A 501,911-nucleotide genomic window follows, 5' to 3' on the forward strand; every position below is an offset into this window, starting at 1 on the left:
TATTTTTGGTCTATTTTTTTCCAGTGTTTTGGGCCCATGCTGTAGATTTAGGCCTTGAGTTTGACACCTGCTATTATTTTTGGTATTACATTTTTCCATTGCAAAAATTGCTTTGTTTTATTGTGCTATTATAAAATAATTGATGGTTTCATTTTGAAGGATACAGGATAAGGTATTGTAGCTCTTACCGTGTGTTCACACAAAAGGAAGGTTTAATAAAAGTTGGCACCTTTATTTCAACCGAGGATGCAACAACACCTGTCTGTGGACTAGCTGACTTTAATCACACATTAGTAAAACAAAAAAAACAAAAAAAAGTTTTTTTATAAAAACACATCCAAAAAAAATGTAAAAAATAAAATAAAATGGAAGTCTAGCAATTTCCTACCAAATGCTCATTATCAGAAAAATATATAAAATTGGTGGTTTGTGTTTACTGTTCAGTACTGTTCAATTACATTTTAGCTTAACCAGTGAGCATAACAGCTAACGCAGCTAGCATATTCAGTGGCAAAAAACAAACATCAGCATTGATTTGTAACTCTGTATTAGTATTCAAATAAAATGTAACTTCCTTTATTCAGTTAAAGAAAATACTATACTGTATTTTTTTATACATATTTTACATTTTATACATATTTAAATATTTTTTAAATGTACGTTTTTCAGCCGCCTGGACATACAATATGTTAATAGGGTTTAACCAATGATGAATAAAATACCTCATTAATAGATAAGAGATGGGTGAATCAGATTATATGATGATTTATAAACAGTTTTTCTCAAAAACAGTGGCGAAATCAATTCTGAAATAATCTCTTAAATAATCTCTTTAATCCCATACCGCTATGAATAGGTGACGAGAATTTACCTGGTAATAGTCAAAGAGCTGCAGTGCAATGCTGTCCATGTGCACCAAACACTGGTGAAGCCTCCAAAGTTGATCCGCCGGCTGCTGCCCACCCTCCAGACCCAACAACCGAGCTCGCTGCGCCCAAATTGCTCTTCTCTCCTCCAGGGCGCCTGTCAGCGCGAGCAACTGGTCCACGCAGTCCGCCCTAGAGGCGCCCTCGCCGGGTAGATGTTGCCCGTTTCCTTGCTGACAACTCCGGATGGTCGCGGAACTCGCCGGTTCCGTTTTCGTGCGCGGTTCCATCCTTTCGTCCGGGTTAGCCTCTGAGTGGTTTTGTCGGCAAAATGTGGAGCATTCAGCGCACATAGTTATTAGTTTGTCACTTTGCTTCCGCTCGGGACAAAGTTTGGACACATTGGAAGGTTCGAAAGCGTTCGCAGTCGAGACGAGGCGGGAGAAATGTGACGTCATTGCGCTGACTCACCTTCACTTTCCACCTCTTCACTGCTCCTCATTCGAACTCTGACCCCACTTTTTGTCAACATTTTTACTCAAATATTTATCTTTTTGTTTTACGTTTTAACGTCATTAACAGCGCTTGAATAATACACATGACTTAATTTATTTTTATTTTTTTAATCATTTATTTAATTTTATTTTGTCATTGAACTCGTGGTGTGATAGATAGATAGATAGATAGATAGATAGATAGATAGATAGATAGATAGATAGATAGATAGACAGTATTTATTTATATATATATATATATATATATATATATATATATATATATATATATATATATATATATATATATATATATTTATTTATTTATTTATTAGACGGACAGACAGATTATGTTTGGATAGATAATTGGACAGACGACAGAGACAGATCACTAGACAGTCACATAATTCTTTGGACTTCCCCATTGTTCAGCATATTGGCCGATCCAATGACAACAATGAAGATGGATAGTTGGCTACTGTAGATACAGTAGATCTTCACTGAGTTCCATGGACTTCCCGTTGCTTTGAGTATTGGTCATTCCAATGACAGCAACAGTTGTCAGAAGGATGGATGCAAATAAAGAGATTTTATTGCATTGTGCTTCTAGCTTGGTTGTTCGTAGCTGTTTACTGGTATATTAGTTGTATTTTACATGTAATGTTAAATTTTCTATAGTTAACGTTTTATGTTCCTTTTTTTTTAAGAAGTATTAAAGAGAAAGTGGAATTTTCATCCTGTATTCTATGTTAAATTGAAAGCCACATCCAAATGATGAATGAATGCATTATTGGTTGTGAAGGCTATATTCATAATAGCCTTCACTTCCTGACACTTTTTGACATATTGCAGACATCTCAGGGGTGTAGGTTCACATTTCAGGTTTCTGGCGTCAAATGTGGCGCACGCTGCTTTGAAAGTGTGTTTTGACAGCACATCTGTCTGCAACAGACACATGGACAAAGCAGAAAAGTTTCTCCAAGTCACTCACCTCACATGGATGATGGAAATTTGGAGTGCATTGTATTTTTATATTTTATGCACATTTTTTCTCCCTATAAGAATTTTAAAATGCACATGCATGTACCCCAGTACCATGTTAGTCACTCGAGAAACGGCAGCATAACCACGATGAAGTGATTGTGTGGATAGCTAGCAAAATGGAATTGATCAATATCACATCTGAATGTTAAGTAACATGTAAATACCAAAAATAAAATGAATTACCATTTTTTTTGTGTATATATTTATTACTCATATTAATACTACTTGAAGACATACAAATGAAGGCGGAGTAATTTATTGTTATATTTACATTTCCTTACGATTGTATGTATTTACTGTCATAATTTTATCAATAGTTATTAAATAAATAACGTTTACATTTTTAATTATTTTACATCTAATATCGTATTTCTAAAAAAAAAAACATGAGTAAAACATTTTAAGTATATTTTACCAATTTATTACCAATATGTTCTTTTTTTCATTTAACATAAAATATTATTCTAATACTATGTTTTCTTTTTAATGAATAACCACTCTAAATTCATTCATCTTAATGAGTTGCTTTATCTGGTTGGACATGATGCATGAGGATAAGTGCCATCATGAATCTTCTTTTCATCTGCTGGTCACCTGATAGGAGACCAAAGTCCAGCAGATGTTTCTGCTTAAGATGGCGCGGACATTTTGACAAATTGATGAAAAGCATCTTAAATCCGTCGGATCTGTTTGGTGTATAATCATCATCGTCCACGCTCCAACTGAGCAAAGAAAAGTTGGTTATTCAAGCCTAAATCATAAAAGATGTACTCATTTCTCTTCTTTTTTTTCATTACAATGACAAAATCTGCTATAGATTTAAAGGCAGTAAAGAGTATTGGTTACAGGGAAAAACATATGGATTTTTTTCTCCTTTTTTCCGGCAAACTAAATAAGATGTCTTGTTCGTTGTCTCTTAAGTCATTCACTCCCAGCTATTTGCACTGAAGCAACCCCCTTCGCGCCCGGCTGTTTTACTTGATTTTGACTGATTTTGCAAGCTCCACAGAATATTGTGTTCTATTGCTATAAAAACATGGAACCTACCAAAAGAAAGTTTAGAGTCTCTTCTGTATCAGGAATATATTTCTGTTTCGGTTTTGCAGCTGTTAACATTAAATTCAACACGGTCCTGGTTGATCTCTTATACTCTGCTGCCACCTGCTGGTCGTTTTTGTAATAACTACCATTGCTTCAAGCGTTCTCTTTAGTTCAGAGGCTGCATCAAAGCCTTCTGTAGCATTAAAAATTTTTTTTAAAAAGAAATACGTTTTTGGGTCCGTGGTAATATCTAAAATCGAACGCATTTATACGATTTTGGGAGCAAGTGAATTAAAAGTGAGTTATAAACCTTGCATGTTGCCATCCCCTTTTTCAAAATACTTTATCAAAAACAATTCCTTGAATCCAAATGTAATAATTTTTCGGAGCTTGAGAAACAAAACAAATGGCACACTGTCTTGAAAATGCACATTTTCAGGTGAAAACTGGTAACCTGCCAAGTTTAGTTCAAACCAAACTCACGCCTTAGCTAAGCAAGTCACGTCACTTGGGGTCACTCAGCTTTTCTGTATGGAACACAAAATTTATTTAAAAAAACAATACAATAGTTTCTACACTTTTATTGTTTCTTGTCCAGCGAATGAGCATGACCAGTTTGATCCCTCACGTGTGTCAAAAAACCATTCGATGTTTCTTCTAGAAAAACAAAACAGAACAAAAAAACACTCCCAAACCCTTCATCACAAACGACAGGCAACTAAAGCACAGATGAGGTTTAGCTGGGACACTTCGTTGCCGTTAAGGGATGCCACGCAGGATGGAATGTATCTCTCATGCACGTTAGAATGTAAGCACCACAGCTTTCAACAGAAAGAAAAAAGAAAATGTTGCTAACTTTCAAGGCAATCATGCATTTGGCAACCCTTTTGCTCTCATCTGTTGAACGGACGGGGGAAAACTGGGAGAAGCACTTTGCGGTGTATGGTCACAACACGGAAAGCATGGTCACCATCGAATCCAAACGCAGCATTTTCGTCCTCCGATTGAAGGAAGTCAAAAGAACAATTGAAGATTAACGCACAACACTGATAATGTTTGAGAAAAATAACAGTGAGACTTATTATCTGTTTGGAAACAATAAAACATGGTAGTAAGAGGAGCTAGGCATGTTGTCCTGTTGTGAATAAAAAAAAGTATCCACATAAATGAGACAAGTGTGAAGTGGGCGCGAGTGACACTAACTCAAAACAGCGATGTTTGCGCACAAAGCTAAAGCTCCGTTTCCATAGCAGTAAAGCTCAGTTCAGTTCAGCTAAGTGTAACTTAAGTGTTATGTGCAACTGATTCTGAATTCTGATGAATTTTTCCTTTAACGCACGATAAATGACCGCCCCTTACTTAAAAAGCCTGTACTGGTCGCAACGCAGCAAACACGTCCACATCAAAATTTAGCAGTAATACATTTAATAATTATATATTAGTGGAGACTGGGGTCAAGTTTTACAACTTTAAAAATATGCAGAATTTCCCAAGTTACTTCTTGTTAAAGTTTAGATAGTTCCTTAATATGTCACCAACATCTTACAAATGCAATTATGCCATCTAGTGGCAAGGAAGTTACTTCAACACAAATCAATATCACACTTTTTTTTTTTTACAGTGCAGTACATCTTTTTAATTTTAACTAAATTTTATGAATTATTACGAAATTACTGTTTAATTCATGTAGCCATATCTGTATTAGTTTAACTTTTGTTTTTCAGCTGTATGTTAACAAGCGTAAGAAAACTTAGAGAAAAAAAAATACAGTTCAGTAGGCTACACATTATTGAAGTTATCTTTGGAAAATGTCACTCCAAAATATTGGAACTTCGGAGCTAGACACGCTGTTGTCCACTGATTGGTTGACAGAGATCAGTTGTTTATACCGATCCTAGGCATCCTGTGGCGAACCGAACTGAACTGGACTGCTTGGTGGAAACAACCGATTTCAATGTTGTTTTTTAATGATACAGCCAAAGCAAAAAATAAATCAAGTCAACAAACATGGCGATATTGTCAGCGGTCTTGCATATGCTTCAGTTTGAAAAAAAAAAAAATCAGTCAACCCAGTTAACTTATAAACACACAACTTGAATGACTGACGAGCTATAGAAGATATTGACTCAAAGTTGTTAAAACTGCAAATCTGTGACAATGCAGCCTGCAAAGCGAGTGGCTCTCATCCAAAACAAAGCCTTCGAAGCGCTGAGCGTCATAAATTAAAGTCGCTCAGAGTCACATGCCAGGACAGAAGATGACTTTTCCTGCGTTGATAATAACGTCCTCTCCCATTTCCAATCCAAGCATCTGCTTTTGTGCTTCTCCGGTTGGTAATGTTACAGCAAACAGTTTGTTTGGCAGTGTCAGCATGTTAAGAGCCTCCTCTGCTCGTGGCAGAGCGCTCGCTTCATAAACTTCTGCTGCGTGTATCGTTCACGTGCGTACATTTTAGCTTGAATTCTTCAAAGATCAGAGCATTTTCTGCAACCCTAAGTACACTTGAAAGACAAACGTAGATGGTCAATACACAGAGACGGCAAATCCAGGTCCAGAAAGCAAAAACCCTCTCACAGTTTGGCTTTAGCTCCAGGTGCTAGTTAGCTAGCTCTCTAGCTAGCTCCTCGGTTGCTTGTTTACCTGCTAGGGAGCTAGCTAGCTAGCTAGCATAAGGGGCGAAAGCCAAACTGTGGCAGGGTTTTTACTTTCAAGACCTGGATTTGCCATCTCTGTCAATACACCTACAGAAGTACAAATTGATAAAAAACAAACCAAAAAAAAACTCACTTTTGTGGATTGGGAGCCCATTTGTGCGAGAACAGAACTTTGCCAAATTACTATAAAAGTTGGCAGCATATAATTTATTAAAGTACCATATTTCCTCAAATAGTAGCCCTAACTCATAGAAACTGTTCCTCAATTGGTCACCAGGTTTGTCGTCAACTTGAATAATTAAACACAACACCCCAAACAGAGGTGGCAAATCCAGGTCCAGAAAGTAAAAACTCTGCCACAGTTTGGCTTTAGCCCCTTGTGCTAGCTAGCTAGCTCCCCAGCAGGTAACCGAGCACCCGGGAAGCTAGCTAGGGAGCTCGCTAGCTACCACCTGGGGCTAAAGCCAAACTATGGTCGGATTTTTACTTTCTGGACTTCGATTTGCCACCTTTGACCCCAAATAAATGCCTTCCACCGCCTAGTCTCCAAAATGTTGCTAACTTATTCACTGACAGCCCAGTTAAAATTGATTTGTGACATCTATATCCGTCAATGGCACTAAATGAGCTAAACTGGATTTGGGGTGTAAATTTAAATATTACATATATTTAATCTAATAAATAACATTTATATTATTACAAATAATTATTTGAAATATATACAATAATGTTCTACAAGTTAATTTGTACAATTAAAGCCTTCCTCCTAGTAAATGCTTAACCCCTAATAGAAGCCTGGTACTAAAGCCACTACACAAGGAAATACGGTCTCGACTTGAACACGTTGAGGTCTTTTCTCAGTGACGTGGGTCAATGGTTGGGCTTTGCTTTGACTGTATCTACTTAGCTGATGCTCTGCTTCACTTTTAGTATGAAAACAAACGCCAACGTGGAACTGAAGTGCAGGTAAAGAAAGACATGTACAGTATATAGATACTCGTAAACACGTGCATTTATCCTTCACAGGTGATTATTGAGCTCAAAGTATGGGATGCAGTGTGGATTATTTTGTTTGTATCAAAAAAAGTCCAAATGTTTTGAAAGATGTTACTGTGAAAGATAAGTGCAGACATTTACATAAGGCATATTTCAAAAAGTTGACAGAACTCCTTTGATACTTCCCCAGAGGCTTTTTGTGGATAAATAAGGGATGCCCATTTCCATTGTGTTTCCGTCTATTCCCACAAGAATCTTCCGGAAAAGGGGAAGAGCTGGAATGAGTGGAACCGAACAATTGTGGAAAGAGTCCCAAAAAAGTCCTTCTAGGCGGTCAAGCGTAAAAGAGTGTCCTTCACGTGGAGGTGAAGACGAAGATGTCGCTACATTCAGAGGTTCAGGCAGAGAACGGCCACCAGGAGCAGGCCGAGTGTGCTGAGAGGACGGGCGGCCGGGACACTTCCTCCTGAGAGACACGCATGTGCAAGTCACATTTTTATAACCACACTAACACAATGGTACAGTATCAAAGTTTTTGTGTTGTTTGGTGTTACAGCTCATCAATTTAGTTCTGTTAATGATTATGTTACAGCATGTTATGTGATGCATTATATTATGTTACGTTCCTTTACATTACTTTATGTCATGTAGGTTAATGTCACAGTAGATTATGCTACATTACATTTTGTTATGTTGCAGAGAACTAAACTATGTTAATTGATGTTGTGTTACACAGTAGATCTGGGTTTTTAAAAAAATCGATATTGAATCAATTTCCCTTTTCAAGCCCGATATCGATTCATAAAACCATGAATTGACTATATATATATCTTTTGTCAATTTTTTTGTATCTGACTGTTTTCTTGAAATTTACTGCTCACATGAATTTAAAAGTATTTTCTTACGTTTATGAAAGACCTGACTAATTGCATTTTAAAACAATTCAGAATCTTTTAAATTTATATTTACAATTATTGAATTAGACGCGCACCATGAACCAGCCTGACACCGATTCTGCAGTTACGCTTTGGGCCAGAGGTGGCACAAAGATCCTTTCACAAACTAAATAAATCATTTGACCAGTTACTGCCTCCACAAAATTCACATTGTAATTTATTATTCATGGAGTTTTTAATCATGTACTTGACATTTAAGAAGAATTGTTAAACGATATCGGATTGAAGAAAAGTGAATCGGATTTTTTTTTTTTTTATCGAATCGACCCATCCATCCATGTTACATTATATTTATTTGGTCGCATTTTGCCCACATGATGTCATACTGTACTATACTGTGGTATGTTGTTGTTACGGGTTACATTATGTTATGTTACACTAGGCAGCATTCATGTCATTATGGTGTGTGGTGTCCTAAGGTCTGCTACATTACATTGTGCTATATTATGTTACATTTAGTTCTGTTACATTATATAGTTTAGGTTACAGTATATGTCTCGAGTTACATTATGTTACATTATGTTATGCTGTTACAGTGTGTTATATTGCGCAGTACAGTTAATATTACATTGTTTTGCAATTGTGTTCTGTCATGTTACCTTAGCATTAGGTTACGGTGTGTTACATTACGTTACATGATGTCACATTTTGCTGTGCTGGGTTGCATTGTTGTATGAGTTTACATTTCATTACTTTAAATTAAGCTTGCGTACTTTGTGTTACATTGTGCATTGTTAGGTTCCCTTTTTCACTACATTATGCTGTGTTACACTGTTACGCTACAATACAGCTTCATCAAGATTATTCTGTTACGTTTATATCTCGTGTTGTGTGATGCGTTATGCACCGCTATGCAGGAATATGCGATGTTTGCTCACTTTGATGAACTCGACCATCTGTCAAAAAACTGGCTAGAAGTTGAAATCCAGAATAAATTAAACTCAAGAGCTTTCATCCTAAACTAAACACTCTGGTATGTTGGGGGTTCATGTTTGGATCATCTTTCGTGCCTTGCATTTGTCAAGAGGCCGAATTCGAAATCCCCCCTCAGCCATGGCTAACGTGGCCGTGAAATGTGCCTGTCAGATGCGTCTGGACCAGATGATAAGAGCACCACAGGAGGGGATTCCATCTCTAATCAAGATCAATTACAAGGGCTTAAGCCATCCTTTGGCCAGTCCACTTATCAGCATCAGAAGAAATTGAGTCAGGAGTCAGGGCTTCGGTTATGAAGTGTAAAATTTCCAAATGTGAGCCTCTCAAATTAGCTGTAAAATCAAGAATGACATTCCCATTCCATTCTGGCCTGTGGCAACTCCAATGAAAGCCTCCTGCCAACTTTGAACCCTTTACAATCTGACGTGCAAATGGTTGGGCGGCAGTGAAGGGTCACAATAAATGAGGATGCAAGATTTCTATGTACTCACTAAAGAAACTGAAATAATTCCTGGTTATGTTACCCGTGATGAAGATTTGTGCCACGGCCCCGTCGCCACCCTCAGTATACGCTCGGACCTCCACCACGTAGGTCTCGTTTTCGTAGAGGGGGAGTTCGATGTGCCGCCGGTTGGTCATGTAAAGCGTGCCTGCGGGTTGGCCCTGCGGCCTGTACAGCACCTGCACACCAAAATGCAAATGCAAGTCGGCGAGCGGAAGTCAGGTCAAGCCGCTTTGATGAATTTGTGCGCTCACTTTGTAACCGTCTACTGGTGCTTCGTTCGCCAGCGTCTCCACGTGCTCCCAGGCGACGTTTACCGACTTGCCCTTCATCTTTTTACCTATGATTCGAGGAGCTTGACCGGGAGCTGAGGAAACAAAAATAGTGGTGAAGGTGGGATGAGCTGATGAGGAAAAATACTTATTACACTTAACCCCAAGATTAGTCAAAACCGAGAATAATACCTCATTTGTTTTAGCCAGATAGCACCAATACTTAAGGAAAATGAAATATGAAATCAAATAAGTCCTCAGCAGTAGTTGGCGCTATACTGCAGCAGATAGGGGAATCATTATCCGTGTCAGAAAAAAAGGTAAGCCCACAAAAATAAACGAGAGGTATCGGTACTCGGTGAGTGAACACTGGTATCGGTTTGAAAAAAGGTGGTATCGAACATCCGTAATCTTGAGGTTTGGCGCCATCTTAGAGCACCCAAAAAATATTTCAGCCAAAAATAAATTGAATTACCATTTTTTGTGTGTATATATTTATTACTCATATTAATATTACTTGTTAGATGTACAAATGAAGGCGGAGTAATTTATTGTTATATTTACATTTCCTTACGATTGTATGTATTTACTGTCATAATTTTATCAATAGTTATTAAATAAATAACGTTTACATTTTTAATTATTTTAAAATTGTGTTTACGTCTAATATTGTATTTAAAAAAAAAACATGAGTAAAACATTTTAAGTATATTTTACCAATTTATTACCAATATGTTTTTTTTCAAAATTATGTTTTTTCATTTAACATAAAATATTCAGCGAATAGCTTAGCATAAGTTCCACACAAAAACAATATGAAAAGTAGACTTTACAAGGATTTCACAATCTAATCGGTTGGATCGGGATCGGACGATATTTTGCATTTTTTTACGCAAAATCGGTGATCGACTATAATGTCTTAATTTTTAATTTCCTGACATGACATGTTTATCTGATTTTTTTCCTTATGTATTTCAATGCTTGTCAATTATACATGGATTCTCACTATCCCTATCCCCCACAAATGGCGGCGGTCGACTGTAGAGTAAATCTAAAAGTTTTTCAAACAGATCACTCTGATCGAATCGGTGATCAGTTATAGTTTTTTTTTTCTTTAACCTGTTGAGCACTGATCGGTGATCAGCCCAAAAATCATGATTGTGTAAAGCCTAATGAATAGGTTAATTTGTAAAATGCAAACCACAAATACAGACAAATAAAGACATAACTTCTAAATCCTCATCATAGACAGCTTACGTGGTTTCTTGGTGTGGATCTCGAGGCGTTCGCTGGCCGGCCCGTAACCTGCGGAGTTATAGCCCCGGATCTCGATGAGGTAAAGCGAGTCTGGTTTCATTCCGTCCACTCTGGTATAGTTTTCCCTACTGGACACCACCACTCTGTGGGCCCCACCTTCGCTGTCCTCCTTTTTTCTCCAATACTTGACCTGAGACCCAAGAGCATAGTGCCAAAGTGAAAATCAGGCAAATATTTCTATTGTGGATTTTCAGATCATGTTCGTGCGTGTAATGTTCATGCACCTGGTATCCGTCAATGTTGCTTTGTGGGACAGGGAACCACCATACAACAGCTTCGGTGGCAGAAAGCGCTTTCCCGTCAATGCTCCCAGGGGCATCCGTGGGCACTACAACAAAACACTTCCCGTTTTAGTGGGTTGGAAAGAGTCATGCTCACACAAGTCAAATTGTTAACATTAACCCTGGAGAACCCACGGGGTCCAATTTAGCCCCTATAAATTCTGCTACTCAAATAACAAAGACCTTTTTTTTTTTTTTTTACAAATTGAACTTCAAAAGTCCAGAGTGCCACTTCTGACCCCTGCATGGGGCCATCTAGTGGATAAATATTGCACTTACATGAGCCAGAGTGGTGGTGACAAGATGGCTGGCAACATGCTGTTTTGTTGAGCTGGAAATCAATCCAAACAAAACCATCTTCTCAGCAAACCATCAGATGGTAAAATTGTGGGTTTTTTGTTAATCTATTTCATATCATGTTGCAGAATGCCTAGGAGTATGTTTTATATATATATTTTTGATAAATTAGCAACTCTGAGCTAGTTAAAAAAAAAGGGTTAAAATTGAAAAAACATATTTTGGTGTTCAGTGAATTTATAGCAGTCATTTAATGTATAATTCATAATTTTCCAAAGAAGAAAAGGGTTCTTGGGTTCTCCAGGGTTAAAATCCCAATCCATTTTTTCCACGATTTTCCTCATTTTCAGTAAAATATGATTTGGTTTGTTTGGTCGGAATGATATTGCCTCCGTTGCCACGGCAACCTGACTGTTGGCGGTTATCTCGACAGTCTGTCAGTGGAGGTTAATAACCGTTCAAGGTACACATATCTCGATAATCCGCCCCCAACAAAAAGCGAGGGCAGAAGATGGGGCTCGCTTTCAAGAAGGTATTAACATTCCACACATCTACGCATGAGAACTTCGCGGCGAGAAGATGACAGATTGAAGGCGCCGACCTGTGACCTCACTCTGACATGGCAGTGGCGGATGCTCACCGTCTTGCGCGGAATAAATGCTCTCCGGTAGACTGTATGGTCCCTCCCCTTTGCTGTTGTACGCTTGGATTTTCACGATGAACTCGGTGGCGGGAGCGATGGATGGATCTTTGTGCACGTAGCGCCTGGCCTGGGGGTCCGACACGGTTACCTGAGTCCACTCAACGCCAGATCGAGGTTTGAAGGCCACGATGTAGCCAAAATACGGCCCGTAGTAGTACTGCTCCTGGACGGGCTGGTGGACACAGTAATGGCAAAATGTCAATGGCACTGAGCAGTGGAAAAAAGAATACAATAGGAACGATCGTTCAATCGTCATGCTATTAAATCACAACGAATATTTGTGTAAAAAAAACAAAAATTCCATTGAACACAAAATATTTTGTTTTCGAAAAAATTTGGGACATTCAAAAATGGGTACCATGTTAACTTTAAATTCAAAAAATAAATGTCAACATTCTTCTTCCATTTTAATTCTTCTTAATAAGACACAGGAGCCCATCATTGGTGAGCTATTTTTAGAACAGAGCCATGATGGTGTCCTTGGGGCTAACTACAACCCACTGGCACCATTTTTAATATATTTTTTTTAAGGACAAAATGCACATTAGTCAATATAGCAAAAAGGCATCCATATTTGCAGTGTCTTTTGCCTTGCTTGCTCCCTCCGCTCTCTGCTCGCTGTGACTGGCCCCAATTAACTTCAAAGAGGCGGCTCTCGTTTACTCAACTATGCAAACAGCCGATCATATTGTGCCCTGCTAAAAAGTCCCTTAAAAAAATACATAAATTATACCAGTGAGAGGCAGTATTAGTGTTTATTGAAACCGTGACTTTTTTTTAAAACTACGGTAAACCGTCAAACCGATAATTGGTCCGTGGCTAATAGTAATATTTCAGTTATCTTTGTTATGAAAGATATTATGAACAATAAACAATGTTTTGAAGCTAATCTAAAGAAATATACTTTAAAAATGTTCTTTCCATACATACTAAATATGTCAAAGTTGCTATAAGCCAAAGGTAAGGTAAAAAAACAACTTCAAATCATCATAACTCCATCAATTTTGCTCATGAATAAATCATTTTATTTCTTATGATCTGCTCTTTCCTCACACACCCAAAACTAAATGTTCACAACTAAACTTGTGAACTCAATCTCCAAAATGGAAAAGTCCAAAGGTACCGTCCACGTGATGATCAGCTCCCTGTTGGTCCCGCCGCCTCCACCCACATCTGAGGGCGCCACCACAGGACCTACGACGAGAGAATGAAAATCCTGAGCCTACATTGGAAGAATGCGTGCAAATCACCCCAACCCGCACAGGCTGTAACTAACTAACCACGACATCCTTCTCGATATCTCCTCCTGTGCCAAGTGCAACACCTTCATCGTTGATTTATTTTTGCTGTTAAAAAGAGGGTCTGTGATTTGCATTGTATACTTGAAATTCAGAACACGCTTTTCCTCAAAGTGCTCATTTGTGGAGGTTTGTGTGGTCACTTGCGTAGGAGGTCAGCACAAAGGCCTTTCCTGCTGACTTGTATTTACTGCGATACTCATCATAACCAAACAGTTATTCAAGACGGTAAAAAAAAACACACAAATGAAAGTCAGCACGGAAAGCTGGCCTGAAATACCGCCTTTCCATTCCATGACCTTTTTTTTTCTGACTCATTCACATGAACTTACTTGATGCGAGGGTTTTGTCTTTGCGAGAGGGGATGCTCGGGGCACCCGTGCCCAGCGTGTTGGTGGCGATCACCCTGAACTCGTACTCGGTCCAGGGGACCAAGTCCACTACGGTGGCCGTCTCCGCGTTCCCTTCGATGTCTGGTGGAGCTACAAAGACAAAGCTGACATTTAAGGGCTTCTGGAAATTGATGGTTGATGGACATTTTCAGTGTGGTTAAATATTTTAAACCAAGTGATCAATGGATTAATGTTTCTGGTGTTAAATATGTCCAATAATTAGGGTTGGTTTATTTTTGTTATTTTTTAATCGAATAATTAATATCAAATAGATTTTTGTTTTCAAGCCTGATATCGATTCATAAAACCATGAATCAATTATTTTAATCTCTTTTCCCATAAATTCATGAGAAAATAGAATTTTAACCAATTCAAACCCAAAAACGTATCTATACGTTTTTTAAAAACGTTTTTTTTTATGCTAGCGCATACAGAAAGAAGGCTTTGATACAGCTTCTGACCTGAAGAGGTCGCTTAAAACAATGGTAGTTATTACAAAAAACGGCCAGCAGGTGGCAGCAGAGTATAAGAGACCAGCCAGAGCCATGTTGCAACAATCTCTTTTTGCCAGTTGTTTTCAACAGGTTTGTGAATAATGATGAAACTTAGCTATATTCTAATGCTACAGACAGAAATATACTTTTTTTCCTGATGAAAAAACACAACAAATTTTTCTTTTGCTAGGCTCCGTGTTTTTTTTTTATAGCACTAGAACAGAATTTTATGTGGACCTTGCAAAATCTGTCAAAATCCAGTAGGAGCGAAGGGGGTTGCTTCAGTGAAAATGGCTGGGAGTGAATGAATTTTAAAGGTCAAATTTTTTTGCATCTTACTGTTTTCTTGAAATTTACTGTTCACATGAATTTAAAAGTATTTTCTATCGATTCAGGAAACTAGAATCAATACCCAGCTCTAGCAAAAACAGTCCATTGACAATGAAAATGTTGCCTTTCAATTCCACACAGCATCTCTGTCGCCTACTTTAGTGCAATACAATACGATGCCTTTCAAAACAGTAAAGACCGTCAATTTTGGGAAACCATTTGTGTCATTTTTTACGCTGAGCGCCGTGTAGGATCACTTTATAGCTTGTCATTACAAAGTCGTGGGATGAACACGGTGGTAGCGCTGTTTATTTGGAGTCCTCACATGTGGTGGCGTTTCTCCACACGGCCGGGGCGAAGGCGTCCCTGTACTGGATGGTATATTTGGAGATGGGGCTGTGGTTGTCTGCTCCGCGGCTCCACTGCAACGTTACGTTCTTGTCACTTTTGGCCATCAATCGCACACCCGCCGGGGCGCCGGGGGGTCCTGCGTCGAGCGGGAGAGAGGATGAGTGAGTTGGTGTTGCTTGATGGCTTTGGAAAAGAACAGGTTCTACGCGCCTACTCCAATGTCAAATAGATGCACTTTGAAGATCTAAAAAAGACAGCATGCTACAGTTGTTTCTGTGTGTTTAATTGTTGATCCCTTGTGGTTTTAATGTACTTTTTTTTTTTTACTGAATGTATTGTTATTGTTATGTATTTTCTTCTCTTTTTTTTAGGTTCATACGGTTATGAGCTGCCTTGGAACTGGAGATGAAAAATAGCCATTTGGCCAATTCTGGCATATTTACGGAAATGTTTATTAATATGTACTGTCCCTGATATAATTCAATTATGAGAATCACTTTTTAGATAGCAGCAAATTAATTCATTATTGTCTTTCATTCATTGCATATTATACAAGTAAAACTGCACAATGTACTTGTAAAACCGAAAGTCTAGTGTAAAAAAAAAAAAGCTAAAATAACTGTAAAGGTTTTATTTGTATTTTTATCTTATTTAGTATTTTACCACTACCACTAATACTACTACTAATACTAATAATATTGATAATATTACTTAATTTTATTTTATTTTCTCTTATAATGTGCTATTAAAAATACATAGATTTTTTTTTATTTTGTAAATATTCATTGTTATATGTTTTTTTTCTCCATCATATCAAAAATGTATGCTGTACAGTATGTATATTATCAGATGTGTAAATATATTCCAACTTTAATTTGTCAAGAGATGGCATCATGATAATAACAAAACAAAAAAAAATTCTCATTTTATTTATTTTGTTTGGTAATTTATTATTTAAATTTAAAAATGCTATATTGGGATATATAGGTCTCTTATCTATTAAAAAGTCCTAGTCGTATTGTTACGTGGAATTGGCAAAATTCAAGAGTACTCGTACTGGCCTGAAGAAAAAGTGATATAAAACATTCGTACAAAATACATATTGAATAATGCATTATAATTGCAGGCATTTATTTGATCACATTAAGCATTACGATGCAAAGGGGATATATGCAGTATAAATTGAATGAATAAAAAAATACTATCATCGCTCGCGTCAATATTTTCCAACTTTAATACGTTAAAAGAAATATCATTTTCATATACTAAAAAAACTAAACTGCAAAAAATGATCACAGTATTAGACAGAGGGGAAAGCCAATCCTCATACACAATTTAGCATGTGCATATGTTTTAAATTATTTCTTCAACAGTCACACTGGATGGACTTATTATCATTTCCAGCACTTTAAAATCCCTTTATCCATTTTTAAGAGCATTTTTCAACCCATGGGAACCTTGATTACCGTGGCGACTGATTTGTCGTTTGTTTGTTTGTAAAAGTTCCTTCAAGTTAAACGAGTCCAAGCCATCGGTAAAGACTTATGGATGGAAACACTGACACAAGCCCAATGATCTGACCAACAGTTGGCCTTTAAAATGCACATGTGTGTCTCTCATTTCTTCCACTGGAACATAATAAAAAAATAAATAATATTCCCTGATAGCAAAGCTACGAGCACGTCGGGATCTGCCCCACTCCAAACCCGCAGCCTCACTAATAAACTCACCAACGTGAAGCGAGATGACTAAGGCGATTAGGCGGTTGAATCTGGACAGGACTGAACGGTGGCGTCAAAGATCTGGAGCAGTTTCATCAGAGATTAAGTCTTTGTTTTGACATATTTTTTACAATACGGTCATGTCACTGACGTCCAGCGTGGCGATAAAAGGGATTGTCAAGAAAGCAACTGTCATGCCAGCGTACAATAACGTACTATTATACCGTCTTCCTGGAGCTAATCCTGACACAATAAATGTCTATCTTTCAACACCACCTCTCTGCAGTCAGGCTGTTGACATTTAGGCCTCTATTAGTCACGGCTTGCGCTTGGGGAAGCTCACAGTCGTCCACCTGTGTGACTGTACATCACCGTGCTGTGAAAGGAGTGAACATGTTGCCTTTGTTGGTTATTTGGTAAGCCAAGGGGGCTGCGGGGTCAGTTGTCACTCACCATTGGGTACATGGTGATGACAATCAGCAATCATCAGGATCAGAATGTTATTGCAGTGCTATGCTACTATAAACTTATAAAGCATCAGTTGAAACAAGACCAGCTAGCAAACAACAATGGAGGAGAATGAGGGCCTCTTGTAGTTGGCCTACCTAAAGAGGCCAATTTTATCCAAGCGGAGAACACTGGCAGCCTGAAAATGAACCTCGACAGCAAAGTGGAGACAGCAGAGTGTCATTATGCAATGTCCAGAGCTAACAGCGGCACCAAAGTAAGCTAACGTTAGCGTGTATGCTTTTTTTTTTTTTGACAAGTTTTATCTGAGTGGAAACTGAGGGCAGCAAGAAATCAGAGCATTAGAGTGACGTGGACACTATGGAGTATGACACTATAGCGTCCAGTGTTCATAAGGCAAACTAATGGAGAAGGCTAACTATTAGCATATGTGTTTATTATGGGAGACCGTTTTTATTTGAATAGGGGGAAAAAAGATGATAAAAATTGTACTTATTTATTTTTTTAATATAAAAATAGTCTATTTTAATTATCTGGCCACCAGTTAACCGTACTCGATTTAGGGGCTAGTTGCCCCGGGTTCTTGCTCCCATCAGTTTTCATACAAACAAAAATTGTCTCCCATAATAAACTAATTTTTATATATATATTTTAAAAATATAATCAAAAAATGTATTTATTTATTTTTATATAAAAATATTTACAATTAAACTTTTTTATATTAAAAATAAAAATAAATAAATAAAAATTGGGGGGTGGGAAGGAAATGATAGACATCTCTAATACAGTGGCCCCCCACACACTCGCACTCAGCACAGTCATATTTTTTTTTCAAATCTTATTTTTTTCCCTTTTTTATGGTTGTTTTTTTCTTAGTTTTTTTTTTGTGAAAAATACCTATATTATTATACATATAATTTTTCCCAATGCACTCCAATGGCCGTCAATTACATGTGGATTTTTGCTGTCTGTGGGCAGGCCTGGTTGCTATCCCCCACAAATAGAGGGGTTCCACTCTATAGCTTTAAGTTGTAATATCCCCATTCACCACTAGCTGGTGAGATCAGATCATTTTAGTTGCCCATCCCTGCCCAAAACGTAGGCTAGTATATGGCACATGACGTCATACCAATGTTTTGACCAAATAAAATGTTTAAATAACTCACTTATAGATTGTAGCTCAGAGAGATACTATCAAACTTTACCACTATGTTAAGTAGTTATTAACTAATCTTCCAATTGTAGCTCTCGTTTTAGTAATTGTACGGCAAGAGCATATCTCACCTCTTACAACCAAGCTGGCAAAGGAGGTCACATTGTCCACGGTCGTCTGTGCCGTGCAGGTGTAAATTCCGGCGTGCTTCAACTGCGCATTCCTAATCATCAGCTCTCCATCTGAGCTTCCGTTCTGCAAAACACAACAATTGTTGAACTTTGATGACTTATAAAGAGGTGAGCAAGAGGAGATGCAAAAGACAGCTGGGATGCATACGCTTGCTGGAGAGATCCAGCCCGCTGTTACGCATACACTTGCTGGAGAGATCCAGCCCGCTGTTACGCATACACTTGCTGGCGAGATAACGAAAGGCAGTCCGACAAGTGATGCGCAAGAGAAGGCGGCTAAACAATGACATGAACACACCTACTGGTGAGATCCAGCCCACTGTTACGCATACACTTACTGGCGAGATGACCAGAGGCAGCTTGATAAGCCTTTTTGGTCGGCATCTCCAAATGAAGTTTTTATGGTTATATTACAATTAAAAATCTGACTTGTATTTTATCAAATGATCATTAAATGGCATTATTACTGTATATTTTTCATTGGAATTATTCAAATACAAAGTGGATCATAAAATTGCAGTATCAATGAGGCTAAAACCCGATCATTTCAAGGGTTAATGAGCATGCTATACTCATTTTGGAGAGTCAAATACTGTTATGAATACTTTCAAAACCATATTAAATCAAAGTGGACCACATTTTATGAGTGGAAAAAAAAACAGCATTATGTAAAACCTATCAAATTCCAATGTGGTGTGTGGCAATTGTCCACAGCGCTGACCACCACGGCGCGGAGGGAGCGATTAGGTTTGAATCAATGTTTGCTATCAGAAACTGCTCTTTCATTAGCCTGCATAAAATGCACCGTTAGACCGGGGGACTTCCAATTCAGTGGAAATCTTTCATCGCCTCTCACCGGGGTGCGTTCATAATGTTGGCTGTCCTTATCGAGGTCAATGACTCGGCCGTCCAGGGACCAGATGAAGGTGATGTCCAAGGAGGCGTCGTGTGACGCGGCGCACTGCATCCAGGCGTTTTCCCCCACTTTGACATCAGCGTTGGAGGGGGCCAAGGTGATCTTTGTGGAATCTGTATTCATATTCATTAGCATATTCATCACCTCAAGAAATTTAGATATAGAAAATGTTATTTATTTAAAGGCGCATGTGCATCTATCTTAAAAATCCAGATTCATTCATTCATGAACAATGTGAATTGTACTTCCTGTATGTGAAGTGCAGAAGGGGAAAAAATTGGTGGACTAAGCTAGTTTGCGCATTTGTCCACAGGGGGGCAGAAAAGAGCTGCTTATGGATTCTCAACCACAACCAGTCACAGCTTATATTGCATCCAGTTGCTTTACAATTACTTGACATTCAAGCTAATAAAATGCTTTATATAGAACACAATGATGCGTATATCACATTAGATCTATTCCTGTCTCCACCCTGTAAAAGTATCCTCTCCAAGTGTCATTATTTAACATCAGTCGACATGTGAAGGTCAAAGTCAGACAGCACAAGAGTGATGATTTCCCAGCCAAGGCTGACATCGGTCACACTGTGCGGCAGGTAGCGGATAGGAAGAAGCGTATTTACGTACCTGTTACCGTGAGAGAGCCCGTGCTGTTGGCCTTGCCCCGGTCGTTGTGGGCAAAGCAGGTGTACGTGCCCTCGTCCGTGCGAGTCACGTTGAGGATCTCCAAGCTGCCGTCCTCCCAGATGAACATCCTGAACAGATAGAGCGGGAGAGCATATATATATATATATATATATTTTTTTAAATAGTACTCTGTAATACTGTACTTACTAAAACATACTAATAACATAATTAAGAATGTAAAAAATTTAACAGTCCAGCATGATGAATTCATTGTAGCTCTTTCTGGTGACGCAAAACAACTGTACGACATGATGCAGTAATATTAGTCATTCTTTGCAGAGGATAAAGAATACGTGTCTATAAGTATTGCTATATTGTCTGTGCTGTTCTGTGTTCAAATATCTGTTGCTTAAAGGATTACAACAGCACCACATAGCAATTCATTAGCCTGGCTATGGCATATCCTGGTATGTGTAAGAATGAAGCTAGCATACTTAAGGGCAAAGTTATGTGGTTGTTTGAAATACTCAGTGTATAATTGGCTTTATTTTATGATTAGTTTGACAGTGAACTTCAAATGGCAGCGGCAATTGCCCACTATCTGTCAAACTACTGCTTGTAGTGAAATGACTTGAGTTTTTCCCAACATAAAGCGCCACTCATATTTAATAATTTTGCTCACAAGTCAAAGCAAAAAATGCAAAAGGAGGCTTGTATCTCAAAAACCGTAAGATATCAGAAACCCAAGTCACAAGTCATCGCTGTATTTGCTCCATTAAATTATATTCATTTAGTCCAACAGTGTATCCTGGAGTTTTTCTCTTGGTTTGGGTTGTCCAATCAGATATCAGCATCTGTGTGTCAGATTTCAAATTCATCCTCACAGGGCCGGAGCACTGGCCCTTGTAGATGTCAGCATTTTTCCGTCTTCTGATTGGTTGGTCAAAACCAACATTAATACGTTTAATATTCGGCATCTCGGGATAGTAGGATGTTTTTTTATTTCAATATTTTATGTTTTTGTCATATTATTAGATAAATATTGATTCTAAACTGCTCCAGATGAAGTGTTGTGTGCTAAATTATTGATGTTTTTTTTTTTAACTGCTTAAAATAGTGGTGGTATTAAAAGGTGTATTAAGTCTGCTGAAGGCCATCGCTGGTTTGAATGCTGAATAAAACATGCAGACGCCGGGGTTAAAAGTCCACTGTGTATTATTCCATGTGTAGATGATGAAAAAAAAATGTTATAAAAGTGCTTAGATTATGTGACGCTTCTCAAATAAAGTTTGAAAAGCGAACGCGTGAGGGTGAAAGTGAGCTGAAGGCAAAAAGAAGAGACGTCGGATTCCCTTTTTTCTTTGCATATTTCAACCTCATGAATGAAAAATAGCATCCACGCCATCGAGGCGATTAAGGGGCATATGCTGCATAGTAATTTGACCGCCGATCCTCCCGCGTTTGATTCCCTCCGTGGGGGTGGGGAAGAAGGTCGGGGGTCTCCCAGCTCCCCCCCAGATTAGGCTTGTTTTGTCAGAGAGGGGTTTACCCGTCAAGATGAGCTTAACGTCAGGAACACCACATCAACAACATGCCGTTCAGAATTAGGGAATCCGCAGCTTATTTCGATCCCTCAAATGGCACATTAGGGTACGAGTCATCACATGTGGTATTTTGACCCAGATAGAAGCGGGGTGAAGCTAACATTTGGGGGTGTCAAGGACATTTCATGGCGGATTCTCGCTCACCTGCTGGAGTTGGACAGCAGTTCGGTGTCCTTGCTCCACGAGACTTTGGGCTTGGGGGCGGCTTTGGGTCGACACCGGATAACCACTCGGCCGTTTCGAGGCGCGAGGACATGCTTGACCGGGTTGTGTTCGAAGGTGGGAGCGCAGTCTGGAACAGGAGAGGAGAGAATATGGATTATTGATGAAAACAAGTATGCGTTAATGATACATTTTATATTCAGATTGAAGTCGCAGCATCCAAGCATCTATCTATATTCTCCAGCGCTCATACTCATTAGGTTCATGGCTGAGCCGGTGCTTCTCTCAGCTGACTTTGGGCATGAAGCAGGGAACACCCTAGACTGGTCAACAGCAAATCACAGGGCACAAATAGACTAATCTGGGGTGTCAAACATATGGCCAGCGGACCAGAATCCGCCCGTCAGGGTGTCAAATCTGATCCGTGAGGGCACAACGCAAACTCCAGTTTTTGACAAAAATTAACTGTTGTTGCTATTTTTTTCCACTGGAGCGCACATTGACGTCCACTTAACTCATTTGCTCCCAAAAACATATAAATATGTTCTATTTTAAATGTTTTAAGTGTCCCAAAGACGTATTTCTATGTTTGTTTTAAATGTTTGTTTTTTTATGCTAGAGCATACAGAAGGCTTTGAGCTGGAGGTGGCAGACATGAAGATGCTGAGGTTCTGTTTGGGAGCAACCAGGATGGATAGAATCAGGAATGAGTACATCAGAGGGACAGCACATGTTAAAGGCTTTGGAGATAAAGTCAGAGAGGCCAGACTGAGATGGTTTGGACATGTCCAGAGGAGAGATAGTGAGTATATTGGCAGAAGGATGCTGAGTTTCCAAATGCTAGGAGGTGTAGAGGAAGACCAAGGAGGAGGTTTATGGATGTGGTTAAAGAAGATATGAAGGTAGTTGATGTGAGAGCAGAGGATGCAGAGGACAGGGTTGGATGGAGGCCACTGATTCGCTGTGGCGACCCCTAAGGGAAAAAAGCCGAAAGGAAAAGAAGAAGAAGATACAGAAGGCTTTGATGCAGCCTCTCAACTGCAAAGTACGGTTGAAGAAATGGTAGTTATTACACAAATGGCCAGCAGGTGGCAGCAGAGCAAAAAAGATCATTAGGGCCATGTTGAAAAAAAGACAATTTACTCACAATTCTAAATAGATTTTGTGAATAATGATGGAACTTAGCTATATTCTAATGCTAATTGCGGAAAAAGATAGAAATATACTTTTTTTATATACTTTCTTTTGGTAGGCTCCATGTTTTTAAAGCAATAGAACACAATATTCTGTGGGCCTTGCAAAATCAGTCAAAATCCAATAAAACAGCCGGGAGTGAAGGGGGTTGCTTCAGTGAAAATGGCTGGGGGTTAATGAGTTAAATGACATTCTGAAATTTGGCGGTTACTCAGGATTTTATGCTAACATTTTGTGCTCATCTTGGTTAATATTTTTCAGATAGAGCTATTATCTATCTTATCAGATAGATAAGATAATAATAATAACTGAGAACGTTTTTTTTTTGTAATTATTTGCACCAAAAAACAGGAAATATTTTTAATCTGTCATTATTTATAGATTACTAGGCCATGGACATACTGGTCCGGCTGTTCTGGGGGGTGACAACACAAAAGTAAACAATAACAGACAAACAATGCTGACTCTCAAGACAAACCAAATCATGAAATCAAAGCCCCAGAAAGAAGAAACAAAGCTGACGTCTTGAATCTTAGATTAGCTCCAATTTTATTAGCCTTAATAGAAACCTGTATGCTTAATCATATTTTGTCCAGATAATGGAACTGATATTGTGTTCATTCATACCGTAGTTTTCATTCTGTTAGTGACTGATGATAACAATCTGCAAATACAGTAAAATGAAGCACCATGTCTGTAAACGCCGAGCCTATTCGGTGAACTGAGGGACAGCTACACAGGCAATACATTTGAATTGGGAACTTGAATCTGCAGTGGAAATCCAGCCTTAGTTTGAAATGAGAAGTTAACATTCCAAAGTGCTTTCGGGACTCACCAAACACACGCATCTCCGCGTTAGCAAAGATGATTCCGTGAGGATTCTCAGCGATGCACTGGTACATCCCAGAATCTTCAAACGTCAGGCTGCTGAACGTCATCTCCCTGTCCAACTGTGCGCAATAAGGAGGCGTAATCAAGTAACATTTAAATGGGTCCAAATTGCATTAGCGAGCAGAGGGCCGCAAATCAAACTGTCGGATGTTGACATGCACAGATGAGGGGATGCTCATTTGATTGGGAGAGGCTATCATTAATATATCAGATGCATATTTTAACACCCCCGCTCTGCTGTCACTGCTATTTTTCTATTAATTGTTTACCCTGGCAGCAGCTCAAAACGGAGAAACTATCTCGTGACATAACAAGCTGTCGGTGTGCCAGTTGTCTGTCACAGGCGGCTGGACTGCAGAAGCTGCAACGTGCTGGCTAAATATCTGAGCGAAGCATGAGCTTGAACATTACCGGCTCTCCATTCTTCAGCCAGCGGATGCGTGGTTTGGGTTTGCCGCTGGCCAGGCAGGACATGGTGTAGGCGCTGCCGAGGTCTGGCTCTGCGTTGCTGATGTGCTCCACCCACTCAGGAAAAGCTGGAAAGTGTGGAAGGGAAAACACTCCATAATTAAGGTGTTGGGTTATTCACACAACAGGGTAAGCTAACATTACTATGTGTGTTTATTTTTGGAGATAGAACTCTTTCAAAGAGAGCGTTTACTTTAGCATCCAGAGCTAGGGCATAGCAACTGGGTAAGCTAACAATAGCATATGAGTTTCTCATTTGGGGACAAGCTGAAGGCAGAAAGAAGAAACACGCTGGCAACAAAATGGAAACTGTAGAATGCTAAGGGACACAACACGATTAGCTAACATTACGATAATGTGTGTTTACTTTGGTGAGAAATCTCTTTCAAAGAGAACCTCAATTTTAGCCTCCTGAGGTAGGGCACAGGAGCTGAGTAAGCTAACATTAGCATGTGAGTTTCTCATTTGGAGACGAGTTGAGGGCAGAAAGAAAACAGATACTGGGAACAATTGAACAATTTTCTTCAAGTGCAGACTGAGGGCATCAAGAAAAGAAGTGACTCGACTGTCGACAGCTGTGTCGTACCTTCCACAGACAAATGCGCGCTGTGGTAATCTTTTCCCTTGGAGTTGATGGCCTCGCACTGATACGAGCCGCCGTCTTGCGGCCTTACGTTGTACAGGTGCAGGTGAGCCCCTGCCATGCGAACTTCATGGTTGGAGGGCAGCTCTCCGTTCAACTTCTTCCAGCGGATCTCCGGGACGGGGCTGGACAAAGACAGAGACAACCACTGGGAATCAGAATCAGAATAGCTTTATTGTCATTGTATTGTATGACGAAATGGAACAGACACAACCTGTCGGAGAAAAACATTAGGCAACAGTGGAATACAGAGCAGGAGTCCACCGGGTCACCTTATACAGTGCCCCGTTTTCGCAGATGAAAATACAAGACAAAACATAAGGTAACGGGAGGGGGGAAAAACAACAACAACAACCCCATACTGATCTCATGTAAAGGGAGCACAGTATGGATTGGGGGAGAATAAAAAACCTCAGCCAACAGGCAGACATTAATACACTTCACAAAGACTAGAACATGCGGAGACAGTTTGGATTTAAATTAACAATATTAAATAAGGACAACAAATATATCTTTGGAAACAGCTCTCAATGTAACTACAATTACTATAAAAGCACAAGTTAGATGGTGTAGATCAGCGATGAGCAATATTTTTTTCCCATTTAAAAAAAAACATATTTCCTCTACAGTAAACCCCCGAATACTTTGGCATCATTTGCAGACCCCCCCAAATTTAAATTTAAAAACAATAATAATAATGTTTTTTTCATATGCCAAACCCCGTGTTTTGTGGAAAATGTATATTGGAGGTTTATCAGCGTTTTAGGTTTTTTATTTCCATTCATTCTATTAATTTAATTTCCAGCACACTTTGTACACACTGTTATGACAAATCCAGCCAGTTTCATGCTCTGCAGTGAAATGGCCTTCTGTGTTAGAATTTCCCCAAAAGTTTTTGCCTTTTTCATTGCAAATCCTTTAAGTGAACATCAAATTTTGATGCCGTGCTGTGCTAACATTAGCCAGCATAGGAAAGAAAAATTCGGGATTCACCATCACTCATTTGTCAAGGATACCTGCTTCTGATTGGGGTTCATTTGGGTCAAGTTTGTTGATACCCAAACCATCATAAATGTACTTTTTCACTACATTTTTGGGACATAAACCATGATAGGTGATTCATTTGTTGGAATAATGATATTAAAAGAGGTTAGGGGAGATTCTCTAATGATGAAACAAACTATAACTGGTGTCACGGTAGAATTTACAACCATATTATGTGAGTTTCCTGACAACAGTTTTTCTTTATCTCCAACTTACTTTCCCAAAGCAAAGCACTCCAAAGTGATGTTATGCCCCGCCAGAGTGGTAGTGTCCGGGAACTTGACATTGAGGTCAGCCGGATACTTCCGGATTGGACCTGTGACATAAAGAAACAGAACATAAATTCATCTGTGCGAGTAAACCGATTGTTTTTTTTTGTTTTTTTTGAGAGAGCGTAAACATATTGGATGAAAGAGAGTTAACTGACGTTCGCTGAGGGGAACCAGCGGGATGTAGTTGGAGAAGACGCTCTTGGAGATGGAGGAGCTGGACGCGATGCACGAGTAGTTGCCGCTGTCCGAGGCCTCCACTTTGGAGATGTAAAGGTTGCCTGTTAACTGCGAGATGAAGCGCCTTTTGTCCAGCGGGATAAAAGTAGGGAACTCGTTGAGGATCCATCGGAACGACAGGTTGGCTGCACAGACCCAAAGCACCCGCCTGTCAATCACTGTCTCGGACGCATAGTAACCGCTCTGGAAATAGCCGAGGCTTTGAATGTAACATTAGCTCAGCGTGAGCCGTCTGAATAGGTGCAAATTTAAAAAATAAATAAACAAATAAAAAAGGCACATTTATTTGACGCTGAAAAGGATTTATTATTCATTTATTGACCTTTCAGATTAAAATCGTATAATTCTCCTGGAGTGTGGTGGGATAATAGAGAGATGTTGTCTGGTGGAGATGATTTTGCATGAATATGAAAGCATGGGGATGAGACTAAATATATCAATTCAATTGCAAATACGAAGCGGCAGAAAATTGAATCAAGTGAAAGCAAACTGGAATAAATTATGCAGGATGAATAAATTAAATGATGCCAATAGGGTCCAAAAAGTGCAGTAAAAGATCTAAACCTGTTGTTGATAATGATTACTACTTAAAGTGGAAGTCACCCCATAAACATTTCTTGACAACTAGTCTACACATGACATTCTGATTAATATTACATTTGAGGAATATGAGTAATGAAGCAAAATCTAGCTGTTTTTATCCATCTCAGGGGGCGGCCATTTTGCCACTTGCTGTCGACTGATGATGACATCACAGTTGCTCAGGGCTTAGGCTACGACCAATCACAGCTCACCTGTTTTCAGAAGCTGAGCTGTGATTGGTTGTTACCTGAGCATCTGTGATATAATTTTCACTGGACAGCAAGTGGCAAAATGGCCGCCTACTGATATTGCTAAAAAGTGCTGGACTAAAATGTTAATAATATTATATTATATTATATTATATTATATTATATTATATTATATTATATTATATTATATTATATTATATTATATTATATTATATGTTATATTGATTGTATAATTATATTTTGTAAAACTTCATCTACTGTAGAAAAGTTTAGGGAGCCATATTTTTGTTGACGTTTTTATTTAACTTTATAAGACATGCTGCTTAGCCTGCTAGCTCCCTGCGCTATTTGTTAGCATTTTAAATCAGCGTTGTCTATTTTCTAAGATTGAAAAAAAAAAAAACTTCAACACGTTGCAAATCTGAAAAGCTGGTGAATACACATGACCTTAAATGCCTTTAAACAAAAGTTAAGTGTTTGGGAGTTTGTGTTACTCAGAATGTTGATTCCAAAAATTTGCACTTTTACTACAAATAAATATCGGCCTCCGTGACTACTAAGAAACATCTTTCATCCTGCTCACCTGGATGATGTGGCGGAGGAGCACAGAGAAGAACTGCCCCCTGTCCTTCTTTGACATACACAGACTCTCTTTCCTCCGATGAGAAAAGGTCCAAATCTGAGAAACAAAGAATTTAAAAAAAACACACCAAATACTTTATGTCAAGAGATGGTTTGACCCACTTCAATCAAACTTACATCCAAACTGGACCGACGCCTCCCGACTGACGAGCGCTCCGAACTTGTTGCTGGCCAAGCAGGAGTACCTCCCCTCGTGCTGGTTTTTAACGGGCTCGCTGATGACCAGGTTGCCTTCCGACAACGTGTAGTGTTTGTGCTCAGCGCTCAGGTCGATTTCGACACCGTCCAGCATCCATCTGCAAGGAAAAACGTGGCCTGGATTTGAAATAATAATTATTCAATAGATTGTGAAGAATTAAACCGTTTGCGCGTGTTGGTTTAATGCTGCAATTCAATTCATTGTGCTGCTCTTTCTGGTGTGCCCATTTTGGCCACCAGGAGGCAGTATAATACTACAGTCATGCAGACATTTTGACAACTAATAAGCATCCATCATTCACAGATTTTCGCTATTTGCCATCCGTCCAGAGCCCACGCTGTTTATGCCTGTGCATATTGCTATATTATCTGTCTAAATGTGTTACTCCATTGCTTGTTTAAAAAAAAAAAATCCAATCCATAAAATTTTCATGAGATTTTTTACTATCTAATTGTATCTCTTTTATTATAATTTTTTTAACTCTTGTATAACCGACATCCATATAATGCATGTGTGCAATTTGCATTGACATCTGCGCGAAGATGACACGAGTACGAAGACGCGCCACGGAACATCATTTACATACATTTGCATGTAAATTGGCTGAGCTCATCATAAAACGGTCTTCGATTTGCTGCACTGTGAAATGAAGTGTCAACTGTTGCCAACAACATTTAGTTTATTTGCCTTTTTTTTTTACCCCCGTTTAACCACTTGTACTGACAGTTAAATCATTGTTAGTGGGAGGACAAATGATGGAATTTGCATATTGTTGCCATCTAATGAAAAAGGAATACACAGTAAACGGTTAAGCGTTTTTTTCATTTGCTTTTTGTGTCTTTTTTTTAAGGAACCATGGGATCAGTAGGGGGAGCTGGAAGAAGAAAAGTCAAAGCTGCAAAACTCCAGCGTCGTCTCGAATCAAAACCAGTGTAGTTGATGTAGCTTCCACTTTTTTTCAGCTGTTAGTTTTCTTGCTGCCCATAGTCTCCACTTTGCTGCAACTGTCGTTTTCATCACTGCCCACAATCGTCATTTTGCTTCAGCCGGCAGTTTCCTTGCTGCCCACAGTCTCCACTTTGCTGCAGGGGTTTCTTTTTTCTCCGCCCACAGTCTCAACTTTGCTTCAGCAGTTGTTTTCTGGCTGCTTGCAAATTCTTGTTTGCTTCAGTGGTCTACAATCGCTACTTTCTTGATGCCCATAGTGTCTACTTTGCTGTAGTGGTCCCCCTTCATCATTGCCCATAGTCTTCATTTTGCTTCAGTGGTTCATTTTCCCACAGTCTCCACTTTGCTTCAGTTGTCCATTGTCTCACTAACACACAGCCTCCACTTTTGATTAAGTGGTCTGGTTTCCAGATGACCATAGTGTCTTGCAATGGCCTGCCTTCATCATTGCCCACAGTCTCCATTTTGCTTCAGCTGTCAGTTTTTTTTTTTTTGCTGCCCACCATCTCCACTTTGCTTTAATTGTTCATTTTCTCACAACCATCTAGTCTCCACTTTTGATTCAGTGTTCTGCTTTCTCGATGCCCGTAGTGTCAACTTTGCTGCAGTGGCCCACTTTTATTGTTGCCCACAATCTTCATTTTTCTTTAGCTGTCCATTTTCTCATAGTTTCCATTTTAGATTCAGTGGTGTATTTTCTTGCTGCCCACAGTCTCCACTTTGCTGCACCTGTCTATTTTCTGTCTTCTCCCAGTCTCACTTAGCACAATGTTTTCACATTTTATATGCAGTATATTAAAAGTGTTTTGTTTTTTTCCATTTGAATGACTGGCTGCACTGTTAATAAATGTTTTCATCATTATAATAATATAATACCAGCGATGTGCAAGTACCGATACCCAAGTATCGGTTTTAGGCTGATACCAGCCTTATTTTAAGGTAGTGTGTACTCGTGTAGGCTGCCAATACCAGCCATCGATACTTAAAGCAAAACAATATATATATATATTTTTTTTTTATAAATGACATTTAGTAAGGTCTCCTCTGCAGTGTTGGCACTATACTGCGGCAGTTTGACACATCGGCAAATCATTATCAATCAACAATTTTTTTTGTCCTCTCTATCGGTGAGTGAATACTTGTACTGGAAAAAAGTGATATAAAACATCCCTATCTAATTGGCAATTTTCATTCCACTACTAACAACATTTTATTTATTTATTTATTTTACAAAATCTGGAGATAGATACCTGCAATGTAATTTGCAATGTCATTGTTTACTGTACACTCATAAGAAATGTGGAGGGAGGGAGGTGCAGGGAGTCTAAAACAAGCAGTTATGATGTGAAACATATGTTACTTGTATGCGGCAGGTGGACTGGCTCGGGCCCGGCAGCTCATGGTGATTTTGTCCTCAGGCGACTCCTCGGGGTAGATGGTGTCCACCGGCTGCTCCTCAAACACCGGCCCATAACCTGTGGCTTCATCTACAGGGGAAACGGGGCCGAAGGTAAACAACAACGACCACCAGAACCTTACAAACATCAACAAAATCCGGGTGAGTCCTGGTGACAGTTTTGGGGCGCTTCCATCAAAATAAATGACAGCTGTCTTAGCATTGAGGCTGGAAAAAATATATTTTTCAAAAAGGATATGTGTAACTTTTACTGAAATTCTTAGACCATAAATATAACCCAACTGACTGCTGTTGTTTTTTCTCATACATTCCAGTTAATGATTCGCCCAGCCAAATCCACAAGGTGACTTTTGGCGGCCAACTGGTGCATATTAAGGTTTTGCTTTTTTTTTTAAATGCAGATGCATGGTGATCTAAACGTCAAGATTCGAGTTTGCCTCAGTTCTTACTGTTGCGATTAAGATGTGGCAAGATGGATTTGATCTCGCTGGTTGGACTCTTAGTTATTGCTTACTCAGAAATAAAAGGAAAGTGCTAGAAATGAGGCACCGCAGGGCCGATAAGAGGCAAATTAAGTGAGAAAATCAGTTCTGGGAACTAGGGAGGATTGCGGATCAAGATTTCTTTTGAATGAATTTAAATTATAAGCACAGGCACAAGTGAAGAGAATATTAGCAACCCCTCTGCAAATAAATTATTTGTAGGTAGAAGACAGCGATGATTCATGGTGGCGGTCCAATTGTTTTACTGTAATGTGGGATATGACAGATGGCGGGGGAGGGGGGGTTGTCAAAGCAGGCCACAGAAGGCCTGGAGACACAGCGGTCTCTCGCACCCTCTCGTGAACTTGTGTCTGACTTGCCTCTGTGTCCTCTCCACAACCCACACAGCTGCCTCATTTGCATATTGCGAGCTGTCTCCAATACTAGATCGGAAACTGGTAAAACTTCTTCTTTTTTAACTTATTGGCAGTCACAATTACCAACCATGTCTCACTGTGGAATGACAATTTTATTGGAATTTGACACACCTAATCAAAGACAAATTTGCTTGACCAAATTACGTGGCATTGAGTTGTTACACCATGACACTGAGTTATATAATGCGATGAATTATATGTTGTCAACAAGGGCCTGCGCTGCGTAAAAATGGGCGCAACTTCATTAACGACGGATCACGACTCACCTGTTTTCTGGGTTTGATCATGTGACGTTAGCAAACTGAGCCATAATTGGTCGTTAGCTAAGCCCCGAGCAAACGTAATGTTCCAGTCAGCAATGGCGAAATGTGTTTTTAAACCCTTTTTAAATCTAAGAACAAAAAAAATGTCATCTATAGTTAACCTTTATTTAACTATTATAAAATGCATTATTTATTTAGCTTTCATAAAATTTTATATTCATAAATGTAAATTTCTAAATTCAAGACCTTAATTCCAATTATTTTAGATTGAGATCGACACTTTAGAATGATTTTCCCTTATTTCTTATATTTTTTTGTAAACATGCAAATTTGACTGCCTGATCTTTGTATTATTCATGTTCAATAAACTCATAAATAAATACATAAATAAATAAATAAATAAATAATGTGTTTTTAAAGATATTGAACACGAAAAACACATTAAGACAAAATATTGCTTTCTTACTGCTGAAAATGGCTTAATGAGTCAAGTATCCCTTTTTTAAAAGTCCTTTGACTAAACAATTTCTCCAAACCTAGACAAGACAAAAAGTCTCCTAAATGACTTTTTATGGCTTCACACTGAATCTTAGATTCAAGTCAAATTGATCAATAGGAGGCAGCTGACTGACTGTTGTAACTAATAATTCCCCCTTTCCTAACCACCCTCAAATTTTTTTGCTCCATCGTCCCAAAAACGACAAATGTTTCTGTTACATTGCTCAACAGTATTACCGTCTTATTCTTATGGCATCCAACATCTCTCTGTTTCCTCTTTTGGCAACACTTGACTGTGAATGGATTGAGTCCATGTGCTAAACAAGTGAGGGCCTATTTACACTCAGTGAAAAGAGCGACTTCCTCCTACGCACATACTACAAAAATAAAAAAATAAAAAATACATCTAAGGACTCTTACTCAATACAAAAACAGTCCTTTTATGTGGATTTTATCCAATTAGTCACATATGTAACTCAATCGATTCTTTAGACTTTACTTCACACACTAACTGGCCAAAAGCAAGTCCAAATAATAACGAAACGTTTGCCAGAGGAGCTTAAAGCACGGCGGGAATCATCTGTGAAGTGAAGAACTCACACGCGGACTGAAATCAATGTGCGCCACAAATGGAATTATTCCGCTGAGACTGAAGTGACTGCCATCCCTCACAACTAGCTGATCTGATTACAGTGTTTTCTTCTTTTGCCACAAATCCAAATCTTTAATACCACCAGAGTCTTAAAACATCTCACTGGATTTGTTTGTGTCAGAAAAGGCAAAACAAAAGAATGACCTCTTTTGTAACTGACTGAAGCTCAGAATCTTCAAAACAACACCGGCATAGGAATCGTCCGGCTCATTGAGTTGGAGCACAATTTGGCATTTGAGAAGAAGAGAACATATAGCTGGACAGCTTTTAAAAGTCATGCGTGGGTGTTAAGTGAGAGAAGAGGAAGAGAAGTAGCAGCGCTGTCGACATTGCCGTGATAACATCTTGCCCATAGGCAAAGCAGAGGAACTCTGCTGCGCATCTCAGCGGGAAGACCACCTACACACTGTTGCCGCCTTGTGCCATGGCTGCGTCATCGGCTATAAATATGCCCAATCACAGAATATGCAGCATTTTGCACACAAACACTTTGTGGCAAAAATCCCAAAAATTATACAAAATACTTGTTCCAGAGTAACCAACCGGAGCACACCTCACGCTGACAGCCTGATTACAATTTAGGTTTCTTGCTGAGAATAAAACGCTAAGGTACACTAGAAAATACCAGTCCAATGCTCAGTCTTCTTCAAAAACTTGATATGAAAAAAAAAATTGATGAAGAAAGAGTTTTCTTTCTTTTCATATTTGGCTCGACTAGCGCAGTTCGCCATAATAGGATGGAATACAGCCGACTCCCAGCCAATTGAAGCGGCTCCTCTCATTCCCATTTAAAGTAGAAATTGACTCGCTGGGTTCAGAGGTATGAAATTGGAGCACACTTAGTGTTAATTTCGTCCACACAAATGGGAACATATAGCCATGCAATGAGGGTACGAACGATGGTGCAAGCCAAGCAGTTGGGGATTCAGTTGATTGCCCAAGGGTACTGGCACCACTGCAGCAGCCAATCTACTGTACTGTAAATCTAGATATTTTTAGTCTATAGTAAGACAGGCTTTAACAGTCAACTCATAACAGATTAAGCTATTGTGTTTTTTCTCTGCTAGTGCTGTTTATTCAATTACATGTAAACACGACCATTGCAGCCACAAAAATGTGCAGATAAAGTCATTATGTTTTGGTCAGATGTTCCTCACATAAATGCACGGTGTAATGCATTTTCTTCTTAACATTAAAGAAAATCCACCATAAACGGTTTCATATGATTTGAGACTGACCTGGATGTGGACATAAGAAACCCAAACCAAAAGATCCAGGTACAACCCGATGATAAATAATAATAACTGTAAGAGATGTTGTACCTTTGACCTTAAATTTACAGCATTTGAAAGCCAGAGCATCATCAAGCTGTCAGCGCAGAAACTTATCTTTGGTAGATTGAATCCAACTAGCGATATAGCTTGAATCTGAATTTAATTACTTTGTTTTAATGATAGTAACTCTGGATTGACAAAGTCTATTTTCGCCATGATTATAAAGTCCAGTAATGTTTCACAGCAGTAAAGTCAAATCATTAGCAATAGGTCTTACCTTCATAAAAGTCAGGTTGCTCCTCATGCATAGATGTATCTGTAATGGTGAGCAAAGGAAACAGTGTTAGGTTAGCATATGTAATCATATTTGGTGGCTGGATGCAAGTTGGATTCAGCAAAAAAAAATATTGCTTTTATGAAGGTCACTGACTTGATGAATGAACTGCAACTGTTGTTGCAGCTCAAAAGGGCTGTGATCGAAAACCACAAATATTTACACTGCGTTATGTTGCACTTTGTTACATTTTGCCATGTTATGTAATACTGCATCTAACATTGTATTGCATTGCTGCATTATGTTGCATTGTTACACTGTTATGTTATGTTGCTACGTCACATTGTTTTGTTACATTATGTTGTTATGTTACATTATGTTACATTACACTGCTACGTTATGATGTTACGTCACATTGTTTTGTTACATCGTCACATTATGTTGTTACATTACACTGTTGTGGCGGCCGTGGCTCAGGGTGTATAGACGGTCGTTCAGTAACCAGAAGGTCGGCTGTTCGATCCCCCGCTTTCCCCAAGTCACGTGTCGTTGTGTCCTTGGGCAAGGCACTTCACACACATTGCCTCCAGTGCTACCCACACTGGTGTATGGAAGGTGCGAATTGGTGGTTGTAGCGCACACTGGCAGCCACGCTTCTGTCAGCCTGCCCCAGAGTAGCTGTGGCTACTTAAGTAGCTTAACACTATCACAGTGTAAATGAGTGAGTGCATGATTAATGTATCCATTCCATTGTAAAGCGCTATATAAAAAAATCTGATGCATTACTTCTAAGTTATGTTGTTACATTACATTGTTATGTTATGTTGTTACATCACATTGTGTCTTTGTTTTTTTTACATTATTATATTATGTTGTTAAATTACACTGTTATGTTATGTTATGTCACATTGTTTTGTTACATAATGTTATATTACATTATCACATTATGTTGTTACATTACACTGTTACGTTTTGTTGTTACGTCCCATTGTTTTGTTACATTATGTTGTTACATTACACTGTTGCATTATGTTGTTACGTCCCATTATTTTGTTACCTAATGGTGTTTGTTACGTTACATTGTTCCGTTCTGTTATTACATTATGTTATGCTACGTTGTTTTGTTGCGATGTATTATATTACGCTGTGCTACATTACGTTGGGTTATGTTATTTTCTGACTATTATGTTACATTGTGTACGTTTGGTTGCGTTAAGTTGGGATAAGTTACATTATGTTGTGCTACGTTACGTTGTGTTACATTACCTTGGGTTATCTTACGTTGTGTTACATTACGTTACTGTAAATGACGTATATTTGTATATGATTAACATACGATTTTCAATGTGCAGTAGGCAAATAAGACTCACACACACATTAATGTCAAGCGAATCAATTAAAGGAGTTAATGTAATCAATAACATACATGTAATGCATGACAAGCTTTGCTATACGAGCTAGCACTAGTGTGGCTGTGTCAAACTATAGGTAACAATAGTTACCTATAACATTGCTGTGTGTGTGTGTGTGTTTGCTCGTCTTTTGTTTTTGTCGCCACACTGGCCATCGACCTTCATTCTTCATCCTCAAAGAAATGTCAAGGCAATCTTCTTGAGTTGCACTAACAACCCCGTCGGCTGCTGCCTCTTTTGATGCATCGGCGCTTTCGACTCTGTGCACTACTTTTTATGTGCATAGAAGAGAGGTCTATATGCTTCTATATAACCCGAACTAGCGCCGCAGTGGAAGAAAAAGCAAAATGGTTTATTTGAGGGAACTGTGATTTGAAACTGGAGACTCGTGAATATTCCTCCCTTTTTGTTGTTTATCCGAAATCAATAGGTTAGCTGCAAGTAATAGCTCAAGGTACACCGAGGAGGCTGTATCTTTTTCCAGACAGGTCATTTTCCTCACTCGATGTTTTATGCCCACTCTTGGCTTTGTTTCCAGCATGGATGATTGTGCCACACTTTACCAATAAGAAATGCTTTCACGTTATGAGTAGTGTACATATTTTAAGTTATGTAATCATCTAATCTAGTAAACATGGTAGATAATAGGGGCTCCAGGTGGCGGAGTGGTACCGTCACTTGCCTACGATGCAGGTTGGCGTGGGTTTGCTTTCCTGCCTAGGAGACCATGTTTGTATGTGTGCGTGTTTGTGAGAGTGTAGAACATGGTAGATAATAAGAGTCTCACAGGCAAAAAACAAAAATCTGCATATAATTGATGGCCAGTGAAATTCATGGGTGGGAAAACGAAATTTACCCCCCCACCGCCACCAAACAAAAAAAAATCTTAATAAAAAAGTTGCAATGGGCGAGTACTGATACCAGGTATTGGTGCAGATATCAGCCTTATTTAAGGTATTGGTAGTTTTAATGGCCGTTTTACAAACTAGAAATTAGAGGAATAGAAAATTGCCATTAATTTCATGCATTTTAAAGGAAAAATACTATATTGGGATTCATAGGTCTTTCTTTAAAATGATCATAATTTTTTTAGGTATCTGGTATCAGTCTAAAAAAAATCGAACATCTCTTTTTTTTACAATTTTTAATTAAACCGTGGGTCCTTGGACAAAAATAAAAATAAATAATTTTTGCAAAATCCTTAATTCTTTACATTCTACTTTATGAAGTATATGTTTTTAATACAGTACAGTGGTTTGTTTTGTGTTTTTTTTGTGTGTTTTTTTCTGTCTGGCTAGAACAGATAAACATCATTTAGATCAATTTCAATTGGGAAAATAGATTTTTCAATACAACTGATGTGAGTAACGAGTCCAACTGCGAAGTCTAGGTAGCACAGTAGCGGAGATGGGCCGGCTGCATGCCACTGACCTGCGGGGGAGCCAAATAGCAGCAGAAGGAGATAGAGGTGCAGGTTGAGGTTTGGCATGATGTTCACGTGACAACCGCCGGGCGGAGGGGCTTCAGCTAGACGCTCAGCCGATGGAACATTAGCAGGACTGCCTGGTTCTCCTGAATGAGACACGAGAGATCAGTTATCAATATCCGAAAAGGATCATTCGCTACGTGCAAATATCATGACAGGATGGTATACGATATGATAAGACATTGTTACGTATATAGACATAGAAGCGATTGTGGGGCGCAGACATGTACCACACCACACTTTGACAATCAATTCCATTCAAACCCAAAAACGTATAAATACGTTTTAATACTTTGTCCTGCACTCCCCAAAATGTATGTATACGTTTTTTTTTTTAATGTTTTAAATGTTTTTTGATACAGCTTCTGACCTAAAGAGTAAAACAACGGTAGTTATTACAAAAAACGGCCAGCATGTGGAAGAAGAGTATAAGAGATCAGCTAGGGCCATGTTGCAACAAGCTCTTTTTCCCAGTGTTTTCAACAGGTTTGTAAATAATAATGAAACTTAGCTATATTCTAATGCTAATTGCTGCAAAATGGAAACAGATAGATGATGAAAGAAGAGACCCTAATCTTTCTTTTGGTAGGTTCCATGTTTTTATAGCAATAGAAAATAATATTCTGTGGGCCTTGCAAAATCAGTCAAAATCCAGTAAAACAACCGGGAGCGAAGAGGGTTGCTTCAGTGAAAATGGCTGGGAGTGAATGAGTTAATGATAATTTGATTTTGTCTAGCTTCTTCCATTTACCAAGTCATGATGTCACACAACTATCAAACGTGCCCCGTTGTCGCCACCCTTTCCTTCACGCTAAGTCACTCGCATCTTTACGCTAACTGCTTCCTGTCAGCCTCCGGGGCTCAAACCAATTGATGGACACGTGGACCCTGGCCAAAACAAACCGCCAGTGCCGGTTCAACTGAGCAGACATCCCGCCGCTCCCCCAAGACATTAAACGCCACACAAATAACCAGCAGTCAGCCAGGCAGCACCTCAACCGCACACACACGCTAACCGAATATGAAAAGCAACAGCTGTCTGAGCGTCAAGGCCGCAAGCGCTCGCAGAGACAATGGGAAGGATAATTAGGATTTCATAATGGCTGAATTAAATTCTTGTGCCTGCTACAATGACATTGATACCAGGAATGACACCAGGAATGATCTGTCTTATTATAGGTTGTGTAAAATGGCATTGTGAGTTGAGGTACTTTTTAAGTCGTCATCGTATAGTGTATGTAGAAGCTGTATGACCTCATTGAGCATCGGTTCAACACAAGCAGGCCTGTCCAATTGGTGTACCGCCGGGTGTTGATTACGCTGTCGAATTGGACACAAGGCAGACGCTATCGATTCTTTGCGCAGGGCCTGATGTGTCAGCCCACTGTGAAGAAGTGTGACAGCACAAAAAGATTGAGATCGCAGCGCTCCCCGGACAAAGACAAATGGAGTCCTTTTTACAGCCGCTGAATAATGATGCGCTATTCCAAAAAGAGTCTCAATATGAGACACAATAATGAAGCAGAAAACTTGCTCACTACCACAGCAGAGAGCAATGAGGACAAGTGGTTGAAAAATGTACTGATGTTTACTTCATCTCTCTTTATATCTGTATATACACAATCGAACATTGATTTCACAGACCCCAATTTAATGTTTTTTTAATTTAACAGACCCAGTTCACTCAAAACACCCCTTTGTACAGTAGATGCCAAAAATGCTATTTTGGGTACAGTTTTTTTGTTAAGTCCTTTTCTATGGCATCCAAAGGTAACAGAGATGAAAAAGGAAGTGCGCTATCTGCTAAGCACTCAGTGGGGTAAGTTTGGATACACTAATATTTTGAAGCCTTTTCATATGAACTCATTCACTCCTAGCCATTTGCACTGAAGCAACCCCCTTCGCTCATGGCTGTTTTACTGGATTTTGACTGATTTTGCAAGGCCCACAGAATATTGTGTTCCATTACTATAAAAACATGGAACCTACCAAAAGAAAGATTAGAGTCTCTTCTTTCATCAGAAAAAAAAGTACATTTGTATCTGTTTCCATTTTGCCGCAATTAGCATTAGAATATAGCTCATTATTCACATTCCTGGTGAAAACACTAACACAAAGAGCTTGTTGCAACATGGCCCTGGCTGATCTCTTATACCCTGCTGCCGCCTGCTGGTCGTTTTTTTTCTTAAATAACTACCATTGTTTTAAGCCGCCTCTTCATGTCAGAAGCTGCATCAAAGCCTTCTGCTCTTGCATGAATCAAAAACTGTGTAAATGTTTTGGGGAATGAAGGACAAAAAGCATTTGAAAAAAAAAACATGTTTACATGTTTTGGGGTTTGAATGAGTTAATTTACAATAATTTTGTATCGTACGTGGCATTTTTAAGTTATGAAAAAAAGTACAGTACTTGAATTTAACAGACAATCTTTAACGGATGACCAGAGGGTAAGTCCCGCGTATTCCTCATGGTGACCACACATGTAGAATGAAGACAAAAAGTGTTTGGCATAAAACTCATGTGACCGCTCATCCTCTCCAAAGTGTTCAACTGCTTGGGTAGAGAGCGGCCGGCGTCTCCTAGCAACACCATCCAAAAAGGAGCAATTTTGTGTGCTGCGGTACGATGGCAATGCAACTATGCAAACAGTCATTTACAGCCCGATGACTTGCCGCCGCTCGTCTATTCACCACGTCCTTCTTTTTGAAGTCTTGCAAAGCTGTTGTGTATATCATGACCCTTCCTCGTTCATTTCCTTCCTCTCCTCAGCTCGTCTGGCTGTTGAAAACAAATCGTGTCCCGTGCGTGAATCATTCTTGACGGTAATAGATGCACTTAAGAGATGGGGGGACATGACAGGCAGTCTCGTTTTAACGTTGGGGGCGCGCGGTGAGGGAGCGCCAAATGCCATCCATCACATTAGGAGCTGCCAGCCACTGGATACAGTAGAAGAAGGGAAGCAGCATGCTCTTATAATCAGTATTAATTTAATAGCGGGCCTTCTATCTCGAAGCTCACCCTCCCGTCGTCACGCTAACTCAACGGGCCTAGATGTGACAGCAACCTCAAACGTCACCATTTTTACACCCCCATATATCACACCGAGGGCTATGCCAGAGTTATTTACCGATTCAAGTGATTTTTTTTTCCCCCCGCAGTCGCCTCCGCCTCCAGCTTTAGTCTGCTCGCATCATTTCAATCAATTCCCCTTTCAGTGCTTGTAGAATTCCCAACCTGATTGCGCCCGGATTAGAAGTCATATAACATCAAGAGGCGGCTGCCGGGGGGCGAATTCCGGGATTCTGAAGCATCCCTCCACTGACCACTGCTGTCATTTGCACTTGTTATCATGACCCCATAACCTCCTTATGTTGCCAGGCGAACAGGACCGCCCTCCTCCTATGATAATAGGGTGTAGTTATAACCATTCTTTATCAGCTAAGCAGATCCAGCAAATGGAAGGGGGATGGGCAAGCGTTTGGAGGGTTCAGGCTTCAAAAACAAGACATTCCGACGACCCCCAACACCCCATCGAGTTTCACACACAATCAACAGCCGCAATCATTAACATCAGATTTGCGGTAATCCTCACAAGAAGAAGAAGAAGCCAAGATGGGGTTAAGGCTAGATTGGTCCTAATCAGTCGGAGAAGGGAAGATGTGCACTGCTCAAAGCAGTGGGTGTCCAAACAGCTGCCTGGGGGCCATTTGCGGCCCACTGTACGTTTTTTTAGTGAACCACTAATAAAATTACCAATTGCCCTGGCCCGTATCATTTGCCTGCACTGCTAACTTTCTATACTTTATGGCAAAACAGGAAATTTGTACGCATCCTTAATTTCCTTGTTTACCACCAGTCACACATAATTTGTCAGAACATGCTGCGGGATCACGATTGTTGCTCCACTTTCTGCTCCGAATCATAAGCCATCTTAGGACTGATTGCTCTTGTTCTGGTTCTGAGAGCGGCTATGTGATTCTGCTTAGGGATGGGAAATGTTCATTTGATTCCAAGGAATCGTTTCAGATATCAACCGGATGACCAGGTCACGTGAGGTGCAGAATTTGGACCCAAAAGCAGACAGAAGTTGAAAAACAACAAAATAACTTCACTAAGAAACTTTCACCAAGAAACTTCAGAGTACTGACAAATAAAGGAACCGCAACGTAACTACCACTAAGCAACTCCCGCTAGGGCCTTGCTCATTTTATATGCCAGAATAAAAACAAAATACGAGTGATAAATGTAAATACAGGACCGAGCCACTACAGCATAGCAACTGACAACATCATCACAAGGAACAGAGCATCTGTATAGTAAAGTAACTGACATCATCATCACAGGGGATATAGCAACTGCATAGTAACTGAAACATTGTCACAGGGGACATGCCTGCATAGTAACTGAAAACATAATCACAAGGGGCATGGCTACTGCATGGCAACCGACATCATCATCACAAGGGACATCGCAACTATGGTAACTGACAACACCACAAGGGTCATAGCAACCGTATAATAATGGATGACATATCCTCACAAGGTACATAACAACTAAATAGTAACTGACAATATCACAAGGGTCATAGTAATTGAATAATAACTGACATCATCACCACCACAAGGGACACCACCCTAACAAGGGATATTGCAAGTGCATAGTAACTGACAACATCATCACCACAGGTAACAAATACAGGACCATAACAACACAATGACCCCCAAAATAGTCACAACAGAACATTTGATTGTTGGCCCTGGTGGTTTTCCACCTCTCTCTTTAACACGCCTCACTTTACAGGATAATTGATCAGCATAATCTATAGACAGTAAATAAATCAGGCCTTTAACGACTTTGATCGGAAGGTGCGGGGGAAAAAATGCTGAAATTCAGCCCGATGATATTAGACAGCTACCTTATTCTGTTTACATTTGAGCTACACAGATACAGCATTTCTTCTTGAAGACATGTTTTCTGAGCCTTTTGATTGAAAATCAAGGGATTGGATTATGCTACATCGGGCACTGGCAAACGGATCAATCAATAGCCTTTACTAGAAACCGGCTCATCCCGTCTGCTCACTCCAGATACCCGATAGGTATTTCGCGCTGCATTGGATCTTATTTTTACCACCAAGTAGCGACCAATGCGCGAAAGTCTCACTCGTGAATTATTGATGGCAAAAAGTATTGATTGAGTCTTCTGCAGTCTGTCAGGAGAATACGAGTGGAACGTCATATCAGATTTAGTATCAACTGACTAGGTGACAACAGGACTAGACGGAATGTACTGCAGTGCAATTTGGGAGGCAGTTGCCGGTGATGACCTCAGGCAAGGAAAATCTCACCCGTGTATGTTTTTAGCAGGATTACTCAAAAATGAGTCCGTGGATTTCTACAAAACTGTGTTAAAGAATGGCGTACAGACCATGGAATAAGTCATCATTTGGATGTGGATCCTGATATAGATCCAGATCCAGGATTAGTGCTTTACTTTAATGTGATCTGTCATAATGCATATCCCAATTGTGCCACCTGGAAGCAAAAACAAAAATAATTCACTTGAACCATGCTATGTAAATCCAACCTGAATTGGATTTAAAATGCTTTTTCGAGGTTTTAGTCATACGTGACAGGATATTGCGAGCCGTGACATTTCTGTCCATCAATTCCTCTGTCAAGATCATCATTAAGTCTCAAATGCGTTCAAAAGACGCTTCAGCCGTCACGTGGCGTCACACATGGCAAACTATGTCATGCAGGCAAAGGTCGCGATGGGAAATGTGCACTCTATTACACAGAGTACTCGACTTAATTGCTTCATGCCACATCTGCTCAATGAAGATATGGGATGAAATGTTTTAGGAGAGACATATTTAATAAGACCCCCCACCTCACCACCACTCAGTCACAGCGGTGTCATATCTAGATGACAGACTGGGTGGGATGAGCTCACACTTTGCAATTATCTGGAATCCATACTGATTCAGTCAAGTTCAGGATTACCCAGGGGAGTCCAAAAATAAGGCCCAGGCGCTATTTGTGGTCCACCGTCCATTTTTATTTTTTTTTTTACTAATCAGTCAAATGGTCAATTTAATCTGACATATTAGCTTTTAAAAATTGGCAGATTATTTTTTTCTCACATTAACACATTACAACATTAGACAAAGATGACGATGATGATGCTGATGAGTCAAACATTACCTCCCGCCACACACACACACAAAACAAAACGGCCCAAAAAATCAGCTGATTTCTGCAATTTTTTCTCTCTGTTGTAAAGTGAAACAAATACTGAAGAATAAAATATTGTAAAACAGTCAATATTCGGCCTATAATTTCTATCTTTATTGTTGTACACATTAAAGAACCAAATAAAAAGTTATTTTATTCTTTTTTTTTTTTTTTAATGAATCGACCAGTTAATCTGTTATCGTAATTTTATTTTGCCAAATAACAGGATTGGCATTGGCCTAAAAAAAAAATAAAAAATCCAGATCTGAAACAAGTGAAATAGAGTAAAGTACTTGATGGATTGGTTTTAGCGTGTTAAATGAAATAAAGTCTTCAAACGTCATAGTCAGACGGTGGATTATTTTATTTATTTTATTATTGTATTTTATTTTATCTTATTTATAGTGTTGTTGTTTTTTTTAATTGGTTTTACTGTCTGCTGTTTTTTTTTTTTTAAATACATTGTTTTTGCTGTTGGGATTTATAATATACCCACTGTAGCACTTTTGAGGTTTGATGTCAAATGTAAAGTGCTTTCCAAATAAAATTTATTATTATTATTATTATTATTATTAGTTGCCAAAGCATCCTTAAACTTTTCTGTATGCGGCGCTCGGTTTACACCCCCCTCGGTCTGTCCAAAGGTATTCCCCCATGATTGGATTAAACGCATTTGGCCAGATTAACAAATGTTGACAAAAAGTGCCCATCAAAACAAGCCGTGTGTTTAATTGCATTACGGTGACGACGATGTCAGCACACTTGAGCGCGAAGCAAAGCAAGGCAATGAGGTCACAAAGTGTCCTGTGCTTACCTTGCAGTGAAGAACTGCCAAGCGAGATGAGCTACTTAGCAGCCCCCTGTCCCCGTCGACCCCTCCTCCCAACATGCCTACCCCTGCCAAGTGTCCTAAATACTGAGCTCCATTGTGTGTCCCAATGAGATGCCGCTGGATGGAGGCTCCCTCTCCGAGGTGCATGCACAAGGGATGCAAGGGAAGGAGGGAGGTGTCGATACTGTGGGGAAATAAAGAGAGGCTAATTCCCCGAGTAGGACAGAGGGAGTCATGCAAATGGGATGCAATTGAAGACGCCCTCCTCAGTCAGGGGTCTTCTTTCCTGCTTGTCCGTGGCCAGGCTGCTGTTTAATCTTTTAAGCCCTCTTGTCCCACCAACACACACACACAGAAACACACAAGTCGTCATAAGACGTCTTTGCCCCCCGTGCCTCCCCCTTCTAATACACCCAGCAGCGGTCCAGACATATGATCAGCATTTTCTTCACATCGACTTCACTCACTCTTCTTGTGTTTGCTTTTGTTCATATATAAAGATGTTGTTGTGTCTAACAGACAAAATGTTCTCATGATAACTTAATAGCATTTGTGTGAAGTGCTAGCACACACAGCCCATTTGTTTGCCAATTGCCAGTTTCTGCTAGCGTGTTATTTAGGCTAGTAAGCTAGCAGCTAGTATTATTGATGAGCCTCATGTGAAGGTGGATTGTTTGATTTCAATTCTTTAATTGCTCATGGTGCTGTTTTTGATCAACTTTGTGATTTATTATGTAACTTTGCGACTTCCTGCTCCTGCTAGCTTTCCTTGTCCTTTCTCGTGCGTGTGGGGCGGGGAGCTTTTTGCCTCTCGTTCCTAAGGTACGATAGTAAGTGTGACTAACATGACAATATGGCTGTTGAAAGTTGGAGTAGTGGTTAGCACTTCTGCCTCAAAGTCAAGAGGTCCTCAGTAGAATCTGTGTTGTTTAATGCTCTTGTGGGTTTTCGCTAGTTAGAATTCCTCACACATTCAAAACACGGTTTACGCCACTTTTGCCTGAAGTCAGCTGAGGTAGTAATGTCGCTCCGTGCCTATTGCTTTTCTATAAATGTGACGCATACATGCTCATTTGATTTCATTCTGAATCTTGATGAATGCTGCTTTTTTTTTCATTGCGCTTGTTTGAGCAACCAAGGCAGCCATGAAATATTGATTGTTGAACGTGTTGTAGTTTCTTCTCTCGCTACTGTGCCTAATGTATTTAATTCATATCAAGCCTTTGCCCTATATGCTCATTGTAGCCTATGGAGAAGAAATAGAAGTTGCATTTTGACCCCCGTATGTGCATTGTTCACTCATGTATGTTGTGACATAATTTGAGTGTTTTTCATGTCATCATAATTCTATATTACTGACATTGTGTGGTTGAATAATGAGAATTGGGGCTTTCTTTTTGTATGCTCGGAGGGATTTATGCAAGAAGAAGGCCCTTGCGTGTGCACAAGGTTTGTAGATTAGTAGGTCAGGGCAAATTAAGCAAATGAGCTAAATGTAGGGTTGACTAAATGGTGTTGAAAGAATTTGATCATAGTGATTTTGGCCTGGATGTTCTTGATTTAGTACACTGTATACATAAGTAGTCTCCCTGATCGTTCAAATCCTCGCTTCTACCCTTATTTAGAGCGCTAATAAATTCTGCATAATTCAACTCGTGCACTTGACATTAAGGAGCAAGTATGAGTTGAATAAGTCTGGAATAATCGAACTACTGAATGCAGTATTTGACCTATCATAGGTTCATGATTGTGTACCTGCTGGACGCATGGAGTTGATGTTTTATGATCCTCACCGCTATTTTGTGTCATCTTTATGCGATTACAAACCACTTATTTGTAGATTTTTACGAAGCTTCACTGTATAATTTTTAGATCGCAATCTTCCTAAAGAGTCTTTTGCGGATGATAACACACGAAGGCAGCACAATAGTCGAGTCTTTAGCTTTTTCTGCCTCACAGTTGAAAGGTCACAGTTCGAATCTCGGCTGTGATCTCCTATGCCAGCTGTTCATCAATACCGAGCGCAGGCTGTCTTTCATTCCTCCAAACCACTTAATACTTCTCCTAATCACTGCCGACTAAAGCTTCGTGGGCAGGTTGAGGTCAAATTGATGTCTTTGTCTTTTGGCTGCTTACTGGGATTCCAATCTTCTGCTCAGCCTCGCCACAGTTAAAAGGGAGGGAAGCAATTTCCTTTTGAACCTTACACCTAAAAACCTTATAAATTGGATTCAAGTGACACAATTCCAATTTTTTTTTTGCACTCAGGGTAAAGACAGAAAAAACTCATAGGATTGGATATCTTCAAATCGGATTTAGGCCTCTTCCAAATGTGGATCAAAATCGGATGTCTATTGATTAACTCTTTGACTGCCAGACGTTTTCAGAAAAGGGATGCCATGGGTGCCAGCCGATTTAAGCATTTTTGACTGATCTTTCAAGGTCCACAGAAAATTATGTGTTTGGACTATGGAAACACACATACTACCAAATGAAAGATTGGACTCTCATCTTTCATCAGAAAAAAAAGTTTGTTTCTACCTTATTCCGTTTTTCAGTAATCAACAATAGAAAATGGTTAGTTTCACCTCTGTTTTGAAAAAAAAACGTATTTTAACGTCTTTGGCACTCCTCCATAGGATTTTACTAAACGTTATTTAACATTTTTGGCAGTCAAAGAGTTATCTGCCAAATCGAGTGAAGCCTGAATATGCAAATCAAATAAACAGTATGTATAGATTGGTGCCGTACGTACACCTGCGGCTGCCCAACTAACACAAAAAACACATAAATTAAATCTGAACTACAGCCGACAATTAAAATGGTTGAAACATACTACATTAGAGGTCTGCTCATTAAATAAGCAAAATATTTCTAGTGTGGAAGTTGCCCTCATTTAAATCAATTGCAGGAAGAGACAACCTAGGATAACCAAACTGTATGTATTTTGTGTTATTGTTTATTTCCTTGTTACCGCTGCCCAGTGTTCACACTTGTGAAGTTACTGTATTTATGTTCAATTTGTATGTTTGCCTAAACATAGCCATATCAGATATGTGTCGTGTACAAAACAAGCTAATTTATCCATGTTGAGCAGGTGGATCATCTATATTCACTGACCTGTTCTTACACATCAGCGCACATTAAAGTGGGACACAGTTTAGGAGTGCACTTAAATCTTAAATCATCATCCCATTTGTATTTAGTTGGTAAACATTCAAATGAAAGAGACCTATTTCTATACACTCTACAGTTATATTATACACATTTGAACACATTGTGGTTTAGATTAGATTGCCCAAGTATACAGTACATGAAAATCCTGCTAAATCTGCACAAGAACAAGCTCTATACTGTTACTAGCTCAATCTCTATACTGTACATTTGTACATGCCTGGGTTTTGAACCAAAGAAAGGAAATCCAACAGCGGCTGATAAAAGATGCAGTAAGCCTGCAAGTTCTGATCTTTTCTTTTTGGAAACGACTTCACAAGAGTGCATATAAATATGTATCTTTTCTCCCTTCATATTTCGTCAGACACACAACAGCACACCAAGTGTGTGATGGTAGGGGGTGTGAAAGCAGGGCACAGCAGATTTCAGACTTAGCACACATGACTTGGCGTCGCAATGAACGTGTCTGTTAAATCACCAGACTTAAATTAATAAAAGGAATGTGAAATGCACCTTTTTAGTGGAGGCCCATTTGCGCGATTATAGGGCGGATGGTTTTTCAATTTCACTGTGATCAAACACAAATTGGAACAAGTTCAAGAATGAATGCGAGAAAAACAAGGAAAACTGCTTATTTATTCATGCTGCATGATGCCTATTGTGCATAACACAGTCACAGGAATGTACAATCTTCATTCTAGTTACTTGGGTGAGGTAAAAAAAAATCTATTTAAGACTTAATTATTTTTAATTTTAGTATCTTAACTTTCATCCCAGTATAAAATAAAAGTGTTGATGTGTATTTGTACTAATAATTTAAAAAAAAGTCTTAGAAGGGGTACATACATTTTCACAAATAGTCAGAAAGAAAAATATGTATTTAAATTTCACACTTGATGGGTGGGCTGCTACCCAAGCCATCAAAAAGTTTGTGTTAATTTTTAGCCAGGTTGGTCCCATAGAATTTAAGAACCTCTTTTTCAAGACGGATGTGGCCAAGACAGGAAGCAGCAAAAATAAATGGTAAATAAAAGTGGACCTAGCGCAGAACCCTGTGGCACACCCTTGTGAACAGATATGTCAGAGCATACTCCATGAATTTAAATGGACAATGACTAATGGCTAAGATGCAACGGCTTCTTCTGAGAGCCCAGAACTCAGAAGTTTAAGTTTTAAAACAACATGGTTGAAGTTAAGTTTCCATAATACAGGATATACCTTTTATCTTTAACGTTGAAGGTGACGGACGTAGCAAGCAAGTGGCATTCATGTAATTTGGTGACACTACTGTAGCGGCAAAGTTTTGCCGACACAAATCAGCATTTTAGATAGCTGACCGATAGAATCACTCTGTAACATTTAGGTTATATATTTTATGTTCGTTATCTCTTTTATGTCCGCTTTTGGACCCTTGCCTGCTGGCAAAATCCCGTCGGAGTCACCAGTTGTAAGAAATGAGCAAGTCAAGAGCCGGAACGTCCTTTTATATAACCATACATAAAAGAGAAAGCGAAGTTAAAAGAGGAAAGGGTCCGAAACCAGGCATAAAAGAGAAAACAAACATAAAAGTTGTAAATGTTCTGCTCTTCAAAGTGCTGATTGGTGTCGGCAAAGTTTTGTTTGCCGCTACACTTCTTTGAATGCAAAGCTGCCTACTTCCCGTATAAAATTGTCTTGATGTTTTATTCTTACTACAGTTTTTAAGGCTACAAAAGCAAAATACAAGACCAGGTGCTCCTTGAACTGAATGGAGTGCACTTGAGCTGAGAGTGCTTAAGCAGCATTTCACCTGCTGTGGCCTCGCTTAGTCACACACGGCAAAAGAGCAGGAAACAATGCCGATGCTGAGTCAGAAGTCAGCCTCTTAATAAGTGGAACGGATTCAAGCAAAGCAGAAGACTGGAAGTTCGGCGCCGCATGTCTCCGGTTAATTCACTCTTGCGGATTTGTTGCTTGCTATTGTTGTTGGATGGTCATTTGTCACATGTTGATGATAGAATAGAGAGATCTTGAAAATATATATTTTATATATATTTTTAATTGAGTTGGGATGTATAAACTTTTCATAACCACTATATTGGGGTTAACTGTATGTCTGATATAAATCACGCATCTCCAAGCTACGACAAGATAGATTCGATAATATAGCTATTAGCTACGTTAGCATTAATACGAAAAGTAGATGCAATAGATACAATAAAGAGATATGATACGATAAGATAGATACCATTGATATGACATGTTTAGTTTGATACTATAAAATGAATAGATAGATATAATAGATACGACAAGATAGACATAAGATTGATAATGATAAAATATATCAATAGATACGGTAGGATATTAAAGCTACAATATGAAAGATAGATATAGTAGTTATGATAGATACGATAGATATCAGATGATAGGTACGATTCAATAGAAACGATAGGATAGCTAAGATAAGTGAAATCAATAGATACAAAACATACGATAGATACAAAAGATATATAGAGATATGATAAACACAGTAAGATAAAATAAATCAAAAGATACGATAGGATGGACACGAAAGATGCAATAAGATACGAAAGATATTGATATAACAGATAGTTAGATTTACCCCCCAAATTTGTCCGGGGTATGTACAATATACTTTAAAATGTTACGTAATACAGATACTTTTACAATTAGCTCTACATCATCAATACAAATTGATTAACACAAGCTAGCCCACTATGCCAGCAATTTTAAATTACACTTATCCTACTGTAAAATTGATAAAAATAATACAAAATTATGAGTCACAATTTCTACTTTTAATAAATCTTTGCAAATAAAATTAGGCACGTGTACATGCAGTATCTTGACAGCAGCATCGCAGGCTGTGTTGCAAGCTTATCATGTAGTCCTTGTCTTTGCAGTGGATTTTAAAACGGTGTAAACAAATACAATCGCATATTTACTAGCTCATGAGAAACTGCCCCCACACACACAGAGTACATCCCTCTACTTGAGCACAGAATGCTTCAGGATAGAAGTCTGGTGTTGGTTTGCAGCTGCTGTCATGGCACCCTGCCCTCCGATGTCACAGGCACTGAGGCCTGCTTCCCGAACCTCGCTCATTTTTACACACACACACTCATGGCATCCTTAACCTTTTGCAGCGTGCCCCACTTGTGCCTGAGCCTCAGGGGGCGCAACGCAGCCAGTTAGGTGGCATCAATATTGTAAAGGGAGAAAAAAGCGTATTGTGACATTTCTTCAATGGGGAATAGAATGAAATAGTAAAAATAAGATGCATTTATACGATGACACACGTTGCCATGGAAATGAATGAAAAGTATATTCACTCGAACATGATGCAACATGCGTGCTTCGGAATGAATGATTCACTGACGGGATGTTCTCTTTTCCCCAGAACACGTTTGTCCAATCTGAGGTTTTACTACGTGGGGCATCCATTTTTTTTGTGAAGGATGTGACACATGTTTCTGTTCAAGCCTTGCTCAACAACTTGACTATGATTCGAAACAGGCTATAAAAGCATTTTGTATTTCAAAATCCAAAGCCCTCTATTTACCAGCTACAACTGGATGGTAGCCATAAAACATTAACCGATTCACCACTCCACTACACTACACCACAGTCATAATTAACATGTTTTTGCTTGCTGATGATCCGTGTGAATTCACTCATTTCAAGTCAATTAGAAAAATTGCAGGCAGAATGGTAGCCGTCAAAAGTGCCACTGGCCTAGCGTACCCAACGCCTCGTCCAAAGTAAGCTGGGATCAAGTCCAGCTCACCTGCTGTGAACCAAAGGAAGATACTCAGTATAGCACAATAGATAGATGAATGGATGGATATTTCCAGAAAACGACATCATTGGTTGTCTTTTCAGCCACTGGAACGTCTGCGCCCGTTGAACTATTGATCTTCTTTTTTTTTTTCTTGGAGAGCTCAGTATTGTTCATTCGGTAATTTTACCGATTTGACATGTCATCATCATTGCTCTCCTTTTCTTTTTTTTTTTGTATGTGGGTGAGCATGTGGATGTGCGTGTGTGCGTGCGTGCGTGCGAGTGTTTGTGTATATTCATTAGTTCACCTAAAACCTATTAAAAAATCCCATACCGTTCACCTAAACCGAACACTTCCAGCCAGAGTCGTGAGGTCGTCAGGAGACCCGAGGAAGGACCAAAGAAAAGAAAGGAAAGTGAAATCCAGCACCGGACACCACCCAGAGAAAAAAGAGAGAAAAAAAAAGAAGTATTGATCTTCAGTGTTCAGCGCAAACAATGTATCCCAATGTATCCTGAGCTACAGAATTCTATAAAACTTGCAACATTTTTGTGTACATTCACTGTGACCTTTGAATGTTTACGATGAAACATCCTCGCACCCTCTTCCCAGTCTTCTTTGACGCTTTGTCCTTCAGTTTTCATTCTCTCATTCATAATGGATGTTGTGGAAATATCCACTTCCTGCAAGTGGACCTTGTGCCTGTTGGATCCAGGCCAGCTGTATTGATTCCTACGCTTCAGTCATTAAGGCAAAGATAATAAGGTTTAGCCGTCAAAGAATATTTTCTGCATGGGTCTTTTCCCTCCCCCTCTGAGATTCGGTGCCAGCGTAACATTCATGAATGCATCCATCAGTCTTCTGTATGGACAGCTTGGAGTCATTATGAACTTAAATCTGTACAGCAAGCACAAATTTGAATATGTGTGTAACCTCTCACAGGCGTGCCTAGAATGATGTGAAGGAAACCAGCGGGGGATTTTTAGTTCCACCTCCAACTACACTGCATGATTGACAGCAATCAAGAAAATCCACTTGAACTGAAGTGATTGCGTTTGGTCCCAGTGGCTCTTGTAAGTCCTCCGCTGTTAAATTGTGCCCTTTAACATTGTGAAGAAAACAGTCTCAAACTTGGGCTTTAACTTTCACAGTGATTTTAAAACGGATCAGCAAATTAACGCAGTAGCTTGAAACAGTAATCAGTGTCTTGGCTAGACTACTGTAACATATTTTGCTGTGGAGCCAGCCAGTCCTCTCTCTCAAACGGCTCCAGAGTCCAGTTGGTTCAAAATTCTGTCGCTGATTCTGGCCTCTTGCCACTGACTACTTGTGCACTTTGGAGTTCATTCCAAGATTCTGCTATTTGTTTCCATATCTTTAAATAGTCGTCCCCACTTGATCTATTAGAGGTGCTCCATCTCTACACTTTTACCCAGAGCTGCTTCTTGAGGTACTGAAGTCTAAGCGGGGGCACTGATGGGCAGAGGGATTTTTCATTTTTCTTTTCTTTTTTTTCTCTTTTTTTTTCCTGGAGAGCTCAGTATTGTTCATTCGGTAATTTTACCGATTTGACATGTCATCATCATTGCTCTCTCTCTTTTTTTTCTTTTTTTTTATGTGATTATGTGTATGTGCGTGCGAGTGTGTGTGTGTATTCATTAGTTCACCTAAAACCTATTAAAAAATCCCATACCGTTCACCTAAACCGAACACTTCCAGCCAGAGTCGTGAGGCCGTCAGGAGACCCGAGGAAGGACCAAAGAAAAGAAAGGAAAGTGAAATCCAGCACCGACCAGACACCACCCACCAGGACACCAACCAGAGTCCTTCAGAGACATCTAAATTCCAACAAATCAGGGAGACCTCAAGAGACCAAAGGAGAGACTGAGGAAGGGAAGGAAGGACAGACGAAGCAGGGATTTTTCTGTTGCTGGTCCCAAACTATAGAATAGTCCCTTCACTGTCTATTTTTTTTCCTTGATTTTTTTTTTTCGGCATGCCAGTGATATCTGAGAAACTACAAACCTAAAGTTCTGTCTATGATCCAATCTTTGCCATTAGACTGGATACTTAGCATGTGCCCAGGCCTCCTCCTTTGACCCAGGTCTTCAAACAGTATATAGGTCACCTTTCGCATTCAAGAGGTTGGCTGATCATGCTGCTCTTTTTAGGACTGAAATGAACAATCGCTGATGGGCCGCAGGGTCTGAGCAGAACAATGTTGGAAATTTATTGTTGGGTTTAGGAAAAAAAAAAAACCTTCAAAGGAGTTGGGAGGCTCTCAGCGGAGGGGTCAGCAGCGCCTTGTTGCATTTCAAGCGCCGTGCGGGGTGTCTTTAAATGGGGCAATGTTCACGCCCACTGAGCAAAAAACATACAATATATTGCTTATGGGAGAAATGCAAAGGGACAAGAGGAAAGAAAATGAGCTTTGGAGTCAGTTTGGTGACGTTGACTTTGCAAACCAGCAAATATTGTGGAAAAATTGGCCCATTTCTGACTATCTGAATAGAGGATTGTCTTGAATTATGCACCATTTCCACAATTTAAAGTTCGCAAGGGTCTTAATAATGCCGTTGACATGCTTTCGTCAAAATGCCTTAAGGGTCCAGAAGCCCGTTTTCTTTGGTCCTTCCTCGGGTCTCCTGACGGCCTCACGACTCAGGCTGGAAGTGTTCGGTTTAGGTGAACGGTATGGGATTTTTTAAGAGGTTTTAGGTGAACTAATGAATACACGCACGCACATACACACATACTCACCCACATACAAAAAAAAGAAAAGAAAAAAGGAGAGCAATGATGATGACATGTCAAATCGGTAAAATTACCGAATGAACAATACTGAGCTCTCCAGAAAAAAAGAGAAAAAAAGAAACCCGTTTTAAGGGGGCGGGGATTTCGTTATCATTACACAACTAGATCTGAGGAGGGAAAATTCTAAAACAGGTTGGATAGGAGCTCTCTCGTGCTGGATTTGGGCACTCCTGGTCTATACTAGTAATTCAGCTTTCAAAGTAACCAAAATGAGTTCACATGGAATAAATAGCCTTCCTTTCAAATCAAACTGATGAAACGATTTAATTAATTTAATTTACAGTAGCCTTCTACATCTACTGTATAGCCTTGTGAAACTACAGTACATGACATGTCTTCTCCTTGATGAATGTGCTATTCTTGAAGCTGTGCATTGAGCCAAGGTTCTATAATTAGCCGACTCATTATTAAAGCCATTGTTCAACATCTTAGCAGCACTATCATTAGATGGCTGTTCTCAAGAAAGAAAAATGGGAAGATCTCATACAGAGAAGACAATCTTGACTAAAGACTTATTTCTACAGTCACAGTTTGATTAAATGTCACCGTCACTGAGGATGCAACTAGTCTCTCACCCTGCGTCAAACCATGACTTGCCCTGCAGAAATGTGAGCCTTAAGATGCAGCTATTATGTTTTTTTGGTAGGGGGAGTGGAAAACAGTTTGACACTTAATTAGCCAACAGGGTCACAGCACAACGGCCAGCCAGGTCAGTCACTCACACACAATCACTGAAAATAGAATGCAAATACCGATCATTAATTTGCGCTTCTAAGGCCGCCGCCACTGCACACAGATGTCACCGTTGACAAATGTGTTTTGATTTCACCTGCAGTAGTTTGACACAAAACCTTTGTGTCTGGTAGATCATGTCACTGTTGTGGCAATGCTTCTTGCCAATGCAGTTTATCGCATAATAAATCCTACGTATTCCCTTTTTAAATAAAGCTACATTTGTAAGGGAATGGATTTGTAAGGTGCATCAGGATGAGCAGCACAGCTGAGCTTGTGCCTTGGGCCCATGTAAAATGAGCCAAATCTCTCTATGCCAAAGAGATTATTTCGACATTGGTACTCACTCTTGTTTGGTGGATTGGATGATTGATGTCTGAAGAGTATTACCGTACTCAAATTCCGATAATCGGAGAGAATTTTAGCATTCCACCCCCCTCTCTTTTAAACCAAATCCACATAGACAATTTTCGGATGTCTCCAAAAAGATTATCCTAAACAACTATCCTGTTTTGTGGGGTACATTTAGAGTGATTTCTCTAAATAGCCCAACAACTCAACACAAAAACGGGCAAACATTTACAATGGCAAATCCTTACGTGAGTGGTCAACCTCTAGTTTGGCTAAGCTCTCCCATGTCTTTGAAACCAACTAATATGTGGCCTGAAATGTCTTTGTCTACTACCACTACTCCTCTTCTTTGTCTTTTCTGACATTGTTGATGGTGTATGTGCACCATTCCGCCCCTCACGGGTCACTTTTGGTATTACTACAGGAAGAAATTAGTCAAGAACATAAAGATCAACAGATGTGGACCCAACTTTATTAAAATCATTCAACACATTTAGAATGTGTTCTTTCAACAAACGATCAGGAGTCTCAGGTTCTTAGATAAGAACCATGGCCACCTTGTGCCACCACAGACATAATCTACCAAACACCATTTCAACTTGTTTTCCCTTCATGTTTACAAACCAAACAGTCTCTATCTCTTCCCCTTGCTGTTCAATATTTGTGAGTTTCTTCTGTGTTATCAAAGAGGCCCGAACAATTGAAAAGGGAGCATGCTTGTGCATATATGAGGGCCAAAGGACATTGTATACAAAGATGGTGCACTCTGAATTCCCAGCAAATGAGGTTCTAACGACCTGGGAGCAACAATGGAAGTCACTGATTGTCTACGGCCAGACAGGATGCTCTTACCGCAGGAGACAACAATAGCTTGCTGATGGCGGACTGAAGGCTGTCAATCAGTGGCATGAACTGATCACTTTAAACCTCATACTTTTGAGCGGATACTTGTTTTACAATCTAACACTCATCATTTTAAATTCACATGCATATACAGGAAGTGACATGCAAGTATAATTGATTTACAAAAATAATCTTAATGTGTTTTCTACAATCTTAAAATCATAATTGTTTTAAAAAAAATGATATAAACCAGAACAGTTGGGAGAAAAGTCCTATACAATTTCACAACTAACTAGAAATGCAAGGTTAATCCCACAGGATATCTTCCAGTTGGCCATGAGTTGTTTTTTGATAGAATAGAACAAAAAGAGATATTTTCTTCCACGTTGAATCTTGTCAATTTGCCAATGCATTACCACCCACTCTACCCTAATGATCCCCAAAGGATATCATATCATACAGTAATTCCACATCAGGCAATAATTTAAACATGCCATCATAACCGAGTCATTAAGTAGACATGATTAACATCAAGAAACGCTGCTGACAGACTTGCAAGGTTTTACTGATAGAGATTTGTCTCGCAGACATTTCAGCTGCGCAACTTTGGTGCTAAGCAGTTTAAAGGCTCAGACACATCTTCCTGAATTGAAAGTGCACCAGATAAAAGCATCTTCTGTGGCTCCAGCGACCGCTTTACTCTCAGTAGTGACTCACGGCTTTTATGCGGCGACGTAGTGTATTTATGTCTGCATGGTCAGCAGAAATACTAGCCCGAAGGTTTTGATGAAAGATAATAAGTAAACAAAGTTTGAAATGTACTCATGACTAACAAGCAATAAGGAATTTTGAGTGTTTGTATAACGTGTCTCACAAGTCATTCACAAGAAAAATGACAAGAAAAAGAGTTAACAATTAATCTCAGGCCACATTTACCTGTAGAGACAGCCCATTATTCACACAATCACTGGAAACTCTATTCGCACTTCCTGCACCGACGTCAGGCGAGTACAACTACACCATCAATGACTCAGTACAAGCTCAATCATAAAAAAACATAGACAAAATATAAAAGGCCACTTTAACCCTGGAGAACCCAAGAACCCTTTTCTTCTTTGGAAAATTATGAATTATACATTAAATGACTGCTATAAGTTCACTGAACACCAAAATATATGTTTTTTTCAATTTTAACCCTTGTTTTTTTTAACTAGCTCAGAGTTGCTAATTTATCAAAATATATATATATATAAAACATACTCCTAGGCATTCTGCAACATGATATGAAATAGATTAACAAAAAATACACAATTTTACCATCTGATGGTTTGCTGAGAAGATGGTTTTGTTTGGATTGATTTCCAGCTCAACAAAACAGCATGTTGCCAGCCAACTTGTCACCACCACCCTGGCTCATGTAAGTGCAATATTCATCCACTAGATGGCCCCATGCAGGGGTCAGAAGTGGCATTCTGGACTTTTGAAGATAAATTTGTAAAAAAAAGAAAAAGAAAAAAAAAAGGTCTTTGTTATTTGAGTAGCAGAATTTATAGGGGCCAAATTTGACCCCGTGGGTTCTCCGGGGTTAAAATCTAAACAATTATTGCTTTGGCATCAAAGAACAATTCCCGAATAGTCCGCCTCCTGTAGAGCGCTAACGGGCATTAACCGCCCTTTCACTGTTGTTGTTGTCCTCAGTAACAGGGGAATTAGCAAAAGCATGGCCCTGCCCCTTTCCATCTATTGTGTATTCATGTGTGTGTATTTGTGTGTCTTTGAGAAGACTGTTGAATGTGTTGCTCTGTGACGCTGCGTCCTTCACTCGGTCTAGAACCAGCGTGTGTATGCATGTGTATGCACTGCATGAGTGGAGCTGTGTGCTACTGATAACACAAGTGTATTGAAGAGACAGTGTGTGACAATCGTGTGTGTGAGAGTCTGAGTCGGAATCACCTCTGGATGCCCTTTCCAGCGCTCCCTGCCAGTGCACGGTCCTCATGAATAATCCATCTGGCGACGCTGGCCACTGTAACACTGACACATTTCAAGGGCCCGCACGTAACGTGTGTGGTGGCGAGCCACTCGCATGCTACAGTTAGCATGCGAGTGGCGGTTAATCTGTCTCTATATTATTTATAAAATTGGGTTTGACAGAAAAAAAAGGCGCGAATGTAAATAGATTGTGTTTTAGTGAACAAATAAAGAAAAATATCCCTGAGTATCTGCCAATGCTAGCTCGAACTAGCTAGTTAACATACAGCTAATTTTGCTACCCAATTTTGAAAGTAGTTTGGTAGTCAGATTTGTTAATTTTGTGCTTTTACAGAAAAATAAAATGACAAACTTGCTAAGGCAAAATAAAAATTTTGATCTGCACAAAAATCACAACCCTTCTTTTGCATGTCTGCATTCGTCATTAAGATTTATGCATTGAGAACACAGAAAATTTTGAAAATCCCCTACGCTGTAATGCTAACAAATGAGTAGAAATGTTTACATTAAGCCTGAGCTGCATCCAAATTGAATGGGTTCTTCCTTAGCCCATCCCCCAAGCCTGATTAAGTAAAATTTGTGTAATCCTGCTAACACTTTAGCTGGACTAAAATATTACCATAATGTTAGATTATGGTCTCTGAAGTTAGCACTATTATTTCTATTCAACTCTTGTGATGGGCCCCATTCGATTATAGGGGTGTACCTAATGAAGCGGCAGCAATGGGAAAACACGTTTGCTTGTAGAATTTTTCTTTTATTGAGCAATCTAATAGCCGGTGATTGGAACGTTTTCAGACACTATGAAAGATGATTTCCTTCTCTCAGGAAATCGATGTTTGCCGGCTCCTCTTTTAGTCTAGACAGCCAGTAATGAGCACAACAATGACACGCAAAATTGTGTGAAGTGTTGTGCAGAGGATAAACTTAGTTGGCTGTAGAAAAACAGGGTATGCGCAACTAAACCTGACAGTAGGTAATCGGGCGTAACAACTTTGAGGTTGTCCATAGTGTGGCAGGGAGCATCATATTCACCGGCATCTCACAAGCCGCTGTCAACTCTTCAAACAGCGGCTAAGACACGTGTTTGTAACGCTGAATGTAAGAACAAAACAGAGACATTGAGAGGGTTCCATTGTCTAAATCCGTAGACACCCTAACTCCAATACCCTTACCGCTCTTTTTAACCATTTCCTGGCCCCTCAAATAACGAGAAAAAGTAAGATCTTTAATCAAGAACAGGATGCCTGCTGCCCTCCACGAACTCCTTTTCTCAGGGGCCAAATGTGCTGTTGCTAAGTAAAACTGTGAGGCTGTAATGTCGGCGGCATGAATTAACAGATTGCAACAAAAGCTCCTGCAGCTACAAAGTGAGAGCCAAGAGAGAGAGAAAAAAACTGGAGCGCAATTAGTCCACAAGACTCATGAATAAGTCAGCCAGAGTGTGTCCATCCATCCATCGGAACGGAATGCTGCGGTTTTCATGCTGAAAGATGATACAGTGACTGAAAATGACAACTTTTGTGCGGGGACATATTTGGGCATAGTTTGTCAGAAGCTATTAGCGCTGATGCATTGTCCCGAAAACATGACGCAGGTGGTTACATCACTGGCGACAGCGTCACGCAAGCTAAACAGCGTCGTGTTGACCTGCCAGTTGAAGTGCGAGGGCCGGTACAAAGACTTCCCTCAATCAAGAGGGCTACTTACGCTTTCTTCTTTGCAAGCAACCATTAGACATGCAGCAAAAGCGTTCATTGGAGATCCTTTGAGAGCATCCGAAGGGAAACCCAACCTGTTTTGTCTCACTCACCCAAACCAAATGCTCAATAAAGGCCTCAGTAATGCTCTCTTTGCTTGAGATCCGTCCGAAAGGGCCAGAAGCTCTGAGGCTGACCAGCAAAACAAATACGGTACAGCGTTAGCGCCAGGGAAGGACATCGGCTGCCCACAGCTGAGACCTCGTACCAGCCACGGCTTTTATTTGTGGTTACACTGATTGATGGAATGAAGGAAGAGCTCCAAATGTTTTGTTACACCAAACTCCCTTTCCCTTCTCTGTTTACCCTCTTTGACGGAGGCAGAGAGCCAAACTGAAAAAAAAACCCAACTGTTGAATCAGGCCGAGTCATAATAGGCAGTGTTAGCTTGCGATCAGCATGACACAGCACTCTTAACTTTAGATCGATCCCGAGAGTGAAAATCCTTTAGTGAGAAGAGTGTTCCGGAAATTACAGCGCAGAATGGATGATTTAATGAAAAAGTGAGCACACTTTACCTAAAGTAGTAGAGAAGAACAACACACACTAAGGAGCACTCTCCATCCTCTACTGTTGTGAAAGTACAGGAGAGTCATATACGTAACTGACATTGTCAGAAACAAAAGGATGCAGTAAGTAATGCCGGGAATCATATCGGAGGATTTTAAAATATGTAAATATAAGTATTTGGTCACCTACAAACAACCAAGAGCTGGTCTGGAATTCCACGCAAGATCTTATCTTGTGAGCTCAAAATGACCGTAAGTACAATCAGCAAAAAAATCCAGAAATCCATAGCTACGCGTGACTGACCTGGCGAATGACCTGCAGAGAGCTGGGACCAAAGTAAGAACGGTTACCATCAGTAACACTACGCCGGCTTAAACCAGTTCATATCAGGCCTAAATACTCATTTGCCCCACTGTTGTGAATGTTTGTGAACTAGAGTAAATGGAGAGAGATTCTGAAGTTCATTCATATTTTTGCTGTTGCCTTGGTAGTTGAAATGTGAAGACACAGACGCAGCTATGAGCCGCATCAAAGCAGTTTGTATTCCACATATTCAACAAGATATTTAATTCGTCTTGGAAAAGGTTAATTGTGGAAATGAGCTCAAATGTGAGTGGCCGGCAACCAGATCAGGCTGTAGCCAACTTCTCAGCCAGTGCCGACTTGGTTCATGTCTAGCTCAACCTAGACCAATTGACAACTGATTTTCAATGTATCGGGGAAACTTCCTTTAATACCCCATTGTGAACAAGCACCGCAAATACCTTTGAACAGTAACAAAAAGGACAACCAGTGGCCCTAACATAAAGTGTTGGTTTAAGCTTGTCCACCAATATTATCGACCAGTGGAGGCTTTTGTATGTGGTTGCCAAGGCAATGACGGGGATCCTCTTCCTTTTACCACCCAGTGTACCATCAACTTGATTTTTTTTTAAAATCCAATTTAATCTTATTGAGTGAATGCCGTAAAATGATTCAAAGAAAAGCTGTCTTTGACGGTGAATGTAAGATGTGCGATGGGTGGTCCTGATTGAGACAATGCAGGTAAACCAACAGGCAGATGGAGTAATGGGCATAGCAGCAGCACTTGCAGTGCCTTGTTCCCCATCGCTGCCAAGCGTAATGGGATTTCTATGCTTTAAATGCACTTCACTCACTCTGTTGAACCGCGAAGAAGCTAAACTATTGATCCGCAAACAATTTAGCCGTCCAGCTGTCCTGAGAAAGGGAAAATAGAACGCCCCTAAATGTATAATGGCGTTTCCCAGGAGGTCAGCCTCCTCCGCATGCGCTTCACGTGCCAGGAGGAAGCCTTCGCCTTTTCGGGCCACGTCCTCCATGAGCCCTTCATCCGTAAATTCTCACACATAAATATCCGTTGCCTGAGGGTTCAGGGTCAACCGGTATAAAGAAGGCGAGTGCTTTTCACCAAGGACGTTTCTGATGAGACTCAGAATCCCCTTTGACTTCCTTTGGTCTTTCAACAAATTGAGTTTGTGATGCTTTCAAATGGAGAAGACTCATCTTGTCCTACAGTGAAACAAACAGGTTCATGTTTGCTACACATGAGAAATAATAGGAAGCATTATTTTGCCCGGCAGTCTTGAATGCTGATCAAGCAGCAAGACGTTTTGTGCTCCTGTCTGCCACGAATGCTCTTAGCACCATAGCAACAGGCCGCGTTCAAAGGCCCTGGGAGTGGCCCGGGCCCAATGAGGCTTCTCTATCTAATTGGGCAGCCCGGAACGCCATCCTTCTTGTTCTTTATCCCAGGCACTAAAAAGAGATAGCGGCGCGAGCATCCGAACAAACGGTAAGCTTCCACAATCCCGCAATGAACGCAGAGTGAAGAGGATTAAGCGGAAAACAATGCAGCAGATTACTGGCAATATCAATGCTGAAGGATGCAGCGGTGATCTAATCTTTGAAATGAGGCTAAATAATGTCTTTTATATGGAAATGATGTCTTACACTATAATCATCTATACAGCTTTGTGAGATGACTTCACTAATGCCCATTTCCCGATGCATGGTACTTGCCACAAATAATTGACATTGATGCTTTCCAGTGACAAAACAAGGCAGGTAATATTCCAATTATCCAACATGACAAGCAAATACCAGAAACATTCATTGGTAGCATGTCAAACTCACGTGTTAACATTGGGTCGTGTTCACTTACCTGTCTGAATGATACTGTACATGCAAAACTGTGAGTGGATGTATCCTTTGAGTCTGTTTTTCAGCCCTGAAATACTGCAGATCAAATCTCAGCCTAAATCAATGACTGGGTTTTCTGTTGCACAATATTGCACAAGTCCTCTTCAGTGGACCAAAATAGCTTACAGATTTGTTTGACTCTGTAGAGAACACATGAATCTGACTGCGCTTTAAAAAACAAACATGACTTGCGTGAGAAGACTTCATTTCATCGTTTCATTCCCCATTCAGAAACTTGCGATTACATAATTATGTAAAAACCTAAGCAGAGAACATATTAAGATTATAAAATTCATCACAGCACTAAACAAAAGTCTCTGATGTGCAACCAGTAAAATACAGCGGGCTGTTTGATGCGCAAATAGCTCAGGACGAGATTGCAAAATTTGACATGTTAACAAACAAACAAATGCAGGCACTAATGCTGCGCTGAAGCCAACTCAAATATATTCAATATTGCGTAAGTGGCACACATTAGTGGTAATAAGAGCTTTATTTCCAAAAGATAACAATGGTAAGTCTAAAACGGGGGAAATGGGAAAATTATTGGCTGTAGCCTCAATCCGCCCGCTTCTCTGGTATACATTAACTTCATGGAAATGGAGCGAATCGGATTCCGAATGATATTTGGAATCACTTTGAAAGATCAACAAACAACAATATGAATCACAGAGGAAGGGTGGAGAAAAAGATAGTGACGGTAAATGGATTTTCTTTGATAAAAGTCTGTATCATCCCATGCGGATAATGCCACAGACATGCTTGTCTTTATCTTTGATCTTGTCAGGACAGTGACTGTGAGAAGAATAGCAGAGAAGATTCTTCTCAAAATCATCAATAAACACAGTGCCAACACGGGTCAAAGCTGAAATTACTTCTTTGTGTGCAATACCAATCAGGCTTGACACATTCCAAAGCATCGGGACAGTCCAAGTCACTAGTCCAGATGATGACATTCCCCTGGACACCATCTTAGGTACCTTTTCGTTTCTTATTGAAATTCTATTTTAAGTGTTGGGTTTTATACAGACACCTTTGAGACAGCTCAATGCTACCACAAATTGTACTCATTCTATGGGTAGTTAAGCCTTGTAACCCCTGATGGCATTTTGTAGTCCGTATATCGTTCAGTTTGATCAGTTCTGCTATTTTTTTTTAGTATGCTTTCAAGGTCTGTCCAATTTGACTAGATGTCAAGATATTTTTTTCTAGAAACTTCATAATCCTTTTGACTTCTGTGGGATTTTATCATCTGGTACTCTCTTCCATGAGAAAGCCTTGGATCGTATCTCCTGAAACTTGTCTAGTTAGTTCATGACCAGTAGCAATTGTTTGGCTCATTCTTTCTTTTCTGGTACGTTTGCCTGTCTACAAAGTTGTATTCATTGTAACGTGCGTTTTGTAATGTACCCTTGAATGCTTCAAAAGAACGCTTTAACTAAAACATGTCATTACGAACGTACGTGATGTTATGAGGTTTGATGGTAGTCGTGTCAACTGCAGAACATATTTGTCAAGCATCCTTAATCCTAAAAATAGACGAAACGAGAATAGCTGCGGTATCACGTCCCAAACTATAAATACTTTCCACTATGCTCATTTTTTTTTTGTCAGAACCACACCAAAAATGAACACTTATCAAGGTTTATCATAAAAACATAAGCTAAAGAATTAGACTACAGATGAGCTCAATCAGAGCTGAGCAGCTTTGACTCAGTGTGACTGCATGAGTAATCATATAAAATCTGCCGTTAAAAGCAGCCCCCAAACCCCCCTATAGAGTAGAGAGGAGAACCCAACCGCAATGGCCGACAGAAATGCAAAATCAGCACATGGTATCACAGTCATCAGAGAGTGAGGTTATGCATTATTGCAAGGTGTTAATGTCAAATAGTCCAGTAAAGAAGAGTTTTCTCTGTGACGTTATATTGTTAGCAGGATAACAGCTTTATATAGATTAGGTGGATTTGCATCAAAAGGGATAAACAGTTCAGTAGATCAATTTTTAATGACTTAACTCACACAGTCTATTCAGCATCGTATGCATGCAGAAAGCAGGCAGCAGACAAGATAAAGTGCAAATGGGGACTTCTCCTCCTCAGGCATGAACAGAGGAGAGCGCTGTCTGTCTGTCTGTTTGTTTGCAGTCCAAGACGTCATGTCGTGTCTCCGCCTCACAACTGTACCATTAGTGCATCTCGCTATTGATTGTTCATTTGTCAACTGCAGGGCCAGCAAAAAAGGGAGGGGGTGGGGTGGGGATAGCTAGCAAGAGCGTAAAGACAGAATGAGACATTTGTACAAGCGTTAAGGACAGTTGGCGTAATCAAGCTGCAGTTTGACAGTGCTGTTTCTCCCCGCTCGGCATCAGCAGCGCTTTCTGCGTTCAGTCGAGCAGTTCCAATCAAATTATGAGGCTCCACTGATTGGCAGCAGTGGACCTTCAAACAACTCCATTCAATGTCAGGTTTGTAGGAAAAATATGGGCCAAAAACTCAAATTCAATTTCACAATCTAAACAAAATTCAAAACAAAATGTCTCAGCATCAGCTTTTCTCCTTTGCCTCCAATTGTCAAAATTTATAGTCCCATTCTTGGGCAAGAAAGAGTAACCAGTCTGGGGCAAGCACAAAACTCCACAAAATAGACCCTAAATTGTTGAGTTGAAAATTCCCATGGTATTGAATCGATTGCAACTGGACTAGTCCAGTTGTCAGAGACATAGGTGTCAAATCCAGGTCCAAAAAAACAAACCATAGCTAAACTGTGGCAGGGATTTTACTTTCTAGACCTGGATTTGACACCTCTGGTCTTAGAAGACGTTAGAGGCACTAGCCTAAGAGGTCGGCTCGTGGTGTTCTAACTAGCCTGTTGCATGAACTGATGACAGGTGGAATGTCTTCTAGGATAACCAAAACGGTCCAGCTGCAATCAATTCAATGCCCTGAGAATGAAATGACCTGAAATGAATGAGAAAACTTAAACCCTCCTGGAACAGAGTCAGACATTCGAGTTCCAATATGAAAATATGATCCTAAGCATGACCTTTTTAGCAGCCTTTCGTTCAGCCCCCCAAAGTGAGATGTCAATCACAGGACTTGACACATGAAGACATTCAACCATGAGCAACCATTAATGTGCATTCATACAAATGGGATTCCATAGACTACTACTTTACAGCACAGGGTACGAGCCATAGAGCCAGTGGTACTCTATTTCTGTTGTTTGGTTCCGCTCTCGTCGGTGGGATGAAGACTTTGAAAATCACAGAGCACTGAACGCATCAGTTAAAATAAGACAGAAAAAACAACGATGGAGTTGAGATGAGTTCCAACTTCCTCAATATTTACTTCTAAGAAGATACTGTTGCAGAGATTCGTAGTTATTTTATTTGCGCTTCCTTCATCGCTAGATTAAATTTCAACACCACTATTTTACGACCGTTAGTAAAATAAAAAAAATAAATAAAAAAAAAACATCTTTACAAGGGTAACAGCATGGCGCACCATTTTTTTCATTTAGAAACAGTTTGGACAACTTTACATGAAAAAAATATACATGTTTATACTATTACTGTATTGTCCCCACAATGCCCCTCGTCTTTACTTTTTGGGTTTGTGACGGCTCATTGCGACGGCCGAAAATTGCTTCCGTCTGTACTTATTCCATTAGTTTCAAAATTAAGCCCATATCCCACTGAAGGCCGAACATTTGCGATGTAAGCGAATTTTGATTTCACATTAGCGTTCGTCAGGGTTCGTTCAATGTTCGTTTAACGTTCGTCTGTACTTTTCGTGTTGTGAGAAAATTTCCCTTAGACAGGACCACTAAGACTCTAAGCAAACGTTTGCAAACCCTGATGATCCCTGACAAGAGTGCACATTCACCACCTTCACCAACACTCGCAAATGTTTGCCCCTCAGTGGGATACGGACTTTACCGCCAGTCATCAAAAACGGGAGTCCGTCAGGAACGGACCCACGGACCTTCCTTTGGTACTTCGGTAAAACAGGATAAGCTAACATTAATATGGCATCAGGATGCTTATGATGTCATACTGCTCTACTTTTTTTTCATTCATTGGCGAGACACGCTGGGTCTGACAGTTTGGATGTCGCACTATTTACCTCAGTGACACAGCATCGCTATCAAGGTTGAGTATTCACGACAACAAACTCTGGCAAGCCCTTCCAGATGCCGACATCGCCCATCAGTTAGACATCACATGAACAATCTTTGTTGAGCTACAGCTTTAATTCACATGCCGGGGATCACAAGGACATCTGGAAAGCCATCCAATCACCTGAAATGACTCTGGGCCTGCCTTCATCTGGCATGGTAAACATCCAGATTTCTGTTTTGTGCACTACTGCTTGCTAACATGAAAATGTCAAAAACGCAAAGGACATGTCTTGATGTCAAGAGAAGAGTAAAAAGCCATTCGCTGTTGAACGCAAGGCCACCCCCGGCCCCCCGCACGACAGATGCAACGGGAGCCTTTAAAAAGATCACTTGTGTCGAGTCATTTGTTGTGACAGTAAAAGAGGATGAGGAGAGCCGCGTCCTCATAATGCATCGGGAGCCCGCAGCCAGCGCGCAGGCATGCGTGCCGGCATTGTGGGCGGGCGAGCAAACTTATTACAAAATTCAACGCACCGCAGTTCACTTTCAAAGAGATGTTCGCATGCGGGAGTTTAACCTACTTTTGGAGAGGGCTAAATTTTTCTTTCACCTAACATGATGGAGAGGGTCTGTCCTCGGGGTTGGGGGTGGGGGGTGAGGGGGCTCAATACACAGGCGAGGATGCATTAGCGGCGGTCCTACTTGCAACATTCATAAAGTGCTCCACCTGACAGGCGGCCATGCAATCTTTTCTGACAGTACACCACATTTTGGTTTTTCATTTATTATTTTAGACAAAAGGCTCTGTAAAACCTGAAAAAAAGTCACATACTGTGTCGACTTTTAGACAATGTTTGTCAACAGTAAGCCGCAGGGTATTTCTGGGTGGTGATTGGCTACCGCTGACTTGAGCTGAAAACGAAAATTGAGTGTGTTACTGAGATGTTCTTCAATTTCAGTTCCCCCCCAAAATCAAATCAAATAAAATGTCTAAAGTAATCCGGAGGAACCCGTTGGTGAAGAGGAAAAATACAGGTTACGTTAACGTTACGTCATATCTCAATGGCTGTCAAAGTTATGAAAACCAACTTATATTTCCAAGTTCAATATGCGAGCCCTTGGTTACACAGCATACATCAAAACTGTATTTTTTGCCAAACGCTTTGAAGTCAATCCAAAATCTGCATTGAACACATTGAATTTAGCAACGGCAGCAGAAAACTTGAAGATTTCCTCCTTCAAGCGAAAAACGTTTTTATCTTGCTACCCGTGCCAGTTATTAATAAATATTGTCTATCAACGAGTTTCTGAACTGTTTGTGTTCCAATATCTGTCGCGAAAAGGGCTCTAACATAGACACATTGATACTAATCGTTGCCTGTTAGCATTAGTCTTAAGATAGCAGGCTAAAGGCTAAGCTCTGTGATTGTTTTAACTACACAATGTGTAATTCTCTTAGTTTTGTTTAGTTGGACAAGAATAGGGCAATAAATAGCTTCAAACCTTTTTGTAAGTAACATTTTCAAATGTTATCTATCTGACGCTGTCACCAGGCCCAAAGATGGCTTGTACTGTATATCAAAAAACAAATAAGTTGGGTGACGTTGTACATTAAAAAAATAAAGTGCTCCTAATACCTTATTTAGAAACATTATCATTAAAAATACCGGAAAGCGCTCTCACTGTCAACAACAAAACACATTTTGTTCAATGAAAAATCACTCAAACCCTCATAATAAGCATTACCGACAGATTTCTAATAACATTCTGCAACAGTACATCACCAAAATCACGCACAGGACGCGCCCTTAGACACCTTCACCTGCATTCCAACCATGAGCCATTACCTCACATGATCCCTGCATCATTTGCATCGTAGTTACTGTCTCTCCATGCTAATAAGGAGCTTTGTGGCCCAGTCAGGGGTAGGCTACTTTAAAGCAAGGTGTGTTGTGTGCATAGTAACACACGTCACTATGTCGAGTGCACGCAAGGATGCGCGTGCATCATCAGCACCACCACCACGCCATACAAACACGCAATAGGAATATAGCACCGCCGCTGCCACTGACAAATACACGATTCGATTTTATCTTACTGTATTCTGCATTGCGGAGGGACAGCGTGCAGTCTCCATCCCCGCTGACATGTAAACAACACTCAACCCGCCACCATCATATACCGGCAGCCTCCAAGATGTCAACATTCCCTGGAAACCCAGAATGTGTCACCCGCATGCCAAGCACCAGCCTTACCTTCCGCGGAGGGCGAGTCTTGTGCGTGGGTCCGTGTCGTCCCTCACAACCGCGCTCACATCTGCTCCGGTACCGCGACGCCGGCCACTCGGGAAGAAGCTGAGGAAGAAACTGACACGTAAACAGGGAGAGAGAGCGGGTCCAGGATGTCCCCAGTGGATTGGGAGGGAGGTGCAGTGATCGCGCGCACCACTAGAGGGAGCCAAACGCGTTGTTATGAATGAGCACGAGAGCAAAAAATAAATGAACTAACACGTCGACTCGATATCACATTTGAACCTTATCATTTACCTCATCAGGTTTTGGTGCTTCCCAATGTATGAAATGTCATTTTTGAATCGCAAAGGCTAAATTTGGGAGGCAAAAAAACAACAACAACAACAAAGCAACAACGCTTAATTTCAGTCGTTCGGTAGGCTTTTATGCTTATTTTCACATGCCAATGATTGAGCTCTCTTGCGAATCATTTTTTAATAAAAAATTTAATAGAAACTAAAAATATATTTTTCTTATACTGTAAATTATTTTGTGTGTAATTTTATCAGTAAGCTAAAGATATGCTTACACTACACTTGTTTGGTCAAATTTGTGAAGTTGTTGTAGTGAATGCTTAAAAGACTGCAAGTCAATGTTTAGTAAGTCAACAACTCTAATTGAAGTTACTATAATAAACTGTCTATGTCAATTCATGGTTCATTTGCTTTGATTTTAGCGTCAGCTGACAGATAGCACTTAGCTTTGACGTCCAAAGACTCCCAAGCACGCTCGTACCAGTTCCCCAAGAGATGCTTTCTGTTTTCACCTTTTTTTTTCAGCTCACCTGTGCGTCACCTTTTATCTCTTTCTCACTTCCTGTTTGTGCTACTTGTTTTTTTCCACTTCCTGCTTCTGACATCTACCCGCAGTGAAATATGTTACCATCCATTCTAAAATTAGATTGCTTCAGTTTTGCTGTTTCCAAGACCAAAGGGGGGTGAGAGATTCCTTCTGCCCTAATAAATAATCCAATAAAGCTACTGTATGTTCATTCACTCGATTATATTAGCATATTACTGTATTGACATGAGTGAGTGTTCCATGCGGTGTAGGCCTATTTGTGTGTTTTGAGATCTGGCAGGGTTGAGGACCCAATTGAAAGGAAGCAAGGCAAGAGTGCTCTTGAAAAGCATTTAATTTCAGGTTCACCAGGAAATAAAGCAAAAGCAGCGATCTAACAAAGACGCTTGGAACACCTGGACATGACACAACTGGCTGAGGGAGCTGATTGGTTGACACAAGGGGTGCACACAAAAGCACAGGAAACAAACCACAAGAAAACAATACAATAACATGAACCAAAGCAAAATATAATTTGGACAAAAACAGACGATTTTTAAAAATACTTTCCTGTAGTCACACATGGAAAGGACACGTCTCGTGATTACAAGGCCGCGACCATGTGTCAGTCCAAAGTTTCCAAACACACGCTCCCCCGGGATTACATTTAAATCTCCACAAATAATACTCTGATGTTGTGACAGCGCCTCCATTAATAATGCAGCGATCTGCGAGGGAGAGTGGCCTTGAATTAATTAAAGGACTTGAACCCACTTGGATGAATGAAGACGGGGGTAAACATATGCTGAATTAGTTCTTTATACAACAACGAAAAAGTACTAAAATAATGGTTTTGTAGTACTTTTTACCACCTTTTTTTATCAGAGTATCAAAGGAGGAGCTACATTAGATGCTGGTCACTGATTGGAAGAAAAACAAAATGTGATTGATTGATTTATTAATATTAAAGCATGAAGCAGTTTCGAAAATAAGTTACCTTTATCTTGTTTTTGACTCGTTTGTGGTACCAATGGCGGTGGTAAGGTACTAAACTGGAGGAGCTAGTGGCTGTCCATTGATTGGTTGAAAGAGGAGGAGAAGAAGAAGAAGAAGAAAATGCCTAATTGTTTTTAATTTTAGTTCTCTGATCTGTGCTTTATAATAATTTTATATTTTAATCCAATAATGTCTACGATTTTATAGTCAAAATCTGTGATTGTTTACATGCCATAATCCTAGCTCGGCTTCATGAGGTGCGTTCATGGACACTTCGTAAAAAAATAAGTGAATGTCTCTCTCCCCCTATATACTAGTGTCAGACAGAAGGCAGTGCTGTCCATTTGTAGGTCATTTCTTGCAATTTTCCTGAATTTTGCATGGACCATGATGTCAAACTCAAAATATATGCCAAATGTAAGTTTTTATGTTTGCTCCGAGACAATTTTTCTCTCTTTGAGAGATGGAGTCGATGTCTGCCCAAGCGGAGGGAATTGTGTGACATGTGGGGACCGTGCATAAGAACAGCAAGTATATCAATTTTGCGCTCAAGTTATTCGTGTCCTTGGACAAACTCGACTTCTCTTACCAAGCAAACAGAGACAAGGCCTCGCCGGTGGCTGACTGTTACGAGGCTGAGTAAGAGGAAGCGCAAACTCTTCTCTGTCTGGAGGGAAGAATGGGACGCTGTCATCTCGCGCAGGAGGAGGAGGACGGCGCTGATAAATGAGGATTTAGCCTCAATGATCTGCGTAGGGGCTCATGCCAAAGTAGCCCCCACCATCATCGCCCCTTTCACCCTTTGACTATATACACATGGGACATAGTGGGGGAGCTTGGGGAATATGAATCAGGGTGTGGAAAGGATTATAACGGGGCAAGTCATGTGACTGGGGGAGGTGATACGGTGTCACATTTGTGCAACAAAGGATGTTTCGGTTTGAAGATATGTGGTGCAAAAACAATGACAGATTGACTTGAAGAACGTAACATTTGAGATATGCTTGGCAATGTGGCACAGTCATTAGGATCTACGATCATGGTGCTGATCCCGGAACTGCCAAAAAGCATCACATTAACTAAAGTGTCACCATTTGCATCGTTAAGGCCTGCTACCACCAAGCGTTAAACAATTCGATATGACAGAATAAATATAAATATAGGCACGTAGCAACTGCATTGCAACTGACCACGTTATCACATTATCACCTTAAGGGAACTGCATAAGACTAGACAAATTAAGAGTGTCTAAAACATCACCATGATACATTATCATCATAAGTGACATAGTAACAGCATAAGACTAGACACATTAAGAGTGGCTAATATATTGCCATGATGTATTATAAACGACATAGTAACTGCATACTATTAGAGAACGTAAGAGTGTCTATTACATTACCATGACACATTATTAGAAGTGACATAGTAACTGAATAAAACTGGACAAATTAAGAGTGGTTAATATATTGTCATGATACATTATCACCATTAGCAACATAGTAAATGCATAAGACTAGACAAACTAAGAGTGGCTAATATATTGTCATGGTACATTATCATCATAAACAACATAGTAACTGCATAAGACTAGAAAACCAAGAGTGGTTAATATATTGTCATGACACATTATCACCATGACCAACATAGTAACTGCATAAGACTAGACAAACTAAGAGTGGCTAATATATTGTCATGGTACATTATCATCATAAACAACATAGTAACCACATAAGACTAGAAAACTAAGAGTTGCTAATACAGTACATCGTCACGATAAATTATCATTATGTTAGCAATATAGTAACTGCATAAGCAACTATTATTTACTGAATGCAAGGCAAGCTAATGTCCTGAAGTCTTTGGAGACAAGACAAATCTGAAAGCAAGCAGCGTGAGTGCAGGTGGAGCTAAAATGCACATGCCTATCACGATCAATCACAGAGGCTGGACTGGCAGGCAAAAGGGGACGATAATGGACGCAGGGGCAGACGGGCAGACGGCGCAAAATGAATCCACCGGGAATTGGAGGAGGGAGAAAGAGGGGTCGAGTGGCGGGAAGTATTGAAGGGTGTGTGGAGGTCAGGAAAGGGCGGCGGCATGTTCAAGTCCGCCTCAGTGCACGTACGTCACTAGGGGGCAGTAAAGTGACTGCAGGATGTCTTTGCTGTTGGCTGATATCATCAAATTTATTTTTTACTTTAGGATGAAGGGTTTGATAAAAAAATCACATGTATGGACAATTTAGAGGAAAGAAGCCAGACCATGCACGCTCAGATGTCCCAACACACCCTTAAACCAGGACATGCTAAACACTACACCACTCACTTTGCAAATAATACATATAACATATTTATTGAACCACAAAAATCATTGAAATTGAGAACAATTCCCTTCACGCCAGTGGATAAATAAAGTGCAGAGCGTATGCTTAAAGGGACTTCTTAATACTCGGAACCACCTCTTTTATAGTCTGTCGAAAAGACATAATAAGCTTTGTAAGACATTAACACCATTCAAGCCTTGAGTCCAATTTGGAAGAAAATGATTGTTTATTCATTCAATCGTATCAATATTCATACTTCAACTAAACAGAAAGAAATTACATAGAAACAACAGAAGTATTGTGTTAGTACAAATCCGGTTCTTAAATACAAAAACAAGCTGCAAATAACATTTTGGCAGTGTAGAAATATGTCACCCAGACAAGCAATTTCTGAAAAAAATAATAAAATCGTGCGTATATGATTTGTATCTGTCCAGGTGATTACAGAATGACATACAATATGTACACAATGCACAGCAAGAAAGAAAAGGATTACTGTACTGTATATTTATATATATATATATTCTCTACATTTAATATGAACATTAGAAATCATGCATAACGTCGCCTCCGTCGCAAGCCCTGTACAATCCACTTGAAGGTATATTTACATATTTCAACAAAAATATTCTACAAGTCATCATATCATAACAATAAAAAGAAAGTCAAACTTGATGCAAGTTAAGAAAAAAAAGAAACCTTGATCCCATATAAAGGCAGTCAAGAAGCGTCGTTAGTACAAGTCAACACATTATCATGATTGGAAAAAATGCATAAAACGTGTGGATGCGGCACGTTCCGATTACCTAACCATGATGGTGTTGATTTTATTTTTATTTTTTTAAATGTGGTCCAGTAAGGTTAATCAAACGAGGCCAAGCGTGCTTACCTCCTTCAAGGAAAAACTTAATTTTGAAATATGTCTTTTGCTTATGTTTGTTCGTGTTAAAAAAAAAAAAGCCTACAATGACAATAAATTTCACAGCAGCAAAGACAGAAACGCTCCCTAACTGTCAATGCGTTAACAGGATTCTGCAAAAATATATAGGATTTTTTCATTTTTAAGGAAAAAAACCCTACTACTACTATAGAAAAAGCTTGAATCTGCACATTCATCCACATTTTATACAAGCAAAAAATAAATACCCACATAAGGGTGGAAACCTGCAGGCCATGACAGCAGCCAAAGGAACTGTTATTAAAAGCTCCCCATAAAAAAAAATAATAAAAAAAAATAGAAAACATTTCTCTGAATGCAACCGGACCATTGTGGTGGTCTTAGAAGACATTTCGCCCCTCATGCAAACAGACTCCATCAGATTATGCAACAAGGCTTAGTCAGGACATCACTAGCCTGGTGTCCTAACAAGTTTTGTCATAAATGTAATGCGGCCCTCAGCATGAAGAAAAGGCACTAGTACACCAATAAGCAAAGGTCACATTCAGGTGCACTTGGGGTGGAGGTGGGCAGGTTTTAGGTGGTCACATAACATGTCATGCAACGGGTCATGATGAAGAACAGTACTGTGGAAAAGTCTCAGGTCACCACTAGTTTTGTCGTTTTTTTACCAGCATACAGCATGGGCGTCCATTTTTAGTTAGCAGGCTACTTCCTGGTTCTTGAGGGATGGCGAATAAACAGTACCAATATGATTCTAGCAAAAGTAGTCACACTCTTCAAAGGAAAGGAAATAAGAATGATGTCATACAGACCTATATCTCTACTCCCGCAGCTGTCTAAAATATTGGAAAAATTGTATGCGACAAGATTAAATCAATTCATAGATAGTATAAAACTTTAAGTAACGACCAATATGGGTTTCACTCCAATCACTTGTGGTTTTGCACTTCATGAAAGTAGCAAAAATATATTTGTACAAACGTTTAGTTTTTTTGCCTAGTCCTGGCTACAAACTAGCTAGCTAACTGAATGCAAGCTATGTCGTTAGCTCGCCAAACAGGTGTAATAATAGAAAAGCTAACACTCCTTTATGAACTGGAAAATGGTGTTGCATGCTAAATAACTTGCTAGCTAGCTAGCTAGCCAATAGCTTGCACGTGAGCTAACCTACCGAAAAACTATGTATGCTATTTTTTTGGGGAGCAATATATGAATACGAATAGGATTGTAAATGACATTAATTAGTATACCATTCCATTTACAAGAGCATTAATGAAGGTATTATGCTGATTTCGCCAAAAGAAGCTAGATGAAACCACAAATCTAAGAGTGGACTTTGACCTCTGCACAGGACTGTTACTGTGTAGATATTACGAATGGTGGGCCTTATGTTGTGCTGACAATTTTTTTGTTACAAGCTTCTGCTTGGGAAGAATAAGAAGCAAGATGTTTTCATAACGTTAGTAAACGATAGGCACCAGAGTAAAAAAAAAAACGATTGACTGCCGCTGACCTGAACTGAAATAATGACGATGTTGATTTTCTTTAAAAGGAAATCTAAATGACTGCATCGGAATCTGTGGATGAGGAGGTGAATGTCGTGAATAGCTGTACGAAGATCGCAAGATGTAGTAGCCTCTTCCAAAGGGGCAGACTGGAAACCAAACCATACTGGTGAGATGTCTAAAGAGAGGATTGTTAATGGAAAGGCGTTTGGTTATCGCCTTCCTCAAAGCGTCTCCGTGACAACATGCATGTCCTTTCTCCCGCTGTGGAGGCTACACGAAGGAGTTCAAGGAGTTCATGGCGTGAATCGGGGACGGCGCCTCGGAGCTCTCAAGGCCCTCGGCGGTGACGGTGGTGTCCCGGCTGGCGCTCTTTCCGCTATACTGGCCGATAAACGAGCCGTCCTCGTTGAACTGGCCGTCTCCTCCTTCCCCGTAGTCTACTAAACTGTCGTCACTGTTGTCCCGCTTAACCGTCCCGCTTGATGGCGTGCGGCTGCCTTTTAATGGTTTATGGTCCTCATTGTCGCTGAGGGAGAGAATGACATGCAGGGCGTTAGCGGTGATAATGATGTGCCGGATGCAACTTCTTTTTTTTTTTTTTTTTTTAGACGGAGCATCCATAAGTCAGTATACTAAAAAATTTGAGAACGCCTGATTTAAATAAATTATAATCGGCATTACAGAGGTATTCTAAATTTTAAACTGTAAAAGTAATGTGTTTACTTTTTTGAATCCATATATTATATGGGTTTTGATTAGCTTTTTTTTTGTATATGGTCCGTTGAAGAATACTGAATTTGACCGTGGTTAGCTCCATGTCTAAAAAAAAAAAAAAAGAAAAAAGAAAAAAAACCATCTATGAGTGATTGGTTGGTTTCCATCAGGCAACAGGGGAATAGAGGTCAAGCAATGTCACACTGGTTGGATTCCCCTTGAAACCAAATAAGACATGAGGTGGTCGATGTGTTGTCGTTTTCTTGCAGCTTCACAGACACAAAAAGGCTGTGATGACAAACTCAACAATGACGTTAAAAAAAAAAAATGCAACCAAACACTGTCCATCCAAAAGCAAGCGTGATATTTTTCAACAAAGCGTGACATAATTTTCAAAGAAACTTTAAACTCTTTTTCATGTACATGAGTTGAACGTCGATGAAACACAAGCATAAAGCCGTCATGATGCTGAGAGGCCTGCTCAATTTGGACACGTCATGGGCAAAAGTATTGGGACACCTCAAAATGGAAGAACATGGACTTAGTGGTATAATTTTTATTTTGCCTGTATGTTATATTCCAACCTCAAGGCCACATAGAAGAGTGTGTGATTGTTATGCCTCGTAAACAGCTTTTTGAGGGATTTTTTTTCCATTATAGTCATACAAGCACAGTTTCAAGACTGATGGTATTAGCGTGTGATTCTCATGCCACATACACCGTTTTGAAAGGGATTATTTTGACAACACCAGTGTGATTGTTATTCCACACAATCACCTTTAAGAGTGATTTATTTATTTATCTTATTATACAAGCATACGACCAAAGACAGTTTCAAGAGGGATTGTTTTGTCTACATGAGTGTGTGATTGTTATGCACATATGTATACACACCTTTGAGAGGAATTGTTTTAGTCTAATAAAAGTGTAAAGTCTAATTGTAATGCCAGACAAACATCTTCTAGAGTTTTTTTTAAATCATTACAAGCATACGACTTTTTTGTTTTGCCACACACATTTTCAAGAGGGATTGTTTTGACTATATGACACATACAGAACTTTGTGAGGAATTGTTTTGACTATATGAGAGTGTCATAGTTATGTCAGACAACCAGCTTAAAGAGGGCTTTTATTTAAATCATATGATTGTTATGCCACACACAGTCTCAACAGGGATTGATTTGACCACAGTTTGTGATTGTATGTCATATACACTGCTTCGGCAGCGTTTTTTTTTTTTAACTTAACGAGTGTATTACTGTTGGCAGGATTATATGTGACTGCTGTCACACATAGCTTTGCGTGTGATTGTTATGACGGTGTTTTGCCATGCAAACAGTAAAGCTTCGAGAGTGATTGTTTTTACTATCAAGCATGTGATAGTTATGCTAGACAGAGGGATTTTTTTTATTATAAAAGTGTACGACTGTTAATTTTGACTACAAGAGTGTGATTGTTATGCCACATACAGCTTTGAGAATGATTGTTTTGACTAAATGAGCGTATGGCTGATAGGCAACAAGTAGCTGTTGTATGCTTCACAGATCCTTATCCCTGACTGTAGTCGGCAACAGGAGTGTATTTGTTGTTGCTCCAGTTCAGCGATGAGCCTTGTGTGATCCAGCTGCAGCTTTTTTTCTCCAGTCAGACCTGGCATTCTCTTTTCATCATCTAATTACTCATGCTTGTTGTGGGAATTCTGTGCAATTCATCCTCTAACTGCAAAGATTGATTAAAATGTGTGTCAATACATTTGCCCAGAGAGTTGAATTACGCAAGGTCCACATTGCAGACAAGAGCGACACTCACTCAGTGTGTTCAAGCACCATGAAGGCTTTATGAATTTGCAAATATTCAACTTGATGACTGACAGCCTGCAATGCATTTTTTCAAGCAAGCTTTTTTTTTGGTTTGTGGTTAGTTCTTCTCTCCACAGTGACACCCACCCCACACAAACATACATATGAGATCGCCCTTACCTCTCCTAAGGCCGCACTGAGGGATTCCCCTGCACGTATTTGCATGTAAACATTGTCTAATGCAGAGAGCAAACAGGTCTCTCGTGTGACTTATTGAGAAGCTAACACAGCATATATGGAATTGAGAGACAAAAAAAAAAGACTTTTTTTCTGAACCCATGCTGTGTAGCATTTAGCCATGTTAAAATTTGTTACTGATTGATATGAGATAAGGTGAAGTTATATAAGCAACCTGCTAGATTGGTCAAATTGGCTGTTTTTATACCTTTAGTTTATTATTCAAACGGAGCATTGCAGCCAAAAGAAAGGGGGAAAAAATAACATAAAATGCAAAATTACAAGACAAAAAGTTACAGAATACAGTAAGAAAGTAACATTTTAAAGAAAAACTTTATCATACTGGATAACTATTAATTCAGTTGAATTTATTGACTTCATCCCCTAAAGTTTTTTTTTTTTAAATCAAAAGAAAAATTACACACCAACCAATAATGTAATAGAAAATTAGTGCCACACTGAAAAAGCAGAAAAAGTATTAGACAACATTATAAGAAAAACGTTTCATTTTAAGAGACGAAAGTTGCATTATTACAAGAAAAATAACTTGAAAGTTGTAAAATTACATAATAACTCATAAAAGGATAACTTTCTGTCTCGCAATATTAAAATCTTTTAATTGATTAATAATATTCAATTGACATATTGGCGGATTTTTAAAAATCCATCTTTCTTTGCATTATTTAGTATTTAGATTTGGTTTGTGTCACTTCATAAAAAAAGAAAACCAAAAAAGTATTGCTATTAAAAGTATGACTGCATCCTTACAAGATGCACTGTTTAAACCTATATCCATTTGTAAATGTAGACAAACAATCCATTTCAACACGTCATAAGCTAATGCAGTCATGTTTTAATATCCTCATAAATGTATATCAGTTCTTTGCAACATGCATTCCACATATTATATCTATATATTTCCTTTACATATAGATATGCATGTTATATCTGTATTAATTCTATTCAACACATTTGAATATACATACAAAAAAGGAATATAAAGTACTTTTAAAAAAAAAGTTTGGACCCCATCTTGTAGTTTGTACGCACTACAGTAATAAAAAACATAAGAGCACATAGACAATGTACAGAAATCTTGCAAGTAAAGTGCTTCGTTCTGTGTGCAGCCTCCATTCGGGATGCTAACAGGCATAGCTTGATAACGATGAGCTTTGATCACTGTCTTGAGTAGCTTATTATTAACATGTTGCAAATGGAAAGAAACAGAACCCTTTCATCCTGAGAACCTGAAGAATCCCATCGAGCAAGAGTCCAACAAAGTGCCATCCATGGACGTCCCCCCAAAAATGTGCTTTCGGCTAATAAGGGAGGGGGACACTTCCTGTTGATCACTGTTAGTGGTAAGTGGTGAAAAGAGCTCCCGCCCGGCTAGAAAGAGTCGATGGGTTTAAACGGGCCTTTCGGGCTACTGAGCCTTGAAAGCATTCTCACCTGTATTCCCCAAAAGTGCAGTCTTCGTCTTTCATGGGCTGGAATTCCGGGTCTGTGTGAGCGTCCTCCTTCTCTTTGACTGCGCCCAAAACAGGAAGAGAAGTTAGCCAAAGTAAAACAGAGTCATTTTGCTGCTGTTGCTATGACAACGGTATTCAGGGTTGAGCATCTAAATGTTATTTTTCCAACTAATCCAGTAGATTTTCGGGGGGCCTCAACATGCCCGAAAATTATCTTGGTGAAAATGTAAATATTTATGTGTTTTTTTTGACCAAGTAGCACCCCCTGGAAAGTTTGAAAAAAAATAGCCCCTGGTGCCAGTTTTATCAATGGACACAAATTTTGGTGGAAATGTCTTTCATAACAGGACGTACAAAAAAGTCTCAAGGACCCATTCCCAAAATTAAACAGGAAGTCAGCTATTTTGGTTTGAAGCAGCCATTTGGTGCAAATTCCAGGCTTCCTATTTTGATGAACTTTTTGTTTTTATCTGTTCATTTTTCCTTTCGGACAATCATTGTGACAATTGCCACCGTACAATTTTCACATACATAATTACACCCGAAAAGAAAAAGGGCTGACGGGATGAAGCCAAATCTTATTAATTCGCGACCCCAGAATACATTAGGACATTATCAAGATGTTAATTTGTCAAATATCTAGTTGAGTAATTATCAAATTGTTGATTGATTCCATAAATTCAATTTCCCAGTGGTATTTGTTAATCAAACGTTGATTAGTTCCCTTTTCACCATTTGACATGAAAAAGGAACTAAAAACAGGCCTCCACAAGGTCATAAAGTGGTGCCCTGACCTGCGAGTTTAATCTATTGCATGATTTTGCTTGCAACTCAAAACACTTGTATCTCAAATCACTGCCATTAATTTGTTACAACAGGACAAAAAAAAAAGAAAAAAAAAGATTTATTACAATACAATACCTACCTTGTGGCAACAGGAAGTGCCATAAAAACTGCAAATGTCAAACTTTACAAAAATCAGAAGCATGTATCGTAGACACATAGGGGATGCTAAATTGTATAGCTTTTTTGCCTATGCCATCTAACGCTGGCAGAGCGTGGCATCAAATTGTGATTTAATCGCTATAAAAATGGATATGTGGGTCACCTCTACCCGCTGGGTGGGTTTATCCCATGTAAAAAGAGCAATTCAGGGCTTATGTTGTGCCTTCCTCACCTGGATATTTGCCTCCTTTGTTCCTCTGGATGAAGCAGATGATGAGGAGGATGAGGATGAGGAGGGCGATGGCACACATGAGGCCGATGAACCAACCCTGCGTGGCGATGTCCACCTGTCGACTTGCCACAGCTGAGCAGAGAAGGGAGGAGGAGGAGGAGGAAAGGAAAAGGACACTTTCACCTTATCAGTTTTGCACTGTACATTCTTCTTGACACACACACAAGCGCTGTTTTAGTTTCTACTTGCTCAGCAGTGGGTCACGTTTGGTTAACTTGCTGACCAATTTTATGATGGAGTTAAAAATGTCCAGTGTTGGGAGAAAAGTAATGCTACAGCTTCGCGTTTTTGTTGTTGTAATTTAATAATAATAAAAATAATATATTATTATTATATTTAATAATAATAATAATAATATATTATTATATTTAATAAAAAATAATATATTATTATTATATTTAATAATAATAATAATATATTATTATATTTAATAATAATAATAATAATAATTTTTAGACTTGACCAAACGTCTTTTCTAAACTACTTATGTCTATAAATACGCTTCTGGCAATATAAACAATTTCCACTCAGTCACTTTTTTTTTTTTAAGGACACCCTGAATGATATTTTGGAGATAACTTACCCAACACTGAAAATGTCAAATATGTGAATGATGCAATGTTTTCACTTGTATCGCACACACAGACAATCACAAAAACAACACACAAAGACCTCATCCACACACAAAAGTTTACTATAGGTGATATTTAGATATTAATGCAAACCACACACTATATAAATATATTAGCGCTAAAACAAAATGAACAACTTCCTATAAACTACATACACAGCATGCCTGCCTGTGACCGCAACAATCCAATGCAAAAAAAGAAAAAAAGTGCAAAAGCTCGGGTGGGCCCAGGAATGCGCCTCACCTGGCACCGTCACCGTGAGCTCCTTGGAGCGGTGAGGCTCTTGGTCGGCGTGACCTTGGGCCACCAAGCGCACCCTATAGGAGACGCCCTCCTTCAGACCCCTGAGCATAAAGTTCTGAGAGCCGTTCACTGGCTCTTTGCGCCACTCGTCTTCGCCTTCACCTGCAGGGGGGACGGCGAACAACACAGCAAATGTGTGCGGGGTTGGAGACATCATGGAGGTTGTGACATGATGAGAATGTGCTGGTGGACTAGATAGAAACTACTTTCTGCTCATACTGTGTACACTTACAAGCCACTTTATTAGGTGTACTGGCAAAATGTAATGACACCCTATACAAAATCCTGTTTTTACAATTCAACCATCTGGGTCTATGCTCACCATTTCTGTACACCTCACTTCGTTTTCCGCTACCATTTTAGGTGTGGAATTAAAAATGTAATGATACTTCCCAAAAGTGTGTGGATTTTTGTCTGATGTTTAACTTTGATGCCAGACAGGGACAACCTGCTTAGTGACTAACTCAGGCAACCCAAGCCCAGTAAGGAGAAGGAGCCAGATGGACAGTCATGTAACTTCAATGCCACTCAGGGACGACCTGCTTGGTGAATGATTCAGGCAACCTAAACACAGTAAGGAGAAGGAGCCAGATGGACAGTCATGTAACTTCAATGCCCCTCAGGGAGACTTGCTTAGTGAATGATTCAGGCAACCTAAGCCCAGTAAGGAGAAGGAGCCAGATGGACAGTCATGTCAAGCCCCTGCATGTCATGTTCCACTGACAAATTACGACGTGGCTGACAACAAGAAAACATACAAGAGCTGGAAATGGCTGGACTGAAAGACAGCACAAGATCACTTTTTTTTATTTATTAAAATCTTAAAATAAAATATACAGTACTACAATATGAAATGCTACAAACAGCTCTTGGTATGAACATGAAATTAAATAAAAACTGAAATATTATTGTTTGAAATAATAAAATATAAATATAAAAGGTCTCAAAAGATTGTGCAAGTGTACCTAATGTTGTGGCCAGCAAGTGTCGTTCTTCCTAGTCAGGGTTATGATGTGATGGCTTACTCAGTGATGATTATGACGGGTGTTAAAGAGCCATACACAATTGTGTGGTTTCCATCCACAATCCGATCCAAAATTCAATCAATTTGCTTAGCAACACTGTGAAGACACTTTTGATGCTCAACTCCAGTCAATAACAGGATGGAACAATTACTAATCTATTATTGTTTATCCAAAAGAATCTCATGCCACCTCAGCTCCTAACAATGATGGTAATAAAATTAATGACATTGCTTACTGTTCTCCCCTATGTATTCTAAATAAATGTTTCTCTCCGGGCCCCAGTACTCCCAACTGATCAGGGTGCCGTCCTCTCCCCGGGAGGAGTTAACGCTGCCAAAAGGACTGGCCGCCGGCGCTGAACACACAAGAGAGAACATCTGTTGGCGGGTATGATGTGCTAAGGTGCTAACGGGGATGAAAGCGCTCAAGGCAACACAACCAGAGGATGAATGTACAAACACCAGGCAAGGGCCAAGGATGGGACGCAGTATTATTTCGGGGCAAACAAAAAAGCCTTTCCATGCTTGAAGGAGTCATTGTAACATACAGTACAGTGAAGCTTGCATATAATTCCAATAATTCTTTGCAAGGCCACACAATACGACGTGCAAGATGGGGGGGATGGCGGATGGGGTAATGTGCATGCCCGTATTCCGTGCATCACTATAAATACCGCTGCCTCCCGTGCCAACGTCATTGTCGAGATGAGTCATGAGAGCTCAGATACGATGGAGAAATAACAACAGGACATGGTGGGTCACAATCCATGTCGACATACACACACTTTCAAACACATACACCACTGGCAGGCTTGGCGCGAGTCACCTTTTGAAGAAATGCAACTGGATCACACAGTTTGTCATGCTGTTTGCTCAAATAACAATTCTACAATGACGACGACACTCGACACAACATGACGATGACACAATATTTAAAACACTAATACTGCAATTCTTTGAAATGACGTTTAATGGTTGCTTTCAAAATCTTGAATCATTATCATTCAAAATGAATATGAGATGTCTATTGAGCGGATTGTATAATATGTGTATTCTATGGTTTAATACTAAAGTAGAATCACAAATTACAAAATCGCAAATCCAGGTCAGATTTAAATGTTTAAGGATTTGTATTGTTTTGTTGATACATTTTAAATTATTCAGTTAAATTTTTCAAACATTATTTATTTTTACTTTTTTTGGTACTACTACTACTAATTTTAGTCCACCTCAATAAATTAGAATAGTAAGAAAATTCACAATTTCAGTTGCTCATTTTCACAGGAATAAAGGCTGTTAAATAAATTTTGTATTGTATTGTTTTGTCGATAATTTTTTAATTATTCTATATGATTTTTTAAACATTTAAAAACTTTTATTTTTTATTTTTTTACAAATTTTAGTCCATCTCAATGAATTGGAATAGGGTAAGAAAATTCATGTATTTCAGTAGCTCATTTTCACAGGAATGAAGGCTGTTAAATAAAATTCTTATTGTATTGTTTTGTAGATAATTTTTAAGTTATTCTATTTAATTTTTGAAACATTGATTTATTAATTTTTTATTAATTTTAGTCCATCTCAATGAATTAGAATAGAGTAAGAAAATGTATTTATTTCAGTAGCTTATTTTCAAAAGGTGAAACTTGAACATTGTGCACATTAAACACAGGAACGAAAGCTGTTAAATAAATTCTTGTTGTATTGTTTTGTCCATAATTTTTTAATTATTCTATTTCATTTTTGAAACATTTAAAAAAAATTGTACTAATTTTACAAGGTTTAGGGTAAGAAAATTCACGTACTGTATTTCAGTAGATAATTTTCACAGGAATAAAGGTAGTTAAAAAAAATTTTTTATTGTGTCTTAAGTAATAAAGTACTCAAAATTCTTGAGATAATCAATTCTGAGATTACATGACTTTTAAGCTATAATGATCAAAATTATTTTAAATAATAATAATGATAATATTTAAATACTTCCCTCTGTGTGTAGTGAATCTATGTATGGAATATGTGATTTTTATCGTATTCATTTTTGTCGTTACCTTTACGTCACTGATTGGCTGAGGGAAGTCACATGGTTCTATGGTTCTATGTTTAGCAAATACAGTACGGTCTCTTGCTCTATAGAGGGCTTCCGTTTATTTTTTTATTTGACAGTAAAAAAATAAATAAATACCATAACTTATGAATTAAAAACATCAATCCAGACATTTTTCTTGCTTACCTTCATCCACGATGGTAATGGCCTCCTGCGTAACGGCCGGGCCAGGCCCCTTGCGTGTTCTGGCATTCAAATAAAACTTGTATCGCGTGCTGTACTTGAGGTTGAGCAAAGTGACTGAGGTCTCATTGGCGGCAAGGGCCAGCTCCTCCTCTGGGCCCAGCTCATTGGAGTTATTGACTACGAGATGGTGGGGTGGTTGGGAGGTAAGTTGAATAGAGGTGCGAGTGGGAGAAGGAGGAAGAAGAGGATGTAGATGGGATTGAAGTGTCAATGATGACAAGTGCGTAAAGTGTTTTTGGAGCAAAAGGGGTTCAGGTACAAGAGGCGGGAATGACAAAAGGTGATTTGTTAATTGGTGTCATTGAGCCTAATTCAACGGTGACTCTATATTTATTCATCCTCTCTATTGCCTAACCCTAACAGGATGACAGTACAAGACATGAGACTGCAAACTACGTGACGTGAGCCATTCATTGCTAAGAACAAGACAAAGAAACGAGCTCACCTGGGTGGTATTTGAGGTTGTAGCCTGTCAGGAGTCCATTGCGGTCACGAGGAGGATTCCACTCGAGGCTTAAAGAGTCCAAATTGGGGTTGGTGACCGTCAGCGAGGAAGGCGCTCCGGGCACTGTGGAAATGAATTACAGAGGCACGCAATTGTCAGACAAAGAGCTCTGAAAGACCTCAAAGGGAGAATTAATCCGGCGTCACATTGTGGCCAAAGGTAGAATTCTGGTCAGTTTTTACGCCTTACGGTACTCTAAATAGTAAATCCTTGTTGTGACAGACGCTGCATGCTAAACGATATGGCACACATTAGTTGCCATGACTACTTCTTGAATGGCAAATACTGAGCATCGTAAGAATGTGACATCTTTAGCAAAGCACTTCTAATGGAGACGATTATAAAGCATCAACCCCACGATTCTAGCATGTACACAATCATGAGGGCACGGAAGATTATTGTCGACCCTTCCCACCCTGGTCATGGCCTCTTTTACCCTGCTCCCTTCTGGCAGAAGGCTCCGTCTGCTCAAGGCGGTGAAAGCCCCTCAGCGGCCAGGCTAATCACAAAAATAATTCCCCCAAAAATGTGACTTTTATTCCGATCGAAAAGACGTTCTTTTTTTTATTATTATTATTTTTCACTCTTTTTTTTTTTCTTTCTGGAGAAAAAGCCATTCTTAACGTTACCCATTTAACATCAACTCAGCCTATTTGAAACTAGGAATAGTAATACAGAAAATTCCTTTTCTCACCTCCTTCGGGGGTCTCAAACTTCTGGTTGTGACTCGGGGGACCCTCTCCTTTGCCGTTATACACCCTGACGTTAAATGAATACAGACTGAAGGGGTGCAGGCCAGGAAGCTTTCCCTTGCTGTGGTTGCCGCTGAAGGTCAGGATCTGCTTCTCCGTGTGATGGGGGTTGTGTTTGTGCAGACTGCGCTCTCGCCAGTAATACACCTGCCGAAATGGGATGGCTCAGTCGTCGGACTTATGCTGCTGGCGTTCCCAGGCTCATTATGCTGTACCTTGTAGCCTTTGAGGTAGCCACGTATTAGTTTTTGAGGCACGGGCTCCCAGTGGATTTCCGCCAGGGTGCTGTTCAACACGTACGCCTGCACAGATTCTGGAGCAGCGGCCGGCACTATCATGAACAAACAGAAATACACCGTCAGTACTTTTTGGGAAAGGGATAAAGACAGCGGCCAAGCACAAAATAGTGGAATAATTGATCCCCCTGCCCTCCAAAGGTTTGTATTTGTGTATGTGCAATCATGAGCTCATGCTATATAAATGACTATAGCGTAGCTATAGTAAATGACTCACCCCAAACATACCATCGTAAAATGAGGCTCATTAAATAATTCAAACCCAAAAACATATAAATACGTTTTTTAAATAATTTGTCCTTCACTCCCCAAAAACATATTTTTACGCTGCAATGTTAGCATGTATTAGCATTATCTCACAGCATTACATATTCATTTGCTCCCAAAAACGTATAAAACGAAATATTGCCAAATTACCATGGTCCCAAAAACATATTTATAATGTTTTTTTTTATGCTATAGCATACAGAAGGCTTTGATACAGCTTCTGACCTGAAGTGGTCGCTTAAAGCAATGGTAGTTATTACAAAAAACGGCCATCAGGTGGCAGCAGAGTATAAGAGATCAGCCAAGGCCATGTTGCAACAAGCTCTTTTTCTCAGTGTTTTCAACAGGTTTGTGAATAATGATGAAACTTGGCTATCTTCTCATGCTAATTGCTAATGTGTTGTATACATTTTATGTTTGCATTTTATTTTTGTATTCAAATCTGTGTAAAATGTGTTTACTGCATGTAGGAGGGGTAGCACTATAAAAAAAATATTGATCTTCTCTCTTGCAGATTTTCAACAATAGCGAGTGGGTCTGGAACATAACCTTTGTGCTAAACAAGATTTCACTGCATATATTTATTTGAGCAGCCACACTTTGCAGAGGTGAAAAGGACAGACTGGAGAAGGAGAAGTTGGACTTACAATCCTCTCCAGAGTGGCCCAAGGCAACAGCGGGCTCGGGCGCTGCGCCGTAGTCATTCACGGCCTGAACTTTGAGCTCGTACGGAACAAACGTGGGCGTCCCCGACACCAGGAAGTTGGAGTTATTGGCTAAGGTCGCCGTGACCCAATCAGTGTCCATATTCTTTTGTCTCCACATCACAAGGTAATGGAATCCTGGTCCGTTGGCCTGGAGGCCTGAAAGTGGCTACGGGAAAAAGAGGTTTGAGATCAATGAAAGTTCACATAGGAAAAATATCATCATAAAATGACAGTGGTACCTTGACTCACGAGTGTTATTCGCTTGTATCTCAAATCAATGTTCAAAGCAAAACAATTGACAGAGGGACAGCTGGAAACTAGAAAACTAGTAAGTTAGGCCAATATACCACTCTACTTTCTAAAAACGTACCTTCCATGAGATGACAAGATTGTCATGTTCTGTTCCAAAACCATGTACATCTGTTGGATTCTCATCTGGAGCTTTTAGGGTGGAAAGAAATAAGTTACATTCAAATTCCCTGCAGGAAAGAACATTTCACTCTGGGTCTGCAGTACCTGCAGGCTCGGTCTTATACATCTTGGAGGGGAAACTGGGTCGGCTGACGCCCATGGCATTGACTGCAAGGACTCTAAAAGTGTAGTGAACGTAGGGTGACAGCTTCAGGTGAGCTGTGGTTTTGGTACCGGGGACCTCGGTAAGGTTGTGCCAGTGACCTCTATGGTGGTGGAGGGAGTCTTCATACTGGATCAAAAATTCTGTGTAAAAAATACAACATTTGATCAAATATGTCTGGAATTGTTATTTTTCACAGCAAAAAAATTATATGGGCAAGTCAGAATTTAGATTGTTATATAATTTAGTGTGCCTTTAGTGTAGTACCACATTGTGCCACAACATACTGGGCAGCACTGAGACAAGCAATAAGAAGAGGCAGAGTAGGTCATCAATAAAGCTCCAGTAATAGTTGTGTTATGTTAGCATTAAGCTATAAGCTATAAATGCTAATGTTTTGGTAATTTGCATAGCTTATTGGATAGCAAACCATAAAGTTAGCTCCTGGATCAAAACCAGAGTTTGTTAGTACCCAGCTTTATTTCAAGATACCGCGGCAGCAGCTCATATCAGTATGGTCATTTTACAATCAGGAACTAGAAATTAGAAGAATAGAAAATTGTCATAATACAATTTTAAAGAAAATGCTATATTGGGATATATAGGGCTTCCTTTAAATAAAAATATTGGTCATTATTTTATTTGGGGGGTGGGGGGGGGGGTGAAATTTTATGTATGAAAAACACTAGTGGTATCGGTACTTGGTATCGGTGACCACTCATGGAAAATAGGAGTTCAGAACATTCAGCACTATAATCCCACGTACTCTCAATAGGACTGTTGTGCTCATCGCCAGGAATCCAGGTGAGTTGAACACTCCTCTTTTTGTGGTCCGTCAACTCCAGGTCGGTCGGCGGTTCGGGTCTCTCTGGGGGAAGACGCGGCACAAAACGCGTGAGTCAACGGCAAAGATGGACGCCGCCGGGTTCATGCCACAAGAAGACACAAATGAAGACGAACTCATGCAAGCGGCTCCTCATGCATACAAATAGACGGATGTCGAGCTTGAGCGATCACTCGGGATGAGATGGCGAAATTCATGCGTTTGGACTCAACGCATGCTAGGACTAAATGACTGATGAGCGCATTTGACATGTGACTGCATCGCAAATCATCCTCTACTCAAACGCAAATGGGCTTTCTCTTGACACAATGTATCATACTAAACATTTATCCATCCATTTTTATATAGCATTTGTCCTCATTAGCATAGCAGGTTTACTGGAGTCGGAGTTTTACCTCACTTTATCGGAGGTGACTTTGGGGCGAAAAGGCAAACAACCCTAGAGTCTTCAATGAACCGACAACAATCATGCATGTATCACTGTAAAAAAAAATACTAATAATAATAAAAGAGAAATATTTACACTTGACAAAAAGTTTTTCACTCAGAAATTCTAAGAAAATTTTACAAGAAGATTTTGAGAACATTTTACCAGTTTATTTTTTGGAAAAGCTCAAGCGTTGAGAAACAAACTCATGACTTTCAGATTGGGAGTCCGCCACTCTACCACCTGAGCCATGCCGCTCTTGCTGTTTGCCACTGTACTGCATTGCTGGTGTGTCGGGTCTTAGTACAGAACAAGGATTCCGCCTGACACCATCAATATACTAACAACACCCAGCACAGGGGTAGGCAAGATCGGTCCTAGAGAGCCGCAGTCCTCCATGTTTTTAATGTCTCCCTCCTTGAACACAGCTGAGAGGCTCCTGCAGAACGCAATTATGAGATGATGATTTGAAACACCTGCGTTGGAGGCAGGAGACACCGAAAACATGCAGGACTGCGGCTCTCTACAGTAGAACCGAACTTGCCTATCCCTGACCCAGCAGGAGCGTCATGGCTCGCCTCAGGTGGTAGAGTGGGTTTCTCCCAATCAGATGGTTGTGGATTTGTTCCTCAACCCTTGAGTAGCTTCTTTTTTTGTGTACTCAAAACTCTCCTTGTAAAATTTACTTAGAATTTCTGAGTGAAATAACTTTACTAGGTTTTTTAAAAGTGAATATTACTCTTTTTTCTTTTTTCTTTTTACAGTGTAGAGGACATGCAAACTTTAAATGGAAATTCAAACCCAAATCTTCTGATTGTGGGGCAGACATGCTAATCACAAGTAGCTACCCTCAAGCAGTGAAAAATGGAACACGCATCATCCAATGGCATCCTCAAGACGCACGTGCTTCACTTCACAAAAAACCCAAAACAAAATCATCCCCCCCAAAAAAGTAGAGCACATCTGTAAAGCCACGTTTGCTTCAGGTGTTACCATTGACAACAGATGGTGTCGGCGTGGCCTCTGCCGGGTCGGCGTGGGGGATGACCAAGTAAAGTGATATGTCAGCCATATTTAAACAAAGATTAACCATCGACAATTAAATATTCATGTGTAGAATGATGTAAACCATAGAGTGAATCCACTAAAAGCTTTGCAAGTCAACAACCAGAGGAATGGACCTCGAAAAAATGAATCTGGACGCATACCGACAACGGTGAGCTCGGCACTGGCCGAATCGTGGTCCAGCGTTGTGTTCATGATGCACGTGTACACGCCGGCGTCGCCCTCCATCACGTCGGCGATGGTGAGGCTGTCGGCGTCCACGACAAATCTGCTTCATGCAATAAATCAGATTTTCTGATTAGGTCTTGGGACCAACCATATTTATTGAGTAATGTGAGTCAAGGTGATGATTATATTGAAAAACTTCAGAACAGAAAAATGATGACATCATATGCAACACTATTCATAAATTCAGGAATTTTATTTTCATTTTGTTTCGCTTGATATTTAATGTATTTATACATAGCCTATGGAAATTCTTAGCATTGTATATTCTTGGTTGTATATAACATATCATAGCCTAGCAGATGATATACAGTACAGTACTGTATATATATATATTTTTTTAATAAACAAAATATATATATACTGAGGCAAAAAATTGTCTTGGAATGGACTAAAATATTTTGGATGAAAAAATGAATCCTCTTACATAGCAATGAATAAACAGCATCAATCAGTTTACATTATTAATAACATTAATATTATACTATAATTTGGGGGCAAGTGGAGCAGTAACTCACCCCAACCAGCAGATGGTGCTAGTGTTAAAAAAGGCGCCGTTTTTATTTATTATGTAGACATTATTTGATTACAAAATGAACATGTGCAGACGGTATAACTTCCAGTAATCTTTATAGAGAAGTTTTTGGAATGTACCGACTCAGCCTGTCATTGCTTGGTGGGGCAGCAAAACCTTCAAACCAAGTTGTTGGTACTCCACCATTTGTGTGCATACAAAGAACAGGCTAAACGTTAATATACAAAAGTGATAGCTGGAATCTGTTTTTCACCTCTCGTCGTCGGGCAACTCCCCGTCATCTTTGAGCCACGTCATGGTGGGCACGAGCGAGGGGTCGTGCTTCACTTTGCACTCGAACACGACCGACTTGCCACGCTGCACCATTCGGTACTCCGGCTGCTTCAGGATTCGGGTCGGTTCTGGTAAGCCAGGAGTTTAATATGCAAATGTGAGAGCGGAACGAGGGCTCCCACTAGTGGTACTCTTTAGCAATGATTACCTTTGACTTCCAGGTGCACGTGATTCTCATAATTCCCAAGCGAATTCTGGGCCACGCATGTGTACTTTCCGCTATTCCGAGGCTGAGCTACACGGATCTCCAAAGTGCCATTGTCGTGCTCATTGTGCGTTTCGGTGTCTAGCGTGCCGGAAGGACTCTCCTTGAACCTGACACAGAAATGGGAACCACATTGATGCTTTTTGATGGCACATTAGCCATCCCGGTTCAAGGTTCATTAACTCACCAGCTAATTTTGGGGATGGGTGAGCCGAAGGAAGCGCACTCCAGCAGGGCTCTGTGATTCTTAATAACCTGGTAGACTGTGTTGGCCGGCGTCAGTACTCTGGGCGGCTCGGCTAGAAAACGAGGTGTGGCGGTTAATGCGATGCCACCAATCAATGCAGATAGATCCGTGTTTGGCTTTTTTTTTTTATTGGAAGCGAACAGGAAGCCTCTATACAACGGTGTATTAAGGTCACATATATATACATATACACATATATATATATACATATATATATATATATATATATATATATATATATATATATATATATATATATATATATATATATATATATATATATATATATATATATTTAATATTCAGAGAGAATGTTTTTTATATTTGTCACTTTAAAAAGTGGCAAATTTGCGCGTTTTTTTTGTACATTTGCGAGTTTAGAAAGAGGCAAATTTGCCACTTTCTAAAATGGCAGATTTGCGAGAAAAAAACTGAAATACATGTAGCGTACTCACAAATTTGGCTCTGTATAAAGTCGCAAATTTACGAGTTTTTTTTCCAAGCAAATTTGACTCTTTATATAGGGACAAATTTGGCACTTTATAAAGTCGCAAATTTACGAGTTGTATTTCTCAAAAACTTGTGAGAAATACACATAGTGTACTCGCAAATTTGCCACTTTATAAAGTTTTTTCCTTGGAATATTACCACCCCCCCCCCCCACCCCTCCTAAAAATATATGTTTATACATGATCTTAATACTTCACTCTCAGAACTCTAACTTCTATTCGTACTTATTTCTATTTCTACCCGTACATATTTATCAATTTTTAATATTTATGAGGAAATAAAGGTTGCTCCATTCCACTATGCTGCTCTCTGCTTTCTAAATTGGACCACGGGAATGAATACAGTTTTCTGAATCCGAACTTACACAAGACATTCACGAAGGCGTTGGCCAGGAGGTAGCCATGTTGGTTGGAGACGTTGCACTGGTACACGGCGGTGGATTCTGTCCGCACGTCAGTGAATATGATGGTGTCCTCCTCCACTTTCCGGCTGGGGTCCTTTGGGGCATCTATTCATGGATGACGGAATATTACAGAACTTGAACAACGACAAGAGATTTTTGGACCACAAGTCTACTTTGGGAGAATGACCAACATAGTATTGATTTCAGTATATGCTTTTTTTGTAGCAGATTTATTTGGTGTTGTACAGTGTTTGTCCACTCACGCTCGATGGCAACGCCATTCATGGCCCAATGGATGCTGGGCTTTGGGGTACCACTGGCCCAGCACATCAGCACCCCGTTCTCTCCTGGGGCCAGGACGAGATTCCTGGGAGCACCGCTGATCCAGTATGGAGCAGCTGAAAAACAGAAAGGAGATTTCATCATGACACACGCCGCATGGATCATAGCATGTGTTGTGGGGACGCACCTTTGACTGTGATCTGAATGGTGTGGTGGACTGAGCCCAGCGGGTTCTTGGCGGTGCAGCGGTAATCGCCCGCGTCAGCTTCCGACACGTTGACGATGCGCAAGATTTTCTGGTGATGCAGGAATGAGATGCGTGTGGTCGGGAGCTCGCCGCTCACTTTGGCCCAGGAGACTTCAGGAGTGGGGCTTAAATTTAAAAAATGAAAAATATGTATTTTAATTATAAATATCTGAGTTTGTGCAGTTTACAAATTTGCAATTTTGGGATTATTATTTTTTTTAATTATTTTTTGGGAGTTGTTTGGGTTGTGATGAAATTACCTTTTCAACAGGTAACATTACCCCCCAACCCTCCCTCAAAATTAGCCTCTTAATTGCTTAAGATGCATTAACTTGGAAAAAAAAAAAAATAAAAAGAAAAAACATTTGTTTTAACATGGAACCAAAGAAAAAAATATTTTACTCACTTCACAAAAATATGGAGATGTCTGCTTTTGCGTTTGAACTCTATAATTACAATACCTCCTGCTTTAAAGGGTGAGTTTGACACTGCTTTTAGTGTATGAAGTGCTCCCTCCACAAGTGAAAATGTTTTAAGGGGGCTCACATGTTTTCCTTTGGACTCTGGTTCTGAAATAGGAATACAACCAACAAGCTGATTTCAATAAGACAAAAAGAGTTTTCTTTCTTTTGGTATTTTCATAAATGGGCGCAGTTAGAAAGGGGCCATTTACGCCATTGTGTTTATAAGCCAACAAAAGCAGCTCTTTTAAATTCAGCACAGGAGTGAAATGTTGCAGTCCATTGTTGCGCTTTTCTTTTTTTAACTGCAAGCAGATCTCCACTTGATGTAAAGTTGGTCAAGGCTATCCCAGATCACAAATCACAGATGTGAAATTGACACCACGGCTAGATGAAATCCACCAAAATCACATTACATCACCTGTGCCACAACTTAGACCTGTTTTTACCCAATCTAATGTCTAGTCTAGTCTACTTTCTGTCACCAAAGTGCTTCCGTGGGCGTGTAATAGAAAACACCCTCAGTCTGCCCAAATTGTAACCCCCCTAAAAAAGAGAGCATAATATGTCAGGATGATACGTACAGTCCTTCGGCAATGCACTCCATCTCCAGCACCTGACCACGGAGCACCATTTTGGAGCTGGATGGTCCAGACGGGATGAGGAAGGTGGGCTTCCTCTCATCCGCCGGCTCTTCTGCAGTCACACCCACACAGCAGTTATTATCACTCTGGGGCTAGGCCATATGTCACTGGCATCTGCAAGAAGCCAGCGCATTGCAAACACACCTCGAGAACGGACTTTATAGCCCACTATTTGCATTTTCCAGGCAAATTTACGGCTAATGATTTGCCCTCTGGAGAGTTATAACGGTGGCCGAAATGGATAAACGCAAATGAGATAAACACTTTCTGACAATAAACCGGTAAAGGCGTCAAGCGCAGGTGCTGCTGGCAATAATGCGAGCGATTTAATCCAACAGCTTGGACGCCAAAGGGCAAATAGGAAAGAAAGCAAAGGTCGTGTATAACAAGAAATGAGGAGGAGGAGGAGGCAGTCGGAATTGTTAATTGAGCGAGAAATTAGACGTTTCTTCTTTTTGATGTGTCTAATATTGGACAGATGTTATCAGGAGGCTCATTCAAGAAATAAATAATAAGAAAGATAAGCGAAGGTCTCTGATTGGATGGTGGGGAAAAAAAGGTGCATTCGTATTAAATCGGCTGATTTGGAGTGAAGGGGTGCGTGTTACAGGGCTGCTACGGGTATCTAAGTGAGGAAAGGTTTGAATTTAAGGGTGACGGGTTAGTGGGTGGGAAAGTCTGGATCCCATATAGGACAGTGGAAGCTCCAAAGTCGAATGCCTCAATGTGGAATACTATACAAGCAAAAAACAAAACAAAAAAATTAAACTCTTGCATGGGTTTTGCTTTTTTTTTGGGCTTCTTTATTGGGATTTTTTTGTGTGTAAATCATTGTCTTTGTTGTACTGTTTAAAAAAAAAGTTATTGGAACAGATTCAATTAATGTGACATACAGAGCATTATTTTAAAAAAATGGATTGATTTCATAGTCTTCAGTCTTTGGTTAGCTGTCGAGCCCAGATTTCAAAGTAAACATGGTGAAGCTGCATGTAGTTGTTATGCTGTACCCAAATGGATTAAAGGTTGAGTAATGAATGCTTTTAAATCCAGAAGACTTTGAAAACAAATCTAAAAACTTCATATTTAATAATTTAAAAAAAATAATAATAATTTTTGATTACCAAAACAGATGCTAATGTAAATTAAAGTACAGCTGTATGACTTTATTGTACAGTGATACATTGACTTACAAATTGTATTTGTTCCATGACCAAAATAGTAAGTCCATCTACCCATATATTAAATCAGTTTTCCCAATTGAAATGAACTAAAAAAACATTTAATTTGTTACATCCAGACAAAAACATAAAGATAGATTTAACTGTATTTTTGATTTTAAAAAAAACAACGCATACAATCAAACATGTTAAAATTGAATCCAAAAATACTGTAGCATTAATGTGTTGGATGTGTGCCTTCAAGGGGTGTGGCTTGTGAGTAACATCAGGACGTGGAGTCATTTAGCATGCGTGTGAGTGTGAGTAGTGGCCAACAGCAGCTTGCAGCGAGTACTGTATTCTCATTTTGTATTCCCGTGTTAAGGACATTGAACTGCCTCAATTACTCAAATTTTTTTTTTTAACTTAGTAGCGACGTATAGGAAAATTATTTGTAACTCAAAAAATATCAGCCATATAAATTCAAAACTTTATATATATATATATATATATATATATATATATATATAGTTTTTTTTTATTATTATTATTTTTATTTTTATTTATTTTTTTATTAATTATTATTTTATTTTTATTTTTTATTTTTTGAAAGAATGATCAACTTGCGAGTCCAGAACGGATTGTGTTCGACTTTGGAGGTTCCGCTGGTAGTTCAAGGTGAGGGGGGAAAAAGCACCGGGAGAAAGGCAGGGAGTCGTAATTTGCCGTAACTCACCACTAAATAAATCAGTATCATTGTAAAAAGCTTCCATTGTGTCATTGATCGCGTCCACTGAAACACAACAAAACAAGCATTCAAACAAGCCAGCACATGAACATGCTTTGAAATAAATAAACAAATAAATGGTCGTGGAGCAGATGAGGGAAGATCATGCTATGGCAAATAACAGCAGGCCTTGTTGCAATATGTCTTTTCAGTCTGAGGGCCTCTGGCGTCTCCGAGGATGGAGTCGCAGATGGGAAACAACTTCTCGCTGCCCTCCTACGCCTCCAAATGCAATCAAGGCGCTTCCAGCGTGAGGCCGCGTAAAGACGGCTCCGACTTACGGTTGAGGACCTTGACGGCGATGGGCTGCTTCTGCTGGATGGTCTGCGTGTGCGGGAAGCGGGCGTAGCAGATGTAGTCGTTCCTGGAGTCCTCGCGCAGCACGTTGGAGAAGTAGAGGTCGCCGTTCAGCGACTGGGACACCCTGTTGCTCTGGGGCAACCGCTGGAAGTCTGACGTGGAGACGAAACGGCAGCAATCAGATTTAACTGGACATTCGCAAACAAATCAGTGTTGTTTAATTGTTGGAGTCCGTGTACAGAAAACATTCATATCATTGTGTGACATGCGTGCTTGTAAATGTTTACTGTTGTCCATCCAGAAAACAATGGGAGGAGGAAAGCCGGCAGGGGGTCGGCATGGCAACACTAAGGACACGCCCTCCTGGATGATGATTGGCTTGATCTTCTCTTTGGACCACAAAGGCGACCCTGGATTGGTTTAAAACAAAAAGCTATTAGATGCAGTAGGTGAATTATATGCTAATTATAAATGAAGAACTAAAAGGAATGATGAGGCGAGGTGAGGTAATTATACAGTTGGGGGAATCATTATTTGATCTCATGCTGAATTTGTAGGGTTGTTAATTTACCAAGAAATTAACAAACTACAGTTTTCATCCAAAACATTGTCCCTCAACCCCAAATTTAAATGACTCATGGCTTATGTGTTTTATACTGTAGAGCTAGAACGATATGCTTTTCTTTTCAGGACCGATACCGATTATTAGTAGTCAAGGTTGCCGATAACCAATATTCGGAACCGATTTTCAATTTCAGCAAAAGGGAAAATATTGGCGTCAAGATAAAAAATAAAAAAAATAACAACTCCAATTTTTATCTGGACTTTTGAGTCTGTAATAAAGTTTAATATTAGTATTATAATAATAATAATAATAAATATTATTATTAGTAGTATTATTAGTAGTAGTAGTAGTATTATTATTTTAAAGTCAAATATTTTCATATGTTAAACGAAAACATAAACAAGTAAATCTCTCTCTCTCTCTCTTTTTTTTTTTTACAGTAAATTAAGTTTTCCAAAATTTTAAAATAACTGAAATGTTAAACTTTCACTTATCTTTGTTTCATTTCCCAAGGTCAACAACATCTCTTATAATATATATTAATTGAAAATTTGAATAAATAGTTCCCTGGGGTTAAAAATAATCAGATTTTGAAAAAAGGCCAATAGTTGAATATCAGTGCCGATAATCTGCCTGGCCAATAATCAGTATAGTCATTTTGCGGAGTATTGTTTACATAAAAGCATTTTTGACTGATATTCTGTCCATTGCTATAATTAATAACCATAAAAAAATAAAGCTTGTTAATATATTTACACTTACAAATGCTACAAGTGATCAAATAATGTCCCCACTTTTCATGTTGGAGAAATACAAGAAGGGAAATTCCAGCTAGTATTTCATGCCACCTTCTGCATGCAAACCTTTACCTTTCAGGGGCGCCCTTAAGATGGGAAATTCAACTTAGTTTTATGGAAAAGAAAATACATGTTTAGCAAGAAGATGGAAAAAAAAATATGGAGGAAGAGCCGTGAATTACTCACTGGGCTGCCGCACCACGATGTCGTTGGAGACGGCGGTCCCGTGTTTGTTCCTGGCCGTGCACTGGTACGCGCCCTCGTAATGTTCGGCGCGTTCCCTGCTGATGTCCACCACCAGCGTCCCCGAGTGGGCCCTCATGTGCACGTTGGGGTGCTGCTCAAGGTCCAAGTGGGTGCCGTTTCTCGTCCAGGAGAAACTGAGGCGAAACGTCAACAGAAGATAGAAGACGATTGGCTTTGCTTTGATTCAACTTTTTCCATTTTTTGGTTGATATTTTTGAAAATGGATGTGAACACATCATTATAAACCTGGGATGAGGCTGCCCTTTGGCCTCACAGTGGATGACAATGTTCTCCCGGGGGTCGATGATGTAATCCTTGGGGGACTGGTGTGTAATAGTGGGAGGCTGCGGCACTAAAAGCAACCAGAGAGATACAGATGATGTTCAACCTTGACCTTCGCCGCAAACCGTCCATTTAACCACATTGACGCATGCAGTCTCTCAGTTAACCACCTGTGCAAGAACAAAAAAATAAGGCATGCACAACACAATTTACTGGATCGTACCAGCGCCACAACGCAGAGCATGTAAGCTCATGCCAATTGCTAATCAAACAGAACCCCAAACAAGCATGCAGCACGCTATGGTTCCACTGCAAATCACACAAAAAAACTTTCAAAGCGTTTCAAATGGCACAATATTCAAAGCGCAACAAAACAGCTGCTTTGCGGACGTCACGCTTGCTTGCAACTTACATGTTTCCAGAACTTGCCCCCAAAAGAATCAGCAAAAGTCACAACAAAGAGAACCATACATTAGTGTGGAAGCAATGCAATTTCTTCATCTAAATGCGTTTCTAGTTATTGTTCCTATATAGCGGCGCTAGTTATGTATTTTATTTGACAAAATAATGACTTTATTAATATTTTCTATGCCAACTGTATTTGTATTAATTTTTGTATGTTTTTTTTTGTTGGTTTTGTTTTACTTGTTAAGAGTGGACCCTGAGTCTGGAATAAAATTCAAATTGAAAATTGTAAAATTTTCAAGACGAAAAACGAATGTATTATAGGTGTAGTATTTATACTACAATAAATAAGATTTTATTAAATTGCAGATAATAATCATAAAATGTCATAAAATCATGCTATAAATCCTGACTAAGAATGTTCCATACCAGCACGAGTACTAAACTCTTAATTAGTCACCCATACCGATGTCAAGCACTGATACCATTAGTACTTTGGATACATAAAATTTCCACACAAGAAAAACAATGACAGATCATTTCAAGAATGTCCTATATATCCCAATATAGTATTTTTCCTTACATTTTCAAGAAGTTAGTGGCAATTTTCTATTCTTCTCATTTCTACTTCCTGATCATAAAATGGCCACAGGAGGGCGCCCAGTACTGTATCAGCCACTGTTGCAAGTACCGATACATTGAAATAAGGTCCAAAGCCGATAATTGGTAGAAGTACTATTAACAACACAACTACAATAAAAAAGAAAATCAATAATAATAATAATAATAATGAAACTAAGTTTGGATTTTTTTTTTTTCATTATACTATACACATAGATCAATTTACATAAATAAATAAATATAGTGAGTATTGGTATAAACTTTGTTATGGAATTCCTTCTAGTTATTAGATTTTGTGGATTTATTTCATATTTGACTCATTTACAAGTCATATTGTAATTCATTTCTCTTAAATGACACTTCACATGAGGCATGACGTGTGTTTTGTCCTGTTGTCTTACGATCTAGCGGGACGTCCAGTGCTGTGGCGGGGCATCCCAGAAACACCGTCGCCGCCACCAGCAGCAGCAGCAGCAAGTGTGGCTCGCCCATCCTCCTCCTCTCCATCGTCAGCGTGCGACGCCAAAGTCCGCCGCCAAATAGCCCCTCCTCTCCCTGCTCAGTCACGCGCTCGACAGGACACGTGTGCTCTGACTCACACTACAAGGACGGAAAGACAAAAAAAAACAACATTAGAGAGAGAGAATATGAGAGAGAGGGAGATTCATCTCTGCAACAGTGGACACAGATCAATGGTCATGCATTGCGGATGATGGAGCGATTCGTGGGGGGGGGGGGGGGGGTCAACATGAGCTTTCGTTGCTCTGTTAATCCACAAGCCATCGGTCCTCTGTGCCATATTGATCACACACACACACACACACACACGACCTTAACAAATTTGGAAGGCAATTCCAGACATTGAATCACCCAATACGACCTCCTTTCATGTAGTTAAGATGCACTAGAATATATCTTCTTCTTTTTTTTTTAAGTACCACATTTGAGTATTTGCCAATACCTAGTAACAATACTAGATAATGTCGTTTGAAAATTTGATTTCAATCAAATCAAATATTGTTCAGAAACAAAAAACTAAATTGAAAATGACATACATTTCACTCAAATATAACATTTTTTTACTGTAACTATTTGTTCTTATTGATATTTTATCATTCAACTGCATGTTTTTATAATAGTTTTATCACAAATGTCCCTTTAATAGAAACGGAGAAACTTGTTGCTTGGAGTTCATCATCCATTTTGGATTACTGTATTTTTGGGGCTATAAATTGCAACAACAACAAAAAATTCCATAGTTTGGCCGGTCTTTTGACTTGACTTAGAACTTGGACTGGCACCCAAAATCCCTGTTCTGTAATCTGTCAGTGTTGTCAACTCCCCAGTAAGGGAAAGTAGCTATTGGCTGTGCTAAAAGTCGCTAAATGACGTCACGACCCATGTAATTGTAATGGACGCTGTAGGAGAGAGAAATAACGTTGCGCTAGAGGCAACAAGTGAGTAAAAAACACAAAAAACACCCTAAATATGTTTAGAACTATTAATCAACTTTCTTCGGAAGGGTTTTTGGACATCACTTCTCAAAATAAATTCATGACTTAAATGCTTTGTCTACCAGATAAAAAGAAGGAAAAAATTTGCTTATTTGTCGCTAGCTTCTTATGCAAAAAAAAAAAGTCACCAAGAAGCTTTGGAAAGTGGCCAGATTTTGTGAAAAAGTTGCCAAGTTACTGCCACCTTCTTTCCACTGGCGGTAATGCACCAAAAGTATTTGCCCACCGCCAAGACAGTTGAAGAAGAAATAAAAGAAGGAAGAGAAGAAGAAGGTGCAGCAGCTTGAAATGTATCCTTTCCCTTTTTTTGTACTGCCTGGCTCACTGGGCTCTGGCACTCATTTTATGGGAAAATTTGAATAACGCTCTGTGTTTACGTACAGTCGGAGTGAAGGAGCATACTTCAGATCTCACCCACGATTAGGGAACAGAGGTTTTGAGGGAGGGTCTGAGTTCTTTTGTAACATAACCCCCAACCCCTCCCAAAAATGTGCTTTCGACTTATAGTCCGAAGAATACGGTACAGTATGCAACGTAATTGCATTAGAATTTGGAATTGGCTACAAAGTGTTGACATCAGTAAGATTTTTTTTTTTTTAAACTATCATAGCCAAGTATTTCCACACGGCTTACATGGCTCAGAAGGTTTTTCGGTAAGTGTGCGCTGCTTTACCGAGGATAGCATTTTCTTTGCTACTGCTCTGGCATGTATACTACACCATCAAGTATGCGTGAACCTGGGAAACATGTTTCAGAAATCCTTATTGGCAAATGCTAACGATTATGTATTCACTGTCCACACTCAAGTGTGAGCCAAAGTTCATAGCCATAGCAAGCAATTATTCCAACCGATAGCATCAGTATAATTTCCTATTTGCCTAGCTTGTGAAGCTTGAAAACTGAAATTGGGAGTCATATTCCGGCCCGCTTTTATCTCTCTGTAAAAGCCGTTGGCACGGAACAGAAAAGTTGCTGTGAGGGCAGACGTACTTGTTTTTCTAATCGCAACAGCACACATTGAACTTTGTGGTTGACTAGAAGAAGAAATAAAAATTGGCCTGTCAGACACGAAGCAGCACTGGGGCAGGTCCGATAGTGGTGAGGGGTTACGTTTTTGTCTGGGACGAAAGGCCCTGACAGACAAACAAGTCGGCCCCCGTCCCGACCCTCCTTTGGGGGACTGACTTGTTTGTTAGCACTGCCCTCGGGTCATGATGGAGGAGAACTCGTCTGCGGCCCCCTGGCTTCCTTCACACACTCTCTCAGGAGAGCGTGTGTTTTGGGCCGAGGGCGTGAGCCAATCACACGGTTGTGTAGTATCACAAAGTCCGGGCTGAAAGGCGAGACCAAGTCAATTTCATCACAAATTACAGTGGAACAGCCAAAGTTGAGCATAATACACAACAAAGAGGCTTTCTGAGTAACTGTGTATGCGTTTTGACTTCCTGGGTTTTGTTCTATTGCCGTCAGCTTGATAGGACTTGATGTAGCTCGAAGGACTTTGATTTTAACCTTGTGTGCTTCTTCTGACTGAACCCATTCTGGTTTTCGATTTGATGACCTGGAAGTACTACGAGAAAAGGTCGTTGGAATGCTAACGCTAATGCTAATGCCAGGGAAAAGTGCCTAGCGTGTATAACTTTCAATGCATTTTTTCGCATATCTCACTCTAGACCACTGGTTCTCAGACCCGGTCCTCGAGTACCCCTATCCAAGCCTGTTTTCCATCTCTCCCCAGTGAACACAGCTGAGGATCGTTATCAGGCTTCATGCAGAGCTTGCTGATTAGCTAATCATTTGAAACTTGTGGGAAACATTGAAAACAGGCTGCATAGGGGTACTCAAGGACCGCGGTTGAGAACCACTGGTCTAGACCAGGGGTAGGCACACTCGGTCCTCGAGGGCCAGGTTCCTGCAGGTTTTGGAGGTTTCCCTCTTCTAACACAAGCTGATTCCAATCAACGGGATTGTTATCAGGCAGAGCTTGCTGATGAGCTGATCATTTATCAGCTGTGTTGGAGAAGAGAAACATCCAAAACCTGCAGGACTCCGGCCCTCGAGGACCGAGCGTGCCCACCCCTGCTCTAGACCAACCTTTTCGAAAATTATTTGCTTCCCATAAACCTTGATGGCAATACCTGCCATTGCGCGATGATTTTGGTTAAGAAAAGTGGTGTGACATTCTTTTCCGATGTTTGAAAAATAAGCACTTCTTTATGTAGCTTTCATACGAAAAAAAGGAGGGAATTCAAGTCTCAATTTTTTTTGTCCATCTCAGCGGGCGGCCATTTTGTCACTTGCTGTCGACTGAAAATGACATCACAGTGCCGAAAGTCTCAGAAACGACCAATCACAGTTTACCTGTTTTCTGAGTTAGGTCATGTAACAATCGCAAGCTGAGCTGCTATTGGTCGTTATCAGAGCCCTTAAGCACTGTGATGTAATTTTCAGTCGACAGTAGTAAAATGGCCGCCCCCCCTAAGATGGATAAAAAAAGATGGATGTTGCTGCTTAATTCATATTCCACAAAGACAATATTAATCTGAATAACTGTTTGGACTAGTGGGCCCTCATAGACAATTATTTTACTTGATTTCCCATTTAAGGAAAAGTGGTATAAAAGTCATTAGCTTCTTGCGCTAGCCGCTTGTCAGCTAGTTCGTTGCTAACTGTTCTTGTTGGCGAGTCCACCGAAAAGGAGAAATCAGTCATGCACTAAAATAGCCACCGGTAATGCCTGCATTGCGAAAAAAAAAAGGGGGGCTAATTGGGAATAAAAGTGTTAATTATAAATGCGGAGGTGAAGCCTTGCATGGTGATTTTTATCTGGAAAGCATCCAGGGCGGATCCATTTCACAATTTAATGAGCTGAGGAGGCTGCGCTCCAGCCGGTCGCCGCACTTGTATAGAAATGTGCGTGTGTCAGTGTGTGTGTGTGTGTGTGTATGTGTGTGTGTGTGTTTGCTATAAATATCCGTGTGAGCTGTGATGATACAAGGCCCAAACCCCTCACATCGTCACACCCAGCAGCATCTCAGAGGTACGAAAAACCAAAGCGTTCCCAAGTACCGAACAATGAGATGTATGAATAATGTACAGTTTGTACACACTTTGCTGTGTTTTAAAGTGCAAGTTCAAATGTGGTGAAAAGTGGACATCATGTGAAAACAGATGGTGGAAAAGCAGAAAAGTCAATAATGCTAACAACTCCGTTTAGAGTGTTCCGCCAAAAACTGTCAGACGGCCGATAAACATCAGGGAGGAAATCTTTTCACTGACAGGCCAATCTTTTTTATTCGCCGCCACCAAAGTGAGAAATGAATTAAATGTGCTTCTGATTCATATCTGCCGATCAGCACATCATTCACAACTTGCACAGCGGGTCGTTTTTTCGTCTACGTGACATTAAAGAGACCGCTTCTTTAAATTCGAAGGATTTTTTGTACAAAATGCATTGTTGTTTAATGTAAAAAAAAAAAAAACATAAACATGATACACACACACACACACTGTATACACACTAGGGTTAAAATAGTTTTGGAATTTTCATTACAGTTCATTTTTATTTCTTTTCGAGCTTTGTTTTTTGTTTTTTGAAATGTATTTAGTTTTAATTAATTTTCAGCGTGGGTTTGTTAGTTTTCATTGGTGTAGTTTTTTTTAATGCTTCACTTTAGTTTAGCTGTCACTGGTTTTAGTATTAGTTTTAGTTTTTCTTAAGTTGTGTAAATTTCTTGTGCGCAAGATAAAAAAAAACATCATTAACTCTTTTACTGCCAAATACGTTACATGACGTTCTGCAAAAACCTACGGAGGAGCGCCAAAGACGTTAAAAGACGTCCACCCATTTATTTTATTTTTTTGGGAAACGGGTGCAGGGAAGCCTTGCGCAGCTGTGCTGAAAGTTTCAAGCAGTTCTAGTGAGCCTAATGACTATTTTTGGCCCCTAGAGGGCAGCGATGACTCTTTTGACAAGATCAGGTGGGCGTCAGCAGAAGACGTGAGGCGGGGCTAGAGTGTTGAGGGGACAATGGCTGAAGAAGCCATAATGGCGGTTGCAAGCAGCTCACGCTAGAGCCGTTTTTTTCAAAGACGAAAAGCATCGACCAACGATAAAGAGCACATTGATGACGACGATGATCATCATCGATGATGATGATGGTGACTCCGAGGTTGACGGCGAAGTTGGAAGCGTTGACGCGGTGGCTATGACGACGTCATAAAGGTTCACGGGCTAGCGATGCTGACACCGGAAAACGCGGAGCACAACCGAGCACGCTCAGGCGGACGTTCAATCGGACGAAGAGTGCCCCGAGTCCAATGCATATTCATCGGAGGAGTGGGTACAGTCTGCTACTTGCTATTCCCCGGAAAAAAAGGCCGTCAAGAAAGTGTAACGTCTGCACGCGAAACGGACAATGAAAGTGAAAGTAATCTGTTGTGCGAATCCTGCTCCCTCTCCTTGCACGCAGGAGAGCGTTACAAAAAGAAAAACTGTATTTGAAACATCCACATAATTGTAAGTAGTACCACAGTTGCACACATTTGTAAATAGTTTGCGAAATTGTTTTGCCAAATTGTTACACTGTTGAATGGAAATAAACGTATTTTGCAAACTAAAAACACTTTTTCATTGTTGGTGAAAGCGTTTTACAGAAGTAAAGCACTATTTAGGTGTTTGTGGCATCATTCATGGACAAAAAGAAGTGTACAATTCACTAGAATGCATGAAATAACATCGTTTCAAAAGCTCTTTTTCTCCGTTTTTTGTTTTAAAACAGCATTTCGGTGAAACTAACCATTTTCTATTGTTGATTACTGAAGAACGGAATAAGGTAGAAACAAACTTTTTTTCTGATGAAAGATGAGAGTCCAATCTTTCATTTGGTAGTATGTGTGTTTCCATAGTCCAAACACAACATTTTCTGTGGACCTTGAAAGATCAGTCAAAATGCTTAAATCGGCTGGCACTGGCGACATCCCGTTTCTGAAAACGTCTGGCAGTCAAAGAGTTAAAGTTATTTTGTAGTAAAAAAAAAAAACGAGATTAAAATCAAATACATGTACTGTATGATAGGCCACAGAATTTGAAGTCGAATTAAGTGCGATGCATATTCCTGCTTCTAAAGTGAGATGCATCACAACCCTAACATCTTATATAATGCCAGGATGAGTTTGCTTTCCATCCCTTGTTTGTCAACTTCTTAAGTGGATTTGTGGCTTGAATTCACGTTGAGAAGTATTAAAACTGGTTGTAGACATGTACAGTGTATATATACTGTACTTTATACAGTATATATACACACAATCATATTACACATTATATACACAAATACAGTATACATTGTATACAAACAGTGATACTTATATTCATAAATACACTTAAATATATACGCAATCAAGCTAGTTTTAACATTTTGCTATTACAGTGATTGACCAATTTTTTTACTTTTATGTGAGTAAAAAGTGATTGAATACATTGGCTGTATGTATAAGTTAATAGTAACGATCCGATAATGGCATCAGATTATTTTTTTTATCATTTTTATTTTCCCAACAGGAAAACCTTTGAATTTCCAAATACATCGTTGCTCTCTTTACTCCCTCTCTACAATGTGCACATTATACATAAAATGATGCAATCTCTAAATAGGTTCCTTATGTAAGAGAGCACAGAAGGGGAAAGTCGTAAAAAAAAGAGCCTGAGGGGGGAAATGAGGTTCATTGTGCACACCTGCTGTGACAAATGGAGGTCAATGCTGCAAATCAGAACTGCAAAACCTCATTGGAAGAAATCCTTTGCAACTATTTGAGGTTGTCGTCGTCGTGTAAAGTAGACTTGGAGTCAAAGGGAACTTTGATGGCAAACGTCTGAATCTTCTGGCGGGAAATGACATAAAAAAAAGTGGAAAAGACTGCAAGAAATAGTCTTATTCATGAAAAAAAAAAATTCTTTCAAATTATTTATATCCCTGTTCCAATTGGACGACTTTGAAGAAAACACAAACGCACCATTTCTATAAAAACAAAGTTTACAATCCTAATTTAATAACCTAGCCTTGACCTGGAACGCTAATTTAGAACACTTACCCTTTGTCTAAAGCGCTAATCCTGAGTCCAAACCCAAATTTTAAACACTACTTGACTTGAATTTTTTGACTCATTCGCTGCTAGTAGGTAATATCCAATTCCTATTTAATGTAATACAATACAAAGCAGAAAGCATTTTATCAATGGGGAAGACTGCATGCTATTTCCCGCCACATTTTCCCACCTCACAAACCAAAACACAACCAATAAATACAAACCATAACGTAGCCACAAGAAGAAGAATTGAAGCATGTAGCGGTGTGAATGAATAGTAGGCAGTATAATGTGGGGGAATGGGATGTAATCCACTTTGCCTTTGTCTGGGCAGTGCAAGACTGATGCAACACTCACCGACGTGATAATAAATGCGAATGATTGCCAGACTGCGCGGTCATAATCAAGCCTAACGGAGGCTGCTGGATTGCACCTCACTGATTGGCTTCTTGAGTGTCCGTCTTGACGTGCCATTAAACAAATATCAGGAATGAATGAAGGGTGATTTAAAGACGTCGTTAGGATAGTCGGCTTGAATATGATGTGAATATTGTGAGCATGGTTGTATTCAAATATCTGTTGCCTAAAGGGTTAGAACACTGTGATGATAATGAATAGCTTATCTATGGCGTTTTGCATTGTTTGTTAGCATGAAGCTTAACAGATGTTGCCAAGGAAAAGCTTTATGGCTTGTTTTAAACACACAACATGGAATTATATTTTCTTTATGTTTAGTTTGGCAATAAAATTCAAGCTGGCGTGGCAATAAACAGGTTGAAGCTTTTTTTCTTCTTCTTTTTTTTTATATCGTAGCCCAAAAAACTTAAGTTGGGTCTATTGTATATCAAGGCACTACAATGTTTAAGAAATATTGCTGACTATGTAATTTACAATTACATGAAGTTATTTTAATTGAATACTTCGTTAATTTTAGTATAATTACTAATTATAACAACATTGTTAAGTTTTGGCTGAAGAGTACATGCTAGCTGTTTTAGCTGCAACGCTAACTGGTCAAACGCAAACTACTAGCTATATACGGGGGGTTAGAATGAATAAAGGTGATATTAATATAGTATTTTTCTGAGAATATGAGGAATATGAGTCACACTAATTACAGGATAAAACACTGAAAAAAAACATAAAAAGTTAAATAGGTCAGAGCAATTAGCCTGATATTATAAAAAGTTAAATAGGTCAGAGCAATTAGCCTGATATTATAATTTTTGCTGAGTCATGAAAAATCAGATTTTTAAGCTTATTTTATCTGTTATACTTTGTTATACTTGGCATGCAAATAGGCCATCAAAACAGGACAAAAGAAAAACAAAATGTCATTTTAGTGTGTACTCAAGAACTAGTTGGTATTTCAAATCATATTAAAGAATCACTTTTACCTCAGCTACAACTATGTATAATTAAAAAAATATCCTTCAATATTGGAAAGAACCATGTCGTCACAATGTGACTTTGACAAGCGTCTCTCCCGGGCCCCTCTTTGGTGACACAATGGAAGTCCCACAGTGTGCCTACGCCACAATCTTCTCATTAGCTTTTATAATTGGGGGATGGTATGCAAATAATTGCCGTGGTTTACATATGAATCAGGGGCCCCGTTGTCGGGGCCACCACCTTTCATCTGCACTGTACAATGCCGGAAGATGGAGTGGGCGCTTTAATTCATCACATCTGTGTTGAATATGTCGTTTGAGACTTTTTAGTGAAGAGATTCAAAAGGAATTAACTGGAACAAATAGAGTGGATAGAGAAAGAGAACTGGAATGCAGGCTAACAAGTTCAGCTTTAATTTTGTCAAATCAGCGCATATTCCAAAAGGCCACAGTAGATAGTTGATGGAACCTACGAGTAGTATGCATCAAGTTGCAAAACATTTTCCTGAGCCCAAGAATTCTGATATGTGCACCTTGGCCACCAGGTGGCAGTATAACACAGATTTAGAGACACACAAAGAAGAGCTGCGCAAATGATTCGCTAAGCTGCAGTAGTATTAGTCTAATTTAAAAAAAAAGAAGATGAACAGTATAATTATACCTGCGAGTATTGTTATTTTTTCTGTCTACCGTTGTTTTAATGGTTATAACACCGCACGCGGATGATATTAGGGAGCTGGTTTATGAATTGATTGCTAGCATTAAGCTAGGCGTTTCCATTCATTCATGGAGAAGGCTCACTCGTGTAACATTTTCAGAAATAGGCAGATAACAAAAGATTTACTGTATGTGATTGATTCATTTCAAACTTAATAGGCAATCCAACTATTTGTCTATGAGCCATCAAAATAAAAATATCATGTAACATTTCCCTTTTAAAACCTTTGTGAGAACCATAGTCTACATGAAAAAGTAGCCCTGACAGTAGTGAAGTATGAACCGGATTATGCCCTTTGAACCGACATATCCCACTTGTCCATAAAAAAAATAGGATAGTCATTCTTCCATCAATTCGTTTCTTAATTATCAATCTACTCTGCGACTGTGCGTCCAGCAATTAGTTTCTTGAGAGTCGTTGGTATTCACAAAGATTTCCCCCCCCATTTGTGCCAAAGCACTCCGGGATTCGCTTTGCCTTCTCTGGCACCCAGGACAATAATTGCCGCGGCTACTTTTTGGAGGCAGCGGATGCTCTTTAGCATGCAGATTGAAACAACATCAGTGAGTTGGGGCAGGCGGCGGCGTGATGGCGCAAATCCCGGCCTGTTAAAGCAAAGTGGAAGTGAACGGCGTTTCACTTTCATCTTAGCGCGCCAGAACCTCTGAACGGAAGTATTTCTCCTCAGAGGCAATATCGGAGGCAATATGAAAGTCCTCTTCTCATGTCATCTCGGAAAGACGGCCTGTAAAAGGCTTCTCGATGCATTAAAGTCGCGAGTTAGTAATGTGGTAAAGTGACACTGAGGCACTTGGGCACTAGCTCATATTGCTAATAAATGAAATGACCTTAGACGTTTAAAAAAAAAAAAACATTGGAACGAGAGCAGGAGTGGGAACTTTTAATAGCTATAAATATGCATTAGTACTTGTTACTTTTCCTTTCAAAAAGTCGAGCACAGATGACAGATATTATGGATTAGTTGATTGTACTTGGTCTCAAAGCTCCCAGACATCAAATGACACATTTTAGCACTGGAGGAGGAGGGGGTGGGGGGGGGGCAATCAACATAAAACCAATTTGCTGCGAGGAGACGAGCAAATCCTCCGAGGCGGCAAGCGGAGGGGCCAGCCATGCATGCGCAAAATCGCCGACAAATAGTGTAAAAGCACTTGCTGTGTTTCCTCCTCATAGCCTCCGAGTTCAGGTAAATAATTAAAAAATCGGCACAACTCAGTCAGCTCTCATTTGGATTGATGCGTTCAATGCATTGTGAATTTTACTTTTTGACGCAGGTACTTTAAGAGAGAAAAAAAAAATCCCCAAAAGAAACGTAGTAGTGCTGAGCAGGACTGTGATACGAATGGCTAATTGCGTTGTTTGGTACACCTTTTTCAAAACAGAAATTACGTGCCATATTGCCCATGTCCAAACACAGGTGCTCGTCATCCACTCAGCTTGTCAAAATGCTAATAAAGTCACGCCAAACCCTCATAAAAAAAAAAAAAAAAAAAGACACAAGAGGCCCAGATTAATTTGTCATCGCCTTGGCAACCTTGAGGAGAAACTGTACGCAAACCCTCCAACTTCCTCTGTGCTCAACAAAAGAGGTGCGATTACCGGTCTCATTTTGCTAGCGAGTCCCAACCGGAAGGCTTAGTCAACAAGTGGAGGGTCTCCTAAGATGGGGGCCCATATGTTGAGTTTACTCTGAGCTTAGCGGCGGAAGAAAACCAGTCAATAAGAAGTCGGGAGACACGAACAACGGTGATGTTTCAGCAAATGAGCTCCCGCGGGGGTGCCGTGTCCGCCCGGCTCCGGGTCTGAGTTAACAATTAATGCAATACAGTGTGCTTCTAGGAACACAACAGGGTGTTTCCAGCAAACACTCGGCTCCACAGACAATTTGAATAGTGCTGATACAAGTAGAAGCGGGCGGCTACGGGTCATTTGCAGCGCACCGCCGCTTTGTGTTTGGCTAAAATCTGCCGACAGAATCAGATATGGGAACACGCTGGAACAATCTGTTTCAGCCAGCCGGTTAGAGGCAACATGTAATGTGGCCTCTGGGAAAGCAAGTGAGCCGGTGAGAAGATGGTGGAGTGAAGTATACTGAACAACAAAAAGGAACACGAAAAAATAATGACTCAAAATTAGAAAAATACAAAAATATTAAACAGATTATAAAAATAATAGCTAAAAGGAAACTCAAAAATATGTGTCAAAAATAAGACACAAAACTGAAATGAAAAACACAGTAAAAAAAACAAAAATAATATTCAATAATATACAAAAAATATTACAACAAATATACAAAAATATCAAGAAAACCGAAAATAATAGACTAAAAATATTACAACAAAAATACAAAACTATTAGGAAAAAATGTGCAACGATCTGAAAAAAATAACTAAATAAAAATTATAAAATAGTTGACAAAAAAACCTGATTAAAACTGATTTTAAAATACACTAAAATATTACTGCATAAATAGTAAAAAAAAAAAAAAAATAATAATAATAATAATAATAATAATAATAATAATAATTGAAAAGCACAATTAATACAAAAATATGTTAGAGATATAACAAAAATATGAAAAATACAAATAAACACTAGATTGAAAAATACAAAAATAGGAAAGCAAAAATATTAGGAAAAAGAGAAAAAATATAGAAAACAACTAAAAAAAATACATATTAGACAAAAAATACAAAAACTGTAGAAAATAGGGCTACAACTCACAATTTTTTTAAATAATCTGTCAATTATTTTGTCGATTAATCCATGAATCGAGTAATTTAAAAAAAGTTAGCCCTATGTTAAAATATAGGACAAGATTTTAAATTGACAGTGCAGAAAAGCACAAATTAATAGTTGGTCCGTAACATCTATCAGAAAATTGGCAAAAATGTTGAGAATTATTTTCCAAAGTGAAAGTAAATTTGCAAATGCCTTATTGTGATCCAGCACAACCAGTCTGCTTTCATGGAGGACTACAGAAATCTGAGATCATTTACTGTTGAGAGCCGGAAATTCCGAAGATTTGGACAATTTTGAATTTGGAAATGATTAATCAATTATCAAAATAATTTGAGATTTGAGAAATATGTGAAGAACCGAATAAAATAATAACGAAACACCCACTTGTTCAATTTGGCTGGTGGGAAAGCAAGCAAGCTGGTGAGAAAATCCCGGGCAGGTGGAGCGAGGTCTAGTGTTATTGAGCGCTGCGTTCTCAGAGCGCCCACACAATGGACCTCCTTCCACTCCACCTGTGTCTCTGAAAGGTCAGCGCAGAGGAGGGCCCTCACACCCCTCGCACCCACCCCGCCTCAACCCACAGCTCCCACTCCACAATCAACCCCAAAGCCAGCAAACTCAATCAAAGAGACCTCTCAAAACCGGCCATTGTCTCCCAAAGGCTTTCCCCGCACCGTGGCTGCTCTTACATGTAACACTGGAAGAGGAGTTGCTCATTACTGGCTGTCCCCGGCTCCACTTTGTCTCTTTTTGTGCGGCTGACAGAATAATCCAGCTGGGACAATGAGAGCTGGGTTATGTAAAAGGAGAGAAAAGTACGAACATGGAACAAGGGGGACTCATTTGCAGGAGAGAGGCGTTCGAGATGTGACCGGGAGCTGTCACCTGGAGAGTCTTTAATGACACCTACCCACCACCACCACCACCACCACCACCCTTCCCCCCTTCCTCCCTCCCTTCCTCCCTCCCTAACATGTAGCAGTTATTGACTGATGGACACACCACAGGACAATGTGCGTGAATGTCGGCGCAATCCATTAACACATAAAGAAAGCACTATATTGTCAACGCCCCTCCGCCTCTCACTCAGCACCCCCCCCCCCCCAATCCTCAAGCCAGCTCCATTGAGATGCGGCAGGTGAATACAAATCATTTCCCCTCGGCTGCCTCCCAAAAGGAGTGCACCATCCAATTTCAGTCTCGCAGGACGCAAACAATGGCGCTTTCAAAAGTGTGAGAAAAATCAAATTGTGACATTTGTAAAAATATAAGAGACAAACCACAGTTAACTACTAAAAATAGTAATCAACACGCATGCATTGATTAGGTTATAGGAAAAAAATCTTAATTATTGATTCATGTTTGGTTCTACTTTGTATGTTATATGCAGAGAAGTAGGTCTAAAGAAGGGATACATAAGGATGACTAAGAATCATGTCATTCATAAATAATAATCACAAGGATTGTGAGACAGCTCTTTATTCATGAATCCACCAGGTGAGACTGCTTAGTTTCTTATGATTCTGGATTAAGTATCTTCACCACAACAAATTTTGGTTTTCAGACAATGCGTCCAATCCCAATTGTTCGATATTATCTACCAAGTAAACACACACTTAAGGGGGAAAATACTTTGCAAAAAATATCAGGAAGAAAAATATCAGGAAAAAATACACACATTATATATAAAAATACACAAAAAAAATTAATAAATAAATATATATATATATAAAAAATTTTTTTTAATAAAAAATAAAAAAGGAGAGCAATGATAACATGTCAAATCGAATGAACAATACTGAGCTCTCCATAGAAAAAAAAATACACAAATATTGGAAATAGTTTGAAAATAATGTAAAAAAGAAAAAACATTTGAAAAATATCCTAATCTTAAAGAAAAAGTACAACTATTGGACTAAAAATACAAGGGGAAAAAATATTCAAAAATAGTAAAAATACATGATTGTTACTTACAAAAATAGTAAAAAAAATTAATAATAATACAAGCACAAAGAAAAAAAATACTGATAAAAAAAACACAAATATTGGGGGCAGGGGGGGTTAACATATACTGTATATGATTGTGAACCCTTGTTTATTGCAGCGGTATTTTCCAGAACAAGCCTCAATAAGTGAAAATTCAGGATAGGGAAAGACCATAGAATGTACAAAGACGAACCCTCACAAGGGGTTAGCTTAGTGCTAGCTAGCTGCTACGACAGACACGACACGGATGAATTTAAAACTTTACCAAAAGCAAAAAAGTATTCTCTGTTCTGCTGTTTCTGGAGGCTAAAGTAAGTCTTCTTTCTGTAGGTCGACGCAGCTGTGTTAACGCATCCAGTCTTGGAACACTCCACTGCTTTCAAAAAGGTTAATACGAGGCTTGATAAAGCGCTTTGGACAACATATGGTGTAGCTAAAGCGCTATACAATTAGGGGAAAAACCTTCCTAAATATCTGCTTGTATGTTAAGCTATCTTAGCATTGCCATTTTTGGGGAAGTTGGATATGTGTTATATGGTTATTTATCACAACTACACACTTTCATAACGTCATGTCTTTATGTATGGAGCACAGTAAACGGTACAAACGGTAAAACTAACCCATCTGTTATTATCGTTGTTCGGTAAACCACAAACTTTCATTCCTACTGAAAAAGTGTTATTCCTTATACTAGCTTGGACTGGTACACATCAAATCCATGGATAATTGCTATCATGTTGGAGCATCCTCCATTCCTTCCCATCAAAGGGGACCGATACCAATGAATGTAATGAAATCCAAACAACACCTCTTAAAAGCTTTAGTTTCTAAGCGGAATCAAATTATTTATCATGCATATGGTGAACAAGCTCTATAGTCACTCTTAAGGTAAACATGTCTGCCATTCCTCAAGCTGTCACTCAGTACCAAAAGCGGGCCATGTGATTGACCGCATGCACACACATTTGTGAATGTGCTGAGTGCCACTGATGCAAACACTCTTTCAGCCAATTCTGAATGAGCTCTGATTGCGTTCGCCTCAACTATAGCCACTTTATTTGACAAGACGCGTTTTCATATGCAAAACTTAACAAATAACCGGGACTTGGGCAACAATCCATCAATGATGATGAGTAAACATCTAAGACGGTTTTGGAATTGCAAAGCAGTGCAGGGAATTCTCATTTTAACCCTATGATGCTTCTAAAATTATCAAAAACCTACCTTGTTCCAGTCCATTTCTGCCATTTTTTGAGGACGTTAACTTGCAAAGATGGCAAAATTGTGTGATATTACATCAAGGACAGGAAAGGATAGAACAGAGATACAACCCTCTTCTTCTTTTTTTCCCAGCACGTAATTGGGTGGCCCCATTTCATGTGAAGTACTTTTATTTTCAGAAATGATGGCAAGTGGGGATGAAAGGACTGAAAAGTCTGGTGTGCTCAGTCTCAGTGGTGGGAACATATTAACATCTCATTGCTGATTGAGAAGTTGGCTAATGAGCATTAATGATGCTAATGATGGATTTTCTAATGTCCTGCAGACCATTTAGGAACATGATTGCAACTGAAAAAAAAAGAAGACTTTTTCTGGTAAACCATCATGAGGGAGCTACCCTGTCCTTTTGTCTCCCATTCATCCATCCATCCATTTTGTATGGTGCTTGTCCTTCTTGGGATCATGGATGAGCTGGAGCCGCTCCCAGTTGACTTTGGATGGGAGGCCAATCACCAGCCAATCGCAGGGTACATATAGACAAATGCATGACATCCACAGTTACACCTATGGCTTTCTCTGTATACTCCAGCTTCCTCCCATATTTCCAAAACATGCATTTTAGGTTAATTAAAGACTTTAAGTTGTCAATAGGTGTTAATGTGATTGGTTGTTTGTCTATATGTGCTCTGCGATTGGCTAGCGACTAGTCCATGGGTGTACCAATCCTCTCGCCTAGATTGTTGTGTGTTTTCGAAAATAATGGATGGTTAGGGTTAATAAAGGGAGACAGGTGGGGTACATCCCAGACAGATCACCAAACACAGGGCTGACATATTTAAATAGACAACCATTCGACCTTGAGACAATTTGAAGTCTTCAGTAAACACAAGGTGAAAGTCGGAGCAGTCAGAGAAAACCATTCCACAAATTTGTCAGTTTTATGTTAATTTCAGTGAACTTTTTACAAGATCGACGTGAAAAAGGCTGCCGTGATCCTGTCTGTAGCTCTTTAGCATAGCTGGACAAGGTGAGACCTTCCTCCAGGGAAGGACACCAGCCCCCTTCCATTGCTTGAATATGACAAGTATCTCTTTGACTGCCAAAAACGTTAAATAACGTTTAGTAAAATCCTATGGAGGAGTGCCAAAGACGTTAAAAGATGTTTGTTTCAAAACGGAGGTGAAACTAACCATTTTCTATTGTTGCTTACTGAAAAACGGAATAAGGTAGAAACAAACTTTTTTTTCTGATGAAAGATGAGAGTCCAATCCTTCATTTGGTAGTATGTGTGTTTCCATAGTCCAAACACATAATTTTCTGTGGACCTTGAAAGATCAGTCAAAAATGCTTAAATCGGCTGGCACCCACGGCATCCCTTTTCTGAAAACGTCTGGCAGTCAAAGAGGTATAGATGAGTGTGATAACAGCCATCAGTCCTCGAATCACCTTAGTTCTATATATCTGTATCACATGACAAATGACAACATGTTTTTTTCATGGTCACACATTCATAAGTGCTCAGGTACGAAATGTCCATCCATTTTCTAGAGCGCTTGTCCGTAATGGTGAACATTGTTCGTCCCATGGGTCGAGCTGGCTGATTAATTGGCTAATGAGCATTAATCACGCTAATGAGGACTTTTTCTTTTGTGCTGCAGATTATTTGTAGCATGATCCCAACTTTAGAAGCTCATCAGTTATTCTGGTAAAACCATCATGGGTGGGGGGAGTATGCGGTTCTCCCACCGATGCAACCATTTTCTCCATCTCTCACATTTACACCTGTGGACAATTTAGTTTTCCATTAGCCTAAGCCTAAGTACCCAGAGAAAACCTACACAAACATGGAGGAGAAAATGTAAATTCCAGAGAGGAAGGCCAGAGATCAAGATTCACACCTGGGACCTGTCGACTGTGAGAAAGATGTGCTGATCACTATCCACTAAGACACCCTTATGTTGCTCGCAAAAAGATCCTACCAACCCTAATCCTAAACGCTTGACTTTCAATCGTTTCCCGACTAAATTCATCCAAGAAATAAAGACTATTGACAAAGTCGTACTATTGTACACTAACTCTCTGGTTCAGGATCAACTCTGACTATTTGACTGGCGACCAGTCCAAGGTATGTTTTGGAGGAAGCCAGATTATCCAGAAATAAAATCCACAGGTCGAGTTTCAAACTCAAGAACTTTCGACTGTGAAGCAGACATGCTATCGACAAGGGCCAAACTGTCGATCCATGAATTTGAAAAATGCCTAGAAGAAGTATTAAGTTATAGCGATTGGGAAAGCTGTGGATCTGAGTTAGTATTTTGGGAGAGACACTACGAAATATAAAACGAGAGGACTTCAAATGGAATCTATTTGTCTGGGCCAGAAAATGAGACAGAGATTGGGTAGAGGAAGGGAAAGGGAGGCCTGGAGGAAGGTTGTGCAGTTGAAAAGAGGTTAAAGAAACGATAAAAATGCAGCCTTAGATAATGAAAAGTATCGTTTGCAATTCTCCGGGCAGTGTGTCTGTGAGTGAGATGTGCATGAAGCATGAACTTTCCCCGCTATGCTTGAAGACGGCGCAGGACAAGTAGGAGAGCCGAGGGGCCACGTCGACCTCGTTCATGTCACTCGGCTGCTTCTTTGCATTCAGCCGTTCCGCTATTTGTTTACCCACGTCTTTCGCTCTGACGCGCTGGTGCCTCGCCACACACTATCTTTTTTAAACGCAACATAGTAGACAGGAGCGTCAACACATCTGAGGAATGTCAGGCTCGTATCAGAGAACAACGAGGAGACGTGTTGGCAGCCACCTAGGGGGCTACCTGCCGGAATCCACCTGCTCACAAACAGAACTCTCATTTCCAAAAACGTGCTGGTGTTCCCCATGTTTACATACATAAAAAATAATTCAAGATGATGAGTCATCTGCTGTTGACGTGAATGATTCGGTAGCTCTGTGTTAACCCTACGCAGATATGAATTTACCATGATAAATATTGAACAGGTTTAACACTGTTGGAATGACACTCTTTGTCTTCCGCGTGTTCGTTGTTGTTCGGGTAGAGAGAATCCTGATTTTCTGAATACAGACTGGAGATCGGTGAACAGGTCCTTCGAAGGATTTATTTTACAGAATATTCTGGACACAAACAAGTTTACAGACAAATGGCTGCAGTTCCTCTCGCAAGTGTGTCCTCTCAGCGGACTCCTATCATTCTTATACTATCTTGAAAAAGTATTACAATGCCTCCTTTTCCCCCAAGCCCCTTTCTATCCCCCCACCCCATCCCTGCCCCCCAGCCACCATATGTCCCCAGCCAAGACAGACTTTTACAGCATTCAATACACATGGCCCATTGGTGTGGGAATAGAGGAAGCTCCCCCAAACATCATTTAAACACTCACCCAGCTCTACTGAGGAAATTAAAACAGTTATGACTAAATCTAAACAGTTATAACTAAATCAAAACAGTTATAACTAAATCTGGGCAGAAGACTGTCAACAACACGTACTATTGTTGATTTCCAAGGAGATCTGAGAGGAAAAAAAAATCAATCTTTACACACCCTAAATCACAGGATAATGACTCAGGGTAATCTTTTAGAGACATCCGATGATCTGTGTGTACCTAACTTGACCAAGAACTGGTTTTCCACCTTCACAGTGGTCTTTCTTTGATAAACAAGTCCAGTGGTTTTGTGAGAACTACAATTATGTGACACTATATCCTATTGGTCTGAAGAGAAAAAGCACGGAGGGTTGATGCTAGGTTGAAAATCCAACACACAAACAAGGATGCCACAAAAAAAAACAATGGTGGTTAATAGAAACCTCTGCAGCTTTCTATGGGACAACCTGAGAAGTGAACGCACCCGGCCACAAAGACTACATCACGCCTGACTGGGCTCCAAACACTCTGAGCAGGGCCTATTGGAAAACGTGGACTCAGCCTGTGAGGCCTGAAGCATTGCCGTATCGAGCCCCCCTGTTTGCCAACAAACAGACTTGGTACTTAAGTAGAAGCAAAGATACTTGTATAAACGAGACTTTTTATTTATATCTTTCTTACGGTGTTATCATCCACAGAAGTTGAAAAAGTTCAGCTACCTGAAATATCTACTTAAGTAAAGTAGTAAAGTTTTTGTACTTCACTACTTCCCACCATTTCTTCCTGAGCACTGCAGAATCAAGACAAGAAAGAAAGTGAGAGCATGACTGGCGAAAAGATTTAAAACAGGCGTAGAAATGTTCAAACGGAGCGAAACAGAGAGTGAGTGAATACAAAGGTGGCGACAGATGAGCTCGTAGCCGTCACAAGCTTTTAACTCTGCCCTCAGCTGTGCGTGCAAGCCTCCGGGACTCGTCCCCAAGGCCAAGGTGCGATCCTTTCCTTCACACTCGGCTGAGTCGTGGACATTTATCGCAAACCGCCTCACCGCCACTCACGCGACATTAGCTAGACCTCCCACTTAACTTAATTCCAGACACAATTAAAGCTTCGCGATAAGCCCGAAGGTCACTTTGAATCCTTTTCTAAAGAGTCAATTGACGGCTGTATTGCACATTTTGAGGTTTATCACCTTATGCTATGTCAACATTGCCATTAGCGTCTTATCGGTATTGCCCATCACTCATTTGCAGAGCTGAGCAAAAACATTGTTCATTGACACGTCATTGACAAATGCCCACCTTTTGGCGAGTGCTTCCGCAATGTTGGTGAGTGGTTCCACATTTTCAGAGGTTGCTTTATGACGTGAAGTCTCGCAAAAATACTCAGGCTGAAAAGAACCATCTGTACTGACCTGGACGTAAACCTCAATCCAGAAAAAAATAAAAATAAAAAATCTCAATCCGTGTATTTTTTTTAGGTTTCGCATCACAAGGCACTTGTTGAAAAAATGTGAAACGCTCGCCGAAAGATGGGCATCTGTCAATGACGGGCCGATATAATGCCGGTTTTGCCCAGCTCTGTTAATTTGTATATACCTAGTATTATATCAGTATTGAATCTCGCAGATATCAGATCAGTCCCTCTACCACATAAATCTTGCCCACCACTTATTTAGATGTGATATCAGAGCTGGTCAATGGATTCTGAGGTGCCGTCATTTGGCAATCGTCAACAGGGACACCCTTCCGTTATCGTCAATATGTCAATATTTCAAACCGAACCGTCAATCCGTCATTTGTCGATTACTCAGCAAAATGAGCGTCCGTAAATGTTTCTGTCATTCAAAGTGGGCATCCATCAATTCTCCGCCAATTGTCATTCGTCAATTTGAGAAAAAATGGACGTCTGCCATTGACGGATGCCAAATTTATTGCTGGATTGACGGACAAAAAAACCCTTCCGTCAACGCTTGGTTTGTCAATATTTTGAAGTTTCACGTCAATCGTCAACAAAATAGGCATCCGTCATTGTCTGACCGTCAATATTGCCGGATTGCCCGCCTCTGTGTGATATCAGAATCACCAATTCCTCATCCCTTTCTGTTTGCTATCATGCCAGTATTGCTAATCATTGGCACCATATCAGTAACGCCGATCACTAGTCCACATAATGCCCAATTTAGACTCCAAGTGCTATTTTGAATTTCCTCGCATCGCTGCCCACTGCCACAGGATGGGCAAAGATAAGAGGGTGCATTACCATGGCAACCATAGCAATCAAAGAGGCAGTTAGACTCTCCAGCTTCCAAATGAGCTCCAGCAACACAAAACCGCACTGCCGGTGGAAAAACGCCAGTCAAGCAAGCTCTGACCTTTCTTTTCAGAACAAGAACAAAAGAGAAAGCATCGCCACTGTTTTCAGGTCTATTAGCTGTGCGGAGTGAGCTAATATTTAATAAAATGCCATTCTGGCAGCATTATGGTGGAGGCTGTTCAGGCCCAGTGGGGAGAACTTTACCACGTATGGCACACAGACTGACATTTGTGCGATCGCATGCGGTGGGAGGGGAAAATGCTGAAAAGAACATTCAGTCCTGGAAAATTCAGACGTCGGCCAGAGAGTCAAAACAATTCTAACTTACCAGGAAAGACTTGAATCCCCTCTCTCCTCCTCCTTCTCGGATGTCCGACCTCTTGTTCTTTTTGTTTATCTTCGTTCTGTTTACACAAAGAAAAAAACAACAGTTCAACACACTGTTTATGTCTTTGTTGGTTTGGTGGTGAGGGTTTGGCAGGTCTACGTGGAATGTGCCGGCAAACTCTACACAACAGGTCTCAAGTATTCAAGAGATTCAAGCCCCTAAACCTCAGAACTGAGCGGCAGACATGCTAGCCACTTCTCCAATATGGTGCTAGTTGGCCTAGGTTAAAAAAGTCATCCATGACTTTATCACATCTCGGCTAAATGAGTGAGATTAGATTAACGGCGTTATTGGCTCAAAATTCTGCTGCTTGTCTTTGAACTGGAACACGTAACATAACTCAGTGGAGTCTCTGGAGTATGTATTTTTTGACAGGTGATATGGTTACAATTATTTAATTTGGTAAATCAAGCTGGTGGTTCGTACATCTGCATCACAGTTCTGAGGTTCAGGGCTCAAATCTTAGCTTCAGTCTTCCCGTGTGGAGTTAGTAGTATACGTTTGTCTGCAATTTCTCTCCGTGCTACTATGGCTTCCTCTTACAATTCTAAAAACATGGAATAGCCTCCACATCACTTGCGAACAAGCACTATAAAAAATTGATGGATGGATTACAAAAATTTTAAATGTTCAAATTGGAGTTAAATCCTCAACATAAATCACATCCTGATGTTGTGTATTTGGCAGCAATTTCAAATGGCAAACCCTTAAATCCCAACTGCAACTCACACATCACATCATGTCTGTAGAAGAGTGATAAAAGCTGGAGGAGGAGGCCCGTGTATTTAATTCCCTTGAAGAACTCCTGTCATCCCCCCTTTGTTCGTCTTCCATCACCTCCTGTCATCTTCACTCGCCTGGCGATCATCTCGTCTCTTCTTCTTTCAACCTCTCCTGAGCTTTCCAACCCCTACTATGTTTTTTTTTTTTATCTCATTGCCCACCTCCCTGTTCAGTTGTCAACCTGAAGGTCAAGGAGCCACACGTCATATTGCATGTCACTGGAGACATATAAAATAGGTACACACATACTGATTTCAACCAAGTGAGGGACCCCGAACATGATGAGGAAATTGTGTTCTTAATGCTTCTAGTTTGTGGTGTACTCGAGATGACCAGCAAAGCACACAAATCTCCAACAACGATATTTCCACTGGCAATCACGAGTCATCTCTTGATGTCTGTTGTAATACCAAGACTGACCTAAGAGGCAGTATAGTGTCAGAGGGCATTCAGACTTAGCCTGGAAAAATCCAGACCCACTGAGCTTTCACCTTTTATTTTTTAGCTTTAGTCTTTTTCCACATTGTATAGTTCGCATTTTTTTCACCTTAGACCTTTATACTATAAATACCGTATATTCTTTTTTTTCATGTTTTAGTCTTTTTTGCGCAAAACGATTTGCAATATTGAACATGTTTCGGTGAGAATCGGTGAGAAAGATCACTCTTGACACACCCCACACCACAAAATGGTCCAGATAATCTATTAGACATCCGAGAAACAGGCCTTTGCTGACTTTAATTAGGAGGGAAAATGTTCAAATATTGTCAGTATGTGCGTAAGACGCAAGACTGAAGAATATGTATTAGTATTGAATTCTACAATATCAATTCCATCCTGCTTTGCTGTTATTTATCTTCCCAGCCTTCTTCTACTCCACTCTTATTGGAATCGACGCATAAAGTGATTGACGTCTTTGCAATTTACTTGCAGCTGATGTTTATCGACTTCAGTCTGCGTTTGAACCGACGTCAGACGCTTCCTTTTCCCGACACTGAATGGCCTCTCTACATCCTGTTACTGAGCTGATGCTATCAATAAAGCAAGTCAGAGCTGACCTCTGTTACCGCCTAATACTTGATTGCCATGGTGATTTAGAGGGGATCGAAAATAACCTTTCCTAACGGGATGCTAGCTGACCTGATAGGGGCGCTGTCGTGATGTGAGCACCCAAAATTATCAAGCAGACAAGCGACTCTTTAACAGAAGCCAAGCAAAGACCTTCAATGTAAACTGTAAAAACAACCATAAAGAATCCTTAGCAATATTTTTATACCATGAGAAGTGGCTGCAGGTAATTAAAAATGACATTGTGGGTCCCCTTGGATATATTATGTAGTGTTTTAATGTCTTTCAGGGAATTGAATAAACAACCCAACAATAGCTCATCTGTTTACAACTTTTTGTGAAGGAAAATGTTCTGCAGTTTATCACTTTCCAACCACACTCAGTAAAGGTTCATTATATGCTGCCACAGAAGCAACAAAACAAGAAGAAAATTGCCACTTAAAATAACGTAAAGCATCGTTGGAAAGCCAATGCTGTTTGACACTTGGCTAAACACTGGATTAATGGACAGTCTGAGCCAGCCTGACATAAAGAGAGAAAAAATTATGGGGCAATTAAGCATCCTTAACAAGAGCACTCAGAGAGCGCAGACCTCTGACAAGGCCTCGATATTTGTCACCCGAAGAATAGGTAAAAGTCGTCAAAGTTTCATCCAGATCAAAGTGTGCAACGCCAAATGACAGCCTGCATAAGCACAAATAAATCACAACCTGACAAAGTGTCTTAATAGGATTCCTATCGATTCATTTGATAAAAAACAAAAAAATATTTTCAAAATCCTATGGGATTTGAGAGAAATATAACAGTTTTTTTTCCAGGGAAAAAAAAGAAAAAAAAAAAAAAGAAATATAACTTCAAAATGTTTAACAAAATTTCATTTGAACATATTTGGAGCAAAATTTCATTTGAACATATTTGGAGCAAAATTTCATTAAGAATATTGTGATTACTAGTAAGATAAAAATATTAAAATGGAAGTTTCAAACAGAATGAGTTTCAAGTGAAGTTGTATATTTTCCATAATTTTTTAAAATATATTTGAGTTAAAAAGTTGTTCATGGATAAATTTTCAATTGTATATTTTGAGATTAAAGGTTTAATATAACCAAAATACAGTCGTGTATTTGAGATAAAAAAAAATATTTAAAAAATAATCAATTTTTTTTTTTAGATATTTCATTTACATTTGTTGTTCCATTATTAATGTTATTACAAGAATAAAGGTGTATAGTGATGAGGAAAAAAACTCAAAATAAAATTAATAAAAAAGTGACATTATTTGTGGTATAATTTCAAGAAAAAAGTTGAAAGTGCAATTTCTAGATTAAATTTGTAATATTTCAAGAATTAAGTCGCAGATTTTTAAGAAACAAGACTTATTGTACATGTCCAACTTGATTCTTGAAAAAAAAAGAAAAAAAGAAAAGACTTGTCTTCAAAACAGCAACAACAAAAAAATTTAAAAACGTAATTTTCATTCAATTCCGATTTTCACCCTTCTTATTTTTCTTCTCGGTGTTGCCCTGATACTCCTTCATGCTTATGAACGACCAAACATACTCACAGTCCAATCTGGAACTTTGCAATGCCAGTATCCATCGCAGCCAGAACCTCCCACGTCAATTGGCCATGCAAATATTTCGGGCCAAAACAAAGATGAAATTGAGCCATCCCCGCAGGTTGAACAAGCTCGCAGCAGACTTCTTCTATTGAGTATCTGTAAGATTTTTTCTCTGGGTTGTGTGATTTTTAAAAAATATATATATATATATATTTTATGTGCATGAGTGTGAAAGTGTGTGGGGGAGAGCAAAGGGTGGCTCCACAGTTGGCCTGAGGGTTCAATTTTAGACTGGCACCTAATGAGAGGCAGAACGCATCTTACGGACGATAGGGCTCTCTCCTGACGAAGCCTAATTAGCAGCAGAGAGGGAGACAAGCGTAGCGGCCACAACACAATCGTTCATAACAAGGGATTGAGATGTGCCCTGATTCTGAAACGTCAAAGTGCCTGATTTACTAAGATCCCAAATAGTGGGTGCTAATTTTCCTGTTCACTCTAACAGATGATGTCTAACAGCTGTTGGCAACAGGTTTAAAGGTGGTGCCCTACTTTAATTTAGCTCTGATGGTTTTCACCATGGAGACTTTGGCACAAGATGAAGCTTGAAATGATGGAATTGGAATTGTTAATGGAAGAGGTTATGGAGTAACCGAAAAGAAATCTACTGTGCCAATACTTTTGGGGAAGGCAGCGAGTGGAAAAAAGCCAAGTCGTTAGAATTAAATTGTCCCTACTGTGCGGGAATTGGATGTATCAGCCCATTCTGCAGACTATTGTGTTTAAAACATGGGACAGCACAACTGAAAAAATATCTGGGTGAGAGGCCAGCACCCAAAGAGTTTTGTGATAGGTGATATGGCATGACTCCTTCTTGTGACTCGCTCCAAGTCAGCCTTTAGTAGGCAGCTTTATATATATATATATATATATATATGGACAAGGACAGTCCAAAAAATGTGGAAATTGGCACTTGGAATTGTGGTTACAAATCCAGCATTATTTTAGTGTCATAACACAGAGAATCATTTCTTTATGCATTATATACGCTATTATACCATGTTCCCAATACAACTGTGACCAACGTGTACAAAAGATGTTGATGGCGGCAGCTGAACAACAATCGAGCTCACCTCAGCACAAAAAAAAAAAAATTCTAAATCACACTGCAAATTCTCCAAATTCCTCACTTTGAAAGAGGCCAGTAAATGCATCACATGCTTTCCCGTAAGCCTGTCACAGATCCCATTACAGCCAATCCAGCGGCTGGCTCAGTGATTGCAGGTTTGTGATCATCATCATCATCATCATCATCTCCACAGCAGGTGACTTTGCCCTGAGATGAATCAAAATAAATACATCACCTTTATCACAGTCAATATCATAAATCCCCAGAGCGGCCGGCGCATCAGAGGTGAACCGACGTAATCCAGCGGCTCGTGTAGTCCTCGGCGCGACAGAAGCGACTGAGTGACAGGAGCGGGAGAAGAGCGGATTCCCTCTCAAACGTCGCCCTCCCCCGATTACCCTCCCAGCGGCCTCCCACTCGCTCGCTCGCTCGTCCCTCCCCTGAGCCTGCCTCCCCTCTCACAGTGGGATTAAAAACAACCTTTTGTCTCTCTACAATGGGGGGTTAAACATTTCCTGGTATCACATGAAGTTACTGGGTGGGATTTTTTTTTCTTGGTACAATGAATATTCTGAAGGGTAGCACGATGGAATAGTGGTTAGTATGTCTGACTATGACTTTCAAGGTTTGCGGTTTGATTCTCAGCACTGGCCTTCTTGTGTGGTTTGCATTTTTGACCTGAACCTACCAAGTTAATGAGTAGTAGATTCTCTTCTTCAACCAGAAGAAAAATCAATATGTTTCTAGTTCTTTCTATTTTTTAGTAATATAAACTGGGTTGTTTTCACCAAAATCACTGATTCTGACCAAAAAGTGGAGAAAATAAGCTTCTTATTTTTGTGAGAGGAAATGGCAAGCAGAACAGTGAGTTTGACGCTAATATTGTTTGCTTTTGTGACACATCAAACTATAAAACAAAAACAAGACTGAGAAAGGGGCTTTTGATGTCCAAAAAATAATTTAACAAATATACACTAAGAAACATGCAAAGACTGTCAGCAATTAGAACGGTTTACAAGCTGATTTTTGAAAAACATACTTGACAAAAGTATTTTTTGGCGACAGCAATTGGTTGGATTCCGGTTGACAAATTTAAACGTCCACGGCAGTGATACAGTTAATGGTTTAGGTCAAAAATACACCACAAACTATCATCCCAACATGCTTCAACTCATTTTACAACATTATTCTATAAAATGGCATCCAGCAAAGCAAAAACATAGACATGGCGAAGATTTTACACCTGCCATCCTAACAAGGATAAGCGCAGTACAAAATGGATGGATGTAAAAAAATATCCCAAAAATGGACAACTGGAAGCTCATGGCAGTCAGTGCAAAATCTTAGAGATGCTCAAAAAAGGGGCGGAGGCTGTTAAATGAATACAAAGGCCTGAAGCTACAGCCCGTCGACTTCCTTTCCCATACAGTGAAACGCGTTGGTGGGGTCGAACTCTCCACTCATCTCCACCCAACAGATGTCCACATGCAATCCAATCTCAAACAAAAAAAGAAGGGTGGACTCATTTATTGGCTATTCATCTCCGCTATTACCACAACCCACTTTAAAAGAATAGATACTAAAAAGGCCTTTTGAGGTGTGTTAGCTATGGTTGCAGAGGGCAAACAATGGTGGAGGCCCGCCCTTTGAAAGAGTCACTATACACAGGGCCCAACCCTAAATAAAGATCCTCACTACAAAAGCGTAGAAAATGTAACAGAATCTCTACTCATATGAAACAGCAATTTAAACTCTATAACAGGGACAAGCCCTGCCACCAATTGTGAAATGTTTACAAATGTCTATAAGAAGAGTTTAACCATTAACTATCCCACAAACTAAGATTCCTACACTCTAAAAACAGTTGGGTCAAAAATAAACCATCCATCCATTTTCTTAACCGCTTATTCCTCACAAGGGTCACGGGAGTGCTGGAGTCTATCCCAGCTGGCTTCGGGCAGTAGGCGCGGTACACCCTGAACTGGTTGCCAGCCAAAAATAAACCAATTTGGGTTAAAAAATATATATATAATTATAGAGCGAAGCACTACTTGGGTCAATTTGACCCAAAGTTCTGGGTTGTTTTGCACAAAATAAACCCCAAAATTTGGTCATTCGTAACCCAAAAATGTGGCTATTTTGTACAAAAACAAGAAAGTTGGGTAGTGGATCAGTCCTTTTTTTTTTTTTTTTTTTTTACTCAAATTGGGTTATTTTGGACCCCACTATTTTAGTGTAAAACCCTAAATAAAATAAAAGGATAATTTGATTTTTCAATAACCACTCAGTAGAGTAATTCATATTCAAAGGCTGTGAGAATTCCACTAACAACTCAGGCTAAACAACACATCCCTGACACCAATTACTACTTTCTTAGGAGTCTGGCTTTTGGCGCCATCTTGTTGCATTTTACGGTGTTCAGTGAATAGCTGAAGAAAATCTCAACTAAGTGAATAGCATTCTGTAAAAGAGGTAAAGACGTGTTTTCCTCCTGACTCCCACCCGGCCGTTATGCACTTGACATGACTTCAGCAATAAGCACTTCACATTCCTCCAACAGCTTTGCAATATGCTCATCATTGCGTCCTATTACGACTTTACAATTTCCTTCCTTCTTGCCCTAATGAGATCTTCGTACCAGTGGTTCTCAACTGGGGTTCTTAGGGGTTGGTGAGCCATACCTTGAGGGGGGATTAGCAACAAATTGTCTTTTAGCATTTTGTATGATGTACCATGTGAGGGCTGGCACAGCAATTAAGCAAACATACGAAACGACTTACTCTTCCCAACCTTAGCATTGGGCCATCCCTGCACACGGTATTTCTAGCTCTCTCATTTTTTTTTCTCATGTGGAGTTGAGGCAAGGCAACCATCGCAAATTATTTCTGGCATGGAAGCACATAACTCGGGTCAAAGGTTTGATTACAAATCACAATTTTTGTTAAGTATAAATGGACGTCATCATGTCTCTGAAATCTGCTCTCATTGTTTGGTTCTTAGTGAAAAAATAGTTGCTCGAGTCGCTGAGGCTCAGCTAAGGGCGATGGATAAATATTAACTTTATTGAATTGAATCAAGCTCCTTTCTATTCAACACGGTCATGAATATTTAGGTTGACACGTTCAATAAATGAATTATTCCCATGACATTTAGGGGTGGACATGGTAGTTATGTTTAATTGGTGTTAGGCTTATGAGAGGGTCCTTAAAAAAAACAAGTTCAAGAACCTTGCGTCCTCATTGGGGGAGGTCAAAAAAGCTGCAATTCTGCAAGCTTGCCCAAATGAAAAGCATCAGCAGTTTTCGCTCTCAGCAAAAACGTCAGGCCATCGATTCGAGGAATGTATCGTAAATAAAGGCGTTCATAAACCCAGAGATGATGGATCGCGGAGAGCTGTATGGATTATTGTGCGAAATGAGTCAAAGGGGCCATATTTCATAGCGGGAGCGGCGTGAACGTGCACGTCTAATGGGCATTATTTCTGCACACTGACTCTGTTGACCGCCAGACACTGAGGCGATCCCCGCCGGCCCATTGCTCCGTCAAACTCACACTGAGACGGGGGACAAGCACCCTCCTCGCTCTTTGTTCCGACTTCAATAAAAGGACAATTTTTCAATGGCCGTTTTCTAACGAGGGAAAGTTCACACCAAGGCCTGGGCCACACTAGCATATATTGTCTGCGTTTACATGGTTTTGCAACAGATCTATGCTAAAATAAGTATGCGAGTAAGAATTCAAAAATAAAATCATGGAAGACAGTGTATTATATGCTGCTTGTTTGTTCTTGGAAATATGATGATATATGGTTTGCTATTACTCAAGAAGAAGACAATTAAAACATTTGGAGTGAAAACACACACATCAATGGATAAATGCTGCTACTGTACTGGCATGATGTGAAATAAGCCATGATGGTGCATGATGTGCTGCATGCTACTTCAATTTGTACACACATGTGGACACAGATGTGCAATGAAGTCAAGTCTAGTTTTAGGTCACATTGCATCTTAATGTTTGAATATTCCCAATTTTATGTCAGTACAAGGGAAGCAGCTGGTGAATGTGCATGATATGATGCTTGCTTGTATAACTCAACTAAGGAATGGGAGTACAGTACTATGCTTTTGCTTCATGTTATTAGAAAATAAGTAGATAAGTCAGTACTTGGGAATACTTTCAGAAAGTGTATGGTATGCTGCTATAGTTTGTACATATGTGTTTTGCTGACATCATCATCAAACTAGGAGATGAGACTAGATTTTGGTCACATCGCAGTTCAAAATCTGCATAGTCACACTTTAATGTCAGCGGAAGGGAAATAGAAGGTGACAGTGTATGTTATAATGCTTGCTGCGATGCCTCACCAAAACAAGGAAGAAGAAAAAGGATAACTACTAATCCAAGATTTGCACAGATCTGCGGGTAAATGGAGGTACTATGCAGCATGATATATGATAGTGCATGATATGCTGCTTGCTACTACAATTTGCGAAACAAAAAGTCATGAAATCTAATTTTACATGGCAGCACCAAGTGTTAATAGTCCTATTTTCATGTGACAGTGCATGATATGCTGCTTGCAACTAGCCTCACTTAACTAAGGAAGAAATATGAAGGAACTGAACTCCACAATTATGACATCATGAAAAATCACAAACATAAGACCAGATAGTGCATGATAGACTGTTTGCTGCTCTTCCTCACTAAACAAAGTAACAGAAGGAACAGAAGTGCCATGCTTAAGTCATGTTATCGAACAACGTCCAGAAGATATGTCAGTACTTGGTCGTACTATTATGTCACTGTCAGATAGTGCATGATATGCTGCTTTGCTTTCTGTGACTCAGAAAGAACAGAGCTGAAATCAGAGGGTGGTCGTGTTGGCTTTGCGACTCCAAATCTGGCAGCACGTAAAGAACACAAAGGCTCTATTTTGCCTGTCTTAGCAAATCTGATGTTTCGCACATGCACAGCAGTAATTGCCCTCCCGTTAATTTGCGCCTGTTTACTCTTCCAATGTAATTCATTAAAGAACGACAACTTGGAGTTGTTTGCTGATATATTGAGCCCAGCATAAAGCACCGGACGAAGGAATCTTAAGTGGAGAAAGACGCACACAGAAGACATCGGATTCGGCTTGGAGGCAACGAGGAAAACAAAGCGGTCAGGAACTTGAGGGAATTTACATGAATTACAGCAAGAGGCCCATTGGTACCGCCTCGACCTGGCCTTTTTTTTTTTTTAAACCAAACACGGCCCTCGAACCCGCCCATCCACACACAAACACGTACAAAGACGCGGCGGTAAACAATGGGCGGCAAGGGCGGTTTCCATGGTGCCTGTGAGGCTCACTGACAGGGCTGGAGTGTTAACACGCTCGCAGACAACAGCGAGGATGATGGAGGGAAGACGAGAAGGATGGAGGAAGAGAGCGCAAGAGAGGGAGGCATTTAAAAAAAACAATAGGGGAAGAGATTTACCACACACAGGCAGCAGACCATCCCTTAAGTTAAGGACCTTTGGTGTCGCCTGTATCGTATTTCTTTTTCACGACGAGACCCCCACTCACGCACAATGGTTCGACTTTACACAAGGAACAGCGCTCTCTTCTTTGCTTACAGCATCCGATTGTGCTTCACTCACCGGCCACAGTTTTAGTATCATGTATCGAAATAGCCAAAATGCTGGATTAGACACACCATTCGGTATAAAGGGAAGAAGTTTAACCAAAATCCTCTGGTGGTCATTTGAGGACCACGCTAAACTTCTTATTAGCACCACTAGTTATGATTAACTTCAGCCCAACTACTTTGTAGCCTGGAAGTGCTGAAATAGAAATCAAAAGTAAATAAAAGGTAGTATGTGTACACCTCTGCATCCAGAACAACTTCGCTCCCTTGCCTTTTAAAAGACAGCTATGATTTACTTCGGCTCAATCAGTATGCTGCCTAAACAGGCTGCAATAGAAAACAAAAAGGTAGCACGTCAATACCTCTGCATCATTCAAAACTTTGCTCCCTTACCTTTTAGAAATCTTTTTTTAATTTATTTTGCCATTTAAAAAAAGGACAAGGAAGAAAATAAAGTACAGATTAATGAATACAATTATAAACCTAACTTTCCAAAGCCATCTCCTATAAAATACTTCCCAGCTCCAATAGAAAAAAAACATAAAGGAGACATATACTTTATATAATTTAAACATTTGTACATTCCTATTTTAACAAATGTTTTCTTTTTCCATAACAACAAATAATATAAATAAATAAATAAGATCTCCCCTTTTAGAAATCAGCTACGATTAACTTCAGCCCGACTAGTTTGCTGCCTAAACGGGCTGCATTAAAAATGGAAAGTAAACAATATGTACTCAAAGCATCTGCATCCCCGCTTCTTTGCTAACTCACCTTTTTGTAGTGAGTTATAATCATCTTTGGCCCAACTATTTGCTACCTAAATGTTTTACGGTAAAAAATGAAATGTAGCACGGTAACACCCCTGAACACTTAGCTGCTAAAACGGGCTGTGGTAGAAATCACAAGTAAATAAAAGGTAGCACGTCAATGCATATGCATTCTCGCAACTTTGCTACCTTCCCGTTCAGAAGTCAGCTACTATTAACTTTGCCTCAACTAATGAACTGCCTAAACGGGATGTGATAAAAATCCACAGTAAACAAAGGGTAGCATGTTTACACCTATGCATTCCTGTAACTTTGTAGACGACCATGAAGCCGAAGTATCACCCTTGTGGAAACAAAATAATGATTCTAACAATACGCCGACTGCAAATAAGTGGAAGGGGGTAGGACATGGACTGGATCCAAGGGATTTTGCGGGGCATCAAAGGGTGAAAAAGACCCAGCGAGCAGGTCTCCTCCTCTGCATGCTGTCACAGGCGAGATCATCCTCCCTTCAGTCGGCACTCTGGCGCGCCGATCCAAGCGACCATATGCGTCCACCAGAAGGTGGAGGCGGGCGAGCACACCACCCAAAGCTTCCCCTCCTCATTTCCATCTTTTCCCCACGTGAGAGTGCCATAGATGCTTTCTTTCGCCTTACCCGTCATTGCACCGAAGCTTTCAACTAATTGCTTTCATTTGTCCTATGCATCTAGAAGCCGTGTTTTGAGGCAGATGTTTGTAGCAGCGGGGGGGGGGGCACCTTCATACTCACTACCTGTCTCATCTGAATGTGTCAAGTGTCAGTCGTAAAGAAGATGTTACGTGAGGTAAATCGGGTTGACGTGAGGCGGAACGGCGGTCGTAATTTGCATTTCAACAAGTAAGTTGATTCAGAAATAGATGTGGAGGAAATTCAGACTGGTAACACAATCATTGAGGGAACGCAAAATTCATTAATTTTTCTGTTGCTCGGATTTAATGGCACAAATGTGATATTTTAATGGTGAAATGGATAACGCGCTGTTATCTACTAGCAGGCTGACTAGTCATTGTTTAAAGCCTAAATCTCACAGAGCGGCAAAGGTTTGCGAATGTAGTGAATGTTGGGTTTTTTTCGTTAGAGGTTGCAAACGGTTGCAGCAACGTTTGCCAGATGTTCACAGTTTTAATGTTTTTTCTTGTCACCAAGAAATTTTAAACATGTTCATAATTTCTTGGCGACAAGAAAAAACAGTTTGCGACCATTCAAATTGTTTGCAACCATTTGAGATTGTGAACAAACCCTGAAACAAAAAAACTAACATTCACTACTTTCGCAAACACTTGCAAACCTTCGCCGCTCAGTGAGTTACGGGCTTAAATTACAAAATTACAATTTATTATTACTTATACGTATTACTAATAAATTAAGACAAACCAACCAAACATTTTATACATACAGTATATATTAGAGCTTTAACAATACAAAATTATATTAATTTCTGCCCCACGGTTTGATAGACAATTAGATTTGTTATGAATAATGATACAATATATACTTAAAATATCTATTATTAATACAGTGGATCCCCTGCATACTCGCAGTTCGGCACCCACTAGTTTGCATATTTTCTTAATATTCTAATAATATTATATATATATATATATATATATATATATGTGTATTTTTTTTTTTTTGTTAACCGTTTTCCCCCTGTTCTTAGTAGAAAACACCAGTTGAATGCTTATCAGTGTTTTGGGGAGAATATTTTTATTTAACTTTAGGTAGCGAGTGATTTGTTACGAACGTCCCGCCTTCAGGCGGCTGGCCAGGGTCACCTCCCCATTTTCCCCACCCTTGCACACCCCTGACTGTCCCTTGATTGGACGCATGAACTCTGAGTTGCAAAGGGCTTGTTGCAGTTCTGCCATTTCTCCTAAAGCATTGCAATTTTCGGCTTGGATACTCTGTTACAGCCCTAATACTTGCGTGAAAAAGACTTCCACAAACCAAATGGTTTGGTTTCCCCATTCGGAAAGTGTCTGCTTCATCTTCTGATCTCCTCTGTACGACTATTACAACATCCAGTCGATTTATCCTCCTCACCCACAGGATTCCCCTTGATAGATTCCCCACTTCTTTTATCAACGCAACCCCAAACACAACGTTTTTGCCATTGTTTCATTTCAGGTCAGTGATAGTAAATCACTTTCACTTACAAACATTACAAAAAGGTTTATACACGCATCTTGGCACTGCCGTATACTGTATAAAGAGTGTCACATAGACAAGCTGCAAGTGAAACCTCTTTGTGAGATAAAAAAAAAAACAACAACAATATAGCAGTCAGCCTGCAGTGCACTAAATAAGCAGGAAAATGCAATAAAAGTGGCTTTCCGTGGGATGAATAAAAGCATTAACACAGCAGGCAGCAGGTGTAAGGCAACACATGCAATTCAAGTGGCTTTTGAATGCTTTTCTCTGATATCTGTCTAAATGTAAAGCTGAGCGAAATGAACAGCCCGTTATAGCAATTTGCTGTCACTGAGACAAACAACAACGAAAAGAGAAAAGATTCATTTAGTTCCTGGTGCACAATACGTCCAATGAATATTGTTTGTGATGCGTTTTTTTTTTAATATGAAATTCAATTTACAACTAATAATGAAAGGTTCATCCACTCTTCAATCAAATTTCACGTGAAAAGAAATAGCCCTAGATAGCGAAGCTGCTGTATTGGTGTGCAAGTTGAGGGACTGAAGCAGCCTGCAGCGCATCATGTTGGCGCAGAGAGATAAACATGCAGAGGGAGGAAGGGAGACACCCACTTAAAAGAGAGGAGCAAGGCTTGAGGCCAGGTGCGAACGAGGGGAGCCAAAGTGAAGGGGCCACCGAAGCTACTAGAAGGTTGTTTGTGTGTAGATTAACCTCTAGCCGTGTGTGTGTGCGTGCGTTTCCAGTATTATAGGAATCTCCGATGTGTGTTTCAAGAGTGTGTATCGTAATCTAATCAGAACGAGCTGCCAACAAACAAGGCTGCTGGCGAGAAAAGACATTCAGTCAAGGGGTAGTGAAATTCCATCAAGCTCACACACCAAATCGGTTCTACAGACAATTCACATGCAAATTCAAATGCAAACAGTACACACGTCATAAAAATAGACAATTTCAACTACCACCAACGGTTTAGTTTCATGCCTAAACGGGCTGCTGTAGGAATCAAACGTAAACAAAAAGGTCAAACTTCCATTCCTCTAAATTCCTGAGACCTCTTCACCTTGTCCTTCCCAAAGTCAACTCCAATTAAAATGAAAAGTGAACAAAAAAGGTAGCATGTCAAAATCTCGGAATCCCTGCAACTTTGTTACCTCGCTTTTTAGAAATTAATTTTGGCCCAACTTGTTTGGTGCCTAAACAGACTGCTGTAGGAATTTTAAGCAAACAAAAGGTTTGAATGTCAACACTTCTTCACCCCTCGCAACTTTGTCACCTTACTTTATAGACATTAGCTATAAAATATCTTTGATCCAGCTACTTTTCTGCCGAAATGGGCTGCTGTAGAAATCAAAAACAAAAAGTACCACATGAATATCTCTGCATCCCCTGCAACTAGGTAAAAAACCTTACCTTTTTGAGTCATCTACAATTAACTTTGGCCCGATTAGTGTGCCGCCTAAACGGGCTGCTATGATCATTGAAATTACAAAAAAGCTTGCGTATGCACACATTCACATAATACTACCCCTGACATATTTTTTCTAACCATGACTTGTAAGATAGGGTGGGAGAAGAGCCGTCTTTTTCAAATGATGGTCAGAGTTTGTCACATCAGCGCCAAAAGGTAAGCAGAACTGCAATGTTAGCATGTATTAGCATTATCTCACAGCATTACATATTCATTTGCTCCCAAAAACGTATAAAACGAAATATTGCCATATTACCATGGTCCCAAAAACATATTTATATGTTTTTTTTATGCTAGAGCATACAGAAGGCTTTGATGTAGCCTCTGACCTGAAGAGGTCGCTTAAAGCAATGGTAGTTATTACAATAAACGGCCAGCATGTGGCAGCAGAGTATAAGAGATCAACCAGGGCCATGTTGCAACAAGCTCTTTTCCCCAGTGTTTTCAACAGGTTTGTGAATAATGATGATACTTAGCTATATTATAATGCTAATTGCTGCAAAACGGAAACAGATATAAATATACTTTTTTTCCTGATGAAAGAAGAGACTCTAATCTTTCTTTTGGTAGGTTCCATGTTTTTATAGCAATAGAACACAATATTCTGCGGGCCTCGTAAAATCAGTCAAAATCCAGTAAAACAGCCGGGAGCGAAGGGGGTTGCTTCAGTGAAAATGGCTGGGAGTGAATGAGTTAAATTAGTGGTTTGGTGATGAAGCGCTGCCTCCATGAGTGAAAATGTCTGGCTTTATGTGGGCTCACTTTTCCCATCAGGCTCTGGACTGTTTGAGAACAAGTCACTAATCTAGTCGCAACCCCGTAATTTTTGTCATTGTAAAAAAGGGGGTCTGGGGGATTATGCAGTGGCTCATTTGCATGAGACAGAACGTATGCTGTCATTTTTAATCTTTTGTGTATTTTGGCTCAAGAATGTCAAAGACCTTTTTGTAAGACACCTGAAAACCATTTTAAATTGTACAATGCTCATGTCAGCTTTAAAAACTGTACATTAACTTTTAAAACACTAGCAAAAAGAGCTGTCTACTCCCACAGGCAGTAAAGGGAAATCCTATGTCCTTCAACCCTCTCTTGCTATTCTACTAATGACCTTCCTCCATTACTTTCTGACTGCACAGAGTTCTTCTGCTGCTATATGTCATACTGCAAAAAAATTGTGGAGAAAAGCAAGGAGGTCCCCCCCCCACCCCCGCGCAACACTGCAGGTCATATGCGCCCGTATGTGTGGGCAGAGCTGTAGACACTGCTGCCTTTTAATTACAGCAGCACTGTCTCTCCCTGACAATGTGTGTCGCACACCAACACACACAAACACACAGAGGCGTGCGGCGCACCTGCCACAAGGCAGATTGGATTTACACTGCATCAATAATTCAGCCGCGTGCGCCTAGATAGGTTGCAAAATGCATACATCCCCGCAGCACAGGTTGCCATTGAGTAAGTGATAGCATTAATAGTAAGGCAGACTATTACAGACACACACACTGCAGCACCCACACCTGGACCACTGAAGAAGCCCTTATTATTTTAAATGACCTCAGTTACTAAACCAATTATAAGCTCGGTAAAAAGCAACGATAAGGATATGTTTTATGAATCCATCCCCTGTAATTGCCTGTTTTTCAAGCTAAACAAATCTAATACATTAAAATGCCACACTACACAAATAAAGCACAACAATTGTGGCTTGAATTGGGACCTACTTTCTTGTAAGATGTGCATCAGTTATACTGTGGCTAGCATTAGCTGTTGCTAACTCGTCGCAAATGTTGCTCAACATGGTAGTACAGATATACATACAGCAGTATCAGAGCTTGATTTTTATCATATTTTCAAACAGCTGATATCATTGGCTTAGCATATGTTAGCATATGTTTGACTTTACAGGATATTCAGTAGTTACAGTATTAAAACCCACTGCTTCTTAATTTTGGCTTGGCTTAGTTTAACTTAGCATGTCAACATGCACAACTGAATCATGTCACCTGGAAATATTGACTTACAAACAGAGTGAAAGGACAACTTAGCTTAGGTTAGGATCCCATAATTACAGTTTTCGAATGTACTTTCCTGCCTTAATTATGTCTGCCTAATAATGTTGGCTTGCAAACAGGCTGAGACCACTTTCTTAATTTAGTTTAGCTTATTTAATATTTCATAATTACAATGTTTGAATTTATCTTCCTATCTTTATTATGTGTGTGTCTTACTTTTGGCTTGCTATGTGGGTAAAATAATAGCTTATCTTAGTTTAGCATGTCATCATTCACACCTTGAAAACTTGGCAAGACAACAGCTTAGAGTAGCATATGTCTTAACATTTCATAGCCTACTATTGTTTAAATTTACATTTCTACCGCAACCACTTCGACTTATTTGTGGCTTGCAAAGAGGCTGAAATAAACCCTTACCTTAGTTTAACTTAACACATCAACATTTGCACTTAAACTATTTCCATCTAGCTTGATATTGTTCTAAAAAGATAGCTTAGCTTAGTTTAGCTTATATTAGCTTCTTTCCTATGTTTAATTTACCTTCATTAACTAGGTTTGCCATTGGCTTGCTACCATGCTAAAAGCATAGCTTAGCTTCCTTGGTCTTAGCATGTATCAACATACCGTCATACTCAACTATGTTGGTTTGCTGACACGCTAATAGAACAGCTTATCTTATCTTATATCAGAATGATCATTGTTGGATTTACCGGTGCAAAGCGGGTCACAAAGCCCGTGCCAAATAGGAACCTATGTCGAGAATACATTGTTATCTGACTCAAGGGCAAAGTACTTTTGGTATTTAGCGGGGAAAAAAGCTAGCGTTATTGATCAAATGAACCATTAGCACTTTATTGGAAACACTTAGAAGCGAATTCCCTTCAAATGTTTGGTGAAAATGGATTTGCTGGCATTGGATAATGCACTCGCGTGCGTCCATTAGGCCGCTTGACAGTCACCCATAGAGTAAACATCAGCGAGAATGTTTGACCTTGGAAGGCACAATCTATGTTTGTTTTTCCACAAGTAGATTTCTGAGTTAAGAATTGATGAATTGTCTTGTAATTTATTCACTTGGATGTTAAGTAGTTAGTGTGTGTGTGCGTGTGTGTGTGTGTGGAGGGGGATTCTGAGGCATTTATAACAATTGCTCTTTTCTTTTCCCAAATCTGCATAATCATTGAGGTTAATTCAACTGCAAGCTGGTGCGCTATTGTCTTTGACCTGCCTGCTGCCGCTGCTTAAATTAATACTTTTGTGACAGACGAGCGCCGCCTCAGCAAAGTCGCAGAAAGAATCGAAAGGGAAAATAAATGGCTCGCGGTTGAGGACAACAGCCATTGTGATTTACAGTTCTTCTGTGATAAGACTTCTTTGTATCTGCCTTAACAGTTTCCGGCAACTTGAATGTGCTTGACTTAGCTACAAATATGATACGTGCAATAATCACTGCACTGAAGCAACATTTCTACTAAGGAAGTATTAGTTGTCCAGTGAAACATCAGGGTGAACCAGATCTCTAAACTTTTGAAAGGACATGACCAACTGTTCAATATTTCAGTTTGACACTCTAAGGTCAGTGGCCACTTGCCACTGAGAAAATCTTGTTCCATAATGGTTTCTGTTCCGCTGTACCAAGACTGGAGGCTTTTCCCCTACACTTAGCTGTTAAGCACTACCGTCATTTCCCTGCGCTCTCGACATGCTCGATCTCTGTCGTTGAAATGACTGACAACCACAAAAGACCTCGACAAGGTACTTGGATGCAAGGATAAAACCAGTACGAGTGACATTTGGTGACTCTCTTTGCCTTGCCAAGCGCCCACCTGTCTCCAGGTCATGAAGTAATGTCTGAGATTTGGCTGGACTACCGAGGCCGACTGACTCACTAGACTGTGTGCTGAGGTGCTTTCAAGGCTTTGCTCTGCTTGAGTGCTAAATTAGTGGCTGAGGGTTATGCCGAGAAGGAGGACTACCACTGAAAGTTCCGAAAGACACTGTGTACTTATATTTTCTTTAACAGATGTTTCAATAAAGCATACTGGAGGTACAAATGTAAACTACAGTACATTGAAAGAGGCCGGACTCGAATCTGACTTTGGTGACAAGTAAAGGGATATGGATATGCTGCTTAATTGTAGATAGCTAAAATAAAAAATAAAATAAAAAGACATAATCACGATAGTGGCTTGACTTATACTTATTTAATTATGTTTAATTGTAATAAAGATGAGCGCATAGAATTATTATGGGAAAATTCTTGTGTAGCTTGGGAAGGACAAGATGAGGTCAGGCTGTTCTGAGCTTGATGTGCAAAAGTTAAAGGCCTAATTGTTAAAAATGAAACATTTGTGCATAAATGGCTGGCAAGCGAACAGAGGAAGCTTCTGAATTCACCTCAACGGCAACGAGAAGGAGCTCTGGACCAATCAGACAAAGACAACGCCTCATTTCTGCTTTGAAAAAGTGTATAAGAGTGGTCCAGGAATAGATAACCTTTGTCAACCTACATCATCTTTGCTAGCAACTAGATAGGAGTAGCTATTGACCCAGAACTCTAAAATGTATAGACTTTTCTGTCCGGAAATAAATTGACTTGCTTTTAATCTGTCCTTGTAATAGTTGTTCTTTGTTCTAGAGAAATCAAAAGTGATTTTAAAACACAGGTTCCTTCACCAGTGATGTCATGGAAAAGACGTACAAATCAAATAGCACTGCTGGTTTAACTACGCAGTAAAGACTCCACCATATACGAACCCCTGAGGGCAAACATGTTGGACGGAAACATTTTAACTCAATGACAGCACAATAAAACAAGAGACAGGCACTATACACAAAAAAAGCAGACAATCATGGAAGCACTTGACTTTCACAGAGTCAGTTTCACTTTTTTGTCTCTTGGTTTGTTGACTTTATGGTCCGAGATTGTGGATAAGAGCGCATTTACACATTCAGGGGGATAAGCTTCATTCAAACAGGCAGGTGTTTGCGACTGGCAAGTTCATTTCATGCAACAGTAATCGGCAGAGCCTTTTAAAAAAAATAACAAGAGCCCGGGCCTAACCAACATTTCTGCAGCGCTTCCTCTCTCCCACTGCCTCTTGCTCCTTTTCCTTTCCCCTGCACACTCACTGAGGAGTGGCAAGTCAAAAAGCTTCACACAGTGGTAGGCATCCTGATCCCGGAGTGCCTTTCACATGGTAAACAGTTTTGGGGCTGGAAACAGTATTGTGCAGTCATATAATACAGCATCTGCTTTATGGCATGGAAGAAATGCATTGTCACCAAGTGGCAGTGAAAGAGCCATTGAAGGTTAGCCAAGATTTTTCACCCCCACCCCCAACGCCGAGGCTTTGACCGTGACGCTGAGCTTGGAGGGTTGCGCTCTGATAAACCCGCGAGCTACCGCCTGACTTTGGGATGCAGTTGACATAGCTAAACAAGACTCAAGTGACAAAACGACAAACAGACCATAATGAGCTTTTGCATCCAATCTCAGTGCAGCCGAGTGGGTTTGAACGCTGCAGTGAGCCCTCAGAATGAGGCAGAAGACATTCTGCTCGCAGGCTCCGAATCCAGCCACATGCTGTAGGTGTTACGGCCACGGAGTCATAAATCATCCAGCACAGTGCAGCAATCTGTGGGAAGCCTCCGTACATTCTCTCCATCACGAGAAGGACATCAGACAAGACCAACATGCATCAACTGCCATTGTAGCCACCATTTCATGTCCCTTTCAAAAGTATTGGAACGGCAAGGTCACTTCCTTTGTTTTTGTTGTTTACTAAAAACATTTTGACAAAAATCCAGCATTGTTGTATTGGCTAAACCCAATGTTTGTGCACCCTCAGTAGCTCTGATCGATTTTCCCCTCTCTCACAGATTCAAAATGGTTTGCTTCTCCAAGTCTCCAATCTTCATGTTTGCTTAACAGCAAATGTAGTTTTCACAGGTAAAACCCAAAGCCCAAAACAAGCACCATCTGCAGTTTAAGCAACCGATCTAGAAGGCAACACCTGAGCAACTGGAAACACCCATCAGTTATATGTTCCAATACCTTTGCTCACTTAACCCGTGGGCAGTATTTTATTTTAAAATGGCTTGGTCAGAACCAACAAAAAGCCAAAAAATGGTCACAATAACGCCTAGGGGTTAAAAAGTGGTTGGGTGTCAACAAAAGGTGCTCTCTCCTGAGTTGTTTAATACATCTAGATGTACAAGTATATACCGTAAAAAAAAAAAAAGCCGGAAATTTGAACTTGTGTCTCATAGTCATGCTAATCTGAAACCCAAATGTCTTTGGTATACAACAAAAACAAAGGGATTTACTTTGCCATTCCGTTCCATTACTTTTGGAAGGGACTGTATGCTTTGGCGTTGACAAAGCTGAGTTTTAGAGGACCAAGACAACATCCAGTGATGACCCACAAGGCCATAACAAAAGTGAAGTACACACACACACACACACACACACACACACACACTGATAACTGGGCCGAATTGTTCTTTGGTTCATGAGATATGCATTGTTAACAGGACAAGCTTCTACTCCCAAAAATTGGACTGTCATAAAATGTGTGCTACTCCTCCGCGTTGAGAGGAACCAGTTGAGGTGGCTCAGGCATCTGTTTCGGATGCCTCCTGGACGCCTCCCTGGAGAGGTGTTCCGGGACGACCCAGGACACGCTGGTGAGACTATGTCTTTCGGCTGGCCTGGGAACGCCTTGGAATCTCGTCGGAGGAGCTGGTTGAAGTGGCTGGGGAGAGGGAAGTCTGGGCTTCCCTGCTAAAGCTGCTGCCCTGCGACACGACCCCGGATAAGCGGTAGATGATGGATGGATGGATAAAATGTGCATTCCATACATGCTTTGCAACAGAGAGTGAGATGAAGAGGCTTATTTGGTGGTGCCTTTTAGCAGGAAGAGCACTTAAGCAAATCCAAAGTCAACCAAAGAGCAAAGCTTTCTCTTAGTAATTGCTCTGAAAAGGTAGGATCGATTCCGGTGGCCAGTAAACAATACCTGTTAATGACAACAATTACTTTATCTTATTTGTTTACATGCGCAGAAATGAGAATGCAGTAAATCAGTCAAAGATAATTTAAGTCAAAATTGTATTCAGCGTACATTCACGGATTGCATGTGAGAGTTCGATAAAGTTGCTTGTTTTCAATTGTGGCTAATAGCAGAGAGAGCACTCTCACAAATCCGAAGTCAATTAAAGAACAAACTTTTCTTTTAGTGATTGTTCCAACTGAGTAGAGCAAAGGTAGGATCAATTCTGGCAGCCAGTGTACATACTTGTATACGATGAGGAAAATATTTCTCTTTGGTTGTTGAGCCACACATTCCTTTTGCATGTATTGAGGATTATCCTTTAAATTAATTCTCTATTTGGAAGTTTGGCTTGACAACATGTCACAGCGTTCATATGCCATTTCTAACCAGTAGTCGGACCAAGTCTTTCCAAACATAAATCTTTTTTCTTTTTTATCACATCTTCAAATTGAGTTTTCCATGCATTCCAGTTCATTTGTTTTTCGCATTCAATGTCAAATTCTGGCACAACAATCCATTGCCACAATAGACCGCATTAGAACGCATTTTTTCGACCCATTCACATCAATCGCATACCAGCGATTTTGCTAATTTTAGCATCACAAAAACACAAATATGTCGAGTTTGCTCCGGCTTGAATTGACAAGAGGCGCGGCAGAGAATGAAGGAGGTGTGAATGAAGGCGGTTCGGCACGCAATTGTCCAGTGTTATGTAAAAGAGCCACTTTTATACTATTTTACCATGTCTGATGTGGTGGGGAATCGGCAGCGTCAATCAAACTGAAGAGCTGTGATGAGCTGTCTTTTCTCTGTCGCCGCCTACTCCATTTCGTTATAATTCCACACAATAAATATCTTATAAGAAACAAGGATGAAAACAGAGGTCACTTCTTCATTGCTCTTCACTTCTGAAACTTTCAAAAGAATGTCCGCCATACTTAGAGAGACCATTGTTGAAACTTCCAATTGTGCGGCTTCATCTGTTTTGAATAAACATTGATAAACAGTTTCTTCCGAGGTCAGTGTCACTGCAGTTCCCAATTCCAATTTAATGCCTGTATCCAATTTTGTTGACTGTCAAATTCTATTTACATTTCAAGTGACACATACACGATATTGCTTTGTTGACACTGACGGAACACATGAAACAAACCACAAGCGCAGGCGGCTAAATTTCACATTACATTTAAAAAATATATATATACAAGAAAAAAAATACACAAGCATCAGTACTGCAGTAAACAATAACACATGAATAATACATAAATATTACATAGCGTTTATTTGACCTTGACCGACTTTCCCCTCACTGATTTAAATGGACGAACCTTCACATTACTCTTTTGCTTATTTCATGATGGAAACACCCCTAATGGAGCATATTTAGAAATCGTACCGTGACAAAATCTGCAAACGTCCACACAAAGGCCGAAGCGTGGATTTGAACCGCAAACCTCAGAACTGTCAAGCAAAAATGTGAACCGCCTACACCGTGATCTTTGACTGAATCCAGAGAATAAAATACAAACAATTGCAACAAGCTAATGATGCCTTGGCGACATGTTAAGATTTAACACGGTAGCCTCAGGCCTCCAGTAGGTACATTGTGTCAAATGAAAAGAAGGGAGCCATATTTCAAATCTAAAAGGAAATCTATGTGAGAGGGGGAGTGCGTCCTGGTCTTTAACCCAACCCTGACCCCTGGCTGTTGTCACATCATCCTCAAATCCTTGAGATCAATACTGGTCTCCTAGTGGGAAACTGTTGAGGCGCAATGACCGCAGTTAACATCCAATCAATGGACAGTCAATCAAGTCATCCGCGAGTTGGGACAAAGTGGAAGCTACTTAGTTGGGTTTTGTTTCAAGCTGAAGAGTTTTAGGGTAGGCTTAATTTGTGTACTGTTTTCAAGCCTGCAGACACAGTTTTAATTTGACTTCAAAGCACAAGAGGATTGTGAGCGGTTTAGAGAAAACTCAGCATGAAATCATTTTCCCAAAATCACTATCACCCCGCAACACACTAACCGGCTCAATAGCAACATGAGCTCCATCCTGCTGGGGTGCCGAACATAAGATGGTCTGGCGACTCTCAAACTGCGACATAAGACACGTAATTTAGCCGTTAGGTCTTCCGGCCCCCCTGATAACCTGATCTGACACCGTCCGTTCTTGCAGACGCCTTGCGCTGATTTCATCATCAGCCTTTGACAGCTTGCGGCGGCTTCAGATTATGGGAGTCTAGTTATCACTCTCTCCCAGGGTTGGGGGTTTGGATTGCAGGGCCAGGGGTAATCCTGAGGAGTTTGACTTGGGATGCCTAAGGCTTAATTAGATTTTTCACTACTGAGGGCCGTGGAGAATCCAATCAGTTCAACCTGTGTGCAGTTAGTTGCCTTATTCTGGTCTGATTAGAAATAAATCAGCAAGCAACGACTATATTTAAAGACTGTAGGAAATAGGGAACTTGGATATGGATATAATGAATGCTAATAGTTTGCCTAAAGGTTGGATCAGAGAGTTTAAAGAAAAAATGGTCCTGGTATTTTTTAGCAAAATATCTGTGTAAAAAAGACATTTAGTATTGCATTGATTGTGCAGACAACAGAAGACGTCCTCATTAGACAGGCCACTTTAGAAGAAACTACCACTGGCGGCAACTTGACAATTGCACCGTCAGCTTGAAAAAGTCCACTGAAAGCAAAACATTTTACCATCTACGCTACGAGTCCTTTACAGGCTTATTGAACGATGCTTTTTGTAGCGCCGTCATTTTTGTGTCACGGTGCAAATGCACTACAAGAAAATCCATTAGCGTTTTGACTGGATTGATTTCCTTGTTGTTGTTTTTTTACTATTCTGTTTTTCAGAAAAAAAGTCTAAACAGTTCTCAAGTCATGATAATAGCTGGGCGGGTTTGTCAGCTTTGACTTGTATTTTTAATTATTTTTCCATTGGGTATTTTGCTTTTCTAAAGCCTTTAAACACACTTAGAAGCGTTCTAAACAACTGGTTAGTTACGACTGGATTCAGGATTTTATAGCTCTTTATGAAGTGTTCGCACTTATAGTCTTTGGTTTACGTACCGTTTACAACCGAGCTCAACTACTCTTAGAGTTGCAACAAGTGTAAAAGCTCACTCAAAATACTTTGGCAATGACAAGAACCGAGAACTAAATCACAGCAAGTATTGTTCTTATATAATGATAGATGGAAATGGAAGAAAAGCAATTAACCCAAATTAAAGCATACAGTTAATTCGGTGGAAGAGATCAGAGTATCATCAAAAAAAGACTATTGAGCTATTTAAATCCCATGGGTACCAACGTAGCTTATAGAAGTGGTTTGAATAAATCCATAAGCATTTTGAAAGCCTGGTTTCATTTCATCATGGAATACTGACATTTTTATGGCAATAGCACTTTTTAATTATCATAAAAAAAGCCATATGTATTAAGCACTATGCAATTATTGTGCTTGGGACATGAGCAAACCCTTCTAGTTCCCTATTTTTCATGAAAGGCTAAACATCTAAAGAGCGCCCCCTTGACATCTCCACACATTGACATTTCAACTACAATCGACTTCTCGACCAGTAGCTGAGGAGAAAAGACCACCTCAGTAGCACATCACAAATGGCCAGTGAGTAAAATTGTCTCATTTCTGCCCCGTAAAAGAGCCTGTGGAGGCGTTGTCCGTCTCGCCGTAACCCCTTTGAGTACCAAATGCGCTCAATGACGAGATGCGGTCATTGTGCCTTTTGCCCTGGGACGACCCGGAACCAGCCAACCTTGAAGTCCCAAGCATTGGGTTGACTTCACATGGGAAGTCTTTTGAATGTCTGCCAGCACAAAACCAATGTAAGGGACACCATTCACCATCAGCAGCCAACCTGACAAAGGCGGGATTGTATGGCAAAAGAAATGTTAAAAATAAATAAATAAAATAAAACCGCCTCTTTCTGATGTGGAGAGGTCGAAGGAGACGATTAGCAGTGTGGTTCTTGTCAGTGAAAATTTACCAAACTACAAAAACAAACAAAGCCCCATTGGTGTCCATTCATCCATCCATTTTCCTTTGTGCTTGTCCTCCTAGGGTCTGAGCGAGCTGGAGAATATCCCAGCTTACTTTGGGTGAGAAGCAGGGTACATCCTGGACTAGTCGCCAACCAATTAGAGGGCACATGCAGACAAACAAATCTTCATACAAACACCGTGTTGCTCAGTGTGGTTCTTTTCAGTCAAAATGTTGCCAAAATACAAACCGGTACGGTAGAACTCCACAACACACCCGCAAAGTGTGTGGGGCTCTGCCGCATGATTGCACCAGTAGCCAAGTCTCGGCCACTTGTTTTGCAATTCAAAATATGAATCGGAATTACATGATGTGCAGGCGACGTTGCAAATTATGGCCAATAAAAATGCACAGAAGCTTTCACACAGATGAATAATCAACTTCCCGGGTTATAAGATTCTTTAGCTACATGCATCTACCTTGGCTGACACTCCATCTTTTTATGCATTAAAAAAAGTGATGTGGTAAAACATATTGTCTGAGAAGCCTCAGAACACAATAAAGCAGAGGTGGGGAAACTTGGTCCTTCAGAGCCACTGTCCTGCCTGCCTTCCATGTCTCCCTCCACCAACACAGCTGATTTGATTAACAGGATTGTTATCAGGCTTGCTGGTGAGCTGTTGATACGAGTTAGCTGTGTCGTTTTAAATAAAGGCTTGCACTATTCACATCACAAGAAGAGGCCAACGGTCATTTATGCGATGGTCGGGTCCTAGTCACATTCGGAAGCATGGAATGGAAGTCCGTTGTAAACCGAGGAAATCCTATAAACCAAGTGTGACCCTATACAAGATGAATGCAGCCTATAACTGCATCCAAGACCCCAAAGAAAGGATATTCCAATTGGGACCTTTTACGATGGAAACCGAAATGAATCGAACACTACTGCTAAGTGGAATCAAAGCTAATGGGAATGCTAATAAATCAAGCTGCTATTTATCTATCTTCCACACACACAATCCCGACCAAACCCTCCTCCTCTTCAGAGCCAGGAATTATCTTTCCGACAATTACATCCTCCCAGCTTCTAAAGATTCCTTGCTCAGGGAGGCCGGCAGAAAACTGACCTCCAGGAGATTACGATGATTGCTCTTCCATAGCTTGCATTTGATCCTAAATTGGTCTGACATAAACACGCACACAAACACACATGCTCAGACACTCACAGAGCACACGCTGTTTTATGGTGGTCCCCTTAAATCATATTCATGGGCAAAATTGCTCTCATAGGGTGTTTTCGGACAATCATGTTCGTGTAAAGGGGTATGATGAAAATTGCTAAATATATCTTTTGTAGCAAAAAAACTACAACAGGCGTCACTATGGTAAACAATTAACAAATTGAATGAATCAATAAATCAATGGAACTTCCAACATGTGGAGTCAGGATGGATGAAACCAAAAGGGAATGTTTGGAAGTATCAGCAAATATAAGATTTTTCTGACCCCAATCCCTCCTAATAGTCATGAAGCCTCGCCAAAGATTATCTGGTATAGATTATATATTCCCCCACCCAAAGACGACATATCCGGACAAAACAACACAGCCAGAGTCGTCATTGTATGCTGTGCTTTTGATAACTTGCGAGACACGCCGATTCATCTTCTGCTCAATGGCGGGATCTCCGATCTAGACTGAGATTTGTTTACCATCCCGTTCCTTTGTCTCCCCCTGGGGATTTTTTTCCCAAGATTCCTGGGGCTGCGTATGGGGTTGGGTGGGGAGTAAGGGGGGTTGGTTAAGGGGGGAGTTATAGGATGAAAAAGAGGGAAAGAAAAGACCATTGGTTTCACCGGCATCTCAAGCCAAGCTGTCATCTCTCTGGGATTAAGGGCCCTTCAGTGGTGGCTGCCGAGCCGCTAGCATAGTGTCTTACCCTCGGATGGATCGTGGGAGGGGTCCGGGGTGTGTGAATCAGCAGCGGGTGATGGCATTAGGAGGCATGGCCTAAATAAGATCTTGAGGTCAGCGAGCCTTCTGAACCATGGCAAAGCCACTTTGTGTTTCCATGTCAACTTTATTCATGAGTGTCTGTCACTTTCCAGTTGATTCAATCGTTGTTGCATCATGTGCTGAGGCAACTTGTTAATCTACGCCTCCTTGCCGCTTATCTCACACCGCCTTCCCGTTTCTACAGGATGTAGGCTTACAAGCCAGCCTGTAAGAGTGTGGAAGCTTGGGTGGATTTCTTGGCATGACGGCGTCATGATCACAAAAAGAGCTGCAGGATACATTTGCTGAGCCATTAGCCAACAAAAGCGAGCCACATCACAGAGTGGGATGTGCAGACACATTTTTTTCCCCTTAAGATTTATGCAAATACGGGGAAGGCTTGAACGCATTCAGTCTCAATTCCCTGTGAATTTGGCCAGCGTACCCCCTGCCAGTGGCAAATGGAGGGCAGCCCAACTCCTGCTCCTGACAAGAAGAGAAGCAGCAACCCTTTGAGTGGGTCATCACCTGTCACTGCTTGGCCGCCTTGTCAACATCTGCCGCTCGTCCAGAGTTGGCCGGAACCACGGGTAGGCCGGTGCAACATGGTGAAGCCTGGTTTGTATTGTGAACTTAATCAGACTGGGTGCTCTTTGTTCCAAATTAGACACATGATCCAGACCTCCTCCTCATCCTCCACTCCCTAAAAGCTTAAGAACACTCCTTCACTTCCTCTTCCTCAGTCTTCTATTTGTGCCAAAGCATCTTAAGGTAAAATCAGTTGACAGGTTTATAAAATTGGTCCACTACAACTGGAAACAAAAAAGAAGAACCGTACAAGTTGGTCTTTGACCATTTTACTTGATCTTAACTCTATTTTGATTACTGCTGAAGGGAAAATAACCTTTGATATTTCCTCATGTAACCTCTTATATAAGGATATGTTGTTGTCCTGAACTGTTGTACGAATCCAGGTGCCCAACAATTTGTAAATAAAGAGCGGAATCAACCTGGGAACTCTTCCTTGTTTATACTAGAGTCCTCCCTGCTTCGGAAACATGTTTTCGAGGGTGCCTGGGAGAGGGCTTGGCCAGCCCGGTTTCTCACGCTCACAACTTTTTGTTAACGAATAAAAGACGGAGCGGCACACGGTGTGGGTGGAGTCAGCTGTGGGATACGTACGATTGCTCAGTTGTTTTGCAGCTCGTTCTAACCGGACCGTCGGCTCTCCGGTCTAGTGTCAAGGTAAGCGCTGATGATGATCATATTATGTTGCTTAGCGTTGAAGTGTGTTGATTGCTGTTTGCGGGGAATAAAAGGCACATTTGTTCTAGCACAGTATATCAGTCTCTGTGTATTCATTGTTACCGCCGGTCACTCACGATACAGCATAAAAATATAAAAGTGAAGTAGTGTTTTCCACAAAACAACTGCGTACACACCTGACCAAATGAATCAAACTACATTTCTCCGAAAACAGTTTTTGGTCCACATCACTGTATTAAATCATATTTGACTTTTTTTTGGGGGGGGGGGGCAGATCTACTGGTTATAAAGACGCAGTAAACCCCACAACAGCGCATTCCATTATCTCCACTTGAAAAGAGAGCTGCTGTCACTTAAGCACAGTTGTTTGGACACAAAAGAGCATCACTAATGCTTTGTTCCACAGTAAAGACTGTAATAACCTGACATGGGTAATAATGGCGTTCCCAGGGTAACCTGCATTGATTGAGCTTGAGGACCGCCACGGTGTAAAAGGCACTGATGTAAAGATCGGGGTCATCCGAGGACTACCACACAATATGTCAACAACAACTATTGTCTGAAAGAAGGAGCTACTCTCAAGGAGCCATCTAACCTCTTTGCACATTGCAGTTCAGATCATGTTTTAGTACCAACAGTGACTACGTTTACATGAAGTCAATCTTCAGGTTAAGAATTCCGGTTACTACGCCTGTTTACATGGCCTTACAAAACCCGAATATTGCCAATATTCTGGTTTTAAAAGTGTTATTGCCTGCATGTAAACGTAGTCACTGACATGTGAGAGGCCGTATAATTCCACAGAGCAGCCAGAGTATTAGAAGAACTACAAGAAGCTAGGCTACCTGTTATCTTGTAACTATATTGGGGTGGCAAAATTCTCGGTTTTAACTGTTTTTCAAGCAATCCCTTTTAAAAATTGCTTTTAACACATCTCACACTATAAAATAATCCAGGTGTCAAATCTAGGTCCAGAAAGTAAAAACTCTGCCACAGTTTGGCTTTAGGAAAACAAGTTCCCCGAAAGCTGGTTTACCTGCCGGTTGAGTAGAAGAAGCACCTGTGGCTAACGCCAAACTGTGGCAGTGTTTTTACTTGACTCGACTTGGATTTGACACCTCTGCTAATGATAATCAGACATCAGGGAATCAGACCATTGATGGCTTTAATCCGAAGGGAAAAGAAATTTCAAATTCGGACCAATTTTTCGGTATGTGTGTCTTAACAAACAATAACACACTTCTGGCCTTTTTGAGTCATTAATGACTAAATTCATCCAAGCTATTGATGATCCCTCATCTCCCAGTGATGTTTCTCTTCAAATTAGCAACAAATCAGGGGTTATTCAACCAGATTCAAGTATCTGTTTTTTCAAAGAAAGACATATGAGCAGCTGCGGATTCTTTTAAGTGCTTAATAACTCATAAATCGCCTCAAATCAGCGTTTATAAGTCACCTGTCATCATCCTCTTCCGATAATCGTCTCACACATGTAAACGTCAACAGTTGCAGCTGTGCAGTCAGAATTGCAATGATGTGTCAATCCCCGTTAGACCTGATGCCTAACTGAGTGTGAAACTCTAATTGTGCCCACCAGCTTGCAACCATCCGAAGCCCCCAATTCACACTGTGTATGAGATGAACACGCAGGTCCTTATTTGCATGTACTCATCCGCTTCCTGCATAGATTTGTCCAAACGGCAACTAGAGCCAATGTTCAGGAAGCCGTGAACAAGGGGGTGTGGATGTAAGGGGGGAGGGCTATTTTCTCTTTCCCTCTGTGTTCCTCTAATGAGGCCTTCTTCAGTCCCGAAGTACGCCGAACACTGGTTGGGAGAGTCCAGGCGCTGTGTGTGACTGGACCGCTGGGAAGGAACGCCCAGATCACTGGTGACAGTAATGGATCCGCATGGGCCTCCTCATCAGTCCCCAGAGATTTGCCCCTGACATGGCAGAACGGCACTAGGCTGCTCTAGATTGTATCCATTCAGGACTAGCGCACATGTCAAAAGTCTATCAGTCAGGGAAGATGAAGTGACCAGTGATACAGTACTTGGACTAGGATGGGATTACATCATTAGGGGAAATTAAACATGCATTGTTATTATTTTGAGTAAAATTAGTGGAAAATATACCATGCTTGCATCAACATGCCCTAGCCCAAATTACTTTGAACTAAATTCACAGCTGGACAAAACGAACATGACATAAGGTAAATGGGGTCTGGTTTGAACGTAAGAAAATGTGTTTTGTCAGTTTTCCAATTAAATTGTCACGAGAATGAGAAGACATTTCTGCTCATAGTATTTATTGGTCATAACTGAAAAACTAGGCTGCTAAACCAGATCGAGGTACTAAAGTGAAATTCACCATACTGTTTTCACAAAGACCATTTGGACTCATCAAACTGAGTCCTAGGTCAAACAGATCGCCACATAACAAGCCTCCAGGTCGCATACCACTTCCTCTCAGCAATGATACCCTCTACGTCACCACCATTGACACAGTCCAACTCTTCTCTGTGAGACACTTTGTCCTGACCCGTGGTCGGCGGCGGTCACCGTGCCACAGACGGCGGCTTACAGAAGGCGCCTTGATGACAGTCTGCGTGCCTTCACCAACCCACGGACTGAAATCGGTGGCATTTTCCTTCCAACACCCAAGCTTTTCCCACAGCCCCCTCAGGCACTGGTTAGGCCAGCGGGGTGACCAACCGGTGCTTCCACAATAACCCCTAACGTGTGTGGCGATAATCCCTCGGTTATGCAAATCTCCCCCCGCCTGGTGCCAATTGCAGCTGCTACGGGTGAAAGTTAAGATGGCAGCTCAATGTAGGCCACTAATTTGTCCTGATTTTCCACATCATGTCGGGGACCACAGCGGCATATTATCTTTCTATTTCAGTCTTTCTTATATCATGTCGTCATCGGGTTGTAAAACGTAACAAGCCTATTTTGCCAAACAAAGCAAGAGAGGAGAAAGTACAGATACTCTCTGTTTATAGGAGTATATGTAAAAAGTCATCAGCGTCTATAATAATGTGATGCTTTGAGATACAAGTGACCCGACAAGAGTTGTTTGACTACTTAACACACGTCACAACAAGCAGTTTGACAGAATAGCGAAAAAAAATTAGCGAACAATTCCTAAAAAAATAAAAAATAAAATAAATAAATAAAAAGTCCTCAAGATGACTATTGCCACTCTCAGTTCAAGTTTACTCTCAAATTAACCATAAAACAAAGAGAATAACACAGTTGTGTATTTAAAACAACCACATGGCTTAGCTGTTAGTCCGTTAGCTTAATGCTGATGCTAACATAATGGGTAATGCCATAGGCACGGGCTAACTATTAGCATCTATGTGGTGGTGTTATTTGTACTTCAATAAGGAAAGGTAGATGCGAGTGTTTTGAGTTTCAAGAATAGTTAAGGAACAAATTAAACTCGCATCTCAAGACACCACTGTATATAATAGCTAATTGAATACCTATACTGTACAAATGATTAATTCCCACCACTATTCTACAGCGAAAACCCATCCAAAAACTCCAACAAATACAAGTGTGTCACTGCCTGTTTTTAAATTCAGCTAGACATAAGGCCCCCGTAGTAGCGGGGATACCGTTATCTTCTTACACAGATTAACAGTAGTCTGCTCCGGGTGCATAAACATTACTAGAAAGTGTGTCAGTGCGTTGAGAGAGCAGGAGGAACAATGAAGCCAGGGGGGTCATTAGCATTGGCATTAACGTGTCTATTTGAACAAGGAGCGAAAGTGTGCGGGCTAACCATGCGTGCGTGTGTGTGTGTGTGAAAGTGTCTGGGGATGAGCGGGAACATGGGGTAGAAGCCGGTAGAAAGGAGGTAAAAGAGAGGAGGAGAAGGAGGGGGTGCATGATAGTGAGGGTCCCCTTTGACTGGAGCTGAACCAGACAGAGGGATAAAGAGGAGGGAGGGGGGACATTTAGGGGGGTGAGAATGTGCAGTTGTTTTGCGAGGGGGAACACACGGAACGGGGTGTTGGTGGTGAACCTCAAGAGGGAGAGGGAAATGGGGGGGGGGGGTGGCGAGGGCCTTTCATCAGATTGAGAAGCAAACAAATGGAGCGATAGGCGCAAACAAGCCGTTGTCACGAGTGGTGATATGAACATGAGGGGGAATTAAAAATGTGGACGAGAAAAGCAGCTTAGAGATTTGTGTGCACGGCTTTTCTGGCGACAATGGGCCAAAAAACAACCGTCAACTGTCACAGTCCATGTATATACAGACTTGACATTTTACTTGACACACTTTACATTACACAGGAGCACGCGCTTCCTAACCTGATGAATGACAAAAATGCCATTTTAAACCAGGACAAAATATGTGTCAGCTCAAATGTATGTGTATAAATGACACCCACTGAAATGCATTGTCAAAACTGGGTGGGATTATTATTTTTTCTTTCAAAGGGATACTTGACTCATTGAGCCATTTTGAGCAGGGAAAAAATATATATATTTTGTCCAGAATTAATTTGATAACTTCATTATTTTTCATGTACAATTAATACCTTTAAAAACATTTTTTTTCCATTTGCTGTCGTTTGAAGATGACATCACCTGTGCTGAGAAAGTAGGTAATGACCAATCATGGCTCAGTTTGCTGATCAAAAACCCAGAAAACAGGTGAGTTATGATTGGTCGTTACCTACTTCCTCACCTCGGCTCACCTTTTTCCGGGTTTGGTCAGCAAAGTGAGCCTTAATTGGCCCTTATCTGTTTCCTGAGCGCAGGTGATATCATCTTCAGTCGACAGTAAATGGCAAAATTAGTTTTTAAAGGTATTAATTGTTCATGAAAAATAATGAGGTTATCACATGAATTATAGACATAAAATTATCTTCTTACTGTTTAAATTGGCTCAATGTGTCCCTTTAATTCTTCTGTCTGTCACTATACATCACTGGCATAGATAGACAAACGTAGATACACCATCTGACTGTAATAGGCTCTTTGCACAAATCCACCACTCCCTGAACTCAATACCACTCCTGTCCTTCATGATTGGACAAACTGATTAATCCAGGGGTGTCTGGCCATTGTCGTCGTGGTTACTGAGGTCAGGCCCACCTGGATTAATCAATTTGTCCAATCATGAAAGGCAGGAGTGGTACTGAGTTCAGGAAGAAGTAGCAGATTTGTGCAAAGAGCCCATTGGCTCGTCTCACGTGACACCCCTGATGATCTTTAACAGCAAAGTGGTCCGGGATAAACTGTTGTCGACTACTGTGCATTTATAGTACTTTTTTTATTATTTCTGGTCATGGAGGGGCAAAATATTAGGAACTCAATATGCAGTAGCACAGCACTGTAAACCACAATAGTAATCCACTTGAAACTGAGCATTGTTATTATTATTATTATATGTCTGTCTATTCATTCAATTCCTCCTGACAGCACACAATGTAAACACTGCAGAATGCCGTGCGTGACATGGAAGCCATCAGAAAGAACAAAGATTTGGCTTTAAATTAAATGTGCAATTATGTTAAAACATGGATGCTTCACGTCATTTGGTCGCTTTTGCATACGCTGCCTAGCTGCATATCTCGTGCACAAACTTGACAGCGACAGCCTTCCACGTGTTTTCCTTTCTTTCTCAATACTGTCTATAAAAGATGATGAAGACAAGAGTGCAAATCAGCAGGCTTACCTTGCCTTCACTGGTCCACGCGTGGGAGTGTCCAGTCGCAGCGATGCTTTCTCTTCCACCTCCTCGTCTCCGGATGGAGTCCCGCTCGCCGCCTGCACTCGTCTTTACTTCTATTCCTCTCTCTCTCTCTCTCTCTCTCTCTCTCTCTCTCTCTCTCTCTCTCTCTCTCGCTCTCTCTCTCTTGGCTCTCCCACTACCACACACACGTGCACACGCATTCATACTACTCACATACAAACTCGCGGGGGCGCGCAGCTTGCTGTCGGGGGTGCGCGCTGCTGGTGTCCGGACGCCTTTTTCCTTTTTTTTTTGTAAACGCAAAAGTATCACAGATGGGCAACAGCTGGGCGAGTTAAGGATTTAGAAAAAATATACAATTTTAAGAAGCCAAACGTTGTCCTTTTAATGCACATTAATAGTTGTAGTGTAGAGGATTTAATTCCAAGGGCAACCTAAAACGATTGTTCATAAATGAAATGACTCCATTGTATATCAAAAAATAAAGCAATAATATCAACAAAAAAAACATTTGGGCACAAATTTTGGCACACTTACATATGCAGGCTATGTAACTGTGGTACCAGGACCAGTCCTAGTACATTTTATTCGGCAGTGGGAGAAACAGTTTACGTTTTGATACCAAAAAAAAAAGTTTTATTTTTGTAATCAATACCAATCTGAATATCAACACGCACCTCCTGGTTCAAAGAAGATGACATAAAATGGCAAGACTGTACAATTGTTCCATTGTGAATAAAATGGGGGGGAGTGAAAAAAATGTGTTTACTTTGCAATCTGTTTATTACTGAATATTTTCATAATGCCAAAAATATTTGCATTCATGTAACTTGATTCCCCACTGAAATTGAATGGATTTATCCATGTTATACTTGTCACTAAGTTGTGTAGTTGTGCCTATTCCTAACTAGCAAAGCATTCATTCGCTCTTGTACAGTAACTGCTCCATGTGTGAGGTTTTGCATGCACACGAATTGAGGGATCACTGCATTATTAACTAATTCACTCCCAGCCATTTTCATCGAAGCAATCCCCTTCGCTCCCGGCTGTTTTACTTGATTTTGACTGATTTTGCAAAGCCCATAGAATATTGTGTTCTATTGCTATAAAAACATGTAACCTACCAAAAGAAAGATTAGAGTTTCTTCTTTCATCAGGAAAAAAAGTATATTTTTATCTGTTTCCGTTTTGCTGCAATTAACAATAGAATATAGCTAAGTTTCATCATTATTCACAGATCTGCTTAGAATTGTGAGTAAATCAGCTTGTTTTCAACATGGCCCTGGCTGATCTCTTCTACTCTGCTCCCACCTGCTGGCCGTTTTTGTAATAACTACAATTGCTTCAACCATTTTGTGCAGTTGAGAGGCTGCATCAAAGCCTTCTGTATGCTCTAGCATAAAAAAAAAAAATACTAAAAACGTTTAAATACGTCTTTGGGACACTTAAAACATTAAAAATAGAATGTATTTAGATGTTTTTGGGAGCAAATGAGTTAAGTACATGTAGTTCTTACTGTATTTGCGAAAGGTTAAGCAGTACTTGTGTCGTGCTGGTAGCCTTGAACTTAGAATAACCCCTCTTGAGTATTATCAGGCATTATATGCATGGGGGAAATGAAATAAGAGTTGAGTACTGGAGGCGACCTGAAAGCAGAAAAAAACGCTCGGTACGGTATTGGAAGGAATGTAGTGGGAATCAATCCTCTATGGAAATGAATCTCAAAGTGTGGTGCACTTGCGGAATCCCTGTTTTACCTTTTAAGTTAAATACATTTGCATTTATTTTTTTCTTTTAATGAAGAGCCAGTTCTTCAGTAAGCTGTAGTAAAAGTTCTTCACGGAAGATAACGAAAATATACAGGATAAAGAACGTATAACCTTTCTGGCAGTTTTCAGACTCTATGAAACAGAAAGTAGCCTGTTAGCATAATGCCGTACAAACAACAAATGGGGCATTTAAGGACACTGTGCTTTATTAAAGCTCGTCACTCATTTTGCAAATAAAACTCTCGTCATATCTTCCTTTAGTATCAGTCGCTGCTGCAAAACTAATTAAGTGCTAATGAGCTGACTTTATTTGCTGCAGCTTGAAGTGTAATTGAGCCACAGCCACTTACATTGGTTAAGATAACAACAAAATGAGCCAGCACAATTCTGCCGCATGTAGACTGTATGTCTGTGCCCAAGGTGCAAATGAAAAATCAAATTAGTGATGCGATTTCAGCCGGGGAAAAGAAGTGAGTTCATGAGTTAGATGAGTTTACATCCAAAGTGGATGCATTTCCTCTTCCAGGCTGCTGTGTAATTACATTTGGGTGTGTGTGTTTTTCTATTGAGTGGGAGCAGCCGTTATTGGTTGTTAACTATGTTAACATGGAGGGGGGGCAAACACATAAACGCACAACAAACACGACACTTGACTCACTAAATACAGTTACATTTGAGATTTTCAAAGAAAATTGTTGGGTCTATGTCCCCATTTCAATCAGTTTCTTACTTTTGTGTTTCTAAGTTGAAGCATGGCCTCACATTCCAGAGAGTGTGCTTGTGATCATATGAGAATGTTGATGAATGAAAACTTAAATCGTTTTTTGTTTTTAATTATACAGAAAATATATATAATTTGTTGTCAAATTTTATTTGTAAATGCATATTTTAGGACAACTTAGTTATTCCTTTTGTTCATCTGCAAGTACATATATTATTTACTAAAATCTATTTTTGCTGTAATTTTGCTTCTGTTTTGATATAATTCTGAGTTATTAAAATGTGTATTATACTTATTATAATTACTAAATGCATTTTTTTAATGAAATTGATATTACACATACATAATAATATTTAATAATTCATATTATATTTCTGTTAACATTTAGTTTCCATTGTATCTTTACACAAATATATACATTTTTTATTTGGTTACTTTTGGAAAACTTAAAAACTATAAGTTTACTGAATGTACATATTAGGGATGGGTGAGTCCTGAGACCACTGACCAGCATCCAGCCAATACTGGCCTTATTTCAAGGTATTGTGTACACTGATATTTAAGACAAAAACAAAAATCTGACATTGAGTTAAGTCCTCTTTGCCAGTATTTGATGCTACACTGTTTGACACTTTGGGGATCGTCATTTGTGACAGAAAGACAGAAAAGTCACACACATCTACTTATACACATACTATTGGTATCGATGATACTCAAGCGTAAATAATCGTGCTGGTATGTGTCTGAAAAAAAGTGATGCCGATCATTCATAATACATACTGTATATGTAAATATTTACAAATCAGATTTCGTGTGAATCTCCATTAATACATTAATGTACATATGTTTGTATATGTACTAATGCTTTGAAAAGAAAAAAAGAGGGAATCAACAAAAACATCTGTAATTAACAGCTTTTGGTCATGATCAAGATGGTTGGCCTTAGATTGAAATGTCAAGTCGTTACATTTTTTTTCCTCATTTGAATTAGGGAGAACCACGACATACATTCATAATTACCTACAAATCAAGACATGCACTTTGGGAATAGTCTGTAGACGACGTGCATCAGGCCAAATGCCATCAACAGCCATTAAGCATCAAGTAGAGCATCATTGACCACTGGTAAAAGTGTACATGTCGTCTAGCTGAGAAGATGCTGTGCATCTAACAGCAGTTTTTTGTAATCATGTAATTAAGAGGCAGAATGCTGTGATAATGAGTTTTAATTACATACATACATAAAGGCTCTGCAATTGTCTTTACAAAGGAACAGTGGAATTATACTATCCTATACTGTTGTGAATAATAAGAACCTGTGTATCCATCTCACGACTGGTCCTTGAGGATTCACTGGTGCATCAATGATACAATACCTGCCTGAGCCAAGATACTCCAAATGGATACGAGGTGAGAAGTGACAGTGAAGTGCATGAAGGCAAGAAACAGATGACTGGCCAAAAAAAAAAAAAACTTTAACATTTGTGAGGTCCACTGTGGCTATTTAAAGACTGCTTACATGTGCATTCAAATCTTTTCTGTTGCTAGAGCTTGAAATGTTTATCAGGCCATATATTTACATACATCTCCATGGACTCACATCCATTTTCAATGACTTCAATTGCCCATTAGCTGCATTTTGAACAAATTAAGAGTAATATTACTTGCATTAATTGCTTAAATTAAGTTAGTTTTTGATTCATGATTTCTTTACATTTCCATTTTTTATTTTTATTTTTTTACATTTCCCTACATTGTTGGGTGTCTCTAAAAGATATGCTGAGCGATTATCCTGTTGTGTTGGGTGTGTTAAGAGTGACTTTTTTTTTTCCTAATGTAAAACTGTCGAGTCAACAAACACAAATGTTAAATCGATTCAACATATACAATCGCAAATTCCCGTGTGTGAACAACAACATGCTATCCAATAAGATACCAGCGAACCAAGCTTTCTGTATTTCTTCTACAGCTGCCATTTCTGCAGTTTAGATGCCCTGTGGCACCATACTGCCTCTCGCAGGTCAATCTTGGTACTGACAGCTGACTGCGGAGGAGACTCACGATGAAGATACCAATGAAGATATTATTTGTGTGGTTAGCGCACACCTTTCACCAATTTTTGTCCTCCTCATGGTCTCATATTAGAAAACAAGATTGAGATTTCAAAACTCAGTAAAAACAAATTGTTTAAAACAACTTTAAATGAAGCAGCCGATAATTGCAAAAAAAAAAAGTGTTCACTGACGTTAAAACAATCTGGAAACTTGATTTAAGTTCCCATTTGTTTGAATTGATGCCGTCCATTTTAACAGCACCAGGGAAAACAAAAATGAACCACTTCAATAAAAGTAGACACGATACTCATGCAGGGATGCTGCACATGCGATGCGGTGTGCGCTTCTGCGACCCTAAGACGTCATAAACAAAACATGAGGCTCTGGTTTCAAGCATCGAGGAAGAAGGAAAGGAAGTCTCCATGTGTGAGGTAAAATGGATTTTGTTGTTGTTTTGTTGTGGCTAAAACTTAAAGGAGTTCAAGGACAAAAAATGATACATGTCCGCCCTGGTCCTGACCCACTCTGCCAACCTCTGCGCGGAGCCCTTCTCTCTGGTGAGGATGCGAGCCGCCTTCCGCAGTTTCTCCTCGTTCCTATCCAGGTAGCGGAAGCCCTCGGCCTGCAGCAGGGCCAGCTTCTCCTGGCGGTTGTCGTCGATGGAGATGTCCTCGCTCACGTACGGGTTGAAGCGGAAGTATGAGTCCGCGGGCAGGAAGCCGTCCAGCATGGCGTGGACCTCTGGAGAGCCAAGGAATCACATTTAATGGTCTTTAATACTATATTTGACTCAAATAGTGAGTATTTATTTTAGTTTCAAGTGTTCATTTGAAGGGATCTTTGAAAAATAAAATAATCAACTATTGCTATGTTTCAGCAGAGAGAGGGAAAAAAGAGTTTATATGTGAGAAGCATTTACAATAATATATGTGATTTTATTAGTCTAAACATAATAATCAGAGCTCATATAATATGAGTTATGTGGCAAAATCCAGCCATTTTTATCCATCTCAGGGGGCGGCCATTTTGCCACTCTCGACTGAAGATGACATCACAGTTGCTCAGGGCTCAGGTAACGACCAATTACGGCTCAACTGTTTTCTAAAGCTGAACTGTGATTGGTTGATACCTGAGAAACTTGATGTCATTTCCACTTGACAGCAAGTGACAAAATGGCCGCCCTCTGATACTGATAAAAACTGCTGGATTTTGCTGCTTATCTCGTATTCCACTAACGCAATATTAACCAAAATACCGTATTTAGACTAGTTGGGCTGCATAGAACATATTATTGTCAATATATATTTTTTTGGAGGTGGGGGGGTTTGACTTCCCCTTTAAGTGGATAAGGCCACTATTTGAGGGTATACAGTAGCTTACAAAAATAAGTACAGTACATTACTCATATTTTTGTAAATATTCTATTAAATTGTTTTATAGGACACCACTGGGAAAAAAGGACAATTTATTACAATAAAAAGTTGCCCAAAAAACGGCTACTATAACTAAATTGAATGCCCCCTCAAAATAACTCAATGCAGCCAATAGCAACCACACCAAAAGTGAGAACACCTAAGTGAAAATCTCCAAACTAGGACCAAAGTGTCAGTATTATTTTGTGATTTGGTGATGCTGCAGCTCTGTTTCAGGGTATTGACAATCTTCCTATAGCCCAAGCCATCATTATATAGAGTGAAAATTCTTTCAGATTCACGTAGAGTCCTTTGCCATGAGGTACCGTATTGAAATTAGATTAAGCAAGATAAGAGAGGGTGACAATAACACCAAATTTAACACATTTGATCCCCATTCACACCTGAAACCTTGTAACACTAATGAGTTGCATGACACCAGATGGGGGAAAAAACCCTACTCTGCCTAATTTGCACATTATCACTAAGGGGTGTAATCACTTTTGTTGCCAGTGGTTTAGACAATGTATACTGTTGTTCAAGAGCTACGCTGCCTAATTACAAACTCACTACCAACAAAACACACTAATGTTTTCTGCTCTTGAAAGAATCAATACATTCTTGATTGTTTGACTTGCTGTCCAAAATCACATTCATTAATTCACACTTAAGATTGTAGCAAAGTGTCATTTCTTCAGTGCTGCCCCATAACAAGATACAATAAAGTATTTACAAAAATGTGAGGGGTGTACTCACTTTTGTATGTATGATGAAGACGTATAGTGTGCTTGTATGCTGTCAACGCTGAGCCAGCTCTCCATGTTGCTGAATAAAGGCTCAAGTCAAACTGTCTGTTAAGGCTACTTTCAGCTGCCAGATGTTTAAGAAAACAACTAGACAAAACATTCACACAAACAAACAGCAGGGGAGAATACATAAACTATACCCCCCCCCCCCTCCCACAACGGTTCAAAAGTTGAAACATTTTGTTTAAACCAATGGCTTGTGAAAGTGAGGTAAAAAAAAAAAAAGTTTTTATAGCATCAATATGATTTGCCGTGTTTGCACACGCAGTAATAAACTTCTTGAAATCTTTAAATTGAGTTATCATTTTGTATCAAAGATAGAAACTTATCAATTTTAAAAGATGGGCATCTGAAAATGCTGGGGGTAGTTAACCTTTCAGGAATGGTTGTAAAATATCAAAGAACTTTTTAATTTTGTAAAATAAACACTTGTCACTGCACTACGGATGAGAAATATTATGCTGATTGAACCTTTTATCTATTTAGCTTTGAGTGTTCTTCCAAATCAAATTATTGATTTTGAAGGACTTTTTTTTAATGCTCTATCTGATATACATGTTTAAATTGTTCAAGGATGAATATAAAATATTGCTTACAAAAGACGTAGGTGACAGTAATTGGAGTTGAATGCCAAGTTTAAGGTTAAATGTTTCTAAGGCAGGACTCAACCTCAATTTCAACAGATTGTTTATCTTGCCAGTGAAACTGACAGCTCTAAATCACTCCTTTTCGTTTGAGTTCAAGTGTGACATTTTGGCCCCGACACATTTGTCGCCGCATTGTCCTGTGGGCATCGTCTACATCAAAACACTATTAGATCAGTCCACAGCGACATGTGGAGGGGCTGCTGATACACAAACACCAAGTGGCAGGCTTGTGAACACTGCGACAAGCAAGACGGCTGTAATAAACAAATAGTAATCCGCTGTTTTCACAATAAAGCCAAGCTGTGGAGAGAGTTTAATCCCAAATATACGGAACAAGTATAGAGTAGTAACATCTAGGTCATGTGCAGACAACAGCGGGACCGAAGCCAAATTTAGGCAAAGCAGAGAAGTCCATGTCCAGATGTGATAAAGAAGAGCTTGACATCGGGGAAAGTGGGAGGGGTCGGGGTGGGTGGGGGGATTGTGGTGGAGCAAAGTCATTATGGTGCTGACACTGGTGGCATTCAACAATGACACAAAATAAACCATACCTATCAGTTAATTTCATGAAAGACACTATCTTACTATGATTCACCAGACTTGACAAGCATGCAGGCTGCTAGGTAGCACATGAACCACATATTGCCGTTCCGTCAGTTTACTGCGGCTCAAAGGATCGGTTCTGCTTTACAGCTGGCTGTGACAGCCTTATTTTTTTCAAAATTGGGATTGATTTTGACCCAAATGTGCCAAAAAATGCAGACAAATAGAGGCAGGCACTTTGCCGGCTCGTGGAAGGACAGGATGCGCTGACTGTTTTTTTTACTCCATGTACACACTTGTACACACAGCATTATTCCTGCACCTTGTGCTTTTTGAGATGTGCTGCAGGTTTCAGGTAGATTGATTTTGAGTCAAAAAACACTGGAAAAATTGGGAACGTTCCAAATAAGCTTTGTTAATCACAACAGTGCATGACATAATACAAAATCTTACTGAGCTCAGGAGCAACACCTTTCCCCCCCCCCAACTGTCTACATTGGAACCAAAAGATGAAAACTCATGGGTGGTTTGACTTAGCGACACAGAACGTTAGCGAGGCTTCTTTCAAACCACAAACAGGACTTTCACAACTACTGTAAGTGACTCAGTAAATAAACTGCAGCAATATATTTTTTTTTTCACAGAGGAATATGAAAACATGCCTGGGTGTGTCTGAGTAGTGTTATATTGTCACTCTACATGTGTTGATGCACCCTGTTGCCTATTCATTAGCCTGTCTATGGTGGTTCGTAGAAGGCAAAGTTGTGGATTTTGTTTTCAATACACCGGTAATTCTCACTGCCCATACGGTACTCATACCTCAATATTTTTTGCAAGTGAAAGCAAAAATTAAATAAATAAACAACAACAAAATTTGGTCAGACGACAGCTCATATCACATAAAATGTATCTTATCTCAAATTTGTTTTGGTTTAGCTAAAGGAAATGTAGGGTTCAGCCAAGTTGTTAATTTGCTCTAGTCTAGACAGTTACACAACATGTTTGATGAATTTCTGTCATTTGTTATTCTCCCATAAAAATAGCTACGTGTCAACTGCATAGCCATTATAACATAAATTGGCGTTGTGAAGCATTGCAACCAAAGGTAACATACACAGACTAAACAAAAGGGGTCCTAAGACAGAGCCTTGAGGAACACCACATGTGATAGCAATTCGATCAGATTCAAAACTAAGTAGGACCTGAACCATTTTAGGACTTAATCCCACGAAGATTTTCAGTCTGTTTAACAGTAGATGACGATCAATTGTATCAAACGCTGCACTGACGACAATATGACTAGCAATTCAATCTTCTATAATTTAGTACTTTCATAGGGGCTTTTTCTGTACTGTGATGAGGTCGGAAATCTGACTGAAAGCCAAAGTTTATCGAAGCCCTCCAAAATGGTACCAAATTTACCAGATGAAGAATTTCAAGTCAACCTACCAGAACCATGACTTACCCTCAGTGTCTGTGGCGCTGCTGATGACGTTGTTAATCTTGGTTTTGAGGCTTGTGTATGTGCCGCTGTTGCTCTTGCCCGCCGTTTCCAAGCGGCCCGTGCCGACCGAAACCACGCACTCCAAGGGCGTGTTGGGCCACAGGCACTTGCACTCGTGGATGGCCAGCGCTGTGGGGTTGTTAATGAGCAAACCTCCATCCTGCACATACAAAAAAAAAACAAGATGCTTAATGATGATGGTCGCACTCACAGATTTCAGTGAGCTTTAGACACATTTGATGGCTTTTTTGGGAGTCAAATGGATTACATTTTTGAGGACCATTTGAGCAAACGGAAAGATCAATGCGCCTCCAGAGCAGTTTGCAAGATGACAAAGCACACAATGAAATAGTTTTTCCTTTTCTCCCCACCCTGTGCTCACAGTTCCTGTCAGCCCTGTTTTGAAATCGAACAACCGCCCAGGAGTGCTTTAGCTTTGAATCCATAGTCTACCTAAGGCTATGGGGGGTGTAACTAGAGAGACGACAGGCATTGATGAATAGGCATGAGGCTGCAGGGCTGCAGGGTTGGCAGCAGGATCAAACACACAGGGGCCAGTCCTCATTAAAGAGGCCAGGCTGGGGGTGGGAGCCGTAGGGGCCCTCCAAATGTCTAGGGAGGGACACCGGAGGGGGTGGATGAGCGCTTGTTTATGAGACTGTGGTGTTTAATCGCAAGTTCATGCTCATGTTATTGCTGTTTAATGCAATAGTAATGCGAGTTTTGTCTGTCAGAGCAGACAGATTCACACTTCTAGTGGGGGGCTGGTGCACCCTAATTCCACTTAGAGCAAGGCTAACGTCCACTGATCATCTGGGTCCTTGGAGATCAGAAGTAGCACTTGAAGTAGCCGCAAGCTTCTAAAGTCCTATCGAGTCCAACATTGTGATGACATTTAAGCTGTAAAACATGGAAGAACTGCCAAGGATGCAATTTGACCAAAGTGGCTCTTTATGCACCATTCTGGATGCTGGCACACCAAGACACTAATCCCAAAAGAGAGAGAAAATGTATTGGACTTGCTCCAATTGAAAACTTAACGGGACGCAGTAAGAATCCAGCAGGAAACAATAACTCTGCAGTTTTTCTTATCACTCGTTCCACTGTGTCCACACTAAAAACTATGTGTCAAAAATGGACCGATCCTCTACTGGGTCAATTTGACTCAACTTTGAGTCAAGAAATTGGTCTTTTAGTGTAAAACACCTCATAAATATTGGTCATATCCTTTACTTGGGTAAAAAAAAAGGGTTATTTTGTATAAAACAACCCAAAAAGTTGGGTCAAATTGGTTCATAAAGTGGATCGGTCCATTTTTGATCCATAATTGGGTTACTTTTGTGTACACAGACAGCACTTTGTGAACACAGCCATCAGTCAACCCCTCCCCAAAAAATTATTGACAATTATATGCCCTATGCAGCCGTGCTAGTCTAAATACAGTATTCTGGTTAATATTGCATTTGTGGAATATGAGTTATGCAGCAAAATCTAGCAGTTTTTTTTTTCAGAAGGTGGCCATTTTGCCATTTGCTGTTGAGTGAAAATTACATCACAGTTGCTCATGTCTCAGGTAACAACCAATCACAGCTCAGCTTCAGAAAACAGGTGAGCTGTGATTGGTCATTGCCTGTGCCCTGAGCAACTGTGATGTCATCATCAGTCGACAACAAGTGGCAAAATGGCCGCCTCCTAAGATGGATAAAAAGGGCTGGATTTGGCGTCATAACTCATATTCCGCAAATGTAATATTAATCAGAATGTCATGTTTAGACTAGCTAGGTCACATAGAACATATTTTTGTCAATAAATGTTTAGGGTTGACTTCCCCTCTAACGGGACTCAGGAGCAGTAAGAATCCAGCAGGAAACAATAACTCAGTTTTTCTTATCACTTGCTCCAACGTGTCCACTTTGTGAACTCAGCGGCCTAAACTGCGACACCCCAGTTATGGGTTCTTTGTGCTGGTGGTGGCTCAGTTTCACCCACACATTGGTCGAGGACAATTAGATCATTAGAGGCAGATTCCTCCTGTGAGCACGATGTTGAAAGCTACTATGTGGCTCCATTTCAAAGCACCTGCTCGGCAAAGTGAATTGAGGGCCTTTAATTAAGAAAGTTTGGAAAAGTTTCATACTCCCTTTTGTGGCCTTATTTTTCAGTGTATGGTGCTCATAACTTTTACCTAGGCATCGCTCATTTTAGAGAGTCTACCAATGTTTTCCTTCAGCTGTCACTAGAAAACAACACGCCTCGCATAAGGAGGTACCAGGCTGAAACGGTAATGAGAACAGGCTGGCAGATGTTGCAAGAATAACGGGATGTCAGGTATGCACATCGTGGCCCACAGCCACACACTCACTTAAACGGTGTCCTGTTCAAGTTCAAACCAATTTAGGCTAGACTACAGATGGTCTTTGCATTCAAAACAGCAACATTTAAGCAGTCTTTCGAACACAAAGCACAATAAAGGCAAATGTTTCACTTGATCATAATTTAGGGCGGTAAGATTGCTGGTACTTGTAGTGAATCACATTAGCAGAGGATGCCTTGTGTCACCAGATGGATGTCCTTGGAGAGTGCGCACCTGTCAGCGACAGATCTTTAAAGAGCGAGTTCTAAATGGCAAGCAGCTTAATGATTTCCTGCCAATGTCGAATGTTGATCCTCCAGAGGATTAGCACTCTGCCATGCTCGCCTTTGCCCTTCGGGGCTGATCGCTGGCTCATAAACCAGATCATCATAAAGCAAAATTTCAACTAATTGGGCCTTCTTCACCTAAGGGAATGTGGTTCACTTCTACTGATTGACAATTAAGGTCTTAAAAGCAATTGCTGCAACAGCACGTTGTGAAATAAGACTTGCAGGGGAACATCAGTTGGCCTGAATAAACAAGATCGGAAATTTGCACTGCTGTTTGAAATGACTCATCTTCCATTAGCGTTTGCGAGCTTATCTCTGCTGTGCCACTTGAAGCTGCCCTGCAGGGGGGTTTGCTGATCTCAATAGAAAGGAGACACTATCGTCGAGATCAGTAAAAGTCATTTCACGGCCGAGTGTACGTCAGACCCCATTAACTGCAAGAGCTAACTTTATTCTCTTCCTTAAGGGTGTGCATTTCGGTATCTCTCTGCCTCATGAACCTATGCTGAGGCATCAGTGGTTGGTAAGAGACCCAAACACAAAAACTCTCTTCACCTTGAATGCAGAAAGAGTTGTGTTCTTGTGTTCCCCATCTCCATGCATTTTAAGGAAGTGTTCTTTTACTTTTTCTAGATAGCTAGTTGTGCTAGACTAGAATTGCTCAACTTGGCATTGAATATAATGCAATTCGGACACGGACTCACTCAACTCTATATTTTCTAGAGCACTTTAAAACTGCCGCTGTTTTCTTAAAATAGAACCCAGGTGCAATGCAAACAGCAGAGGCCCTAGAATTGAACCCTGTGGAACACCGTATGTTCAGTTATACATGTAAACTCATATTGCACATATTCGCCCTACCACTTCGTTCGATCGAACCCAGGTTCGGGTCCAAGGTCTTCCACCTTTGCAAAACTACTCAGTCAGATATTGACATTCAGTATTTCCCTCTCAGGGATCAATAAACTAAAAGTATATGATAAATGAGCCGAGCCCATGACATGCATCTGGTGTGGTATACAAATCACAGCTGTAGTCATTACAAATTGCCTTGGGCCATGTTGTCAAAGCTGAACTGGGGCACTGATTTAAAAGCAGGCTCTGCCAACCCGACTCTCATACGCCAAGGATGCATTCACGAGTCCTGAATACACGATTACGGCTGTCGAGATGGTCATTCAATTCATGAAAGAAGGAAATTACGCTGGAAGCGGAAAATCACTTTCCTTATTAAAATCAGTTCTGTTTATGCCAAATAGAGCATTCTCCATTTCGTCGGGGAAGTAAATCATTGGTTCATTTGGACTAACATAAGCTGCCAAGACAGCATCCAAATTGCATAATAGGCACCCCTGTTAGCGGGAAGGATGAGCGTGACAATATTGTCAGTGTTGGAAGTGCCACTTAAGAGTGGCAGTCAGTCCAGGTCAGAGGTCTTCATGGCAAATTATGCGATTACGCTGAACAGTTCTCCTCCTTCCTTTTGGATCTCACGGGGCCTGAAAGGTCAGAGTGAGGTTCAATTGAGCTCCCCCAGCTGACAAAAGAGGCGGGACTCATCTGTGTTGAAGGGGACCGATGCCTCGGGCAGGGAAAGCATTTGAGATTTACTGTCTGTGGTTGTCTTTTCCCACACAAATACACGACCACACATGTGCAGCCACATGTGCAGCCAGTATTGCCGCAATGAATCACACGGCTATGCAACCGCTGAGATTGAACTGCGATATAGAAGTGCACACATCCGCCGTGATTAGATTTACTCAAACTAGATTCCCTTGAGGTGTTATGTACATATTAGTTGACTTCACACCACTAAACATCACTTTGATTTCCACCGTCTGCTGGGTCATCTCCTGGGCAATTTCACTCTAATTTCCCTGCTGCAAGCAAGGAGATGAGGCTGAAGACGCGCTTGCATATTAAAACGAATGAACGCAAGGTGTGACTCCATGCTTTATTCAAGGGAGTATTTCCTGGGGTAGGGGTCTGCAAGCTGAAGCTCTAGAGTCACATATGGCACATTTGTCAGCACATTTGTAGTTTTTTGTGTGGCAGTGTTCCTACCATCCTCCTCAAAGCTGCTTAGTACCAGTAAAGATTATACAGATCCCCTCACGCCAAGTCAAGTTTCATCAGAAGAGTTATGACAATATTTTATTAAGGTTGAAAAGTTCCTTAGTGCTACTTTAAGCCGTCTCCTGTGACTTTCTGTAGATCTCTAACAATAAATAAATAAATAAACAGTAGAAATGAATAATTTTTTTATATATATTTTATATTTTTTAGATAACATATTCTTCAACTAAATTAATGATTTAGCTTTTTTTAAAAATCAATAGTTAAATATTTTAAAAATGTCTGAGTCCAAATTTTGAAGTTGTCAGAAAATGAGAGAAAATGTAGATGAAAATAAATGAAAATGAAATATAAAAATATTATCTAAAAATGTCCAAAAAGTGACCATAAAATGTAAAAAAATGAAAAGCAAAAAAATACTATTAAATGTCCATGGAATAGCCAAATATGTCAAAAAATTCAATAAGAAAGCCAGAAAAGAAAATGTCCAAAAAGTAAACATCAAGCGTCCAAAAACAAATCCCAAAGATTACCATAAAATGCACATAAAATTGCCAAAAATGTTTGCAAAAAAGAAAAACTTGCATAAAATGTCAAAAAAATGAAGAAGAGAGGAAGAAAATCCCCATATGTCCATAAAATAGACAAAAAGTCATAAAATTGCTTGTAAAAAAAATAAGGCAGGACAAAAATGTTTAAAAAAAAATGTCAAAAAAAGGAGGCAAAAAATTACTGTATATAAAATTGCCAAAAATGTCAGAAATTTGACAGAAAGGCGGAAAAGTCTAAAAATATATGAAAAACTAAGCATTACAATTTACCAACAAAAAATGTAAAAAAAAATTGAAAACGAAAGCTAGAAGAAAATAAATCTCAAAGTATTGTAAGCTGCAAATTTTTCTGTTATGATGCAGCTCTAATTAGCTCGTGGGCCCTCAGTACATTACTCTAACACACTGTTTCATTCATCACAATGCTGAAATGTCTTGCGGCTCCAAACAGATTTTTGGGGGGGCTATTTATTTTGCCTAAAACGGCTCTTTTGACAGTACAGGCTGCCGACTCCTGGACTAGGGCAATGTAGTATATGATGAACAAGGAGCACAATCAGTGCACAGACCCAGTCCGCTGAAGCAGTCAGTTGGAGACTCATTTGGCAATGAAAAGGCAAGCATGAACTCGATCACAATCTATGGGTGTGCACGCAGCAGGGTTTAACGCCAGAGGAGCTAGCTTGAATAAGGAAATAGATATAGTTTTGCTCATCCCCTGTGTCACCTCCTGAAATCCACGCTTCTTCTCCATCAAAAAGTTTCGTTTAGTGTTCTCTTTGGGAACTTCTCTTAAGAGCGGCCTTGGTTTTAGTGCCAGTGACTCATGATTTATATGCCATTCATTAATGGAAGCACTGATGTGATTCCCTACACCTCCCAGACTTCCTGCAGAGCACGGTGCCCAGTTGGCTCTCTCGGGAGCCCTCACTAACGGCGGTGGTGGTCCAACAATCCCAATTCCTCCCATTAATAAGGATTCCAGAGGTGGGCACAAAACCACACACCCATTCCACCCGCATCGCCTGGGCAGATACCATGGCAACTAGGCCCTCCTCATCATTCCATACGGGCCCCTCACATCCATTGTGAAACATTTCAAGTCATTTAAGTCTGTGTCATTTAATGCCGGGATAACTGAAAGCTTTAATGTGGAACATGCGCCCCGTTCTTTGCTTCATCCCCTTGTTTCCACACAGTGGCTATGTGGCAAGTGTGAGGCAGAGATATCAACAAACAAAGCTTCTCTAAAAAGGTAATACTGAGTTATAAATTCTCTATTTTTAAATCTTTAAGCTGATTTCCAAATATGACCTGCAGATCACATCACCAATCAATCACACATTCCTAAGAGCATCGCTGGAAGAATAGCCGCAGTCTTTCGGCAATTGGTGTGCAGGGCAACCCTTTTGACCAAACAAAAGGGGGTTTGTTTGGCTCCTGAATGAAGTGGACAACTCTGTGGGCGTGGGTGGGAAACAGTGAGATGACTCTCTTGTCAGATGGGAATCCTGACATCAGATAGATGGCACGTCATGCTCACATTTCAGTGGCACAAGCGGCACACATTCCGGCCAGTGTGACTCAATTGTGGCCGAAACTTGACTTCATGTCTCTTGGTCTTGTCAGACTAAAAGTAGGGATTTAACGATAATGGCAATATCACGATATCGCAATATTAAAACTGATTTCAATTTGTGCAGTTCTAGCACCCTCTGGTGGTTATTTTTTTTAGTGCAGTTTAATTTTCACAAGGCATGTTTTGGCCTTTCTATGTTTAAAATCCACACTAATGGTCACATGAAGGGGAACGTAATGTGCTTGTGAACCGAGTCAATATGTGAAGGAACTCAATGCGTGCGTGCATTAGCAAGTACGTGCCTCAATATTAAATCATTTGCTCCCAAAAACGTATGAATGTGTTCTATTTTAAATGTTTTAAGTGTCCTAAAGACGTATTTATAAGTTTTTTTATGCTAGAGCATAAAGAAGGCTTTGATGCAGCCTCTCTACTGCAAAGAATGTTTGAAGAAATGGTAGATATTATACAAACAGCCAGCAGGTGGCAACAGAGCAAAGGAGATCAACCAGTGCCATGTTGAAAAAAAAAACTCAATTACTCACTACTTTTTCTAAAAAGATTTGGGAATAATGATGAAACTTAGCTACATTCTAATTCTAATTCTAATTGCTGCAAAACAATGTGTGTGTTTTTTTAGTATGAGCTTCTTCTTTTTTTTTTTACAATATTGTGACCTTTTTTTAAACCTTAAGAGGAGATGCTTGACCCAGAAGTGGGGTCTTGCACCTTGAGATCCTTAAACTTTCAGATGATTGAACTTGAGGGCAAGGTCTTCTACTTAAGAGGATCACTCACCAGCTCTCCTTCTAAAACTGCTTTTGGCATGCGGGTGTCATTCTTACAACATAAGATGAGCCCAGCGGAGATGATGTGAGGGCAATATCAAGTACTCTCCAACTTGACGTCATCTTTCCAGGTCATGTTTGTAATTCTTCACAGATAGTAAAAAGTCAAAGATGTTGAGCCAGTGTGTTATTGCCTCTGGTAGATAGGTCAGAAAGGGGGATTGTGCTTAAGACGCAAAGAATAGGAAACCCTGCCTTCAAGCTGCAAGGAGAGCATCTTGCTGTTCTAGACAAGCTCGTAAAGAGAGTTGAGCTGTACTTCGTGGTGGAAACGAGAATTTAGGGTTCTGATATCACAAGTTGATAATACAGTATGTGGTTTGAAAGTTAAATGAATGTGTTAATATACTGTACAGAATGGACTTTGCTGCAGATTCTAGACTTGCTTTAGGTGAATAGTGTCTATATAACTAGTATAATGATCCTTCCACAGGTTTAACTATTTATTTAAATTTGCATTAAAATAGAAATAGTTCATATTTTTGGACTGGAGAACATGACTCATTGAAAATATAACTTGTGGCACTTTATGAGTACCCCTTCTCTAGATAGTCAAGTGCGATACTCTTCTCAGCAGATAATTTCCCGTGACACACCTAAAGATCTATCGTGGTTTGGGAATTATATCTCAAATTCAAGGTATTGGTACCTGCGATGTATGGCCAATTTACAATCAGGAACTAGAAATAGTAATAAATTAGAAGAAATAATAGAAAATTGCCATTAATTTAAAGTGGAAGTCAACCTTAAACATTTCTTGACAATAATATGTTATGTGTGACTTGTGTGAAAAATGATATTCTGATTAATATTACATTTGTGGAATATGAGTAATGAAGCAAAATCCAGCCATTTTTATCCATCTCAGGGGTCGACCATTTTGCCACTTGCTGTCGACTGAAGATGACATCACAGTTGCTTAGGGCTCAGGCAACGATCAATTACAGCTCACCTGTTTTCTGAAGCTGAGCTGTGATTGGTTGTTACCTGAGACCTGCGCAACATTGATGTCATCTTCAGTCGACAGCAAGTGGCAAAATGGCTGCACCCTGAGATGGATTAAAAACAGATGGATTTTGCTGCTTAACTCATATTCCACTAACACAATATGAACCAGAATACCACATTTAGACTAGTGGGGCTGGATAGAACATATTATTGTCCCCCAAAAAATTATGGGTTGACTTCCCTTTTTTTGTGATATATATATATATATATATATATATATATATATATATATATATATATATATATATATATATGTTTAAAATGATCTGTCTTCCCCCCCACCTTTTTTTTTTTTTTTTTTTTTTAGAAATTTGATCTATCAAAAGTACTAGTGCTATCGGCATTGGTAAATACTCAAGAGTTGAGTACTCATACTGGTATTGGGGATCGGGGATCAATAAAAGAGGAACATTAAAAATAGAAATGCTGCAAAACAATTACTGGTGTGAAAAGTGACTGATCTTTACTTACATCCCGATTCCTCTTGCAAAGTCAATAACACGAAAAAGACGTGTAAAAAGTGGTGTTAGACTCCATGTGTTGAGAAATCTGCTGAAGGTGTCTTTTCTTGCAGTACAAGGTCTCCTCCCGCCAGCAAAGCAAGCGCGTGAGCAGGGAACCTTCCATAATTAGCCTGTTTGTCTTATTGTCCCAATGCGGCAGGTGAAGCAGTCAAACAGTCGCGGTTGATGTGAGAAGCTCGGCTAATTTATGCGACCCGAAATACGGCAGAGGCAGGGGGGGGAAGTTTTCCTCGACATAGGTGTGATGTCATCAACCAGTCTCTTTCATTCTCTTTCCCCCATTCAGCACCACAACTCGCATGGCTTTCCAATTAAAAGCGAAGCGAGCGTGCCGCTGCTGGGATGTTGCCTTTGATCCTCTCACACGCTTCATTTGTGTGTACGGAACATCTGTGCAGTCAAAGTCAACCCAAGGAGGTGTTGACGTGTGTGACGCCATCAAAAAAGGAGAACATCCAATTGAATATTAGAACACAAAATTTGAATTATATTACGTATTTTTTACTACAGTGTTGGCGCACTTTACTAAGGTGTCTTACTCATGCAGTTTTAACTTTCCTGACTAAGCGCTTACTCGGAGTGTAAAGGCGTAGAGTAGCGTTAGGTATTGATCAGTCAAATGTTTTTTATGTTATAGCTAATGCATAGCTCTTCATGGAGGATGGATTTAAGTGCATCTATGCCTCACTCCCCCGACATAAGGAAAACAAACAATGACAGGTAGGAAATGAAGTTCCTCCCTCCTGCGCAGAAGGCAAAGAGGTTTGCATCTATCAGTCTATATTTTATTTATTTTTCGGTGCAGCCTAGCGTGAATCGTCTCTTATGACTGACCTGATGGAGATCACTCCCCAAGGGGAACTCCTGGAAATACCCGGGGGCCGCCGAGGTAGCGCGGATGGCCTGCCAGAGCTGGTGCTGACAGCCCCCCAGGTAGTGGGAGCGCACGCCCGGCAGCAGGTTGTAGTTCCTGAACACGTAGGCCTTGAGAGGAGTGCCTCGGTTCACGATGGCACTCACCGCTGCCACCTATGGAGGAGGAATAAAATGGCACAATTGCAGTGTTGTTGCTCTCAAGTGGCTCAATCCGGCTACTTGGATAAAACTAAAACACGTGTCGGATATGTGCCAAATGCAGCATAAATTTTGGATATCAGATAAGCCCAGTCATGCAAGCACTACAAAATTGTCTGTTTTCAAAGTTTTACAAAAACACATTTGAAATCTCCCAAAGCATGTTAGTAAATGTGCTCAAATCCAATTAAATCATTTGAGGGGTGTCCATTAAATTGTGACAGCGAATGGTGGAGTAATGTGGAGTCAGCCTAGGCCAGGTTCTGCAAACCGCGGACTGATCTGGGGCCACACAAGGCTCTTTAGTCCCTCTCTTGTGGCTCCTTGAGAAAAAAATGTAGTAGTAGAAATTCTTCTTTTTTTTTTCTTTTTTTTTTTTTTTAAGTGAACAATTAAATGTCCAAAAAATGTCATAGTACACATTTTTAAGTTTTTAAAGAGCGATGGAAGGAAGGTAGATGGTAAAAGTTTTTTAAAATTACCTAAATATAATCAAAAAATGACCATAACAAATCTAAAAAGGAAAAGAAAAAAATTACCATAAAAGGTCCGTGAAATTGCCCCCCAAAAAAGGTCAGAGAACTGATTTTTGAAAACAAGGCAGAAAAGAGAACGTTGAAAAAGTAACTCTAAGATGTCCAGAAGACCAAAAAAAAAGAAGAAATACCGAAAATTACCATAAAATGTCCACAAAATTGCCAAAAATGTCAGACAATTGATAGCAAAAAAGGCAGAAAAAATGTCCAAAAATAAAATTGCCATAAAATGTCCCAAAAAAGTAAGAGGCAGAAAATGCCCATAATATGTTCATAAAATTTCAAAAATGTCAGAAATTTGACAGAAAGGCAGAAAACTGTAAATATGTTTGAAAAATGAAGTTGAAAAAAAATCCAGATAGCAAATGAATGTGTACGTATTGTACGCTGCTGTGATCTTTTTGTGTTGCGGTGCAGCTCTAATTAGACGGCCCTCAGACAAACACTAACACAGTTTCCTTCATCACAATCTGAAAATGTTTTGCGGCCCCACACACATTTTTGCTGATTTCTTGGGCCCCAAATGGCTCTTTGGACAGGAAAGCTTGCTAACCCCGGGCCTAGGCCAACTAAATGCTATATAATGTTTAACATTTGTAATATTTGTCATCGGTACCTTCTGTGTTGTCACTGACTAATGAGGATGCTTGTTGAATCATTTATGTGCAATTTCTCTCATGTGTACCATCAGTGTAAACTCAGACATATCAGATCAGATATATGTTACTTAAAATGTGTCACATTGGATACGGGCATCAAATCGGAATTGTGCACTTAGACCTGCAGTTTAAATCCAGCCTAAGGCCTAGTGAGGCCTCATTTGCAGATGAGGCTAATTCAAGGTGACAAGACTTTACAATTGATATAAAATGGAATTAAATGCAATGGTTGCTATGCCGCTTTGTCTGTGTCACATACAACAATAAATGGAGGCTAGTTTCAGATTTTTGCCCATCCATATAGGAGAGGAACTCACTTTGGGACACTCCAGGTTTCTAGAAGTCTCCACTAGGAGGTGTGAGCCCATTTTCTCTCTGTCAAAGGGGAAAGAAGAGTTAATTCTCTTTGACAGTATTATGAACTGCAAATCAAAATGTTTGTCACCAAGGATGATTGTTTGGCTAACACTTACTTCAACATGCTCTCCCATGCTTCGCTGTCATAGAAAGCGTGACTCCAGCCCATCTTCACTGTGCCGACAATCACATTCTGCTTGAAAACGTCCGAGCCCAACTTGCGGTAGAGATCATCACACTCACTTGGCGGGAGCTGGAAAACACCCAGCATGAACCCCAGGATTGCACCTACAATGTGAAAGGAGGTCAGAACAATTATTCTCCCCTCTGATGATCTATGAGAGCATAACAGTACTATAAGTGTGGAGAAGGGCATGATTAAAAAACTGTTTGATCAAAAAGAGGGCAGCTGTGGGCCAGATGGATATTTGGACTAGCGCAAGCTTGTGTTGGTGATTACAGGCCAATCTGGAAAATAAATGGTGTAATTCAAGATGCTGCAAAATAACACGGAAGCTGAGGATGAAGTAGTCAACAGCACCCCCTTGTGGGCATTTGAATTGTTTAACTGAAAAGTCTGTGTTCCACTGGTCTGGTTAAGTATATTAATATTCTGTGCTACAGTAGTACACAAACACAACTCACCTGTGCTGACACCACAAATATAATCAAAGAGTTTGTAAATAGGTTTGCCCGTCAAGGCCTCCAACTTGTGCAAAGTCTGAAGAGCAAGAAGTCCCCTGTTAAAAAAAAGAAAAGAAAAAAAGAACAGTTATAAAGTACTGTTTATGCGCAACTGTAAAGATAACACTCAAAGAGTACACATTCACATACCAAACTCATAGTTCCTCCAGTAGTGGCCTCCAATATATTAGCCTCAAAAAATGCCTGCATATTTGAATAAATAAATGCCATACCTCTAACAGGTTACTCTATAGGTGCTTGTCAAAACATTTAAATATCCTCAAAAAGTTCAATCATTTCCGTGATTTCATTCAAAACGTTAATCTTTCATAGATTATAGATTCAGGGCGCACAATTTAAATGATTTCAAGTATTTGTTTGTTTATTTATACTGTACATTATTTGGGCTTCCAGCTAATAAAACCCGCTAAAACAGGATGTCAAAAAATTTGAATAATGTGAAGAAATCACCATGCATACTTTTTTGACATCCTGTTTTAGTGGGTTTTATGAGCTGGAAGCCCAAATAATGTATAAATAAATAAAAAATAAACACTTGAAACTACCCTGAATCTATAATCTATGAAAGTTAGATTTTTTGAATGGAATTAGAGAAACTATTCAACTTTTAGAGGATATTAAAATTTTTGGACTTGCACCTGTATATACAATATTGGTACGACATAATGGTGACTTTATACAAGGAAACGTATATATTTGCTGTGAAAGCTCGACAAGATATGAGGGAACATTTTTGACTCGGATAAGTCTGCAACATTAAAAATCCTGCAATTCAAACTTCCAGTCACAGCAAAACTAGTGGCCAACGGTCAGCCAATCATGAAAACTAGTTTTAGAACACCGCACACTGTATGACAGTTTTGTCACAGTCCGTCTCGTTTATCCGTGCCACTCTGTGTGCTACTATTTACGGAAGTATGGATTTGTGGAAGCGAATACAATATTCTCTGCAGTTGAGTCTACCATATACTGCAATTCAATTTGATACACTTCAGATGTTTCATTTGAATTAAATGTTTTTGTTATATTTCTCTATGTTTGGCCTCTTATGAACAACAGGATATTATTTCAATGTCAATGTTTAAAGAATTTATCATTGATAAGTTCCCAGTCATGAAATAACCCAAGTTGTCATATAAGAAACTATAGCCAAGAAGAAATGGACATAAAATTGCCCCCCCCCCAAAAAATAATAATAATAATAATGCACATAAAAGACTACAGAACTGATACCTTAAACCTCCCCCATCTATGGACAGGATGCGTATGCCGCGGCCTTTGACAGGCTTATGGTAGCCCACCAGAGTAAGAGCTTCTCTGACCGCTTCCCTCAGTCCAGGGTCGCTGGCCTGTTGCAGACGCAGCAGGCAGGGGATTACCTTCTCCTGATGAACACAGAGAGACATTTAATGTGCTGACTCATTAGACAATTTGGAAGCACAATAAAGGCGTACGAGTGCTGAGGTTAACACCGGGATCATCTTCAGCCTTTCTATTCTGCTGTTCAGCTTCTTTCACATTAAAGCATGAGAAAAATTGTAGTTTCTAATCAGCGTTTAGCTTAAAAGCAACCACTTCTAGATCTGGGAGTCAAAAGATCTTACTGCCCTTGATCGTAGAAGATTATCACCTTTACTTTAGCAATGGTTGCCATGGTTGGAAATAGGTTCGATGCCATCAGACAATGCATGCATGCATGGTGATGATGGGGTTTCATTTTCTTCTAACATTCCAACTATTTAGGTCTTGGAGGGTTGCGTTTCAGACTACTTAAAAACATAGATTTTCACCAGGCAAGAACTAGTGGGCATGTTGAGGTTCCCACAAAATGTGATTTGATTAGTGTATATGTAATAGCACACAAAGCAATGCATGAGCTGTATCAAAATGTCAGCATTTCTAAAGATATAATTATAAATTTTGATTGGCACTGTTGTTGTTTGTTACATTGTGCAGATGTACCTAATATATTGGCAACAATAACATCATCCTACTGACCTTGACGGCAACCCCGCAGGTCTCGGGAAACTCCAACAGGTGGTAGCTGAGGTCCTCAACCCTGCTGATGTAGACTCTTACGTCGGTGGCCCTGTAGAGTGCCTGGACCAGTGCACGGGTTCGATTGTCCACGCTCACCCTGGCAATGATCTGCAAGATGGAAACATTATTATTTCCTGAGCATCACAATATTAGGTACATCTACACAATATACTGTTAGTAATTCATAAATATTTGGTTTGTTTTGTATTTTATTTTTTTTAAAGTTGTCCAAATTCTCAGAATTTCAGTCTTTCAACAGTAAATATTATCAGATTACTTTTCTCTAGTCCTCCTTGAAAGCAGTCTGATTATCTGTTGACCCAAAATGAAAACATTGCAAACATCTGTTTTTAATTTGGAATTTTCTGAGACATTATGGACCAAATGAGTGACGGATTAATTGATAATAAAATATTCGTTAGTTGCCGCTCCATACTTTAGAAAAAGATGACTCAATTAAAAGTAAAAAGTAGTTCTTAAAACATTGACTGTACTTAAGCACGAATAAGTAATCAATGAATAAACTTTGTAACTAATGAGTAAATTCTGATTTGTTTGTTTTTTAGTCACAGCATAAAAATGCAAAATTTAATGCAAGAGTCATGTTATTAGGTCACATGCCCTATGACAGTCCCTCAAGGAGGTGATCTCACTTTAGATAAACACAGACTGACTTTACATTGCCACACCTAAAGGGGCCCGGGCATATATAAAGGAATTTACAGACCCGTCTAAAAATAAATTCACTCCTAGAATTCACACCACAAAAGCAATGTGGAGCTGCTGGACAATGTTGGGACAGTTAGTGTGGTCCTACTATTTATTGGTATATAACAATGGCAGCAAAATTCTGTGAATTTTTAAATTGGTAATTTACCATGGGATTGGAAAATATATTTTCGATTAATCTTGATTTAAACAACCAGATGGGGCGGCTTGAATAGGACTTTTTTTTTGCAGCACTTTTCATTCAACATTTTGAATGAGACTTGGTGGGTATTTTTGGATGCTGGGTGCATTTTTGATTATTTTTAGAATGGGTTGGGTCAGGGGGATGAGTATATTTAACTCCAGATGAATGTTTTTGTTCATCAAGATTAAGAAAGGTTTTCCAATGTAATATTTTAAACATTCTCATTATGCTTGAATATGGTTGATTTCCAATAAATTGCTCTCTTTTCCTACTTAACTCCTATAAAAATCCCTTTTAAAGTTTCCAAATGGATTCCAAAATTCACTTCCCATAATAATTCATTGCAACCCTAAAAATAACCTTTGGTAAAGCAATTTGTATACAAACATACCTTTTCCCTTTGGACCAGAAGTTTCCTGGCCTTCTCCTCTGCTGCTTTCTGCTCTGTACTGGCGGCCTTCTCCACCTGCTTCACCGGCGCATCCTCCGACTTCTTAACTTCATCCGTGGCACTTTTGGCCTCCCCGGTCCTGAACTTGGGGACCAAAGGGGCAATGTAGCTGCCCACAAAAGCTTGCACGGTGGGAGCGGAATAGGACAGGTAGTGACTGAATCCTTTCTTGGGGGATGCGGGTGAAACAGCAGGAATATGGTCTGGTTTATTGCACATGGGTTCAGTTGTTTGTAGAACCCGAGAGGTTTTAGATGCATCAACATGGTTTTCCACATCTTTTTTCTGTATACTGCTGCCGAAGTAGGAATTGATGTGGTGAGCTAGGTAGTTGTAGGTTTCATCCAGGTTAACTGAAAATGTGCTGGGGTGAAAAAGTGCAGAGGGTTGTTTGGAAGACAGACTCTCACTTTCACCAGATGACTGTTGAGGCTCGTCTGGCTTGACGGAAGAGGCAAGACGCCTCAGTTTTTTCTCCTTTACTTCCCGCGCAGTTACAACGGCAGCAGTGGTGCTCGCTTGCGACGTGTTGCGAGGCTGCGAAGGTGAGGGAGCTGTGGCACCCGCGTCCAGCCTAGCCACAGATGTCGGACTAGAAGGACTAGGTGATGCGCTCGCCGGATGCTTGGGAGCAACTGGAGAAATGGGAGTGATTTCCACAACTTTCGATTCAGGAGTCGACGCCACATTTTTGCCACTCTTGTTTGTTTTGAGCCGGGCAATCTTGGAGAGGAGGTCAGTTTGTGTCACAGCTTTGGAAACTGTGTCCAACGTGTTCTTTACTCGGGACATATGCTGGCTGAGACCCGTGGACCAACGCGATGCTGAAGTGTTCAAACGCAAGCTGCTAGTGTGGAGCCCGAGCTTCTGTCTCACCACTTGGTTAGCCCTGCAGAGGCGTGCTTTCTGAGCCCGGAGCCGAGAGTGAAATACGTGCTTCTGGCTGAGGGGGATCGCCTTCTCGCAACGAGGATGCTGGACATGGAATGAACAGTGTAAGGTACCTGAGAAGGGAAATGGTGAGGATGCTGATTTGCAAGGGTGCCATAAATAAAATGTTCTGTTTAGTTTATGCCAGGCACTGAGACACCACTTATGATTCATCCTTTTATGTGCCAAGAGTTCAGTCCATCCAAAGGAACTTTAACTCTACACACTTTTCCATGAACCTGGTGATGATCAACACACAAATGGGAGGAAATAAAGAACATGAAAATGGAACACTCCACTTACTTAAATATTAATACATGCCTCACTATAGAGTGCAACATACACATAAATACAGTGACAAATGAACGAATGATGGAAGTCGAAACAAATGCACTCTAAGAACATGGAAAAGTAGCTATGGTGAAATTGTCATTGCCGCTAGCTAGCAGGCTAGCAAACACACACACAGACACACACAAACGATCGCAAAACATACCACAGCTTTTAAACCGTCGTTTCAAGGTGAGCCGCAAACTTTAAAATCCACCTTTTTAGCCGCCAGCCATCTACAACCGATTAAATGAGGACATAGGACAATGTGTCGGAGCTGATGCCTGTTTTCCACAGTAACATTACGTCGTCCAAAAAGAAAAACAACAACCACGTGAGGAGTCAAAAGGCGTACTATTGGTTGGTTAGCGTTTGACCCACTAAAATCGTAAATGTTGATTGGCTGGTTGGAGGAGAAGGCGAGTGTATTTATTTTAGCATATTTTTAGCACGTGCTACATTTTGATTATTTTTGTGAAATGGAGCGATGGTACGGGAAACTGTCACATAAATAATGCATAGATAAATAGCAAAGATAAATTTAGCCTTAACCAGTAATTTAGAAATTAAAAAAATGTTTTTTGACTAATCTGAACAAGTATCACACGGTGAAACTCTGAAAATAATATGTATTATTATTTTTTTTAAACTATTAAACAATGATAATAAAAAATAAAATAAAAAATAAAAGTAGTGTATTTCCATCTTTTACCAAAGGGTGGAGACGTGTGCAAACATGACCAGTTGCCATGCTTGCGGACAGCCACCGAAGAAGAAATGCACCGTTGGCGCCAGTTCCTGTCACTCACATTTGAAGCTAAGAACGTCAAGTTTCTCGTCAAATAAATGAGCTCCAGGTATATTACATATTCAGTTAAATATTTTATGCAGTCCTGTGGCTTGGTTTGCACTTGCACCTCATAAAAGGTGAGTCCGAGACGTGTCTGAAACGTATTGACAATTTGGCAGACGTTTGCCATTTCGAGTGCCTTAGAACCACAATTTTTCCTTGTCAAGTAAACTCGTCTCATTGTTTTTATGTTTATTGTGCAGGACAGCTGAGCCATGGCCAACGCTCAGTCTGCTCTGAAGATGGCCGTGTGCCTCCTCGTGATGGCAGAGCTGCTTCTTGCCAAGAAGGACTACTACGACATACTGGGAGTTCCAAAAGACGCCACTGAGCGGCAGATAAAGAAAGCTTTTCACAGGCTCGCCATGAGGTATCACCCTGATAAGAACAATAGCCCCGACGCTGAAGTGAGATTCAGAGAAATTGCAGAAGGTACAGTTGATTCATGCTATCACTATCATCATCATCCAAACATTTCCTATTGACCTTTTGCACGTGACGTCACAGTCCTCATGGAAACGCCCCCTCCTGGACGCTGGACGGCAAAAGAGCCACTTGCCTGTATTGTAACCATTGAATCTCGGACAGTGTAAAGTCCTTTATCTAATGAATTATCTTGTAAAATGGTCATATCTTGCTGTGCGGTCGGTTGTACAGGCAGACAAAGGAGTAAAAATGCATACGTACTAATGAAGACAAAATACATCGATTGATAGCAGCAATTAACAGAAATGACTGGCATCCCTTAAAGTATTCACGGATTTGCAGCGATAATTTTTTGCGGCGTTGGTAGATAAATGTTATTAGTAGATAAATGTTCATACATTTTACTAGTAAATGTACACTCTAACAAAGATTGTAACAGGTGTTGAATTGCGTGTTTCAAATCACATTAATGAGCCAGATAGTTAGCGTCCATGCTAACTGCACAAACACACAGTTTAGTTTTAAAATGCACTTTCTTCAAAAATATTAAGTGCATTTGACAGTTTAATAATGGGGGATTTCGTCTTTGTGCTTGGAGTTTTTCACTCTGGAGCCAAAGTCATATTCATGAAATGAATGCATAGCTTGCCACTACGATAGTCATTTGTTCTATGCTAGTAAACATAGTAACATAACATCATCACAGCGTTTCAATATAGAACGGACTGTGAAAAATAAGTCAGTTAGCATGACAAACAAGTTTTACCTTTGCATTACGTGGTATATTGTCCCCCGGTGTGAGCGTAGCCTCTCGTCCCAGAGACTCAGCCAGCGGCAAGCTTTTGAATCAGCCCCGATGTAAGAAGAGACGCCATTGACTACATAATGATATAGGTCATGCGCTGTGAATTCCGGCAAAGTCGGTGATTTGATTAATTTGGTAAAAACATCAGGCAACAGAAGGTAAGGGACTGTTTTCAAACTAGCCATCTCCAACATAAGTAAATAGCGCTTTATGAGTCCCGACTAAATGTGCAACTTCGATTGACAGGCGAATTTCGGTTAAAGTAGTAGATTCCATGGCTCTATGGGCAATGATAACTTTTAATTTGTAAAATAACAGTCACTAAGTCGCTCTGGGTCACGTCCACTTCCATTCAACAATCATTTCCTTCCGCCGTCCGTCGGTGCAAATGGTCAATAACACTTTATTGGATGAACCGAAGCCTATCTCAGTTCACATGGGACTAAGTGGCGGAGTACACACAGTACCGGTTGCTGTTTAATCGCATGGCACAAAAGCAAGACTGTAGAAGAAGAAGATGATGGACAGATTAATGGCATTTCAATTTATTTGAATGGAGAAAATTGATTTGAATTACAGACATTGTCATAGACCAAATACAACTCACAAGTGAAGGTACTGTTATAATCACATTTGCTCAGTCTTAATCTTTTTTTTTTTTCAGCTTATGAGGTGTTATCTGACGCAACCAGAAGACGAGAGTATGACCAGTTTGGTGGCGATGCCTCCTATTTCACAGCACGGGCGCAGCAAAGCCGGAGCGAGCACCAACCTTTCAGCTTCAAATTTGACGACATCTTCAAGGACTTTGACATGTACGGCCACAACAACAGGCAAGCCCGGCACAGGCAACACTTTGATGAACGTTCCCAGAGGGAATCATCCCACGGGCGACACAAAAGACACTTTCAAGGAGCCGGCGTCTTTGGAGACCTGTTCGACGACATCGAGAAGATGTTCGCCTTCCACAGGCACCCCACACAGACTGAAAGCGTGTACCGCGCTACGTCCAAACAGCACTGTAGAACAGTGACGCAGCGCAGAGGGAATATGGTGACCACGTACACAGACTGCACTGCATCTTAGGATGCAATAGCCACCTTATCCGATACCATACATTTGTAATGATGAATCAGAAACATACATTTGAATGTGACTAGATTTGCTAGAAAGATATGACCTTAGTCTTAGTCACTTTTTTTGGAATGCATAATTTCAAACAGGTGATAAACGTACCTGTTGAGCAGAAAAGTTTCTAATTCCATGGCGCTTCTGAATCCTCTCAGCTGCCTTACGTCCCTCACACAATTTAAAGGAGAGGTTGAATTCCTTTGGACACTTTCAAATTTTGGATATATTGCAACCCTGAATGTAACATTGAAAGCTGCTGTCCCGGTTGTAAAAGTTTCTGTAACCAATCTCGAGAAGGAATGGCCCGCACTGAGATTCAAATTGAGGTGGACATTCGACTCCACCGTTGTCTATCAGGCCACCAAGTTTATAGTATTTTTCGTATTTTTGGATAGAGGGCAATGGGGCAGTCTGTCACAAGTGCTTTGCACGTGTGCATCGCATTTCTGTGGTCTGAGTTGGAGTCTTTGTTACAGCCTTCTTGTGTGAAGTTCCCATTTGTTCTTGTTCTTCGCAAGCTATCCTTAGGACTTGGTGTCGTTTAACGTCATTGTCCACTTTATTTTCTCACATCAGTGTGTCGACTTTGAGATCGCCTTACTTTAAGCACCTTCAAGTAATGTTAAGAAATCCAAAAGCTATTTTTCTCAATATGTTCCTTGCTCACCAACCATAAATCTTTGTATTTCTGTTGGTGCTATTTGTATAGTTTAAGAGCTACCATTCAAAATAATAAATGTAAATACTAAACAGATGTGTTTTTGTGACCGGTTGATATAAAAATTAAACATCTGTTTTGCCACCAAGGCTCCCCCATGAAAATGTAGTTGTGTAATGTAATAATGTAATTATTACTAGTACAAACCTAAATTTAAAAAGCTTTAAGGTTATGTTTTTGAGACCTGAAATTTTGATTTAATGTACTCGATAAGAGTTTAAGCCGTAAAATGTGATCAGGCTGTATAAAAGTTGTGTAAATATTGAAAATAATATGATGCTTCCAATGTAGTAGGAATCCACACAACAGTATAGAGTTTTTCTAACATGCTATGTCATTACTAGCTAGTGATATAACATGGTCAGTTTAGTTACAGTATGTGCAATATTTGTATTTGAAAACTCCAATCCAAGCACTTAACCCTTTCTATGAGTTTGTGGATAGCTGCCTTTGGTTTTTAAAGATGTGTTATGACAAATAAAGATGTGTTGTGAAAAATAAAAAGGTAAGACCAAATATCTCTTATTTGGTGTATTATAACTTACCTTTCGTGGAATTGCTGTTTTCTCTCGCAAAGTGAGTTACTGAGTTAACACTTTTTTGTGGAGCAGAATACCCATAAAAAAAACTGGGAGTTTATTTTTTATTTTTAATCAAATCAATATAAAGTATATTGAAAAAAATATTTAGTTTAAAAGTATTTTATTCACATTTTTCTTGTAAATATTTTTAACCTTAATTCCCATTGGCTTCTGTGCAAATATTTTGGTCGCAGCCTTGGTTACTGTTGCGTAGGAGATTTTGTTGTGGTGCGCGACATTCTTGACGTCACGTACAGGAAATGTAGTTCAGTAGTCAGTACTATCGCCACGCGAATCCCATAGCGCAACTCTATCCCCCACAATGCAACGGTGCAATTGCGCAGAAGTTTGCGCCGCGAAGTGAACGAGATGTCAAATTGACAATCGCTAGCTTAGCCATCCGCGGGACATTGAATGACTTTGTGAAGAACCGAGAAGTGTCCTTTTTTCGACAGGTCCGGATCTTTTTCGGAGCTCATGGAGGCCCTCATACCTGTCATAAACAAACTGCAGGATGTTTTTAACACGGTGGGCGCCGACATCATTCAGCTGCCGCAGATAGTTGTTGTGGGGACTCAGGTGAGAAACGACACTGTTTTGGAGGCTAGCGAGTTTGTTAGCATGAGACCTAGTTGGTAGAACTTCAGTCTGAGTTTATGTGGCTTCTATTACCACCCAGTTTGGTTGTTATGTGTGTTAAATAACCTTAAAATTAAACAAGCAAAAGTATATTCTCGCTAATATTGTTTTGTTCGTGATTTATTGGTAGCATAGCTCATCATAACAAAAACAAGTGGATTTTTTGGCCATGGCTGGCTTAATCTGTCATGGTTTTCTTTATCATAAATTTGTAATACATCATAACATAATTGTTGTAACATGTAGTATATTGTTTCCTACTTAACTCATACTTAGCCTCTTTCCAAACTAATGGAAAATACGTCCCAGTCCATGTGTGGTCACCTCATTTATAAATAGCTTATATTATTCAGCATGGTGATACATTTCTTATAGCAGCTACATTGAATTTAGTTAAGTAATAGTAATCAGCCTGTACTATATACCAGCAATTGCATTCATTAAAATATGACCTCCCATACCATATAATATAATCCATTATCACTGTGCACTGCTATTGTCCAAAATAAACGCCTCCCTTATGTAAAAAGCCCTACACTATAGCCTAATTGGTTTAAAGTGGCAGGTTTTGCCAAACGTGGTTACTTTCTCTGACCGGCTAATTGGATATGGCGGTCTCAGCCTTTTTGGCAAGCATCAGCGGGTGTTCAGAGTGCGGCAAACCAAGTCTCTGCATGTTTTCTGCTGGTTTTAATTACAAGTTGTGCATGTCATGTATGAGCACCATGTAAAGAAAACCAGTCCTAAGTACAAAGAAAACCACATTGTATTAATCCCAACTTCAAATGTAAAGACAATTGCCCTCTGACTTTTTGTGTGTGTTTTTCTTTCTAGAGCAGCGGCAAGAGTTCTGTTTTAGAGAGCCTTGTTGGCAGGGATGTACTACCGCGTGGCACAGGCATCGTGACCCGTCGTCCACTTATCTTCCAGCTCGTCCACATCGATTCCGAAGATCGCCGAAAGACCAATGAAGAAAATGGTATCACTGGCATATTGTTTTCCTTTTTAAAGTTATTGCATCTTGCAGTCCACTAGCATAGTTGTTTATAGCAGAGCTGTCCTAACCTTTTCCTCCGAAGGCCTCACAGAGAAATATTAAAGGATGCAAGGGCTATTTTGAAGTTAGTTACCTCTAGTTTAAGCGTGCTGAAAGCAACCCATCAAGCAATTTCATATTGTTTATATATTAAAGTCGCTGTACCATCATAACTAAGATGGCATAATAATAGTCATTTTCCGCTGAAGATAAAGAATATACAGTATGCCCGTGAGTATTGTCTTTCCTTTTTCTCTTTCTGTATGTTTGGCTACTGCTTGTTTTCAACTAGAAGTTGTTTAAAACTACCGCGACAGTGATCAGTTAGCCCGTGTACAGCATTTTACATTGTCTGACAAAGTTAATTTGTTTTGGTTAAACACATGACTTGTAATTCTCTTTGTTTAATTTTTAGTTTTACAGTTAACTGCAACTTAGATTGGTACTACACAGCTAGAAGAATTGTTCAAAATCTGCCAGATTGATGATTTTTGTGTAGTCCGTTGTCACCATAGCTAGTTCTTGTGACTCAATTTTTTTCTCACAACTCGCTTCTGTTCGCCGAGCAGATCGTGGAGGAAAAATCACCCACCCTTAACACGTACCCCACTACAGAATAAGGATCCCGAAATGGATTATTTTGAACCTCAGAGCTTTCAAGTGTATTTGTATGTTACCTCAACTGTGTTCAGTTGTGGTACTGTGCTGTGTCCTCCACAAGTAGGCACCCATCAGGCTAACCAATTTGTTGTCTCTCTCTTAAACTACAGAATTCAAGAAAAATGGGCGCTTTTACAGAGGTTTCCCTTTTATTATTTGCCTTATCGTGTTTGCACAGTATAATATATCCTCCCCATTTCCGCACCTACGTATATGAGTAGCCTGTGATAAACCGCCCACCCACATGGCTTTATTAAGTTCAGATTGATTGAAAAATGTTTTTTCCATCATTCTCTGAACATACCCGAACACCCAAAACAGCTGCAATGTCCTGAACCGCCAGCTTCACCTGAGATGGCTAACAGGCTTCGCCTTTTGCGTCCTTGTTTTGTTGTGCCGCTTTGGTTGGCTTATTCCTTCCCCAAACATGCCTGTCTTCTTTGTGCTGAAGGGTTTTACTCTGCTCCTGCCATTTTTTTCCATTTAGGAAAACTTTTGTTTTCCCCACTCTATTTTTTTCCTCAGCTTTTTGCTCTGGAGAGTTTTTGCATTCCAATTTAGCCACCACAAAATTCCTCTCGTGAGAAGCTGAACATAGAACAGTGATCTGTTGGTCACGTTTGACTGATGCCCTCATTTTTTTTTTTTTTATCTCTGTAGGCATCGATGGCGAGGAATGGGGCAAATTCCTGCATACCAAAAACAAGGTAAAGCTGAATGAAATCAATTATGTCAAATGAGCCCACTAAAGTGGACGTTTTATTTTTGTTTGTTTTTATGTGTTTTTTTAGATCTACTCTAATTTCGAGGAGATCCGTCAAGAAATCGAAGTAGAAACGGAAAGAATATCAGGCATTAACAAGGTATAGACATCATTTTTGAACATGTTTGCCAAGAAGTGGCAGCCGTTATGCATGTTAGTCCATGATCTAAAAATAGAATAGAAAATGCAAAATAGAAATTCAAATTAAATGCAGTATCCATCAAAAGTGAGATACTCAAGTTTTAGTCAATATTATCTTTTCCTGGGACAGTCAAGTTATAGTAAATTGTTACTGATAAACAAGCTGTACACTGATTAATTTACATTGTAGCAAATAGTCATTTCTTGATTGTTGTCCCATGAAAAGATAACATTAAATATTTACAAAGATGTGAGGGATGTACTCAAGTTTTTGGGTTAATGTCATGTGTATATACAACCAGAAAATACCAACACAAAAAACAGCTTCTGGCTTCTTGTGTAATTTCCACTTTGTGCTGAGGAAATTTCCTAAGGCAAATGCAGCCTTCATGTTTTGCTTTGTTTTTCTCCACAGGGTATCAGTGATGAACCCATTCATCTCAAAGTCTTCTCACCACATGTTGTCAACCTCACACTGGTTGACCTTCCTGGCATTACGAAGGTGAGATACAGTACATTAAACCTGTCCAGATGTGAATGTGGTCACATTTCCTGTATTGAATGATTCGATTTAATTCTTATTTTGAAGGTGCCGGTGGGAGACCAACCCAAAGACATCGAGATTCAGATCCGTGAACTGATCGTAAAGTACATCTCGAACCCAAACTCCATCATCCTGGCTGTGACTGCTGCCAACACAGACATGGCAACGTCAGAGGCCCTCAAAGTGGCCCGTGAAGTTGATCCTGATGGTAAACGTGCTGTTTTTTTTTTTTTTTTTCCATTTGCCTGGAAAACATTGCTGACACATGTCCTAATTGCTTCCTTCGTGCTGTGTCCAGGCAGGAGGACGCTAGCAGTGGTGACCAAGCTGGATTTGATGGATGCTGGAACAGACGCAATGGATATCCTGATGGGCCGAGTCATTCCTGTCAAACTTGGCATTATTGGAGTAGTCAACAGGTGACTGTCCGTACGCACACGTCAGTCATGTGGTGTGCTAACTGTTTTCTGTTGCTTTTTTTAAATTCTAGGAGCCAGCTGGATATTAATCAGAAGAAGTCAGTGGCGGATGCTATTCGTGATGAGTACGCTTTTCTACAAAAGAAGTACCCCTCCCTTGCAAACAGAAGTGGAACTAAATATCTAGCCAGGACACTAAATAGGTAAGAGAGGTAGTTTCTTTTTTTTAAAGGCCAGTACATATATCTGTAGGTCTAATGAGAACCAATAATAATATTTAATCAGAATTTCTGATTGTAGTTGTACGCTATACTTTTGTAGTATTTGCAGAGTGTTTATTTTTATTTATCTAAATTCCGACAACATATTCAAATGGATATATTTGATATCAAAATTTCACAAAAGTGTTTAGAATCCTGAGGTTATTTTGACGAAACAATGTCAGAGAAATTGTATTAAATACTAAATTGTGAAGGAAAAAAAAATCAATAAGTAAGTCATTTAGTTTAACGTTTGACTCATCTTGTCATCTTGGGTGTAGATTGCTCATGCACCACATCCGAGACTGCCTCCCGGAGCTGAAAACCAGGATCAATGTGCTGGCGGCACAGTACCAGTCTCTGCTCAACAGCTACGGCGAGCCTGTGGAGGATCAAAGCGCCACCTTGCTGCAGCTCATCACCAAGTTTGCCGCTGAGTACTGCCACACCATCGAGGGCACGGCCAAGTACATCGAGACGGCTGAACTGTAAGTCACACAGCAAAGGACCAACATTTCTGCGCTTGCTTAAAGCTGTTTATAGCCACAAAGAATGACACGTTGTGTATTTAACCAAAGCACATTAGATGCGAGTCCACTAGCTTGATGCTAGCAAACAATACAAACTGCCCCAGACGGGCGACCGGAACTAGCATCAACACAGTGGTAGACATAAACCTTTAAACAACAGATATTTGAACACTATTCTGGGTTTCATACACACACAACCTTCTTGTCACTACTTGAAGGGGACCCGGCAACACTGCAAAATGAAAAATCGCCAGGTTAAAGTTTAGTACGACCATAGCCACCGCCGCAAGATCCGCACTCTCTGAAAATCACTTTCCGCCTCTGCTCCTCCTCAGCTGCGGCGGCGCGAGAATCTGTTACATATTCCACGAGACTTTCGGTCGCACATTGGAGTCGGTCGATCCCTTGGGCGGCCTGACGACGATCGACGTGCTCACGGCAATCCGTAATGCAACGGTCGGTCCCCGCAACATCTGATCTTGATACATAGCTAACTCTTAGCAACCATTTGAATGGTCTGACATATTGTTTCCAGGGGCCTAGGCCTGCTTTGTTTGTGCCCGAGGTTTCCTTTGAGTTGCTGGTCAAGAGGCAAGTGAAGCGTCTGGAGGAGCCAAGTTTGCGCTGCGTGGAGCTGGTCCACGAGGAGATGCAGAGGATCATCCAACACTGCAGCAACTACAGCACACAGGTGACAACTGGTCACAACTAGGGTCACAATTTAGAATATTGTGGTAAACATCAATTCATTTCAAATAGTGGAACCTAAGTATTACATGGAGTGAGCATGTGGAGGGGTCCACTGTACCCGCTTGGGAGAGCTTCATTTCCTACATTAATTTTTTTTTTTTTTTTTCCTCTGTAGGAGCTGCTGAGATTCCCAAAGCTTCACGATGCCATCGTGGAAGTGGTCACCTCCCTGTTGAGAAAGAGACTACCAGTCACCAATGACATGGTAGGAAAACTGCCCACATCACTACTTTATAATATTAAAAAATGTTCACATTTAAATGTGTTTTTGTCTTGAGGTTCACAACCTGGTTGCCATCGAGCTGGCATATATCAACACCAAACATCCTGACTTTGCTGACGCCTGTGGCCTCATGAACCATAACATTGAAGTACAAGCCTTGTGCCATGTTTCTCTTTATACAGTTTTTTTTATTGCAAATTATTTTTAATTGTCATTCACCCACTTAAAATCATTTCTGTGTATTTTCACAGGAGCAAAGACGCAACAGAATGAGAGACCTGCCGTCTGCTGTTCCCCGAGACAAGGTGCTGTTTTGTTAGAAATCACAATCTCCAATACATGAGCTGTACAAACCCATTAGAAATCACTAAATCGTTATGATGCAGTGCAATTGTACATTTCTTAAACTATAAAAATACATGAGCTACATTACACTATTGGTTCCATTTTAGTGACAACCATAAAAAAGTACTCGTACCTAATTCCATCAAAATTTGTAGCGAGTCTTTTTATTTTTCATACAACCTCATGTTGATTAATCTTGTCTCCCTTGCCAATCCTTCTTCCGGTCAGCAGGCGGCAGCAGGTGCCGCTCAGAGTGCGTCTTCTGCTGATCAGGCCGACAATGGCGGGACGGGGAACTGGAGAGGGATGCTGAAAAGAGGGGAGGACGGCGCTGCGGGCGACCGGCTGATGCCCCAGAACCCCCTCCCTGCCAGCCCTCAGAAGGGTCATGCTGTTAATTTACTCGATGTGGTAAGAACAACTTCAAAGGGGAGCAACAGAATTTGTATACAAGCCTTCAAAAAGTCACTTTTCCATGATATAGCTCCTCCTCATATGTGTTTTTTCTTTTCAGCCTGTTCCAGTGTCCAGGAAGTTGTCTGCTCGGGAACAGAGAGACTGTGAGGTCATCGAGAGGCTCATCAAGTCCTATTTTCTTATTGTACGGAAAAACATCCAGGACAGGTAAATAAAAAGCTACAATCACGTGAGCTATCAATAGTCAGAATCCTCTGTGACAGTCTTCACCGTCTCACCGCTTCTGTCCATGCTCCTTCTCAGCGTGCCCAAAGCAGTGATGCACTTCCTGGTGAACCACGTGAAAGACTGTCTGCAGAGCGAGCTGGTAGGTCAGTTGTATAAGTCGGCGCTGTTGGACGACCTGCTGACTGAATCGGAGGACATGGCGCAGCGACGTAACGAGGCGGCGGACATGCTCAAGGTACCCAAATCTGAAATATACACACTGTAACTAAAACTGCTATTTGATCCTTATGCTATAATGAAGGGAGAATTTAGTTCTTATTTGTGAGTGAACCAAAAAAAAATAAGACTAGCCACTTGATCATGTGCAACGGCGCAATACGTGACTACCGTGTCATTGGTGTACGCAGGCCCTGCAGAAAGCCAGCCAAGTGATCGCGGAGATCAGAGAAACACACTTATGGTGAGAGAAGCCGCTCTCCTTCAGGCTCCTCCCCTTACTCAATCCACTCCCACATCCACCACACAGACCACCAGCCCCCGCACACAGGTCCGCATAGAAATCGACAGTCCTCACAATACGAAGAATAGTTTTGAATGTACTGTCTGGATGAGCAAACGTCTTGCCATCCAGTTTCCACCAAACATCCCCATGACTAGGAATAATCTATTTTTCTTATGAACCAAACTGTATCTATAGGGATGATGTTATTATCCATCATTTTGTGTTGAATATAATTAAAGATAGACATGACAAACAAAACGGGTGTTGTTGTCATCTCATATCGCGTGCTAACTTTCAACCCCACTCCTATTTGAGTACAGTGAAACTCTGTGTATTTGTAGTTTGACATTCATGAAGTCACATTTTTGCAAATCTTTTTTGTTTAACCTATCCTCCATTACAGTATTCGCTGAAGAGCTCGTCCATTTGCTGTTTTTTGTGGATTTTGTGTAACTGTCCGCAACTAGTTACCCTCAAAAACTGACAGCTTCCGAATTCCACTGCATTTTATTAATTTGCTGTATAGGACTCTTACACACACACACACACACAGTATAACACTAAAAAGCACCAAATCAGTCCCGTGTGTTTGTGTCAATTTGTTTCCACCAGCAAGCACAGTATACAGTATTACAGTAAGACATGCGGTATGGCTTATAGTGTGTTAGCACACAAACAAAAACCCCTTTGTGACTCTTAGGGAGTGGATGCTTGTTTATTGATATGGAGTATGAATAGAAGTACACTAGTGTCCTGGCTTGGCGTGTCCCTGGGTGGGGGGGTGAGGAAGCGCCATCTTCACCTAAGACGGGCTCCCATCTTGCCCTTGCCACGCCCCTTGGCACTAAAAACAAACACAACAGCATGAAATCAAACAATTGAACTCATTAGCAAAAAAGTGTTTCATGTGAATTTACCTCTGGTGATCCTTCACTCGGACAAGCAGCAGGTTGATCTGCAAGTGGCATAAAACACAATTAACAAGTAACCAAAAAGTAAGAATTAGAGTAAAAGAAAATGCAGTCAAAATTTACCAATTCTGTTTGAAATATTTGAAAATGTGTCCTAACTTTAAAATTTGGGGGGAATAAATTGTTCAAACGTACTATATTACTCAACATTTTGTATGTTTAAGAAGTAATAAGTAAAAATTAGGATTTTGTACAAATATATTTTGTATTAATTATTTAAAAATAATTACAATAAAAAATACATTCGTTTTTTTGTTGTTGTTAATTTGTATTTAAATATGGTGATTTTTTTTTTTATTGAATGTTGAAAATGCTGCCAAGAAAAAGTATGAAAAATTCCTTTAAATTTATTTATTTAGTAACATTAACAAAAAATGTAATGTCGTTTTCCATTTAAGGGTAAAATTATACAATATAATATAGTATAATCTAATAATGTAACGCCCTTTATGGAATTACTTTTTTTTTTTTTTTTTTTAGATTTTGATTTGTTGTTCTACTTGCTCATAGCCATATAAAACGGTGTCATGTTGTTGGGGCTCAAATAAAAAGAATTAAAGCAATTGATAATATAGACATGCTGTTTTTCACTTCTTAAGTTATTGTGGAAGTATCAGTTTGGGACTTGGCATTGGCAGATATTCAAAATCACGTAACTCGGACTCTGGTGCAAGAAATTGTGATCAGGACATCCGGTATCCATAGTATGCAATTGTTATTGCTGCGTATGTATGTATCGTGTATGTATTGATGGACTCACGTCGCACTTCTGCTTTTTGAATTTGTCGTTGAGGTCGTACTTCTCCGTCTCCAATTGCATCAGCCATTGCCACAGCTCGTTAGCCTTCTCCCTGCGCACGCATGCCAAAGTTGATCTCATATCATATTCCGTATTATCATCTTTACCAGCCCCTTGTTTGTCGTACTTCAGTTTGTCGTCACTCAAGTGGTCGACGCTGAGCGCCTTCCTGCGCTCAGCCAGAATCTTCTTCTTCTTCTCTCTCTCTGTCTGCTTTTTACCTTTCTTTTCACTCTATTTTGTCAAAATACAAAATTCAGTAAATGCACTTTCTTCTAGATTCCATAAAATCTGTTGAAGTGGTAAAGTTAGTATAATGCAATCGATTGTAGAATGCAATGAAAAATAGTATACTGTACGCTACTTGATGCAAAATATTCCCCAACTGTTTTAAATTCCATGAATTCAGCAACAAAAATTGAAATTACTGTATTGCTTGCATTTGTATGAACATGTGAAAGTAATAAGCTGCATGACCTTCTGTCCGGCGCCGTACTGCTGGGTCATGGTGGAGAGGACCTTCTTCTTCTTGGCGTCGTCATCGTGCTTCTTGCGATGCTCCTCCTGCTCTCTTCGCTCCTTCTCCTCCTGGATGTAGCGGACACATACAAATGACATGCTCACTCGTGTTTTCTTAATTAATGTAAACTTACGGCAAGCCTGGCCTGCCTCTCTTTCTCCATCTCGGCCCGGATCCTTTGCTGCGCGTCTCTCTCTTCGCGACGCTTTTCCTTTAAGCAAACAAACACATTTGAAGTTTTTATTTGATTCGGTATGAAACTGCTGTCCTTTGTTGCTAGGCGGAATGCCTGGGGCACAAATTGAACTGCCCCAGTGCCAAGTGATTGCATAGATGGGTTGAATGCAGAAAACATTTTTCACTGTATGTTGTAGATGAGAAAATAACTTAATCATGACCCTTAGGCCGCTAAATTCCGCCCGCGAATTTGCGGTTGAAAGACTAACAAAGGGCAGACAACGGTGTGCCCCTTAAATGGGTAGGGGAGCGTAACGTAAGCTAGCTTATTATAATGAATTTCCGGTTTTAAAAACAAAGTAAAGTAGTAGCCTCCCCAAAAATTCAACCAAGCGATTTTTTATTTTATTTTTTAAATCTTTTTTTGTGTAAAGTGACTTTAAGAAACATTGTCAAACTTGCTGCAAATGTAATATCTGCTTTGGTCCGGACTCACAATTCTTTTGACGAGGGCGACCAGCTCCTCTTCCTCCTTCTTCCTCTGGATGAAGTGAGCCTCGATGAGCGACTGCAGCTCAGACAGATCTTTCTCTAGACGCTTCCTGTGGATGTCCTGCACTCACAAGTAGTGTACGATATTCACGACATGCGTCAGCTAGTTTTAAGCATCTCGTGCGGTTAAACTCACATCAAAATCCACTTTCTCGCCATCCGGGATCTTTGGGGCAGCAATGTTTGACATGAATCTGTGTAATTGAGCAAAACAGTTGATAAATAGCAGACGGAGCATGAAACGCGATTGTTAATTATGAGAAATGAACTTACTTTGGTTTTGGCTTTGAGTCATCTTTAAAAGAGAAGGAAAAAGAGAGAGAAAATAACGGACATTATGACCCAATATGTTTGTGTTAATTTTCAAGTTCAAAGTTATAATACAGAAAAAATGTTATTTTTTCTCTTTTTTCTCACTTTAACTGGGCACCAGCACACCATTATTATTTAGGAAGATGGCAACAATAAAAAATATTGTACAGTATCTATCACTTCTTGTGAGAAAATTGAAATACATATTTTGAAAATAGTCACACAGATATACAGTATAGTAGGAGAATGCTCTTCTTACCTTCTTCCTCCCTTCACATGAAACATAGAAAATGACATGAAATACAAGTTACAATCTGTTCCTACATAGCAATTCAAATACTACTGAACATATACAATAAACATAACAATGGCGAGTCTGACGACATACTGAGTTTCCTCGTCCACGACCTCTTCTGTGTCCGACATGTTGCTCTTGCGGCAGGCTCTTAAAAAAAAAAAAATCTTTTTTTTTTTTAAACAAAGACAAATATTTGTGATCAATAAACAGCATAGTGACACATTCACACCGTTTAAAAGGAGACGCTCCAATTTTAGAGCAAACGCAATGACGAGTGCAGCCTGCCTCAGCCCCTAAAAAGATGCGAATGACAGTGACCTGTTGCTTGTATTACTGACTTTTGTCCCCCCCCCTCCAATAAGCTTACCTTTACCTGTGCATTATTTATAAACAAACACCATCCAACAAAAGGCATGTATCAATATTTTTTTAATCTGAAAACAGAAAACATGTTTCTGATTGAAATGGAACATAAAAAAACCTACAAAATATTATTATTTTTTCTAAATAAAATAGATCAGAATAAATAGCATTGACATGTATTCATTATATATATTGTACTAGCTCTAGTAATATATACTGTATATATTTATTTTAAATTTTCACTAACAAATACATTGATTAATAAGTATTTTTAATGAAATAAAATGGCAGGTAATTTTATATCAAGATTATCTTTTGGATGAAATTGTAAAAAAAAAAATACATATAATAATTATATTCTATTAATTTTTATTTAGAATAATTGATTAACTTTTAGTGAACTATTTTTTTATTAATTAAAATGATCAAGTTTAAATAAATTGTAAATTTATATTACAAACTCATTTCACTTTAAATGCTAAACATTTTTAGTACATGTAATATTTTTTGCAATGAATAAAAATAAACATTTCATTCAAATAATGATGATATGGTAGTACTAGTTGTGTTGTTGTTATAAACTACATTGTTAACATGATTAAATCCATTTCAATCGAAAGAGTCCTTACCTGCTAGCTGAGCTTGTGGCCGACTTCACCTCCTTGATCTTGACAAACAGTCCCCCCCCACCAATCCAAGGATTTGCTGTGTGGTGATCCTGCCCTTCCTCTGTACTCATGTGACACGAGCGCCCTATGAGTGATCTTCACCAAGGAGAGCATGGCTGCTGTAGGACAGCTGGCACTCCATGACACAGTAAAAACAAAAGGAGACGAGACACATTTTTTTCTTTATTTTATTTTTTTAATTGCTGAAAACAAAACTAAGCTTCATCCAACACAAAATTGCCAGGACTCGCTAATGTGCTCTGCGGATTGAGGCTATGTCCTCATGTACACGGGCCTTTTTCCACAAATACAGTGGAATACTATTTGCTTAAAAAAAAAAAAAAACTCTTGTTGTGCTTTCTGTAACGCCTTAAATTGTCACAAGATGGTGCCAAATGCCTGGCCAATCAAAAATAGCAATTGGTGTCAAGGAAGTATGTTGACGTGATGTACCTCCCCCCACACTAACATTTATGTTCATGTAGACATAGCCTGAGAGAAAAACGTTAACGATGCATGCTACAAGCGAAGTAAAAATGCAGTGTTATTGTAAACACGGGATAGATAGAAAAACTCAATGGATATAAAAAGTCTGCACACCCCTGTTTAAATGCCAGGTTTTTGTGATAAAAGAAGTAATGGTGGAAAAATTGTAACTGAATTTTGGTCATAATAGCCCGGCATTCGAACAGGGGTGTGTAGACTTTTTATAACTGCCTGCTTTGTACAGTCCCAAAAAATATTTGAATATGTTTTTGGTCTTCGCATCGATTATATTCGCTTCTCAGGGACAGCAGTAAGCCAATATATATATATATAAAAATACTTTTAACTATTCATTTATTTCTTACATTAAAATGGGTTAATTTCACACACGACATTACAAGTGAGTTTAGCGCAATTTAGAGTGATATATGCATGACATTTTTTGAAAGCTTGCGCAATAGCATTAGCGTGAATGCTAGTTGCTTTGTATTAACATAATTAGCACATTTTTTATTTGACTTTTATTAATTGGTGTATTTAATGAATAAAGTGAGTCTTTTTAACGGAATTAAATAAGGAACACAAGCTGTATAAGAACACATTGACTTTTTGACTGTATTAGCATTAGCATCAGCGCTTACTCAGTGTGGTTGGAATGTCCCTTTTTGTCACATTCATCCATGACAAGTCTTTAAAATTGTATGGTTTATCAAATTTGATATATGTCAGTTCAAATACTAACAATCAAAATACAGGTTGAAATTAAGTGTTTCCTCGCTTACTAGATTAAAAGCTGCTACAAGTGCTTTCAGGGTGTTTTGAATATCTCCCATCAATAGAAAAGCCTTTCATAAACAATGTATGCAGTTTCTTGATCTTTATTCTAACTAGCCTTGTTTAGCTCGCCAAAAGCAGTACAGCGCATGCGGCAATAAGTCACAAAACCAAACCTAGAAACGTTTCGACATGTTGACAAACACTTTAGCTCGCGGACTGACGCTGATTATAAAGTTCGCTCGGTCTCAACATGTCAGACAATTTTTGTTGTTGTTGTTTAACTCTTCAAGGTAACAAACAGGACAGTGTGGCTCATCCAAGTCATGTGATCCTCACTCGGCGTCATGCTTGAAGGCAGGCAGTGAATATTTGCTGCGATGCTAGAGAGTGAATAAAGGGAGAGAGACAGGTCAGATTCGTGCTGAGTTAGACCAGTCATTCTTATATAGATCATTTCGTTTAAATGGTTTGCTACGAATTTTTAATAAAGGTTGGCAAACGTTGAGTGAAACAAGTGTTTGTACGATATGACACGATTGACTTCAATTGCATACGATGTGATACAATTACAATTTAATACCGCTTATGACAAATAAGATGTGATAGGATTTACTCCAATTAATTTATTATTATATATGATACCATTTCCTCCTCAAAGGATATGACACACAGTATGATTTGCACCAAAAATCGGTGTTTATCAGAAATGGTATTTACAATTACGGTACAAATACGATTCACTACAATTATTATTATTATTATTATTATTATTATTTTATTATTGCTCTCCTTTTTAAAAAAAAATGTTTTTTTTTCTTTCTTTCTTTTTTTTATATATATATATATTTTTAAATATACACACACATATATATATATATATATATATATATATATATATATATATTTTTTTTTTGTATGTGGGTGAGCATGTGTGCGTGTGCGTGCGTGCGTGTGTGTATTCATCAGTTCACCTAAAGCCCATTAAAAAAAAATCCCATACTAATAATATAATATAATAATAAATTGCCAAATGCAGAAACATCAATGTAAGTTATCACGATGTAGTGGCTCTCGCTAACAGACAGAATTAAGTAAGATTCACTACAATTATGATGAAGTATGATTTGCTCGAATTAGGATTATGATACAAGTTACTCCAATCATGATACAATGCGATGCGATGCGATTCACTACATTTATGATATGATTTACTCGAATTACGATCCAATATATTCCAATTGGGATACATTGACACCAATTAAGATATGATATAACAGTATCCCAAATACGAGTAAGAACAGTGTTTGTCCAATATGATACGATTTACTTCAATTACATACAATTCATTAAAAAATAATAATTCAGAAGTGTAATTTACTTGCTTATGATAGGATTTAGTCCAATTGTGATATGATTTGTTTTCCTCCAATTGACATACGACATGATTTACTCCAATTACGAGTTAGACCAATGTTACCCAAACTGTATTGAGCCTAAGCATGTATTTTTTTACAAAAAAAATGTAAATCTCCCAGGAAACCACCAAACTAAAATTATACTGTGTATGGTGGCCACTATATATACACACGATGTAAGTAACTGGATCATTTCTTATGGCACAGTGATTGGGAATCACCAAATGAGATGACTTTGTTGGCATCCCCATCTGTTCCTTTCAGTATGACTGGAAGGTGTAACGTTGTCATCTGCCCTTTACTTCAGTCCTCCGCGTTCTATTTCCGATAAAGAACAAACGCGATGGAGGGGGGTATAGCTGAGAAAGCTATGTAGCCACAATTGACGTCCCGGAGACCACCGTAGAGCAAAAAGTCTGCTCGAGTTGGTAGCATTAATGTTTTTTTTCATCGCCGTTGAGTGAATAAGCTCAAAGGATTTTCACTGAGTTGTCGCTGGCTTGTTGCTAAGCCAGTGAGCCGTCGGCTGTAATGTGACAATCAAGCAGCTGCGCTATGGTATGCGTAAGCGACAGCCCAGGTGGCGGTGGCGGCGGCGGGCAACAACACAACAGTCATGCGGACCCGTTTTTTTTTTTTTATATATACAGTACTGGGAAACAAGGTCAAGGTGATGGCTTGTTTTAGATTTAGAGGGGTGGACTCCATTTCCAGTGGACAGCCACTCTAAAGACACAAAGAACTTGGGTGGGCCGACGTGGTTCTGAAGGGGAAGGGCTATAAATCAGTCACGGGTCCTTTAAAGGACTCTGATGTGTATAAGCATTTACATTTGATGCGGCAGCTAATCTGATACTCTAATACTCGGAAATGTTTTTTTTTGTAGCACAGTTTTCTCTCTGCACACTGAAATCAATACAACACGATTTGTATAAACTTTACTCACAATACAATGCAATACAATACAGTACGCTTAATTACAAAAAGGATATGATAGATTTTTTTTTCTATTCTGACAAACACAGCCTAGACAATTATAATTAGAAACTTACTTTTAGACAAATTTGCCTTTGACTCCAGCCAACACCTGCAGCAGCACAGAAAAATGCATTCATCAAGTGGAGCATGTTCATACCATTAAAAAAATAATAATAATTTTTTTTAAAAGAGTGTGTTTATGTTACTTTGGCTGGCGTCGAGCTCTTCTTGGTCTCCCACATGTTGCGCTTGTTACCGATGTCACTTTGCTTATTCGCGTCCTGTGGCAAGTCAAAACAAAACAATTTACTGAGCAGGGATTTTGCTTTGACCTAAAGTGAAGCGTCTATGGACAAATCATGTTTTTAAGTACATTTTTAGTAACACAAGGAAGTGGCCACATTTTGCTGTAATTTGTAGCATAATCTACATTCTCACCAATAATACACTTGGTACACCAGTTATGCCGTTTATGAACTATTGGACCCCCCCCCCCCAAAAAAAATAAAATTAATGAAAATTGCATGTGTTTTTTGTTTGTGTGTTGTTTACTGCAACAAGATACACATTCTGCAATTAAAAATGTTCTTTGGCCAAGTAAGAAATCATTTTGTGTGCTCAAAATGGAACTGGCACAATAGTCAGTCTAGCAACGATATACCATTATAATTATTATTTTTATTAGATATAATGGAATGTATTGAATATTAATTGGATATAATTAAAAGGAAGCTGAGGACAAAAAAAATCAACATGTGATAAAACGCTTTGAGAAAATTGCACAAAAAAACATTTACTTCAAAAGTACTTTTACTGTAAATATTTTCAATTATTATTTTCCTTTCTATGATTTTAGAAGTCCTAAAAGCAATCAAGCAGTGAGCATATTAAAGATATATAAAAAAAAATGTACTGTATACAGGCATCTCTGGAAAATAACTAAATAAGAATCCATTGCAAAATGATCACTTTCTCAGATTTTTCTATTACATGTTGCATGTTTGAGTAAAATTAACATTGTCTTATTCTAAAAATTATTCTACTTAAACTGGATTACATTTTCAAATATTGTTATTTGAAAATATAAAATGGTATAAATACTAGGAAAGGTCCAATGTATTATTTCGGGTCAGAGCTGTATTATTGTACTGTATTCCATTTAATGCATATGTAAGTTTGTTTTTTTTTTTTTTGGGGGGGGGGGCAGGCATAAATGTTACGGTTTAAAGATGACAATTATCCATGTAGTGTAATGCTGACACCCAAACACATGTTGTAGATGAGTGCAGATTTCCAACAGGGGGAACTGTTGCCTCACGAGAGAAAACGCAAAGTTATTGTCAGGAGGGCTAAAGATAAAGTTGACATTGTGGGTGTGTGTGTGTGTGTGTGGGGGGGGGGGGGCGGGGGGCACGGAAGCAAAAGTGGACCATAAGCAGCTGCATCGCACATCGAGAACATTTTTGCATGCACGCAATGTCGGGTATAGTGACGTTACACATCGTTGGTCACGGCTTACTCGGCAGACGTGTCAGTGCAACAGCTTGAAATTAAATACTTCAAATTTGTGTAAGGCAAGTGCAAGGGCCGAGGATGATGACCTTTTTAACTTGCATTTTTATCCTTCAATCACATTGCGCAGGCGATTCGTTAGATATCTTTTTTTAAACTTTAGAGCGCCTCGTCGTCCGCCTTGAGTGTGTGTACATGGAAAGGAGGTGGAAGAGTGAGGTTAAAAAACATCTTAAATGTTATAATATTAAGATAGCATCATAGTGTAATAGTTTTGAATTATTCGTTTGTAGTTTTTATTTCATTTTGACTTTTGCTGTTTTAATTCTTTATAGAGCAGGTTTGTTTTTTAAGTTAAGTTTTTATTAGTTTTCTTACTTTATTTTTTTAAAAAAAGAGATTTGTCAAATTCAAGATTTAAAAAAAATTATTGTATTGTAACAAAGTAAATTACAATTCCCAATGCCAAAAGTAAATACATTTAAAGTTGATAAAGTTGATTGAACCCCGAAAGCTAATTTATGATATCAGTTGACAAAGAGACAAAGGACATTTTTGCTAATACTAACATAATTTTTAGTTACTTTTATAAACGTAATAAGTAGTTTCAGTTCTCTTAAAAAAAAAAAAAAAAAATCCTATTTTATTTCTTTAACAATAATGTTTTTTTTTTAAGTTTTATTTAGTTCATTGAGAAACCTTCATTTTGCATCCTGAAAATGTTGAAACATGATGGTTGACCGTGTGAATCAATAATCGGGTAAAGGCGGATATTTTTTACATCAGTGCGTGGTTGTGCGGAAGGCTGCCACTTGTCGGGCCTGGCTGCAGGCTTTGTCGCCCCCCGCAGCCGCCGGCGGCGTTTCTGCTGCTGCGGGCGGCGTCTGAGCGGACTTCGCCGTGCGGTTGGCGACGCTGCCTTTGATAGACGCCGCATCCTGGAGGGGACACAAAATACAGTGGCGCCTCGAGTTACAAGCTGAACACTCGTAACTGAAATCAGTCGTATCCCAAATCAACTTTCCCTATTGCCATGATGCTTTTCCAATAATCGCACCTTATTTGCTTGATTCTCAGACACGTTGCCGCTCTCCCACATGCTCTTGATGCTGCGTGTGCCCCCCGTGGGGATGTCAGCCATGAGAGGTTTGGGGGATTTTGCATCTTTGTTCCCCTGCGGAAAGAAGAGACGTCTATTTTTTTATTGTGAGAATACATTTGTAATACAAGAAAAAAAAAAACTCGTAAAATGAGGAATTAGCTTTAACCCCGGAGAACCCAAGAACCCTTTTCTTGTTTGGAAAATTATGAATTATACATTAAATGACTGCTATAAGTTCACTGAACACCAAAATATATGTTTTTTTAAATTTTAACCCTTTTTTTTTGAACTAGCTCAGAGTTGCTAATTTATCAAAATATATATATCAAACATACTCCTAGGCATTCTGCAACATGATATGAAATAGATTAACAAAAAAAAACAATTTTACCATCTGATGGTTTGCTGAGAAGATGGTTTTGTTTGGATTGATTTCCAGCTCAACAAAACAGCATGTTGCCAGCCATCTTGTCACCACCACTCTGGCTCATGTAAGTGCAATATTCATCCACTAGATGGCCCCATGCAGGGGTCAGAAGTGGCACTCTGGACTTTTGAAGTTAAATTTGTAAAAAAAAAAAAAGGTCATTGTTATTTGAGTAGCAGAATTTATAGGGGCCAAATTTGACCCCGTGGGTTCTCCAGGGTTAAAGTATAAAGTGTGGCTACATAAACCTAACAAAACTACGTATGAATGTGAGGCGCAGTGTCGTGTCACTCACCTGTATGGCGGAGGCGTACTGTTCTAGTCTGCTACCGATCTTGGAGACGACGGGGGCGTGCGAGGTTCTCATGCTGGACAAAAAGTCAGACACTTACGGACACTTCATTAGGCACACCTGATCTTGCATTCAAACAATCCAAATTTCTCACCTTTTTTGAGCCGATTTACTCAAGAATTCCGCCTTCTCCCCAATCTGTGTGAAATAATAACATTAGGACATAAAAATAGTCAGCTGTGAGGATTAATAGAATGACGAGCAGGTCAAGTTGTCCTGCTGATTCTAGAACAGTCTTGACTTTTCTGTCCTGACAAGGTTGTTGTGTTAAGGAGAACATTGTATTGTCTACAACTTGTACTTGAAATTGTGGCCAGCGTTTATGAATCATTTCGGAGCTCTGCTGCAATATTTGTTGCTTGCTGGAGTGCTTGTAAGAACATCTGGCCACGAGTTGCAAGCCTTTTTATACAAACTGAAGGCAAACTTTGCAAGTGTGTCTCTCAATGTTGTACAACAAACAAACCCCAGTGAGATGTACAACTTGTTGACTTGAGAACACTTAGAATAAGAGAGACAAGTAACTAGAAAACTCTGATATGGGAAAAAATGTTACGACTTTGAATTGTGAATTATTAACGATGTGAAAACAAATTCGTAATTTTGGGTGAATTAAGTCAGAATTTTGCACACAAAAAAATATGTAGATAAAAGTTGAACTCTAAATGAATAAAATTTTAATATTATGAGTAAAATGTTGCAATTTTACAAAAAGGAAGCTGTAATGTGATTTAACAGAAAAGTCCTATTTTCTTCACACTGTCTTGAACGAGGAAGTCGGAATATTACGAGAATTAAGTGAGAATTTTACAAAAAATAAATTCAGGGAAAAAAAGGTGAATTTTGAATGAAGTAATTTTGCCAACTAAACTTATTTTTTTTAAATCACAATATATATATATTTATAAACTAATATGGTGGACAACATTATTTTGGAGTCATATTTTCTTTAAAAAAAATATATACATTTTGAGTTTGAAAGTTTGAGAGTTTTGTTGTAATTTGAATTAAATTGTAATTTTACAAGAATAAAGTCATAATTTTCATGAGAAAAGTGGTCAACATTTTATAAAGTCCTGATACAACAGATTCATTAAAAAAATCAAGAAAAAAGCTGTACTCGTATGAGAAAGTCGGAATTTTATTTGAGTTATTTTACAAGGAAATAATGCAATGCTAGGCTACATGGATTGTTTTCCTGTGGTCGCAAATTATCGTATTACGAGTAAAAACGTGATGTTTTCGAGAAGATCTACTGATACAAGATTCAAATTGTCAAGTTCTCAGGGAGAAATTCGTAGTTGTTCCAAAAAGTCATCATAATCATATGTAAATCAAGTTGCAATATATTTTTATTTTAACGAACAAAAAGTCAAAATGCCAAAATCATCATTTTCATGTTATTGTGCAAAAATAAAATTTTGTCTTGGCCAGCATTGTAGGTAAATAATGTCACACCCCACTACAGACAAAATATTATGACACTTAAAATATTGCATTGGGCTCCAAGGTAACCACGACTCGTCACTTTTGCCAATCTTGTGTAAACGGCTACCTTGGATGAGCCTTTAGGGCTGATAGCGAACGAGGGCTTCGCAGGCTCTTGCTCCAGCTGTTTCTTCTTCTCCGCAGCCTCCGCTCTCCTCTTCTCGATCTCCTCTCTCATCCTCTTCCTCTCCTCCTGCGCGGACATCCGCCGTCACGCAATTTCAGAAGAAGCCGCCGAAGCCACAAAAATTCCTCCTCACCTGCTCTTTGCTCTTCTTGTCCTCCAGCTCTTGCTTCCTCTGCTTCTCCTCCTCCCCGAGGACCTTCCTCCTCTCCTCCCTCTTCCTCTTCAGCTCCTCCAGCTCGGCCTCGGCGTGGTGCTGCTTCTGCTTCATCTTCTCCATTTCCTCGCTCTCCGCGTCGTCCCGACGCCGCTGGAGCTCTTGCAGCTTGCGCTCGGCCTCCTGCCGCTCAAAGACATCCGGCCCCGCCGAGGGAGCGTCGTCCTTGCTGCCGAGATAAGGGTCATTTTACAAGAAGAAATATTTAGTATCAAGTGTGAATTATTTTGTCCCACTGATTGGATTTTGACATGTTTTCAGATTATTGGCTAATACTAAAAAAAAAAAAAAAAAGGGTTCATTCAATTGTATACATTGAATTCTCACACACTCATTTTACCTAGATAGCTTGTCTGGTTTCTTCAGTTTATTCTCAATGAGTGCTCCATTCTGTTTGACTGCTCCAATCTATTAAAAACCAAAAACAAATTACAGTTACAAAATATAATAATTAAAGCAACACTAAGGAACTTTCAGTTTACATCGATTATTGCGCCGCCATATGGACAAACTCGGTAACGTTATGCCAGAAGGAAGACCACGTTTCTCATGAGGACGAGCGCCTTGCGTCATTTTTTAGCTCACGACATTCAAATTGACTTCTGTCTTTGTAACGAATGGGTGAAGGGAGAAGTGACGTATACCATAAAGCAGTCAGCACATTTGTAATTTTTTGTGTGGCAGTGTTCCTACCATCCTCCTCAATGTTGTTTAGTGCCATTAAAAATGATACAGACCCCCTCAGGCCGTGGCAAAGGTACCATTCAACTAGTTTTAAGTCGATGTTTCATTAGAAGCGTTATGAAAATATTTTATTAAAGTTGAAAAGTTCCTTAGTGCTACTTTAATTTTTTTTTGGAGTATTAGAGTATTCCTCGCTGTAAAATGGCCAACAGCAGAACCTAGGGTATTTTTTGTTGCTTTTGATAAAGCTTTAAATCCACCCGTGTTCTGTTGTACGAGCTAGCTGGGGCTAAGCTAACCTTAAAGGTTCATCTCTCCGATCCAGCGTACGAATTCGCAAAATGACTTTATGCTAGGCGTCAGAGGCCAACATTTCCATACGCGCGCAATCATTTTGGAGTGTGACTGCGACGTTGCCATTCTAACATTCCTGTGACACGAGTGCACACGGCATTATAGAATGATTCATTTGAATCCGAAAATTCAGATCCGACATTTGTTTTTAATGGCCAATGCGCATCTCAATCCGAGTCACCATGCAGCCCTAATATACGTATATACTGTATACTGTATAGTACATATACAATATATATTTTCTTTTAAATTAACAAAATGTCTTTACCTTATCTTTAATCCCCACTCTCTTTAGCTTGTCGTCCTTTGAACATAAATATATGATAGATGTCAAATATGCATATTTTATACAGGAAAAATGTGTTTCTTCCAATCAGTATCGTGAATACGTAACATACTGTATGTAAATCATCAAACCTCATCTTTCTTCCTTTTCTCCTCCATCTCTCTCTTTTTCCATTTCTCTTCCTCTTTTTTATTCTTCTCCTCTGCTTCCCTTTTCTGTTTTTCTTCCTCTTCTTTCTTCTTCCTCTCTTCCATCTCTCTCCTTTTCTGCTCCTCCTTCTTTTTCTTCTTCTCCGCCTCGGCTTCTTTCTGCCGTCTTTCTTCATCCTCTTTCCTCCTCTTTTCCTCCATCTCCCATTTATCTTGCTCCTCTTTCCGTTTCTTCTCCTCCTCCAGCTCCCATTTTCGTTTTTCGGCCTCTTCCTCGTCTCTCCGGCGTTTCTCCTCCAACTCCCGCTTCTGCGCTTCCTCCTCTTCTTTTTTCCTCCTTTCCTCTATTTCCCTTTCCTGTCTTTCCTGCTCTTCTCTCCTCTCCTCTTTTTTCCACCTGTCCTCTTCCTCTATCATCTGCTTTTCCTCCATTTCTTTCCGCTGACGCTCCTCCTCGTCTTCTTTCCTTCGCCTTTCCTCGTTTTCTTCTTCCTTGTCAACTGCTGGAACAAGCTCCTCCTCTTCCTCGGCTTCAGTCTTACCCTGTGAAAGAATTATTTTGCTTTCACTTTGCGGGTTGAGAAGTTACCCAAAAAGTTTTGTTGAGAGCGCAAACCTCAGTTCTGGAAGTTAGCGTGAGTGACACCTCCACCGGCTCCTGTCAAAAGAATCGAAAAACACAAATGTAAACGAATGGAGACCTCTGCCAAGGCTTGAGCAGCGTTAATGAATAACAGCTCCGACATCTTATCAGAATTATGTAAAATTTAGTTTTTGTGCTCAACAACTGCCCGGATTGTGCCAACGCTTTGAGATAAGCAGAGCTGCAATATTGTAGGATTCACCGATCTACACACGAATCACCAAGTGTAATTGCTCGGCTTCATGATGAAGCGCTGCCTCCCCAAGTGAAAATACAATCAATCAACTTTAACTGTCTTTAACGGACATGTCACACACCCTTTTTTCTTAACTCAAAAGTACACTCTAAAAACAGTTGGGTCAAAAATTACCCAATTTCGGTCAAAAATCGATTCAATCCGATACTTGGGTCAATATGACCAAACTTTCTGGGTTCCAGACACTAATAATAATATGCATCCTTTTTTCTCCGTGAGGTTATTGGCCCAAATGTATCTCTGCCAGTTGGGTCAAAAATACTCCAATTTGGATCACACAAGGGACAGATCCGATACTTGGGTCAATTTGAGCCACCCAACTTTCTGGGTTGTTTTGCACTAAATAACCCCCAAAATGGGTTGTTTTGTACATAACAAACTTAAACAAAGCAAAACAAAAAGTTGGCTTGTTTTTGTTGTTTTTTGTTTTTTACAATACAACCCGAACAATTGGGTTAAACAAAAAGTTGACCCCAGTAGTGGATCTGTCTCATTTGGACCCAAATTGGGTCTAAAAGGGACACACGGCTACTGGGGTCTTTTTTTTTTTTCTTCACAAAACAACCCCAAAAATTAAAAGATTATTATACAAAAATTGACCCAAGTGACGTTGGTCCCTTTTTGACCCACAATTGGGTTATTTTTGACCCAAGTATTTTTAGAGTGTAGGCGTGAATGGTTGCTTGTCTATAATAACCCCAGTTTGATTAACATTCAACTACAACCCAGGATTGGCTTGGACCCATCTGACACCCAGCGCTGTGTTGGTTATTTTACCCAATTTGGGTTACTTTTTACCTAGCTGCTAGAAAAATGTTTGACAAAATGCATTTTTAATCTCCATGTGCATGGTCACCACCATTTCAAAGTAACACAAATTGATGTAATCATCTTCTTACCTCGTCCTCCTTCATTGTATCATCTTCCTCCTTCCAAGAGGCGGCATCAAGCACCTCCTCTTGGACTTGTTCCTCCTCCTCCTCCTCCTCTTCTTCCTCCTCATCCGTCCCTCCATCGACGTCCGCCTGGTTTTCCGGGGAGCCCTCAAGCCCGTTGGCAAAGCTTGGGTCCAATTCCTTCTGCCTCTCGATGGCCTCCTGCATCCTCTTCTGCCTTCGCTCCTCCCTCTTTGCCAGGCGCTCCTCCAGAGCCTGGTCGTCGTCCACCGCCGCCAGACTCATGGCGGAGGCCGCGCTCTCCGTCACACTGCAAGTACAGAATGGAAAACGGTTTCAGCATCGAGTGTATTTGCTATCCTTGATATCAAATTTAAGGTCCATGTACTTGTGGCACTACTCGTGGGAAAACATCACAAGTAATACACAGTTGTTCTACTAGTGCACTGAATTGTTTTACTAAGGAAGATAAAGACCGTACTAATACTTGGACACTATTAGGACACCTTTGGTACACTAATAGGACAACTACATGTTACTAGTGAATCACAATTGTGCACTAGTGACATAATAGTCATTGACTGCTTCACTAACAGTACTAGTAGCATGCAGATGTCAACTACTGCCTTGATTCTGAAAGTGTACACATACCACTAGTGATACACGGGCTCCCTTTAGTGGTAAGTAAATACAGTTTAGTTGTATTTAACTTTTAGATGAGCTGAATTGTCTTACTAGGACGAAGAGAGTACTAGTACATGACCTACAGGGGGATATCAAGGATATGGGGGGAACTTATTTTCCATGATTTCCTACTCGTTGGCGTTGACCACGTCGCTGCTTCCGGATTCTTCCGATTCTCGCATCTTCTTCCTCTCCTCCCTGGCACGTCTCCTTTGCTCCCGAGCCGCCTCCTCGTCGTCGTCGTTGGTGTAGCCTATTCTGTAAAGACATAGATGGAACCTCTTAAATAATAATAATTTACCTTTTTTAAATGACATTATATTGATTATTATTCATTTAATTGTAATTAATTTACTGTATAATTTCATAATGTGAACATTTTTTCATTTTACTTTTTCATTTGCAAAAAAAATTAAATGATTAAAATGATTGCATTGTATTGATAACTAGTTGAATTGCGAAATTATTCACAATTTAATTAAATAAAAAGTTAAATGTGTGTATGTAGCATGTATTATTTTACTAGTATGTGTAAATGCAAAATATATGTAAATGAATACATGCATTTTACCAATTTTATGGGGAAAAATAATGCAACAATTATTACAGACCTCTTGATGATGTAAATGCTTATGCAGGTTACATAAAAAAAATGTCCATTTTAAGAATTCACCATTTTCTACTTTTTTTTTTTTTAATTTCACACACAGTGATTCATCATAAAACTTCCAAACGAAATGATTGGTAAACATCCGCATACGAATTACACAGTGAGTATATTTATGCATATTAACTTTGCAATGATTAATTACTCTGTATTTAATATAAAGTACTACAGACCGAAAAACATGGAGATAAAAAAGTTTATGTATACCTGTTAATGGTAGAAATAACATCCAGTAAGAGGGAATCAAAAATCCATCCCACTATTAGCTAGTCCTGCTGCAAGTGGAATCAGTCTTAACCACTGTATAAAAGTTACTTTCATAGGATAAGAACCATGAGGACTGTTTGTTGACACTTGCAGTATTTTGGCAGCCGGACAGTGTGAACGGGATTACGAAAAATCCCCCATCAAGATTATCTGAGTGAAAACTGTAATGAAACGCACACAAGTGAAAACATCGGCCCGATGGCTGAAGTTTGACTCACTTCTCGCCCTCCAGGCGCATCTGCTCCCTCCTCTGCCTCCTCAGCTCCATGCGGCGGTCAAAGTTGTCGTCCATGATGGCCCGAAGTTTCAATGTCTCTCTGGGAGGAAAAACACAAGGAGAATTTAGGAGATTAAACAAGATGATTGAGATGTGGGCTTTTTTTTTTTTGCGTGCCCAGCGCAAGTTTTACCGCGCGCGTGGATGCAGTTTTCTTTTTTTTTTTGGGATGTATTTTCGAAGATGGGCTCATTGCCATTGTGGGAGTGAACACAGCCAACTCACTACCCGGCCAATCAAAGCGGCTCCACTCATTCTTTTTAATGCCACACAGGAGAGATAGCTTTGATATTGCGGAAGCAGATAGACTCGCTGGAGTTTCTCCACGATCTTTCGTGTCCTTGTGTGTGAATCGTCTAAAGTCTAGTCTACTTTCTGTCACCAAAGTATCATGTGCGCCAAAAATTTCTCATTATCGGTTAGTATTAAGATAGCATGGTTTGATTGTTTCATAAACGCGACATGTATTGCTCTTTATTTTATGTTTAGTTTGAGAGTTGACATCAAACGTGTCAATAAACAGCTTGAAGCCTCATCATATCTCGGAAATAAATCTTCAAAATGTAGTCTGTAGTAGTGAAATTCAACTAAATTCTCAAAAAAAAACCTGATGAACTGAAACCCTTTTGACATTCAAGTTAAACTGAATAATAAAGTATTTATTTTAAACATGTAAATGGAATAAGATGCAAATACCTTTGCCCATAACAAAATTAGAAAAACAAACCAAAAAAGGATTCACAATACAGACGTCACACGAGAGTAAAAAAAGAAATAAAAAACACAAGCAAATAAAATGGTAATGAAGTACCGTAACAGTAGCCCAGCTTTAGTCCAGGGACGCCAACCCCGCTTGTCGCCATATATCAAACCCGAGTCTGGATTGAATCTCGCAGAATTCCTGCTCCTTCTTCTTCTTCCAGCGACTACCACAAAAGGAAAAGCTGCAAATTCTGCCTCCTCCTCCTCTTCTTCCTCCTCCTCCTCCTTGCCTCTGCCTCACTTTTCACAACTTTTTACTACAACGTGCACTTCACAGACTGTCTCTTGCGACATTTTATGTATTCTCCCCTCCATATTGGTCAATGTGTTTACACGTACAGCATGTGCACTATTAAATATCCCATTCACTCTCAAGTGGAGCTATTTGACTGTTCCCAGAGAGACTCGTTGACTTAACGCACTTCACTCCAACGAAAGCAATTTGTTTGCATTTTTTTGGAGGGGAGGATAGGAGGGAGTCAAGTCAGAAATTTTCTTTTACCTTAATATGTTCTATGTTCTATCCCCACTGGTCTGAACACAGTATCCTGGTTAATTTTGCGTGTATGAATAAATATAATAAATTAATAAATTACACAGAAAAATCCCCACCCTTCTTACCCATCTCAGGGGGCGGCCATTTTGCCACTTGTCGACTGAAAATGACATCATCACAGTTTCTCAGGCCTCCGGTAATGACTAATCATGGCTTAGCTTGCAAATGTCACATGTCCAAACTCAGAAAAGCAGGTGACCCATGATTGGTCGACTCGTTGCCTGAGCCCTGAGAAACTGGGATCCCCTGAGATGGATAAAAACAAGTGGATTTTGTTCCTTAATTCATATTCCACAAACAGAATACTAACCAGAATACCATATTTAGACTAGTGGGGCTGCATAGAATATATGATCAAGAATTATTAATATAATTTTTTATTTATTTATTTTTGGAGGTGGGGGTTGACTTCCCCTTTAACTCATTCACTGCTATTGACGGCTATAGACGTCAAAAACTCATTTTAACTATTTCTATCATTTTTTTCCACTTTTGTTAACAAGAATATGAAAACCCAGAAAAAAATTATTGTACATTTAAAATTTAAAATTAATCTTTTATTTTTTTGTAAAAAGATTATTTTTTATTTTATTTTATTTTTTATTTTTGAAAAAATATTATTTTAAAAAAAATAGATTATTAAAAATTTGGTCGACAGTCGATTACATTTTTTAATTTTAATTAATCGCATGAGTTCAATAGTTAACCCGTGATTTATCACGAATTTTATATCTAGTCTAAATGTACAATATTTTTTTTCCCTAGGTTTTCATACTCTTGTTAATAAAAGTGGAAAAAATGTTAAACTAATAGAAATAGTTCAAATGAATTTTTGACGTCTATAGCCGTCATTGGCAGTGAATGAGTTAATAAGGCTATTGCTAATGTTTAGCTGTGTGTTATGTTACATTACAGTGGCTAACAATAATGCAACTGTACTTGAACTGTGAGTACTTTTCTCACCTCTGCTAGTCACTAACCATTTAGATACTGTAGATTACAAGGAATGAAAAAAGCAGTAACAAGTCTGCCTTATTTATTGATTAAAGATCTTCAGGGGAAAAAAATACATACATTTGGTAGTGTGGTGTTACATGCATTTTCCTGGCGGCAATCAGAAAGTTCCAACAACAACTTAAGAGTCTGTACAATAACTTTTGTCACCTCTGCTGTTCTGCCTGTCCTTAACCCACTTTTTATTCAAACAACATTACTTCCAGTTGTCCTTTTGTACAAACTGTAGCTATTGCCTGCTTCCAAATGAAGATGACTGTTCTCCAAATAATATGAATGATTTCTATTCACTGGCATCCCCGTCGAAGTGGATGAAGGAATATGAAACCAAAACAAACCCTGATCTCAAGAATCCTTTGGGAAAACAACCACTCGGCGTTATAGCAGTTTACAGTGGAGATAGTGAGCTTGATTGACATCATCCATTATGCTGTGTTTGTTATTGTTTCCACAACTTAACTCATACAGTAGATAGTGTATGATCATTAATAATCAAATAAAAAGCCCACCAACAGTGATATAGAGAGATTTGTATGCAGTGGATGATGCCATATACAGTTACAAACACATTTACACTTTTATTGAATACAGCGTAAGGGAAATACTGAAAAAAAAAAATTATGAGCAAAAATGTAACAGTTAACTAAACAATCTCTCTACAAACGATTGCCAACTTTCACAATATTGCATACTCTTCAAAGCTGTAGCATAAAGAGAATACCATGGTTATAAACTTGCGTATTAGCATTTTTTTTTTGTCTCAAACCCTAGAGCCAATTTGAAAAAAAAAAAAAGTATTTGTGATTCAGCGACATTTAATACCTTAAAACTGTAGAAACTTTCTTGGTACCAAAATGTGTTAACCAATGTATAATCAGAAAATAGTCAACACCATGCATCCAGCATGAACACAAGCATAAACCCATGTTACATAGACGACTATTCAGTAGTTAAATTAGTCAACACAAACAAACCACCATCAATTGAAGCTCATTAATAGTATTAGCTAGCATGCTAGCCTAAATAGCATGCTAGCGCAAACTGACGTACATCATGCATGGGCAAACAAATATGCTAGCATTAGCACTTTACACAAATGACAAATAGACTATGCCGATTATTTATTACTAGCCACATTGTGAAAGATCAAAAAATAGCATATTTTCAGTTTTATTTTGACTACCAACAAAACGCAAGCGCATTTCATAAGATGGTGCCAAAGTGATACTTTTAATACTCTGTCCTGAGCACAAAACGGCTAATAGGCACATTTCAAACAAAATCAGGAACACAAGCGCAGACATGCTAACTACTATCCCACCGTGCTTCCTATCATACCTCATCAAACAATGATTTGTTGGGTTTCTTTTTCATGGTAATAAAAGCAAAAATGCAAAAGTCATGACGAAAGACTTATTGCAGATAATAAAAGACAGGGAGCTGACAAGACGTGACGGACCTCTCAGCCTTGTTAGCATTGAAATCTCGGGCCAGAGTCTAACACACGTAGCAAACCGAAAAAGGAAAAGGAGTGCCTTGGAGTTCTCCTGATTGGCAATCAATTAGTTCTGTCTGGGCTTAGTTGGTAGTGCTGGACTATAACTCTCTTATCATGCCAGAATGCAACCGCATAAACAATTGTGAGTGTTTTCCAACTGTACACACCTGTTCCACACACATTTTAATCAGTTAGTCCACCCTGTAAAGGCATTTTTCTACGGTATCGCGTCAGGCTTTACGACAAAGAAGGCAGCACACTTATGGATGACAGCTTTGCCCCCGAGAAGCGTTTACAATCTATCCAAAAGACATCCGCGGCGTCCTCAACATGACCAAACATGGTCACCTGTGGGGAGAGAAAAAAAGTCTCTGACCAGGAGACAAATTCCAAACAGTTTACATGGGGTGACATAATGCCTTTTAAAATGTTTGCGAATTGGAAAGAAGGCTGTTTTGTTTTAAAGTGGGTGATTGCTGGATTCTGGAAGACTCGCGCTTCAGTTTAATGTGAAATAAAAGGCTCGGGGCGTTTAATTTAATTGGCAAATAAAGTGATTTATGACTACAGCGGTGGTGTGGTGCCACTAATAAGTGGGCTCCCTCTAGTGGTAGATGAAAGAATCACTCAATAAGTACAGATCAGTTATTAACTTTTATGTTCAATAAATTAGCATTTAAGAACTATTTGTTATTATTTAGGTAAAAAATATATATTTAGCTTATATGTGAAATATATTATATATTTTATTTATCCTAACCGTAAATCCAAATGAATTATGAATGTGATTCATTTTTGTCTGATTTTGTAACTTCAGCTCTTTAAAATGATCAATATTGCTAACATGAAATTGTACCTTGTGGCCTTGCCGTAGCCGCTTTTGGACAATTGAAATCTGTCAAAACATTTTTTTTTAATTCCTTGTTATTCACTTGATTGAATTATACAATTTGGTTAAATGGTTTTAATTCTATACTCGGTTCTTTTAGTTTTTATGCTCTCTGCGAGATCATCAGCTTCGTTTCCCAAAAAAAAGATGTTAAAGGTCTGAAGACTAAAAGTTATTTTTTTAAGTTGTTTTAAAATCTGCACATTGTGGGAACAAACTGGAATTTGAAGGTTTCAAAAATAAAAATAAATGGAGATTCTTTGCTAAAAATAAGAACTGATGCTAGTTAAAAACTTTATACAGTAAAAAAAAAAATGGCCACAAACAAAATGGTTAATGATCCAAATCTACGTTTTAGAAATAAAACTTGGGCCTTCTATGCTAATGTATTTTACTGATGATTATAATAATGCTTGTAGAGCTTTTTTCTTTCTTTTTTTTAAGTCTGTAAAACTTTTGATAAGCGCCAGCCTTCAGCATGAGGAAAGACGCAATTGCAATTTGTTTTCTTGCTTGGTGCCTGACAGGACAGCACAAGCCATCATCTGGCCCAGCAGTGCTCTTGGCCTCCTTTTAAGGAAGCATGCAGCCGCCCTTGTTGTTCGCCAGTCCCAGCTTTGGCCAAGCTGCAAGGCCATGGATGGAGAGCACAGTTTACGCTTGTGAATATTTGCCGCTGCAACATAAAGTGACAGTCCCAAAATAACCATTTCCATTTAGATCGCAATGAATCAACATGCCTGCCGCTTCCTCGGGGGACTAAAAGTATGAAAGGGAGGCTGATGGGACAAATGTAACGTCAATGAATAGCGGGTTTAACAATTATGAGGCTAAAAAGTTATATTTATCATCATCCATACAGGACACATCGACAAAAACAAACAAATAAAAATCATTCATTATAAAATGATATTTTAGCTGACTAGAAGACTTTTAGTCTTGTTGCTAGGCAGAATTCGTAGGGCACAATCATGACTGCCCCATAGGCCAGTTGGGCAGATTGCTTCACTGCCTCACATGGACTAGAAAAGAACAATGACACTGTTGTTAAAAGAGATTAATTTCCACACTCCATCACTGTTGTCGATAACAAACAATCATAAATGCCTCATAGGGCAAATTAAAAAATAATCATTATGCTAATTTTGGACAGAGCATTCCATTCACTTCCCCACACAGATGAGAAAGGACATGAAAAGGTGGCAGAAACATAATAAAGGCATTAACTCCAAAAATAGTACTCCTGACTTCGATTTAGCAATTTGTTCATAATTTTTTCTTTTTTTTTTCTTTTAAGGCTTTTCTCCCTACAGCACCATCTGCTGGACGTAGTGGGACACAACATCATCTGGCCATTATGCTAGAACAAAATCTTAGCGAAAATCATGCTAAAAATAAATGAAATCCTCCCTAAATGTCGAGAGTGAGACTTTGAAGCCCGCTCAATAGTTGGTCTATTTCGTCCCTGCTGCTGACCCCGTTGTTTTTTTGTTATGACATTTTAAGAAAAATATGTAGAACAGATGTCAAACATGATGAATGACTCCATAAAAACAAAAATGCTCACAGCTTTTCAAATTCAAAACGGAAAATCTATCTTTAATACCATGTAAGGAATCCGTGTCACTCAAGATGTTGGTCCAGTGTGTGTGTGTGTGTGTCCCCACTGAACATAACACAATTTTGTCGAATGTGATCTAAAGTACTGTATGTACTCAATGTATGCACGTATTTGCACATCTTCATCAATCTTTTTGCACTTTCATTTCTACTTTGTTGTCAGACTACCTCTATAATTTAACAAATAATACACAGCAAGTAAGATCTCCTTATGTCTTCTGGTAAAGCATCAATTTTTCTTTTCATTGCCTAATTTTTGGTCTTTTTTTAAATCAATTTTTAAGTGACGCAATCTTGACTATATCTGACTTGCATTGTAAATACGGGTAACGTGAGTGGCAATTAAATCTGCTTCTCAAAACAGAAAGCAGCTGGAAACTGAAGTACAAGGCCAATTAGATGTCACAGTTTGAGTCAATAAACGCAGTAAAAGCATCGTAAAGGACCAAGCAGGAGACTTACCCAAACAGCAAACCACAGTGAGCAGTTTCCAACTTGAAAACAGCAGCAGGAGAGCAAGCAGAGGTTTTTAAGTCCAACGTGAAAGCTTGAGCCCCGCCTGCATGCTTCACGTTGGATTTGTGCATGTCCTCTTTTTTTTTCTTCTTTTTCAGGATGCTATCACCACCACATAAAGTGAGACTTACTCAGCAATTTATTTTGATTCACATTAGTAACACAGTGCATCGTAATTTCATGCATTAATGACATTGTTTTTAGCCACTGTTAACATAACACAGCTAAACATTAGCAATAGTCTTATTTTCATTTTTCATTTATTTCAAGCAACGACTTACAGTTGAACACAGGAGCAACAATTCATACTGTAGTTTCATAATATGAAATGAAAAAAATGAGAGGAAAAAATAAGATTTTTTTCTGTAAGGGAGTGGGAAAAAGAAAATGTATTTAATCCCACCCCCACCTCTAATCTAATAAACACAAGTATACAGTACTTCCCGCAAACTACATCATGACATCATTGATGTTACCATAGGCAACAGATATTACATTCTTACAATTCATACCAAAAATAGTAATATATTATCTATTCCAAGATTATAGTAATAAGAACATGACATAAACAACAAACATTACCAACAGTAGTTGTTTAAAAGTTGTTTAGTGCCAGTAAAAATGATAGACACCCTCAGACCATGACAAAGGTTTGATTAATCTAATAATCTAGCTGTAAATCAATGTTTCATCAGCAGAATTATGAAGATATGAATTGAAAGTCGAAAAGTTCATTAGAGGGGCTTTAAGAACGTTGTACATCCAGTTGAAGACGCTTTGGCTTTTCCCTGATCCTCCACTTTCTTAATGGCCGCCTGGATCTTCTGCTGGTCTCCCAGAAACTGACAAGCTTTCACGGGCCTCAGCTGAGCGTCCAGCTCCAGCAGCACCGGAACCCCCGCCGGCAAAGTCACGTTGGCGATATCCGGGTCTGATATCCCTGTTGAAATCATATGATCTTAAGTATACAGTGAGCCCTCGCTAACTTTTAAAGTTACATAGCCATCAGATTGTTTGACGCCTATAGCCGTCAATGGTAGTGAATGAGTGAAGGGTTTTACCAGGCAGCATTGAATTTTGTCCAAGTGGAAGTCAAACTTAAACATTCCTCGACAATAATATTTTATATGTAACCTTACTAGTCTAAACATGACATTCTGATTAATATTACATTAGTGGAATATGAGTTATAAAGCAAAATCCAGCTGTTTTTATCCATCTCAGGGGGCGGCCATTTTGTACTTGCTGTCGACTGAAGATGGCATCAATGTTGTTCAGGCAACAACCAATCAGAGCTCACCCGTTTTCTGCAGCTGCGCTGTGATTGGTTGTTTCCTCAGACCTGAGCGACATTGATGTCATCTTCAGTCGACAGCGAGTGGCAAAATGGCCGTCCCCTGAGATGGAGAAAACTCATATCCACTAACGCAATATTAACCGGAATACCACATTTAGATTAGTGAGTCTGCATAGAACATATTACAAGTACTTTTTCCACCTGTCAGCAGTGCAGCATACCTTCCAGATGTTTGAGCAGAGCCCTGCAGCTGTTTCCATGAGCCGCAATGAGCACCGTCTTGCCTTGGCGTATCTCGGGTAAAACAGTGCTTTCCCAATATGGCTGCAGCCTGTCCAGCACCTCCTTCAGGCTCTCGGCCCGAGGCAGCTTCTCCTTGTCCTCGTCACACGTGCTGTATCTGCGATGGGTGTAGATTTCACCGAAGTACGGGTGCGATTCATCTATGGGAGGCGGCGTGACGTCGTAGCTCCTCCGCCACAGCTTCACTTTCTCCTCCCCGTGCAGTGCGGCCATTTCTGCCCGGTTCAAGCCTATCAGGGCTCCGTAGTGGCGCTCGTTGAGCCGCCAGGACTTCACCACGGGGACCCACTCCTGCCCCATGGCCTCCAGGACCAGCCAGGCCGTCTGGATGGAGCGGCTGAGGATGGAGGTGAAAACCAGGTCGAACCTGTAGCCCCGCAATCCTGGGCCTCCTTCACGCCATCCTCGCTCAGCTTCTGGTCCACCCAGCTGCAGAAACGGTTCTCGAGGGGGTCCACGCCACAAACAGAAAGAGTTTGTACGTGGGCATCTGCGGAAACACAACCCTGAACGTGCACAAGTTCACAAGAAGAAGATTCCGATGTGAACAAAGGTAGGACAATTTCATACTCAGCTCTGACTCTGGTAAAAGCAAGTAAAGATAAATGTTTTTTTTAACCCTGGAGAACCCATGGGGTCAAATTTGGCCCCTATAAATTCTGCTATTCAAATAACAAAGACCTTTTTTTTTTTTTTTTACTAATTTAACTTCAAAAGTCCAGAGTGCCACTTCTGACCCCTGCATGGGGCCATCTAGTGGATGAATATTGCACTTACATGAGCCAGAGTGGTGGTGACAAGATGGCTGACGTGCTGTTTTGTTGAGCTGGAAATCAATCCAAACAAAACCATCTTCTCAGCAAACCATCAGATGGTAAAATTGTGTTTTTTTTGTTAATCTATTTCATATCATGTTGCAGAATGCCTAGGAGTATGTTTTATATATATATATATTTTGATAAATTAGCAACTCTGAGCTAGTTCAAAAAAAAGGGTTAAAATTGAAAAAACATATATTTTGGTGTTCAGTGAACTTATAGCAGTCATTTAATGTATAATTCATAATTTTCCAAAGAAGAAAAGGGTTCTTGGGTTCTCCAGGGTTAAATGGCCAGAATGAATGGATGGATCTTGATTTCCATTGCACAACGAAATTGAGTGAACATGCACAAACTTCACAGTAAATTCTGTAGAGTAAATTTGACTCAAGAGTGGGACCAAATTTTTGGAGTTTTAAAGTAATATTTACACTTAGAAGAGAGTAACATAAAGAATTGGGGAAAAAAAAGAATTGGAAAAAAAAAATTTCAGGAAAAAAAAAAAAGAATTGGAAAAAACAAAAGTCACTAAAGGGTTGAGGAACAAACTCATGACCTACAGCTTGGGAGACAGCCGATCTACTCCCTGAGCCTCGCAGCGCCCGCTGTGTGTTAGAATATCGTTTGTGTCAGCTGGAATCTTTTAACTCCAATACCAAAAACAATGTGTTTGGTCTCCTTTTGGATATAAGCAAAGAGTAGGCGGGGCATAGTTCAGGTGGTTCAGTAGCAGTCTCCTAAACTGAAGGTCATGAGTTCGATCCTCAACCCTTGAGTAAACTTTATTTATGATTGTGAGTCACAACCAATCACGAGCGATGTTATACTCAGGAGTGATGGTGTACTCAGCGTTTTTTTTTTCTTCTTTTTCTCCCCCGGATAGTTTCGGTGAAGACAACTGTGTTTGTAATAGTGTGTGTGTGTGTGAGTGACAAAAAGAACAAACAAACAGTGTTCGCTAAGCATGTAGCGTGTTGTGTATTGGTATAGTTACGGCCGACAGTAACTTGCAAATTGGCATTAAATAATCGCTTGACCTGATCACTGCTCAAACGTCACAATATGGATTTGGATGATGCAAGATGGAGGCATTAACAGACAAATGGCAGCCAAACAAGGACCGTCGTCAGCGAGTCAATTTTGTGGGTTCAGATAAAAATGTATTTTATTTTTTTGCCAAAATAGTTTTTGAGAAGATCTGATAACTTTCAGTTATGTTAGTATACATGTATTATATGTACAGTGCAAAACACAACAGCTTATTAAGAAAATAGATCACTGAAAAACAAACAAAAAGCTACACACAATAGCAAATCCCAAAAACACATTCACAATGAAGTTTTCTTGCCGGGAATGGTAGCAACCTGAATCCCTCTTTTCTCGCCATTAAATCATCAAAAACAAGGTTTTATTCTTGTACGCTGACGTAAAATTGGCCAGTTAACAGAACATTAATATATAGGAGAATTAAAAAAAGTATACTTACATAATGATCAAATTATGTTTTGCAAATACGTAAAAAAATAAAATAAAATTTAAACAAATGGAAAATTAAATAAAATCACAACACAAAGCAGCTGTAAATTGTTCATGAGTCAATATTGAGGGGGGGGGGGGGTGAAACTTACCTTAAGAGTAAAACAGAGGGAGCAGTTTCCAACTGGAACAGGAGCAGGAGAGCAAGCGGAAGTTTTAAGCCCAACCTGGAGGCGCCAGCTCCACCTGCCTGCTTCATGTTTGATTAGCGCATGTGTTTTCCTTTAAAACTACAGCAACATCTGAAATGACATTAAATCCTTTTCTGTAGGCTTTTTAAATTAAATGTCAGTGCTGAAATTAAGCATTTTTTCTGATTTAATCGTATCAATTTCAAACTGTAGCAACTCTGTATTTCGTGTAGTTCCAGTACAGTGAATTGTGCACGGATGAAGTGAGGTTTTTTTTTTGCCCGAATAATTAGGGGTGTGCCAAAAAAAAATCGATTCTAATTTAGTATGATTCAGAATCGATTTTTTTGAAATTATTTTATACTGTCTTGTTTTGTCTGTCTGTGCCGTTATTGGGAGGGCTGTTCATGTTGTACCCGGTTTGGCCACTGAGGGGCAGTGTGGTTCCACGCAGTCTAATACACTCTTAAGTTGTAGCCACATTAGAGAGTAGAAGGAAAAAGTCACGATCAAGTTATTCCAATAAAAGTTTTTTTTTTTCAGCGTGGAGACGTTCTTTTGAGTGATAAAAGTGCCGCGAGTAGCGCGCTAATTAGCATTAGCGTGTCAGACTGGAGTAGATCATTGCAATTCCTTGCACATCTATAAATTGAAGCAAAAATCATTGTCAATCAAATAATTGAGACATTCAAAGATTCTCACCCCTACCAATTATCCCTCCTTTGTATGTTACGCTATGTTAAGCATTTTGACCTACCAGTGCTCTGTACATAAAAGTGGATTGGATTGGATTAAATACAGGACTGATGCTGCTTCATGCACACACTTGATAAGACTACATACAAATAAAATTTAATATTGTATTAACTGTCGGCCGTTCGACTCGAAAAGTGACAGATTCATTAAATCTGAATAAAGTGTGAGTTTGCTACTAAGGTTTTCCCCAACATTCTTATTTATTGAGATAAACGTTAATATGATGGCATGGAAGTAAAAAAAAAAACAATTGCAACATTAACTCCTCTAATGAAAAATCGACTTAAAACTGGTTGAATGGTACCTATGCCATGGCCTGAGGGGGTCGGTATAATTTTTACTGGCACTAAGCAACTTTGAGGAGGATGGTAGGAACACTGCCACACAAAAACCTACAAATGTGCTGAATGCTGTATGGCATACGTCACTTCCCCCCTTTCCCCATTCGTTACTAAGACGTAGTCAATTTGAATGCACGATTACTGCTTTCCTGGCAGAAGCTGCAAAACAACTGACAAGTTTTGTCTGAGGACAGAAAAGAGAAAAAGGGAAGCCGCTGGTCCCCATGGAAAATGTGGTCTTCCTTCGGGCATAACAGTACCGCTTTTGTCCATATGGCGACGCCATAATCAACGTAAACTAAAAGTTCCTTAGTGTTGCTTTAAATCGTATCCTGGTGTGATATGACTTTTAATAGCTTTTGTAATTCAAGCCAAAGAGTGAGGGAAACAAAATTCTTAATGTAACTTCTTTATTTGCTTCACAAAAATACAATTATCCCTACTGATTGAGCTTTTTTCCCATAATGCAATGTTGAACATTAAGACAACATGCTACAGCTTATCAGTTTTTTTCATTTTTGCCATGTAAACTCATTTTGTTGAAAAACAACAGCTGACATACAGTAGTGCCTCAACCTTTGTACAATTTCCTATTAAATCCACACAACTTTTCTATCCCTTTACCAGTGCATACGAAACAAGAGTGGCAGTTAAAAAGCAGTAGCAAGCAGCCGGGGTTTCATAGCAGCAGATTCCCTTTACATTCAATGACGAGATAGTGCTGTTGGAAGACATAATGATATTCGTTAACTGGGAAGTGCTTTGCAGCATTTTTTGTAACAGTACATAAATCGGGTAAGTGCATCAAAAACAACAAAAAACAGTAACAATGCCACCACTGAAATGTTTTTAAAATCAACTGACTGATCATTCTGGACTGACCACAAAAGGCGTCACAGTCTATGTGGTTATTAGTCATCCTACAGTATTTTTATCATGCAAAAATGGTTTGTTTCTCACCTGGGGCGTTTATTTACTCAACTGTGACATCACCTGTTGTGTATTTCCTTGGGATAAGTCAACAGGGAGGCGTCAGTACATAGTAGATTGACAACACGGAAGGCAAGTAGTAAAACAAATGTAACAGAACAGACTTTTAAAAATGTAGCACCACATTTGAGCTAGAACGAAAAATCCCCACGTTAGGGTTGTCAAAGTGGAGACAAAACAAAAGCAACTGACAAGCGTGTTCTCCACAGTGGTAGGTCAGACGCGCGTGCACGTTCATTTCACATTAAGACTTTCTCCCCTCTTTTCAATTTCAATCAGTTTGTTTTTCCTAATACTGATATTAAGAAGGAGTTATGCCAACGTTACTTGAAGAACGTCTTACATCCAGTTCAAGTTGATGCTTTAGCTTTTCCCTGATCCTCCACTTTTTTAATGGCCGCCTGGATTTTCTGCTGGTCTCCCAGTAGCTGGCGAGCTTTCACGGGCTTCAGCTGCGCGTCCAGCTCCAGCAGCACCGGAATCCCCGTCGGCAAAGTCACGCCGGCGATATCCTCGTCCGAAATCCCTGTCGGAAAAACAGAAATGGGAATATTAATGTTTAGCTAGCCAAAGTCGTTTTGAGGACACTTTCAAGCCTAATAATCTTCCTTTGTAACTCCAATGGCAATACGAATGCTCAACTTTGATAGATTTATTTTACGATACAGCAAACTCGTTTATCATGGCGATACATTCCAATCCACAAAAATGGGTTGACACAAAAACTTCTGCCTCGAAACTAAAATGATGAAATCATATTTGCGATGCCCGAAACCATGTTTGGCCACTTTCGTATTTACCCCATGAACATTTTTTGCTAACAAACACACAGGATACACTTAAATTTAAAAAATATGCTAAAGTTTTTGGGTTGCTCTATATTACAAAATAATCTAAATTAAGTGTGAGGCAATCATTAACTCATTCACTACCATTGACGGCTATAGACGTCAAAAATTCATTTAATCTATTTGATATTAGTGTAAAATTTTTCCCACTTTTGTTAACAAGAGTTATGAAAACCTAGAATTTTTTAAATTGTATTACAACAGATATCAAATTTGTGATTAATTGTGAGTTAACTAGTAAAGTCAGGCGATTCATTACGATTACAAATTGTAATTGCCTGATGCCCCTAATTTTTAATAATCTTTTCTTAAATAAATAAAAAAGATTATAAAAAATAAAAAAACAAATAATATATATATTTTTTTTTTATTTTTAAGAAACGATTATTAAAAATTAGGGGCGTCAGGATTTTAACTGTAATTAATGGCATGACTTCACTAGTTAACTCACAATTAATCACAAATTTTGTATCTGTTCCAAATGTACAAAAAAAATTCTAGATTTTCATACTCTTGTTAACAAAACTGGAACAAAAATGCTAAACTAATAGAAATTGTTCAAATGAATTTATGACGTCTATAACCGTCAATGGCAGTGAATGAGTTAAGCAACAACTAATCGTAATCGATTACCAAAGTGTGTGTGTACCAAATTATTTTTGATAATCTTGTCCTTATGACAATATAGTGCTATTTCTTTTTTTAGGAACACCAAAATATTTGTTTTTCAGGGGGCTGGAAAAGAGTAACAGCATTTCAATTCACATCAATGGGAAAAAAAAAAGATTGATCCAATACTCAAATCGATTTTACACTCTCACTGTACTTTGTAAACTGATAACCCCCACAGAAAATGTAAGTGAGTGAGTGGCCTACAAGTACAATATAATTAAAGGTCAATGTGGATGCTCTGTAACCTAAACTAAGTGGCCTTTTTGAGCAGGGTCAAACGTCCATTTGTGGCGCAGCGCGACACTTGACAAGTGCTATCATGTGGGAGCTGCTGCTCAATAAATAAACAATGAAGGCAGTTTTTATTTATTTATATATATATATATATATATATATATATATATATATATATATATATATATATATATATATATATATATATATATATATATATATATATATATATATACACACAGTGCAGCATACCTTCCAGATGTTTGAGCAGAGCCCTGCAGCTGTTTCCGTGAGCCGCAATGAGCACCGTCTTGCCTTGGCGTATCTCGGGTACAACAGTGCTTTCCCAATATGGCAGCAGCCTGTCCAGCACCTCCTTCAGGCTCTCGGCCCGAGGCAGCTCCTCCTTGTCCACGTCGCACGTGCTGTATCTGCGATCGGTGTAGATTTCACCGAAGTACGGGTGCGATTCGTCTATGGGAGGCGGCGTGACATCGTAGCTCCTCCGCCACAGCTTCACTTTCTCCTCCCCGTGCAGGGCGGCCATTTCTGCCCGGTTCAAGCCTATCAGGGCTCCGTAGTGGCGCTCGTTGAGCCGCCAGGACTTCACCACGGGGACCCACTCCTGCCCCATGGCCTCCAGGACCAGCCAGGCCGTCTGGATGGAGCGGCTGAGGATGGAGGTGAAAACCAGGTCGAACCTGTAGCCCTGCTCCTTCAGGAGCCGGCCGCAATCCTGGGCCTCCTTCACGCCGTCCTCGCTCAGCTTCTGGTCCACCCAGCTGCAGAAACGGTTCTCCCGGTTCCACGCCCCCTCCCCATGTCTCAGCAGAAAGAGTTTGTACGTGGACATCTGCAGAAACACAACCCTGAACATACACATTAAGTTCATAAATAATCAATACAATTCTCAGGGTACTCCAGCTTCCTCCCACATTCCAGAAACATGCATTTTAGGTTTATTGAAGATTCTAAATAATGGTCACAGGCATTGTAGTTCAGGGCCAGGCTAGTAAAGTCATAGCATAATGATAATATAAGTATCAATAAGTGTTTCTGCCTTTTTTCTTCTTCTTTTTTTTACAAAAATCTTGCCGAACCAATTTTGGCCCGTGTGCCATATGTTTGATACCTTGCTCTAAATTGGCCATAGGTGTGATTGTGAGCATAAAAGCTTTGTTCTTTGTGATTGGCTTGCGACCAGTCTAAGGCAAGTTATTTGAAGCCTGTGGGAAACATAATTGACTTCAATTGAATCTTTGGAAATGTCCAAATTGGATTTCCACAATAAATATTAAAATTAATACAATATAAAATGACAATTAACGGGAATTATATGAAAATATTGAGTATTTATAGAAGAGTATCAACCAGAAATGGACCAAATTGAGAGATGATTTTTTTACTATGGCCTCATATGAAAGACCATCTAGAAAGGTTGTTCATTTTACGATCATCCTTTTACATCTGATGGAAAGCATTTAATAAAAAAAAAAACAACAACAACGACATTTTGTTACTCAAGCTCAATTTTGATGCACGCGAAAAGGGTAAAGTTGATCTCAGGAGGCTAGAAGTGAACCCCCACACTATTAACTGTACTATTATTAGCGTTTCTATATGAGGAAATGAAGCGAGCTTGCCCTGTAATCACGTTAATACACGCATCGATGAAGTTATTTGATGTTATCGCCATTATCTTTGATTTTTCCACAACAGGCTTTATTTACTACGACAAGCATGGCTGCTAGCACCCAGATATTGAGAAGAAGAAAAAAAAAGGCACCCCAAGCGTGTTAGCAGCATAACAAGCAGGCAGTCAGTGGCTTCTACGCAAATAAAAAAATAAATAAAATAACAGTATTGTGAGTAGGCCGGCTTACCCTATGTAGCTTTTAAAAGCGGTGGGAATGTGGCTGCGGCGATGTTGACAATGTTTAGCCCGGCCATGAAAGCGTCTGCATGATGGATGGTGATTGGCAGCTCGCTTATCCAATCCGGATAGCGGAGCGTTGAGCATCGATTGCGTCATGCCCAAATTTGGATGAGGACTACGCCCATGTTAATTTGCCACAGAGAGAGCCGATGAAGAAAGGGAGGGGCCATGTCATGGCGCCAACAACCTAAAGGTTTGGTTTCACAATGGCTTACAAACCTCATTTAAGCTTCTCCAGTAACTTCTTGGTTTTCGGAGTTTGTTGCAAATGTTTGTTGTTAAGTGTTGCAATAGTTTGAAACGGTGACATTAACAAATTAAATTACAGTGGTAGGAAGTAACGTAACAAAAAGGTATTTTTCTTTTTCAGCTATCTGCTTTACTTGAGTATTTTTTTCTCCTAATTTTATCTTACGTCCTATATTTAAAAACACGTACATTTACTTTCTACTCATTACTTTGTCAATATTATTTCACCCTTGGTGGATAATGACCAATGCCCCAAAAATGTAAATAGACATTTTCACTACTTTCAAGTGGCAAAAGCTAACATATTCCCATAGTGTTAAATAAATCAATTCAAATGTCCCCTAATATTTTTACATTGGTAACAGTAATCACATTTGTAACACTTCTTAGGTGAGTTTTCAAAATGTAATTTAATTAATCAAAAAACACAAGCATAGACACAAATATTCACTTTTTTATGAATACATCATCCAGACTCAAATACTACATGAAGCACATGTTTAAACTTAACATGATGCTCACTGCTGTTAAAAGGAAAGACACACTAGTGTTTGTTGTCATTATTGTCTTCCACAGATTTTCCAGATTACTAAAAGTGTTCACTGAAAAGTGAGCGACAGTCACTCGAGCCATCGGCTTCAACCACAATGTCGAGTGGCCTGTTGTCTACTGTCCAGCATTGAACAGCTTCATTCTGCCCTCCATACCCGACATGGATTCCACGTTCTTGCGCCAGTCTGTCACTTCCTCTTTCTGTAAGGTACAGTAAAAAAAAAATTATCAAATCATCTTAATTGTGTGAATTTTCCCAATTTCATATTGAATGTTAACATAGAGCAAAAGTTACATTTTGATTACATTTACAACTTTTGTCTCAAACAGGGTACACACACACACACTGTCATTTTTTCCCCCCTCGTCATGTGTGGGGATGTCTCATATTTTAAACATCGATTTAAGATGTTAAAAAATCAATATGTGTGTAGAACCAAATTCCCAGACAAACTCTCACCTTCTCCTCCTCTTTCTTCACAGTCTTGAGGTTGGCTTTGAAGTCGACAGACTCTTTGACTTTAGCTCCCAGCAGTGCTCCCAACATGGCGTCTGCGGACACCCTCACCCTCTTCAAGTTCGGCCTCTTCATCTTGCCCTTCAACTCGTAGATCTTCTGAGACAGGTCCCGCAACTTTTTTGTTTCATCCATAAGCCCCAAAAGAAAAGACACTTGTTTACTATTCAGCAAAAATAATCAGGTGACACACACGTTCTTATGGATTTGTTAGCTAGAGCGCTGTATTTGAGTACTGTGTGGTCTTTGTCATGCCTAGATGTATAAATTTGACGGGAGAGCATTATAATCTACAACATGAGCAATTAAAATTTGATTAAAATAAAAAAAAGTTAAACCTTCAAAAATCTTTTTTTTAAAATGGGGCTAAGTTTTTGGTGTGTAAATTATTTAGTAATAATTTACAACAAAAAAATGGGGTTGCCCCAACAAAAAAAAAAGTTTTTTTTTTTTTTAAATTACCCCCCAAAAATATGAATATAAATCAGCAAATAGGTGAATCTGTGAGTATGCTATCCACTATACAGTATGAGTCTCCCATCGGCATTAGGAGTTTAGGAGTGGGAATCTTTGAATGTCTCACGATTCGATTCCGATTTTTGGGTCTGCGGTTCGATTCAGAATCGATTTTCAATTAACATTTTTTTTTATTCACAATTATTTTGATTGACAATGATTTTTGCTTCAATCTATGGATGTGCAAGGAATTGTAATGATCTACTCCAGTCTGACTCGCTAATGCTAACTAGCGCGCTACTCACGGCACTTTTATCACTCATAAGAACGGCTCTACGCTGAAAAAAAAAAGTTTTATTGGAATAACTTAAACATGACTTTTTCCTTCTACTCTCTAATGTGGCTACAACTTAACTTTGTGTTAGACCGCGTGGAACCACACTGCCCCCCCCAGTGGCCAAACCGGGTACAACATGAACAGCACTCCAAATAAAGGCACACACAGACAAAGGCAAGACAGTATAAAATAATTGAAATAAAATATATTTTGGGACATTTGAAATCGATTCTGAATCATATTAAATGAGAATCACGATTGCAATGAGAATCGAATTTTGGGCACATCCCTCATCGGCATAGACAAAGAAATTGGTTTATACTATTGGTACTATAGGTTAATAAGAAAACTGGACCACATACCTCTATATCACTTTTGTTCACCTTTAAAGCAATGTCATAACGATCCTCATCGACGACATCAATCTTCTGGTGAAGCTCTTTGCAAAGATTCTGTAGATAGAAATGTTAAAGTAATGTGTACTGTTACATTACAGTATGGTTCGATTTTAACGTTGACAGCATACTTGCAGTTCCTGTGTCGACAAGTCTGACATCTGAAGTTCTGGAAGTCTCTCAGCCAGGGTTCTTTCCCGTTCGTCTCGTCGTACTTGCTTGTCATTCTCCAGCATCACCATGGCCTTCTTCATCATTTTGGTCTGATTGCAGAGCAATTTGTACATAAAATGACACCCCAGCCAGCAATGACCATAACTTGAGTAAATTAGTATAGTCGTACCTTCAAAAACAGTCTGCGAGATGCAGATATTTTTGGTCTCTGGAAAAGAACACAGTCTATTTAGACTTTTTGTGCGGCAAATTTTAAAAACAGTTTATGGTGCAGGTTAGTGTGAGGATTACCATGTTTTTTTTTTAGTTAGTAGTAGTAGTAATTTATCTTAATCTTGGCACATCATTTCAAATTTTTAGTATTTGATGATGCATGAGTAAATTTGACTTACCGAAGGCCTGAGCACGTGAGCAAGAGGCGACATTAAGACATGTGGAGATTACAGGTAAAGTTAGTTATTTTTTTTTCAACATTTACAGTTCAAATATGAGTAATATTACAATAAAGCTGACTGATACTCACGCATCAGACATAGTTAAGCTTTTCTTGTGTTTTCCTCTGTCAAGGGAGAATGGGAAATACATTTCAAGAACATTTGGTAGACAAGGTATGACTTAAAATATTTGATGCTATTCAGATGAAGTCAAGACCTGTGTGGGTAAACTACAAAATGCAATCAAAGAACATTTGATAAAAATAAGATGAAGATTGGACAGAGACTGTTCATATCACATACATTCTCCAAGCGTTATGTATGTCGTTTTTTCTTACCTTGTACAATATGTGACAAAACTGGCCGGCAGCTTTTTCCAAGATGAGAAGGGCACAAAGAGGCTGGATATATAGATTCCCGTGCCCTTGTGAGTGGCTCTCCAAAATAGACACTCTGTCCTCACCATTCTTGCCCGGCGTCGTGTACGAGGTGTGAAAATGTCCACCTGTGAGACTTTCTTATGGACTGGTTGGTCATAGAGCGCCACATGGTGGGTTTGAAATGAATGAATGAATGATTCCCATGTTGCTCTTTTGTCAAAACAAAATTAAACGGTCAACATAAAACAATTGTTAACTAGAAAGAGTTTTTTTTTTATGTACCACATAATTAACTGTCATGTGAGTGTAAATCAATTAACCACTATGATAAAAGTAGAATAAAGTAAAAACACTCACCATTTGAAGACACGTACTGGAAAGGAAACAGGAAGTCATTTGCAGAGCGATACTACCACCTAGTGGCATTTTTTAGGTATTGCCAGAATGAAGTATTTTAGCGTTGCAGGCCAGCGCCAAGGCCCTCTTGGAATTGCTGCTTATTATTCTTCCAAAGAATGAATCTCGTTTTCGGGGGCCTCAGCATGACAGAGGACTCGCCAACTCGATACCATTCATATCGACCAAACAATTTACTATATTTTGTGGATTAAATGAAAGCCACTGCCGCCATCACAAGGCGGCAGTGGCGAACTATAATACTGTAGTGACCTATTGTGTAAAAACACTCAATTTGGCTTTAAAAAAATTCCTTAGTTTGAAAGTGACATACTTTGCATCAAATTTTATTAAATATTAAAAACAAAAACAAAACAAAAAAAAAGGTAAGGATAGAATGATGGCATTAACCAGCCTTATGCATAAAAATTGTCGTTTTATTGCATGACTGTTGTCAAATAATTACTACATGCTATATTTTGGACAAAAAAAGTAAATTTTAATTTTATTATCATTACCATCCCAATTGTTTCTGGGCATCTCAACACTATAATGAAATACTGTACTGCACACTTCTACACTATCTACAATAAGTGTTATGTAAAAGCATTTAAGCCATGTTACTGTTCAACTATGGTGATCACACACAGTGGGCTTACTATTTGTCCATCTTTTTAATCTACTGTCCAGCATTAAACAGCTTCATTCTGCCCTCCATACCGGACATGGCCTCCACATTCTTACGCCAGTCAGTCACTTCCTCTTTCTGTTTATGAGAGGAAAATCATCAAATCAATCAATGCTGTCTTAATTTTACTTCACTGCAGCGTTGAAGTGTAAATAAATGGATTTTACCTTCTCTTCTTCCTTCCTGACGGTCTTAAGGTTGGCCTTAAAGTCCACAGACTCCTTGACCTTGGCGCCCAGCAGCGCTCCCAACATGGCGTCAGCCGAAATCTTCACCTTTTTAAGCGCGGGTCGCTTCATTTTACCCTTCAGCTCAATGATCTTGGCAAAAAGGTTTTCAAGCTGAAAGAAACCGTTGAAAAATTATTCAAGTCCATGTCGTCAACCAAATCCCCTAAATTATGGCCGCCCTTAACTCATTCACTGCCATTGACGGCTATAGACGTCAAAAATTCATTTGAACTATTTCTATTCGTTTAACATTTTTTTCCACTTTTGTTAACAACAAGAGTATGAAAACCTAGATTTTTTTTTTGAAATACAGATATAAAATGTGTGATTAATCGTGAGTTAACTATTGAAGTCATGCGATTAATTACAATTTAAAAAATTAATCACCTGACGCGACTTAAAGATTATTACAAATTCGGGGCGTCAGGCAATTAAAATTTTTAATCTTAATTAATCGCATGACTTCACTAGTTAACTCACAATTAATCACAAATCTTATATCTGTTCTAAATTTACAATAAAAAACATATAGGTTTTCATACTCTTGTTAACAAAAGTAGAAAAATAGAATAGAAATAGTTCAAAAGAATTTTTGACGTCTATAGCCGTCAGTGGCAGTGAATGAGTTAAAATGGAATAGATCGCCGAAGAGATGAATTTCCAAACCTCTACGTTATTCTTGTCAACCTTGGAGTTGATATCATAGCGCTCTTCATCAGCCATGTCTATTTTATGGTGCAGTTCTTTGCACAGAGCCTATGAGAGAGGAGAGAACCTTCAGAGGTTGGAAAAACGAGAAATGTGTAGTCTGTATGATGTAAAAAAAAAAATTTTTTTTAAGTATAAGTAATACTGTTGTAAAGTGTCATCCATTTTTTGCACATACAAAAAAAATAATAAGAATCTCAATACTTGTAAGTACTTCCGGATGCCACAAGATGGCAGCAGAACTTTTTTTCTTCTTCTATTTTTTTTTTTTATCAGAGATCCCTGTTAACAAATCAATTCATAACCAATTTCTAAACACTTGAACTCATTCACTGCCATTGATGGCTATAGACGTCAAAAAATCATTTGAACTATTTCTATTAGTTTAACATTTTTTTCCACTTTTGTTAACAAGAGTATGAAAACCTAGATATTTTTTTTTTAGAAATACAGATATAAAATGTGTGATTAATCGTGAGTTAACTATTGAAGTCATGCGTATAATTACAATTAAAAAAATTTAATCACCTGACGCGACTTAAAGGTTATTAAAAATTTGGAGCGTCAGGCGATGAAAATGTTTAATCGTAATTAATCGCATGACTTCACTAGTTAACTCACAGTTAATCACAAATGTTATATCTGTTCTAAATGTACAATTAAAAACATATAGGTTTTCATACTCTTGTTAACAAAAGTAGAAAAAATGTTAAACTAATAGAAATAGTTCAAATGAATTTTTGACGTCTATAGCCGTCAATGGCAGTGAATGAGTTAATATATTGTTAAATTCTAAAACAAAATTGAAAAATTTTATAACAATATAATAAATAGAAGACGTTAAAAAAGAATCCAACCCAAACCAAAAAAAAAACACTCAAAGACAACATTGAAAGGTGTCAGTATCAGATATGAAATTCAATATCAGCGGCAGGCATCCCCTGCTGTGAACATTGTGTGTGCTTGGCAGCGGCGTGTGGAACATTCAGCACAGCACGCTTGTTTGAATGGAACATGATGGACAGGCGAGACACGGCACGCACGTTATACCTGAAGGTCCTGCACTGACAGTCCAGACAGCTGCAGCGGTGGAACTCTCTCGCTCAAAGTAGCGTCTCTCTCCTGGCACTTTGCCTCCTTTTCCTTCTCCAACATCGCAGTTGCTACCTTTAGCAGCTTGGTCTGAATTGAAGGGGAGGGCGGGGAGAAAGTAGTCCTTGTGTGACTTATTATTGATCAAATGTAGTGTAAGAAAATACCTTGAGGGTCAGTCTGCGAGATGCTGAAATCTTGGGTTTTCTCTGCACAAACAGTCAACATTTGCATTAAATGTTACAAATCAAAAACAGTTAACATATCGTTGAAAAATAACGGCTTACCGCTCTTTGGTGGACATTGAAGGGCAAACAAAAAACAAGTTAGAATGTGAACAAAGTTTTCTGAACACAAATGTGAATGAGAGTTATATCTTACGCCTCTGACATGTTGGAAGTCTTTTGTCTGCAAAAAACAATTGTAGCATTGATAAAAGCACATTGACATATGACACTTTTTTTTTTCTAGAATAAAAACCAGTGACAGAATGATGCTCATTTGAACAATGAAATGCTTGATATTTGTATTTGAATATAAATAGACTTCAGAACTACCATATAACAAGAGGCCATGCATTTAATTTTTGTCATTCAAACATGCATCAATTCAAATAAATTGCATAAATACTTCAGCTAAAAACAAAGGAGCCATGATAAATCTACCCTTATAATGAAGAAAAACTCATCACACCTTCCCTTGTGTGTGCAAAAGAAGCTGTTGAGGTGCGCAGCGTCCGTCTCGAAGTGACAGGAGGAACCTTAGGTCACGTTCAAGGACTCCTTGTGTGCCCCATGAGTGGCTAACTAAAATAGAACTCTTGTGCCAGGGCAGCAAGCAAATCAGGATGCTGCCAACCATTATTCAAGTCAAGACTTTTTTTTTACTGTTTGTATTATAGAGCTCTATTCATTTTGTAATACGTAAAGATGCTGTACAAACTGTGCTAGGCAATAAAGACAAAAAAATACAAAGTGGGTTCAATATTTTAATCAGAGTTGTCCAAATTGGTAAAAATTTCAGCCCCAAACCTGTAAAAAAAAAAATATCATGATTCACTTCACTTGCCAATTCAATTTATACGATTAACCTTGAAATGAGTACATTTTTGTAAATATAGTATTAACATACAGTCGTGCCTTGAGATACGAGTTGAATTAATTTTGTGGCCACGATTGTAACTTAAAACACTCGTCGGCTATCCTAGATCTTTCCCTATTGAAATGAATAAATACCATTGTTGTAGTTCCTTCTAGTGTGCACAACTTGGCCATCGGGGGGCAGTATAATACAATCCAAACACAAACAAAGAAGAGTTTAACAACTACTTAAAGTGGCTCAATAAAATGCAGTATTAGTTGTTTTTTGTTTTTTTGGTGAGGATAAAGAATATACAGTATGGGAATGCTGCAGTGCTGGGAATTAATTGTAATGTTCTTCTGACTGGCTAATGTCATTATTTTTGCCCTAGCGTCAAAATAATTTCTGAAAAATTATGAATTTGCTTCTTTAACTCTTTTTTTTTTTTTTTTACAATTTTCCACAAGATGATTAAAGACTAGAAAAGGTACAGAAAATGTGGTAATGATGTCACAGTATTTCTCTAATTTGGTGCCCAATGGGCAATTTTTATCGTCATTCTTTGTGTGATTCCCAAACGGTGGTACTGTACTTTAATAATAATTTTTAAAAATCACTAAATGTTCAAAATGCGCATAATATTACAGTGTGTTTTTTTTGGGGGGTAGGGGGGGTTGTTGTTTTTTTAATCCAGTACGGTACATGTGTTAAATCCAGTTCAGTTGTATTTACAATTTACGTACAATACATAGTTGTTGTTTTTTAATACTTAAGTACATTTTTTATTTAACTTAAGTACAATACATTTTAATTGAATCATAATTAAAGTTCAGTTTTTTTTGTTTTCTATACTTAAAAGCAGTGTTTAATTAATGTTCAAACTGTGCGTAACCTTACAGCAGTTTATACAATATAATAATAAAAATACTTAATGCTGTTTTTTTTTCACACCTACTCACAAGCTCTGATGACGAGTTTGGCTACTGTCCGGCGTCAAACAGCTTTTTCCTGCCCTCCATGCCAGACATGGCCTCCACATTCTTACGCCAGTCAGTCACTTCTTCCCGCTGGAGACCATAATCATAGTTAGATGCTGTCAGGTAGTTTATAAATAAATACAAATATTTATTATTACTTAGTTAGAACCTTACTTTTTCATCCTCTTTCTTCACTGTCTTAAGGTTGGCCTTGAAGTCAGCCTTCATGAGTTTGGAGGGGTCCGAGTATGCGCCCAGCATGTCGTCGGTGCTTTTCTTCACCCTCTTTAAGCTGGGACGCCTGACCCCCTTCAGCGAGACAATCTTCTGTCTCAATGATGCAATCTGTGGTGACGAATACTAATTGTTTACTTCGTTGTGTTGTCCTTGCTATACTACATTATAACGAACATGTTTTTATTTATGTATTTTGGCAGTATGGTCGAGTCGACCCACTGCTATTCACGGAGCATAGGTGAAAATCCACAAATAATTGACACTCATTGGGTCCTGGATCTGTTCAGATGCAGTCGTACTGATATGTACGAAAGAGGCGGATGCAATATGATAAAATCTGTAAAATGCAATCTGTAAAATGTTAACACGTTTGCAACGTGCCTTTCTAAGCTTAGCTTGGATGATAGGCGTCTAAGTGGGTCACACAATAGTGTGAATTTGTGCACAAAGACCCACCTGCTGCTTTTAAATTAGCTGTGTGGGAAACCGACCTCTTTGTGTGGCGTGGTCCTTTTTTTATTATGCACCTGGGTTTCCAAATATATCCTCACCTGACACAAATTGTAAATTGTGTACATCTTTTCTTTTGGACAATGTAACATGTTGCACTCTATACTAATAACCTCACAAATTGAAATGGTCACTATGAGAAGGATTCTGCTTTTTGGGCCTGTTTGTAAGGCAATGCCTTTCCACAAACGGGAAAAATAAATTAGCTAGAGCTGTGATTGCTTTTACAAAGGTTTTGTATAACAAAACTTGTACAAATGCAAAAAAAATAATAAGTAAAAATCACATTTGAAATAAATGGGTAGGCCTAAAAAAAAAGTTATCTGCCCAATAAATTAAGATTGATTTGAAATTTCACGCACGAATTATTCTCAGTGTGCTGTAAATAAATATCTGAATGAATTGCTAACCAATCCATTCTTGACGCCTGGCTGGTGGTTAGCAGGCACAATTCAAATGTCCAGAGACTCCTCTAGCTCAATCATACCTCATTTTCATTTTTGTCCACCTTCAGCGCTATATCATAACGAGCTTCATCGGTGGCATCAATCTTTCTGTGCAGTTCTTTACACAGTTCCTGGAGAGGAAGAAGATGTTAGCAGTGTGTTGAGTCAAAATGAGGACGTCGTAAGTCTTGCTACCTGAAGTTCTTGGACTGACAAGCCGGAAGTCTTCGGCCGAGGGGAACGTTCACCGAGGACTCTTTCCCTCTCCGCTTTTTTTTCTTCACTCTCAGCCAAAAGCATGGAAGCGGCCTTCCTCAGCAAGATGGACTTTAAAGTAAGAAGTAGGAAGTCTCATGGCATTTTAGGAAGATGATATTCAGTTGTTTTCATAACATCTGCTGGACTCACCTTCAAGTGAAGTCGGCGTGTGGCTGAGAATTTTGGTTTTCTCTGCGAGGTTAAATGACTACGCTTTATAGTTTATACATCTTGTTGGACTAGTTTAATGGGATGAATGCTGAGAGATAAGCATGGATTGAAATGCAATTAAACGGTGCTGCGCTAATATGCTAATGCGCTAATATGCTAATGCGCTAATATGCTAATGCGCTAATATGCTAATACGCTAATATGCTAATGCTATACTATGCGGCTGCACATGTTTGTTGCACATTCAACTGGTCTCAGACAGTTGGGGAGCAAATATACAAGGATGGATTTATGTATGTTATCTGTCGCATCCCATAGAATGGTTAACTGATTAACAATAGCTTGGGTGGGAATGGCTATCATAATTAATAATATATCTTTGTTTAATTATCTATGCCAGCGATCTATAGTGGCAAACAAAACAATGAAATGCTATTCCACTACATGGAAGAAGGTATTTCGTTACATGGCTCAGTAAAGGTTGGAAAACGGCACTAAATTACAAAACATTTTTTTCCGTCTAATGTGGGCGGAATTTGGCTATTAAAGTATGATGATCATGTCGAGGATTCGGACGTCTCTCAACATTCACAAGAAAATGTGATTTGAATTTGATGTTAGTCATACTCACCGGTCTTTCATGGAAAATGCGACGGGCAATCAAACAAAAAATAACTGTATTAACATCACAATCTGATGTAAGGAAATGATGCAATAAATGACAGTACTCACCCTTCAGACATATCTGCAGTTTATGGTTCCTTTGGAGTGAAAACAAAGATTATTTTATTATTTATTTTACTATTCTTTTGATGCATGTTAGTATCCTTACACGACTAGATAATCCTTCCTATTGTTACAGAGGAGGCTGCCGAGTTGCTAAATTTGACAATATGATGTCATGGGATCAAAACGGCTTCCAAAGCCCTCAATGCTCAATTTCTAAAAGCAGTGTGCAGTACAGCCAACCTACTCAAATTTAGACTTGCATAACATCTACCTGCTCCGTTTTAATCATCTTTTTACTTGTTTCACTTAATCCATTTTTCATTTTATCTGAATATTGACAACGAGATGTATAAATGCCTCTGACACAACATAATCACAACCAGTTAAAATGATGACAGGCTGGGTCAAGCGTGGATGACCGTTTGTGCGAGCGAGCTTTGCAGGTCACAAGCGCGGGTCAAGCACGCCGTAGCCATTCGCCAATGCGTCGGCGGGTCAAGTCTCGGGTTACTTCCTCACTTAAAGAAGCATGGTGAGATTATGAAGGAGCTTGGCGTGTAAATACCAGCTGGCGAGAGAGGCATTGACGGCTCCCCTGCATTAAATCCCAACTAGTTTCAACGCAAATAAAGTGAGCTGAGGGTCGGCCAAGGTCCGATAAAATCTAATTAATTTTAATAGCAGTATCCAACTTACCTTGAATGCGAAGTCAATAAAAATGTCAGTGATAGGAATCAAACAAGCACACAAATGATTTCTACATTGACACTCTCACTTCTCTCCATGCAAATATATCACCTCCACTCCCACCCGACTATTGCTGCATCACAATGGAACCATTCTGGATCCGATCCAGAGCCAGGACACATTATCGCATGTTATTGTGCAGCACAAGGACGCACTTGATACAGTATGTGCCTCAGCTAAGTGGCAGCTCAGTCATCCTCTCTGAAGAGATCAGGTGCTCCAAAAATGTTTGGCGCTTGTGCATCGCTGGCTTTGGCAGAATAGAATTTGGCATCACGCATCACATGACATCACAGCAGAGCATTTTTAATAATGCAGTTGTCACACATTGTAGATATACAGAGGATATATAAAGTCTACACACCCCTGTTCAAATGCCATATTTTTGTGATGTAAACAAATAACACCAAGATTGTCATCATTCCACAACTTTTCCCACCATTAATGTGCTATCTATGTTACGCAATTAAAATAAATGAGATGGGAAGACTTCTTTCATAAACTGTATTTGGTGTCAGACATCATGTCAGTCAGTGTGTGCCTGTGATGTGTCAACTGATAAAAACAAGCTCAGGAGAAAATGTGACAGGAATTTTTATGTTCAACCTTCTAATCTCCGTTCGGGCTTTAAAAACTGCTGTTCCAAAATCCCTTGCTGTCTATTGGCATGAGGTGTTAATCCTTCCAGGCTCAAAAATTTTATTGAGGCTTCTTGCCAGTGAGATCATGGGATGTTTTGTTTTTTATTAAACACTTGAAGCAGGATACACAACGTAGCCTACAAATGTCCAAAAAAAAACCGTGTACTTTTATAAAATCTTCCATATATATCATACTGTATTTGCTTATACGTATGTTTAATTAAATCTACAGATTTATAAAGAGTTAAATCCCACCAATAACTGGAGGATATGTTTTGGAAGCGTAACATTTTTGTTTTGAGTTTTCAAATTCTAGCGTGTTGTGGCCAAGCGACTCTTGATGGTGGCAGTAAAGTGACGTCATGGTTTTCTAGTTACAGTCACGATCACCGAAGAAGAAAAAGCGGAAGTTGTGAACACCGCTGATCCGGAGGTAATGGCATAAAGTCTAAAAGTCAGTCACTCTTTCTCAGTTTCATACTAACATCGCATATGGCGTTAAACGGTGGAATACAATAGAATCTTTCTGTAGTGATAATTTCGTCATCGTCGATTTTTCAAAGCTTCTCAAATTAGCGTTAGCCTCTGCTTCGGCGGAAGTGGTCTCGATTGGTTTATCCCTACATCATTGGGCTCGTAAAGATGTGCAAAGTCCGAATGCTAAGGGCTTTGGTGGCGAGGCGACTAACCGAGGCCGCCGACGAAATATTTGGACTCTTTGAGAAGACGATAACGGAGTACGAGGAGGAACTGTGTCGCTCCAAAGAGGAAAATGAACGACAGCGACAGCTACTGGACGCATTTCTCAGGCCCAATGTGCAACTACGTATAGAAGGTTTGTATTGGACGTTTCATTCTCGTCTCACAATATGTTTTTACATGCCAAAAGGATTACTTTAATTCAACTGTTGCATCAAGTTTCTTAATGGTACTAAAACCACAATAAAAAAAAAAGCAGTGGGATTATTAATGATATCATATCCGTTTAGTACTGTGCCATATTGTATGTTTTTCGTATCGATCGGATCCGATACCAAGTAAATACATATATATATCGTGGATACCAATACTTCAAAATCCCAATTAATTTTCACGACTTAAGTATTGTTGTGATGCTTATGTTAACACAGTGATCAACAGAAAACAACATTTATTTTCTCTGTGTTCTCATTGTCCTGCAGACGTCCATCATCCAACGGACATGAAAGAAGACTTCGCCCCTGAGCAGCATGAGTGGCACGACAGTGCAGAAGAGCAGAAACCTCCGGCGCCCTGCCACATTAAAGTGGAAGAACTCTGGACCAGCCCGGAGAGAGAAACGGGTAACAGGGCATGTGATGAAGCCAGGTCCTCGCACCTTCATTACAGTCAAAGCAATGATGCAAGAGAGCCAGAGCTCCGAACTAGCAACTTGACCGCAGAAACCGCTGAAGACCAACATGAAGCATCACAACCGTACATTCGCTTTGACTTACCGGCTGACCACATGACATCTGACTCATCGGACGAGAATCTTCACAGTAAAGCAGATTCCCAGGCTCACAGCAAGAAGTTTCAGTGCGGTGACTGTGGCAAGACGTACACGTCCAGGGCGGGTTTGAAAAGGCACACGATGAGTCACACCGGGGAGAGACCCCACAGGTGCTCGGTATGCGGTAAGAAATTCACTCAGCGCTCGGATTTAGTCATTCACTTTCGCAGTCACACCGGAGTGAAGCCATTCGCCTGCACGCTCTGCTGTTGGAAGTTTGCGAAAAAGAGCAGTCTGGCGTTGCACATGAGGCGACACACGGGGGAGAAGCCTCACTGGTGCTCGGTGTGCGGGAAAAGATTCCGACACCGCTCCAGTCTAGTGGAACACTCCCGCATTCACGTCCAAGGGAGCGTTTACTCCTGCTCTGTGTGTGGCGCCGGATTCTCCGGGAAACGCAGTTTGGTGGCGCACAGGAGAACCCACAGCGGAGAACAGGCTCTTTCTTGCTCCCTTTGCGGGAAGAAAGTGTCAAGCCCGAGCTACTTGGCGTTACACATGAGGATACACACCTGCGAGGAAATGCACCTGGAGGATTCTCCGCTGTTTGATGAAGAACAATCAAAAGTGAGAACAACATAGATGGTGTCACAGCCTCGCCACAAATTCTCAAAAGCCGAATATCTCTCACTTTTTTTGTCAGTAGTGCATGTTGAAGTCATTTGAAAGAGTTGCTCTGCTCATATGCCCTTCATTCAGTGAGAGGAAGTGTAAGTATGTGGAATAATTAAAATTGTACGTTTCTACCTAAGTTGTGACCCTGTTTAATGTATTTAATACTTTAACTTCCAAAGGACAGTTGAAATGTTCTGTAAGTCATTGCCTGTACAGTGAATGACATTTTTATGGAGAATAAAATGTTTGACACAAGTTTTGAAATTGGATTAATTTGGAAGTCAACCAGCACTCTGAGTGCCACTGTAGTTTTGTGGCAAGTACAATATACACATACCGATAATTTGTCTCAATTTAAGATGTTTCCTCACTTTATGGTCAAACTCCACAAATGTCCAATTCTATCTTCCTATGCGAGTTGTGTTGTGTTTTTTGTTTTGTTTTTTTGGGGGGGTTATCCTCAATCATAAGATGTATATCAAACCTCGTCAGTTAAATGCCATAATGGAAAGTAACCTGAGGCTCACACGAATGGATGAATAGATATTGTAATAATCCCAATGTTATTTTTTTCTCATGTGGGGTCTCACATTTAAAAAATAAGTTAAGGATGTTTAAAATGCACATTTGTTCCCTGCTGTAATGCAAAAAATAAGTAGCATTGAACTATTAAGCAATATTTCCTGTCGATGTGGTTTTATCTCCGATGATGGCACCTGATAAACAGAAGTCTTCCTGCGTTCTATGATTATTTTATTCAGCATTTAAAGCGAAACACACGAGTGGAAAGTTGCACCACCAAATCTTACATTTTTAGAAGACAATCTCATTCATTCTTGCAACTGCAACACCACAATGATCTATGTTGCATTCTTCTACTCGTCGTGTTTGGCAACTGGGTTTGCAGCATTATCTTTCATTTTGATGTCGAACTGCAACCAATGGGTAAGGATTACATTGTTTCCTTAAAATACCTTTTAAACTTAAAATCAAGTCTTGTGGAAGACGATCCAGTCCAAGTTGGCTAATATAGGTGTAATATGATACAACTTCCTAGTCTGAAAATCATTTAAACTTTTGTAGTTACAGTGCATTTTAGAGTTTGTGCTTTTTTTTCTTTCTTTTTTTAGCTTTACTTATTTACATGATTTAATTACAGATTGAGAGTACTTTTGCAACATGGTGTTTAGCGAGTTCTAAAACTTATTTTCCTGCTTTACAGGGTCTCAGTAGCTGCACAATGAAGTGTGAGTGTTTAAATGTGTCTAAAAATAAATACAAATAACTGCCACCCTTGTAAACATGGCATGCATATTTTTGAATGTCAGATAATTGCACAGACAAATCCAAGGTTGTGCCCCGACAGACTGCCCCCACCTCACCTGAGTGGGGTCCGGACTCTGTGGGAATTGGTAAGGACGGCCATGTGTCTGTTCTCATTATGAATATCATGTGGAGGCTCAAATCAGATGGTGAGTACAATTTGAGACCTCAAGTGTCCGCACTTTTTTTTTTTTTTAATTTCTTAAATAATATTTCGATTACCCCCCCACCCCACCCCCCCCCCTCTTCCCAGCAAGTGTACTATCACTCCATGGGACACAGTTGCATATTGCTGATAAACATACGAATGAAAGTGTGTGTGCGCAGTTCACTTACAGTATCAACAAGCAGCTCAATCCTAAATTTAGCAAGGTAAGGAGGTGCATTTTGATCTTAAACTGCGGCAAACAAGTAACAGTGTTTTTCTACTTTAGTGGACTTTTTCATTGTCTGGGTTGCTTGTGGAGGCCGGCCATACGTATACACTGACGGCCTTTAATTTGCCACAACCTGACATTGGAGATTACACTATCACAAAGCAAGTTACAATCCCAGGTGAGGTATTACCATTAGAGGCTGGCATATTTTTTTATTTAATTTTTTTTATTATTTTTTTATTAGCCATTAGAGGCTGTCATTTGTATGTATTGTGTTTGCATCATCCAAAAACGAGTTTCATGGGAAATGCCATGTTTGATGTGCATGAAGTAATCAGTGCACAGCTTGCAATGCAGTGCACATTTACTGTCCCCTTAAAATATCACAAAGCGATTCATGTCTAAATTGCTGGCAACAAAAGTGAGCACACCCCTAAGTGAAAATCTCCAAATTGGGCACTATTTGTGTGGCCACCATTGTTTTCCACCACAGCCTTAATCATTCAGATTTGAAATCAAGTTAAATAGTTTGTTCAGATATTGTTAAATTTATTTTTAAAAAGGGGTTTGGTTTAAAAAAGAAAAAAAGTGTTTTATCCCAAAGTTATAAAAATAGAAGATTATTATTTTTTTCTTTTTCAGTTTGAGAACATCCAAATACTGTATGTGTTTATCTCCAACAACAAATTTCCATTTATTTGACTCTTAATCATTTAATGTTTGTCTATCATGGCTAGGATGTGATGACAAAAGGCTCCAAAACTCCCAAATGTGTTTGGAAAATGGTGAGTTATTTATTGTCTTTAAAATACAGCAACAAAGGAGCGCTCAGTAATTCTCTTTATTTTATTTTTATTTTTTTTTTACTTATTCAAGGTAGCCTTTGGGACGCTCACATCGCAACTAATTTATCAATGGGGAAACATCAAATGTTGTCAATTTTTGTGGACTTTGAGGCAGACAAGCATTCTGACATATACCAAGTCTCCATTCAGAGTGATGGCATCCATTTCTCAAAGAATGTTTCCAAGGTGAAACTGAAACAGATTTTTGTCTAACATATACTCCGCATAACAAATTATAGTATTGTCTTATTATTCAATCTCACAAACAGGACAACAGAACATCTATAAACATCACATTTGGCTTGGATGTGTCACAGCTCTTAAAGTGTGAACTGCTGATAACAGTGAGTTTTGCCCCACAAAAAAATATAATATGTGTATCAAAGCTTATTAATTTTATTTTATTTTCTCTCTCTCTCTCTCAAGATTAAGCCATTCTTCACAAGATGCATGAACGACGGCTGTCATCCACAACAAACCAAAATCAATTACTGTTTGTGTAAGTATTGCAATTGTTTTAGCATTGACACCTTAAATGTCATTACATGCTGAAATTTGTTGACCTTTCTTAAAGCGACCCAAAATATCAAAAATTATGTATTTATTTATTAAAATGTCTTTTGTGCATTGAAAATAAACAGTATTTCGGGGTTAAATAGTAGTTTAACCAAATGCAGATGAATACATTGTAATAATAGGACTTAATAGCACAGGCAGAGAACTTTAACTGCACAAAAATGACATTGTTTTTTTTTTTTTGTATTTTAATCCCACTTTTTTTTGTGTAGCTTTTCCACCACGGACTGCAATGATGAAGGGGGCAGTGGGGCTGGCCTTTGTTGGTGTTTGTTTTGCCTTTTTGCTGAGGGCTGCATCTTATAAAGGTAATGTGATTTGATTGTAGTATGTTGACTTTGCTGCTTCTATTTTTCTTTTTATTTGTCACATTTCAACCATGTTTCATTTATTGCACATTATCACCCCCTACAGGCTGAGAATGGAATCACTCTTAAATCAAGGGAGCACTCAATTTGGAATTTGGGAGTTGTGATGTCACTAACTAGATTACAGACTAAACGGATTATTTTGCAGAGGTCTAAATTTTCTTCTTTCCCTCAGGTCACATCAGTGCGTCGTCATCGGCCACTGACCAACAACTGCAATGTTTCCGGGTGCGAGAACGAAAAAAAGTCTTCATCCTCTACTCCCTTGACCACCCTTTATACAAAGATGTCGTCCTCAAGCTCTGCGCCTTCCTGACGGCCAAATGCGGCACTGAGGTGATCCTGGATCTGATGGATTCCACCCGACTGGGAATTCTGGGCCGTATCCAGTGGCTGGACTGGCAGAGAGAACAAATGGAAAGCTCTTCAGATAAGATCCTCCTCCTGTGCTCACAAGGAGTGCGAGCCAAATGGAGAGCCATGTGCGGAGAGAAACGGGTTCTCCTGAGAGAAGACCTGGGTACGCCATTGGGCGACATGCTCACTCCGGCTCTCGGCCTCATCGTCCCTCATCTGGTACATCGCGCTTCCTACGAGAAGTACATGGTGGCTTACTTTGAAGACGTTTGTTCCCCGGAAGACGTCCCCTCGCCGTTCAACGTCACAGTCCGATACAAGCTCATGAAGCAATTTGAGGAGCTCTTCTTCAGAATCCTGGACGCCGAACAGCACGGGCCAGGTAGAGTTTGTCACATTGAAGGACTTGCAGAGGGCGAGTATCACCGCTGTCCCTCAGGTCGAGCTTTGCAGGAGGCCTTGGAGGCTTTTCGGGAGTACCAGTTGAAGCACCCGCAGTGGTTTGAGGAGGAACTGGTGGAGGACTTGGAAGTCGAAGGGCAAGGCCTGTAATGAGCTTTACATGCAGCAAAAGTGTGGCAAGATTATAACTTTACCACTTTTTTCTCGAAACAAAATCTTGAATAAAAATACAGTATAGGCAACTTTTTTCCCCCCCCTTTGGCATTTAGAGGTACATGTGATATTTTTTTTATTTCTTTACCGTTAGAAATATGAACGGGGTCCTTGAAAAATGTCTTCTCTGTAAATTAGCCCTGGACCCAAAAACTTTGAGAACCCCTGTTTATGTTGATGTAAAATAAAATATCTCAGAACAAACTTAGCATGTTTCATACTATCATTACATATGGTAATGCATGGGAGAATTCAACTGGATTTCATAGATTGTAGTGTGAAGTAATGACCACAAATAGAGAAGAAGAAAAATCAATGAGTGGCATTTATTATACTTTGCAGCTAAAAGTGTTTTGACCCAAAAGACCCACTTTCGGAAAACTCATTAACCAGTAGTTTTCTGTTATTGATGCTAGCTGGCCATGTAAACACTCTCTGGGGTTAAAGTTCAGCCTTCTGGGCAAAGTTTCTAAAAAAAAAAAAAATTTGTAGCGACTGAGAAGGTAAGCATCACGTTCTTGTGCAATCTTCATTGTACCGCTTTGTACTGTAATTAGTTCCAGCGTAGCTATACTAAAACCGTACTGAAACATCTGGAAAGGAAATAGAAAAGAGCCGTGTTTAAGTGCTATTAAGTTCTCTACACAGAATGCTAAAGCGAGTGTCCACATTGATCATTAGAAGAGGACTTTCAACATTTCAAAATGGTAAGAATGGGCTTTTTTTCCCCCTCTCCTCAAAATATGGAATTGTATCTATTTTTGCCTATCAGGAATTGTACCTGGTAATTGAAGGGTTATTAGATATTGGGGAAAATTGGATTAATAATAAATTATAGAGTTCACTTTTTAGCCTGTGAAGTACCAGTTTGTTTTTTAAAGTACACTCTGACGTCCCACCACTGATTCCGATGACTTTTAGACAGCATCTTCCAAGTTCATCCGTCGGTATCGCAGGCACTGGCAGAAAACCACCCGGTGGTGGCGCTAGAGAGCACTATCATCACTCACGGCATGCCCTACCCTCACAATCTCAGGTATGTGCTTTGAATGTCAACACACTGACAACTTCATGTCATAATGAGTAAGTGGATTAACGCAGCACAGCCAAAGAGGTGGAGGCCATCGTGAGGGCCCAAAATGCCACCCCCGCCACTGTCGGGGTGATTGAGGGCAAAGTTCACGTCGGTTTGTCTGTGGAGGAGTTGGATTTCCTGGCCCGCTGCGAAGGCTCCGTCAAGGTGTCTCGACGTGACCTGCCGTATGTGGTTAGCCAAGTGAGGATGCAACACTCAAATGGGATTGAATAGACGTAGAGGTGGTGGAAGGGTCATTCCAGATTTGGAGGATAATAATAATAAAAAAAAAAAATCTGGTCAAGTTGGCCTACGTATGGAGAATAAAGTACTAATTTCAAATAATGGACTAAGAGTAAAAGTACAAAAGTACTTGAATAATTAGTACAACAACAAAGTAGTGATACTTCCCACCACTAACTAGATGTGTTAACAGGGGCTCTCTGGCGGCACCACTGTGTCGGCCACCATGATTGCAGCGCACCGAGCTGGCATCCCCGTGTTTGTCACCGGAGGTATCGGGGGAGTGCACAGAGATGGAGAGAACAGTAAGATGGACAACTTTTTATAACGGAGTGCTTTGCAAAGGTGATGTTTTCATTTATTTTTTTCCTTTTGGGTCCTTGTATCCAGAAATTCTGAAGAGGGTTAAAGGATTTGAATCTAAGGTGTTATTGTCGTTTCTTGACAATAATATATTATATGTGACCTCACTAGTCTAAACATGACATTCTGATTAATATTACATTAGTGGAATATGAGTTATGGAGCAACATTTTTATCCATCTCAGGGGTCGGCCATTTTGCCACTTGCTGTCGACTGATGATGACATCACAGTTGCTCAGGGCTTAGGCTACGGCCAATCATAGCTCACCTGTGAGCAACATTGATGTCATCTTTAGTCGACAACAAGATGGATAAAAAATAGCTGGATTTTGCTCCATACCACAAATGTAATATTAATCAGAATATCATATTTAGACATATTTATAAAAAAAAATTATAGTGCTAATTTTCATTAGTTAATTTGGAGTCTACCCCAGCAGAATTTGATCAGGTCCATACCAACAAACAATCATTCACACTCAATCACATTCACACATATGGACAATTTAGAGTATTAAATGAGCCTAATATGCATGCATGCCTTGGGAATGCGGAAGGAGGCCAGAGGACAGAACCCCCAATCAAGCAATGGGCATGCAAACTTCACAAAGGCAGAGCTGAGAGGACAAACGCTATAGAAAATGGTCGGATGGAATTATTAGGATTGCATATCATTTTTACACTTCTCAACATTAATAAGGTTTTTTTCCACCACATATTTTAGTTATTGCCATCATGTTTGCACATTAATGGGTACAGTATTTGTCCAGGTCTGGACATCAGTGCTGATCTAACAGAACTGGGCAGGACTCCCGTTGCCGTGGTGTCTGCTGGGGTCAAGTCTATACTAGACATCGGACGCACTCTGGAGTTTCTAGTAAGAGCTTTGAGGAGACATACAGTAGCGCATGTATTGTGTACTTGAAATACAAGTGACCTGACTTCCTAGTTTTTCAAGATACAACTTCCTTAACTTAAAACTGAAGAAAAAAAATTGCTAGCAAAATCAAATTGAAAATGCTTTCTAAATAAACAAAACAACTTAAATTACATTTTATGTTTATAAAGCTGACTAAAACTAGCTATAGGCTCATTATACCCAAATTGTCCTTAGTTTTTTTCTTTCTGGGTTAATTTTAAATGAATTTATTTTGCTATTGTCTGAAGCTACAGTGGAAGGAAGGTCAGTTGTTTGACAATTGTTGTTTACTTTACTTTATTATACCATAATTAGTGAACTTTAAAAAAAGAAATTGCCTTATGCTCGGCAAATATTATTTCATTTTAAACTGATACAAAAAATAATACAAACTAGACTAAAATGAAGCATTTTTGAAAATAAACTTGCTCTAAAACCTAATTAAAACTCACAGAATTAAAAAACCAAAAGTCAAAAATATAAATAAAACTAAAAAGAACCCCCCCCCAAAAAAAAACTATTGTAAACCTGCTCACTACACAATAGACAGAACTTAGTTTGGCAAATAGTGAACAATTCATCTAAAAAGAGTCTTCAAGCTGTTTCATGCCACTCCCAGTTGATGTTTATCGTAAGATTCGTAACATAAAATTGTATTTGTAATTGTATTTAAAAAAAAAAAAAAAAGATAACACACGAGTAAAAAAAAAGAAAAAGTACAGATAGCTGTTTTCAAATGTAGGGAGAGAAGTAAAAAGTCGTTCAAAAAATAAAAACTCAAGTCAAATAAAGATACCCGTCACATCTTCATCCTACCACTTTTCTCAAATCTTCCTTAATCAGGAGACTCAGGGTGTTTGTGTCGCCACCTATGGAGCGTCGAAAGATTTCCCAGCCTTCTTCTCTCCACTAAGCGGATTCACCTCCCCGTACCAAGTCTGCGACCCTGACAAGGCCGCACAACTCATCGGTAAATCAACATTTTCTACAATCAACCCTCATAATTTAATTTCACAAATTGCATTAACATTCACAAATTTGTCACTGTCCCTCTTTAGAGAGCGCTTTGTCACTAGGTGTCCACAGTGGCGTGTTGATAGCTGTGCCCATCCTGCAACAGCACGCAGCAGCAGGCCAGCAGATTGAGCGAGCAATACAGACAGCCGTGGCAGAGACAAGGTATGAAAATTGAATTTATGATTAAATTGTACAAATGACATACAGTTCATTTTCTATGCATACATAGTATGTTCCGTTCAGTTTTTCTCTAAGATATCTATATCAAATTAGGAACTACAGATCTTTACAAAATGTAGTAATAGCCACTCTGTCTGTATTATACTGCCCCCAGGTGGCCAAGGTACGCACAGTACACCAGATGGAACAGCACAGTGTCCATTGAATTAAACTGGCAAAAATGTATTAATTCTTCACATTTTTAATTGTGTCATAACTGTATGTTTTTATAAAGTATAATATTTTAGAGTGACGTTTATTAACTCATTCACTCCCAGCCATTTTCACTGAAGCAACCCCCTTCGCTCCCGACTGTTTTACTGGATTTTGACGGATTTTGCAAGGCCCACGGAATGTTGTGTATTGCTATAAAAACATCAAACCTACTAAAAGAAAGATTAGAGTCTCGTCTTTGATCAGGAAAAAAAGTCTGTTTCCGTTTTCGGGCAATTAGCATTAGAATATAGCTAAGTTTCATCATTATTCACATATCTATTTAGAACCGTGGGTAAATTAGCTTTTTTTCAACGTGGCCCTGGTTGAGCTCTTATACTCTGCTGCCACCTGCTGGCCGTTTTTGTAATTACTACCATTTCTTCAACCGTTCTTTGCAGTTGAGAGGCTGCATCAAAGCCTGCTTTATGCTCTCGCATAAGAAAACATTTTTTTTTTAACATTAATACGTCTTTGGGACACTTAAAACATTTAAAATAGAACATATTTTTATGTTTTTAGGAGCAAATTAGTTAATAACAAAAATAGCACTACAAACATTTTTGCTATTGTCTTTTCCTGGATCTTGGAATGGATCTATGGCATTTCCATGTATTTTAATGGGTAAAGATAACTTGTACAATGTGTGCAGGGAAAATGAATATTTAATGGATAATGCTGACTCCATAGTTAGATTTTTTTTTAGTTGTCAGTCTGCATTTCTATTTCTACGATTTTTCTCCTCACTCAGTTCTCAAAGTATCACAGGAAGAGATGTGACGCCATACATTCTCCAAAGGGTCAACGAGCTGACGCAAGGAAAGTCCCTTGAAGCCAGTATCCTTCCAATAATTCACATCTAATTGGGCACTTACAGTACACAAAATATGCAGTCACCATTGTGGTATGTTACCACCCCTTCATTTTCCTTGTAGATATTGCTCTCATTTATAACAACGCTAAAGTTGGCAGCCAGATAGCCTGTGCGCTGTCAAAGCGGATGAAGAAAAGAAAGTCCAGCAGCTCATCAAATCGTCCCTCTAAACAATCTGAATCCAGTATTGTGAGTGCAAATGCAGATGGTTTGTTTTAAGGGGACGTTATTTTAAACTGTTGTCTAGCTACCGTGTTATGCTCTATTCTTCTTTTTGTCAAGAAAAAAAGTTTAAAAAACAACAACATTTTAGCTCATTGAAGTGGCACTTCATAAACTGTGTAATCAAGTAAGTGCTGCTTATCAGATGCTTATCGTCGCTTGAAAGTGGCTCGGGATCTTCACCCAGCCGAGCTAAACATATCATGGGCAGAAAAACTCAGTGTGGGGGCAGTTGTTATCTAAATTGGGCCCACTGTAATGATGGAAGTGCAGAACGGCTTCCTCACAGACACATTTTCAGAAAAAAAGTACTTTCTAGGGCCTGCAATCCAGAGCACCAACTATTTGTATTACAAGCCATTAAAAAGTCAATTTTCCCCTCGAAAGTTTAATGAACTCCGTCGACAACAACAATGCTATTCTATTTTGCTGCAGGTCGTCATCGGGGGAATAAATGTGGATTTTATTGCAAAAGGAAAAACAAAAACACTTCAAGTAAGTTTATAATCCATATGACACATATAGAAGTTTACAAACCTTTATTGAGCCAAGGCACATATTTTGCATGATAAAAATCTCACTCCACACCACCAAACCAAAAATGTACAAAAAAAATTGGATGAACATGTTTATTAAGTAATTTCTGTTATCTCAATAGAAAGCATTTAATTGCGTGGATTGATGAACAAAGATAATTGTCATTTTTAAACTGTTGTTGTTAACTCTGAGTTTGGACAGACCAACCCAGGAAGCGTTTGCCAGTCATACGGGGGCGTAGGACGGAACATCGCTGGTGCGTTTATATCCTATTTATTTGATCATATTTTCATTCATAACCTAATTTTTGCAGTCTGCTTGTCTTTTCAGATTGTTTGAGTCGTCTGGGCCATCAGCCCATGTTCATCTCGGCCACTGGAGCTGATTCTCACAGCGATGCCGTCTTCAGCTACTGCAAACATATGGTAACATATGTAGGGTTGAAAATGTCTGCAAATCATCAGATGCTGTTCCAATTCTACCGTATTTGAGTTTGTGGCTGCCATGTGTGCTTTTGCCGTCAGGACGTCAGCGGCGTGACGAGGTTGGAAGGTCAAAGCACAGCTACCTATTGTGCCGTTATCACTGAAAATGGAGAACTCGCTCTCGGATTGGGTGACATGGACATTCATCAGCAGATAACAGAACAATATGTAAGTTCTGATTGTGGCCCAGTGGTTTTTTGAGGTTCGATTCTAAGGTCCTGGGTTCAAATCTCAGATCAGGTCTACTCTGGAGTTTGACTGTAAATTGTTCCAAATGTATTGTTGTCATCTATCTTCTGATGGTCTTCCTGTAGGTGTCGCAATTTGAAAATCAGCTTTTGTCATCTACTCTGGTGTGTCTTGATGGAAACATCCCAGCCTCCACCGTCAGATATGTTCTCTCCATCGCCAAACAGCACAACATCAACGGTACGCTAGAAAATCCCCAGCATTGAATTTGTAGCGTTTATTGACTCTGATGCCTAACCTCAACGTGCAGTCTGGTATGAGCCGACCGATTCCGAAAAATCTTGTAAAACCTTCCTGTCCGACGCCTGGAAGTCGCTGTCCTACGCCTCACCCAACCTGGCCGAGTTGTGCACCATGAGCAAAACGATTGGCCTTCAAACACCCGAAGGTAAAAATCTGAGGGAATAGTTTTGTTTGTGTTTATGTGCAAGTGAGGATGTGCTTTGGCGGGCGGGGGGCCGTCAGTGCTCCCAAATTCCCTGGAGCAGGTGCTGAGTCTGGCCGTGGCTCTCTCGCGCCCCCTACTGGAGCATCTCCACTGCCTGGTGGTGACCCTGGGGGAAAACGGAGTGTTGATATGCGGCGAGCACCACGCAGGCTGCGTCAACTTGAAGCCAAGGAAACAGAGGAAGGCGAGAACTTTTAAATAATTAAATAAATAGAATGCACAGACTCAAGCAGTTTTATTTATTTATTTATTTATTTATTTGGGGGGGGGGGCAGTTTTCATTCTTTAATTCATTGGACATCATTCACTTTTTCTTAGCACTCATTTTCTTTGGAACCCACCGTGTGCACAAAAAACTCAACAAAATGTAAGCATAAAACAATGTATGGACAGATAGAAGAGTTATTGTGACCATCTGTATTTGCAGACAAGGAAGCTTTGCGCTGTCCACTACCCAGCACTGACTCTAGCAGCACATGAGACAATGAACGTCTCAGGAGCAGGAGATAGGTAGAAAGCACCTATAGTTCTGAGCAAAAGACAAGTCATCATTTCCCTGTGTGCAGTCTTGCAGGCGCCTTGATGGCCGGGATCCTCCAGGGTCGAGACACCGACGCTTGTGTTCGGATGGGTCTCCTGGCCGCACGCCTGTCCCTCGCGTCAGCGCATCCTATCGCCCCCGTGCTGACTACACAGTCTGTAGAGCCCGACCGCATTGAAAATCACAGCTGGCCCAAGCCAACATTCATGTGGATTGACTAATTGTATTTGGAGTTGGTGCAATTATGCTTTTGAATACTTTCAGTTTGTGGGTGTTTTCTCCAAGTACGTTAAAAAAACGTACATGTTGGGTTCATTAATGCTTCTAAAGTGTCCATAAATATGGCAATTTGTCTGTCTGTGCCTTATGATTGACTGGATGCATTTATGTCAAAATATTGACACTTTTGGCCCAATTTGGAAATGTTCATTTAGGGGTGCACTCACTTTTGTTGCCAGGAGATATTAATGGCTGAGTGTTACGTTATTTTGTGGGGACAGTAGATTTACAGTTTTACAATCAGTACACTGTAGTTTCATTTTGTTAGTGTTGTCCTGTTAAAATATATAATCAAAATATTTACAAAATTGTGACAAGTGTACTAAATTTGTGAGATAATGTATGTATGTAGAACAATATTTGCCATGTTAAATGAATTATCCATTGTAATAATACCGCACATTGAAATATGTTAACGGTATAACAGAGAAGTGTGCAAAGTATGTCCTGCAGTGTTTTCTTTAATCTTACCACTGCGTGTTTACATTAAACAAAAATCTGGAATGTCTTTTGCACTGATTTAAGTTTTTTTTTTCTCTCAAAAGGGTTAATTGAAGTGTGTTTCTTTTTTTTTTTTTTTAAATCATTTATTTCACGGCATGTGGACAACTAAACCTTAGCCCTGCTCCCAGTGTTAGCCGGAGACTACAGTAGAAATATAGTAGTGTCACGCTTTTCATCTTATAAGTATTAAAGTGGTGGAAATAGTTTACTATATTAAATGTTGATTAATGTGCAATGTTTTTAATTAGCCTACAATTACGTCTTTTTGCCGCCAGGTCAGCATTTTAAATTAGAATCTCTTCTCAGTTGCCTTAACTGCATAATTAAAGAGTACAATTGACTGACAATCTACAAAGACATATTTTTAGTATGAGTTCAATATTCAAAATATTTGCAGTACACAGATGTTGCAGCCCCGTGAGGCTGATTTAAGTTTTCAAAAACTCAATGTCCCACAAAGCATCGCTTTCTCTGCGCAGACTCTGTGGCGTCGAGTACTACTCCACTCCCTCCTCCCTATTTTAATGCTAGCTAAGATGGTGGTTTGAGCGTAAATTGTCTCCTCAATAGTAAGAAAAGACAGGGGCAAAAAAAACACCTTTATAGCTTTTTAATTAAAACGGAACAACACATATACGGTTATCCCAAGTGACCGCTTCGAGATATTTTGACATTTCACACACATTGGCTCGCAGTCCCCGCCCAATTCGGTGTGACTCTCTTGGAGTGGAATCCTAAGCTAAATACGGACAGGGTAAGTAACGCTAACGTAAGCCAACTTGCTAAGACGAGCTAACCCTCCCTCCAAATCGCCAAAGGGGCCCGTTTGTTGACTCGCCGAGCGGCTGTAGAGCGTCCTCGAGTCCGCTCTACCCTCGCCGGCGCGTCCCCGAGCCGGTGAGAGCGCTGTCAGACGTTTTAACCGCGGCCAAGTTGCGCCCAGTTCACCGTTAGCATTTGTAGGCCGCGTCCGTAAGCCTCCGCCGTACGTCTCCGCTGTTAGCATCCTAGGCTAGCCGATGCTAGGCGGTTATCTACAAGCGAGCTGTCAAGTGTGTAAGGGGCAAAACGTCACGTCGTGTCAACCGTTTTATAAAGTAGTTAACATTAATGGCGTGTTGAAACTTGGGCTTGCACAAGAAGTTGAGTGTTGCCAACACCCGCCACCCACCCTGCGGACGCCTTTACCCCTGTCGCTCTCTCTCCCTGCCTTCTTATATAAAAACCAGCTTCGCTTTATGCGATTCGCGGCTAATGTTAGCTTCTCGTTAGCGGTGGCCAAATAACATCTGTCAAAAGGTACGACTCGGAAGACAGCCCGCCGATGAGACACATTTTGGATGTGCTGTACACTGGTCGGCCAAACAATGGCTTGACAAATGCAATGCCAACAGTTAGGGCAGCATTTGAAATGGCTGCTGTTTATTTTCCTCCACTTCGTAATGCTTGCGCTTTTTTTCAAATCTGGATCGGACTCCCAAGTTCTGGCAGCCCGTGTTGTCACATACTAAGTAGAGCATGACTGCTAACAACACGTTATTTATACACAATCACTGCCAATGTGCTAAGTATCGCTGGAACAGCTCACCTGTACGTCACATCTATACTATTTTTGTTGTTTATGTGCTAAATTTAAGTTTCGACCCTTTGGACTGCATTTTGGCGGGTTCATTCAAAACATCCTCTTTTAACGTCCTTTCTTAAATTGCAAGATTCCGCTTACATTGTTGATGTTCCAGGTTCAAATCTCTGCTCTGGTTTTGCTTTATGGAGTTACATCTTCTTGATGTTTTCCCCAAAACATTCATATTAGGTTCATCGACATCAAAGCCTCAAAAATGTCAATAGTCGCCTGCAATTGGCTGGCGACCGGTACAGGGTGTACCTTACTTCTATGTCGAACGCTAGAGAACGCTTGGGAACCTTTGAGGCTTTCGGCTGATTGATTTGGAAAAAGAGTCGAAGTTTCAAAGCCCCATAAGATAGATCGTACCGGTGACATCTGGTGGTCAGCTGGAGTCATAGCACCAATAATCTTCATAGTGATTCCCCTGATTGATTTATATTCCAACATAACACCAGTACATTCGGTCTTACATTTGTGTCTGTCTAATGATCATCAGGTACACATGGAAGTGTTGCAATATTTTGACACTGTACCAGTACTATGGTTCAATGTGATGTCCTGTTACTCATTCGATTTTTATAAACATGATTTGGATATGACACAAGTGTGCTGTGAAGCCAGATGACAAGTATTTCAACATCAGTCTTTGGGAGATGTGACTGAGGGTCTTGGAGAAGCGCTTATAGCAACTTGGTGGAAAATACTTGGGTCAAGCCTGTATCTTCTACACACGATTTAAAAATAATTAATAGTTGGAAACTTTAAATGCATCATTGTGGGAGTACTTTTATTGGAAACATACCGAATAAGTAACTTTTCCAGGTGAACATTAAGTGAAGCAAATATCTACATGAGGGAATTGTGCGCCTGACACCGCGCCAAAAGATTTGAATCAGTTACCTAATTTCCGGTATCTCATTAGCGCGCATAAAGCCGCATACGTCATCAGCACGTGATCACGGAGGTTTCATCGGGGCTTTTGATACATTGTTTCGAGCAGTCTGTCTCACTCGGCTTACACATGCTCCGGAGTCTCAGTGTCAAACGTCCCATCTCTAACGAACGCTATACAGCATGGATGCATGGACTAGACTTGAGGTGGACGAGTGGTTCGTTTATCTGCCTCACAGTTGCCCGGGACTTCCTGTGTGCAGATGGAAACTGGATGGATGCACTTGAATGGTGATGACGACTTCCCGAACGATTTGGGGTTTGGGTCTTGTGGGTGCGTGGCCTGCCATGGCCCTTCAGCCGTCCGTGACTGGGACCCAGGGACCCTTATGCTAGGTTCAGCTTTTGTTCAAGGGGTATCTACACGTTTGAACATCGCTAGTCAATCTGGTTACTGGTAGTTGTGTTATTACTTTGGCTGCTAAATGCTATCTTGGTTGACAATTCAAAAACTGTAAACAAATCCAATACACTTACAAGATACACCAGCATGCGCCTTCTGGCTTGGTCCCGGCCGGTATTGGGCTCTGTGTCTGAGCTTATGCCGCTGCTGTGTGATGTAGTAAGTACATTCTCGAAGCCATGTAAAGTTCACATCAGCAAACCATGGCGAAATGGTTGAAGGTGCAAAGTTTTCTCTTCAAACGCTTCATCCGCGCTGACTGGCATGCAACCGCGCCTGACCTCAGTTCATGTTCAGTCTGACGGCAGCATTATTTCACAGCCTTCCAGTGTCCTGGATCCCCCCTATTCGCAACCCCAGGGAAGCACCTGTTGGCCTTGCAGCTCAAGCTCGTGAATGTCAAAACGCTCCGGCTGGGTGATTAGCACCTGCACTGTAACAGACAGCTATTGAGTTATTTTTTTAAATTTTTTTTTAACAAAGCATGTAGGATCATTATTCTACATCACTACAGAGTATGGCTTGTCGCCCTTTCTTCCTTGCAGCTCTGTGCTTCGTGACCACCTCAACGCTCAGCCTCGCCGCGCCGTAGGATGTCCCATAGCCCTGAACTGAAAGATGACCCCATGGAGTGCCCCCTTTGCATGGAGCCGCTGGAGATCGACGACGTCAATTTCTTTCCCTGCACCTGTGGGTACCAGATCTGCCGCTTCTGTTGGCACCGCATCCGCACAGATGAGAACGGCCTTTGCCCGGCCTGCAGAAAGGTGAGAAAGACTTACCTGGCGGACATATAAGATGGGTTATGACATTTGGGGAATTTTCACAGTTGGAAACTTGCCGTGGTAGTTAATTAACAAGGAATTTACATCATTTCTCTTTTCATTGAGGATTTCTAGTTGAAGTTTGTAGGTAGTTTTGTTAATTTTTGAATGGTTTAGGTCAAGGGAATGCGTAATTAGCTCAACATTCATGTTATTTCTTCTTAAATGAAGGAATTGATGGTTTAATAAAATATTAAAAAGTAAAGTCACACTTACAAATGAATCTGTTGAAATACCATGCTTTTTAGTGGTGTTTTTTTTTTTATGTTTGCATTTAGGATTATTGTTTCCCAAATTCCCCCATTTGACTTACCATGGAAATTTTCTATCCCTTTGCTATTATTTTAATTATTTATACAAGTAATCGTAATTGTAACGTTTTTGATTGTCATAAACGTCTAAAATAAGTGAACTGCTCTGAATATTAAAACAGCCTAAAGCCATATTAGATGCGCGATTCATGCCACCTGTGGCACTTTTCCTGTCCACACTTGTGACACACCCACCATGTTGTAAACTTTATTTACCTGATATTTGCACGCTACCACCAACGATGCGTGATTTGGTGAGGCCCTTAGGGTGTCCCTAATTTTTGGAGATGCATTCCATCAAGAGCCATTTGGAAAATGTCTTAGTTTTGGTTGTGAAATTAACTCGCGTCATGGATCTGGAAGTTATATTGATCATTGCCAATGATGTGTATGCGGCTCATCTAACAGGCTACTTTAAACCAGCGCGTGAGTTTGCATTCAGCATTTAATAAATCGCTGGCGGCGCTGTCGAACGGAATCCTCGCACCGCCAAAATGGTTTGTTCAACCATTTATATTGCATCATCAAAGAGAGCAAGTTATTTTTAACGCAGATTGGTTAATACATCTAACTTGTAAAAATAACACTCATGCACGAGGACTGACCAAAAGTGTAGATTTTTTCTTAAAACATAAAATTTACAAATGTGTGACAGAGATTAGGGAGCATGTTTACTGTTGAGAAATTAAAATCTGAGGATTTGGACAATTTTAAATTTAAAAAAAAAAGTTATCTACCTCAAGACTGAATGCATGTTTGTTTAAAAGTGAGTGAGCCTTCTGTTGTTTAAGGGTTACAACCTAGCAATGTTTGACGCCACACATGCGGGTACGTCACTTTTAATGTCACAACTGGCATGGATAAAATAAAATAAAATAAAAAAACATTTTTAAGTCTAACTTTGTTGCGGTCAAACTCCACGCCGCCAGCACATATCAGCAACCGCGCTGTGACTAGGCCGCCGTCACCAGTGGAGCACGGAAGCTGCTTATTGAATCAAAACGTGCAATATGATGTGTCACCTTCCAGAGACGCTAGATAGAAAAGATGCTCAAATCTCTGGGAGATTGTACTCTCCACCAGATTTGACAGGGAACGGCCTGATTTCCTCTAGGTGGAGGAGGGCCGCTCCACCCAGAGTGCGTACATTTCACGAAGGTGCTCAAGCGATGTTATTTTTTTTCCTCCTGAAAATGTTGCTCATTTTCCAAATTGTTAACCCTTACTTAACTCGCATGTTCCTGACATGTGTGACTATTTGCTTTTTATTCGATTGTTTTGTTTAGGGCCCAGGCCATTTATACAAACATTTACTGTAATACTCACTTAACTATTGCATTAGTGATAGACTACAGCACCTTCCCCTCTTGAGTGTCTACTCAGCATAAACCGAAACCCAGTGTTAATGGTTGCTTATCTTCCAGTGGACTCCATACTTGACGTTTGCTGTCTTTTTGTGCAGCCATACCCAGAGGACCCCGCTGTGTACAAGCCTCTGTCACAGGAGGAGATCCAGAGGATAAAGAACGAGAAGAAGCAGAAACAGAACGAGAAGAAGCAGAAGGTGACGGAGAACCGCAAGCACTTGGCCAGTGTCCGAGTGGTCCAGAGAAACCTGGTGTTCGTGGTGGGACTCTCACAACGCCTTGCCGACACGGAGGTGAGCACAGCGAGCTGATGGGGAAACCTACTTCTTTGCACCAACATAAAAAATACTTCAAATTTGTTCCAGACAAATGTATTACTTTGGTGTTTATGATTTAGTTGACACCTACAATTTTTGATTGTTTTTATTTTCCTCTTTCTTTCCTCCCAAAAAACAATACCATTTTAAATGTAGCACAGTTTTCAATTTTCTCAAAGTGTAGGTATTGTGGATCTAAACGGAAAGAAGGAGCTTCTAGAAGGTGTACCACGGTTGTGTATGAGAACGGCTCATAAGTGCTTTTTTGTTGTTGTTGCACCCACAGGTCCTAAAACGACCAGAGTATTTTGGGAGGTTTGGGAAGATCCATAAAGTGGTCATCAACAATAGTACATCTTATGCGGGGTCACAGGTGAGTTAACAGACATTGTACACTTTAGTTTTATGGATTTCTGCACTTGAGTGAAAAAGATTCCTCACACTTTTATTCCACTGAATTTCACAATTATAACAATTTTATACCGTTTTTTTTGGGGTGGTCACTTTGAATCAAACTCTAGTTTCTGCTTTGGTGTGGTTCATATGGTCATGTCTGAACATAAAACTGATGATCCGTGTTAGGTTGTGGTGAGAGCCGCCTGATGTTGAAAATGCAAAAAATAAGGATTGACTCTAAATGTTATAATGTTGGCGACTATGAGATATGGTAAACTTCTCTTAGGTTTTATGTGTGTACAAGCATTTTCAAATTTCAAAAGGGGATCATTTGGTCAAGATGTTCCCTTTAACCCATTAAGGTCACTTTAAACCCTTGAGAGCGTATATGTCATTTTGTTGTGTTTTGACCAATTCTTGGTCTCTTAGTCAATGAAATGCACCAGAATATGCACAAAAGGGTGACATGGGCCTCATAGCATGTCCTGCAATTTTATTTGAGCGTTTAGGCTTGACAAATATTCGCGGGAGTTATTAAATAAATGACGCGATTGAGGGACGACGGCGGGAGGAATTTTCATCAGTGTAACGATTCGACGGTGACATACTGTTAAGAAATATGTTTGTAGACAATGAGGATGTTGAACATTTTGACGGCTTTGTAACGGAATGGACGACGAATAATTACCCCGACCACCCCAAGCTTATTACAACAGCGCTCCATTGTTGAAGGTCAATATAAGGTTTATAATAATAAACTTGGGCTTGTGTGAACGTCACAGATGTAAGCGCTAATATGTTTTTGGAATTATGTTTCTATCTGCTTCAGGAGCTGAGATATCAATTATTTATACTATTGTTGAATTTCCAGGAAAACATCAGGCTTTCGGGGGTGACTCAAAACTCACCCATAGGTTTTAGAGGCATGTTTTGCCGGGCGCTTTCGGCCTTAATGGGTTAAAAGTCCTGTGTTATTTGCTGGAGTGCCCTAATGAATGGAATGATTGGTTGGTAGATGCAATGATGCCTTGGCTTATTGTTTTGATCCATGACTGTGCTTGTGACTGTTTTAGCTCAAATCATCTTTCTCTTTTGGAAATGAATGGAAATATCGTTAAGCTGTTCCACACCTGCAAAAAATACCAACAAAAATGCATTTGTGAACCCCCCCCAAAAAGTTTTTATTTAGAATAATAGCACTAGAGTGTTGTAGAATATTTGAAATTTACAGTAATAACATAATTGAATAGCATTTAAAGAAAAGAAAAAAAAAAGGTTACCAGGCGGCAATCCTATCCTTACACAATACACAAAGAATTTCACAACTGTGACTCAGTGAACTGCAGTCATTGTAAATGGTAAATGGACTGCTTTTTATAGCGCTTTATCTACACCATATGGTGCCCAAAGCGTAGATGATGCAGTAATAGTTGTTGTTTTTCAACAATGTAATCATGTGTATGTGTTACTGCACCGTTTGTATTCAAATATCTGTTGCTTTAAAGGGTTACAACTACGACAGCATTGATGCTAATTTCGTTCGCCCATTCAGTGTTTTGATTGTTAGCATAAAGCTAGGGGACCTTTTGTAAGTGATGTGATTTGATGAGACCAAAAAAAAAAAGCAGCAGAGCAACTCGTATCTTGGAATATTCGTAAGCAGGGTTGAGCAAGTTGGTACCTGTGTATTTAATTGATTAAATAGTGTTGTTTGTTAGCATCGTTTCCCCTCATTAATTAGTCCAGTGTTCTAAACCTCTTTCTTGTCTCTTATCGTATCTACAGACGCTCCCCAACTTACGAACGAGTTACGTTCCGAGCGATCGTTCGTAAGGTGAATTTGTTCGTAAGTTGCTTCAGTGCTATATTTTGTCTTATAATTTATGTTTAAAGAGAATACGTACAGTACTGTACTACGTATGTTAGAGAGAGAGAGCGAGAGACACACACAGTATGTACATGTACGTAATAAGATAAATAAAATGAAGTTTAACTTACTTTTGGAAGATGTACTCGATGCTTAAGGATTTGATGGAGGAGGAGGAGGAGGAGGAGGAAGAGGAGGATTTTATATCATGAGAGGTTCTTCGTCGTCGCTGGAATGGGCTTCAAAAGTTACTTCCTCCTCCGTAACTTCAATGTAGGAAGAAGTTGAGGGTCGCGGAGAAGAAGATGAGGGTTGATGAGTATCTTCCTTGGAGGATTTACTAGAAACTGGCCGAAAGAAGCGATCTAACGACGATTGCACAGTTTTCTTCTTTTTTCATCATAAATGATGCGGTAGCACTGTATGGCATCATTCAATTGATTTGCAACCTTTGTGCAACGTTCAATATTTGGGTCTTGCTGCTCGAAGAGTGCGATGGCTTTATCTATGAGCGACAGGCGTTTCTTCTTCTTCCTCCTCCTCGACACGTTGCTGAGCCTCCAATGCTGGGTGAGCTCTCACAGCGCCAAGCGTCGGTATTAGCGGCGGAAAGAAGCACTACAGTACTCGGAAAAAGGTGCGCAATAAAAAATCTAACTTACAGCATCTCTTTCCGAGCATTTTTTGACATTCGCACATGCGCGCAGACATGTTCGTATGTACCGTTCTTCGTAACACGAATGTTCGTAAGTAGGGGAGCGTCTGTATACCTTATATACCTAAAGTATCTTCTGTGATATCACTTGGTTTGTTGTGACTCATTTCGGTTCGCTTGGATAATTCACACCAAATGAATGAGCAAGTTTACAAATCGGGATCCATTTTGGGGCCCTACCACCTTCAGTTTCTCTTTTCTATCACAACACTAGAGCAAAATCTAATTTGTTGCAGCAGCTGTCTGTCTGATTTGTCTCTTGTTCATACTTCTGATGGTCCAGGGGCCGAGTGCCAGTGCATATGTCACCTACGTCCGCCCTGAAGACGCGCTAAGAGCTATACAGTGTGTGAACAACGTGGTGGTTGATGGCAGAACACTCAAGGTAGCCTTTTTTTTTTTAGCAGCAATTCTCCCCACTGGCCCTGAAAACAAAGGCAATGCTCTTTGAGTTTCTCTTATTTTGATTGTCATTGTCCCATGGCAGGCTTCTTTAGGCACAACAAAGTACTGCAGTTACTTCCTGAAAAGTATGCAGTGTCCTAAACCTGATTGCATGTATCTACATGAGCTAGGAGATGAAGCAGCTAGCTTTACTAAAGATGAAATGCAGGTAATATCATTGTTGATAGTGTCCGTATCTCCCTGCTTTGATTTTTCATTTGCATTGAGTTTATTGACTCCTTTTTACGTCCACGTTTTCAGGCAGGGAAACATCAAGAATATGAGCAAAAACTCCTCCAAGACCTGTATAAAATAAACCCTAGCTTTCTACAACCTCCGGCTTGTGGAACAGAGAAGTCAAAGAGTAAATCAGGCTTAACACAAAGGTCAGGATTGTCTTTAATGAAGTCAACTTCTGCTTTCTACTCTTCTTGCAATGCAAAGGTCTTTTTTTCTTCCCCCTCCTGTTTTTATGTTATGTGTTTTGCTTTGTTTTGTGACAGACAAAACAGTAGCAATGGTAAAGAAGGGTGGCCCACGTTGTCAGGGCATAGCAAACTAGCCAATGGCCTTTCAGAGGACCGCAAGTCCCCTCCGCTGCTAGACTATCTGGACCAAGAGGGTCTCGCCTCAGATGGTCTCGATCCGGACCTCGGTCCCGGCCAGTGCACTGCCATGTCCCCCTTCTCCTCAAACTGTGACAGCAACAGGTAGGGTAGGCTACACCTGAGCTATTTATAATGCACAAATCTGTTTGTTTGGCTATTATTAATACACATAATATTGTGCCTGCAGCCCCAGTGACAAGCCTTCCGATTCAATTGGTCTGGTGAATGGAGACACTTTACAACAGGTAGAACCACTTCCGAGACTTGGTCAACCCCCCGAATGAACAAGTCTGACAGGAAAACAAGCACGTTAACACTTTGTCTTTTTCCCCAGATACCCACAAGTGACTCCCCCTCCCCTCCCCCGGGTTTAACCAAGCCCAGCCTGGTGGTGCCCATCAGCGTGTCCGACCTCACGGCCCGCTCGCCCTTCGAGGGCGCGGCGGCCGAGTCGCAATCCCTCTTTTCGGACAACAGCAATTTCAGACACCCCAACCCCCTCCCCACCGGTCTGCCCCCATTTCCGAGTAACCCCCGCAGCTCTGACTGGCCCATGACTCCGGAACCACACAGCCTCTTCTCGTCAGGTGACGCAAACTTTTCATTTGTCTCTTTGCTGTTTGTGGTCTCACTGTATTGTGTATTTTTAAAACCATACGCATCTGGTTTTATATCACAGATTTTTTTCTACATCTCTTGCGGTGATAATTTATTCTTGACTGACTAATGTTACTGCAGAGAGAGAGAGTGCATGAAATGCAGGAAGTGTCCAAAATTAATACATTTCTGGTTTATCATCTTAAGCGGATTCATTAAAAATATATTTATATAATAAACAGTAACTTTATTTTTTTTGGTCACTGAATGCTTACAGCAATAAATATGATTTTTGCTGGTTTTATATCCTTGTGTCCTTTCCTATTTAACTTTACAAGGGAAAATAGGCGACAAATAGGATGATTTATGATATTTATTTATTATGATTTGGATGATTGAGGGATAATGTTTGAAAGTTGTTGTTTTGGTCTTTTGTTGTAGTGTGTAAATCTGAACAAAAAAAAAGGGGCTTTTTTTTCTCCCTCTTTTAATATAGCTACAGTAACTTCTGGATTATAAACCGCTACTTTTTTCACTTGGATTCAACCCTGCGGCTAATACAAAGGTGCGCCTTATTCATCAGATCACAAGGGTTACACTATAAAGGAAGCGCAAGAGCGTCAGGCAGAGCAAAACAAACCAAGTGAGCCCAAAAAGAATTTATTCTGGAAAAGAAAGCAGCAGGAACCCTTAATCTACCGGTGCAGTAACATTAAAACAACTGCGGCTTGCAGTCGGGTCCGTCTTATATGTGTAACAAACTCGAGTATTCCCTAAATTTAGCTAGCGTGGCTTTTTGTCAGGTGCGCCTTATAGTCCAGAAATGACTGTAATATTCGCCAATTTGTCAGGCCATCGTTTCACAATTACAGAGAATATAGTGCAATGTGTCTACTGTAAAGCAGAAGTGGCTTACGGAACAGCAAGCGAGCCAACGCAATTACATAAACATGATGAGCTCATTTAAAGTGAATCTAAAAGCAAGAATTTTCTTTGCACTATAACATATTTCAGCTTTTGTTGAAATAACGATTAAATAGTTAGTTCATCGGTTTTCATCCATCTCACGGGGCTGCTACTATACCACCCTCTGCTTTTGCCTTCAATTTGACGTCAATTTCACTCGGCAAGAAGGTTGGCCTTAACTCATTGACAATTTTAAGACTTCAAATTGAATTAATAGTGGAGTCACTATTAGACCAGTAATAATATAATAGAGCAAGACCCCCCAGCTCGTGCCAGAATTTAGAGCATTTCTTGGTTGACTTGTTGATTTATACCAAGCAAATAACAGACAGATAAAACGAGAATAAATGCTATGCGCATATTAGCAAAGACGAATCAGTTTTGCCATGGGATGCTCTGCTCCTGCACACTCGTGAATATCGTGTGTGTCAACGTGCCAGTTATCGCCAACTAGTGCACACAAGGTGCTTGGCATTCTTCAAACGCTTGAATGTTAATGTTGTGTTCTCAGGGTCTGAAAAGTGCTTGCATGTCGGATAAAGGGCAATGAAGTGCTTGGAATTATAACCATTTCTTTCACAAGCAAGCAGCAGCTATCTGGCTGAATAGTTTGCTTGTTCACTTGGAGGGGAGAAAGGGCCATTAATTTGCGCAACAACAACAAAAAAACTGTGTGTGCGCTGGAATGTAATCTCCCTCTACTCTTCGGAAGTCTGAAGTTGTTTAACACGTTATTTCATCTCTTTTAATGTGATTCATTTCTAATTGAGTATACGGGTATGGTGAAACCACCGTGTGTTTGTGGTTGGCCATTTGCAAATTCGCCTATTCACTAACCTATCTTCCGTGAAACTCACTTAGACGCAGTTTGTGCTCAGGCCAAAGCCATATCTAATACGAAAACGGCTTTGCTGCCATCTTATGGCTAAAGAATAATGCTTAATTCCAGGAAGGAGCGTCAAGTTTTTCACACAGACCATAGTCCTGTCTAAATTGTAGAAAAAAAGAAAAAAAAGTGCTTAGTCACCATCTTGTGGTCAAGGAATAATGTTGAATTCAGGGCAAACGCTTCAAATAATTGACACTGATAGTTAAGACATTGAGTCAAGTTGTAAGACTGTTCATAATATTTTTTGTTTTGTTTTGTTTTTATACTTCAGTCGCTCCTCCAGTAACGTCCATGTTTGATCTCGCGGCAGACTCGATCCCAGTGTCGTCGTCCACGGACTGGCAGGCGGCCTTTGGCTTCGGCTCGTCCAGCAAACAGCAGGACGACGACCTGGGCTTCGACCCGTTCGACGTCACCCGCAAAGCGCTGGCCGACCTGATCGAGAAGGAGTTGTCGGTGCAGGATCAGAGCCCCGCCTCCCCGGGGCCCCTCGCACAGGGCAACAATCACGGGCTGGGCCTGCTGCCCCCTAACGGCAACGCCGGCAACTTTCACCACTTCCCCGGCGGCTTGGCCCGCATCCCCCAGCTCCACCACAGAGCCATCTACAGCTCCTGCAGTTTCCCCGCCATTCAGAGCAGCCAGGCTAGTCAGCAGCAGCAGCAGCAGCAGCAGCAGCAGCAGCAGCAGCAGGCTGCCAGACACCCCTGGATGGGAATCCCCTCGCGGAATAACCTCACACACTTGAACCACTCAGCCAGTGCTGCCTCACACAGTCATTTCCTGGACCTGAATCTGCCTCCTCAGCACAACACAGGTCTGGGAGGCATCCCCATCTCAGGTACTCTTTGCATGTTCCACAACCACTTTGCCCAGGTCTATCCAAATTGCGGCTCGGGGGCCATTTGGGCCCATCATCTGTTTTTTTTGTTTTGTTTTGTTTTGTTTTAGTGGCCCTCGACGTAATGGTAAATTTAACTTTTTCTGTTTAGGTGCAACGCCCCTGACTACAATTACTAATAATAGTAATACAGTGGAACCTCAAAATTCTAACGTCTCGGAACTCGTATGAATCGGACTTCGACCCAAAAAAAAAAAAAGGAAAAAAGTTTGGCATCATTCTTGGAGTTTAAACACCCAAGCTAACCAAGCAAAGCCGAACGTACCTTGATCGGGTAGCCGAGTGAAGCCTAGCGTTGCCGAATGCTCACGCGCAGTAGTGGAGACGAAGCCCTGCTCATTTCCAGTCAAGAGCGGGTGAATACTTCCAGAGGTGCTCCGTACATTCGCGAGCGCATTTAGATTTTTTTCCACGACAATTTTGTTTTGACAAAAAAAAAAAACATTTTATATAACATGGAATTTTATGCTTTTATCTGAATTTGACCAGTCATACGTTAACTAAAATGTGCACCGCCATCCAATATATATATTTTTTTATCAAGAGGTAATTACAATTAATCAACTAAGAATACATTGAATTTGCTTATTTTGCTGCATGAAAAAAAGTATAATTATTTCATTAGATAATAACAGAAAAAAAGCCAAAATATATATATGATGGAAAATGAAATATATTCAGAGTACAGATTTTGTCCATATGTAAAAAGGAAGTTTTATCAAACATCAGGTTAGGACTGATGAAAAATTCCATAAAACAAAAAGAAGGAAAGATGATGAAGTCATGACGTGTTTTTGCTCTTCTGCAGAAAACAGCAGCTCTATAGAAGGTCTAAATGTGAAAGAGTGGCAAGATGGCCTCCGAGCTCTCCTGCCCAACATCAACATCAACTTCGGGGGCCTTCCCAACTCCTCGTCCTCTTCGTCCTCCTCGTCCTCAAACAGTGTTAACCACATCGGCGGGCCGGCGGGCATTTCACACAGCTTGAGCTGGGACAGCACGGCCAGCTGGATGGACCCTGCTATCATCACAGGTTCCGTCCACACACAGTAAAATGATGCTAGCGTGTACGTAGCGCCGGGGACTAACTCATATTTTACGCAGGCATCCCGGCTTCGGCGGCCCCCAGTTTAGACTGTCTCCAGGACGACAACCCCCCCCATTGGCTCAAGTCCCTGCAGGCGCTCACAGAGATGGACGGTCCGGCCGGCTCGACGGCGCCGCCCGCCCCCCAGCCCCTCCACGGCGGCATCCTGGACGGCCACCTCCCCCTCCACCACAGAGCCGCCGCTGCCGCCGCCGGTTGGGCCCCCTACCTGCCCCCCGCCACAGCCAACCCCGCCAGCCACTTCCACTCCCCCCCGCCAGGCTTCCAGACCGCATTCAGACCCCCGGGACAGCCCGCCACAGAGTTGCTACAGAGTGCCGCCGTGGACCGCCACTGAATACAAGACTACGCCCCATTTACCCCACTCATCATGCCCCCCTCCCCACCATATCCCCTGAAAAGCGAAACACATCAATCTGCAGAGTATGAAATATGATTAACAAAGTAACAACTATGCTTTCTTTTGGTCCACTCTCTTTTTTCCCCCTCTCGTTTTGTTTGTGGCACACAAATGATCTATAACCTGTTTGCTACCACCACCACTCCTTTAGACCTAGATGGGGGGGGGGGTCCAGTATAGCACTGAGCACCCCAAAACTGACAAAGATTCAATTAATCTTAAGTGAGGGTCTTCTTTTTAAACGTAACTAACGAAGTGTGTACCGTTGTTGAGCAGTCGGCGCCGTCTTTTTTTTATTTTCTTTTTTTTTTAAGAAGAGCAAAGCAAGCTGTGAATCAAGGATGAGAGTTGTCGCTTGGCTTTATCGCTCGCCGACGGGACGACGCGGAATTGGGTTTCGGGGGTGGGGGGGTTACATGGCACAGGGGCTCCCCGTAAACGTTGGTGGGGGGCCCCCCTGGCTCGAGAGGCGGCCTGGTGGCCCACATTCCCTCTACCGGGGACGTTTTTGCTGAACCTCTGTATCAGAGGGTAGAGCAGTGCCCGATTGCAGGGGAAGGGGCGGGTAAGGGATTGGGGAAGGGGGGAGTCCGGCCCCTGTGGGAGATGGTGGCACATATCCTGAGCACGAGGGTTAGACTCCTTACTCACAAGTGCCACCGTGTGGTACCTACGGTAGCCTAGCCCTAACATGGACAGCCACCAAGTAGATAGAAGAAGGAAAACTTAGACAAATGAGGAAGAGGATTTAAGTACTAACTAAGGAGGTGAGGACCCCCCCACCCTCTTCCCTTCCCACCTTGTCAACCCGCCAGGGCTTAATTGAGGCCTTAATGTGAGCAGAGAGAGAACGGGGCTCGAGTGCATGGAGGAGGCAAGGTCTCGTGTCAATGTTTGCAATATTACTGAGCCCTACACATGACGTGGGGAGGGAGATTTTAAAATGTGCGATACACGACACGTGTGCATAACATACAAATTTGTGGCCGCCAAATACTACTTTGTGGGCACGAGATGCTCATTTGCGTCAACAAATTGGCTTTAACATGGACACAAAATATTTTAGCTGGAAAGTAGTAAAATATATTTCAAATTGGATATAACATGAATGAAATACTCATTTGTGTCAATTACAAATTTGTGGCCACAATGCTAATGTGTGACTACAAAATAGTACTAGTAATGGCAACAAATTGGTAATTTATGACTGCAAGTAGTGATTCATGTTTGCAAAATACTAATATGTGGCCGTGAAATTGTAATATTGGTCAACAACATACGAGTTTGTGGCAATCAAATGCTTATTTCTGCCTACAAAGTAGAAATTTGTGTTCAGAAAATGATGTGTGGTCATGAAATTCTTATTTGTGACCGGTCATAATTGATCTGAAATACTCGTTTGTTGGCACAAATTCCTAATTTGCATCAGCCCAGTACCGATTGTGGCCACAAGAAGTTCATTTGTGGCTACAAAATGCTCATTTGTGGCCACACAAGAGTAATTTCCAACCGCCAAATGCTAAATTGCGGCTGTGAATTGTATATAACTTGCACATGAAACACTAATTTGTGTCCACAGAATGCTGATTTGTGAAAATGGTAATGCAAATTGGTGTTTGTGAAATTTTAATGTGCCCGCGAGATTCTCATTTGTGGCCAGATACTCGATGGTTGCTGCAAAAAGGCTCATTAAACTTGAGACAAAGAATTAGGTGCAAGGTTCGCACTAAATGCTAATTTGTGAGTTTGACTTGGACGTCAAAGTAACCAAATGGTGCGCACCTTTGCTAGTCTGCAAGACTGCTCTTGATTTGATCTCCATTGCCGTTTACCAACCTTCACACAGCACTGTGAAAATCTCAGTAGAACACTAAACAAATGGCTCAAAACATGGATAAATAAGTTATTCTGCCATCTAGTGGAAGTTCATTGAATTGTTTTGCCTGTCGGCCTTGTGAGTGTCTGGTCTATGCCAATGTTGTGGCCACAGTTGAGTCTTTGCCACGCTTCATGTCATGTCTGGGGCTCCGTGTTTTAATTGTGTGCGACTGACAAGTACAAGTGAGTGTGTGTCACAAAGAAAGGTGCTGCAATACAATACAAAGTACTGTAGTGGTCAATATCAGCCTTTTTTCTCCCCGTCTTGACCTTTTCTCCTGGCACCGCCCGCCTTTCTTCAAGTCTTAATTTGTGACCCTCGTTTGTTCTCGTCCCCTTACCCCCCCCCCCCCCCCCCCCCCCCGTTTAACAGTATTGACTTACAAAATGGGAGAAACTGCCACAGTCATTGAATTGGGTTTTAACGCAATGCCGTGAGGCGGAAGGAGGAGGGGGGGTGGAAAAACAAAGAAAAGTTGAGGCGCTTAAAAGGAAATTCAACTGTCCTCTGCAGGTCTGGAAAATGAACCTTAAATAAAACTGAAAACTCAAGACCTGGTTGGTGTTTGGTCTGCTGTTGTCATTTGGAGAAGCTGATAGAGCCGTTTCATGTTACACAACAAAAGTGTTCACTGAGTGAGCGTTTCCTGTACTCGCCTGCAGAGGGCGACTCAATATAACAGGTAACAAAATGGTCACATTCTCCAAGTCAAAGTACTTGTGTACAAAATACTGTGCTTAAAATAGTCTATCCCCGTGGGGATCACCACTATGTTTAACCCCCCCCCCCCCCCCCTCCAATCATTTCAAACAGGAGGAGGAATAAAATGAATAAATACATTTTAATTAACCAATTTTAGGGGAAAAAAAACATTTAACAAAACTTACAGGACTCTTTGATCATGTACAGTAAATGCTCAGTGAGTCAACAAAAGAACAACTGACCATATTTGGGTGAGGGGGTCAGCAGAGGAAGAAGTGCGCTGTATTGATAATCATTCCAAATCCACTATATAGCAGCCTATAGTGGATATAAAAAGTCTGCACACCCCTGTTTGAATACCGAATTTGTGTGATATATATAAAAATAAAAAATAAATCAATAAATTTAAAAAATCTGACTAAGACTAATCATTTAATAATCATTTTTTAATCGGCAAAAGTTTTACAATGATTTATCTTGGGCTCATTAACAGCACAAAAATCTGAACAGGGGTGTGCAGACTTTTTATAACTTGAGATCCCCATTTTGTTGGCGGTCACGTGTGTTCCTTGCAGGTGCGCACGTCCACCACCTGGCGGCAGTCTCTGCAGCGCACAGCGCAGCACCAGTGGAATTTGCACTCGCACTTGGCGCTGCGGCTCACCCGCGCCGTGTCGTAGCCTCGACCGCAGCACATGACCGAGCAGCCCTCCGCGCCCCGAGACGTCACGTTACACCGCCGCCCGCCCGTGCCCACGGAACCTGCGGGTGAGATGCGTGTAAACGCCCACTTCTGAATGGGTTAGCAAATTAGCATTAGGGTTGGTGTTTTTTTTTGTATAACCTGCGTCGTGGTCGTGCACGCAAAAGTCGGGCGATTCGTCCGAGTAGACCAGCTGGTTCTTCCCCGGCGCGGTGCGTCTTCCCGGCGCGCTCAACGTGGACAGAGCCGCTCCATACTGGTTGACGGCCACGTGGACGGCGCGCTCGTATTTGCGCCGGAGTTCATCTCCGATGCGGCGGAAGTCGGCCATGGTCAGCCAGCAGGTGCGAGCGCTGCACGAGCCGCTCACGCCGTGACACTTGCACTCCAGACGCAGCAGACGCTTCACCGCCTGGCGGGAAGCAAAACGGAACTTAACGACACACTATGTCAGGAAAAAAAAAAGACAATTAAGTACACTTCTGCAAAGAGCTTTGTGTACTCTGATGAGCGCCACTGCCACCTACTGTATTGGATTTGCAATTACACTTTAATCTAGTACAGCAAAAACAAAAAGGTTCCCTGGAGTCACACGGGACAAATAAAAACGTTATTTTATTAAAAAAAAAATAATAATAATAATTCCCCAGGAAAAAAATAAAAACATTATTTAACAGATGTGTCGCGAGTAAGTCACCTTGCGTCCCGCCCTGTTGTTGTGCAGGTTGATTAGCGCGCGCGCGTCGGGCCGCTTCCTCTCCTCGGCGTCGACGAAGGCGCGTCCGAAGCGGGCGGCGTGCTCCACGTGGTCGCTGCAGCCGCCCCAGTGGAAGGCGCCGGCCCGGTCGCGCCAGGAGCCCGTCTTGCGCGGGTCGCACGAGCACGAGTCCAGCTCCCCGCGGCTGCACGCCCGCGCCAGCGCGTGCACCGCGCCCGCCGATGAGATGGCGTAGATGAAGGCCACCTCGCGGCTGCCTGAGGGGCGACGCCGGACCGTCAGCCTCGCTGGAGTTTTAGGCACTCATTTTAGGCAAAACACTTTCTTCATAATTATACAATAATGATAATAATATGAATATGAACGAGGTAGCAAAATCCACCCGTTTTTATCCATCACAGGGGCGGCCATTTTGTCTTTGATACAAACACGCACACAAATGCCGCAAACAAGACAAGATTTGTTGAAAATGTTATGCATTTGTTTCAAAACTTTGGAAAATCAAAGCTACAAAGATTTCTATTCACATTTAAAAAAAAAGTAATTAACTGATTAGAAAAAGAGGATGATGAGCGTGTGCAGTGGATCAAAAAAATGTTGAAGACGTCCTCATAACATTCAATGTCAAAAGAATTAACACAACCGGTTGCTCTTCAAATTTGGCGGGGGAAAAAATGTAGATAAAAAAGCGATTTGTTATAAGTGATTAATCATAATTAATCAAAATTCGAAGCTGTGATTAATCTGATTAAAAACATTTTTAAATGCTCACATATTTTCCCCTAACTTAATAAAACAAAAAAAATGAAAATATATGTTTTTATTATTCCTTTAGTTTCAAATGAACAGTCATACATTATTTTAATGTTTATCTCCAAAACTTTTACTTTAAAAATGTGATGTATGCTCAATGCCTTCAAATGATTTGGACTGAATTTCATAACAAAATCCATTCCTACATCAAGCTACTGCTGTTTGTCCGCCATCGTTTGTTTACATTCTGCTGACTTGATGGACGACATGACGTCACCCTTTAAAGTCGTTTCCCATCCTGCCGCCACACCCACAAAGCAGACCCAATTGTGATTGAGAGTGTCCGTGACAAGAACGTCCCGTCCCGGACTCACCGCGTAGCAGCAGGCGTCCGAACAGGCTGTGGTCCCGCGCCACGGTGTTGCAGTTCCAGCGGTGGTTTCGAAACTGGTGCTGGCACTCGGAGATCCAGTCCTTTACGCCGGCGCCGATGGCTTGCATCACTCGGGGATGCTGGCGGCACAGCTGGCGCTGCCCGCTCACCAGACCCGGGATGTTGTCGCACATCACGCGAGAGCCCAGAGTGCTCATGTACCTGTTATGTCGGGCGACGGCCGTTAGCTACACCAGCTCAGCGGAGAAGGTAAGCTTTTTAATTAAAACATATATTTTTTTTTTTATGAAGTTTCAACAACAGGAAGACCTAAAACTGATTTTTGTTGTTATGGTTTTCCTCAACTTCGATTGGGAACCATTATAAATGTATGATCGCCATATATTTTCATATTTACACAACAAATTGATGGATAACTTTGAAAGTTTTGAAATCAGAAGTCAGTAAATAATTATTTATTCAAATTAGGCATGTCAGGCGATTACATTTTTTATCGTAATTAATCGCATGATTTCAATATTTAACTCTTGATTAATCACAAATGTCATATCTGTACAATAAAATGTACATTAAAATATTTATTTTAAGTTTTCATACTATTAACATAAAAAGAGGAAAAAGTGTTAAACTAATAGAAATATGGCTGCATCTTTCAGTCATTGATACAGTAATTTAATAAAAATAAAATTGAGTAAAAAAAAAGAAAAAAAGATGTACTGTACTGCAAAAAACAGTGATTTGTGTTGAGGTCATTTTTCTGCCACTAGATGGCACAATTCCATTTGTAAGACAGTGACAACGTGGACGTGTCTGCTGCGTTGCAACTGGAATTCTCCCACTGCAGGCTTTCCAAGTAGGAGGGGGGGGCATTAATCGCTAGGGGTGTGCCCCAAAAAATTATTCTCATAAGAATCGTGATTCTCATTTAGTACGATTCAGAATCAATTTTATTTAAATTATTTTATACTGTCTTCCCTTTGTTTGTGTGTGCCTTTATTTGGAGCGCTGTGCATGTTCTACACGATTTGGCCACTTAGGGGCAGTGTGGTTCCACACGGTCTGATACCCTGTTAAGTTGTAGCCACATTAGAGAGTAGAAGGAAAAAGTCACGATCAAGTTATTCCAATAAAAGTTGTTTTTTTGCAGCGTGGAGCCGTTTGCACACCCAAAAATCTGAATCAAATTGAATCGTGAGACATTCAAAGATTCCCACCCCTCCTAATCGCGCGCTATTTTTTTTTATTGCCGTTAAAGAAACTTAAAATTAACTCAAAACTAACGCACTGATTTTGACACCCCTAGTTCAAATATTTTTCAATCTATTTTTAAGGTGGGATTGGTAGCAAAAAAAATGCTTGCAATATCTCACATCCCAGTGTTGATAAAAGTGAAAAAGTTGATGCACGATTGGCTTTCGCGGGCCACATAAAATTATGTCATGGGCCGCATCTGGCCCCCGGGCCTTGAGTTTGATACCAGTGACTTAAAGTATTTATTTCTTCATCGTTTTTATGTGTTATTTTCTTAAGTTAAAAAAGTATTTTTATAACATTTTTGAAAGTCTTAAAATAATATGAAGGCCGTGAATGTTAAGTTTCAAACAGAAAAAAAATTCACATTTGACCGTTTACAATGAATGTTCTACTTTGAAGGTTCCACTTTATGACAATAAAAATTGGGGGGTGGGGGGACACATTTTAATATTAATAATAATAACACTTAGATCTATATAGCACATTTCAAGGTGATCGAATTTGTGTAATTAGCTTCATTTCCACGCGATAACGAAATAATTGAGAGGCTACAGTCGACGTGTGATGATTATTGCGACAGGTGTTGAAATGTTTGCCGTGAAGGGAAAAAGCACCAAGAGACCGGTCGAGACTTGTAAAGACGTCTTAAAGGCTTTCGCAGGGAAAAAAGAAAAAGAAAAGAGAGAGCAGCACGTTTGATAACTTTTGTCAAGTGTAATCGTGAAAAATACGAGCGGGAACATCACGGCAAAAGATGACAAATGCAATCAGTTGAACCTGGAAAGTCATGAAAATGTCATCGCGGGCAAAACCGGCAAAGGCGTCCCCTATCAATCCAGTTTACATGCACGTGACTACAAGACTAAAGAGCAGCGTTGTGATCCAAACTCACCACCAAGACGCGTCGACACTCAGCACGCACACGGTCACGCACCAACATACTCGGCACGCCAAGGCGTTCATGTCGCCGCGAGGAGCATGTCCGCGGAGAGCACCAGTGGCAAATGAGAGGCGGCGGCGCTGCGGGGGGGCGGGAAATACACCAGCAGCAGCGCGTCCTCGCGTCCCTCTGGTTGGGTGGCGCGCCAAGCGGGGCGATTACTCCAGAATCTTCTCATCGCAACAATTCTCTGACTCACTTTACAAATGAATCATTTTGTGCCGCATGCTTGTACATCATGCTGACTATTTTTTGTCTTATTCCAAACATTTAGCATTTTTGATGAATATTAGCGTCTGCCTTAAAAAATATATAATAATAATAAAACTTTTTAATAAGACTTTTTATTTCAATTTTCTGCACTTTCTGCACCTTCTCTTTTTGGAATTAAAACAAGTGAAAATGTAACATTTCGGATGTTTTGCCATTTTCGCTAACTTTATTTACTGTCGAAAATATTAGGAAGCTATTTACTGTACTTGTTTCAATTTTCATTCAACACATGCTAATGACCCTGGGAGCTTTTTGAACTTTTTGTGAGAATTTCAAAACAAAGATGTCTAAAAAATAAATAAAAAAACGTCAGCATTTTGCAAATCTGAAAAGTTGATCAATAACAATATGCTAAAAACATTTTAAATAAAGTTAAAGGTTGTCGGGGGGTTTTAATGCCAATATTTTCAAAACGTTAAAATCGGCCCAAATATCTGTTATTGGCCTTCGTGACTACTTATAATCTGAAAAAAAACCAGCAAGCCCTAATATAGATAATAATATGATAAGATTTATACATCATCATATATTTCAAATACAACTCAGTCAGAGATGACATGATAAAAAAAAATATCCTTATTGGTCGGGCTAGTATAGTTTATATAGTATGGATTCAAGTATTGTATAGTTGTCACTCAAGTAAAACATTGACACGTTTTTGTTTTCTACATAAAATTCTTTTGACTATTCGTACTCATGTTCATAGTCACGTCTGCAGCCATTTTTTTCGTGCACATTTGACTCAGACTGACACCCCACCCCATCCATCGCCTGATATTCCATTTTTGTTTTAGATTCTTTAATTTCGTGATTCTAGTGTGTTGCCCCAGTCTTCTATTTGTTGCCTTGGTAGAGGTCTGTTCTTATTACTGAGTGAAATATCAGAGCAGGCAAAGCAGCACCTATGAGATTATGTGTCACACGGAGTTCCGAGCGTCATGCCGCATTTTTGGGAGACTAACGTGGAAATTGCACCCCCCCCCCCCTCCAACATTATCAAGAAGTCACTCACTCACAAGTCAAACATGTTTGCTTCTGATGCTGCACTTTTTATTTTTTTTAAGTATGAAATAATTCAAAATTGTCAAATAAGATCAAATATTTTTTGTTGAGAAGGTGCTTTTGGCTTTATGAACTTCAGGAACCAAATATTTTGCCCATTTTAAATTTCTTTATCAATTTTTATTTTTCCAGACCACAACAAGCTCCTGAAAAATGTGAACATACTCCCTTGTATATATATATATATATATATATATATATATATATATATATATATATATACATATATATCAACGTTACAAGAAGTCTTGGTAACATCCAAATAAAAGTGTCTGATTCAACATAAAAGCACATTAATGATTAAAAGGATGTGAAGACGTTCCTTAACTTGGGCAGATAGCGATGGCCGAAGACGAAGAGGAGGGCAGCCCCCAGCGCCCTCGCCGCAACACCCGCCAGGGCCGCCAGTGTCTTATCGCCGTGGGCGACGGGCGCAGGAAGTTGATGGAAGTTTTGGGCCTCGTTCGTCTGTGTGTGAAACGCATTGATTTTAGTCCCACTTGTGCCTCTCAAAGCAGCGAACACAGCTCCCCCAAGACCTCCCTGGGTTCGGACCCACCCTTCTTTGTAGGTAAGGAACCCACAGCTGAGGAACCACAGTCCCGTCCCCTCACCCCCAATTTGTCTACGTGTTGCTCCTTCAACTTTTCTCACCCCTCAACCCGGACCTTTCCCATCAGCCCTCTAAACTCCCCCCCCCCCCCATCTTCCCTCCCCCCGGTGTCTGCGTGCTGACAGGGCTGTGTCACAGTGGTGCTGACTTATTGGCTGTGAGGATTCACTCCTGTCAGGCAAACGCACGCGCACGCACGCACGCGCTGGAGCTTGTCAACACTGAAATACAGTATGCAGAAGTTTGCGGACCTGGCAGAGCAGATTGTGCAGGCAGTTGACTTTGGTCTGCAGGTCTTTGGTCTGCAGCATGAGCTGGCTGCACACGTCCTGGGCCTCCCTCTTGGGGTCCAGTTTGAAGACCAGCTACACCCGCAGACAAAGCACACAAAAAAGCAGCAACAAACAGTACTTGAGTGCTTTTTTCTCATCATCATTTTTCTGTAATGACATCACGTGTGCCTAATGAAGTGGCCGAACGTGCAATGTACCTTAGAGGCCTGTAGGGGGAAGCGGCTGATAGTGTCTTGAACGGTTTCCGTCAGACAGTCGCAATGCTGCTTCAGCTTGAGCAGGAAGTTAAGAAATTCCTCGCTCCTGAAGAACATTGAAAAAAAAATCATTAAACTACTGTTTCTTTTATGAATACAAATGATAGTTACTATCTAAAAATGTCGAACAAACAGGTGGCTGGCCTTTCTCCCTCCCACCCGGTGAACGAGCTTCTGGGATGATTAGTGATTCGTATTCATCAAGCGGCGTAGTCGACAGCGTGGATTATTGATAGTTGTTATCTTAGCGCTACATCTGCCTTGGAGGAGGCGCACTCTGTCAGAGTGAGCAGTGTAAACAGTGTCAGGCGGCCGAGCCTCCCTTCTCCCTGCTCCTAGTTTGTCTAGCGCGGCGATGACAGCACGCCCGCAGAAATATCTGATGTTATGTTACGCTTTGTTGTTTTACACGGGGAAAAATGTGGGAGCCTGCCTGTCAATCTTTTGATTGTATTTTTTATTTGGATTTTATCACTTAATCACATTTCCCATTTTGGATATCTGCTAGTCAGATTTTTCTGAATGTTTCATCTTTATTTAAAAAAAAAATCATAATTAAGATTCATTCTGATCTTCTTTTTTTTTACTCTAACGTTTCAATAAATAACTTAAAGATTTTTGGGCAGGAAAAAACTGTTCTACTTATATGTAAATTTTACTCTAATTAAATGAATTCAAATTTTGTAATATTTTAAAGTAGCCCAAATTTTCTGAGCTTAAAAAAAATTATGTTGCTTTTTAACTTTTGATTTATTTTTTTACAATTTTTAAAAACATGTTTTAGTAGGTTTCATTACATAAGTACCAACGTTGATTGTTGTGCGTTTTCAGACCTTTTACTCCATATTGGAAATGGCAATTTTAGACTTAAGATCCATGAAAATGTTGAGCCATTCTTCATTTGTTTGTTTTGTTGTCTTTTGTTGCTTTTCTGTCCACTTTGTATATTCACAATAGCATTACATACAACAAATATGATCATGATGTGCATTTCTATCAATTGATAAAAAGTTATTTTGTTATTAAATTCATATTTCATACTAAATAGACCCGTTTTGTTTTAAATCCTGTCAACATGCGCAATATCCCTGAATATGATGAGTGTTTACTCGATGGGTAAGTAGTGAGGTGGGCTTAGAGGGAGGCCTCGTCCTGGTCAAGCCTTCCACCATCTTTCTGTCTCCTGATGTCTGTCCGCTGAGCCGATGGGGTGGGCTCAAATGAGCCCTTTTCGCCTCTCGCCTTACAAATCATTACAGCTCCACTTAAAACCATTACTGAAGGTTGAGGTGAGCACAAATGAGAATGAGAGACGCTCACAGATGTGATGGACAACTTCCAGTGGGGGAGAAACGTCGCAGTCTTAAGGGGATAAAGACTGGCTTGATGCTGGGGGCCGAGCCCCGCCCGCAGCGAAAAGCAAAAACTTTGAGGTCATTATAATTGCCTATAGATATTGCATGATGGCGGCAGTTCACTATTTTTTTCAATTAGACAGGACAATGGCCTTCCAAAATAAATTCCGGCCCCTCATTTCAAGAAGATGATTTTCAGTGAATTCACAAAAGATTTTTCTTTTTCTTTTTTAAATGAGTGACTAAATGAATTTGCAAGTAGTGAATCCAGATTATGCAGGGGAACACTGTATATATCATTGTAGACCATTACACACCGTTTGTTTTTTTGCCCATTTAGTGAGAGGTCTTTGATTAGAAGACATGATACAAACCCGCCGTCAGTCACTTCGAGTTGCTCAATGATTTCCATGTCCAATTTGTCCAAGTGCATCTGCTGCATGGCACTCAGAAACCTCCGCTGGTCTGCTGCATCTGTGATGCCAACCTGTAGGAATATATCATAGAATTAGAGGTGCGCAGATCGAACCGTTTCGGCCACCCATCACGAATGGACAATTTGCCTGGAAATGTTATTTGCAGCCCGCAGCCAACGAGAGACCATCATTGATTGCAGATTTCAAAAAATAATCATTCGTGAGCATCTCTAAAAGTGACAAATGTGCCGCTAATAATAATAATAATAATAAATTAAATAAGGCAGGCAAAATATTAAAAAACGCTCTCAAAGTCATACGTGTGCATGTGCAGCATGAACTGCCCTCATCCTCCTGTTCACTGATTTATTTGCAGTCACCCTGTACCTTCTCCAGGTCCTCCTCCTCCATAGTCAGCAGCTCGCTCCAGGTGATGTCCTTCTCCTGTGGAGGCACGCGGCACAACCGTGAACGGTGGGAGCAGATGTGCCTGCATGGCCGACACCAGCATCTGTCAAACTGAGCTCGAAACCTCCGTGCGCACTCCAGGTAGCGTGCACGGAAAATATGTAAACTGCACACCTCATTACATGAAAATGTCATAGCGACTCACAGCTGCGACTGTCACAGCTCACCTGTGGAGCTAACGAGAGACGACATGCTATCATTAATCAATATGGTGACATTGGGAAGATGTGGGAAGGTGGCGAGGGCGTGGATGTTTTCACAAAAGCATTTGTTGAAGACATTTTGGCCGAGAGGGTGATTTTAAATATTGTGTAAAAGTAGGAATGATTTTAAACCCAATGAAAAGAGGCAATCAAGTCAGATGACCTTTTTTCAAATAAGCATTGACGTACGTGCATGATGTCAATGAGGTAGTCCAGATCCAGGCCGTGAAGCAGGAGCTCCAGCTCATCCAGCTTGAGTACGCTGTTATGTAAAAAGAGACATTGGGACTTGTATGGCTTTATTTCATTGTTATCAGGCCCAACATGGTGATTCCTGCAGTTGTTGAGAGAATCCAGCAGAGGGCAACAAATACAAAGTTCTCAACCAGGACAACCTTAAGAAACGTCTACCAGTAGGCATATTTGACAACTGTATGCATATTTTCATGTTGAAGTTTCTGTACAATTTTTTTTTACCTTTCCGCAAAAGATGGAGCCTGAGTGTCGGCCTTGACGAGCGTGGAAAGTTTTTCCCCCGTGGAGTTGAAAGGTAGCGCAAGATCAACGCTCAACGCGGAAGACAGAATCCTGGAGATCTACATTTGTTGAATAAATGAGAGAGTACAACAGCGCTGACGTATCTCTAAATGCGCACAACACTGCAAAAACTGAAATCTTAAGATATCATTTAAATTTAATCTAAATTGGTTTATTTTGCTTTGACGAGTTATTTTTACTTCAAATAAAATTGTCAGACAAGATCATTGTGCTTAATTTAAGATTCTTATTAGTTATCTTATTTGATCAGGCATTGAGTACTTTACAGTTTTAAGTACTTTGAGGTTTAAAACAAGCATTTTGCACATTTTAAGATGACAACTAACCAACATCGAAGGCCTAAACTTCATAAATTGAATTTTCTTATTTTACGATTTTGCATAATCTAGTAATATGATAAATGGAAAAAAATAAAAGTACAAAAACAATCCGACAAACATGCAATAGTGGTTATTTTTGTTATATTTACTAAACTCATTTTCCCTTGCTCCAGTACCAGTGCAGTGGTCTAGTGCTATCCTCAGACTTGGAGGTTGTGGGTTCAATCCCTGACTGGGTCATACCAAAGACAATAAAAAGGGACCCCCCTGCTTGACACTCAGGCTACGTTATCCAAGCGTAAAAAAAACAACTTATGTATTTTAAGAAAATAATTATATTTATTACAGCTTGAAAAAAAGTCAACATTACTTGTTTTTAGTCTAAAAATACTGTTTTCAAGACCGCTGTGGTTGATATGGGCCTAAAATTCTTTTCTTTTCTTTTTTTAAATCTTACAGGGAACTTTAAGTAAAATTTTCTTGTTTAAAATTTTTGCTTATTTGAAGCAATAATTTTCTTATTTTACTATCTATTTTTTTTCTTCAATTGTATACATTGGCACTTTATAAAGGGGCAATTATACAGGAGCTTTTGTGTAAAAGAGACTTGAGTCAATGTTGAAGGTACCTGTTTGTGCTTGCGAAGCAACGCCAGCTGAGCAGGGGTCTTTCCCGCCTTGGTGGCGATGCTGCTGTCAGCTCCCAGTTGGAGGAGTTTCACCACGGCTTGCTCTGCGCCGTTGTGCACGGCAAGCGCCAAGGCCTGGAACGTCGGCTTTGTTACACAGAATACGCACACGCAAACACACACGTGTACCTGCAGCAATCATAACGGTACATACGGTGTATCCGTTGGCATCCTGCAAATTGGGGTCGGCCCCGTGGGACACCAGCAGGTTAAGGATCTTGCAGTGGTTCTTAATGGCGGCCAACATCAGGCACGTCAAGTGAGACCTTAAAAAACACACGAGAAATTATAGACCGGGGTTTATTGCTGTAATTCAATTATTCTAACCTCACACTACCATCAGCATCTCAAACAAAGATGGCGCACTAGTTATTGAGTTTATTAATGAAAGTAACACGTGTTGTAATCATTATCCCGTGGGTGGAATCGTGACCCATTTTGTGCTTTTTGATGGTTCTGACCAGGTTATTTCAAAATAAAATACCACCCACGGGTTTAAGTGTTACACAAACATCGACATTAGCAAGGAGGAGAATGAAAATATTTTCATAATTCTAATTCAATAATTGTAAATACAAATTTCTGAATTGTCTTAAAGTGCAGTAAGTCAGGTCTTTCATAAATGTAAGAAAACACTTTTATATTTATGTGAAGAGCAAATTTCAAGAAAACAGTAAAGATACATTGGAAAAGAAAAATCAGGATAAAGACAATTCCTGATTCAATAACAGCAATCGTGCTTGGAGAGGACTGAGATGAATGAATCACTTTTTTACATGTCACACGTCCGGGGCGAGCTCACTGTTGACTTGCGGCGCTGATTTAGCGAATCCTCTGGGAAAGAGTCCGCACTGGTCAAACAGCATGACGGCAAACAGTCATATTAATCACAGTCGCGTAGACAAAAGTTAATGTTTTATGTCAATTTGCGCGCATTCCTCGCCACCTCACTATGGTGCACTTCCTCTTTTGAGTAGTGGGAACGGGAACGGTCGCATCGTTCATTTCTACTGTCAGCATGACAGCCCTCACAAGGTCTTTCTCATACAGCTTGTGCGTGTGTGTTCCAATCACCGGGACCGTAGATCACTCTTATCTGTGCAACTGTCCGACTATAAAAAGGCCAGTTGAGATTTAAGGTCTAATTGTGATTAACAGGTCAGACGTCACTGTTTCAATAGGCAACTTTAACCCTCCTGTTATGTAACAGGTCAAGATGACCCCTTTTTAGGGAAAATAAAATCCAAAGTAAAAATGTCTTCATGTCTTCATGTCTTCATTAGGCTTAGTATCAGCGGGCCGAGATTGAGCCGTTGTGCATGCTCACATGTGCATAGCAGCTCAAAGCAACTTCCGGCCTCGACAGTCGAGTAAATGTGAACGCATGTGAACAATTGGGAGTTGAATGCTTGTTTACACTGAAAGCAGCTGGCGTTAATTTTTGGGTTTGATGCTTCGACGTAAGCGACGACGGCGGCGGGGGAGGAGGTTTGATGGCATCGAACCACGTCAACGTTGCGCTGTGGGGGGTTTGTCGGTATCAAATATTTGGTTTAGGAGGGAACTGATCTCTTTCCTGGCACTGGTTGAGAAACAGTGTGTTAGCTTGCCGGCTAAACAGGAGATGCAGCGTGATTTTGGCGAGATTTACACAGGAAATGTTTCATTTGTGCAGTGTGATCGGAAAAATCAAACACATTTAACAGCAAAACAAGTTATTTAATATTTAATATTAGTATATAACAGTTTTAAATGGTGGACACAGATTGTGGCCAATCGTATCTTAAATCCTTACCAAGGGCTAGTTAGTCCTTCAGTGTCACATAATATAAGAGGTCGTAGAAAGAAAATAGTTTGTTCTGAGACTTTGAAAAAAAGAAATTTAGGGCGCAACAGACACACGGTCATTTTCTTTGTGCTTGCAAAAAAAAAACAGTTGCAAGCTTTATTGTTTTTACAGTTGAAACAACAAAAAAGTAAAATATTTGTTTATTTAGATAAAAATTTCAGCTAAAAAACAATCGAGCGATAGCACACGAGATGCATTGATGCTTTATACTTACCAGCCTTTTTGAAACTGATTCAGTTACAGGTTCAGTCATTGTTTTCCAAAGTAAAAGCAGATATTGGTAAACGTGTTTAACATTTGCAATAACAAATCCTCACGTACGGAGCCGACAACTTTTTGGATCAAGTCACGGACTCCGCAATTGTGTCGTGTACCTGTCCGCCATGTTGGGATCGGCGTTCCTGGAGAGCAGAAGCTCCACACAGCGTGCAATCTTGTCCTCCGTCGCCATTGCCTTGCAGCTGGCCATCAGCACCGTCCAGCAATCTACAAACAGTAACAAAACATTTGCTGATATGCAGAATATGTAACTACTACTAATAGAGGGTTCCTACAAGGGAAAAAATCTCACGCACTGAAGCTCGTCAACTTTACACCAGACGTGCTTGAAATTTGGTAGCAATCGGACAAAATTCTCTTGGCAGAGTTCTCTTTCTCATCTTTGTAGAACCCCTGAAAATGAGCCCAAAGTGACCATAAAATGGGCGCTCTAAACCAAAATGGCAGATTTACGATATAATTTCGGGCATGGCTTGTTGATATTTTTTGGTGTGTGTCTACTCTTAATGGACATACTGACTGACCTTAATGTTGGCTTCAAATGGCTTCGCGTTACATTCTATTCCAATTTAGCTCCAGCAAAGTGTTTGTGTGTGTGGCTATGTGTGTTTAGGCCTCCCCATCTGTATGTGTGTTGCTGTGTCTTTGTTGTTTATATTTGCTTTGCGTGGGCACAAACCAGACGGCCCCAGCTTGTGTATGCATGGGATCGGAGTAAATAAATGCTGATCCTGAGATTTTGGTGAGCGGGAATGGCAGCAGTGTGGCGAGCGGGATGTGCGTCGTTCATGCGTTCATTCGTGGATTCCCTTGAAGAAAAAAAAAGCCATTGGGGAGTTTATTTGTTTACTTCACCTGCCTCTAACGTTGAGTTCATGAGATTGTCTTGGCCTCGCTTGAACTTTTGATGGAATGTATAGTAACTGGCACGTTGGTAGCAAGGCGTTAGCATTTTGGTTAACAATAGCATAGCGTGATGGATGACGCTGCTTATCTTGGAACACACAAAAACGTGCCTTTTTATTTTTGAGGGATTGAAAGGACTATGCTGACGACAGCATAGTTTAATCCAGAGTTTGCTTTGTTTTTGGAAATAAAACGAAAATGTAGTCATTGACTAAAAGTAAAAAAATTAAAAATCATATGTTGTACAAAATTTTGAAAAAGATACAGAAAGACACTTTAACAACACAACTGCTTTTATTTTGAAATCTACTACTCATCTACTTCCTAATTTTTCTCCCATTCCATTTGACTTGAATTGACAAACGTTTTCTGAACAAAGAACTTTGATTTGGATCTTGTGCGGCAGCCGTGTCGCATCTATTTGTGATGCTTGACATAAAGGAGCACTGAGTAAAGATGTAGGCCTTCCCGACATGGAAGAGTTGTTCCGGCGTGCCTTTTTTTCTTTTTTCTAAAGCATGCAGACATTGACGCAACACATGCATTGGATGATGAAGCGGCGGCACTTTGCCTGAATTTAAAAACAACTCCCAAGGATCAGAGGTGTGGTGTTTTCTGCAACATTTCCTCTTCGGCGTCATCGCTGCTAAGTAATGTCAGATGAAAGATGTTGATGGTAAGGCCTTGACTGTGCCGCTGTGTTTTACTTTTAGTAACAGAAAGAAGGCCTCGTCAAACTTGTACTTACGTAGAGGTCATAAAATAAATGAAATCAACATCTCGGGGTGTTAAAACTGTATTTAACAAACAGGTTACAATCTGTTTCATGTTTGAACAGCATTGAAATGAAATATTAAGGCTTAATGTTACATTAATATAACATTCTTCCATGCTTAAAGTGTGAACCCTAACCCTAAGAAGTAAGACGTTTTGTTGAATATTTACATAAAAAATTTATGTTTAAACATCGATTCGGCCGCATATTGGATCGATACAAGAATTGTGTGCTGTAACATCGCAATATATCGGCAAATGGATTTTCTTAATACCCCTACATTGTTTGATGTTGTGAAATGTGATATTCTCAACAATAAAAAACTGTCTTGGAAGGGGGGGGGGGGGGGTTGTCATAAGACTGCAACTTTTTTTTCTCCAAAAATGCACATATTTTCATAAAAATTACAAATTCTGATCTGACAGAAAATCAACATTACTCACTACTTATCAATTAACATGCCCTTCGATCACTTCAAAAGCAGTTGAAATTTTACTTTACAAAACACTGTTTGCTTTGTGTCTTACTGGAAGTTAAAATTTAAAATGATTCGACATGATCAAGGAGTAAATTGTTATTTTTGCCTAAGAGAGGGACCTTTTTCGAAGTTGGCGTTGGCTCCTCGGTCCAGAAGCATTTTGGCCATGTCGTAGTTTGCCCCACTGACAGCACACATCAGAGGAGTACAGCCAATGCCCAGGCTGCATTCTATGTCCATGCCTGTGCACAACATCAACAATTACATGCTCTCATATACCGTATACAAACACATGTAATTGCTGTTTTAGGAATGAAAAGGTTCTTGCCATTGTCCAGCAGCTGTTCAATGGTTTCAATGTCACCTTCACGGATAGCTATTTTTAACAAATTGACGTTGTCCACTGGATGTGCCACGGCATTACCGGTATTCTGTCACAATAACAAATATATCATTTATGTACAACACAGAATATTTGAATGGAATTTGTTTGCAACATTATTTTGTGTTGCACCAATGAAACACTATAATACTTAGTGTCGTCTGTAGCTTATTATACTTGTATGAAAATGTGTCATGTTGGGAATGGGATATTTTTATAGAACTCAAACAATTTGAGTGACTTTTTTTTCTTTTCTTAATGCTTTTTTTTGCTGGCAATACAACAAATTGCACAGTATTTGTCTGTGTTATAAAACAATTAATCAAAAGTTACTGAACAATTACGCAGTATCTGTATATATCAACCCACCCCTCCCCCTGATACTTACTCTACTCAAGTAATTAATATATGACTTGAGTAATTTTGTTACAGTAGGCCTCATTTTACTTGAGTACAATTTTGGGGTAGTCTACTGCATGTTCCTCAGACTACAATAATACAACATCTTACGTTATTCTCATTAAAATCATAGTTTCATCATTATCAGACCCTCCATGAGTCCACGAAGACCTTTACGTTGTAATGGATAACACGTAACCATTCCACTCTATAATGGCAGCGTTTGACTTATTTTTCCGGACACCGAACGAGAAACGCTAGCTTGCGAGCTAGCAGGCTAACAGCAAGTTCTTAACATAGGTAATGGCGGCAAGATGGCTACTTCCGTTAGCGCGAGCTAACACTGCCACTACAAGTGAAACGACGGTTTTTATTGTTGTTTCCAAGTGGAACTTGCCTTAATAGTGAAACGCTTTTTGTCAGACGGACGCGCCATGAACCATTCTTCGCCACTGCTGTCGCTCTCGTATCCAGCTGGGAAGGCGACATCATTCAAGTCGTCCATGTCCATGACGGCTCCGCAATGTCGACCTAGCCGCTTTGAGCGCCAATTAACATGCTAGGTGGCCCCACAAGTACAGGTACTTCAACTGCTTTACACACATTTTCTATTTATTTCATCTTTTCTTAAATTTTCTTTACTATGTTTATATACTATGCTAAATAGTTGTATTTACTTCTGTTTGACTGTTTCTTATTTATAAGCACATGGGCAAAAGTCCTCTCAATCTGTACTTAAATACAGATAAAAGACTGGTAAGTACAAACGACTTCAGTCAAAGTAAAAACATACAGACTGACATGTTCTTACAAAAAAGAAAAAGAAAAAAAAACAGTACTGTATAGTATAGTACTATAATTGGCAAATTGGCACGCTCCACTCCAGTACGGTTCAATCCTGTGTGAGCATGAATGTCCAACAGAGGTCGCTGTTTCCTCCTCCAAAAACTTTAAAGCTAAGATTATCCCCAGTCAGTGGCAAATGGCAATATTCTGCTCAAACCAAACTACTTCACTGTAGGTGTTTGTAGCCATTGTTAGATTTTATTTTTAACAGCCACAACTCCATGTCACAAAGAGTCAGCGATCCATGTCGGCTGAGTTAGCCACTGCTTTTCAAATGTATCGGACCAAAAGAAACTGAACACACCTAAAGCGCTGATAAGACTTCACTGTACTGTCTCACTTTATCGGTGTTCCCCTGTGGAATGTTTTTTATCCTCCCTCTCCTGAAACTGCGTAATATGAAACTGATATATATATATATATATTTTTCAAGAAGTTCCAATGACCTTAAGATTAGTTCCTTAAAATTACTACACAGAGCGGAACTGTGTCCTACTGCTTTTAATTATTACTGGGGTTTTCTAAAGCGGAAGTCAAGTCAACGATTTTCTTTACAATAATATTTTTTATGCAGCCCTATCCAGTGTTATTGTGTTTATGTAATATAAATTAAGCAGCAAACTTCACACGTTTTTATCCATCTGAGGCGGCGTCCATTTTGCCACCTGCTGTCGACTGAAAGTGACATCTGCAGTGCCAGAAAAACGGGTGAGCTGTGATTGGTCGTTACCTGAGCCCTTAGGAACTGTGATGTAATTTTCAGTCGACAACAAGTGGCAAAATGGCCGCCCTGTGAGATAGATAAAAATGGCTGGATTCTGCTGCTTAATTCATATTCCACATACACAATATTAATCACAATGCTGTGTTTAGACTAGTGGGAGCACATAGAACATATAATTGTAAAGAGTATTTTTGACTTGACTTGCCCTTCAATGTACCACATGTCTCCACATGAAGCAATTACACAAAATAGTCAAATTAAATGTAATTTAATGTAATTGTGTTTTTTTAAATAATTAATTAAATTGCGTTCATATAGTAGGGATCTTTGATCACTTTTTTTCCCAGAGTGATACAGTACTTCTTGAGTAGTCACCAATACTATAGGATTATGAATGAGCAAGATTATTATTGGCGGTGATAGGGGGCCCCAAAATCAAATTTTGCTTAGGGCCCCATGGAGGGAGGCTTGGTCCGGCACTGTCAGTGGTTGGCTCCTGGAGATGACGCGCGCGCGCACACATAAAAGATGACCTGCGCTTCCATGCGCGCTCACACGCCTCCAGACACAGACAGTCAAACGGTCACGCCGTGGAGTGAATTCGCGGTGGATCGTCACGCCGAGCCGCGACACTTGCCTGGTGGTCCTTGAACGCTGAAGTGGTTTTCGGGGTGGGGGGCAAGCAGCGCGTCGGTCTGCGCGTGCGCGTGGTGGGCGCCGAAAAGCGGGGGTCCACAAATGAAAGCTGGGGGCGCGCTCGCCTCGCTCTCAGGTGCACACGACGCAGCTGAGGATGCAGAAGTCACCCGTGGAAGATGCCAACTTCCTCTCCAGGTTCTTCTTCTGGTACGTTCCAACATTCTCGTGCGTGCGCACCGGTCATGTTGTTATGTGCAGTATTGGATTCTGGAGTTGGCAAAAACTACTTCATTACTGAAGGCCTTAAAAGTAAAAAAATATATATATATATATTTAGCTAGAAACACGCACTGTACTTAAATAAACGAGAAAAAAAGTAATTGTATTGATAATAAAAAGAAAAAAAACATGCTCCATGTAGCAAGACCTATGCTAATTGGTTCGACTTTTGTGCTATCAAAACGATTTACATTGTGAACTGACTAACAAAAATCCTAAATTAGCTATATTAGCTATAGAGAGAAAAAATACACCTGCATGTGTTTTGTTTTTTCCCCTGATTAGACATTGTTTTTGGAATGGCAAAATATGTTTTTTAGGCTGACACATAATGTTTTCTCAACGCATCATTCTTGGAGACAACAACATCAATAATCTTAAAAAGGGCCGTGGACGGGGAATAAATAGCTTGCTTCTCTAAAAAAAAAAAAATTGTTATGCTCCTGCTTTCACTTCTGTTCCTCCATGTCACTGGTGTTTATGTCCCCTCACCCCATCAAGATTTAAATTAATAAATCAAGCGGTTGATTTATCAAGGCTCATCTGTGGTTGATGTGACCTATAATAACGTTAGATGGAAAATGTGGTTAGTAAAATAAATAAAATGTTAAATGTATTTCTTATTAATTCAATTTTGGTTAACCAACTATAATTATTTAATAATTAAACTATTTTTAAGTTCTGCTAATCATTTTGTATTTTATTTACAATATATATATGAATTAATAACGAATAATAAATACATTCCAATGCACCATTTTTTATTTTATTTTTTATTTTTGGTGGGGGGCGACTACAAAATGTATAAAAAAAATATGCCTCTTGATCATGTAAATTGCAAAGATAGTGCTTGTTGGTCAGTTTTTTTTTTTTAACATTTGTAACTCATACAAGTGTAAAACAACAACATTTGTTAATATTAACTCAAAATTGTGTAGTTTTTATTTTTGCCACATTTTAACTTTAGTACAAATGTAAAAAGAAGTTAACCCATGATCATGAGGCAAAGTTGTTGTTGTTGTTTTTTACATTTTATGAACCGCTACAAGTTTGGCAAGCAAGGTAATTCATAAAATAAAAAGAAATAGACCAGCATAAGAAGTTTCAACCCAACATTTTTGTGCATAAAAAATACATGGCAAGAATAGCTACTGTCCAGTAAAAAAAAAATAAAAATCTATATTTTGTATGTATTTTACACGCATTACACAATAACAGAAGGATTTTCACAATCATTGCAGAGTCTTCTTCTTTTCTAATAACTTATACGAAAAAAGACAAAAGAAAACACAAAAAAAGCATTTTTGCAACTTTTAGAGTTACTTTTTGTTGTCCTATTCTGAAACAGTGAGAATCCTTGATAACTTTGTTTTTTTTTTTACAAAGTTGTGTGTTTTTTACTCAGGTGGACTTCTCCGCTGCTCAGGAAGGGCTTCAAGAAGAAGTTGGACCTCACTGACGTTTATAAAGCTCCTTCATACGATCTTGCTGGGAACCTTTCCGAGCGACTCGAAAGGTTTGAGTATGCCCTACAGCCTGGTTGACAATTTGCGTTCACATTTGTGTCCTATAATTTGAACTCAAAAGTAGAGCATTTTTGCCTCAACTTTAAGCGTAAAGTGTTTGGGAGTTGCATTTTTGTCCCCACGTGCGCCCTTTTCTTCCCTGTTTACAGTGACAAGATATCTTGCCTGCACTTCAAATACGGGCTGGCATTTGGACATGCCCGGATGTAAACTGAAGCTGTGTGTGCCAAACAAACATACATTTTTTTGTTTCTTTTTCATATTCAGTTCGCTTTTAATGCTTTGTAATGCTCTAATTTAACATTTTAAGAGGAAGTCAACCTGAAAAACAGGTGAGCCTTGACGTTGGCAAGCTGAGCGCTTAGACACTGTGGAGTCATTTTCAGTCAACAGCAAGCGGCAGTACAGGACAAAAAGGCAGCCGTCATGTTTGGTAGAAATCAGACAAAATATCTAGGAAAGGTTCATATTTAAAGTATACCTAAAAATGCCCAAAATGACTGTTATTGCATGTTTTCTGACTTCTTGACACTTTTTAATGGGTTTACTTGTGATTGACATGTCTTTAGGGGATAACCTTTCAAACAATTCTGGGGTGCACTACTGATACCCCTAATTGAGGGGGCTTAGGGGTTTGTTAGAGAACACTATTGAACAACAGCAACCTGTTTAGAGAAGCAGCGGTCCTGGGGTCACTCTGGAGGAGCTGCAGCAATCAGCTGGCAGAATCTGTCCATGGGACAACTTTAAGATAACACCAAATGGTGAAGAATTTGTGATTTCATCACAGCGTGTGGGCGAAACATAGTGGCAAAATTTGATGACTTTGCATAAATCATACTGTTACTAATCAGTCAACTCCACAAGGTCAAATCATGACTGAATCAAAAGCAAATGTATGATTTTTAACATTGTGGAGTCGGGCGGTTGCATAATAGGACCACAGTGTGTCCTTGACTCCCTGACACATCAAGCGGCCCCGTGCCAGCAAGAGCTGAAGAGCTGACCTTTAAAAAAAAAAAAACACACACACACACAAAAAAAAAAGTGCACCGGTGAGTGATTGGCTTCATTATTTTGAGCCGGCAACGTAGTAAAAAGGCTTCTGGGAACGTGAACTTTATCTTCTATTAAAAGCTGCACATCACTCGCACGGGTCGAGAAAAACACTTGATGAAAGAGCTGGAAGGCAAGGACAAGTAGTAAGACACACAGGAAATGAAAAGTCAAGAAAATGTGGAGTTTGTTTGCAGGGATCGCTGCTCTTCTTGGGAAGGTTGAAAACAGACTGTGGCCAATCATGTTTGTCATGGCAAATCAAATTTTTTTAAATTTTTGCCTAACGTAGCCTTTTTGTCAGCAAAACAGTGTTTCATTATAGATAGCATAACTGTATATAACATGATTTTAATGGTTACTGAATATAAAATCATTTTATTGACAACATTCAGTCTTTAAACTATTACGTTTTTCCGTCCTGATCTAGCGTTTTCTTAGGATAATAGTGCTTTTGAGGCCAAACTGTCTTTCATAGCCCAACATAGCCTTTCTGTGAGCAAATATTGTGTTTTCATGGACGCATGTTGGACACTGCCACTTTTTTGGCCAAGTAGGTAATTTTGTGACAATATATAGCATTTTGGACGACGAAGTCTAGCATTTATGTAGTAAACCGTGTGCGTAAACCGTGTGCGCAAACCATGCGCTTGTGTAGCTAAATATATGGGGGGGGCAAAGATAGCATTGTTGGAGGACTTTGTGCATTTGAGCAGCTTTGTTATAATAAGCACCATCTTATTCTTTTCCAAACGTGGAGTTCATCCTTGAGGTGCACACTGAGCTGTAGTCTCACAAGACTTAAACTCCGAGACTTGTTTGGGACATTTAGCCTCTAACTCCTCATTGTTGCACTTCCAGTCATCCTTCTTCATGGCGGTATAAATCTATCCAAACACTTTTGTCCTCCTTTTAATCACACTTACTGTCCACGCTGATGTCCTTCTGTCGCCTTTTCATGCTGTCACTCAGCATGTCAGTCTGCTTCCAAGTGAGCCCCACTGAACAAAGATGCTTCTTTGACTTTTTTTCCCCCCATCTCTCTCTACTTGTGGGAAGCTAATACAAGTGTGATGTAACAAGGACAACACAGCAAACGCTAATAAAAATAGAGATTTATTTCAACAAATTTTGGAGGATCAGAAACAAAGTGTGTCTGACAATTTCATCACGTGTTGTTGTTTTGTCCATGCAGAGAATGGGACCGGGAGGTGGTCTCGGCCAAGAACAAGCCCAGCCTGATGCGAGCACTGGCACGATGCTTCCTCTGCCCCTTTGCCTTTTTTGGGGTTCTCCTCTACCTCGGGGTGAGCCTTCTTCTTTCTTTATACATAGACAGTGCATAAAGGAGACATATGATGTGAAAGTATAACTTTTAAGTGCTTGTATACAATTTGTTGTGTGTCCGGGGGGTGCCTGCCAGCCTGTTAAGTGTGAAATATAACAACAAGGTTTAGTTGGCTAGTTCTGAGAATCTGCCAGTGAGCGAGACCTTCTCCAATTTGACCGATTGGGACGTATAAGCGAAGTTAATTTTCATAAAAACTTTAGTTTCTCTGCACATGACTTGGAAGCTAGGCTAGGTGAGGATCTGCCATTTTCAAGCTATGGACAGACTACACGGAAACACAATCATGTCAAAAGAGAGCTGTGGTATTACCACATACTCAAATGGCAATTTTCACAATGAAGCTAGATACCTACTATATACAGTATTATCCTCTTTTTTTTTTCAATATTGAAAAATCCTTCACAGGCATCTGTGACCATCTTTAGTCAAACTATACAAAAGATGAAGAATTATAGCAAACTTTTCAACCTTTCTTTTTTAGCCTGTCCGAACTACGCTTATATTGAAATACGGCCGGGCCAATGACAAGTATGGCTTTCGTTACCATGACAACTGAGGGTAGCGCTAAGGGGTATAACAAAGCAAACAGCTTCTACTTGGGGTAGCAAAACCCGTAAAGACAATAAAAGCAGAATAACTTGACAACAATATCATTTTATCTTGCTGAGGCAGCACTTCATCACCAAGCTGCAGAATTGCACTTTGTCAATTAGCATGCAGCATATACAGCAGACACATCACCTAATAAAAATAATGCCCTAAATCATTTTTTTTAGAAACAATATCCTAACATTAAAAAAGTAAATTAAAAACATAGGATTTATAAATAGCAGGAAATGAACATTGTTGTATTACACCTTCCACAGATTTTTTTAATGTGTGCTGATTCAACATGAATTTCAGTCAGCCTGGCCCGTACACGTGCACACGCTCGCACTCTAACGACCAACACGACGCAAGAAAAATTTCAAACATGTGGCACCGTCGTGCCGAAGAGGATTTGATGATGAATGACGCTAGAATCATTAGTTCTCTTTTTAACGTCTGCTTTTTTTTCATAGGAGGCCTCCAAGACTGTGCAGCCTCAGCTTCTGGGCCGCATCATCGCCTCCTTCGACCCCTTCCACGCGCCGGAGCGCAACCAGGGCTACTTCCTGGCACTTGGCCTGTGCCTGCTCTTCACTGCACGCTTCCTGCTCCTGCAGCCGGCCATCTTTGGCCTGCATCACCTGGGCATGCAGATCCGCATCGCCCTCTTCAGCCTCATCTATAAGAAGGTGAGAGTGCTGTGTTTGGTAGAGGCCATTTGACTTCAATTTCGATACACAAACAAAGACAGTTTAAAGGGGAAGTCAATCCCCCCAAAAATTTGTGACAATAATATGTTCGGTGCAGCCCCACTAATCTAAATATGGTATTCTGGTTAATATTGCGTTAGTGGAATATGAGTTAAGCAGGAAAATCCAGCCGTTTTTATCCATTTCAGGGGGCGGCCATTTTGCCACTTGCTGTCGACTGAAGATGACATCAATGTTGCTCAGGTCTAAGGTAACAACCAATCACAGCGCAGCCTCAGAAAACAGGTGAGCTGTGATTGGTCGTTCCCTGCGCCCTTAACAACATTGAGGTCATCTTCAGTCCACAGCAAGTGACAAAATGGCCATCCTCTGAGATGGATAAAAATGGATTTTGCTTCATAACTCATATTTAGACTAGTGAGGTCACATATAACATATTATTGTCAAGTGTTTAAGGTTGACTTCCACTTTAAAGCTGCGAGTAGCAAACACTGCCCGAAGAAGCTGAAGTTGGTACGTCTGCTGGATGGAAGATTTGTTAAATTTCTGCCAGAAGGGCAGAGGCCATCACAGATGTGAAATTTGGTGAAGATTTGACCTTGTAGAGTTGAGTTACTAGAGCATCCTGTTTTATGTCAAATCTTCTACTTGGTGCCTTCTTTCTCTCACACTAAATGGCAAAAATGTAAAAGATTGTGATGTAGCAGCATCCATCTGTCTGGTTTTATATTCTCCCAATTTGGTAGCAATTGTACAAAATTTTGAGGGCAAGTTTGTCCTTATAGGATCCCTCCCCCACTTTGAACAAAATGTCAGACATGTTACCAGGCATGGTTTCTTGAGACTTTTTTTGTTTTTGTTTCTTGTCGATTCATGATTGACATCCCAACCTATTTTCGTGTACCTAATGTGTCTTTGAAATGTTTCCATGTTATTGTTTTTCGGTGATAAGATGTGCCTCACCAGAACAAGACAACCCAGCAGATAAGATTGTAAACACTTTGTATTGTTAATCCACATGCAGCAATTCATCACCGTGCTCCTACAAATCCAAGCCCGTCTGCGAACAGTCTCCTAACTTGAACCCGTTGTTGTGTCTTCTTTTGTGCAGACCCTGAAGCTGTCTAGTCGTGTCTTGGATAAAATTAGCACAGGTCAGCTGGTGAGTCTGATGTCGGCCCACCTCAACAAGCTGGACGAGGTGAGCACACTTTATTGAGAGACAGTGGCACTTTGACTAAGTAACCCCCCCCCCCCCCCCCAAAAAAAAAATAATAATTTTTTAGGCCAATCAGTGTCAAACTCAAAAAATAGTTTTATCCAGAGAGGTTGGAGGGAATTTTGTTTCCAAAAAACTATCTCTGATAAATGGATCAAGCACAATAGAAGTTTGACAATAAGCAAAACAAACACAATCGCGCAGCTATTGTGCGTCAGAGATGTGAAAACCCACATCTGACGATGATGCAACAACACAGCTGCAGGGTTGAAGGCAGAGATGTCTCGGGGTCGCGTTGAATGTGGAAGCACTCTGAAACCCGCTGACATACAATTAGCACCTGCCTTCAATGTGGTTGTTTGAGGGATTATGTGTGTGTGTGGTGAGGTGAGGGGTTACGAACCTGGTCATGCTCCTGTGGGAAAGACCAGGATTATTTATATCTTTTCACACCAATCCTGCACCTGGGACTTCGAGGAAGAAAGTTGTTTGCTTGTTTCACTTTTAAAATACTAGACTGCACCGATACGGATCGTGGCGCTGTTCCAATAGCTATCCAACATACTGTACATATATAATATATATAATACTTTTCTAAGATAATAATGCTCAGCTTTAAGTTCACTTTTTACTTTAACATTACCTGTATGTTTATTATTGTTTAATTTGTGGATTTTCATCAAACTTTTGAAACCACATGTTATAGGTTAATAAATGAACTCAAACAAACTATTCTAATCTCATTTGTAGAGCCTGGGCCTGGCGCATTTTGTGTGGATCACACCCCTGCAGTGCATCCTGTGCGTGGGTTTGCTCTGGGAACTGATCGAGGTGAACGGCTTCTGCGCTCTGGCGGCTCTCACGCTGCTCGGCATCGTCCAGGCCTGCCTTGCGCAGAAGATGGGACCTCACCGGTAGGACAACATGACACATCACATCACACACGTGACATCACACACGTGACATCACACAATCCCTTTTTGTTAAGATGAAAAGCCTTTATTGTCATACAGGTATATCTCAAATAAATGAGAATTTGGTAGAAAAGTTTTCTTTTTCTTAAGTACTTCAATTGAAAAAGTCAAAGCGGTTCTTTGACTGAATAAACCAATGCGTTTTATTTGTTCCAAGCTTGTCACTCAGTTGAACTGGCATATCAAACTATTGTTCCCATCTGAAATGAATTGAAATGTGATTTATGAGTCAACGTTTAGACCATATTTTAATTGATTGAGTATGTAGTGTTAATGTTTATGATTGGTTGGTTTCCTAGGGTTAAGCGAGCAGGGATGATCAACCGCCGCCTGGCACTAACTTCGGAGATTGTTGAGAATATCCACTCAGTGAAGGCGTACGGCTGGGAGGAGGTGATGGAGACCATCATCAAGGGTATCAGACAGTAAGAAAGCAAACTACAGATACACGAGAATCTCATTTGAGTTTCCGTTTATATTTTATGCATGGAATTTTTTCCTACAAAGTAAATGTTTCTGTATTTTTCATGTGGTAATTGTAAGATTTTCTATCTTAAGATACCTGACCATGCCTATTTAAAATGTTCATTTTGTATTGTTTTATATTAGATTTAAAACAAAAAAATACACCATGAAAATATAACAGAAAGTAAAAATAACTTGCGTGCTTGACATTTTTTATTGACAATTTCTGAATGTGTGCTTTTCTCAGTACGCATATAAATGTGAGCAATAAACTTTAAAAACTTTAAAAGTTCCCTCTAGTGTGCCTCAATCATCTTTATTGATCACGATTGCCTCATCAATCGTCATACATCACGAGATAAGAAATCAACAGAAGTGTGCTTATAACACCATAATTTGCACCATGTCAAATAATTTGAAATACATAAGACCACACATATATTTATTTTATTTTATGTATTTAACTTGATTAGACCTTTCCACACTCTCATAGAAAAACACATGGAAACAAATCTCTTGCATACATTGATTGTCCTAAACCATCACCACAAGATAATATGTCAACAGAAGTGTGCTAATAATGTCATAATTAGCATTATGTAACATTTTATTTTATTTTATTCATAATTAGCATTTTTATCATTGGACTAATATGAAATGGCTAATTATAATTTGTCCTCTTCTTCTTCAGAGATGAGATGACACTGACAAGGAAGATAGGCTCTCTGCGCTACTTCTACAGTGCTGCCTACTTCTTCTCCGCCATCCTGGTGGTCGTGTCCGCCATTGTGCCGCACGCGCTCGGCAAAGGCATTATCCTGCGGCGTATTTTCACCACCGCGTCCTACTGCATGGTACTGCGTATGACGCTTACCCGCCAGCTGCCCGGCTCCATCCAGATGTGGTATGACACTCTGGCGCTGATCAACAAGATCGAGGTGGGCCGTCATTCTCTTGCTAGTCTCTCATAAAAATAAAAAAAATTAAATGGTGTCCTCATTTGTTGCATGTTTAAAATAAAATGGCATCCTCATTTGTTGCATGTTTTTTGGCCTGATTTAGGATTTCTTGATGAAGGAGGAGTACCGTGTTCTGGAGTACAACCTGACCACCACTGAGCTAGAACTCATCAATGTCTCTGCTTCCTGGGACGAGGTGAGACAGCTGCGGCTATCATTTACTTTAGGAAGAAAAAAACATCCCCCTCAAGGAAAAAATGCCTACCCCAAATAAGCGAAAAATAGATGCCTCCCTCTAATAATTAAAAAAAAAAATCCTCCCACAAATAATGAAAAGATATACACCTCCTCTCAAATGCTCTCTCAAATATAAAAAAAATCTGTGCTTCAAAAGTAATGAAAATTAAATACCTTACTTAAAATAATGAAAAACTCTAGTCTAACAATACATAAAATAAATGGCTCCCTCAAATATGAATTGTAAATGTCGCCCTCAAAAAATACAAACATAACACCACACTCAAAATACTGTAATGAAAATTAACACCTCATCAAATATTAAAAAAAGTAAATGCCTCCCTCGAATAAAAAAAAAGTCTCCCTTGCCACCTAAATTAAATGTCTCCCTTGTCATCTTTTTCCCAACAAAAGAAAAGTTGGTAGTCAGTTTTCAAAAAAGCTACTGTTTACGCATCGATATTTGAACTCTGTAGCGAACCAAAACAGCAGCACTAGGCAAGTCTTGGCTCCACCAATGGACTAGTCACAAGCCCATGTCAGGGCACGTAAACAAACAAGCACTTATGGACAATTTCAATCAATCCAACATGCATGTTTTTGGAAAGTGGGAGTTGAAACAAACACAGGAAGGCGGTAGCCCACTTTCGAACCCAGAGCCTCATAAATGTGAGTTAAACATCCTAACCACCAGGCTGCCTAGCATTCTTAACAATATTATCCAAATGTTTCTCTTTAGATAGTGTACTGAATGTAAGTGTTTTTGTGGTTGTAGGGCATCGTCGAGCTCTTTGAGAAGATCAAGCAAGAGAACAAAGCGAGCGGTCATCCTAACGGCGGCCTCTTCTTCACCAACCTCTACGTGACGCCCGTGCTGAAGAACATCAGCATCTACCTGGAGAAGGGAAAGATGTTGGCGGTGGCCGGATCCACAGGCTCGGGAAAGGTGTGCTGCCGTGTTAATGTAATGATGTAACTGAAAGTATATAGAATTATTTGCAATGGGCAGTTTCTTGTTCTGGCCCTCCACGACGTCAGCATTTCTCCATCCTCTGACCTGTGACCCATTTTTCAAAATGGCTGCTTCAGAGGACCGTTGAGAACACGTTTTCTTTCCTACAGAGTTCACTTCTCATGTTGATCCTGGGAGAGCTGATGCCGTCCGAGGGTAAAATCCGGCACAGCGGCCGCGTGTCCTTCTCTTCGCAGACCTCCTGGATCATGCCTGGCACCATCCGCGACAACATCCTGTTTGGCCTCACCTACGACGAGTACCGATACACCTCCGTCATCAAGGCCTGCCAGTTGGAGGAGGTGCGTACATGAAAAGTTTTGTTCAAATGACAGCCACGCGGAACAGGGAGGTGTTATCAGAGCTGGACGACAACTGTGTGTAACGGGTTTGACACCTGAAATCATGCTTCTGTGTTAAAAGGCAATGGTTCATATATTTCATTTCATCTGTACATTTTGTGGAATCTCTGTGAAAGAGGTTCTTACTGCCTCTTTTTGCGCCCGCCTAAGTGGCAATGATTTGGCAACTTTTCAGATTCAGATGTAGTAACAGAGTCAAAACAGAGGCGGGACACTCCACATTTTTCATTTGGAGCCTCTGGAAGGCTTAAAAAATGCTCTGCTCTCCCCAAACCACATTTGCACACATAATTTCATCGCACACTCACACTCTCATAAGCCTGATTGTTGAGTGAAGCCCCCTCAGTGGAATAAGGTCCACTCTGTTACCATGGAAACATGCAGTTCTGTCACTGGGATGTAATCTGAGCGGGTTGCTCCTCCATAATGGACGGGACAACATGGGAGACACAAACTAGCAGTGTCCGCTGTTACTTCAATGATGATGTCCCTTAAAACTGTACAGCTTATTAATTAATGGGTCACATTCAGGAAGTCAATTTACAATTGGAATGGCGTATTTTGGTTTCAACTGCTGGGAAGCACACAAAAAATACATGAAAATATATACATTAGAATTGCCTTTTGAAATTTAGAATTTTTTTTCTCTTCTGAAGAAAAATATTTAACTTTATTTAATTAGGATTTATTTGGCTTTCTATTTAAAAACATACAAATTTAATTAGGATTGATTTGCCTTATTATTTAAAAACATACAGAAAAGGTGTAGAAAAGAGTCAAATATTTAATTTGTGGCCTTATTTATCTTGTGGAATTTTTATATAAATTTGAATTTATTTATTTTTTTAAAGTTTTTTTAAATTAAAGAATAACGTAAAATATCACATTGTGGCTCCTTTAATTAGTGGATTTTTGCAATTTAATTTTTATTTATATTATTTATAGTTATTATTTAAACATGCAATTATAGTGATTCTTCTCATAATTTTGATTAATATTCCTATCGGGATATATTGTGTATTAACGCCTTATTAACCACCTTTTTGCGAATTCTTATCTTGATTATAGTTGTTTTAGTTTTAGTATGTTATGAAATCGATACATGAGATGTTTGTTTTGGCTGTGAGCAGAGAAGATCAGCGTTTCACGGCCATGCCATATTGGTTGTGACGCTGAGTGCACTTTAAGGTGTTTTGCTCCCAAATACGTGCTGTTGCCACAGCAAACAAACGCAGTGTGCACTGTCCACACGGCTCTGCGACCACCGGCAGCCATCTTGTTCCCTCTGGATGGTGTCAATGTGACAAAAACAAGACAAATGCAGACAAAACATGGGACAGCCAGCTGACGTCACATCGACGATGCTGCCAATGTTTTCACAGAAAGTGATGATTCATCTATCAATACAGGTTATATATATAATATAAGACCTGCGGAGGTGGGAACATTTCATTAACCATTTTGGGGGAAGTCTCTCGTACTTTGCCGAACTACAATGAGGGAATTCACTCAGTTTTTATTGAACACTTTTGGCCCACTAAGAATTTTGGTGTAAAAAGTTTGAACATCTCTGTCACAGTGGCTTGAAATCTTTTAAATGAGATGTCCTAAATTGGGTTGGAGGGAAAAAAGGCGTTTCCATGGCAACAATGCCAGGCAATAGCGACAACTCCTTGGTCTGAGCCGACCGACTTGACCATAATTCCTGCCTATTGTTGGCCCCCCGAAAGCAGCAGACAGACCCCCCATGTACATTGTAAAGTCCCAAAAGCCAGCCTCTCTGCACAGCTGTTTTATGTTGCTTGTTTATACGAGTCGGGTGTGATAACGAGCTGTTAAACCCACTGTTAACTTGGTCTCTCATGCGATGCCGTCAGGAGTGCGGAAGTCCCGCTTCCAAAAGGTAGGAAGTTTTTAACCATCATCACAACTTTGCTGTCGTCATCTTTACATGATCAATTTTGTTTACATCACTCGTGCTCATACGTCTGATGTCCTGTTGTCGTCCTACCCATGTTTGTTCATTTGGAACATAGGCCAAGAAAAAAAATATTCATGAGTAAATGTGGCCTATTATGTTAAGCCATTTAAAAATATTAATATAAATTATTATTATTTTTAATCATAATAAAAATCACATTTAAAAAAACATGCCAGCAGAAGAATTCTTAATTGTATGTTTTAAATTAATTGTAAACATTGAAAACAGGTCAATTTGACTCTAAATAATATTATGTCGCAATTGTTATTGGGCATAGCCTAGTGGAATCAGGAATAGATTAGTGGTAGCCTATAGCAGCTTTTTGCGAGTATTTTCATTTTTTATTTGTGGATTTGACTATTTATTTTGTTCAATAAACAGCAAAAGTGCACAGTTCCCGGCCTGAATGTAAGGGCTATAGTTGCTAAAAAAAAAAAAATCACTTCACTTGAGCGGCAACGTATCCGAATTTGCTCGTACCACAAAACAAATTTAAAAAATCGACCAACTAACAGCTCCTAACTTGAAATATTCGTACTTGGGGCACTTGTAAGTCAAGTACACCACAGGATAATCATGATCATCTGACAATCTTTTCCAATTTTGATTCGAGAGGGGGGTGGGAGTGTTGGGTAGGACTTGACATGCATGTACCTAGCTGGGATTTGCATACTGCCCTACATGTTTTTTTCTTTTCTTTTTTTAAAATAAGCACCGCTCAACATGTTAAAAAGTCACTATGGGAGGTTTACACAGTGTTGTCACATGATATGTTGTGCTCCCCCATAAACACTACTTCATTCATGTGTTTGATGGTTTCACACGCACTTTCATTTGAGCGCTATCACAATGTACCGATAAACTGAACAAAGTATCTCAGAAAAAATAAAACACTCTGTTAACTGTAGCTTAGCACGGCGATTTCATGATTTCATTATCAAATGTTGACATTGTGATGACGTTCTGTGCCCGTGCAGGACTTTGCCTTACTGCCCGACAAGGACAAGACGCTGCTCGGCGAAGGAGGCGTGACCCTCAGTGGCGGTCAGAGGGCCCGTCTGGGCTTGGCCAGGTACTTCCTGTCTCATACTCACTTCCTGTTGTCTTTCTTAATGCATTTTCAAAACAGGTGGTATGTTTATATAGCTGATTTTTACTGGAATATATCCACCATGATAAATGGAGGGGGAACAGGGTTTCACTTACAGGAAACATTTGCACTAAAAGTGTTTTACAGTCACCAGTCTGCTGCTCTCTGAAGTCTCTTTAGTGTTTTATGGAGCCCATCAAATGTGTGTGTGTAGATTGCAACACTCTCACATTGTCATGCATTATTTATGGAATTTATTTATTGCATCAAGTCTCCTCCCTGACGTCAATTTAAAGCCCCGTCACCGTCAATGAAATTCATTTACTGCTGCAAACAGGCTACCTGTCCATTTATTTTTGTTTTCTCACCTGACAAATACAGTAACTTGTTTTTGTTTGGATGTGTGGTTTCAGGGCGGTGTACAAAGATGCAGACCTGTACCTGCTGGATGCACCTTTCACACACTTGGACATTGTGACCGAGAAAGAGATTTTTGAGAAGTAAAGTATCACAAAACAATTCGGAACTAGTTCACACATTAAATATGATGATTTTGAAAGCACAGACATGAACTCATTTGCTTCCGAAAATATATAAAAACGTCCTATTTTAAATATTGCCATGGTCCCATAAACTTATTGATATGATGCTGAAGAGGTCGCTTAAAGCAATGGTAGTTATTACAAAAACAGCCAACAGGTGGAGCAGAGCATAAGAGATCAACCAGCACCATGTTGCAATTAAGCTCTTTTCCCCATTGTTTTCAACAGGTTTGTGAATAATGATGAAACTTAACTATATTCTAATGCTAATTGCTGCAAAACGGAAATAGATACAAATATACTTTTTTTCCTGATGAAAGAAGAGACTCTAATCCTTCTTTTGGTAGGTTCCATGTTTTTATAGCAATCACAATATTCTGTAGGCCTTGCAAAATGAGTCAAAATCCAGTAAAACAGCCTGGAGCGAAGGGGGTTGCTTCAGTGAAAATGGCTGGGACTGAATGAGTTAATTAAGTTGCCATACATATTCTGTTGTCTGGGGACAGGACACTGTCAGTCATCCAGAAAACAAAATTACATGTTGATAAAACATCAATTCATTCATTAAAAAAAAAAAATATATATAAATGTCATATGTTGTCCAACACAATATCACGTCCTCATGCACGTCTATTTTGTCAGATGCGTGTGCAATCTGATGTCGTCCAAGACCCGCATCGTGGTGACAAGCAAGCTGGAGCACTTGAAGCGCGCCGACCAGATCCTGCTGCTGCACAACGGCGACTGCTACTTCTACGGCAGCTTCTCGGAGCTCCAGGCGCAGCGGCCCGACTTCAGCTCGCTGCTGCTGGGCATGGAGGCGTACGACAACGTCAACGCCGAGCGCCGCGGCTCCATCCTCACAGAGACCCTCCGAAGGGTCTCCGTGGACGAGAGCGCCGGATTCCGAGGCCCTGAGCCCAGGCGGCAGTCTTTCCGCCACCCGCCGCCCCCTCCGATCGTCAACGGGCCCCAAGGCGGTTGCGACGGCTACCCGGAAAAACGCAAGCAGTCGCTCATCCTCAACCCTCTGGCCGCCGCCCGTAAGTTCTCCTTCATCGGGCAGCAGAACGCCGGCGGGCCGCCGTCCGCTTCCATGGAGGACGGCGTGCGGGAACTTTCCGAGAGGAAGTTCTCCATGGTGCCTGAAGACGAGCAGGTAGAGGAGGTGCTCCCCCGGGGGAACGTCTACCACCACGGCCTGCCCCAACTGAGTGGGCAGCGCCGGCAGTCCGTGCTGGCGTTCATCACCGCCTCGGAAGGCCACGAACGGCACGAGCAGATGCAGACGAACTTCCGGAAGAAATTCTCCATCACGCCGTCCCACTACGACCTGCCGTCCGACTCGGACATCTACGCCCGACGCCTGTCCAAGGACAGCGTCTACGACATCAGCGAGGAGGTGGACGAAGAAGACATGGAGGTACCATTTTGTGTGTTTGATTTACCCATCCAACCATTTTCTATGCCGGATATCATTCGGTTGACTTGACTTATTTATTGACAGCAATGCTTTGCGGACGAGCGTGAGAATGTCTTTGAGACGACGTCATGGAGCACCTACCTGCGCTACGTCACCACCAACAGAAGTTTAGTCTACGTCCTCATTTTCATCTCCTTGGTGTTTGTCATCGAGGTAATCATATCTCTAAAATATCGACATATTCTATTTAAGCATGAGGATTTATAAGTCAAATATTTCTCTTGTCCGTTTCCTGGCTTAAGGTTGGAGGTTCAGTCATTGGCATCTACCTCATTACCGAGTAAGTATCCTCAAAACAACACTGTGCACTATATTAAGTTAAACCTGATTTTTAACCCTACCACTAACGATAAACTAACCATGACCCTATCCTATCCCTAAATCGAACTCTAAACCAAGTCTACCACTAACCCAAACCCTAACCTATAACACTACCCTATTTAACACCCCAAACCTTCCTTCAGCTCTATTCTAACTCCTACCCCAAACCACTACCTCAACTTCCACACTTGAACCCGATCCTAACCTCTACATTATATATTATATATACCAGGGGTCTGCTGGTAGACCCTGTGGATCTCTAAAAAAAAATTGTAGAAATTAGTATTATTTTTACATATTTATTTTTAATTTGTAGATAAAATTTTCTTTAAATAAATTAATGATTTAGATTTAAAAGAATAATAACTAAATATTCAAAAATTATCAAAGTCCAAATTTGTAACTTATCAAATGAAATGTAGATGAAAACGTTTTTTGTATTTCTTATAAATAAATAAAAACTAAACAAGTTGGAAAAAGTGACCATAAAATGTCCAAAAGGGAAGAGGAAAAGCAGAAAATGACCATACAATGTACACACATTTTTTTTAAAGGCAGAAAAGAACACATTCAAAAAGTAACTGTCACGGTGTGGTCACGGCGCGGCGTGGTGTCTGTCGGCGTGTGAGGTGGAGGACCCAAAATGCAGGGAGGCAGGAGGACCACAGCAGGAGTGCGGGCGAGACTGCCGTGCTTTATTTTACAGAAAACACTAACCGAGGAACTGGTTAGCATAAAATAAACAAGGACCGGAACAGATACAAACTCAAAGTGACATACAAGACTCCAGTGGTGACGGTGACGGTGACGGTGACGGTGACGGTGACGGTGACGGTGACGGTGACGGTGACGGTGACGGTGACGGTGACGGTGACGGTGACGGTGACGGTGACCAGCAGCAATGATCCCACACTGACTGATCAGCACCCGGGAATTAAATACACCCACACTAATGGGGTAATTAGCCACACCTGGGGCCAGGCACAAGTGGCTGAGGGCCCGAATTGGTCAACCCGCAGAAGGGCGGGAACCCACTCAGGGCCCTCAACCAAAGCAAGATCTTTCCAGACATGACAGTAACTATAAATAAAAGAACCAAAAACAAAAGAAGAAATCCCCCAAATCACCATAAAATGTCAATAAAATTGCCAAAAATGTCTATAAAATTTAATTAAAATAGGAAAATAATGTCTAAAAGAAAAAGAAAATAATGTACAAAAGAAAAAGAAAAAAATTGTAAGAAAGGCAGAAAAGTCTAAGAATGTATGATAAAATTAGGTATAAAAAAAATACACACACAAAATCCAAACACAAGAAAATTAATGTACGTATTGGATGCTGCATATTTTCTGTTATAGTACAGCTCTAATTAGTTCTCGGACCCTCAGTACATTAACTCTAACACACTGTTTCCTTCATCTTAATGTTCAAATGTTTTGTGGCCCCAGACATATTTTTTTGTCATTTGGCCTAAAATGGTTGTTTTGACAGTAAAGCTTACCGACACCGGCATTACACATATACGGCATTTGAGTCCAAGCTATCTTCTGCTATGCCACCAGCACAATCTGGAGGGACAGCGCCAACCCGTCCTCTCCCAACTACATCAGCGAGCAGCAGCCCAACGCCTCGTCGCCGCCCACCCACCTGGCTGTTATCGTGACTCCCACCAGCGCCTACTACATCATCTACATCTACGTGGCCACTTCGGAGAGCGTGTTGGCGCTGGGCTTCTTCCGAGGTCTGCCGCTGGTGCACACGCTGCTCACCGTCTCCAAGAGGCTGCACGATCAGATGCTCAGCTCCGTGCTGCGCGCCCCCATGGCGCTGCTCAACACCATGAAGACAGGTTAGCGATCGCCAGCTAGAGCGATCGCCAGCTAGAGCGATCGCCAGCTAGAGCGATCGCGAGCTAGAGCGATCGCGAGCTAGAGCGATAGCTTTTGGAAAATACTGATAGTCCCGTTTGTTTGGCGCCAGGTCGCATCATGAACAGATTCACCAAGGACATGGCCACCATCGACGACATGCTGCCTCTGGTGCTCTTCGATCTCATTCAGGTAACACTTGATAAGAAGAGCATACACCTAATTCTGGTTACTTAATTCTGTCTGTTAGCGAGAGCCACCACATTGTGATAACTTACATTGATGTTTCTGCATTTGGCAATTTATTATTATATTATATTATTAGTATGGGATTTTTTTTAATTGTCACACCGCGGTGAGAGTGTCTTGTCATTTCCTGTTTTATTGTGAAAAGTCTGACTCCTCTCGTTTCAGGTCACTTGCCCTTCCTCGTGTGGTGTCTGTGTCAACCCTGATCCCTGATTGTTTCCACCTGTTCCCCATTACCCTCATGTGTTAAATAGTCTGCGTTTTCCCTGTCTTGTGCCGAAGTGTTTTCGTTTGAGCCACTGAAGCCTGCCATAGACCACAGCCTTGATACCCAATTGCCTTGTTGCCTTGTCTCGTGAGAGAACCTTTGTTTGTAATTTTGTATAGCTTAGTTTTGTTTAGTCACAGAGTGATTTTTGTTTTTGAATGTAGTTTTGAACTTCCTCCCTTTTGGAGCGCTTTCAGTTAATGTTTGTATAGTCTTTATTTTTTCCCTCTCATTGAAGAGCTTTTGTTTTGTTAATTAAAAGCTGCTTTACCCTCCACCTCTTCCTCTGCGTCTGAGTCCAAAAACAGCCTCGTTGTGTCAGAACACTTCGGCCAGCATGGACTCAGCAGAAAGAGAGCAATTGATCGCAGCTTTGCGGGCTCAGGATGCCCGTCTACGCCGACAGGAGGAGTTTCAGACCGCCATGGCAACGCAAATGACCGAGCTTTCAGCTCAGATTCCGGGTGCTCGAAGTCTCACCAATAGCCCTCCGTCCGAGCCAGAGACTCAAGCTACCTTGCCGATCCTACCCGTGCCATATACCGGATCAGGGATCAAGTTAGCCTCTCCTGAGCGATTCTCTGGAGAGCCAGGACAATGCAAGGCCTTTTTAACAGACTGTGACATTCATTTTGAGTACTCCCCCCAGGCTTTTCCCACAGATCGTTCACGGGTGGCTTTCATGATCTCTCACCTGACTGGAAGAGCCAGAACCTGGGCCACGGCAGAGTGGGCCCGCTGTTCCCCACTTTGCAGCTCCGCCCCGAAATTCCGAGCCGCTCTTCAGGGAGTCTTTGACCCAGCCTGTTCCGACCGGGAAAAGGCCCGGCAGCTAAGCAGTCTGATCCAAGGAAGGGACTCCGTGAGTGACTATGCCATACGCTTCCGCACTCTTGCGGCAGAGAGTGGCTGGAACACCACGGCGCTCTACGACGTTTTTCTCAAGGGCCTGGCAACATCCATCCAGGAGCTTCTCATCGCAGTCGATCTTCCACCGGATTTGGACTCCCTCATCGCCCTGGCCATACGGACGGATCATCGGCTGCAGGAGGTGACGCAGAGCCGCGCTCGCTGGACCAGGACAATGGAGGGCTTCCCGCGCTTCCCAACATCAGGGGGGTCAGCTCCTCTCGGATCCCTGTCAGTTCAGCGCCAACCAGCTCTCGCGCAACTGGGCAGAGCGCGGATCTCGCTGGAGGAGAGACGGCGTCGACAGCGGGAGGGGTTGTGTTTCTACTGCGGGAACCGAGATCACCTCGTGGTCGCCTGCCCAGCCAAAAGGACCCAAGAGGTGAGTCAAGTCACGACTCCGGCGGCGGCTCCACGAAGACTCACGTCAGTGAGGATCAACCATCACACCACTCCCACAGACCTCTATGCCCTGATAGATTCTGGGGCCGACGAGAACCTAATTGACTGGGGGCTGGTGAGACATTTAGGAGCCAAGACTGAGCCGTTAATCAAGCCCATTAAGGCTAGGGCCCTGAATGGAAGTTAACTATTCATTATTACGCACATCACAGAACCCATCCAGCTCCAAGTCGGCAAACATAAGGAGCACCTAGTTTTTCACGTTTTTCAGTCTCCTTCACGGACCCTGGCCCTAGGACACCCCTGGTTGTGTGAACACAATCCCCATGTAGACTGGGTAACTGGCGAAGTTCTGGGATGGGGAAAGAATTGTGTGAGCCATGGGATTGGTTCACCAAACCGAGAAGTAGACATCACCACGGTTGATCACATTTCTGTCAAGTCCTTCACAGACGCAGAATACCCGAATTTGAGTACCGTGCCTCCATGCTACCATCACCTCCAGGAGATCTTCAGCAAGACCAAGGCCATGTCGCTCCCACCCCATCGTGCCTATGACTGTGCCATAGAACTGATTCCTGGTTCCACCATTCCCAAGGGACGCCTATATTCTGTTTCAGGACCAGAGAAGGCGGCCCTTAGGGATTACATCGAAACTTCTCTGAAGGTTGGACTAATTTGTCCTTCCTCATCACCAGCGGGAGCAGGTTTCTTTTTTGTGGGGAAGAAAGATGGTTCCTTACGGCCATGTATAGACTATAGCCCCCTTAATGACATTACGATAAAGAACCACTACCCTCTTCCTCTCATGTCCTCCGTCTTTGAAAATCTCCAACAAGCCACGATCTTTACTAAATTGGACTTGCGCAACGCCTACCACCTCATTAGGATCCGAGAGGGGGATGAGTGGAAGACAGGGTTCAATACACCTAGTGGCCATTATGAATACCTGGTCATGCCCTTCGGACTCACTAACGCTCCTGCAGTTTTCCAGGCCATGATCAATGACGTGTTGAGAGACTTTCTGGACCAGTTTGTATACAGTATGTTTATTTAGACGACATACTCATATACTCGACAGATCTAGCCACTCATCAGATCCATGTTTCCGAGGTTCTTCAAAGACTGCTGGAGCACAAACTGTATGTTAAGGCCGAGAAATGCGTCTTTCATGCTGGAACCGTCTCTTTTTTGGGTTTCGTCATAGCTCCGGGGAGGGTTCAGATGGACCCGGCTAAAACTAGGGCTGTGACGGAGTGGCCCACTCCTGTTAGCCGCAAGAAGGTTCAGCAGTTCCTCGGGTTCGCAAACTTCTACAGACGCTTCATCAGAGGGTTCAGCGCAATAGCTGCCCCTCTGCATGCCCTCACCTCCACTCTGGTGAGGTTCAGTTGGTCACCGGCGGCTGAAGCCGCTTTTGAAGCACTCAAGAAACGATTTGTCACAGCTCCGATCCTCATAGTACCAGATCCACAGCGGCAATTCATGGTGGAAGTGGATGCATCCAATGAGGGGATCGGAGCTGTCCTGTCTCAACGCGCAGAGAAGGATGGAAAGATGCACCCCTGCGCATTCTTTTCACGACGATTATCCAAGGCCGAGCGGAACTATGACGTTGGGGACAAAGAGCTTCTGCCCGTCAAGCTTGCTCTGGAAGAGTGGAGGCACTGGCTTGAGGGGGCAAAGCATCCATTCGTGGTCTGGACCGATCACAAGAACCTGGAATATATACGCAAAGCCAAGAGACTCAACTCACGCCAGGCCAGATGGGCACTGTTCTTCAATCGGTTTTCCTTCTCTCTCACTAACAGGCCGGGGTCTCAAAACGTCAAACCCGACGCCCTGTCCCGTCTCTACGATCCTGAGCCTGTAACTAAGGAACCAGAGACCATCCTTTCGCCGGACTGTGTGATTGGAGCCGTGACATGGCCAATCGAGAGGGAAGTGAAACAAGCCAACGGGGAGGCAACCCCACCAAAAGGGTGCCCGGCGAATAGACTATTTGTTCCAGAGCAGCTGTGCCCACAGGTGATCCATTGGGGTCACACCTCGCTTCTATCCTGTCATCCGGGAGTTCGACGGACAATTTACGCCATCTCCCGGCGTTTCTGGTGGCCTTCCATGGAGCCGGAGGTCCGGGAGTACATCGAGGCCTGCTCGGTATGTGCTCGAAACAAGACATCCACCAGATCACACATGGGTCTGCTACAGCCTCTTCCCATTCCTTCTAGACCATGGGCAGAAATTTCCCTGGATTTTGTCACGGGACTTCCTCTCTCCAAAGGAAAGACCACCGTTCTCACAGTAGTTGACCGATTTTCTAAGATGGTCCGATTCTTAGCCTTGTCAAAGCTTCCCTCAGCCAAGGAAACGGCTGAGGTCATGATTAAACACGTTTTTCGAGTTTACGGGTTCCCTAGAGACATTGTGTCGGATCGGGGGCCCCAGTTTGTGTCACGCTTTTGGAAGGAATTTTGCCGCCTAATAGGCGCCAAAGCCAGCCTAACCTCAGGGTACCACCCTGAGGCTAACGGTCAGTCGGAACGTCTCAACCAGCAGCTGGAAACCGGTTTACGGTGCCTTGTATCTCAGAACCCGGCATCGTGGAGCAAACACCTGGTCTGGGTTGAGTTTGCCCATAACTCCCTGCCCACCTCTGCCACTGGACTCACCCCCTTCAAATGCGTTTTTGGATACGACCCTCCTTTTTTTCCTAACCTAGAGTCTGAGGCCTCTGTTCCCTCAGCCCATGCCTTGGTCCGTCGTTGCCATCGCGTCTGGGCAGCCGCTCGGCAGGTTCTGGAGCGCCAGAGGGACAGAGGCAAGCGAGCAGCGGATCGGAAAAGGAGACCTGCTCCAGTATACCAGCCAGGGAACAAAGTGTGGTTGTCAGCCAAACATCTGCATTTAAAGGTGCCATGCCAAAAGTTGGCGCCTCGGTTTGTGGGCCCATACCCCATCTCCAAGGTGATCAACCCGGCCGCGGTCCGTCTTCGTCCAAGTCAAGCCAGTCAAGGAGAGTTCGCTGGTTCCGGCTCCTACGCCCCCCGCCGCCTCCTGTGATTGTGGATGGGGGGCCCGTCTACAAAGTCAAGCGATTGCTGGCCGTCCGCAAGCGGGGCCGGGGCAGGCAGTTCTTGGTGGACTGGGAGGGGTATGGGCCCGAGGAAAGACAGTGGATACCTTCCCGCTTCATCATGGATGACTCTCTAATTGAAGACTTTTTTTAGGGATCATCCTGACCAGCCTGGGCCGTCAGGAGTCGGCCCTAGGGGGAGGGGTACTGTCACACCGCGGTGAGGGTGTCTTGTCATTTCCTGTTTTATTGTGAAAAGTCTGACTCCTCTCGTTTCAGGTCACTTGCCCTTCCTCGTGTGGTGTCTGTGTCAACCCTGATCCCTAATTGTTTCCACCTGTTCCCCATTACCCTCATGTGTTAAATAGTCTGCGTTTTCCCTGTCTTGTGCCGAAGTGTTTTCGTTTGAGCCACTGAAGCCTGCCATAGACCACATCCTTGATACCTTGTTGCCTTTATTGCCTTGTCTCATGAGAGAACCTTTGTTTGTAATTTTGTATAGTTTTGTTTAGTCATAGAGTGATTTTTGTTTTTGAATGTAGTTTTGAACTTCCTCCCTTTTGGAGCGCTTTCAGTTAATGTTTGTATAGTCTTTATTTTTTCCCTCTCATTGAAGAGCTTTTGTTTTGTTAATTAAAAGCTGCTTTACCCTCCACCTCTTCCTCTGAGTCCAAAAACAACCTCGTTGTGTCGTTAATAGGCTTTAGGTGAACTGATGAATATACACACACGCTCGCACATACACACCCACATACAAAAAAAAACTATATATATTCTATATGTATAAAAAAAAATATTATTTTTTTTTAAAAAAGGAGAGCAATGATGATGTCAAATCGAATGAACAATACTGAGCTTTCCTGAAGAAAAAAAAGAAGAGCATACACCAAGCCAGTTTTACACGCACAACAAAAACTCACTCTTAAATGATCTTCTTTTTTCTCTCTCTCGGCGCTAGCTGTCGATGATCGTCTTCGGCGCCATCTTCACCGTGTCCATCATACGCCCGTACATCTTCATCGCCACCATTCCGCTGGCTGTCATCTTTGTCGTCCTCAGGAAGTATTTCCTCAGGACGGGACAGCAACTCAAGCTGCTGGAGGCTGAAGGTAAAGATGGCGATTTGCTATTATAGCAACAAACAAAACCTTTTTGTACTGTTGACCTAAAATAGCAGATTACTGTGTTACCCGCTGTATCATGCTTTTTTAAGTGATCTTTTTTTTTTTTTTTGGAGTACACGTACTTACTGTAATGCCCTCATGTATAGGAAAGGAGAGCCACATTTGTCGATGCATTTTGGGGAAAACAACCCTCCCAAAAATTTGGGGACAATAATATGTTCTATGCAGGTATTAAATACGCTATTTTGGTTAATATTACATTTGTGGAATATGCGTTAAACAGCAAAATCCAGCAATTGTTATCAATATTTGAAGGCATCCATTTTGCCACTTGCTGTCGAGTGAAAATGACATCACAGTCGCTTCAGTCAGCTTCAGAAAACAGGTGAGCTGTGATTGGACGTTCCTGAGCAACTGTGATGTCATCTTCATTCGATAGCAAGTGGCAAAATGACCGCCCCCTGATATGGATTAAAACGGCTAGATTTTGCTTCTTACCTCACATTCCACAAATGTAATATTAATCAGAATGTCATTTTTACACTAGTGAGGTCACATATAACATTACTGTCAAGAAATGTTTAAGGTTGACTTCCCTTTTCTTTTTACTCTGGGAGAACAGTAAAACACAAGTTTAAGTGTGTTTAATGCTTACAGAATAGGTTAAAAAAAATAGTTTCAACGAATCTATCCTCAAGACAAACGTGGATTTTCCACATAAGAAGTGATTGTATTTGTGTCGGGCAGATGAAACTTGTTTGATGGGTGAGCTGTGTGGTCGATTTGTAGAAGGAGAAAAACATGAGGGAGGAAGAGCGGAGATGAGCCGAGGGGAAATGATGGAAGAGGCGACCACAGGAAGTCAGCCGGGGCTCTGTGTCACAGAGCAATAACATTGATAGGCGGTGACACAACAGTCCCTGATGTGAGCTCACATTTAAACCAAGTCTGACAGATTTGTCATTAGCACATTTTGGGGGGGGGCAGTTTAGCATTTGTCCTGTGGCCCTGTTTGGCTAATATTGGCACTAATGTCTCAATGTGAACGTGAGCAGTTTCATCATTCTGGTTTTTGTTTGGACATTTTTGTCACTTAATCTGCATCTGTCTGGAAGAGTTGGGGTTTGGGTTAGGGTTAAATCTAGGTGTTATCCTAAAGGATTAGGGGATTAGTATTACCATCACTGACCCAGCTCCAAAATTGCCGTGTTGGGGATGCATTTTAGTGGTTAGGGGGTTGATTTCTTTCTGAAAGCAAGAAAAAAAGTGAAGCCGAGTGGAGAATCGGGGCTGATTTATGGTCCTGCTGGAGTGATGAGTGCTACTGAGACAAAAAAGAACCTGGTAATGTCAAAGTGTTGAATCATTTTTCAAAGGAGTCTGGCACAGGGCACGATAACTTAAGTCTAGTGATGGGCCGATTTTGTTTTTTTTCAAGGCCGATACCGATTAATAGCAGTCAAGGAGACCGATAAGGACTTTTCAAGCCGATATACATTTGCAGTAAAAGAGAAAATATTAGCGTCAAAATTTAAGAAATTTACTTTTTCGTTTAATCAATCTCATTCACTGCCAGCCATTTTAGAAAATTTCACAATTTTCAATACCCACACAATATTGTGTTCAATAATTATATATTAACCGAATTTGTCAAATGACAGAATAGACTCTCCTTCCTTCCAGGGTCATCAGCGTGTGTTCAGCTAAATTAAAATCTAAGCAAGTAAAAAGTTTTCTACTGTAAATTTAGTTTTCTAAAATTTTCCTTTTTTTTTTTAATCAAACGTGTAGGGAGTTCCCAGTGTCATCATTTTTATGAAGTGGAAATTTAAATAAATACCTAAATGAAAAGTTCCCCGTATCTCACAGAGCGACAAAGGCATGCGAATGTAGCTAATTTGGGATTTGTAAAAGGTTTCAAAAGATCTTCGCAGACAGTGAAAATTTGTCTGAATATGTTCGAAATGTGTTTATGACAAGTAAAAACTGTAAACACAAACCTTACGAATCCTGATGAAAACCCTAAATTCGCTCCGTTCACATTCACCACTCAGTGAGAGACTAACTTTATCGGCCTTTAGATTTGTAAAAATGGCAATGGCGATATTTGGGTCAGTGCTACTGACACAGATACCATTTGATGCTTTTTGGACTTCCAGCTTGTCTGCCGCCAGACTTTTAAAAAGCCGAGTGTGATGAGGGGGCGCCGGCCGGGATGGGACGGAATGGGATTTCCTTCATCCCCATCCTGATGCTGGCAGCAACGTGCCCGCCCAGAAGAAGAACATCAATCACTCATGTTGCCCCCCCTCCCCCACACTAGATTAACTCATTGTTTGCTGGGAATGTGCTCGCACCCCATGCCGCTGTTTTTAGAGTTTTGAAACATTCCAAATGGATTTACCTGCCCCCTTTTTCCATATAATAAATATTCAAAGTGTTCTTTCCTTCCTGGCTTTGTGCCACGCAGCTCGCAGCACAATCTTCTCGCACGTCATCATCTCGCTGAAGGGCCTGTGGACCATTCGGGCTTTCGGGCGCCAGACGTACTTCGAGATGCTCTTCCACAAGGCGCTCAACACCCACACGGCCACCTGGTTCCACTACCTGGCCACGTTGCGCTGGTTCCTCTTCCGCTGTGATGTCATCTTTGTGCTCTTCTTCACCGGCGCCGCCTTCATCGCCGTGGGAACCAACCGTAAGTACATATTAAAGTGGGATACACACATAACGATAAGACACACCACGGGTTAATCACTCTCACTACGAACCCCCCTCCCCCCCACCCCCCAGGATGGTCACTCTCAACTACAACCCACACCTCAGGACGCTGATGATAATCACTCACCCTACACCACAGGATAATCACTTTTAGTACACTATAGCACAGGATAATCACTCTTAACACCACGGGATAATCACTCACCTTACAACATGGGATAATCACCCAACACACCCTACCCCACATAATAATCACTCTTCTAATAATCACTCTGAACATAATTTGGTAATCATTCACTCTATACCACAGGATAATCCCTTTCAACACACTTTACACCGCAGGATAATCACTCGCCTTACAACGTGGGATAATCACCAAACGCACCCCACCCCACATGATAATCACTTTTAACTTTTAATAATCGTTCTGAACATCATGTGGTAGTCATTCACCACAGGATAATCACTCTTAACACACTCCATGCCACAAGATGGCCACACTCGGGACAACCCACACCATAGGGTAATCACGCTTAACACCGCAGGATACTCACTCACTTTACAGCGTGGGATAATCACCCAACACACCCCACATGATAATCACTTTTAATTTATGAAAATCGCTCTTAACATCATTTGGTAATCATTCACCACATGATAATCCCTTTTAGTACACTATAGCACAGGATAATCACTCTTAACACCACGGGATAATCACTCACCTTACAACATGGGATAATCACCCAACACACCCTACCCCACATAATAATCACTCTTCTAATAATCACTCTGAACATAATTTGGTAATCATTCACTCTATACCACAGGATAATCCCTTTCAACACACCTTACACCACAGGATAATCACTCTTAACACCGCAGGATAATCACTTGCCTTACAAAGTGGGATAATCACCTAACGCACCCCACCCCACATGATAATCGCTTTTAACTTCTAATAATCGTTCTGAACATCATGTGGTAATCATTCACCACATGATAATCACTTTTAACACATTCCATGCCACAAGATGTCCACACCCACACCATAGGATAATCACGCTTAACACCCCAGGATAATCACTCACTTTACAGCATGTGATAATCACCCAACACACCCCACCCCACATGATAATCACTTTTAACTTGATGATAATCATTCTTAACACAATGCAGTAATCATTCACTCCACACCACAGCATAATCACTTCCCCACAACATGTGATAATCACCTAACACACTCCACCCCACATGATAGTCACTTCTAACTTCTGATAATTGCTCTTAACATCATTTGGTAATCATTCACCACAGGATAATCCAATTTCACATACTTTACAACACAGCATGTTCACTCTCCAAACACCCCACACCAAAGAATAATCACTCAGGATCATAATTTGAGACGGTGACTTTGTTTGCAGGGGATAAAAAATGCCTCAATTATTTGTGGGCCCAATTATCAGCATGTGTGTACTAACAGCGTCTATAATCAACAATTAGGACCCTTTTATATTGGATTCCATGCCCTTCCTTACTTTCTGTGCTGGGATCAATAAAGTATCTCACAATCATTTGTGAACAATAGGAAACAACGTGTCTGTGAGCGTCAATAATACTGACGATGTCCTTTAAAAGAATATTTCCGCAGGGTGTGATGAGATTTATTGAGTCTTATCTGAACTCTGCAGTGCTACTGGATACAATGTCATAGCACAGGAAGTGTGCGTGTTAGATTAAATAGAGTGGAAACACATCGACACATGCGTCATGTCATTGGCATTAAGTGTTTTTGTTGAACGTGCATTAAAGAACAATTTAGCGGCTCGTTAAAAAGTCTCTGACAGGGTCACGCTGCTGTGACGTCACTCGATTGTTGCTAACACGTGCATATATTCCCACAGAGGACAAACCGGGTGAGATCGGCATCATCGTGGCGCTGGCCATGCTCATCCTGGGAACCTTCCAGTGGGCCGTCATCACCAGCATCACTGTGGACGGCCTGGTACGCACGCACACACACACGGCGGCGGCGGCGGCACGCAGCCATCAACAGCGACTCTGTGTTCGTCCTCCTCAGATGCGCTCGGTGGATCGAGTATTCAAGTTCATCGACCTGCCGTCGGAGGAGGCGTCGCCGTGCAGAGGAGGCAAAGCGGGAAGCGACCTGGTCATCGACAACCCGCATGCTCAAGACTATTGGCCCAATCGAGGGCAGATGGACGTGAAGGGCCTCACCGTCAAGTACACGGAGGCCGGACGCGCCATCCTCAGCGACGTCAGCTTCTCGGTGGAGGGCGGACACAGCGTCAGTTGGCATTTGAGCACGACTCCACTTCGAAAACCCACTGACCGCTAACGGGGGGTTGTCGGCGTGCTCTAGGTTGGACTTCTGGGTCGTACGGGTTCCGGAAAAAGCACCTTGCTGTCGGCTCTCCTGCGCCTGGCGTCCACCGACGGAGAAATCTCCGTGGACGGCGTCTCCTGGAGCTCCGTGTCGCTTCACACCTGGAGGAAGGCGTTTGGCGTCGTACCGCAGGTACCTGCTGCAGTAGTGGATGGCAAGGGTCGCTCGCCAATGCCATGTTTGACATTTGTAATGTTTGGAAATTCCAGAAAGTTTTCATCCTAACCGGAACCTTCCGGATGAACTTGGATCCTCACGGCCGCTACGGCGACGAAGAGCTGTGGAGAGTCGCCGATGAGGTAAACACGTGGGACGGCGGCCGCCATTTTGAGGCCACGTTAGCATTAGCTTAGCATTAGCTTAGCATTAGCTTAGCCTTAGCTTAGCATTAGCTTAGCATTAGCTTAGCGTGCGTGTGTGGTCATCAGGTGGGCTTAAAGTCTGTGATCGAGCAGTTCCCCGACAAGTTGGACTTCCAGCTGGAGGACGGCGGCAACGTGCTGAGCAACGGACACAAGCAGCTGATGTGTTTGGCTCGCTCCATCCTCAGCAAGGCTCGCATCCTGCTGCTGGACGAACCCTCGTCGTACCTCGACCCCATGTGAGTCGGCGCGCTGACGGGCCGTCAGAAAAAAAGGTTGCCTGTTTGAGAACAAAAAGTGGTAGGGTTAAGAAAAGGTGGGATTTTTTAAAAAAAGATATACTTTGAAACAAAAATTCATAGTATAAGCAAAGAGAAATGAAACACATAATACATTTTCTACAGCAGTGATTTATTTGAAAACAAAATATTGTATATTTTTGAGAAAATTTAGTATTGGGGGGATTTATTTTTTTAACAAATTTATTTTTTAATGTATTTTTTTGTATGTTTCAGTAGATCATATAACAGCGAGATCATTGTGGAAAAATCAGATATTAGAAAAGAAAAGTTATATATTTTTAATAAGCATACAATTTTTTACAAAAATATTTATGTTAATATAATGTATAATTGTAATACATTTTAAGAGCAAAAATCATATATTTGGGAACAAAAAGGGGGGGAATATATGAGAATAAAATTGTATCATTGAAGAAAATGAGTCGGGAAAAAATATGCATTTTAAATACTCAAATATTTTTGAGGGGATAAAGGTTCTATATTTGATCAAGCAAAATTACAGATGGGGGAATAACTTTTTATTAGAGAGAACAAACAGAATAGTTGTGAAAATGTATTTTTCTGTGGGGGGGGGTCCTTGGAAAAAAAAGTATAATTATGAAAGTTTTCAAAAATATTTTTTAGAACAAAAGTATGTAACAAAAATTTGAGAACAAAATGAACATTTTGAGAAAATGTTTTTTAAAATGTTTTCAGGGAAAACATTTGCTCACAAAAAGTTGTAAGCATATTTGAAGTCAAATAGTAGTAAAATGTATTTGAGTGGGGACAAAATGTGCCCTCGTGAGGCAACATTTATTGAAGCGTCATCTTTTGTTGTGTTTTCAGAACGCTGCAGGTGCTTCGCAAGACACTAAAGCAATCGTTCTCGAGCTGCACCGTCATCCTCTCCGAGCATCGACTCGAACCTCTGCTCGAGTGTCAGTCCTTCCTGGTGAGAGCCAACATAAAAGTCTATTATTTGACAACAAAAAGTCTATTCTCCATGTGTATATATGTAAACGAAAGCTGCATTTTTGAGGGCAAAAGTTGTATATTTGCAAACAAAGACTGATTTGTTATTGTCTGGTGCCCGCGTGTTTCCAGATGATGTCGGGCAGCTCGATCAAGACGTACGAGAACCTCCACAAGCTGCTGAACGAGACGAGCCAGCTGAAGCAGGCCATGAGCCCGTCGGACCGCCTCCGCCTGGGCCCCACGCTGCACCGGCTCAATTCCACCAAGAGGGCGGCGCCGCCCTGCGCCAACATCGCCTCGCTGCCCGAGGAGGCCGAGGACGATGCGCTCGATACGCGACTCTAGCAAAAAAAAATAAAAAATTAGCGCAAGTTTGAAGCACTTTAGGGACACGCTGAGGTACTCGGTCCAACAAAATGAACAATAAGAGCACAAGTTGCCAGTAATTCATTCAGAGTCGCAATAATTCCTTTTTTTAGTTGTTTTGTTTTTTTGTAGTAGTCAGGTACCTGGATGCAGAACTGTGATGAAGCTTTGCTTTGTTCTTTCATAGGAAAAGAAATGTTGTAGAAATGCCTTTTTGCTCCATCAAATATATTTACAATAAAACATTTTGAAATACGCTGGTCCGCTTCTATTTGCACACTAACACGTACCGTCATCCTTTCTCTAGTTTCACTTTGCAATATTATTTCCTAAATACATTTTTTTATGACATTTTAAAGAAAAGTGTTTTTTTAATTTTTATTTATATATGTCCCTTTAAACTTTACTTGAAAATGTAATTTTGTTGGTTTATCATGAGTAATCGTTGACAATTATATCACAAATAAAGCACCACTCTTGGGCAACTTTTAAAGACTTTAATATTTTTGTGCTTGAAAGACAACTTTTTTTTCAAAAACCGCAAACAGCCATCGTACACTTTTGAAACGGACTTAAAGTCTCCTGTACATATGTATACATACATACATACATATATATATTTATATATATATATCTTCATAGATTTATAAACATCAAAGAAATCTTGGTTGAGAATAAAACACATACACAGTGATTTATGAGAAAAGAAAGCTTGTCGTAGTAGTATTATGGCTTACAGTACACATCTAGTATTCACTTTCAAACTTTACAAACACTTTTTTTAGTTGACTGTACAAACGTCATCGTCGTGATGACATGCTAATGCTAAAACTCTTATTTACACGTAAAACCCTGATTCATGTCCAAGCCACGGTGCAAACATCCAAAACACTCAAAGAAAAAAAGAAAGTTAGTTACTCGGTGTGATGACGCCGAGCGACTGTCAAATAATTGCTTTTACAACCCAAAAAAGAAAAAAAGTTGTGGTCCCCAAAGTACACACGAGGAAGTGTGACGAGTACAAAGTGTTCAAAGGTGGTCTGCTAAGAAGGGAGTGGGGAAGCATACAGTATGTGCACACGGTCGTATAATACTCAAACACCACCTAGTGGAGATAGCCATCAAATACACATTTTAAGAACCTACTTACAGTATTGCTTTTATTAAATACCAATCTACGGGATTTTCCCCCCTCCTTCCTAATAACATTTTGTCACAAATTTATGGTAATCACTTAAGCCCGGTACACACACAACTAGTTTTGGATTTATTTATTTTTTATATATATATCATTTTGAGGGTGGGCAAGGGAATTAATATTAAAAAAAAATGACTAAGGTAAATCTTTATCTTGAAAATATGACTTTTTGTTTTGTTTTTCCTGAAAATTTGTATTTGCTGTATGTTTTTTTTTTAAGTTTAAAATGCTTTAAATGGTCAAGAAAATATATTTCCACTTATGTAAAAGTTTTTTCAATGTGTGGTTTTTTTTAATATATTAAATATATTTTTTTTTCAGAGAACAAGTTGTATTAAAAAAAAAAGTTTTATGTTTTCAATACAAATTTAGTGGCAAATTGCATTTTTTTTTTTTAATTATTGGTGGGAAAAGTCATATTTCAGGAAAATGTGCATGTTGAAAGAAAAAAGTTTAGCATTTTTAAGAAAAATAATTAAAAGTAATTTTTGAAAAAAATATATTGAAACAATTTTTTTTCTGGCAAATTGACTACTCAAAAAATGTAAATGTAACCTTTTGTGTGTTAAAAGAACAGAAAACAAAAAAAAGTGTCAAATTTGGTTAGAATGATTGAGATGTTATTGTGTGTATCAGGCTTAATTTCACTTCTACCAACATGAAATATTTAGCTAACATCTCTGCTGACATTTATTAATATTTGTACTCATGTCAGCCATAAAGCGCTGTATAAATTCAGTCCATTTACCATAAAGTTAGCAAAACCTCCCCTAGATTTTAGTTCCCCTAGTGGAGAACTTGTGATTGTGTTATTAATAAGGGGCATGGGAAGAGACTTCAACTTGGCCCTTGGGCACTGGGGCAGTGTGTACGTGTGTGTGTGTGTGTGTGTGTGTGTGTGTGTGTGCGCGCGCACGTTTATTTGTGATTGTGTTGTTGTACGAGCCAGATATGCTCCTGTGATTGTTTGTTGACATTCCTGCTGCCATTGCTGCTGCTGCTGTTGTTCTGGTGGTGGTGGTTGCCCGCGGCGACGCGAGGCGGCTGCTGCTGCCCCCTGCTGGGCACGGGCAACTGGGATCGGGTTCGAGGGCTCGAGCGACGTTGGCTGCTCTGGATGGCCGCCTGAGATGGGAAACAACACTCAAATCTTGCATGTATATAGTAAAATAATTAAAAAAATAAAATAAAATACATAATTATGAACAAAGCAATAGCAAATAAGTAGCCATTTTGTCATTTCCACTGATGACTTTCTTCCCACTTGTGATTGGCTTAAATGGTCTGTCAATTTAGCACCACCTGTTGATTTTGGCCCATCAAAGTGTTTTTTTTCCCCCCTCCCAATTCCTCACCGGCTGAGCTGATTGGTCCATAGCTAGTTCCTGCTCTGTTGTGGAGGGCGGAGCTCCGCCGGAACTTCTGCTGGCGAACAGAAGGACGTCGTCGTCTTTGGACGCCCACGTCTGGAAATGGTAAAGAAAAAAACACCAAAATATATAAATAATGGCCTTAATGTAAGATTTTTTTCTTCAAAAGTATATCTCTCCCCCTAAAAAAACAGTCATTTTTTAAAACAATAAATTATTTTATTTTAGTGTCCCCCCCCCAATTTTTTTTTTTAAATTCTTATTTTCAAAATATTTTTCCCTGAAAACATTTTATTATATATATATATACAAACACTTTTATAAAATAATTAATTTTCTTTCTACTATAACTCTCTGGTTGAAAAAAATAATTAATTATTATTATTAGTAAATATTATTATAATTATTATTAAAATTTTATTTTTTTTATTTTTTACATATTTTAAAAGGCTTACTGAAGAAGTTCTGGGGGGGGGGGACACTACTCCATGTAAAGCAATTACTTTTAATTTTATTTTCCCGTAATACATTTTATTCAGTTTATTCATCCTGAACTTATGACAATGTTAAAGATTTTTTTAAATAAAAAATAAATACATATTTAGCATAATTTTTTAAAATGTTCTTCAGACTTTCAGGAAGAAACGTTTACATCTCTATTTTTTTTTTAATCTCAACACAATAACTTAAGTAAAAAACAACAACAAACAAGTCAGGTAAGATTACAATTTATTTTGAAATAAAAACAACTTTTTGCCTAAGAATGTGTTTAAGAAACTGAAGTCAAGAGTCAATGCCTCTGTCGCCCTCTGGTGGCTGAAACGATCATGTACTAAAAAAGTCTAATTGAATGATTTTGTAATGCGACACATACTTGTCTAATGTCTGGTTCTGACTTGCTGGAGCACAACGACTGAAGCTCTTGGATCAGGTCCGTCTCGTCGTCTGAGAACAAAGACAAACCGGACGCCTCCCTGAACAAAACACACACGCCAGTCATAACATGAAACACGCGTTTCCATTCGTGGGAGAAGAAACTATACTGAGCATGTAAATACTGCACAAGCACTTGTAGTCTTAGCAAGCGGCAATGTTAGTATTTAACAATGTTGTCTCAGCGAGTACAAACCTGCGGATTTTGCCATTTGAGGTGCAGCTCACATCAGTGGAGGATACGGAGCCTGGAAACACAAACAAGACATTTATAATAAGAATGCCTTAAGTTCCTAAAAAATGACTAAATAGAGAATCAATGATTATTCGTATTACTAACTCTTTCATACAAGATGACAACAGACGAGTTAATGACGATCAATATTGCAATTTATTGACGACATGATTGGCAGTTAAGTGATGTCGTGTCGACAACGTTACCGTGTCTAAAGGAGCCGCCGGTCCAGCTGGAGGCGGGACTTCCTTTCTTCCGTGGGCTGGTATTGGATCGTCTCAGCTTGTCTCGACATTTCCTGCCGCCGCTTCCTTTTAAGGAGCCAATGGCAGTCAAAGGGATGGCTCCGCCCCTGAACGCAACCTCTGAGAAGAGAGAGAGAAGTTGTTGTTTTTTGAATTTTGAAATAATAAATGATCCAATCATGTTGAAAAATAAATTAGGTCTGACGGTGGCGAGGGAGGGGGCATCCCCGCAGGACGGCCTTGTTGACCAGGATGCTGAGCGCGGCCTTTAGCACCGCCTGCTGGCCGTCGCTCAGAACGACGTTGCTGGGCAACGAGGAGGAGGAGGGGGAGCGCCTGGCTGTGACCCGGGTGACGATTGCCGCCTCAACGCGAGGGACCACCACGGAGCTCCACAGACGAGACAACCACCTGAACGCAGCGCAACAATCACTCGTGCCCTACATAGTGTGTGTTTTGTGTAGTGTGTGTACTGTCGTACCTGACGATGGCGTGCGCGTCGTTGGCGTGGACGGGGCAGGCCAGGAAGTGCCTCGGTCCCATCAAGGCCTCGTGCGTGCCCAAATGCGCCAGGCAAGCGTTGAGCTGCTGCCACACTTGAGCCACCCACAGCACCGCCTTCTCCATGACGCCGTCATCGGACCACGCCGCACTTCCTGTCTGGACGACACAGGCGGGACAACGCTCGTTTAGGTCCACGACGAGTCCAGATGTGGATGAAATCCAGATGGGAGGATTGTGGGTGGGACCTGGTGCAGCAGCTTCCTGCGCAGGCGTCTGGCCAGCAGGCCGTGCAGAGGCTCCTGGTCCCAGCGCAGACGCAGCCAGCGGAAATGCTGCTGGAGGCGGAGCTCCGAGCCTTGGAGGCGGGGCTTTGACAGGGAGCCAATCAGAAAGCTGCGCTGGCAGAACTGATGCGGACCTGAAGAGGAAACGATTATGATTTATTATTCTTATATTATTATTTTAATTTTTTTTTAACTTGACTTCTGCTTAAAAATAGTTTAAAAAAATAAAAATAAAAACTTTGCTATCATAGTTTTATTTCTTTGGAAAGAGGATTTTATTTTTTACTTTAATTAATCAAGTAATTAAATACATCAGGCAACAGAAGAGGATTCGGGCCAGTGGGGGAAAAAAGGAAAGAGAAAGAAAAAAAAGAGAAAATCAGAATTATGAAAATAAAGTCAGAATTCTCATCACTTTAAAGTCAGAATTCTGAGAATAAAGTTAGAAGTCTGAGATTAAAGTCAGAATTCTGTGATTAAAGTCAGAATTCTCACCTTGATTATGTTTTTGTTTAAGTAGTGATTGTTTTTTTTTTTTAAGTAATAGAAAGGTTGTATATTTGCACACAATGATGACAGGTATCCCACGCACTCACCAGTGTTGAGCAGCAGGGGGAGGGCGAACGTCCTATTGTCCAAACTGTGGCACAGATCTCCCAGCAGAGCCGACAGGGACGCCGCCTTCTCCAGACCCTGCAGCAGAAGCACCACGCAGCCGCCATGATTGCACGCCGACACTGGCACCAGGAAGCCTACATGGTGAGGAAGGAGGAGGTGACGAGGAGGAGGTGACGAGGAGGAGGTGACACGTAATCTAATGACGACGATGACGATGATCTCACCACAAGAGACGAGAGTGTCCAGCAGCTGCTCCTTGGTCAGACTGTGCTGAATCTCCACCTTCACCACCTCACACGCCTGACCTCCCGCCTCCTGCTTGGACTGACATGAGGGAGGGGCCTGTTGTCATAGAAACTCAAGACAATCTCACACTTGCAGCCCTAAGAGAAGTCCAACCAGCTTGTTATTCTTTTACATTTGTGTTTAGATTTCAAATACTGCCATGTTGTATGACTGCGATAAAACCTTAAAGAAATTAAAAATAAATAAATAAATACCCTCAGTTCAACATAGATGCGACCAGATGGGGCCCAGCAGCCATTTTATGATGTTTTTGAATCAGTGATACATAGGTATGAAATACAAGCCCATCAGCTGTTAACTTCCACCACTGCCAAATGACAAAAAAAAAATGCTCTGACTCAAACCTGAATGATCAATAAAATGTATAAAACTGCCAATCCCAATAATGCTGATATCATATTGCCTTTCATTGTGATCACCTTGATGCAGCGAGCCAATAAAGCGGCGATGTAATCCTGACAGCTGTCCTCCAAGCCGTGAAAGATGACACTCCCGTACTGCTCCACCTGTCACATCGAACACGACATGGTACACATTTTTTACTATTCGACATCATCTGCATGTCATGAAGCAAAAGTGAACTTTATTATTAGCAGGTTGGAAAGATGGCAAATGTGGATATCACAATGGCTGCTATGTTCTTTTTGCCCACTCTATAATGGACTAAATCTAAATTTCAAGCCAGCACATCAGTGACGCCTGCAGCACCTTTCTCGCCTACGCTACTTTTGGTCAGCATTTTATTAACTGTGTGTGTGCGTGTGCGTACCAAGCGAACGTAGTTGAGCAGCACCGGCAGCGGAAAAAGAGACTCCACAGCCAACTCATCAAGACACGACTCGGAAAGACCTGGGACAAATAAAAAAACATGCACGTACACACAACTTTACAAGACGTCCATGAGTTGCAGTTCCCCTAGATGGCGCCGAGTAAAATCTGTATTCACAATAAGGTCAATTCAGTTTTTCAACCGTTTGCATGCTTTTCCTACAAACCTAAAGCTCACGTGTTATGTGGATAGTTTCATGGATGTCACATGAATGTTTGTTACATTGATGTCAGATGGATGTGATAGAAGGGTTACGTCATGTTAAAAATAGGTGACTTTTGTTACATAAAGGTTACATTTGTTACATAAGTGCTATGTGTTACATGGATGGTGTCAATCCTATTTTATGCTACATGGATGTTACAAATGACAAGTTAGGTAAATGTTGCATTGTTTCATTGGTGCCATGTGAATGTTACATGGCTGATACATGAATAGGGTGAAGTATCTTTTGCTATGTTTATCTTAAAAGGATATGTTGGAGGTCAGTGGTCCCCAACCACCGGGCCGCGGACCTGTACCGGGCCGTGGACACCTTTGGACCGGGCCGCGTCGGGCCGCACAGTTGAAAGAATAAAAAAAAACTTACTATACTTCCGGTTAATTGATTAGCCGAGGCTTAAAAATATTTTATTTTGAAAAGTGACCAGATTCTCTCTGTTTACGACGGACTCTTGACACATGTCAAGATGCTAATTATCTCAGTCGCGTTTTGTTACCCTTGTTATGGTAGTGAACTTGCGTTTGTTGTCGTAGCCTTTTATTAATCAGCCGACGAACAGCCAAGCACCCACTGGGTTGCCGGTCCGCCAAAGTTGTGGACATGTATGAACCGGTCCGTGGTGAAAAAAAGGTTGGGGACCACTGCTGTAGGTAACATGAATGTTACATATACTGTGGGTTATATGGCAGTTACAGGCATGTAACATAGATGTCATACATTGTTACATGGGTGTTACATGTTACATCAATGAGGTGAATGTTACATGCTTGTGACAAAAGTCAAATGACGAAGTCAAATGAATGTGACAAATGAATGCTACGTAAGTGTCATGTAAAAGTAACAACAACTTTGCATAAATGTTACGGATGTTTTTTTGTGTGTTTTTTTTTTTACCTTTCAGTCGGACGGTGATGATCTGACTAAGAGGTTTACGGACCAGATCCCAAGGTGAGACAGGAAGTTCCTGACCAGGGCGCCACTCACTTCCTCCTGCAACAACGCAGACATACATATTAATTAATTACAGGAAGAAGGTAAAGAAGAACAATTTCAAATTAGGCAATCACCATTGGCTTCTCACCAATCAGGATGGAGCTGATGCTGGCGGGTGTGAGGCCCAGCGGGGGGCGCTGTGCGTCCTCACCACACAATATGTGCAAATGTGTGGTGAAGGCCTGGCCAATGGCGGCACTCAGCTGAGACCAGCGCATGGAGCGCTCCACTGACAGTCTGCACAGCACTGACTGAAGCTCACAGGCCTGCTTCTCATCATCATCTTCGTCGTCGTCGTCGTCACCATCCGTGGAAAACGGAGGTGAATTGGCTCGGGGACCATCTGAGTACTGGAGACGCACCAGGACTCGGTACTGATCTACAACATGGAAATTGTCACTTTAAACTGCAGCCAGGCAAGAAATCACCAATGTGTTTTTTTTTTAACAAGTTCGATTTGATTATCGCAATGAATAAACATATTTTTTCGATTAATTGTGAAGCCCTAATTTTTGAATTGTGCACAACCACTCACTGAGATTTTCCAGGAGATCTTTGCAGTCATCTGTGGCAACGTCATGAATGGTGCGATTACATTTATCTCTCCTCTCAATGTCTTGATCACGGTGGCTACACAGCACCTCCAGACACTCCTACGCACATGCAAACGCGCACACACACACACGTCGACATAAATGATATTAACAAACAAGGTCAGCCTCTACATGGGAACTGCTTTCATTTATTCCACCTTCAGGCCGAGAGCGGCCGCCATATGGGCGGCCGTCCATCCGTCTGCGTTGGCGTGGTTGAGCAGGGCGGCAGGCAAAGCAGGGGCTCCATCGGGGTGAAGGGTCGCAGCGGGGTCTCCGGGGCCGGGGTGACAGAGGAGCAGACGCAGCGTGTCCACGTGGCCCGATCGCACCGCTGCGTGAAGACACGTGCAGCCGTTCTGCACAGAGGACCACGACGCATCGACTAATCAGCACTTTGTTATTTTTATTTTTGTTATGTAGGAGTCCTGGAATTTTTTGCTAGACATGTCTGCAATGTGTAGACCCTTAAAAAAAAAAAAAGTCATGCTCGGAAAGATAGAGGAAGTCAGCAATTTTGGTTGGAAGTGGGCATTTTTGGGATATTTCCAGTAATCCTCCCAAGATGAATGACAGTGCTCATTTAACCCAGTTTGACTTCACCGCTTTTCAGAGTCACATGGCCACCTTTGACTCCACCCACTGGCCAACATCAGCTGGCGGCTAAAAATACATCCGGTCGCATTGCTACAGACATTCTACAGCATCACAGAGATAAGGATGTCAAGTGCAGCAAAAAACAAGGCACTCCAATATAAGTAGATCACATCCAGGGCAACCAGTGGGCCACTTAGGGTTGTCATAGCAACCTGGGAAGCAAGGATCAACCTATGTACCCATCCATCCATTCACCCAGCTATTTTTCGAGAAATTCAGTTTCAAATCAAGCCTTAAGAGTTCTTAGGAGAAGTACAGAAGTGTTGATTGCACCTGAGGCCTTCAAAGGCCATTTGAAAATGGGAAAGCAGATGCTCAAGTGTGTGGTGGAGGATATATACCGGGGCCATACGGGAGCGATCGGCGCCGGCATTCAGCAGGATGTGGACACAGTGTTTCCTGCCCGCGCCGCTGGCCAGGAAGAGGGCAGTCTGGCCGGCCTCCGCTGCCGCGTCCACAACGGCGCCCGCAGCCAGCAGAGCCTCCACACAGCTGGAGGGAGAAAGGGTGCTGATGTTAGATAATAATTAATTCATTCGTTAATTAATAGTGCTGTCAGCCGATTAAAAATTTTCATCTAATTAATTACAGGATTTTAATCAATGAATATATTTTAATCTCATGTCTGCTAAAGGCCCCCAAATAAAGAATTTGAATTCTAGGACATTACAAAATTGTAGTGCGTGACTAATCAAGTGAATACACCAAGAAGAGAAGATTTGAAATCCACATTTCTATTGTTGAAGTGTGCCTCTAGATAACTAGATCTCCCAGAGTTTTCATTTTGAGCCTAATATGGTTTTTACTGGCTGTTTTGAGTAGCAAATAAAACCCCTCTCTTGCTTTTCTGAGGCGGACGGTTGGTGGACCTTTATTGATTTCGATTATCAGGCTTGTAGTGCCAAAAACGTCATGACTCTCATCTAGCATTTTTTTAACTATAAGCTCTTACTATATCTTGAACTGGCCGGGGTGGGCTGGTCTTGTTCGAACTTGCTGTCTGGAACTCCCGAGTGATCCAGCGAACACTCACTGATCGTGATTCGTCAGTAATTTGCGCGTAATTAATTAATCTAGATTAACACGTTCAACTGACAGCCTTATTAATCAACACTTTTTATAATACACGCTAAACAACAGTGCTTTTTTTTTAACTGGACAACAAATTACAAGAAGTCACACTATAAATACATGTCAAACAGTAGCTGGCCCACACCTCTAATGGGAAAGTTGCCTCTATTTCACCCAATAATATTAATTATTGATCATTGGTGGGTTTTTGGTGTATGTGTCTATACTCACCCACTGTGGCCATGAGAGGCAGCAAAGTGCAAAGGTGTGAATCGGGTTTGATCGGACACGTTGGCAGGTGAGCCGGAAGACAGCAGCAGTTTCACGCACTCTGTACATGTCAAACAGAAAAATTATCAATTATGTCATCAATAATCAATAAAAAACCTCACCTGCATCTGCGTTACCCACCTGCGTGTCCGTGGTGAGCAGCAGCAAACAAGGCAGCAGTCAAGTTGTAGAGGTCTTGTGGTGGGTGGCGGGTGGGCTGGTTGTCCGTGGCAGTGGTGCGGTGGGCGTGGTCGGGCGTGGCAGGGTGGGGTTGGTGAAGCAGCATTGACAATAAAGTGACATTTCCCTGGGAAGCAGCTTGGAGGAGGAGCAGCGGCCGCCCGCCGTCCAGGGCAACGGGCCCACCGCTGCCGAGAGGGGAGACTACGGAGGGACACCAGCCTGCGGGGAGTGGGAGAGAGGGGGCAGAGGGGGCGGGGATGGAACAGGTTAAACCAGGAGAGGGTTGACAACCACACTAGAAGTGCTGAAGAGGAGGAAGAGGAGGAGGAGGAGAAACAAGATGCCTGAGTAACCAAACACACATATGACATCCATCCACACACTAACAACATTTAAAAAATAAATATATAAAAACTCATCCTAAGGTGGTAGCCGTGGCATAATCACACGGTTTCGCTTGTTTTGTTATACGCTTACTGTAAAATCACAATTATAATAACACTCACGCAAAACTCCAAAAACCTTAATCAAAGGTGGGTATTATACAGGGGGCTTAATAAGAAATTATTATTTTTTTCTGAATGTTTAGATGTTTACCAGAAGATAGGCAATATCAATACAAAAAAAAAAAAAAAAACAGAGTCATGATTGGTAGTGCACTTCATACACGTATGCTTCATATACTGTACATTTAAAAGCAGTTACAGAATTAAAAAGATTTATAAGCAAAGTAAATAAATCATAAAATAGCTTACTAAAATTACTACGAGTGTACAGTACAAGAATGATTTTCAAAATACTTTAAAATACATTAATCATATCGGTATAGGAATAGTATAGTTTTTAACATTTACGTTTTATTGGTATGTTTTGAACCTTTATTCATTCATATTATTCACTTTGATAAAAAAGGATACCAGCTAACCAGATGACCATATTATACAAAAGTAAAAACAAAAACAAAAAAAGTGTTTTAAGGGTGATTTTGGGGCATGGATTATACACAGTGTGTGTTATTCACATGATTTTACGTTATTCGATAGTGACAGCCCTACTTCAATTACACTACACTTAATTGCATTTAGTTTTGTTACTAGACCCCACACCATTTGGCTCTGCTGTGTTTACTACATTGAATCTGTTAGATCACACTCCGCAACACTACACCACGTTCGTATTGATACACTTATTGGACTTAGGGTTATCATTAACCAGAAAACTCCTGTGAAAACATGTCCTGACTAGCAGAGTCGGCACCTGCTGATCATGACAGAAAATAACAGCTTGATTTTACAACAAGTGAAGTCAAACGAACACCAGCAACAATTTTGGGAAAAAATAAAAGACATTGCATAAGAATAGTTAATACATGGTGAGTTGTGATTGCATGACATACTGTACATCACTTTTACCTGAGAAGTACAAAAAACAGAAGACCAGTGAAGGAGTCGAGAGGTTAGGGTGCATGAAAGGGGCATGCTAAGTATAGGCTGGAAAGGCAAAGGGTAGGTGAGAGCAGCCACTGGCATCAGCTTCAAAGAGGAAAGGGGTGGCCATCAGGAAATGATATTTCATCCAATATAATCTTTGAATTAAAATGCAAGCCACAGTGCATCCTTCTCTTAGGTTTTTCTTTTGTAAGGATAAGTGTTGGGCTAACCTGTTGGACACAGAGCGCCACAAGAGGACGGAGGAGAATTAAGAATGCAGTCTGGATGTTCGACTTCTTGGAACGGTCTCTCACTATGCTATGCTATGATTTGATGTAAAAGATTGGGCTATGCTAATCTAAACTACGCTACACACTGAGCTAGGCGCCATAAAGAGACAGCTGGAAGAGAGGCAGTGGCGAGAACTGGAGAAAGACGGAACGTGGGAAGTGGGCGGGGGCCCCCTTTACCTGATGCTGTTGCCAGGGGGCTGTCTGTGGGGACACGGGGGCTACAGTTGGATGGAGTGCTAATGGAGAGGGAGGGGGGAAGGGGGTTGATGGAGGGGATGGCAGGGGTGACAACAGGGGGGCATTCTGCAAACTGGTCGGTCCCCGTGGAGCGGCGGAGGGTGTATGCACCCACCTGAGAGGCCGTCAGGGCTGGTACCAGGTCCAGGGTGGGTTTGGGCGGCAACTGGGGTGTCGCTGATTTGAGGCCCACCCCATGGGAGCGCCCGCTGTCCCCCACCACCTTTATGGGCGGGTGAGGAGGCGAGGGGGTCTGGGAGAGCCCGGGCTTTTTGGGCGGGATGGGGGGAGGGTTTCCCCGGTCAATTCGGGCCACAGTGGGGGACTTAAGGCCGATGGGGTGGCTGAGGCGGCTGGGGAAGGCACCCCCCTCCGAGGCCGAGTGCGGCAGGCTGGGCCGCAGCGCTCCACCACCCCCTGCTGGAGGGCTGGTGAAGCGCGACAGGACCTGGGTGACGGTGTGGCGCGCTTGTTGCTTGGCAGCAAAGTTGTCCCGGTTGGTGGGGGAGGGGTCACGGGCCGGAGGACTCTGGGAGGCCGTGCCATTTTGGTCCTGTTCCTGGAACTTGTAACGGGCCGCCTGGACGCGGGGGCTGACCCCACTGGGGAGGCCGTGGGGGGCGGCTTGAGCCTCAGAGCCGTTCTCGCTCTGCGCCAGGCCTCCCGAGCTGCTGTGGACGATCCCCCGGGCGGAGGTCTTTGGCAGGCTGAGGCCGGCGTAAGGACCCGTGGTTGGTTTGGCGGCTACGGTGAGGGGAGTCTTCTTGGGACCCTCCACCTCAGGGAGGGGCTGGTCCGTTTGGCAGCAAGCTGTTCGAGAGCTGACTGGGTCCGTGGCCACGGAAATGGAAGCTCTGGGCGTCGTGCATGCGGGGGCGGCATTTTGGGCGCCATCCTTTGCACCCTCGCGTTCAGTTCTGAGCTGCTCCACCTGCTGCCGTAGGTTCTGACTCTCAACCTCCTCTCGGCCCAACCTGGCCCGCAGCTGCTCACGCTCCGTGTCCAACTCGGACAGCTGCTTCTCCATCTCGGCCTCCATCTGCTGGCCGCGCTGCCGCTCAGTGCTCAGCTCCTCCCGCAGACGCCCGGAGGCCCGGCCCTCCTCGTCCAGTCGGGCCTGGAGTTCGTCAAAGCGCTGCGACTCCTCCACCACGCGCGTAGCCAGCTGCTTGCACTCGCGCACCAGCATCATGACGATGTGCTTGTTCTTCTCGCGCTCGTCCTTCAGCTGCGTCGTCAGCTTGCGGTGTTCCTGCTCCAGGCTCTGCAGCTGCAGCTTCTCCATCTCCAGCTGCCAGAGGAACAACACAAATGGCATCTTTACTCCGTGTCGCACAGGTACCACACATACATTTTTACCCAACTAAGTTAGCTTCTACAAAGTGACACTAATACATTTTGCTTTGACACAACAGCAGTTGGCTTTTGCTACCTTATTAAGTAAGAAGTAACCAACCAGCAAAATAGTAAATGAGATGAAAAATAAAGTAAAAAAACTAGCAAACAAAAACTAAATGACCAACTTAACAACTAACTGAAGAGCCAACTAGTAAATTAATTAAAGAAAGTGAATGACTAACCAACCAAATGAACTAAACTATCAACCAAGTAACAAATTGAGCAACAAGCAAAATAGAAAACTAATGAACGGACCAACAATCTAACCAACGATGTAGCAAACTAACCAAGCAACCACTAAGCTAATTGACTAACAAACATTCAGAATTACAATCTAACCAACCACATAACAAAATAACCAAGCCACTAGTGTAAAAAGGCAAACTAACAATCGAACAAATTAATTAATACATTGCAAACTGAATAACGGTCAACCTAAATAACTAGGGAACTAGTTAACAAACAAACCAATAAAGCTGTAACTAACAAACTAAGTAATGAATTAACCAAGCACCTACCAAACTAACTAGCCAAAGGACAGAGTGACTAACTAACCAAACAACAAAGTAAGGAACTAAGCACCCAACTAGCAAAACAGTAAACTAGTTAAGGAACAACAAAATTAATTAACCAAGTAGCAAACCACGAAACAAAGAAATTGCAGAACAAAATAAACCAAGCAAACCAAATCAACAGCAAAACAACCAATTAAAAATGCACTTATTAATAGATAACTAATCAAGTATCAAACTAACAAATGGAATGACCAACCAACCAATAAAGTAAACTAACTAAGTAACTAATAAACCAAGGAACCAACTACTACAATTAACTTGTGTTGTTAGCTAGGTTGCGTAACAGTAGTAGTTGTGGGTCAGACCTCCAATGATTTGCGATGACGGGTTCTGCTATAATTGGAACGCCAGCGCTATTGTTAGCTGGGCGGCAGCCCTGTGGCGAGGGTTGAAGGGGCTTAAGCGGGGCTCCACCCCGCTAACGAGACTCCCCAATAAAAGAGCTCCCTGTTGTGACGAGGACATTACAAGACAGCTGTTGTTCAAAGGAAGGAGGCGCTGCCACCAGCTGCTAATTGGTAGCAGATTACATTCAGCAGACCTTCGCCAAGGCTCCGGAAAATCCCATACACGTCCGACTGACTCGGCTACTGTATGACATCATAGACGGCGCGTAGACTGGCCAATGAACTTTAACTAAGATAGATGTAACATGCTATTTTATATGCCAACATTAAGTTATGCACAGACATTAAAGAGTTAACTGCTCAGCTCATTTGAACACTGTTGCTAGCCAAAACAGCAACACCTCAACGGGCTGTCCTATAAATGAAAGTGTGCATGTTGAAAACGTGCAAAGTATTAACCATGATCTTATGTTACATGGAGACGGCGTCTTTAGCATCGATTAGCATTCCATAGACTGGCATATGATCGCTTGACAGTGTTGTGTGTATGATCCCAAGAGCTATGCGATTATTTGATTCATTCAGTCTACAGTATTAAAGAAGATCTTGCGTTATATGGAGCGATTATTTGAGACCAGCTGACTCACTGCCGTGGTCACGGCAAAATATTTTGTGCAGTTTTAAAAGTCTACAACCCCCCTTAAAAAACAATAACAAACGATCCTGTAAACATTCCACACAAAAGTCATGCCTGTGTTAAACTCGTGGATAATTCATCAGCGAGCTCGCAGCAGCAGGATGACGAGAGAGGAAAATGGAGTGCGGGATAAAGATAGCGCCGAGCGTGCGGGTGAAATTCACTCTACCCAGCAACCCAAAGATCCCAGTGAGGGCAGATGCTCTTCTCATCGTGAAGCTGCTTCATGTGCCACCGATCCATTTACATGACAGCAGCTGCTTTACAGTGCTTTACAGTCACCTCACGTAAATGAATTTGTGGCTTGGAAAACTGCATTTCTGCCGTGTGACTTAGCCTTTCCTCGCCAGCAAACAGTTTCATTCTATTATTTTTTTAAAAGAGCAACATCAAGTAGAGCATTTATATTTTCTGAACATGCAGCATCAATAGTTTTGTCTTTTTTTTAACAATGTGTAAATTGTTTTCTTTTTAGGAACGTGGTACATTAACATTTTGGCTGTTTAGGAAACTCCAGCATCTGTAGTTGTCGATCTTTTTAAGCGAGTCAAAGAAAGCTAGCAAAGTTTGTCTTTATTTTAAGAAAGCGCAATATTAATCATTTGTCTTATAAGTATATCCTCTTTTCAGGAAAATGGAACGGCAAAAGATTATCTTCTTTTTAGGGAAGTTGAACAGACAGTTGTTTTTTCATTTTCGGAAAGTGTAACATCAATAGTTTGGCTCTTTAGGAATCTCCAGCATCAGTAGTTGAGAGTCCAACATCAAATGGTTGTCTTCTTTTTAGGAAGGTATAAGATCAATAATTTGCCTTCTTTTTTAGGAAACCATTCTAGAATACAGCACATGCAGTAATTTCTGGACTATAAGCCGCTACTTTTTTCAATTGCATTTGACCCTGCGGCTAATAGAAAGGTGCGGCTTATCTCTCAGATCACACTATAAAGGAAGTGCAGGAACATCAGGCAGAGCAAAACAAAAAAAGTCATCCCAAATACAGTAGGAGAGACAAAACGAGAGTGAGACAATTTGCGCCCTCATTATGGAAAAGAAAATAGCGGGAACATGTTGCGGTAACATTAAAACACCTGCGGCTTACAGTCGGCTTATAATCAGGTGCGCCTTATAGGCGAGAAATACTGTACTGTACACAATATATGTTCCCTTGTTTGTTTGTTTTTTAATGGAAACAAAGCAAATGTGCTGGAGCCATGTTTTTAAAATGTACCCAGTTTTTTGCCAATGTGTTGTAGCCCATTAGCTCGTACTAATAATGATTAAAATGATCAACAAATGCCACTCTTGCCCCATTTTGTGTTTATTTTTGTCGCTTTATTTGCGTATTATCTGCCGGTCCTGTTTGTGTCCTTATATTGTGTGAAAACGGACATCGTTTAAACTGATTTTGTGCTTTATGCACTCTTTAAACAAGCTGCTAAGATTCTCAACACAACTGTATATTTAAGCACATGTAAAAGTATACACACACAATATATATATATATTTAACCGGCTACTCCCTCCTCTAGTGCGGTTGACTTAAACCTTCCAGTTGGCTCTCGACTCCATCATATCTGTAATTTCCAGGCGGTTCAAAGAAAGGACACACTGCATATTTTCTCTTGACTCGCTTTCTAAATGCTACAATCCCATTTTGCCATCATCTAAACAATTTCACCACAGCATACCTCCCGGCAGGAGGGGCGGTGGGAGGTGCACATAATCCCAAAGAGACCCCTGGAAAAACTTACACACTCATAAACACGCTTAGTCAAGCGGCGGAAATAGAAATGACACGCCAGAAGAGTGGGAATTGTAGTGTTAAGATCCATTTACACACACAGTGTGTGAACATGAATATATACAGGTACATTTTTAACAATGTCCTTATACTTCCTGTCCATTTGTTTTTAATTCTGCTCCTGGAGGCAGTTTTCCTTAGGAACATGACATTTTGTGCACATGTCTGTCATCAGCAGACCCCCCAAAAAGTCTCCAGAAGCCATGCCTAAAAACAGGAAGTCTGATATTTTGGTTTGAAGCGGCCAGTTTAAGCTTATTTGCTATACTTAAAGATAAAGATTTTATCTGAGGTCTGATTGCTACCAAATTTACACCAAGTACAGTATATTAGACAGACATTATTTAAGTGACTAACAGTCAACTCTACCCGGAGCCTTACCCTCTTCTGTCGGCTCTCAGCAGCAGCCAGTTGTGCAGACATGCGCTCCTGCATCTTCCTACAGTGCGCCATGACGGCCTCCAGGACGGACATGGGGCTGGAGCCCAGCGGCCGCCGTTCCTTGTCGCCTCGCGGGACACCGCACTCGAAGTCCCGCTGCAGCGCCAGGAAGGGGTCGGTCAGGCTGTAGCGGCTGTAGCGCTCCTGCAGGAACACTTCTTTCCTTTGAGCCTGCCAGAAAAAGAAGAAAAAGACAAAATAAATGCCGACAGCTTCAAATTAGCAGTGGCCACTAAAATGTTGAGTAGTGTTTTAATTTGCTGAAATCTCTGCATCTGACAGCAGCAAAGGGGCAACACAATGCAACAATAGAATGTTTGAAGCCCTTTTCATGTTGACAGTAAAAACTGGCATTTTTTCCCCGGGTACACACAAATCAGCTTTTACTAGAGAGATATCTTGGTGCAGTCAACAACATCCAAGCACACAGAGATTACAGTACTACAGTACACAGATTTATATATTAAATTCCATCCATCCATAGTTTGCTTTTTTATTTCATTGCGTCCATTTTTACTTAACTGTTGCGTAAATTGTTCCGTCAGTCAGCTTGTAAAAAGGCACTTTGTCTGGGAAGAGAGGGAGTCGAGGGGATTCAATTGACCACGCCCGTCAGACCTTGAGCGATGTGTTACGACGAGCAAAGTCAATATATCGACTGTCTGCGTGTGTGTGGTTGTGTGAGCGGCACAGGCTCGGCTCAATGAAGCCGACCTTCAAGCACAAGAATAACACACTTTTGTCAGTAGTGTCCTTTAAAGTGTTTATCTTTCACTACCAAAATGATGATCACAGTGTGTGTGAGGCGTGACAACAAAACTACACAGCGGATTCTTTCTTTGACGTTTGTGCCACCTGTGTGGGTGGCAAAAGTCTGAAAAGGAGGGAAGTGGACGGAAGCCAGAAAAAGGAGCACAGAAGGAGACAATGGTCAAAAAAAAAAAGAAGCACAGTTTTAGAGAAAAGTGAACGCAACAAGTGAGAGAAGTGGACAGAAGCTGGAAAAGAAGCCTGGAGTTAGACAGAAACGGAAAGAAGCTTGATAAAGATGCTCTGAGAGCAGTGCACAGTGACAATATAAGCTTAAAGTTGTTAGCATTAGCTACAACCAAAAGTCAGGAAGCCACAACATGATGGCTAGCAAGGCTAGCATGATCCATGAGTTTCATGTTGAATAATTATTAGCTAACATAGCTAACATCAGTCAACAGTTGGCTAATTAATTAGCAGGATGGCTAACATAACATACGCAGAAAGGCTAACTCAGATCAACATCAGCTTGCTAATTTACTTGAAAACCGATAACAACAGTCATGCTAAAAATTTAGCATGCCAGCGCTAATTCGGAAAGCAACTTGTGGTATTACTAATAAACAACCAGAACAAAGACCTCATGAATGCTAATCAGTGTGCTAATGTGTCGTGTTGGGTTACACTAAGAATGCAAATCACATGCTTGCTATTCCTACCAGCTGCTATATGTGGGCTAGCGTCAGGACCGCAAAGCCTCGCACCCAAGTGTACGTTTACATACGCGAGCATGACTTGCAGCTATGCGTGTGCGTCGTCAGCAGCTCCTTGCTGTTTATTTTTAGCCATTTAATGGCACCATAAACCCACGCAGGCCCCTCTGCTAAACCCCTCTCCTGCTTCATTAAACTGCGTTGTCCCTTTGGGCAAAACAACAAAAATCCCCCCAACATCTGATACTGACACTTGTGATTGTGTTGAGCGTGCGTGTGTGCGTTTGCTATTGCTGCAACAACACATAAAGTTACTGTAAGGTGTGATTAGTATCTCTATTTCTGACCAATGCTTCGATACACAATTAGATTTTTTTCTATAAATAGATGTATATCTATAAGGTCAGCAGTACAGTCATTAAAGCCCATCTCGGCAGTGTTTCAAATCTCATTTGTCACTTTCTGCCACTGTACTACTTTACAGTCCAATAGATTAAGTTTGCAAGTAAGTGAAAGAGACTTTGTAAAGGTCTTTGTGCACTCATCGTATGATGTAGATACAATGATATATAAGTGCACTCCATTTATAATTGGATTTTTCGTCTGTTGTATACTATGACATCTTTTTTCTCTTTTCCCCCCATAAAAGCACAAAATGCAAATAGATTTGAATGCCATTCGCTGAAGATAACACAAATGGCAAGTGGAGATTTTTATTGCAAGTCCGAGCTCTAATGTAATCATGAATTAATTTATCAGTTTTCTTCCGTGCACATGACAGGAAGTTAGATCAGGCTTGCTGAATAAATTTATTCAATCTGGTCTTGCGCAACAGAAAATGGATTCAGGGTTGTTGTGATTAATTGCGTCAGCCCTTTTCACCAGGCTAATTTAATATGAGAACACACACACACTCGCACACAAACACACACACACGTACCATGGTCGTTAGCGAGAAGGCCAAGCAACAAGCCAACAAGGCTCGTATCCAAACAGCTCCTCCGATATCACATACACATCAACTAGAACATCACAGCACTCAGCACGCACGCACACTGAAGCGCGTAAACACAACACACACACACACACAAACATGCAGCAATACAACACTGATTTATTTACAGTATGTGCATTTAATATATTGATTGGGAGGAGGCGTCAATTTGTTCAAGTGGACACCTTTAATTTATTCAATTCTAAGGGACTATTTACGTGTCTCGCTAGGTGCTGCTGTTTCGGTAAGCAACTGTGTTTAGGACGGTATGGGCTTTCACTCCCTAAACTTTATATTTTCTTTATTAATGGGAACAATTCAATGTGGTTTGGCTTTGGCAGAACAATTAAAAGCATCTTGTACCTGACTAGCTCTGTTATTGCATCTGTTCCTAATGTTGCGGCCAATAACAACAATGATGTGCAAGGTCCAGGTCAGGGTAAAGCGTGTAGCTTGATTGGTCCATGTTGTCCCTTCTAAGGATTAAAAGGCCTCCGCCGTCCAAAACAATGTTAACATAGTCATTGGCGAGCCGAGAAGCCACCGCAGCGCCAATCAGAGGCTCGTTAGTGCACCAGCAGGGCGGAAGCAGGAGGTGCCAACGCTTACTGTGCGCACATTTGATGCCGAGCCAAAGCGGTGGCGGATTGAGAGGCTTGATAGCTTGCATCAAACAATGTCTAATCATAAAGCAATTCGTAATACAAATTAGATATAGCAGTACCTTGACTGTATTATTTTTCTCTCGACTCGATCTCAAATTGGGAGTGACGAGGGATGCTAGACAGATGTTGTGGCGGTCTCTACCGAAATTTAGCAGTGGCATATCTGATGCTAGCTCACAACTCAAATATTGGCTTGTAACACAAAGCAAAAAAATAAAATAAAACTCGTAAGTCAAGGTATCACTGTCTAGTGTCTACATTTAAATATGCCACACAAATTGTTGATATTTTGTAGCTTGTAGAAAGCTAAAAACATTTTCTAAAATATTTTTGTCACATTTTCCGAAAATTTGTAGAAGTATAAGAATCTGATTTTTTGCTCATAAGGAGGCCATTTTGCATGACGTTATAACCAAAGGCTATGTTAAAATATTTCAAAAATAAAATGATTCACTTCTCAAAGACACAAGAAACAAACTTTTTTTTCTGATGAAAGATGAGAGTCCAATCTTTCATTTGGTAGTATGTGTGTTTCCATAGTCCAAACACATAATTTTCTATGGACCTTGAAAGATCAGTCAAAATGCTTAAAATCGGCTGGCACCCACGGCATCCCTTTTCTGAAAACGTCTGGCAGTCAGAGAGTTAAAGTGAAAATTCTCACTTTAAAGTCAGAATTCTAAGGTTAAAGTCAGAATTATCACTTTAAAGTCAGAATTCTGAGGTTAAAGTCAAAATTGTCACTTTAAAGTCAGAATTGTCACTTTAAAGTGACAATTCTGACTTTAAAGTAAGAATTCTGAATTTACTTAAATTTATCAAACAAGCTAACAATAATTCATTTAAGCAATTATATATTGTTTATATATTTAAAAAAAATACTGCTACATCACAGCTTTCTGTTACAGGTGATTAAAGTAAATATTTTTTGTTGTTTTCTTATTAAATTTGGGGCGGGCCTCGGCCCTGCATCCCACTAGAAGATGCATGTTGGGATGGTGTTTCGCAACCCTCCCCCCACTTTGTTTCTAGTTATTATTCAATAAATTAACGGGCTGTAATTGGCCCCTGGGCCATAGTTTGGACACCCCTGATCTGGTGGCTGTTCCTAATGAAGAAAGTGGGAGCGTGACGATAAACAAGGACAAGTCCATCTTTTGGCGGCGAGAACACGAGTGCTCCTGTTGCTCAGGAAACTGTCCATCGGGACAAAAGACGGTCTGTAAGGGAGCCTGAGAACGCTGCGTACTTCGCCCACATCCGCCGGAACAGCAGGCGGTGAAAAAAAAGCGCTTTGGCTGCCCCCAGGCGGGAGGAAGTGGATAAAAATGGAGGGCCTGCTGCAATGGATGTTTGTAAACTCAATTGTCGGCACTGCGTTGTGTTACTGCCAGACAGGCAGTCGGGAAGGCGGGAAATGGGATCCGAGTCCAGCACGGACAAGAGACGGGAGATGCGGGTTATTGTGTGAAATGTCTTATTTACTCGTGTATTCATGTTTGTTCCATAGACAAGCAAAAAAGTATTGTATCCGAATACATGACTATTTAATAGAACTTTAACTATGATACTCAAAAACTAAAGTATCTGATAGCTGCAGCCCAAACAATAGCTTGAAAAAGTCTTAACAAGACAGAGAGATGCCAGGACTTCCATTACAACTCGGGTGTATCCATTTTGTGGGATCTCGATGCGAAATAGGCTTGTGATGAATCCTGCTAATAAGGTGACCGAAGTAGAACAAAATCAGATCAAGGCCTAAGTGCCTTGAGGGAGGTCCATGTGGCTTGTAGCGTGCCACGGGGCTGCCCTCCAGGCTTGGGTGGCTCCCGTCCAAGAGGACTTTGTCATCTTCTGCCATTTCCTGTTCTGATATAATGCTGTGCAGCCACACTCATTAGCCTCCACATACACACAGGGGCCAAGCCCCCTCAACCACCAACAGACACCCTCCGCATCCCTGAGGCCGCCACACTGATCGGGCAGGTGGCACTAACATCTGCTAGCACATTTGACAGGAAAACATCTGCTTTGCTGAATTGCCACAACATTTTTTTTTCTAGATGGAGCAATCAAGAGTTATGAAATGAGCAAAACTATTTCAACATGGTAAATAAGCCACATTCAACACACCATCCCGCATTGATAACTTAGACAAAAGCTCTCAACATAACATTCAATATAGACTAAAGTGCTTAAAGCACTGGCTATTAGTCAGGAACTAAAATGGTGGACCTTGCAAACGTCACTTCATTGACTGGCATTGACCCGCAGTCTCACGCAGACAACATCCCGCCCGCCTCCCACCCGTCTGGCCGTGACTCAGGCAGCATTTGACATTTAAATGGATGCGTCTCCCCCACGCTCACGGACGCTCTCGCACCTCTTCGATTTTCTTTACGTATAGCGTGAGAGGCGCCATCTTAAACATGCCTCCAAGGTGCATCATCATACATTTCACGTAAGAATTTCTAATGTAGTACATCAAATTGAATGTTTTTTACACCTGTACAATAGCTTATGATAGACCATATTTACATTATCGTTAATATGTCGCTTTAATGTCATAATTATATACCTTATGTCAATACATCTCTAATGTAACTTTGTTACATAAAATTTCATGTGAATACGAATTTAGTGCCGCATATTTCCATAATATTTAATGTACGTACCTCAAATGTACCTTACCGATCTACGAAAATTGCATAATTTTTCATGTATGTGGTTTCAATGTAGCATAAAACACATCTAATGTACAACATTTACATTAAAAACGTATGACCCGACCTCTAATGTACAATATTTGGAATATATTTATATTCTATACAACTATAGTACAGCATACTTACATAAAATGTAATATTCTATACCACTTCATATAGCATATCTTAATGTCTACAACTGTAACGTACCATAAGGTATTTACATGATAGTTACCCATTGACGTCAATAATTGTTAATTCGTTTCTAACCATTTTGTAAATCCAATCGTCTCCTTGACACCTGATTTAATGTTGCAGTCTAATGTAGCATTTTTACATCATGTCATGTCTGCATCTCAAATGTACCATATGCTTTCAGCACCTTTAATGTACCGTATCATTTTTAATAGACCATATTAAGTGCCTCGATACTAACGTAGCATATGTACAGCACATTATATTTAACCTTCTATAGCATATGTATAACTTTGCACTATATTTACATCATATAATGATCTACTGTATACACCTGTTCTCATTTGAAAAGGCCGTCACTGCATTTGTGCAATGCACTTGTATTTTTCCTACTCTCATCTTCAGTAATGTTCTCGTTGCAGTGACTCCGGGAGAACTCCCACGCTCGCTCATCTCTGATGCCACAACAACAAACTACACACGAGCGCGGTAGATGAAAGCCTCCAGTCTTCTCTGCTTTGATGCGGGCCACAAAAGATGAACATAAAAATGGAATAGAAAGGTTATTCTCCTCCATCCTCCACCTCCTCATCAGTTTCATTTCTCTCGCTCTGGTAACCTGAAGTGGACCTCACAGCTGCTGCCTTCGTTCACACACATGGGAGAATGTGTGGTGAAGTGTTAATTGATGCAAGAGCGCGACAGCGGGCGAGAGTGAAGACACTTTGCCAATTCACGCTTGAGTCTATCGTGTATCACATATTCTACAATCGTGATCAATTATAAGGTAACTGTTATTGTGGGGAAATTTATCCATGAAGCGTCTTAAATGGGAAGTCAACACCTCAACAAAATTCTTGACAATAATATGTTCTATGCAGCCACACTAGTCTAAATACGGTATTCTGGTTAATATTGTGTTAGTGGACTGTGACTTGCAGCACAAATCCAGCCGTTTTTATCCATATCAGAAGGGGGACATTTTGCCACTTGCTGTCGCGTGAAAATGACATCACAGTTGCTCAGGTAACGGCCAATGACAGCTCAGCTTCACAAAACAGGTGAGCTGTCATTGGCTGTTGCCCGAGCCATGGGTTAACTGTGACGTCATCATCAGTCGACAGCAAGTGACAAAATGGCCGCCCCCTGAGATGCATAAAAATGGCTGGATTTAGCTTCATAACTCATATTCCATAAATGTAATAATAATTACAATGTCATTTTTTTAGACTAGTGAGGTCACATATATTATTGTCAATAAATGTTTAAGGTTGACTTGCCCTTTAAATCAAGACAGTGATGACATGCCACTGATTGCTAGCACAATTTTTGTGCAAGCAAAAATTGGTCGACACAAAAAAATGATGCCTTGAAACTACAATTAATCAATTTTAAAAACGTTTTTGCAATGCCCGAAACCAATATTTGTCTTTTTCTGTGTTTGTGTGGGCATTTGTTGCCGAGTCAAGACAGTGCATGAAGAACAGACAGGGCAGGACAGGGAGAAGAAAAACAACATATGTGTAACTTCAGGTACTTTGACATTGTTGTCATCGAAATAAGAGTCTTCAGTTAAGGAAGTGCATGAAAAAGTCGGCATCAAGACAAATACTTTGTGTGCGCGGAAGCACGTGTGTGTGTGAAAAACGATGTGGCACGCGTGTTGCAACGCTACTTGTGTTGCCATCGTGTCTTCAAAGCAGGTCAGGACTATTTCTGTTTGTATCAGTAGCTCTCATTACATTGCTGCATCACGTGGACCAGGAGCGCTGCGTCTGTGTGCGTGTGTGTATGTGCGCGTGCTTGTGAAGACACCCTCCAAGAGGTAACAAATCTGATTCGAGGGTGGGTCACATGACAGTGTGACATCATTCATTAGAGCGGTAACGTCAGCTACCTCATAAACTAAGTTTGACACTATTTTATAACATAAGACTGTCGTTTTGGTTTAAAAAAAAAAAAGATTTTAAAAGATTGAAAACATTTATGAATGAATGTATTGCAAGAACTTAATAAAATAAGAATGTAGCAACCATAATAAAAATGATAAAAATAAAGACAACATGAATTAAAGATAAAATTAACTATAAATGTAACAATACACAAAAAAAAGAAAATGTTCCAATAACAATTATATATATATATATATATATATATATATATATATATATATATATATATATATATATACACACATATATATATATATATATAAATATATATATATTTAAGTGATAAGAAGAAACAAGATACAGTGAAGTTTACGTTGTACCGCGAGCGTGTAACTTGTACTCGTGCTTGTAAGTGAATGTAACAACAAAACGTTAGCACTAGTAGACTGGGTGGTGGGTTTGATTCCCAATCGGCATTACAAAAGAAGTCGACGAAAGCGAGACGAAGAATATATGATGAGGAGTGAAACATTGGCCTCAATAAGAGAGGAAGAGGAGGAGGCCGAGTGTTGCAAGCGGAGAAGATTAGACGGGAGAAAAGGGACGTTGGCTATGACCTACTTCCGCTCAGCTTTTCACCACTTTGCCGAGAACACACAAATTCAACTCATATAAACACTTGAACGAGGGCTTAAAACTGGGCTCTATATGGATTTGTCAATCCGATCACAAGATGGAGCAATCTATTTTAATAATGTGTCACTGTTCTGTATACATTGTGGAACCTCAGATTATGAACTTAATTGGTTGTGTGAGCCTGTTTGATGCGCTTACACAAATCCACCATCCCACCTTTGGTAAATCTCTGATGCTACCTACCAAGGCGGAATATTGCCAGGTCAAAACTGGCCTCAGTCCAAGTCAGTGTCGTTTATGTAGAATACCAACACTGTGAAAAATATCACCCGCATATTAAAAGTGTATTTTTTGCAGTGAAAAGACCGAATGCCTCATGCATGCATCCATATGAGCACTCAGACACGCTTCTTCCCCCCGTGGGAGCTAGGAGACGCCTTCAACTGACAGCACTTGGAGGAAATAAAAAAATAAAAAAAGCTAGGCTCTCCTCAGGCTTCCGGGAATGGAGGCGGAGTGGTGGTGGTTGGGCGGGGGGGCACAGATTGACACTTAGGGTCTTTTCAGCCTCATTCTGGAGCGGAATTTCGGTGGGTGGCGGTGAAACACGAGGCGGAAAGCATGTGGACATGTGGAGGAGAGTCCAGGTGGGGGGGGTCTGGTTGCTAGGCAGCCCACCAAAAAGAAGTGCATACTGATTGTGTCATTCCGTGCGTGCATGTGTTTGCAGCTAGCAACAGCTAGCATATCGATGGTAACTATTTGATGCCATTTAAAATCCCACGAACACTGAAAGTCACACAATTGTGAAGTAATATTAGCCTTTTTCAAAAGGTGGGCAAAGACATAGCCCCTATTTATTAATTTTTGGGGTAATTCAATGATTTGAGTTACTCAAATAATCGAGTTATATAAAAAAAAACATTGCATCCTTAATACGCACAACAACTAGACTGTAGACATTAAGAATGGTTAACTTCCTTCTTAACTAATTTGCTCCCAAAAACTTATGAATATGTTCTATTTTAAATATTACCAGTGTCCCAAAGACATATTTGTATGTTTTTTTATGCTAGAACATACCTAATGCTTTGATGCAGCCTCTGAACTGCAGAGAACAGTTGAATCAATGGTAGTCATTACAAAAACGGCCCGCAGGTGGCAGCAGAGTATAAGAGATCAAACAGGACATGTTGCAAACAAGCTGTTTACCCCACAGTTTAAAACTGATTTGTGAATAATGATAAAACTTAGCTATATTTTAATGCTAATTAAATAAAAATCCAGTAAAACAACCGAGAGCGAAGGGGATTGCTTCAGTGAAAATGGCAGGGAGTGAATGAGTTAAGCTTGAATGACAAGATTAAAAAACATGAGGCGTGTGATGAAATCGGAACAAATGGATCTTCGAGGACTCGCAACATGTCGACGTACATTGACATCAAACGTTATTGCAAAGTAGCTCAAGTAAAGTCATATTAAATTAGAGGCTAAGTATTAGCATTAGGAGACTGATGGTGTAATATGCGGGTCATTGGCTTGCTTATCAGTTTAACCAGTGCATGAGTGAAGCGTTTCCAAGGCAACCGTTTCCATCAGAGCCCTACTCTCCGGTTTAATAGAGAGCATAACGCGCGATGACACAATTACACAAGACGATTGATGTGGCGGCAGAGAGAAACAAATGGAGGACGAAAGAAGAGAGATGGAAGCGTGCTGAGGGCAAACGCTGGAGAAGCCCCAGCAACAGGACGTGCCTTAAATAGCGAGATGCTGGTTGATAACGTCACGCTGCCCGGCCGCCCAAGGCATGTGTTATGTTAACGTTGCGTTGTGTTGTGCTGAGCATGTATGGGCCCGCCGCTGACAACAGCTTAGTCATATGGCGACTCACGTGACCTCGCAGGGGCCGAGGTTCCGAGAATTCAGACCTCCCTTCCCGGTCGCCCGCAAGCCTGCTCGTGAAGCTTTCATAGCAACACTCTAATATTACTTATTCTTAAACTGTAGTAGGTGGCCAAATTTCACTGCATGTTATGGTCTCACACACAAACACGAGGACAAAACTCACATTTTTTCCACAATTTTGTTTCGCTCATCTGACGTCTGAGATTTGGTAGAAAATCGGACATTTCTAGTTCATTGTTGAAAGTGGCGACTTGGTACCAAAATGGTCTACTCATGATAGACATGCTTAATCCAATTTGTTTTGGAATTTTCAAAACACTCAAACAAGGGGTAGTTATACATAGACCTTAAGTTTAATGCCACCAAGGCAAACTGACTGTTGTCATGTCGATCTACGAGGGTCAGACTTTGTAGGTATCGTGGCCCGTCTCCAAGTTTTTCACTGCCTCTTTAACATTCCCTTCGAAATGACAGCGCAAATGTCAGGGGCAATGACTTTACAGCCTTGAGTTTGGCTTTTAAGAACAGAGCACGAGGTGCAAAGACCTTTAAAAATCAGATTGGTATCGTCACCACGGAACATTTTCAAAATTCGGTCCGTGAAACTAGATTCACTTAGAAAAATTAAATCTGGTAATCCCATCAGCCACAAACAGGACCCACAAAAAAAGTCTTAAGAGGCCACGCCGGAATAGACACAGGAAGTCCACCATTTCAGTTTTTAGGGGTCATTTCCAAGACAAACTAACTGGCTTGGTCATGCCTTCTGACCTGTTCTGAAAATTCAGTCCCCAAAATACATTTTCACTTAGCAAGATGAAATTTGGTAAGGAAGTCTAGCATGAGTAAACTCACAAAAGTCCTCAAGAAACCATGCCTTCAAACACAATGGAAGTAAATAATAAAATAAGTAGCGATGGACTGATATTGTTGTTTTTTTTCAGGGAAGATACCGAGGCTGATAACTGATATTTGGAGCCGATATTCATTTTCAGTCAAAAGGAGGAAAAAATATTCTCATACTTTTTTTTTTTTTTAAATACTATTGCCAATCTTGACTTTGTTGGAAAGGTTTAGAAGGTTCCCAGGGTCAGCATCATCTCTTATAAAGTTAACTGAAAATTTAAATGAATAGTTCCCTTAAATTAAATGATTTTAGATTTGCCTTATATCGGCCATCAGATAAAAAAAAAGGAGCCCGATACCAATATTCCTCAAAATGCCCAATATCAGTCTATCCCTAAGTACAACTCAAAAGGTTGTGTTTCCAATTTCCTTCAAAAGAGTCCTCCGCCCAGCACACCTTCCAATTTAGCATCACTCGCAGCTTTATTTCTACCTGTCGATGTCTAAAAATAACAACACTGAGAATTCCGTAGAGACGCACAGTCCCCTTCTTGACAAGCTTGCGCTAATCATGTGATACCACCACCATTGTTGTTGGGCTAATCAGCTTACAGCCTCCTTTCTTTTTACTTGGACGAAACCCGATACGGCGGCTCAGCGTGGCTTTAGCCACATGCTAATTAATCTGCGGCTCCAAAGCTGCTTAATAACGCCACGGAGCCTGGCGACGAGTGATGGATCAGTGCTGGTGCGTCGTCCCTGCAACTCGCTAACACGCTCATCTGACATCTGCAGCTGCCGTCTTCTTGGAGATGTTCCACATTGGGATCGTCTTCTCGGTCACGTCGTAAGTCTCATAGCGCTTTGCCAGTATGGAGTCTACGCTACGGATGCCTTTCTTACCTCTTCCTGATTTCCTGCATCCACACTGCCTGCCTCACATGACACGAGTCTGCCACAGAACAAACAGGATCATTGTGCAGATCACTGAAACCTGGCCAGGACGGAGTGCAGACTTCCACCAAGATTTAAACATTAGACAAAATTAATGAGTAAGCTCAGTGTAAGTTTCTTCTGGATGTGGATGACACTTAACTCTCACCATAAAAGGAGATAAACAGTATTACGGTAAAAGACAACAGGGAGGTCTTTCAGATTGTAAAAAAATATCCAAGTCACATTTAAGGATCGTAAACATTTTGAGTCGTCTACGTCTCAAAATGTCATTCAGGCTTTGTTGTAACGTCGGAATTTGTTACCATTCCTATTTCCCATTGGCTCGCTTGGACAATCTGCAAGCGACAGTATAGATTAACTTTACGTGATCAGAAGCACTTTAGATCTTCCACTATTCTCACCTGACCAAACTGAACATTTCTATTGAAATCAGACACGTTTTCATTTTGGAATCTTAACATTGTTATTAAGATTTCTATTTACTATGAAATGATGATTCTTTACAACATCAAATGGATTTTCATTAAATGATTTTTTAAAGAATACAGACTATGACCATTTGTACTATTAGTCGCAACTTTTCCCCCAGCTTTCACCCAAGCAATGTTAAATATGCTGTTTGATTTTCTCCATCCCAAGAGCTTCACGTTCTTGTCTATTCTTAGTTTCTCTTTAACTCACACAACTTATGTTTACAGTTCAGGAATATTTGAATGAGTTCCATGATGAAGTGTGAACAGCTCACATTTTCAGATAAAATCTGAACACATTGAAGCCTTCGGATCAGTGTTCAGAAGTGACGCAATGCCTACGACGCATCACTCAAATTGAAAGCGTCTGACCTGCAATTGGAAGTTTTTGCTTTCTCTCATATTTATACATGTAACGCTGCAGCTTATAAACCAGCATGTTCATCGACTTATGTCATTTACTGTAAAATTCTAGGCTAATATTTCAGAAACTGTACAGGATGTTGCACACCGAATCAAATAAAGGCGTGCACACACACACACACACACACAATAACACTAACGTTGGTAGTGAAAGCAGAAGCGAACAATCGATAAGTGTCATGGAAGTGAAAAAGCTCTAAAAAGACTCCAACTAGGAATAGTAGAGGTGAATGCAATACAGTACTTGTAGGAAGTCAAATCATGCACTTCCTCGGCCAAGTAAAACAACAACAAAACAAATATGAAAACAACAAAAACAAAAAACAGCAATTTCACAGTGGCCATGAATGAAAATCAATTGCTGCTCCTATTTTTTTCCCAAAGGCTCACACTCAAAAACACTCAGACAAGCTAATTAACACTAGGTTTACGCCTTCTCTCATCACAGCTAAGCTACTGGTATATGCAGATCTGCAAGGGCTACCGCAAGGCAAACGAGTCGATTGCCGATTTCCAAATGGAGCACAACTCACCCTGAGGGCCTCGATGACCAGGTCGCGGGCCTCCAGCTCGCCCTCCATGATGCTCAGCAGGGTCAGCAGCTCCGGCTTGCTCAGGTTATCCATGTTGAAGTCGCATTTCTGGAACACCAAAGCACAAAAATCAGGGGTTTTCCTGCAAATAAAATTTGGAGGTGGCTACCCTCGCCATAGTCACAAGCCGGCTTCAGTTCTAAAACCTTGAATGTCAGGAAAACAGTTAAGATTTGGAGAGTGTCATTTTAAACATTTAATTTAGTGTTTTGTTTTTGTTTTTTAGGAAAACAGAACAAAAACTTGGAACAGATAAAAAAATATATAATACATAAACTTGCCCCAGAGACCCTAGTTTGAAGGCTGGGAACATATATTTGACCAAGAATAAATTAGCACAACCACATAGCACGTAGCATAACACGTACAAGCATTGAAAGAAATACAATGGCTGCCAGCCTCCAACCTAAACTCGCATCATGCTGCTCTAATTAAACGCAGCCCTCCAATTAGACGAGCTATCTGGTCCTACCTCACAGCGATTAAAGCCTAATTATGTTTAGCTAGGTCATTAGGCAGTTCCTAGCGGCTAGCGGGTGAGGATGATTGTAATCGGGGTTGACCACACCACTTCTTGCCACAATTAAAAGCTTTTTTCCGCTCCACTTATGAAAGGCAAACACAGTTTAGGTGTCGTCTCCGACAGGTCGGTCGGCTGGCCGACATGAATCCGACTCAAGGGTCTGCGGAATCACAATAAGGAAACATTACATCTCGACGAGTTAATCCAGTCACCTGTGATGAAATTCCAAAGCTAGGAATTTGATTTGTGTGAATTTGATCATGTGCAGAATTTCAAACTTCTTAAACCATTTCAACCCAATTGAAGACCTCCCATTTCCTAGCAGTGGCCGATACTGCCTTCATCTTGTGTCACAACATTGAAGAAGTTTAGCAGCAATAAATTTTAGATATATTTGATTAGTCAAATTATTAAAACAAAAAAAAAAACATTGGAGTCTGTGGTTTTGAACTCGGCATTAAGGATGAGCTGCCATTTTTAAGGATAATTATTTCATTTGGAAAAATCTAATGTGAAAGACGTAGCATGCATCTAATGCTAACAACAATGCTTACCACACAACAAATATAACCGGCTTATTCATTTGTGCATTTGATCTGGACCAAATTAAAATTTCAATATGTGGTTAAATGTATGTTAGTTTCATTATATAATAAATATTTAAAATATAAGAACGAGGGGCGCACGATCGCCGGCCGGCCCATTGTCTGATGCTTATGCTTATGCTCGGGTCTCGGGGGTAGCATTTTTTGTTGTTGTGTTTGTTAAAACTGTATTGGTAATAAATGGTTTATACGTAGCACAAAACTATCAATAATTTGAGATTCATGTCAACTTTAAAAGTTTTTTACAAAAACATGGTGGTTGACCAACTTGACCACTAGGCTTAGCAAGTTTTCTGAGGGAAACTCTGTCAGGGTAAAGTGTTTTTAGTGTTTTGTGTGCCGCAGCGGCCTGACATCAACAGTAACAATTGCTTTCAACACAAGAGGGCGGCAGTATTGAGCGTTGGGTGATTACTGTCTAACGTCACACCCCTGTACCAGCTTCACAAACCCAACAGCCCACATCTGGAAAGGAAAATGCGTTTTTTGGCTATTCTGTATCATGTATCGTGTTTATAGGAAAAAAGGTGGCAAAATTCCTGGCTTTAGTCGGCAGCATAAAAGAGGCTTTTAGTGGTTCAGTGTGTTGCAGCCTCACGTTGACGGTGACAATTTCTTGGAAGACCACTAATGCAGGAGAATGGAGCATTCGATGTCTTTTTTTTTTTCTGTGCTGGGAACTTTGCAGCCTAACTTCCTCTCCCAATTTTGTTTCTGTGCCATTCACAACGCAGTAAAAAAAAAAAACTTGTTTTAGTGGTTCTGTGTGCCTCATCATTACGTCAACAGAGACAATTGCCGTCAGGTGTCAAAATTCTCAACTCTGTCCCAGCTTTGTGCTGTACTCTTTCACACAGGTGTTTAGTACCTTGTAAAACTGAATTCAATTCCTTTCCATAGTTTATTACAATTTATACTTTTTAAAAAACCTGGCAGACACACTGGGCTTATGTGTGACATCGATCCACCGACACAAAACTTCTGCTAGCGTGCGCGAGGAATGACGTGACCAGAATTGGATGGTGTGAAAAGGCCCCCCACAAACAAGAAACTTCCCCCTTGCCTTAAGCCAGTTACAGCAAGTGTAACAGGGGCGAGCAAAGAGCAAAGTGCTTTATTTAACCAAGGCATGGCAGCGGTGAAGGGGCCGGGGGTGCGGTAGGTGGGTTCGTTTGGGGTAGTGGGGGGGGGGGGGCGCAGAGGCGGAAGCGAGCAAGCTGAGGAGGTTTGACTACCAATGTAGCTGGTGCACCTGTTTTGCCTTGCCGCCAAGCGAAAGTGTCCTGGAGAGAGCTCCGTAAGGGTGAGGGGGGCTGACACGGTACTCCTAGTTATGCCCGCTGAGTCACTGAAATTAAGACCAATTTAGAAAGGTGTCTGGTGAACACAACACCACCTCCTCCACAGCTCTTCACCTCGTACCGCCACTCAAACCCACACACACACACACACTTTCTCTCACTGCCTGAATGTAAAGCTGCCACGGAAATAACCGGAACACTAAACAGACCAAAACAAAAAAAATTGTCCAAGTCCTCATAATTTCAGCTCCTCAACAGTAAATACGACCCAATTTATATAGCCCTCGATGAAAGCATACTGATTCTCTTTGTTTTGAACCAAAATAAAACAATCTTTCACTTTGGAAAACAATGAACATCATTTTTTCCACTTTTCCTCACATTACAGACTAAACCAGGAACTGAATTTGTTTCAGCACTGTTAATTTGAAATGTCCTCTTTTTGAAAAAAAAAGAAAAAAGGAATGGATGAATGAATGTTTTTTCTCTATTAGATTCATCAAAAAGAATAATCGAAAGATTAATTGATTACTGAAATAATGGTTAGTTGCAACCCTAATTTAGATAATTAAATAATAAACAATGGTTAAATAATGGACATGTCATTTGGTTAGACATGATCTTCAAATTTAATTTATTTCACCTTTGCTACATGTTAAGTATTTTTTTTTTCGAACATAGAAAATAGATATATTTGTCTTAAAAAAATTTGCAAAAAGCAGTTTTTTCTCTAGCACATCATGTTTTCATAATAATAATAATAAAAACTAGACAAAGTGCAATTTCTGCAGAAATTGCGCGGGAATGCTGAAAAGCTGAATGCTATTAGCTGAATGCTAAGATTTAAATGCATGTGCTTATGAAGTAAATTGAAAGATAAATTATGTAAAAATAAAAAAAATGTATAATTGTGTTTAAGTGACAAATGAATAGAAAGAAAAGTTGGTATCAAACCATTGACTTGTTCAAATTCATGGCTAATGGCGTATTTATTTTTAAAAAGTGTCATCTGATGCTGACAAGTTTCAATGTGTGTCCCATTGAAAACGAATGAGGAAAAGTTTATATTTAACATTAAAGTGTGCGAATACTGTAAGTAATGTGGAATCAGACGATAAAAACCCCGGGAGGCGAGAATTTTTTAAGCAAGTTGAAATTTGAACGGTGTAAATCGGAAGTATTATCTGGGCGTAGTTACACGGCAAAAAAGAAAAATGTTTTATTATGTTAACGAGATGCCACAAGATGGTAGTAAAGCACTTAAAATGGAGAGGCTCATAAAGCATCAACACATTCTTGCATTAACACAATCATGAAGTCATATTACATAAGTGACTGTATTCAGTAGAGAAATTATTAATCACAAACAAACCACCTTAATGTGAGGCTCAAAAATAGCATTAGCTAGCATACTAGCCTAAATAACATGCGAGCACAAACTAATGTGACATCACACATTCGCTGAGTAAACAATTATCTACCCACTTTGGTGACGTTATATCCCAAAGAGAGCGGTAAATAAATGCTGGCACTACACTTGCGCCAAAAATGTGTGACCTTGCAATTTTCCGCTTTGAGGCGGAACAGCGTCAGCGTGTAAGCGCATTCCGGAATGCCGGTTGTGACGTTTTAACACCTGACCCTCACTTCTCCCATTCAAATTTTGCTGCCGGAAAATGTTATGCAACACACCAAATGCTGACATGATTTCATTCTTTGATTGTGGGACAATTACATGTGATGCTGCGTGAATATTTATACATGTGTGTCATACTGACACGATACTGCAGCAGATTATGACATCATCATTCCACTATAGTAGCCTGATAAACTATTCCGGTATTTGGGAACGCATCACAAAGCTTGTGCATACAAAATGTCAAAATGAAAAACATTTCATCCTGGAAAGGCTCCTAAACCCTCAAGAACAAAGCCAATTGGCAGAGGTGGCGAAAATACTCACATTGTACTTAAATAGAAGGTAAAAGTAGAAATACAGATTCAACTCCTTTACTTACGTAAAAAAAATGCAAACATAAATGTACAAGAAAAACTTTGTAATGATTTTTTTTTACTGGCAATTATATACAACATCTGTTTTGATAACTTGACACAAAGACTAAAAATAGCTCTTTGCGCACAAAATTGTTCACTTTTATTAACTTGTATTGAGCTCATACTGTTTCCAGAGTGGTACATCGGAGTTTGAACATAATTCGTTCCTGCGAAGTGTTCAAAGTCCAAATTGTTCAACCTCCAAAACATTTTTTCCCATAGGAAATAATGTAAATGAAATTTATCTGTTCCCAAGCTCTAAAACCAGAAAAATCTTATTTTAATTTCTATTAGTTTTTTTACATTTACACCCTGTGCAGTATTTAACAATAAAAAATACCTTACTTTTTTGTTGTATTATGATGACATCAGGTGATAATAAATGCTTTGTTAATGCTTGCTTTAGTTCAGTGCTGAGTTTGTGTTTTTTACATTGGGAATATGGTTAGACTATTAAGCGGTCCTTGCGTGCATTGTTTAACGTCAGGCACGTTGTTGAACAGCTAAGGGGGGTCCTCGTGCCAGTATTTACAAAAGTAGTCACGGTAGTTATAAAGGCGCAATAATCTCCTTCCTAATTCCACTGTGGTTCGTAGCACTGTACGTCTTTCTTTGGGCCCATGGCGAAGAAAGTTGTCGTGAAAAAATCTAAATGCACTCGCGAGTATGGAGTACCTGCGGGAGTATTCACGATCTGACTGGAAATGAGCAGCGCTTCGTCTCAACTACCGCAACGTGAGCATTCAGCATTGCTCGGCTTCGCTCGGCTACCCGTTTTCAAGGTACGTTCGGTTTAGCTTGCTTTGCTTTAGTGTTCGAACTCCGAAAATGAGTTCAAACTCCGAGGCATTTTTTACTCAGATTTTTTGTTTGAAGTCCAATTTGTACGAGTTCCGAGACGTTCAAACTCCGAGGTTCCACTGTATTTATTTTTGTCAGTGTAAATTTTCAGAATGAAATATTTCTTGCCGTTGACAACATAAATAAAATTATGGATAGGGAATACTGTATGGATACAATGTATGGATATATTTTCAATTATAAGGAGCAAAATTAAAATCGTAGAGAAAATAAATACTATAGTAAAGCACAAACACCTGAAAAATCTACTTGTGTAGATTCACAAACTACAAAGTATATTTGTACTTGATTACTTGGCAGCACTGCAAGTAGGTGTGTGTCAACAAACGTATGTGGAGCATCTGGTCACAGCAAACTGAAGAAATAGCACCTCTTCAGGATCCAGGAGCTTCCCAGGGAACCTGAGAAGGTTCCGCTTGGATCCACCTGAAAACCTCCATCACGTCACAAACTAACCTGTCAACACATCCACAGTTAAAATATTTAGGAGAGCCTTTTATTTTTAAGAAGAGGTGCAAATGTCGACGTGAAGCCATTTCGTGTGTCACTTCTCCATCACTGGACGAAGGTTCGAAGAAGCCTCGAGACGAACAAAAGAATTCTCCATCACGAAGCGAGCCGAGCTGAGGGAAAGCTCGTCATTTTGTCACGATGAGGTACAATGTGGGGCGAGGGGGAAGGTGGCGTTTTTTCACGGCGGGGTTGGCTGTCTGGTTTGGTTTTTGTGGGCCGAGCCGACACGGACGTTTGTTGTCCTCCGGACATTTGTCGCGAGGAGCCCTGCGGCCACTCACCGGTGATTCATGCGCGACATTTCTCGCCCTGGCTCTGGCTAAATGACTTAATCCCCCCTAGGTGATTTCCACGAAGCTCCCCCTCGGCGTCTTACCGTGTCGACGCTTCCCAGCACGGCGGCGGTCAGGGCTTGTTGTACCGGGGGAGGAGGTTGCTCTCCGCTGGCTCCCTCTGACGCCATCTTCGTACTGTGGCGGTGCGCTGCCTGCCGGAGAGCGGGCGCGGGCTCATCCGCCGCCGCTCGTTAACTAGTTCGCTGCTGGACGAGAGTCATCCGCACGCCCAGGGCGACATGAGTCCAACGTAGAAGAAGGAGGGAGAACAACAAGGTTGGAGAGGGAGAAGAAGAAGACGGAGAGAGGGGTCGAGGAGGGCGACAGCCGTGGAGAGGAGCCCGCGGACCAATGAGTCCGTGGAGGAGCGGTGGAGGGAGGGGGAGACGACGGGACGGAGGGAGGCGGGTAATGGAGGGGGGCGGGCCCGGAACGGGCAGCCAGGCAGGCGGACAAATCCAGATGTAAATGGAGGAGCGTGCCCGGTGCTGACTGACAACAACATTTGTGGGCGAGCAAGAAAGCTGCTCGAAAACATCATCATTCTCACATCCGTGTGTCATTTTGTTTAGTATCGTATCATATAGTATAGTATTGCATTGTATCGTATCAGTAATAGTGAAGTGTAACACTAATTTTGGACTGAGTTGTGTACAAAACGGTGTGGTGGCATATGGTACAATATATTGTGACATACTTGTACTTCCCAAACTACACTATAGATTAACTCATTCACTGCCATTGATGGCTATAAAGGTCAAAAATTCATTTGGACTATTTGTGTTAGTTTAACTTTTCCCCCCACTTTTGTTAACAAGAGTATGACAACCTAGAAAAAAATATTGTACATTTAGAACAAATTAATTGTGAAGTCATGTGATTAATTAAAAAATGTTTTTAAATGATCGCCTGACAAGATGATGTTTAAAAATTTGGGGCGTCAGGCAATTAAATTTTTTAATCGTAATTAATCGCATGACTTCAATAGTTAACTCACGATTCATCCATCCATTTTCTTAACCGCTTGTCCTCACAAGGGTTGTGGGGGTTGCTGGAGCCTATCCCAGCTGGCTTCAGGCAGTATGCGGGATACACTCTGAACTGGTTGCCAGCCAATCGCAGAGCACACAGAGACAAACAACCATCCACACTCACAATCACAATTACACCTATGGACAATTTGGAGTGTTCAATTAACCTGCCATGCATGTCTTTGGAATGTGGGAGTAAACCAGAGCATGCGGAGAAAACCCACGCAAGCACGGGGAGAACATGCAAACTCCACCCAGGAAGGCCGAAGCCCGGACTCGATCTCACGTCCTCTGCACACTGGGAGGCGGACGTGCTAACCAGTCAGCCATCGTGCCACCCTAATTCATGATTAATCACAAATTTTATATCTGTTCTAAATGTACAATGAAAAAATTCTAGGTTTTCATACTCTTGTTAACAAAAGTAGAAAAAAATGTTAAACTATTAGAAATAGTTAAAATGATTTTTTTTTTACGTTTATAACCGTCAATGGCAGTGAATGAGTTAATTAATTATTAATAACTAATGGATTATCAAATTAATCGATAACTATTTTTGGTAATCAGGGAATCATTAAGATATTTTTTTTATTTAAAAGTGTCCAAATGCTCAAAATTTCACATCCCCAACAGAAAATATTGTCCGATTTCTGTAGTCCTCCATGAAAACACACTGATTATCTTTGTTTTGAACCAAAATAAAACAATTGCTTTTACTTTGGAAAACAATAATCAATAGTTATGCCTATTTTCCTCACATTGTAGATCAAACTAATAACTGAATCATAATTTATATCTGTGCACTGTCGACGTACAGTATTCATGTAGCGTACGATGACGGCTGAGAATGAACCCAACGTGTCACAGAAGCTCAGCGTTAATCTTACACGAGCCAACGCTCCCGCTTTGAAATCTCCCCGCCATGGATCTGTTTATTCCGGCACGGCGGGAAAGGGAGGACGGAGGCCTTCTCGGCTCCCAGATGTGGTTTTAGGATTAACGGATGTAGTTGATCTGGGCTGCTGGTGCAAAATGAGGTTAGCGCGTCTCTATTTAGGTCAAACGTTGGCAGCCAGCGCCGCTGACGTTCCCTCATATTCCCCATTTCAGTTTTCTCATACATGCTTGGCATAGAAGTCGTGAATCACAGTCGCAGTCAGATGAGCACATTGCCACCATGAGTCCATTAAACCATCCTCTCATCATTCATCAGCGATGGCAACCACTCCCGACATGCCAAGGACGGCCTTCTTTCATATTAAGACCTTGTCCTCTTCTTTTCAAGCGCTCCTTTGTGAAAATAGTCCAGGTGAACACATGGAAGCTCCCTGCAGAGCAGACGAATGAAAAGCATCACTCTGTGACGGAATGTTTGATACAGGATCAGGACGGCACAAATTATCCGGCTTGGCCGCCAAACACAAAGACATATCAAGAGGCCGGTGACGTCCCGGGACGACCCCCATCTCGGGAGTCTTGCACCGGGATGAGCTCCAGATCCTGGCGGCACTGCATTGGATTAGCAGGACAGATCATGAATGAGTGGGAAAGAATTAGGATTGGGAATGGGAATGTCCTGGCAAAGCCGCCATTTCTAACTTGATTTAGTGAACGGATACCACCGGGTTGTTTCCGGTTAACTGCTAACTCAACACAACCAAATCAGTCCACAATTACAATCAGCTAACTGAGGTTAGTAAACTTGACTTTTGATTCCTAACTCAGGAAGGTTTGAGTAATTAAGCCTGATTGGGGAGCTGACTATCAGACAGGAAGGCCATTGACAAAAAGAGGAGGGAAGACTGGGAGGAAGGGTGACCGATAAGCGGGCCACATCTCACAGCTTGATAGTCCCCGTAAGATCTGAAGCGGTCCTCTGTTCATTCCTTGATGACATGGCGCTCTGTCTTACTTTTGCGTTTAGAGCTCACTTCCTCTCGCAATAGCCTGCCTGTGTCTCAAGAACATCCTGTGACTTTGGAGCGCAGGCAGCAGGTGTTTATTTTATTTTAAATGTTCAGCCCCCAAAGCTAGTTTCACTTAATAACATGGAAATTAAAAAAAATTAAGAAGACTCTTCGGAGGTCAGCCATTTTGGTTTGATGCAACCATTTTAAGTTCATTTCCAGGGAGGATTTAAAAGATGGATTTGGCTTAGTAGTACTTTACTGGAATGCTTTGAAAATTCAGCCCCCAAAACCAAATTAGTAGGACTGTCTATCATGAGTAAAAGCCACAAAAGGTCTTTAGAAGCCATGCTCTAAAAGACACAGGCCGTTTTGGTTGGACGCCACCATTTTGGAGCCATTTGCAAGGATGTTTTTGAAGATGAAATTCCTGTAGAGATTTGTTGTGGTTAATTCAACCCCTGAAACCAGTTTCACTTATCAACATGATGTTTGGTGTTTATGTCAAAAAAGTTTCAAGCAGTCATGCCATAATAGACACAGGAAGTCCGCCATTTTGGATCCAAACCGACACTCTAGAGCCATTTTCAAGGCTATTTCAAAGATGTGCTATAGACTTGATATTGGATTTCTTCTTTTGAAAATTCAGCCTCTGATGCCTTCCATCCATCCATGAAATTTGATAAACAAGTTAGCCATACATGAAAGGACAGAGCTTGTCTAATTTGGTTTGAAATTACTATTTTAGGGACATGTCCTGACTTTCTATCAAATCTCGAATTTCGACCAGAGTCCGCTGCTGCTTCCAGATCCTCAACCCTGTAGTCCTGTAGACCAGCTTCCTGTCGTGTCTTACCCGCCAGGAATGCACACAATCAAACTTGCTTCACGTTTCTAACTGTTTACACGCGTCGCCAAGCACAAAACATGACAAGTTTTCCTCAAACCTCTTAACAAAGGTTTGCATTGTTTGCACGATTCTCTGCGCGCATAACTTCCTCTTCCGCTGACAGATGAGACAGATGGTCCCCCTGTCAATCAGTGCGACAAATTTTGGGAATGTCGGCGAGCAGGTTTTTGGACTTCGAATGACAGCATAGCAACCAGAGCGGGGCCAAAACAAAAGTGAACTAAACACCTGCTTAAGGCTGCCAAGACCAGTCCGTTGCAGATGTGAATGTAAAGAAATAAAATAAACTGTAATTAAGTGTAATGAAACTGAACATCACACACATAGCTCAAAACACTATAGTACATTTGTTTTACATATTACTTGACATTTTATTGAATACACTGTTTTTGTACATTTTAAGTTATATCACATAATCTTAAATATTCAGAATGTATAAAAATGATATTAAAATAGCTATTTTACATACCTTTAAAAAAAACAAAAAAAAACAAAAACTTATAACTGTATTTGAATGACCTGGATGTCCATAATACAAATAAATCAAATGTGGCACAAAAAGTTTTACCATGCCCCTGATGTAGAACAATATTTTAGTTGTATTCATTCAAGTTCGATTTAAAAATAATTAATAATTGACGTAGAATTTAATTATATAAATTTCTCAATACTAGTTGGAATTACCAAGCAATATGTTCTCGGCAACAATCACACAAAATGTGGACAAGTGTCGCCTTCTAGTGGACAGTTAACTACTGTGATATTTTATTCAGTATATTTTTTCTACCAAAAATTATGACTTTCAATAAATTGAATGTTTTTTAGACTAATTTACTTAGATTGTATTAATTTTTTTAGTACCTGCTGAAAAACCTATTATGCCAAAATATAAACTTTTTTTCCCGCAAAATGCAAATTTAAGTGTTAATTTAATGAAAATTACTGACATTGTTTTTCGTTTTTCGGCCACTGTACGTTGTATGAAAAATATTTCGTACCAAAATTGCTTTGTAGAACCATGAAGACAAAGTCCACAAGTCAATGAATTGAATGTGCACATTTTAATCTGAAAGTCTCAGTTGTCTTGTTGTCGCCACCTGCAGGAAGAAACAAATATGACAAGACAGAGTGACGTCATTCACCGGCACAATTTAAACACGCTTCAAAACATCAACTCAACATGACCTATGCGGTTTCTTCGAATTTTTTTTCTCACGTCACGAAAGAGGATAACACAAAATGCAAGGCTTGTGACAAACTACAACATTTTGTTGCAACTTCTAAATGTTAAAATATAATTTGTTTTGTTTTGTTGAACCACTGTAATTTCTTCTTTATGCCAAACTGCAAGTTTTTGTGATCAACAATTGCTTTTTGTGAAGAAAAATAAAGGGGTGAAAAAAAGCTTTTTGTGGTCAACTATTGCATTGATTTATCAAAATGTGACTTTTGCGTTCAACTGTATTTTTGGGGGTCAAACTACAATTTTTTGTGGCCAACTTTTCACCTTTATTGCCAAAGGGTGACTTTTTGTAGACATCACAAAGACACCAGTGATGGAACGGAAGAAAATTGATTAATAACGATAGAGAGCAGGAGGTGGAACTTTTTTTTATTTTTTATTATTATATTTATTGCTATTACAATTCTTGCGCACCTAACAATTGTAGAGAGAATTGAGTCGGGCGATGTCGTTCTTGCTCATCTCACTGGCGTTACCAAAGCTGACGTTGGCATTAGGGATGGGGACCATGGTGGGCTTATTGTTGCCCGAGAACGCATACCTGCAACAAACAAATATTGCAATTGGTAACTAGTAACTTTCTGTGGTCATTCTTGAACCAAAATTTGACTTTTGAGCTAAACCATTGCATTTCTGCACCAAAATGAAACTGTGTTTTTCATCCAAAAAGGATCGCACTATAATGCTGAAAGTGGCGCAAACCAACCTGTGGTACTGCATGACAGAGTTGTAGTCGTACGGCGTGTTCATGTTGAGCGTGTTCATCTTGTCAAAGGCGTACTCCCAACCTGAGGAGGAACATCACATTAGCACTCACAATGAAATGTGTGTGCGCACGCGCGTGCGTACGAACCCGACTGGATGTTCTCCCAAAGGATGCGGATGTGGCGGTCGCGGTCGGAGCGACACTGCTCGTGGTTAAAGCCGAGCGCGTGCAGCAGCTCGTGTTGGACGGTGCTGTGGTACAAGCTTATTGTGGTTAATTCCTGTGCCAAAGTTTTATTTTTTGCAGTATTATTATTATTTTTTTTTAAATACCAATAGGCTATATAACTTGTGGTCAATAAATGGAATTTTGTACCAAAATCCAACTTTTTGTGGTAAATATTAGCATTTTTATGGCATTAGCATTCTATGGCTTTTTTAAATGATCATTAAATGCCAAAATAACATTTTGTAGTTAACCATGATTTTTTTTTTTTTAACCATAATACAACATTTTGTGGTCATCAATTGCATTTCAGTGTCAAAATGTTTTTTTTTCTGTTTTGTGTTCCACTGTTGCAATTCTGTGTGAAATTCTGACCTTTTGTGGCAAAGTATTTTATTTTAATGCAAGAGACATCATCTTGTGGTGAACCATTGCACTTCTGTGACAAAACTCAAAAGTGATCAAAAGATTTTGTGGGCACCTTTTACTCTTTTTTTTATTTATGTGGTTGTACTTCTAAGCATTATACAAATAAAGTTTGAATTTGGTTTAATACAGCCTTTTTTTTGTTGTTGACAAAATGTGATTTCACAACAACAAAAATGCATTTGTATGGGAAACTAATACATTTTCCTAGCCAAATATATAATTTTAGGGGATCAACCACTGTGGTTTTGTGCAGAAATATGGCACTTTTATGTGGCTGTGTTATATATATATATATATATATATATGTATATCTGTGTTAATTTTTGGGGGCAGCATTTTGTGCCACAATACAACCTTTTTGTGGCCAATAATTCATTTCTCCACACATCTTTCATTTTTATGGCCAAATATGGAACAAATCCAATTGAATGAGGGAATCAGTGAGTTAGCTGGATACCCATTGTTGGACTGGATGCTGATGTAGTCTCTCTCGTAGCTGCGAGCGAAGAAGCGAATGCAGGAGACAGAATGGAAAGAGGTCAGGCCACGCTCGATGATGGCGCGCTCGCGAGAAGCTGCGTTGAAGAAAAACAGACACTATATGACTGACAGCAGCATGAGTTGTAGTTTGCATTGAAAGTCAAATCTGATGAGAGTGGAGGTCATTTTTAACTCATTCACTGCCATTGACGGCTATAGACGTCAAAAATTCATTTGAACTATTTCTATTAGTTTAACATTTCCCCCCCACTTTTGTTAACAAGAGTATGAAAACCTAGATTTTTTTATTGTACATTTAGAACAGATTTGTGATTAATGACGCCCCTAATTTTTTAAGAATCTTTCTTCTTAAAAAAAAAAAAAATTGCATCATGCGATTATTATTTTTTTAATTGTAATTAATTGCATGACTAGTTAACTCACGATTAATCACACATTTTACATCTGTTCTAAATGTACAATATTTTTTTTCTAGGTTTTCATACTCTTGTTAACAAAAGTGGAAAGAAATGTTAAACTAATAAAAAATAGTCTATAGCCGTCAATGGCAGTGAATGAGTTAATATGAGTTAATATGCACTGACAGTTTAGTGATCCAATTGAAAGTAATGTGACTACAAAAGAGTGGCACAGTACTGCATGTAATGTGATCACACAATGGAAGGTTGGGTTACTGACCGAAAGAGGCGGAGATGGTGTAGGGGACGTGGACTACTCCATTGGCGGACTTTGGCCACATGCATCCCTTGGACGTGCACTGGTCAGCGTTGCGCTCGTTATCTCGGTCAAAAGCGATGTCGTCTATCACCAGAGGCTCGTCCGCCGTGTGAACTGTCAACAGTGTCACATACGGTAGATTGCTTAGTGTGGCTAACGTTAGCTTGGTGTTGGGCTTGCCTGAACATGACACGTTAGCATTTAGTATGCACAACGTAGATATTTAGCGTGACGTGTGAAGAGACATTACCGACGTCTTTGTTGGCCAGCCACAGAAGCTCAGACACCGACGCTTCCTGGGGCAGTAATCAATCAATCAATCAATCAATCAGATAATACATCAGTCATTTATTTGATCAGGTTTAAATGATCAGCATCTTCATGTAGGCTATTTATTTGTGTCAAATATTTTTAAATGTTATTAATTAGTACCATCTTTTATCAATCAACACATATTAGTGTATAATACATACACTATGTATTATGAAAAAGATCTGCTGTTCATAAATAAAAAAATAAGACAATATTAAACATTTTAATGAATAACTAGACTATTTAATCAATTCTTATTGGGGTTTTTTTACCCTCCGTATTTTAACTGGTCCTACCGAATGTTTACATTATGAAGAATCCCGTAATAATGTTTGCGTTAATTGATTCTCTCCTAAAAGTTGTAATTGCTGGATTCATTTTTTGGTCATCCGCAGTATCTTATTGAATAATTGCTTATTTTAATTTATTAAAAATAAAAATATAAGTAACAAATAATATTACAAATACATAATTGTTGCAAGACATTTATTAAATAATCGCTGAATGGATTTATTATGAATTATAAACTAAAATAATATTAAAACAATTTCCCAAATACTGTGGCCTTTATTGTATTTAATTGAATAATATATATATATATATATATATATATATATATATGTATTTTTATTAAATAATGCTTAAATAGTTTTATTACATGGATTCATGTAATTTAAATAATTTGTTAAATAATTTAATATAAACAAAAGATTTAATTGTATAATTACATATAATTTTGTAAAAAAATAAAGATAAATCCATCAAGCAATGATCGTAAATAAAAATATATAATGTAAACAATTGTACATTTAAATTACTTAAATGGATTTGGTTGAATATTTTTTACAATATGTTTATTGTAAATTAAAAAAAATACAAAATGCTGGTAAACAATTTGTACATTGACAACACTTTTTTAAATATTATTATATTATCAAATAATATTCTACAAAATGTTTATTTCCGCGTTTAATTAATTACAGGTGCCCCTTTAAGATTTATCACATGGAGTTCATGTGACCCTCGCTAAATGCTTGGACTTTTGCATCACAAATGTCAATGAAATTACACTTAGAGATGTTATTTGCTTTGTTGTGGAAAATGTTGTGTGTGAATATGCATCGTCTGACTGACCTGCTCCGTGGCCGAGCCACACCGACAGAAGACGAGCAGCGCGAAGACGCTGAAGAAGGTGAGCTGCCTCATGATGATCAAGAAGACAAAGAACAAGCCATGCTGTCGTTGTGCCGCCCTTTAAAAAGGTTCCTTCTGTAACCTTGAAAGCATACGGCGTATTCCCAGTATCTCCGTTGGGAAACTGGCCTCTTGTTTTCTTCTATCTGTATGGAATGGAGGCTGGAAAGCAACCTGTGAAATTCCCACATTCCAGGGTAGATTGGGCAGCAAACTAGTAGGATGACCTTAATTTACTTCTACTAACTGTTTTTTCCCCCCACTAATCGACATTTCAGAATACTAGAAGGACAACTACATACTAGTGATGCTACTACTAAGGTCCAGGGGGCTATTAATTGGGCCTAGTAGTGTTACAGGTGAAGTGCAGTAGTCAAATAGTAAAATTGAATTGTGTACTGGTAGGCTTAAAGTCACACTAGTAGTGGAAAAACATTACTAGTGAGACAGTTGTTCGCCGTGGACAATCTTCTAGCGTGGTGAATTGGGGACAAGAGCCTTTCAGTACATGGACTAGTTGTAGTTGTATGTGGCTTTAAGAGGCGGGGTCTGGAGGGGTGACGCATCACTTCATGTGTGTGTGTGTGTGTGTGTGTGTGTGTGTGAGTGCCTGGGCGTGAGCTGTGGCTGACAGCAGCTACTGCATGACTGCGTCCCCTGTCTTTTAATGTTTTCCGTGTGGTATTGCGGGGGGCGTGACGGATGAACCGCGATATAGGGAGGGAACAGTTGTATTATGTAATTTTTTTTGTGTGATTTTTTTAATGATGGCAACTTGTTTTTGTACAACAAAGAACATTTTTAAATAATCCAAAAAACAAAAAACAAAACCAGTCAAGTTTGTCAGATGCGTGTGAGCTGGTGCCAGAGGCTGGACGGCAGGATGCTCTCCACCTTCTCCATGATGAAGTTGAGTGGCGCAAACAGTGTGCTCAGGAACTGGAAACACACAAGTGGGAATTTTAAAAGGATTTTTTTTTTTTTTACTTTGGGGAATGAAGTTGAATACAGGAATCATAAAGTCAGAATTTTACAAGAATAATGTCCTCTTTTTTTAGGATTTTTATTTTTTTTTAAAGCTACTGAACGTAAAATATTCCATTTCGAATCGCTACTGCCACCTGCTGACGAAAAGTAAAATTGCATATACTGTTCTTCACATGCACATTACGTCACATCCGCAGACAGGGCAGGGGAAATTTTAACCCGAATCCAGTCTGAAAACTATTGGCCATTTTGCTGGGCCCCACAACTTTAGTCCTCTTTTTGAGCGTCAAACTTGGTTTTAGAGTTTAGGTTCGAATTGGGTTATGGTTGAGGTTAGGGTAAGGAATAGGGGTAGCCAATCAATTTTGAGGGTTGGGGTTAGAGGAAGGGGCTAGGTAATGCATTATGTCAATGAGATGGCCCCACAAAGATAGTAAAACAAACATGTGTGTGTGTGTGTGTGCTAACCGCTTTGGCAAAGACGCCCATGAGTTCCGGAAACTGATGCGTGAGCAATGCCAGCATGGCTGTGAAGGAGCAGAGGCCAGCTGTGAAGAGGATGAAGAAGGGGAGCTCCTTCTTGGGGTACACCGACACCTCGTGAAACACTGCTTTACGCGCACACAAATACATACACAAGAACAATGTTAGCTAAAAATAAAAAATAACAGCACCTACAAGTATGTACTGGTATAACCAAGGCAAAAATATCATAAAATGGCTAATAGGAAAGTAGAAGTGGCAATTCAGAGTCCTCTCACTTCCGGTGCATTTTTTTTGAAAATCAAATTATGTGTAACTAAATTATTTTAAAGGGGACAGTTTTAAGACTTTGAACTAATATCAAAGTGTTTCAGGATCATTGTTTATGTAATTGCCTACATTAATCATTTAAACTGATGCGTCTCTAACCCCTACAAACTTACTGAGATAAAAAAAAAGAGAAAATCTTGAGGTCACTGATGTCACGCAGGACTTCCAATTGGCGAGGTTAAGTGTGTTAGTGTGTGTATGATAGTGCATGTGTGTGTGTGTGTCTTACTGGGTAGCAGCTCTCTGTCTGCCGTCTCTGTGCAGATGGGATAAGGATAGAAGAGATGACCTTTCTCCAAAGGATACGGGATCATTCTGAACGCTACGCACATGGAAACATCTGATGAGTGTTATTTTACGTGTAGATGTTTGTACAGTGCATCCGGACAGTATCAACGGGGTTCAATATGTTCATATTTTATGTTATAGCCTTATTTCAAAATGGAGATTCTTTTCCCCCCATAAAATTCTACACACAAAACCACAAGAGAAAAAAAATCTACAATAAAAAAAAAGTTTTAAGTTAAAGTAAAAAAAAAAATCCACAAGATTGGCAAATCTATCTGTGACCAGTTTTGCCAGTTCCTCTTCCTCCATTTCATAAATTTTTGAATAAGGATGTGACATAAGAAAATGTGGATAAAAAAATAAAAATAAAATCAATACTTTCCGGATGCACCTAACATGTTCATATAGTGTTTCAGTGTGTGTGTGTGTGTATGTGTGTGTAAGACTTACTGCCCTCCCAGGTGCAGTGCAGCAGATTGAGCGCTCCCTCAACGCGCTTCCAGTGCTGCAGGTGGAAGAAGGCGTATGCGATGGCCTCGCTGTCTCCTCGCTTGAGGATGTGCTCCGGAGGAAGGATCAGACTCTTCATCTCCAGAAGGTACTGAGGGAGTCGCAATGAAACATTACAGTCAAGTTACTTGATCACGAAAAGGATTGTGTGTGCGTGCACGTGTGACTAACTTTGGGAACGTGAGGGTTGAACTCCACAGCTCTGTGAATTGCTTCTACTGCATTCATCTCTGCGGTGCTCAAACCTCGTCTAGACGCTGCTTCTGGAGAGAACCTGAATGTACGCACACACACAGCAGCAGTGTATAGCCAGTGCCACAAAACCAGTCAAACATGATTAGAGTATTGTCGATACAATTAGGTTGTATGTATTATGTAGTGTAATTAATTCATGTACAGTGGTGTCATTTAATGTAGTTTTAGTATTTAGGTGAATGTAGTCTTATTTATATGAGTTTCATCTCATGTCATGTTACTGCGGTGTTTAAATTCCCGACTACCAAAGTCCGCAAGGTAGCGACCATACGGGTAATTTATTACTATATTAACTCATTTGCTCCCCCAAACGAATAAATACGTTCTATAAATATTACCATGGTCCCAAAAATGTATTTTTTTTAATGATTTTTTACGCATACAGAAGGCTTTGATGCAGCCTCTCAACTGCACAGAACGCTTGAAGCAGTGGTAGTTATTACAAAAACGGCCAGCAGGTGGCAGCAGAGTATAAGAGATCAACCAGGGTCATGTTGCAAAAAGCTATTTTCCCTACGGTTTTAAACAGATTGTGAATAATGATGAAACTTGAAGCTATGTTCTAATGCTAATTGCTGCAAAACTGAAACAGATTGAAATGTACTTTTTTTTTTCCTGATGAAAGAAGAGACTAATCTTTCTTTTGGTAGGTTCCATGTTTTTATAGTAATAGAACACAATATACAGTGGGCCTTGTAAAATCAGTCAAAATCCAGTAAAACAGCCGGGATTGAAGGGGGTTGCTTCAGTGAAAATGGCTGGAAGTGAATGTATTAATATTTTGACACATTTCAACTAGGGTTGTCAAAATTCAAATGTTAACTCTGTAGATGTTTTTAAAATTCTTTAAAGCGTTAATTATTTTTTTATTTTTTAAACTCAGTTAACTCTGTTTTATTTACTGCCTGTACCGTCCTCCACAGGGACTCACTTCCCATCTGGAGTGTGCTGCTAGTAGACACAACCAGACCTGGAAGAGTAAAGCTAAGTCCGTGTTGATCGTTTTGACAGTTGTATTTTAAAGTTGAAAAATTCTATTGAAGGATAAAAAAAGCTATTCTTTGATTCTAAATATACTTCCTATTTAATAATTTTACATTAATTGCACAATTCTACTTAAGTTAAAAATATGTTACAAGCTTTGTAGAAATAGTAGAAGCAAATGTAGAAAATTGCGATTAATTGCGATTAACTCCCAGCCATTTTCACTGAAGCAGCCCCCTTAGCTCCTGGCTGTTTCATCATTATTCACAAATCTATTTAGAATTGTGAGTAAAAGAGCTTTTTTCATCATGGCCCTGGTTGATCTCTTTTGCTCTGCTACCACCCGTTGGCCGTTTCTGTAATAACTACCATTTCTTCAACCGTTTTTTGCAGTTGAGAGGCTGCATCAAAGCCTTCGGTATGCTCTAGCATAAAAACAAAAAAACAAAAACAAATAATATGTCTTTGGGTCACTTAAAACATTTAAAATAAACAACATATTTATATGTTTTTGGAAGAAAATAAGTTAATTGTTGTGTCTGTACTGTACTGTGGTGTGGTGGTTAGTGTGTAGCATCATGTAATTTAGTGTAATGTTTTAGTGTCATGTTGTTGATGTGTGGTGTCTGTATACATTGTAGTGTGGTGTATAGTGATGCCCTTTGCAGTGAGGAGTGTAGAGAGGCGCTACTCACTTGTCTGACACGGCTCTGGCTTTGAGCAAAGCTGCTGTGTAGCATATTGTTGCAGATTTGGGTAAACTAATATCTGTCACGCACAAACACAATACACACAGCACAGAAATTGCTTTATTGAAGTGGAGGCATCAAGTCAATTACTCGTTAGTGTGCAGTGAGAGATCAAGTGTGCCAGCTCCAGTTGAATGGTGAGGAAAATGTTTTATTTGATCACAATAGCTTATTTTTCTATCCAAGCCAGTGACATATTGTGACAGGCAGAGCCATTAAATGCTTTTCGGCTAAGTGGTAGAAGGTCCAATTAACTTGTGTATCCACCTGTTTCCAATCATACAACACAATAATAGCTTTTTGTTCAAATAAACCTAGATAAATATTTACTCAGACATTCCTATTTCAAATCTTATTTCCCGGTGTTTCTAATATGTACTGATACGTGCGCGTGTGTTCATACCGTCGTACTTGGCCAGTACGGCCTGCACGTCTGCGTAGTTTTGCAGCTCCAGCAACGACTCCAGCAGGTTTTCGTGGATGTTGAACATACTGAGGAGAGGGAACTCCTTCATTAACTGGAAAACACACAACTGTTGTTACATGTAATAGCAGACAGGAGGCGACACAGTCAGCAGGTACATAATGTATGTGTGTGAGTGCATGCACGTGTGTGCATGCACTTATGACTTACATCTCTCATCATTTTCACCGCCTCTCTCGTCCGGCCAAGCTTTCTGGAGCACATGGCCAGTCTCCTCTTGATGTACACTAACACGTTGGTGTCTCGTCCTGAGCGAAAACAAACACTTTCATTAAAAGGGTACACACGTAGTATTGTAAATGGACTCTTTAATGTCATTTTTACTAGGGGTGTTTAATTTAATTAGTGCATTAATTTTGAGTTAATTTAAAGTTTCTTTAATGCCACACATTTTTTCAACGCGTGATTAATGACCGCCCCCTACTTGAAAAGCCTGCAATGGGGGAATTCGAGTCACAATGCCGCAGATACGTCCACGTCAAATTTGCAGTAATAAATTTACTAATAATGCATATATTTGTGGTGACTGGGGTCAATTTGTATTTTACAATTTTAAAAATATGCAGAATTTGGCAAGTTACTTCATGTTAAAGATTAGATAGCTCTTAATATGAAAAAAAAATGCACTGAGCTGTCACCAATGTTTTACTAATGCAATGATGCCAGCTAGTGGCAGAAAAATGACCTAAACACAAATCAATATCACACTTGTTTTTTTACAGTACAGTACATCTCGTTAATTTTAACTCAATTTCATGAATTATGAAATTACTGACTAAAAGATGCAGCCATATTCCTATTAGTTTAACATTTTTTTCCACTTTTATGTTAACTCATTCACTCACAGCCATTTTCACATTTTCATATTTCTATCTGTTTCTGTTTTGCAGCAATTAGTATTAGAATATAGCTAGGTTTCATCATTATTCACAAATCTGTTGAAAACAGTGGGGAAAATAGCTTTTTTGCAACATGACCCTGATTGATCTCTTATACTCCGCTGCCACCTGCTGGCCATTTTTGTAATAACTACCATTGCTTTAAGTGACCTCATCAGGGCAGAAGCTGCATCAAAGCCTTCTGTATGCGCTAGCATAAATTAAAAAAACATTTAAAAAACATATAAATTAGTTTTTGGGACCATGGCAATATTTAAAATAGAACATTTTTGTACATTATTGGGAGCAAATGAGTTAACAAGAGTATGAAAACTTTGATTTATTTATTTATTCTATATTTAGAACAAATATAAAATTTGCAATGAATCATGAATTAACAATTTAAGTCATGTGATTAATTACGATTAAAAAAAATTAATTGCCCGACACCTTTTTTACAAATAGTTGTGGGTCTGTAAAGCCTGCACACCCATCAATTTCCCCCACATATAATTTACATAATCTCGCTGCTCCATCAAGTTTCTACGCCCATGACGTGGAAGCTAGGCTGGCTGAAGATTCAGAGCCACATTCGAGCAACACTATAATGAAGAAACCACCACAACATGGCACGGGTGCAACACGGGTGAGTTAGCTAATTAGCATTAGCTTCCAATAAACAGCACATACATGATTGCTCAATGAGTTGCGTATTTGTCATTTCATGCCCCCCCCCCCCCCTTTTAGGCTATGGAGAATATGCCTGCTCAATCTTTAGGACCTGCACCTCCAAAACAGGCTAATTTCAGCAAGACAAGAAATAAAGTGTGTGGCTACTCACTGTGCTGGGCCTCATACTGCGTGCTGTGGTGTTGTAGCTGCTGGCTACGGCGGTAGCATCCCTCGCCGGCTTTTAGCGCCTGCTTGAACAAGCGCTCGGCCTCCATGATGGTGGTAGCCTCCTCCTCAGCCAGCAGGATGTACGCTGTCGCACAGCTGTGCCGGAACAACAAGTTTAGCTTGAAATAGCACTTTGTAGCAGCTGAATGTTAGCGGTGGAGTGCCACAAAGTTGTGCACTTCAACTGCTGCCATTGTCATTATAAAATTGTCATTTACTATCCAAAACGGAATTATTTTTACTAACCAGGGCGTTATGTTCATTTTGTTCTGTGACCATGCTCGTCTTTCAACTTATCAATGCCCATTGAAATAAATGTAAATGCTATTATTAATTAATTTCTTTATTACCATCCACTTGTTCCTATCAATAACACCCCTCCAGAGAATAAGCATAAAAAGTGTTACGTACTCTTCCAGTTCCAGAGCTTCATGTGCGGCTGAGATGCGCGCTTGCGGGTTTCTCTCCCTCCACGCCTTCTGCATGACTGATGAGAACAAAGAAATCGAGTTTGAGCGTCAGGAACGTCAGGAAAGGCACACTAGAAAGAGCAGGAACTAACTGGCGTCGGCAGGCCGCAGGTGGTCCGAGTCGCAGGTGAAGAAAGTTTGATGGTCCTGCGCCGACAAGTTCATGTCGTAGTACGTTAGCGGCTCTCGGCCCGTCACCCATGTGTACCTTTGGAAGAGGGTGTGCCATTTACTCATTGTATCGTGGCAGATTTCTGGCCTTATCCAAGTTGCTCATGTTGGTTCTTCTACGTGAAACTCAATTATACCATCATCAGAAAAGTAACTTGCCTATACTGTTCACAATGAGTTGGCATGCATTCCTAAATGTATTTTAACTCATTCACTGCCATTGAAAGCTATAGATTTAAAAAAATAAATTTTAACTATTTCTATTAGTTTAACATTTTTTCACCATTTTTGTTAACAAGAGTATGAGAACCTAGATTTTTTTGGGTGTACATTTAGAACAGATATCAAATTGTCATTATACAAATTTTAATCGTCTAATGCCCCTCATTTTCTATCTTTTCTTTTGAACAAAAAAACCCACTTTTTTTTTAATTTTTAATAATCTTTTTATTTAAAAACAAGATTATTAAAAATTAGGGGCGCCAGGCGATTACAATTTTCAATCGTAATTAATCGCATGACTTCACTAGTTAACTCACAATTAATCACAAATTTTATATCTGTTCTAATACAATTAAAAAAAAAATCTATGTTTTCATACTCTTGTCAACAAAAAGTGGGAAAAAATGTTAAACTAAGATAAATAGTTCAAATAAATTTTTGACGTCTATAGCGGTCAATGGCAGTGAATGAGTTAATAGATGTGTCCCAATACTTTTGTCCGTCTAGTGTGTAAGAAGCAGAGCGGAAAGACTAAAGAGGGAAGGGATCATGAACAAGCGAAGATCACAACATTGAAAGATAAAAGAAGAAGAGGGAGAGAAACCAGTCGAGAATAAAACGAGGGAGCGCGATTAGAGGGAAGGTCTCAGGCAATAAGGAGGATGAATGCCTCCGTGAAGGAGACTGAACATGAAACAGGCAACAGAGAAAGAATGAAAGGAATAAAGAAAAAGTATGTAAGCTGTGAGGGGTCCCACTGCCGTCACTCACCGATTGTACTCGGCTCCTCGGAATAAATTCAAAGGGTTTCTCCAAACTTTACATTCTACAGAAGAGAGAGTGAGAACAAACATTCAATCCTTCTTTTGGCTGAAGAACGTGAGCTAAGAAATAGCAGATAAAATGTTTTAAAAAAGCAAAGTAAAACAACGGAAAGATGGCCATGATGAATAAGAATAAAAGTGTGTAATCTACTTGGCATATTTCCAGATATACTCGTCCCCTTCCTACTCCAAAATGGAGGATGTAGTCCATTTTAATGATCAATAACAGGTGCCAGAACCTTTATCTGTTGGAGGACCAAACTGTGTCCATCATAAAATATGATTGTAACGGTACAGGCAATGTTTTAAGTTGCAACCATAATAAGAAATAAAACCACCAACACCCTCATCTTAATCAAATAGTATAAACATTCCAACAAGTCATTTGTGATTAAAAAGAAGTTAACCATGTTCCCAGCATTTGTCAGTAGTCAGCGAAGGTCAGCACTACTCACCAGACACACTTTGCCGACTGGAATCAGCATCGCCATTGCTGGTGCTGGAGCTGCTGGGGGAGCTGCTGTCCACGCCGCCCAGCAGGGGGCGCAGGTGGCTCACAGACACCTGCTCGATGAAGGAGGTGCCATACTTCCTGAAGTACCACCACTCGAAGATCTGGAGGGAGGGAGAAGCAGCAACCAATAAAACAGGGGTCTTCCAGTTTTAATCCGGCCCATCAAAACATTTGAGAGGTATTAACAATTGAACCTTTTACACCAAGTACTACCTAAAAAAAAAAATACTCGCCCACTATAATGACCACCATTAATAAATTGCAGGAGCGCAGTTAAATGCATTTCAATTACTTGCAAGGCAATACTGTAATATTTATTGCAGTAATGTGGCCCATTCCCCTAATAAAATTGGTCAATTAAAATGCATTACTGTAATTATTTTTTTTCAATAAGTGGTTGATTTATTGTGAATAACAGAAGCAAGAATAATTAGTTAACATCTTTAAATTATTTGTTAATTTATTATAAATAATTTACGCAAAATTATGTATGAAACATATTGAACATACACATTTTAAGATGGCTCATGTGTTGTAAAAAAATAAAATAAATAATAAGGCCCTTGAACACAAAAGCTCACCCACTCCTGCATTGAAATGACATCAGCATCAATACAAGGTGGAGTTCAATTAGATGTGTGGAGTTGTAGAGCAACACGACATCCATTAACGGAACTTTTAAATGCAGGGATGCTACATGCTAATGTCGTTAATAGCAGCGAGTGCTTCAGCACTTTGCCCTAAGTGCACTCCTGTTGCAAAATGCAAACATGAATGCTTCTTTGTTGCTCAAGATGAAACGTAACACAATAGTCATACTTTAGTAGGGATGGGCTATATTGCCTTAAAACTACAAAAAATAAATAAATAAACATCCTGGACAATAACTTTGATGAATGTGATTAATCGATCTGCTCAAATGTATGCATGTTAGCATGGTTTAAAACGACATTGGGATAAAGTCGCTAACATGCGGCAATTTGGTGTGTTAAGCCGAAGTGGAATTACAACCTCCGTGAATTGTCTCACTGAGCGCGTGTGAAGCTGAGCAGCCTGCAGGGAACAAATGAGCCTAATTAACAGATGAGCTATTTTAAAGCCACACGGCGACACAGAAACCAAAGAGGTAAATAAGAACGAGCAGATTTGCTTCAGTAGTCATTCCTATGTCGATTGATCGCCGGTTTGGGCATGTATACACAGTCACAACGGTTTAATTATCCCTTCCTATCGCTTTTCTTCCCATTCACTCTCAACTGACCAATCAACAGACAGCTAGCTGTGTTCATGAACTTTCATTCATTGAACTCGTTCAGGTACACTGACCAAGTGTGACAGTGAGGATATGTGCGCGGGAACTTGGTGCAAAACGATGTAAGCAAAGTGCGTTCTTACCAAAATGAGTCCTGATATGAGGGAGGAGGTGCCCGTCAGAGCCACATAGAACTTGGGTGTCAGGGTGTTGAGAAACATGCTTACTGCAGAGAGAGAGGAAAGAAAGATGGTGGATTAGCACATCATAAACAAACTTTCAAAACCTAAACCTTCCATGGAAGCCTCATCTTGAAACACTTTTTACGATGCAGATGGGAATACAATGTGTTGCAGCGTTTCGGAAATGTCTAATTAAATAATACTGAAATATGTAGAACATTTTCCCCATAAAAAGTATACAGTTTAAAAGTGTATAGCTACTTTTGAAACCGCCTGTATCTTACTACCAATACTTGGATTTAGTGTTTTATTTACAAAGTCTCCAAGATGTAGTTTAGCGTGTACGGTTTGCCATTCATCAAGCGGCGGGGAGGCCGGTCGGGACAAAGGCGGCACTCAGATGAGCGGCAGGCCAGCCTGGTTGACACGTGTGCAAACAGAGTGCAGCTGCTCGGCCATTGAGTGGTGTGGAGTGGAGCCTCTCGTCCTTTCAGAATGAACTCATTGACGACGACTACTGCTGCTGACTCTTCATCCTCTTTGAGTCACACAGTCAGTGCACGGTGCAGTATATTGGTGTAAGGTGGTTAGCGGCTAACTAGTAGTAATACCGGACTAGCTAACCGTTAGCCAGTCCAGTCCGGTATTACTACTACATTAAAAATAAACACTCTTCAAACATGTGTAACTCAAATCTAACTTGCTCGTAGAGTCGTAAAACACTCTATCTTCCGATTTCAAGTGACAAGCATATGGCGGCTAGCATGAGAAGCTAACGGGGCAGTTTACATCTCCACGTCAACGTCAACAGATGGACTCAAATGTAACACCAGGATTCAAGCAGAAATTATTTACTCGTAAAAAAATAAAAAGTATGTCAAAGTATGGCCAAGCCAACAGATGAGGGAAACAAAAGCAGTAAGTGTAAAGCTACCAAAATGAAGGAAGTCACATAGTTGGTATGGCTTAACTAAAGCAACGCACAGTACATCGCAATAATGGGAAGTTCCAAATCAAAGTTCCCTTTCCACAAAAAAATCTGTCCTATTGAGCCAACTGGAATGAGGAGGTAGAAATTTATCAAAATGTTAAGTGTTAGCATGGCTTAACAGAAGCAACACTTCACATCAATGCATCACACTAACACAATAATTTGTTCACAAAAAGTCTGATCTAAATCAACTACAGCAAAGCCGAGGAATATGGAGGAAAGCAGGAAGTGGAAACCTACCAAAATAGTAGTCAACGGAGTCACGGCATTAGCATTGCTTAACAGACACAACACAAACTCACGACAATAGTGACAAAAGAGCAGAATCAATGGAACTGTTTACAAAGTCAGTCCCGTGCTCATGCTAATGATTTTGGGCACAAAAAGAGGAAGTAGAATCCTACCAAAATAAAGCAGTAACAGCATTAGCATGCCTTGACATAAGTAACACTTTGGTGCATCTCACCAGTAATTAAATCAAGCCTATCAAACAGAAAATAAATGTAGTCATTAGCTAACAGTGACAAAAGTCTTTATTTTTTATTGTTCCTGTACACCATCTTTCTTTTCAAATAAACACTCCACTTTGCGAGTGACATCAGGCAGAAGCAATCGCACGCTGCTGTGCCACCAGTAACCTGGCAGCGCGAGCCAGCCGGCCAATGGTTAACATGGAGTCACGGACTGTAATGAAGTTGGGTGGGGAGGGGTGTCTTTTTGCACAGCACGTAACCACGGCAACAACCAAAAGCAGCGTGGAGGCTCCTCATTGCTCATTTACACACACAAATGTGTCAAATAGATGAGGAACATGCTGTATTCATTATCAAGCTATCACTTGAGCAACTTCATTCATAACTGTTCGACCTTCATTCACTTCAAATCCATTTGTCTACTCCAAATAAGACACTAAAACTGTAAAATGCACATAAAGGATCAGGCATAACACAATATTGTTTACTTTCATTAACAGGATATGCATTCGGCTTTATTTTCATGTAGTAACAACAAAATGCAAATTAAGTCAACGTTTCCGTGCCATGGTCACGTTTCGGCACGTTTACATGTCGCTTCGTGACATTCAACACTGTTTTGCCTTCATTAATATCCAATACATTCGCCTACTTGTAAAATAAGACAACGATTTGAACATGCAAATAAATATTGTGGTGGTAAACAACATTAGGCTCTCTTACTGTTTTAATTTATTAATGTTGGACCCATTAGTCTATTTTGTTTGGTCTAAGCAACATAATGCAAATTAATTCAACTTTTCTGCGCCATGATCACGTTTATGCAAATGTCATGTTGTTACGTGACATTCTTGCATAACACAACACTCTTTAGCCTTCATTAAAATCAAAACCATTCTTTTCATCCTTGTACTAATATGATGTAATATTCCTAACATACAAATAAATGATGATGGTAAATGCAAAAGACTTCAACTTTTCTACACCATGATCGCGTTCGTTGTTGATGTATGCTGTTATGTAACATTCCAGAATAACAATTTGCCTTTACTAAAATCAATTATTATTATTATTAATATGGATGAGCGAGTACCGATACCAGGTATCTGTATTCGTATCGGGTTTTATTGGGGAAGTAACGAAGTACAAATACTTTGTTACTTTACTTGGGTAGTTTTTTTTCAGTACTTTGTGCTGAATATTTATTTTTTAGACTACTTTTTTACTAGTATCAGTTACATATTAACATGAGTATCTGTACTTTTTACTTGATACATTTTCAAAACAAGGTCGTTATTTTGTTTTTAAATGCATTAAAACGATTCTGGGAGAAAAATCAGCCGTCAATGTATCCTGGCTCCGCCAATCGTATGAAGCATTTCACACGGTCCCGTACATCGCAGCCTGCCATTGGCTCTAACGACACGCGATCACATGACGTGCAATTGGCTAGCTTAGAACAACCCGTAAATATGAGGGTCATTTTTGCCCCATTCGCTAATATCTTTCAAATTGACGTAGGAGGAAACATTCGCTAAAAATACTTTTTACTTCTACTCGTCAAGTACATTTCAGAGCCTGTACTTTTTTATATAAAACTTTTACTCAAGTAATTATTTGAGTGAGTACTTTTACTTATCCCAAAGTTATTTTTTACACAAGTAACTGTACTTTTACTCAAGTAGAGAATGTCAGGACTTTTCCCATCTCTTCTTATTTTATGGTATCAGTGCTCATGAGTGCCCTCTTGTGGCCGTTTTACAATCAGGAACTAGAAATAAGAAATTAGAAGGATAGAAAATTGCCATTAACTTCATGCGTCTTTAAAATGATCTGTCTTGTTTTGGAGGGGGGTGAACACCCCTAAATATTATTTCATATTTTGTTTAAAAGCAGCTTGCAAACCCAAGGCACAATAATTATATCCTGCAAATGAATACATATTTAGACGTTGCTTTGTGGCATAACGCCGTACGGTTTTCCTTTATTAATATCCAATCCATACGTTTGTGCTCCTCCTCTTCCTCTGAGGCTCGCTGCGCTCGGCGCTCACAAGACAAAAATAGCCCGAGTCAGCAGTTACCACAGAAACACGATCTCTCTCGGCTGTTTAGAATTTTTTTCTTCTATTTTTTTTATTTATTTAAAGGAGTGTTACCATGGCAACAGAGACAGCTGCTCACTGTCATCATGCTAGCCAATGGTGGACAGCCTGGAGTGCCCGTCTTGCCTTTTGACTGTGACGTGAAAATAGTGTCTCCCTGTCACCAGCGGCTGCCAATCAAACATTGATCATGAGCAGAAAAATAAAAAAATAAACGCGGGTCACTTCATTAGGTACAGGATGTTCTTCATTCAGTCAACTTTTTAGGCTATTAAAACAAATAGCCTAAACGATGATGTGTTACTACCCCCCCCCCCCCCCCAACCCAAACGGTGGTGTTTTCAGTTGACAAAAATGCTCATTTGCAGACACTCATTTGAAAATGTTTTCAAATAGTTGGGTCTACAAACAGGGAATTTTTTTCAACCTGTTTTTTTTTCAAATGTTTGCTCTTTCAGGCTACAATCCTTTAAACTATCATCAAAACTTTTCTTTTTTTTTTTTTAAGTAATCAGAAATTGTTTGCACACCAGTTTAAAACATGCTTTCAGGCTGCAAAACAGTGTTGTCATGTAAATATGAACCAAAACTACATTGGCTTTATCATTTACAGAAAGTGTTTTCAAACCCGTTTTGAAATGTTTTTCAAGTTACAGAACAAAGTTAGAGGGTAAAAACGGTTAACGCAATACACACAAACGAACAAATTTGATATGTTTGCGTTTTCAGACTACTACATTGTCATGTAAATAAACAACAAGGTTTTTATCTTCACAAACTGTCCTCAATCATGGTTAAAAAGGTTAACATTTTCCAAACATGTTTTTAAACACTCCATCACGTTTTTGTGTGTTAATACCACAAAATACAGTTTTTATTGTTTGTTTTTAAACAACACTGTTCTTATCATAACACGTTCATTTTCAGGCAACAAAACATGCAAACAGAACCAAAACACTTTTTTTAAAGAAACGGTTTTCAAATCTATTTTCATGTCTAGCCTACAAACAATCAAAACAAAACCATTCTTAAATTTTGACAAACTGTTTCAGCTTTCACATTGAGTTTTCGGGCCAACTAATCAAACAAAACGACACCGATTTTATTCAATTTCAAATACACGGTTTCAAATGGTCGTTTTATCAGACTACAAAACAATGTCATCATCATGTAACTGAAACAACAAATGTTGTCAGGAGCACTTTCAAAAACTTTTTCAATACCAGTAAGACGCGGACACCTCAAGTTCAAACACAGCTTCCTGTAACAGGACATAATCACGAATTCCACACTTTGTGTTGATTTGAGTATTTTCTATTATCCAGCGCTTGGGTGGCCATCTTGTAGTATTCTTAGAGAAACAACGCAACGAGTGGCTTTGTGCAATTTCCTACACAATATAACATGTAACGAGCACTTCAAACTAGTGTAAATTTTATCCGCCATTTTTAAATTTAGTCTCAGTTTTAGTCCAATTTCACTCACGCTTGTTAGTTTTTAATCATAGTTAGTCAAGCTCCTCCCATTTTTATTTAGTCCATTAGAAGTCTAGCATTTTAGTCTTGGAAAACGTAATTTTATTCGTCTAGTCTGAGTAAACAAAAACTGTCAACGTTTTAGTCTAGCTTTAGTCAGGACAATCATTTAACCCCTGTATTTTTTTTGTCAGCAGATTATGTTGAACATTTCGGATCTAAAACGATTTCACGTAAAATGTTCTCTCATCTTTTTGGTGAAAAATAACTTAGTCTGCAGTATATCAACCTGTGGCTACTATGGCTCCATGCTATGAGCTAGTAAGTTAGCGGTCGCATTAACATTATTGTTGGAATGTTATAGCCGTTGGATTAATGTTAAAGTTATAACTATAATTTAATTCTTTTCTTTTTTTTTTACCTTCAACGTGAATCCACCTCCTGTCTGCCCCATGTGTTTGTGCATGTTGCACTCGCTAGCTGCACAATTGAAAGGGGGTGTGTCACTGTGTCTGTGTGTCACAGTGACAGATTAGCACAGACAAAATTTTACAAAATCATAGAACTCTCGTTTTTGTTCATGAACTAAAATGTCCAGAGAGTTTAGTCCAGTTTTTATTAAGTGAAGTACATTTTCGTCTCGTTTTCATTAGTTGATGAAAATGCATACTGATTTAGTTCCAGTTGTGTTTATTAATGAGGGTTTTAGTATAATCTAGTCTTAGTCCAGTGTAAAATGTGTGTTGAAATTATTTTTGTTTAGTTTTCGTTGATGAAATTAACACTACTACAAACATATCTAAAAATCCTCCATAAATAATCCCAAACCACCCCCAAATCAATTGATCACTAACACTATTCTATGGCCCACACTGCTCTTCGAGACGTAAACTCGACCATTTCAAACTCCGTTTCCTCACAAAATGCTCCTGTTTGAACGTAATTCTTACTCAACAAACACAAAACTAATCCGAGTACCGTGTTTAAGACTGATGGGGGAGAATAGAACATATTGCAAATAAGTGTTTGGACTTGAGTTCCCCTTTAGGTTTAGTTTTTAGGGTAAGTGGCACCATTTGAAACGTCATTTAAAGAACTCCGAAGAATTTCCACTTGTACCACCTTATTGGTGGTTGATATTATTAACTGACGCTTGTCAGCCAATTGGAGGAGTTCCCTGAGTATCAGACAAAACAAAAAGGCAATGTGTATTTTCTACAGCGATATAATGATGGCCATTTTTCCTAAACAAAAAAACTCAATTTCATTCAAATTCTTTGTGCGTTGTAATCAGTGGATATTCTTACCGGGAAAATCTTGTCATGTTGCTACTTGGAGAGACATAAAAATAACATGCAAAAATACAAATATTGCCGGTAAGTGAGTTTTCAAATACCTATGGATTAGATCCACAGGAGGAAAAAAAAAAAGGCAAATTGGTGAATTTTTGAAAAGCGTAGTACGAAAGTTGAATCTAACCTGATCCAAAACTACAACACGTGTTTAGACAGGAGGCCATAGCAATTCGTAACACCACACACACATACAACACACACAGTAGAAGGCGGTGAGTGAGAGAATGCGAGGCAAATCTCGGCGGGACCGCCGGCTAGCTTGTGGGGCTAAAATGGTAGATCCCTTATTTCTACCACCACCAACAACAGGAAAAGGAAGAGGATGAAGAGGAGATGCACGACAGATGGATAGATTGCCAGATATATCCGCATTTTTCCTCCCGCCGTTGACTTCAAAGACTTAAGAGGCAGGAGGACGGTGGCGACGGTGGTACTTACGTGACGACTCTGTGCCGAACATGGCTGGATCGGGAGCTGTGATGGAGAGAAAGGAGGATGAGGAGGAGGAGGAGAGGAAGGGGGGAGGGTGGCAGAGAGAGGAGGGGAGGAGGTAGTGAGCAGGCAGCTACACAGCAGGGGTCATCAAAGAAACACAATGCAGCCGCCCGCCAGACGAGCAAAACGTCCCGGACGCCAAAAAATACAAAAGAGGCCCGGCGGAGCTTCACAAACGCCTTTAACGCCGACACTCCTCAGACCCGATCAGATCCAGTTAGCGGCTGGCATGGCGCCTCTCTCTCTCTCTCTCGCTCTCTCGCTCACGTCCATCCTTTTGCTTTTGTGTTGTCATTGCCCCCTCTCTGGAAGAGGGAGATCGAGGGAGGGAAAAGAGAGGGGGGGGGGGGACTATCAAGGAAGAAAAACCCCGGGACAGACGCCGAAGCTCCAGTCAGACAATAGACACACGACACACGTGTGACGTCACAGCTAGGATGGATGGATGGATGGATGGATGATGGATGGATGGATGGATGGATGGAGGACGGAGGGAGGGTTGTGAGGGAGCAAGACGGGACAGAAAGGCATGAAGGGCAAATAGATGAGAAATGAGGATATTCACACCCCAAGGATCACAGAATATATAAACAATCTATCCATCAATTATTATTATTCAAATATTATATTATCAATTTCCCAAACCATTTTCAGACAATATAACGACATCATGTAATTGAGCTGCCAAAGTGACAGATTTGTCATCCTTTTCACAAACTGTTTTCAGATGTCCGCGTTTTAACGCTACAATACGACATGTTATGTAAACCAACGGCCTTAATCATTGTTAGTAGCTGGTTTCATCATTTCAAACACTGGGGCTATTTTCAGAAACCGTTTTCAGAGCTAGGTCTAGTATACGTGCTTCAAATTTGGGAGCAATTGGACAAGATGTCTGTTGAGTTGGCATCTGAAGGCTACACGACAGCCGGGAAAATAGCAGACTTGCTGTGTTTTTCCCGCCATCGCTTTGAGAATTTTGTCGTTGTTAGTCGTTTGGCTTCCATAAGTGAAAATAGTTTTGTGGGCGGAACTTTCAAATGAATTGCAGGGGGGTGTTACCAAGCAGAAAAAAGTCATAAAATAGCCACTTTAACTCATTCACTGCCGTTGACGGCCATAGACGTCAAAAATTCAATTGAACTATTTCTTTAGTTTAACATTATTTTCCACTTTTGTTAACAAGAGTAAGAAAACCTAGAATTGTTTTATTGTTCATTTAGAACAGATATAATTTGTAATTAATCAAGAGTTAACTAGTGATGTCATGCGATTAATTACGATAAAAAAATGTAATCGCCTGACGGCCCTAATTTAAAGGTAAAATGAAATTTCGCGTCAGGCGGCTAAAATTTTAAAATGGAATTAATCGCATGACTTCAATAGTTAACTCACGATTAATCACACATTTTATATCTGTTCTAAATGTACACTATTTTTTTCCCTAGGTTTTCATACTCTTATTAACAAAAGTGGAAAAAATGTTAAACTACTAGAAATAGTTTAAATGATTTTTTTACGTCTTAAGCCGTCAATGGCAGTGAATGAGTTAAACCAAAGTGGCAGACTTCTCGTTTCTTTTCGGACATGGCTTCTTGAGACAATTTTGTAGGTCCACTCACGCACAACAAACTTCTACCAAATTCCATGTTGCTAAGTGAAACTAGCTTCAGGGGCTGAATTTCTCGAAAACATCAACTCTTAATAAACATATAGTAGGCTAAGTGTATCTTATGTCATCATCTGCCTGTTAAAATGCTAAAGTGTGTAATTGTTACTCTTCTTTTCCTCCGACAAATAATTACCTGTGGGGCTGATGTTAATTACACCGGAGGTTCCCTCCCCAATGAGAAAGCATGCAACTAGGAAAACATTTTTTTAGCTCGTGCCCCTTGTGGCCCACGCTGGTACTGTGAGTGTTTTTGTTTGCTCTATAGGGAACACTGAGACAACATTTTCCAACAACCTGGATAAACAAACACTTGCACAGTAATTACGTTTCTGCTCTATTAAGCACTTAAAGCACATTTTGAGCAGTTTTCAATGGTTTGAAGGATTCCTGGAAATGGCCAAAGTGAAGCTAAAACGGATGCTTCCAATTAAAATTTAAGACTTTCTGTATCTTTTCAGGCATAACGTCTCGAGACTTCTTTGTTGGTCTACTCATGACGGACATACGGACCAAATTTCATGTTGCGGAGTGAAACTGGTTTCATGGGCTGAATTTTCAACAATAAGCGGCACAAAACTTGTAACACAACTTAGCGACCACTGTAACAAGACAGGTTTGATTCTAAATGTGGCTAATAGCGGCTAATAACATGCTGGCACTTATAAACGGTAATTATTAGCATTGCAGGTGCAGGTGACTATTCGCCACTAATTATGTCAGTCAGCCAGTGAAGTAGGTGCATGCGCAATTGCGCATGCCGTGTAAAAGCGCCATACACGCGAGCCATTAAAAAGACTTGGGAACAATGCACACGCCGTAAAGCCCCACGCCCACACTAATATCACATGCTAGCTAGCAGTTGCCAGGCAACTAAAATGAAGCACAAGAGGCAGGATGAGGAGATGGAGGAAGAACATCGTCGGTTATGACTCCGAGTCCTGACGTGACAATTTTGTGGGACCTAAATGATGTCAGCCATCTTGGACAAGCTACCCAATAAAATCTTAAACAATCCATCTACAAATATAGCCTTAAAGTAAAATCTTGTACAGATTTTATACCATCTTGAATCGTATCACCATGTATCGAGTTGCATATACAGGTATTATATTAATTTTTTTCTGAGGGGAGTCAACCTCAGTTTTTCATGGAAAATGTTTCTGGGCGGATTCTCCTCCCTTTTTCAATAATTTTGGAGAATTAAAAAAAAAATCTCCTCACACCCCACAAATGGTTAACCAGTTAACAGCAAGCCGTTTGACTGATCGTCCAAGTTCTTTAGTTATCATACACAAAACAATGAATCTACCCGAGTTTGTCTATTTCTTCACGGGAATTAAAAATACTTTTTGGAAATGAGGGGTCGCTTTGGCTGTTAAATTGTCAACAGACTCGACACTGCTTTTCGTAAACAAACTCACTGTCAGCAGCCAGCAGTGCATGTCCGTGAAGACACACTTTGAACTAGAAGCCACCCAAAAAGAAAAAGGAGTTGACGGCGCCAAGAATCTGGAGAATGTGTAAAAAAGGGTTCTACACTAAGATGTGAAAGTGAACGACGTGTTGGCGAGGAAGTGAAAGTTGAGAAAACTAAAGTTCAACATTACACAAAGTATTCACTTCCATAAATTCGCCATTCAGACATTTTGTGGTTTTATCATTAAAAGCAATAACTTTTGTTACATTTGTATTACAATGAAAAATGAGACTGCAGGAATCTGAATTGTCTAAATTAAGGGATTAACATGGTTAATTTATTTATGCTTGTGTGGTGATTGAGAATGTAAAAAAAAGAAACATTTTGTAGCTTTTACACAAAGATGGCAAGAACATAATACAAATACTTTAAAACTAAGCTGATACTGTACTAAGTAGATTTTGAGGTGTCTTACTTTGTATTTATTTTTATGATGACTTTTGAGCGCTACATTTGCAAGCAATGTGTGCTTTTTTACTCCTACTTATATTTCACAGTCTGTATTTTTTTATTTATTTAAGTTAGTGCTTCAACTTTTAGCGTTTTTTTTTTAAATACGAGTATTCGTACATTCGGTTAGTTAAAGCACAGTGTGTGCAACTTTACCACATCTGCTTTTACATTTGAATATCTGGAGGGGGGGTATGACTTAAGACATGACTTGCACGGTTAAAAAAAAAATATATATATATATATATATATATATATATATATATATATATATATATATATATATATTACGCAAGTTTTAGAAGACTATCTGTTATTTCACAAATGTACAACAGTTGCCTGAATATGAGCACATTGTTTAGCCTTTTAGCTTATTATTCTTTTTTTTTCTAATATTATTTATTTATTTTTAGCTTCAGGAGATGGTCAAAACGTTAGGGACAGCTGTCAAGTACCTTACGACAGTTTGACATTGTACACTTTGTGTGTACGAAGTCAACGCACAAAACGTACATAATACACTTTTTACCAACACAAATGCAAACGATCGTGCAGCATTTTAAAATTTAGTCGGTGTTGCTCCGTAACCATTTAAACTTGTGTGAGCTACCTAGCCTGCTAAGAAAGTTTTGTGAGTGTGTGTGTGTTTTTTTTTAAAAATATGACAGTGGAGACGTACTGGCGGCGGAGGGGTAGATTGGAGGGTTATTTAAAGCGCTCACCTTTTTTTTTAGTGCGCCGTGGTTAGATGCCTATTCGTGGCTAGCATTTCTTCCCAGTGGTGGTTCCTATAGCGGCGACGGAGGAACCGAACATGTGTCCGATATCCAGCGGCAGGCTCGCGGCTTGTATGCGGGGCGACGTGTCTGTCTGTGGTGTGTTCGCTGGCAGCCAGGCAAACGTTAGCCGAGTTAGCAACAGCGGCAGGCAATGTGGATGCTTGGTTAGCTCCCGCCCGCCATGTGGTGTCGCTGTGGGCGTCATTGTCGCGCAACGTGCGGACTTTAGTCACCGTAAAACGTCAATATCGTCACCCTCTTAAAATACGGCGTAAATCATATTTTGACCAAAAACAAAACAAAACTTGAACATTTCTTTGTAACTCTTAAAACAAAACAAATATACATTTTTATTATTATTTCACATGCATTTGCTACCCCGCCCTCCACTATTTATCATTTAAATGTGTCATATTTAGGACATGTAACGGTTAGTGAAACGACAGCTAAAACTAGATCAATATCTGCTAATTTTCTGTATTTTAATTTAATCTCTAACATCCCTTTTCCAGTTTTTATGGTAGCACATGATGCTCAGTTTTTTTTCAAGCCACACCCATCTACATCCCTGTCCTAAATATTATATAGCAAAACATCTTTTTGACTTATATCGTTTTTTTTTCTCCAGGCAGGTAACATGGCAGATACATAGCTCTCAATTTTCACCTTTATCTCTTGCACACATTCCCAGCAATGTCAAGTTTTCAACTTTTCACAAAAGCAGTGTACATTTTTCTGCTTAAAACACATATAAAACAAACAATTATGAAGTGGTAAGTAAACTATCTCTAAACTTAAGAGTGTTTGCAACCAAATATGATAAATATGTATAAATCCATCTATTAAAGACATAACACATTTAACAACCATTCATATACCCTTTCCCTGCATTGTGCTTTACCTTTTTCATTTGACTGTTGAATGAGTGGAAAGGAATGTAAAATGACACAAGCGTTGAATGTCATCAGTATCTTTTTGCTTTTATTTTCATCTTCAACACACTGCTTATTACCAAGTTAATGCTTTTGCTACCCATTGCTTAAAAGGCAAAGTAGGGCATTTCAAATAACTAGACCCCAAATATTTATATTATTTCACATTTTCCCATTAAAATTAAAAATAATCATGGTCACTTAAAGGGAACACCAGTAATTCCAAGACTCTTTGGATAGAAAATTTGTTATTTAATGCAACATAAATGTGACTGAGTTACAATGGATGTCATGGAAATAACCACCAAACTGACAGAGAGGATGTTTCATACAGGTATATATTTATATTACAGTGTCTCCATTTTTTTTAATTGTCATATAATACAGTCGGTCAGGTTCTGTCAAGTAAAAATAAGCACAGGAGGAGAAAAGTGATATTTTTTTTTGTATTTAGTTTTTATTGTAATCTTTGATATTATTAGATGCAGCGAGCGACCAGTTAGTGAAGCTTGTCAGGTGTTTGGAGACGGATCAGGCCGTTCAGTCGGTCACAAGAGGAGAAACAGGACAAGCAGTGGAAGAAGCCCAAAAAACTAAAGGGGATGGGGATTTTTTTTTTGCCAATAAGCACAATAGTTATCTTGTGGAAATTAACTAGGAATAATTATATTTTTGCATACATTTTTGCCTGCTGCCTTTTTGTTAACTTTATTTCCTATGTCAAGTATATATCTTTCCAATATAACGTCTGATATAGTAGGGAGGCGCACATGTTTGTGTGTATGCGTTGATGTGTATAAAAGAAAGGAACATCAATAAAAGAAGACATCCAATGAGTTAATTCGACATCTTGCATATTCTTTGTCTTCTCTAATTTCTTTTGTACAAAGACAAATACAGCTATCCAGTCATGCAACATTGTTTTGGTGTGTATGTCCATGTGTGTGTGTGTGTGTGTGTATGTTAGAGACAAAGGGGGAAAGGGAGGGGGGGGGTAGTTTTTTTTTCCCCGTTTAAGCATTCTGCTGCATCTCCTTGCCGAGCTTGTAGCTCAAAATCTTGTTCCAGTCGATCTTGGTGCGCGTCACAGGAAGCTGGCGGCGTAAGGCTTTGAAGGTAGTGTCCGACATGGTCTGATAGTTCTCATTGATGGCCGTCTGTGCAGGGTGACAGCAAAAAGACAAAAGAAATGTTAATGTAGTCTTTTCCCCTTCATAATTATTGGTGCCTTGGCTTACGAGTTTAATTTGTTTTTCCTGTCCACCCTAGTAACTTACTCTTCCCTATTTGAAATGCTATTAAAATTTCAGTTGTGTCTTGAGATACGAGCGATGACTTGAGTTTTTCCGAGATAGAAGTTGTCGTTAGGCTGTTTTTTTGCAAGAAAATGTGTGTATTTATAACGATCACATTAGACCGCTTGCTTAATGCTAACATATGAGAGAAAGCTTTATGCAACAGATAAGTGAACACAAATTTACAAAGACTACCCAGCACGATTGCATACCTGATATTCACTCTCTGCGGCCGACATGATCTTGACAAACCTTTCTGCAGTTGTGACCTCATTCTGGAAGGAGATAATTGGATATAGAATATTATTTAGCCATTTCTGTTATCGAGACATGTCAGCCTGAACAAGGAGTCAGTGTGGACCGTTTTGGTGTCAAAAGTGGGGAATGAAAAGGTGCTACTCACAGAAATGGCCATGGACTCCTTCACCTCCTTGTGGCTCACCAGCTGAACGTTACCATCTTCGTAGTAATGAACCTGCATAGATGAACAAGGCTGGCATTAGGGGGCGCCAGAGTGCCAATTACAGTTGCTTACTTCCAAGGTTACCTGAATCTTCATGATTCCTGCCACTTGGGTGGAGGATGGAGAGACGGTGAATTTCCATTCTGACCTCCAGCGTCCATTCCTAAGCACAGAAAGCCAAGGGGGGGGGGGGGGGGGGTAATTACACATGGTCCTGACAGACGTCCCCACCCCTAGCCCAGCCCATCTGTAGTTGAGTAATTAGAAGGTACCAGAAGTTTTTGGCCTGAAACTGATGGCACTCAATGCACACGATGATGGTCTGATGGCCATCGATGGTTTTGCCGTAAGTCTGAGGAAAGATAAAAAAAAATAAAAAAAAGTTACATGTTTGAAGACAATATGGTTAAGGTCTGAAAAATTCCTAAAAAAATTCTGAATGTGAGAAAAGCTACAATTTTATGAGGGGTGGGGTGGGAATTATGACCCCAAAAAGGTCTATAATATCACAAGATTTATTAATTTTTTTACAAGAATAATCTCATCTTTATAATTTTGGGCTAGTGACCACAAGGCTCAGCACATACTTCCCATGGATATTGGCGGAACACCGTATTATGACAAATGTTTTATTTATTTTTTATTAACTCTTTTACTGCCAAAGACGTTAAATGACGTTCTGCAAAAACCTACGGAGGAGCGCCAAAGACGTTAAAAGACGTCCTTCCATTTTTTTTTTTTTTGAAACGGGTGCTGGGAAGGCTTGCGGAGCTCTCCTGAAAGTTTTAAGCAGGTCTCGTGAGCCTAATGACTATTTTTGGCCCCTAGAGGGCAGCGATGACTCTCTTTTGACAAGATCGGGTGGGCGTCAGTAGAGGCGGAGCTAGAGCGTTGAGCAGGAGATCAGAATGGAAAACAAAGGAAAAATGGCGGCCGGTCGCGAGGAGCTAACGCCAGAGCCGTTTTTTTCAAAGACCAAAAGCATCGCTAAAAGAGCACATTGTTGATGACGATGATCATCATCGATGATGAAGATGATGGTGACTCCGTGGTTGGAAAGCATTGACGCGGCAGTAGAAGACGTTAGATGGAGCTAGATGGAGGAGGGAACGGGCAATGGCGAGCGTTTGCAAGCAGCTCTACACTTACAAGACAAAAGGCATCGACCAACTCTAAAAGAGTACATTGATGACGATGATGATGAAGGTGAATCCGAGCTTGACGGCGAAATTGGAACCGCTGACGCGGCGGCTATGACGGTGTCGTAACGCGGAGCGCAACCGAGCACGCACAGGCGGACGTTCGATCGGACGACGGAGAGTGCCCCGAGTCCAATGCATATTCATCGGAGGAAGTGTGTACAGTCTGCTACTTGCTTTTTATTCCCCGGAAAAAAAGGCCGTCAAGAAAGTGTAACGTTTGCACGCAAAACGGACCAATGCGAAAGTGAAAGTAAACTGTTGTGCGAGTCCTGGCGTCTCCTTGCACGCAGGAGAGCGTTACAAAAGGAAAAACTGTATTTGAAACATCCACATAATTGTAAGTAGTACCACAGTTGCACACATTTGTAAATAGTTTGCGAAATTGTTTTGTCAAATTGTTACACTGTTGAATGGAAATAAACGTATTTTGCAATCAAAAAACACTTTTTCATTGTTGGTGAAAGCGTTTTACAGAAGTAAAGCACTATTTAGGTGTTTGTGGCATCATTCATGGACAAAAAGAAGTGTACAATTCACTAGAGTGCATGAAATAACATTGTTTCACAAAAAGCTCTTTTTCTCCGTTTTTTTGTTTCAAAAGAGAGAATTTCGGTGAAAGTAACCATTTTCTATTGTTGATTACTGAAGAACGGAATAAGGTAGAAACAAACTTTTTCTTCTGATGAAAGCTGAGAGTCCAATCTTTCATTTGGTCGTATGTGTGTTTCCATAGTGCAAACGCAACATTTTCTGTGGACCTTGAAAGATCACTCAAAATGCTTAAATCGGCTGGCACTGGCGACAACCGTTTTTGAAAACGTCTGGCAGTCAGAGTTAAAAATATAACTAAGTGTAAATTTTCTGAGAATAAAAGCTTTATATTTCGAGTAAAAAGAAAAAGAAAAATAGAAAGTTAACTTTTCCGAGAATAAAATCACATGTCAAGAAACAAAGTTAAAATAATGAGAAAAGGCTACATTACATACATTAATACATTTAATCCTAAAGCATTTGCTGAAAATAAAAAAGATAAGCAAAAAATATTATTTGATCCTGTTCATTAATGCAATAGATTCAGAGACCATGTAAAAAAAAAAAAAAAAAAAAAAACTTTTTGTAATAGAAATCTGCGATACAGCAAAGACGCAAATGAACAGTGAGGTAAGGTACATGCCTACATGTTGTGGGGCAAAAAGCAAAAGGCGCGTTAGTGTAAATAAATAAAAAACATACGGTGCAGACTCCGCTGGGGTAGTGCTCCTTGACGTAAGCCCTGACGGCCGCATCCACGGCGCACCTCCACTCCTCCATGGAGACGTCCACATCGTGACGTCGGGGGTCGCTGGCCTCCCTCCGCAGGTGATCGAAGGAGAAGGAGATCTTGTTCTTGGGGTCTAGAACGCGGCCGTTCCCCAGATCCGCGTGCTCTGTGATTAAGACCTGCCAGCGAGGACCGCACAATGTGATTAAAAAAAAACACAACTTTTTTCTTAAAGCAAACAATTTATTCTTGAAAAGATAATAGACAAATGACTCTTTAAACATGTACAAGATTCAGTTCTGAAAAACATTTTGCTCCTTGAAATACAGCCTCGCTGTTTCGTGGATTTTTAGTGCAAATTTGCATGCATTTTCTTTACAGTAATGTACCTATTTTAGAACATTTATGAAGGTTTGAACATTGAGAAATTGAAAATGTTTAAACAAAAGAGAAATTTGAGAAAATGTACATGCCTCAATGAGAAAAGTGTATAAACTGTGTGATGATGGGTTTTAGCTCCTTAAATCATTTATAATAAGTGTAAAACATAAAGCTAACTACTACTTCACGGATTTCATTTATTGCGGGTATTTTTGGGAACCTCACCCCAGCGGAAAACAAGGGATCACTCATTGTATTTGTTTTAATATTTTTGGGGTTAAGTAACCTGAATGAATATATATATATATATATATATATATATATATATATATATATATATATATATATATATATATATATATATATATATTTTTTTTTAATTTATTTTTTTTTTTCTTAAACATAACAAAAAATTTAAAAATACATTATTCTTGACTTTTTTCCTCCTCAAGTACAAATACCTTGCAAACACCCCCACACCAAAAAAAAAAAAAATAATAATTACATATTTTTTCCCCAGGACTATTGAGAATGAATTGTGCCCTGTAAATAAAAAACAGTAAATATACCTTTCCCTCTTAAAAAACAACTTTTTTGGAGTTGAAAAACTTTTTCTCTCAAAAACAAAAATATTTATTAAAAGTTTCTTGTTTCCGGCGTCAGCTGCGGCCAACAAGCTAATATTAGCCGGTTGTGTGAAGAAAGAAAAAAAAAGTGAGATTACCAACCATGTTTGCTGGCAGTATTCTTGTTCGCAACTTCAGTGTCGTTCCAATTAACAGTTTGTATAAACCGAACAGATATGTTTCCAATGCTTTCAAGAATACGTTTGAAATAAAGATTTCATTTTTAGTTGCTTGATTTGATGTATTATGAGGAACAAATGAATTTGAGCTTTATTGTGTATTTGAACTACAGTATCATGGCCTAGAATGTAACTAGATAATAAATTCCTTGCAAGCAACTGGACAATATCACAGTATAAAATTCGATTATCTGTGCAAGCAATTTATTCAGGAATTGCTCTATCATTTTCTTATCATTATCTTTCTATCATTCTATCAATTGAAGTCATCTTTGCTAGTCTGTAAATAGTGGCCTCTTGCCAGAGGAGTTTCTGTTTGCGTACAAGCCTGCCCGGTTCATGCACGAGCATCATGGAGGCTGCATTTACACTTTAGTCCAGAGGTGGCAGTCGTGTGTAAAAAAAAAAAAAAAAAGAAAGAAAAGAAAAGAAAAAAGTTTCAAACTTGATTAATGCAGCTTTAAATATGATTGAAAATATTAAACTTTTTCTCTTCAAAGTAATCAACCTTATGGTTCAACAGAAAATAAATTAATATTTTTTTTCACAGGAAGATATTGTTTTTATGCTTAAATGAAAGATTTTTATACACCACTTTTCTAGAAAGAAAATTTCTTATGGGACAATACCTGCCCAAATTTGGGATAATTATCGTAAATATGTAAAATAAATAAATAAATAAATAAGTACAAATACGACTTTCATCTTCTAAGGTATTTTTAACATATTTTTCTTCAACATTTTCTATAAGAATTTAAGATTTTTTTTTCTTGAAAATTTAAGTCACTCTTAAATTGTGTACCTGAAGAAATAGCCTATATGAATGAGCGCAATGTGAGGCAGGCAGTACAACCAAGGAAGAGCATGCCCATCACATCTCCTGTACATCAACACTTGAGCAACGCTGCTGGGAACGCGGGCGATGGGGGAATTAACGTGGGAACACTGAGACATGATGACACATTGAGGTAATGCCCTGCAATCATTGCTGGTGTTGCCCTGCATTAGTTCAGTCACAAATCAACAAGTATCATCAAACGCAATAACGTATTAAAGTCAACATTGTGAACCCTTTAACTCCATGAGTGTGTTTTCACGCCACCTATTGGATCTTTCTAAGAGTACATTTGGGAGTAAAAAAGACTTTCAAACATTCACCTGGTCATCGTAGCCCTCAATTTTTGCGGGGGTAAACTGGTCCAAGTTGTACTGTGCAAATGCACTGCAAAGGGAGGAGAGGAAACAAATTAGGACTAAATGCATCCATTTTGCAAATGTAATTTTTTCTTTGATACGAAATAATTAATGATGTCATGTTTGCGTTCCAAATGGCATATTTTTTTCTTCTGGATTTGGATGCTAAATGGACGCTGACCTGCTCACTGTCATCATTTGTACAAAAGTCAGGTTAAAAGCCCGAAACATAGCACTGTATTGAATAAAAACATAACAGAATTTAATAAAAGACAATGTAAAGGAACTGGTTTTATAAAACGCTGCTTTTTCCAAATGCAATATAAATATACTACGTACATGCAGTAACTGCATACCCTGCCCCAAATACTGCTGGGGGAATGGCAAGTTTGGGTTTTGTTACCATGACAACCAGGGTCAGGGATACTTTTATACACTGCGCCGTGTGTATGTGGCACATGGAAACATTATCAACACAAACTTGAACGAGCCATCAAGTGAGTGCAGCTTATCAGAAGCTAACGCAACTCTGTGCAGCCAACAATACTCAATGCAGCTCTGCTTCCATTTTGGCTTGTGTAATTCGCTTTAAAGTGGCTCTGGATGTTCAGCCAGCTGATCTGATCGTCTCATGGGCAGTGAAAGTCAGCATGGAGTAAAGCGGAGTTCCACGTTTTCAACTGAACTACTATAGCTTCTTTTCCACCAACAAGCCCAGGATCTTTGAGTTATGGTTAAAGAGAGTTTTTGGTTGTAAAAGTTCTGCAGGTAATTTGTAATTGTGTTGCCACAGTGTCTTAAGAGTTCTTGGTAATTTATTCTAATGAGTTTGATGACGTACGAGTTTGATGAGCCCAGCCACTGTAAAAACAACACACCCGCATTTGACCAACCAATCAGCCTTGGTCAGTGCAGCTCGCCCCCTCAAAGTTCCAGCCTGGCTCAGCAAGACCCTGCTGCTGAGATAGTACTCGGATGCCCCCTGGGGAATTTAATTACCCCGGAAATTGTTGTTGGTGGAAAAACGCACAAACTAAATTTTACCAAGGTAAATTGAAAAGTTCTCCAAAAGTTCAGGCGGTGGAAAAGCCCCATAAATCAACTTTTGTACCATACTGAAATGTATTGAGATGCAACATTATAGCAAAGTGGGGTGGGGGGTGGGACCACTTACTGCGCTGCGCCTTCCCTGAGGAGATTGTCATTGTCGAGCAGAATTCGCACATCTACAAACACAGCAAAGGAGACAAGGGAGGATTAGGGGAAGGAGAGAGTGAGAGTCATTCATAGTAAATGAACAGAGTGTTACAGGGTGTAAAATCCCATAAAGATCCCCGGGGACAGTAGCGACAGGGGATTGATTGTGTTCAAGAGTGCGCGTGGTTGTGCGTGTCTGTTAAGGGGAGATAAGAGAGACATACACACACATATACAGCCCACCACCAATCAACGGGCGCCTCCGGGCGCTTATCATGGTGGGATGAAGCTTTAATGACACTTCTAGCTCTCCCTGCAGGCTAAGCTTACAATTTATCCCAAACAACAATGCGTTAATCGCGGCTTTTCACAACCAATGCGTATCTGGGCCACGAATCAGAATAGCTTCTAAATTTTACTACTGTAATAAAGTTTTAACGTGGCAATAAAAAAAAGTCCTAACTTTATTACAACACAGAGTAGTTTGAATTTTGCAAAAATATATTTGTATTTGAAAATAAAAGTTGTAATTTTATGAAAAAGTCATATCATAATGTAAAATATCTACACAGTGGACACCTGCTTAGAAATGTAACACACACACATCATGCCAACGACTCACTAGACTACTGTGCTATCCAAACTATGAACAATATGTGCATCTAACAATAATAATAAACTAAGCATGCAACTCAACTCACCATTGAAAACTTCGTTAAACTCTCCTGGTGGGGCGTGAATGATGAAATTAGCCGCTATGCGCACCTGCAGGAAAGACACAAAATGGAGCTTTCAGACAAATGGTTCTAGGCTGAACATTTTTACTCAAACTCCTACACCGTATGTATGTATGTATAATAACTTTTTTGGGGGGTGAAATGAATGAATGAATGAGGAACTGAATGAAGGAAGAACTTAATTCACAGTGTTAGACAAGGCATGTCTCTACATGCATAATCTCGCCTTCTACATTTTTCTCATGCTGCTTTTGCACAACACTTCCTGTTTCTAGGTCACATGACAAAAAGACAAGCGCCCCTCCCTCCCCCACACATGGCCCTCAACCATAAAAGGGCATGAAAATGTGCTGAGGAAGGATTCGTTCATAGCGTCGGACGGCTTGGCCAGGTTCTTGCATGTCGGTGAACGGAGACAGGAAGGTGTGTGTGTGTGTGTGTGTGTGTACCACGAGCACAAATTAGCTGTGTGTGTGTTGCAATGCAGAGCTTTTTGTTGTTTGGGTTCATTGGGTGCAAGTCAAAGTGTTGAATATTTTTGGTCTGAAGTGGCAATTTGATGAAAAAGTTGTTGATTCAGATCAAACAAACCACATTTTGAACATTTTGATTTGAAGTCTGGTTGATCACTGGAACTGTTTTGGGGACACAAATCAAGAGCCATTTAGGATTTTAGGCGGTGTTGTAGCTCTCAAATGTTGAATGTGGATTTCTTCTATCTCCAATTGATTAATTAGATCAACATTGATTTAGCATTTTTAAGCAACAAAATGTGCATGTGAAGTTCAAGTTTCCACCGTCCTCAGGTTCCACACTATAAGTATCGTGACTTTGAACATGGATGGCTCTAAAGGTGGGGTCTGGCCTGGTGAGTGACATGGGCGTCAGCAAAGGAGAGTGTAGAGTTTAGGGCTGTCACTATTGAATCTTTTTAGAATTAATTATCTTGTTGACTATTCAATCTAATATGCTGCTGAAGTTTTGTGTCAACCCTTTTTCCCCCCAAACAAAGTTAGGATATTTTTGGTTTGAAAAAGTCTCAAGTTCGTATGGGGTATATGCCACGGAAGAGGCGGGACTTCCGACTTCACACACCGGCGCCGTTTCCGGTTGCTGTTTGCGACGTGTGGGCCGCGTCCTGGTTCTTGCGCTTCCACCCTTGATCCCCTCGGTTGCACAGTCCCGTTGGTTTAACATGGTGAGGCGCTACAACCAGATCTGTATTAGTGCTGTTTCGATACCGTTTTTTGACCCCCCGATACCCAGTTTTGCAGTATTGGCCGATGCCGATAACTAGTTATTTTTTGCCCTGCCATTGGTTCAGAGCATTCAAGGGCCAATATCTTGGATATCTTGGCTCGGCATGCAGTGAACACTTCACACATCAGTGAATGTCGTGCACAAGCAAGACACAAGATGCTGCATCCAAAGTCCTATATTAGCGTCGGGAATAATGGTATCGGCATGTTACTTGTTAGTACTTGCCGATGTCGATATCAATGTTTTAATGCAGTATCGGGGCCTCTCCCAATACTGGTATCTGTATCGGAACAACACTCTGTTTGTATTGTTTGGAACAGACAACGAGTATTATCATAATAATAAGTAATTCAGTTTAACCAGGTAGGATTATGGAGAGCAGTATGTCATTTACAATGCCAATCTGAATAAAATTTAGGGTTCAGTGTCTTGCCAAAATACACTTTGATCGGACCGTAGACAGCTGGAGCCAAGAATTGAACCACAGACCCTTCGGTAACTGGACCGCTCTACCAAATGAGCCTCAGCTGACTAAGAAGTTAGAACCATTCCTTATTTGCTTTTGAACCACATCGAGCGGGGACCGTGGTCAAGAGCTGCAAAGGACGAGAAGTTTTTGAGAAACACACAAGCACCAACATGAAAACAACGCATGAAAGGCCAAGTCGACATAAATTCCTGGAACATTCTTGCTTTGAGGCGACAACTATCAACCCCTGCCACTATGCAGACAGATGCTCTGTGGTAGGTATTAAATCAGATTTGCTTGGTTTACACTAGTGCTTTAAATATCATTATAATATTAAATGACACAGGCAAGTGTAAACTTTTTGAGGAGTTGTGGTGTCATTTACTCAAGGTATTTTGATATTCTACAGGGCAGGCCTCACTTTCTATCCGCGGGGGCGGGATTTACTGTACAGTACTACAAATCATACCAAGTTGTATCCAATTTTGACACTGCAAACGCATCCATTGCAGTACAGCTGTAAAGAGGCAACAGCAAACCAGTGTTAAGACCAAATGACTCTGCTGCTGTCTGAAAAGTCAGGCAAGGATTAGCCGGGCCAGACCAGACGAAGGAAGCCAAGACAGGTCAGGTTCCGTAGATATTGATCTTGAAGGGATCTCTGGTAAGCACTGAATCGCAGCTGATCATAGCAACACTTCTTGATTTCACAGGCACCTTGGATATCAGGGTATTTATCTTTTATTTTTTGCTAATTCTAACAGACAAGTTTGGCGTAAACACAAGTCAATAAGTCATAAATCAGATTACAACAAAAAATTAAAAAAAACTGTGGCTTCATTTCAATCCAACTTTTCAAGTTTCATGAAACAATTATATGTAAACATGTGCACCGAAATAAAATATAATAAAGGCCACCACCAAACGAAACAAAGCTGTGTTTTTTTCCCCAAAATTGCAGACTTTGCAGCTTTTGCAATTTGAAAATTGCATTCTACTACAATGCGATGTTGATTTGAATTTGATTAATTGTTCAGCCCTAACATACAAAAGAGTCACATCACATTTACACTTTCAAACCTTGAACTGAACCAGTAAAATTTGAATGGCCGTCAGGAGCTCCTGTGTCAATAAACATGACTCTCCTTCCTATATCAATGTGTGACAGAATGGACAAAGTGCTTATTGGAAACCAGAATAGTTTGGCCTTTCTTTTATGTTCTATGAATTTGTGTTGGGTGGAGCAAAAAGATGCGTCAAGACATGAATTCAGTAACAAAGAAGCTGAGACAACAAAGGGATGAGATGTCTGCCTGACATAAAGTCTTTGTGCCCGCTTGGTCTACTCACCAGCTGGCCTTTATTATTATTATTCACTCAATGTTCACTGTAGGTTTTCTCTATAGAGAACTACTACGTTTCCCCACACAGAAAATGTGAGTGTCTCGCTGCTCTTTCCTAAAAAGAAGCAAAAATATTAATGTTCTACTATTATTTTGATGAAAACCCCTGAATGTTACACATTTCCTAAAAAGAAAGACTGTGGATGCAGCACTTTCCCCCCCAGAGAAAATTATGAATGTTGCATTTTCCTAAAGAGGAAGATAAACTCTTGATTTTGCACTTTTCCTATAAAGAAGAAGAAAAACAATTGATGTTGCTTTTTGTATACATTATTTTAGTTTATTTGATTTATATGTTTCATTTGAGTATTTTTGAAGTTTAAAGTTATTTTATTGTTCTTTTCAATGTCATTGGGTTCCTGTTTGGACAGAAGAAAAGCACTCTTGTTTTGCATTTTGTCCCCTTACAGTACTAGAGTGTGATCATATATAATCCGGATTTGTTGCGTACTGTAACTTTACACCTCAATGATTCCTCTACACAGCCCAATTTTAGATTTTTAAGTCCAAATAACACCCAGAAATCAACCTGAACACTTAAAGCCTGGGATAAAATAATCCGATCCAAAACATCTTATCAGACCTTTTCAGATTCCCCAAATTAATATGCAAGACACCAATCTATAAAAACATCAAACTGAGGTTAGAACGTGCTACTTTTTTAGTAGCTTGATCTCTGCCTGCCTTCATTTCGAGCCAAATTATTTAAGCAGATTCGCTAGGTTTGCTATGCAGACAGCCTTTAAAATGGGCGCGGGTAAGAGGAGGTTTATAGTCATTTATGAATATTAAATCGCCAGTGTGCAAGTAAAAACAGATATGAGGGGGTTGTCAACCAGCTGCAGGCTAACATTAAGAAGTTCCTGATCCGAGAATGAATCTTGAGCAGCTTGTGTGATTCGAAAGGAGGAATTAAGGACTTTTTTTTTTTAAATGATGACACATGAAATGATTTCATTTTGCCTGCGTTTCTTCATGCTGCAATGATATAAATAGCATCAAAGAGGACTTCTTAGGTGAATCCCAGATTTTGGGTTTGTCTGCCTCTTCCGCAGGCACATCTAACTCAAAACAAAAAACGAACATGAAACCATTTCAAGACATTTCTGAAGAGCAACACAATGGAGAGAGGTTCATAGCTAAAGTAACACAGTAGAAAGCTTTGCTATGGATGCGATAGCACTGATGGAAAACTTCTTTACGACGTTCCCGCATCAAACCTGCCAATACGTTACGACTAGCCAGGTAGACCAACCTAACTTGTTCTGTTAAATTTTCCGGCATAAACGACGTGCTAGGCTACAATTTGATATCGACAATTCTGAACATCCAGGCATTTCTGATATTTCCGCATGGCAACTGCTTCCTTTACACGTTAAAAATAAACGGTGTATTGCTTTTGCCTGTGACAAGCATACAAACCAGGCAGATTGTTATAGTAGTCAAACAACATTTCATCATCATTTTGAAATCAAAATAATCCTCACAAATCAAATTACAACGATCCAAAGGCCAATGATTTTCAATTTGACGGACAGGGTCATTTCACAGAGCGCCATTTTGAATTGTGACGTAAGCTTGGAATTGCAAATATGATGCTAACCAGAAATACTATTCGACAAAGCGCAGAACTGTCAGGATACAATACAATATCACGGGATATTACAGTATATGATACCATCAATACATTATTGTGTGAGGTTTTGTTCCTTACAGGTAGCTGACAAGTCCTTTCGTGATGCAGTAATGCTACAGAGCAAACAGATTGACTCACCAACTTCCTGTTGTACACTGTGTGTGTGGTTTAACTTCTGTTGCCACCAGGAAGCTCAAACAAACACAGCCAGGAAGAAGAAGCTATTCTATTGCCAGTTAATATTTATGTACCCTTGCTATCATTATTTTTATTAAAGGCGTTTTGAATTTTTCCAAAGATCGGATTGAGGATGAAGGAGCAACGATGTCGCAACTCAGCCAGAAGTTCAAAGTCGCTCAAGGGTACTTGGCAGGACTCACTGCAAATAACAAAAATAATCAATAATATGCCCCCCAGCTGGCCGATAGCAGCTAATCGGCCGTGAACGTCTAGCCCCAAAGACCTTTCTCTGCATCATCATAAGAAGTTTACCAAACTGCTTTCCCCGCCAAAATCTGACTAACGCTAGGCTAACCACATTTGGTCACCATTTTATGGCATCACCAAAAAGCACCCACACATAGGAGCGTTTATTTTACAGAAAAAAAAATCGTGAGTGGGTTGGACGGTGATTCCCGATGGTTTGCGGGTGTCAGATAAGTTGCCGCTTGAGTTAAGTGAAAGAGAAAAAAAGATGCAATTATATACTTTTTTTTCCTGATGAAAAGAATAGACTTTAAATCTTTCTTTTGGTAGGTTTCATGTTTTTATAGCAACACAACACAATATTCTGTGGGCCTTGCAAAATTAGTCGAAATACGGGAGTGAAGGGGATAGTTTTAGTGAAAATGGCTGGGAGTGAATGAGTTACGGTACTGCAATGCCACTGCCTGTGTGCAAGGAGAGCCGCAGGAGCAATGCACTTCAGCCGTTTATTGAACTGGATAGTCAAACACGAACGAGAAAACTACAAGGACCTGCTGTAGGCCACACCTCGCACACAAATACGGCTACAGCTCATGATGTCACTCAATAGGCCACGCCTCTTAAAGGACACACATCCAACACACAAATACTACATACTGTACGTACGTAGGAGTTTGTGGAGATAATTTGTGTGTGTTTTTCGGTTACTATGAGCCACTCAGTTTATTAAAGCAGGTGGTTTGCAAATGCGACAATCAAAACACGTAATATATTTCGATGATTAACAACTAAACATTGAAACACCTCTTTCAAACAACTTCATTATATCGTCGTGACTTGTTCGCTACAGATATAAGCAATTTGATTTGACACGAATGTCACGCAAAATGTTGATTTGTGTCACAAATACTGTCGAAGGCGCATAAAAGCGCCATCAACAGCAAAAGGGCGTGTTAGTAAGTCCAGCTAACTGTTAGCCAGCGAGCGGCTAAATGCTAAATTACGCGAGCTAACGGCATTTTGGCGTACAAAAAAACTTTGCCAAGACAGACAACAAGCAACGAGTGACGCGTACCGCTCGGCAAAAAAATGCGCGATATGTTATCTGCACAGACTTAATAACGCCAACACTAGCTCCTATTTTCAGCCAGCACCGTACAAGGAGTCTCCGTTTGGAGCTTCGCTAAAATGAGCGGAAGTTGAGCTAAAAATAAGAAGAGCGGCGGCGTCAGGCCCGCGAATTCCAATCGTCTAATCAACACGGTCGTCATTCGAAGCACGTCCGAAACATGGTCAAGTGCCACCTGGGAAAGTCGTCACTCGTCTAATCCTACGTGTGCTTTGTTTAGCTCGTTAAAAAAGTCTTCCCACCTTTTCCTCGTTGCTGATCGGCTCGTCTTGATCCGCCATCTTTTCTTCCGGCACCACCAGCTTGTCAGAGCGCCGTGACGTCATCCCATGGGTGGTTCCCCTCAAGTTTCGTGTATCAGCTCAGAGCTGCGCGCGCACAAACACACAGGCGCAACATTGCCGTGTATATAATAATAATAATAATAATAATAATAATAATAATAATAATAATAATAATAATAATAATAATAATAATAATAATAATAAATTGAGTGCACTTTTATATAATAATAGAAGTGAGATTCAATTTCGAGATTGAAAAACAAACACGAATCTTCAAAGAAAATCTACACAAGGCAGTCAGCGGATGAGGGCCACAATACAAATAAATAAATAATTTATCTTAATAGAAAACAAGAACATAGATTTCCATTATGGAGCATACACAAAGAAAATTGTGAAAATACATTAATAAATTATAAGTATTTTAAAAATCCTTTTCCAATCACCTTGTAGGTTACGTGCTCCCTCTTGTTCTAGTTAAGAAATGAGCACCTGTCTGTCTATCTATCTATCTATCTATCTATCTATCTATCTATCTATCTATCTATCTATCTATCTATCTATCTATCTATCTATCTATCTATCTATCTATCTATCTATCTATCTATCCATCCATCCATCCATCCATCCATCCATCCATCCATCCTTCTATCTATCTATCTATCTATCTATCTATCTATCTATCTATCTATCTATCTATCTATCTATCTATCTATCTATCTATCTATCTATCTATCTATCTATCCATCCATCCATCCATCCATCCATCCATCCTTCTATCTATCTATCTATCTATCTATCTATCCATCTATCTATCTATCTATCTATCTATCTATCTATCTATCTATCTATCTATCTATCTATCTATCTATCTATCACAACTGCGGGACGAATTAAGTTAGAGTGTAAACAAGAGTAATAACACCATTCATTCACTCATTCATAGTCTACTTCACTTCACTTCAAATCATGTATTATTTAAATTAGATTTGTATAATTATTTTAATATTATTGTATCCAATGAGTATTAATGCATTTAAAATAATGTCGTATGATGAATGAAATAAAAATCAATTGAAGTTCATTGCCTGTGAGTCTTCAGTAGTGCCGTGTTTGTCCACTAGATGAGGATGTAAGACAGGATTTTTGGAGGCGCTTGTTTTCACCATACAAACGTGACAAAAAAGAAATTTAATACAACAGCAGTCACCCAGAAGAAAAAATTGCTGTGGTTGGTCAAATGTCATCTAAGGAGGGAGTTCAAAGAAGTTAGTCATTAGTAACGAATATTTATTGTCACCTGTATTCCTTAAAAACATTTTTCTCTGCTTTGAAATGTTTTTTTTGGGGTTTTTTTTGGGCCACTTGATCATCATTAGGCCTAAATACCTTAGCCTATTTTAAATTTATTACGACAGTCAACCACTGAAAACCTGTTTAGAATGATGTGTAGTGGTTAAACCATGTGAAATATGCATTATATGATGGTGAGGAACTAGTCTTAACAAGCTCCATGTGTCATCTTTAATCTCATGATTAGCAAATAACTGTGGAATAAGATTTTATACAACATGGTACCGCCGTCATACATTCTGATGCAATATGACATCTTGCTATGTGATACCATAAAAATATACATAATAATGTCATATAATATGATACGAGATGTTACGACACTCTGCAATGTGATATGAAATGAGTGGTGCTTTGATTTAAGAGTGTAGTTTCTTCCCTCACTGCTCTCACAACACAAAACAATAATTTCTAAACCCCCCCCCCCCAAAAAAAAAAACAATTAGCAAAACTGAAATCTAATCACTAATCTGTTTATAATACTGGATAGTCATTTTACTCCTCCCATCTTGCGAGCAGACTACTGTATAAACGGTACGTATACATACAGATTAGACATATAGAGCTCGTAGGCTCTTAGTATAGGGCCGGGGGGCAGGAGCGGAGGGGGGTGGGGTTTGCGGGCTAGTCACTATTTTTTAACAAGTGGATGGTATGTGCCGCATTGAACACCCCCTTTTTCTTTTATTGCTCAGTTCCTTAGACCCCAATATTAGATTTGGCAGACATATCTTTTGTTGAATTGCAGGTATAATTATTTAATTTAAAAAAAACATACACGTTTCCTTCTGTAAACATCATTAAGCATATCATTTATACATGTATTTAAGACAAGTTGTAAAATGTCTTAAGTCCTCTTGTTTATGTTTAACAAATTTAAAACATCATAAATCATGCTGTTTCTACTAAGTAATGTCTCAAATGTTCTCCAATTTCGATACTGTAAAATAGGATCGTATGCTGAGAAACGTTTCTTGGGTGTAGTAATATGGCGGCCTCACAGCTTCAAAAGTGCTCAATTTGGCCACCAGGGGGCAATATAATATTAAATACTGCAGCGCCGTATATAGAGAGAGTTTGGCCAACTCGGTTTTAGCAGGGTAACAAGACGGCGTCCGTATGTCATGTGACCAGCAGTTGACCAATCACAGTGTGACATGACATATGGACGCCATCCTGTTACCCTGCTGAAACAGAGGCCTTGTCCGAATGTGCACCCTACTCCCTATATAGTGCCTTACTTAGGGGTCACGCCATTTTGTAGTGGCGTCCGAATGTCCAGGGAACGAAAATGTGGGGCACTCAAAATTACCCACAATGCACTCTGAAAAGTAGTGAACATCAATGTTCACTTAACCGGGTTGGTATAGACCACAATGCATTGCGAGTATGAAAAAAAAACATGACGCGAATGACTGCACGGCAATCAAATCCGATGCATTAATATACACTACGAAAATAATTAATACGTTTTAGTTGAAAATATGTACAACAAAGGAAATAAAGTACAGTTTTAAAACATTTTCATTCACAATAAATAGTCAGTGATTTATGTGCCGGTGCGTCGTAAGAGTTACAGTGGTCACGTGATATGCGACGAGGAGAAAGTAGTGAGCTGGCTGTCCGAATCACCAAACAAAATGAGGGCACTACATATTAGGCCACTATATAGTGCCGGGCTATGTAGTGAATGAGGGGTTAGGGGATAAGCGTGGACATTCAGACACAGCCCGAGTTAGCCAAACTCTCTCTCTATACGGCTATGGAATACTGTATAGTCATGCAGACACATACAAAGAATAGATTTCTTCTGCTGCTACTACTGTAAGTGACTCAGTAAGATGCTAATATTCTATTATAAGAGAGGATAAATACTATATATGTTATTGTTATATTATCTATTTATTGTATGTGACCATTTTTGTTTGAATACCATTAATTCTAAATCTGCGACGATTGATACGCACCGTTAGCATGTCAATGGCATTTTGCACCGCTTGTTAGCATTAAGCAAAGCGGACTTTCCACAGGTTAAGCTATGTTTTAATACACAGCATTCTTATTCTTTTTGTTTGTAAACCTCAACTGGGAGTGGCGTTATGCAGTTTGACGCTTCTTTTGGATAACTTGTCAAACTGCTGCTTATTGTAAAGTGAGTTGAATTGAATTGCCACTGTGATGTGCTCGTGTCTCTTTTTTACCTCTCGCAAGTGAAAACAACAGCTCGTATCTTAGTAAATGCATAAGTAGGGTGACTCGCATCTAAAAGCAACATAGTAGTTATGTTATGTATGTATACACTGTCTACTCAATATTACACTACAATACTCCACAATGTGCCATTGCCATGGCAACGTAAAAAAAGCATTTTTGTTTTTATTTTAATGAACAAAATGTTTTTTCAATTTCGATTTTAATTTTCTTTCTTAGCTTTCATGAATATTGTGTTGTATGGTGATGTATTGTGTCACATGACATAGTATAGTATATAGTATAGTGCTGTATCGTATTGTAGCACATAGCGTCACCTTACATCTTATTGTATGATATCATGACTACTTTTGGAGCAGTTGGGTGGAGTTGGTGCCTTGCTTGGGGGCACTACCAGATGCCACACGAGTTGCCTGGCAACCGAGCTGGAGATTTGAAATGACGAAGCAAGCCGGAGGAGGTGTTCTAGCGGCCTCAAACTTGAAAATATCCCACGGAGTGTGGCCAAGGGACTCATAGCAGCATTGAGGACTTGTGAAAGGGGACTACTGTGACTCAGCGTCAGCCTCTGCTGAGTCATGTCACTATTCCCGCCTGGACAATCATCACCTCGAGGGAATATCAAAGACACAGCATAATGAAGTGTGAGGTTGAAAGACTACAGTGTAACTTATTTTTTTGTCTCCCAGAATGTCCTTGGCAGCACTTGCGAGCAGAAAAAAAGGCGGAGACACACCTGACAGTGTTGAGACTGCTACACTAACAGAAAGTGAGCTTATTAAAAGGTGAGTAAGAAGCTCCAATGTGACAGATTGATGCATTAGCAAGATGGTGTCTTTTATTTCTACTGAGCTCACCATCTTCTTGGCGTTAGTCAGTTTTCCAAGAAGCAAGCAGACGGAAAAAGCGCTGCAGACCTCGTCAGGATCGCTCATTAGCGGTCAGGAAACTCAGATAATAAAGTGCAGACAAAAGGCAAAAACCCAATACGACCTTTGTCCGCCAGCTACTTCCAGCATCTCCCTGAAAAATCAATTGGGTTCTTACGCTGACGTTTGGAGGAGCTGGGGGGGAAGTTTTTGTTATGGCCTTTAGGGTCCACTTATTGTTTTTTCTTTTTCTTCTTCTCTCTTTTTGCCAAACTGAAATAAACAAACACACAAATACAGTAGCACATTAGCACTGTGTTGAAAATGTCGGACTGACATTGCTTTCTAGCTTAATTAGCATACACCTTTCCCAAAATGTACAGAAATAAAATACAAATTATCACATCATAAAGTGCATTTTTACGTTGTTTGGAACACGAATTACATAAAACGTATGTTTTGAATTCGAATAGATAACATAGCAACTCGCTAACATAGTTAGCTTAGTTAGCAAAACTCAGGCCCGCAAGCATAAGATGCTAACGTTGTAAATGACTCGTTCTTATCTTAACACTTTTTTTTTTTGCAACATTTGCATTCCCCAAAACATACAAATTTACTTATTAACACTTTATAGCTTATGGAAAATTACTTGATGTGAGGAAATCTAATATGATATTACTGTTTAAGATAAAGTGTAGTACTAGTACTGCATGATACAATACAAAAAAATATGATATGACAAAATGAGCAAGTGGGTTACGAAGACACGACATAATAAAACTATAATAAAGATATAAAATAATCATCCAATAGTAGGAGTAGTTCCAGCTTCACTGTGTCTTTCTGTGTGTCTCACTTTTGACAAGATGTAAAAAAGTTAGGAGTAGATATGGGAAGTTATGAGAAGATATGAGCTCTCATCAGGGGTCCGAGTCTGACTGCACTCCCGCGGAATTCCTGGCCGCGTGTGCCCACACTCCCTGTCCGTTTTACACATTCGGATGAGTGATGGTGGAATGATTCGGGTGTGGAAAATCAGACGGGCCCGCTTGAGGAATGTGAGCTGACCTCATGAGAAGAGCTACTCAAATGGCACCAAAACAACTCAAAAACAACCTCAGGTGTTGACATGTTAAATGTCGGCCTTACATAAAAGAACAATACTACACGATATACGACATGATGTGATTTTAAAATAAATGGTTCGGTAGGATACCTTAAGATACAATAGTTTCTGGTACAGTATAGTGCAGTACAATATATGACACGGTAAGACAATGCACAATGTGATACCCTGCACATGCACTGCCTGTCAACAGGGGGCGGTGTTTCAGCATGAGTGCGCGTGTGTTTGTGTGTGTGTGTTTTACCACTCGGTGCCATCCGCCTCCCTGCTTTCTCTCATGCCAAAGCCCATTAACAGCTTAGAATGGGTGCACGTTGACTCAGTAGGTCAGAATGTTACTTGACATTCTTTTGGTGGCTTTATCTGATGATAACACACAAACGCAGCGTGTCGACGTGTGTGCATGTGTGCGTGAAACTGTATCCTAATTGATTTATTCATTGCTCATCAAGTCCAGCAAGTGTGCTTTGCTCCACAGGTTTCCATTGGCTTAGGAAAAGTTGTATACGGTCTACTTAATCAGCCAGTCTAGTATCTCATGCTACATTCCATGAATGTGAAAAGTTGGAAACATCCAATCTCTGGCCAGGAAAAAAAAAAGGTTTGGGAACGGCACAGAGTTTCTTCTCAGAGCAAATTGATACGTACCATATCAAACTGTGTCTTTTTGTACGGTATCATACCACAACCGCATCCTGTCATATCATATTGTACCACAGCGTACCATACCACACATACCGTGCATCAACAAATTCTTATTTGAACATATTTTCCCCCATTTTAATGAAGTTAATGAGTTTCAACCTTATAAACCAAGCGTATTTCACATATTTCCCAGCAGTCATGAATGCACCACTGTTGGTGAGCCACCCTTTTCCAGGTCAAAATTGTCAGCCATGTTTTTTCATTTACGTTTGATTCTGTGCTTCAAGTATGGATCATGTGGCACAGGTGTAAAGAAGGAGTCGAGCGTTTAGCTAACGGCTTTGTGTGGCTATGTAAACAACACTCGAATGACGACCACCGCTCTGTTGTCATCGCTCATTGTTTGTAAAGGCCTCCGTAGAAGCGCTTTATCTTCTTAATGTCACCTGCAAACTGTTGTAAGGAGAACATATTGATTTTGAATGATGTCCAACAGGATGTTTGCTGTAGCTGAGCTCAAAGAGCACAGTGGGGTGGCGCATGTTCTTTGGTTACAACTGCTCACTAATAAAATGAAGTCAGGTAAAAGAGTTAAACGTTAATATTGGATGCCCTTATGGCATCATATCAAGGACAAAAAAGAACACCTGGGAATGGCTAAAATAGAATAAAACTGAATTTGTCCCTAATTGTTATGAAAATTCAGGCAGCAAGAGGCTAAATTTTCAAAACATTACAACTGATGCTACCAAGTTGGTCGTTGAAGGATCTTTCAAAATGAGACCTAAAATGGTCGCTAAAATCTAAAATGGCAGACTTCCTGTGTATTTTTGGGCATGGCTTCTTGAGTCTTTTTTGTGATCTTACTGCGAATTAGGCATTAAGATTCTGACTCTGATAACCGTGAAAAAAATAAATTGCGGTTTCACGGGATTACAATTACATCTAAAATGACCTTTTTTTTTTCAAAATATTTGAATAAATAAAAACATTCAACATCATTTATTTTATTTTTAAACAAAATATAGAATATTTAGTACAGAAGTCAAGTTTAAATAAATAAGTTAATGTTAACATTCTTATTCCGTTTTAATTGTTCTTAGTAAGTCACAGTGTCCCATCACTGGTGAGCTATTTTTAGTTATCCACAGCGCTGGCACATTTTTTCTTTTCTTTTTTTGGGGGAGAAAAAAACTTGATTGGAGGCAATTACCTTCAAAGAGACGGATCATTTACTCAACTCTGCAAGTAGCCAATCAAATTGTGCCCTACTCAGACATCCCCTCAAAAAAATGGAGAGTTCATTACCAGTGACAGCCAATATTACCAGTTATTGAAACCGTGACTACTCCGTCAAACCGATAACAGCCAATGCCTACTTGGAATAGACAAACCGGTACAGACTCACTGTTGCTAGGTCAAATTGTCTTCTGTGGGATGATTTGTCAAAACATTCCAGGGTGTGGAAAATAATAATAATAATAATAAAAATCTCAAACCAAAATGATTCCTCTTTTCTGGTATGACTTTGTTGCCTGTCTAACTCCTGATAGACATGCCTACCAAATTTCATGTTGCTAAATGAAACTGGCTCCGGGGGTAAAAAATTTCAAAACATTCCCGTAGGTGCTACAGAGCAGACAAGTTTGCTCCTTGGAAATTAGCCTAAAATGTCCGCTTCAAACAAACTGGCAGACTTCCGAGTCTTTTCAAGCATGGGTTTACTTGTAATAGACATGCCCACCAATTTCATTTCATGTTGCTAACTGGCTCCGGGGGCTGAATTATGAAAAAAAGTTATAACATACCTGTACATGAAAACATGCATCAGACAACAGCCAAAAAGCCTCAAAGCCACTGTCACGACTAGCTTAGATCAAACAAGGATTGGGAGGGCTGTCTAGACGGTACCTGCGGGGGTCATAAGTCAAGAGACGTCAACATGAGGTCATAGGTTGGAGGTTATCCTCAGCCAATGAGAAAAGGACGCGTATGTGAACACGACAGCAGGCATTTGAGGCCCAACAACCACTTTGATGTTTTTGTTATCCTCCCCACACCTGCACGATTGTCAGCATATGATTGCGTATGTGTCTATCAGGCCCACAACTGCGAAAAGAATGACAGTGGCCATAATTCACACGCGTGTAATTACACGAAAGTGTGGTGCATTCACCTGGAGGACAGGTGCGTTTACGCAAGACATTCAATTAGAGCAAGAAAAGCATGCACGTTGGAAACTCATGTGGATTTATTTGTAACATCACGTAAGAAGATGAACATGTACCTCCAGGCTTGTTTTCACTCGCACCCACTCACACACACACAACGTACAACAGAAAGCACACACACTTTTTCCACAATGAAAGTGGCTAACGTCAGGCTAAACATGACTCGACGTGTTTTTATTTACAACGTGGCAGTGAGTTCGTCGTCAATGTGTCGCCGCTACAAATATAATACAGACATTTTCTTCTCAGAGCAAACATTCAGTCTGTCGATGCGGCAACTGATAAAAAACTAACATTTTTATTTTACAATTTACAACTAATCTTGCATCATTCTGTGTTTAATTGTAATTTTTTGGGGGACACTCTGCTATTTTTTGAAGGTTGTTATGTGATTTTGAAGTATGGTGATGATTATTTTGATGATGACCGAAGACAATCAAATGTTTTGCTATTGCGTATCATCCAATTGTCAAATATACATGCTTTCAATATGTTAGAATTGAGAACAAAATCACAAGGAGAAATTTGTCTTTGATGGATCCCTTGAAATGGCCAAAATTAGCCTAAAATGGCTGCTTGAAAACAAAATGGCTGACTTCCTTCGTCTTTTTGTACATGTTTTCTTGCGACTTTTTTGTGTGTGCCTACTAATGACAGCCTATCAAATTCAAATAAAGAATCTCGAGTTAAGAGTACCGGAAGTGGTTAGAATGAGCCTAAAATGTCCGCTTCAAACCAAAATTGTGGATTTTGAGTTTTTTTTTTTTTTCCTGGAGCATGGCTCTTAATCTTTTTTGTGGGCAGACATGCTAACCAACAACAACAAAAAACCTACAATTTCACGTCACCCATCTTTTCTAGTGTACTTGCCTTCAATTTATTAGCAATCTGACGAAATCTTCAGTTTAATTTCGTCTTTGCAGGACCCCTACAAATGGCCAAAATGAGTATTAAATGGCTGCTTCAAACCAAACTGGCAGAATTCTTGTGAGACTTTTTTTTTGTGGGTCTACTCTAATCTCATGTTACTAGGTGAATCTGGATTTAGGGTCTGAATTTTCGAAACTGTGCATGTGCTACCATGCCAACTCATTCGTCTTGGAAGAATTCCCGTAAACGAGCCTAAACTGACTGTTTCGAACCACATATTTTTTTGCGGGTCTACTGATGATGGACGTGCTTACCAAATTCCATGTTGCTAAGTGACACAGGTTTAAGGGGATGAGTTTCGAAAAGCAAAAAAGTCTTGAGAAGATGAATTATTGACGGTTGTCTCGCTTTTGTCGCAGAGCTGCAACATTTTTTCACGCAACAGTATTCACATTAACAAGAAGGAAGCAACACACTTCCTCAAATTCTTCCGACGTCCTCCCAAAAACGTCCAGGAAGTCAACAAGTTGAGACGATCAACCATCTATATACATTAAGAGCTTGTCCATTGTCCAGTGTTGGGACACACAGTAGTTCTTTCCCTCGTAATCCTCAGGCGCAACAGTCCCGCTCACGGTGGCAAAACAGGAGCGGGTGGGACGTCAGGGAGGCGGAGGTGGAGGGTTCGGATGACGAGGAGGACGAGGAGGCCGGGTCGCTGGTGGCGAGCAGGGACGGGTAGGGGCTCATCTTGTCGATGTTGACGTAGGTGGTGTTGAGCAGGACGTAGTGTTCGCCGCTAAAGCTGGAGAAGATCGTTGAGATGCTGGACACCAAATCGGAGAAGGACGGACGGCGCTCCGGCTTCGGGTGCCAACAATCCACCATTACGGTGTAGCTGCAAGGAAGACGGCAGGGGTTCAATTTGAGGCGGGGAATAGATGGGCAGTGTGAAAGGGGGTTGAGGCGAGACCACGCATAAGAGTGGAAAATTTGGATTTTGGAGATGTCTGTTTGCGAACATGTTTAATCTGATGGTTTTAGTGGATGAATTTAGAATTTTCCTCATACCACTACATTTTTAAATGCGGACTTTCCACATTGAGTTTTATTTTGGCAGTCCACTGACTATTATAATTAAACAACTTGTCTATGGGAGGTCATAGGGACAAATTTGACAAAAACAAACATGATTGTCCTAAATCAGGTTTTGGCTCATGTGTCAGGAAACGCTTACACCGTCAAAGCAGGAGCGGATCCAAAAAAAATAGCCTTTGACAGAGAAGGGAAGACACATAGCAAATCTCTGCTGGCTTTGACATTTTGCCTGATTGATGGGCCTTCCTGATGAGAGTGGCTGGAATGCCGACGTAACGGGCTCTAAGCAACAATACAACGAGGTAAAAGAAAGCCGGCATCCGATTTCCAGGAGCAGAGGCGGTTTAGAAAAAGAGCAGCCTTGGCCAGCAGCTGCCATGTCATGTTCGGTTCATGTTGCGTGTTTTTGCTTGTCTGCTTCTATAGACTGCTGATACAAATCAACACTGAAACACTTGATGCTCACTTCTTGGTGTCTTTGCTTTGAGAGGGTTTCAAAACTTCACTAAGAGTAAGGTCAAAAATATAATTTTAATGAATCACACCCAAGTTTTTTTTTTCCAATTTGATTAGAGCCTTCCAGATCTATAATTATTTTGTTTATTATACTTTGTATGACAATGGAATAATCAGCATATTAAAAACTTTCCTTTTTTTTTTTTTAATTCAACCATTTAAAAAATATTTTTAAAGCTATTTTTATAATTTTTTTTGTACTGTCTAGCATATTTATTCAAACTTGACGTGCTAAACTGTGGGTACAGATGAAAAACTGTGGGTACAAATTAGCCAAAAAATAAATAAATTCATACCCTGGCACCATACTTTTTAAACTTTAATTACCTTTAAAAAATAAAAATAAAATATTTTACCTTTCATTTATTTTATTCCTATTTTTTTAAACATTTTAATCTTACATTTAAAAAAAAAACATTTGATCTATTTTAAATTGAATTATTTTCTTTTTTCTTTTACATATCTTTTTTAATCTTAAAAATTTATAAAGTCAATTTTTATTTTTATTTAATGCATGTTTTTTTAACTAAATACAAAAAAATGCATTATAAAATGCATTTTCTTTCATAGTTTTTTGTTTTGCTGTAAAACATAAAAAAAAATAAAACAACAATTATTTTAACTTTTTTAAACCATTTTTAAATAAGTAAATTATTATTTTGATTATTATTATTTTTTTAAACTTCCATATATTTTCATGTTACTATGGAACCCCGCTTTCCACATTTGATAGAGACGAATATCAAAAATCTACGTATAATTGACAGCCATCATAATTGCATTAGAAAAATGGATGTGGTGTGCACTGAATAACATTATATATTTTTTTAAATGTTGTTGATAGGAAGGGATGAGCGGAATGACACTTACAGGGAGTCGGGGCAAAACTCGGGCTGCAGCAAGCGGCGCCCCTGCAGGAGGAAGATGGTAATGTCGAATGAGTTGACATCTGAGTAGGGCGGCGCCCCGCGGGTCATCAGCTCCCATAGCAACACGCCAAACGACCACTGAGGAGCAAACGCAAACAAATGTCAAAACACATGAAATTCATACATTTTGTTCGAATGCTGTTAAATCAAGGTATGAGCGTGTTTTTGTACCACGTCAGACTTGGCAGTGAATTTGTGCGTCTGCAGGCTCTCCAGCGCCATCCACTTGACGGGCAGCTTGACGCCGCTCTTGTTGTGGACGCTGTAGTACTCTTTGTCGTAGACGTCACGCGCCAGCCCGAAGTCGGCCACCTTCACCGTGTAGCTCTCGTCCAGCCTGTCGGCACAAAAGCAAACGGAATGAATTTATAGTATGCTGTCGTAGATATGATAACAATTGTTATCAAAGTTGATATGGACTTAAAATTAGCTTTCACAGAGCATTTATCTTGTAATACTTGTTGCATTCATTTCGATTATTATTACAGACGTGATAATTATTTTTCTCCAATTGTATCTAAAAAGTTGTACTGATACTTAAAAGAAGGACTTGAAAATTGCAGGTAACTCATTCACTCCTGGCTATTTTACTGGATTTTGACTGATTTTGCAAGGCCCACAGAATATCCTGTTCTATTGCTATAAAAACAGGGAACCTACCAAAATAAAAATTAGAGTCTCTTTTTCCATATTTCTATCTATGTGTTTGGGTTTTGCAGCAATTAGCATTAGAATATAGCTAAGTTTCATCATTATTCACAAATCTCTTTAAAACGATGGGAAAAATAGATTTTTGCAACAAGGCCCTAGTTGATCTCTTATACTCTGCTGTCACCTGCTGGCCGTTTTTGTAATAACTACCATTGCTTCAAGCGTTCTCTTCAGTTCAGAGGCTGCATCAAAACCTTCTGTTTGCTCTAGCATAAAAAAACATAAACACTTACATACGTTTTTGAGACGATGGTCATATTTGAAATAGTACGTATTTATACGTTTTTGGGAGCAAATTAGTTAATAAATTTAATGTAATTTTTGCACTTGGCAAATTGGCCCCACTGGAACCTCTGGTAGACCAGTTTTGGCCCACGGGTCATATGTTTGGACTCACATGCAGTTCCTGGCCGCCAGGTCCCTGTGGACAAACTTCTTGCTGGCCAAGTACTCCATTCCTCGGGCCACCTGGAGCCCGAACCCCATCAGGTCCTTCACCGTCGGGTTCTGCGGGACAGCGACGGACCAATCAGTGACGTAATTCAATTAGAGGCCGGAAACTCTTTTCGCTGTTCTTACGTGGCTCTCGTCGCGGATGAAGTTGCGCAGGTCTCCGTGCTTCATGTAGGGCAGAACCATGAGCGGCGAGCCCTTGGGCGGCAGGCAGATGCCCAGCAGTGACAGCACGTTGGCGTGACTGAAGTCCTTCATGATGATGCCCTCCTTCAAAAACTGGGTCACTTCCTCCAAGTCCGTGATGCCTTTGGGGGGAAAAGTAAGCAAGCACCTCTGTAAGCAGGTCAGTCCGTCTGCGTGAAATGATGGCCCAGGAAATGTAACCCTCCTCCACCCCGTAACGACACCAATTGCCCATTTTGCCAATTTTGCACATTCTATATGAAAGTGGGACATCACAATGTAATTGCTGAAGGTGAGGTCCTGTGTGGCCTTTGACTGGTTGTCATAGCGACAGGAAGAAGCCTCCACGTGGAACAAAAGGCAACAAAGAGATGATGAATCAAAAGGTTGAGATCCCAGGGGACGAGACCTCATCCCATCCCGTTCCCTTACTGTCATTTTTACTAGATTAAAATCCTCACCAGGCCACACTAATTCATCACTTTTAGACCCCCTACGATTAAAAATAAATAAATAAAGTGATTCTCCGGTAACGTGATTGCAATGTCGTACTTTCTTTGATTGGAAACGTCTCGCTGGGTTGGCAACAGAATGTCTGTTACTGTCTGCTTGTTATTATATAAATATGTTATATTTTGGGAGATTATTTTAGAGTGCAAGCATCTCCGTCAAAAGGTAATCCAGCAAATTAAAATACAAGTGAATCACTGTTTAAAATAAATGATTAACAGACTAATCTATTTAAAAAGTTTTCCCCAAAAACAAAACAAAACATTATAATGTAGCCCAAAAATGATTTAAAAACTAATTAAAAATGTATTTATTTATTTAATTTTACAAATGTATACATACATTTTAAAAAAGTAAAACAAAATAAATGTGCAAACATATTAAAAGTAATACTTTTTAGGGTGATTTTGGATGTAATGTGAAAATATTTAATATAATACACCTTTTTTACACAATTTATTTAAAAGTTCATGAAAAAAGTCTTAATTTTTTTAAATTATATTAAAATAATAAAAATAAACAATTACATAAAAGCTAAACAACAATTATGACACTAACAAAAAAAATGTACAAAAAAAACAAGTTATTTGGAACTGAATATGTTTGTAGAAGTCAAAAAATTATAATTTTGCATAGAAGTTCATAAAAAATAAATCAAAATTCTAAAAGTTGTGAATAGTTACAAAATTGATTACTATAATCAAATAAAAATAAACATGTGAAAGTTAATAAAAAAATTAGGCAAAAACTACATAGAACTAACATTTTGAAAACATATACAAAAAAAAAAAGTAGAAGAAGAAGAAGAAGGAGCTTACGGTTCAGAGACTTGATGGCACAGTGTTGGTTCTGACCGTCCAGCTCCAGTAGAGTTCCATGAAAGACGCATCCAAAGTGACCTGTGGGAATATTACACACATTTAGGAAATCATATTTACATCATATTTAATATCTACGCAACTGCAATGCAGCATGTTAACATGATATTCCATGTTTATACACCTCCATATACAGCATGCGACTTGATTATGTCTGTGCAAGAGTAACTCAACACCAGGCTTTATTCATTAACACCCCCCTCAATGAATTATAGCTGCAGTTTGCGGGCATGGGAGTTCTCAGGGGGGCGGCGGTGGGAAAGAAATGAGCGCGACGTTCCTCTATCACGCCGTCGCAGATGGCCAAGAGTGTCGGGTTGCGAGCGCCGCAGGAATTAGTCGCGGTGAAACCACGGCGAAAATTGGAGGCTCCTTTTCCTTCATGGGCTAATCTCAAAGCTAAGGAAGGGCTGGAGGAGGCGGGGTGGGGAGGGGTTTAGGCGTCCCGCAGGGTTGTTGTGTTGCGTACGAATTTGACCCATGGACGGCAATTTTTGTGTTGTCAGAGTGTCGTGGTTCTGCTTTTGCTAAAAGCGAACTTCTACTCACCTCTGCCGATGATTTGGTTGAGGTGCAGCAGGAGTCTGTCCTGGGCGATCACCACGTGCTGGATTTCGCTCAGCAGGTCGGGATGCAAACTGGACAGGTCGATGTGGACCGGCGCCATCAGCAGCGGCGACACCAGCTCGCCATCCATCCCCAGCCCGCGGGCCAGCGCACCCAGCCGAGGAGACAGCAGCTCCCGGCTGGACCCGAATAGGATGGGTGCTGCCCGGCACGTCTCGGGACGCTCCGTGCCCTGGTCTATGGGGTCAACGAACACGGAAACATGCATGAATGAGTCAGTTATTTATGATCAACGTCACCTTGCACAATAGAAATTAATGATTTGATTAATCAGCCAATTCATATAAAAAATACACTGTATAATGAATAAAATAACTTATTTTTGGTACAGAAACGCTTTTTGGTTAACTTTACAACAAATAGAAAAAGAAGGAAAAATCGGCCTATTTATTGCCGATTTTTTGTGTTAATGTAAAAAAAAAAAAAAGCAGATTTGTAAAAGAGCTTATATAAACCGATTAAATCAGCCATACTAGAAATCCTCAACTAAATTCATATTTAATTATATAGCGCTTTCACAACAGCTGCAGCTGTAACAAAGCACTTTACAGAACACATGCCATAAAAAAATTAACAATAACACAATCATAACAAACAATCAATTGAGTAAAAAACAATCTGCAAAAAAATGTGATGATTTTGGGCAATTTTAAAGGGCTAATATCGGCTGATTTAATTGGCCATGGGATTAATTGGTCGGAAATAATCCACAAATTTAAGAAGGCAAAAAAAAAATTGGCCGATCTTTTTGCCAATTTTAAAAGGCCTAATAACAGTTGATTAAACCAGGCGGTCGATTCATCAGTCAGGCCCTAGTAGAAATAATCCATTGAGTAAAAAAAATTTAAATCAGCAAAAAATATCAGATGGCCGGTTTATTTGTGAGTCAGTATGATAAATAACCCATAAAGTCTTTTTGGGGGGGGGGGGGGGGTTAAAAGAGCTGATAGAGCTGGTCAGGCCCCACTAAAAATAATCCATAGAGTGAAAAACTATACTTGTGATGGCGCCACTCACGACATTGGACAATATAAACCAACAGAACTACTAGTAGTAATAATTTAGTGTAATAATCCAGTGTGGCAAAATTGACGACTGCTTTGAACATTTGGAGCACATTTAGCTAGACGAGCAGGTGAGATATCACAAACATGTTGAAACAGGTCTGGATGATGTCATATTTGTGTGTGGTGGGGGTTGGGGTTCTGTTGAGTTCATCAGTCCTGAGGGGGTGCGTGTGCTTATGCTATTAGCTAATAAGCGAAAGTCGTGTTCCTGCACACTATGTATTCGGATGAGATCATTGTAGTTCTCGAGGGTCAGGTGAGGAGAGGGTGTGGAGGTCTTTGGGGGGTTCTTAGATTGTTGATTTCAAGCCGAGGAAGACGTGTTAACTGGCTACTGCTGGAGTTAATTTGATATTATTTGTTAAAAGTGATTTGTTCGTTAGCCGCAAACTGCTATTCTCTCTCGCGTCTACTAATTGGCTCCATACCCATTTGTGTTGAAAGCAATTGTTGTCACCAGAAATCTGATTATCTAAATACTTGAAGCCCCAGCATCTGAGTGTTTTGACAAGTGTAACTTTGCGTCGAAAGCAATAGTTTTTTTTGGTTTGGTGAATGTTTACAAACAGTGCAGCCGGTAGCGGGAAGCTCTAACGTACCCTCCAGCAGCGTACTTCTGTAGTCCACAGACTCGTGAGACACCATTTCGTTGGAGGGACTGACGCTCCTGGCGCTCGCGAGCCTGTCCAGATGTTGGATGTCACCGCGGCCGTCATACCACACCTCAGACAGATCTATAAGAAAGAAGGTTTTGGGAGGGACAAGACAAATTTGTCAGTGAAATGTAAAAAAAAAATATATATATATTTACACCAGAATTTGATGACAACGTTAGCATTTGTTTTCAATTATTCATGAAAATTCCCCTTGACACAAGAGGGCGACTTTCTTGTTTTGCAATGCTCATTACCGCCACCTATAGGACTGGAGGGGACCACAATCTACTATTACCTAGATAGATTATCCTGGACTTCATTAAGAGCAGCAAAAATGCTCTTCATATAAATTACATTAGCTGCTAAGCTAGCAAAGTCAAATCCACCTCGATGAGGCCTTGGTGGAGGTCCTCACCGTCAATGCGCTTGTTCCTGCGCCACATGAGCAGCGAGGCGAGCATGAGCAGGAGCAGGCTGACCAACACGCAGCCCACCACCAGACCCGTGTAGTCCTGTTCCTGCGCCAGTGTGACCTTGCCCAGGTTACGGATGGAGTCGGCCTGCCGCCACTGGAACAGAGAGTCACATTTCTCACTTTGTTTGTGTGTGTGTTGTGTAAAAATAAATAAATAAATAAAATTATGCAATTACAATTACTACACAATTAAATAACAGAATATCATCCAAATCAGTATTTGTACACATGCAAAAGTGATATATATTTTTAAACTATACAAATCATAAATGAAAAAAAACTGCAAAACAGTAGTCCACCTTAGTGTGATTGAATGCTTCATATGGACCACTTTTATCTACTAAGGTTTGATCCCCTTGAGCCTGATAGAGCCAGCAATATAGACAGATTATTTATACACACACGGATGCACACACACAGACTTATCTGTGAGATATCTGAGGTCAGATTACATCAGTGATATTGCCTTTGCTTTTATTAAGTTTAGTGGATATGAGGTTACCACTTTGACTTCAGATATGTGTGTGTGTGTGTGCGTGTGTGTGTGTGTGTGTGTGTGTGTGTGTGTGTGTGTGTGTGTGTGTGTGTGTGTGTGTGTGTGCGTGTGTGTGTGTGTGTGTGTGTGTGTGTGTGTGTGTGTGCGCGCCAACATAGCTAAAGGATATTAGCCTGGAGATAAATAAAGACCTTCTGATAGCGTCGGCTGGGAGCATTTCCTGTTTGAAGTCTGCTTTTGTTAGCTTTGTGCTAACGGCGCCCTTAATGAAACGTCGCATTATGCTCAATAACAACATAGGCATTGGAGCAGGAGGTCAGATTATGCATTAAGCGATTTATATATATATATATCTATATATTTTACATTTATTTTTTCTTAAATTAATGTTCGGAATGTTCTTGACTTCTGCTCGGATATTTTTTCACTAAGCACAAAATGGCGGACGGCCACCATTTTACAATGCACATTACCACCACCTACAGGACAAGAAGAGAAAACCATCCAACTGTTATTTACGTTGGATGTTCCCAATTATTAATGGAGCTACAAGCATTTGAAGTGTACACTATGGCCCAGATAAAAATGTGTTTGTGTCACTTGTGAGTAAGTGTAATGTCGTGAAACATCTCTCACTGGCACACACCACTACATGTATTCATATAGCATTCGCGTGTGTACTTTACATTAAATTGAGCTAAAAGTACTTCTTATGTTTACAAGTTTTAGTAGGGTATTAAGAACAAATGTTTGTTTGTGCATCATGATTGAATGCTGCTACTGCTGCCTTGGCCACCAGGAGGCAATATAATAAACACATGTAGGCACAAGCAAAGGAGAACACTTCGACTGCAAGTGACTGAAAAAAAAGAAGAAGCTGTAAAGAATATATGCCCTTGAGTATTGTAATATTATCTGTCCGCATGTATTGCTACAAAGTTTCTGTTCAAATATATGTTTTGCTTACAAGGCTCTAAAGCCATGACTGTGGATGCTAACCATTAGCATGTCTATTGTGATTTCTATTATATGTTAGCATAGCTGAAAAAATACCAGTATTGGTATCTATGATACTTCCTCTTGCATAGTGCTTTTTTGATGCTTATAGATGAAACCTCATTGAAATCTATCTTAATTCCATCCTGTTGTATTTCTTATACAGTTGTTAAGTTGTCCGCCCCAATTTCACGATCTGCGACGTAAGACGAGATTTACACATCTCTGTCATCGTCCTTATTGACTTTTTCTCCGGCTTTCTTTCAGCATTCTGCCTGCTTTTTACAGATAGCTTGACATGGTAAAAGCCTCCGCGAGGAGACGTGACGAGTGAAAGGCTTCAGCATCCGGTGTCTGATCTCGCAATAAAAAAGCCCAGCGTGGACCATGGCTGGCACCCGTCGCCGTGGCAACGAGTGACTTAGGGGGAAACACAAGGGGGAACGCAGAACTGAGTCCTAAAGGTACAACCTTGGGTCACAATATGGCACCATTGTGATATTTTTATTAGGAATGTTTTAACTAAATCATAAAATTTTATTCAGTTTGCTATATTGTGCTTTTTAGTGTCAAAAGTTGAGGACTATTACAGCTTTGTAAAAATATCCATCCATTTATCCATCCATTCGTTTTCTTAACCGCTTGTCCCCACAGGGGTTGCAGGGGGCGCTGGAGCCTATCCTAAAAAAAATATTGTTTTTTAAAATAATGTTTATGTTAAGCCAATGTTTGTGAAATGTTGATGCTAGGTCAAAAATGATGTCTTTATTTTATTTAATTTAAAAAAAATCAAAAGTGTATCCTTAAAACATTACTGTTAATGATGCACTTCCAATAAAGTATTGGCAAAACCAGTCGCCGTTTTTGTTAAGTGGAGTTGTCAGCATCTGCTGAAATTAACTAATAAACTAACTTGTAAGTAACATAGTTACTTTTAAAATCAAGTAATCAGTAAAGTAACTATGTTACTTCTAAAAATCAAGTAAGCAGTAAAGTAACAGTTAATTTCATATTTAGGTAATTACTAAAGTAACACAGTTATTTTCATAATCAAGTAATTAGGAAAGTGAGTTACTTTTAAAATCAAAGACTCTTATCAATCAAAATAAAGTAATTACTACAGTAACTAAGTTACGTTTAAAATCAAGTAATCAGCAAAGTAACAAAGTAAATTTCATATTCAAGTAATCAGTAAAGTAGCTGTTACTTTAATAATCAAGTAATTAGTAAAGTGAGTTAGTGTTTAAATCAAAGACTGTAATAAGTAAAGTAACAAAGTTACTTTCAAAATCAAGTAAATAGTAAAGTAACGAAGTTACTTTTAAAATCAAGCAATCAGTAAAGTAACAGTTAATTTCATGATGAAGTAATTAGTAAAGTAATTTTAGTTACTTTTAAAATGAAGTACTGTAATCAGTAAAGTAGCAGTTACATTAAAAATCAAGTAATTAGTAAATTAACCAAGTTACTTTTAAAATCAAGTAATCACCAAAGTAACTAAGCTACTTTCATAATCAAGTAATCAGTAAAGTAACGTTTTCAGGCGAAATGAAGCGGGGTGGTGGCTGACCTCCACCTGCAGCCCCTTGGCGGTGGCCGCCTGCAGCTCGTTGGGGACGGTGCACTCCAGCGTATTGCCCACCAGCGTGAGGCTCTCGCAGCTGCGGTTGGACACGGTCATCACCTGGCACTTCATGGCCTCGCGGTCCATGCGGTCGCCCTGTCGGAGCGACAGCATTACTCAGTTGCTGACCAAAGCAGCAGCACTCAAACAGCTCTCAGGTGTGGTTTCGTCACTGGGAATCATAATTAATTAAACAATGAACACAGCAACTAGAAAATAAAAAAACAGTGCAATAACACTATTTATTTCATTATTAAATCAACAGATAAATGCATAAAAAATAAATTTTAAAATACATTTTATTTAACCAATTTTAGGAAAAAAAGAGCAAAATGAAAGAAAGAAATATTACAGGACTCTTGATTATTACTCAGTAGGCTGGATTAAAGTCAACTTTTGACATCTGCCCCATCTGCAGTTGAGTAAATAAACATCCCAGTAAATATTCAAATGAGGGCGAAGCAAAAATTATCACCATGGAGACAATTTGTTGTTAGACTTATTTTATAGTCTGGCGACAACACACCAGTCACTCTTTGGTCCTTCTCACTTTCTTACTCACTTTTGTTTTTCTGAAACTCTCCACACACTCACACACACATGCATGTACGCACACACATGTAATAGTGGCATGCTTGTTTGAGTGCAGCAGAAGGCAATAAAAAGAATGATCACATTCCTGGCGTGACAGCTCGGGATTTCCAGATTTGACACAGAGTGGAGGCTCGCACCTGTTCTCACACGCACATGTACACGCACACATATACCCTCAATAAAAGTTACTTTTGTGCTAAAACCAAATTAAGTTAGCTTTCAAACAATTGTTTTATTAGAAACATTATTTTAATATTCCTGCTTAAAAAAAAAAGATTAAATTTACTATTGAAAATAAACAAATATGCTAAGTCAAAATGATGTTTGAAATGATTGCACTTTTGATTTAATATAAAATATGTTAAATGAAATAATATAATATATATAAACAGCTGATTAATACTATAACGTTTTTCAAATATTGTCCCCAAATAAAGCAAATTTGGCCTAGTTGCTAATTAATATAAACAAATGCACTCAATAAAATACTTAATAATTAATCAATATATTCCATAAATGAAAGTTAATACTGTACTGAAAATATGAAAATAAACAATTATATATATAACTTAATTAATACTGAATTCTGGATAAGTGTAAGAAGATGGATGAAAGATGTAAAATATTGGACAAAAAATAAATTAAGAAATATTCATAAATCTAAAAAAAACTACTAAATATAAATAACAAATAAATCCTTAAAAATCCCTAAGCAAAACAGATAAAAAAATAAATTATTATAAATACTGAATACATGCAGTCATACTCAAAATAAAATAAACAAATGAGATTTACTATGCAAATACATGAAATTTGCATGGAATTTTCCTGCTGTCGCCATGACAAGTTTGTTAGGGAAACTGGCGTGGAACTCTCTCAACCTCTAAATAAAGTGTCACGGTGACAAATGCCGGAGAGTCTCCCATGCCAGCGTTCCTTCACGCCACTCACGGCCGGCGTGTGTTGACCACTGTGTTTATATGTGTCAAGTGCTCAAGTGGCAAAAGTATTCTTCTACAGATTCTTGGGGAAAAAATCATGCTGGTAAAAGCAGAAACACTGATTCAAGTCCTGCACTTACGATCCAAACTATGCAATTGAAGATGAGGACAGGACTGGACGGTACTAGACAAAATGCCAATTTAAATTTCTGTAAAATGTATGACGAAATTGCCATCTAAATAACCAAGATACAAATTATTTTAGCCATAAAGCAAAATTGCTCTATCGCAAAATGACAACAATGGAGTTAGCCTCCTCCCCAGTAGCTCAATTCAGCCTTATCAGATACTGTTTGGTTTGTCTGAAGCTCGGTTGAAATAAAAAGTAATCTTCAACGAAGGGCTGAAAGAAAGAGGTCGATTTAACCACAGGGCCAAAGTCACGCCTGGGAATAATACAAAAAAAAAAATCCAAGATATTTGAGTGCAGCTGCCTCGAAGGGTCTGCTGCTGTCAGCTGGGCAAAATAATACAAAAAAAAAAAGAATAAAGAAAAAACTGGTTTCATTGTGTTAATTTGACAATGTCAAGTGTTTTGACCTTGGCAGCAACAATAATACGCTCACAGACATAAAGGTTGGGCAACTGAGACCGGACCAAAAAAAACAAAAAAAGATGGGAAACAGACTTCCTGTTTTTGTTTCTGTATTGTTTCCTTCCCGGCGTGACCCAAACAGGCGTGCACGTGGGAATGTTTGCAAGCGTGAATGCAGTCGGCCACAGAGTAAACAACAAACTATCTTAGCATTCTGACATATTTGGCCACCTTGTCGATCCCCTGACAACTCACCAAACTTTGTTTCCATGCTCCAGTCACAGGCAAAGACGAAAAAGTGATTATTTCACAATTTAGTGGTGTCTGTCTGTTGTGTATGAGTGCACCTGCAAAATGGGTAAAGAAAACCTAAAATGGCTTCTTCAAACCAAAATGGAACGACTTCTTGTGTGTTTTTGGACATGGCTTCGTGAGACTTTTTTGTGACTCTACTTATGCTAGCAATGTCTACCAAATTTGATGTTGCTCAGTGAAACTGGGTCTGGGGGCTGAATTTTGAAAACATTCCTCCAGGGTTTAAGTATTTCTTGAAATTAGCCTAAAATGTCCGCTACAAACCAAAATGGCAGACCTCCTGTATCTTTTCAGGCATGGCTTTTTGAGACTTTTTTGTGGGTCTACTTATGCTAGCAATGTCCACCAAATTTGATGTTGCTCAGTGAAACTGGGTCTGGGGGCTGAATTTTGAAAACATTCCTCCAGGGTTTAAGTATCTCTTGAAATTAGCCTAAAATGTCCGCTACAAACCAAAATGGCAGACCTTCTGTATCTTTTCAGGCATGGCTTCTTGAGACTTTTTTGTTGGTCTACTCATGCTAGCAATGTTTACCAAATTTGATGTTGCTCAGTGAACCTGGGTCTGGGGGCTGAATTTTGAAAACATTCCTCCAGGGTTTAAGTATCTCTTGAAATTAGCCTAATATGTCCGCTACAAACCAAAATGGCAGACCTTCTGTATCTTTTCAGGCATGGCTTCTTGAGACTTTTTTGTGGGTCTACTCATGATAGACATGTCTACCAAATTTGATGTTGCTCAGTGAAACTGGCTCCAGTGGCTGGATTTTGAAAACATTCCTCTAGGGGTTAAGTATCTCTTGAAATTAGCCTAAAATGTCCGCTTCAAACCAAAATGGCAGGCCTCTTGTGTCTTTTCAGGCATGACTTCTTGAGACTTTTTTGTGTGTCTACTCATGATAGACTTGTCTACCAAATTTGATGTTGCTAAGTGAAACTAGCTCCAGGGGCTGACATTTTCACACATCTCTGCTGAGATCTCACCTTAAGCTCCACGACGCTCTTGTTGTCCTTGGACGTTAGCTTGGGGTCCTGGAAGAGGGGGTCCTCCACATAGATCAGGTCCCACTGGTCGGTGGGGTATCCGTCCAGAATGAACGCCACCTTGGTGACCACCGGCGGCGGCAAGGCTAGCTTGGCCAGGGAGGGCGTGGTGCACTGTATAGAAGTGCGGTTCTCGCCGTATACACAACTCTGAATGTGGGAAAGGTGCAGAAAGAAGCAATGAATACATGTTTAATAACAAGCACAACCAAGTAGATTAGAGACTACCTCTGTATTTTATAAAGTGTAACTACTTTATTGTACTTTTCCAAACTGCAAAGAGCAAGAAGAACGTGTCTGAAAACGTCTCGCCTGTTCAACGGTGTGGAATTGTTTTGCAGCTAAAACAGCTTTTTGGGACCCGACGCTTGCCTTGTCTATCGGGAAAACAGAAAAAGGACATTTTGCCCCTGCGCCATAGATGGATGAAGAAGTCAGTTTGTCGTTGGCGTCTTTGTCCTGTCAGGTGATACATTTGCCCCATTGTTGATATTTTCAATGCACAATCGTGCTCAGTTTTGCAGCTAAATGTTCGCATTGTGAAAGGAAACACTGGCTTTTCTTGCTCCGGCCCAAACGAACTGTGCAGGAACCTCCACTGGTGCAGGAGAGGAAATGAGAAATCTATTTTATGTATGTGGGAAAGTTAAGACGGACGGAACATTCCGGCAGATCCCCTTTCACCCCTTTGGCCCTAACTCTGCGTTTTTTGGTATCTTCACGCGCAGGTGTTAGGAAGACTCACTTCCCAGAATGCATTGGAAATGACTGGCAATACAGTAAAAGTCCACATTTTAGAGCGGCAGCCTACTGTAAAGCGGATGGATTATCTTGGCAAAGTAGAAGCGCTCATCACTGAACTCGCTGAAACTGAAAGAGTCTACATTAAAGCACTTGTTCTTATAACGTGCAATACACAAGTTCCAAACTGTACCTGTACATATATGTCATACACGCATAAATGTAGAACAGTATACACTCCTATATGCACACTTTAGTGACGCATGTAATCCTAAAGTATCAACACCCTCGCCCTGCACAGCATGGTTTGAGGTATCGTCACCCAGCAGGTGCAGTAAAAAAAAAGAAAAGAAATGATAATACAACTTCAAGTGTTGACACGTCACTCTCTGTGGGGTATGCAAATGACCTCCGCCAAGGCAAAGCGCTGCACTCAGCACTCCTCCGGGGAAAGCAGGAAGTTCCAAAACAAGGCTTTTAGCTTAATAAATGAATGTGGTAACAGCGCAAATAGACAAAACAGTCCAACACTTTTCCCATAGGAAGTCGGAAAAGTCATCCGTCCCGGGTCAAACAGTGGGCATCAAACTGTGCGTGTGATGACATGTTGTAGTGTGTTTGTTTGCCAAATTCCCAAATTATCTCTTAACAGGAGTCGAGTGACAGATAAGATCCCCGCAGAGCATAGCAGCACGTCTTCCACACAGACTCCTGCAGGCAAACACACACCTACACACACGCATGCACGTGTTTTGCCAGGTCTTAGTGGGCCACCACTTCTCGTTACAAGGTACTTCTTGATTACTTCCTAGTCAAAGTTAATTCCTGGTACAAACTACTTTTTGGTTACTTTTAGTTAACCTCAAGTTACTTGTTGGGTATTTCCAAGTTAGGTAACATCTGTAGTTACTTGAAGGTGCAAGTTACTTCCTAAGTAGTCCAAAACTCAAGTTACTTCTAAGCACACTTACTTCCTGGTCCAAGTTACTGCTAGGCATAGTTACTTTTTGGAACAAGTTATTTTGAGAGTTACATCTCAAGTTACATATAGGTGCTGATAACTTTGGGGTGCAAGTTACTTCTTGGTTACTTGGTCAATTTATCAAGTTACCGCTCAGAACAAGTTACTTCTTGGTTACCTCCTACTTCAAGTTATTTCCCAGTTGAAGCTGTGTTCTTGTTACTCCATAGTTACTTCCAATCGCAAGTTACATCTAAGTACTGTTACTTCTAAGGTTACTTCCTATGTTACATTGCATCTATAGTAAGTAAAGTAACTTCCTGGGTTAGGGTATTTCTTAGTTACTTCCTATCTGAAGTTACTTTTTGATACAAGCATTAGTTTCTCCCTAGTTACTTACAACCTCAAATTACTTGTAACCAAATTTACTTTGTGGAACAAGTTACTTCTATGTTACTTCTAAGGTAACGTCTTACTAGGCTAGGGCTAGGGTTTCAAATAAGGGTTTCAAACTAAGGCTAGGGTTTCAAATTAGGGTTTCAAACTAGAACTAGGGTTTCAAATAAGGGTTTTAAACTAGCGCTAGGGTTCAAAATTAGGGTTTAAAACTAGGGCAAGGGTTTAAAATTAGGGTTTTAAACTAGCGCTAGGGTTCAAAATTAGGGTTTCAAACTAGGGCTGGGTTTCAAATTAGGGTTTAAAACTAGAACTGGGGTTTCAAATTAGGGTTTCAAACTAGGGCTAGGGTTTCAAACTAGGGTTTCAAACTAGGGCTAGAGTTTAAAATTAGGTTTTCAAACTAGGGCTAGGGTTTCCTATTTGGGTTTAGGGTTAGGGCTCAAAATTAGGGTTTTAAACTAGGGCTAGGGTTTCAAATTAGGGTTTCAAACTAGGGCTAGGGTTTCATATAAGGATTTAAAACTAGGGCTAGGGTTTCATATTAGGGTTTAAAACTAGGGCTAGGGTTTCAAATTAGGGTTTTAAACTAAAGATAGGGTTTTAAATTAGGGTTTCAAACTAGGGCTGGGTTTCAAATTAGGGTTTCAAACTAGGGCTAGGGTTTCATATTAGGGTTTAAAACTAGGACTAGAGTTTCAAACTAGAGTTTCAAACTAGAGTTTCAAACTAGTGCTAGTGTTTCAAATTAGGGTTTAAAACTAGGGCTAGAGTTTAAAATTAGGGTTTCAAACTAGGGCTAGAGTTTAAAATTAGGGTTTCAAACTAGGGCTAGAGTTTAAAATTAGGGTTTCAAACTAGGGCTATGGGTTTCCTATTTTGGTTTAGGGTTAGGGTTCAAAATTAGGGTTTTAAACTAGGGCTAGGGTTTCAAATTAGGGTTTCAAACTAGTGCTAGGGTTTCATATAAGGATTTAAAACTAGGGCTAGGGTTTCATATTAGGGTTCAAAACTAGGGCTAGGGTTTCAAATTAGGGTTTCAAACTAGAGCTAGGGTTTCAAATTAGGGTTTTAAACTAGGGCTAGGGTTTCAAATTAGGGTTTTAAACTAAAGCTAGGTTTTCAAATTAGGGTTTCAAACTAGGGCTAGTGTTTCAAATTAGGGTTTCAAACTAGGGCTAGGGTTTCAAATAAGGGTTTCAAACTAAGACTAGGGTTTCAAATTAGGGTTTCAAACTAGGGTTTTAAACTAGTGCTAGGGTTTCAAATTAGGGTTTTAAACTAGTACTAGGGTTTCATATTAGGGTTTCAAACTAGGGCTAGGGTTTCAAACTAGGGCTAGGGTTTCATATTAGGGTTTTAAACTAGTGCTAGTGTTTCAAATTAGGGTTTCAAACTAGGGCTAGGGTTTCATATTAGGGTTTAAAACTAGGGCTAGGGTTTCAAACTAGGGTTTCAAACTAGTGCTAGTGTTTCAAATTAGGGTTTAAAACTAGGGCTAGAGTTTAAAATTAGGGTTTCAAACTAGGGCTATGGGTTTCCTATTTGGGTTTAGGGTTAGGGTTCAAAATTAGGGTTTTAAACCAGGGCTAGGGTTTAAAATAAGGGTTTTAAACTAGGGCTAGGGTTTCAAATTAGGGTTTCAAACTAGGGCTAGGGTTTCATATAAGGATTTAAAACTAGGGCTAGAGTTTCAAATTAAGGTTTTAAACTAGGGCTAGGGTTTCAAATTAGGGTTTTAAACTAGGGCTAGGGTTTCAAATTAGGGTTTTAAACTAAAGCTAGGGTTTCAAATTAGGGTTTCAAACTAGGGCTAGGGTTTCAAATTAGGGTTTCAAACTAGGGCTAGAGTTTCAAATTAGGGTTTCAAACTAGGGCTAGGGTTTCAAATAAGGGTGTCAAACTAAGGCTAGGGTTTCAAATTAGGGTTTCAAACTAGAACTAGGGTTTCAAATTAGGGTTTCAAACTAGGGTTGGGTTTCATATTAAGGTTACAAACTAGGGCTAGGGTTTCAAATACGAGTTATGGAGTAGTGCTAGGGTTCAAAATTAGGGTTTAAAACTAGGGCTATGGTTTAAAATTAGGGTTTTAAACTAGGGCTAGGGTTTCATATTAGGGTTTCAAACTAGGGCTAGGTTTTCAAATAAGAGTTTTGAAGTAGTGCTAGGGTTCAAAATTAGGGGTTTAACTAGGGCTAGGGTTTCAAATAAGGGTTTCAAACTAAGGCTATGGTTTCAAATTAGGGTTTCAAACTAGAACTAGGGTTTCAAATTAGGGTTTCAAACTAGGGCTAGCGTTTCATATTAAGGTTACAAACTACGGCTAGGGTTTCCAATACGAGTTTTGAAGTAGTGCTAGGGTTCAAAATTAGGGTTTAAAACTAGGACTAGGGTTTAAAATTAGGGTTTTAAACTAGGGCTAGGGTTTAAAATTAGATTTTAAACTAGGGCTAGGGTTCAAAATTAGGGTTTTATACTAGGGCTAGGGTTTCAAATAAGGGTTTTGAAGTAGTGCTAGGGTTCAAAATTAGGGTTTCAAACTAGGGCTGGGTTTCAAATTAGGGTTTGAAACTAGAACTAGGGTTTAAAATTAGGGTTTAAAACTAGGGCTAGGGTTTCAAATTAGGGTTTCAAACTAGGGCTTGGGTTTCAAATAAGGGTTTAAAACTAAGGCTAGGGTTTCAAATTAGGGTTTCAAACTAGGGCTTGGGTTTCATATTGGGGTTTAGGGTTCAAAATTAGGTTTTTAAACTAGGGCTAGGGTTTAAAATTAGGGTTTTAAACTGGGGCTAGGGTGTAAAATTAGGGTTTTAAACTAGGGTCAGTGTTTCAAATTAGGGTTTCGAAGTAGTGCTAGGGTTCAAAATTAGGGTTTCAAACTAGGGCTAGGGTTTCAAATAAGGGTTTCAAATTTGGTCTAGGGTTTCAAATTAGGGTTTTAAACTAGGTCTAGGGTTTAAAATTAGGGTTTTAAACTAGGGGTAGGTTTTAAACTAGTGCTAGGGTTTCATATTAGGGTTTCAAACTAGGGCTAGGTTTTCAAATAAGAGTTTTGAAGTAGTGCTAGGGTTCAAAATTAGGGGTTTAAACTAGGGCTAGGGTTTAAAATTAGGGTTTTAAACCAGGGCTAGGGTTTCAAATTAGGGTTTTGGAGTAGTGCTAGGGTTCAAAATTAGGGTTTTAAACTAGGGCTAGGGTTTAAATTTAGGGTTTTAAACTAGGGCTAGGGTTTTAAAATTAGGGTTTTGAATAAGGGCTAGGGATTCAAATGAGGGTTTCAAACTAGGGCTAGGGTTTCAAATTAGGGTTTTAAACTAGTGCTAGTGTTTCAAATTAGGGTTTCAAACTAGGGCTAGGTTTTCATATTAGGGTTTAGGGTTAGGGTTAGGGTTCAAAATTAGGGTTTTAAACTAGGGCTAGGGTTTCATATAAGGGTTTAGGGTTAGGGTTTAAAATTAGGGTTTTAAACTAGGGCTAGGGTTTAAAATTAGGGTTTTAAACTAGGGCTAGGGTTTAAAATTAGGGTTTCAAACTAGGGCTAGGGTTTCAAATGAGGGTTTCAAACTAGGGCTAGGGTTTCATATTAGGGTTTTAAACTAGGGCTAGGGTTTCATATTAGGGTTTAGGGTTAGGGTTAGGGTTCAAAATGAGGGTTTTAAACTAGGGCTAGGGTTTAAAATTGGGGTTTTAAACTAGGGCTAGGGTTACATATTAAGGTTTCAAACTAGGGCTAGGGTTTCAAATAAGGGTTTTGAAGTAGTGCTAGGGTTCAAAATTAGGGTTTCAAACTAGGGCTAGGGTTTCAAATTAGGGTTTCAAACTAGAACTAGGGTTTTAAATTAGGGTTTTAAACTAGTGCTAGGGTTTCAAATTAGGGTTTCAAACTAGGTTATTTCCAAGTTAGGTCACATCTGTAGTTACTTGAAGGTGCAAGTTACTTCCTAAGTAGTCCAAAACTCAAGTCACTTCTAAGCACACTTACTTCCTGGTCCAAGTTACTGCTAGGCATAGTTACTTTTTTTTTAAAGTTATTTTGAGAGTTACATCTCAAGTTACATCTAGGTGCTCATAACTTTGGGGTACAAGTTACTTCTTGGTTACTTGGTCAATTTATCAAATTACCGCTCAGAACAAGTTACTTCTTGGTTACCTCCTACTTCAAGTTATTTCCCAGTTGAAGCTGTGTTCTTGTTACTCCATAGTTACTTCCAATCTCAAGTTACATCTAAGTACTTTTACTTCTAAGGTTACTTCCTATGTTACATTGCCCCTATAGTAAGTAAAGTAACTTCCTGGGGTAGGGTATTTCTTAGTTACTTCCTATCTGAAGTTACTTTTTGATACAAGCTAAGTTTTAGTTTCTCCCTAGTTACTTACAACCTCAAATTACTTGTAACCAAATTTACTTTGTGGAACAAGTTACTTCTATGTTACTTCTAAGGTAACGGCTTACTAAACTTACTTCTTGGTCTACTGACCTCAAATTTATTTTTGGTACAAGCTAAACTTAGTTACTCTGAAGTTACTTTACCTCAAGTTACTTCTAAGTTATGTTACTTCCTTTTACAAGTTACTTCCTGGACGAGCTACTCTTCAGTTACTCACTCGTAGTTACTTCTAACCTCACGCAGTTATTTGCTTGTACAAGTTACCTCTATGTTACTTCCTAGGTAACATCTTAACTAAACATGCTTCTCGGAGAAAATTACTTTTTGGTCCAAGTTACATCTTAGTTAAGTTATTTCTCAATGCAACTTCCAGGTAAAAATGACTTCCTGGTTGTCTTTGGGTAAGTTCATTAGTTACTTTACTGCATGTAACTTAACGCACTCACACACACAGTGTAGTCATCTTAATTGAAGCGTGCTTGTGCTTGCAAATTCTCCTGCTGTAATACCGGATAAGACAATGGTGGCGTTTCGTGGAGGCCTCCGGAACAAAGAAGAAGAAGAACGGCTCGTTAACGTGGAATGTTATTGAGTCGTAGCAAAGCCAATAAAAAGTGTCTTTTTCCCTTTCAAAAAATCTTCAACGCCGTGATCGGAGCGCCAACTGCAGCGTAACTCAATCCTTGGATCATCATAAGTTCACATGCAGGGGAATCTCACTCACTGGACATTTCAATAGGTACACTAACACAATGACGTCTCATGTGAATATTGTGCCTTTGCAAAGAAAATGATGTGGAATTAATGAATTTTTCAAGTTATTTTTCAATTATGTCAACACAATATTTTGTAATTAACACATTCAGAGATTATTTTATTTTTATTTTTTTAAATACTACTAATAAATATAATTCAGTCCTTCATGTATTCCATTAGTTGAAAGCAGCAATAATTCTGGCACAAAACAAAAAAATAAAGTGAACATAAAATTATTTCATGAAATGTAACAAATACAATTATTTCACATTTTAATTAGCTTGTTGGTATTTTTCTGTATTTAATAACAATTGATTAAAGCACAAAAAAACCTGCAGATTTTAAGATGCGTGCATACAATGCAAATCAGCTTAGCTGTCAGTGGAAACCCGGCTTGACGCGCTCTCACGTAGCCTTGACTCGCTCATGTGCATGCGTGCGTGTGATGCATAAGTAGTATAAAGTGTGGCCGGTGGGGTTGAGGAGATCCAGAACATCCTGAAGACTTCGCCGAGCTACTGGACTTGAATGACAAGCGCAGCAGACGTTTCCTGTCTTTTGCGCTTGTCCCGTCTTCCATTGAACTTCAGCTCTTTTCCATCCACATCAACACACCGGAGTCTTTTCGCCTCCAAGTGGGCGTGAGGACGTCTGATGACAATTCCATGTGCCGCACGCGCTAGGCTACACTTCATTTCCTTTCCTATTGCTATTCGTCTTCACAGGCTTCTGCGGGAGCTTCCTGGTGTGAGTAATTACTGAAAAGTCGGAAAGTAATTTGACAGTTGGAATGAGTGGGGAAACCACGAGGAGTCACCTTAGACCTTGGATCCAAATTAATATAAAGAAAGACATCTTACTTCCTGCTATACGTTACTCTTTGGTGCTATAATGTCTACTTTATTTCCTATATTACTTTTCTAACCTGCAGCTACTTCTAGGTGTAAGTTGCTACTTCCTGCTACAAATGACTTCTTAGTTACTCACTAACTTCAAGTAACTTGTGACTTTCTATGTAACTTCAAAGCCCCTGTTACATCTTGGTCCAGGTTACTTCCTGGTACACGTTACCACATTTCTTCTTGGTTACGGTGTAACTTCCAAATTACTTCCTCAGTTACTTTTTACCCCAAGTTACAATGTGGTTGAAGTTACTTCCAAGTTACAAGTTCTTGGTTACTTTCTGCCTTCAGCTCGTTCCAGCAGCAAATTATTTTCCTGCTTATAGTTACTTAGGGTGATGTCAAATTACTTACAGATTGCTTCATGTTTTACCCTAAGTTATATATTTGTGTAATCTATTTCCTGGTAAAAGTTACTTCAAGTTACTCAACTTACTTTCTGGTGCACATGACCTCTCTATTATGGAGGACCAAAACTGCCAAAATTCAAAATAAATAAATGACTAAATAAATAATGCATGAATTGCTTCCTGGTACAAGGTACATCCACATGAAATTTGCATTTAGAAGAAAGTCACTTTGGCTTTACTTTGAGGTAAAGGCAACTTCCAGAAGCAGGTAAGTACCACATTGAAGTTACTCTCGTCTACAAGTTATGGTACTCACCACATGGAAGACGACAGCGTCCTGCCCGGTGGTGAGGACCATCTCAGGCTGGAGGCCCGACTGCAGGAAGAAGCCGTGAGCCGACAGCGTGCAGCCTCCACTGGGGGAGGACAAGCGGAGGTTAGCGTTGGCATCATTGTAGAGTGGAGATACGTGAGATGCCCAGAGGGAGTTTCAAGCTGTTAGCGTTAGCACTTTTAGCCGCTCGTCACCTCCCACGCACTTCCTCTTTGAGCTGTCAGAACGTCACGTTCCAGTTGCGCTCAGCAAAAGTTGACTTTTTGATGAAAAAACTCAAATTTACCACACGTACAAAACAACATGAATTTAAATCAAATTAAATATAAAAAGTAAATAGATCAAATATATTTTAAAATAAATACAAGTTTTGTTACTTGGACACAACAAAATATTTGTTTAATCTAACTAAACAATGCTACATAGACCAAATAATAATATGGAAAAAAAAATACAAAAAGAAATTAAATTAAATTAAATTACATTGAATTAAAACGTGAAATTAAATGTGAGATACACAATTTTTTTGGGTTACATATTTAGCTAATTTAATCATATTAAATATTTAGCTAATTTAACTACTTTAAATACAGTTGCATGGACCAAATGGGTATGCAATTACATGGCATTTGATTACAGAAATTAATTCAATTAAAATATTTTGTAATTAATTAAAATGTCAAATCTAAATTAAATATTAATATTATTCAGATTAAATAAACAAATTGAGCATAAAATAAAATGAAAAACAATACACTAAATTCAATTTAAATTACATTAAATTACAAATACAATAAAATTACCTTAAAATAAATGCAAAAATTAATTAAATAAAGTCAAATAAAATGTAATGTGTCTCCTGTTGGCAACTATTAGTTTAACATTTCCCCCCCCCCCCCCAATTTTTTCTACTTTATCCAACTAAATTTAACAGTTAACAACTATCTCCATCAAATAGCGATGCCATCACAACACTAAAATTATGTATTAAAAGCAAATATTCAATTACATTCAATCACATTTTGTAAATTGAACATAAAAATTAGGCTACAATTTCAATTCAATTCAATTAGATTTAGTCAAGCGCCTGTTTTGTTGGTTACATGGAAATTATTAGATTAAATAAACTCAATTTAATTGAATTAAAAAGAAAGATCATCCTCTTTTTACTTCCTTGGCCGATGTAGTAATCAAAATAATAAAAGCATGTCACCTGATGAAGGAGCGCGACGGCTGGATGCTGTTGATGAGGGGGTCCTGGTTGTATGTGAACGGCAAGGGGGCGTGGCGCTCCACAGAGTCCACCGTCAGCTTGACGGGCTGCGCCGACGGGACCGTGTGCGAAGGCGTCTTGCAGGTCAGCATGTTTGGCGTGAAACTGTGGGCGCCAAGTTCCACTTTTAGTGCTTGGTTTGCTCAAATCTAATTTGCGTGTTTACTCTTTCTAACAGATTACGTGCGCTGCTGGCAGCAGGTGTAAAAGTGATGGAAGGCTGCTATATTTAAGGGGAAGTTTGAAAAAGCACTGCAAGAGCAAAATGGAATTTGAAGTGATGGAATGGGAAGTGTTCATGGATATGAACTGTGCGGCCAGTTTGCCCGTTTGGCAGAAACAATCGCAATAAATCAGACCATTAGTGTGGGAAGTTAATTACTCACGTCTGCATTATACAGGCCGCCTTGCCCACAGTAACTTCTTGTTTGTTGCCGGCGTCCAGGAAAGATCCCGTGATGGTCAGCATGGTGCCTCCGGACTTGGGCCCGAACGTCGGGAAGATCTTGTCGATCACCGGATCCTGGATTCAGAGATCACGCTTGAAGAACCGGTTTTGGATCAAAGTTACTTCCAAGGTTACTTCTCAACACAAATTCTAGTGTTCCCCCGCTATATCACGTCTTTTGATTCTGGTTGAAGTTACTTTTGGATGAAGCTATTTCTCCATTGAGTACAAGTTACTACTTCTTCATATTGAGACTTTTTAAAAGTAGATTCAGACTACTTTTATGGAAGCGCGCCAGTCCTCTTACCACGAAGGTGAAGGCGCCGTCCATGTGCGCGACCTTGTGTCCACTGGTGACCTTGATGGCGTGTCCCGACGGGGTGAAGTTCCCAGCAAAGACGGGGGAACACAGCATCTCAGTCCACCTAAAAACACAACAACACCCCCCCCGAAGACACAAGATTTAGTATACTCCTAATCCAATCAACATCATCACGTTCTGGAGGAATGCAACTGGGAAAGACTGCCAAGTGTTTTTAGTTGTGTTTTTTTGCTTTTTAATTGCTGGATTTTTTTTTAAACAAGAGCGGGAAGTCAGGATGCTGAGTTCTTTTCCCAGCAATTTTCCACTTAGTGCAGTCATGTGCTGAATGTGGAAATCTGGGATGGGACGGGGGGGAGGGGGGTGATTCTAGGGGGCTTCTTAACATTCCTTCTTTAACACACACAATAAGCTCCATTAAAGCTGCTCCTATAGGACCTCTTTGTCGCATCAACACACACACAAGCACACACTCAGACCTGTTGAGATTGTCCTGTCTGGGAAGTTTGCAGGGGGCGCCGGCCAGCTCCACGCTCACAAGCGACGCCTTGAAACTCTCCGTCCGGTCGAAACCGAAGTTTTGGCCGCAGATGGTCACCACGGTGGAACCGCGGAGAGGCCCGGATGACGGCGAAATCTGAGAAAACATATTCCCGTCACAAACCTCGGACCTGTTAATTGGTTAGTTCTAGAATATTGGGTCAAAAGTAAGCCAAATTGGGTGAAATAGTGAACCCAGCACTAGGTTCGAAAGGGACCGAGCTAATGCTAGGTTATTTAGCGCACTGGGTTGAGGATTTGACCAAGCACGTTAGGTCAAGATTTTGATAATCAAATTGGTGACTTAAAGCTACCAAGAAATTGTTTACAAGGTTATTAGTATAGCTGTGGTTATAAATAATACTAATTTTACTGCGAACAGTTTCTAAAAAGTTGGCGACCAGCTTCAGCTTTCCAAATCCTATCTTCGACCCAATGTGCTGGGTCAAAATAATTAACCCAAGATTGAGTAAAAGAAACCCAATCTGCTCAAAATCCACAGCTACAGAGCGAGTGGGTTAAGAAAACAGCCTAGCATTTTTTTAGTGTTTACCTCAAATTACTTCTAGGTGCAAGTTACTTCCTGTTACTCCTGGGATACTTTCTATATCAAGTTACTTCCTGGTGCAATATATTTCTGGTGTACTTCAGGGTACAAGTTACTTATTTTTCTTGCTCTGGTTACTTCTTACCTCAACTTATTTCTCAATAAGTTATTTCTTGTTACCTCTAGGGTATTTTCTACCTCCATTTACTTCTTAGTTTAAGTTACTTTTTGGCTAGTTCTAGGTTACTTAATTCTTCTTCCTTTTCCTCTCTCCTTTGTGCAAGTTACTTCCTGTTAAATCTAGTGTACTTCCCATTTAAGTTACATCTAGGTGCAAGGTACTTCCGGTTGCTTCTTGGGTACTTCCTCAAGTTACTTCAAGGTCATCTACTACCTCAAGTTAAGTCAGTGACTTTCTGCTTCAAGTGACATTCAGGCGATTAAAGATTATTAATACTAGTTTTAAGTTGTTTAAATTTTTGGATAGAAAAATATTTGCACCCTTTTATTTTATTTTATTTTAAAATGACTATTTTAATAAAACTTGTTTGGTTCAAAAGGAACTTGCATAATTATAGTGTTTCAAAGAAATTTATTTGTCTAAATATTTGTTTTTCCATGTTTAAGCATTTCTTGTTTTGTACCAAAAAAACAAATGATTGTCCTACTCGTTATTGCAATTATTACCAAATTAATCGTGATTAATATTTTCTTCATAATCGAGTAGCCCTACCCTGATGTTAGTTACTTTGATTTGTTTCTTTCTACCTCAAGTTACTTATTGCTGAAGTTACTTCCTACTACTACTACTAGGTGGCTAACTATCTCTAGTTACTTCCCTTATGTTCAACTTCAAGTTACTTCTAAGTACAAGTAACTTCCCGTTACTTTTGGGATATTTCCTAGCTCAAGTTACTTGCTTTACTTTCTAACTCAAGTTTCTGTAAGGTGCAAGTTACCACGTGTTACTTTGTTACTTTGACTTCTTAATAACTTCCTTCTTGCTCCAAGTGTTTTGTCCATATACAGCGACATTTTGAACGGTTGTTGGCATTATTAATTTGCGGATAGCATCTTCAAAGGGTCAAAACGGAATGTGCATATCTAAACACCAACAAAATACTCCAATGTTTTAGTTGGATGTGATTGGCTTGTGTCGGTGTTGCTAATGTTGTGCGCTTAATGTTGGATGCACATTCCGTCTCTGAAAAGAAGATAAAAAGTGTTTTCTCAGGTTCTTTTATGGCCATAAGGAAAGCAGCGGGCGTGTAGATCTTCTGTCGGCGCGGACAACGCAAGAACAACACCGGCGCCGACGGGGAAGCTCCATCGGAGCTGGAAACGGGCCACGGAATACTACTTGATGGAATACTGTCCAAACACTTCCACAAGCAGCATTCCACACGCGGGTCATCTGAGACGTTTGGGAACAGAATTTGTGACGGTATCACGTCGCTTCACAGCAACACACATCAAAAGGCATCCTGCTGCCCCACAAGCACACATACACAGAAGAACTCCATTTTCTGGTTACCTTAGTGATTTGTTCTTCCCTTGTGTTGCATCTCAGTACAGGTGACTTACTGTTACCAAGCTGTGAGTTACATCCTGTTACTTCTAAGTTACTATCTCAAGTTACCTCCTGAGACGCGTTGCTAATTGGTTAAATTACGTGCAGGTGTAAGTTACTCCATGTTACTTCTGGTTTATTTAATACCTCAAGTTACTTCCTGTTATAGGTTGCTACTTGATTACATTTAGGTGTACAAGTTGCGACATTTTACTACAGGATTAATTTTTACATCAAATTACTTCCTTTTTGCCGAGTTGCTTCCTACTTCAAGTTACTTCTAAGTGCAGGTGACTTACTGTTACTTAAGGCCTCAAGTTACTTTCTGGTACAGGTTGCTACTCTGCTACCTCCTTATTCACATCCTTAGCTCAAATTTCTTCATACAAATGACCTCCTAATACTTATTAACACAAGTGTAGGTTACTTACTTTCTTCAAGTTACTTTTTGGTAGAAGTTCTAAGTTACTTATCTTAAGTTACTTCTAAGCGTGAGTTATTTACTTTTAGGTTACTTCTTACTTCAAGTTACTTCCAGCTACATTATTTCGAGGTTACCTCATATCTGGAGTTACTTCCAAGTTACTTTTGCTTTTAGGTTACTTCATACCTGAAGTTACTTCTTACCATACTTTCTGGTAAAAGTTCCTCCGTTACTTTGAGGTTACTTCCTATAGCAGGTTACTCACTACCTCAAGTTACTTCTTGCATGTGCTACTTTCTGGTACATCTTGGTTATTTTAAAGTGCAAGTTACTTACCATTACATATAACTCAAGCAACTCCTTAGTTACTTGTATGCTACAGCTCACCTCAAGCTATTTCCTGGTAAAGTTAGTCCTTGTTGTTTCGATGCAAATTACTAACTCAAATTACTTCTGGGCAGCACGGTGGCTGACTGGTTAGCACGTCCGCCTCCCAGTGCAGAGGACGTGAGATCGAGTCCGGGCTTCGGCCTTCCTTGGTGGAGTTTGCATGTTCTCCCCGTGCTTGCGTGGGTTTTCACCGGGTACTCCGGTTTCCTCCCACATTCCAAAGACATGCATGGCAGGTTAATCGAACACTCCAAATTGTCCATAGGTGTGATTGTGAGTATGGTTGTTTGTCTCTGTGTGCCCTGTGATTGGCTGGCAACCAGTTCAGGGTGTACCCCGCCTACTGCCCGAAGCCAGCTGGGATAGGCTCCAGCACCCCCGCGACCCTTGTGAGGAAAAGCGGCCAAGAAAATGGATGGATGGATGGATGGAAATTACTTCTGGATTACTTACTCAAGTTATGTCTTGTAACTTATAGACTAATCACCGGTACTCCCTGTTACTTTGAGGATACTTTCTATGTCAAACTACTTCTAAGTGTTACCTTGGTAATGATGGGCACACAATAGTCCTGCGTCCAGACGGATGGGGCATGGCACTGGTGAGCTCGGGTGCAGCGACCGTCGCACCAACCACACTCTGTCACCCGTGAAGACAGCAGACAGGAAGTGCAGGACGTCAGCTGACCACAGCCCGGGCCAATCAGGGGCACTTTGGTGATCTGGTAGAATTCAAAATGTGGTAGAAAATGTCAGTATGTCCTCTACCGGTTGCATCATGGAACAAATATTCCTCACTGTCAGTATATATTCTGTTTTGAATGTTGATGGCATCACCTTGTTTCCAGTGGCCACAAGCAGTGCTCCGCTGCCCTGGCCGTCGAGCAGCGCCACTGAGGACGTGACGGGTTGCGAGTCCAAGCGCAGGTTGACGTGCGGCGAGGCAAAGCGGGAAAAGCGCACCTGTAAGAATCGCGTGACGTATGAAAAACATGCGGGAGGCTCTTCACCAAGCATCAACGCATACAAACTCAGGTACCCACACAGGCACGCACTGGGAACACAAGCACTCTCATGTGTGCGGTGTGTGTGACAAACAAATACACACGCACACGCACTAGAATTCAACCAACATTTACAGGAGCAATGCTCTTCTAAGATCTCAGTGTCAGATGTTTCATTCAATGTGAAAAATAGCTTTGTCCACTATACATCTATCATCCATATTTCCGTCCAAGTACAATGCCTTGCAAAAGTATGCGCTCCCCTTGAACTTATTGACCTTTTGGCACATTTCAGGATTCAAACAGTTAGCAAGTTTTTTTGTGAAGAATCAACACCAAGTGAGACATATTTGTGCAGTATAAAAGAATATACAGTGAATGGCACCTCGGAGTTTGAACATAATTCATTGCTGCAAAGTGTTCAAAGTCCAAATTGTTTAACATCCGGAAAAAAAAATTCTATAGGAAATAATGTAAATGCAATTAATCCGTTCCCAAGCTCCAAAAACAGAAAATTCCTATTTTAATTTCTATTTATGTTTTAAACATTTACAATACAGTACAGTATTTAAATAAAAATACCTTACCTTTTTTGTTGTGGTGCGATGGCATCAGTGGATGATAAATGCTATGTTATTGCTAGCTTTAGTTCAGTGTTGAGTTTGTGTATTTTACATTGGGCATATTGTTAGACTACTAAGCGGTCCTTGCGTGCGTTGTTTAACATCAGGCACTTTGTTGAACATCTAAAGGGGGGGGTCCTTGTGCCAGTATTTACACGGTAGTTACTACTGCGCGATAATCTCCTTCCTAATTCCACTGTGGTTTGTAGCACTGTATCTTTTTCTTTGCTGCCACTGGCACCGTTGTCTTTCTTTGGGCCCATGGCGAAGAAAATTGTCGTGGAAAAATCAAAATGTACTCGCGAGTATGGAGCACTATGGAACACTGAAAATGAGCAGCGTGAGCATTCGGCATTGTTCGGCTTTGCTCGGCTTCACTCGTTTACCCGTTTACAAGGTATGTTCGGCTTAACTTGCTTTGCTTGGGTGTTCGAACTCCGAAAATGAGTTCAAACCCGAGGCATTTTTTACTCCGATTTTTTGGGTTGAAGTCCGAATTGTACGAGTTCCGAGACGTTCAAACGCTGAGGTTCCACTGTATATGATATTTTCAACTTTTTTTTTTTATCAATAAAAAACTGTTACACGTGCGATTAAAATTAATTAATAATTATTCACCCCTTTTCTCTCAGTGCAGCCAACTGACTTCAGAACCTGGTACCATAAAATAAGGCTGATATCAGCCTGAAATGATATCTGGTATCGGTACTCGTACATCTCCAATAATAAATCATCTTTATCTATCAATCAATCGATTGATCTGTCTACACATCCATCCATCTATCTCCATTTAAACTGAACAAAAATATAAATGCAGAATTTTATCTATGCTTCATTTTCACAAATCTGTGTTAGTGAGCACTTCTTTGCTCAATCATCCTCAAAATACTGATCAGACCGCATGAATATTGCACTGGTGTGCCTTAGGCTGCCCACAATAAAAGGCCACTCGAAAATGTGCAATTTTACTGTATTACGAGACCGAAAGGGCCAGAAAACGAGTTTCAATTTTTTTTTGAGAAATATGCCTCAGATCTTGTGTCGTGAACTGGCGACCTCCCGACCACCTGCGCCGGGCCCAAAATGACAAAAAGACGGCCTGAGTGTCGTTCTTTGTTTGAAGCTGTCAGCTTTTGCTGTATTTCAGTTTCCTGCTCGCACGGACTCGCCGCCACCGCGCTCAGGAAACATTTCTCCCCTCGGCTTCGCTCTGAGTCCACTGTGGGAATAACACAGCGGTCGCACTGTTTGTTCGGCAAACACCAGCCCACCCCCCCCCCCCCTACGCCTCCTCGACCCCCCCCCCCCAACCCGCCTAATACAATAAGCTGTAATTCACACCACCATTAACTCCTCCAGGCGGCCATTATTCTCACTGTTGCAAAGTTAACGTTGAACCGCTGGGGAGGTCGCACACTTGACAATGTGTGTGAGAATGAGGAAGTATGTAGACAATCGCTTCCAGTCACAAAACATGTCCCCCCCCCCCACCCCGCCACCCCCCCCCCACCCCACACACACACACACACTCACACACCCTGCCTTAGAAAAATCACCAATATATGTATTTTGAAGGTCCCAAACATGACTCGTCAAAACACACTCAATAGCTAAAAAAATTAAAATTAAAATCAGCTCCAAACCAAGGTTGTTATTGTTAGCAAAAATGAACAAAATAATGAAAACTAAAATTGGAAAAAAACATTTGTGTTAACGAAATCTTTGTCAATTAGTATCATAGATGAGCTTCTTCTGTATTTCTGTACATCCGCCCAGAAGAAGCAAGGTCAAACAGGGTTTTGTTCAAAAGTTAGATAAAGTGTGTGTGTGTGTGGGGGGGTCACACGAAATCTATGGTCTATATGGACGCACATGCGTGTAAAACTCTCAAGGCATGTATAAGTCCCAAGGACAAATTCAACAGTGAGTATGTCACTATGGTTTGGAAGTGAATTTTTGTGTGAATTCCAGCGCTTGTACTTTCTTTGAAATTGAGAAAAAGTTAGATGACAAATTTTTTTTTTTAAGTCAACCCGTGTCGTCGGCTTTGCCAAATGACACTAACGGAGACATATGACAGGACACACACAACTGAAACGGGAGTCAGCCATTTTAGTTTGGAGCTGGTATTTTCCGCAAATTTAAGGGCTTTGACTTTGTCAGAAATGTGTGAAGAAGAAAAAAGTAAAAAAAAAATAAACATTGCCTCGGTCACCAGTTTCACTAATCGCCACAAAGATGGATGGACCTGCCTAGGCCACACGAATAAGCTTCAAGGACCCATGACGGAACAGTGAGTCGGCCATTTTTGTTTTAGAGCAGCCATTTTAGGCAAATTCCAAGGTTTGTAGTCGTACTTTGACAAAACCCCTACTCAGGAATCCGCCCAAATGAGCCTCAATCGGAAGAAAATATAATAGTTCACCATAGTAGCCCGCGGGCCTGCTCCACAAGCTCAACAGTGATAGGACATTGTGATTTTCTGGTGTAGAAGTGAAGTGGGCTTAGCATGGCAGCAAATTATCATTTTGAGGATTCACAATGAAAGTAATCACAATTGCTATTGATAATGATAATAATATTCCTGTTGACATCATTGTGTTGTACACATAACATTATTATAATAGTTAAACAATTTGTAATTTTTTGTGTGAATGCTAAACTGTATATATTTATGCATGAACAGCAGTAAAAATATGACGAGTAGAAGGTGCATGAGCTGATACATCGGTCAAGCACAAGCGAGCTGAAAAAGGCGACAGCTGCACGAAAAGGGCGGGATGGCACAGCCAATGGGAGAAGGCGGGAGTGGTGGGTCGCGGTGCACTGGGGGGGTGGGGGTGTTCACGCTGATCGGCACGTTAATGGCCGAGCGGCGGTCTTCGCTGACACGTTCCCTCGCACGACATTCCCAACTCAGCGAGGGTCCCGTGCAGCTGTTGCTGTGTGTTTTTCTCCAGCAGCTGTCCTTTCAAATTAACTGTCCAGCTATGCCATGCGGGGGCAAAAGTATTGGGACAAACAAAGATTTATCGATAAAACAATCAATCAGAGGCTATTTTGCTTTGAAGCCGTGATTTCAAGCTCATTTTGGACATTTCTAGGTGTAGTTCAAAGATGGACGTTTTGTTTTATGGCAACAAAAGTCGAAGAACGTATTCTTGACAAATAATGCTACATTTTCAGAACTCAAAAACCGACCCGCTTGGGTCAATTTGACACTTTGTACAAAACAAGCACAAAAAAATTGGGTCAAAGTGACCCAAGTTCCGAGTTGGTCCGAGCTTTTTGTGTTGATCATTGACAGAAAAACTTACAAAGATAGTGTCTCGCTATTGGTTCAGTGGCGCAAACCAGGAGATTTGAAAAATTCAGCTTCAAAGACAGTTTCTCTTAGCAACATGCAATTTGTATAGCATGTCTACTAAAAGTAGCCCCACAAAAAAGTTTCAAGAAGTCAAGCAGAAAAGACACAGAAAGTCTGCCATTTTGAATTACACAAAAAAAATTGGGCTAATTTCTTGTCTGCTAGATTCTTGTGAAAATTCAGCCCCTGAACCTAATTTCACTTCATCATGACATTTTGCAGCCAAACTTGTTGTGGGTAGACCCACAAAAAGTATTAAAAAGTCACGCCTAAGAAGAGACAGGAAGGCGGCCATTTTGGTTGGTACTGGTAACTGACATTTTAGGCTAATTTCCAGGGACCTTTGCCGTTCTTTGAAATATTTGGAAAATTCCACACCTTAACTTCACTCCCAGCCATTTTCACTGAAGCAATCCCCTTCGCTCTCGGCTGTTTTACTGGATTTTGACTGATTTTGCAAGGCCCACAGAATAAACGGTGTTCTATTGCTAAAAAAAAAAAAACTACCAAAAGAAAGATTAAAGTCTCTTCTTTCATCAGAAAAAAACTATAATTCTATCTGTTGCCATTTTGCAGCAATTAGCATTAGAATATAGCTAAGTTCCATCATTATTCACAAATCTATTTAGAATTATGAGGAAATTTGTTTGTTTTTTTCAACATGGCCCTGGTTGATCTCTTTTACTCTGTTGCTACCTGCTGGCCATTTGTGTAATAACTACCATTTCATTCAACCGTTCTTTGCAGTTGAGAGGCTGCATCAAAGCCTTCCTTATTCGCTAGCATTAAAAAAAACATAAATAAAAAACTTATAAATATGTTTTTGGGACACTTAAACCTTTAAAAAAAAAATTAGGAGCAAAATGAACTAAGCACATGTTTGAGAAGTCGGGTTTAAAAAGACACAGAAAGGCGGCCATTTTGACTATTTCTAGGGGTCTTTCAAAGATGAACTTCTACGTGTCTGTTTGTGTTTGTCTGATTGCTAGGAAATCTAGCACGTCTACTAGACAGATGGGCAGCACTAAACATGGAAGTTTTGGCCATTGCGTGTGGGCATAGCATGGCAGCAAATGTTTATGATTTGCCGTGCAAGACTCTACTGGAACCCTGCAATGACTTTAACAACAGTGACTTGTACTTCTTGACTTAAATACGTTAAAACGCTGAAAGAAAGGCAGCAGGTGCGAACGCCAACAAACAGCTGCTCTTTGTGCACGCTACACGCCAAACATGGCGTGAGTGGAGCAACACGGGAGCCTCACTGAGCAGACGTCAAGCTGAGGACTGTCATCCCCAAAAACTGTGCATGAGAGTTTTGTTGTTTTTTCCCCCCAATGAAACATTTCCAACGTGAAGTCCCTGGAACGAAAAGGTTCCAATCAAATATGTTCAGCACCGCAGGACCTGTTCCAAAACCTTCCTGGAACACTCTCGGAAGTACTAAACCCCCAGCCCCCGTAAATTCACGCAATAACTAAATTAGGACAGGTGCCTTCCCCTTCAGTCCGTATACATCACCCAAGAAATACGATTTTGACGGCAGTTCTAGCATCCAAACACACAATGGTTCTCATTCAACCCCCCCCAAAAAAAACATATCGGTCCGTCGCTAAAGTAAACTGCAATTCCCAAATGACTGATCGACCTTCATTCTTCTGTACGGGCAAAGTCATACTGAAATAAATATTTAAAATGAACCCTGAAAGCTCATGTATAATATTAATTGACAAAAATGGCACGTCGCACCTGAATGAGGCGTCCATCGGCGGTTCCCAGGAAGGCGACGGCGTGTCCGTGAACGGGCAGCACCTTGATGGAGGTCACCAGGGTCCCCGTGAGCTCCTTGTGCCAGTACTCCAGACGCTGCACACGCTGGGTCACCTGCAGGCGGTATTTGCCCTCCTTGCCCTCATGGGTGCCCTCGTGCGGGTCACACTCATCCGATGAGCTCTGCATGAAGACGACAGGGCATCAAATAAACAAACGTATCAGGTTAGAATTGTTTTAACTGTCATACAAGGGCAAAAAGAAGTAAATCATAAAAGCAAAAAGTTCCTGGAATCTTTTGTCTTGTTGAAACTTCGATAAATCAATTTTCTTGATGAATTCAAGTTTATTGTTAAAATATATATATATTTTGTCATTTATTAAATATTTGTTTTCAAATCATGCACTTTAAGGAAAATACATTTTATTTTATTTAAAAAAAAATAATTTTAATCAATGAATTTTTTAAAATATTTTTCATGAATAACAAAAAATTAAATATGTGCTCAGATAACTATTAAGGGGAATAAGGGGGTATAACTAATAGACAAATATTTTAATACAATAACATATCGTTATAATAACATTTTAAGAATTATTATAACATATATTAAGATAATCCCCAGCTATATTATGGTTTTTCTTTCCCTCCTATATTACGTTTTTTAAGCCATCTTAATAATATACTAATTATAATTGTAATGCCCTTGCATGTGGGAAAGGAGAGCCAGAGTTACTGATGCACTTACTGTTCTCCCGGCGTTCAATAAATGGTTGCACATCCAAGAGACTCTTAAAGGCAAATGTACTCAGACTCAATATTTTTGCAACTTGTTTTCTGTGTTAAAATATATCTAATGTGTTTAAAGAGTGAGATTTAATAAGCGTAAATGTGTCAAAGGAAAATGGGAGTGATAATAAAGCTGTAAAACTTTTTTTTCTTTTCTACCCATCAGACATATTTTCACTTATTGCGCATGTATCTGGAACATACTGCCAGTGATAAATATGGTTTTACTGTAATCCTGAAAAAAATGATCAAATCCCACACTGTGATGTCCTTGTTGCAGTTTGGTTGCACACAACTTGTTTTTCTATTTCTTTACAGTCATATACTGTAAATGCAAAAATGAAGTGAAGCACTGCTAATATTTTTTAGGCTTAGGTGTTGTTTTTCTCACTGTGGGCCTCCATTGCTCTTTGACATTAAAGCCCGGCATATCATCTTACACACGAATGTCTACGGGCGTAAAAAGCGAAACCCAATCATGTTACCGTTGTCGTCGGAACAATAGCGAGTGTTTAAGTGTCGGGTGTGCGGTGTCTCACACGTGCACCCCGCGGTGACGGGACACGGTGACGGCACACTGAGAAAAAAAAGCGGGAGGGAGCGGGAAACACTTTGGACCGGCGCCATCAATCAGTCACATGACAAGCCTGAGAGAAATGTGAGATATTCAGGTGCAGTTGCACACAATATGAGGAGTCAAGATTTACAACTAGCTAATGAATGAATATTAAACGACCAATAAGCCAAATGAATGGAAGACCAGAGATCCCCGTCCCAGTGACGGCAAAGAAGAAGCGTGTGACATAACCAAACATACCCTCTTCATTGTTGTGCTGTTCAAAGTGCGACATAACCAAACATACCCTCTTCAGTGTTGTGCTGTTCAAAGTGCTCTGATAACAGCACAATGCATGTTGGACTATGACCTTTAGCCCATGAGCCAAATGAAAGGTCATAGGTTAGAATGAATGATGGTAGACATGACCAAAGCCAGTTTCACTTAGCAACATGGAATTTAGTGGACATGTCTATAATAAGTAGACCACAAAAAAAGTCCCAAGATCGAATGTCCATAAATGCAAAAGAAGTTTGAAGAACTTTGGTTTGAAACGGACATTTTTGGCTCAATTGGACCAGTGCCATGAGTCTGTGCTGTAGGTTGCCCACCCAGCCTAGATCAAGGGTTCTTCCCGTACCTGAAAGTCCGCCCCGTCCGATTCGTGCATCCATGCAGAGGTCATGATGCAGTGAAGCTGAGAAAACAAGCAAAACTGTGGTGCGGTCAAGCAGCCAGGTCAAGGACCTCAAGAGCCCCCCTTGTGGGTCATTAATGATTAATGAAAGCCGAGGCCCACAGCTGAAGGCCATGACTAAACACAAAAGGGTTCGGGGGTGGGGTGTGGGGGGCGGGTGTTTCTACATCAAACTGTGGTTCTGCTCATTGCGTTTGTTCAATGCTTCAACGGGCGCAGACACAACAAGAAGCTAGCGGGCCACAGCCACGCTCTTGGAATAGTGACGTTTGACGGCCATTTCCCATGATGCATCAGAGTCCAGCGCTCCGTTACGAGCGCAGTCTGATGAAAGACAAGCTAAGCGGGGCTTAGCGCAGCTCAGGAGGCCTCACACAACTTCCCCCAACATATGTAAACAGATAGCGTCTTGTGTGATATTATATCACAAGGGATGGTTGTAAAAAAAAACAAAAAAAACTTGCACATTTTTATTGTCTGGACAACAAGGATATTGATTTTCTCACACAAGATGGCCATAACATCGGCGGTCAAGGGTCCATTTCAGTGTTCAAGCAGCCTCTCATCTTTAACTTGACCAGTAGTCGGGTACTATTTCTAATGTTAAACTGCTAACAGGCTAACAGGTGTTATGCTAACAGCAAGATAGCAACCTGAGTAAGGTAAAAGCTAAGGTAAATCCATAAGGACTTTTATCTTGCCCTGAAGTTGATTACTACTAGTTCTAGGGCTCAAACGTGAACATGCTAACAGTTATACAAATAGAGAACGCTACATAGCTACTTGAGTAGCCTAATTGCTGAGATATCTCCGTAAGGAATTTATATCTTGTTTGGTAGTCAGGTGCAATTTCTAATGCGAATTGATCAAATGCTAACATGCTAAGACTTGGTAAACTAACAGTGAAAGATAACCGGGAAAGCGAAAACGCTGAGGAAGATTTATAAGGATTTGACACCGCTTACACGCAAACGATCTATAAAAACTATATCTAAGGTACAGCAGTAACAGATTTATATATTATTCTGTAGTCGGATGAAATTTAAAATGAGAATTAATCAAATGCTTAAACATTTACAATAGGTATGCTGACGTTCTGTAGCCAAAATAAAGTCGGTGCCGATTGCCGAAGGACCCACTGGAATGGGTGACCTTTGAACTGGGGATCAGTGAACTTGGGAGGTTGCTAGCTTGAGGGCGTGTGTGAAAGTGAAATGACTGTGTGTGTGTCCACCTGCACTCCCTCAACACACGTCCATCTGCAACTCGACTCTCAGAGTTGTACGTGCGCATTTGTTGCGGCACGTGTGCCGCCATTGTCATCGGCTAGGGTCAGTCGAGAAAAGCCGACAACAAGGCGACAGTGCCCTGCCTGATGGCGCCGACTGCCCGGCGACCCAACCGTGGCCCGGGCTCACGCACAAAGTGGCCACCTGTGAGTCCTGTAGACAGCAACGACTTCAGCGAAATGTTGCTAATTTGAAGGATTTGGTGCCAGCAAGCTTGTTTACAACAACCGCTTGTTGCTAGGCAAACACAAGCACTTTTGCCCCATTAATTAGCTATATAGCTACTGTTAGCTTGTCCGTTAGCTAATTAGTCAGTTAGCTAGTTGAGCTTTTTTTTTTTTTTTTTTTTTTTTTTCTGGGAGATCTCAGTATTGATCATTTGAAATTAGTTAGCTAATTGAGCTAGCTCAAGACCAAATGTTGTTTTTTTTTAGTTAAATATCACTTTTGTAAGAGGGATTTATCCGCTGGAATCATTTCGGGTGTGTATCCCCTGCACCGAAATGAATGACGCTATTCTCTGACAACCAGAAAATGGACTGCTAACATGCCAAACACAAATAGGGTGCACCATCATTTTTTATTCACGGTGTACCTGATGAAGTGACGGGTGAAGACTATTGTTGCTGCTGCAGGGACTCTTGAGTATTCCGGAACTTTTCCATTCGCATACTTTCCGACAGTGCGGAAGCAAATGAGCGATGTCAGCAGGTCACTGACAAAAAAATAAATGTTCTGCTTGGAAGCGCCGGAATCTTCCTGAGGGCAGATCCATCAAACACTCTTCAGTCAAGTGCGCTCCTTCATCCATTCACTCATTCATTCATTAATCAGAGAAGCATGTGATCGCCATTAAAAATGAACCTCAACTGACCCAGGTCCAAACCCAATAGTCCTATCATACATCATCACTTGGATAAACAAGTCAGAACTACAACAAAGAACCAACTGCTGGAACCAGAAGTGGGAGCCAGATGTCAGAACATCTATGGCTAGCAACCAGATCAACAATTTAGATGATCAAGAATTAGAAGCAAGATTTACAATGCATCGAGAACTAGTAGTCATAACCAGAAGTAAGAAACAGCAGTCAGAACCAAAATGGAGACCAGATATTGGAACCGATAATAGAGACAGAAAAACCAGCATCCAGAGTCACGAGTCAGATCAAATCAAAAGATAGAACCAGAATCCAGAACCAGTAGTCAGAAACAGAATCTAGAACCACAGTTACAAATCAGGAGCTTGAACCCAAAACCGGCATTGAGAGCCAGAAATGAGAAACAGAAGCCAGAGTCGCAATTCAAGTCAGCTGTTAGAATTAACAGCCAGCAGGCAGAGCTTGACAAAAGAGAACCAGAATTTAGAACACAGACTTTTACATTTGCATGGGGTTACCTGGAACTCGTGTTTATGCAAATGACGGGGAGGGCTCAACAAAATGCAAAACATAAAACTGTTTTTTTCCTTTTGTGCACTTGATCCTAGTCGTAAATGAGAATTAGTTCTTAAACATTTTTACCTGGTTAAATAAAGGTTTAAAAAAAATCCTCCAATAAATCGATAGATAGATCGATAGATAGATAGATAGATAGATAGATAGATAGATAGATAGATAGATAGATAGATAGATAGATAGACAGAGAGAGCCTGACTCCTTCAGAGGATGAAGAGGATTAAAGAGGAAGAAGAGGAGAAGATGAAAGCTAAGGATCGATGAGATACCTTCTCTTGTTTGGGACGCATTGTGTGTGTGTGTGTACGTGCCTCCATTACTTGAGGGTGCGCACACACACATGCGCACAAACACACACACAGAAGGAGAGCTGGCATTGTGCTGGGATTACGTAGGAATGAGATGTCTGCAGCAGATGTTTGCCGGACTGTCAAAACATGCACCCATGTGACCTCGGACCCCGAGTGTGTTGGATCCGATAGCGTTCAGACCAATAACATTCACCCTATGGAGATTATTCAAGCAATGTGATTGGTTGAGAGGTAAGAAAAACTTTTGCAAAGTTTACTTGAGTAAAACGTATTCATCAAATATCCTTGGGTTTGTTGCTTTAATTGCGGCTTTATCTGCAAGGCAACATTTCCATCATTTCTCATGTATTTTTCCCACGTATTTGTGCGTGCGTGCATGCAAAGCTTTCAATTAGTAGTTGAAGTAGAAGCTCGGCGGCCACAGGCCTGCACGCCGGACTGGACTCTGTGATTAGAAACTTTTTCAAAGGACAGAAAACGACAGAGATCTTGTGTCAGGAAGAGGACTTGATTTTGGAGTTTTGGTGACGATGGCTTGATGACATGAATCTGTGTTTCTTCTTCTACTACTCTAACGTAAACCAAACACTAACCATATTTTCAAAGTGACATGGCCAAATACATATACCAACAGATACAAACTCAATGCAATGGAAAAACTGCATCCCACGGTGTTATTATTGGCAAACAGTTTGTACACCTAACCCAAAACTTGAACTCTAACCCCCAAAACGAACCCCTTACATTATTTTTTCATGTGGTTGTGCGTTTGGCTGCTGCTCAATTCCCCAGCGAGGTCGACAGCTTGCAGCTTGACCGCTTAGCAAGTTATCAGTGGAACAACGATAACACATTTGTCCGTTTGTTCTTGGACAAGAAAGAAAGCAAACACGGTTTGATCATTAACCAAACGGAGCCATGCCGTTAACTCATGTGGATGAACAGCCGGGAAATGCCTGCGGACATGAAAAAAAATACAAATAAAATCGGACAAAAGTGTAGAGGAAGTGTCAAAATGAATCTATTGAACGATAACATCATTAGCCAACAACAGCGGAATTTAGTGGCTGCGAGATCAGCAAAATCTCTTTGTTTTTCTACACTCTGGAAACAGTTGGGTCAAAAATAACCCATTAAGTCATTAAGTGACTGGCACAACTTTTTTCGTCATTCTAGGATGAAATGAAAAACCCACAAAACAACACAATCCCATTTCTGGGGGGTTTCATACAAAACAACCCAAATTGTTTGGTGGGTTATTAATTTAACCCAACGTTTTGGGTTGGGGGGAAAAAAGCACATTTGTTGTTTTTTTGTAAAAACGACCAAACCAGTTGTTTTTCGGGGGGATATTCATTTAATCCCAAAGTTTTTTGGTCCCTATTTGACCAATATTGGGTTATTTTTGGCCCAAATATTTTTAGAGTGTACCAATGATCTTTTAATTACAATAAGTCAAAAATATCAATTGACAAAAACTATGCACTTTAGTGGCTATAAGTAGTACAGTAGATGACATCAAAGCAATCTGATTAGATGCTTAGTAAGTGACTAAATATTCTGGTGATGCCAAGACATCAATTCTCTCATTTTAAATAGAACGTTGGGCCAAAAATAATCCAATTTGGGCCAAAAATTTACTGATCTACTATTCGGGTCGATTTGGCCCAACTTTCTTTGATTTGTTGTAAAATCCCCCAAATTGGGCCATTTTGTATAAAACAACCCAAAAAATTGGTCATTTAGTTTAAAACAATCCCAAAAAATTGGGTCGTTTTAAATTTAAAAAACAACAATAACATATTGGGTCATTCAGTACAAAACAATCCTAAAGACTGGGTGGTTTTATATAAAATAAGCAAAAATATTGGGTCATTTTGTATAAAACAATAATAATAAAAAAAAGGTTGGTCATTATGTACATAGCAACCCAAAATATTGGGTCATTCTGTACAAAATAATACAAAAGATCGGATCGTTTTATACAAAACAATCCCAAAAATTGGGTCAGTTTGTATAAAACAATCCAGTCAAAGTCAAATCAAACCAAGTATCGGCCGAAATAGTGGATCGGTCCATTTTTGACCCAACAGTTTTTAGTGTGTGCCAACACTTACAGCATTCACACAGTTAACCATTTTGTTTAGTGTACTGCGTAATCTCACATTTACAGTCACTGGTATTTTTCAGTGTGCTAATGTAGTGTGACCTAAGATGGATGCAGAGATGCGACGTGTGGAACAAAAGCAGGACAGGACAGGACAAGACGGGATAAGTAGACTCATTCTTTAGCGCCTGCCGAGGAGCCGCCCGCACCGCTGCCCTGTCGTCAACGCTGGCACGGCATGTCAGGGCATGCTTGGATCCAAAACCAAAACGCCTTAGCAACAGAGCACCCTCTCTTGCCCCACACACACGCTCAAAAAAGAAAAAGTCAAAACCTGCAAATTAAACAAAGGTGCAGGTGCACCACCATTTTGGGATTGCATCGGGGAAAAAAAATCATTTTCATTCCTTTATTCACTTATAGGATTAGCCTGTAACATCAGAAAATTGGCAAATATATTAACAAATTTTCACTGAAGCAACCCCCTACGATTTTGACTGATTTTGCAAGGCCCATAAAATATTGTGTTCTATTGCTATAAAAACATGAACCCAACCAAAAGAAAGATTAGAGTCTCTTCTTTCATCAGGAAAAAAGTAAATTTTTATCCGTTTCCGTTTTGCAGCAATTAGCATTAGAATATAGCTAAGTTTCATCATTATTCACAAATCGGTTTAAATCTGTGGGGAAAACAGCTTTTTGCAACATGACCCTGGTTGATCTCTTATACTCTGCTGCCACCTGCTGGCCGTTTTTTGTATTAACTACCATTGCTTTAAGACACCTCTTCAGGTCAGAGGCAGCATCAAAGCCTTCTGTATGCTCTAGCATAAAAAATATAAAAAGTTTAAAAAAAAAACGTCTTCGGGACGATGGCAATATTTAAAATAGAACATTTTTATTTTGCAAATGTCTTATTTATGGAAAAAAACACGATAATCAGTTCCTGCTTTCATGGAGAACTACAGAAATCCGAGGTTTGGACAATTTCAAATTAAACAAGGTCTCTCTATAGGATTAATCTATAATCAAAATATTGTCAAAATAATAATTAATTCATTTAATAATCAATTAATTGTTGAGTAATCTAATAACCTCTAGATTTAATTGAATTTTTTGTCATGAGAGCAGTTACACTTGGATTACTGGTGCACCCCCCTTTTCCACTACACATAATCTAAAAAAAAATTTTTTTAAAAATCCATAAAACTAATGGGGCAACTGTTTCCCCACTGCTAAATTGTCACGGAAATCAATATGTGCACACCCGTGCACCGCCTACCAAAAATTATTACAGTTAGGCATCATATTTAGTATAAAAAGTTACACACAAGCGGTCATGGAAATAAATGCTACGCCCAGGGGTGTCCACTGCGCACCCCCGAAAAAAGCCTGCTATTGCCAATAAAGGCATTATACATAGTCTGAAGTTCAACTAAAACGCCACATCAGTTTTTTACGATTGCTAAAAAGGTACGCGCAAGGGGTCGTGAAAATCAGTGGAGCGCCATTGCACACCACCTGAAAAAAGTTCCAGCAAATAATGACATCACAATTAGTCTGCAAAAGCAACTAAAACCCCACATCGTATTCTCACAATTGCCACAAAGGTTACGTCGTGGAAATAAGTGGTGCGCGCTTTGGGGTGCGCGTACTACCGTATGGACTTTCCAGGTGTGTGTGTGGTGACTATAACATGATCATCTTAGCTCATGAATGAGATAGCGTCTCGGTGAGGAGCACACCTGCTTTCCAGGCTCACAAATCTTGATGATGATGATGGCACAGCTGCGGGTGCGAGCACCAGCTCGGGCACGCACCACCGTGATGTACACACATTGGACACTTCATTAGGTACACCAGCCAATGAGATAAAAAAATGTCACTACTATAATTGATTATTTCTATTTGGCAAAAAGTTACTAGTAGGACTCAGTTCTACTAAAAAGCTCTAGTGAGTTATTCAACAGTAAATTTTGTCAATTTGACTCTATTTACTATTTAGAGTAAATTTGACTGTATTTGGAGTGGAACCAAATAGACTTTTGGAGTAGGCTAATATTTACACTTGGAAGAGAGTAAAATAAAGAATTGAGGAAAAAACTAAAAATAAAAGTCACTCAAGGGTTGAGGAATGAACTCACGACGTTTTGCTTGGGAGACGGCCACACTACCACCTGAGCGATGGCCACTCCTACTGTTTACTTAGCTCCAAGAGCTCAAACCGTTTTTGCTCTCGGAGTTACAAAGATTCCAGCTGACACAAACCATATACAAACACACAGCAGGAGCTGCGTGGCTCAAGGAGATCGGCTGCCTCCCAAGCTGAAGGTCATGATTTTGTTCCTCAACCCTTGAGTGACTTTTATTTTCTTTCTTTTTTTTTCAATTCTTTATTTGACTCTCTTCCAAGTGTAAATATTACTTTAAAACTGAGTCTATTTGGTCCCACTCTAAATAGAGTCAAATTTACTGCGTAGTGAATTATCTTACTAGTAAGGACAAACACCATACTAGTCGAAAGACCGGACCCATTACATACGGTTTCATTTTGAAAATTTACCCGAACCACAAATATCCTCATACTATTGTCAATTATCAACTGTTGTAACTGTTTTGTCATAAATACCAATCACTATTGTCACACATCAAATGAATGAGTGAAAGAATGACATTTAGGTGCACCCCATATATGCATATTCATATACTTTTTTTTTTCATAAAAAAATGTCCACGTATTTTTCCATATTAATTGCTTATTAATGTTTTTTTTTTTTTTAAGGATTTCTTTGTGGTTTACTTTTTTTTTTTTTAAGGATTTCTTTGTGGTTTACTTTTTTTTTTTTTGCCCAACACATTTCAATGGGTGTCAATTATATGCGACTTTTCGCAGACCAGCTCCATGTCAAAACAGGTCAAATTTGACACAATTTAAGAGTTAAGATACAAAATAATAAATGTGTCTTTAAAAAAGCATTCCCCTGTCCCATGTGGCTCCATATTCCCAAAAGTCTACAAAAAAAAAAAAAAGTCTCAACGTCCACATGCGAGGTCAAAGCAGGGATCAGATTAGCATGGATCGGAAGAAAAAGCAGCAAATGCTGATTGCTTTTAAATTCAATCTCTCGACTGATTGATTACACGGCGCCCCGCGTAGTAGGAATGGCGCTTTTTGAGCGACGGCCATTTTAATTAGGCCTCCCCCGCGTTTTGCGAGCAAATAGACAACACATTGATTTCACGCCGGCGACCATCATTTCTCATTATGATGAAGACGCAAGCACGACTGTGATGTATTGGACCGCCGCGCATCCTAATTGGATGAAATGCACATAAGGAATATGAATACACATTTGGAGGCTTCACATTTGACACCACACGCACACTAGTAGCTTGGCCCGAAAAAGAAAAATCATCCTTAAAGGGAAAGCCAAGCCAGAAAAGTTGTTTTCAATGATATGTTATTTGTGGCCCCACTAGTCTAATTCTGATTAGTATTGTGTTTGTGGGGTATGAATTAATCAGCAAACTCCACCAGTTTTTATCTATCTGAGGAGGCGGCCATTTTGCCTTGTACTGCTACTTGCTGTCAACTGAAAATGACATCACAGTGCTCAGCTTGCAAACGTCACATGACCAAACCCAGAAAACAGGTGAGCTGTGATTGGTCGATGCCATTTTTGCAATTGGAGTTTCTTTTTTCCTCATCACAAGTAACATTGTTAACTGTCCAAATAGTGTAAAAAGAAGTCATTTTTATTCTGTATTTTGGTTTTACATTATTTTATATTTTATTTACATTATTATAATTTGTTCACTGTTTTAATTCTTTTCTCCTCTATTTTAAATTCATTTAACTGTGATTTATTTACTGATTTTCCATGAATCATTAATCAATCATCATGTGACTTACATGAATATGAGCCGTAATAAAAATAAACATTTTAAGTTAACCCAACTCATTGTCTTTGATGACAACAACATTTTTGATGTGCTTATTTTTCCATTGTTGTTATTTTTTGCTGTTATAGTCCCTGGAATTATTTGAATATTTGTATTAATTTATTTAGTTTGACTCCCATACTTTTCCACCAATGCTTTATTTTAAGAATCATTTCATAAAAAAATATATATTTTTTCTTAATTAATATTATGTAGTTTTTTTTTTGTTATTTTTGCAATTTTTTTTTAATTTATTAGATTTTTTTCTTTTTTTCCTGAAATTATTTTAACATTTATACTTCTCAATTATTGTCTTTTTATTTCTACTTTTTTGTCTTAATTATCTTTCTCTACCTTTCAAAAAAAAAAAATCTTTTGGCGATTTTTAAAAAAAAAAAAACTTAGTTTGACTCCTTTTCTTAATTTAACTCACTCTTTTCTTTCTTTATTTGACCTTTTTTCCCCCATTCAATCCAATGCAAGTTGTGCTTGTCTGTTGTCCCAACATGGAGCAACGTGTGAGTCACCATTAAAAACATCCATCATGCACTGGAATTAGGAGGCTTTCTGGCGATGACAACCGCCACTTAAAAAAGTTCAAACGCGCTCTTTCCGCTGCGCTTTCAATGCTCGCCAGATTCCTACTGGGACTTTTTTTTTTCTCTGTCCAGCATCAGCGGCAGCGAGGAGAAAAAAGACGACGAAAATAAGCTTGTGTGCGCTGGAGTGTTTGAGCTCCAGACAATCTTTATGAATTTATGAGGTCGCTTATCATATATGAGGCCAGCGACTACCTGCCAGATGCTCGCCCGACGCCTCGTAAACAGGAGCTGGCGCAAGTACTACTACTCAAACGCTGTACTTAAGTAAAAGTGCACATACTTGGCTCATGGAAAAAAGACTTTCTAATAATTTTGCACCCTGGACAAACCCCTCCTCCCTCATCTTGCTATCCTTCCATCCATCCGTCCTTTACTGTAGTAAACTATTAAATGCAGAGTATTTATGGTTTACGCCATGTGCATGAGCAGCACTGTTGTTGTCTGCAGCCAAGGCGTCTGACTGATTGACCGGCACTAAACTTGATAAAAAAAAAGTCAAACAGCCTCACACTTAAAGTGCGATAAAAGCTCAATAAAAAGTCAAAGGAACGTCGTTAAGATGAGCCAGCAGAGCAGCAGGTGTTCAGCTTGGCCAAGAGGAACTTGCACGTAAACTCCAACCGCTCACATCCTTGTAACGTCTTTATGCCGTCAAGACGGGATGAGCGGCAAAAGAACGATAACAAGCATGACAAGAAATAATTTTCCTAACATTAGATTTTTCCTTCTGACTTGTTGATCGTATGATTTTTCAGTTTTTTTTTTCATTGATAAATTTGATAATGACGCAGCACCTTTTCTCTCTTTTAGTGACTTTTTTTGTGTACTTTTTCAATTTTTATAGTCTGTAGTTTTGATAATGTTTTTTTTTCTTTTCTCATTCCTGATAATTATTATTTATTTTTTTTTTTTTTTTTTTGGGGGGGTCCCATTGGCGCACGTCCTACAATATATTTAGATTTTTATATTTCCTTTTTGTAACTTTTTTTTTTTTGCTTTTAGTTTTTTACTTTTTCCATTTTCGCTTTCCATCATCTAGCAGTACCCTTTTTCTTTCAAACCTTCATCAGTGGTGTATTTCCTGAAATTAACTTCCATTATCCGAACCGCTTATCTTCACAAGGCAGGAAAAGCTTCACTGGTCAATATTTTTGGGGTTCTTACCTTTTAATTTCATAGGTGCAATTCCTAGAATTCATTTTCACTATTTTAATAAGTCCCCAAAAGAGCCCTTTTGGGCCAGTTAGAGCAGATTGCACCTGAATGACTCCTGCTGTAGTGACTGACAATTGTTCAGTTCTGACTGAAACCTTCACTCATCCATGCACAGATACGAATAATACCAAAAAGTGCCGTGGCCTGAAGACCTGGTCAGCTCACTAGTTAACATCACATGAGTACTGACCAATGGATTGATTCTGGGAGTATGGTTGGGGGGGTTCTTCAGTGTAGCATGTGGCTGTAAAAGTCGGCTGTAAAAAACAGTTTTGTCAATAGTATTGGAACGCCCCATTGGACCTTCATGACAGGGCGTCCGCCAGGTCACATGATCGATCCAGACAAGCAGCGGCGAGCTTTGGCTGCAGTTTGTGATACTTTGTCCAAAAATGGACGCTTTAAGTGAGCAAAGAAGTGGAGAAAAAAACACACGAGGCAAGTGCACCAAATATGGTCGATGGAGCGGACGCCGTATGCACTTTGAACTCACACTTGCTCATTCGCTCGCTCTTTCATCCACACGCGTCTTAAGTGGAAAAATTCCTAAATTCCATTCGTGCGATCAAGGATGAGATCCCGGAAGATAAAACGGCTATAAAAGGATTTGGGAGTCCTCTCAGGCTACAATGTAATAGCACATAAATAAGCATTAAAGAAAAATACAGCAAATGATGAGGGACCTCGTTTGCATTCTTTTTGAATCACAAAATTTCCATAATGCCACAACACCTTTGAAACTTTTAAGTATGTTTTGCATCAAGCACGCACCTTTTGGCAAATTTATGAAACCTCAACTGGAAACACTACATGGAATCAAGCATTGGTACAAAATTCTTAAACAGTCAATTAATCATAATGCTAATTAAAAAAAATAGGACTGTTCAATACTACTCTTTTTTTAGATCGATATTAGTAACAGTCTGATTTTTTTTGCCATAAATATACAGTAGGTGGCTGGTATTAGCACCCTCCACGAGAACCCGGTACCTTAAAATAAGGCTTGTGTTTGCCAGATACCGATACCTGGTACCCGTACTGTCCCATTTCTACAAATAACTAATAAATCTTGTTTTCGGCCCGTGAAAGCAGAAATGGTTTTAGCAGTAGAGGTAATGGGAAGGTGATCCATATGATTTGTGAAAAAGTAAAGAAAAAAAAAGGATTCATCCATCCATCCATCCATTTTCTTGACCGCTTTTCCTCACAAAGGTCGCGGGGTGCTGGAGCCTATCCCAGCTGGCTTCGGGCAGTAGGCGGGGTACACCCTGAACTGGTTGCCAGCCAATCACAGGGCACACAGAGACGAACAACCATACTCACAATCACACCTATGGACAATTTGGAGTGTTCAATTAGCCTGCCATGCATGTCTTTGGAATGTGGGAGGAAACCGGAGTACCCGGAGGAAACCCGCGCAAACACGGGGAGAACATGCAAACTCCACCCAGAAAGGCCGAAGCCCGGACTCGATCTCACGTCCTCTGCACTGGGAGGCGGACGTGCTCAGCCACCGTGCCGCCAAAAGGATTCAGTTATTTAAAAAAAAAAAATTAAAGACCAAAATAAATATATATATAAATATATCTAAAAAATAATGAATAAAAATATCTAAAAATTTCAAACTACAAAAATAAATTCCAATGGAAATTTCAAAAACATACAATTTCTCAAACAAAAAATCTGATAACAAACTTTCTAATAATAATAATAATAAATCACATTAAAAATATAATTACCAGGAAAAAAAATTAAAGAAAAATTTCAATGTATATTTTAAGTGAAAAATAATGCTAGTTAAGGATTTTTTATAAAAAAAAAATTGTCAAAATTTAAAAAGAGATTTTCAACATTTAAAATCAAATTTTACACCAATGAATTTTTATGTAAATTTCAGATCTGAAAAAAAAAGAAAAATTTAGAAGGAAAATTTTCAAAACGTGAAAATTTCACTAAAACATAGAAAATTGGTTGAAAAAGATCCACCTTTAAAGCCGCATTAAATTTGAGCATTTGAACCGCAGTCATTGCAGATCAGAGAGTATCAAACAATATGAACTTGTGCACACCTTTTGCTTTTACTTTGACTTTTTTTTTGGTTTACCCTAATTGTGCTTACAGTTGAGCTTGACTGTTTGTTTGTTTTTATCTCTTACCAATAATAGTGGTATACATTGTTAAAACAAACAAAAAAGTGATGGGGATAACTGTCACGTTGAGTTAGCAAATGTTTGTGAATGGAGCAAATTTGTTTTTTTTGTCAAGGTTTGTCAAAGGTTGCAAGTTTTTCTTTGCCACAAAGAAAAACTGTTTCAAGGTTCTTAATGGATTGTATTGGAAGGTAGAGTTTCTCCGGCAGTGGCGCATTATTTCGAGCAAATGTATTTCTTCCATAGAAGTGTGCGCAAAATCAAAAAAAAAAAAAAAAAAAAAAAAAAGGGAGAACAATGATGATGACATTTCAAATGATCAATACTGAGATCTCCCAAAAGAAAAAAAAAAAAAAAAAAGAAGTGTGCGCAAAATCTTTTGCCAAGCGATCCAGCAGTACTCACCACATTGTAGCAGGCCCTGCCATCGGAACCTGTGAAGTGATACGGGTCCACCGTGTTGCACTTCTGCATGTACATCCGGAACATGTTGTTCAGGTGTTTGATGCTCATGACGCACACGGCCGAGTTGGCGGTAGGCTCGCTAGAATCGGGCTTGCCACGAGCGAAGGCGGCGAACAGCACGTCGTCGCCCTCCTCCACCTTAAAAAATAGATAAAAACAAAAATTTGGATTTCAAAACGAAATTTTGACTTTAATTTGAAAAAAATTATAATTGTGTATTTAAAAAAAAAAGACATTTGGACAGAAATCTAAAAAAATTCAAATAAAAAACATACATAAATAAAATAGGATGGAAAATTTCAATTATTTAAATCAATAAAAGAAACATCAAATATCGAAAACAAATTGGACAGAATTATTTTGTATTTCATTTAATTAAAAAAAAAATCTAATTACAAATCAAAAATGTTATAACTGCAAAAACAACTTTAGACATAAAAAAACATTCAGTTGGGAAATTTTCAATATTTGGTTCAATAAAAAAACTATTGTAGAAAAAATTCTAAAAAAAAAATTAAATTAGAGATCTAATGACATTCAGATTAAACTGAATATTTTAAAAAATATTTTAGTGAATAAAAAAATTCATATACCAAAAAACGGATTTCCCAAATTTAAAAAAAGAATAAAATATATATTTTCGATTACGGCATTTTCAAATGTTTACATTCATTTAATTTGTTTTAAATCAAATAAAATCTAAATCCAAAAAGATATTCTGCAAAATTTTGACAAAAATTTACAAAATTTCCAATTATGAATCTTTTTTTTTTTAAGACAAGGCTTTCCAGAATTTTAGAAATTTCCCAAATTTCAAGGTAAAAAAAAGAGATTTGGATGTTCTAATATTTAAAAAAAAAAAAAAACACATCAAAATGCTAAAATATATGCTGAAAAATAAGATCAAAATTAGTAAAAAAAAATTCTGACAGAAATTTACAATATTAAAAATACATGTATAATTAGTAGTAAAGTACCAATAATTACCTTGAGGTGTCGCTGCACCTCCACGTCATCGCCAACCTTGGCCACGTGCGCCGCCTGCAGCAGGTTAAATACCTTGTCGTCCTCGGCCGAGCGCCGCCGCCGCCGCCTCTTATGTGTGCTAATGCACTCCAGCGGCATCTCCACGTAACGGCGGATGACCAAATCCGAGGAGCACATGCGCACAATTCGCGTGTGGAACGCTGGCGAGTCCCGGCTCACCTGCTGCACCGTCAGGAAGTACGTGAAGGGCCCGCTGTGGAAGGAGTGAACATAGCGCAGGTAGTACTTCCCTCGCAGTGACGGGATCAGATCCATGTGGGACAGGCCAGAGAAGAAGGTGAACCCGTCCTGGCTGGTCTTCATCTTCCTCAGAGAGACGGTGCGGGGTCGGGCCGTGTCGTCAGGGGGCTTTCCCGAACCGGGAATCTCGGAGTTGCCGGCGAAGAACACGATGATATTGCTCTCCACGCTTAGCACCTGCGACCCTGACGGGCCCACCACCACGTTAGCATCAGCCGGCGTCCCCCTGCCGGGCCCCACCTTGTCGGCGAAGCAGTACACGTCCTCGTCTACCGTTTTGGGACTGATGTCGTCGTCCAGCACGTGACGTCGGCAGATGCCATTGTCCGCCGAGCCGCAACTGTACAATCCTTTGTCGTACATCTTCTCCACTACCAGAGCTAAATTGTGGTTGTCCACCTTGCCGGCGGCGCCGCCGGCCCCACAGGACTCGTTGGCGAGCAGCGGGCCCGTGCGGTACTCGGACAGCTTGGTCAGGTTGGGTGACAACGCATAGATCCGGTTAATGGCGCCAACGTAGACCACGCCGTCCAGCGTCACCATGTTCTGGACCGGGAAGTCAGCGGTGAACGTCGGGAGACGGTGCGCCGACGAGAGGTTGACTTTGGACGATTCGTGGGGTTCATTGCACCGGCCGTCAGCACCGGACCACCACACGGACCACCACAAAAGCAAAACCGCATGCAGCGTTTTCAGGAAGCGCAGGCTCATCCTGATGACAAAAGACAAACATGTCAGATGCAGGTGGAACACTAAAAGTATAGCACAAACAAGTACATAACAAAAATTTGGAGGACAAGAAATTGTAGAGCACAAAAAAGTGGAACACAAAGTGGAACATGAAGAGAGGTGAAGTGAAAATAAAAAAGGCGCACACAAGCAGAAGACAAAAAGTTGACCACAAAAAGTGAAAAACAAAACTATGGAACACAAAAAAGTGGAACACAAGTAAGTGGAGCACAAAAAAAGGAAGCACGACAAAAAGTGAAACACAAAAATTGGAACACAAAAATAGTGGAGCACAAAAAACACAAAAATGGGGAGCAGAACAAAAATTGGAACGTGAAAAGCAGAACCCAAAGCCCGTAAAAGAAAGTGGAACATTAACACGGTGGAACACAAAAGAAGTGTACATTTAAAAAAGAGCAGTACAAAATGTGGAACAGGAAAAGTGGTACACAAAAAAGTGCAAAACAATTGGTAAGTCAAAAGTGTACATTAAAAAGAGGAATACTAAAACACAAAAGAGGGAAGACAAAAATTGGAACACAAAAAAGTAGTTATTTAAAAAAGACAAACACAAAAAGTTGTACCAGTGGAACACAAAAAAGTGGAAAGTAACAAGCGGAACACAAAAAGTTGAACAATCAAAAAGAGCAGGACAGAAAAGAAAAACAAAACGTGGTACACAAAAAGAAAAACTTGAAAATTAGGAAGACAAGAAACAGAATAAGAAAAAAACAATTACAGTACAAAAAGTTCAACTCAAAAACACAAAAAATGGAGCACAAAAAAAAGCTTAATAAAAAAATGGAACACAAAAAGTGGAAAACAAAGACCAAGACTAAAAGAGTAGAACACAAAAAACGGGAACGCAAAATAAGTGAAAGACTAAAAAGAGCACCCGCACATGTGGAACACACAAAATGTGATGCTAAAAATGACATTGCAAAAGGGCACAAAGTGGAACACAAAAAGTAGATCACAAAAGAGGAACGCAAAAAGTGGGCCGCTAAAAAGTGGAGCACCCAAAAAATATCGAACACAAAAGAGACCAAATGAAAAAAGTGGAACGTGTGACTACACATCCTTTACATTGAAGGATCTGAAAGAGTCCCCAGAGTGGCTCGTAACACACTTGTGAGTTCGTCTGTGCACTCGTCGGGCCTGGAAGGGTCGCGACCCGCTCAATTATAAGCCACGCTGGCTTTCAATCCCACTTTTCCTGTTTGTATTCCCCCAAATTGTCTCGCAAACAAACGTCATTACGTGATGTCATGGCTGTGTGAAAGCACACACTTCAGTGTCCCATCTTTGCCGGGTTCTGTGTGAAATGCACAGCGGGATGCATGCCAGATCTTCTGTTATGGCTCTGAAGGAAGTATCAGAGGTGGGACGGTAGTGGTATGTTGGGATATTTGACAATGCCGGGACAGGGGTGTGCAATTTCATATGGTCTCTGTTGTGCAGAAAGCAACTAACGCTAACATCTAACAATCTACGTGATTGCAGGATACCGTGTCACTGTGTGAAAATGAACAACAATTATTGTCTGCGTCTGGAATGGATTCTGTTATGCATCCAATGTGAATCAAAACTCAAATGAAAAAATTCAGATGGAATTTTTCAATCATTATCTTTATTTTTGAAAAGATTTTCAAAACCAATTTTCAAGAGAAATTTTTTTAAAAATTTCAAACAAAATAAAATGTAATTAAAAATTACAGGAATGATCATGATTTGCTTTATTTTATTTTTTTAATCATACAAAAATTCTTATGCACATTTTACACAATTTCTAATGAAACAAGTTCAAATTGCAAAAAAATTTAGAAAGAAATGTCCATAATAAAAAAAGAAAAGAACAATTGTCAATATTTAATTCAACAGACACAAAAAATAAAAACACTAATAGTTCAAATGAAAAAAACTTTTTTTTAATGAAATAAGTTCAAATTCCAAAAACAAATTTAAACTGAAAAAAAAAATGCAATTGTAAAAAAAATTTGGGCCAGAAATTATAAATTTTTAATCAAAGTTTTAAAAAGTTTTAAAAAATCGAAATAATGATTACAAAAACAAACTTAGGTCACAAAATTCCCCCAAAAATGTAATTAAAAAACCTAAAATTTGGATGTAAATTTTAATAATTTTAGGAAAAAAAATGAAATTGTTTATTTATGTAATATAACCAATTTCAATATTTAATATTAAATTAATTTAACTTTAAAAATTAAAATACAAAAAGATATGCTAACAAAAAAGTTGCTATGTGTATAAGGTCATTCATGATGCAGGGACAGGGATGCTCACTTCTCCTGTTGTGCCGAGTTGAAAGCAATTGTTGCTGTCTGACAACTATGTCATGCATCACACCAAAAGCTCATCTTATTATCTTATTGCATCTCCGCGTGAAAGTACACATGTCAACATTCCACTTTTGCTGTGTTCTGTGTGAAAGGCACATGAGGTTACAATCATTTTCAGGATGCATCCATTTTGCAGGGATTTCTGTATGAAAGGGGCTATCAAACCATACAAGTGCTTTGCTTCTGGGGAGCATTACGACAAACTCAATTAAAAGCAAAGAGGCGGGAGACGGACCCTGGTGGGACGTGATAAATCACCCACCGACTCAATAGCGGCACGCGGGGTGGGTGAAAGGAGACGTGGGGGAAAGTTGGTGGGCGGAGGCGTGGGGGTTTGAGCTTTGCGGTGCTACTGTAGAATTTTCAAAATGTGGATTTGCATGCCGGCTGAGCTTGATGTGGTTGTGACACATGCGGCTGCATGAAAGGCATCAAAACAAGAGCAGCACATTAGCTTAGCACGAGGGACACAGATGGATTCCTACTGTCTTTATGTGTGCTTTAAATGCATGTCAAGATTAGTTGGGGCCCCACGTATGCAGCGGGGGGCACATGACCATTAGGAAAATAACAATGATTTGATTTGAATATTTAAATATCAGTGGCATGACAACACGCGCACACACAATGGTGATGTCCATGTTTAGAGGTTGGGAAGGGGGAGGCAAGGGCCCAGACCAGATTGCCCCAGACCATCAATATGGGTTGGGGGGAGGGGGGGGGGGGGCAACCAAACAAAAATGTACCCAAAAAAAGCAGTTACTTGAAAAAATAAAAATAAAATAAAATTATGAAGCACGTTAGTGCCAAACACAAATAAAATGCTGCATAGACATCAAACATTCAACCATTTTTTACAAAAATGCTACAATTAATTATGGAAATAATAATAATAATATGTGCTCTATAAGGATAAAAGTTGTTTTCATGCAACACAAAATAAAGTACTTACTGTATACTGTACATGTCAAGTATGAAAACTGGTATATAAGTTGCTGTTTGCAGCAATTAATGAAGTAATGTGAAATCCTTAATAATGAAATGAACTCACAAAAACTTGTTTTTACATTGACTACATTACTCAAGTTTTTCGGGGGCAACTTTAGGGGAGAGGCAGAGTAATCACTTTAACTGCTAAAAAGTGAGTAATAGTATCAGCATAAAAACCTGGGAGGGGGTGCACCTGCAACACACACACACACACACACGTACACAATGGTAGTGTAGCAAAGGCACAAAAGATGTAAAAATGCTGAGAATTGAGGAGGAAAGTGAGTCATGCAGACACTCTAACACACACATATGCACTTGCATTGGGCAGCAGAAGCGCGCGCACGAGCGCGCACTCACAAAGCCAAGTCAACAACACGTTGATTATATCCATTTTAAACAACATCAAGTGGATTATTAATGATCATATTAAGGAGTAAAGCGGCGGTTGGAGTCACCTGTTTGCCGGCGTTCAAATCATATTCTGCGCAAGAAACTTCTCCAAGTAAGTCCAAACAGAGTCAACTTCTTCTAGGCGTCCTCTTTCTTTCTTTCTTCTTCTTTTTCTTCTTATTTGTCGTGACGAAAAAGTAAACAAAAACAGCTGAGCTTTTGGGCGAGTGAGGAATGAGCGCGGATGCGTGCGCGTAGCCGACACGATGCTGCCGCTTTGCCGCTACGCTGCGTGCGCGCTCGCCTCCCTCCGCACGCGTCGCCCCAAGCCACGCCCATGGCACCGTGACGTCGGAAGGTGCACAGCCCCCCTTTTGTTTCTCTGTTCAGGTGACCCCCCCCCCCCCCCCCCCCCCCAACATCTCTGTTGACTAATTTTAGTTTCACATATAACATATAATTAAATTAGGTTAGTCAAACTTTTTACAGCAAGTACAACCTACATTTTTAAAACATATAGAATATAAAGACTTTAGTTTTTTGCAAAAAAAAGCCTGCCATTTCATTTTAAGCGGCAATTTTGGAGGTAATTTCCAATTCTTTCCAAGCCAACTTTACCTTAATATTTTGTCCCCAATTCAGCCCCCAAAGCCAATTAGCAACATGAAATTTGGTTAGCATGTGTATCATGAGTAGACTTACAAATAAGCCTCTCACAGCCATGTTCGAAAACACACAGGAATTCTGACATTCTAGTTTAAAGTGACCATTTTTGGGTCATTTGGTCCTTTTAAAGTCAAACTTTTCCTGTCTCGATTTAGAAATTCAGCCGACGAAGCTAGCTGCACTCGGCAACGTGAAGTTTGGCAGGCACGTCATTTCATGTGTTGACTCACAAAAAAGTATCAAGAATCTATTCAGAAAACACACACAGGGCGTCCGCCATTTTAGTTTGAAGTGGCCATTTTGGGGTAATTTCTGGTTTGTTCAAACCCAACTTAACATGGAGATTTTGTCCTGAATTTGGGCCTCCAAAGTTGTATTGAGCAACATTAAATTTGGTAGGCATGTGCATCATGAGTAAACCCACAAAAACGTCTCAAGAAGCCATTCCCCAAAAGACACAAGGAGTTTACCATTTTAGTTTTAAGAAGCCATTTTGTGGTCATTTCCGGACACACATACAGGGAGTCCGCCATTTTAGTTTGAAGTGGCCATTTTGGGGTAATTTCTGGTTTGTTCAAAGACAAACTTTTCCTGGAGATTTTGTCTCAATTTATTTGATAAATTCAGCCTCCGAAGGTAGTTGCACTTAGAAACCTGAAGTTTGGCAGACCCACAAAAAATGTCTCAAGAATCTATTCCGAAAAAGACACAAGGAGTCTACCTCTTTTTAGTTTTAAGAAGCCATTTTGTGGCCATTTCCCTTTCCTTCAAAGTCAACTTTGGTAGGCGTGTATCATGACTAGACCCACAAAAAAAAAAGTTTCTCAAAGCCGTGCTCCAGTTTAAAGTGGCCATTTTTGGGTCAAGAAGCCCAACAGACACAAGATGTATGCCATGTTAGTTTGAAGAGGCCATTTCTAGGGTTCCTTCAAAACCAAACTTGTCCTACATATTTTGTCCGATTGCTCCACTGCTCGGTTGACGGTTAAACGCTTCGAGCTAACATGAAACACAGAGACAGTGATTGTCACTTCCTCTGCACCTGACGCCGGCGTCCACAAACTGAGTCACACGCGTAGCGACGACTCGCTGGGCCGTAAATAACGAGCTGCGTGGCCACGGAGCGTCGTGAATCACGGCCAAACATTCCTTTGTGCCACTTCCTGAAAGAAAGCAGGACAGCTCCAAACAAACACACGCATGCACGCACACGCATGCGCACGCATACACCTACACAGTCTCCATGATATGCCGATGACTGGTGGTCAAGTGTCGAAATGATTGACGGTTCTCACTGTTCCGTTTAAAATGACACATCAACACTAAGCAAGTAGTTTCCTATTCTTTTTTTTTTGTTCATTGACATTCCTGAGAGCTTCCCTCAAACACTACAAACAATGATTTATGCAGAAAAAAACGCCACGAATGAATGCTGATGGACAAGCACATCACAGCAAACTCACAGATTTAACTCCATCTAGGGGGCCCCCTAGTGGTGAGCAGTGTTTTTTTTAAACCACAATAGTTTTAGCACCAATGCTGAGACGAGCATTAACACGCTTGTGCTTAGTATTTTCAACACAGTAGCCTTAGTTTGAATGTTTATCTCTCCGCATTAAAAAGGCAACGATTGTGATTGTAAATTTCAGTATAATGCAAACTATATTAATGTGAACACCGTCTTCCAGCCAGCATTGGCGCAACATTTCTTTTTGTTGCACAATGTTGATGATTGTCTCTCAGCATTCAGAAAGTGCAATGGTTGTAAGTCAGTGAGTATTGTGGATTACAAATATGATTTTTTTTTATGTTCATGTCTCCCAGCATTCATTCAACTATTTGATTTACAACAATGTCTGTCCCTCAACATTATTTTGAAACAGACTTTATTAACATTATTACTATTATTATTTTAATTTTTTCTTCTTCTTCTTCTTCCAGCCATTTGTATCCATCTCAGGGGGCGGCCATTTTGCCACTTGATTGGTTGTTACCTGAGATCTGAGCAACATTGATGTCATCTATAAGAAGTAAGTGGCAAAATGGCCGCCCCCTGAGATGCATAAAAACGGCTGGATTTTGCTGCGTAACGCATTCCACTAAAACAATATCAGCCAGAATACCACATTTAGACTGGTGGGGCTGCATAGAACATGTTATTGTAAAAAAAAGAAAAAAAGAGAAAAAAAAGGGATGTTGACTTCGACTGGTAAATTGAGAGCTTCGCCTTTCGGCTCAGGTTCTTCTTCAACATGACAGACAGAGTCCGCATCACTGTTGATCTCCTGCTACATTCTTTCCACTCCTCCACTTTCGGCAGGATCTTGTCCCTAATCCGAAGAGCACTTCACCGCGCTTTTCCAATTGAGGACCGATGGGCACTAAGCATCACACAGTTACGCTTCGGTCAATAGATGTTAGTTAATTAACAGTCTAGCTCCCTGGAGAACAAAAAGTGAGTCATTAGCGAGATTGCCGAATGATTGAAGCGTACGTCCAGTGTCAAAACAACAAGTGTGGGTTGTTTTATGACAAGCTACGCTAACATTTTGCTCTGGATTAACATGAGCTAGCTCAGTTGTGTTTGTTTACAACAACAATACCACCTCTAAAATACACAACTAGCCCTCTAAGCTAACACGGACAAAAACAACCTCACCTGCATGAATGAAGCCCCAAAGCACCATAAAATTAGGCCATGACCAAAAGACACAGGAAGTCTACCATTTTGGTTTGAAGAAGCCATTTTTGTCTCTTTGCCGGGGATCCTTGAAACGCGTATTTGTCCTTGACATTTTGTCGTGATTATTTTTAGAAATTTAGCCATTCTCACTTAACAACACCAAATTTGGTTGGCATGTCTATTAGGGGTGTGTCCAAAAATGTATTCTCATAAGAATTGTGATTCTCATTTAGTAGAATTTAGTATTGATTTCAAATGTCCCAAAATCGATTTGATTTAAATTATTTTATACTGTCTTGCCTTGTTTGTGTGTGCCTTTATTGGGAGCGCTCTTCATGTTGCACTTGATCTGGCCACTTAGGGGCAGTGTGGTTCCACACGTTCTGATACACTGTTAAGTTTTAGCCACATTAGAAAATAGAAGGGAAAAACTTAAAAGTTAGATTTTTTTGCAGCCTAGGAAGAGCATATGCCTGTGAGTAATGTTAAGATGCTTCTCTGTTCACATTCCTGAAGAGTTTTGCATGAATAGCCGTTCTTTTGAGTGATAAAAGTTCCGCGAGATGCGCGCTAATTAGCATTAGCAAGTCAGACTAGAGTAGATCATGACGATTCTTTGCACATCTATAAATTGAAGCAGAAATCATTGTTAGTCAAATCAGTTTGAATCAAAAATCGATTCTGAATCGAATCGTGAGACAGTCAAAGATTCCCACCCCTAATGTCTATCGTGAAGTGACCCACAAAAAAAGTCTAAAGAGACCACGCAAGACATTTTGGTTTGAAGTAAACACTTCAGTCCTTCAAAGACAAACACGTTCGAAAGATTTTGTCCAGTTGCTACCAGATTGAAGACAAATAGACAGCCTAATTACGAGGAATTTGAGTTTTTGTCAACGCGTGTGGGCAAAGCATTGCGGTGAAGACGGTTATGTCAGGTGAAGCAGGCAAGCCGAAAAAAAGTGTCTTACTTATCAAACATGTTTAAATTGCAAGCATAGCGTAATTAATTTGATATATTTTTTAAAGTTAACGTTCCCACATAGCGATGGATGCTAATCACTGGCGTTGCAAAGTTGTTCATATCTTTCTTGTCAGTCTGATTAGAGGGCACAGTTTTGCTTGGCCTCGGGGCCAACACACTTACACACAGTTACACACGCGCGCACACACACAGGGGTGTGTCTTGCAGTGTGTGTGTGTTTGTGTGCCCAATGGGTGTGTCTTTGTGGCTCTTGTGGCCATGAGCGTTGTTATGATTCGGCGTGGAACGGGGTAAGAGCGAGGAGGAAGAAGGACGACGAGGTCGGAATGTGGAAAAGCTCGTAATGTGGTACTGGTTCTGGTTCTAATGTCACAGCACGGAGTCCTGCGACCACAACACCTGCAATGTGACAAACTATGCTCACGCTCTATTTTTTGTGCGTGCAGCTGGCCTGTCATAATAAACAACGTATGAGTCACATGCGTTATAACGTACACAACACTTTGCATGGCAGGACATTTGTTTTCATGAAAAGCAATATATGTGGGGACAAAATACATGGTGCTGTATGCATTAACGATATCACTGCCCAATGAAAAGCATCATGTACTTTTGTGAGTCCCATCTGATCATGTTCACACCCATCAAAACAGACTTAAAAAAAAAAAGGTTTTCAGGCAGAATTTTTTTTTTACTGTAATATTTGAAGACACAAAAATTGAATGACAACATCATTTCAGTTGTAGCTACTCCATCTGTAGAATATAAAATTATTAACAGGATCAGTTCCTAATATCAATTTTAAGCATAAAATGTAAATTAATTAAAAAATAAATAAACGATCAAAGTATTTTTTATCAATTAAAGAAACAATGAATTCAATAATAATAATAATAATAATGATAGTAAAAAAAAATTCAAATAAAAACAAGAAAATGTAATTAAAAAGGCTCAGAAATATTTTTATTATTCACTTGGTTATCATGTGTTCCATTTTACATTCAATGATTTTATATTTATGCAAGTTAATATATATGTAGATATTTGACCTTTAGTTACGTGAGTGTATGTACTGTAAAGTGAGTGAATGAATTCATGCATTAATTTTTACTAGCAAATTCAAATTGTTATTTGAATTAATAGTAAAAATATATTTTTTAGGTTTTTAAAAATTTATTTGTTTTAATGTTATTTAGGAGTTGATTGTATATATGTATTTACTATATATTTTTGTTGTTGTTAAATGCCCAGGGGGGTATTCCATAAACTGTGAAAAAAAGTGAAGCTTGAATAAACACCATCTCACAATAAAGCGCCAAGTCGTTCCACTAACCCAGGGTTAGGGAACCCTGGTCCTCGAGAGCCACTGTCCTGCCTGTCTTCCATGTCTCCCTCCACCAACGCACCGGATTTGATGAACAGGATCGTTATCAGGCTTCTACAGCTGGCTGATGAGCTAATATTATGAATCCGCTGTGTTGGAGGAGGGAGACATGGAAAACCCAATCTAGTCGCGTCTAATCAAGGCTAACGTAAGACAAGCTTGCACCGCCTGGCTTTGTGCGCTCTCCCGGGGTAGATAAGAAGTGAGTCGATAGGCAAAACTGCGACCAATCATGTCAGAAGACAGCAAAACGAAAGCAGTATTCTTCTCACAAACGGAACAGAAGTTATTGATGGAGCTGTATGAGGAATTCAAGACAAAAATCACCAAAAAAGGCAACACTGCTGCAATTAATAAGACGAGGGAAATGGCATTGGCAAAAAAGAAAGAAACCAAAATAGCTGACAGACTAAAGGCAAAAGTTACAATTGTTTCATGTTAGATGTGTATTTTGCATTAATCGTGTTATTAATTATCGATTTTATGTAAAGCTCTTTGAATTGACCTACATATTCATTCTTCACTGACACATTTCAACAGGAGCCATCTCAGCAGCCAAAAGCAACCCCATGGCCACAAGTATATCAATATATATATATATATATATATATATATATATATATATATATATATATATGTATATATATATATATATATATATAATAAGACTAAATAGGTGAGCTGTAAATATGTTTCTCTCTTTTTTCATCCCAAGGGGGATTCTTCTTCTCTGGTACACTTAGCCAACCATCCTTTCAAAACCAAGGCTCAACTCTGCCCTCTAGGGTAGTGTGCTAAATTACATCTTATAATAAACTAAATGTGCATAAGTTTAACCAAATGTCCACGATAACTTACAAGATTTGAAATGAAAAAGTGAGCACTAAGCAGGCATTCCTGATTATATCCTTGGTCTAGTCTCTGTCTATAGTGAGCAACAATTTTAGTTAGTTTTGTAAAAGTAGAATGTAGTTTTTTTTTTTAAAGTGATCTCACTCTTTTACTTTATTAACATAAATGCGCTTTCAGTTTTAGTTTGACTTATTTCGTTACTTTTCGTTACCTATAATAACCTTGGGCTGACATTAGTTGGCGACCAATCCCTTACCCCGCCTCTCATCTAGTCGCCTATCATAGCCTCCAGCTCACCTGCAAACCTGATGAGTCCAAGCACTATAGAAAATGGATGTCTTTTTATTCATCTTTCAAAAGTCAAAATGTTGACTATGCTGGATTTTATCCCCCCACCATCTCACAGGAAATCAAAGTAAGGCAATCGCACACACGACAGGAAATGACTGTGCCTTAGCACCCGCGCCTACGTCTGCATCTGCCCAAGACGGACATGCCACCTCACCTCGCTTCTTGCCGGAGACATCAAATGAAAGCATCTTCAACGTCCAAGTGATGGACTGATTGCAGCGACTGCAGCGGATATCAGAAGAAGACCACATCACCCCCTGGAAAGAAACAACACAAGTTGTTAATGCTTGGCACTAAATGGACAAAAGTATTGAGGCATGACTATTTAATCAATCAAGAGACATTTGGAACAACCATAGACGTCCAACTTTTTTACTACTCCACCAGTTGAGTGCAGGCATCTAACAAGACATTGTTATGTTAACAAATGAGTTCAGTTGCTATTCTACTGATTAGAATAACAGTTCTTTTGTTTTGAATAGAAATATTTCCATGCGGCGGGAACTTCCTTGAAGCTTAACCATTTTGCATAAAAGGCCCAGCAAAACTTCAAAAGTTGAGCGATACAAGCACTGTATGGTGGCAGTGAATTCATTTCAACATTCACAACATGCAGCAGTTTGGCAAATATTGAATAATTTGTTTAAAAAAAGAAAAAAGTGGCTTGAAGCTATTTGATGCTACTCCCAGACAAAGTTTACTGTCAAGCTATGCATAAAGCAAAGAGAATTAAAACACCCCCGTAATGTAGTTTAGCCTTAGGAAAGCCGCTCATCTTAATGCTAACAATAAATGCAAAACACCATTGACATACCAACGGCTGGCATCGCTAGTCATGGTTTTAACAGATATTTGAAAAACACATGTAGACTGATAATGTAACAATACTCACAAGCACAACTGTATTATACTGCCTCCCAGAGGCCAAAGTGGGTACACCAGAAGGAGCAGCATGATGAACTGGGTCCTTAAATCATGATGCACAAAATTTTATTTAATTATTATTTAAATTATTCAAATTATTATTACAAGTTTTTTTTTTAAATAAAGTAGCCTACAATAGTATTGTTTATAGTAGTAGTTTTCTTTAGTTAAAAAAAATAAAATTTGTGTTGTTTAGGGTGGAGGCTGTAACGGATTAATAGCATTTCCATTTATTTCAATTGGAAGAGAGGTTTTGACTTACAAGTGAGGTACAAGCGTGGAATAAATTAAACTGTATAGCGCCGTTAATATGGTAAATGTGTGCTTAAACATTCCAATCCTATGTAAAAGCAACATTATCCAATTTAAAACACTATGTTTACTACTTAAAAGGCAATTAAAAAGTTACACAGTGGACTATAATTAGGTTGTTGTTGTTTTTTTAAACCCAAACAACTCTTGAATAAGTGGGGATATACCACCAATCAAAGTTTTACACACACACAAAACTAAGTTGATGCTGTCCCCCAAAAATGCCGATTTAAAAAAATCTATATATTGTGTTAAAAAAATATTTTAAAAAAACATTACGGAAAAATAAACTTGATATTATTCAAACACTGCAATAATCACAGTAAAAACATTTAAAATAATTACATTAATATGATTAAAGAAACAAGGATTCTTGTTCGGGTTGTTTTTAGGATTAAAATAAAAAGGGTGCTGAATCGAATCGTGATATATGCACTGTATTATACTTTTCCAAAAATGTGTCAAAAAAAAAGTGCCACATATAAGAAAAAGTTCCATATTACTGTGCTTGCCATGCCAAAAATTTAATTTTGTATTTATCCATTTTATCCACTAGAGGGAGATGTTTCATTGTGAAAGAAGGAACACTAACTACCACAAGCACTTTTTCTTTATCTTTGCCACTGCTTCTCTATCCCAGCATGCAACGTGAGGAGTTATTTGTACTTTGGTGGATTATGATTACCCGATGGATCTTCCGAGGAGGTAAAACGAGATTACATCATAAATAAACTGGTGGTGTAAACATAAAAAAGATGTGTACGTTGTGTGTGAGAGTCAGAGTTTGTGAATGTGTGTGATGTTGGTCAAAAATATGTTACATGAGGTCAATTACTTTCAATGGAGAGAGTAAATTGGATGTAATTTCCATTTCAATTGGTTCAAAAATACATGTGTTTGGGAGTTTTTAGATAGGAGGTTAGCCGCTACAGAAAGTTTTGCTAAAGTAGTCAGAACCCAACCAAACATTTTATTTTATAATTACAGTAAGTGTGGGGAAAATGCTTTCCACAAACCTGATGATGGATGCGGTGGTAGTCCTACTTTGAAGCGCTCCACCTCACCGCTCACCACAAAGTTTGTGGCACAAACATGGAGTTGATCTAACATACCTGCATCTCATCAACAATGGGCGACTCCACAAGAGAGCGCAAATTTCCCATGCAAACCTCAATGATCACTGTAAGTATAACTTAGTACATCCACACGATTTATCCTCCAGACATCACCCACAATTAATTTTGATATATTTTTTAAGGAACTATTTTAGCAAAAAAAATAAAACATATATATATATATTATTTTTTTTAAGATTTAAAGGTGACATGACCCACCTAAAATTTTATTTTTTGCTTTATATCACGGGCAAAAATGTATCTATTGTCAAACTGATGAACTTCAGACACTATCTGTTGTGTCTTTTGCTGTCATTTTCCTTCTTTTTTTTTGTGCAGGTATTTTTTTTAAACTGTATTTTGATCAAATGTTTTATTACTTTTTTTTTTACTTAAAAAAAGTTTGATATGTTGTAACATAAAACAAATTTTGTTGCATTTAAAAAAAATAAAAAGTTGTAGTATATTTATTTATTTATTTTTACATTTTCTCGTAACCGTTTGGTGTTAATTTCAGAATAGGTGACCTCAATGAAAACAAATAAAAAGAAGACAAACTATGCCTATTGAGTATTGATGTTGCAAAATTAAAGAAGCAGTGAAACGTTTTGTTGAAGAGACAGTGCGTAATTTTTTTTGGACATCTTGTGGTGAACTAATAGAATGCAATGACCTAAGCTCGAAGCGCATGCATTTTGATGCACGCGTACTACGGTGCCTCAGAGAAATCACACTTCGCATACCTGCCACCAATTCCTACATTTGCTAAGTTTGTCTCCTCTGGAAATCCGCAGCAGAAAGATGGCAGAGAAACATGTCAGCATCATGTAATGCTGTAATGTAATTAGGATGAACTGGAAATGATACATATTGCCTGGCAATGAGCCCCTCGGCTCCCATAAGCTAACTAAAAGTATGATTTTGCGTCTCTGTAGTAGAAAATAAGTATAGAAAAAAGCAACTAATTAAACTATTGATGTTGCACTTTTATAAACAAAAGACAATCTATTGATGTCGACACACACACACACACACACACACACGTGGTCATATTCAACTTTAATGTGCACAGCATTATATTGTACAAGTAAAGGCAAGGAAGGAGGGAAAAAACTTTATATATAAAAAAATATCACCTTTTGAGCCTCCTGTGAGGGGAACAAAAACAGCAGGTAGACTGAAGGACAGTCAAAGCGTTCAAACATGAAAAGCTGAGCGCTCCCCTCATCTAATGGGGACGTCACATTGAGTTCTTAAATGGCGACACACACAAAAGCACTTTGCATGAGCTTTTTACAAACTTTCAAAAAAAGTTGTTAGTTCTTCACGAAAAACGTTAACGCGCTAACCACAACGATGTTTTTCTTTTGTATGAGATAAAAAAAAAAACTCAAAAGCAAAGCGAGTCCAAGTCAAGTCTTTACAAGAAATCAGTCAGCACCTAGCTAGCTAGCAAACTAGCAAGCTGTACTAAGCTAAAACAAACAGACGCTTGCAGGCAGCGACATTCAGTTTTATTACGTATTTTCACATTGATACACAATAATGGATAGTCTGAGTCCCAAGTCTGTGCGTGTGTGTGCTGGTATGCTAGTTAGCCGCTAAGCGTAGCCGCCCCCAAGTTCCTTGCATTGTCAAGCAGGAGGCTAAAAAAGGTGAATTGTGAACATTTATTTTTCAAAAGATGAAGCGAGTGAGTGAGCAGCAGGTGGCGTGTTGGTCTTGAGGGCGGCGGACGGTGGAAAAAAAAGGGGGGGCGACGGGTTCAGTGTGTCGGACTGCAGCAAAGCCAGGTCGGGGGAGAAGGGATGGGGGGTGGTTTTCAGAGGTCACGGGGAGACAAAGGGATCAATGGTTGTTTTAGTTTAGTGCGGTGTCAGCAGGGTTCAGGCCGCCGCCGAGCTAGCGCTACGACCACCGTCTCTCCACCAGCAAACATGAACAAGGTGAATGTTGGTTTGTCTAAACCTGGTACACACATAAAGAGACCCCAAACGTGACAATAATAAAAACACAAAACCACAATCAAGTGTCAGAGTAAAAGAAGAAGAAGGCGCTGGGTTAGCTGCTAGCTGACCTGCTAACTCGTTAACTTACATTGCGGGTGATAGCGGCTTTGGCTTGTTTCTTTGGCAGTATTTCAGATTGTAAATTCTTGGCCATGATTGGACAACCAATGAGCTTTTGATGATTTTGCTCAAGATCAGACAATCAAAACAAGCTGAATTTCACATTCACGCAAACGTTATGGCGCTCTACATTCAGATACAGTGACGCTTTGACTGATATTACGCGAGTCGAAAGCCGGTTTGTTCGTAAAGGGGCGGAATCCGGCTCAAAATTGTACAGCCCCTTTCTCACTGTAACGGCCCTTCAGAGACTAATCTTTGGGCTTTTGTGTGTACCAGGATTTGAATAAATCAAAACATGAAGGAAAGGGAAAACACAAAGAAAACCACCCCACCTCCCTTTCCTTTAGCTTGGAATGTCCAACCTGTAAGAATGTCCTATCAGACTCTGGCCCCACCCTCACCCAATCCCCCCACCCCCCAATGAATTCCCATGAATCCTCCTCCGGATGGCGCCTTACACCTCCTTGATGGTGCTGATCCGCACGTTGCTGAAACACTTGCCCATGGCCTCGAAGAGCGGGTCGCAGAAGGTGTGCACGCAGATGGAGTAGACGCGACTGACGCAATGGATCTCGATCAGGTAGCTCTTGATGCAGGGCACCACCGCCCAGATGTGCACGAAGGAGAGGATGGCGAAGAAGATGCCCCACACCAGCGCCAGCGGGATGCCCACCAGTGCCGTCAGCAGGCGGTAGAACCAGTATTTGGTGACGGTGAAGGTGGTGAAGCTGGCCTTCCACACGCCATCGAAGCTGTACGTGCCCTCTGGCTCAGCGATCACGTCTACAAAGTCCACCTGAGGAATTGAAGAAGACCAGTGAGAAGGGACATTGAAATGGAAATGGACTTAGGTTGACTTATTCAAGCCAAATGTGGTCTTAATATGGTTTTCTGTTTCTCTAACGCGGCCTGGCATTTCCAACATGATCACCATGCCAAGTTGGGAACGCTGAAGGTCACGTTGAAGCGTCAACACAACACAGACGCTCCCTCTACTTGGTGAGCTCACCGTCAATATTTATCCTTCTCAACCTTGGAGATCTCGCAGTGTTCTCATAGAGGCAACATCAGCAAGGTTTTTAGATGAACTCCAAATGCCTCTGTAAGTGGACTAGACTTAGTTAGCTTAGCACAAGCACTGGACTCCAAAAACAACTTATTTTATTTATTTATTTATTTTAGATAAAAACACTTGAGTACCTGTATCAAGCATCCTTTTAGCATAAACTTGGTTTAGATTAAATCCTAATACCTCTGTCAAGTACATTAAGATTAGTCAGGCTACCTTAGCATAAGGACTGGACATGCTAAAAAAACATGTGCCTAACATACATTAGCATTTATCTAAATCCATAATCGTGTATCATATACACTAAGATAACATTTTAGATTAAATCTTGGTGCTTCTACTAAATCAATTGTGTTTAGTTATCCTAGCTTAGCATAAACACTGGACAAGCTGTATGCTATATGTGTGTAGCTAATGCTAAATCAAATTAGGACTTTACATCTAAATGTTGCTCAGCATGTTTACAATGCTAATGTTTGAGGTTTTAGATGGCACTCTTAATGCTTCTACTCCAATAAGCCTATTTTAGTCATGGAACTGGATATGCTAAAACAATTGACAATATAGATACTGTATATGTAAAATATCTAGTGTAAAAAAAAACTTAAACAACAATAAAACTCACGTTTTAAAATAGTCACAGTTAACTTAAATCTTCATGGAGCCACTCCGCAGAAGGAAAAAAGGCCTCTTGTATAAAAGTATTATTTATTTTATTTATTTATTCACTTTTAAGGTCTTGTTAAAACACTTGAGTGCTTATTTGGAAATCTCAGTGACTTCTGTCTGATGTGTGTTGCCGTTACAGAGTTTTTAAGAGGGCAGACTCTAGCAGTATAACAAATACAGAATTCCCCGTGAAAATCAGCAACATCTAAAAAGCTTTTTCTGAAGTGGAGTCTCGTGGAAGCGTGTGATCACCCCCTGTCGCCCTGGCAACTTTGTTATTGCGCCCAAAACAAAAGCGATGTGCTATTCTCAGAGCGCTATCTTCAAACAAAGTGGCACAGAAGTATGTTAATGGCTTCTTGTGTTGCTTTGAGAGGCTTCACACGTCACAGGAAGTGCCGACTCGGGACACATCCTGTTTCACAATAAAATAGTGACAATTGACAATACGCAATAAGCAATAAATCGTCCACTAGTGCTGGGTGATATGGCCTTGAAATTAAAAGTCATTTTTTTTCCATAAACAATGATTTTCTATTTTTTCCTCACATTGATGGGAGAGTAAAAAAAAAGATGAAAACCCTACACAGGAAGTGTCAGAGGTTGGATTCAAACCACGATCTTGAGGCAGACATGCATACTTCTACCCACCATGCTGTCTTTCAAAACATTTATTTTCTAAAGTTTTTTTTCCTCACAGTAAACTGGAATCAATCCCAGATAGCTACGTGAGAGATGCGGCACCCTGTACTGGTCGCCAGCTCATGTCAAGACATGGACAAACAATGGACAGGTCGCCAGCCAATGGCATGTCACATTTAGACAATGGACTGGTTGCCAGCCAATGGCATATTACAAATCAACAAGCATTGACTGGTCGCCATTGAATAAAGGGTACATGTAAACAAATAACTGACTGGTCGCCAGCCAATGTCAGGGACCATTTGGCCAAACGATAAATTTGTTTTTTAGCTAATAGCATGTCACAATCAACAATGGACTAGTCACCAATCAATGGCAATTCACACATAGCAATCAATTGATTGGTCGGTCACATCCAATGGCTCATCACATATAGACAAACAATTTATTGGTTGCCAGCCAATAGCATGTAAACTAAAAATCGATTGGTTGTAAACCAATGTAAGGTCAAATGTAGCAACAACAAAAAAGGATTGGTCGCCATCCAATGGCATGTCAGATATAGGCAACCAATGGACTGGTCATCAGCCAATGGCATAGTACAAAATTGACTGGTCGCACACCTATAGACAATACATAGTCTTCTTTCAAGCTAACATGTTGCTAGCATGTTTGTGGAATGTATAATAATATTTTTTCATTTTTAGTTGGTTTTTATTTTGTTTTTATTTTTGTTTTGTGTTTTAATTTGGTTAGTTTTTATTAGACATTGGAGTGGGTTTGTTCATTTCGTTTTTATTTTTGGGAAAATGCTTAGTTTTAGAATTAGATTTTTTTAGATAGTATTTTTTTTAATGCAAATTTTTTTTTTAAATAAGTATTGAGGGTAATAATGTCAACTAAATTTCATCTATTTTTTAAAGCCTTCTCATTTTCTCAATTGTAGTTATTTTATTATTTTTCATTAACTCATAAGAAGTCCTGATCCCAGATTCAAACCCCAAACCTGTGAACTGCGTGCAACGTGCAAACCCCTCGCCCACCATGCTGCCAACCATTGTCACTACAAGTTTTGAGCGCATTTAACCAGCAGCTTTCACAATGAACAAGCGCCCGCCTGCCCGCTCGCCTGCCTCACAGATCTTCCATTGAACGCTAGCGGCTGCTCTGGGTTATGGAAAGAGCGCGTCTGAATGGAAAGTCACAAGCGAGTGAAGTGAAGCGGCCCGCGTGGTTCTGATGCGGCCCGCTGATTGAGACCAGCTGCGGAAGCTGTGGCTCCCTTCAACCAGCCTGTATACTTTGTTGTGTGTACGTGTATAGCTTGCTGGAAGGGTTTCCCTCTGTGTGTGTGTGTGTGTGTGTGCTTGGCAGAGTTGAGTCAGTGACCTCAAATCGCCAGGCAACGACGTGGAAAACTTGACGTTCCCGTCCGGAGGTTGGGCGGCGAGCCCAAAAGGTGCTCCTCGCCTCGGAATGCTAGAGTGAAGGAATTCCTTTTTAAGTGGATTTTACGCACAAAATGTGGCAGCATGGTAGCCTAGTGGTTAGCATATCTGCCTCGCTGTTGAAAGATTCCGAGGATGAGTTTGTAGACACTCCTCCATGTTTCCTACATTGCAAAAAGATGAATGTTGGCTTCATTGAAGGCTTCAAATTGTCCTCGGGTGTGATTGTGAGTGTTTGTCTGGCTATATGTGTGACTGGTCGATTGGCTGGCGACCAGTCCGGGGTGTACCCCGCCTCTTGGGTTACATAAGGTTTTGTATTACATGTAATTAGAGACAGAGTAAGGAGTGTAATGAAATGTTTCCACTGGGGATGTTAAGATGTGGTCTGTTGTGGAGGAGGCTGGAGAGTCTGACTCATTTGTCATAAGATGCAGAACAGCAAAAGAGAAGAGAGGAATTCTTATTTCGCTTTGACACGCAAGCAAGATGTGACAAATGTGTGTGCATGTCTTGCAAGACCACTAGCTGACTTCTAGTTTGAAATATTTAGCAGGAATATCCTGAAGTGCTCAAGGAATGATGTCATGGCATTGCCGGATCATCATAGCTCAGGTTGGCTCTGATGCACTGCTTCTCAAATAGTTTTATATATTTATATATAATATTTTTCGATTGGAATGATGCGCAATCAAAGTGTAATTTTCTTACCCCTCGTCATTCCAGCTTGTTGCAAATTTTTGCGGTATGAACGTTTCAAATCCCACATGAGCTAAATAAATTTTCCACTTGTTGTCATTATTTTATGTATTTCTTTTTTTTCCGTTACAAAATCCAATCAATGCGTCTTGTGACAAGTTACAGTGTGACCACCACATGGAAGTTGACTTAATCCCGTGATGCAATGTCACCACGCTACAGAGTTTGCCCGCGTATTGGCTATGTTGAAAATTGGCACACACAAAAAAAATCATCTTGTCTACAAATCTATATCGTCCTGCGTTTTTTCTTTTTTTAAGACAAAATATATTGAAAATTCCCCAATTTGTTAAAAAAAAAAACCTCACCTAGTCTAATATATAAGTGTTGCTTTGCCACCAACTTGTGGCATCTTGGTGTCGAGGAACTATGTTGTAGTGAGTTTTTACAGCCTGCTGTAATAGAATAGTAGTAGGAACTGCTGTCAAGCACAGCTTACACCCAGACACTCTCAAGTCACCCCACCAAACTTGAACAGTTGGAATAGCTTGAATATGTCCACACACAAAAATAATTTTAAAAAATTGTGTGTGTTTGTGTGTGTGTGTGTGTGGGGGGGGGGGGGGGGGGCTGGCTTTTATTTTGCAATTTGGGGGAAAAAATTGCTAAAAATATATCTTAATTGTGCCCCCCCCCCCCCCCCCAAAAAAAAAATGCACAGTTTAAAGTTTGAACAGTTTGAGTTGGTCAAAAAATGTAGAAATAGAAAAACTAACAAATTTTACATATTTTTATTTTGGCTTTTATTTTTGAAAAATTGGGGAACAAATTGTGGTAGGAATAAGCCAAACAGTTGAAAGTGGTAATGGTTTAAATCAGTCAAAAATTTAGTAATTAGACGCAAAGAACAAAAAAATTGTAAATCTGTTTTTTATTTTGAAATTTTGAAAAGAAAAATTGTGGTAGGGAAAAGTTCAACAGTTTACAGTTGGAATGATTTGAATTCATAAAAAATCATAATTTTGGGAGACTTTTATTTTGAATTTATGGGGGGAAAAAATGGCCGGGATAAGCTGAACAGTTCGAAGATGGAAAGCTTTTAATTGGTCAAAAATTCAAAGGTACATGCAGGGTACTTAAAGTTACTTAAAACGATACATCCATGCATGGGTATTAAAATTACCCCCCAAAAAATTATATTTTGATTCATGCAATTTGTTTTGGAAGGGTTCAAACAATTTGACAATTTTAAAAATTGTAAATGCATTATCTCTGCTTCACAAAATGTCCATCCTGCCTGGGAATGTATGTAGGGTGTTCACTGTAATGATAAAGCTGCTGGCATTAGGGTGGTCACGTGGACTGGGAGTAGAATGGAAATATAAAGGGGTGTGGCAATATGAGGATACAAGCCATGCTCACAACACGGATGGGTGTTTCCCAACTTTTCCAGATTTTTCACACACACACACACACACACACACACTCAAACACACACCTCACTCCTACCGGCTGACAACAGGTGGCGCCACTCCACCACTCGCTTCATTTATTAGGGGGCGCAAAACTCAATGAAATAAATAAATAAACAAGTTTCAAAGTGGAAAGAACTCCCTTCTCCAAAAACAGGAAAATGCTTACGCCTCCTCTTGGCTGCGTTTTTACCCCCTACCCTAAAAAAATATAATAATCTCAATTGAGGTGACCGGTGACGTCATATGAAGAAGAAAAAAAAGATCCTCACCTTGACCACATCGTCGTTGATGCGCTTGGGGTCTCGGTTGACCAGGTCGATCTCCTTGGTGTGCACGTCGTCCGTCATGGACTTCTCGTTGAGGCTGTCGTTGTCCATGTCGCCGTCCTGCTTCTTGTTGTTGGGCTTGTAAATGTTGCCTTGCTTGCGGATGAAGGGCGAGTGCACAAACTCCTGCGCGAGACGGAGAGGGAGTGAGGGACGACGACGGCGAGGAGGAGAAAGGAGTGAGAGAGTGGAGTGCAGTGGAGTGGAGTGGAGCGGCTGCACGGGGTGGAGCGCGGCCACACCCCTCAAAACAGCCGCAAGGGGTCCTCGCCACACTCTCGCACGCGGCTTGGACGCACGTTGACCGTGCGTAATTACGCACAGGGAAACACCACCAAATGCGTATGTAGCATCCAGAACAGGGGTGCTCAAACTTTTTTCCAGGACAGAAACTTTTCCAAGAATCCCCCCCTCATTATCCTAACTGCCACAAAATCACATAAGGATTACCAAATTGCCTTTTGAGGGAGGAAAGCTGTAATGTTCCAATAACATATTCAGATCTTCTTTTACAGGGCAAAGAAAAAAAAAGTTGTAATGTTATGGGAATAAAATTATACCTCACAAGATTTAAGTTGAGATGTAAATAAATAAATAAAATAAAATAAAAAAATAAAAGGAGCTTGTAAGAATAAAAATATTTAAAAATTATAACACGGAAATAAAATTTAGTAGATTATATTAAAATATAATGAGGAAAAAAATCGTTACAAAAAAGGGAAAGGGAAAGGTCTCATCACCAAAAAAAAGACGTCACGATATACGAGATCGTAAAATATATAAAATCGTAATTTACAAGAGTTGTAAAGCAAAAAAATAATAATTATGAATTTTTTTTTAATATGAAAACCTACTACAAAAACAGGTGTCGTAAAATAAAGTTCGAAAACTTTTATGAAAATATTGCTAGCAAAAAGTAGCAATGTTAAAAAAAAATCTTAATTAAAAAAAATAAGACAAAGACTTATTTCTTATTTTTACAAGGAAGCCTACTTTTTGGATGATGTGAAGTCAGATGTTGAAAGGTTGTATACCTTATTAAAATAGTTGCACTTTTCCGAAATCCCGCAGGAATTAATTGCTTATTTTCAAGGGAAGCAGTCACTTATGATAACAAATTCATATTTTTAGAATAAACGTTGTAGTTGTTAAGTCATACAAATGTATAGTTTTGTGGAAACTTTCAAAGATAACATTAAGTGTCATCAAAATCTTATAGGCTGTAGGCTACCGCTGATGATACGCTTACCACACTTTGAGAATCACTTAATCTACAAGGTGCAAAAAACATAATTTTGCTTGCAAAATACAAATGTTTCAAAAAGTAGGCTAACCCAAGAGCACGTGGCTAAAAAATCAGCTCGTGATAGCTGACAGTGGCGCCTGTGCCAGTGGGGAAGTGACGTCATCAGTTGTGTGCGCGAGTGACTTTAACTTAACTTATGTTATGAATACAGCGTGCGCAATTTGCGTCTTTTACGCACGGAAAGTCCACGCGCAAAAGTCCCACACAGGCGGTGAAATGTCGCACTTTCGCGCTAATGCACACGCGTCGTGGGTCCTTCACATTCAATCAGATGGTGCGAGAGATCAGGGGGCCACACACACACACACACACACAAACGCAGAAGACGAAACCACATCACGCGCACGATCCACTCAAAAACACAAAACCAAAAGCCCACTCTGGTACCTCCTCTGGCTCGGTGCTCTTCAGTCCTCCAGCCATGGTGTCGTCCTTCTAGCGACAAAATAAGAATCCGGCGGCCGGGAGGCGTGGAGGTTCGATTGGGGAAAGAGGAAGGAGGTGTGTGCGTGGGGGTTCCCACGGTAATTTATGTGTTTGCAGGAAGCTTTTGGAGGAGCTTTTAGGCTGCAGGAGTGAGCGATGTGATCTCTGATGTGAGTGCGCGTGCGCGTGGAGGGTGTCGGGAGGTGTTGGTGTGGCGTGGAATGACTTGGAGGTAGCATACAAGCGGCTTCTTGTCGGCCGAGGGGTGGGCGTTAATTGGGAGAGACAAGGTGTTTATATACGCGCCGTTCAGCACAAGCCAGATCAAGTGGCACTGGCACGGACACTTTGCGGCATGGAGCAAATGGAAGAGAGAAAAAAAAAGAAAAACTGGCATGAATGGACTTTTACCAAGCTGCATAAGGGCTGCATTCAACAACAAAATAGTACAATTACAGTGGTGCTTTGAGTTACGAGTTCATTTTGTTCCAACTTCCAAGACCAAGCATAGAACTCACTCGCATGTCAAGTCAAATGTCCTTATTGAAATGACTTCAAATAGCATGAAACTTGATCAAAGAGAATGTAAAGAAAATAAACTGCTTTCACAAAGTGTCATTGCTGTGTTTACTGAAGTATTCGTTGGTTGGATATATGCAGGCATGTGCACACAAAGACGTTAAAGGGCGCTTGAGCACCTGCCCTTTTCTGGAACCTTAAAAAAAAAGGTGCAGTTTCTCTGTGTTTCTTCCGGCTTTGGCACAGCTTCGGTGTCAAATCAATATTTAAATTGAAAAACAAAGCAATTTCCAAATAGCTGATCTAGTGATGACGTTTGATACGCTCTGGAATGTTTATTAACAGCAATAATAACATACTTTACAGTATTGTGTAAAAACAAAAGACATTTTGAAAATTCTTATGTCAACACGTAGATTTCCCTGATGCAATCAGTTATTCAAAATATTTACTTGTTCACACTAAAAACATACAAAACACACACTTAGTGTCACATCTTATTGTGATTTTCCTTACTCTTGTGATAAACCAGAAGAAAAAAATGAGGCTACTTGTGTAGCCACATTATTCTGTAGGAATCAGCACTATAGATAGGATCAAGGTGGGGCACTATACACTCCAGCTACCCAAGCTTGAAAAAAAAAAAGGTTAGAACAAAATAGCCCTAATATTACAAGAAAAATAAATAATATTACGAAAAATAAATACAATATTTGAAATTACAAACAAAAATTATGTATTTTTTGTTTGTTTGTAATGCTTACTAGTAAAGTATATTTGTCGGAGAGAGAAAAAATCACTGAGATGGCATGATTTAATAATAATTTTTATTTATATTAGTTTAATGTTCAGAATCAGACAAAAACAATAAGCAGCCGGTGAATGTGCAACAAGCTTGCGTCCCCCCCTCCCTCGTTGGTCTTACAATATACAGTATATATACAGCCAACATAACATGACTCCACATTTATCTCGCTTTGTTAGAACGCCTTGTGTGGACACAAGCATTGGGACGGCTAATACTTATTTATGTCCATATATTTTACTTATTTATGTCCATATATATTTTTTTTTAAACAAGTCAAACTAAATGTGGTATTCAAACAGCGTTGAAGTGAGCACAAATTGGATGTGTCTAACCTCGACATACTTTGTCAGGATAAAAACTTTTCGTACGAGAATAAATCGTATATTTCCAAGATAAAGTTGTAATATCATAATAACAAAGTCAAACTTTCAAGGCTTCTTAAAGCCAACTATTGTTTTAACAATGACACATAATGACCTTGTGTTCTTATAAGTGCCGTAGGAATGTTTCCAAAATTTGCGAAAAAACTATTTCAAGAAAAAGTCGCAAGATTTTACGATAACAAATACCTGTTTTTAAGAGGAAAAAAAGTTGAAAGATTTTAGAGGAAGGTGGTATTTTTTCAAGAAAAAACTTTTCTTTCCAAAAACAGATTTGTTTTTTCCTGCCAAAAAGCCATGTTACAAAAAGATGCATGTTTCCAAAATAAAGTCGTAATATCATGATACTAAAGTCAAAGTATAAATGTTTTCCTCACTTAAGCTATTGACGAGTAATGCTGACCATTGTTATTATTAACAATCACAGCAAACATACAATAAATACTGCGTATAAGCCCTAATAATTCCAAAAAAAAAGTCTGTTTTTGAGAGGAAAAAAATTCAGCTACAACGGCAAATTCCTATTTTTTTAAGAGAAAAAAAATTTATGCTATTAGAATAAAGTCAGATTTTTTCCCCTAAGAAAAAAATGTCACCATCTTTACAAGAACAGAAACTGATTTTGTCAGCATAAAAAGTCGTATTCTTACAAGAATAAAGTCACTTTTTTTTTTCAAGATAAGTTGTAACATTTTAATATTAACCTCAAAGATTAATAAGGGAAGAAAATCATATTTCAAAAAGCGAATTGTTTTTAAATAATATTCTGCTTTCATTTTGAAAAATACTATTTTATCACCTATGTACGATTGTTGGCCTGGTAGCACACTTGCCTAGGCAACTGCAGTATGCTATTAGGCTAACACAGTTCTTATGATGACATTTCATAATAATTTATTATAACGCATTTTGCGAGACACCGTGCTAAAGGTCCAAACACGTCCATCTTGACAACATCTCCACGGAGACCCAAAGACTCCATCTTGTGTGAGTCTTTATTGGTCCATGTGTTGGACGTGGACAGAGGACAAGCTACTGCCCAGGCTGCGGAAGAACGGCGTGACAAATGTGTCCGTCAGGCTCCTCCACACCACCTGCAGGGACGGCAGCACCACCAGGAAGCTCCGGATGCTCGGCATCACCAGCCTGTGAGGGGCCCAACAGTTCAAAACGGTTACGACAGGGAATACAAGACGATGATTTGGAATAGAATCTGACATGAGATGGATGAAATTCATGGTCAAAACTTTAACGTCAAAAAACGCGGCCACTCCAAAGCAGAAAACGCGTTTCCCGTTTCCCCCACGGGAACTTCCTGTCTCCAAAATGGCCGCCAAAGGGCTGAAGAATGTCCCACCCCGGTGTCGAATATCATGTCGAGCATCCTGTCTGTTTTTCCCTCCTCCCTGCTCAGTGGAACTTTTTTTTTTTTGGCACATTTGTGCCAACTTTCCTAGGGCTCACTTTTTGGCAGGTGACCACGAGTGTTTCCCATCAAGGAGCGCTCTCTTTGGGTTAGCTTGTTAGCTCATTAGCTCGCCACCTAACAGCGTCCAGGTGGCCTGTGTGATGATGTCATCAGTCGAAAAACAACAACTCATGATTGTAGAAGTGTAGAGAGAGAAGGGCTCACTATTTTGCAAAGTGACGTCATCTGTATAAATAGCTTGTGTCAATGTTTGCCTTGGGAGATTGAGCAAACATCCCATAATAGTCTGCTGGGCTTTAAAGCTCACTTTCATTTCTGCGTATGCTCCCATGTTCAAACATCTATTTTTAACACAAATGACAGCATTTAGCGCATTAGCTTAGCATCAACTATTGTAAAATCCATTACTGCGTACTTTTTTTTACAGCAACTTTATTCCTGTAATTTTTTAAAGTTTATTTCATAACATTACTCTATTGTATTTGTAAATCTGCAACTTTTTCTTCACAGGCCATCCATCCATTTTCTTGGCCGCTTTTCCTCACAAGGGTCGCGGGGGTGCTGGAGCCTATCCCAGCTGGCTTCGGGCAGTAGGCGGGGGAATACACCCTGAACTGGTTGCCAGCCAATCGCAGGGCACACAGAGACAAACAACCACACTCACAATCACACCTAGGGACAAATTGGAGTGTTCAATTAACCTGCCATGCATGTCTTTGTAATGTGGGAGGAAACCGGAGTACCCGGTGAAAACCCACGCAAGCACGGGGAGAACATGCAAACTCCACCCAGGAAGGCCGAAGCCCGGACTCGATCTCACGTCCTCTGCACTGGGAGGCGGACGTGCTAACCAGTCAGCCACCGTGCTGCTTCTTCACAGGCGTAGTCTTTAATTATTATAAATAATTAATATAAATAAATATAAATTAATTATTATGTTAATGTGTTAATGCGTGTTTTTCCCCAAAAATATGACTTTATTGTAATATTACAAATTTTTGCTTGTAATATTACAGTACAAATAGTAAAAAATATTGTAGTACAACTTTATTATCTATCTATCGTCTCTCTCTTTCTTTCTTTTTTTTTAGCTTTGACAAGCGTGCTTATATTTTGTGTATATTCTCATCCTCAAAAGCCAGGAATGAGGGTCCTCTACCAGATGTGTACAAGACTGAGGACAGCGAAGACGAGTCCGAGGAGGAAGGCGAGGGGCACGGCCAGCAGCGCCCCGAGAAGCCGGTAGAGGCCCAACTTGACCACCTCGAATGTGGCGTGGCTGCAAATCCACACCCGGTCCACGGTTCGAGCAGACTCCGGCTCAGCAATGACATCATCAAAGCCCACCTGACCGGAAAAAAAGAAGAAGTCAGTGATTTCTACTTTGACTTTAGCATAACTGGGACTTGAAAACAAACGTGAGGGTGACGTCACTGGAAGATTTAAATCTGCATATTTAGGTACACGCAAGTGCCTTTAAGAAGCGGGACCTGGGTGACGTGTGAGCATCTGGGTGTGAGCTGTGGTCGACAGCAGCAAGAGTGTGCTCATTGTGTTTAGGTCTTTAACTTGTCTCCTGGCAATGAATAAATGGCACGGGCGACTGCGACTCTCCTTTCCCACATGTGAGGCCATAACAGTAAGAAACCCATAAAAAAATACGACATGACATAAGCGTGAATATATTGTTGGTGGCAAAATAGTTAAAGCAGGCCTACTATTATATAAAATATCCAAAATATAAGGTGTAACATAAAATACGACTAAAAATGAATTGACTGTGCAAAATTATATTTATTATAATATAGAAATTCCAAATATAGGGGCTAATAATAATAATAATATGAATATTATGACTAATATGAGTAGGAATAAATGAATTAATAATGCAATAACAACAACATTTTATACACTACCAAAAGGCAACATTTCTATATTTCTTGGGTAAAATACAAATAATCAAATACTGTATGAAATGTTATATGATCATCATGTTTATTTTATTTGACATATTCCCATTTGTAAACAAAATAATAATAATATGAATTAATATTGTGTAATATAATGTGTATACTTAACAGTACATACATATGAGGCTATTTGTGTATTTACATACAGTATAGGCTACAGTACTACAAAATATTGTAGAAGAAAGGATGATCGATGACGTTACTCTCCTTTGACTTCCGCATAGTCACTTGAAAACAATGGCAGGCTTTTTTTTTCTTTTTCTTTTTTCTTACCTTGAGGTGCGCGTTGACGTCGTCGGGGTCTCGGTCTTCGTGCGGGGACGCGAACACGTGCCCCTTCCGTGACAGGATGGGTTCGATGGACCTGTTGAACGCGTCCTCGTCCATGATGATGCTCGTGTCCGACTTCTCCTTCTCCACACCCATGCCGCTCACTCGCTCGGTACCAGTTAAAGAAGTTGGGCTTCTGCTTATGGTGGTTCGAGTGCGCCGTGAGCAAGCCGCTCCGCTCGTGTGCAGCAGCAGCAGTAGCAGCAGACAGCAGACAGGCAGGCAGGCAGGCAGCACCCCGCCCCGCGGACTGGAAGCAGCGTGGGTTCGACGGCGCCACAACAAGCTACTGTGCTTGCGCAGTCACTCAATGACCACTGCTGGCTTATTGTGGCTAAAGTACAGTACTCATACTTTATACTTCTTTTTTTTTTTTTTAAAGACTCTCGGTACATTTTAGTTCAACTTACTTATAGCTTACAATTAAAAAAAAAAAAGTATTATGCTAATACACCATTTTAGATAAATAGATAGATTTCATTCGAAGCATTATGAGGACTGTTGTCCCAGCAACAGCTTGCTTGCCATCACGTGACCACACAGACCTCCGTAAAGTGTGTCACTTTGCATGTTATTTGTTTCTGTGGCACGGTTTTGTCCACAATCTAGAACAAACTTTTTGTTTGGGAGGGAGGGAAAACTGGGCCACCAGTGTGAGTGACAGCTAAGCAGAAATACGTCAACCAAACAGTCGTTGGGTCCGGCCAATGGGAACAATAGAAGAACACGATCCTGCTGGATTAACACGCAAAACACAGTCTACAAGCGTGGATCCTTTCTCTATCTGTCGCCTTAAAGTGGAAGTCAACCTTAACATTTCTTGACAATAATATGTTATATATGACCTCATGGGTCTAAACATGACATTCTGATTAATATTAAATTTGTGGAATATGAGTTATGAAGCAAAATCCAGCTATTTTTATCTATCTCACCAGGCGGCCATTTTGCCGCTTGCTCTCGATTGAAGATGGCATCAATGTTGCTCAGGTCTCAGGTAACAACCAATCACAGCTCAGCTTCTGAAAACAGG

The 501,911-nt window shown here is 40.0% G+C and overlaps 24 protein-coding genes, 1 long non-coding RNA gene and 1 pseudogene across 85 annotated transcripts; 6 read left to right on the forward strand and 20 right to left on the reverse strand.

Moving 5' to 3' along the window:
- Positions 1 to 4,011: 4,011 nt before the first annotated feature.
- On the reverse strand, positions 4,012 to 69,358 carry cntn1a (contactin 1a). Of its 5 annotated transcripts, none has more exons than XM_077568323.1 (24): positions 69,212 to 69,358; positions 37,535 to 37,675; positions 34,695 to 34,733; positions 30,755 to 30,881; positions 28,365 to 28,543; positions 28,189 to 28,284; positions 26,733 to 26,939; positions 26,522 to 26,621; positions 25,205 to 25,386; positions 24,562 to 24,686; positions 24,095 to 24,209; positions 22,048 to 22,195; positions 20,300 to 20,427; positions 19,614 to 19,786; positions 18,698 to 18,821; positions 15,199 to 15,360; positions 13,990 to 14,139; positions 13,483 to 13,553; positions 12,297 to 12,531; positions 11,303 to 11,406; positions 11,019 to 11,208; positions 9,744 to 9,856; positions 9,512 to 9,668; positions 4,012 to 7,561 (listed from the first exon to the last, which is right to left on the reverse strand). In XM_077568323.1, the coding sequence occupies exons 2-24, from the start codon at positions 37,590 to 37,592 to the stop codon at positions 7,485 to 7,487; spliced, it is 3,060 nt and encodes a 1,019-aa protein (XP_077424449.1). In that variant the 5' UTR covers positions 37,593 to 37,675; positions 69,212 to 69,358; the 3' UTR covers positions 4,012 to 7,484. The 5 variants fall into 5 exon arrangements, with proteins under 5 accessions (XP_077424449.1, XP_077424452.1, XP_077424448.1 ...); XM_077568326.1 differs by lacking the exon at positions 69,212 to 69,358 and adding an exon at positions 69,055 to 69,144; XM_077568322.1 differs by lacking the exon at positions 69,212 to 69,358 and adding an exon at positions 62,797 to 62,850.
- A 4,198-nt stretch (positions 69,359 to 73,556) lies between these two features.
- On the reverse strand, positions 73,557 to 156,722 carry nrcamb (neuronal cell adhesion molecule b). Of its 21 annotated transcripts, none has more exons than XM_077567472.1 (32): positions 156,573 to 156,722; positions 121,863 to 121,938; positions 100,557 to 100,755; positions 99,094 to 99,199; positions 98,788 to 98,981; positions 98,674 to 98,706; positions 97,527 to 97,649; positions 97,221 to 97,391; positions 96,889 to 96,945; positions 94,936 to 95,047; positions 93,831 to 94,015; positions 93,625 to 93,759; positions 93,323 to 93,466; positions 92,389 to 92,500; positions 92,145 to 92,311; positions 91,917 to 92,064; positions 91,047 to 91,171; positions 90,832 to 90,861; positions 89,334 to 89,435; positions 88,510 to 88,710; positions 88,364 to 88,434; positions 87,934 to 88,159; positions 86,939 to 87,054; positions 86,666 to 86,870; positions 85,912 to 86,034; positions 85,407 to 85,583; positions 83,851 to 83,895; positions 83,413 to 83,532; positions 82,093 to 82,254; positions 81,158 to 81,289; positions 79,961 to 80,039; positions 73,557 to 76,284 (listed from the first exon to the last, which is right to left on the reverse strand). In XM_077567472.1, the coding sequence occupies exons 3-32, from the start codon at positions 100,660 to 100,662 to the stop codon at positions 76,029 to 76,031; spliced, it is 3,963 nt and encodes a 1,320-aa protein (XP_077423598.1). In that variant the 5' UTR covers positions 100,663 to 100,755; positions 121,863 to 121,938; positions 156,573 to 156,722; the 3' UTR covers positions 73,557 to 76,028. The 21 variants fall into 21 exon arrangements, with proteins under 21 accessions (XP_077423598.1, XP_077423595.1, XP_077423597.1 ...); XM_077567469.1 differs by having other exon boundaries at positions 91,047 to 91,174; XM_077567471.1 differs by lacking the exon at positions 156,573 to 156,722 and adding an exon at positions 126,699 to 126,847 and having other exon boundaries at positions 91,047 to 91,174.
- Positions 156,723 to 160,290: 3,568 nt separating this feature from the next.
- Positions 160,291 to 183,590, reverse strand: LOC144054181 (calcium-independent phospholipase A2-gamma). 3 transcript variants are annotated; one of them, XM_077569335.1, is made up of 10 exons: positions 183,440 to 183,590; positions 181,954 to 182,988; positions 180,608 to 180,757; positions 179,843 to 179,994; positions 178,550 to 178,644; positions 178,021 to 178,192; positions 177,865 to 177,922; positions 176,113 to 176,307; positions 166,008 to 166,206; positions 160,291 to 161,875 (listed from the first exon to the last, which is right to left on the reverse strand). In XM_077569335.1, the coding sequence occupies exons 2-10, from the start codon at positions 182,803 to 182,805 to the stop codon at positions 161,598 to 161,600; spliced, it is 2,151 nt and encodes a 716-aa protein (XP_077425461.1). In that variant the 5' UTR covers positions 182,806 to 182,988; positions 183,440 to 183,590; the 3' UTR covers positions 160,291 to 161,597. The 3 variants fall into 3 exon arrangements, with proteins under 3 accessions (XP_077425461.1, XP_077425460.1, XP_077425459.1); XM_077569334.1 differs by having other exon boundaries at positions 181,954 to 183,017; XM_077569333.1 differs by having other exon boundaries at positions 181,954 to 183,182.
- Positions 183,591 to 183,998: 408 nt separating this feature from the next.
- dnajb9a (DnaJ heat shock protein family (Hsp40) member B9a) lies at positions 183,999 to 187,235 on the forward strand. Of its 4 annotated transcripts, none has more exons than XM_077569660.1 (3): positions 183,999 to 184,130; positions 184,327 to 184,555; positions 186,019 to 187,235. In XM_077569660.1, the coding sequence occupies exons 2-3, from the start codon at positions 184,339 to 184,341 to the stop codon at positions 186,438 to 186,440; spliced, it is 639 nt and encodes a 212-aa protein (XP_077425786.1). In that variant the 5' UTR covers positions 183,999 to 184,130; positions 184,327 to 184,338; the 3' UTR covers positions 186,441 to 187,235. The 4 variants fall into 4 exon arrangements, with proteins under 4 accessions (XP_077425786.1, XP_077425787.1, XP_077425785.1 ...); XM_077569661.1 differs by having other exon boundaries at positions 184,022 to 184,200; positions 184,332 to 184,555; XM_077569659.1 differs by having other exon boundaries at positions 184,025 to 184,200.
- A 905-nt stretch (positions 187,236 to 188,140) lies between these two features.
- Positions 188,141 to 195,749, forward strand: dnm1l (dynamin 1-like). Of its 2 annotated transcripts, XM_077568074.1 has the most exons (19): positions 188,141 to 188,363; positions 189,258 to 189,402; positions 190,230 to 190,259; positions 190,780 to 190,826; positions 190,911 to 190,982; positions 191,439 to 191,525; positions 191,613 to 191,775; positions 191,866 to 191,986; positions 192,058 to 192,189; positions 192,528 to 192,734; positions 193,112 to 193,232; positions 193,312 to 193,467; positions 193,642 to 193,731; positions 193,805 to 193,897; positions 194,001 to 194,054; positions 194,326 to 194,505; positions 194,609 to 194,718; positions 194,815 to 194,974; positions 195,147 to 195,749. In XM_077568074.1, the coding sequence occupies exons 1-19, from the start codon at positions 188,262 to 188,264 to the stop codon at positions 195,201 to 195,203; spliced, it is 2,127 nt and encodes a 708-aa protein (XP_077424200.1). In that variant the 5' UTR covers positions 188,141 to 188,261; the 3' UTR covers positions 195,204 to 195,749. The 2 variants fall into 2 exon arrangements, with proteins under 2 accessions (XP_077424200.1, XP_077424201.1); XM_077568075.1 differs by lacking the exon at positions 190,230 to 190,259 and having other exon boundaries at positions 195,147 to 195,746.
- A 181-nt stretch (positions 195,750 to 195,930) lies between these two features.
- On the reverse strand, positions 195,931 to 198,552 carry tnnt2d (troponin T2d, cardiac). Its single transcript, XM_077568078.1, has 9 exons — positions 198,534 to 198,552; positions 198,397 to 198,454; positions 198,205 to 198,321; positions 197,665 to 197,742; positions 197,489 to 197,599; positions 197,139 to 197,245; positions 196,973 to 197,063; positions 196,159 to 196,196; positions 195,931 to 196,085 (listed from the first exon to the last, which is right to left on the reverse strand). Exons 2-9 carry the CDS (start codon positions 198,448 to 198,450, stop codon positions 196,040 to 196,042), a joined length of 642 nt encoding a protein of 213 aa, XP_077424204.1. The 5' UTR covers positions 198,451 to 198,454; positions 198,534 to 198,552; the 3' UTR covers positions 195,931 to 196,039.
- Positions 198,553 to 200,071: 1,519 nt separating this feature from the next.
- Positions 200,072 to 220,800, reverse strand: cald1b (caldesmon 1b). Its single transcript, XM_077568076.1, is given in 18 exon segments — positions 200,072 to 201,544; positions 203,632 to 203,666; positions 203,764 to 203,838; positions 205,851 to 205,913; positions 205,915 to 206,007; positions 206,127 to 206,243; positions 206,894 to 206,966; positions 207,045 to 207,088; positions 208,506 to 208,631; positions 208,699 to 208,948; positions 209,120 to 209,187; positions 210,086 to 210,121; positions 210,235 to 210,795; positions 210,869 to 210,910; positions 212,051 to 212,357; positions 212,864 to 212,989; positions 213,884 to 213,982; positions 220,744 to 220,800. Coding segments are annotated over 16 exon segments (2,088 nt in total). The 5' UTR covers positions 213,958 to 213,982; positions 220,744 to 220,800; the 3' UTR covers positions 200,072 to 201,544; positions 203,632 to 203,633.
- Positions 219,969 to 222,887, reverse strand: LOC144053159 (bisphosphoglycerate mutase-like; annotated as a pseudogene).
- Positions 222,888 to 226,372: 3,485 nt separating this feature from the next.
- bpgm (2,3-bisphosphoglycerate mutase) lies at positions 226,373 to 230,717 on the reverse strand. 2 transcript variants are annotated; one of them, XM_077567401.1, is made up of 3 exons: positions 230,607 to 230,717; positions 228,976 to 229,576; positions 226,373 to 227,495 (listed from the first exon to the last, which is right to left on the reverse strand). In XM_077567401.1, exons 2-3 carry the CDS (start codon positions 229,574 to 229,576, stop codon positions 227,320 to 227,322), a joined length of 777 nt encoding a protein of 258 aa, XP_077423527.1. In that variant the 5' UTR covers positions 230,607 to 230,717; the 3' UTR covers positions 226,373 to 227,319. The 2 variants fall into 2 exon arrangements, with proteins under 2 accessions (XP_077423527.1, XP_077423526.1); XM_077567400.1 differs by having other exon boundaries at positions 228,976 to 229,592; positions 230,607 to 230,716.
- Positions 230,718 to 230,761: 44 nt separating this feature from the next.
- Positions 230,762 to 249,830, forward strand: LOC144053216 (interleukin-17 receptor A). 8 transcript variants are annotated; one of them, XM_077567391.1, is made up of 16 exons: positions 230,762 to 230,852; positions 231,485 to 231,668; positions 231,944 to 232,085; positions 240,634 to 240,851; positions 243,438 to 243,898; positions 244,245 to 246,154; positions 246,432 to 246,456; positions 246,538 to 246,681; positions 246,786 to 246,904; positions 246,967 to 247,087; positions 247,647 to 247,694; positions 247,786 to 247,940; positions 248,024 to 248,098; positions 248,181 to 248,253; positions 248,543 to 248,638; positions 248,874 to 249,830. In XM_077567391.1, the coding sequence occupies exons 6-16, from the start codon at positions 246,065 to 246,067 to the stop codon at positions 249,605 to 249,607; spliced, it is 1,680 nt and encodes a 559-aa protein (XP_077423517.1). In that variant the 5' UTR covers positions 230,762 to 230,852; positions 231,485 to 231,668; positions 231,944 to 232,085; positions 240,634 to 240,851; positions 243,438 to 243,898; positions 244,245 to 246,064; the 3' UTR covers positions 249,608 to 249,830. The 8 variants fall into 8 exon arrangements, with proteins under 8 accessions (XP_077423517.1, XP_077423520.1, XP_077423522.1 ...); XM_077567392.1 differs by lacking the exon at positions 230,762 to 230,852 and adding an exon at positions 230,859 to 231,012; XM_077567394.1 differs by lacking the exon at positions 244,245 to 246,154 and having other exon boundaries at positions 243,438 to 243,496.
- Positions 231,385 to 234,818, reverse strand: LOC144053219 (troponin I, slow skeletal muscle-like). 2 transcript variants are annotated; one of them, XM_077567403.1, is made up of 7 exons: positions 234,112 to 234,818; positions 233,732 to 233,898; positions 233,509 to 233,547; positions 233,297 to 233,428; positions 233,133 to 233,222; positions 231,921 to 232,094; positions 231,385 to 231,661 (listed from the first exon to the last, which is right to left on the reverse strand). In XM_077567403.1, the coding sequence occupies exons 2-7, from the start codon at positions 233,762 to 233,764 to the stop codon at positions 231,575 to 231,577; spliced, it is 555 nt and encodes a 184-aa protein (XP_077423529.1). In that variant the 5' UTR covers positions 233,765 to 233,898; positions 234,112 to 234,818; the 3' UTR covers positions 231,385 to 231,574. The 2 variants fall into 2 exon arrangements, with proteins under 2 accessions (XP_077423529.1, XP_077423528.1); XM_077567402.1 differs by having other exon boundaries at positions 233,732 to 234,818.
- On the reverse strand, positions 234,966 to 238,097 carry LOC144053220 (troponin I, slow skeletal muscle-like). 2 transcript variants are annotated; one of them, XM_077567405.1, is made up of 7 exons: positions 237,961 to 238,097; positions 237,555 to 237,675; positions 237,435 to 237,476; positions 237,226 to 237,357; positions 236,134 to 236,223; positions 235,405 to 235,578; positions 234,966 to 235,315 (listed from the first exon to the last, which is right to left on the reverse strand). In XM_077567405.1, exons 4-7 carry the CDS (start codon positions 237,328 to 237,330, stop codon positions 235,229 to 235,231), a joined length of 456 nt encoding a protein of 151 aa, XP_077423531.1. In that variant the 5' UTR covers positions 237,331 to 237,357; positions 237,435 to 237,476; positions 237,555 to 237,675; positions 237,961 to 238,097; the 3' UTR covers positions 234,966 to 235,228. The 2 variants fall into 2 exon arrangements, with proteins under 2 accessions (XP_077423531.1, XP_077423530.1); XM_077567404.1 differs by having other exon boundaries at positions 237,555 to 238,097.
- On the reverse strand, positions 238,243 to 241,869 carry LOC144053221 (troponin I, slow skeletal muscle-like). Of its 4 annotated transcripts, none has more exons than XM_077567407.1 (7): positions 241,578 to 241,625; positions 240,926 to 240,967; positions 240,713 to 240,844; positions 240,559 to 240,648; positions 239,499 to 239,669; positions 239,307 to 239,414; positions 238,243 to 238,298 (listed from the first exon to the last, which is right to left on the reverse strand). In XM_077567407.1, exons 3-6 carry the CDS (start codon positions 240,815 to 240,817, stop codon positions 239,328 to 239,330), a joined length of 453 nt encoding a protein of 150 aa, XP_077423533.1. In that variant the 5' UTR covers positions 240,818 to 240,844; positions 240,926 to 240,967; positions 241,578 to 241,625; the 3' UTR covers positions 238,243 to 238,298; positions 239,307 to 239,327. The 4 variants fall into 4 exon arrangements, with proteins under 4 accessions (XP_077423533.1, XP_077423534.1, XP_077423532.1 ...); XM_077567408.1 differs by having other exon boundaries at positions 239,299 to 239,414; XM_077567406.1 differs by adding an exon at positions 241,679 to 241,869 and having other exon boundaries at positions 238,243 to 239,414; positions 240,926 to 241,581.
- A 343-nt stretch (positions 249,831 to 250,173) lies between the features above and the next one.
- On the forward strand, positions 250,174 to 258,045 carry LOC144053087 (uncharacterized). 2 transcript variants are annotated; one of them, XM_077567131.1, is made up of 18 exons: positions 250,174 to 250,377; positions 250,592 to 250,706; positions 250,772 to 250,946; positions 251,182 to 251,293; positions 252,123 to 252,229; positions 253,115 to 253,241; positions 253,330 to 253,450; positions 254,472 to 254,557; positions 254,656 to 254,783; positions 255,252 to 255,311; positions 255,546 to 255,609; positions 255,684 to 255,778; positions 255,878 to 256,006; positions 256,153 to 256,267; positions 256,338 to 256,475; positions 256,553 to 256,719; positions 256,963 to 257,045; positions 257,102 to 258,045. In XM_077567131.1, exons 1-18 carry the CDS (start codon positions 250,320 to 250,322, stop codon positions 257,295 to 257,297), a joined length of 2,076 nt encoding a protein of 691 aa, XP_077423257.1. In that variant the 5' UTR covers positions 250,174 to 250,319; the 3' UTR covers positions 257,298 to 258,045. The 2 variants fall into 2 exon arrangements, with proteins under 2 accessions (XP_077423257.1, XP_077423258.1); XM_077567132.1 differs by having other exon boundaries at positions 255,555 to 255,609.
- On the reverse strand, positions 255,341 to 259,775 carry LOC144053090 (uncharacterized). The gene is made up of 2 exons (XR_013294325.1): positions 259,583 to 259,775; positions 255,341 to 256,641 (listed from the first exon to the last, which is right to left on the reverse strand). It is a non-coding gene; the product is annotated as an uncharacterized LOC144053090 (long non-coding RNA).
- On the forward strand, positions 258,363 to 274,980 carry cnot4a (CCR4-NOT transcription complex, subunit 4a). 7 transcript variants are annotated; one of them, XM_077567127.1, is made up of 13 exons: positions 258,363 to 258,613; positions 261,386 to 261,607; positions 263,438 to 263,635; positions 263,946 to 264,032; positions 266,921 to 267,022; positions 267,125 to 267,250; positions 267,343 to 267,467; positions 267,585 to 267,791; positions 267,877 to 267,934; positions 268,024 to 268,276; positions 270,413 to 270,982; positions 271,851 to 272,075; positions 272,147 to 274,980. In XM_077567127.1, exons 2-13 carry the CDS (start codon positions 261,434 to 261,436, stop codon positions 272,485 to 272,487), a joined length of 2,466 nt encoding a protein of 821 aa, XP_077423253.1. In that variant the 5' UTR covers positions 258,363 to 258,613; positions 261,386 to 261,433; the 3' UTR covers positions 272,488 to 274,980. The 7 variants fall into 7 exon arrangements, with proteins under 7 accessions (XP_077423253.1, XP_077423256.1, XP_077423250.1 ...); XM_077567130.1 differs by having other exon boundaries at positions 270,452 to 270,982; XM_077567124.1 differs by having other exon boundaries at positions 263,946 to 264,031; positions 266,911 to 267,022.
- Positions 274,981 to 275,284: 304 nt separating this feature from the next.
- On the reverse strand, positions 275,285 to 279,916 carry wnt2 (wingless-type MMTV integration site family member 2). The gene is made up of 5 exons (XM_077567136.1): positions 279,846 to 279,916; positions 277,680 to 277,900; positions 276,532 to 276,809; positions 275,976 to 276,246; positions 275,285 to 275,893 (listed from the first exon to the last, which is right to left on the reverse strand). Exons 1-5 carry the CDS (start codon positions 279,914 to 279,916, stop codon positions 275,688 to 275,690), a joined length of 1,047 nt encoding a protein of 348 aa, XP_077423262.1. The 3' UTR covers positions 275,285 to 275,687.
- Positions 279,917 to 281,205: 1,289 nt separating this feature from the next.
- On the reverse strand, positions 281,206 to 292,036 carry asz1 (ankyrin repeat, SAM and basic leucine zipper domain containing 1). 2 transcript variants are annotated; one of them, XM_077567134.1, is made up of 13 exons: positions 291,865 to 292,036; positions 291,015 to 291,117; positions 290,806 to 290,928; positions 288,623 to 288,734; positions 286,554 to 286,665; positions 286,340 to 286,474; positions 285,311 to 285,429; positions 285,023 to 285,095; positions 284,550 to 284,606; positions 284,121 to 284,233; positions 282,332 to 282,437; positions 282,093 to 282,206; positions 281,206 to 281,696 (listed from the first exon to the last, which is right to left on the reverse strand). In XM_077567134.1, exons 1-13 carry the CDS (start codon positions 291,976 to 291,978, stop codon positions 281,529 to 281,531), a joined length of 1,449 nt encoding a protein of 482 aa, XP_077423260.1. In that variant the 5' UTR covers positions 291,979 to 292,036; the 3' UTR covers positions 281,206 to 281,528. The 2 variants fall into 2 exon arrangements, with proteins under 2 accessions (XP_077423260.1, XP_077423261.1); XM_077567135.1 differs by lacking the exon at positions 291,865 to 292,036 and adding an exon at positions 291,457 to 291,525.
- A 1,664-nt stretch (positions 292,037 to 293,700) lies between these two features.
- On the forward strand, positions 293,701 to 325,098 carry cftr (CF transmembrane conductance regulator). Of its 2 annotated transcripts, none has more exons than XM_077567548.1 (27): positions 293,701 to 293,883; positions 295,342 to 295,471; positions 297,733 to 297,844; positions 298,950 to 299,165; positions 300,298 to 300,387; positions 301,156 to 301,319; positions 301,679 to 301,804; positions 302,536 to 302,782; positions 302,907 to 302,999; positions 303,816 to 303,986; positions 304,163 to 304,354; positions 307,373 to 307,467; positions 307,899 to 307,985; positions 308,670 to 309,450; positions 309,535 to 309,663; positions 309,753 to 309,790; positions 311,394 to 311,680; positions 311,812 to 311,891; positions 317,562 to 317,712; positions 320,198 to 320,425; positions 322,353 to 322,453; positions 322,529 to 322,756; positions 322,832 to 322,987; positions 323,065 to 323,154; positions 323,284 to 323,456; positions 324,348 to 324,453; positions 324,606 to 325,098. In XM_077567548.1, exons 1-27 carry the CDS (start codon positions 293,853 to 293,855, stop codon positions 324,819 to 324,821), a joined length of 4,518 nt encoding a protein of 1,505 aa, XP_077423674.1. In that variant the 5' UTR covers positions 293,701 to 293,852; the 3' UTR covers positions 324,822 to 325,098. The 2 variants fall into 2 exon arrangements, with proteins under 2 accessions (XP_077423674.1, XP_077423673.1); XM_077567547.1 differs by having other exon boundaries at positions 295,361 to 295,471.
- A 226-nt stretch (positions 325,099 to 325,324) lies between these two features.
- On the reverse strand, positions 325,325 to 362,894 carry cttnbp2 (cortactin binding protein 2). Of its 2 annotated transcripts, XM_077567545.1 has the most exons (23): positions 362,554 to 362,893; positions 356,260 to 356,367; positions 342,513 to 342,743; positions 337,255 to 338,605; positions 335,313 to 335,573; positions 335,133 to 335,232; positions 334,172 to 334,322; positions 333,332 to 333,532; positions 333,116 to 333,233; positions 332,669 to 332,959; positions 332,482 to 332,577; positions 331,305 to 331,384; positions 330,955 to 331,041; positions 330,454 to 330,553; positions 330,208 to 330,363; positions 329,573 to 329,745; positions 329,305 to 329,483; positions 329,029 to 329,234; positions 328,785 to 328,943; positions 328,540 to 328,591; positions 328,285 to 328,384; positions 327,396 to 327,506; positions 325,325 to 327,165 (listed from the first exon to the last, which is right to left on the reverse strand). In XM_077567545.1, the coding sequence occupies exons 1-23, from the start codon at positions 362,638 to 362,640 to the stop codon at positions 326,959 to 326,961; spliced, it is 4,605 nt and encodes a 1,534-aa protein (XP_077423671.1). In that variant the 5' UTR covers positions 362,641 to 362,893; the 3' UTR covers positions 325,325 to 326,958. The 2 variants fall into 2 exon arrangements, 1 of the variants encoding a protein (XP_077423671.1); XR_013294372.1 differs by lacking the exons at positions 325,325 to 327,165; positions 327,396 to 327,506; positions 328,285 to 328,384; positions 328,540 to 328,591; positions 328,785 to 328,943 and having other exon boundaries at positions 329,088 to 329,234; positions 329,305 to 329,479; positions 362,554 to 362,894.
- A 4,508-nt stretch (positions 362,895 to 367,402) lies between these two features.
- Positions 367,403 to 371,777, reverse strand: LOC144053615 (hatching enzyme 1.2-like). Its single transcript, XM_077568249.1, has 8 exons — positions 371,628 to 371,777; positions 370,432 to 370,477; positions 370,143 to 370,295; positions 369,421 to 369,538; positions 368,457 to 368,656; positions 368,310 to 368,391; positions 368,018 to 368,144; positions 367,403 to 367,457 (listed from the first exon to the last, which is right to left on the reverse strand). The coding sequence occupies exons 1-7, from the start codon at positions 371,697 to 371,699 to the stop codon at positions 368,018 to 368,020; spliced, it is 798 nt and encodes a 265-aa protein (XP_077424375.1). The 5' UTR covers positions 371,700 to 371,777; the 3' UTR covers positions 367,403 to 367,457.
- On the reverse strand, positions 371,111 to 393,619 carry LOC144053613 (suppressor of tumorigenicity 7 protein homolog). Of its 7 annotated transcripts, none has more exons than XM_077568244.1 (16): positions 393,385 to 393,619; positions 389,007 to 389,042; positions 382,132 to 382,214; positions 380,678 to 380,837; positions 380,170 to 380,224; positions 379,098 to 379,213; positions 378,947 to 379,022; positions 378,477 to 378,631; positions 376,908 to 377,005; positions 376,677 to 376,806; positions 376,220 to 376,292; positions 374,457 to 374,559; positions 374,226 to 374,376; positions 373,717 to 373,809; positions 373,143 to 373,282; positions 371,111 to 372,626 (listed from the first exon to the last, which is right to left on the reverse strand). In XM_077568244.1, the coding sequence occupies exons 2-16, from the start codon at positions 389,026 to 389,028 to the stop codon at positions 372,531 to 372,533; spliced, it is 1,551 nt and encodes a 516-aa protein (XP_077424370.1). In that variant the 5' UTR covers positions 389,029 to 389,042; positions 393,385 to 393,619; the 3' UTR covers positions 371,111 to 372,530. The 7 variants fall into 7 exon arrangements, with proteins under 7 accessions (XP_077424370.1, XP_077424372.1, XP_077424373.1 ...); XM_077568246.1 differs by having other exon boundaries at positions 371,113 to 372,626; positions 376,677 to 376,791; XM_077568242.1 differs by having other exon boundaries at positions 371,114 to 372,626; positions 373,143 to 373,285.
- A 985-nt stretch (positions 393,620 to 394,604) lies between these two features.
- On the reverse strand, positions 394,605 to 409,601 carry LOC144053988 (F-actin-capping protein subunit alpha-2-like). The gene is made up of 10 exons (XM_077568973.1): positions 409,474 to 409,601; positions 402,873 to 402,936; positions 402,149 to 402,200; positions 400,939 to 401,002; positions 398,567 to 398,773; positions 396,404 to 396,483; positions 396,216 to 396,294; positions 396,072 to 396,143; positions 395,881 to 395,943; positions 394,605 to 395,530 (listed from the first exon to the last, which is right to left on the reverse strand). The coding sequence occupies exons 1-10, from the start codon at positions 409,555 to 409,557 to the stop codon at positions 395,387 to 395,389; spliced, it is 909 nt and encodes a 302-aa protein (XP_077425099.1). The 5' UTR covers positions 409,558 to 409,601; the 3' UTR covers positions 394,605 to 395,386.
- Positions 409,602 to 417,951: 8,350 nt separating this feature from the next.
- Positions 417,952 to 476,242, reverse strand: met (MET proto-oncogene, receptor tyrosine kinase). 2 transcript variants are annotated; one of them, XM_077569210.1, is made up of 22 exons: positions 476,044 to 476,242; positions 471,207 to 472,218; positions 470,160 to 470,357; positions 454,619 to 454,822; positions 448,713 to 448,838; positions 448,421 to 448,597; positions 444,885 to 445,042; positions 444,391 to 444,508; positions 444,022 to 444,158; positions 443,576 to 443,740; positions 442,345 to 442,444; positions 433,475 to 433,684; positions 429,992 to 430,141; positions 426,870 to 427,023; positions 426,398 to 426,532; positions 424,654 to 424,908; positions 424,045 to 424,125; positions 422,657 to 422,838; positions 422,475 to 422,584; positions 421,538 to 421,703; positions 421,308 to 421,444; positions 417,952 to 419,721 (listed from the first exon to the last, which is right to left on the reverse strand). In XM_077569210.1, the coding sequence occupies exons 2-22, from the start codon at positions 472,215 to 472,217 to the stop codon at positions 419,436 to 419,438; spliced, it is 4,260 nt and encodes a 1,419-aa protein (XP_077425336.1). In that variant the 5' UTR covers position 472,218; positions 476,044 to 476,242; the 3' UTR covers positions 417,952 to 419,435. The 2 variants fall into 2 exon arrangements, with proteins under 2 accessions (XP_077425336.1, XP_077425338.1); XM_077569212.1 differs by lacking the exon at positions 476,044 to 476,242 and having other exon boundaries at positions 471,207 to 471,691; positions 471,780 to 471,896.
- A 10,050-nt stretch (positions 476,243 to 486,292) lies between these two features.
- Positions 486,293 to 495,628, reverse strand: cav1 (caveolin 1). Its single transcript, XM_077569203.1, has 3 exons — positions 495,404 to 495,628; positions 493,654 to 493,836; positions 486,293 to 488,178 (listed from the first exon to the last, which is right to left on the reverse strand). The coding sequence occupies exons 1-3, from the start codon at positions 495,437 to 495,439 to the stop codon at positions 487,837 to 487,839; spliced, it is 561 nt and encodes a 186-aa protein (XP_077425329.1). The 5' UTR covers positions 495,440 to 495,628; the 3' UTR covers positions 486,293 to 487,836.
- A 1,143-nt stretch (positions 495,629 to 496,771) lies between these two features.
- On the reverse strand, positions 496,772 to 501,577 carry cav2 (caveolin 2). Its single transcript, XM_077569204.1, has 3 exons — positions 500,822 to 501,577; positions 499,738 to 499,925; positions 496,772 to 498,295 (listed from the first exon to the last, which is right to left on the reverse strand). The coding sequence occupies exons 1-3, from the start codon at positions 500,972 to 500,974 to the stop codon at positions 498,145 to 498,147; spliced, it is 492 nt and encodes a 163-aa protein (XP_077425330.1). The 5' UTR covers positions 500,975 to 501,577; the 3' UTR covers positions 496,772 to 498,144.
- Positions 501,578 to 501,911: the final 334 nt, after the last annotated feature.

This window comes from Vanacampus margaritifer, chromosome 6, assembly GCF_051991255.1.
Source record: "Vanacampus margaritifer isolate UIUO_Vmar chromosome 6, RoL_Vmar_1.0, whole genome shotgun sequence".
NCBI classification, from domain to species: Eukaryota; Metazoa; Chordata; class Actinopteri; order Syngnathiformes; family Syngnathidae; genus Vanacampus; species Vanacampus margaritifer.

Coding starts and splice junctions, on each gene's coding strand:
- LOC144053615 (XM_077568249.1), bottom strand. CDS start 371,699: ATGAGGCAGCTCACCTTCTTCAGCGTCTTCGCGCTGCTCGTCTTCTGT. Junction 370,296..370,431: donor GCTGGCCAACAAAGACGTCG/GTAATGTCTCTT, acceptor CACTGTTGACAG/TTCACACGGCGGACGAGCCT. Junction 368,392..368,456: donor TTGGGAGAACATCCAGTCGG/GTTCGTACGCAC, acceptor GTTCCTCCTCAG/GTTGGGAGTACGCCTTTGAC.
- LOC144053221 (XM_077567406.1), bottom strand. CDS start 240,817: ATGCTTTTGGCTGAGAGTGAAGAAAAAAAAGCGGAGAGGGAAAGAGTC. Junction 240,649..240,712: donor TGTCAGTCCAAGAACTTCAG/GTAGCAAGACTT, acceptor CTTCCTCTCCAG/GAACTGTGTAAAGAACTGCA. Junction 239,415..239,498: donor TGAAGAAAGAGGATGAAAAA/GTAAGGTTCTAA, acceptor TATGGTCTCCAG/CGGGAAGAAGTGACTGACTG.
- LOC144053087 (XM_077567131.1), top strand. CDS start 250,320: ATGCTAAAGCGAGTGTCCACATTGATCATTAGAAGAGGACTTTCAACA. Junction 250,707..250,771: donor CCCTACCCTCACAATCTCAG/GTATGTGCTTTG, acceptor GGATTAACGCAG/CACAGCCAAAGAGGTGGAGG. Junction 255,610..255,683: donor CGTAGGACGGAACATCGCTG/GTGCGTTTATAT, acceptor TTGTCTTTTCAG/ATTGTTTGAGTCGTCTGGGC.
- dnm1l (XM_077568074.1), top strand. CDS start 188,262: ATGGAGGCCCTCATACCTGTCATAAACAAACTGCAGGATGTTTTTAAC. Junction 191,526..191,612: donor ACCTTCCTGGCATTACGAAG/GTGAGATACAGT, acceptor CTTATTTTGAAG/GTGCCGGTGGGAGACCAACC. Junction 194,506..194,608: donor CTGTTAATTTACTCGATGTG/GTAAGAACAACT, acceptor TTTTCTTTTCAG/CCTGTTCCAGTGTCCAGGAA.
- cttnbp2 (XM_077567545.1), bottom strand. CDS start 362,640: ATGGCGTCAGAGGGAGCCAGCGGAGAGCAACCTCCTCCCCCGGTACAA. Junction 342,744..356,259: donor TGGTCATCGAGGCCCTCAGG/GTGAGTTGTGCT, acceptor TTTTTCTGGCAG/GCTCAAAGGAAAGAAGTGTT. Junction 328,944..329,028: donor ATGCCCCCTCCCTCGCCACC/GTCAGACCTAAT, acceptor CTCTCTTCTCAG/AGGTTGCGTTCAGGGGCGGA.
- LOC144053220 (XM_077567405.1), bottom strand. CDS start 237,330: ATGTTGGAGAAGGAAAAGGAGGCAAAGTGCCAGGAGAGAGACGCTACT. Junction 235,579..236,133: donor TTGACAAGAATAACGTAGAG/GTTTGGAAATTC, acceptor GGTTTCTTTCAG/CTTGAAAACCTTTTTGCCAA. Junction 235,316..235,404: donor TCAGGAAGGAAGAAGAGAAG/GTAAAATCCATT, acceptor TCTCATAAACAG/AAAGAGGAAGTGACTGACTG.
- bpgm (XM_077567401.1), bottom strand. CDS start 229,576: ATGTCCACGTACAAACTCTTTCTGCTGAGACATGGGGAGGGGGCGTGG. Junction 227,496..228,975: donor TCTGCTCAAACATCTGGAAG/GTATGCTGCACT, acceptor TTTTTCCGACAG/GGATTTCGGACGAGGATATC.
- LOC144053988 (XM_077568973.1), bottom strand. CDS start 409,557: ATGACGTCACGGCGCTCTGACAAGCTGGTGGTGCCGGAAGAAAAGATG. Junction 398,774..400,938: donor TTGAGGGCTACGATGACCAG/GTGAATGTTTGA, acceptor CCTCGCTGGCAG/GTCTTAATCACAGAGCACGC. Junction 396,484..398,566: donor ACCCCAGCGGAGTCTGCACC/GTATGTTTTTTA, acceptor ATCTTTCCTCAG/ACTTACGGCAAAACCATCGA.
- cntn1a (XM_077568322.1), bottom strand. CDS start 62,818: ATGTACAGTATCATTCAGACAG. Junction 20,428..22,047: donor CTGCTGTCCAACTCCAGCAG/GTGAGCGAGAAT, acceptor CTATCTGTTCAG/GATGTTCATCTGGGAGGACG. Junction 15,361..18,697: donor TGCCAGCTTGGTTGTAAGAG/GTGAGATATGCT, acceptor CGCTCGACGCAG/GACCCCCCGGCGCCCCGGCG.
- LOC144053219 (XM_077567403.1), bottom strand. CDS start 233,764: ATGTCGCCTCTTGCTCACGTGCTCAGGCCTTCG. Junction 233,223..233,296: donor TGTCGACACAGGAACTGCAA/GTATGCTGTCAA, acceptor TTCTATCTACAG/AATCTTTGCAAAGAGCTTCA. Junction 231,662..231,920: donor TGAAGAAAGAGGAGGAGAAG/GTGAGAGTTTGT, acceptor TGTACCTTACAG/AAAGAGGAAGTGACAGACTG.
- LOC144053216 (XM_077567391.1), top strand. CDS start 246,065: ATGATCTATGTTGCATTCTTCTACTCGTCGTGTTTGGCAACTGGGTTT. Junction 247,088..247,646: donor AAAGCAAGTTACAATCCCAG/GTGAGGTATTAC, acceptor TATCATGGCTAG/GATGTGATGACAAAAGGCTC. Junction 247,695..247,785: donor CCAAATGTGTTTGGAAAATG/GTGAGTTATTTA, acceptor TACTTATTCAAG/GTAGCCTTTGGGACGCTCAC.
- cnot4a (XM_077567124.1), top strand. CDS start 261,434: ATGTCCCATAGCCCTGAACTGAAAGATGACCCCATGGAGTGCCCCCTT. Junction 268,277..270,412: donor ACACAGCCTCTTCTCGTCAG/GTGACGCAAACT, acceptor TTTATACTTCAG/TCGCTCCTCCAGTAACGTCC. Junction 272,076..272,146: donor GGACCCTGCTATCATCACAG/GTTCCGTCCACA, acceptor TATTTTACGCAG/GCATCCCGGCTTCGGCGGCC.
- met (XM_077569210.1), bottom strand. CDS start 472,217: ATGAGCCTGCGCTTCCTGAAAACGCTGCATGCGGTTTTGCTTTTGTGG. Junction 443,741..444,021: donor GCGGCCTGTATAATGCAGAC/GTGAGTAATTAA, acceptor TGGCGCCCACAG/TTTCACGCCAAACATGCTGA. Junction 422,585..422,656: donor TCATCCGCGACGAGAGCCAC/GTAAGAACAGCG, acceptor GCTGTCCCGCAG/AACCCGACGGTGAAGGACCT.
- cftr (XM_077567547.1), top strand. CDS start 293,831: ATGCAGAAGTCACCCGTGGAAGATGCCAACTTCCTCTCCAGGTTCTTC. Junction 300,388..301,155: donor ACCTCAACAAGCTGGACGAG/GTGAGCACACTT, acceptor TCTCATTTGTAG/AGCCTGGGCCTGGCGCATTT. Junction 301,320..301,678: donor CAGAAGATGGGACCTCACCG/GTAGGACAACAT, acceptor TTGGTTTCCTAG/GGTTAAGCGAGCAGGGATGA.
- dnajb9a (XM_077569660.1), top strand. CDS start 184,339: ATGGCCAACGCTCAGTCTGCTCTGAAGATGGCCGTGTGCCTCCTCGTG. Junction 184,556..186,018: donor ATTCAGAGAAATTGCAGAAG/GTACAGTTGATT, acceptor TTTTTTTTTCAG/CTTATGAGGTGTTATCTGAC.
- cav2 (XM_077569204.1), bottom strand. CDS start 500,974: ATGGGTGTGGAGAAGGAGAAGTCGGACACGAGCATCATCATGGACGAG. Junction 499,926..500,821: donor ACGTCAACGCGCACCTCAAG/GTAAGAAAAAAG, acceptor TTTTCCGGTCAG/GTGGGCTTTGATGATGTCAT. Junction 498,296..499,737: donor CTCAGTCTTGTACACATCTG/GTAGAGGACCCT, acceptor GGCCCCTCACAG/GCTGGTGATGCCGAGCATCC.
- cav1 (XM_077569203.1), bottom strand. CDS start 495,439: ATGGCTGGAGGACTGAAGAGCACCGAGCCAGAGGAG. Junction 493,837..495,403: donor AGAGCACCGAGCCAGAGGAG/GTACCAGAGTGG, acceptor CGTCTCGCGCAG/GAGTTTGTGCACTCGCCCTT. Junction 488,179..493,653: donor TCAACGACGATGTGGTCAAG/GTGAGGATCTTT, acceptor TCAATTCCTCAG/GTGGACTTTGTAGACGTGAT.
- tnnt2d (XM_077568078.1), bottom strand. CDS start 198,450: ATGTCAAACATTGCTGCCCCAAAGATCCCGGATGGCGAGAAAGTGGAT. Junction 197,600..197,664: donor AGAGGCAGGCCAGGCTTGCC/GTAAGTTTACAT, acceptor CGCTACATCCAG/GAGGAGAAGGAGCGAAGAGA. Junction 197,246..197,488: donor AGTACGGCGCCGGACAGAAG/GTCATGCAGCTT, acceptor TTGACAAAATAG/AGTGAAAAGAAAGGTAAAAA.
- LOC144054181 (XM_077569333.1), bottom strand. CDS start 183,117: ATGAATCATAAGTGGTGTCTCAGTGCCTGGCATAAACTAAACAGAACA. Junction 179,995..180,607: donor CCTGCGGGGTTGCCGTCAAG/GTCAGTAGGATG, acceptor TGTGTTCATCAG/GAGAAGGTAATCCCCTGCCT. Junction 161,876..166,007: donor CAGCGCCACAGACACTGAGG/GTAAGTCATGGT, acceptor TTGGCTCTCCAG/AGGTCCACGCCATGCTGGAC.
- asz1 (XM_077567134.1), bottom strand. CDS start 291,978: ATGGACATGGACGACTTGAATGATGTCGCCTTCCCAGCTGGATACGAG. Junction 284,607..285,022: donor ACCTCATTGACATCATGCAC/GTACGTCAATGC, acceptor GTGCCTCCACAG/GAGAAGGACATCACCTGGAG. Junction 284,234..284,549: donor AGGAGGAGGACCTGGAGAAG/GTACAGGGTGAC, acceptor ATATTCCTACAG/GTTGGCATCACAGATGCAGC.
- wnt2 (XM_077567136.1), bottom strand. CDS start 279,916: ATGAACGCCTTGGCGTGCCGAGTATGTTGGTGCGTGACCGTGTGCGTG. Junction 276,810..277,679: donor CGGACGCCTGCTGCTACGCG/GTGAGTCCGGGA, acceptor GTCGCCCCTCAG/GCAGCCGCGAGGTGGCCTTC. Junction 275,894..275,975: donor CGTGCACGACCACGACGCAG/GTTATACAAAAA, acceptor TCTCACCCGCAG/GTTCCGTGGGCACGGGCGGG.
- nrcamb (XM_077567469.1), bottom strand. CDS start 100,662: ATGGAGAGGAGGAGGATGGGCGAGCCACACTTGCTGCTGCTGCTGCTG. Junction 98,707..98,787: donor CATCGTGGTGCGGCAGCCCA/GTGAGTAATTCA, acceptor CATAAAACTAAG/TTGAATTTCCCATCTTAAGG. Junction 76,285..79,960: donor TGCACTTTTGGGGAATACAG/GTGAGAATGCTT, acceptor TCTCTCCCTCAG/CGACAATGAGGACCATAAAC.
- LOC144053613 (XM_077568243.1), bottom strand. CDS start 389,028: ATGTTCGGCACAGAGTCGTCAC. Junction 382,215..389,006: donor GTTCGGCACAGAGTCGTCAC/GTAAGTACCACC, acceptor CTCTCTCTGCAG/TAAGCATGTTTCTCAACACC. Junction 373,810..374,225: donor GCACTGCACCTGGGAGGGCA/GTAAGTCTTACA, acceptor CCATGTGCGTAG/CGTTCAGAATGATCCCGTAT.